General features: G+C 42.9%; 1 protein-coding gene across 4 annotated transcripts; it reads left to right on the forward strand.

Moving 5' to 3' along the window:
* Positions 1–46,563: 46,563 nt before the first annotated feature.
* slc24a3 (solute carrier family 24 member 3) lies at positions 46,564–479,358 on the forward strand. Of its 4 annotated transcripts, none has more exons than XM_069932352.1 (17): positions 46,564–47,026; positions 115,356–115,487; positions 308,388–308,464; positions 348,043–348,117; positions 361,233–361,317; positions 365,597–365,700; positions 433,899–433,973; positions 444,242–444,267; positions 445,461–445,514; positions 446,181–446,317; positions 455,641–455,801; positions 459,746–460,022; positions 463,792–463,958; positions 468,272–468,386; positions 470,852–470,964; positions 472,120–472,185; positions 479,146–479,358. In XM_069932352.1, exons 1-17 carry the CDS (start codon positions 46,873–46,875, stop codon positions 479,293–479,295), a joined length of 1,968 nt encoding a protein of 655 aa, XP_069788453.1. In that variant the 5' UTR covers positions 46,564–46,872; the 3' UTR covers positions 479,296–479,358. The 4 variants fall into 4 exon arrangements, with proteins under 4 accessions (XP_069788453.1, XP_069788456.1, XP_069788454.1 ...); XM_069932355.1 differs by lacking the exons at positions 46,564–47,026; positions 115,356–115,487 and adding exons at positions 132,312–132,408; positions 219,480–219,606; XM_069932353.1 differs by lacking the exons at positions 46,564–47,026; positions 115,356–115,487 and adding exons at positions 180,237–180,500; positions 219,480–219,606.
* Positions 479,359–556,550: the final 77,192 nt, after the last annotated feature.

The raw sequence follows: 556,550 nt of genomic DNA on the forward strand, positions 1-556,550 counted from the left end.
AATTAAATATTTACAGTCACAGATAGTGCAAGAAAAAAAGACGGTTTTTAATGGTGCACACAGGTTTTGTGGTTTGGGAATAGTTTAGGGTTGGGTAGCATGTTGAAAAATAAACTGTTCTTGATCCTTGAGGTTTTGAACTTCAGACTTCTACATCTTCTGCCCAAAGGTGGCTGTGAAAAGAGGTTGTGAAAAGGGCAATGGGAGTCCTTCATGATGTTGGCTGGTTTCTTGAGGCAGCGCCTCACATAATGTCTTCAATGGATCAAAGTCTGTGATGGACTTGGCTAGATTTGATACTTTCTGCAGACTTCTACATTCTTGAGCACGAGTTATCAAATCAAGTATACTTTCAAGGTTCAAGGTTCCTTTTATTGTCACATAATAGTACATAAAAATGTAATAAACATAATATACAAATTTTGTTTGCCATATGCACCCTAACAATAAAGAGAAAGAGAAGCAAAAGAGAGTCCCTTTGGAGACAACGAATGTCCGTGGATTCACCTCCAGCGTTCCTGCAGCCTTTGCAGCCACACAGCCTTCTTTAAAAACCATTGCAACCTGAGCTCCTGGTCCATACTTCAGATACAATCTGGAACCCTTCTACCCTCAGCACCCTCTTGATTCCTGGTTCCAATACCTGTACCTAAGCCAGACTCCAGCAGCCCCCAGCCTGTGTGGTCCTTTGACCCAAGTTGCCAGAGGTCCACAGTCTGCGTGAGTCCTGGTACTGCAAGTTGAAAACATTCTTCAACCTGTTTGGATCCTTAAGGCACTGAGCCCTTCATCGGTTCTCTGCCATGGTCAACTTTCTGCAGGGTCATCTTACACGTTTCTCCTTCTAAAAAGTGGAAAGTTCTTCCTGTTTTCTGGTGTCCTTCTTTGGTCCAATGCTCCCTGAGAGACCACAACCCCCATGGTATTGTGGTAATATGTACATAAGTTTATAGTGTTGCTGCTCTGTGTATAAGTGGTTGGCCTGCCCACTGATGACTCGATCCCCTGTAACCCCTTCCCCCTGGGACCTGGCCATAAATATCGACATCCTTGCCCCCTTCCATTCATTTGAGCACATGGAGTTGGGCCAGCTGAAATCTAATGTGTATTAAAGCCTATCGTTCCTCACTCAGCCTTTGGAGTCCTTGAGAGTGCATATCGGGTATGCACTGCCATCCTGGGCACAGACCTCTGTGATTGCAGGATTTAAAACAACACCACTGACCACTTTAACAGGCTGTTTAAAGCCTCTATGACCAGGAGTAGGATCCTCTGGACCAGCACTGTGACTCCACTCCTCAATCTCCCGGGTCCGCATGTTATAGCAGCTCCAGTGTTCCACTATTTTTTTTTCCTGAGTTAAATGAAAACCCAACTTCTGTTCTGAGTGGCATTCATGACCTTCTGTAGCTTCTTCCCATCCTGAGTAGAGCAGCTCCTGTGTCACGCTCTGACAAAGGCTGACTACATACCAACAGCACCAACATTTGCTGCTTATCCACTAAGTGGAGATGGGTAATAGTTAGTCCGTGGGCTCCATGAGTGCCACTTAGACTATTTTTGTTACCTAATTTTATTGTTTGCACTCTGGTTCATCAGGATTTGAACTGAGAAAGCCCAAATATGGTCTACCTACTACTGACTTCAGGCATCAGGCTCACTAGCCTATAATTTCCAGGGTTACTTTTGGAGCATTTTTTTAGTCAACAGAACAATGTGATCTACCTTCCAATCATCTGGGACTGGATATTTGAAGCAATACTGCCAGAGCCCCTGCAATTTCTGCACTAGCCTGCCTCAAGGTCACAGAGAATATCTTCTCATGCACTGGGGATTTATCCACCCTTATTTGCTTAAAGGCAGCAAGCACTTCCTCTTTTAAATCTGTATTGGTTCTATAACCTTGCTGCTTATTTTCCTTACTTCCCACAACTCTGTGCCTGTTTCCTAAGTGAATACTGATGGAAAAAAACATTTAAGATCTCCCCCATCTGTTTTGGCTCCATACAAAGCCGGCCACACTGATCTTCAAAGGGATCAGTTTTGCTCTTAATATACCTGTAGAAACCCTTAGGATTTTCCTTCACATTGTTAGCCAAAGCCACCATGTGCGTCGAAAGAACCAAAGAGTTGTTGATCCAAACCAAGGCTCTTATTAACTAAAAGACTGGAGCATATCACAAGTAGGTCAACCAGTCCAGAATGACCTGGTCTGGCTAGGAGCAATCCTTTAAGACCTGTCAGTAGGTGTGGCTACACTCTCAGCCAATTACAGTCATTCTACACTACCATCTGTACATATGTACATATACACATTGGTGATAGAATCTGTACTATCACATCACCTCATGTCTTTTTTTCCTTCCTGATTTCTTTCTTGAGGTTTTTCTTGCAATTTTTATACTCCTCAACTACCTCATTTGCTCCACGTTGCCAATTCCTGCTATACACCTCTCATCTTCCTAACTAGATCCCCAATATTCCTCAAAATCCAAGGTTCACTATGCCTGCTCACCTTGCCTTTAAACTTGACAGGAGCATACAAACTGGGTACTCTCAAAATTTCACCTTTGAAGGGACATCCTCCATGCATTTTAGATCCTTTCTCATTTTCCTTAAAATTAGCCTTTCTCCAATTTAGAATCTCAAATGGAGGCGCAGACATGTTTATTTATAGTATATAGTTTATTTTTTGTCAATTAGTGGTAATTCTGCCACGTCTGCAGGAAAAAGGAATCTCAGGGTTGTATGGGATGTCATGTATGTACTCTGACAATAAATCTGAAAACTGGTAATATTGATTTAGAAAATTTCCTGAACACATTTGACAAACTCCAAGCCATCCAGCCCTTTTACAGTCCTAGTCAATATGTGGAAAGTTAAAATCCCCTACTATCACAAACTTATGTTTCCTGCAGCTGTCTGCTATCTCTCTACAGATTTGCTCCTCTAATTCTCATTGACTATTGGGCTGTCTATAATACAACCCCACGAGTGTGATCATATATTTCCTATTCCTCAGCTCCACCTATATAGCCTCAGTAGATGAGGCCTCTGGTTTGCCCTGCCTGAGCACAGCTGTGATATTTTCCCTGACAAGCAATGCCACTCCTCCGCCTTTCATCCACCCCCTCCCCCCCATTCTATTTGTGGCTAAAGCAATGGAAGCCAGGAGCATTGAGTTGCCAATCCAATTCTTCCTGCAACCAGGTTTCCCTAATGACCATAATGTCATAATTCCATGTGCCAGTCCATGCTCTAAGATCATTTGCCTTTCCTACAATACTCCTGGCATTGAAATAGATGCACCTGAGAACATTTCCACCACGTACAACCCATTGACTTCTAATAGTGAATGCAATTTTCACTTCATATTTTCCCTATTCCATTCCCATACCCTTGCAAATCTAGTTTAAATCAATTGGAGCAAACCTTCCTGAAAAGATATTAGTCCCCCTCCAATTCAGTGCAAACTGTTGGAACAGATCCCACCTTCCCTGGAAGAGAGCCCAATGATCCAGAAAACTGAAGCCCTCTCTCCTGCCACATATGAAGCTGCATTATCCTCCTATTTCTAACATCACTAGAATGTGGCATGGGTAGCAATCCTGAGATCACAACCCTAGAGGTACTGTCCTTCAACATAGTGCCTAACTCCCTGAACTCTCCTTGCAGGACCTCCTCACCTTTCCTGCCCATATCATTGGTCCCTATATGGACAATAACATCTGGCTGCTCACACTTCATCCCAAGAATGCTGTGAACTCAATCTGAGATATCTCAGACCGTGACACTGGGGAGCCAACATACCATCCAAGTCACTCGATCTCTTCCACAGAACCTCTTAACTGTCTCCCTAACTATAGAATCCCCTATTACTACAGCTTGCCTCTTCTCCTCCCTTCCCTTCTTAGCCACAGGACCAGACTCCATGCCAGAGACCTGATCTTCGTGGCTTGTCCCTGGTAGGTTGTCCCCCCCCAACGATATCCAAAAAGGTATACCTGTTATTGAGGGGAACAGCCACAGGGATGGCCTGCACTGCCTGTCAGTTCTTTTTCCCTTTCCCTTCCTTAACTGCACCCATCGACCCTCCTCCTGCCTCATAGGTTTGAGAGTGTCCCTGTAACTCCTGTCTATCACTCACTGAATAATCCAGCATTCATCCAACTATAGCTCCAATTCCTTAACTTGGCTTGTCAGGAGCTGCAGCTGGATGCACCTCATGCAGATGAAGTCAGCAGGGATATTGCTGGCTTCCCTGATGACCCATATTCTGCAAGAGGAGCATTCCCCTGCCTCAGTTGTCATTCCCACTGTTTATGACCAGAGGAAAAAAAATGATATCTAAAAACTGCCCTTATCTGTGCCTACCTGCTGAATTCTTTTTGTTCCTCAAATAGGGTGGCCCTTTCTTACTTCAATTCTTGCACCACCACCTCAGCCCCTATTCCCCCCCCAGCCCCTATTCCCCCCCCAGCCCCTATTCCCCCCCCAGCCCCTATTCCCCCCCCAGCCCCTATTCCCCCCCCCAGCCCCTATTCCCCCCCCAGCCCCTATTCCCCCCCCAGCCCCTATTCCCCCCCCAGCCCCTATTCCCCCCCCAGCCCCTATTCCCCCCCAGTCCCTATTCCCCCTCAGCCCTTTGAGCCCAAGCCTTTCCACTCTAACATCCCGCTCCATCAATGACCACTCTTCTACAAAGGCTCTCACTTTTATAGAGATGTTTGGGTCACCTGACTTCAATTGCCCTTCAACTATTTGACTCGATTGCCCAATCAACTGCAATCTGCTGAGTCTTTCATTTTTCAACCCTTTTGGCTTAAATTTGAACATGATTGCCCAATCAAATACTCCTCTGACTTCAACTGCTGAACTCAATTGTGCAATCTTATCTTCTATCTAATCTTCAGTGATGAGCAAGTGTATCCTTACTGAAACCTCGTCTTGCTGCTTCCTTTACCCCAGAGTGTTCAAGAACAGATTGTATCCAACAGAGCAATTTGAAATCCAACAGCTATCAGGCTTTTGAAGCTCCCTGCCATACCCTCAGGACCACCAAAAGATTGTAACATCACTTTGCTTTTCTTGCATGAACTGAAAATTCATATTTATCAATCTATCCTTTGATTTTTATTACTTTAAATAACTGGTTTAATAGTCAATCCTATGTAATAGTCAACCTCCCCTTTTTTTTGGCCTAAAAATTACATTTTCCATTTGATCCGGGTAAATGTCAACCCCCCCCCCCCCCCACCCTCTTATTTTGGTCCTGAGTGCCTGCCCATCCGAGCTCCTATCACCCCAACCACAATCCCTCACTTCAGCCACCCACCCATCCAAGCTCTCTACGCCCAAAATGCACACTTACCACTGTCCCAGCCATCTGAGCCCCCAATATCTTGAACGACGTAGATAAAAAGTATGCCCCCCCCCCCCCCCGCCAAATGACCTGAAAAATTGGTTCAAAAGCTCGACTATTAGAGGATTATATATGGTACCTCTTTTCTTGTCTTGCAATTTGGTCATTTAAATTTTTACTATTATAGTTGGTGAGTCTTGCATACCTGTTTGGCCACAGCAGGTAAAATTTTTAGTGCATCTGTAAATAGTACTTTAGTGTATGACAATAAACTCTCATTGAACATTGAAGTCTGACAACTGGCAGAATTTCAACCATGGAGCAGGAATGAGAATGACTTGAAGGTAGATTGGAAATTGCAGTGACGAACCTTTAGTTGTAGAGCTCCTTAAAGGATGGCGTGATATTAACAGTGTTTGAAATCTACAATGCATAATAGTACATAGAGCTCACTGACAGCCCATATTCAGAGAAAGATAGCTTCATTTCATTCCCCTTTGTCACAGAGCAGCTGTCAGACTGAGCAAAAGGGATTGCACGGGTTGCAGGCATCCCCAATGTGGTTTATGCATTTGAAAATGGTCTGTAAAAGCAGGGCTTCATCTGTGTGCCAGCAGAGGCAGCTGCTGGATCACAGCAGAGGGGCACAGAGCCTGTTTGTGTCCTGCCACTTGAAATCCCTGCATCTCTTTCCCCAAAGCTTCAAGTTGGCCTATTCCTGTCTCTTGGAACCAGAACTGATCGTGGTAACCAAAGTAAACTCATTGGCATAAAGACCTGGAAGGACGTCAGGAAAAAAGGCAAGAAACTGGAGTTTAAAAAAAAGAAAAATTTGTAAAATATCATACATTTATCTTAGATTTAAATTTTAATGAAACAGGATGGTAGAAGGCCTTTTTAGCCCATGAAACCTGTGCTGCTCAATTACATTCAGTTGACTTATGAAACTGCAGGGCTTTGGAAAATGGGAGGAAAATGGAGCACTTGGGAAAATCCACATATACAAACTCCTTACACAGTAGCAGATTCAGCTCAGGGCGCTGGCACTAGTATAGCATTGTGCTAACCCACTACGCTAACTGTGCCATCTTTCACTAACCTATAGACACATCAGATCATGTAGTGTAGAGAGGGGCCAATCAGTCGATTGAACTTTGGTTAGGTCTTTGAAACAACCATCTCAAGAGCTTCATGTGCCTGTCCATCCCTCAGTCCTCTGCATTTCTTTTTCTCATCAAGGACTTGATCAATTTCCATTTGAAAATATCTCTGGAATATTTCTCCACCACCCTCTCACATTGCAAGGAAGACCCCATGAATTATGAATGGCCATCTGTGGATGCTCAAGAAATAGTGTACTCAGAAGTCTGGCACATGAAGATTTTTAAATGAGTAATGCTCAAGTGCATCTGGGTCCCTTGTTGCAACTCCAAGCCAAATTGCAATGCTCTCCTACTGACCATAACTCACTATGCATCTTCAAAATTACACCACAGTGTGGTATCATAGATAGGCAGAAACTTGTCCTTCAGCTCAATACGTCCACACCAACAATCAAGACCCCAGATATACTACCTTCCCATAAAAAGCACCCATGGTCTATCCACACAACTCTGTAAGTTGTGATTTCCTGCAGCCAGTCAGCTTGCACCAACTTGCGGCTGTTTGGTGTGTGGGGGGAAATGGGGCCACCAAACACAGGGAGCAAACGGGGCCACCAATCACTGTCAGCACTGAGGGAAAGGATTGAACTGGGGTGGCTGGATCTATGATGCAGTGGCTCCACCAGCTGTGTTATGGTTGCAGCCTAGAGGAAAGAATTACACCTGGGTAACTAGGTACAATGGAATCCCACCCCAGACACCTCTTCCCCTTTCCTACCCTCTCCACTTTCTGCAGGGACTGCCTGCTCCACAACTCATCCCTTCCCACTAATCGTCCTCTCGTTACAACACCTGTTACCGCAAGAAATGCTACATTTGCACTTGCATCTCTTCTCTCAACTCCATTCAGGGCCACAAACAGTCCTTCCAAGTGAAGTAACACTTGTAAATCTGCAGGGGTTATTTGCTACACCCAGTGCTCCCTTTGTGGCCTCCTCTCCATCCAGGAGACTGGACGCAGACAGGGAGCTCGGTTCATTGCACATCTTTGCTCTATCCACTGCAACAGCAAGGACCTGCTGTGACACACCATTGTCACACAAATATGTCTGTCCATGGTCACATGCACTGCCAAACTGAGGCCACCCAAAAATTGGAGGAACACCTTGTGTTCTGTTTTGGCAGTCTCCAACCAGGCAGCATCAATGTCAACTTCACTAATTTCCGATAAACTCCCTCTTCCTGTCTCTCTCTTTCTTTATCCTTCTGTCTCCTATCCTTCAGCTCCCCATGCCTCTCCCTTCCCTTCTGTCAGAGAGCTACCCTTCTTAGTCGTATGCCCTTTCCTCTATCACTTTTCAGCTTCTGTCCCTTCTATGCTCTAGCCTGTATCTGTTTATTACCTCTTACCTGTTTGCCTGTGCTCCTCCCCTTACTCCCTCCTCTCCTCCCCCTGCCTTTTTATTCAGGCATCGACATGTTTTTCCACATTCCCAATGAGGTGCTCAGGCCTTAAACGTTGACTGCCTTTTATTTCTTGTGAATCCTGTCGAGTTACTCCAGCACGTTTGTGTACTGAATAATATTCTCAGCCTCTTCTTACTACCAGCCTGCTTGCTTCCTGCCATTAACACAAGTGGTCATGCAATCATAGAGCCACAGGAGTCTGCAGCACAGAAACAGATCTTTTGGCCCATCGTGTCCATGCCAACCAAGCCAGTCCTATTTGACTGTGTTTGACCCATATCCCTCTAATCTCTTCCTAACCATGTACCTGTGGAAATGTCTTTTGAATGTTAAAATTGTCCCCACCTTTACCACATGCTCTGGCAGCTTGTGTTCCATGTATCCACTACACTCTGTGTGAAGAAGGTGCTGCTTGGTTCCCTTTTAAATCTTTCCCCTTTAGTCTGGATTCTCCTTCCCTGAGGGGGAAAAAGACTACTTACCATATCTATACCCCCGATAGTCTTATAATGTCCTTCCTTAGCCTCCTACACACCAGGGAGTGAATTCCCATCCGATCCGGCCTCTCCTTGTCATTCAAGCCTCCCATTTCTGGCAATATTCTCATGAATTTTTATCTCCATCCTTTTTCATGATAATATTTCTCATTGTTTGGCGACAAAAACTACACTGAACACTCAGTTCAGTCTCCTGTTACAGAGAGATGACATGACAACACTTTGCTCAAAGGGATGTAGCCTTAGAAGAACTGTCACACTCACAACTGAGACTCCTGTAACCATGAAGTCCCAGAAAACTCTTCCACGATCCAATAAGAACAAGGCTGATCAGATATTGATAGAACACACAGAGAAATGTTGGAGGAACTCAGCCGGTCTCGCAGCATCCACGGGAGGTAAGGATATATTGCAGACTCTTTGGGCCTCAGCTCTTCTTCAAGGCAGAAGCAAAACAAAAACACAAAACATCTGAATAAAGACTGGAGAGAGAAAGGAGGAAGAATAGGAGGGGGAAGCGTCCAGATCAAAAGGTGTTAATTGGATAGGATGAGAGGAAATGTGAGAATTGATTTTGGCTCTGTGAAAGGAGACAAAAGGAAAAGGGAGAAGACAGAGCTGATGCAAAAGTGATGGGGGTGGGGGGTGGGGAAAGGCTGGGGAAGGGCCGGGGGAGGGTTTAAACAGAAACTGGAGGTCAATGTTAATGCCATCTAGTTGAAGGGTGCCCAGATGGAATGCAAGGTGTTGTTCCTCCAATTTGCAGGTGGTCTCAGTCTGGTAGTGCATGAGACATTTCTTCCGGTCCCCTCCCCTCTCTCCAAAAGGATGGCTCTCTCTGCCCCCCATCTTGTCCATTCTCCCCCCCCTCCCGCCAATAAACCCTGCACTTATCCCTGTGTCTGCCAAAATGAAGCAGGCAGACAGAAGACAGAGCTGAAGTTCTCAAAAAAGTGATCTCCCAATTTGCACCCAGTCTATTGGCCTCAATTCCACTTTCCAGTCTGTTCCTCATTTTCATGCACAGAAGCCACACAGATACAGGGACCTTTGTCTACCTGAGAGTAACCTCACATGGCCTCACCCTGACAGTATATGAGGCCATGGAAAGACATGCTGGCAGGGGAATGGGAAGTGGCATTGAAGTGGCTGGCCACTGGGTGGTTCTTCCTGTTTCAATGTATAAAATAAAGGTGCACCGCAAAATGATCTCCAGTCTGCATCCAGTCTCTCTGATGTAAAGAAGGCTGCATCAGGAGCACCACGTTCAGTAGATGACCCCTACAGATTCACAAGTGAAGTGTTGCTTCACTGAGAAGGGCTGTTTGGAGGACCAAATAATGGTGAGAGAGATGTAGGTGCAGGCGTAGCACTTTTGGCACACAGGGGTAAGTGCAAGGTTAGGTGAGGGGGGGGGGGGAGATTAATGGAATGTGATGAGTTGTCAAGGGGGTCACAGAGAAAGCGATCCTTTTGGAGAGAGGGGAGGGGAGTGGGATCCTGATGGAGTTGGTGGAAATTACAGGCAATTATATGTTGGATGTGAAGGGTGGTTGGTGAGTCTTATTCCTGATACATCGAGGAGGGGGAGATGGGGCAAGGGCAGATGTAACAAATTAGAGAAGCGAGTGAGGGTTACATTGATCACAGTGGAGGGGAAAACACATTTACTGAAGAAGGAGGACATCTGAGATGTCCTGGAGTGGAAAGCCTCTTCTTTGGAGTAGATATTGTGGACTTGCCTGTCAGCTACTAAACTTCTGAAAAGCAAACCTTTGAGACACGGAAAGAAACCATAAAATGCCAGAGATAATCAACAGGTCAGTTAGCATCCACAGAGAAAGAAACAGGGGTAATGTTTTAGAGTGATATCTTTTCATTAGAAATAACATTTTGCCAGTTCTGATACTTCAACCTGAAATATTAGCATTGTTTTTCTCTCCACGGATGCTGACTGACCAAGCACCATTTTCTATTTTTATTTAGGCAATTGACTTTGTGGGTTCTTATTTCTCAGCCTTGTTTTTATCTGGATCCTCATTTCTCGAGAGCAGCTGTCAATTTGGGCAAAGTGGAGTCGTTCTCTTTCTCTGATCCCGCACAATGGCAGCATCAAGCACTCTCCTAATTGTCTCCTCAATCGAAGTGAGATGCTCTCATACATTTTCATCCCTGAAGGAACTTCCCTGTGCTCTAACCAAAGGCATCATCTGAATTTTAAACATTTCGGCAGGGAAAACACACCAGTTTGACAAACAGAGCAACTGTTGGCAATCTGAGCGATCTGCTTGTCAGTGCTTACAAAGTGCCCCAGGCCTGCTGAAGTCTCGCCAGCTGTCTGGACTCGGTAACAAATATATAGCTCGAGGGATAAACAATGACAGAATCATAATGCAAAATCCTGGTGCCTTTGTTTTTGCTGTTTCCTCATTAATACAAAAATAACTCAAAAGACTGAGAAAATATGGATGGGTAAAGGAACCCCCCCCCCCCCCTCACCCACGTCATCCATGAATCAGGAATGAGCTGAAGAATGCAGGGGATCTTACCGGAAAGTTGGATGAAGCAGTAAGTTATTCCAGGAACAAATAACGAGATGCTGGAGATATTCAGCGGGTCAGGCGGCATCCATTGGTAGGGATGGTCAGTCCACGTTTTGGGTTGAGGGGTTTTATTGAGGCTAAAGTAATAAGTGGGGTATTGGATAGATGGTGGGCAAGGCAGAGAGACCACTGGGAAGGAATGGGGTAAGTTAGAGACAAAGACAAGAACAGGAGTAGGCAAAGAGAAGGAAACAATGGAAGGTGAGAATATTGGACAGACATGTCACTGTTTGGATGGTTGGGGAAGTTGAAATGGTTGGCTGCAGGAAATGAGTGACATAGTGAATTGAATAGGAAATCTAGTGGCTTAGGGGTTTAAATTTAAAAAAAATGGTGTGGTGGCTTTGATGAGAACAGTTGGGTGACGCCGTGGAAATGTGGGTGATAAGTGATTTAGATGAGGGAGACTGGGCACCCAGTGGGTTGGGTAAAGAAAAAATGAATGGCATTATGAGTTTCAAAAATAAATCGGGGGCATAGTGGGTTAGATCAGGAAAAATAGATCACACCATGGGAATGATAAATAAAATTGGGAAACAGTGATTTAGACAAGACTGCAGGAAGTGGCAAAACTAGCCAGCTCCCTAATGGGCACCAACCTCCCATCCATTGAAGTCTTCTATGAGAGATGCTGCCTCAAGAAGGCAGCCAACATCATTAAGGATCCCATCACTCTGGTCACACCTCTTCTCACTGCTACGTTCTGCTTGAAGACCAGCACTTCTCGGTTCAAGAACAGCTTTTATGCAAGAGCTTATAAGATTCTTGAACTTCTCCATACAACCTTAACCATAACCAGACACCATACCGTGACCACCAAAATATCTCTCTGAACCTTTGAAGCATCACTTTTTCTCTTACACTAATTGTATCTGTGAACATTTATTTATCTATCCTTTGCAATTTATTATCTCTTCTTCTGTCTTGGCATATTGTGGTAATTTAATGTGTTCCATTGGTTTATCTTACGTACCTGTATGGCTGCAGGAAGTAAAAATTTCCGTACACCAGCATGTTGTACAGATGTATAGATGACCATAACCTCTCATTACTCACACTGGGGTGACACATGGATTATGTAAGGAATTCTGTTTAACATTGTGATTTACATTAAAAAAAATATGGATTGAACTGTTAAATAAGGGAAGCTTTGGATTAGTGACCAGTTTCTCTAAAATTACATGGTTCAGCTGCAGTGAAGAGAATCTGACAATTGATAACTCTGGGTAAAAAAGGAGCTTGACGGTCATCAGAGGAGAATCAAAAGTGCAATAAATATTATAGGAAACAATATATCATTTTACATTGGATCCCAAGCTGTCTGTCTGAGACATAGAGCAAATAAACTTTAAGGGAGCTATAAAATGTGGCTCAGGCTATTGCAAAATGGAAAAAATTATGGAAAAATGCAATGAGAGATTGAAAGGGTTGAAAAGGTTTATGAATAGAAAGAACATTGAAAATAATAAAGGCAAAGGAGTTTAACTGAAATTGAAGATGTGTTGGAGATTGTATTTTCCAAATGACAGTAGAAGAGAAACCAAGATGTGGAACAACTAGCGAGTTCCAAATACAAAGGAGCTATTTATTCTGAAAAGAATAGCAAAATTTAATAGGCCAAAGGACTAATAAAAAAATTCAGACATAACATTAAATGAGCAGATCTTCTACTATTCATTCAATCTTTAAACTGCACTCGAAATCTTGCAATGAGTTTGGAAGGTGATTAACCACCAATATACCCAGTTCAAGGAAGGAGAGGACAGTACGTCTTACCTTCATTATGATCAAACATTGGAACTTAGCACAGATTTGCAATGAATTTAATGATAAGTGTATATTGTCAGATGCTTAAGTACAATGTTCAGGTGCACCAAAATTCTTGCTGCAGCCACAGTGGTATGTAAGATGCACCAACCATAATACTCTGAATTTAATTGCCACTGTATGCTAAGATAGAAGAAGAGATAAAAAAAAATAAAAGGATAAATAAATATTTACAGTTGGAGTTCATGCCAGAAAAAAAATGATGTTCCCATGGCCCAGACAAATCTTTTGGTGGTGTTCATGGTTCCGATTGCAGTAGTGCGGGGAGGTTCAAGAGCCTGAAAGCTGTTGCATAAAAACTGTCCTTTAACCTAGAGGGGCTGGACTACAGGTTTCTTTACCTTCTGCCTAAAGAGAGGAGTCAGAAGAGGTTGTTACCAGAGAGATGGGAGCCCTTTATAATGTTGGCTGCCTTCTTTTTTTTAAAAATCGTTTATTTAAAAATTTTGACGATACATGCTGTCAATCACAAGATTAAAAATTACAAGTACAAATGTAAATCAAGTATTTACTCCATGATGGTTGTATTCCAATGCCAAACTACCCAAGAAAAAAGCCTAACAAAGGGTGGATATAAAGAAAAGGCAAGGAAAGGAGAAAAAGATAAGGAAAAGAAGGAAAAGAAAGCAGAGTGGATTGCTGAATAGTGTCGCACACCCCACAGATCATAAGTTCATATTCTATTTCATTTTCTTTGGAGAAGAATAAGTAGAACACAGCTAAAGATTTACACCTGAAAATTGTAAATATGGATGGCAAACTTGTAAAAAATATGTCGTACTTATTTCTTAAGTAATAAGTGATTTTCTCAAGGAGAACACAGCTATGTATTTCTGCTTTCTAATGTGCCATACCAAGATGTGAATCAGACTTCATGCAACTGTTATACATTTTCCAGCCACTGCCCACACAATTTTAATAAATTCTATTTGATGTTTAGATAGTTTTAGTTTAGGTCTTATCCCTGCAATATTACCCAGTAAAAATAATTCTGGATTTTGTGGAAATTTAATTCCTGCAATCTGCTCTAAGAAATTTCCTAGGTCGACTCAAAAAGGTCTCACTTTAGACTATAGCCAGGTTGAATGTAAAAAAGTAAGAAGAAGTGCAATTCCACCTCTCCCCAGTTGGACTAATAAATACCAGAATTGAATATTTTGTAAAAGCTTAAAAACTTATTCTAAAGTTGTTGAATATTACAAGAGTATAATGGCTACTAATATAAAGAAACCAAAAACACAATTTCAGAAGAAACTTTTATTCAAGAGTACAGAGGAATTAAGGCCTACTTACCAAGTGGAATCTACGGAGTCAACTGGTCCGACAGCCAAGCCTCAACACACTCCATCTTGTATTTATTTAATTTCTGTGGTGTGCGATACAAATTAGCATATTAGTCAAACTATCCTGACATAGTTCAGACCAGATTTCCTCATCTATTCTTACATTTAAGTTGGAGTCCCATCTCTGCTGGACTTATAGGACAAGCCCCCCCCCACCCCGGCTGTTTGAGGGGGGGTCCCATTTGAAGTAAATGATACGTTGCTGAAGTAAGTTTTTTTGTGTTTCCCTTTTTGAATCAGAATCTCCACATCACTGCAATTTGATAAAAACATCGTTGGGCCCAATTTATCCCTTAGATACGTTCTTATTTGAAAATAGCAGAAGACTGCGTTGTTAAGAATTCCAAACTTACTTTTTAATTGTTCAAATTACCTCAATTGTCCCTGCTCATAACAATCTTTAATGTATCTAATTCATTTATGAGACCAAATTTCAAAAATTTGACAACCCATTGTACAAGGTATAAGCCTATTATGTCAGAGGAGTTTGGGGAGATAAACCCCACCTTGTTCCAATATCACTATTTATTTTATACCAAATATTGATTGTGTTTCAGCAAAAGCGGTTTCTCTCTCACCAGTTAGTAATTTCACATCCCATTTATATATAAAGTCCTCTGCCATTCTCCCTTCTATTTTATCCAATTCTATTTTCACCCATGCAGGTTTAACTCCTTGCTCAAAAACAGAAAATAAGAAATCTCACTTGATAATTTTTTTTAAATTAGGGAGTTGTAAGCCTCCCAGTTCATATTTCCAAGTTAATTTTTTTCTTTTTAGATCCTCGACATCTTACCTTTCCAAAGAAATTTTCTGACATATTTATTCAACTCCTGAAAGCACCTCTGAGACAATGGTTCGGGCATGATTGAAAGAGATATTGTGCTCTTGGAAATATATTAATTTTAATACAATTGATTCTTCCCACTAGTGTTATGGGTAAAGCTATCCATCTGTTTATATCTTCAATCTTTTTGAGTAAATATAACTAATTCAATTTGTATAAATTTTAAAGTTATTATCCATACATATTCATAAATATTTTTATTTCATTTGCTGATCATTTAAATTGGGTATCTCTTTGACACTGAGTATAGTCTCCTCCTGTAATTTCACTCATTCCAATTTATTTTAAAACCCAAAATTTTCCCATAATCTTCCAGTTTTGAGTATAGTTTCTGTAACAAGTTTGCTGGTTCTGTCAAATATATCAACACATCATCACAAAATAAATTAATTATATATTATTCCTGGTTAACCCTTAATCCTTTAATATCTGGATCTCAAAGAAGTACTTCTGCAAGACGTTCTATAGCTGAAATGATTAGAGGTGGGGATAACGGACATCTTTGCCCACTAGATCTTGATAACTGAAAAAGATTTAGAAATTTGTCCATTAGTCCTCGCTTTAGCTTTCGGTTTATTGTATAATGTCTTGATCCAATTGGAAAAATTTTACCTAGTCCAAATTTTTCCAGCACTTTAAATTAAAAAAAACCCACTCCAGTCTATTAAATGCTTTTTCTGCGTCTAATGCCACAGCAACATTCAGACCACCTTTCTTTTGTGGTAAATGAATTATACTAATCGACCTAGTTACATTATCAGCCGATTGTCTCTTTTACACAAGGCCTGTTTGGTCTATATTTATCAATTTTGGCAAGAATTTTGCCAATCTATTTGCCAAGGCTTTGGCAATGATCTTATAATCTGAATTTAATAATGAAGTAGGTCTATAAGATGATGGTTTCAAATGGTTCCTATCTTTTTTTGATATCGCTATAATAATTGTCATTGAAAATGTTCTGGGAGAGTACATATTTCAGATGCTTAATCTATCACTTCCATAAAAGGAGGAATCAACAAATTCTTTATAAAATTCAGGAGGGAAACCATCTTCTCCCAGAGATTTATTGGCTGCCTTCTTGAGGCACCTCCTTATGTAGATGTATTCAATGGGTTGTATTTGTAATTTTTTACAGCACTCTGTATTCAATGAAAGTGAACGTGTTAATCAAATACAGCCAACGTGGCAGATGGTTTTTGACAGGCTTAATAACATTCATGAACAAGATGGATGAAGTGTGGGTATATGAATGACTTGGAAATTGAGCTTACTCTTGTTAAAATAAAAAAGTGCAGATGCTGCAAATCTAAAACAAAAGCATAAAATGTTGTACATACCAGGAGAAACCTTTTGTCTCTAATTCTGGTTCTCTTCCCATGGATGCAGCCTGACCTGTTGTTTCCAGCATTTCTTGTTTTATGTCTTCCTGGATAGTGAAATAATTCAAAATTATGGTAAATATATCATATAGAACTTGTATAGTGGGTTGTTCTGTGGAAGGTTTAGGCAGTGGTTCTCAACCTTTTTCTTTCCACTCACATACCACTTTAAGTCATCCCTATGCCATCAGTGCTCTGTGATCAATAGGGATTGCTTAAGGTGGTATGTGAATGAGAAGGGAAGGCTGAGAATCACTGCTCTAGACCCAATTTTTACTGAAATATTTTGCTTGAGAAAAATTGGATTTTGGCCCATTTCTTTTGGAGTTATGAATCTGTGCACATAATGAGTCAATTAGGTATGATTAAAACAGTGGTTTGAAAACTTTTTCTTTCCCCCTACATACCACCTTTTTAATCACAGAACACCTATGGCATAGGGAATACTTAAAGTGATATGTGGAGGGAAAGAAAAAGGTTGAGAACTAGTGGTTTAGGGTTTTTAATGGCTATAGGAAGATTGGTAATGGCAACCCCTTTGATCTCATAATAATTGCTCTGCATGGTGAGCATAGCGGTTAGCACAATGCTGTTACTGCACCAGCGACTGGGGCCTGGGTGCGAATCCCATGCTGTCTGTAAGGATTTTGTATGTTCTCCCCGTATCTGCATGGGTTTTCCCCAGGGGCTCTGGTTTACTCCCACCATCTAAAAATGTATGGAGTATTGCAGGTCTATTGGGTGTAATTGGATGGCACATGCTTATGGGTTGAAAGGACCAGTTACCGTGCTATTTGCCTAAATTTCTAAATGGTGATGAGGGACAAAATCTTTATCATTTTGAACATAAGTATATGAGAAATTCGAGCAGGTGTTGGCCATCTGGCTGATCAAGCCTGTTGCACCATTTAATAGGATCATGGCTGACCTGGCAGTAGACTCAGTCCACCTACCCTCCTGTGCCCCATGAGCCTTAATTCCCCTATGATGCAAAATTCTATCTATCTGCATCTTAAATACATTCAATAAGGCAGTCTATATTGTTCTCTTGGGCAGATTTACTAATCCCTAGAAGCAGTTTCTCCTCATTTCCATCTTAAATCTACTCCCTCTCCCAACCTAGTTCTAGACTAACCTACCTGTGGAAACAATGTTCCTGCTTCCTCCCTCATAATCTTTTATGTTTCTGTAAGATACCCTTTCATTCTTCCAAATGATAGCGAACACATTCCTAAGCAATTTAATCTCTTCTTATGGTTTTTCATCCTTTAATCTCTGGAATCAATCTAGTGAACCTCCTCTGCACCACCTCAAAAATCACTATAGCCTTTGCAACATAAATGTTGAAACTTTACATGGATATATGTGAGAGAATGCAGGAAAACAAAGGAGGAGTTTATACTATTCTTTACCCCTTCCCTTTCAGTTCTATCATTCCACTATTGTCAACTTCTCTTCTTATCAGATTCCTGCACCTGCAGTCTTTGTTTTCACTTATCATCTCCAACCCTCTATGACTCTTCTTCCACCAAATGAACCCTTTTATTCTTTTGCCTCTCTCCCCCTTTGTCTGGCACCTGCCAATCAATTGCCTCAGTCTGTTATCCTTCATCCCTTCCCTGGTTCACCAATTCCCAACAAACTCCTGACCGGTCCTCATCACACTATCTCCCCTCTGAACAGGGTTCTGACCCGAAACATCAACCATTCTCTTTCTTGGACTTGTGTTGCTCCTCCAGCAGAGCATTTGTTGCTCCAGATTTCAGCCTCTGCAGTCTCTTGTGTGTCTCCTGGAGTCTATATTTTGTGGCATCAGAGTGAATGACATGGAGAACAGAAAGATCCAAACAAACTCACAGGAAATTGATGAAGGTAAGGTGGTAGATGTGGTAAACTCTAATGCATTTGGATTTTAGTAAGGCTTTTGAATTCAGAAAGTAATTGGACCGAGACCCTTAACTGTGTGGATTCAGAATTGGCTTGCCAGTAGAAAGAACAGTGTAAAACTAGATGGAATATATTCTCAGAGGAGATCAGTGAAAAGAGGAATTGTTCTGCGATCCCTTTTTCTGTGATTTCTATAAATAACCTGGATGAAGAAGTGTAAATTTGCTGATGACATAATAGTTGTATGTGTTGTGGGTCGTGTAGAAGGTTGTCATGGGTTACAACAGGATAAGAAAAGGATGCATATTTGGGTGGAGAAGTGACAAATAGAGTCCAATCCAGTTAAGTGTTAAATGATGCATTTTGAAAGTTTGAACTTGAGGTTGGAGTATATCATTAATAGCAGGATTCTTAACAGGAAGTAGAAAGGGGGCTTGGGGTCCAAATCCATAGATGTCACAAGTTTGCCATGGAGGTTAATAGGGTAATTAAGAAGGCTTATGGTATGCTGGCTTTCATTTGATGAGTTTAAGAGCCCTGGAGTAATGTGGCAGGTCTATAAAACTCTGGTTAGATCACACTTGGAGTATTGTGTTCAGATCTGGTCACCTCACTACAGGAGGGATGCGGAAGCTTTGACGAGGGTGCAGAGGAGATTTACCATGATGTTATCTGGATTGGAGAATGTGTCATTTGAGGCAGGTTTAACAGAGCTAGGGCTTTTCTTTTTGGAATGAAGAGGGATGAGAGGTGAGCTAATAGAGGTCAATAAGATTATAAGAGGCATAGATAGGGTGGACAGCCAGTATCTTTTTCCCAGGGCAACAGTAGCAAATACCAGAGGACACCTGCATAAGGTGAGGAGAGGAAAGTTTTGTTTACACAGAAAGTAGTGAATGCCTGGGATGCATTGGTACAACAGGGACATTTAAAAACTAGGAACATGGATGCAAGACAAATAGGGGGCTATGTGTGTGAGGTAGGGAAGGTTTAGACTGTTGAGTTGATTTATATTGGAAGGCACAGCAACATGGGTCAAAGGACCTGTAATGTTCTACTTTTGATGAAATTGTAAATGAATTTAGATTTATGCAGGAACCACTTATTCCGCACCAGATTGGAACCAAGAATTCTCTTCTGAAAAAATACTGTAAATGCTCTGGAACAAACATGGCTTTAAAACTATGAAAGATAGATTTTTGTCAGGAAGACAGCTTTGGAGAACTAGTGAATTTTATCCAGGATGAAATTGAACGGTGGAGGAGATGTATGGAATAGAATGGTCTCATTTTCCTATCCTCCTATAACCCTGGTTGCTGACACTCTAATAGCGTTGCCACGTCATACACATTAGTACCATGCACAGATGCATCGAAATTTCTTACTTGCTGCAGCCACACAGGAACTTTGTAAAAAATATTCCAATCATATACATTAATGTACCACATGGAAAGAACAGATACGGAGTGTATAGATGATAGGAAGGATGTGAAATCTTTGGAGGGGGTGCAGGGGAGATTTACCAGGATATTGCCTGGATTGGAGAACGTATCTTTAACAGAGCCAGGGCTTTACATTTTGGAGCGAAGTAGGATGAGAGGTGACTTCATAGAGGTCAGTAGGACATATTTATTTTCAACGTAAAAATAGAAAATGAATATTCACAGATACAGTAGAGTGAAAAAAAATGGTGTTTCATTAGGGCAGATAGAGCTTCTTTAGATCTGGAGTCGATTCTAGTTAGGATTGTAAGTGAATGAGAATATAATTTTGTTAAGTTCTGGATGCCCTGAAAGGAAGTATATTCAAAACATAGAAAACACACAACACAGAAATAATAAACACCAGGGAAAATATGATTTTTTTTGAGAGAGCCGATTCAGATGACATTATTTTCAGCATAATGGTGAGAAAACTCAGCTCAATGGAGATTATAAAGGTGGTGAAGAATCTTGATAAAAGGGAAGTATCGTATTTGACTGGGGAACTAGTAACGAGTCTTACTGTCTTGGGGTAGCATGGCTAGCGTTGCAGTTAATGCAATGCTACTACAGAGCCAGCGACCTGGATTCGGCGCCACTACCGTCTGCAATGAGTTTGTGCATTCTCCCTGACTCTGCATGGGTTTCCTCCCACTTTAGGTTGATCATTTGATTGGTCACAAGGGTGTAATTGGGTGGTGTGGGCTTGAGGCCTGAAAGGGCCTGTTACTGTGCTGGATCTCTAAACTAAACTAAAACTCAATCGACGTACATGGAATCCTTGATTCGTTGTTGTGGTGCAACCACTATTATTTGTACTTATATGAACTGGCCTGTCCCCTGAACCTGTGACTCCTCCCTCCTGGAAATCCCTATCAAGGCTGTTATGCCCAAACTCCTCCCTCAGTACCTACCTTGGAACTGGGCCAGCAGCATGTGAAATATGTTGATATCTTAAGGAGATTAAAGCCTATTCATCATATCTCTCTGTCTAATGTGGTTGATCAATAGCGCTACAATTGTTCCTTTAAAAGGAAAGTATAAATTGTTTCCAATAAAGTCTATGACAACATGGGCAGTTTGTGTTACAGGAAGGCAAACTACTGGAAGAACTAAGCAGGTTGGCAACTGTAGTCTCCTCTGCAGTGTGTTGGCAAGGCTAGTTTGCTATTTCCCCCTTCTGGACTCAAACTTGTTTATTGCTTTGATCCTTTCTTGTTGATACCTTGGTTCCAGTTGAATCCAGAGTGCAAGGGGTGAAAATCTTTAACATCCAGCTTGCAAAGACCAGATATAAAAAGTTCTTGCTTGGACTTGACTCAGCAACTATCCTCCAAATTCTCCAAAAAGGTCACAAGTTAGTTGAAGTGAAAATCAGAACAAAATATTATGCTGGTGACCAGAGACAACATTTTCCAAACCAAAAAGCTGTGATCTGGAAAACATTGTCTGTAAGTGGAATCCCAATTCTATGGTGATGTTCGAAAGGACATCGGATATATAGTTCGGCAGCAGAAGGATATCAGGGGAAAGTGCAAGGGAATGGAAATAATTGCTAATGTTTGGCAGGTCAGTGGCATCCATGGAGAGGAAAACAGAATTAATGTATCATGCCAAATACTCTTCCCCTGTGTGACATCATTCACCAGTGTCAGGGGAAATAGGGAGGATGGGGATGAGACAGATTGTTGCAGAAGGAGATGGGGGAAGTTTAATTGTGCATGGGGAGAATTTGATACTAACACTGAAATGGTAATGTTCCATTTGTCTACATTTGTATGACCTATATTGATGAATGAACCAACACATAATCTTCATATCACCAGGATAGCTGAAAAATGTACTGTAAATGTACTCATTATATTTTATTATTTTTCACAATGGCTTTTTTCGTTATTCATTGCTTCATTGTAGAAACACAATTCTCAGATTCTATCATTCTTAAAAAAAGAGGAACCTTTATAACTTGTGATAGTAATAAATTATTATTCGCTGATTTATGAACAATACTCAAATGTGCTGGAAAAACCTAACCCCAGCATCTGCACTTTCTTGGTTCACTCCATTCACTGATTTATGCAAGGTTTCATTAATTTTGCAATGCATTTGGATCTTTGTCAGATATTCTACCACAAATATTAGGCAAGACAGCAGATCCAGAGGAAACCGAAGGCGCACAGGGAGACTTCAGTTGCTGCAAACTGAAGTTGAACACAATGCGCTGGAAGAACTCAGGAGGTTGAGCAGTATCAGTGGAAGTAAAAGAATGGTTGATGTTTAGGGATGAAAGCTTCCTTGAGACTGGGAATGTGGAGAGAGAAATGATTACAAAGTAGACAGAGTGAAAGGGATGGGATGGGGGCAGGATGGGTTTTTAAATATTTGGCTGCTTTTCCAAGGCAGCGGGAGTTGTAGATGGAGTCGATGGAGGGGAGAGTAGGGGTGTGTCTGATCTAAAGTCGCAAGCCTCTGCAGTTTCTTGCGGATTTCGGCTGAGCAGTTCTCGTCCCACGCAGTAATGAACCCTAACAGGATGCTTACAGAGGTTCCCCTGTGGAAGCTGTTAAGGGATTTAGGAGACATTGCCAAATTTCATCAGGCTTATGAGGAAGTAGACATACTGGTGCACTTCCTAGGCCATTGCATCAATGTGGGTGGATAAGACACTGAAGCTGTTTACCTCAGGAAGTTAAAACTGTCTGCGATCTCCTCTTCATCATGGGTAGGAAAGATAGCTGGCATAGAAAAAGTGAGGGGGGGGGGGAGAAGGGAAGGGAGATGGGCTGGATTATGATAAATGGAACCAGGTAAAGTGTGGGATGGTAAGAAGATGGAGCTATGGGGGAGGGGCAAGGGGTAGTGTATCTGAGTTTGCTGATGGCACTAAATTGTGTGGAAAAGCAAATTGTGCAGAGGATTCGGAGAGTGCAGAGAAATATCAATAGTTTAATTGAGTGGGGAAGGGTTTGGCAGATGGATACAATGTTGGTCAATGTGAGGTTATCCACTTTGGAATGAAAAATGGAAGATCAGAATATTATTTAAATGGAAAATGATTGCAGCATGTCACTGTGCAGAAGGACTGGGGAGATCTTGTGCATGAATCACAAGAGGTTGGTTGGGAGATGCAGCAGGCTATCAAGAAGGCAAATGGAATGTTGGCCTTCATTGCCAGAGGGATTGAATTTAGGAGCAGGAAGGTTATGATGCAACTGTACAAGGTACTGGCGAGGCCACATCTGGAGTACGGAGTGCAGTTCTGGTCTCCTTACTTGAGGAAGGCTATTGTGGCTTTGGAAGCAGTCCAGAGGAGATACCCCAAATTTATTCCAGAGATGAAGGGGTTAGCCTATGAGGAGAGTTTGAGTTGTCTGTGACTGCACTTGCTGGAGTTTAGAAGAATTAGAAAGAATCTTGTAGAAATGTTTAAAATTATGAAAGGCATAGATAAGGTAAGTTGTTTCCATTGGTGGGGGAGTCTTGAACTAAGGGACATAGCCTCAAGATTCAGGGTAGTAGGTTTAGGATGGAGATGAGGAGGAAGTGTTTTTCATAGAGGGTAGTAGAATTCACTGCCCATTGAAGCAGTGGAGGCTACCTCAGTAAATATATTTAAGACGAGGTTAGATAGATTTTTACATGGTTGGGGAATTAAGGGATATGGAGAAAAGGCAAATAGGTGGGGATGAGCCTATTCCTGATCCTATTTCTTATGTTCTAAAGACATAAGCTGGAAGGTAAAGGTGCAATTAGATAAGGAAGGGAAGATGATGGACAGTTGGAGCCTAATGGGGAGCAGGGAGTTGAGAGACAGGGGGTTTTAGGTGATGGAGGAAATGGATGAACTGGCATGGTGCAAGGGATTCAGAAGTTAATCTCAAAGGTATTGGTGAGATTAGTTCAATCAGTTGCTATGACCATTCAGTTCTGCTCCTTGGTTTGTCCATGTAACCTTTTATATCGAGCAGTCGTGATACGGTGAGATAGGTAAATGATTTGACCATTTGAGTTATCCCTTCAAAATGCCAGTCACACACAAATATCATTGATTTTAGTCACCAGACTTCACTGCGAGCTTGCTAAGCCTTTAAGTCAACATGAAGTTGGTTTGTTGGGAAATCCTGTTCCACCTGTCAGGGATATAACATGCCAACAGTAATAGAAATCGTTGCCACTCCCATCCTCTGAGCAGCTGAAACTTGAAGTTGCTTATTGGTGATAGAGGTTGGAGAGTATCTTTTGATGCATTCCCATTCTCTTGCAGGGCTTCCTCTGTGGAACTCTCTGCCCAAGGAAGCGGTAGAGGCTACCTCAGTAGATATAGTTAAGACACAGGTAGATTTTTGTTCAGTAGGGAAACTAAGGATAATAGGAAACAGGTGGTTAATTGAAGCCATGTCCAGATCAGCCATGTTAAATGGTGGAGCAGGCTTGACAGGCCAGGTGACCTTCTTCTGCTCCTGTTTCTTATGTTCTTATGTTCAGCCTCAAGCTTGAGGATGGGGGTTCCTGAGGGAGTCTGTTGGTTCAAGTCTGGAAGATCCAGGCTGTATAGTGGTGGGATACTCAGCCAGATGAAGCTGATAAAACCTCAGGATTATGACACTTGATTTGGAGTAGTGCACCATCTCCCTTTCAAGAGACAGCAGCAGGAACTTCGTGACTATGTGATTTACTTTGCAAGGTAGCATGAATTAAGTCATGTGAGGGTACTGAACAATTCAGATCATCTGCATCTTTGTTACACAATTCAAGAATCAAGATCTGACATCGTTGTGTTCACCAGATGCACAAAATTTGTTTTCCTGTTTGCCCTGTAAAAATGCACAAAGAAATACCACCAAGGTCGGTGCCAGAATGAATGTTAGAAGGGGGAACTAGCGTGTTGGGGGGGCACAGTGCAATGTTTATAAACTTGCTCAGCAGGGGGGCTGTTAACATCATCCAATGTAGGTGACGAGAGCGCTGCTTTTATTGCGTCAAGTGTTACTAGATGTTAATGATGCTCGACACACGCTAGTGACATAGTCTGACGGTGAGCGATGGCCGCGACTGTATGGGGCACAGCACCTCACTTGAGGGGAGACAATACCTGCAGATGCCTCCCTTGGTGCCGATCCTGGGTGCCACTCATCCAGCCCCATGATCAAGACGAGAAAGAGAAGCAAAGGAGTGTCCGTGGATCCCACAAGCTTCTCCGATGCTGCTGCCTCCTGGGTCCCTGTAACCTCCATAGCCACATGACCTCATGTCTGGTTCAGCAATGAATCAAAACTCCACCTGTCTGACACCCTCCTCAGCCCTTGGATCCGAACCCCAAAGCAATTAAGAAGTCATTATTGCCTAAGGCCCTAATGGAGCCCAGTTTGCCATTAGCACCCGCACAGGTCCCCATCCTGGTACCTGGTTCTTGGGCATCCCCTGGCATAGTTTGAGTCCTTCGGCCTCTGAGCCCCATCTTGATGCAAAGTAGGCACACCATGAACCTATCCTGTACAGTCAGGATGCAGATTTTGCGTCCAATCTTAATCCTGTCCTTTTTATTAGATGCATCGTAAAGAAAGATAGAAACTTCAGAGAGGATGCAGTGGAGATTTGTCAGGAAGATGGCTGGATTGGAGAATGCATTTTTTCCTTGGATGCTCTAGTTTCTTCCCACCTCCCAAAGATAAGTGGGTAGACCAGGTAACTGACTACAATATACTGCCCTGAGCATTTAGGTGAATGGTAGATTTTGGGGGCAATTGGTTTAAGTGCAGAGAGATGAGGTGTCAAGAAAATGTCTTCAGTCAATAGGTTTGTTTTGTATGTGCCACAAAATGTAGGGGGCCAAATGGCCTCCTCCTATGTTGTACAGAGGTATAAATATTTGGAAATACACAGCACTTTTCACAGCAACTCCTAGCCAGTCAAGGCTTTCTGAACATCATGCTTAGAAAAATGAACCAGATGAGGTATGAGTTTATTGTCATATACATAAGTACAATGTGCAAATGCACTGAAATTCCAACTTGCTGCAGCCACACAGGTACAAAAGTTTCAACAACTGCAAGGGCATAAATTAAATTGCCACAATATGCAAAGTCAGAAAAAGAGGTAATACACATAAAAGGATAGATAGAAAAATATGCAAGTTGGAGTGGTGTTTCAATCGTGCAGAGAGATCTTATGGTGAGCCTGGAGTAATTTATGGTTAAGGAATATTTTGTACAGTGAAATTCAAGAGGCTGATAACTGTGGGGTTAAAATCTGTTCTTGAATCTAGAGGTGCCACACCTCAGACTTCTGTAGCTTCTACCTGAAGATAGCAGCGAGAAGAAGTTCTGACCAGGGTGAAGGGGGTCCATTATTACTTTGTGTGCCTTTTCGAGGCAGCGCCTCACATAGATATCTTCAATAGATGGGAGTTATGACTGGATTTGTCAATTCCATACAAATAAGCAGTGGGAAAAAGATGGGTGAATGTCTTCAGCAGTTGCTGCTTGATGGATAAGCAATGGTAGGAGCAGCAGGAAATACCCAGCAGTTGTTTGAATATTGTTTATTCTTGCTTGAATGATTTCTAGTTTAAAGTTTTATCTGTTCAAAAAACAAACATTGCACTGATTTGATGATTTGAAACTAGTTTGCACTTCAGCTTGAAGTCTTGATATGAATCAGAATCAGAATTTATTCTCATGAAATCCATTGTTTTGTGGCAGCATCACAGTGTAAACATTTGTATCAACCATCTTACAAAATAAATAAAAAAAGATAAATCAAAAGTCAAAGTATCTATGGTTAATTATTCATTCAGGAATCAGATGGCAGAGGGGAAGAAGCTGCCCTTGTGCCAATGAGTGCTTGTCTTCAGGCTCCTGTACCTTTTTCCTGATGATAGCAGAGTAAAGAAGGCAAGGCCTGGCTGGTGGTGGTCCTTGAGGACAGAGGCTGCTTTTTGAAGACACTGTCTCTCGCAGATGTCCTCAATGGAGTGAAGTCTGGTGCCTGTGATGTCACAGGCTGAGTTAACAACCCTCTGCCGACAACCACGGTGTCATTGGCAAATTTGCAGATAGCATTGGAATTGTGCCTGGCCACATAGTTATTGGTGTGGAATGAGAAGAGCAGTGGGGTAAGCACACATCCTTCAGGTGCACCTGTGTTGATCATCAGTGAGGAGGAAACGTTGTTTCCAATTCGTACTGACTGTGGTCTTCTCATGAGGAAGTCAAGGATCCAGTTGCAAAGGGTAGGGGGCACAGAGGCCCAGATTTTGGAGCTTGTTGACTTGCACTTAGGGAACAATGCTGTTAAAGGCTGAACTATAGTCAATGAAGAGCAGTTGTATGTACAAGTTGCTGTTGTCTAGTTGATCCAGAGCTGAGTGGAGAGCCAGTGATATTGCATCTTCTGTGGAACGAATGTGATGGTAGGCAAATTTACTTAGGTATGTGTTAATTCTGGCCATGACTACCTCTCAAAGCATTTCATCACAGTAGATGTTCGTGCTTCTGAACAATAGTCATTGAGACAGTTCACTCTGCTCTTCATGGACACCAGGAAGATTCAGCTTTTTTGAAGCAGGTGGGAACCTCCAAGTGCAGCAGTGAGAGATTGAAAATTTCCATGAACACTCCAGCTAGTTGGTTGGCACATATTTTCAGTAACCTGCCAGGTACACCATCAGGTCCTGATGGTTCACCTTCTTGAATGATGTTCTGAAGTCAGCCTCAAAGACAGGTATCACAGGGTTTGCAGCCTTCGCGGGGATTCTCACAGGCACTGTTGAGATCCTTCAGCCATAGCAGGTGCTCAGCTCAGTGGGTAATGAAGCATCACAGCCATCTATGGTGTTCACCCTCGCTTTATAGGATGTAATGGCCTGCAATCCCTGTTACCGTGTATCTGTCTCTGTCTCTAGCTTCATACAGAATTGATTTTTGTTGTTGAGATAGCCTTCCTCAGGTCATACCTGGACTTCTTGTAGAGATCTGGATCACTGGCCTTAAATACCCTTGATCTTGTCCTCAGAAGGTTGTGAATCTTCTGATCCATCCAAGGCTTCTGGTTGGGGAACACCCCGGTACGTGCAGGTGGGCCAAGACATGGTCATGCAGAGCTTGATGAAATCAGTGACACTTGAATATTCATTCAAGTCCAAGGATGAGTTCTTGAATATGGTCCAGTCCACCAATTCAAAGCAGTCCTGCAGATGGTCCTCTACCTCCCTCCACTGCTGCTCTAGTCCACAGTTTCTGCTCCTACGCCAGGGAGTAGAAGTACAGCCAGTTGATCAGACTTGCCGAAATGCAGTTATGGGATAGCTCGGGAGGTGTTCTTCATAGCAAGTGATCATATGGATGTTGAAACCTGCTGCTTTTTGAAGTAAACCATCACCTTCGAATCTTACAGCACTCATGAGGATTCAGCGTTTGCTCACATGCTGCGGTCTCTTTGATGGGATCCCTAACAAAAAATAAGATGGTCAGAAGAGTCTTTCCAATTAAGGGAGCTTGGGGAGCACAAAATCAACATTTTTTGATTGCACAAAAATAAGGGATTTCACAAACAATGGGGAGTAGGCTAAACTGATTAGCTAAAAGGATGATACGTGGAATATGACCTAATGAACTGTGGAATGAAGGTTAGGATTGGTAAAAATCTATCCAGCAGAAGCACATTGAAGACATGAAATCTCATGCAGAGCTTGTTGAGTACATGGATCAAGCAGCCAGAGGAAACTGCAGCATTTGAGAGACAAGTATTTGGATAAGAAAGGTTCAGAGGGATGTAGACCAAATGGGAGTCGCTCAGATAGAAAACCTTGTCAGTGTGGATAAGTAGAGGTGGCCTATTTTTGTGGTTTATAACTCAATGACTTGAGAATGACCAAGGCTACCAATCTCACTATTGGGAGATTAATCAGAAAAATGAGCAATGCCAATTGAGGTGTATATAAAGAGGCCTTAGTGGTTGCATTAGTACAGGAAAAGGGTTAAACCATCATGAAAGTGCAGTTGTACAAGGCTAACAGCAATAACAAACAAGCTGGGATAACTGCAAATAAGTAATGAAATGTTGGGATTATTTCAACTTGGACAAGAGCAGGATAAATACACTTTAATTAAAAAGACACAAATTTTGAATGGTTTTGTATAAGTAAATAGGAAAAATTGATTTCTTTCTTCTGAAGACAGTAATGAAAGGCCATCAATGTAAGATTGCCCAAAATTTGGAGATAGAACTTTATTCAGAATTATTCAACCATATTCAACCATTCATTTTAATGAAGATTAATCAAGGCAGAAACGGGCTCTGCATCGTTGAGGGCAGAGAATAAGAATATCTGCAGCATGAGAAGACACAGGATTATGTGAACAGTGAGGTTAGTTCTAGAAAAGTAGTATAAAAATATTGTGGGGAAAATGGTTTTCAGAAACAACGAGCGCCAGAAATCCAAATGGATTTTCAGAAGATGCTGGAAGTACAGTACTCAGAAGCTCAAACAGCATTGAGTGAAAATTGAGTGAAGCATTGTTAGCCTGCTGAAACATTAAGTCAATTGTCTTTCGACTGACCTGTGTCTTATTTCCTGTGGCATTAGCCTACACAGACTTCTGTGCTGTAAATTGGCCGTTGGAAACATCGCTTGCAGATTGCAGTGTGCATGCCAATGCACAACTTAATTGCACTCATCCGCAGTGAGTACAATAAATAAAGCAGCTGTGTTCACTCTGGCAGTTCACAGTGACCCTTCATATCTCACAGTAGAGTCTGCATTGGCCAGTCTCTCTCTCTCTCTCTCTCACACACACACACACACACACACACACACACACACACACACACACAATTCTTGTCACCATTTGTTTCAACTTTAACCTTATGCATGGATTACTTTAAATCCATTTCAAACACTGCTCTGATGAAACAACAGTAATCGGATGAAAAGGAGAAGAGATCTAGTGCTGTGGTGCACACTACTCCTTGAACAGAATCTGCGTCACTACAAGAGTGGGAAGAGAACAAAATAACTGCTGAGGCTTATGCTTAGACATTGGAAGTCTGGGTGCATACAATTATAGTCCCTCTGATCATATGTAGAATGCATGGAAATATTCTTCACTGCAGATAACTGTCCAGAGAGAGGGAGATGATGAGAAAATACCTATACAGAGGATATTCTTCTCATTAAAACAGCTTCTAAAGCATGCATTATGTCAGCAAATCTTTAAATGGCAGAGTAAGGTATGTTTAGTGAAGTAAAAGACGATTTATATCCTGCTTTCTGAGAAGCTGCAAATTTGGAAATTGGGCTCAGAAGTCACACATGAGCAGAGCAGCCAGTTCAAACAGTGTGGGGCAGGATTACGGGTGGGGCTTGCTGTGGGGCAAGCGCAAGTCCTATTTCACAACGTGCCGCATGGGCCAAATTGCCTCCTATAACCATGGACACCGGGTGGATTTATATTAAACAATTGAAAGCTGAAAATACAGGGATTTGCCAGCTATTCTTTGACTTCATCAACATGAGCACCAACACAGCAGTCAATTGATCAAGAATACGTATCTAAGTTCAGCCAAGTAGTTCGAAAAAGAAGTAGAGTGAATTTGAAAACATTCTTGGCAAAGGTGTGTTTATTGTCATATAAGTACAATGTACAGATGCATCAAAATTCTCGCTTGCTGCATCAGATACACCAACTACAATAATATTCATTAATATGCCACAATATTGCAAGACAGAAAAGGATATAATACATATAAAAGGATAGATAAGTAAATATTCACAGTTACAGATGGTGAAAGAATAAAACTGCAGACAGATCTTTTGGTGGTCCCAAGATGGTTAATAATTAGAGTTAAGGTAATACAGCGAGGTTTGGGAGCTTGAGAGAATACAGAACACAGAACATTACAGCACAGTACAGGCCCTTCACCTCATGATGTTGTGCTGACCTATATAAACCTACTCCACGATTAATCTAACCTTTCCCTCCCTCACAGTCTGTCAACCCCTATTTTTATTTCCTCAATGTGCTGAGTATTTTTAATATCCCTTTTGTATCAGCCTTAGCCACCACCCCAAGCAATGCATTCCAGGCACCAGCCATTCGCTGCATAAAACTTCCTCCGACATCTCCTCGAAACATTCCCTCATTCACATTAAACGCATGTCCTCTGGTATTGGCCATTGTTGCCATGGGAAAATGGTGCTGGCTGTCTACTCCATCTATGCCCCTCTGTTAAGTTAAATCTCATCCTCCGTCACTCCAAACAGAAAAGCACTCACCCATTCAACCGTTCCTCACGAGACATATTCTCCATACTAGGCAACATGCTGATCAATAGCTGTTCTTGAACCTAGAAATTCTGGATTTCAGGCTTCTGTACCTTCCACCCAAAGGTAGCAGTGAGAAGAGGTTATGACCAGGGTGATAGCTGTCCTTTATGATATCACGTGTCTTCTTGAGGCAGTGCGTTACATATGGATGGAAGGTCAGAGCTCATGATGGACTTGGCTAGGGTTTTCACTTTCAGCTACCTTCTACATTCATGAGCACTCAAGTTTTCAAGCCAGGCTATGATGCAACCAGTCAGTATACTTGCCAGAGTGCACCTGTCGTAGCTTGATAGAATATTCAACGACATGCAAAATCTCCTCAAGCTTCTTAGAATTAGAGGTGCTGGTGTGTTTTCCTCATAGTTCCCTCGATGCCCTGGTATTGAATTATTGATGGCCAGCTGAAATGCATAGTTTATTACAAAGGTCAGTTGAATGAATTCAATCAAGTTTATTTATCATCCGTATTGTACAAAACAGCATTCTCCGGTCCTTGGTGCAACATATTGCAAACACACTTACAGACATAACATATATACAGACAAATGATACATATGCACAATACTTGTATACAACTATTAAAATAACTACATATTATTGTTAAATAAATAGTTGAGCCATGGAGCGTTTGTATCTGTTGTTCAGCAGTTTCACTGCCCGTGGGATGAAGCTGTTTCTTAGCCTGGTGGTTCTGGCCAATGAATACATTATTGACTGACATTTTGGGCAAAACCTGGATAAGAAATTGAAGCTAGGCTGTAATAAGATGCCTAACCATGAAAACAGTCAAAGATAAATTTCCAATTCTAGAAATAAAGACAGCTGAGATGGCATAAAAAGTTATGGAAAACCTTTAAAAGGATCAAATAGAATAAATGTCTTGATGAGGACATGAAATGGAACTAGAACTTTTTTGTTACAGTAATGGGACTATATCAAACAAGATGAGCTGTCAACAGAACAAGGGTCGTGTTAAACGAGGACACAGAATTGTGAGGATGAATTTTTGAAGAGCTTCACAATGAACATTCCAGAGTTATGAGCACACAGAGCCAATAGTCAGCAGTAGATAGAGCTGTTCAATAGCTATTGGGCACGTGCGCCATTGAAGGGGCAAGCCATCCAGACACCTATATAGCACTGAAAATGGACAAGTGAGACCTTGCAAGCAATTTTACTAAGTGCTCAATAACATTTAGATTAACTGGTGGCTCTTAAAATGAATTGAAGCAAAATATATTGGGTCTAGTACTACAAAGGAGAACACTATTGAAGAGCTGAGATCCACTTCCACTGCATTCCAGCAGAACGAGCCTCGGATTACAGTTAAACAAGAAAGCCTGCAGATACTGGGGTTGGGTCAGGAAGCAATGTCCCACCTGTAGCACCTATGACATCTTACTTGTTAGCCCATGCTCCTCCCTCTGCCCCTTCTTCCTACCCCCTCCTCCTCCCTCCCTCCCACCTTTTAATTCAGGCATCGGTCTCTATTTACTTATACCTGATGAAGGGCCCAGGCTTGAAACATTGGTTACCCATCGCTTCCCATTGATGCTGCGTCACCTGCTGACTTTCGACAGAATGCTTTGATTAGTTATATTTCGCAAACTCCAACAGATATTTGTGCATCTTGAGCACTGATTTAATTCACCTTATCACCTTATCACCCACTGTCAAAGAGTGTGACTGAGAAATTAGCAAGGATTGTCAAAGAAGAAGTGAAGAAACTATTTTAATAATGGGAGATCAAGCAGTGTGAATTGCATTGCTAAATTGCCAAAGTACAGAAGGCTCAGAATATGATTGAGTTTAATTTAGCCAAATCTTGAGTGAAGAGAAGTAGGTGAGAACTCAGGATTCAAGTCATGGAGCGAAACAATTTAAAACCTGGTAGAGTTCATGAGTTAACTCCATCTAATGAATAAATACTGGGAAACGGGATGACGTGATTATGGATGCATACAGTACAAAGAGCCTTCATGTGGAAAGAGAAGATAATATCCAAAGTTATACATATAAACATAAGAGGATATACAAGAGAATAGCAAAGAGTTTGGGGAGTTCAATCCAGAGGTTGATACAGTAAGGGCTGGAAGAATTTGCTCAAGATTCTACTGAATTCTGTCAAAGTCCAGTGACCTTCCTCAAATGAAGAGGTTCATACAGCACTAACTGTACATTTCTTTGTGTTGAAAATGATGCAGCAAAACTTTAAATTGGTTAGATTTACAAATAGCATTCTTCGATCAATCAATATTTCTTTCAAGGAAAGCAGGCAGTGTAGTGTATGATGTACATGTTTCACATAGCCACACATCTGCAGTGTGGATAAAGCTGAGCAAACTACTTGCTCTGTGTTTCTCCGTGCACTCTGCCTGCTGTATTTGAAACAAGAAACAATTGTGCATGTATGACACAAACTATCCAGTTGAATGGGGATTGTGGCCAAATCCACCTTGAAGAGACTTTTATTAATATTGTGTCTGGTCGCCCAGCCAGGGAAGGGGTGCAGGGGAGATTTACTAGGATCTTGCTGGCACTAGAGGGCTTGAGTGATAGGGAGACATTGAAAAAGCTGTGTCTCTATCCCCAAGAGCGTAGGAGGTTGAGGACATTAGGGTTAGGGTTAGGGTTTGTGCTCATATCTTTGTAGAGGGTAATAAAATCATGAGGAGCATGGATAAAGTGAATGCTCAGTCTGTTTCTCAGGGTTGGTGATTCTAGAACAAGAAAGCATGCATTAAGGTGAGCCAGAAGAGATTTAAGAAGTTCCTGGGGGAAAACATTTTCACTCAGTAGGCGTTCGGTATCTGGAACGAGCCGCCAGAGGAAACTGTGGAAGCGGGGTAAATTCTGGCACATTCAGAAGACATTTGGATAAATTTATGGACAGGAAGGATTTGGAAGGATATGGACCCAATATAGGCAAATGGGATTTGACAGAATTCTAACTTGGTTGGCCTGGATGAATTGCGCTGAAGAGCCTCTTTCATGCTGTTCAGTTCCATGACTCTGTGACATTATCTCCCAATATTGTAATTTTTCAAAACAGTAGAGACTTTAATGTTGAACTGTCCTCATTCTAATGATTTTAAATTGTATTGTTATATCTAACTGCTGAGACCTGGCTATCATCTATTTAATGCAAAATCTTTCACACAAAAATAGATATAATTTCCCCTTTTGGGCTTTTACGATTGACATGAAGCGCATTAAGCTATATTGTACCTGGTTTAATTAATGAACCTAAATGCAGAAATGACATTTAAAGAATAGCTTGTGTAAATTCAGCAAGGCAATTGTCTCACAGTGGACTTCTGTTAATTGAATAATATTTTTACCAATAATAGTTATATAGAGGTATAGAGTTTTACAGCACAGCAACAGGCCCTTCACCCAACTTGTCCATGCTGACCAAGTTGTTAACCCAAGCAAGTCTCAGATGCATATTCATGGCATTATTTATACTTGCACAGTTATTCACCTCTGCCTCTATGGTCATGAAATCACGTGGCTTATTGCACGCTGGGGTTGGAACCTCAGTTGGTTGAGCTGATAATGTTGGATGTTAATTGAGTCAAGAGCTTACTCAGCCTATCGTTCTTTTAGGATGCAAATGTGTTCGGATCAGGGATTTGAAGGGCTACCTTCCTCTCCCCAGCAGTATCTCTTGGCTTTTGAGCGAAGAAAATTCTACTTTTCAAGAAGAACCAGCTGCAAGAAATAGCATTGAAATAATGAATGTGCAATGCTTTGCTTAATGACTCTTGCCAAAATCTTGACATGATCTCTTAATAAGTGTTTAAAATGCGTGAAGGAAATAGGCCAGTTGTGGCACACTTTCAGATTCATCCAGTTTCCTTACATTGTTGCTCAGAGAAGCACAAAGCCTCCCCCCCACACCCCCCACCCCCCCATCCCCACTTCACTGAATTAGAATAATCAGTTCACGGAACGATATCTGTTTTAATGAAATCAATTTGACCCTCCACTGATAATACTAACTTTCCTTCTTCCAGCATGCATTCAGGGTCCATAATTACATCGTAATATTTCTGAGAGGTTGAGCCTTTATGTTTTCCACTTCAGTTAATCCACTGATTTCCACTCAGGAAAATAAAAAATACAAGCAGTGCCTTTTCACTTTATACTCAGAGCAGGAAAGGTTTTGATCAAATTTAGGCCATTTGATCTTCCAGATTGAAATATATTTAATTTTTCTGTGTTTGGAATAATGAATGTATTGACCAAGGGATGGCAGGGCTAACATGGTGGCTATTGCAGCTCGATTGGTAGCAGCAACTAGGGTTCGAATCTGCCACTGACCGCAAGAAGTTTGCCTGCTCTCCTTGTTACCACATGGGTTTCCTCTGGGTGCTCTGGTTTCCTCCCACATTCCAAAGATGTGCGTGGTTGGAAGGTTAATTTATACACATTGGTGTATTTGGGCAGTGAGGACTCGTGGACGGAAAGCACTTTTACCATGCTGTATTGCTAAATTTTTTAAATATATACATATTTTAAAAATTGTTAATTCATTTACTCCAAACTGATGACTTTTCTTCGTTGTTCCTTCTTCCCTCCCCCACAAAATGAAGATCCTGTTCGATGCCTACTTCCCCAAACACACTTTTCATCATCTCCCCCATCTGGTCCCTCTCTGCCCATTTGTTTCTGACAATGTATTTCAGTGCATCAGCGTGTGCTGCTGTTCCACAGTGAATTAGCTGCAACTTCCATCTCCTCTGCCATAGCAGCATAGGCAAAAGGGGAGCTAGCATGGCTTTAAGATGTACATTTGATATTATTTTAATTGATCATTGCTACATGATTTGGGCTGGACTAACTTTGACATGTTGTGGAATGAATTGCCTCCTTGAGGAATCTTATCCACTTGTCCAGATGTGATTTGGGGTTGTTGCCATTTGAATTTTGCTGGAATGGGACTTTCTGTTCAAAGTACTGGAGAAATTTGGATTGCGACAAACGCTCTATCATAAACCGCAAGCTAAAATTATAACAAATAGGCAGGTGTCTCCAGTGTTCCCACTGGGTAGATCCAGTAGGCAAGGTTGCCCACTGTCCCCAGTGATGTTTATATTAGCTATTGAAACACTGGCAGGAGCTGTCCGGCGGGATCCAGAAATAAAGGAGTTCAAGGTGGGCCAGAAGGAGCACAAAATCAATTTATTTGTGAATGATGTGCTAGTATATTTGACCAACCCAGGGTGATCATTGGTCAGGGTGGGGACCACACTGGAAGATTATAATAAGATCTCCAGGTATAAGATAAATTTGGATAAAAGTGAAATCATTGCCCTTGACAAAGGGGGAATTACAGACAGTACCAACAAGGAAGCCAGTTTAAATGGCTGCAAAAGGGCATTCAATATTTGGAGTTAAAATGGAGATGAGGATTTTAATAATTTTTTTTAAAACTTTATTTAAGATTTTATAACATGAATAACATATAGAATTACATTAAAAAAAAAATTACAATACAGTATCAGTAATCTAAATAAACTATACCCGCCCCAATAATTATTACACATTAATAACCCAACTCAAATTAGTCCAACCCCACCTTTCCCCCCAAAATAAAGAGTGAAGAATTAATAAAGTTAATAATATATGTAAGAAAAAAAACCCACTTACATAAAAAACAAAAACATAACCGATTAAAATACTAACAAAAAGAAAAGTAATTAATACTAAGATATCAGACTTAAAAAACATATTTAAATCAAACTTAAATGCATATATTTAACAGAGTTAAGATGAAACATATATTTAACTCAAACTTAATATAAAAAATTAGTAAAGTTAGTAACATTGTCTATCAAAAATTCTTAAACAATAATCAATTCTTTAAAAAAAATTGTAGCATGAGAAAAAAAAGATGAAAAAAAAACTTTCTCTATAGAGATAAACCTTCACCAAATATCAACTAACTTCACATCTATCATCATATTAGTCACATAAACCACCATCTTAAAACAAAATTCAAACTTCATTAAACATTGTACAATTCAATTTTAGTACTCTTCCACCATTTTTCCCTTTTACTCTTGAATAATTATCCAATAAAAGCTCCAATACCACATTTAAATATCCCCAATCATTACATTAAAATTCAGATATCCAAATAATAAAAACACATCTACAACGAAATCTATATCTTCAACAAATGGAGCATAAACCACAAACAAAATTCAAGCCTCATTAAGAATTGTACAATTCAATTTATAACTTTCACCATTTTTCCCTTCGTTCTATAACTAAAATAGCAAAATAATATACACCAGAATTACCACTCCTTTCACCTTAAAGTTAAAGAAAAAATATTTAAAAAAAACTTATCCATCCCATTCATTTAAATTTCAAATATTCTTTATCTACTGAATAAACTTTACAAAAAAAACCACATCAATTTTTAGTATTTTTAAACAATCAAATACTTTCTTATGCTTTTTTTTATAAACACAAAAAAAACCCTTCACTCTTTAATCTAATAATACAAAAAAAGGAAGAAAAAAAAAACGGGTAGGAGGTTAAAAATACCCCCTCCCGTCTAAACCGCGCAATGCGGTAACTCCCAAAAAAAAATGGGTGTGAGATAACTCACACGTAGCAGATGACTTTCAGGAAATAGTGCCCATCCGGTTCTCTCCCCCAACTCTCACTTCATCTTAAATTAACATCATCATTATTTAATATTCCTTTTTTTTAAAAAAAAACATTAGAAAAAAGGATTTGAATAATTTATATAAACTCAGTTATATTTGCTTCAGAAGATTGAGGAGGATTTGGTGGCAAGACTCAATATCTCTTTCAGTTCTTGCCCATCTCATTGCCCCAGGGCTTCTTTAAGGCGCTCAATGGATGTGTCAGAAAGTTCTTGTGGAACAATAAGGTGGCTAGGATCTCCATTTAAATTATGCTGCATGAATTGGATTGATGCAAATCTGCAACCAGAGTGACATGGAACCAAATAGCTCAGTGCACTGGGAACAATTCCTCCCCTGAGAAAGGCACAGAGAGAGAATGAATGTCAGATAGTCTCACCTTCTGAATCTCAATATACGTTGGTGGAGTTCTGCAATCCTTCCATATGAGGGCAACTAAATAACTGAGCTGATCTCCAGGCATTTCTTCAAGACATCTGAAAAACCAAGAATAAATGGAGATAGTTAATGCCTTCAAGTTCCATATATCAAAGGATGTCCTGAAGGCAGAACTTTGAGACAACCATAAGCACACCAATGCCTCTACTTTTTAAGAAGTCTGAGGAGATTTGGCATGTTGTTGAATACTCCATCAAACATCTACAGGTGTACATAGAAAATATACTCACTCATTGCATCAGGACCTGGTTTGGAAACCCGAGTGCCCAGGAATGCAGAAGGCTGCAGAAAGTGGCAAACCTTGCCAAGTCCATCACAAGCTCCAACCTCCTCTTCATTGGAAACATCGATGTGAGATGCTGTTTCAAGAAAGCAGCCAACTTGAGAAAAGACCCCTACCCCTGGTCTCAACATTTCCTCACTGCTACCTTTGGGCAGAAGGTACAAAAGGTTTAAGTCCAGCACATCCAGGTTCAAGAACAAGATTTTTCCAACAGCTACCAGGCTCTTGAACCTTCCTATACTACCTTGATCAGAACGTGGCAAGAAATGAATAAATGTATAGTGAAAAAAAGTAGGGATATCAATAAAAGCACACTGTGTAAAAGTGTGTTATTGCCTATGAACATTAAATAGAATATTAAATTCATGGTATGACAAAGGTAGAAGATATATTGAAAATGACTACATGGAAGGAACTTGTGTCCTTTGAACAACTAAAACACAAATATGGAGTTTTCTCCAGCTTAGATCATTCTTAAGAGAAAGATGGCAACCAGCATTGACCCCACTTGAAATCAGTGAAACTGGATGGGGAACACACCTAAATTTATAACAAAAATCTACTATGCTCTCCAGAGTGAAAGTGCAAAACCAGGATAACAAAGATCTGAGTCGGACTTGGGTGTGATGACTGCAGAAAGAAGCTGGTTAGATTCGTGTAAGGACAGCATGATGCCAATTATAAAACAAGGTGACACAATATAAAACAGTATAAATTTTTACATCAATTATATCTTACAGAAATTACATAGATCAAAAGCATCAGAGATGTGTTTCAGATGTGAGACTGAGACAGGAACTTTTTTTACATGGCACGTGGTCATGTGTGAAGGTGAGGTCATTTTGGCAAGATATCACAGAAAGATTAACCAGGATGACAGGAGTGGCCTTCACATGTGACCTGGAGCTATATCTACTAAGTAATTGTATGGAAATAAGTAACAAATTGAATAAATATCAAATCTCATTTATAAAAATAGCACTGACTGTAGCAAAAAAAATGTATTGTGATCACTTGGAAGTCCGACTCACCTCTACTCAGTACGATGGACTGCAGAAATTAACAGTTATATAGCTATGGAAAGATCACATAAAATTTAAAGAACAGATACAACATTTTTGTAAAGGTCTGGAAGCCATACCTGGACCACATAGGGACCCACATATAGTAATAAAAAGGAAAAAGGACTATAAATGCAACTATTATATATATTTAAACATGGTTTCCCCAATTGCATTCAAGATATTTAAAAGATATGCAAGCTCTGATGGTGTGCGGATTCATATGTGTGGAAAGGGGTGGGGGGAGGGGGAGGGGACTGCTTTGTTTTTGCCTGTTGTTGTTTGTAAGAAAAAGTTTAATATATATTGTGATATTGAAAATTTTATTATGTATATTTTTGAAAAAAATTCAAAAATAAAATATTCAAAAAAATATATACTGCCTTACGCAGATGTCACCACTTCTCCGCTTAAGACACCAATTCACGGGTCATTATTATTTACATCCTGCAGGGAATTTACAAACATTCACAGGAAGAAATCAGCAAGCACCTTTTAAGACCTTTCTGATCCCTCCCCAAATATCCATCAGTAACCTTGCTGAAATGTGGTCAATTGGAGATCCATTCAAGTGGATCTCAGCTTACCACAGATCATCGAAGAATCAAAGCCATGAGGTGAATTACTGCTTTATGATGAAAGGTTGTGGTAAGCCAGGAGAGATTTGGAGCATGATTTGCATCATATTTGGGAAACTTATTAAGCCACCTGTTTAAGATGAAAGAGGTTGCACAGAGATTCCAGTGCACCATTTTTAGAATCTTCTGGTTTGCAGCACCTACAGTTTTTGTTTTGGATTCACTCATTAACTGAGGAGCTTTGAAATAGTGTTAATTAATTGGAAGAGAAATCAGTTTGGCTTACATTACAGAAATAGTTTCTCCTTCACAACTCCATTTATTGTCATGTACACAAAAATCTTTCCTTTGTTTTCCCTGTAAAGACAGAGGTGCCACTAGTCTAGCACCACGATCAAGATGAGAAAGAGAAGCAAAAGGGAGTCCCTTCAGAAACATCAAATGTCTGTGGATCCCACCACCTCCTCTACTGCCAACGCCTTCTGCTCTCCTGTAGTCTCTGTAGCCACATTGTCCCCCTCTCCGGTCCATGGTGAATTCAAAGCATTCTTTTCCCTGGTTCTGAACATCGAAGGCAATAGAAATCTGTCAGTGGCCGAGACACTTTGGGAACCCTGCTCGCCACCGACACCCTCATGGACACCGGTCCCAATACCTGGTTCCCAGAAGCTGGTAAGCAGCAATGCATAGCCTGATGTGAGACCTTCTTTGTCAATGTGTTTCCCTGGCTGGGTCAGCAGGATCAAGATTATGTTATCCTGGGAACATGGTATGATGGGTATCCCCACAAGGTGCTCCAAATCTTGAGATGTCTTGCACATGTCATCTGGTGTGTCCTTGGCATTGGGGTCACAAAGGTGACTTGTGACTGAAAACATCCAGTAGATTTTTCTGAATCACATACAAAGAATAAGATAGGATTATGTAATTCAATTTCAAAGCAGGGAACTTCCATTTGTTATGAAATTTAACATTGTAATTGCTCCAAAGCATCTCACAGGTTAATGATAATCATGAGCTTATTGTCATATACATTGTACAATGTACAAATAAGCCAAAATTCTAAGAGACTGCTAGACATGCATGTGGATGGAAGAAAAATAGAGAGTTATAGGGTGGGGAGGGTTTAGTATTTTTTTAAGCAATATATGGGTCGGCACAACATCAAGGGTTGATGGGCTGGTACTGTGCTGCAGTGCTCTATGTTCTTACTTGCTGCAGCCAACCAGGTAGTTCATAAGGAGAAAATAGCACACATCAATTTAAATAAAAAGAGGAAATATATACAAAATATAAAATGGATAATATTCATTACACGCTGCAAGAAAAAAAGTACTGCAATAGTGCAGACAAATCTTTTTGTGGTATTGGAACGGTCCCTGATTAGTTTAACAAAGGAGGGTTCAGATGCCTGGCAGAAGTTGGACGAAAGCTGTTCTTGAACCCAGAGGTGTTGATCTTCAGGCCGAAGATAGAAGTGAGAAGAGGTTGTGACCAGGATGATGGAGGACATTTACAAAAATTAACTGCTTTCTTTTTTCAAGTTTTTAAAAAAATATTTCAAACTATGAACCATATTGACCAAAATACACATAAACATTTCCCTCTTGAATATACACAGTGTCATTTTCTCCCCTTCTCCCCCCCTCCCCTCCCTTCCCTCCCTCCTTCACCCCCCCTCCCCACCCATTCAACGTTCAACATATATGATACATTAAACCCATTAAACAATGTCATCACATAATGAAAATAAACAAGAAATTTGTGTCATCTACTTTTACATACTGGGTTAGTTCATTTCATTTTCTTCTCCTTAGGACCTCCACCACTTAAAATTAACTGCCTTCTTGAGGCAGCGTCTCACATAGATGTCTTTTATGGATGGGAGGTCAGACCTTGTGAGGGACTTGGCTAAGTCTGCTTCTTTCTGCAGCTTTCTGCATTCTGGGCATTAAAATTACCAAAGCAGGCTGAGACTACCGTTCAGTGTCAATTGCTGGGACACCATTGAAGGAGAAATCAGGGAAAATGACCAGAAATGTGGTAAATGAGTGAAAATCAATAAAGGTAAAGGTTTCATTATTGTCATTTAGAATGTAGCATATATGAAATTCTTTAACGTTTGTCTACCATAAGGCAGACAGAGAGTCACCACTTTTTTCAGTGCCCCTCAGAAACCTACAGCACCTAGTGTTCCGAGATGGTCTCCCCTCCAAGTACTGACTAGTCCTGAGCCTGTTTAGCTCCTGAGATTAAACAATCCAGGCGTAGTCAGGCTTTTATTAAACGCAGATGCTGGAAATCTGAAATAAAAACAAATACCTGTAATGCTGAAAACACTCAGAAGGTCAGACAACATCTGTAGAAAGAGAGACAGAATTAATGTTCTTTGTCCGAAACATTTGAGGTTTGTTTTCAGGAAGACAGGAAGTGATTTCAATGTTTAGAGGTGGAATTCTAGATCTTATGACCTTGACATAGATGTCAATACTGGATCTATTAAACACGGGGATTAAGGGGCCCCCTATTTGAGCAGTGGATATTGCATGAGAAATGAAGCTGAACCAGAGTTGAAACTAGTCTCCATGTACAACGGTTGGCACAACACCTTTAAAGTGCCAGCGATCGGGACCAGGGTTTGAATCCCGCTCTGTCTGTAAGGAGTTTGTCCCTTCTCCCTGTATCTGCATGGGTTTTCCCCAGGGGCTCTGATTTCCTCCCACTCTTCAAAATGTACCAGGGTGAGGGTTAATTGGGTATAAATTGGGTGTCATGGTCTCATGGGCTGAAATAACCTGTTTCTGTGCTGTTTGTCTAAATTTAAATTTAGACGGACAGACCACCTGTGAAGCCAATGAAAGTGAAGGGGGTTAGGACTGTATCCAGTGCTCCCATTGTGCTCTCCTCTACATCGGCGAGACTGGATGCAGACTGGGAGATCACCTCGGTGAACACTGCAATAACGTGGACCTCCCAGTAGCCAGCCATTTTAATTCTCCACCCCATTCCCTTGCTGACATGTCTGTCCTAGATGTGCACTGCTGGAAAGAGACCAACTGCAAATTGGAGGAACAACACCTCATATTCTGTCTGGCCACTCTCCAACCAGATGGAATTAACATTGACTTCTCTGGTTTCTGTTAGACCCCCATCTTTCCCTATGTCTTCTTCCCCTCCCCCCCTCTTTCTCTCTCTCTCTCTCTCTCTCTCTCCCCCCTTTCCCTCTATCAAAGAGCTTTAAACAACCCCCTCCCCCAATTAATTCTCACATTTCCTCTCTTGTCCTCTCATCACATCCAATTAACACCTTTGTCTGTTGGTCTCTACTACTTCCCTCCTCTTCCATTTCCCCCAGCCTTTACCACAGACACCTCTTTTTTACTCAGACCTTGAAGAAGGGCTGAGTCTTGAAACATTGGTAACATATCTTTACCTCCTGTGGACGCTGTGAGGCCAGCTGAGTTCCTTCAGCATTTCTGTGTTTATATTACAATCACAGTGTCTGCAGGCTTTCATGTTTCAGGGCTGTATTGGAGCGAGTGTTGAGATTAAAGAAGATATTGACAACATAGACTGGGGGTTCTTCACAGGCTGTATATGTTTCAGTAAACCTTTGCCTCAGATAATATCCCTCTTTTTCTGTAATTCAGTTATCTGGTCTGACAGCAGATTTGGACTGAAGCTTTAGTGTGCCTAGGCAAAAAAAAATAGCATTCAATGGTGGGCCAAATGTCTGTTTCTAAGCTGTACTACTCATGGCTCTCTGATTCACGGCCCCTCCACCTGATAACACAGTACCTTGAGACTATCTTGAAGAGGTGGAGAGTTATTTTAAGTTATCTCTCCCTCAATCAAAGCAGCAAAACCAAAAGCAGATTGTTTACTCATTGGTGGTAAACAAGAAAATCTGTAGGTTCTGATGGTTTGAACTGGACTCTGTGTGGCTGCAGAGATTGCGGGAGGCGAATCCACAGACACTCAGTGTCTCTGAAGGGACTCTCTTTTGCTTCTCTTTCTCCAATTGTTAGTGGCACTGGGCAATGCTCATGCTTGCCTTACAGTGGACAAAAGTTGAAGTATATCATGTATCGTTTTTAATATATTATTACATGACAATAAAAGTTAACCTTTGAGATCATGGGTGTGAATTATAGACAACATTTGAAATACAGTGTAATCAGAATTAATTATAATACACTGAGAACATGAGGAAGGCAGCAGGGAAGCAGCAAGCAAGTTGTAGCTGTGACAAGTCACAGACAATGCTGGAAACATACAGCAGGTTGGGCACTTACAGCCTTAGTTTTGTTTTTGCTTTGAAGTTTGACACAGCCCCTCTGATTTGGTAGAAGAAATAAATGGGCAGACTATTTTCTAAATGGGGAGAAAATTGAAAATTCCCAGATGCAAAGGGACCTGGGGGTCATTGTACAGGATACCCTGACAGTAATCTTGCAGGTTGAGTTGGTGGTAAAGAAGGAAAATGCAATGCTGGCATTCATTTCAAGAGGAATAGAATATAGGAGCAGGGACGTGAAGTTGAGGCTTTATGAGGCACCGGTGAGACCTCACTTGGAGGACTGTGGGCAGTTTTAAGCTCCTTGTTTAAGTGAGAATGTGCTGATGTTAGAGAGGTTTCACAGGAGGTTTCCAAGGAGGTTTCCTGGAATGAAAGGTATGATATGAAGAATTCTAGATGGGTCCTGGCCCGTACTTGTTGGAATTTAGGAAAATGATGGGGGAATCTCATTGAAACACTTTGAATGTTGAAAGGCGTGGACAGAGTAGGTGCAGAAAGGTTGTTTTCCATGGTGGGAGAGTATCGGAACAAGAGGGCACAATTTCAGGATTGAAGAGGATTCACTTAGAAGAGAGATGCAGAGAAATTTCTTTAGCCAAAGGGTGATGAATCTGTGGAATTGTTACCATGGGTGGTTGTGGAGGTCATGTCATTGGGTGTATTTAAGGCAGTGATTGATAGGTTCTTGATTAGCCAGGGCATCAAAGGTGTTGGGGATAAAGCCAGGCAGTGGGGCTGTACAAAAATGGATCAGATTGAATGGCAGGCCAGGGAAGATGGGATGAATAGCCTATTTCTGTGCAGCACAATAACATCCTCAGCTTCTCTAGATGTAGAGATTGAGTCAAGAACCAAAAAGACCTGCTATGCCTTAGGTCAGCTGAAAGATCAGATTGGTCACAGAACATCAGGTTGGCACCAAATGCAAGGTGTACAGGGCTGTTGCCACATCAGACGTGGTGCTCAGATCAGAATCACTTATGTCAACTTGACCAACTGCATCAGTGTCACCTACATTGAAGATCACCTGGAGAGACAAGGTCTCCAATATTGAGGTCTTTTCTCTAGCCGTGATGCCATCCCAACTGTGCTGGGCAGGGCATGTTGTCAGAATCCCTGACGGAAGTCATCCGAAGGACATCTTATACGGCCAACTGTCCAGTGGTACCCGAAAACAAGGAGGCCAGCGACTACGGTGCAAGAATATTCTGCACAGGAGCCTCAAGAAAGCTGACATTGCCCCATCAACATGGGAGGATCCGGGCCAAGGTCACTCGCAGCGGAGGGACACCATCATAAAAGGTGTGGATGCTGTTGAGAACAAACTCAAAGAGGCAACAGAGGAAGGGGACAGGAAGAGTCACAACAGAGCTTCTGCCCCCACCCCCCCACCCACCCCAGGCTTCACCTGCAAGCAAGGCCTGTCAAGGATCAGCCACTTCAGGACGCACATATCAAACCTCAAAAAATAACTGAACGGAACCACCATCGTCCTCTGGGATGGATAGCTAGAAAAAAAATCCTATTTCTGCTCCAATGTCTTATAGCATCTTCATCTTTTACCTGGAAGGTTTTGGCTTCAAACTCCACACCGAGAAACTGAACCCGAGGATCTGGTGGGAGGTCCAGAATCTAATGCACACTTCACCTCAGATGCAACCGAAAAGATATTGGGCTTACTGCCACAGGTGGTTGTGGAGGCCATGTCATTGGGTTGTATTTAAGGCAGTGATTGATGGGTTCTTGATTAGAACCTTATTTCTTCTTCTACTGGGCTGCAACTGCGAGCCCATCAAGAAGACCAATGAGCTGGGTGAGTACGTGGTCAGAGAGGGCTTCAGCCCGAAGCGTTGGTGATGTACCTTTACCTTTGCTACAGAAAGGCACTGTTTGACCTGCTGAGTTTCTCCAGCACTTGTGTGGGGGTTTTCTTTTCCCCAAGACCAGCAAACGAATGCAATTATTTTTGGAAAAGTTGATGAGAGCAGGAGGAGAGAGTTGCAGTTGGTGATCGGGCCCCGAAGAGGGCGCAGTGGTCGAGCATCCAGCAGCAAGCCCTCCCCTCCCCTCCCCTGATCAGTTCCTGCCTCAGTCAGCTTCGTGCTCCGGCACTGAGTGAGTTGCCACGCTGAGTGCCCGCGCCTCTGTTCATGGATCAGCTTGGCGCAACAGCAGCAAGCAGCCGACAGCTTGCCCCCTCTCTCTTCTCCTCTCGGCGTCTCATGGAGTGATAGCCACCCCCTTTCTTCTTTCCCCCTCCCTTGTCCCCCCCCCCACCCACCCCCCCCCCCCCCAACCTCCTCCCCCCACCACCACCCCCTTCTCTCGCCCTCGCCCGCTGCGGCTCCGCGGTCAGAAGTTGCGCCGCTGCCTCAGCCGGGACCGGCGAGACTCGACCGCGGTCATGGAGCCCCAGTTTTGCCCCTTGGAGATGACGGGGAGCCCGAGGCACAGCAAATTGCGGCGCAAAAGACGGGACCTGGTTTGGTGGCAGATCTGCTGGCTGGCCGGCGTGATGCTGGTGGTCCTGGGCATCTCCAGCTTGGTGGAGAAGGCAGGTAAGGGGGAAATCTCCGAGGCCACAAAGGGCAGCGGAAGTTCAGTGAAGAATTCGCATTCGTACAACTTTAGTGTGACCCCAATGCGCCTCTTCTCCCCACACAACACTCTTGGTGGAGAGAGTAGCAAATGTGTGAGCAGGATGGGGAGGAGGAGGGCAGAGAATGAGCTGGTATTAATAGCAAGAGGTTGTCTTTTGAGGTGATCACCCTTGCAGGGGGTGGTTGCATTAAAAATGCTCAGTGGGTGGAAAATGTCTGTGCCACTGTCATAAAATCACCTGTCCAGGGGCTGGTTCTGAAGATGTTCTGGTACTCATTCAGACCAAAGCAAAGAGGGGAGGAAAATGCCGGAGGCAGCCTGAAACCTCAACTCTCTTCCTCTCTCTGCTTTCCCCACCAATTTTTTTTTGGGGGGGGGTTTCTGTTTGATGTGTTGATGTTGGCTCTGGGGACAATGGTGCAAGTATCCTCCTGGGTTAGTCCTCCATCATCTCTGGGACATCAGCTGTGATTTTCCTCCATCCACTCCCCTGCTAGTCAACCAAACGTAATGCTAGACTCCGTGTGCCAGGTGCTTGGTCAAGGAAGCCTCTTCAATTCCTTCCTTTCACGATGTTATTTTAAGTGATCGCTCCACGAAATAATCAGGAGAAGGCAACTCCCTGTGCGTGGTGCTTGGAGATAGTCTTGAGGGATCGGAAGACACGCCATGGAAATGCAGGCCAGTTGAGAGGATGTTTGGAGCCCAATGCATCAGGGGCCAGTGAGTGACCACCAGCATAATAAAGATGAATAGGATTGCTGAGAATGGAACTCTTGGCTTCAGGAGAGGGTTGTTTTCTTGAATGGTCCACTCAGCCTTTTTGGGCAAAATTGTTGTGCATGATTCATTGTGAGGCAATATTGGGATATCAGCATGAACAAACAAAAGAGGCTGTTTTTGGTTGGACCTTCCTTCTCATGAGTTGTGGCAGCCAGCCTGTTGGTCATGACGTGAGTGACTGCTCAGGAAGAAGTTTTACTTTCCAAGAATGACCATCTCTTGCAAAGTATTGAGCACGACTGCAATGGGTGTTTGAATCCTGGGCGATAGGGGAGCATCTCTTAAGCAATATTTATATGTTTTAAATAGGTATATACGTACTGCATATGTATCATTTGCAAGTGTGTTTCTGCTTTGTCGAGGGTGTAATTGTACAATCAGATGACAATAAACAAACATGAACAAAACGTAAAATCAGAGTCCTTGCTCCAGTCAGCCTTTGACCTCATCTGATCTTTGAGAATGTGCCTTTTATTCCTTGGCAAGAAAATGAATGGCTCCCATTGGAAGGGCAGGATAGTTGTAATTTTGGGCCAGTTGAACTGCTTCACTTGAACAAGCTGAGAATCCAGCACTGATTTATAAAATCTGCAACCTGCAAATGTGCACGTTTCGCTGAATTTAGTTTCTATTGGACATATTAGCTACTTTTTTAATTGAATGGGCAAAGCATACGTTTGTATTGTATTTATGACTAACATCCTGATCGTTCCTCATTCCTGGTGACAATGACGCTGATGGGAACTTTGAGGGTTAAGAAAGTTCTACACTGTGAACACTAAGTGTAAAGAAGAATTTTAACGTGTAAAGGATGATACCAAGTGACTAATCAGCAGAATTGTGTTTGAGCTTGTAATAGTCCTAACATACTGCAGAAGTGTGATAGCTGAAAAAGTGACTGCCAGCTCAAGGACGTTAATGCCTTGCCTAGAAGCAAGAATGCTGTTTATCCTGTACAGTTCGAATTTTAAAACCTCTATTCTATATTGACACAGGGTTTTAGCTGACCCAAGTAATGATTCAGCCGTGATTCACAGATAAAATGAATTGTCTCTTTAAACTGATTATTGCTGTATGATCTGCTAAGTTCCTCCAGTACTTTGTGGCTGTTACAGTTCAGCATTATCTACAGACTCTTTGTTTATCTCTCTTACCTGAACCTGTTTGTCTCCAGCTCGAATAAACCCAACTCTTTGGGTTGTACTCTTGAGAGAAATACTAGTAGTGTGTGGTTCCTTTCTGAGAGCACATTCACAACCATGCTGCAACAGTTGAAGTACTAACACCCCACCTGCCTAATTATCGGAAAATTGGGTCAGAAGGCAAGAAGGAATGGCTCCTGGTGTGTTTCCAGCCATGTACATACTCTGTGGACCAATTCCATGATAGTTTTCAAAGATTAGAATGGGAAGGTGGGTGACATTGATGTCACCAGGTGAATCTGGCACTGCCAGCAATGAAGGCCAAATACCTTGCTTCATTGAAAACAGGCTCTGGAAGTGTGAGTTGTGAGTTGCAGATTGTTAAAAACAAACTGCGTCTTTAATTGCTCTGAAAGGCAGCAGGTATTTCAGGCATATTTTGTCACAACCTAGGAGACCATTTGGCCCATTGAATCTCCGAGAGCAATCACATTCACTTCCCTGGCTCCAGATCTATTGAGGGCAATTTCAGGGTGCATCAGTACACAGTATCCCACTCACAGCACTGAAAAGCTGCTTGTTTCAGTGAAAACCTCTCCTCACAGAAGTATGCATTCCGAGTGGAGGCAGTGCAATGAAAATTAATCGGGCTAGTTCTGTTAGATGAGAGATTGAGTGGCAAGCACCTCAGTTTTGCAGATAAACCTATCAATGCTGAAATTTTAGAACAGCCATGATTCTTTGGCTTGGCTTCGCGGACGAAGATTTATGGAGGGGGTAAAAAGTCCACGTCAGCTGCAGGCTCGTTTGTGGCTGACCAGTCCGATGCGGGACAGGCAGACACGATTGCAGCGGTTGCAAGGGAAAATTGGTTGGTTGGGGTTGGGTGTTGGGTTTTTCCTCCTTTGCCTTTTGTCAGTGAGGTGGGCTCTGCGGTCTTCTTCAAAGGAGGCTGCTGCCCGCCAAACTGTGAGGCGCCAAGATGCACGGTTTGAGGCGTTATCAGCCCACTGGCGGTGGTCAATGTGGCAGGCACCAAGAGATTTCTTTAGGCAGTCCTTGTACCTTTTCTTTGGTGCACCTCTGTCACGGTGGCCAGTGGAGAGCTCGCCATATAATACGATCTTGGGAAGGCGATGGTCCTCCATTCTGGAGACGTGACCCATCCAGCGCAGCTGGATCTTCAGCAGCGTGGACTCGATGCTGTCGACCTCTGCCATCTCGAGTACCTCAACGTTAGGGGTGTGAGCGCTCCAATGGATGTTGAGGATGGAGCGGAGACAACGCTGGTGGAAGCGTTCTAGGAGCCGTAGGTGGTGCCGGTAGAGGACCCATGATTCGGAGCCGAACAGGAGTGTGGGTATGACAACGGCTCTGTATACGCTTATCTTTGTGAGGTTTTTCAGTTGGTTGTTTTTCCAGACTCTTTTGTGTAGTCTTCCAAAGGCGCTATTTGCCTTGGCGAGTCTGTTGTCTATCTCATTGTCGATCCTTGCATCTGATGAAATGGTGCAGCCGAGATAGGTAAACTGGTTGACCGTTTTGAGTTTTGTGTGCCCGATGGAGATGTGGGGGGGCTGGTAGTCATGGTGGGGAGCTGGCTGATGGAGGACCTCAGTTTTCTTCAGGCTGACTTCCAGGCCAAACATTTTGGCAGTTTCCGCAAAGCAGGACGTCAAGCGCTGAAGAGCTGGCTCTGAATGGGCAACTAAAGCGGCATCATCTGCAAAGAGTAGTTCACGGACAAGTTTCTCTTGTGTCTTGGTGTGAGCTTGCAGGCGCCTCAGATTGAAGAGACTGCCATCCGTGCGGTACCGGATGTAAACAGCGTCTTCATTGTTGGGGTCTTTCATGGCTTGGTTCAGCATCATGCTGAAGAAGATTGAAAAGAGGGTTGGTGCGAGAACACAGCCTTGCTTCACGCCATTGTTAATGGAGAAGGGTTCAGAGAGCTCATTGCTGTATCTGAACCTTGGATATGGCCCCCTTAAGACTCTGCTCAAAGTTTATGGGCCCTTTTCTGTGAAGCAGTCAAGTTTTGGTTTCTTCCATACTTCTTAGTCTTTTACTTAAATGTGTTGTGGCTCCCAATTTTGTGGGGGGGGGGGTGGGATCGGCGCTTAGGGGGTCCCGTTGTGAATGGCTGGTTTATTGAGCCACACAGAATTCTTGAAGGTTCGACGAGTTAGATTGTGCGGATGATGTTTTTGCTGGCTAAGGAATCTAGAAACTCCGTCTCAGAATAAAGATAGGCTATTTAGGACAGAGATGACGAAGAACGTCTTCACTTCCTGGAAAGCGTATCATTGTAATTCTCTAACCCAGAGTGGGTGAAGGCCCAGTCATTAATTGTGAACAAAAGGGAGGTCAGTAGATTTCTGGATGTTGGAGGGACAGAGGGAGGTGGAGAAAGGGCAGGAAAATGGCATTGATGTCGGGGGTCATTAATGATCTTTGGTGTTCCAGTGGCTTAGCTAGCAGAGTTGCTGTCTTGCATCTCCATTGACCCTGACTCCGGTTGATTCCTGACTTCCCATGATGCCAGCATGGAGTTTTCACATTTTGCTGGTGACCACCATAGTTTTCCAACAGGATTTTCTGGTTTCCTTCCACTTCTCAAATGATGAGCTGGCTGATAGGTTTGTTGGCGAGCTATGCATACTCCTCGTGCTCCGGTAGGTGAGCGGGGCAGGGTGGGATGGGCAGATTGATAGCATGGGGAGAGAATGGGTCACCGGGTGGTGGATTGAGATTGAGATCCATGGGCTGAATGCCTGTCTCCTCTGTTGTCATAAAACAAAATATGAGAATGGTGGTGCAGAGTTGAAGGGGCTTGTTCCTATTTATGGTTTTGTTGTCACACCTCTTGTATCAAGGGAATGAGGGCTCAGTTCCACATACTGCGCACTTCCTTGATCTCCACTCATGCAGCTCCCTTCTACTTCCCTGAACCTTTCGCACCTCAAGTTCTGGAATTGAAAGTTTAATTAGTGCCCATTATGGCAGGATATCTGAGGATTACAGGTGCTGGTAATGTTTGAGTTTGAAATAGAACAGAACATTGCAGCACAATGCAGATCCTTTAGCTCATTGAAACCTACACCACAACTATCTAAATCTTCCCTACCTCATGAAAAAACTCTCTATTTTTCTTGCATTCATGTGCCTATCCAAGAGTCAATTGAATATCTCTATTGTACCAGCCTCCACCACAACCTTCGGCTATGGATTCCAGGCATTCACTAATCTCTGCGTAAGAAAAAAAAAGGTACTTCTGCTGTCACCTCTAAACTTTCTTCCATTCACCTTAACCAGTCCTCTGGTCTTTGTTATTGTCAGCCCAAGAAAAAGGTGTTGGCTATTCATGCTATATCTCTGCCCCTATTGTCACCTCTCATCCTTCATCACTCCAAAGAGAAATGCCATAACTCTGTCAACATGTTCTCCAATCCATGCAACATCCAGATTAATCTCCTTTGCACTCTCTCTAAAGCATTAATACCCTTCCTGTAATGAGGCAACCAGAAATGAATTTGATACTCCAAGAAGTTTTATAGAGCTGCAGTATTCCCACATGACTCCTGAACTCATTCCCTTGAAGAATGAGGGCCAACACCCTATACACCAATTTAAGCACTAGATCAAATCATGCGGCAACCTTGATCGATCTAAGACCTGGACCTCAATATCTCTCTGTTCCTCTATGCTGCTAAGAATCCTCCCATTAACCAAATACTTGGCCTTCAAGTTTGACCTTCCAAGGTGCATTACAGTAAAAGTCCTAAAATATGGACTGCTCAGGGATTGGGTTGCTCTGGATTTTTGGTTATTCCAGATTCTCAGGCAGTACATCTGTGGTGTTTACACAACACTATGCAAAAGTTGAGAGTTTTTGAGAAGTCCGGATTCTCAAGTGGTCTGGATTTCAGCTGCGAGTCTTTGAAAAGTCTGGATTTCTGGACTTTGATTGGATTGAATTCCATCTGCCTCTTTTTTGCCCACCTTTGCATCCTGTCTATATCCTGGTATAATCAGTGACAATCTTATACACTATTGTTATGAGTGATTAAAAAAAGATTTGATGGGTCTCAAAAGCAAGAACTCTGAATGCAGTTTTGTAGCAAATTATTTTATTTACAAAAAATGGGCATGGGAAGATGATAAAAGGAATAACAGATGCGCACAGTTTATAGTGAATATGGGAATGTGGTAGCGGCAGTAAAACAAGTGCACAATTTATAAACGAGTGTGAGAAAATACACACAAAAACACACAGACACACACACACACACAGAGACACACACACACACACACACACAAGCAATACGATACCCGCCATCCCTTGACTCAGTGCAGGCACAGCTCTATGCTACTAGGGACACTAATTAAACACTCCCAGCCCTTTAACACTGCACATCTTACCAACAATTTCTCCAGTGTCATTCCAGGCCTGGAGTGAAGCAGGGTGGTCTTAAGAGAACAAATCTCGTGCACGTGGCACCCTTTATAGTGCTGGAGGCCTTGGGGGGGGTGGGGCTGGTCCATCCCAAGTCGTTTACAGGATGCCAATGGCTCAATGCCAACCAGGTTAAGCTGATACAAAGGCCAATGGCCCAAGGTCAAGTACAAAGGAATTTAAATTGGCCAACGGCAAAATGTGCAATAATGGGTGGGGCAGGGCCGAATCTTGATTGGCAGGTGGTGTGCCTTCCAACTAGGTAGTGAGCAATGCTGTCACGTGATGGCCACGACCCTTCACAATACAGTTATCTACAACAATTCTGTACTTTGTATCATCGGCAAGGCAGCAGGCTTTTGTTGGACTCAGCATGCCTGACCATTCAGATTTCTTCCCCATGCAAAGTGATTCTTTATTTGGATGTTAAGCTTACTGGTTACTAGACGTGGCTTTGGTTGACTATGCTATAATGCTCACTCTATTGCGGCACAGGTTAGGCTATTAAGTGTTAGATGTACCTATCAAACTAGAAATTTTATATTTCCATCATCAGATAGAAGTTAATGCACTTGTGTCTACAATGTTACAAACATGTGACTGGAATGCAGGCCACTACCATGTAGCTGCATGATTCAAACTATTCCGCTACTCAATTAAAAGAAGATGGACAGAAAATGCCCTTTGATATTCGATCCAGGAACAGCTCACAACAACCTGCTGGAGGAACTCAGTGGGATGAGCAGTGTCAGTTGGAGAAAAAGAATGGATATTTCTCAGGCTTCATCAGGTCTGAGAATGTGGAGGAGAGAACTGATAGAAAGAGGTGAGGATAGGAGGATTAGGACTTGGGTTGGTGGGAGATTGATGGACCCGGAGAGATGAAGGAGGTAGTTGATTGGTAGATTTTTATTTTTTATTTTTCTCTCTGTATTGCAGAATCAGGTTTACATTCATTATCTGTTTACAGTTCTTTATTTGTTTACATGTGTACATTGTGTATGGTTCTTTTTGCACTACAAATAAGTGGCAATTCTGCCTTCCCTGCAGGAAAAAGCATCTCAGCATGGTGTGTGATGCCATGTATGTACTCTGACAATAAATCTGAAATCTAAATCTGGACAATGGAAGAGGAGCAAAGGGATGAAGTGGAGGCAGCTTGAGTAATACTGGGTGGTGTGGAAGATGGGTAGGGCCAAATTGAAGGTGGGTGGACCAGGGAGAGGTGAAAGATGATGGATAGAAACAGTCAGCTGCCTTTGTCTGTCATCCTTCACCTCTTCCTGGTCCACTAGTTCCCCATTGGGCCAGGACCTACCCCTCCACCCTGTCCTCATTATAACAGTTCACTTTCCTCCATTCTCTCAGTTCTGATGAAGGCCTGAAATGTTGATATTTCTCTTTTATCTCCCACCGGTGCTGTTCTCAGCAAATTGTGTGATTCTAGTATCTGCAGTCTCCCATGCATCCCGAGATATTTCATTTTGGCTCAGTTTCTGGCTCTTTCACCTTTGTTTCCACGGAATTTTTTAAATTTAAATTTTAAATGTCGACATACAGCACGGTAACAGGCCATTTTGGCCCACAAGTCTGTGCTGCCCAATTTGCACCCCATTAACCTACGCCCCCAGTATAGGTAGGAGGAAGCCGGAGCCCCTGGAGAAAACCCACACAGATGCAAGGAGAATGTACAGACTCCTTACAGAGTGGGATTTGAACCCAGGTCTGGTACACCAGTGTTGTAAAAGCATTGTGCTAACTGCTACACCAGCCATGCTGCCTAATGATGCAAGCCCTGCTCAAGATTCTTAACACTAAAACACTCCCCATGTCCACAGTGTACTGTTGGTGATGAAAGGATAAACGTTATTCAGGTGGATCCAAGAAGTCGGAATCCTGAATGAACCCCAAAATAATAAAATGTTATCTGCCTTTGCTTCCTATCAACTGATCTCTCTGTAACTTTCCACACCTGTTTTGTGCTATACTTACTGCACTATATATGAGATGTTTAACTGGTTTGCTCACCAAATACTTCTATCACTGAAGCTTGGTTAATGTGACAATAAACTTGAAGATTTTTTTGAATATTTTATTTTTGATTTTCAAAGACTTATAAAAATCCAAAAAAACAATATGTTTTTTTCCAACAATAGTGTATATCATACAGTCTATTTTATCCCCTACCCCTCTCCCCTCCCTCCCATGCCCTAATACAAAAAAGAAAAGATTACATAAAACAAATACAAAGAGCAGAATATTGTTAAAGTCAAAAACCTTTAAGGGAACTTAAGAAGAAACTAAAATAAAATAAAAGGAACAAAATGCAAGAGCACGTTGCCTACGCCACGACCCACTTCACTGATCTCCAGCATTCCACTACTGGCACGGTTGAAGTAAAAATATAAAATGCTGGAGAAGTTCAGCAGGTCAACTTCTTGAAGGGCTCAAGCCTGAATCGTCAGTTTGCTATATAAAGGACATTGTTTGACCTACTGAGCTTCTTCGGTATTTTGTTTGTTCTGGTATGGTTGTATTCACTTTATCTAAAAGGGGTATAATTACATCGGTGTACCAATATGTTACAGATAGGGTTGCCACACCATATTTACCATATGTACCATATCTCTTCCTCAAATTACATGATTTTCTCCAGGGGTATACAACTCTGCATTTCTGTTTCCCAGTGTGTAGTATTAAGTTGGGAGTTAGACTTCCACGTGACCGCTGTACACTTCCTGGCTATCGACAAAGTGACCTTCAAAAACTGAATTTGGTATCTGGACAGTTTAAAACCCATTTCCATAATGTTTTCCAGAAGTTACAATTCCTGGTCCTGTGAAAAATCCAGCTTTGTATGTAATTTTTTTCAGAATGACCCAAAGATCCTTCTAGAAGGATCTCACCTTTAAAAACACAGCCAGATTGAATGGATAAAGGTTCCAATCTCCACACCATACCTAAATTACATATCTGAGACTTTTGTAATTTTTATGGTGTGATATGTAGTTGATGCAGGAAATTTTATTGCACCAACCTATACCTGGTACCAATGACTGCTGTCATGCTATCTAGCCATAGGTCTGACCAGCACCACTTATGGATTGTTGTGTTCAAGACCAATTCCCACCTTTCCCTCGACCTGTGTAAGTCCAGCTTCAGGCCCTCACTTTGGAATTGGAGATACATCGTAGAGATAAACTTGCGCATATTCCCCTTTCAAATTTGAATCTCCAAGCCAAGATACATGGGTAGGGCCAAAGATGGTCCCAAATTATCCCTTAAGAAATATCTTAGATGAAGATAGCAGAAGAACATTTTATTAAGCAAATCATATATATCCCTCAGCTGTTTGAATGACATTAGCTGTCCTTGCTCATAACAATCCTCGATACACTTGATTCCCTTCCAACATCAGGTATCCAGGATCTTATTATTCAGAATCATGGGTATTAATTTGTTCTGGGTCAGGGGTATTTGAGGAGATATCTCCATCTTTAGTCCAACACATTGATTTATTTTCTTGCCATGTCTGAATATGGAGTTATCCATATTCCCTGATATCAATTTGATGCCCCATTTATATATAAACTCTCCTACTATCTTTCCTCCTACTGTGTGTAGTCCAATTTAGGCTTAGGAGGGGATTCTGCCTCCCTTAAAGAATGAAGTGATAAACCTTGACTTAGCCACCCAATAGTATTTTTAAAAATCTGGTAATTTCATATCTCCCAAGTCAACTTTTCCGTGGAGGTTCTAGCCACCTTAGCGTTCCATGACAACTTTCTGACACATCTGCTGAGCACCTTAAAGATGCCCTAGGGCAATGGAATAGATATTGTAGTCTTGGCATAACTTTAATGCAAGTAACTCTGCCTACCAAAGTTATGGGAAGAAGGGTCCTCCATCTACCAAGGTTGTCCTCAATCTTCCGGACCAAAGAGAGATAATTGAGTTTATATGAATTGTGTAAATCCTTATCCACTTTCATTCCCAAATATTTAATGCCCTCTTGCAGCCACTTAAATTGCCTCCCTTGTTGGTACTGTCTGTAATCCCCCTTTGTCAAGGTCATAATTTCACTCTTATCCAGATTTATTTTATACCCAGAGATCTTGCCATAATCCTCCAGTTTGGTCCTCAGCCTGGCCAATGACCCCACCCCCCCCCCCCCCCCCCCTCCCCAGGTCAGTCAAATATACTCTCATCAGTGAATAAATTGATTTTATTTTCCTCCTGGCTCACTTTGAACCCCTTTATATCTGGATCCCATCGAAAGGCTTCTGCCAGGGGTTCAATAGCTAGTATAAACAATACTGGGAACAGTGGACATTCCCTGGCTACCAGACCTATCCAGTAGGAACACTGGAGGCATTTGCCCATTCATAATAATTTTAGGTTGGTGTTTATGTAGAGCATCCATACCCAATTAAGAAATGGTTGTCTCAATCCAAATTTTTCCAATACTTTGAATAAAAGGTCCCACTCCAGTCTGTCAAAGGCCTCCTCCATGTCTAGAGCTATGGCCACACCTAGATTCTCCCCTGACTATGCCAGGTGCACATATATTTTCTGCTGACTGTCTCTTTTGTACAAATCCAGCTTGATCTGGATTTCTTAACTTTGGTAAATATTGAGCCAACCTATTGGCCAATGCTTTTGCTATAATTTTATAATCTACATTCAATAATGAAATTGTCATTTAGGAAGAGGAATCACCAAAATAATTGAGAAAGATCCCAGAAGGGTATGTATCTCTGCCTCCTGGTCCACTACCTCCATAATAAGAGGCATTAAAAGATCCTTAAACTCTTTATAAAATTCAGCAGGGAACCCATCCTCCTCTGGTGATTTGTTAGCCTGCAATGAGCCCAGGGCTTTCTTAATCTTCTCTCAAGAGAAGGGGGTGTTCAGCCCCTCTTGTTCATCTTGATCCAAACTTGGTACTTCCAATGTAAACAGGAAATGATCTCTTTTAGCTGGATCTCTCACTCTGATTATTCAGCTCTGTGTAGAACTTTCAGATGTTTTATTTATCTCCTTTGGTTTATATGAAATCTTGTCTTCCCTGTTTAAATTGCATTAATTGTTCCTGAGACCCGCCCTCACCTGCCAATGCAGGACTTTATGGGTCCTTTCTCCCAGCTCATAATACTGTTGTATAGATCTTAGGATAATCTTTTCTAATATGTTTGCATTATATAGTATTTGTACAATAAACAAACTTGAGATCACGTGAGACAACTTCTATCCTTGATGAATTTGCTGAGAGGGATTAGCTGGTCAAGGGTATCACCCAAGTAGCCATCTCTCTGAGAAAAGGGAATAGAGAAGAACAAACACCTGAAGGAGCATTGAAATAACCTCTTGACCATAACCCTTCTGGAGGCAAGTTCCCAAAGCTTCAATCTACAGCAAACCATCCAGTCCAGTCTTGCAACAGTCCTGACCAGAAAAGCTAGAGAAGGCCATGAGGCCTTGGGAGTAGATAATATCCCTTCAAAAGTTCTGAAGTTTGTGGTGAGGAACTCCAGATGCACATTTGCCTCACACATCTGAGAAGAGGATGGAGACATTTTAGCCATCTTCAAGGACGGGACAGGACTGATCATCATATCACTACAGGGATCCTCTGGCGTTCGCCCCAGGGAAAGTCATTGCCGCAAGCCCTTATCTTCCTACGGGTTCAACAATTGCTCCCTGAATCACATAGTGGATTTCATCCATTGAGGGGCACCATAGATGCAAACCTCACCAAGGGAAGGCACGGACCATTGTCGACCACTGCTTTGAAACTGGAAAAGCCTCATCTCTGTCAGTATATCTCCTCAATTTTGATTGGCTTCTGATCCTTGTCTCATGTCTGGGAGGGAATGGAGTGCTGGTTCTGAATTCAACCCAAGGATCCACCACAGACCCCATTCCAGTGTGGACTGGTGTCATCAAGTCTGCATCACTCCCCCAAAACTTCCTTCAATCCTTGCTACACCTCCCTTGCAAAGAAGTTTCCTTGGGATGGGAGTGGATCAATCTCTGAACTAAGGTCATTTCGTCCTCCTGCGTTGAACCTCAGTGTATGGATGACAGTTACACCTGCTCGCGTGTTCACTGAAGTGTACAGAAAATGTACAGCCCTAAACCTGCCCCCCCTGCAGAACGTTGTGTCACCCAACCTAATGTTTAAAATGAACAACAAGGCAACTAAAATGCTGGAGTACATCCCATAAATAAGAAGCTGTCCTTCAGCAAAGGTAGGTTTTGATAATAAAATTTCCCTTCTCCTTCTGTGCAACCTTTGGACAGCTGTGAAAAGTTCAAATGTATTTGTCACAATATACCTAGTACAGCAAGGAGGGTTCCTTCTGCAAACAGACTAACAGCTGTCTCCAATATTCATGCAGCTGTATAAAGACCACAATTTATAGAGTGTAGGATTACACTGTAAATGAAGATCAATAAGCACCAAGCAAAGACACCATGAGAGCACTGTTGTGGGGTTCATTCAGGAGCCTAATGGCTGTGGGGAAGAAACTGCCTTCAAGCCTGTTTGGTGATTGCCTACACAATTTTATGGCTTCTCCCTGATGGAAGGAAGGAGAAGAGAGTGTATCTGGGATGTGATGGGTCCTTCAGTGTGTTGGCTGTTTTTCTTGGACAGCAGGACATGTAGATGGTTCAGGGAGAATGGGAGTGGGGGGAGGTTTGCGTCAGGTTCTGAGCTGCGTTCATCTTCCGGTCTTGAGCAGAGATTTCCTGTCATGCTGTGATACATCCAGCAAGTCTGCTTTCAGTGGTGCACCTGTAGAAATTGTAGAGGGAGAAGGGGGAGATGCTGAGCTTGCTTAGTCCTCTTGAAAGTAGAAGCGTCAATGCATTTTCTTGATCATCATGTTGATGTGTTTGTCCCAGGTTAGGTTATTGGAGTTCCTTGAAGTTCACTTAACTAGTGACTTATCGTGGACACACAACATTTCCTCACTTGTCTGGAAGGTTCAACAGCAACTGGAATTCCTGAGAAGACTGAAGTGGGCAAGGCCACTGGCCATTATAATGTAAATCGAGAGCATCTGGCCGGCTACATCACAGTGCAGCACAGTTGCTGCGAAGAAATTGATCGGAGATAAATCCACAGGATCATAAAAGTAGCAGAGGATCAATAGGGATCTCCCTCCCTGCAACCTCCCCCCACCCCCAAAAATCAACGTGATCTACCGAGATCATTGTCTGAAGAGGGGTGTGCAAAATCATTGAGGTCCCCTTTCACCCTCTGTAGTATCTTTTAGCTGCTCCCATCAGGAAAGAGATCAGAGCCAGCCCCACCAGGCTGAGGAACAGCTTCTTCCAATGGGCAGTGAGAATATTGAATGACCAAAGGAAGTGCTCACTCTAACCATCCGAGACTCTCATATTCATGAAACAGCATTTATTTAGTTGTGCAGATGAATGCTTGTTCTACATATGTATTGTCTGTGTTGCATTTGGTTGTGTGTCTGCATGTTTTGCATTGTTTTGTCGGGTTGTACTTGTACAATCAGATGACAATAAACTTGACTTGGAGATGTTGATTCCTACGATCTTGAAACTATTTACTGTCTCCCCTTCAGTGCCATTGATCACCTTCGTCTTAATGATGCTGAGAGAAAGGTTGCTATCTAAAAGCCTAGAGTTCAAACTCAGCACCAAACACAAGGTCAGTTGTGTAGCAGTCTTCCTTGCTGCTGTCTGACTGACATACTCAAAATCAGAGTTTATTATCATGAAATGCATTATTATGCAGCAACAATTCCAGTGCAATTATTGCTATAAAGTACATTTCAAAGTGAGTAAGAAGAAAAAGAGAAAGTAAGGTAGTGTCTGTGGTTAATTGCCCATTCAGGACTCTGATGGCAGAGGGGAAGAAGCTGTCCTTGTGCCGCTGAGTGTTCGTCTTTAGGCGCCTGTACCTTTTTCCTGATGGTAGCAGGGTGAAGAGAGCATGGCCTGGGTGGTGGTGGTCTTTGAGGATAGAGGCTGCCTCATGTAGATGTCCTCAATGGACTGAAGTCTGGTGCCTGTGATGTCGCAGGCTGAGTTAACAACCCTCTGGAGTTTATTCCTCTCCTGAGCATTGGTACCTCCAGAGGTAATACCATTCCAGAGGGTCAGAATGCTCTCCATTTTTGACAAACTCCTCACAAAATATAGCCACTGGCAGGCCGCCTTTGTGATTGCATCGACAAGGAGGCCTCAGGACAGATCCTCAGAGATGTTAACATCTCAATATTTGAAGTTCTTGTCCCTCTCCACTGCTGACCCGTAGATGAAGACTGATTCATGTTCTGATTTCCTCCTGAAGTCTACGCTCAGCTCCTTTGTTTTGCTACCATTGAGTACAAATATGTTGTTGTGGCGCCACTCAAGTAGCTGATCTATCTTCCTCCTGTATGCTTTGGCAAATTTATAGATGGCATTTGAATTGTACCCAGCCACACATTTATTGGTGTAGTGAGTAGAGCAGTGGGCTAAGCATGCATCCTTGAGGTGCATCTGTGTTGATTGTCAGTGAGGAGGAGATGATGCTGCCAATTTGCCTTAGGAGGTGACGCAGAGAAGGTTCACCTGGTTGATTCTGGAAATTAAGGAGTTATCTTATGAGGAGAGTTTGAGTAGCCTGGGACTATGCTCATTGAAGTTTAGAAATATGAGAGTGGGGTGAAGGGAGAAAAATCTTTTAGAGATGGACTAAAAATACAAAATGAAAAGATGGAAGCAGTGAGGTTGTTTCTTCTGGCACGTGAGACTGGAACTAGATGACGTAGCCTCAAGATTTTACTGATTTCATCTAATTTTTTTTGTCAAAATCTGTATTTATATTTAGCTCTTATCTCTCTTCGCCTCCCCCCCAACCCTCCATTCCCAGTGATCTCTCCCTATATGTGTCTCTTCAATAAGTTATCACCTCCAGCTCCCTCCCCACCACCCAGCTTTTTTCCTTCATACATGTGATATCACTTGCAGCCCTTTTTTTTGATAAAGGATCATTCTGAAATGTTGATTGGCCGTTTCTACCCAAGGATGCTTGCTGAATCGCTGACTCTCTCCTGCAGTTCTTTATTTGCTCAAGATTCCAGCATCTGCTGTTTTTGTGTTTCTCAAAATGCTGTCTTTTCTTTCCACCTTTTCTTGCAGTCCCTTTTAATCAACTGGATACCCAGAAACTCCACTGTCTGACCTGGCCTTTGTAATTTAGCTGGGCTAATCTCCCATGATGCACAAGGTAGGCATCTGTCTCCGTAAGGCCCTGTAGCAATATATCATTGAAGTGAACTGTCTTACTAATGGGAAGGAGGAAGCATTTGTCGAGATCTCTGGCCATTGAGCATGTGTCCCTGTGCCCTCCCATCCCAGCGATCTTGAGATTTATCATCAGTAGGAATGATGAAAAAGGCACTAAACAATGGCAATAATACATACCATGGGGCAATCCCCAATGAGAGGTTCTCCATTAGGGTGACAACATCCGGTGCAGTGGCTGTTACCAGCAGGCATGAATTCCAAAATCAATTGCCAGTGGTTATTGAGTTTTTGAATGGGCCAGGTACTGCAGATTGGATAACCCATGTCTGCAGAAACACATCAATATTTCCTCCATTTCTCTATAGCCTACCCAGTGTGCAGTTCTGCTTTGAACATGATATGGGGAGGTCGGTGTCAGGTAACAGGTTCCAATTTACTCTCGCTCAACACCACCATTCTTGCTCTGCTGATGCAGAAGAAAAAATTTGCCCCAAAGAGTCTGGAGTGGATCCCGGGACAAATATGTTTTCAGGTTAATACAAGGACATTCTGCAGTGAACTGTTACCAATGGACAAACAACTGTCTGCACCACAGGACTTGCTGTCCCACCATAACCATTGCCAGTCAGGATATTCATGGATTGGAGTAACTGCTGCAACAGTGTTTATTGATGCAACTTTGAGTGTTCTCCCCTCTGGGGTTATTGGACCATGAGGCCTTGAGCCACAGGTGATGTTTCAGAGACAGGGGTAGCTTGCACTTGACCTGAATCTTTGGAACATGTTTGTTCTGTCACAGACATCACTAATGTCATCTGCACACAATCCTCTAAATTCACTGAGGCTGGCCCCTCTCAGACTAACATCTCCATCATCAAGGCCCTCATTGGAGTCAATTGGTTGCTCAGGGCATTTGTTTCCTTCCCCAGACTCCCCATAAAAATGCTTCACTCTGACCTCTGACATGGTGCACTGGAATCAATCTGCTCTCAAAGCCTCCTTGCAGGAAGTGCAAAGTCCCCAAGACTTCTTTTTCCCTGATTCTCAACCATTCAATGGGGAGATGGAGCATTTGGAATGGCACTGGAAGGTTAGAGTCTAAAAGCACACAAAAGCCAGTGGTAAACAGTCAAAGAAGCGCACTCTTTCTCAAGCAATGCCCTCTCCTGCCCCAGGTGTGGCAGAGTTTGGGGGTGCTGCATCAGCCATTTCCAAACGCATAGAATTGGAGTGGAAGCAAGTCAACCGTGATCAGATTCCAGCCTATTTATCATCCACTTAAGCCCTCTCCAACACCAGCCTGTAGGGCATCTTCCTCCTTCTGCTCTGTCTACTCTCTTGCGTCCCTCTGTCTGTTTATCAGATGCAAGCTCATCAACTGCCACTGCATCTGTCCTTAAGGGGTCTGGAGTGGATCCCTGGAACAGATCCCTGCCCAACTGTTGTTTGGTTGTCCATTGGTAACGGTTCACTGCGGACTGTCTTATCTGTCTGTCAGCCTTCACCACTCCCTGAATAAACAATCCCCTTTCTGGCCTCTATCCAAATCCTCCCAGCCTGTCACATACCCTTCTGCATTCTCAGCTTGATGGAGGGTTCTGGTCCGAAATGTCAACCATTCTTTTTCTCCCATGGGTGCTGCTTGACCTGCTGAGTTCCTCCAGCGGATGGTTTTGTTCTCTGCTTCATCAGTTTCGATCCTAATGGACTGTTTATGAAGAGAAGATAGAAATCATCGTCTCAAGTCATGTTTGCTCCCTTATTTCCCATATTACCAATGCTTACTTTATTGTGAAGTATTTTGGACAACCTGAAGCCATGAATGATGTAATAAGAGCTATTGTGTCTATTGAAATATGCATCCTTTGTATAGAGTTGTCAAACAAACATGATGCAGGATGGGAAACTCTAAGCTGGCAGATGCTGAAATTGAGCAAACATTGAGCTACGGGAGGGACTCAGCAGGCCAGGCAGCATCTGTGGGTCGGAATGGTCAGTTCATTTGACTGCCCACCAACCATGATAATGCCTAACCCACTGAGTTCCTCCATTCCTCATTCTTCACTGAAAATTGTCAGGATGTTTGAGTTAATCTAATGAATCTGTCTTGCCTGACAACTGTCAAAGATATGAAGTTCAGAGTACATACATGATGTCACATACATTCTTTTTCCTGTGCGCCAGACAGAATTTCTACTTAGTGGTAGTGCAAAAAAAAACTGTATTTAAGAAAAGATGCATATACAGAGGAGAGAAATGTAAACGAGGAGAGTGCAAACAAACTGTGCAATACAGAAAATAAATATTCAACAAAAAATAAGGTGCAAAGTAAGTGTCCTGAAATGAGCCTCTGAGCTTGTTATTTTGGGGTCCCATGGCAATAAGACCAGATCTTGAAATGGGAAGCTTTATACTGCAAAGCATCAGCTAGATTTCCCCCCCCCCCCCCCCCCTTGTTTTAATCACTTTTGCAGAATAACCAGTTATTAGGTGGTGTTGTTCTTGGTGCAGTGAAGGAACAGAACTGTGGGCTGCATGTGAGCTGTGGGATCACTGGCCCACTTCCTTGACTCATGAAATTGAAGAAAAATTATAGAAGGCAATAATGAAAGAATTTAACGTGAGGGAAATAAAGAGAGTGGAGTGTTTACATTACTGGAATAATGGTTAGAGTTATGGACTTGGCTCTCTGGATAAGTGGTCCCACTGTGTTGAAAATTCAATTAATTAAATATTAGAGTAAAAAATGCATGCTTGCCCCAGGAACAGTGACTGCAAATGTAATAAATCAATCCAGAGACTGAGACGGACTGATGAAAGTTTATAAAATGATGAGAGGCGTCGATGGGGTGGGCAGTCAGGATCTTTACCCTCGGGTAAAACTATCACAGACTAAAATGCCAAATTCTGGAGGCCATGTGTTTAAGGTTGGGGGGGGGGTGGAGTGGAGGGAGGATGGAAAATTTCAAGTAGATGTGTGGGTCCGGTTTCTTTTACACAGAATGCTAGGTCCTTGAAATGGGTTGCCGGCGGTTGTGGCGGAAGCAGATTTGATTGTGTTTTAAGAGGCTTCTAGATAGAGGAACATACAGGAAATAGAGGAATATGGATCATATGCAGGTAGCAGAGATTTTGTTTTAACTTGGGTATCATGTTCTGCACAGACACTAGGGCCAAAGGGTCTCTTCTCTTCTGCTCTACAGATCATGCTAACAACCTTGCCTTATGTGGCCTTGGACCTTTCACATTGAAGGAGCAATTAACAATGGACAGTCAGTGTGAAGGAAGATTCCAAAAGCAAAAAATTGACCACTGTAATTCTCTAATCACCACCTGATTAGATTAAGTTTTCAAGAAAGCAACCGTTGAGTGCCATTGTATAACAATAATTAAATCATGAAAAGGCTCTTGTCATTTTAATTCTGACCTGACTCTTCTCTGACACATTTAGTGGTTGTTCCATGATGATCCAATAAAGCGATGGGAGATCAAGAACAACATACTGCTTGTGGAAAAAATATCTCGATGTCCCTGCTGGCGATTTTGAATAATATTGGGTGTCATTCACACGCAGTTATTTTGCCAGCAAGTTTCAGCTCATGTCTTTGTATCTCGATGCATTCTGAATCAAAAATAAACAAACTGCAACCTTTTAAATGCTTAAACTGGGCTTTTAACCCTTTGTTGACAATTTCAACAATTAAAGATGTGACTTTTGCAATGTGATCTATCAAAAGCAAACAATTTTTTGTGCCATTGTATGTGAAATAGTAAATTCCAGTTTCATCTGTCCATGTCGGTGGTTTATTTCCAAAAAGGTATTCTCCCAGTGTCCAGTTATTATTCTATTATTCCATCATCAGAAATAAGAAATAGTTAGATTTGTGCTGCATCAGATTTTCCCTTTTAAAATGCTCAAAGCAGTTTGCACAGTTGTGAGTCATTGTAATGTATGGCGATGTCCTTGTTGTCTTGAGTGAGATTTGAATTCCAGAATGAAGCCAATATTTGGTTAGTGTTGGTTGAGGATGATAGAGAGATGAACGTTCTTTTTCCCTGTTAAATCCTCAAAACCTTAAAAGAAGTTTATGTATCACCCAAAGTATTGTCAAGTTTCTCCTCTGCCTACACAACCTGAATTGTATTCCAATCCTGCATGACATTTTAAAGGAGGTGAATGCAGAGAAGAGTTGTTCTTTGGCTGGTTTGATTGGAAGATAATTTTATTCATTTAATTAAAAATAATTTAGAGATCCAACATGGTACCGGGCCCTTCTGGCCGACAGACCCGTTCCGCCCGAATACACCAATTGTTACGAGCCCAAAGGACCCCAAAATCCAGCAGCAATAGACATTCACCAAGACGAGTGGTTTTTAAAACAAAAGTTATTTTTAATCAAGTTCAAACATGAAAATAGAATCAAACTTTAGCTTAACTCTATACTAATACTATATACTAGCTCAAATTACCCCCTTCTTATTCTAAGCGCAGATGTATGTAATGTGTGTGTGGATTTAAGAAAAGTTCTTTGGTTCACAGTTCAATCTCACTTCTTCTTCCAAGTTCTCTGGTTGCAGGCAATCACCGTACTGTTCACAGAATTTAACATGTATAAAGTTCACCAGGCTTGGTGCTTGAAAGATAAATGTTTACTGCTCAGGAAAGTTCTTGTAGGGTTTGCAGAGAGAGATATTTGTTGCTCCAGGATTTCCACAACTGAGGTACCACCACAAGTCACTTCAGGGTCTCGCTGATGAAACTTGCCCCATCAGTGTCTTCTAGATGGTAACCTCTTTCTTCAAGCTACCACAGAGTTCCATTCCTTCCTCTATTTCAAGAGAAACATCAGACAGATAGCACTTCCAGCCATCTACTGCTCTGGAACTTGCTTTCATCAATTTCAAACAGTTTTCCCTGGATTGCACTTTTCAATTACTTGTCAGTGTCCCACACACTGACTGACTGACCTGTTAACTCAACTCTCTTTTCCAACTGAAACTCCAAAGAGAGCATGTGACTCATAACTTGCAAAACCCCCACCTTCTCCAGCAAACAACAGGGGTGGGGGGGGGGGCAGGTGCCTGCAGTGTGACCCATTCAACAGTTGGAATCTCAAGTGCTCGTCTAAATGCCTGCTGAATGATATTCTCTGGTTGTTGGGTAGAAATGATCCAGGAATTATCGATAAATAACTCAAACCAAGTTGTCTGTGGTTCAGACTACATCTCGGTGTTTTTGCCTTACATTTTGCAGCAAGGGATTAGGCCGTTTCCACAAGGAGGAGACTGCAGATGCTGGAATCTAAAGTTAAACACAACCTGCAGGAGGAACTTTTCCTCTCTCTGATGCTGCGTGACCTGTTGAGCTCCTCCAGCAGATTGTGCTTGTATTTCCAGAAATGTTTTGAAATCTGTTGTCTGATGGTGAAAGCCATGTGATGGGTTAAGGTTTATCCCATTGTTATTTTAGATGATGCAGAAAAAGTTCTACGTTTGGTTTCTGCAATTCTATGGCACCCCTGTGTCTGCCAGGCCAGTCTTGGAACCCCAACTGGCTCCTAGGGCTGAGTGCACCTCCCTGTGGAGAAGTTCAGGCTGGCTCTGCCAGGTGCTAGCTGTTCGTCAAGTTGTTGAGGTCCAAAGCAGTGGTTAGTACCAGTGGCGTCTACCAACCTTCAGGCCAGCAGCCACCCTCGGAAGCAACAGGTTTGTTTTTGCATCCAGATCCTCTGCCCCTGACACCATCCAATTTAGACAGGACCCCCCCCCCCCCCGCCACCGCAGTTAATGTGTCTCTGTTCCTCCTGGAATAATTTTACCATCTCCATCCTCCACTTTGTAATTTGGATAAGAACGAGGCCTTCTATTTTATCAAGTAGAAAAATATAGAGGAACTCAATATCAGTGGGAGGAGCAGAATGGTCAATGTTTTGGGTTGGAACCTTTCTTTAAGATGCAGGGGTGGGTGCAGGAGACATCGTCTTGATGAGGGGTTCTGGAAGACCAATTCTTCCTCCCACAGATGTTGCTCGGCCTGCTGAGCTCCTCCAGCAGATTGCTTGTTGCTCCAGATTCCACCCTCTGCAGTCTCCTGTGTGCCTCCAGTTTTATGTCCACTGTGTAGACTCTTCAAGGCATACAGACTTTGAAGACATTTTCCTCCTCTCACCGACAGAACTTCTGCGAGTCCCTCTGTGGTTTTCACTGCTCCACAGCTCTTCTCCCACATTGTGACCCAGGCTGGTGATTGCAGCCATATATCCTTCCACACTGGCCACTTCGCCCTCTGTCTTGAAGAAAGGCTCCGGTCCGAAACATTGATCCTTTTCTTCCACTGACACTGCACGACCCACTGAGTTCTTCCAGCAGCGTCAATTCGGATTCCAGCATCTCCATCTTTCCTGTGTCCCTTGAATTATTCCCTGTTTGACAAACGATGAAACTTTGCCTTTGTCATACACAACTACGTGGTTATACAAGAGGAAACAAATGAATATATCATCTGAACTGCATCTATCTGCAGATTTTTAAAATTTTGTTGTAAAGACCAGGGAAATGTAGCGAAAATCAAAAGATCTGGTCATCGGTTAGGGAGATGCTCAAATAAATACCAGTGTACTTTGTCCTTTCTTCATCTGGCAACTGGCTGCTGAATTTCATTAATAAATAAAGATGTGCAGAGAATTGATATGAATGCTTCTCCTATCACACCATTGATTGCTCTTGTCTGCAAGTATACATTCCAAGATGCCAAGGCACTGGAGTGACCTTTTGTTTCAGGAATGGCTCTTACACCAATAGTCATGTTGTTGGAAGGTTTCAATGGGGAAGGAGACTACTCAGAGGGAAGAACTCCATTTGGGCTGTGTGAAGAAGCCAGTCATTGTTTGTCTTGCGTAGTCCCTCAACTCCGTAACTAATTAATTGGTTGTTCACTGATACACTTGGCTCAAGAAGAATATGATCTTGACCCAATGTTGAAACTAGGCACTAACTTTGGAAAGTTGAAGAACTGGGCATTAATCAGATGCAGTTAAACAAGGAAGTCTGCAAAAGCTGGGACTGAGGGCAAAAGTGCTGGAGAAATTCAGCAGGTCATGCAGCATTCATAGGAAGTAAAGGGTAACCAAGGTTTTAGGCCTGAGCCCTTCCTCAAAGGATGAGCAAAAAAAGCAGGCAGGCAGCTGAATAAAAAAAGTGGGGGAGAGGAAGGAAGGAGAAGCAATGTTGCTGCATCGGCCAACCAGCAAGAGATCATGGGTGGATATGGATGGGAGGACAGAAGAGAAAAGAGTTGAGAAGTGAGAGGGGGAGAAGATAGCTGTGAATTGAGGGAAGGGGGAATGGAACTGGAGGAAAGGAGACACAGGAACAAAGAGCGATGGGAATCTGCCTCATGGAAACCCGAGAAGTCCATTTTAATTCTGTCTGATTGGAGAGTGCCTAGACATAATATTAGATATTCCTGCAATTTGTGGATAGCTTCGGTTTGGCAGTACATGAGGCCATGGAGGGCCATGTTAGTGTGGGAATGGGGTATGGAATTAAAATGGATGGCCACTGGGAGATCCTGTGGGATATTGCAGTGGACAGAGTGGTCAATGAAATGATCTCCCAATCTGCATCCTGTCTCTCTGATGTAGAAGAAGCCACAACAGGAGCACTAGATGACCTATGCAGATTCACAAGTGAAGTGTTGCTTAACTTGGAAGGACTATTTGGGGCCCCAAATACAGCCCCAAGAGTGGCATTCCTTGCAGTCATAAGGAGGTACTGAGGTAGCAATTAGTGGGATGGGATGAGTGGATTAAGGAGTCATGGAGGGAGCACATGGGAATCCTGTCCTTGTTGCATCTTCGGGTGGAGGGCATAAACAATACTTTCCATTTTCTAGTATTTTCCAATTTTGAAACGTGTCATCTTCAAAGAAATGCATGGACTATATTTCGAATTTCAATCTTATCAATGCATTAAACCAAACTGAAGATGTGGGTTTATGTTGCTTTAATCCGTTGATATAAACAGATAAACATTTTGCATAACTTTGCATCAAGATTTTCATAACAATGAATAAACAAAATATCCGGTTATATTTAAGGACATAATGATACAAGATGAGATAATAAGATCAATTAAGATGATAAGAGATGATTAAGATGCTAAGATGAATTCAAAGAAAAGTATTTCTCCAAAGAATGAGAACAAACACAAATATTACGACATATGACATCATAGTAACTATTCTTCTTTTCTTCTTTGGCTTGGCTTCGCGGACGAAGATTTATGGAGGGGGTAAATGTCCACGTCAGCTGCAGGCTCGTTTGTGGCTGACAAGTCCGATGCAGGACAGGCAGACACGGTTGCAGCGGTTGCAGGGGAAAATTGGTTGGTTGGGGTTGGGTGTTGGGTTTTTCCTCCTTTGTCTTTTGTCAGTGAGGTGGGCTCTGCGGTCTTCTTCAAAGGAGGTTGCTGCCCGCCGAACTGTGAGGCGCCAAGATGCATGGTTTGAGGCGATATCAGCCCACTGGCGGTGGTCAATGTGGCAGGCACCAAGAGATTTCTTTAGGCAGTCCTTGTACCTCTTCTTTGGTGCACCTCTGTCACGGTGGCCAGTGGAGAGCTCGCCATATAACATGATCTTGGGAAGGCGATGGTCCTCCATTCTGGAGACGTGACCCACCCAGCGCAGCTGGATCTTCAGCAGCGTGGACTCAATGCTGTCGGCCTCTGCCATCTCGAGTACTTCGATGTTAGGGATGAAGGCGCTCCAATGAATGTTGAGGATGGAGCGGAGACAACGCTGGTGGAAGCGTTCTAGGAGCCGTAGGTGATGCCGGTAGAGGACCCATGATTCGGAGCCGAACAGGAGTGTGGGTATGACAACGGCTCTGTATACGCTTATCTTTGTGAAGTTTTTCAGTTGGTTGTTTTTCCAGACTCATTTGTGTAGTCTTCCAAAGGCGCTATTTGCCTTGGCGAGTCTGTTGTAACACTACAAACAACACTTATCCTTAAAGGGATAGGCACAGAATTACTAAGAAGCAAAAACACAAGGTTTTATCCTTTACAGAGGGGGCCAGGGTACATGTGCATGAAATGGAGAATATGCAAGTAAGAGCGGAGTTGATGGTAGGAGAGAAGAAGCCACGTTTTATTTTGAAGAAGGAAAATATCTTGGATGATCTGGAATTGAAGACCTCATCCTGGCAACAGAGGAATTGAGAGCAAGGAATAGAATTCTTAAGGGGGTCAATGGTGTGAAGAGGTGTTGTCGAGATAACGGAGAATTGGTGCATTTGCTGAAAATCAGATACAGATTGGCCTGGTACTCGCCGCCCCCGCCAGAGTTGAGGCCTTTTTTGTCATGCGGGTAGTTGCAACAGTCTCCCCTTGTGTCTGATCAGTTTTATTAAATGATCTGACAAGAAGTGCTGTGGCATGATCATTCATAGGATACCAGTTCAAGTCGCAGCAGGGAAATTTGGCAATTCTTTTGATTTAATAATATTCACATCTTTCCTGTGATACAGTAAATTGTGAGGTTGTAGTAAAGGCCCATCCCAGTGGAAATGTGCCTTCCTGATGCAGCTTGCCCTGCAGGAGGACTGATGCTTATCAATGGGCTTCATTCTGTATGGTGCTTTCAGCCACTCAGGAGGTGGATGGAGTTCCACTGTGCCCACGAGGACTTGCGTGGCACTGTGGGTCCAGTTGAACTGCCGAAGTTGCCATTGTGGTCATCTTGCCAGGTTGAGTGGTCCAAGAGCAGAGGTACTGGCTCCTGAAGCCCTACCCTGTTAGTCCTCTGACATCCGCAATCCAGGGTGGAGGCTGGTACAATAGGGACATTGAAAAAAGTCTGAAATAAGCACGTGGATGGTTAAAAAATTATTATGGATGTGAGATAGGGAAAAATTGGATTGTTGTATGGTATGTTCCCATAAATTGGCACAACGTCATTGGCTGATACCCTGTGCTGTAATGTTCTATGACTTGTCAAAAGCTAGTTCTGTTAATAAATTGAAACTGAGCAGTGATTTGGTATATTTCCATTTGAAAAGTCTCTGAATATATTTAAAGAGTTAACTGAATTGGGAGGTGTGGGCACACTAACTAAAGAGATCTCGGTGAGAAGTTTATTTTCAAATTACATCAAGCCACCACTCTTAAATATACTGTGAAATACGGTGCTTTGGTGAAGAAGCAACTTTGGATAAGACTACCAAAGTGATCAACACTATTGAGGTGAATAAATTAGTGAGTTGAAGTACAAATAATTGAAGGTCCCAAATCATCCAAATTTTCCTCCATAAACAATCCATTTTGACATGTTCAGCTACATTTAATCAACAGTGTAAAATGAAAGTTAGAAAATTTACGCTCATTTTTACCTGATTTTTAAAAAAAAATTCTATGAGCACCGATTAGTCAAATATTTCTTGCTGGAAAGCTGACAGAAGAGAATTTTATGAATGAAACAATATAATTTTTTAAAGTTGCTCTTTGACACATGACAGCCAACACTATTCAAATCAAATCATACTTCTGCCCTTCCATGTATTTCTGATGACTGGACCACCTACCACAGCATCTCAAGGTCTCCAAAAATTTCTCAGAAATTCACTGGAGGAGCATGCAATCCAGGACAACTTGCCCAGCACCAACCGAGGGTCCTGATTACTTTATCAGCTGGGCATTGGGAAAGACATGGCGGTTGCATGCCTGATTCTAGACTCTGCACGAACACTCTATCCTGGACTTGATCATGGGAGGAGATCATCAGGCAGACAGGAGAGCATGCTCAATGATATGCTCTTGCTGAAAGGAAAGGAACAACCCCATTGGCTCCTGGGAATCTCAGGCCTGTGACTGTTCAAAGTGAAGAAACATTTGAGACAATGTGGAAGCCTGGATTGTCCACTGGGAACAATAGACTGTGCGAGCATCTCAAACAGCCACGGACTCTGCCCCTTCACTTATGACCTTCTTTTTTTTAATGAACCTGAGGCTCCTTCATGTCATGTACATAAATTTACAAAGTTTGTCTTTGTAATAGTTTATTTAAAACTTTCTCCTTCCATGTAGTCGTCAAAGGTTTTTATAATTACAAATCACAAAAAGAAAACAAACTAGTAACTACATACATGATGGTGTATATCCCCCAACCTCAGAATAACTAATATAAAAGATACAATAGTCATGTAAAATAAAAGAAACACTTTCAGGATTGCACAGAGGGATGTCGTCTAACACATATTTAAACAAACCTCTTTAATACAATTCAGAGGAGATCCTCGCAGGTCTAGAGCACAGGAAGCACAACATTACAAATTTAAACCTAATATTTAAGTATACGCACGCCAAATTTGTAAAAACAGTGTACTTATTTCTCAAATTATAACTAATTTTTTTCCAAAGGAATACAACTTTGATTTTCTGCATTCCATCTGCCATACCCAAATGTGTATCTAATTTCCAAGTAACTACAATATGTTTCCTTGCCACTGCTAATGCAACTTTAACAAATTCCAATTGATATATTGACAGTTTTAATTTTCCTCTTGTTCCTTCAATATTTCCTAATAAAAATAAATCTGGATCTTGTGGAAATACAACACCTGTAACCTGTTCCAAAATTTCCCTAAATCCACCCAAAAAGGTCTTGCAAAAAAGTTCCTACATCCTCACCACATCTAAAACATTGGCCTGATGTGGTGAGGATGTTTTCAATCCATTCAATTTTTGTTGTGTAAGATATAGCTGATGTAAAAACATTATACTGCGCTAATTTATTCCTTGCCTTAATAGTATTAGACATACAATCTCTGCAAAGATCTGCCCATCTTTGCTCATCAATTGCAATATTCAAATCTAGGTCCCAGCTCTGTCTAGATTTATGAATCCCACGTTTGGGAGTTCCTATTTATAATAAAGAATATATTGTAGAAGTAAACTTCTTAACAATTCCTCTCCTAATAAGAATTTCTACTTCACTACAACCAGGTAACAACATGGTTGGTCCTAACTTGTCCATCAACTATGCTCTCAATTGAAAATAACAAAAAAGAGTATTTTGGGATATTCCATATTTGTTTCTCAATTGTTCAAATGACATTAATTGACCCCTTTCATAACAATCTTCAACATTTATTAACCCCTGACGAAACCAAATATCCAAAAATTGATCATCTTTTGAAAAAGATGAGAATTTTGAGTCAATGGCATTTAGGGCGATATACATCCTCTTGCACCAATTTCAACATTTATTTTATTCCAGATATTAATCAGATGCTTCAACAATGGTGTTTCTTTTTCACCAACCACTAAATTTTGCATCCCATTTGTATATGAATTCTTCTGCTTTTCTCTCTCCTATTTTATTGAATTCTATTTTAACTATCTGAACTTTAATATTCTCTTACAAAAAAAAGTAAGAAATTTCATTTGTGCCGCTTGATAATAGTTTTTGAAATTAGAAAGCTGTAAGTCTTCCACTTCATATTTCCATGTTAACTTTTTTTATAGAAACTCTTAACATTTTACCTTTCCAGAGAAATTTCCTTACATATTTGCTCAATTTTTGAAAAAAAATTGAGGTATTGAAATAGGTAATATTTGAAACAGATATTGTATTCTTGGAAATATTCACCTTAATACAATTAACCCTTTCCACGAAAGTTATAGGTAAATTAATCCACTTTTTAAAATCTTCCTCAACCTTTTTAAAGTAATGATAAATAATTCAATTTATATAAATTCTTAAGGTTATTATCTATATGAATTCCCATCAGCCAGCTCCCCACCATGACTACCAGCCCCCCCCCACATCTCCATCGGGCACACAAAACTCAAAACGGTCAACCATTTTACCTATCTCGGCTGCACCATTTCATCAGATGCAAGGATCGACAACGAGATAGACAACAGACTCGCCAAGGCAAATAGCGCCTTTGGAAGACTACACAAAAGAGTCTGGAAAAACAACCAACTGAAAAACCTCACAAAGATAAGCGTATACAGAGCTGTTGTCATACCCACACTCCTGTTCGGGTCCGAATCATGGGTCCTCTACTGGCATCACCTACGGCTCCTAGAACGCTTCCACCAGCGTTGTCTCCGCTCCATCCTCAACATTCATTGGAGCGCTTTCATCCCTAACGTCGAAGTACTCGAGATGGCAGAGGTCGACAGCATCGAGTCCACGCTGCTGAAGATCCAGCTGCGCTGGGTGGGTCACGTCTCCAGAATGGAGGACCATCGCCTTCCCAAGATCGTGTTATATGGCGAGCTCTCCACTGGCCACCGTGACAGAGGTGCACCAAAGAAAAGGTACAAGGACTGCCTAAAGAAATCTCTTGGTGCCTGCCACATTGACCACCACCAGTGGGCTGATATCGCCTCAAACCATGCATCTTGGCGCCTCACAGTTCGGCGGGCAGCAACCTCCTTTGAAGAAGACCGCAGAGCCCACCTCACTGACAAAAGGCAAAGGAGGAAAAACCCAACACCCAACCCCAACCCACCAATTTTCCCCTGCAACCGCTGCAACCGTGTCTGCCTGTCCCGCATCGGACTTGTCAGCCACAAACGAGCCTGCAGCTGACGTGGACTTTTACCCCCTCCATAAATCTTCATCCGCGAAGCCAAGCCAAAGAAGAAGAAAGAATAGCATCTTTTGGCTATTTAAACTGGTTATTGACATTTGGCATTGACTGTCGTATCCTTCTGCTAATGGCATAATTTCACTTTTATCCAAATTTATAACCTGAAAATTTTCCATATTCTTCCAATTTAACATAAATTTTTTTAGATTTAGGACCTTTTGACACGAGCGATTTGGCGCAGCCCAATTTGCCACAAACCCATTTATGCGCAGAATTATTTTGGCATATATTCAGGCTCAGTTAAAGGCATTAATGAAAGCAAGGTGGGAATTGATAATACTTTATTATGTTTACATGGAACTAAAAAAAAATGCTTATTCTCTGTAGTAAAAAATGTTAGATAGTGATAAATTAATCACAAAAAATCTGAAATATGACCTTTATTAAAAATTATGGGCTAATCCCTCTTAAATACTCAACATAATTTCTCCCACTAAATCTTCTTATGAGTGTGTATTTGAGCGTCTGCTTCCCTGAATTTCTTTAATTTCAACGGAATATCATGCCCTGTTACAAGATGCTCATAATAAATGTTCCTCCCTCTCTGAACTTTTCATAAACTGTCAATAAATTTCCAAATAACTGAATGTTCCACTCCAAATTCGCATTGTAATCTCCTGTGAGTAGCTTCTGCATGATTGTTTGTTCTGTTTTCATTGTTTAAAGTTCTTTCATATAAATTCCACATCCCAACTGGAAAAAGCAGTGGACACGTACCATTTCATCTGCGTAATCTTCTATCTACATAGTTATTCTTGAACCAGTCCAGCAGCGGTTGCAGTTCATCTGGAAGTGCATCAACCAAATGTTTTCAATCGGAATAAATGCAAGACTAATTATCATTTTAGCACTCAAACAAAACTCCAAGTCAATGTTATACCTACTCAAGTGTCCCAAACTGACAAGATGTTTCTCATATTTTGAGCCAGGTGAAAAAAACATCCCCTGATTTCCTCAGAAGGAAAATGCTGCTGTAAACTTTTGAAGCTTGCAAGTTCAAAGTCACAGTTGATCATGTCAGGGCAGCATTTAGGCTGTATTTCCAGAACCATTTTAAATAATTTATCATATGTTGTTCGTAACTTATTTGGGAGTAAAGCAATCAACAGTTGGAACACACCTTTTTGTATTTCCCCTAAAATAACATAAACTTGTGGAAACAGAGGTGGGGAAATTTTGAATGTTCCATCAACATATAACTTTTTTGCTTGTCTCAGAACTTTGGCATTCCTTTTTCTTCCAAATATAAGAATGGTGCAAGTGGTGCTACCGCTGTCAGCTAGTAAAAATTGTTCTTTATTATATTCATCAACAGAATATGTTTTAAAGCTATCTGGAATTACAAGTTCTTCTAATTCTTGGATTTACTGTGTAAGCAGTAAAATGGTCCTATGGACCATTTTCTTCAACGCTTTGTTGTTAGGCATCATACAAGCTTCAGACAAATTTTCTAGGCACTCGTTAATCACTTGTGCAGTTCCCTCAACAGTTTCTGCAGTTCATTCTTTTATCATTGAAATGACGGTGTCTCTTTCCACCTTCGATGCCGAAGCTGCATGAGAATGTTCATTAATTTGTTTCACTAGTTCACTATTTCTAACGTGAATTTGAACTTTGCAAATGTCCTTCCTCTCACATCTCCAAAACTTTGTTATCTTATCAACAACCTATCTATCAAAAACATATATATAAGCCATCATATGAATACTTTTCGTTTCCACGTTTTTTTCAGAACTGTTGATGGCATTTTAATGCATGTAATAACTACTTGATACTACTTATTTATTTTGCGCCAAAATAAGAGCGCCAAAATGGGTCTGTGCCGAAGTGGGCACAATGGCTGCGCCAAATCACTCACACCAAAACGGCTGTGCTGAATGGTCCCATTCTATAATTTTTGGTTCAGTCTAATATATTAAAACATCACCTGCAAATACACTAATTTTTTGCTCTTCTTGACCAATCCAAAATCCCTTAATATCCAAATCACTCTGAATTGCTTTTGCAAGTGTTCGGCGGCCCCGATACGGGCAGGAGCAAGGGGGAGACGGCGGCCCCAGTCCGGGCACAGGGAGAGCAGCAGCGGCCCCGGCCCCGGTCCGGGCGAAGGGTAGACGGCGGCGGCCCCGATCCGGGCAGGAGCAAGGGGGAGACGGCGGCCCCAGTCCGGGCACAGGGAGAGCAGCAGCGGCCCCGGCCCCGGTCCGGGCGAAGGGTAGACGGCGGCGGCCCCGATCCGGGCAGGAGCAAGGGGGAGACGGCGGCCCCAGTCCGGGCACAGGGAGAGCAGCAGCGGCCCCGGCCCCGGTCCGGGCGAAGGGTAGACGGCGGCGGCCCCGATACGGGCAGGAGCAAGGGGGAGACGGCGGCCCCGGCCTCGGTCGAGTGAGGCAGGCGGAGGCCCCGGTCCGGACAGGGAGTGGGAGGCGGTGGCCCCAGTCCAGGCACAGGGTGAACTGCGGCGGCCTCGGCCCCGGTCCGGGCAGTATGGACCGACCTAGGAGGGGAGGCAGGCCCCTCCAGCCCGGGTAAGAAACCTGCATAGGAGAAGGCCACTCCGATATAAAACCTACGACCCAAGGACCTCGCTGCCACGTCCCAGCTTGCTTGGCCACGGCACACGAACCATGGGTGTAAAGGGTGGGGCCAGTACTGCGCGCACTGCACTCCACCTAAAAGCTCCTTTGCGCAGGCCCGAGGACAGGTCCACGTCCTCCCCCTCAACGTCCTCCCCCTCCACGTCCTCCCCCTCCACGTCCTCCCCCTCCACGTCCTCCCCCTCCACGTCCTCCCCCTCCACGTCCTCCCCCTCCACGTCCTCCCCCTCCACGTCCTCCCCCTCAAAAGATGCTCACAAACTCAAGCTAGCATGCTGGAACATCAGAACCATGCTAGACAAGACTGACAGCCACCGACCTGAACGTCGGTCTGCCCTCATTGCACATGAACTCCTCAGACTTGACATCGACATAGCCGCTCTCAGTGAAGTCCGCCTGGCAGATGTAGGCAGCCTCCAAGAACGCGGCGCGGGCTACACACTCTACTGGTCTGGCAAGCCTTCGGATGAACGACGCCTATCTGGTGTAGGCTTCATGGTCAAGAGCTTCATTGCCTCCAAACTCGAAAACCTTCCGACAGGCCTCTCGGACCGAATCATGTCCATGCGACTCCCACTTCAAAACAAGCGTCACATCACCCTCATCAGTGTCTATGCTCCAACCCTCCAGGCGGAACCAGCAGAAAAGAACAAGTTCTACACCGACCTGCGCAACCTCATCCAACGTACCCCTACAGCCGACAAGGTTGTCATCCTGGGCGACTTCAACGCTCGTGTCGGCAAAGACTCAGAAACCTGGCCAGGAATCCTGGGCAAGCATGGCGTCGGCAAGTGCAACGACAATGGGCGCCTCCTGTTGGAGCTCTGCGCAGAACAGCGGCTTGTCATTACAAACACCCTTTTTCAGCAGAGGGACAGCCTTAAGACCACCTGGATGCATCCCCGATCCAAACACTGGCACCTCCTGGACTACATCCTGGTGCGAGAAAGTGACAAACAAGATGTGCTCCACACCAGGGTCATGCCTAGCGCGGAATGCCACACTGACCACCGGCTGGTTCGCTGCAAGCTCAACCTTCACTTCAAGCCAAAGCCCAGGAACAATAAAGCCCCCAGAAAGAGGTTCAATGTTGGAAAACTGCAGTCAGACGAAGCGAGAGGAAACTTCCAGGCAAACCTCAAAGCAAAGCTCGACGTTGCAACCCGCCTCACGGACCCGTCCCCTGAAACCCTCTGGGATCAGTTGAAGGCTACCATACTGCAATCCACTGAAGAGGTACTGGGCTTCTCCTCCAGGAAAAACAAGGACTGGTTTGACGAAAACAGCCAGGAAATCCAGGAGCTGCTGGCAAAGAAGCGAGCTGCCCACCAGGCTCACCTTACAAAGCCGTCCTGTCCAGAGAAGAAACAAGCCTTCCGTCGCGCATGCAGCCATCTTCAGCGCAAACTCCGGGAGATCCAAAATGAGTGGTGGACTAGCCTCGCCAAACGAACACAGCTCAGCGCGGACATTGGCGACTTCAGGGGTTTCTACGAGGCTCTAAAGGCTGTGTACGGCCCCTCACCCCAAGTCCAAAGCCCGCTGCGCAGCTCAGACGGCAAAGTCCTCCTCAGCGACAAGATCTCCATCCTCAACCGATGGTCAGAACACTTCCAATCTCTTTTCAGTACCAACCGCTCAGTCCAAGATTCCGCCCTGCTCCAGCTCCCTCAACAGCCCCTAAGGCTAGAGCTGGATGAGGTTCCCACCCTGGATGAGACATATAAGGCAATCGAACAACTGAAAAGTGGCAAAGCAGCAGGTATGGATGGAATCCCCCCAGAAGTCTGGAAGGCTGGCGGCAAAACTCTGCATGCCAAACTGCATGAGTTTTTCAAGCTTTGTTGGGACCAAGGTAAACTGCCTCAGGATCTTCGTGATGCCACCATCATCACCCTGTACAAAAACAAAGGCGAGAAATCAGACTGCTCAAACTACAGGGGAATCACGTTGCTCTCCATTGCAGGCAAAATCTTCGCTAGGATTCTACTAAATAGAATAATACCTAGTGTCGCTGAGAATATTCTCCCAGAATCACAGTGCGGCTTTCGCGCAAACAGAGGAACCACTGACATGGTCTTTGCCCTCAGACAGCTCCAAGAAAAGTGCAGAGAACAAAACAAAGGACTCTACATCACCTTTGTTGACCTCACCAAAGCCTTCGACACCGTGAGCAGGAAAGGGCTTTGGCAAATACTAGAGCGCATCGGATGTCCCCCAAAGTTCCTCAACATGATTATCCAACTGCACGAAAACCAACAAGGTCGGGTCAGATACAGCAATGAGCTCTCTGAACCCTTCTCCATTAACAATGGCGTGAAGCAAGGCTGTGTTCTCGCACCAACCCTCTTTTCAATCTTCTTCAGCATGATGCTGAACCAAGCCATGAAAGACCCCAACAATGAAGACGCTGTTTACATCCGGTACCGCACGGATGGCAGTCTCTTCAATCTGAGGCACCTGCAAGCTCACACCAAGACACAAGAGAAACTTGTCCGTGAACTACTCTTTGCAGATGATGCCGCTTTAGTTGCCCATTCAGAGCCAGCTCTTCAGCGCTTGACGTCCTGCTTTGCGGAAACTGCCAAAATGTTTGGCCTGGAAGTCAGCCTGAAGAAAACTGAGGTCCTCCATCAGCCAGCTCCCCACCATGACTACCAGCCCCCCCACATCTCCATCGGGCACACAAAACTCAAAACGGTCAACCAGTTTACCTATCTCGGCTGCACCATTTCATCAGATGCAAGGATCGACAATGAGATAGACAACAGACTCGCCAAGGCAAATAGCGCCTTTGGAAGACTACACAAAAGAGTCTGGAAAAACAACCAACTGAAAAACCTCACAAAGATAAGCGTATACAGAGCCGTTGTCATACCCACACTCCTGTTCGGCTCCGAATCATGGGTCCTCTACCGGCACCACCTACGGCTCCTAGAACGCTTCCACCAGCGTTGTCTCCGCTCCATCCTCAACATCCATTGGAGCGCTCACACCCCTAACGTCGAGGTACTCGAGATGGCAGAGGTCGACAGCATCGAGTCCACGCTGCTGAAGATCCAGCTGCGCTGGATGGGTCACGTCTCCAGAATGGAGGACCATCGCCTTCCCAAGATCGTATTATATGGCGAGCTCTCCACTGGCCACCGTGACAGAGGTGCACCAAAGAAAAGGTACAAGGACTGCCTAAAGAAATCTCTTGGTGCCTGCCACATTGACCACCGCCAGTGGGCTGATAACGCCTCAAACCGTGCATCTTGGCGTCTCACAGTTTGGCGGGCAGCAGCCTCCTTTGAAGAAGACCGCAGAGCCCACCTCACTGACAAAAGGCAAAGGAGGAAAAACCCAACACCCAACCCCAACCAACCAATTTTCCCTTGCAACCGCTGCAATCGTGTCTGCCTGTCCCGCATCGGACTGGTCAGCCACAAACGAGCCTGCAGCTGACGTGGACTTTTTTACCCCCTCCATAAATCTTCGTCCGCGAAGCCAAGCCAAAGAAGAAGAGAAGATAGTTACAATAATCAAAGCTGGAAATAAGGGACATCCTTGTCTACTTGACCTCACCAACTGTGCAGATATTTGTCCATTAGTTACTACTTTAGCTTTAAGATTATTATATAATGCTCTAATCTAGTTTACTAAAGTCAATCCAAATCCAAATTTTTACACCTTAAACAAAAAGTCCCATTCCAGTTTATCAAACGCCTTTCTCTGTCTCGAGCCAATGCAACACTCAAATCTCTTTTTTTCACTAAATGGATAATACTAAGTAATCTAGCCACATTTTCAGCCGACTGTCTTTTTTTTACACAACCTGTCTGATCCATATTTATTAATTTAGATAGCAGTATAGACATTCTATTTGCCCAAATTTTTGCAACAATCTTATAATCTACATTTAATAATGAAATAGGTCTATAAGATGAAGGCTTTAAAGGAACTCTATCTTTTATTAAGTATCACAATAATTATTGCATTGAAAATGATTCTGGGAGAGTATGTGTTTCCAAAGTCTGATCTAATACTTCCATAAAAATAAGAATTAATACATCTTTAAATTCTTTATAAAATTCAGCAGGAATCCATCCTCTCCTTGTGATTTATTACTCTGTAATGAACGCATAGCCTCCCTTACCTCTAACTGAATAAAGGGAGCATTCAATTCATTTTGGTCTTGCAAATTTAATCTAGGCAAAGTTATCTGTGATAAATATCTATCTATTTTCATCTTGTAAAGGTTCCGAGCTATACAATTTTGAATAAAACATTCTTAAAGGATTCATTTATTTCTTGAGGCTTATAAATAATAATATTAGTGCCCTTTTTAATTTCATTAATTGTTCTTGAGACCTGCATTGTTTTTAATTGCTAACCAAATAATTTATGTGATCTTTCACCTAATTCATAATATCTTTTTGTTATTGTAATTGCTTTCTCGGTCCTGCAAGTTTGTAATGTGTTAGACTTTTTTTTTATTAATTAATTGCCTACGCTCATCTTCAGAATTGGTTTTTGAAGATCCTTTTCCAAAACCATTATTTTTCTTTCTAACTGATCAGTCTCTCTCATATACTCCTTTTTAATTATAGAAGTACATCTTATAATTTGACCTCTCAAATAAACTTTCAAAGCATCCCATATAATAAACTTATCATTTACAAAGTTCAAATGTTCGAACAACTCACAAAAATCTTTTATTTTCAATAATAAATAATCCAATCTCCATCCATAATTTTTTTTCTCCTAATCAGACCTTTTGATCGTTATTAAAAAGGTGAATGATCAGATAGAATACTTGCTTTATAATCAGCTTCAAGAATCCTAGTTTGGTAAATCTTTCCATCTTGTCAAATCCTCTTCCAATTTTTTTAACAATGGCAAATAATTTAGTTTAAACAAATTATTTGTATTTCAATAATTTTAATTCCTAAATATTTAATTGCTTTATTTTGCCATTTATATTTTGTTAATCTTTTACATTGAGGTAATCCATATCCACCATGGGCATTACTTCACTTTTATCAACATTTTTTTGTATAATTGGCTATGGATATTTGATTAATGTTTTATTAATTTTTTTCCTGTAATGAAGCAAACAATTAAATAATTTAAAAAAAGAAAAATACATTAAAAAAATTAAAATAAATAAGAATAAAATAGCGTAAAAAAAATGTAAGTTTAAAATTGTAGAAGTAAATGTTCTCTGAAATAAGACATAAACCTTTGTTGAAGATGGGAGCGGAGTGCTTTGGTTGTGGTTTGCTTGTAGCAGCTGTTTGAATAAAGTTGTGTGAAAGAGCTGGTTGATACTGCTTGCCGTTGGGGTGATTGTTTCCTTATCCCTGCTTAGTAAGAGTTACCATGGTCAGAAGCTTTATCTGTAAACTTTGGTGGTGGGGTGGGGGGGAGGGTAATGATCTATAATGTTATTGTTCATCCTTTGGACGGTTCTGTGGAGGGGGAGGAAGCTGCAGATGAATGTTTTCAAAGAATGTGACTGAAGTAAAGTAAAATGTTTTAAGGTTTTTTTTTTAAAAAAAAAGAATCCTAGTTTGCATTTGAAATTCACAAAATTTGTTGACTATTGTCTGCTATAAAGGCACCACTAGCTGGCAACCTCACCAATAGGAGAAAGAGAGATTCTGTTTGGAGATGTTGTGTCCATGGATTTGGCTCCTGCACTCTTGCAACTTCTATGCAGCTCTGCAATGACCTCCCATCCATTCTAGAGCTGAACCCGAGCTGCTGGTTCCAAACATCCGATATGATCAGGAATCTGTTCACACTTCGAAGGGATTTCATTCGAAGGAAACTTGTAATGATTATTCATGCCTTGCCACACAAATTGGAACTCTTCTCCACGACATTGAAGCACAAACTAGAAATAGTCATTCATTGCAACGAGATTGGACAGTTCTCCAACAGGACAGCCTTCCCGCAGGCGTGATTTATGTAGGACGCCTCTCACGGCAGAGTAACCTACAACAAAATACTTGGTCTGCAAAGGGCCACATTCTTAGATGTTTCTTAAGCTGACAGATGAGAAGGTTTTGAATGGAAAATGGGGGTTTAAATGGGGACACACGGGAGCATAGCATAGAATAGAGCAATCTTCTGGGAAAACCCAGTGAATTGAGCAGCTTCACTGGGAGAGAAAGAATGGTTGATGTAACAGACCTGAACCCTCCATCGACACAGGTGATGTTGAAGGGTTTCAGCCCAAAACTTTGACGGTTCCTTTTCTCTCATGGATGTTCCTCAACCCAATGAGTTCCTCCAGTAGACTGTGTGTTGGTGGGGAATATATCGTTTGCTCCTTTCATTTGGGGTGGTTCAGCTTTTTGTTGCATCCTCTGCTCCGGCTGCTCCTTGAGGGAGTGGGTGAGGTGAGGTTTCAGAGTCTCAGCCTGTCCTTTAGCCGTATGGACAGGGATATTTTTCTGTCGTGTTCTTACATGGTGACTGCTGATTGAATGTCCTATCTGAGAGAGGAGGATCATATTCCATCTGGTGGCATTAACATCGATCTGTTTCCGTGAATATTCCTCTGTCTCTGTTCTTCTAGCTTTGCATTCGCAAAGCCATACCCTCCCCCAACCAGTTCTCATCTTTCCTGTCCTATCTATGTCCAATTATATCCTTTTGCATGTGCTCCCCCGCCTGCCCCTTCTTCTTTCCTCCCCCAGCCTTGTTCGTTCAGGCGCCTGGCTGTTTTTTGCCAATACCTTGAAGGGCTCAGGTCCGAAACGCCAGTCATATATCTTTACCTCCTATGGAGGGTGTGAGGCTTGCTGACTTCCTCCAGCATTTTTGTGTTTTGACAATCACGGTGCCTGCAGACTTTCATGTTTCACTCTAATATCTATTATGATTTTGTGGCGGCTCACCACGAGGCAGGAGAACTGGCCCCGCTTGTAAGCCACACAGCGGGGCAGCCGGGCAAAATGGTGTTGTTGGGGGGTTTCCCTTCCTTCCAGCACTGGGCTCAGAAACCCACGCTGGGAGACCATGTGACACCCAGGTGACATCAGCGCCCTCCAGCGCGGTTCTCAGCCAGGTCTGGGCTGGGAATATGTGCAGTCTAGCAGCCTGCAATAAACCAGTCTGCTCGCTGAGCTCAACCCGTCTGGTTGTGTGTGTTTTATTGCAGGAGCAGTGTACCTGCTGCTACAGTTTTTTAAAAGCACCAAGATATAGGTAGAACTGAATTCTTATCATATTTGGTTGAAAATAGCAGGCTGATAACAAAACTTAGATTGAACTAGTATTTCCAGATGTGTGGGGCCCATCCATTTGTGCAACCTTAAACTTCCGCTTCTGGTTGTAAGATACTTTAGACTCAAAGCTACTCGTTCACAGGCTGTAAGGGCACCTCAAGACACGTGATCTTAATAAAAAGCACCAGCCTTTTAAGAATATATTCACATTCTGCTTAATATGGGGACCAGAGCTAAAATATGAAAGGAAACTAAATTGATATTTGCCCACAGTTCAACAAATGGAAAATTCACGTCATTTTTTTTCTCTGTTTACCTGACCTCTGTCAAGCACATCAAGTACTGCAAGATTTTCAGCTCACAAAAATGGAGAAATGTATTGGTGTATTGCATATTTGAAGATAGGTCACTAAATGTATATGATGTATCTTTGATTACTTATAAACGTGTGCTTTTGTGTGAATAGGATGCTCAGTGGGAGGGACATCTTGTTAAATCAACTTTTAACAAAGCTTTTGCATTGTAATGGTACAGAATCTATTCTGTTAAGGTAGTTTGCACAGTGACTTGCCTTTGGAAGTTCAGTTCCTCTCACTTAGCATCAGAGGCTTTAGTGACTGCAATGTCAAGTTCCTTTGGGTCCATTTAACTGTCCATTGTAGACACTTGTCAGGAAGGCACAACAGCGACTGCACTCCTGAGAACAACGAAGTGGGCAAGGCTACTGGCCATTATTATCTCAACCTTCTTTTGGAGCTCTATCACCAGTATTCGGGCTGGCTGCTTCGTGGGGTGTTGCAGATGCTGTAGAGAAATGGATGGGAGGTCAATCCACAGGGCCATAAGAGTGACAGAGGGTCACCATCCCCACCCCACATGATCTAACAGGATCGTTGTCTAAAGAGGGCACACAAAATCATGGAGGACCCCTTCCACCCTACAAGTAGCATCCTTCAGCTGCTCCCATCAGGGAATAGATACAGGAGGATCAGAGCCAGCACCACCAGGCTGAGGAACAGCTTCTTCCCACAGGCAGTGAGAATGCTGAATGACCAAAGGAACTGCTCACACTGACCATCCATGACTCCCATATATACCAAAATGATATTTACTTATTTATTTGTATAGATGAAATACTTGTCCTGCATATATATTCTTTGTATGTGTGTTATGTCTGGTTACGTGTCTGCATGTTTTGCACTGAGCGCTGTTTTGTCAGTTGTACTTGGGCAGTTAGATGACAATAAATTTGACTTGTACAACTTTGCAGATACAAGACTGCAGATGCTGGAATCTAGAGGAAAAAGCCAAGCTGCTGGAGGAACTCAGCAGGTTTGGCAGCTTCTATGGAGGCAAAGGGATGGCGGGCTTTTGGTTTGAGGCACTGCACAAGGACTGAGAGTGTAGTGGGGAGATGTCTGGTATAAATAGGGGAGGGGTGGAGCAATAGCTGGCAAGATCCAGGTGAGGAAAGGTTGATGGATAGAAGGAGTCAGGAGGGGAGGGAAGAGTGGACACAGCAACAAAGGCTGGGAGTGATGTGGACAACCAAGGGGAATCTGATGAGGAAAGAAGGAGACCAAAAGAATGACCAATAGGAGCAGAAAACACACAGAAATGTTAGAGGAACTCAGCAGAGTGCCTTGAAGAAGGGCTAAGGCCCTTATATTTACCTCCTATGGATGCTGCAAGACCTGCTGAGTTCCTCCAGCATTTCTGTGGTTTTTACTATATCACAGCATATACAGACTTTCGTGTTTCACTCCAAAGAGGAGCTAGAATTTCCCATCTAGCCCGTTGAGCCTGCTCCACTATTCAACAAGGTCATGGCTAATCTAGTCAATGACTCAGCTCCACACACCCAGCTGATCCCCTCAACCCTGAATTCCCGTATTCTTCAAAAATCATTCTGTGGCTTGAATGCATCAAATGAAGCTGTCGCTACTGCTTCCTTGGGCGGAGAATTCTGCAGATTTATTACCTCAGTCTTAATATTACTCCCCGACTCTTGAGGCACTGTCCCCTCCTCCTGTGTCACCTCTCTGTAGAAACAACTTCTCTTTTATAGTTTCATAATTAACCACCTGTCCCGCATCGGACTCGTCAGCCACAAACGGGCCTGCAGCTGACGTGGACATTACCCCTCCATAAATCTTCGTCCGCGAAGCCAAGCCAAAGAAAGAAAGAAAGAAAGCATTGTCTATGCTGTTGTGTTCTAGTCTCTCCCTCTCCCCTCCTATATCCCTTCATACCCTTCCAATCTATTCCTGCTCCCTTCTCCTCACAAACTGAAACTCTGCAGCTTCAGTTTCAGCAGAAACTGCAGTTTCACCAGTCCCCCTAAATACAGCTGCTGGCTTTGAAATCACCTTGCTCCTCACCTGTGGAAAATGGAAAGATTTTTAGCACACCACTTTGTTTCTCGTGTCATCAAACTGAAGGGCATGGTCTACATGTACGATGTGGTAATGCTTCACTTTGTTTCAGAGGAAAGCAAGGAAAGTCAAAGTTATCAAGAATGTTTCCACCTTCTGACATCTGAGCACTTTTTGACTTGCTGAAACAGTGCGATTGTTGCTCCTCTGTGATTGTTGAACCTTGAACATATGACTTCACCTTGCCACTGGGCTATGAGTCTCATTCCCCATGTGAGCTCAGTATCTTGTTCGTTTGAGGAAACACAAATACTGCAGATCCTGGAATCTTGAGCAAGCAACGAGCTGCTGGGGAGACTCAGTGGGTAAGGCAACATAACCATAGATAACCATATAACAATTACAGTACGGAAACAGGCCATCTCGGCATCCATGGGGAGAATTGGTCAGGCAACATTTTGGATTGGGTCCCTTTATTGTGTCTTCCTGACCTGCTGAGTTTCTCCAGCACTTTCTTCTTTGATCTCGCTCTTTCGGCCTTTTGTATCTCGATATGTAAGTGGAGGGTTATGAGCTATGAGGAGGGATGGGTGAGATTGATGTGGAAAAGATGTATATGGTTTGGCACAACATTGTGGCTGAAGGGCCTGTACTGTACTATCTGATCTGATGATTTTCACTTTGGCTTTTATGGATTCTCCTGAAGAAATGCTGTTAACCAAAAAAGTCTACAGATTTAATTTGTTTAGACATACAGCACGATAACAGGCCATTTCGACCCACAAGTCCGTACTGCCTGATTTACACCCAATTAACCTATGTTTCGAATGGTGGGAGGAAACCAGAGCCCCCGGGGAAAACCTACGCAGACATGGGGAGAATGTACAAATTCCTTACAGGATGTGTGTACCGTTATCAATTAGACCTGACAGACCAGAAGTTGAGATTAATAGGCTTTTATGGCTATAAACTTAGTCATTGCTTACATGCTGTTGGCCTGATTCCAAGGCAGTACTGGGGGAGTGGATTGGGTGATACTGCCTTTATTAGGAATCTTGGAGGGAGAGGAGTTACAGTATTGGGGCAGGTCCACCAGTACAATGCCTGTAATACAGTGTTCCACCACAGTGGGATTCGAACCCCGGTCCTGATCACTGGCACTGTAAAGGCATTGCATTAACTGCTACACCAACCAGGCCATCCACAGTTGCTTTGATTGTAGTTCAATACACAAAAGGATTGGAGAAACTCAGCGGCATTCTTGATGAAGCAAAAATACATAACTAATATTTCGGGCCTGCGCCCTTTGTCAAGGAGGGAGATTGAAAATTTGGCTGAATGGTGTACTAGCAGCAACCTCTCACTGAATGTGCCATTAAAACCAAGGAGCTGATTGTAGACTTCAGGAAGAGAAAACCAGAGATGCACGATCCAGTGATTATTGCGGGATCAGAGGTGGAGGGGGTGAGCAAATTTAAATTCCTATGAGTCATCATGTCCGAGGACCTTTCCTGGACTCAACATACTAATGCCATTTTGAAGAAAGCACGATGGTGTCTGTACTTCTTAGGAGTTTGTGAAGGTTTGTTATGACAACGGAAACCTTTGCTGATGTGTAGTGAAAGAGTGGGGGCATTAATTCCTCCGAATAGAAAGTCCTAGAAAAGTTAGTGAACTCAGTCCAGGACGTCACAGGAAAAACCCTTCCCACTATCGAGAATGTCGACAGGGAACACTGCTATTGGAGAGCAGCAGCAATTATCAAAGACCCGCTCCACCCAGAACATGCTCTGTTCTCACTGCTGCCACCGGTAAAGAGGTGTAGGTGCCACAAGACTCGTACTAGCAGGTTCAGGAACAGTGGCTACCCCTCCACCGTCAGACTCCTCAACAATAAACTCAACCAAGGTCTCATTTATTACTGAATATTTATTTTATTCTATATTACAGTCAGTTTGTTTACAATTTTTAACATTTCTTTCTTTGTTTACAATTCTCTCTTTTGTATACGTATCTTTCTTCAATAAGTGTACTGTTACTTATAAATAGTAATTCTTCCTGGTCCGCAGGAAAAAAGAATCTCAGGGTCGCATGTACTCATGTACTCTGACAAATAAATTTGAATTTTGAAATTTGAAGGTACAAGCAAGATAATAGGCAAACGCCTGAATGAAATATTGGGGAAGAACGTAGCCCCATTGGTAGATGTACGTGGGATGGCAGATGAGAAAAAAAACTGGTAAGTTATTGGTGGAGAGGATATCTCTCTGAATGGAGAGGAAAGGGGGTTGGGAGCTGGAGATTAGGTAATGGGGAAAGAGGGAGATGTGTAAGGGGACTAGGAGAATCCAGAGAAGTCCATGTAAATTCCATTCAGTTGGAGAGTGCCCTGATGGAAGATTAGGTGTTGTTCCTCCAATTTGTGGGTGCCTTTGGTTTGGCAGTGCATGGAGTGGATTTGGAATGGTTAGCCACTGGGAAAGTGTTTGATCATCTCGAGGCACATTCTCTTTCCTGGCACCCCTGCTAACATTTCTTTCCCTCTGGAGTGTCTTGAGAAATCCATGGCAGCCACTGGTTCCCACTGCTAGTTTTACGACCACTGCTGATGGAGGAGGAAGTGAACACAATGGGGCACAATGCCATTGTGCTATTACAATCAGCAGTATTGCAGTGTCCCTGCCTTTCCTGGGCATTTCCTGGGTCTTGCCCAGAACGTGCCCAGAAACACCGCTAGTCAATTTGAACACAAAGGAAACCAGCAGGGACTATTTTCCTTATTAAAGCCAAGTGTTCCTTTTGGATGTGTTGGGAATAAGGCAACCACACTGATAAGGTGGATTCTGACCTCCTAATGCAGTCACTAAGTTAGGAAGAAGAGTTGGTACAGCAAAAATTTGGAATGGATACAGAGGATGTTCACTAGGCCCATTTCCTTTGGGGTTATGAAACTGTGCACATAACGATTAAAACAGTGGTTTTCAAACTTTTTCTTTCCATTCACATACCTCCTTAAGCAATCCCTTACTAATCACAGACCTCCGATGGCATAGGGAATACTTAAGATGAAATGTGAGTTTTTTTAAAAAAAAGTTTCCCACCCCTGATCTAAAAGTTGCAGTGATAACTGGAGCAACCAAGACCATTGTAACAATTGCCTCCCTTTTTTTTGCCACACAGTAGAAGCTGATTCTAGCCATTGAGTCCTGCATTGCCCAATTACACCCAATTAACTACAACCCTCTGTGGTTTGGAGGGTCAGAGGAAACCGGAACATGCTGGGAAAAGGTACAAACTCTCTACAGACAGGGCCAAATTTGAAGCCAGGTAGCTGGTGCTGTAATAACGTTGTGTTAACTATGCCTCCCAAGGATTGATTGATTGATTCGTGGAGCTCTTGACCCATCCGATAGGTGGATTCTTGTGTTGCTTCATACATGGACATCTGGCAGTCCCATTTGCAGGAGTGAACAACAGGATGATGCCTGGATTAGAGGGTTTGAGGTATGAGGAGAGGCTTGACAAATTTGAGCTGTTTTGCTGTGGACTGTCAGAGGCTGAGGGGAGACTTGATAGAAGCTTATAAGATCATGAGAGGCACATTGATAGGGTGGGTGGTCAGGACCTTTTCCCTAAGGTATAATTGTCACAAACTAGAAGATAAGTTTTAATGTGAGGGAGGGGTGGGGGGTTTTCTCATAGAGTGGTGGGTGCCTGGATGGGCAGCCAGGATTTGTGGTGGAAGCAGATACAAGAGTGGCATTTCCAAATGGATGCAGTTTAATGTTGACATGATGTTTAGTGCAGGCACATGGGCCAAAGGGCTTGTTTCTGTGCTTTAATATTCTATATTCTGTTGGCAACTGGGAGCTAATCGGCACGTTAAGAGGTCTTGTTCTTAGTTGTTCCATGTCTAGATACTCATTGACATTGAACTGATTACAAGATGCCAGAGACCCCTGGACTTGCAGACCAGATGTGGCAAAGCTTATGAGGGCCTTAGTGTTTTTTTTTTTGACATTTTGTTTTACCTTTGCTTTGGACACAACCTTTCTCATTCTCCCTTACACTTCACTTTTGTGCTCCCCTTTTCTCCTCATCCATCCCAGACTTCTCCCTCATCCAGTTGGGGCCATTCTAGATCGAAGGTGTAGCAACCTAACAAGCAGGCATTCTTTGGCGCTAAGTCATTCGTGATCATTGAATCTACTGCAGAGTTTGCAACTCCAGTTTATCGTCGCGTGCCAAGATTCAATGATAAAGTTTGTTATGGGTGCAGAGCAGTTAGACATAATGTGCATAGTACAACAAGTAAGACCCAGTACAAAGTGCAGAGTTACAGAGAAAGCTCAGTTTGTACAGAGTGCAGCACAATTTGACTAATGAGGTTCATTCAGGAGACTGATACTGGTAGGAAAGAAACTACCTTTTGGTGTGTGATCTCACAAACATGAATCTCCTTGATGAGAGGGAGGTGATATTTAATATGTTGGGTGGTTTTGTAAAGCAGTGGAAGTTGTAGATGGGATTGATGGAGGGGAAGGGGTGTGTATATTATGGAGTCGATGAGGAAGGGGTTTGTGTGATGATCCTATGCAGTCATCTTGACAGGTGCACCTATGGAAGTTCAAACGCAAAAGGGAAAGAATTGTGGCTCGATGCCTGAAGGTTAGCTAATGGCCTCGTCACTTCCTGTTTGTTTTTGAGTCATGATATAACACTGAGCAACCAGTAAATGCAGGGATGCAGGGTGCCTCCCTGTGAGGTTTGAGTGTGCCCTTGATGTTCAGCCTCTAAAATTGGAGACCTCTTTTTTTAACTCCCTTAAAGCAGCATCAGAGCTTCACTGTTTTATGTTCTAGTGACATGGGCTGGCAAACACGGGAGTGTAGGTATTGGGCCATGTTTGGTGGTAGTGGGACCACAAGAAACACCAGCTCTCTCTCTTTCTCTCTCTCTCTCTCTCTCTCTCTCTCTCTCTCTCTCTCTCTCTCTCTCTCTCTCTCTATGTGTCCTCCAGGCAGAAGCTCTTGTGGCAGTCCTATACCTGACAGCAGCTGGGAGGGATGGGAATATTTCTAACTCTGACAGTGCTATTGAGAGGGATGGAATGCAAGAATAGTCATAACTTCACTTCAATCAAACCTGCCCTTCAGGCACTACTTTGCCATTGTCTCATGTTCATTGCTGAGGTTCCTGAATTTTTTTTCTTCCTCTCTTCAGAAGCATTGATTTAAGACAGGATGGGTGAGGTTCTGACTGGAATTTAGAGGAATGAGAGGGATCTCTATGGGACATAAAATTTTAATAGGACTATAGATGGGTTAGGTGCAGCAAAAATCTTCCTGATGTTGTGGAAGCCCAGATCAAGGGGCCAAATTCTAAGGAGAAGAGGGAAGCCATTTAGGATTGCAATGCGGAGAAACTTCACTCAGAGAGTTGTGAACTTGTGGAACTCCTTGTCATAGAACATTATTGAGCCTAGTTCGGTAGATATCATCAAAGGGGAGTTGGATGCGGCTCCTGTGGCCAGAAGGGGGATGGAGATAATAGGGTACTGAGGTCACATGATTAGCCATAATAGTATTCAATGGTGGTGCAGGCTTGTAGAGTGAATGGCCTTCTCCACCTATTTTACATGATCCAATGAAAAGATGTTTTGCACACCCTTGGTATGACAACATATTTGCGAAAAAGAAATAATTTTGCTGAAATGTTTTCGAAGTTGAAGCTGGAAGCAATTATCAAAATATTGTTGTACAATTGGTCAGTCATTGCCTCTGTCGGGAGGGTGGAGTTTAATGTGAGCACTTCCAGACTGTATGTAACAGCAGTGCCAACAATACTTGGCCAATTCTTTTTTTTTCTCACAGACCCGTTTGATTGATATCTCAGATTTGAGTTGTGGAGGAACCTTTCTTTGTGCCACATGGTACAACTGGTAGGATGTGTGTCCCATCAAGAAGGGTGTCATCATGTATCAAAACTGGAGCAGTGACCAGAATGTTGAAGTGAATAACAGGAACTGTGAAGTTTCTGGATCTTGTATGGAGTAGGTCAGGGGCATGATTAAAGTTTTAGCAGCTGTGAGATTACGGGAAAGCTCAGATGGTTGGGTTTCTCATGATGGTCAACAATGACATTTGTAGTAGCATTAGTTACCTCACACTTATTAAACCAATAAAATTGACTGAAATTTCTTGCAGAAGTATTCCTTTGGCATAATTCTAGAAGTATCATGAATCAAAATATCTTTGTTTTTGCATGAACAAGTGTCATTATTTGCTACTTGGATTTGCTTGTTCAATTTACTTAGTTTCTCAAAAATGTCCATCAAGTAACTCACATAAGCTTTGCCATCTGTTGTTAGCAAGAACCTAATTTCAGGTTTGTCCTTCAAATAATTGCTGAGGAGATCAAACAGTTCCATAAACCTTTTGAAGCAGTTTCCCTTTGACAACTACTTTGCTTCACTGTGAAGCAATAATCTCACATGTTTTGCATTTTTATCGACACAAAACTGCTTAAACAGACGTTCACATTTGGCATTAGCTTTGATGGCATTGATGAACTTGATCACAAAATGCAGTATCTTGTGTAGAACGATAAACTTACATGGATGCAATAAAATGCATAACCAACATGTTTGGATTTTCATCCTTTATTAATTTTAAACATCCCTTTTTTTTAACCCATCATACAGCACAAGATACAATGTTTCCTTTTGGTATTTCATTTTCATCCAAATAATTTTTGAGCTTGCTGTAGATTAACAAAACAACATCTCTTCTTGAAACTCTTCCTGATCAATATATCTCATGCATGCCAATATTAGAGCCTCACTGTCCTGTATGGTATATTCATTCAGTTGCATTGAGAACTTTCAACTTCTCAATAAGATGTTTTTTAACATCTTGTCCCATTGTCGTCTATTCTGTTGTAGACATAATTCTGACTCAATGGCATTGCTTGGAAATCTTTGTCATCCTTTTGAAAAGCAATGATATTGCAGGTTTAATCATATGATTCTTCCCATGTTTTGCTATTGGCACAGAAAATACAATCGCTAGCTTCAAGGGTACGATTCAGGGCTGTAGTTCGTGCAGTGAATAATGAAGTGATTTTTGATCTATTTTCAAACTTCTCTTTCAGTGATTTAAAATATTCCGATTTCAAAATGACATGGTTAGGACGTTTTACCCTCAAATGAGCTTAAAGATGACCTGCTTTCATTGATTCATTTGTTAAAGTCTGTTGGCGTAATAGGCAAAAAGGTGCATGTTCATTGTGTTCAGCAGATATAAACCCAAACTTCAAGAACTCCACTGAATATTGACAAACCTTTTGCTTGCTTGGTCTGCTCATTTTGAATATACAACAATGTGAGCTCCGTGAAAAAGATTAATCAATATTTTTTTATGTTTTAGAATTGAAAAATGTAATAAAAGTAATGGTCAAATCAAAGGAAAAATACTGACCCTAAAAAAAAAGAAAAAAAAATTAGCGCAGTTTCTGACATTTTTTCTCGCAGAGAGTGCATCAGAACTGCACTAACCTTCTGCTTTACTTTCTTTGGTCCCTATATTTTTTCTGATTTTTGGCTTCCCTCTCAGGTTGGCACCTGGAGTTGGACCCCCCCCTCCCCCCCCATCAATACGCTCGTGCACAAAGATACATACAGATACTTCTGAACTGAAAAAGTAAAGGGGTATGGACAGACATGATTGTTGAAATAATTTGGAATCCTCATCGCCAATGAGATAATTTAGAATTGATGATAATAAGACTTGTCAGAACAAATATACTTATAATGTTAGCCAAGGATAACAACAGTTAAAATAAGATAAACAATGTAGACACACTAGAAGAGAAAAAAGCACATTATGAAAATAAAAAGAACAGTGATTTTACTTGGAAGTTACCACAATTGTGTTGTACTGACAGTATTGCCAAGTCACATCTTTCACAGTAACCTAACAGGTTTATTTCTTTCAAACCAACTTTTTAAATTATTTCCCAAAATATTCCTACACCTCCACTAAAATATTCTTAAACCCATGCCCCACCAAAATATTCCCACACTCCATCTTGAGAATCTGTCATTCAGTGCAGAAACTGGGCTTTTGACCCAACTGATGCATGCCTGACCAAGTTCCCTCATTTCTCTCACCATTTCAAATACATCGACCTGTTTAAATGTTGTGATTGTATCCTTTTCCACCACTTCCTTTGGCAGCTCATTACATATACCCACCACGTGAACTTTGTTGCACTTCAGATTCCTTTTAAATTTTTCTCCTTCATCTTAAACCAGTGCCCTTTAGTTTTCGATTCTCCTACCCTGGTCAAAAGACTGTGAGTATTCACTTGAAGGAACCTGAGAAAGGACTTGGGAGAGCTTGGAGGATTATTGAAAACCCTAAGCATTTTATACATTAAGAACAAGAAGATAGTTAGAGTGAAGGTAGGGCTGCTAAAAAATAAAGGAGATAACATGCCTAGAGGTAGAGGAGATAGGGGAGACCTAAATAAATATTTTGCTTCAATGTTCACCGGACTGACGACCTTGGACAATGTGAGGTCAGCTTGCGTGCTGGAGCAAGTTGAGATTAAGAAAGAGATTTTGAATAATTGGACTTGGGTGAAATGGTTATGGTTAATATATTTTGAAAATAATTTATCTTGCAAAAGTAACTTGATAATTATATAGGTTCAGAAATGGAAGAAGATGAAGCTGTACATTATTGAGATGATTATATATGGGATAAGAAATAGGTATCCTATATATATTTTTGAAAATATGGAACCTATATTTGTGAAATGATGTTTTTGAGTGTTTAATATAATGATGATGAGATGTAATGATTAATATGAGACACAATATTGTAAATTCAAGTAACAATGATGTTAAAAAAGATAGAATGTGATCTGATAACATAATGTAATTTTAACCTGCTTTTTTGTCTCTGGATCTGGTAAAGTCAGGAAAAATAGATTCTTCTTGTTTGGTTGATAGTTCTAAGATGCTTCTTTTTATTTTTCTTTCCATGTTCTTTTTTTTGATTTTGGGCATTTCTTTTTTATTTGGGGGGGGAGAGGGGTGGGGGAGTGTAGATTAGATTTGGGTTTTAAAAGCCATTATGTAATGTGATTATATATTAATATACTGTATATTAATTTTGAATGTGAATGCATGTATGATTTGAAAAATTCAAAATAATTTTTTTTTGGACCTGGTGAAATGTACCTCAAGTTACTACAGGAAGCGAGGGAAGAGATTGCTGGAGTGTTGGCAATGATCTTTGTGTCCTCCTTGGCCACACTGGAGGTATTGGGAGGATTTGAGAATGGCAAATGTAGTCCCCTTGTTTAAAAAAGTTAATAGGGAAAATCCTGGGGATTATCGACCATTGAGTCTTGTGTCAGTGATGGGCAAACTTTTGGAGAGGATTCTCAGGGTCAGGATTTGTGAGTATTTAGAAAAGCATGATCTTCTCAGAGATGATCAGCATGGCTTTGTGGCAGGCAGGTCATGCCTCCTGTGCCGAACTGAGGATTTTGAGGAAGTAATTAAAGGAACTGATAAAGGTAGAGCAGTAGGTGGGGTGTATATGGATTTCAGTTAAATATTTGATAAGATCCCCCATGGTCGACTTGTTCAGAAAGTCATAATGGGATCTGTGGAACTTTAGTTATGTGTATTCAGAATTGGCTTGCCTGCAGAAAATAGAGAGTAGTAGTAGATGGAATGTGTTCTGTCTGGAGGTCACTGACTAGTGGAGCTCCTCAGGGATATGTTCTGGGAAGCTCTTCTGATTTTTATAAACGACCTGGATGAAGAAGTGAAAGGAAGGGTCAGAAAGTTTGCAGGTAATATAAAAGGTTGGAGGTGTTATGGATATTGTAGAAGGCTCTTGAAGGTAAAAGCAAGGAATAGACAGAATGTAAAGTTGGACGGAGAAGTGGCAGATGGAGTTCAATCTGGATCAGTGTGAAGTGATGCATTTTGGAAGGTCGAACTTGAAGGTGGAGTACATAGATAATGGAAGGATTATTAACAGTGTGCATGAACAGAGGGACCTTAGGATCCAAATCAATAGATCTCACAAGGTTGTCACATAGGTTGATAGGGTAGATAAGATGACTTGTGTTCTACTGACCTTCATTAGTCAGGGTTGAATTCAAGAGCTGTGAGGTAATGTAGAGGTCTTTAAAACTCTACTTACACCACACTTGGAATATTGTGTTCACTTCTGGTCACCTCATTACAGGAGCATGTGGAAGCTTCGGAGAGGGTGTAGAGAAGATTTTACAGATACTGCCTGGATTGGAGAATAAGTCTAATGAGCCAAGGTTAATATAGCTGGGTTTTTTTCTTTGCAGCGAAGAAGGATGAGTGGTGACCTAATAGAGGTCAACAAGATTATGAGAGGCAAAGATAGTTTGGTCATCCAGCTCCTTTTTTCTGGGGTGACAGTAGCAATACCAGAGGACATCTGTTTAAGGTGAGTGAAGGAAAGTTTAGGGGGAGATGTCAGAAGTAAGCTTTTTTTAAACAGTTGTGGATGCCTGAAATGTGTTGCTGGGGGTGGTGGTGGAGGCTGGTACAATAAGGAAATTTAAAAGACTCGTTTATGGAAGAAAAAATTGAGGGCTACGGGTGCGAGGCAGGAAAGATTTAGATTGTTGAGTAGGTTTACATCAGTCAGTGTAGCATCATGGGCTGAAGGACCTGTACTGTGCTGTTATGTTCTATGTTTTTTTAAGAGTATGACTCAGCTTTAAGTGTGTGTGAAATGTGACTGACAAGCTTGAAAATACTCAAACTTCTGAGAAATGCAATCTTGGGAATGCTGTGGTTCGCAGATCATACTTTACAGGTTACGTTGGATTGCTCAGTGAGTAAGTACAATGGACACGATCATCGACAGTGTGTGGTGTGATCTGAACTGAACCTTGTGAGAGTGTAAATTGTGTGATAGCTGGCACTTTTAAATGTTAGAACAGCACTGTTTGCTGATTGCTGTGTATGGGTAAATGAAAATCAAGTCGGCTGCAGAAAAAGAGAACAAAGCATCCTGGCAACATATAATGTGTTTTTAATGCCATGCATAGAATGACCGTATTTTTTAAATGTTGTGACCATATGAGGTTATGTTTGCTCATTTGAAATCGGTGGTGGTGGTGATCAACATCTGCTTTCCCATTGCATTGATGTCTTTTTACGTTCACCTGAACAGGGACCCAAGGTGTTGTGACATCTTTGAAATGCGGCACTCTTGACTGCTGCATTTCAGCTGCAGTTTAACCAAACTGGAGGTGGAGAGGGGTTTGAACCCATCTGTTACCAATGAATACAGTCAGTTTAGGGATAGTTTGGTTCATTCTTTCTTGCTTTGGGGACAGAATCCCTCACGTGCCATCTCAGTGAAGTGTAACCTTCCATCTTTGCATTTCACCTCTGTGGATTGAGTGATGGGGTCAGTCCAACATTGTGGACTAGAATTGCCCAAAGTACATCTGATAGTTCCACAAGCCATTAGACTGAGGAGTCTTCCCTTGAATTCACCCCCAATACACCACATGTGAAAGTCTAAACTGAAATATAATCTTCAATAATGTTGGTTGTAAATAAATCTGTCGCTTTTGGAGATTTTGTAATTCTTCTCTTGTAATTTCCTTTGCCCAATAGTATTTCACAAACAAGAGTGGTGATTCCCAGTTTTGTAACCAATTTTTTTTGTCCTATTTTCTTTGGTTCTGTCCCAGCAACAGTAATTGCTGGATCCAGATTCCTCATTGTTGACTGTCATCCACTGGGAGCATCAAACCCCATTTCTAGCATGCTATCTAACATCAGTAATCGGATAGCGATAGGGGACAGGAAACTGACATGTTTTGTCTTTCAATTCCTGGTTTAGCTCCTCAACACAGACTAAATTGGAGCAACCTGACTCTACAGACCCTTGATCTTCTCCTTGTATAAGCCATGAATGTCACAGGACTTCTCGACTGTATCCCAGAGTTGAACCAGAGATGGCTGTGGGGATTCACAGTGTTACATAGCACAGAGCAGGCCCTTCTGCCCAACTAGTACATGCTGACTAAGTTAGCATTCTGGGCTAGTCCCATTTGCCTGATATTGTTTCTAAACCCTTCCTATCCATAAATCTGTCCAAATGGCTCTTGACTGTCAGAATTGTGCCCATTTCTACAATTTCCTCTGGTAGCTCATTCCAGTTATGGGCCACCTTCTAAATTTCCCCTCAGCCTTTTAAATCTCTCCTCTCTTACCTTAAACCAATACCACCAGTTTTGGAATTATCCACCTTGGGGGATAAAGATATTTTATCCATACCTATCACGATTTTATAAACCTCTTTTGGATCATCCCTCAGCTTCTTGTCCCCTCAGGAATAAAGATGCTTTTACTCAAGCCCTCTAATCTCACCAACATCCTTGTGAAACTTCTCTGGACACCCTCCAATTTATTGGTGTCCTTCCTATAGCTGGGTAATCAGAAATTGCCTGCATGACTCTACTTGCAGTCTCACCAGTGCCTTGTACAACTGCATCATGAGGTCCTAAATGTTGTACTCAGACCCCTGCCCAGTGAAGTCAAGCGTGCCACTATTACCTTCACTACCTTATCTGCCTGTGTCACCACTTTAAGGGAGCAATGCACCTGTACCCCAAGGTCTCTCAGTTCTACAACACTCTCCAGGGCCCTATTGTCTACCATGCAAGTCCTGTCCTGATCTGACTGATTTATTGGAAGGGGATACTTTCCTTGGTGCTTCTTGCAATGGTGAGAATTGCAACCTGCATCTTCCTACTATTTCTTCAATCCAATTTTGACATGGGATTATTAGAATAAGTGAACATACACACAGATAAAGAGAGGTTTGTATTGAAATTGAATGGTGAATACTGTTTCAGAGGGGAGGAATTCTGAAAATTTTATCTACCAATTTAAGAAGTGATTAATGTTGGAGATGTACAATAGGGTGGGATTGCAAGAGGGAAGAGATCTCCGGCTCAGTATTGGGGTGATGTAGTCTGATGGTGGCAGATGAATGCCATTTTCACCAAGTTTCCAATAATACCCATAGCCATTAAAGATGCTGTGATGTCGTGTTTAAAATTAATAAATAGTTGCCATGGAGCAAAATGCAATTTATAAACAACTCAATCTTCTGGGTGAGTTTGGTCATGCCTTCACAAGACCACCTCTCATATCTTCATTCATACTGCCTACCTATGGATCAATCCTAACACCTAGACATCTTTCAAATGAGCCAGGGTCTGTAAAGTGCAAATCATGGCTCTGGGTATTGTATCAAGAAAACATTTAATCCAAGTGAAGAAAATCCTTGGGATAGTCTCCAAAAGCTCATAAAAGTTCAACAGGTAATCAAAAAGGCAAATGGGACATTCTCTTTCGTTGTGTGAAGGATTGCATTAAAGAGCGGGAAGGTTCTGCTGCAACTGTTCAGGCTTCCGGTGAGGCCACACCTGGAGTTCTGCTTGCAGTTCTGGTCTCCTTACTTGAGTAAGGATACACTGGCTTTAGAGGTGGTGCGGATGAGGTTCACCAGGTTGATTTTGGGGTTGAGGGAGTTAACCAATGAGAAGGGTATGAGTAGCCTGGGACTTGGTAGACTTGATAGAGGACCTTCAGATTTATTGTCAGAGTACATACATGACATCACATACAACCCTGAAATTCTTTTCCATGTGGGTGAGGCAGAGTTACAACTTATTGGTAGTGTAAAAAAACTGTACAAATGTAATCAAATAAAGAAATGTAAATAAACTGCAATACAGAGGGGAAAAAAAAACAATAAAGTGTAAAAGTCCTTAAATGAGTCCCTGATTGAGTTTATTGTTGAGGCGTCTGATGGTGGAGGGGTAGCAGCTGTTCCTGAACCTGGTGGTGTGAGTCTTGTGGCACCTAGACCTCTTTCCTGAACACTCTTAGGGTGTTCTGGGTGGTGTGGATCCTTGATGATTGCTGCTGCTCTCTGATGGCAGCATTCCCCGTAGATGGGGAGGGTGTTGCCTGTGATGTCATGGGCTGTATCCATTACCTTTTGGAGGGCTTTACACTTAGTGGTATTCGTGCTCCCACACCAGGCAGTGATGCAGCTGGTCAGCACACTTTTTACCACACATCTATAGAAATTTGCCAGGGGATCCGACTACAGCTGTGCCTCTTGGGTCCAGTGTTGAACATAAATTTGACCCACAACTGCATTGTGGCTGGAGAAACTCAACAGGTCACGGAGCATCTCTCGAAAGTAAAAGGCAGGTCTGAGCCCTTCCTCGGGAGTCAGGAAAAAACAGGTAGATCTCTGAATAAAAAGGAGAGGAGAGGAAAGGAAGAAGGAAGGGGGAAGAGTGCAGGCTAACAGGTCAGAGGTCATAGGTGGATACAGGTGAGAGGGTTAAAGAGAAGCTGAAAAGTGATAGGGTGAGGGTAGCTTAGGGGGCGGAGAACAGGAATAGAAAAAGAGAGCCTCGAGGGAAGGGATTACAGAAATTGGAGAAGTCGATGTTAATGCCATCTGGTTGAAGACTGCTGAATTGGTACATAAGGTAGGTGAGCCTCCAGTTTATGTGTGGCCTTGTCAGTGTGGCAATGGTGTGCGGAATTAAGATGGTTGGCCACAGGGAGGTCCTTGTTGTTGCAATGGACAGAGCGATGGTGAAGTCATTTGATGTAATTGACGTAATGTTGTGTCAGTGATCATCGTTCTTCTGGCTTCAATGGAAGGCAGACCTTCAGTTTATATTGCTGGGGGAAGGATTATTACTACGTGATGTGGGGAAGGGATGAGGTGAAGATAATGGCAGGGAATGGACTTAAGTCGGCTGAGTCTCATGGAGATATTGCAGTTAGCAATCTGTGGCAGCATCATTCAGTAATCTCAGCATGAAAATGAAAGCATACCAATCTCGGAACCGGCGAAGGTTAGCCAACATCTTTGAATATGGACCATAAAGCAATACACCGCAGGAACTGGCCTTTCTGCCTATATCTGCGCCAAATATGATGTCCAGTTTGATCAGGTGCAGGCAGCAAAGTCTTCATACAATCTCCCTCTATTCCCTGCATAGTTATCTGGAAGCCTTTGAAAAAGAGAATTTTTCCATTTTTAACTCCTAAATATAACTATGAAATGAGTATCTGATTTGAAAGTGGAGTTGCCTGGAACAAAAAAAATGTATTACTTATTTGGCATCTTCACAGCAAAATGTTGAATAATTAGAGTTTAGTATCTTAGTGTGCTGAGGTGAGGGAATCCTACTTTGCTTGGCAGATACAATGTTGTATGGCATTTGACAAAAGAATAATGAAATTTTGAATTGGGCAACATAATGAAGCACGAGGTGATGTCATATATTATACAATTTACATATGCTCAGTCATTCTTTTTGCAGCAGAACAGGTACTTTGTTTAAAATAAAACAAGAGTAACCATTAAAAGATAACCTGTGGTGGCACCCCGTTAGGCAGGTGATTCGGCCCCGTTTGTAACACACACGGCGGGGGCAGCTGGTGAAAATGGTGCCATTGGGGGTTTCCCCTTCGACCTCGGCACTGGGCTCAGAAACCCGCGCTTGGGGACCCACATGACGCCCTGGTAACGTCAGCGCTCCCAACGCAGTTCTCAGCCAGGTCCGGGCTGGGAGTATAAGGCCAGCTAGGCAGCCTGCAATAAATCAGTTCTGCTCACTGAGGTTGTGTGTTATTTCAGTTAGCATTCCACTACAATGGGTGACTCCGACAGGTTCAAATGCCTTTGAACCCAACATGAGTGACCCTTCTGCTATAGTCGTCAAGCTCCATGACTTCTGGGTGCAGGAGCCGGAGACCTGGTTCAGCCACGCAGAGGCTCAGTTTCACCTCCGCCATATTTTCTCAGACACGACCAAGTTCTACCATGTGGTTGCTGCCCTGGACCAGGCCACTGCCAAACGTGTGCTGCACCTCGTTCAACACCCACCCGCGGAAGATAAATACGAGACCATCAAGCGGGTGCTCACCGGCTCCCACGGACTATTCAGGCACCAGAATGCCGCTCGGATGCTGCACGCCTTGGGGGACAGGTCCCCGATTGAGCTAATGGACGAGATGCTATTGGGCGATCACACCAACTGCCCACTATTTGAGTGCAACTTTCTCGACCATCTGCCTGAGGACATCCGGCCGCTACTGGCCCAAGAGAGCTTTGCTGACCCGAGAAAGGTTGCTCAAAAGGCTCAAGAGCTATGGCTTGAGTGATTCCTGGAGGGCTGAGCAGTCCAGCAGGTCGTGAATCACAGGTATGACCACTCCAAGCCTTCCTCTAGCGCTGCGGTAGAACACCCGGTCCCTACAGGGGCCACAAAGAGCATAACCTGAGGCAAGGCATCTGCTCCGGGCCTCTGCTTCTACCACCAGCGCTGGGGTGCAAAGGCTTGGAAGTGTGGTCAGCCCTGCTCGTTCCAGGGAAACGAGCAGGCCGGCTGCTGTTAATGGCTGCAGTGGCTGTCCAGAGACTCAGCCTTCTCTACCTGCGGGACTCGGTCAGCAGCCGACGTTTCCTCATCGACACTGGGGGCCAGATCAGTGTCATTCCGGCCACAGCCATCGAGTCCAGGAACCTGCCTCGAGGACCTCCCCTCCATGCGGCCAATGCAACGGAGATTCGGACATATGGAGACAAGATCATCCACTTCCAGATCGGCTGGCAAAAGTTCTCGTGGAGGTTCATCATCTCGTCCCTTCCGACAGCCATCCTGGGTGCTGATTTCCTCCTCGCCCGCTGGCTCCTGGTTGACATTTGGGGTAGGCGCCTGGTAGATGCCCGTACCTTCCAGGCCGTTCGCCTCAATGCCTCTCGCCACAGATGGCCACAATCAGCATGGCCAAGGATGAGTTCCAGCGTATCCTAGATGAGTTTCCAGCCCTCTTCAAGCCACAGTTCACCGCTGCCTCACTGCGCCACGGGGTGTTCCATCACATCCCCACCAAAGGCCCACCAGTCCACTCCAAGACACGCCGGCTCCCGCCAGATAAGCTCCAGGTGGCGAAGGAAGAGTTTTCACATCTGCTGGTGCTGGGGATCATTTGGGACTCCGATAGCCTTTGGGCCTCACCGCTCCACCTGGTCCCCTGCGGAGACTACCGGCAGCTCAACGAGGTGACAGTTCCTGACCGTTACCCAATCCCTCACATCCAGGACTTTATGGTCAACCTGCGAGGGTTTTCTCCAAGGTTGATCTGGTACGTGGGTATCACCAAATTCCGGTGCACCCCGAGGACATACTCAAGCCGGCCATCATCACCCCCTTCAGCTTGTTTGAATTCCTTCGCATGTATTTCAGGCTCAAGAACACAGCCCAGACCTTCCAGCACCTTATGGACTCAATGGGCAGGGACTTAGATTTCGTCTTCATTTACTTGGACGGCATCCTTGTTGCCAGCAGGGATCGGGCGCAACACAAGGCCCACCTGCGCACCCTCTTCTCCCGACTGGCTGACTTCAGCTTCACGATCAACCCAGCCAAGTGCCAGTTTGGGAAAGAGTCCATGCAGTTCCTGGGCCATACCATCATGGCCGAAAAAGCCACACCTGTCGCTATGAAGGTTGTCGCAGTCAAGGAGTTCCCACGCCTGGACAACCTCAAGGGGCTGCAGGAATTTGCGGGTATGGTCAATTTCTATAACCGTTTCATCCCAGGCGCTGCGCTCATCACACAGCCGCTCTTCACCCTCATTGCGGCCAAACTCAAAACGCTTGCCTGGACTCCAGAGGCCAGCAGGGCATTCGAGGGCACGAAGGATGCCCTCACGAAGGCTACCATGCTCACCCACCCACACACCGACCTGCATATGGTGCTCTCCATCGATGCCTCTGCCACAACCGTTGGCGCCGTCCTGGAACAGCAAGTGAATGGACAGTGGAAGCCACTGATTCTTCAGCCGGCTTCTTCGCCCACCAGAGCGCAAGTATAGCGTCTTCGACCGTGAGTTACTGGGCATGTACCTGGCGGTGCAGCATTTCCGCTATTTCTTGGAGGGAAGAACTTTTACCATCTATACTGATCACAAATCCCTCGCTCAGGCGCTCGCCATGGCAAAGGATCCCTGGTCAGCCCACTAGCAGCATCACCTCTCCTTCATGCCAGAGTTTACCACCGACATTCGGCACGAGGCGGGGAAGGACAACGTGGTCGCTGATTCACTCTCACGACCGGCCATCTGCATGCTGACACCCAGCCTCGGCTTTGACCAGCTTGCCCGGGACCAGAAGTCCGATGAGGAGATGCGAGCCTTCAGGACTGCCATCACGGGCCTGTGGTTCCAGGACCTCCCGGCTCCTAGCGGTGAGGGCACCATCCTGTATGATGTCTCCATGGGCACCCCGCGACCAGTGGTTCCCTAGCAGTGGCACAGGCAAGTCTTCCACCATATCCATGACCTTTCGCACCCTTCCATCAGGTCCACGATCCGTATGGTGGCAGAGTGATTCGTCTGGCATGGGCTGCGGAAGCGGATCGTGGGCTGGGCCAGAACCTGCACCCATTGGCAGCTGTCTAAGGTGCGCAGCACACCAGAGTGCCTGTACAGGAGTTCGAGCACGTCCAGGAACGGTTCAGCCACATTCACATGGACATTGTCGGGCCCTTACCCATTTCCCGGGGTAACCTTTAACTTTTCACGGTGGTGGACTGCACCACTCATTGGCCCGAGGCGATCCCAATGCCAGACACCTCCACGGACTCCTGCTCCCGAACGCTGTTGCACGGTTGGGTCACCCGGTTCGGCGTCCCAAATCATCTCACCTCTGCGGTCTGGGCACAACCCGCAACAGGCTGGGGATTGAGCTATACCACACCACGGCCTATCACCCCACAGGCCAATGGACTGGTCGAGCGACTACACCATCACCTTAAGTCGGCACTTACGGCGCGCCTCACCGGTCCCGACTAGGTGGATGAACTCCCTTTGGTGCTCCTGGGTATCCACTCGATGCCCAAAGAAGATCTACAGGCATCATCAGCTGAGCTGGTCTATGGCGCACCGCTAGTGCTACGTGGTGAGTTCGTCAATGCATTTCACAACCCCCAGCAGTCACTGCATGAGCTACTCCCCCACCTCCGGCACAGTTGGGCTCCTTTGCACCCCCACCACTGCCTAGATACAGCTCACGGGCCTCTTACGTCCCCAGCGAGCTGCACTCCGCGGAGTAAGTTTTTATTTGGCGAGGCCCATCCACGGCACCTCTGCAGAGGCCTTACGAAGGGCCGTACAAAGTCGTCCAGCGTTCGGGGTCCACGCTCACGCTGGCCATCGGCGGTAGGAGGGAACTATTTATGGTAGACAGACTGAAGCCAGCACAACTCGACCCCACCGAACCAGTAGTGGTGGCCCAGTCCAAGAAGTGAGGCCGCCCGACTATAAAGGACATCAGCACCGGTTCTGGGGGGGGGCACTGTGTGGCAGCACGCCGTTAGGCAGGCGAACTGGCCCCATTTGTAACACACGTGGCGGGGCAGCCGGCCAAAATGGCGCCGTCGGTGGTTTCCCCTTCAACCTCGGCACCAGGCTCAGAAGCCTGTGCTCGGAGACCCATGTGACGCCCTGGTGACGTCAGCATACCCATCGCGGTTCTCAGCCTGGTCTGGGCTGGGAGCATAAGGCCAGCCAGGCAGCCTGCAATAAATCAGTTCTGCTCACTGAGCTCAACCCGTCTGGTTGTGTGTTATTTCAGTTAGTAGTGTAGCTGCTGCTACAAACCATTAAAAAGATAAATTTAATACATAGATGGTAAATATTCACAGTGCTAAAGTGTAAGGAAAAAATGGTGTTTCAGTAGTACAGACTGTCCATTTTCTGGTCACGGTGTTGTTTGTGGTTAGGATGGTGCAAGAAGGTTCGAGAGCCTGAAAGTTTTTGGAAAGAAGTTGTTGAAAGTTCTTGAACCTACAGGTGCTGGACTTAAGGCATCTGTACCTTCTGCCCAAATGTAGCGTGGATAAGAGATTGTGATCAAGGTGATGGGGGTCCTTTATGATTGTTGGCTGCTTTGAGACAGCACCTCACTTAGACATTTTCAATGGATGGGAAGTCTGAGAATAGGTGACAAAACAGGTTATTTCATTTAAATTCAGCATTTTCATCAGTTCTCAAGTTTTTTTGTGCAAACAAAGGGTGGATTGCTGCTTTTTCAAACACGGCCTTTATTTTTCTCAACCTATAGTCTTTAACCTTTTCAAGTTTGAGGTCCCAACCAGAAACATTGACTGATCAATTCTCCCCATAAGATACTGCCCGACCCATTGAACACCTCATGGCTTACTCAAGGTTTCCAGCATCTGCAGATTTTGTTTGCTCCTTTTTTCAGTTGGATTGAACATTCCTTGTGCAACATTGAATTCTGACAGAGGAAACATTTTCCCCTCGAGTTTGAAATCAAGCGTTAAGCCTTCAAATCGGAAAAGATGGAATTTATATTGTTGAACAAAGAAATGGCAGAGCAGTTAAATTCAGACTTTGGTTCTGCCATCATGGGGTGTAGTGAGAGGGAGGATCAAAGGAACTCCATATTGGTAGGGCAATTGTTTTGGGAAGGTGAAGGTATTAAAGACCAAGAAATCCCCTGTATTTAAAAGAAAACATTGATGATTTAACATGATATCAGTGGTGGGGAAAATGCTGAAACCAATTGTAAATAATGTGATAGAGTTGACAGAAGAGAGGCAAGGTCCAATATAGTTGACATGAAATGTTGTTTGTTTATTGTCATATACATTGTATAATGTACATATGCACTAAAATGATTACTTCAGCTGAATAGGTATTTCATAAACAAAACAACTATTTAAAAAAAAATGTACAATAGGGTACTGAATTGAATTAAAAAAGTAGCCAATAGACCTACTTCTGCTCCTATTGAATAAAAGGAAAGTAGAAGTACTTAGGACAGTAGGCAATGAGTCAACATAGGAATGGAAATGTTTGGATGACAGGAGACAAAGGGTGGGGATAAACAGTGTTTTTCTGAGTGGTAATGACTGGTGGGGTAGGTCAGGAATCAGTGCTGGGACTACATTTATTCACTCTAAATATAATGTATGTATTATATGAACATAAAAACTCCTAGTTGGCCATCTGGCTCATTGAGTCTGCTCTGCTACTTAATGAGATCATGGCTGATTTGGCCATGGACTCATCTCCACTTCCCTGCCTGTTCCCCATCACCCTTAATTCCCCTACTTTGCAAAACTCTATTTGTGTTTTAAATACAGGTTAAATTCATTGAGGCAGCCTCTACTGCTTCTTTGGGCACAGAATTCGACAGGTGCTTCACACTCTGGATAAATCATTTCCCCATCATCTCGGTCTTCAACTTACTCACCCTGAATCGTGAGGAAGAGTCCCCAAGTTTTAGTCTCACATCCCAGTAGAAAAAACCTTCCTTCCTCTATAGCCCTTTCATAATTTTATGCCTTTCTAAGATGCCTGCTCATTCTTCTGAATTCCAGTGAATATAGCACCAAGCAAAGCAATCTCTCCTCATATAGGATAGTCCCCTCATCTCTGGAGTCCACCTGGTGAAACTCCTCTGCCCCACCTCCAAAGCCAGTATATATTTTCTCCAGTAAGGAGACCAGGTGCAACCTCACCAGGAACCTGAACAGTAGCAGCGAAACCACCCTGGTGTTAAATTCAATCTCTTCAGCAATGAAGAACCAACATTCCATTTACTTTCTTGATTAACTGTTGCATCTACAAACCAATCTTTTGCGATTGCAAATATTGATGATTTGGACAAAAGAATGAAATGTAACATTTCCAACTTAGAAATTAGCAGGTGGCACAATGCTGGGTGGTAGTATGAGGTTTGAAGAGGTTGATTTAGAGGTGGTAGGTTGGGACAGATGCAGTAAAGTGTGGGTAAATACAAGGGCATCCACTGTGATGGCATAAACAGGAAGACTATTTTCTGAAGTAGTAGATTGGGAAAGGGGTAGATGCATTGAGACTGGCTGTTCTGGTGCACCAACTGCTGAAGTTAAGCATGCAGAGACAAAGGGAGTTTAAGCTGGCCTTCATCGCAAGATGACTTATGAAAAGAGGTAACAATGCATTTGCTGCAATTATTTGTTCTGTGTGCAGTTTTTAATCCTGATGTGCTATCAATAACTCAAAACTGGAGGGAACCAGAGGCTTTTACTTACACTAAATTTGAAGGTCATCCTATGCTGTGACCTCGGCTTTCTGGGGTGGGGCTATGGTGTTGGAGCCTTTATACAGGGTCAAGAGGGAGGAGGTATGGGTAAAGTCACAGAACGGGTAGGAGCCAGATAAATGAGTTCACCAAATTTCCTTATCCAAGGATGGACATTCCTGCTGTAGAGGCAGCTGGGCAAAGATTCACCAGAGTTTCCTGAGATGGCAATCATGATATATGGAGAGACTTGAGTCACTGAGCCCTGCGTTCACCTGAGTTTCAAAATTTGAATAGGACTGAATGGAAAGATGTTCCCGACAGCCAGCGAGACCATGATCAAGGGTCACAATTGAAGGATGCGGGTGCACCAGTTAAGGCTGAGATCAGGAAAAAGTTCTCTTAGAGAGTGGTGAAACTGTGGAAACCAAAGCTGCAGCCAAATCATTAAATATTCAATAGACATTAGGTGCTGGAGTAGGCCATTCAGCCCATTGAGCCACCACTGCCATTTGTTTAGATCATTGCTGATCTTCCGCTATCAGTACCCTTCTCCCCATAACCCTTAATTGCCCTGTCCACAAGAACCTTATCTTAACTCCCTCTTGAACTTATCCAGAGAACCCACCTCTGCCACCCTCTGCGGCCAAGTATTTCACAGACCAATACCTCTAGATGAAAAATAATTCTTTCTCATCTCTGTCTTAAAGGGCCTTCCCTGTATTCTTAAACTATTGCCTCTAGTCCTGGTCTCCCCCAACATCAGGAGCATGTAATCAGTTTCTATCATGTCCAATCCCTTAATAATCTTATATACCCCAATCATAGCTCCCCATATCCTTCTAAATGCCAACGTATACAACCCCAGATTATCCAACCTTTCAGCATACATCAATCCCACCATTCCGGGAACTAACGGAAGATGGAGATTTCAAGGAATTTTGAGAACGAGAGAACTGGGTGTTGAGTCTGGACAAGCAGGACACTTGAAATACCAAATGGCTTCCTTTTTTATGTTTCCATAAAAAGTAATTTCAGTCCTATTTACCACATTGTCTGTGCTGGTGTTACTGTGGTCAGTGATGGCTCCCTTAACTGTTTTGAGTTGAAATCCAACCCCAGATACTTGACCATGTAGTCCAGGCTATTGCTTTGTTGAGGTGCTAATTGTACAGTATTATCAGAGGGGCTGATTTTATGTTGGATTGTTAAACCGGCCTCTTTTCCCTCAGGTATGAGTTCTCATGGTATAAGAGCATTCTCCTCTGTGTCATTGACTATGTTTGTCTCACAACCAAATTCTCAGAAAATGATGATCAGGGCATCATCAATTACTGCCCGGACTGTGGGAACTTGCTGTGCGTTTCCTGTTTTTCAACAGTGAGCAGACTTTGACATGTACTTTGATATATAAAGAGCTTTAGACCTTCCGAGATCATCTCTTCCTCTCTCTTCCCTCCAAGTCTTCGATGCCACCCTGAACAAAGTAAACTCGAACCAGCTTTGGAGAGAGATTGCATAAATTACCACACAACCTCAACATGGTGAAGTTTTGGCTCAAAACGATGACCACTCTGTGTCTCCCACTGCTGCTGCTCAACCTGTTGAGTTCCTCCAGCTGATTGCATTTGGCTTCAGATTCCAGTTTCAGCATCCTCCCATGTGTGTGTCTGCAGTGAAAGACGAGCTTAGTTGTAATTGTTGGGAGTCACCTCTCCATTCAAAATGTGATCAAGTGCCCTCTGAACAAGGAAGAGGAGCGAGTAACTCTAGAATCATTCACAGTAAAGATTTTGTGTATTCTTGTGGGACTCTGAAGCTAATGGCAATAAATGCAATATTCATTGTTTAATCCTCATGTAGAGTTCAGTAGAAACCTCTGCTTTTGCTGAAACTCTGCCTCAGATGGGGTGGTTGAGGTGTATAGTTGATGTATACTTAAAGGGAAGCTTGAAATGTGTGAAGAAGAAATGAGTAAAAGGATATTTGGGGGGGAAAAAGTGAAATGAGGCAAGACGGGCGAGGGGTGCTCAACCTATTTGTGTTACAAATCATCAGGAAACTAGGGTGGTGTGAACCTAAAGGTGCCTTGGAGTTTTTGGAAGGGGGGCTAGATTGGCTGAAGAGTCATTTATCCATGCAAATCCATAAATGAGAGAGGGCTGACTCGAGGTGGGAGATGGCTGGATAATGCCCCTCTCTCATTGATGTGGGTTCCAAAGGAGGCAACAGAGCTTGGACCCTGCTGATAATCAACAGGGGAAAGGAGTGATAGAGTCACACAGCACGGAACAGCCACATTGGCCCAACTCCTCTGTCCTGACCAAGTTGACTTTCAGGGCTGGTCCCATTTGCCTGCATTTGGCCCAACTCCTTGCAAAAAAATCTTAAGACAAGACCAGAAATAGCCCATCGAGTCTGCCTCACCATTCAGTCATGAGGTGGTCCATTTTCCCACTCAGCCCCACTGCCTGGCCTTCTCCCAATAACCTTCGATGTCTTGGCTAATCAAAAACCTATCAATCTCTGTCTAAATACACTCAATGACCTGGCTTCCACAGCTGCCTGTGGCAACAAATTCCACAGATTTGCCACCATCTGGGTGAAGAAATTCCTCACGCATCTCTGTTTGAAGTGCATGACCTTTAATCCTGAAGTTGTGCCCTCTAGTTCTAGACTCTTCCCACCATGGTAAAAAACTTCTCTACATTTTCTCTGCCCGTGCCTTTCAACATTCAAAATGTTTCAATGAGATTCTCCCTCATTCTGCTAAATTCCTACGAGTACAGGCTGTCAAACGCTCCTTTTCATTTCTGGAATCATCCTCCAACATCAGCACATCCTTTTTAAATGAGGAGCTTAAAACTGCTCTCAATACTTCGAGGTCTCACCAGTGCCTTAAAAAGCCTCAACGTCACATCCCTGCTCTTGTATTCTATTCCTCTTCAAATGAATGCTAGTATTGAATTTGCCTTCTTCACCACTGACTCAGTCTGCCTGTTTTTACCTTTGATGAAGGGCCCAGGCCAGAAACGTTGGTCATCCTTTACATCCTAAGGATGCTGCGTGGCCTGCTGAGTTACTCCAGGACATTTCGGTTTTGGTATAATAGCAAACCTACTAGTGTGGGTAGAAAATTGGCTGATTGGCAGGAAGCAGAGATGGAATACAGGGATCATGTTCTGGTTCAGGCTATCCTGCTCAAGGACTTCCAGGTCCTGTGTATCTGGGTATTTCCTCATTTTAAAAAAAAGTAGTCTGCCCATTTTAATTTTTTCTACCCAAGTGCATGACCATACACTTTCCAACAATATATTTCATTTTCCACTTCTCTGCCCATTCTCCTAATCTATCTAAGCCCTTCTGCAGCCCCTCTGTTTCAACACAACCTGCTCCTCCTCCTACCTTTGTATCATCTGCAAACTTGGCCACAAAGCCATTTATTCCATCATCCAAAATTCAAGATTCCTCTATTGTCATGTGTATATAAAAAAAAACTAAAAAAAAAAACTGGTGTTATATTACATGAAAAATGCCTTAGTCCGCTGTATGACACACAAATTCACCATTAGCAGAACTTGCTGGGCGCCTCTTACACTCAGAGAAAGGGAATCAAAAGAGAGTTCCCCCCAGAGTCACTGACTGTCAGTGGATTTGTTTCTAGCTCTCCCGTAGCCGGTGTAGCCATATGGGCTCCAGGTCAAACCATTGTCAACCTGAGTTCCAGATCCAAATCTCTGACCTGATAGGAAGCCTTCAGTGTCCTCAACACCCTCCCACATCCCGGTTCCAATCCCTGGTACCCCTTCAGTCAGTCTTGAGCCTGTCTCCAACTGTCTGCAGGCTGGTGTGAGTGCTTTGACCGCAGTTGCCAGTCGCCTGCAGCCTGCGTGGGTTCCTCGCCTCCTGTCGTCAACAGTTTGGCGCTGTGTGTTCCAAATCATGAATATATAACATGAAAAGAAATGGCCGCAACATAGACCCCTGTCAACCAGAATATGATCCCTGTATTCCAAATCTGCTTTCTGCCAACCAGCAATGCTCTACCTACATTAGTATACTTACTATTATATTAATACACAAATGTGCTGGAGAAACTCAACAAGTCGCATAGCAAAACCGGTAGATGCTGAGGAGGGAGGGGCAAGGGTTGGGGGAGAGAGGAGGGAAGAAGGGGCAGGGGGCATACCACAGGTTAGCAGGCAAGAAGTGATAGGTGGATACAGTAGGGACGTTGCTTCCTGAAATTGATTCTTGTACTCCTTTTGTTTTAAAAAAAACCACAAATGTTTATTTTCAACTCCTAATTTTTTTAAAGTTAGCACATTAACAGGACATTGCAGCTCATATACCCAAGCCACCCAAATACACCAATTAACCTACACCAACACAGAATGCTTTGAAAAGTGTGAGGAAACTGGAGCACCTGGAGGAAACCCACGGGGAGAACTTGTATATAGTGGCAGATTTGAATCTGGGTGGCTGGTGCTGTAGTAGTGCGGTGCTAACCTCTTCGCTCAACATGCCGCCCTTTATTCTGTTGGTTCCAGGCTACTACGTGACGAGTTATACTTTGGAGATGCACGACAAGCGGCTTGGCCGGAGACTGATGGAGCAGATCACTGAGAACACCACAGAAGCTAAGGCAACGTCATCTCAGTACAAGAACTGTACAGAACCAGGTAAGGGATTTGCAGATTTCACTGCTCCATGTGCAGAGATCGTTGGGCAATACTGAAATGTCATATAACACTTGATATTAAGGTTGTTTTTGTCGTTTCATGATCTGATTCCTTGCAATTTACATTACCTGCTGTACTGCACAAAGCAGGTGACCATGTACCCTCTGAGAAGCAAGGATAATAGGGAGATGTGTTCCAAGCAACTCTCTCGACAAAGTCGAGGCAACACTAGTAGAACTCGTTGAATGATTTGCTCTGTTGGATGTGGAAGGGAATGGAAAGAAACTAACAGTAATTTAAAAAAGGGACATGTGTTTTCAATGTTATTATACCATTTCAGACATGTCATTCAAGATTGTTTGGAACTGGAAAAGCTGTATGGAAGTCATTGCCAATTCCTTAAAGGATGATGTAGCTGGCAAGGATGAGGCACTTGGTGGAACTTGATGCTGATGGTTAATTGGTTATATTACTTTATAGTTTCACATAAACTCTTTTCATTGATATTAACTGGTGCTGCAGCCTTGCACAGTCGTTGACCTAATGTGTTTGACCTATGCAGTGAGCTACCTTTGCACTGAAGAGCTGGGCTCCACAGTTAAACTGGCCGAAGCAAAGGTGAGGTCTCCTGCGATCATTGGTTCAACCTGACGCAAATTGGTTAAGAGCAGCTGGTTTTGTTTGTGCAGTGTTACACATGCAAGGTCATCGTGATAGCCATCAACACTGCAATTGATGTGAGACTATTGCTTGCAGAGACCAAGTCACCCAACAGCATATGTCAGGACTGAGGTTTCCCCTAGCCAAACCATACCTCTTTCCCTTGAGTCTGGAGAAAGTTGAGCTCTTGCTTGCATAGAAGAGAAAGTTAAATTCTTGCCTGCAAAGATCCTTCTCAAATGTACCAGATGGCCTCTTGGCTGCAAAGGAACTATTTTACTACTACCAAACTGAAATAACGGAAGCATTTAAACTCTTGTGTTTCCTGACAATATTTGTCAATGACTTCATTCTTGCAGGTAAAGACAAAACACACATCCTCTATCGCTGCCCTTTTGTTGGTTTTTTTAAAAAAATTGCTTTCTGCCAAGTATCCAATCTTGACATACCAATGTGTTTCCCTGTTAGCCTTTCAACCTATATCTCCCATCTCATCTGCCTCCATTTTACAGTTGCAGTAGCCCATGAGAAGCACCATACTTCAAAGAGCAGGGCCACTGCCTCACAGCTTCAGCGAGTCAAGTTCAATCTTAACCTCTAATGCGCTCTATGTGGAGTTTGCAAGTGAATGCCTGGGTTTCCTCCAGGTGCTCCGGTTTACTCCCATGTTCCAAAGGCGTGAAAGTTGATAGGTTAATTGACTACTGTGGATTGCTCCAATGTGTCGGTGAGTGGTCAGATCTTGGAGGAATTGATGGCAATGTGAGAAGAATAGGATTAATATGAATGCGCGTTTGAAGGAAGCTAGATATGGTGTGCTGAAGACACCGTTTCTGTGCTGGATGGCTCTCTGTCTCTGGATTGAAGGACAATCATTCCCAGCAACTCCACATTTTAACATTGTGATAGTACAGATTCTATCACCAATGTGTATATGTATAGTATTGTAGTGTATAATGATTGTGATTGGCTGAGAGCGTGGCCACGCCTACTGGCAGGTCTTAAAGGGTTGCTCCTAGCCAGACCAGGTCATTCTGGACTGGTTGACCTACATGTGATTCGCTCCAGTCTTCTAGTTAATAAAAGCCTTGGTTTGGAACCACAAGCCTTTGATTCTTTCGATGTGCTCTACAATTTTATTAACTAGAAATTTTTAAAGGGATGGAGCATATGCTATGGCTGGAACGCCTCAATATCGACCCACAGTCGGCTACAGCCTCAAATGACTTCAAGTACTGGAAGAGGTGCTCCGAAACATACTTACAACTCTCTGACCCTGCCATGGTAGAGGACAGCCATCGACTACTTATATCGATGACTATGATATCCCCGAGAGTCTACCAGAGCATCCAGATGCGACCACTTAAGCCGCAGCCATGAAGGTGCTGAAAGGGCTTTACGAGTGACTGGTGAATAGGGTCTACGCTCAGTACAAACTAGCGACCAGGAGGCTACAGCACTATATATTCAAGCACTAAGGGCACTTGGCAGAGACTACGTCTGCACAGACAGAACTGCTGTGGCGACCACAGATGATCTCATTCGGAATGCCTATGTGGCCGGGGTCCGATCGAATGAGGTGAGGCAGCGCCTGCTAGAGCACGGGGGAGAAAACCTAGAGGACGTGATCCGGATCACAGAGACAATGGAGGATGTGGTCTTAAGTATGGTGTGTACTCTCAGGGCTGGACCCCACGCTATGATGTGAGTAGGATGCCCTCCCTCTACCCTACTACTGCCGCTACGATGCCTGATGCAACCACAAAGTGTTATTTCTGTGGGAGGAACAAGCACAGCAGGTCCCAGTGCCTTAAAAACGGCCACTTTGCTGTAGCCTGTCGCTCCAAAATGGCTGCTGTCAAACACAGTGCCTTGTGTGAAGCCCAACCGTCACCCTCCCATTCAAACATTTCTTCCTTAGAGCTCTTGTCTAATGAGAGCGAGGGCTCCACTGCACAGCAGCGCCTGTTGTCATGGGGCAGACGCTGAGTGCAGAAGGTACAACCCACCCTCGCCACAATGGCGTTGGCCTGCTTCACCCTCCCTCATGAAGCAACGTCCGCCCAGGCCCCAGCCCCGACTTCAATGGCTGCCGCCGCTGCCTACCAGGGACTCGCCGCCATCACCACTGAGCCCGCTGCCCCTACTGACGCTGCCGACCAGTGACCTGCCACTATCAAGGCAGCTGACCAGGTACCCACCACCGCGACCGACGATACCAACCCGGTACCCACCGAATCTGCTGACCAGGAACACGCCGACGCTACTGAACTGGTACCCACTGCCACGACCGCCTGACTGACTGTCCCACCGCCGACAGCAAGCAGCGACCCCCCCCCCCAGCACTTACCGTTGGGTGGCCGACACCCCCAGCAGGCTGCAGGTAGCAGCACTAACTCCTCGACGCTGTCTGCTCCTGCCCGACTGTTTCTGTGATGTCACCATGCACACGTTGCGTGACGTCATCACGTAAGACTCCACTGTCCCCATTACAAGTCACTGCATCAGTAACCCAAGATCAGGACTACCCCCATCCCCTCACAAAAGCAATGGAACTGATTAAAGTGCATGGACACCGTACCAATTGCTTATTTGACTCGGGGTCAACTGAGAGTTTTATCCGCCCAGACCTGGCCCACCGTTGTGGACTGGCTATTCTCCCCATTGCCCAGAGGATTTCATTGGCGACCAGATCGCACTCGACCTGAGTAAAGGGGTATTGTGTGGTGACCCTGAAAGTCCAGGGCATCACATTCACAGACTTCAAACTATTAGTCCTTCCCCAACTGTGCGCTCCTGTGGGACTGGATTTTCAATGCCAGTTCTGAACCATTTCCCTGCACTTTGGGGGGCCTCACGCTCCACTCTCTGTCTGTATCCACTCCATCCCAGAAGCCTCCTGCCAGCGGCAGCCCGAGCCACCTGCCCCATGCCCCGGAGCCTCACATGAAGCATTTCCATCCTCCGGGTTGCTCTGCCAGTGCTCTTCGCAACCTCACCCCTGGCTGGAAGCCTGTGGCCACCAAAAGCCGGCAATATAGTTATGAAGACAAGAAATTCATCACAAGCGAGGTGCACAGACTGCTGGACGAGGGCATAATTGAACCTAGCTCGCGTCCCTGGAGGGCTCAGGTGGTGGTTGTTAAAAATGGGGAGAAGCCGCGGATGGTGGTTGACTACAGCCAGACAATCAACCGCTTCATGCTTCTAGATGCATATCCCCTCCCACGGATCACGGATGTGGTGAATCAGATCGCCCAATATCGTGTGTTCTCCACCATTGACTTACATTCGGCCTATCACCAGTTCCCGATCCGCCAAGAAGACCGACTGGGCGGCTGTATCGATTCCTCAGGGTACCCTTTGGGGTAACAAATGGCGTCGCGTTCTTCCAGCGGGAAATGGACTGGAAGGTGGTCCAGAACAGGCTGACTGCTACTTTCCCGTATCTGGACAATGTCACCATCTGCGGCCATGACACGAAAGATCATGATGCCAACCTTGAGAAATTTTTTCAGACTGCAATTCGGCTGAACTTGACCTACAATTTCGACAAGTGTGTCTTCCGGACCACGGCTCACAATTCTAGGTTGCGTGGTGGAGAACGGGGTGGTAATGCCAGACCCTGACCGCAGGTGGCCCCTCATGGACTCCCCCCCCCCCCCCCCCCACCCCCACCCAGAAGGCACTCAGACGCTGCCTGGCCTTCTTCTCCTACTATGCCCAATGGGTTCCACACTATGCCGACAAGGCATGGCCACTCATCAAGACCACCTCCTTCCCCCTGTCAACTGACGCCAGAGTGGCCTTCAACTGGATCAAATTGGACATCGCCGCTGCAACGCTGCACGTTTCAAGTTGAGAGCAATGCGTCCGACTTTGCACTGGCAGCCACATTGAACCAGGCCAGCTGGCCGGTAGCCTTCTTCTCCAGAACCCTCCAGGGTCCTAAGAGCCGACACTCCTCTGTCGAGAAGGAGGCCCAGGACATAGTCGAAGCAGTACGTCGTTGGAGACACTATCTCACTGGCAGGCGCTTTACACTGCTGACTGACCAACGCGCGGATTCCTTCGTGTTTAGCGATACCCAGAGAGGTAAGATCAAGAATGTCAAGATCGCTAGGTGGAGAATCAAACTCTGGTAAACTCAACGATCCGCCAGATGCACTCTCCAGAGGGACTTGCGCCAACATACAACTGGGCAGGCTGCAGAGACTCCACAAGGAGCTCTGTCATCCAGGGGTCACTAGGTTCGCGCATTTTGTCAATGCTCACAACCTGCCCTAAACGGTCGAGGAGATTCGCTCCACGACCAGTGTGTGCTGAGTGCAAGCCCCAATTCTTCCGTCCAGAGAACACCGACATCATCAAAGCCACCCGCTCATTTGAGTGTCTCAGTGTGGACTTCAAGGGGCCCCTTCCGTCATCCTTACAGTCATTGACGAGTAATCCCGCTTCCCGTTCGCTGTGCCCTGCTCGGACATGACCGCCTCCTCAGTCATAGAGGCCCTGCACAGCATCTTCACCATCGTCGAGTACCCCAGTTACATCCACAGTGACAGGGGGTCCTTGATTATGAGCGCCGAGCTGCGGCAGTACCTTCTGGAGCATGGTATTGCTTCAAGCAGGACCACCAGCTATAACCCACAGGGTAATGGGAAGGTCGAAAGAGAGAATGCCACCGTCTGGAAAGCTGTTATGCTTGCCCTCCTGTCCAAAGGACTCCCCACCTCTCGCTGGCAGGACATGCTCTCTAGCGCCCTACACTCCATCTGCTCCCTCCTATGCATCGCGACCAATGCCACCTCCCATGAAAGGATGTTCTCTTTCCTGAGGAAATCCGAATCGGGAACAACTATACCAGCGTGGCTCACGGTTCCTGGGCCGGTCCTCCTGCGACGCCACATCCGGTACTCAAAGAACGACCCCTTGGTTGACTGAGTGACTCTGCTCCATGCGAACCCGCATTATGCCTACATTGAGTACCCGGATGGGCGGGAGGACACAGTCTCGGTAAGGGACCTAGCCCAAGCCGGATCAGGCCCAGCAGTGCTTCCAACCCAACCTCCCCCAAATCCTCTCCCCCAGGTCATGTGCTCGAACAGAGGGACCTGCACCACCCCACCAGCTCAGGCCAGACTGTCGACAATGCCGTTGGGGAATTGAGTGAAGCAGTGGCCACATCCAACGAGCCTGCTGGCGATACGACTCCAGCAATCCCGGCACCATGGCAGTCACGCCAGACGGTCAGCCCCCTGACCGGTACAGCCCCTAACCTCCCACCGGGCCTTTTTTTTGAACAGCCCTCCATCCACCCCGGGGTCAGTTCTCAAAGAAGGGGTGAATGTGATAGTACAAATTCTAACTGATGTGTATATCTATATATTGTAGTGTAGGATGATTGTGATTGGCTGAGAGCATAGCCACAACTACTGGCAGGTCTTAAAGGGTTGCTCCTAGCCAGACCAGGTCATTCTGGACTGATTGACCTTCATGAAATACGCTCCAGTCTTCTAGTTAATAAAAGCCTTGGTTTGGATCAACAAGCCTTTGATTCTTTCGACGTGCTCTACAAACGGGAATGTAGTATCCAACTGATTACCTCTTTGCAAATTATCTACTCATAATTAAGGTACTTTAAGTTAATAATGACCAATATGACTCGATGTTTAATTTAGTTATGTGGACTTGTAACTTCAAAGAAACTCCGGTTGTAAATGGAAGCGATGATAACACGGTTCACAGACTTAGTCCAGTGATTGGAGTTCAAATTCCATTTATCAGCTCTACTTGCCTGTCCTTGAAAAATTTATCCATCTGCCTCATAAGTACATCCAAGGAGGCAGCCTGTACTGCTTCCTTGGGTAGATAATTCCACACTTTCACTACACTCTGGGAAAAGCAATTCCTCCTTATCATTGTCTTAAACCTACTCCCCCTGAATGTTGAGGCTCTGTCCTTTCATTCCACTCTCCCCTGCCAGTGGAAACAATAACTCTACTTCCTTCTTATCCATTCCTTTCATAATTTTGTAAGATTCACCATTCCCTTGCACTTTCATTCTCGTTCGTTCTCTCTCTTTTTCTCTCCCCTCCCCTCTTCTCTTTCCCCCCCCCCGCCCCCCGCCTTTTGGCAGAGATTGAGCATGTAGAACACCCACCCACATTTGAAGAAACACATTTAATTAATTTAATTAATTTTCTTGAGGAAGATCAGCAACTTTGTTTTGTGGAAACTCCTGGTGATTTTGTTGCTTCATTGCAATGCTGCAATGAAGGGTCTGATCAAGTAATAAGATCTAGATCTGATAAGAAACCTTTTCCACCACTGAGTGGATTGTTTACCAAAACTGAAAATACTGGTAACCCTCAGCTGACAGACTCAGTTTTTGGAAGGAGAAACCATGTGAGGATTTCAAGTCACAGATCTTTTAACAGGTTTCACTTACTGGAGGGCATAGATTGAATTGAAGCTTCCAGAATAATACTGGGCATGAGAACTTAAGTCAGACAAAATGGCAAGATTGTTTCATATAATTTTCCTTAACTCAGAGAAAGTTAAGGAGATATTTATTAACAGATATTCAAAACTTGGAGAAGCTTTGATGAGGAGAATTTAATTCTGTTTGCAGAATAGTATGTATTTAAAATAATTTGGCAAAACATGGGGATATTTAAAAAGAAGATTCCACCTTTTATGCGATAATGTGGAGTGCACTGTAAAAATGAAGTACTTTCAGTTGTGACTGTCAGAATTGAATTTGATGTATAGTTGACGTGGAAACCAATTTTTAGAGTGGAGGGGGTTGCTTGATATAATTGGATAGATCTTTTAAAAGTATCCCAAGTGACCTCTTCTATGCTGCCCAATTCTAATGATTCCACACTGTCCAAGATCCAGCCAATTCCATTCACTCGAATCCTGTTTCAAAATCAAGTTAGCAGAAACCATGCATCTTCCATGGATCCATTTATAAACTGAGGGTGAAATTGTTTTCATATTTTCTCTTTTTTTTCCAATTTTTTAATTAATCATATTGTAGGTAAACCATACACGAGGAAAATAGGATTACATAATCAAGAAGGATAATCTTGAGACTTGGTTGCAGGATGGACAGGACTGACATCTTAATGTTCTGAGGTTGCTTCAGACATGATAGAGAGGGAGGAGTGGCATTGCTAGTCAGGTAAAATATCACAGCTGATCAAAGTCAGGGCAGTCAGGAGGACTTTTCTACAAAGGTCACATGGGTGGAATTGAGGAACAGGAAATGTATGACCACATTAATAGAGTTGCATTACAGACTGCCCAATAGTCAGAGAGAAATGGAGGAGCATATCTGAAGAGAGATAGCAGACCGATGTAAGAAACGTTGTGATCGTAGGAGATTTTAACTTTACAAATATTGATTGGGAATCCCATCCTGTAAAAAGGATGGTTGGCTTGGATATTGAGAGATGTATTCAAGAAAGTTTTCTAATTCAATACATAGAAGTACCAACAAGAAAAGATCCAGTACTTGATCTCCTGTGAGGGAACAAGGCAGGGTCAGATGACAGATGTATGTGTAGATGAACATTTTGAGTCCAGTGACCATAATGTCATGAGCTTCAAGTTAATTATGGATAAGGATAAGTCTGATCCTCATGTTGAGATTTTAAATTGAAGGAAGGCAAATTTTGTGGAAATGAGAAAAGATCTCGGAGGAGTGGATTGAGATGTTGTTTTCTGGCAAAGTTGTGTCCAGTAAGTGGATGGCCTTCAAAGGTGAGATTTTAAGAGTGCAGAGTTTGCATGTTCCTGTTAGGATTAAAGGCAAATTAACAGGCATGGGGAACCTTGATTTTCAAGGGATATTGGCGATCTGGTTAAGAAGAAGAGGGAGATGTATAGCAAGTTTCAGCAACAAGGAGCAAATGAGGTAAGTGAAGAGTACAAGAAAATACTCAAAAAAAAAAAAATCAGGAAGGCAAAAAGAAGACATGAGGTGGTTCTGGCAGATAATGTGAAGGTAAACCCAAAGGGATACTGTAAGTTAAAGGATAATAAGGGACAAAATTAATCCCCTGGAGGATCAGAATAGTCATCTATGTGTGGAGCCTCAGGAAATGGGGGAGGTCTTAAATAGTTTTTTGTATCAGTGTGTACTCATGAAACTGACATAGTGGATAAGAAAGGAAGGGAAACAATCGGAAGTGTTATGGAATAGATGGAGATGCTTGCTGCCTTACAGCGAATAAAGGTAGATAAATCACCTGGACTGGATATGATATTTCCTTGGACTTGAGGGAAACTAGTGTAGAAATTTCAGGGGCCCTGGCAGGCTGATATATTCAAAATGTCCTGAACCATAGTTGAGGTGTGAGAGGATTGAAGGGTAGCTCATGTTGTCCCATTGTTTAAAAAAGGCTCCAAAAATAAACCAGGTAATTATAGGCCAGTGAGCCTGACGTCAGTAGTAGGTAAATTATTGGAAGGCGTACTGAGAGATAGGATATATAGGTATTTGGACAGCCCTGCATGGCTTTGTGAGTGGAAGGTTGTGTTCAACAAATCTTTTGGAGTTTTTTGAGGAAGCTACCAGGAAGATGGATGAAGGAAAGGCTGTGGATGTTGGCTACATGGACTTCAGTAAAGCCTTTGACAAGGTCCCACGTATGACACAGTTATACACCAAACCAAGGCTTTTATTAACTAGAAGACTGGAGCGTATCACTTGTCCAGAGGACCCCAAATCCCAGCAGCAAATGAAATTCACTTAAACAAAAGTTGCTTTTAATTTTTTTTAAATGTAAACACCGGATCAAACTTTAACTTATTGCTCTTAACTTAACCCCCTTCTAATTCTAAGTGTATGTAATGTGTATATGTTCAGGAAAGCTCTTTGATTCACAGTCCAATCTCACATCTCACTTCTCCAAGTTCACCGGTATCAGGCAATTCTTATACTGTGCACAGAATTTAACATTTATGAATTTTCACCAAGCTCTGGTGTTCAAAGGTAATTGTTTACCACTCAGGAAGATTTCTGTTCATTTCAGAGAGAGGTTTGTTGCTCGTTGGACACACAAACTGATTTCCTTCAACCAGTAACTTCAGTGTCTTGCCGAAGAAACTTGGCCCATCATGGGTTTTCCAAAAGATAATCTCTTCTTTCAGGTCACCACAGAGTTCCTCTTGTTTCCTTAATTTCAGGTGAAACACTCGAGCCAGCCATTTTCTCTTGTTTGGACTATGAGGGTTTTCATCAGGCTGAACTCAGAACTTACAACCTGTCTTCAAAATGGGGTTTCAACAGCTTGCCAGCTTGTTGTGTTCCAGTTCCAGCTGCTGCTGCTGAACTCTCTCCCCCTCCCCCTCCCCTCTCTAAAAGAGAAATCCTGTTTGGTCTTTTCCTCTCTTTTGCAGGGCTAACCCAATCCTTGAAAGATCTTATCAGCACTTTGAGCCTGGACTGTTTGTTTACACCTGCTTTTTAAAATGCCTTCCAAAATAGTTTTGTTGTCTTTCCAAAGGCACTTGGAGCCTCAATGACTAACTTTCAGCAAAGCTTTTGCATTTTAAATGAGATCTCTTTTGTGAAGTATTTCTCTGTGAAGTGACCTACACACTAAAACCCCACAATCTCTCTCTTTTAAAGATGTATTGAAATATAATATAAAATATAATATAACCTGTCATAACACTTAGGTCTTCAAGAGGTGGCTGTGTAGGAGAAGGCAGAGAGTGGTAGTGGATGATTGCTTCTCAGATTGGAGGCCTGTGATCAGTGGTGTGCCTCAGGGATCCATGTTGGGACCGTTGTGTACATCACTGATCTGGATGATAATGTTGTGAATTGGATCAGCAAGTTTGCTAATAATCCGAAGATAGGAGGTGCTGTGGAAAGTGAGGAGGGTTATCAAAGCTTGCAGTGGGATCTGGACCAGCTCGGAAAATGGACCAGAAAGTGACAGACGGACTTTAATGCAGACAAGTGTGAGATGATGCATTTTGGAAGGACAAACCAAGGTAGGAAATGCACAGTAAATAATAAGGCATTAAGGAGCGTGGAGGAGCAGAGGAATCTAGGGGTGCAGATACATTGTTCTCTGAAAGTAGTATCTTAGCCTTTATAAATCAAAGTATTGAGTATAGGAGTTGGAATGTTGAAGATGTTTAAGACATGTTCAGGGAAAGATTAAACAGGTTAGGACTTTATTCCTTGGAACGAAGAAGAATAAAGGGAGATTTGATCAAGGTTTATAAGATTATGAGAGGTATAGACAGAGTGGATGAGAGTAGGCTTTTTCTGCTAGGATTGAGGGAGATAAAGGTGAGAGGTCATAATTTTAAGCTGAAGGGGGAAAGTTTCAGGGGGAATATTAGGGGGAACGTTTTTGACTCAGGGTGGTGCGAGCGTGAAATGAGCTGCCATGTGATGTGGTGAATGCGAGCTCGATCGTGTGTTTTGAGAGTAAATTGGACAGGTAGATGGATGTGAGAGGACTGAAGAGTTCTGATATGGGAGCAGGTCAGTGTGAATAGAGAGATGATGGTTTACACAGACTAGATGGGCCAATTGGCCTCATTTCTGTACTGTAGCTTTATGATTCTAAGGGGGAAAAAAAATCACTATATGACATTATATGGTATAACATGTTGCATTACACCACAATTTACAAATATGTTCTCATCTCCACAAAGTGAAATCTTAAAAAATAAGAAAAAATGTATTATCATACTTCATCACAGTTATAATTGCAACTTGTTCATCCCTGTCAACACATGTGACTCTTTAGGGCTAAAATGCACTCGGAATAGATCAACAATTCACAAAAACTAAAGCTCACGAGTAAACTTTTATGTTCAGTTGTCAGTGGCATCAATTACTCCCATAAATGGTCAGAAGGATTACTTTTCAGGGATTTGACAAACATTCACCATTGTTACTTGCGCAGCAGTATTACAATGACTCATTCCATGAAATTCGTATCTATGCCTTTCACAATCTCCCCAGAGAGGAAGAGGACAGAGTGAGAAGAGGATCAAAGACTGATCTCTCCAAATCAGCTAACACAACTTGAACTCAGTGATGTCACATGCCTGACACCAGAAATGGATGCTGCTTTCTGAGTTCACACATGGCAAGAGTTTACTAGGAGAGATCTTGGGAATGTTTGAAGGGTGTTTGGACAATTCCCTGACTTAAAAAGGGCTTAAAGAATTATCAAGTCTCCTAACATCCAACACACAATATCTTTGACTCAATACCCAGGAAGGAGGAGCAGGCGAATAAAAATCAGAACTGCCAACTTCTTTCTGCAGGCTGTGATATTCTGTAACCTTGGGTATCTTATTAATGAATAGTGAACATAGAACATCAAAATCTTCAGTATAGGATCAGAATTTATCGTCATGAACAAGTCATGAAATTCACTGTTTTTTGCGACAGCCTCCTAGTGCAAACATTCATATTATAACCATCTTGCGACATTACTATAAATTAGAAAAAAATAGTAGTGCAGGAATCTGATGGTAGTGGAGAAGAAGCTGTCCTTGTGCCGCTGAGTGCCCATCTTTAGGCTCCTGTACCTTTTTCCCGATGGTAGCAGAGTGAAGAGGGAATGGCCTGGGTGGTGGAGGTCTTTGAGGATAGAGGCTGCTTTTTCAAGACCTCGCCTCATGTAGATGTACTCAATGGAGTGAAGTCTGGTGCCTGTGATATCGCAGGCCAAGTTAACAACCCTCTGGAGTTTATTCTTGTCCTGAGAGTTGGCGCCTCTGTACCAAACAGTGATGCAACCAGCCAGAATGCTCTCCACATTACGCCTGTAGAAGTTTTTGGTGACATACCGAATCTCCTCAGACACCTCACAAAGTAACCTTTTTTGTGATTGCATCAACATGGAGGTTCCAGGACAAACCCTCGGAGATGTTGACACCAAGGAATTTAAAGTCTTTGACCCTCTCCACTACTGAGCCCTCGATGAGGACTGGGTCGTGTTCCCCTGACTTCCTCCTGAAGTCCACAACCATATTCTTGGTTTTTCTAGCATTGAGCGCAAGGTTGTTGTCATAATGCCACTGATGAGCTGATCTGTCTCCCTCTGTTTGCTTCCTCATTGTTGTTTGTGATTCTGCTGACAACGGTGGTGTCATTGGCACAGTTGAGGCCCTTTGGCCCACATTGTTGTGCCAACATGCTAACCTACTCTAACAATTGCCTAGAATTTCCCTACTGCGTAACTGTTTTTGTTCCCCTCAGTTCCATGTACCTAATAGTCTCTTAAAAGCTCCCATTATACCTGGTTCGAACACTATTGCTGACAGTGCATTCCATACACCCACCATTCTCTTGTAGTAAATTATTTTAGAATATTTGTGCATATTTATTTTGTTTTATATTTTTATGTATTTTATTATGTCCAGAGAAATGCTGTTTCATCTGGTTCGTTATCTAGTCAGATGATAATAAATGTGAACTTGAAAATGAAGGAAGAATGGAGAAGATGTTGCCCGGGATGGAGAGTTTCATTTAGTTGGAGATACACGAGAGTTGTTTTCCTTGTAACGGAGGAGGCTGAGTGTGAATCCTGGGGATCACAGGGAGGCTAGATTATAAGAAACCTTTCACTTTAATGAAGAACATCAAGACCAGAGGCCTCAGAGAAAACTGAGGAGTAAGAGAGTTAGCTGCAATCAGGGGGAAAAGATTTCTTCCCAGAAGGTCATTGCAATCTGCAATGCATGCCCTTAGTAGGTCATCGAGACAGGGACACTCACAGCATTTAACAAGGGTCTCAGTGAGTGCTTGAATTGTCAAGGGGCAGAAGGATATGAACTGAATTCTGGTGAATGAGATTGGTATTGAGGGATCTTTGATGGGCGATAGGATAAAAGGGCCTGTTTCTGTCCTGTGTGACATGAAACGGTGCAGCACAGGATCAGGCCCTTCAGCCCAAATGTCTATGCTGAACACAGTGTCCAAATCAAACTAAACCTCTGCTGCTTGCACCCGATGTCTATCCCTCCACTCCCTGTGTATGCCCAGATTCAGATTTATTGTCAAGAGTACATACATGACATCACATACAACCTGAGATTCCTTTCTCCTGCAGGTCAGGCAGAATTACCACTAAATGGTAGTCCAAAAAATAAACTGTACACAGTATAAAACATGTAAACAAGGAACTGTAAATAAATAATGAATGTAAAGAGACTGTGCAATACAGAAAATAAATCAAAAAAGCGCACAAGTAAGAGACCCCTAATGAGTCTCTGAATGAGTTTGTTGTTGAGGATTCTGATGGTGGAGGGTAAAAGCTGTTCCTGAACCTGGTGGTGCCAGTCTTGTGGCATCTATACCTCTTTCCTGATGGCAGCAGTGTGTGTTGGGTAGTGAGGGTCTTTGATGATGGCTGATGATCTCTAACAGGAGCGTTCTCTCTAGATATACTTAATAGTAAGGAGGGTTTTATCCTGTGATATTCTGGGCTATACCCACTACCTTTTGGAGGGCTTTACACGCAGGTGTGTTGATGTTTCCACACCAGACCATGATGCAGCCGGTCAGCACACTTTCCACCATACCTCTGTAGAAGTTTGCCAGGGTTTCTGATGTCATACCAAACCTCCGCAAATTCCTGAGGAAGTAGAGGTGCTGACGTGCTTTCTTCATGATCTCATTGGTGTGTTGGATCCAGGAAAAATCCTCTGAGAAAATGACTCCCAAGAACTTAAATTTGCTCACCATCTCCCCCTCTGATCACTGGATTGTATACCTCTGGCTTTCCTTTCCTGAAGTCAACAATCAGCTCCTTAGTTTTTGTGACATTGTCGGTGCATCATTCAGCCAAGTTTTCAATCTCCCTCCTGCATGCGACTCATCTCCTTCCTTTATACAACCCCTACCATGGTATCATCGGCAAATTTGTGGATAGTGTTATTGTCACACTGAACAACACAGAGGTGTAAAGTGAGTAGACCAGGGGGCTAAGAACACAACCCTGTGGTGCTCCGGTACTGATGGAGATTGAGGAGGAGATGTTCTTACCAATCTTCACTGATTGTGGTCTGAAGGTGAGGAAATCCATGATCCAATTACACAGTAGGGTGTTAACTCCCAGGTATTGGAATTTGCTGATCAGTTTTGAGGGGATGATGGTGTCAAATGCTGAACTGTAGTTGATAAAGAACATCCTGATGTATGCATCTTAAACACTGTTGTTGTATCTGCTTCCGCCGTTACTACAGGAAGCCTAATCTAGTCACCCTCCATTCTCTGGGTTAAAAAAAACTCACCATGGCCATCTCCCTTAAACTCCCCCACCCTCTATCCCTCCATCTTAAATGCATCTCCTCTGGAACGTGACACCTTTATCCTGGGAATGAAACCAAGCTTTTCATTTCACCTGATCAGAAAAATTAAAGAGCTAAGCATAAACAGTGGAAGGAATGTACCACTGTCTAAATTATCCACAACCCCTCCTTTATCAAACATCACCATCTAGGGATCAGGGGGAAGCCATTTCAGACTGAGTTGAGGAGAAAACTCTGCACTCAAAGAGCTGTGAACTTGTGGAATTCTACCTTAGAAAGTTATGGAGACCAGATTAAATTCAAAAAGGAGTTGGATATTACCCTTGTGGCTAAAGATATCAAGGAGTATGGACAAAAAGCAGGAATAGGGAACTAGTGTCACGCTATTGAATGGTGATGCAGATTTGAAAGGCTGAGTGGCTTTCTCCACCTATTTTCTATGATCTCCTGCCCCACCTGTGGAAGAGTCAGCACACCTAAAGCTTGGTCAAAATTCAGAGAACTATAGAGGGAACGAATTGTCAGTGGATCTGAGAGACTGTCTGCGAGAGGGTAGAAGGAGGTACAAGAGTAGATGAAGAAGAGTTGGAAACAGATGGAATGAGGATTAAGCAAAGTAGAAAAGATCAATGTCTATGCCATTGGGTTTGGGGCCATCCAATAGGAATATGGTGTGTTCCTCAAATTCCTAACAATGGATGAGGCTAGGCAGATAGGAATGGCTGGTGAAGATGAAATTAATGGCTACAGGAAACTCAAGTTTAGACCCAGAAGCAGAGTGTACGTGTTGGGCTGTGTCACCCAATCTGGGCTTGGTCTCTCCGATGGAGAGAAGGCCTCTCGGAGAGTCCACCTACTAAGAAAAGAACAAATGGAGTGAATGAAATAATATTGTCTTATTTCTATTGGTAATTGCAAGGATGGCTATGGGGCAAATGGGGAAGGTGCAGTACCATGCACACATCTGGCACAATCTGTAAGATGAACTGTCCTTAGGTGCTGCCCAGAAGAAATCCAGATATGGCAGACCAAACAAACAGAGAAACCAACAACCAGAAATTTGGTGGAAGGGCTTGTTATTAGAATGTTTTGAAGGAAGTGAGGTGGAAGGGGTTTGGCGAGGGGATTGCAGAGATTGGCAGCTGAAGATATTGCTAACAGAGGTGAGCAATTAAATTCCTGGGATGTCAACATGCCAGAGATATGCAAAGGCTGTGGCTCGGGAGACATGACAGCGGCAGACAGGAGGAGAGGTCACAAAGGAACTCTGAAGTTGGGATGTGAATATAAAATCACTTGACTGGCTATCAGGTGGAATTGTTGAACCGAGAGTGATGTAATCTGCCTTATCAAAACTAAACGTACCATGAATCCGTAGCATTTCTAAGCGTACTTTCTCGTGATCATGCAAATGTGTGGTCCTTCTGTTACTGAAGATGGAACATGACCCATTGGTAACCTCCAAGTGTTAATGTGTAATGTTCCAGTGAATGAACAGATGCCATCTTCACTTACACTAACTTTTTAGAGTTAGTGAAGTGTGACCTCAAAATGAAATTGCTGTTTATTGTTCCTGTTTATCAAATATTATCATGGGTTCTCTGCAACTTCCAATTAACCTTGAACTTCTGTTATATTCACATCAAAATCTCTTTTTTCCCCCTTTCACTGTTGGAGCAGTCTGCATTTACAAATGACCTCTCCAAACACAGGGGGCTAATGTTGTCCATCACTCCTTTCAACTGAGCAGATGCATGGGGGGGGCGGGGGGAGGGGGCGGGGGGGGGGAAGCGGAAGTGGGTAGTTTCCTGCAACCTCAAATGTATCTGATAATTAGCCAGAGAGAAAACTGATGCAGAGTTGGAGAAAGTTTATGATGCAGGAGACCATTTGGTCTGTCGCATCTGTATTGAACAGAAAACAAAATGCTACCCAGCAGAATCCTACCTTCCAGCCCCAGGTGAGTGGCCCTTCCTCCAACTTCATTTTAAAATGTTGTTTAACACTGCCTCTCATGCCGCCTGAGGAAAAAAATCTTTTTCTCATCTTCCCTTGTACCCTCCTGTCAATAACTTTAAACCCATCCTCCTTGGATTTTCGCACCTCCGCTTCAGGAAAAAGGTTCTTCCTATATGCTTTCTCTCAGCCTCCTGTCATTTAATGCTCTTCAATCAAATCTCTTCTTTCTTTGTGGTGTGGACTCACTTTTGAGACGTAACACAAGGGGGCCATAGATTTGATGGACTTGTGGGTATACTGGAGAGAAGGGTAGGAAGGTCTGAAGGAGTGGTGGAAGTTGAACTCCTCCTCCTCTGTGGTTGCTACTGAATGAATTTGAGCAACAATAACTTGCAGGATCAAGGGATCACGTGTTGATGAGTGGGTTTGAATCCGCTGCTGCCTATGAGGGGTTTGTACATTTTCCCCATGACCTTTGTGGGCTTCCTCCAGGTGCTCCAATTTTTTTTCCCATGTTCCAAAAACAAGGAGTTTGTAGGTTACTTGGCCAGCATGGGCTAGAAGGGCCTGCTACCGTGCTGTCTCTCTAAAATATAAAACAAATTTTTACTGTACGTCGTAGTGCTACGACATTGGGCCAAAGCCACTCATGTCCCCTGGGTTTGCTCCCCTTTGCGTTGTCTTGAGGAATTTCCAAATCAATCTCAGCCCCTCAGTGACCAGTAGCAGAAGAAAGGTATACTGTGGTCTTTCCTCACTGAGCTCTTGTGTTGGCTCCACCAAGCTTTGGTGCAACCCACAGCATGTACTCCTTCAGTCTGGAACGATGAGGCAGAATGTTGCCTGCAGATGTTTTGGACTACAAGAAACAAAGCAAATCTAACCTGGCACATTACCGGCCTGTGAGTCTGCTCTTGATCATCAGCAAAGTGATGGAAGGGAGAATTGACGGTACTTTCAAGCAATAGGAGTTCAAGACAGATGGCTCACGAGAGCTCAGTTTGGGTTCCACCAAAGTCACTTGGCCCCAGACCTCATTGCAGCTTTGGTCGAAGCATGGGCAGAAATGTTGCCCTCCAGAGCTGATGAGTCTAACTGCCTTTGCCATCAAGGCAGCATTTGATTGAGAATCACATCAAGGAGTTCTGGCTAAACTGGAGTCAAATGGAATCATTGCCAATGTCTCATGAGCTTGTGTTATGCTTGTTTACATGGTTTTGTTTCACAAAGGTCTCATTCTGAAACAAATCAGTCTAAAATGTTCCTGCTTTAGTATTTGGAGTATTTGTTTGTATTCACCATGTAAATTTTTTACTTATATTTAATTCTCTCCTAAATGCCATTGTGGGAATATTCCATAATAGTCTTTTCAAAATGTTGGCAATGAAAAGTTTGAAATTAAGTGCATTTCTGAAGCCACAATTGTAATATACAGTATTTTAACCTGACATCTTACAGAATGCAGTGAGAAAATTCAGATGATAGTAATTGTGGCCACTGGCCACCGAGACAGAGGTGCACCAAAGAAGAGGTACAAGGACTGCTTAAAGAAATCTCTTGGTGCCTGCCACATTGACCACCGCCAGTGGGCTGATATCGCCTCCAACCGTGCATCTTGGCGCCTCACAGTTCGGCGGGCAGCAACCTCGTTTTGAAGAAGACCGCAGAGCTCACCTCACTGACAAAAGACAAAGGAGGGAAAACCCAACACCCAACCTCAACCAACCAATTTTCTCTCGCAACCACTGCAACCGTGCCTGCCTGTCCCGCATCAGACTTGTCAGTCACCAACGAGCCTGCAGCAGACGTGACATACCCCTCCATAAATCTTCGTCCGCGAAGCCAAGCCAAAGAAAGAAAAGAAGTAATAGAGCTGCTTTCAGCTGCAGTTCATTGCAGTAAAACTCAATGGGTCTGCATCAGTTACTCCCAATGTGCATCAGCAATGTAGGTGGTGGATGACATCTGATTTAGTCCATCAAAGCACCTGCAGAGGATAAATGCTTTGCAGTTTTACATTTCATCACTTTTTTTTGAGCTGAATTGTGACTGAGCTGGTCTTTATTTTGCGATGGCCTCTTCTGGATCCCCTGGATTGAAAGGTTCAAAGTTTCCTATTATTGACACATATACATTAAAAATGAAATCTACACAAAATACTTCCACTTTTATCTGCCATAAGATGAAAAAAAGTCACCATGGGTGTTGCCTAGTGCCCCTAAGAAAAGGAGAAATAGAATCAAAAGAGAGGGCCTTCAGAAACAAGTCCATTTGCCTCCAGAACTCTTGCAGCCTCTGAAGCCACAGAGACTTCAGTTTAAACCATCAGCACCCTGCGCTCCAGGTCCAAACCTCTGATACCATCAGATAGCCTTCAGAGTTTGAGGCCCTTCAGATCCCTCTCGAATCCTGGTTCCGATACCAGGTTCCCAACAGCCAGTCTCAAGCAGCCCGCAGCCTGGGTGGGTCCTTCGACTGCAAGTCGCCAATAGCCTTTGGACCTTCACCCTCTGAGCCTCTCGGTCCTGCCCCTTCTGGGGCCAAAGAACTCCTGATTTCCATCCAGCGCAAGTAGAGCTGTGTAGCAGAATAGTGGCGACTGAGCATTGGGAGCAAAAGCCTGACACACGTGGCGCCTTGATGGCCTTTTGTCAGCTCGTTGATTTCAGCTGACTTTGTCTGCTGCTTCCAAATGAGCCAGAAGTGACACAAGGTGAAAACCCTTTGGCTCTGCAGCATATAGTTTGAATCCAAAATGGGGGAGGCAGATTATATTAAGATGGATCGGAACATGCAAGGCTTTAAAAATAAAATACACGCAGAGCTTTGGCGGTCAGGAGAATGAATCGAGCTGTGTCAGTTTGATGTGCTCAATGGTCCTCTGTAGTTCCCTGAATTACTCTTTTGGAGCCGATTGCAGAGGAATTGATTAAGCAAGTACTGCAACTAAATAAAGAGAAGTATTAAAATATACTTCAGCTTTTTAGACTGATAACTACCCAGTACCTGATGGCTTCATTGTTTTTAAAACTAATGGTTAAAGATATTGCAGATCCTTTATACAAAAATTGACCTCTAAGATTGAAAAATTGCAAATGGAACTTAGATATTAGAGAGGTGAGAAAGAAATTAAACTGGTATCCATTTTGGGGAAGTTTTTGAGTCTCTAGTTAGTTATGCAAGGTCTGAGAGCCAGAAAATTTAAGCTGGTCAATGAGAGCTAACATGATAACATGTTTACTGTCATTTATATTGTTCAATGTACATATACTCTGAAGTTCTGACGTTGCAGCAGAACAGGTACTTCTCTAAAAGAAACAGCGGCAATAGTATACTTTAATTAATAAGAAACAATAAATATATGAAAAAAACTAATAAATATTCAGTTATCTTAGTGCAACAAAAATGAATTAGCAATAGTGCAGGTAGTGCTTTTGTGCTTTTGGAGCAGTCCTGATTAGTGTTATAAGGGGAGGTTCAAGAGCCTGACAACTGTTGGAAAGAAATTGTTCTTGAACTCGAGGTGCTGGACTTGAGGCTTCTGTATGTTCTGTTTGAATGTAGCAGTTAGAAGAGGTTGTGAACAGGGAACTTCCCATAGATGAATTCAATGGTTGGGAGGTCAAAGCCTGTAATGGACCGGCTTTGTTTGTTACTTTCTGGACCCTTTTGCATTCTTGGGGAGCTGAATTCCTAAACCAGTCTGTGATGTAGTAAACTGCGGAAGTTTGAAAGAGTATCCAGCAGCATGTCAAATCTCCTCAGACTCCTTAGAAATTAGAGGAGTTGGTGTATCTTCATGGTTGTCTGCATGTGTTGGCTCTTGGAAAGGTCTTCTGAAATATGGACACTCAGGAGCTTGAAGGTTCTACTATCTCCACTTCTGTCTCATTGATGCGTACAGGTATGTGGTCGCTTGGTCTTTCCTTTCTAAAATCATTAATAAGCTCTTTGGTCTTGGTGACGTTAAGAGGACGATTGTTGTTCTGGTACTACCCAAACAGGTTCTTGATGTCCATCCTGTATTCTGACTTGTCACTTCCAGTTATTCAGGCAATGGTTTGTCAGTGAATTTGTGCATTGAAGTGGAGCCGAACGTTGCTGCGTTCAGGGAGTAGAGCAGGGGAGTGAGCATTCAGCCTTATGAAGGATTAGTAGTTGTAGTTGTCATGGCCTTTATTTGTCAAATATTAACAATAAAATCTTTTTGATTGTTTAAATAATAGTGATCTTTCCCTTTTAAAAAAAAAACACATACATGTGCCTTATCTTTTATCTGGGATTGTCGGGACCAGACACCTGGCGTTGTTTGAAATCTTCCGAATTTCTGAATCATTTTGATTTCAGTCCCTTTAAACAAATGCCTCGCTCCTAGTCCCTGCTATCCGTCCCCTTTGCCATCCACCCCCACTCCTGTCTGTCCGTTCATTGCCCAAGGCAACAGGGATGACGGAGACTTGCGGGGGGGGGGGGGGGGGGGGTGTTTCCCTCTGAAACCGGAGAATTTATTATGGGAAATTAACGTGATTTGTGTGTAATGTCATCTACCGAAAAAAAAAAAAAGTGTCAGTTTTTGGAGGTTACCTGTTTTCAGAATTCCGGATAAAAGGTTAGGCTCCTGTACAATGTCCCTGCCCTGATGGTGACGTAACAGGAAACCCCAAAAGCCTGTGGAATCTCTCGAGGAAGAAGAGCCCCTCCCTTTAGCACCATCTTTTATAGATACTCCTCTCTGGGTGCCATTCTTCCCTTTAGACCGAAACATCCACCTTGCTACAACTTTTCCCAAGTTTTCTCTCTTTTCTGAGCTCTCCATGAACATTTCAATAAAAGTTACTCTTCAAAAATAAAGACAAGACGATTTTAAAAAAAAGTACAACTTTTACATTTTAACCATTCTTCACAATCTTCTTCTATGGCAACCTTAGCCTTCCCTTGCAGGAAGTCTTCCACCTCATTTTTAGTCTTCAAAAATCATCGATTAGCTTCTGCTGCTTCAACCCTCAGAGTCACAAGGTATATCATTGAGTATTTCATGTTTTTGGAATGCATTTGTCTTTTTTACATTATCAAACTTGTTCCTTTGCTTAACCAAAGTCAGACTAAAATTTTGGAAAAGTAGCACTTTTACAGGGTCAATCTCAGGTAGCCCATTATTTTGCTTAGAATATTCATATGCTGCTCCCAGAATTGTCTCCCTTTCCCGGTAACTCAAAAGTTTTACCAGGACAAGTTGTGGTCGCCGGTTGTTTTGGGTCCAAGGGTCCGGTGAACCCTTTCAATATACAGTTTTTCTGTATTTGTCTTCTCCCAGCACTCGCATGATCCATGTTTCGAAGAGGTTAACCGGATCTATTCCCTCGATTCCTTCTTTCAGTCCAATAATTTGGACATTATTTTGTCTGCTAAAATTCACAATGTTGTCAGTCTTGTCCAGCAGACCTCGTCTGTCCGCCTCCCTTTGGTTCGTATCTTTCTCCAAAGCTTTTAGCTTATCTTGCATTTTTACTTTTGCTTGGGTCATTCTTTCCATTTAGTCTTCAACAATTTCTTTAATTTGTCATCCTTTCAGACATGTCTCCCAATACATTTCCAGCGCCAACAAATCGGTTGCTCAAGTTTTCATTTTCTCCTGGATAATATTTAGTTCTTGTCCTGACTCCCCAGCTCTGCCGGTGTCCGCTGGTCCCGAGGCCCCTCTTGCGGCGCTCTCTTTCAGGCTTTCATTCAATGTTCCTGCTGAGTAGAAACTTCCTCAAATTTTGTTCTTGGCTGCCTTGGTTTCTTAGTTGCTCATTTTTGTCCATTTTTTAAGTGAAAAATACTTAATTTAAAAATTTTAACCATCATTTTGATACTCTTCACGGAGAGCTCAACCAAGACACAGCATGGCCATGCCCCCTATTTTTTGCTTTAAAAAAAAGAGACAACGTTGCCCAGAACCTGCGGTGCTACATAAAAACAACATAACAACTACAAACAGGGTCAGAACAGTAGTACCAGGTCCCAAACAGGCTGCTGCAAATAACTGCTGAGCTACCACCTTGGCCATTAGTTGCCACTATATTCTCTCAGGACAGTAAAATATCACAAAATTAAACTCTCTTACACACACATCCCCAACTACACAGAACTACTTTAAAAAAAAACAGTGCCACAACACCATGGTTTTTCGGAGGCTGGGTTATGGTTTTAGGAGAGACAGGTTAAAATGTCCCACTCGAGACTGTTCACATCCAATCCAAAGAAGCCGATGGTGAGCCACCATCAAAGCCACGTTTACCGGCATCTGCTGGACTCTGGATGTTAAATAGTCTTTTTTTTTAAAGGGAAACCACCTCACAGTTCACTGTCTCTCGAGGTTGAACCCACGGCATCTCCCCCACGAGTCCCCAGCGATCCTGGACACACATCTTCAGGACTCACGAACTGGTCTGATTTTCTCTGTCGCTCCGGACACCTTCTCCAGCTCTGACACTCTGAACACCTCATGACACCTCCTCCGACTGCGCCACGCCATCTCCCTGACCCCCGGCAACAGGCAACATCAACTCTGGCACCAAAGACTGAAGGCCACATCACCCCAGCAGAGGTCTCTATCCTCTAAGACGTCGAGTCCACCATGTCAGCTCCATCCCTTGGCAGTTGAGTATACCTTGCGGTCTCTTTCAGAGGTCTGCTCTTGCTTGGTGTTCCCCAAATTTCAACCTCCGACTCCCTGTGTTAGTCTCCATCCTTATCTGCTCAAAGATTGAGCACGATGACTATTTGGAAGGGGTCCTTGTCGCACCTGGTTCAGAGAGGCTGCTGCAGGCTACAGCCATCTTGGAGTTTATATATTGGTCAATTCTAATGAATGTAACAATTTTTTGGAGATAATAGCAAGGTACAAGAAGGGGAATGTGATAGACATTGATTCTATGGATGTACTTAGCAGGTCGCGCAGCATCCATGATGAATAAAAATATCTAACCGACATTTCGGGCCTAAGACCCTCTTCAAGGTATGGAGGGTGCGAGACCTGCTGAGTTTCTCCAGCATTTACATTTTATTACTATCTACAACACCTACAAACTTTTGTGTTTCACTCTATGTCCAAACTCTGTCTGCTCTTCCCTCCCCACACCCACTTGGGCACTTACCCTGTAATTGCAGGAAGTACAAAAACTTGTCCGTATATTTCCACCCTCACCTCCTCCAGGGTCCCAGGGTGAGACAGAGCTTCAACCTGATCTACTGCACTCAGTGTACCCAGAATGGCCTCCTCCACATTGGTGAGACTAACGCAGACTGATTCCACATGTCTGATTCCATCTCCTCTTTACCTGCTCCTCTACTTTTTATTTTCTCTAACTTTTCTTCCCCCAGTGATCTTGCCTTCTGGCCCACAGAGTTCCACCAGCACCTGAAGTCTCTCCTGTTCATCTTCAGTAAACTTTTCTCCCTTCTGCCATCTGGAAGGAGGTACCGTAGCATTCGGGCCCACACGTCCAGATTGTACAACAGCTTTTTCCCTCAAGCCATCAAGCTTCCCAATTCCTATTGTGTTTTAATATTTATGTAAATTTGCTGGAAAAATGCTATCTCATCCTTCCTGTGCATTGCATTGGCAGTTATGGAATGAATGACAAATAAAGGTGTCTCAACTCAATCTCTCCTGATACCCCCTTGCACCTTCTGTCATATCACTTCTGGGCCCCTGTCCCCACTTCTTTCTTCCTTTATCCATGTTATTTTACAAATTGTATCTTGATGAAGGGTTCTGGACTAAAACGATGACTGACCATTTCCACCCATGGATGCTACCTGACCCAGTGAGTTCCTCCAGTGTTTCTTTGTCCACACATCTCTTAACAAACTCATTTTGATGCGAAATAGCTTTTTCGTGTCATGTCTCCCACCATCTATTTCTGAGAGGAAATGACTAACTCAGAACAGCCAGCACAGGTCAGACAGGCTGGATGGGATATCTTTCTGTAAATGGGCTCACTCCCACTCCACAAAGGCTCACCACTGTCCACAAGACACGTCAAGAGCAGAGCAGAGAACTCCTCACTCATTTGCCCGGTGAGTAGTCTGTAGCTAAAAAGCTAAAGAAAGTCAATACTGTTCTGTTCAAAGTAATGCATCCATTTGCTATCCCATACATGACATTTAAACAGTCACTTTTTCAACCACTGCTGTGTTCCAACTGCCGTTATTCATCAAGGCTAAATTCATAGCAATGCAGAGTATGATGAAAACGGCCGAGAAGATCACTGGAATCTCTTTTCACTCTATTGATGACATTTACCAGGAGAGTTCCCTAAATAGGGCCCAAGGAATTATAGAAGACCCCTTCCATCCAGTGTGCAGTATCTTTGTAAAAACACCAAAATGCTGGAGAAACTCAGCTGGTCTATTCAGCAGCTATAGGAGACCAAGATATATTGCCGATGTTTCGGGCCTGAGCCCTTCAAGGAAAAATTAGAAAAGGCAGAAGTAAGATTTTTCAAAAAGTCGCAGAATTCAAACAATGGGGGAAGAATCCAGACCAACAAAAGATGTTAATTGGATGTGGTAAGGGACGAGGTAGAATTTATCATGTCTAAAAACCTCTGGTCCAGTCTCTCCCCATCTATATTTGGGCATTTGAAATGCCCTCCGTCACTTCAATAACTTCCAGTTATTCCAAGCCTGACATAGTATCTTTGATTCACTACAATCAAGGCGGTAGTACGCCAACATCAAAATGAAAATGGCGGCACTACTGTAATGGCAGTGCTGCCACTGTTGTGTACCCACAGAGAGTGGAGATACAGCACTCCCGCGAGGCCTCACTGCCTGTTCCGACTGTTGTCAGCTCTATGCAGGCTATAAACGGCCTGTTAATGGTGACGATGGTGGTTTTGTTTAAAAATACTCCAGCCATGGGGCCTGTGCCCAAAATGACGGCACCTTTGATCGGCAGCAGCCACGAGGGGTTGCAGATAACAGGGAAGCAGAGGACTGGCGCAGGGCACCAGAAAACAGGGAGAACACCGCTCCCTTCCCATTCCCGGTTTGAGAAGGAGAACCAGAGGAGATGACCCATGGGACGGTGACCACGGTGGTGGATCAATGAGTGACTCTGTGGCTGAAGAACACGCAGGCAGAGGACTGTTAACGACTTGAAGCGAGGAACCCATGTAGCCTGCTGGCGACCACGGTCAAGGGACTCACACCAGGCTGCTGGAGACTGGCTGAATTCTGGCTGAAGGGGTACCAGGTATTGGAACTGGGATGTGAAAGCGTGTCGAGGGCGCTGGAGGCTTCAGGTCGGAGGTTCGGATCTGAAGCTCAGCCTGCTGATGGTTTGGACTGGATTCTGTGTGGTTCTGAGGGCTGCGGGAGCGCTGGAGAGAAATATTTCACTTGGTGTCCCTGAGGGGACTCTCTTTTGCTTCTCTTTCTCAAACTGTGGGTAGTACTTAAGGCGATTTCTGCCAAAGGGGAATCTATCTGTCTTACAGCAGACAAAATCAAATATTGTGTGATATTGCACTGTCTTTATTAAAGACAATAAATTGAATCTTGAAAATCAAGGCTGCCTGGTTCGGAAATAGCTTCTTTCCACAGGCTGTGGGATTGATGAACACTATCCTGGTCACCAAGTAAATCATCCCCAAATGTTTTAAATGATATCTTTTTGATATGAGTGATTATCATATGCTGTGCATTAAGTATGTATATTTGTGGGCTAGAAAAATGCTGTTTCGTCAGGTACTGTCAGATAATTATAAACTTGAACCGGTAACCTCATTCTGGAAGGACAGTGGATTCATGGGAAATTGCTGTTTGCAGGCCCCCTTCCCAGATTAATGTTGTATTCCAAAGGATACACATAACATTCTTGTTGGACCAAAAACCTATCAAATAAAGCTATGATGGTACTTCCAATACATAACCCAATGGTTCAAGGTGGTCCTGTGCCACCTCTTTGTTGGAGTGGTTGTGAGCGAGTGCAGTGAAGAGACTGAGACAATGGGCTGTGAGCTCATTATTTTGAATTCTGCACTGCAGCCTTTAAACCCGTCCTCAGTCCTGCCCTAATGTCCTGGCGCTTGCGTCCCAATAACGGAAGAGACTGTTTCCCTGATGCCATCCTTGCTGTGGCTGCCCTGCAAGTGACAAGTGGGGTCGGATTGCTGTTGCAAACATGCGTGTCGCCGCATAACCCCCCTCCCCAGAACCAGCACCGATGGTCTCGGGTTACATCGAGGGTGAGATGTGCTGTTTCAGCAGCTGATTCCTACACACTGGTAGGGGAACCTGTACTGGCTGGGACAAGTCCAGATGAGCTGATTTTAACTGGTACAGTGTGAATAACTCTTTCTTGCCCCCGACACCAAGGGTGAACGTTGAAACATTACTGTGTAGCACCTTGTATGGACCTGTGTAAGGTCACTAAGGGGAGTCCTGTGCACGCCCCGGTCCACGAGCACATACTCACAGGAAGACAAGTTGGGGGGGTGGGTAGTTACAGGGCAGTTGGCCATGTCGCGATGGCAGGGGTGTTGCAATGGAGCCCAGTTTGCCATGCTGCCTTTTAAGGACAACTGCGGTGTTGGCGTCTTACTTGGTTACTGGAGGGAAGAATTTGCCAGGTACTGCGAAGTTCTCTCCATAGACTAGTTCAGCCAAGAGGGCCTGAGGTCATCCTTGGGTGCTGTGCGAATGCCCAGGAGAACCCAGGGCAGTTTGTCCACCTAGTTGGGATTATCAAGGCATGCCATCAGCACCAATTTGACATGGCGCTGGAAACACTCAACTAGCCCATTGGCTTGAGGGTGGTAAGCTGTGGTACAATCAATGCAGCTGGGTGCCCAGGAGTCAGGAAAGTTCTGTCCACAGGGCAGAGGTGAATTGTGCCCCCCACCCCCCCAGTCAGTTGTAACATCTGCTGGGACACCGAAGCGGGAGACACTAAAGCGGGTGAGGATGGCTCTGGCTCATGTCTCCGTGGAGGCGTCCGGAATGGGTATGGCTTCTGGCCAGCAAGTGAATCTGTCCAAAACCGTGAGTAGGTAGCACAACCCCCGGGCGACTGGAAGGTGTCCAACTATATCAAGATGGATGTGTTCAAACCTTCGGGTCGGGGCATTGGTCCTTTGTGCTGTGGAGGTTCGCCACAAAATCCTGGATATGGGGGATAGGGTAGCGGTCCTGTGTTGTTGATATGTCTAATTGCCACAAGGTCTCTAGCTGCCATTGGACTTGGGCATCAAGTGGAGGGGTGAAGGCCATGGGCTATTGGAACAACGGACGATGCTGAGCTTCTCCATGTGCCTAAACTCTTCCTTGGCGTGGTTGAGTTTGTCCGGGGCCAGGCAGTGGGCACATGAATCCAATGGTGGGCCAGTAGTAGCAATGTGGTGTTGGACGCCGTGCTTTGGCATGGCCACTGTGAATCGGGGGTGCAGATTGGAGAGAAATTCTGTGAGGAGGTGCATGTTCTGGCCGTGGAGGGTGGGATAAAACCAGAGTACACGCAGATATGGGGAGAATGTATAAACTCCTTGGAGCCAGCGCTGCAGTTGAACCTGGGTCGTTGGCACTGCAATAGCATTGTCTTAACCTCTATGGTGATCATGCCACCCTTTATATTGAATTGTGGAAGGGCTTTGAGTGGCAGACAGCCCTCCTCCAGTTTCCATATGGTTAGGGTGAGGTTATGCTGAGCAGCTGCTGTTTTGGAAGAAAATTGCCACTTCCTCAGAGGAAATTGCATCTGAAAACATTCCATGCGATAAACATATGGAGGCACTCTTCCAACAGAACCCTGGCTTCCAAGGAGCCAATCAGCAAGGTTCATTTCATTGAAGCTAATACACCACATTCCACGTGTGCCTCTTTTCTCTTAATGGCATTTTTTTTTAAACTTCCTTTACAAAGGCGAGTTTTCTTTATGGGACTGTTTACCATTCCCCCACCCCAGTTCAGTATCCCCAATGTGTCTGTTTTTTAACCGCAAGTCATTAAATCATCCCAAAATATTTATATATCTTTATGTGCATATGTGATTATTTTGTGTGTGCGATCTGATTGTACATATACAAATTGGTCCAGAGAAACTGTTTCGTCGGGTTGTATGTACAATCAGATGATAATAAATTTGAACTCGAATTGTGCCAGATTTGAAAGATTACATCAAGATGACTTTCAGCAAACATGGCAACAGCTGTAGGGTTTTTATTGCTTTAAGCCGATTCTGACATTTATTATGAGCTGATCTATGACCTAACTTCATATTTTCCTCATATCTCTTAATCCTTTTGTCCAACAAAAATCTAATGATCTGGGATTTTAGATTAATGTTTGAGCTGCCAGAATTTGCAACTTGCAAGGGATTGCAGGCACATGGATCGGTTGCATGGATGGGAGTGAGCTCCTTAGACTGATCACTGTGATGAGTTGGGTTCAGATAGTTGAAAAGATGACCACCTGAGATGAGGTTACCGTACAGTTAAAGCTGCATAAAATCATGAGCGTATGGAGGCCATCTTAGTGCATGATGTTTTCTGTTATATGACTTGTATTGCTTTGTATTTTAGTAGATACTGTGTTTAACACAAAGAATTAGGAGTTGTCGACTATCTGGCCCAACGAGTCTACTCCGCCATTCATTAAGGCCAGAGCTGATCTGGCTGTGGACCCAACTCCACTTATCCACCAATTTCTTGTAAACTTTAATTCGCCAACGAATCGATAGCCTTTCTAACTGTGTCTTAAATTCAGTTAATGAGGCAAGCTCTACTGCTTCCTTAGGCAGAGAATTGCACAGATGCTCTACTTTGGGAAAAGCAGTTCCTCCTTGTCTCTGGTCTGAAATCTACTCCCCCAAATCTTTAGGAAATGTCCCCTCTTTTCCTGCCTCTACCTTATCTATTGCTTTCATAATTTGATTTTCTTTCCATGAGATTCCCCACTCATTCTTCTAAATTCCAGAACATTTAGTCCCAGATAACTTGATCTCAACTCTGAGGCTAACCCCCCACCCCCGGCCCTCATCTCCAGAATCAACCTAGTCAACCTCCTCCACTTTCTCAGACAGGTGAAGGTTTGAAACGAGATTGGGCTTGTGCTTTTCTGCGTATCTTCATTTAGTTTTATACCCCATTGGATGGATTCAGACTAAGCATGAATATGTGGGGCATGCATTACATTGCAAACAGTAGGGTTTTTGTTTAATTTGAGCAACAAGTTTGATGTAAACATCATGAGTGGAAGGGCCTGCTCCTGTACCTCAAGTACCATAAAACTGACAATCTGGAGTGTTTAGGAATTTGTTTGGCATTTTCAGAGCTATCTCATGTTTATCTTAAGAATATCCCAATACACTTGTGAGTCACATTTTAAAGATGTTATGAAATATTATAATAACTTTTCCAATGAACAAGATAGTTTTTAGAGCAGCAGGTGAACCAAGGATCTGGAAATGGAATGCAGGATCTGGGGATGCTGGTGAATGGACACAGAGCGTGGTTACTGGAGACCTGGTGGTAACTGGGGCTCCAGGGAGTGGGCACAGAGTGAGGGAACTGGGGCTCTGCTCAGTGGACAGAGTGTGGGAACTGGGGCTGCGGTGAGTTCGAAGGATGCCTGGGAACAGAGTGGAAAAAGAGTGAGGTAACCGGGACCCGGCGATTGGGATAGGGTTATGGAAACTGGGGCCTTGGTAAGGGAAAAGGAAGCACAGCAAGCATTTCCAGTTGCCGATTGGTAGGATTTCTGAATGGTCGGTCAGTGGGATTTATTTTATAAAGGAGAGTAAAAACATGAAAGTCTGCAGAGACTACTTTCGCCATCTGGTACAGGAAGAATTTGCTCCTACCCACTCCTGAAAAGCTTGGTGCTTATTTTAGAACACATCTTCACCCCAACTCATGGATTCACACTCTCCCGCCAGCCCTCTTTAATATCGTGAAAGGTGGATCTTGTCGAAACATAAAATCATGAAAGGGCTTGATAGATAGCAGCAGAAAAGTTGCTTCCACTGACTGGTAGGAGAGTCTGGAACTGGGGGAAACAGCTTCAAGATTCAAGGAAGCGGAGGAGTCACGTGATGGAGTAGTGGCCGGACGGTGAACTCCAGCCCTCTCCAGAAAAGTCGGGAAAAACAAGAGAAAATACAAAGGCACAGAAATACAAGTTAAAGAAAAGTGAATATAAAGGTGGAAAGAAGATGGAGACAAAAGGAGAAAAATCAAAATCAACGGAAAGAAGAGAGGAAGAGAAGACAACGGAGGAAAAAGGTGAAGGCCTTACCTGTCCGAAGAGGCCCGCTGTGGAGAGAAGACCCCACTACCTCAGGTCGGTAGAAAGAGAACTACAACAATGGCTCACAGAGCCGAGTAAAAGTGCGCAACCGCGCATGCGCGAGGAGTCGCGCATGCGCGATGCGCATACAAAAAAACACACCGACGGGAGGGGGGACCAGCTGGGGAGTCGATCTCCACAGCCGGCAACGACAGCTGCAGAACACCTGCAGCAAGAAGAGACCACAGAAGACAATAGAAACAAGAAAGAAGAGGAGGAAAGGGCAGCAAAGAAACAACAGATGGTCAACCTAGAGGAAGAAGAAGAGGAAGAGGAAGAGTACAGGGAAATAGAAGAAGAAAAGATAGGCAAGGTAAAGGAGGTACTTGCTCTTGTTAGAGGATACATGGAGTCATTTAAAGAATGGCAAACACAGGAATTCAATGATTTAAGAAGAAGAATAAACAACACAGAAAAGAAAATAAATAAAATGGATATGACCTTAACAGAAATGGGGAAAAAAATGGACAAGATGGAAGAATGGGCAATAGCAGCAGAAATGGAGGTAGAAGACTTAAAAAAGAAATTGGAGGAATCTAATAAAAAAACTAAAGAGACACAAGAATTACTAGCCCAAAAAATAGATATAATGGAAAATTATAACAGAAGAAATAACATAAAGATAGTGGGCCTTAAGGAAGATGTAGAAGGCAAGAATATGAGGGAGTTTATAAAAGAATGGATCCCTAAGGCCCTAGGATGTCCAGAACTACAGCAAGAAATGGAAATAGAAAGGGCACATAGAGCATTGGCCCCTAAACCACAACCACAACAAAAACCAAGATCTATTGTAGTAAAATTCCTAAGATATACTACAAGAGAAAAGGTGCTGGAGAAGACAATGGAAAAAGTAAGAGAGGGCAACAAACCACTGGAGTATAAAGGGCAAAAAATCTTCATTTATCCAGATATAAGCTTTGAACTCCTAAAGAAGAGAAAAGAGTTCAATGCAGCAAAAGCGATTTTATGGAAGAAAGGATATAAATTTACACTGAAGCATCCTGCGGTATTGAAAATATTTATTCCAGGACAACAAAACAGACTATTCTCGGATCCAGAAGAAGCACGAAAATTTGCAGAACAATTACAAAAATAGACTGAGGGATGAAGACGGGTAATGAGAGCAAAAATTATCACGATTGATTTGTATGTGGGTAAAGACAAAAATAGACTGAGGGATGAAGACGGGTAAGGAGGGTAAAAATGACCACGATTGATATGTATGCGGGTAAAGAGGTATAAGAGTGAATAGAGACAACGGGCATATGTGAAAGTATCTGTAATTAGAGGAAAACATAGAAAGTATAGACAAGAATTAATAAGGGAAGGTAATGGAATAGAGAGAATAAGGAGGGAACTAAAAGAGTGACCTTTGTGACATATAAAAAACGAAATCTTTTCTGGGGGGGGCTGGTGGGGGGAAAAGAGCGGTCACTGCAAAATCAGTTGACGCTTGCGAGTGGATTCGCAAATCCAAATGGAGAGGGGAGATGTGGTTGTCCGACAAGGGATAAAGGGCAACTCAGGAGGGGAAGGGGAGATTGGGGATAAAGAAGATAGAAATAGGAGAATAAGGAAAATGTTGGATGTTGTAGGAATGTTGTCTGGTAAAGAGTTGAAAATAAGAAAACAGAAATGGAAAAGGAGGAAAGGTAATGATGGAAAAACGGAAAGAGAAGATAAACAAAATATAAAATGGCTACGCTGAACTATATGACTCTAAATATTAATGGAATACATAACCAAATTAAAAGGAAGAAACTACTAAATTTACTGAAAAAGGAAAAAATAGATATAGCATTTGTCCAAGAAACACATTTAACTGAATTGGAGCACAAGAAATTAAAGAGAGACTGGGTAGGACATGTAACAGCAGCATCGTATAATTCAAAAGATTCAAGGAAGAAAGGTCAGAATGAAGAAGAGGAGAAATTTCCCAGAGAGTAGTGAATCTGTGGAATTCTTGCCAAGGGAAGCAGAGGAGGCTGCTTCAGTGAATGCATTTAAGATGCAGATAGGTAAGTGGACCTGAGTCCAAGGCCAGATCAGCCATCATCTTATTGAATGCGGATCATGCTCCACAGAATGGACGGCTGACTCCTGCTCCTATATCCTCTGAATGTGGGCCCAGTTTGGATAATTGCAGAATCCAGGGTACAATGTTGACAGAACTTTGTGGTGCTCCCTCATGATGGTGGTTAGAATACTGAAGAACACAATGAAGATCAGGTGTAGGTCCCAGAGCACAGCAGAATGTCCACGTTGAGGGCCGTGTTTGTAAACTTCCAGTATTGGCATGGCTTACCTGGGAATTGTCTCTTTAAACTCCAAGTCTCTCTGATGAGCAGCCTAGGAGAGAAATCAGGAGACAATGGATTTGAAAAATAGCTCCTTGCAAGTAGATAGAGTGGTAGAGAAGGTGTGTGGTGCGCTTGCCTTCATTGGGTGGGGCACTGAGTACAAAAAGTAAGGCAGTCATGGTGCAGCTGTACAAACCTTAGGCCGCACTTGGAATACTGTGTGCAATTCTGGTCGCCCCAGTACAGGAAGGACGTGGAGGCTTTGGAAAGGGTTCAGTAGAGGTTCACCAGGATAATACCTGTTTAAATGGTTGAATTATGGGGGACAAATTAGGGTTGTTTTTCCTTTTGTGTGTCAGAGGCTGACGGAAAACCTGGTATAATTTTATAATGTCCTAAGAGGCATTGATAGGGTGTAAATGCAAAATCTTTTCCTCAGGGATAAAGGGTCACACATATTAAGGCAGGGGGAAGGAAGTTTAATTGAGATGTGCAGGGCAAATATTGAACAGAGAATGGTGCTTGCCAGGAATGGGCTGGGCAGGAAGCAGATATAGCAGTAGCATTGAATAAGCTTCTAGGTAGATGTGAGTATGAAGGGGATGGAGGGATAACTATCAGGTGCAGGTAGCAGAGCTTTAGTTTGATTTGAACATCATAATCAGCACAGACACGTGGGCTGAAGGGTCTGTTCCTGTGTGCATTGTTCTCTGTCAATCTACATCTCCTTCTACCTAGAAAGGCAGGCAACATAAAGAATGACCCATCACATTCCCAGGCACACTCGATTCTCCCTCCTCCCAGGAGGAAGAATGCTTTAGAATGTTAAAGCAACACCACCAGACTTAAAGACATTTTCTTCCCAACAGCCATCAGGCTCCTGAATGAACCCAACAACAATGCTGTATGAATGTGAGAGATAACCTGTTAATCTATTCGCAGAAGAACCCTTCTCACTGCACTCAGTATTACACCACCAGACTTAAAGACATTTTCTTCCCAACAGCCATCAGGCTCCTGAATGAACCCAACAACAATGCTGTATGAATGTGAGAGATAACCTGTTAATCTATTCGCAGAAGAACCCTTCTCACTGCACTCAGTATTTTGAGGCAAAAAAATCTTGGTTCTCATTCAAATCAATGGAATATCTAAACTTGGCTGTTTCTCTGAAACAACCTTCATCTTTCAATCCAATGGTTCCCAGCCATGATGGGAAGTTTATTGTCATATCCATTGTACAATGTATATGTAACTGCACACCAAATTCTTATTTGCTCTTCACTCTGCTGACTGACAACTGCACTGCCAGATTTAGTTATAGAATTATCCAGTTGGCGAATGGTACAACAGTCGTTGGCCTAATCAGCAACATTAATGAGGCAGCTTACGGAGAAGAGGATGGCGGTCTTGTCAAATGGTGTCAGAACAACAAACTGTCTCAACGTGGACAAAACAAATGAGATGATTATGGGCTTCAGGAGGAGGATGATCAACTACTTTCCACTACACACCCTTTGTAGCAGCGCTATGGTGACACTACAACTCCCAGGAGGCATCGACCTGGTCATATGACATCAGTGCGTGATGACATCAGCACATGTCAAATGTGTGATTCTGGCTTTTAAAAGTTTGCATGGGTGATGAAGAGTAAATCCATTTGATTCACTCTAGAAATGCCTTCTGTGGTTATTTTGTTGTGTCCACTGTGATTCCAGTGGCCACAATTGGTGACCCTGATGAGTCCAAAAACATATTTTTGGACAAACATGGACTCTGCAGCCATTGCTGTGAAGCTACCACCTTTCTGGACAGCTGAGCCTCAACTGTGGTTCCAACAGGCTGAAGCGCAGTTTCACCTTCACAAAATCGAATTGGACACCACTCCTTATTACCATTTTGTTAGTGCTCTGGACCAGGCCATTGGTAAGAGGGTCGACAACTTCCTGCGGGATCCATCATCTGATGCTTTAAAAGTACTTTTGTTAGTGTATATGGGTTGTCCCATAGGGAAAGGGCAGCCAAACTACTACATCTCAATGGAATTGGAAGAGCTTGCCCCTTCAGAACTAATGGATGAAATGCTGTTCCTGACATCTGGAGAAAGGCCCAATATGTTATTCAACCTCCTCTTTTTAGAGCGAATGCCAGATGATATTGGGCTCTTGTTATCCAAATGTTCATTTGAAGACCCAAGGGTTGTAGCAGTGGAGGCAGACGCTCTATCGCTAGATAAAAAGCACAGGAAGGAAAGAAAAGTCTGCACAATCAACCTCTCCAATATTGACCCTGTGCCACATTCTAAGGATCTTAGCACTTCACTCCCACAAGCAGAAAATGCCCCAAAACAAGCAAGCAGCCTGTGGACACCTTGTCTTGATGTTATTACCACAGGCATTTGGGAGTAAATGTCCACAAGTGCCTTCCACCCTGCCCATTTGTGGAAAAAACGCCCAGGCCAACCACCTATAAGGATCGCGATGATTGGTGAGAAACCTACGAGTCTACTGTATGTATGGGACCAGTTGTCCCATTGAAAATTTCCAGTGGACACGGGTTCAGAAGTGGTATATTTCCACCCACCATTTTTGACATTCGCCATCCTACCCCGGACCTGCAACTACGAGCAGTTAACATTTCCAACATCCCGACCTTTGGCACCAAAAAGATGAATGTCAAGTTCGAGAATCATCTCCAAACTTGGCCATTTATTATAGCAGCAGTATCCCGACCTTTGCTTGGTGCAGAATTTCTTCGGACTTATTCATTCTTCATCGACTTAAAAGGGTGTTGGCTAATTGATGGAACTACTTTTCAGACTATTCCTCTGGCAGACGCCTATACCCCTGCTCTGCACCTTCAAACATTAAGTAAACCAGTGGATGAATTCTCCAAGCTGTTGGAAGATTTCTCTGAGATTACTACTGTGATGGAATATTTGCGAATGTTTTTGGGAGATAAATTGGTAAAATTAGAGTAGGTTACATACACGCACTTTAAAACATCTTATTTGAAATACTGAAGAATTCATATTCAGTGGCTTTACAGAAACTATGGAGAATGCTATGCACATTTCACAAATAGGTACTAATTGAAATGATGTCATGAAATGAATGGACTATTGTTTTGGAAGAACAACCAGAGCCAGGGTTGTCTGTTTTAGATATTTTTGCAAGGCTTTTGACCTCTCTGCAAAGTGCTCACTCAGAGGTCATTGAGAGGTTATCATTTACCGAAAACAACAGATGGGAGCAGAAGACTAACTCCTATTGTTTGCTGGAGAAGGTTGGGGGTTTTGCAAGTGAGAGAGAGAAGGACATACTGCTGGGAATTTGAAATTCAGATGGAGAGAGAGAGAGAGAGAGACAGAAAGCTGTTACAAGCAGGAGAAGCTTGTTGCAACTGAAACAGAAGTTCCAGAGTGGTGGATGGCTGGAAGTGCTATCTGTCTGATGTTTCTCTTGGAATAAGTGGAACAGAAAGGAACTTTATGATAGCCTGAAAGAAAGAGGTTATCATCTGGAGAACCCTGATGGGGCATGTTTCATCAGCAAGACATTGAGGTGACTAACGGTGGTACCTCAGTTGTGGAAATCCTGGAACAACACATCTCTCTCTGCAAACCTACAAGAACCTTCCTCAGCGGCAATCATTTATCTTTCAAGAACCAAGGCCTGGTGAACTTTATTCATGTTAAATTCTATGTAGAGTATAAAAATTGCCTGCAACCAGAGAACTTTGAAGAATGAGAAGTGAGATTGAACTGTGAACCAAAGAACTTTTCTTAAATTTACGCACACATTACATACAGGTGCACTTAGAATTAGAAGGGGGATAAGTTGGGTTAGTTAAGTTAATAGTGATAAGTTAAAGTTTGATTCTGTTTTCATGTTTAAAGATTATTAAAAACAACTTTTGTTTAAATAACTACTTGTCGTGGTGAATATCTATTGCTGCTGGGCTTTGGGATTCTTTGGGCTCGTAACACTACAATTTTATGCCTCCACTGGAAAGCACAGTATACTCACCGAATTTGTACTAAGGGCCCTCCTATCTATGCTAAAGCATGCTGCTTGTCTCCAAAGAGGCTGCGCTTAGCTAAGGAAGAGTTTGCCAAGATGGAGGAACTAGGCATAATTCGTAGGTCCAACAGTCCTTGGGCATCTCCATTACCTATGATCCCAAAACACAATGGAGGTTGGTGACCTTGTGGAGATTACAGGCGGCTTAGTAACACCACCATCCCAGATCATTATCCGATGCCTCATATTCAGAAATTCTCGGCTAATTTGCATGGAGCGAAAATCTTCTCCAAGATAGGCTTGGTGCATGGCTATCACCAAGTAGGCCCTTTGGCCCTCCATATCCATGCTGACCATCAAGTACCTTTCTGTACTAATCCCATTTAGCAGCACAGGGTGCAAAGCCCATTATGCCTTGGTGAATATCTGTGACAAGCATCATTTAGGATTTTTAGACTGCAGGCTTATAACGGCATAATCAACAAAATCAACCGTTATATGGGCAGTCTAAAAAGGCAAATACAGGAATTTTTTGTCAATTCCTGCACCATGATTTATCATGCAGGACCCCTACTAATTTTCGGGGGAAGCCTGCAGTCTTGATCACTCCACAAAACTCACCATGAATTTGACATCCAGGCCACTTTGCTCCACGTAAAAGCACCGGGACTAACACGCACAGGAACTTAAGGCGTGCAGTGTAAACAGCCACAAGGTGATTAATTATGATCATTTATGTTAAATTTTTTCATAGATTTTTCAAACATTGCTATCTAAAAAAAACACTATAAACTCAAAGGTGTTGTGTCTCAGGGATCAGTGCTGGGACCTTTGTTATTTGTCATCTATATCAAGTGATCTGGATGATAACGTGGTAAACTGGATCAGCAGGTTAGCTGATGACACAAAGATTTGAGGCGTCATGGACAGCGCAAGAGGTTTTCAAAATTTGCAGAGGACCAGCTGGAAAATAGGCTGAAAATGGAAATTAATGCAGACAAGTGTGAAGGACGAACCAAGAAAAGACATACACGGTGAATGGTAGAGCACTGTGGAGTACAGTAGAATGGAGGGATCTGGGAATACAGATACATAATTCCCTGAAAGTGGTGTCACAGGTGGATAGGGTTGTAAAGATAAAGTGTTGAGTATAGGAGTTGGGATGTTATGGTAAAGGCCAAATTTGGAGTATTGTGTGCAGTTTTTGTTACCTAACTACAGGGAGGATATCAATAAGACAGAAAGGGTGGAGAGAATGTTGATAGGACTTCAGGAACTATGGGAAAGGTTAAACTGGTTTGGATTTTATTCCCTGGTGTGTAGAAGAATTAGAGGAGAGTTGGTAGAGATATTTAGAATTATGAGGGTGTGATGGATTGTTTTATTTTATATTGTAAATCGATGTTTTAAAGGAGATAAATTGTGGGTTTTTTTTAGTGTACCTCACAAACAAACACTTCAAAGTAGATCTCATTTAAAGTGCCAGAGCTCTGCTCAAGCCAGACAGTTCAGGCTCTGAGTGCTTTTGCAAAAACTTTGAAGAATGCCTATAAGGACTTCACAAGTAGGTGTTAATTGGACATGCTGTGGAATAATGGATTATAGCTTTGGAAAGTAACAGATGAACAGACTCAAAGATTAGGTCCAGTGCCACGGTCTGAATGCAGTTTGCTGTTCTTGGAAGGTCATGTGGTTTTGCAAGTAGAGAGAGTAAAACAGGCTTTTCTCTGAGAGAGAGAGAGAATTCGGTTCTACAGTTCAGCAGCAGCAGCTGGGACTGGAACAGGACAAGCTGGCAAGTTTGTGGAAAACCCCCATTTTGAAGACTGGTTGTGAGTTTTTAATTCAGCCTGGCCTAAGCCCTTGTGGTGCATTACAAGAGGAGAGCACTGGCTGCATGATGTTTCACTTGAAATAAGGGAAACAGAAAGGGAATTCTGTGGTGACCTGAAAGAAAGAGGTTATCATCTGGAAAATCCTGATGGGTCAGATTTCTTCGGCAAGTCACTGAAGTGGCTGATCGGAAGGAATCAGTTTATGGTCTAATGAGCAACAAATCTCTCTCTGAAAACTGTCAAGAACCTTCCTGAGTGATAACCATTTACCTTTCAAGCACCAAAGTCTGGTGAAATTCATAACTGTTAAATTCTGTGCACAGTTTAAGAATTGCCTTATACCAGTGAATTTGGAGGAGTGAGAAGTGAGATTGGACTGTGAATCAAAGAACTTTTCTGAACTTACACAGACATTACATGCTCGTGTGCTTAGAATTAGAAGTGAGATTAGTTAAGTCAATAGTGATAAGTTAAAGTGTGATCCTGTTTTCATGTTTAAAGATAATTAAAAGTAACTTTTAAGTAGCCATTTGTCTTGGTGAATTTCTATTGCTGCTAGGTTTTGGGATCCTCTGGGCTCATAACACAGGATAGAGTAAATGCAAGAAGGCTTTTTCCACTGAGTGTAGCTGAGATAAAAACCAGGGAACATGGGTTAAGAGTGAAAGGGGGATTTAGGGGGAACTTCTTTGCACAGAGAGTTTGCGAGTGTGAAACAAACTGTCAGCTGAAGTGGTGAATGCAGGCTCAATTAAAAAATGTAGTCATGTATATGGATGGGAGAGGTATGCAGGGCTATGGAATGGGTGTAGGGCAGTGGGACTCAGCAGAAAAATAGTTTGGCACAGAGTAGAAGGACCGAAGGGCCTGTTTGATGTATTGTGATGCTCTGATTCTAAAATTTTGGATGGACTTGTATGAAACTTTGAATTTAATCGCAAATCTGCCATGGGAAGGGCTGTGTGATCTGTTAGCGGTGACCTGGGAGTTGACCCTGGGCAGTAGCAGATTAACTGCCACCCGGGCCCTAGGTTGAGCTTTAATAAGGCCCCCTCCCGATGCCCATTGCTCCTCTCCACAGGCTTGGGCTGGGCTATCCCCGGTATCCCTCGCTCTCCACCATGGTCTTGGCTTACTCCACCATCCCTCTCTTCCTGCCACTGCCCCTGCTGGTCCTCGCTCCCCACTCATTATTGGCCTCTCATTTAGCAGTACTGGCCACTGGTCAGACACCATCAGCCGTGCACCCCTCCTGTTGTTTACTTACTACAGCAGGTGACAAGCTGGTCATTGGTATTTTGGTGCCCCTTCCTTGCACACGCCACAAATCTTCATGCTGTCTCCAGCTCCCAGAAACCACCATATGCTTAATTCTGGCAACGCCACAGCGATGACTCTGGCTCACAGTCACTGGTTTCACCCATGCAGTATTGGTGTGTTGAAGATCACCGCGCATTCTCCTTAAGTCACTTCTGAATGTCGGCTCTTTCAGTGGAGATAAGGTGCATACTCACCATGAGGCTTCTGGGTACTTCTGGCAGCCATGAAAATGGCCACAGCGCTGTTTGGTGTTCTGTGATATTCACCCCATCACTTTTCAAAAGACTGAGTGCTCCAGGTTTCCTGAATCTGGTTTTGCATTTTGGAGTCTTGACCCAGGACTAACATGAGCCTATATTGACAAGTGGCTTCATTGGTGTACCTGTGGTTGTGACAGGTTCCCTTACTTCTGGGCCCTGAGGCTTCAGCCTACTCAGCCTAATGGTTAATCCACCACTGACCCTGTGAATTCGGTGGTAAAATGATGCAAGACAAAGATGTATTTCTGATGAGCACCAGCACGAAAGCTGGACTGTTCCAATTGTTGAAGTGTTAAATTGACATTTATGGTACTCAGCAATTCTTCCTGGTTTACTGCTGAAAGATTCCTGTGAGATATATTTTGCCACTGAAGGAAGAATATTTGTGATGTATGGAATAAAACTTGCAATTAGTCTTCTGCTGAGGGCCATAAATGGCAATTGTTTGTGCCAGCTGACAAATCAGGATATGCAGTCCCTCTTGGACTTTGAGCTCATCATGGAATGCTCTTTTGTTCCAGGAATCTGTGTGAAGGTCTACTGTGTCCTGAGAAGCACAGGGTGGATTCTAAATAGCCCATAATCTCAACTCATGCAAACCAAGCTTGGTGCTGTTGTCCATCAGAGCTTGGATAAGGTCATTTGAGTTTGGGAGCAGACAGGCGTATTGAATCATTTTGCAGTCTAAGCCTTTCCATTGATTGCTTGACTGAGGCCTGGATTGTGGAAATCTTGCCTTCTGCCTGGTGACCTGAAGTTGTTTGTTGTAAGGAGCATCTTTAACAAGTTTACCTTGTTAAAATCAACAAATATTCATAAAAGTGAAATGGCTTTCAATCTGTGTCAATTTTAGATCCTTGTACCTGAGAGTGAAGAAGCCAAGGGCTGATCTTACGGAGATTTATAAAATCATAAGGGGGCTGACAAAGTGAATGCTCACAGCCATTTTTCCAGCGTAGATGATTCCAGAATTATAAAGCACAAGTTTAATGTGAGAAGGGAGAAATTTAAGAGGGGCATCAGAGGTCATTTCTTTTTCATTCAGTGTATAGTCCATATCTGGAATGAGCTACCAGCAGAAACTGTAGAAGCGGGCTCAATTGTGATGTTCAAAAGACATTTGGACAGATTATGGACAGGAAGAACTAAGAATGATATGGACCCAATGCAGGCAAATAGAACTTGCCCATAATGCCATCTTAGTTGGCATGGACAAGTTGGGCTGAAGGGCCTGTTCTGTGTTGTGTGACACTGTGACTCAAATTGCGAAGCCTATTTGCTCAAATGAAATATTTGGCTTTTGAAATACTTTTCTGCATCCTACTGATTCCACATTTGTAATTTACACAAGTTGTTCAATGTATTTAAAAGCTCGCCTCTTGTTGACCTGATTTTAAATCTATTTGTCCCTCAGCTCTGGTAAAGCATATTATCCTGGTGCATAACTTAAGACAAGTTGTTGCCTTGTGTTTTTAACTTCAAATATTTTGTGAACTTGCCCCATCTCCTGATTTTAGAAAAATGAGAGGAGACTTCGAATGTTCTCACAGGACTTGACTGGCTGGATTTAGGGAGGAGCTTTCTCCAGGCTGTGGGGTCTTGTACTGGGGGTGTGGGTCACAGGATCAGAATGAGGAGTTGGTTCTTTGGGGCTGAGATGGAGAGAAATTTCTTTGTGTGGTAAAGTTATGGAATTCTCTGCAGCAGAGGGCTGGGGTAGTTCCATCGCAGAGTTTATTCTAGCCAGAAATGGATAGAATTTTGGATTTTATCAGTTCTTGGAATTTTGGGGATAGCACAGGAAAATAGAGTCGTGGCAGAAGGTCAGCCATGATTTTCCAGAATGCTGGAACAGACTCCATGAGCTTGATGCTCTACTTCTGTGAGATGAGACTTTACTGCAGTAAATCAGGCACTAACTTCAATAGTATAAAATATCTAAATTATAAAAAAATATTGTATACAGTTTCTTTAACTGTTGTTTCTGATATTTGAATGAGTGATTGAGGTGCTTTGTTTTTCCTTTGTCAGATTGAGGATGATGATCAAGTTGCCTCAAAGATGATGCAAATTTAAAAATAAACCTGGTGTGTTGATTTTGAGACCCGAGCCGATTGTGAGTGGGGATGGGGGAGAAATCTGTGCTTGTCGGATTTTTGCCTGCAAAATGACGGCAAGGTGAAGACTTACTTGCCACCTTGGTACATTTTGCATGGATATGTTTAGCACGAAGCTACACTCTCAGCTTGCTACAAACACTGCTCACTCTTGTAAAGTATCTACAAGTGTACTTCAATGTGGTGAAGGATAGGGTTGAGGTGTTATCTGGACCAAACAATGAATGCTTTTGGAACTTGCTGGATACCTACGGTAGAGTCTATTTTACATTGTTTGCAGTTTCCAAATAGACTGGGAGCAACTTTGCCCGTCTGTCCTCCCAATCCCCACCTCCCTCTCCCCAACATCCCCAATTTGTTGATAGTGCCATTTTCTGAAAATCCGGCTCAATACCTTCATGGTCTAGTTTAAAGGCCAAGGTTTCCCAGCAGGACAGCAGTGTAAAAGTGATTATTATGTGTGTGCACTGTGGTCTTGAGAAATGGTTTTTTGTCTGGTTGTGTATGTACAGTCAGATGATAATGAGCTTTGACAGTGGTGACTGGCCACTTTTGTCTACATTGTAAATAGCATGGTCTCGCCTGTGGAGTTCAAGGGATCTTCCACAGGTAGTCAGCAGTGGCTGGTTGTGACCGTGTCTTGCTGGCATCTCACTCACCATTCCTCAGCCTGCAAGTGTAATGTTTATTAAACAGGGAATGTATGAGCCTGAGAAACATAGATCCTGTCAGAGATTGGATTCATGTCTTTAAAAATATATATTCCGATGTAGCTTTAGAGCAAGCTTTCACCTTTTACTCAATCATTAAACACAGGTTCCAAGGAGTTAGATATATGCATAGATATTTTGGTTGATTTGTTGCAGCCTGCTTTAATCTCTTCTGCAGAAGGTTTGCTTATTTGTGGCTATGGTGCCACAGTATTGTACATAGATCATTACAGCATAGTGCAGGCCCTTCTTCCCGTGACCTCAATATACTTTAAAAAAAATTAAACCCTTCCAACCTTATAATCCTCCATTTTTCTCTCATCCATTTGCCTGTCTAGGACTCTTAAATTACCCTATTGTTCCAGCCTCCACCACCACCCCTGGCATTACACTCCAGGCACCCACGACTCTCTGTTTATATAAAAAATACTTAGCCCTGATGTCTCCTCAAAGCATTCCTCCCTTCACCTTATTCAGATGTCTCTGGTGTTTGCTACTCCCGCCTTGGGAAAAAGGCGCTGAATGGGTACTTTATCTATGCCTCTCATAATCTTGTCACCTTTCATCCTTCTTCACTCCAAAGAGAAAAGCCCTAGCTCTGCTAACCTTGCCTCACAAGATGTATTTTCCAGTCCAGATAACATCCCAGTCAATCTCCTCTGCATCCTCTCCATTGTTTCCACACATCCTTCATTTAATGAAATGACCAGAACTGAAAACAATATTCAAAGTGTGGTCTCACCAGAGATTTGTAGAGTTGCAACATCACCTCACGACTCCTGAACTCAAACCCAAACTAATGAAGCCCAGCATACCATAAGCCTTCTTAATTATCCTATCAACCTGCGCAGCAACCTTGAGAGATCGATGGATTTAGACCCAAGATCTCTCTGATCTTTCACATTAAGTTTCCTGCCATCTGCCTTCAAATTTAACCTTCCGAAATGCACCACCTCACATTTATCTGGATTGAATTCTACCACTTTTCGCCCAACTCTGGATCCTGTCTAAATCCTGTTGTGACTAACAACAACCTTCAACACAATCCACAACACCTCCAACCTTCATATCATCTGCAAACTTACTGACCCATCCCTCTACATCTTCGTCTAGGCCATTTATAAAAATTACAGAGAGCAGGAGTCCTAGAATAGAACCCCATGGAAGTCCACTAGCCACTGTCCTCCAGGCAGAATAATACTTTTTTTCCACCACTATTCTCTGCTTTCTATAGGCCAGCCAATTCTGAATCCAGACAGCCAAGGTTCCATGAATCCCAGGTCTCATGACTTTCTGAACAAATCTCTCATGGAGGACCTTGTCAAATGTTTTACTAAAATCCATCTACACTACATTTACCACTCTACCTCCATCAATTTCCTTTGCTACTACAAAGCACTCAATTAGGCCTGTGACACATGACCTTCCCCTCACAAAGCCATGCTGACTATCCCTGAAGTAACTGTATGACTTTAAATGCTCATAAATCCTGCCCTTAAGAATCCTCTCCAATAGTTTGCACACCACTGATGTAAGACTCGCTGGTCTATAGTCCCCAGGGTTCTCCTTAATACCTTTTTATAAACAAGGGGACCATATTTGCCATTCTCCAATCCTCTGGCACCTCCCTGTGGCCAAGGAGGATGCAGAGATCATTGCCAGAGCCCCAGCAACCTCTTCTCTCCCTTTGCATAGTAACCTGGGCTATATGTTGTCCGCTCCCAAGGATTTATAAATCCTGATATTTTTAAGCGATCCAACACTTTCTTTTTTTATATCTCAATGTGATCCAGCACACAAGCCTGTTCTGTTCTGAGCTCACCTTGACTAAGGTCCATTTATCTCATGAATACTGAAGCAAAGTATTCATTGAGGACCTCCCCAATCTCCCTCTCCCTCCAACCACACGTCTCCTTTATCCCTCGGTTCTTCACAAATACATATGTTGCCTTGCACCTTTCCTTAATCCTGCTCACTAAGGCCTTCTCGTGCCCTCTTCTAGTTCCGGGTACCATGTAATTCTCATGACCCTTCCTGGTTTTTGCTTTCTCAATCTAATGTATGCTTTCTTCTTCCTCTGAACTATCTGCCTCACCTGTTTTGTCAACCGCGGCTCCCTTTTCTGACCATCTTTTCCCTGTTTCAGTGGGACAAACCTATCCAGAACCCTGTGCAAATAGTCCCTAAACATCCTCCACATTATTTCTGAGCTTTTTTCCATGAACATCTGTTCCCATTTACCCTCCCTAGTTCCAGCCTCATCTCTTCATAATTAGCCCTTCCCCATTAAATATTTTACCATTTTGTCTGTTTTTATCGTTGTGCCAAAGTTCAGGGAGTTGTGGTAATTTTCACTGAAATGTTCCCCCATGGAGAGATCTGTCACTGACCAGGTTCAAGATTCAATTTACTGTCATAGTAATAAAACAGTGTTCTATCATATGAAATTCCATTTTCCCTGCTGCAAAGCAGACAGATTTGCCACTGGCAGAAATTGACAGGTATCTCTTACGTTTCTTACAGCCAGAGAAAGAGAAGCAAAAGAGAGTCCCTCCAGCATCACCGATTGTCCGTAGATTTGCCTTCTGCAGTTTTCATAGCCACAAAAAGTCCAGTCCAAACCACTAGTGATCCGAGCTCCAGATCTGAAGCTCCAGCATGGTCAGGGTCCTTTAGGCACCTCCTCACATCCCAGTTCTGATACCTGGTACTCCTCTGATCAGTTCTAGCCAGCCTGCAGCTTCTGTGGGTTCCTCGCCCAGATACACCAGCAGCCCTCAGCAGAGCCCCCTCACTGGTCCGCCTCCATGGTCACAGTCCCATGGGTCAACTCTTCTGCCTCTCCTTCTCAGACAGGGGTTGGTCTTCCCTGCTCCTGTCCTCTGCTTTCCCTGGGTCTGCAGCCCCTCATGCGATCTCAAATGAAAACCACCGTCAGCTCCCTCAACAAGTCATTTAAAGCCCACGCGGTGCTGATGGCAGTTGACTAGGCAGCTACAGTGCTGCTGCTACAGTGGCTCCGACAGCAAATATCCACTATCGCCTCTCTTCTAATCAGATGGTCGACTCGTGAATCCTTGGACACATCTGACAAATTCTGTCCCACCGATCACTTTTGCAGTAAGGAGGTGTCTGTCAATATTTGGGAAGTTGAAGTCTACAACCCTGTAATTTCTACACAATTCTAAAATCTGCCTACTTATCTGTTCTTCCATGTCCTGAGGGCTATTTGGGGGGGCCTATCACCTTTTGGGGCCTACTTTCCCCAAAGTTCTGACCTTATTTTTTAAAATTAAAATTAAAATGTACACCACAATAACAGATCCTTTTGGCTCATAAGCTCGTGCTGCCAATTACACCCAATTGACCTACTCCCCCGGTACGTATTGAATGGTGGGAGGAAACCAGAGTGCCTGGGAAAAACCCATACAGACAAGGGGTGAGCGTACAAACTCCTTACAGTTGTGCCAGATTTAAGCCCCGATCCCTTGCGCTGTAACAGTGTTGCACTAACCGCTACGTTAACCGTGCCAACCCAACTACTTCAACTTTTCGTCAGTGCAATCCCAGACAAATACTCCTCATCTTTCAATGAGTTGCTCAAGTGCATTTAGATTGCATCTATTGGAAGAAATGGTCAAGTTGATACCTCTGATCCTGACACTTTATCAAGGGGGATGAGGGTGGGGTGGGGGGGGGGGTCGGTGGGTGAAAAAAGTGTGGCCGAAATGGGGTGAGTTTTTAAAATGTTGACTACTTTTCTGAGGCAACGAGAAGCATGGTCAAAGTTGATGGAGGCATAGGCGTACATCCTGTGGCGTGGGGGGTGGCGGGGGGGGGGGGGTGGGGTGGGATCTGCCCTCCCAAATTTGGACAAAACAGTGGAGAAAATTTGGCCAAAGCAAGAAGAAATAAAATTTGACAGAGAAAGCATAAAAATAAACAAATTAACAATAATGGTGGCCCTGCTGCACCACATCCTGGCCATGGGCACCTTCATTCCTACGGCACTGCTCATCTCACCTGTAACCCAGGGTCCAGACATGGGCTGTGGTCTCCTCTGGGAAGCCTCTTGTTGCTGGGTCAATGGCGCTCAGCATCAGTGTTCAGGCCCTGTGACATCAGCGCGCATGTGCTGGGGTGGGCCGTCATGTGACAGAGTGGTTGCAGCCTGGGTGCAGAACTACTGCTGATGAATGGAATGATTTGCTATGAACTTCCTACGCCTCTGCGTGATGATGTCAGAGGATCTGTGTAGCGTCATGCAGCATCGTTCCCACAGCAACAGGCCTTCTCAGGACGATGAAGCGGCCCAGGCCTGGGGATGAATGTGAGTCTCGGTCTTGGAAGGAGCCGGATCAGAGCAGTTGGGTATGAGCCTCCTACGCCCGGTGCCTGCGTTGGCAACCGGTTCGTGGAGGAGGCAATGGCCTGTGTCCAGACCCGCAGGTGAAATGCAAGGTGGGGCCCATGTGAAATTTCGGGCACATCAACCCCTCTGCCTGCCTTAACCAAAGAGTCCCCATATGCCCATGGATGGAGGGGAGGGGGTGTGTGTTTGATGACCTGAGTCATAGCCACAATCCTCCACTGTTTCTTGAGGTCTTAGGTAGAGCAGTTCCCATTCCTGGCAGGATCCTTTCAGTGGTGCACCTGTAGAAGGGATGCAGGTGATCATGAGATAAAGGAACAGAAGTAGGCCATTTGGCCCATCAAATCTGCAACTCCACCCTGAGCAAAACCATTGTCAGATCTAGTTCCAATTTCTGCCCCTTTCCCCATATCCCTTGATACCCTGACGAATTAAATACCTATCAATCTCCTCATTAATGTCCCCCAATGATTGGGCCTCAGGGGTCTGTGGAAATTGTGGTGCTGCTGTGCTTTTTGGGCCATTTCATTGACATGGGTGGACCAAGTAAAGTCACTGGCGATGGTTAACGCTGTAGCTGTCTTCTGTCTCTACGCTGAGGAGGCTGGCCCCTTTTGCAGGAAGCCTATAACCAGGCCCTCCATCTTGCTGACATTGAAGGTTAGGATTATTATCACCCACAGACATGTCTGTTTCATCTTCCATTTCATCTGGATTTTTTAAACAGATTCTTGACTTGTTTTATATCTTGTGATGGGATCAATGTGAAAGGAGGGTCCATTAAATGCAACCATGTGAGATGCTACATAAAGAAGGCAGCCAACATCACAATGAACCCAAATCCCTTCTTACTATTACCTTCGGGCAGAAGATACAGAGCCATGAAGTCCGCCACCTCTAGGTTCAAGAACATTTTTTAAATCCTAAACCACCCCTACTATCCTAACAGTAAAACCACTAAAAGACCAGTCTCCATAACTAGAAAGACACTTTTTTTTCCTTGCATTGTGAACATTTATTAATTTGTCCTTTTATATTTGCCCTCTCTTTTTCTTGTGTAATTTAATGGGTACATTTAGAGTTGGTGTATCTTTGTAGTTGATAGACAACAGACTCGCCAAGGCAAATAGCGCCTTTGGAAGACTACACAAAAGAGTCTGGAAAAACAACCAACTGAAAAACCTCACAAAGATAAGCGTATACAGAGCCGTTGTCATACCCACACTCCTGTTCGGCTCCGAATCATGGGTCCTCTACCGGCACCACCTACGGCTCCTAGAACGCTTCCACCAGCGTTGTCTCCGCTCCATCCTCAACATCCATTGGAGCGCTCACACCCCTAACGTCGAGGTACTCGAGATGGCAGAGGTCGACAGCATCGAGTCCACGCTGCTGAAGATCCAGCTGCGCTGGATGGGTCACGTCTCCAGAATGGAGGACCATCGCCTTCCCAAGATCGTATTATATGGCGAGCTCTCCACTGGCCACCGTGACAGAGGTGCACCAAAGAAAAGGTACAAGGACTGCCTAAAGAAATCTCTTGGTGCCTGCCACATTGACCACCGCCAGTGGGCTGATAACGCCTCAAACCGTGCATCTTGGCGCCTCACAGTTTGGCGGGCAGCAGCCTCCTTTGAAGAAGACCGCAGAGCCCACCTCACTGACAAAAGGCAAAGGAGGAAAAACCCAACACCCAACCCCAACCAACCAATTTTCCCTTGCAACCGCTGCAATCGTGTCTGCCTGTCCCGCATCGGACTGGTCAGCCACAAACGAGCCTGCAGCTGACGTGGACTTTTTACCCCCTCCATAAATCTTCGTCCGCGAAGCCAAGCCAAAGACTGATCTTTGTAGTTGTGTACCTGTGTGGCTGTAACAAGAAAGAATATTGATGCCTCTTTTTGTTTCTCTCGAGTACTGGAGGCTGAGGGAAGACCTGATAGACGTTTATAAAATACATGGATTGGGCAAAAGCATCAAACACTCAAGGACGTGTTTTTAAGGTGAGGGAGAGGAAGAAAAAGGGGGATGCGGGAGTCCATGGTTTCACACGGAGACAAGTGGATGACTGGAAAGGGCTGCCAGTTGTAGAGTGGAAGCAAATACAGTAGTTCCATTTGAGAAGCTTCCAGATAGACACATTATTATGAAGTGGTGGAGGGGGATATCTATTAAATGAAAGTAGCAGAGTTTTAGTTTGATTTGGGCATTGAACTTTGTGCTTGGTACAGATATGTGGGCTTAAGGGCCTGTGCTGTTTTATTCTATTTCTTAATAAAATGGTAAGTAAATTGTCTTGTAGTAAAGGTCTACAAGCACAAGATGCATTTCAACGAGTCATTGAAAATTCATACTTTAAGTGTTGTTTTCCATGAGAGAATTTCAAAATGCCGGTGACTCCACTCACAGGAAGGCGTGGAACATGAAGTCTACTCATGTCTGCTCCATCTGTGTAGAGCAACTTGATCTTAGCCGGATGCATGAGATGGGTCTGGCTGTGGTATGGGTGGGTTTTAATTTCACACTAAGGCAGGTAGCTTGGAGGAGCTGTCTCAACCTCCCACTGTTGAGAGCCAAGACTGAATAAAATGACTGCAACAGATTTTTTCCCTTCAAAGCTACTGCTGCTAAATTTGGGCCTTCTGACTTAATAACCCAATAAACAATTCTACAAAACTACACCTAAGAGATAGAGGCAGGAGGAGGCCATCTATTCTGTCGAGCCTGCTCCATTATTCAATAAAATCAGACAGCTTCACTTACTCACCCGCTCCCCATAACCTTTAATTCCCTGACTATGTAAAAACGTATCCATCTCTGTCTTAAATATATTTAATGAGGCAGCCTCTACAGCTTCCTTCGGCAGAGGATTCCAGAGATTTTTCTGCTCCAATTCTTTTCATAATTTTATACATTTCCAGAAGATCCCCTCTCATTCTTCTGAATCACACCTTGTGACTCATTCTCTCCTTTTGAGCTCTCCCCCTCATCTCTGGAATCAACCTGGTGATCCTCCTCTCTACCACATCCATTACAGTATATCCTTTCTCAAGTAAGAGGACCAGAACTGCATACAGTACACCAGGTGTGGCCTCACCTATATACTGCACAGTTGCAACAGAACCTCCCTCCTCTTAAATTCAAACCTTCCAGTCACGAAGGCCAACATCCTATTTGTCTTCCTGATTACCTGTTGCATCTGCGAATCAAACTTTTGCAATTCATGCACAATCACTCCCAAGTTCCTCTGTACAACCTAATACTGCATTTGTCTACCATTAAAACAATAAACTGATCCACTATTTCCCAAGTGAATGACATCAAATTTACCAACATTGTATTCCATCTGCTAGACCCTTGCACACTCACTTAACTTATCCCTCTACAAACTCCATATCCTTTGCACTGTTTGCTTTCCCACTCAATTTAGTGTCATTGGCAAATTAAGATACAACAACATCTGTCTCCTCTTCCAAATCCTTGATGTATATTGTGAACAGTTGTGGGCCTAGCACTGACCCCTTCAGCTCTCTGCTCACCATTGATTGCTAACCAGAAAAGCACCAACTTATCCCAATACCCTGCCTTCTCTTGCCTCTGAGACCTCCGAACAGTCTCTGGAATCTTCGTGATAAGCACGTCACTGTCCAGCTTGCACCTGGTTCCCTGAATAAATGCATTGCTGGAATCTCACACAATCACAACAATGTTGGATACATTCCTCAGGAGTTTGCGGAGGAGCTAGTGGAGTTGTTCAAGTGAACCGGTACGGACTTGAGGGGCCGACATGCCCTGTTTCCAAGCTGTAAACGGTTATATGGTTATATCTTTATCTTTGCTATTTCAAGTACACTGTTTGACCTGCTGAGTTTCCCCAGCTTCATGTTTTTATTTTAGCATTTTATTCTCCTCGCCTCCCTTTAAATATACCCTAGTGTCTACCTCCCACTTCAAGGGGTAATTTACACTAGCTGATTATCCTACTGACCCTGCATGTCTTTGGGATGTGGAGGGAAACTAGAGAACCTGGCAGGAACCCACATGGTCTTGGAGAACATGCAAACTCCACACAGATAGTACCCAAGGCTAGAATGAAACCAGGTCACTGGAGCTGTGAGGCAGTAACCCTGATGGGTCACCTGTGCTGCATCTCCTCAGTGTTTTAGGCAATATAAAATAAAAATTATTGACATCACTTGTTGTCATTTTCCATTCTCTATCCTCAACACCTCCATGTCTCCTGCTTTCTTATCAGATTCTTTAGTCGGATCCTAAATCAATGCTTTGTTGTCTCCACTCATTGCTTCCAAGCCTCTGACACTTTCTTCACCCTTTCCTCCTCACCTGGTTCCATCTGTCCATCAACCAATTCTCCTTTCCTTACCTGGATCTACTTGCCAGCTCCTGCCTACCCCTCCCCCCTCCTCCTCTTTATTACTGGCTTTCTTCCCTTTGCATTCTCATTCTTGATGCAGGATCTCAACACAAACCATCAGTCACCCTCTACCTCCACAGTTGCTGCTTGGCATGGTGAGTTTCTGTAGCAGCTCTTTTTCTTTGCTTCAGATTCCAGTATCTGCGTTTTCTTGTGTCTTCATTCACAATCATGTTTAATCTAGAGCTCTTCTCCCTGCTCCCTTCGGGCAGAAGATATAGAAAAATCGGTGTGGAATCTGAGTAGCCATTGGATTATCATCATGAGCTATACATGCCATTAAACAGAGGTTAGAGTGTTATTAATGTAATAAAAGTTTATTGTCATATACACAAGGAAAATGTACTCATGCACCAGAATTCCAATTTGCTGCAGACACAATGTTGTGAAAGATACACCAACTACAATTTGCCAAGATAGAAAAAGAGATAATAAATATCAAAGGATAGATTGATAACTATCCTTGTTGGTACAAGTTTTTTAAAAAAAAGTGATGATTGAATTGTGCAGGCGATAGTGTGGTGATGATGGAGTAGTTTATGATTAGGGTGAGAATAGTGTGGGTAGGTTCAGTAGCCTGATCACTGATGGATAAAAAGTGTTCTTGAATTTAGAGATCCTGGACTTCAAGCTTCTGTACCTTTTGCCAGAAGGTAGCAATGTGAAGAAGTTGTGACCAGGTTAATGGGGATCCTTTATGATGTTGGCTGCCTTCTTGAAGCAGAGCCTCGCATAGATGTCTGCAGTGGATGGGAGGATGGTGTCCATAATGGATTTGGCTACGTTTTTTACTTTGTGCAGCTTTCTGCGATTCTGGGGACTCAAGTTTCCACAACGCACCTGAAGAAGCTGGAAACAGTATTTGATAAAATGCCAAATCTCTTCAGACTTCTTCAAAATTGAAGAGGTGGTGTGCCGCCTTCACGGTTGCCTCAATGTGCAGGCTCCTGGGGAGGTCCTCTGATATACGGACTCCAACAAACTTGAAGAAAGTAACTTTCGTAACTGTTTTGACAATGAGTTGTCATCAGTGAATTTGGAGGCTATAAACTTGGATACACAGACACGAGTGTACAGGGAATAGAGCAGGGTACTAAGCATGCACGGGGAGAATGTAAACTCCTTACAGCCAGCGGTGAATTCGAACCCAGGTCGCACCTATGTTGATGGCCATTGGAGCAGGACCTATGAGTTGCTTGAGCTAGACTTGGGTTGAAATGACAGAGGGAATATTGGACAAACTTCATTGCACAGCAGGGCTTGCAGTAGACATCATCTTGTTAGGTCCTGGTGATTCGGAGTCACAGACTGTACATTGATTGTATTGGGACATTAAGGAGGGAGGCATAAAGGTGTAACTAGCTGAGGAAGGAGAATAATGTTAAAAGATAAACAAGCAACAAATTGCTGCTCCAGTTGGAGTGGAAATGATTTATACATACCTGGATTAAGGATATTTGGGAAGCTATGGCTAGTTTTCTACGGAGCATTGGAGGCAGAGGGGAGATCTGATAGAAGTTTATAAAATCATGAGAGACATTATTGGAGAAAACAGACAGAATATTTTCCCAAGGGCAAAACTGACACACGAAAGGATGTACGTTTAAGGTGACGTTGGGGGGAGGTTGGGTGAGAGGTGTTTACACAGAGTGGCGGGTGACTGGAATGGGCTGCCAGGAGTAGTGGTGGAAGCAGATACTAAAGCAGTGTTTCAGAGGCTTTTGATGAGCACGTGAATATGATGGGAATGGAGGGATATCTATTAGGTGCAGGCTGCAGAGTTTTGGTTTGATTTGGACATTATGTTCTGCAAAGACACGTGGGCTGAAGGGCCAGTTTCTGTGTGTGCTGTTTTGTAAAGGCCAAACTACTTTTATGTAGATAAACCTCTTCAATTGATGATGTATCATCATGGATGTAAATTCAAGGTTTGTTTATTCGAGAGTCAGAATGGTGTGTAGTTATGTTACTGCAGGCCATCTGCACAGTGCTTCAGTAGGTTTGGTGCATGGCAGCACTGAGTGAACTATCATCAGACCTCAAGCTGCAGTCATCTTAATTCCCAGGCCCAGGTCGAGATTACCTAGCAGATTGGCACGGAGAACAATATATTTACGGTATAATGAATTAGTTTGATGAATAGTGATTATTACTTGTACAAAGGCAACAAGAATTTTGTGCCCGAGATAAGAGCAATGGCTCTAATTCTACTCTAGGCTATTTTACGGGTCTCCATGCCATCCTCCTGTGTCCCCATGTTATCTTTGACTTTGCTGCAATTAATTTCCAGTGAGTGATTCCCCTCCCTGATGCATCGCTGCGTCTGAATCTCAGACTCCAGCTCATCATCTCTGAACCTCAGTTGGGCAAACTGCAGATGTGTGGTCTCAATGATTTCTATCAGCTTTCACGTCTTCAATGCCTTGCTTACCCTATCATGCCTGCTGATGTATTTTCTTTTAGGTATACAGCCCGGTAACAGGCCCTTCTGGCCCACAAGCCCGTGCAGGCCAATTGACTGACAATATTTTGGAGGGTGGGAGGAAACCAGAGAACCAGGGAAAGCCCATGCAGACATGGGGAGAATGTATATACTCCTTACAGCCAGTGGTGGATTCGAACCCGGGTCGCTGGTGCTATAATCACTTCATTAACTATGCTGCCCTTTAATAGATTTAAATATATTGGTTTATTTTATCCCCCCCACCCCATCTCACCAGAGATCAGACTGCATAGACACTTCACTCAATGACCACTGTGCTGAAATTTGCTATGCTTTAGTGGGACCATCAGTCTTATATTCTTAGGTTCCGCTAGATTGACTGAAGGGATACAAAAGTGAGGGGTATAGATAAATACAAGCAGGCTTTTTCCATTGAGGTGAGGTGAGACAAAAACTAGAGCGCATGGGTAAAGGGAGAAAGGAGAAATGTTTAAAGGGAACATTAGGAGGAACTTCACACAGAGAGTGGTGAGATTGTGAAATGAGCTGCCATCTGAAGTGTGAATATGTGGTCAATGTTGACATTTGAGAAAAATTTGGATAGGTACGTGTATGGGATGGGTATGGTGGGCTGTTGGGATTAGGCAGAATAATGGTTTGGTGTAGTCTAGAAGTGCTGACGGGCATGTATCCATGCTGTAGTGTTCTATGGTTTATTTGGTGATGAAATGTAAGGCTAAAAGATCATTGTTACCCACTTAATGCAACTTGTTTACCACTGCATGTGTAAACAAAATGTATAAAATCCACTCATTAAAATGAACAGATATTTAAAGTGAAATTGTCTCCTTACTCCACTTCCTCATCCTGTGGCTGTAGCATCATGCTTACCTTAGCAAGGGCCACAATTATGTTCCCAGGTTCCACTAATTCTCTTCCTGGTTTTACTTCTCACTGTTCTGTTTAAAAACAGAACTTTGTGGTAATGTAGCAATCAATACAGCCGCTGCTTGGAGCTGAACTGGAACAGACTGATAGGCAAACTGATCTGCACCAGGCTTTGTGAGATTGAACCCGTGCCTTTCTGATCAGGAGCCGAACATGCTCCTAAATTGTCCTGCACATTTGGCAGTAGGCTTCATTAAACCAGTCTCACACCCTCTGCTGTGTCCACTCACTGTGAAGCATTGGAATGTGTGTTGTCAGAACATTTCAGTGCCATGTGACCCAGTGTCTGCAAACAGTCATTCAAAAGAACCAGTGGTTGTAAAGGACTGGATGTTTCGACATGAACCTCCACCTTTCCAAATTAACACTTTGACTTGTTCCTTGAAAAACTTTAATTTTCTGGAATACATGAAAGGCTCCCCTTCACGAATATCTGCCTGGTGTTCATCCAGGTTTGATGTGCCGATTGAAAATTGAAAATCACCCCCTTGGTACTTACTCCTGTGACCTTAAGAAATGCCTCATTTGCACTTGTACCTATTCCCTCATCACCATTATGGGCTGCAAACAATCCTTCTAAGAGAAGCAACACCTCACTCTTGAATCTGCAGAGGTAACCTACTGTATTCCGTGCTCCCATTGTGGCTTCCTCTGCATTGGAGAGACTGGATGTAGATGAGATGTAGGTACCTTTGTGGGTACCTCTGGTACCACAGCAAGGATCTCCCAGTGGCCAAACACTGCGATCCATATACCGTTTCCACACTGACATATTTGTCCATGTTCAATGCGATCATACTGCTAATGCCACCCACAAATTGGAGGATCAACACCTAACATTCCGTCTTGGCAGTCTCCATCCAGACAGCATTGACTGCAACTTCTCCAATTTCCATTAACCCTTCCTCATTCTCTCTTTCCCCACCCCTCTGTCTCCTTTCTTCCAGCTCCCAACCCCCCTTCCCTTCCTTCTCATGTCAGGTAGGCCTCTGCCCTTTCCCTTTATCACTACTCAGCTTCTTTCTCTTCTATCCTCCATCTGTATTCACCTCATATCTGTTGGCCCCTTCCCCTTCCTCCCTCCTCTTCCCCCCCTGCAAATACCTGTTTTTCCAGATTCCTAACAAAGGGCCCAGGCCTGAAACCGTTGGTTACACTTTACTTTCTGTGGATGCTACATGACCTGAGTTTCTCCAGCATGTTCGTGTCTTGCTTTTTTGGCATGACAACTTCCTGCATAATTTCTAATTTCACACACGTTCCCTTTGAACATTGTCAATACCAAGTGTTAAACCAACAGCAGCAAATAAACTGCTGGAGAAACTTGACGGGGTTTCCACAATGTTATGATGGTGCTAGTGACCTGAAATCGAATCCAGTGCTCTCATTGAGGAGTTTGTTACATACTCCCCATGTCTGTGTGGACCTGCTTCAGGTTCTCTGGTTTCCTACCACCTTTCATAATGTATGGGGGCTGCAGGTTATGTGGGGGGCACAGGCTCTCCAAAGGACCTGTTAACGTGCTATTTAAAAATGTAAAATTCAACGGGTCAATCAGCATCAGCAGAAGAATGAGAATGGTTATGTTTATTCTCATACACCCATTGTACAATGTATAATCTGCACCAAAATTCTGACCTGTTGCAGCTGAACTGGTAATATGTAAAAAAAAACTACCAAAAACAGCTTTAAAAAATCCAATAATATTCTTAATGGGATTGAAATGAGACAATTAATACAAAAGATGGAGAAAAAATTAAGGTTAAAAACAATGGAGGAAAAGAATCCTCAATGTTTTGGGTGGGAACTTTTCTCTTCACTTGCTCCAGGTTCCAGCACCTGCTGCCCTATGTGTTCCTCCTTTATACCAGCATCCTCTGAAGCATTGACTACTTCCTGAGTTAAGCGTGCTATGGCATATTATTGTTTTTACAAGAGACCAGAGAGCATGAAGCATAATTCCCCAGAAAGCATTTTAAGGCAATGCTGATTGCTGTCGAGCCATGCTTCACCACAGCTACTGAACGTGGCTGTATTAAAGCTAACACTTGAATATGACATCAGATTCACTGATGCAAGCCATCTTTCAGTATGTCATACTGATACCAGCACCTCAAACCCTTAAAAGAAATGAAACTCGTTCCTACATCAAGTTGTTGATCCCATTTCATTAGAGATATTCAAAAGGGATCCGGCCCTTATGGCTAAAAGGACCAAGGAGAGAAAGCAGGAATAGGGGCCTGAGGTGATGTTAGCAGTATGATTATATTGAATTGTGTTCCAGGTTCAAAGGGCTGAATGGCCTTCATATGCACCTACTTTCGTTGAATCTATGATGAGAGAAACCTGCTTATTGGCCACTTGAATTTGGATGTTATTTCTCTCAGTCAGATCAGCATGAAAGCCCTGAGCTGGATCTCAGAACCCGCATTGCAGATGGACATGCTTTATTGCCCCTGGAAACCAATTAGATGGGATGGATGGACTGTCAGGACTGCTCGGGTGTTTTTGGTTGCACAAGTTTTAAGTTTAGATGATAGTTCCACAGTCATCGTTCCACTTATCTTTGAGCTGTTTTTGTTCTCGGATATCTACGATAAAATGAGAAACCCAGCATGATAAAAAATATAGATTTGCTTTAAATTTTACTCCAGAGAGGTTTCCATGTTATCTTCCTCAGAATTGATTCCAGCTGTCCTTTTGAGATAAGTGGATGTTCGGGCTAGATTGGTTTGCTGAGTACTGTGCATGAGGGATTGTCAGATAAAGTAGGTGACTCAGGATCAAGGGCTGAGGTGGTTCAAACAGATTTTCAGAGATTTGCATGCTTAAGATTTTGCTGGTCTGTGAGTCTGGGCTGGACCTGTTTGTACATGAGCAAGGAATTGGAAGAGAACCCCAAGCCAAAATGTTGACAGATCATTTCTCCTCATGGATACTGCCTGACCTGCTGAGTCCCTCCAGCAATTCTTTGCCTGAGATTCCAGCATGCAGAGCTGGAGAAAATGTACACACTGCAGAAAAATAAGAGGAGGTATTTGCATTTATGTTCTACTTTACAAGACACAAGTTTTTGTCGTGGTGTTGCCGGTGCAGCAGAAGGAAACAGATCTTCGGGAAGTGATCTAGTTTGCACACTCTTCAGTTTTATGGATAATTGGGGTAACCGACGACAGAACTGTTTCAGCTCCCTCAACCATTCATTCCTGCAGTGATGTGTCTGTCCTCAGTCAGGATGAAGCAACACATAAACATGAGGAACAACAGTTAAACAAGCTATTCTGCGGATGCTTTTTTTTCGAAAAATTTATTTAAAATTTTACAAAATACAAAGATTAAAAAAAAACCCTCTAAATTTATCCCCTATATCCCCCACCCTCCACCCCACTATCCCAACACCTGCTATCCCTCCCCCTCCCCCAGAGCTTAACAAATACTCAAGAAAGTATTTATAGACAAACAAAGAGTGGGTTAAGTTGCAGTACATCATTTCAACAATTCAAACAAGAATAATTTTAAAAAATTACTTAACATCTAAATTCATACATTTCAAGTATTGGGTCCACATTTTTTCAAAAAAAGAATAATTATTTCGCAAATTATATGTAATTTTTTCTAACATAAACATGATTGAATTTCATTATGCCATCTCTGTATACTCAACTCCACACCATTTTTCCAGGTTACCACTTCCTAGCTACTACCAAACTCAACTGAATAAATACAATCCAAGATTTATCCAAACGTGCTGCCAATGGATTCATATATCCTAATAAACACAACCATGGATCTACATACAAATCTATTTGGAATAAATCTTGCAAAAATTTTATAATCTTTTCCCAAAAATGTTTAACCTTTGTACAATTCCACACAGAATGAACAAAAGTACCTATCTGATCTCCACATGAACTGGATTATAACACACATTAACTAATTTTGTGACACCATGCAAACATAAACCTGACCATTCTTCCTCAAAAATAGAAGTAGATAACTCCTGTTCCCATTTATCTCTTATTCTCAATAAACCTACCTTCTTCATATTTGTCTGAAGCAACGAATTCATTTCAGAAACAAACCCTTTCTTTCCCTTACCCATAAGCAATATTTCAAACTTCGATTGTGTTGGTAATATTATTTCTCGACCAAAATTATTCATTAAAAAAAATCACATACCTGATAATAAGCAAACAGTGTATTTTGTGATATCCCAAACTTCTCTCTAAGCCTATCAAATGAAAGAAATAAATCTGCCTCAAAACAATCTTCAGTTAATACTAGACCCTTTGAATCCCATTCCTTCAAATAAGGATTATGCATAGAAAAAGGAATCAACTGATTTTGATATAACGGCGTTATATCTTCAAACCAAGATTTGTATGCATCTGAAGGGAATGTAGATACTGAACAGATTGATACTTTTCTGTCTTAAGTTGAATTTATCTTCTTTGGAGGAAGATGATGTAAAATTGTTAGATGGTTCATTTACGGATTTTGAACTCAAAGAGGCATTACAATCTAAGCTGATTGGTAAATTACCTTGTGAGGATGGATTTACAGTAGAATTTTATAAAGAATTTCACGATTTGTTGTTTCCAGTGTATATGGATGTATTGAAGCAGGTTACAGACACTGGGTTGTTTCTCGAATCATTTTCGAGAGCATTGATAACAGTTATACCAAAGAAAGATAGAGACCCATTGAAGGTTGCTTCTATATCTTTATTGAATGTAGATTATAAGATTGTAGCAAAAGTTTTAACAAATAGGTTGGCTAATTTTTTCCCGAAATTGATGCATGTAGATCAGGCAGGGTTTATTAAAAATAGATATTCAGCTGATATTACTAAATTACTTACAATAATTAATGTTTCAAGACAGCAACTTAATCAACCAATGATATTAGCATTAGATGCTGAGAAAGCCTTTAATCGGGTTGAGAGGAAATTTTTGTTTAAAGTGTTGGAGAGATTTAAATTTGAACCATCTTTTATTAGCTGGGTTAAGGCCTTATACATGAACCCTTGTAACAAATGGTCAGATTTCTCAAGTATTTACTTTGTATCGATCAATTAGGCAGGGCTGTCCATTGCCACCAGACCTATTTGCATTGGTTATAGAACCTTTAGACCAGGCAATTAGACAAAATACAAATATTCAAGGTATTACGGTTGGGCAATGAGAGTATAAAATTAATTTATTTGCGGATGATGTGTTGATATATTTATCTAAACAGAAGACTTCTTTACAAACTTTACAAGATTTGTTAAAATTTTATGGATCTATGTCAGGGTGTAAGGTAAATTGAGATAAGTGAGATATTACCTACATCTGATGAGGATTATTTTGATTGCTTGCAAATTACTAAATTTAAATGGTCAGATAAGATTAAGTATTTAGGTGTAATTATTGATAAGGAGTTTAAGAATTTATATGGTTTAAATTATTAATCTTTGTTAAATAAGATTAAGTCTGACTTAAGTCGATGGAAGGATTTACCATTGACATTAATTGGTCAGGTAAATTGTATCAAAATGAATATATATCTAGATATTCAGTATTTGTTTCAATTCCATGTCCAGTACCGGGGAAATTTTTAAAAGAATTAAACAAAGTGATACGTTCTTCTTTATGGAAAGGTAAATTATCTCGAGTATCGATGCAAAAGTTGATGTGGACATATGATTTGGGAGGTCTTCAGTTGCCACATTTTCAAAATTATTATCAGACAGCCCAGTTGAAATTTATTAGTAGATTGTTTGGTATTGATCAACCACTGATGTGGGCTTATGTGGAAATGGATCAGATACAGGAAAGATCAATACACCATTTTATTTATCAATGGAATTTATTGCTTTTACAAATATACAAGTTTTAACTCATTTATTCAAAGTATGGAGTAAGTGGAACCAATTTATAGGTTCGAAGGATTTATGTTCATTTCTGCTGATGCTTTGACGAGTTCATACACAAAAGTACTGGAGAAATTCAGCAGGTCTTGCAGCATCCACAGGAGTAAAAGGGAATATACCTGATGAGGGGTTTAGACCTGAAATGTTGGCAACTATTCACTGCTGAGTTTCTCCAGCACATTTGTGTACAGATCTTCTTCCTCCTGGACAGCCTTAAATCCTATGGCATGGACATTGATTTTTCTCATCTTAGTTAGCCTCACCCCCATCTGATTCCACTGAGCCAATCTCTCCTTTATCTACTCCCTATTTTCCCTTTCTCTAACTTTTCATTCTCTTTCCGCTCCCCTCCCCTTCCCTCCACTTTCAAGTAGTCTCTCCTATCTATCTCTTGACCTATCAGATCTTCTGTCCTATCATTCTGGGCCCCTCCCACAGCCTTTTTCCCCTTTTATAAACTTTATATCAACCCCACTCCCTTTAGTCTTGATTTAAGATTCTGACCCAAAACATTGACCATTTCCATCTGTGGATGCCGTCTGGCCTGCTGGGTCCCTCCAGCAATTCTTTGTTTGCTCAGCAGCTTTTTGAGTTTCTGCATTTGTGCACAAGTTCTGTTCAAGTACACAGTGTTGAGGTCTTTGCTCTTAATCTTTTTGTAACCAGTGAGAAAGGCAGCCTCCATTGTGAGGTGTGAGGAGTGACAGTAATCACAAATAAGAATTTAAGAAATTGGAAGATGCTGGGCAAGAGACAGCAGCCAGCATACATGGGGAGTTTGGATTTTAAAGACCCTTCTGCAAATAATGGCTGCAATTTTATTCCTGATATATAAAGTTCTGCATTTTTTAAATTTCTGGAACAAGAAAAGAAGCCTGCTTTAGCAGAGTTTGATTGTTATCGGTTCAGAATTATTGTTTTGGGTGAAAGTCTGGGGAGAAACACTGAGCATTTATGTCAGATTCAAAGAATGGCAACAGGATTCTTTAAACATACTTGGGTGCAAAAGCCTGCTTTTAGTGGCACAGTTTAAACATTTATGATATCTTGTCAGCACAGGCAGTAGGCCTGCCATTTATTCTCTCCTACTGTAGGCTAGTCCTCTGCAGCATTGCCTCCTGTACCACCACAATTGTATTTGCCATGTAGATGCAGCGCAGGTTACTCATTACTTGTTTATTGCCTGCTGGACTGGATGTGTAGCCCTGTCCATTCCCAAGGAATGTAATGATCTCTGGGGAGTTCCCTCATGTAGAATACCTGTGCTTTTACATTAGAACATAGCACAGTATGGGCCCTTCAGCCCACGATGTGGTGCCGACCTACATAAACCTATTCCACAATAATCTAATTTCCCCACTTCACACCCATAACACTCTATTTTGCTTACATCCATATGCCTTTTGAAGTCTTTTGAATGTCCCTATTTTACCAGCCTCCACCACTACTCCCGGCAAATCATTCGAAGCATCCACCATTCTGTGTGTTTTTTTTAAAAAGTACCTCTGATGTATCTCCTAAACCAGTTGTTCTCAACCAGTCGGCCTGGGTCATGGCCAATTAGGCTGAAAGCCAGGTGTACCAGTGTAAGATGGCGATGCTGCTGTAGCGGCAGAGATGCTGCTGGTGCAGACCCGCAGTGATCGAGGGAGCAGAGATGCAATGCTCCTGTGGGTTCTAACCACCCGGTCGACTGCCATTGGTTCTGCGCAGACTTGAATGACCTGTTGAGGGAGCGACCGCGGATCTGCACCCAAGATGGTGGCGCCTATTAATTAGCAGCAGGCCACATGTGGCTGCAGACTCCAGGGATGCGAAAGACTGGAGCACGGCACCAGAGGAGGGGAAGATCACGCACCGTCTGAGAAGGAGAGGTGGAGAAGATTAGCCGTGGTGACCACAGCAGCGGACCAGTGAGGGGGCTCTGTGGCTGAGGGACCAGTGTTTGCAGTGGGCTGCAGGCAACTCGAGGCGAGGAACCTGTGAAATCTGCTATTGAGAGACTCGTGCCGGGCTCCGGACTGCTGGAGACTGGCTTGAACTGGCTGGAGGGGTAAAAGATAATGGAACCAGGATGCGAGGAGGTGCTGAAGGGTCCCTGACTGTGTCAAAGGTTCGGATCTGGAGCTTGGGTTGCTTATGGTTTGGACTGAACTTTGTGGTTGCGGGGGGTGCAAATTGGCTGGAGGTGAATCGATGGACACTCGGTGTCTCTGGGTGGGGGGGGGGACTCTTTTGCTTCTCTCTCCAACTGCAAGTCTGACTGTAAGAGGCACTTGGGCAATTCCTGCTGGTGGCGAATCTGTCTGCCTTGTAGCAGGCAAAAAAGAATTTCATGTAATATGACACTGTTTTATTACTATGATCATATATTTAATCTTAAATCTTGAGATAAACTTATCTCTACTCATCTTAAAATAGATGTCCTCCAATATTTCCAATTGTCACCCCAGGACAAAGATGTTGGCTGTCCACCCTGTCTAACCCCGCATAATCTTATACACTTCTATTATGTCATCACTCATCCTTCGCCCAGGCTCTGTCAACTTTGCTTCCTAAGACGTGTTCTCCAATCTAGGCAACACCTTGTTAAATCTACTCTGCGGCCTGGATCAGTGGGGATAACTTCTGCTTATGGCCTACTTTCACGTGGCAGAGTGCCCCAAAGATTTGATGGCATGATGACCACCACACTATTACAGTCCTAGCAACCTGGGTTTGAATCCACCACTATCTGTGAGGTGTTTGATTGTTCTCTTTGTGACAGTGTGGTTTTCTCTGAGTACTCTGGTTTCCTCTCTCAGACAAATGGGGTTAGTAAGTTCATTGATCGCGTGTGTATTTGAGCAGTGTGGGCTTGTGGGCAGGGATGGCTGTAGCTCTAAATTAAATTTATCAGAGCACAATATCAAACATCAATTGAACTTTGCTTCATTCAGAGCTATCATACAGAGCCAATGACACAAATGTTGGTCAAAGAAGATGGTTTTAGGGACATCTGCGAAGACGAAGGAGGAGCAGATAGTTGAGGTTTCGGGAGGGAAGACATGATCTTTGATCTGTAGAATGTGAAGGCTCAGGTGACGAGATTAAATTTAAAATTTTTAATATTTACATGTTACTAATAATACGGAGTGAGAGTATGGGATCATATCATCTCTGTATATATTTGCATATAATGATAATGATTGGCTGAGAGCTGTAGCCACACCTACTGGCCAGGTCATAAGGTGCTGCACCTAACCAGACCCAGGTCAGTCTGGACTGGTCGGCCTCAATGTACTCCACTCCAGTCTTTTGCTATCCAATTACATCCAATTAACCGACAAACCCGTATGTTTTGGAGGGTGGAAGGAAACCAAATCACCCGGGAAAACACGTGTAGGTCAAAGGGAGAACGTGCAAATTTCTCACGAACAACGTTGGACTCGAACCCGACTCGGCGGTGCTGTAACAGCATTGTTCTAACCTCTACACTAACTGTGCCACCCCTGAGCCTGAGCCTCAGTCTTCAGTCTGAGTTGCCAGGGTGCCAATTACCCTGGAGGATTGAACCCTAGTGGAGATGAGGATGGTGGATGAGACAGAGGTGAGAATGGTATCATCGAGTTGGTCCTTTCCTGGGGGTTGGACAATGGTGGTAGGTCTCTTCTAGATTGAGAGCAAGATCAGTAAGTGGGACAATGAGAGACGGTGGGGAAGAACAGCAGTAGATGTTTTGACATGTGATGTCACGTATATATGCTGACAATAAATCTGAACTTTCACTTTGGCAGAGAGAGGCCATCAGTTCCCAGAATGGTCTTTGATTTGAAACCTCCATTAGGGGTGATAAGAAGGAAATCCACGCCCACCAAAGGATCAAAGTCACTGCAGATTTGATAACCGTGCATTTATCTCAACTGAAATTAATTTCTACTTGCACCAGTGCTGAAAAATAACTCCCAGTCCAGTTTCATGCAGCCAAGGCTAAAGTGGACTTTTTTACCCGAAGCACTCTGATAAAATGGAAGTTTTCATTCACTCAATGTTCCCATGGTTCCCAGTATGTCATTGATTGATGGATTCTATTCACTCCCAGTCACTTTTTATTGTACCTGGGCACTTGCTGCTAGAGTGCACTATTTTTAGTTAATTAGTTTCATCATTTCCTGGCCCCAGCTAGGGGAAACTCAGTTGTGCTTTATGGAGAGATTTCTTTGAATTTTGTACCCCGTTTATGAGAGGTATGTGATGAAATATCTTCTCTTCAGCATGCATTTGAAGCCAAGAGATCGGCCATCTTGGATTTGCTGGAACCTGCCATTGATTATTTTGGCGCTTTTGAAGGATTAAACAAAGAAATTCTTGACTTTAAAATGGTCAGAGCATCCACTGAGCAAAGTTTCTTGTCTTTGATCAGCAGCCATGCCATATTTAACCACATCACCTATGGGTTTTTTATGGTTAGATTTCCTGCCTGGATGCTGTGGATATAAGGAAGGTCATTGGGACAGAGTGTTGTACAGCGCGGAAATGGGCCCTTCGACTCAACTCGTCCAGGTTGTCTGCCTAAGCTCATCCCACTTGCTTGTGTTTGGCCCACATCTCTCCTGCCTCAGTCCTTTATGTGGCAGGGTTTCGTATGGTTTGCAGCTCTCTTTCCCACTCCCTCAATGATTTTAGATTCTGGAAAACCGAGGTCTAGTACAGTAGTGCAGTGGTTAGAATTGTTGCCTTATGTCTCCAGGGACCTGGGTTCAATCCTGGCCTCAGGTGTTGTCTGATGGATTTTGCTCTGATTTCTTTAACATCTCAAAGAATGCAGGCTAAGAAGTTTATTGGGTTCTTGTCAACAACCGGTCTAGTTAAGTGATCATCTGAAAGTAAAGCAGAGTGACAGAAGAACAAAGTAGGGGAGAGGACTGAAAGAATTACACTGCTGAGGATATGGACCAGTGCACCTAATGACCTCTTCTGTCACTTTCATAAGTTTTCAGTACATTTTTTGAAAGATATTTTACATTTTTTTGATGTGGGGTATGGAGCAGCAAATGAATTAATAGCCATAAGTGACACTTTCTAATTAAATTGCGGAGCAGAATTAAAAGGACTCCAGCTCCTCGTCTTCTGCATTAAGAAGACAAGCTGGTGTGTTTTATTCAGGGCACATGGTGGATTTGGTGACGACTATGCTCTCCATGTTGGCGAACGGTCAGTGCTCAGCAGCTGACCTGCAGTGTACAACGTGAAAACCTGTAGTTTGCCTTTTCTCTCTGAAATAGTATCTCTGACACATAGCCACGGCAGAAACAAATTTCAATGGTCTGTGCTTTCTGAAGTAGGGTTACAGTTCAGGTTTATTGTCACGAGTCCCAAGATGCAATGACAGAGGTTGATTTGTGAGTAGACCACTAGACATCTCATGCACATACAGCAAGTAAGACTCAGTGCAGAGCTACAGAGAGAGGTCAGATGGTACAGAGCGAAGGTAGTATAATTTTTCTATAGTGAGGTTCACTCATGAGTCCACTGAAAAGACTATGTTATTCAACCAGCTAGTGCGAGATCTCACAATTGTGAATGTTCTTCCTGACTTTGTTGGGGGGGCGGGGGGTGAAGTAATGAAGAGAGTGTGATGGGGGTGGGATTAGTCTTTAACTGGGTTGGCTGCTTTTCCAAGGTAGCAGGAGTTGTAGGTTGGATGGATGAAGGTGGGGAGGGGAGAATGTGGGTGAGATGGAACTGAGGGAGAATGTGTGCAATGGTGTCAATGGAGGGGAGGGGATATGTGTGATAACCTGAGCCAGATTCACAGTCCTCTGCAGGATCTTGTAGTCTTGGGCAGAGCAGTTCCCGTCCCATGTAGAAGTTGTTGAGAGATACAGGTAACATCAAATTTCCTCAGGCTTCTGAATCACAACTAACGCAAGAGAGCAAGAAAAATACATCATGAAAGTGCAGCTAAAAATGGGTACAAAATCACTGATGATGAGTAGCTGCAAACCGTTCATTGATTTTCATTAACATGCAGTTCAAGATTCACAAATAACTTGTGACTGTAATTGATGTATTTTCAAAGGAAATGCACACAGAATTGATGGTAACTTCACGTCTCCCCTTCATCTACACCTTCCGCTATCTCGGAAAAGCTGTCACCATATTAAAAGGCCATCCCATCCTGGTTACACACTTCATTCCCTCCTTCCATCAAGCAGAGGATATATGAGCTTGGAAGTATGAACCTCCAGATTCAAAGGTAGTTTGTTTCCTGTTGTGATTAGACTCAGGAAAATGCAAGATTCCATTGATTGGTATGTACACAAAATGCACAAAAATGGTTGCTTGCCCTGAGAAGGCAAATGAGTCACCAAGTAATCCAGCACTGCTATTAAAACTAGAAAGAAAAGCAGGAGAGAGTCCCTTCAGGGTCAGTGTCCGTGGATTCAACCCTCTCCCACCAGCTTCGAGCCCTCGTAACCTCCGTAGTCGCGTGAACTTCGGTTCAGCATTGAATTTGACCTTGAGGCATTCAAATCGCACCTCCTTGTCCTCTGGCTCTGAATCCCTGAAGCTGTCAACGGCTGAGATCGTTTGGGAGCTGTGCTTGCCATTGGCAGTCTCACGGGGTCCTGGTTCTTAGTACCCAAAGCCAGTCTCCAGCAGCCTGCAGCCTGGTGTGAGGTCTTTGGCTGCCAAGCCCCACAGTAAAGCCAGATCCACTGCTGTGGTTTCTTCCTCAGTAGGGTCCTCTTCCTGTCTTCTCCCTCAACCACTGAGTGGGGTGGGGGGGGGGGGAACTATCCTCATGCTGTGGTGTCTTCTTGAACGGACCATGCATTTAAAAAGTGACCATTAGCATAGTTATGGAAAAGGATAGGAATATACAAAATAGGAAAGTGTTTAATTGGGGAAGGGTTAATTACCATACCATGGGATTAAGCAGGAATTTAGGAGGGTAAATTGGGAAAAGATGTTCTCAGGGAAATGCAAAGCACAAAGGGGTGGCAAAATTAGCACAAAGCTGTTACAGCACCAGCTATTGGGGTTCAAATCCTGAGCCGTCTTTAAGGAGATTGCACGTTCTCCACTTGTTTGCATGGGTTTGCTCTGAATGTTCCAGTTTCCTCCCACTGTTCCAAAAGGTGCAGGGGTGTAGGTCAACTGGGTGTAATTGGGTGGCACGGACTCATGGGCTGAAAGGGCCTGATACTGTGGTGCATATCTAAATTTAAAATAAATGTGGAGGAGTTGAGGGACTATTTGCCTGGGATGGTGGATAGGTTTGACCCACGGAGACAGCGAACAGATGGTAGGATAAAGGCAGCATGGTTGACAAAAGAGGTGGAAAGGCTACTCAGGAGGAAGAAGGAAGTGTACTAAGCTTTAGGAAGCAAAAGTCAGGAAGGGCTCATATTTAGCAACAGGAAGGATCTTGAAAGAGACTTAAGGGGGAATGAGAGGGTCATGGCAAGTAAGGTTAAGGAAAGCTATAAGGTGCTCTATGCATCAGTCATGAGTGGGAGAATAACGAGAGTTAAGGTAGATAACGGAGAGAATATGCCTGGAGGTAGGGGAGGTCCTAAATGAATATTTTGCTTCAGTGTTCACCAGATAACAGGACCTTGATCAGTGTGAGGCCAAGTGTAGAATAGTGATGGAGCATGTTGAGGTTAAGAAAGAGGAACCTCTTAAAAACATTTGGATAGATATACCCCCAGTTACTTCATGAAGCAAGGAATGAGATTGATGGCGATTGGCAAAGATGTTTGAATCCTCACTGGCCACAGAGGAGGTACCAGAGGGCGGAGAATGGCAAATGTAGTCCCCTTGTTTAAAAAAAGTAGTCAGGAGAATCCTGGGAATTATATGTCAGTGGTGGGCAAAGTATTGGAGAGGGTTCTTCGGGACAGGATTCACGTGCATTCAAAGAAGCATGGTCTTCTCAGGGATAGCTTTGTGAGGGGCCAAATTGAGCTTTTGAAGAGGTGACAAAGAAAAGTAATGAAGGTAAGATGATGAATGTGGAATACATGGATTTCAGTAAGGTGCTTGATAAGTTCAGAGGCATGGGATCCAGGGAAACATCACTGCTTGAATTCTAAATTGGTTTGCCTACAGAGACAGAGGGTGGTAGTGGATGGAACAGTGGGTTGGCCCCACTTCTAAACCTTGCACACTTGACATTGGCTGAATAAATAGCTTGAATGTTTCCTCTGGTAGCTTGTGTGTAGAAAATGGGTTCCACTGCTCATACTGAGGAATAGAATTAGAGATGTTGTATTTATGAAATCTGTCTGAATCCTTTGTTAACTACCTTTCAACAGTGGGAGTGAAGATGATCAGGACAGATATTGAGACTTTTTTGTTGTTCCAAAACATTCCTGGACACTCAAATGAGTAAGAAGAATGCCATAATTATAATTAGTAATGTTAGCCCTGTGCTCCTCTCCATCTAGCTTCACAATGTCTTATCCAGTTGGGATCAAGCCCACACATTGAGTTGTAGATGAGTCTCTTCTCTCTGACCAACCTGAGGACATAAATGAGATTATTCCTGCCTAGGGCAGGTGTGACTCCGGTAGAATTGGTCTTCTTGCTAATAAAGTGGAAAATGCTATAACCTGTCATTGATTAGAAGATAAAATAATATTTGAACCCCAGGGGGACCAGGATTCTGGCGGGGATGTTTGCTAGGGTTACTCAGGAGACTTTAAACTAGAATGGCTGGGGGAAGGATTGCGAACCAAATGAAGGAGAACAGCAAGGAGAGGTTAGAGTGCAATCAGAGAAAGCTTGTAGACAGTGTTTGAGGTGGGGGGAAAGGCAGGTGATAGAAAAGGGGGATGCTCTATACGAAGATGGACAGAGGTCAATTGCAAAAGATCATAAGAGAGGTGTTGGTAAAGATAGGGGCAGACAGGAAGTAAAAAGTGGGAAATCTCTAAAATGCATATATTTTAATGCTAGGAGCATTGTAAGGAGGTGGATGAGCTGAAGTTATGGATTGACATTTGGAAGTACAATGTGGTAGCGATTAGTGAAACATGGTTACAGGAGGGATGTAACTGGCAGCTAAATATTCCTGGATTTAGTTGCTTTAGGTGTGATAGAACCAGGGGGCAAGAGGGGGTAGGGTTGCACTACTTGTTAGAGAAACTATTACAGCGATGCTTAGGTGCGATAGAATAGAAGGCTTGTCCAGGGAGGCTATTTGGGTGGTATTGAGAAATGGGAAAGGGGAAGTTACACAGAGGTGTATTATAGACCACCAAGTGGGGAACGCGAATTAGAGGAACAAATTAGTAGGGAGATAGCAGATATTTGTAATAAGCACAGGGTAGTGATTGTGGGGAATTTTAATTTTTCAAATATTGATTGGGAAACCCATTCCGTGAAAGGGCTGGATGGGTTGGAGTTTGTAAAATGTGTGCAGGATAGCTTTTTACATCAATACGTGGAGAGGGAGCTGTGTTGAATTTACTGTTGGGGTATGAGATGGGTCAGGTGACAGAGGTATGTGTGGGGGAGCATTTCGGGTCCAGTGATCATAGTGCCATTAGCTTCAAGATAATTATGGAAAAGGATAGGTCTGGGCCCAGAGTTGAGGTTTTTGAGTGGGGAAAAGCTAAGTTTGAGGAGATGCGAAAAGATTTACAAGGGGTGGATTGGGACCATTTGTTTTCTGGGAAGGATGTAATAGAGAAATTGAGTCTTTTAAAGGAGAGATTTTAAAAGTACAAAACCTTTATAAACCTGTTAGGTTGAAAGGTAAGGTCAAAAGTTTGAGAGAGCCATGGTTCTCAAGGGATATTGGAAACTTGGTTCAAAAAAAGAGGAAGTACTACAATAAATATAAGAAACAGGGAAAAAAGGAGATGTTTGGGTACTATGTTGAATGTAAAAAGAATCTTCAAGAAATTAGAAAAGCTATAAGAAGGTATGAGTTGACTATAGCAAGCAGGGTGAAAATAAATTCAAAGGGTTTCTACAAATATGTAAATAGCAAAAGGAAAGTGAGAGACAAAATTGGTCCAATAGAGAATCAGAAAGGACAAATGTGTGTGGAGCCAAAAGAGATGGGGGAGGTCTTGAACAATTTCTTTTCCTCAGTATTTACTGAGGAGAAGGATATTGAACTGTGCAGGGTAAAGGAAGCAAAGGGGGTAAATATGGAGACTGTAATGATTAAGAAAGAGGTAGTACTGGAGCTTTTGAGACATATAAAAGTGGATGTCTCCAGGTCCTGACAGGATTTTCCCCAGGACCTTGAGAGAAGTTAGTGAGGAAATAGCGGAGGCTCTGGCAGTGATTTTTCAAATGTCATTAGAGACAGGTATAATGCCAGAGGATTGGTGTATTGCGCATGTGGTTCCTTTGTTTAAAAAGGGTTAGAGGAGCAAGCCTAGCAATTATTGGCCTGTAAGTTTGAAGTCTGTGGTAGGTAAATTGATGGAAAGCATTCTTAGAGGTAGTATATATAAATATATGGAGAGACAGGGTCTGATCAGGGACACTCAACACGGATTTGTGCATGGAAGGTCATGTTTGACCAATCTTGTTGACTTTTTTGAAGAGGTGACTAGGAATATTGATGAGGGTAGAGCAATGGATCTTGTCTAAATAAGGTTCCGCATGGGAGGTTAGTTAGGAAGGCTAAGTCCTTGGGTATTAATTTGGAGATAGTCATATGGATTCAACTGGCTGGAAGGAAGGTGCCAGAGAGTAGTAATAGATAATTGTTTGTCAGGATGGAGGCCGGCGACAAGCAGTGTACCTCAGGGTTCGGTATTGGGGCCATTGCTGTTTGTCATATATATTAATGATTTGGGGGATGGGGCGGTAAATTGGATTAGTAAATATGCAGATGATACTAAAATAGGGGGAATTGTGGATGATGAAGAGGGTTTTCAAAGATTGCAGAGGGATCTAAACTGCTTAGAGGAGTGGGCAGAAAGATGGCAGATGGAGTTTAAAGCTGATGAGTGTGAGGTGCTTCATTTTGGAAAGAATAATCAAAGCAAGACATATGTGGTAGATGGAAGGGCATTGAAGAATGCAGTGGAGCAGAAAAATCTAGGACTAATGGTGCATTGTTCCCTGAAGGTAGGAGCACATGCGGATAGGGTGGCGAAGAAGGCCTTTAGTATGCTGGCCTATATAAATTAGTGCATAGAATATAGGAGTTGGGATGTAATGATGAAGCAGTACAAGGCATTAGTGAGGCCAAATTTAGAGTACTGTGTGCAGTTCTGGTCACCGATTTATAGGAAGGATATTAACAAGATAGAGAGAGTGCAGAGAAGATTTACAAAAATGTTGCCTGGGTTTCAGCATCTGGAATACAAGGAGAGATTAGGTCTTTATTCATTGGAATGTAGAAGGCTGAGAGGGGATTTGATAGAGGTGTTTAACATAATGAGAGGGAAAGATAGAGTTGATGTTGGAAAGGCTTTTCCCATTGAGAGTAGGAATGATGGATACAAGAGGTAATGGGTTGAGAGTTGACGGGCAAAGGTTTAGGAGTAACATGAGGGGGAACTTCTTTACTCAGAGAGTGGTTACTGTGGGAATGGGCTTCCCGTAAAGGTGGTGGAGGCAGGGTCAATTTTGTCATTTAAGAAAGAGTTGGATAAGTATATGGATGGGAGAGGGATGGAGGGATATGGGCAGAGTGCTGGTAAGTGGGATTAGAGGAGGGTACTTGGATCAGTGCGGACTAGAAGGGCCAAATTGGCCTGTTTTTGAGCTGTAATTGTTGTATGGTTATATGTTATAATATTTATATCTTTAGAAAAACCAAATAGTGCAATTGCCGGACAAAGATCAAAAGTGATCCTAAGTATGGTTGAAAATGTTCTAAAAATGTCAGTCCAATATTTTTGCAAATTAGGGCAAGTACAAAATATATGTAACAAAGGGGCATCAAAAATTTTACATTTGTCACAAAGTGAGCTAATATCAGAATAAATTCAAGCAAGTTTGTAGCATTTTGCTAAATTGGAAAGATGAGTTCCCACCTACACATCATCAATGGCTATTAGATATTATGTCCTTTTTAAATCTGGAGAAAATTAGACATAATGTCACGAAAATCAAGATTTCTTTTGATAAGACTGGGGGCCCATTTCTAGCTCATTTCTATAATTTGACTAATTAGGTGTGATAATGACTGTCACTGGGCCTGATTGTTTGGATCCCCTGAGGCCACTTGTTCAGATTTAATATTACATACAATATGAATTTTAACTTTGATTACTATAGGTTTGAACTTTTTTCTTTTTATTTTTTCTCACTTATCTCTTTTAATGTTGTATGTATTACCATTTATTGGATTTAGAATTAAGTAGTATTGCTACTGTACCATATGTTATTATTTGTAAATCTGCAAAGGTTTAATCTCCTTTGATTTACTGCTTTTTTTGGTTTGTTTTTCTGATAAAACTCAATAAACATAATTTTAAAAGAAAGGTTTGACTGGGTTAGGATATGGTCGTTTAAAAGTTAGCTGGTTTTTCAAAATCTTTTCACGCCCAGGATGGAAAAATTCCAGTCTTTTCTGCACGTGGTATTTGGTGATCAGTAATTTAGACCTGTGGCTGGTGGGGCATTGTTGACTGAAGTTGCAAAGGAATGTGAGCAGAAGCATGAGTTGCATATCTATTCAAATGCTGAACAGAGGAACTATTCCCCCGTTTCAGATGTTACCATATCCAGCACTGATTTCAAAAAGTGTACCCTGATTTGTCAGGAATTGGAACCCATTCAAGATAAGAATTAATTGTCAAGTTCATAAGTACAATGTACAGATGCACCAAAAGTCATACTTTAGTACACAAGATGGACCAACTACAGTAGTAAAAATTAAACTTATGACAGTATGCCAAAAGATGGGAAAAGTGAAATTAATTAGAGGGAATAGATAAATATTCATGGTAGCACAAGAAAAATGACGTTTCATTAAATCTTTTGGTGGACCTGGTGAAGTTTATGATTAGGTTTAGTTAGGGTGGTTCAAGAGCCTGATAGATGTTGGATAAAATATTTCTTGAGACTAAAGATGCTGCACTTCAGGTTTCTGTATCTTCTGCCTGAAGGCAGCAATGAGATGTTTAGACCAGAGTGATGGATGTCCATTATCATATTGGCTGTCTCCTTAAGTAGGCATGAGGTCAGTGTCTGTGATTGGACTAGGTTTGTCACTTTCTGCAGCCTTCTGTGTTCCTGGGGATTCGAGTTTCCAATCCTAGTCTTGGTGCAACCAGACAGTGTACTCACCACTGTGCCCCTATTGAAGTTTGATGGAGTATTTCCTTGATTCAATAAGTAGAGACATTGGTGTGCATTCCTCATAGTTACCTCCACGTGCTAGACAGTTAAACTTTGGGGTAGTCACTGAGAGAGATGGTATGGTGTGCCTGGCCTTCTAAACCAAGCTATAAGAAGTAGTCATTAGAGCAAATCAATTAATTGTAAAGAACGTTTAGCAGGATGTGGTGGTACACCAACCGCCTACTGCAGGGGGCAACCTCTATACCTGCAGGAGTGTAAGGGGACAGGACAACACTTGGCCAGGTGTCAATCAGTCAGCCTGAATGGATCAAGCCCCACCCGGTAGGGTGTCAATCACCCTACAGGATATAAGCCTGTGCTGGCCTCCCGAGGCCTCACTCAGAGTTGCTGCAGCCACAGCCAACCTGGATCTGTGGAAGTCCATATAACCATTTATGGAGTGGAAACAGGCCATATCGGCCCTTCGAGTCCGCACCGGTTCACTAGAACAACTCCACTAGCTCAACCCTCCCGCTCTCCACCAATAACCCTCCAACCCTCTCACCTCCTTGTACACATCCAACCTTCTCTTAAATGACAGAAGGGACCCTGCCGCAACTATCTAAATTGGAAGATCATTCCATTCTGCCACCACTTGCTGAGTAAAAAAGCCATCTCTAATATTTCTCCTAAAATTTTGCTGCCTTACCCTTAACTCATGGCCTCTTGTTCCAACCTCCTCTGCCTCAGGAGAAAGAGTCTGTTTATGTCTTGTCTATCTATTCCTTTCATAATTTTAAATACCTCTATCGTCCCCTCTCAGTCGTCTATGTTCCAATGAATAAAGTCCCAGTCTCCTTAATCTCTCCCTGTAATCCAGATGCTGTAAGCCAGGCAACATCCTTGTAAACCTTCTCTGCATCCTCTCCACTTTATCTATATCCTTTCTATAATTTGGAGACCAGAACTGAGCACAGTACTCCAAATCAGGCCTCACCAGTGCCTTAAACAGCTGTAGCATCACCTCCCAGCTCCTATACTCTATACTATGATTTATGAAGGCCAGCATACCATATGCCTTCTTAACCACCCTACATAGGAATCCACCTTCAGTGAACTCTGTACCATAGCCCCCAGGTCCCTCTGCTCCTCTGCATGCCTCAATGCCCTCCCTCAATTGTATATGTCCTATTCTTGTTATTTTTACCGAAATGCAACACCTCACACTTGTCTACATTGAATTCCATCTGCCATCTTTCACCCCACTCTTCCAAACAAACCAAATCCTTCTGTAATCGAAGAAAATCTACCTCACTATCTACCACTCCCCCTATTTTTGTATCATCCACATATTTGCTTACCCAGTTAACCACACCCTCCTTTAAATCATTAATATAAATGATAAACAACAAGGTACCCAGCAGCGATCCCTGAGGCACCCTGCTTGTCACAGGCTTCCAACTTGACAGACAATTCTTTCTTATATTTGCATTATCAGGAGGGATGCATAAGGGCACGATGGATGATGAGAATTGGAGTTATGTGGAGGAGATTATTCATAGGGAAAGGTGATGGAAGCAATGTGAATAACAATGTATTAAGATTAGTAAGGTGGTAAATTTTTTAAATTCTCTTTGTGGATTAAAGCCTGTTGTACAGTCCTTACCTTGTATGTGTCTGATTCTGTCTAACAGCGCACCACACAGGACAACTAATATTTAAATAGGTTTCAAACATGCACCATCTTTAACTTTATTCCTTCACCCCTTTTATGGGTATCATCTCCCTGCTCCAAGTTGTTGAAGCCAGCTAGGACCTGAGTGTTAAATTTATCCAGTCTGATCACCAAGTGATCACTTGGATTCTATGTGTCCTGCTACGAACTGGGACTGGTGGTTTAAAGTCTCTTTGTGTTTGAATGGCATTGAGTGGTAGCATTGGGAAGGCGGATGATGGGTTTGTTTCATTGACCCTGTGACTGATCCTCTCAGCAGTTTGCGATAGGGAGGCGGTGTACCCTTCCTGAAGTGGACAATCCCAGGTGTTTTGATGCGGTGGTTTCAGCATTTGGGATTCATTTTGAGATCCTTCAGATTGACCCCTTTGTTTTAATCCAAGCACTGGACATTCCTGATGTTGCAAATGCTGCCCTCTTGTGGTAATGATCTCCTCTGGCCACCTCTCAGACATAAAAAATCATCACCCTCGGCTCCTAGAACGCTTCCACCAGCGTTGTCTCCGCTCCATCCTCAACATTCATTGGAGCGACTTCATCCCTAACGTCGAAGTACTCGATATGGCAGAGGCCGAAAGCATCGAATCCATGCTGCTGAAGATCCAACTGCGCTGGGTAGGTCACGTCTCCAGAATGGAGGACCATCGCCTTCACAAGATCGTGTTATATGGCGAGCTCTCCACTGGCCACCATGACAGAGGTGCACCAAAGAAGAGGAACAAGGACTGCCTAAAGAAATCTCTTGGTGCCTGCCACATTGACCACCGCCAGTGGGCTGATATTGCCTCAAACCATGCATCTTGGCGCCTCACAGTTCGGCGGGCAGCAACCTCCTTTGAAGAAGACCGGAGAGCCCACCTCACTGACAAAAGACAAAGGAGGAAAAACCCAACCCCAACCAACCAATTTTCCCCTGCAACCGCTGCAACCGTGTCTGCCTGTCCCGCATCGGACTTGTCAGCCACAAACGAGCCTGCAGCTGACGTGGACATTTACCCCCTCCATAAATCTTCATCTGCGAAGCCAAGCCAAAGAAAAGAAAGAAAAAGTACAGCACAGGTACAGGCCTGACAGAGCAAAATAATTTAAGAATTATTTTCCAGAACTCGATAGACTCAAGATCAGTACCCATAGATTGGAGGGTAGCTAATGTTACCCCACTATTTAAAAAGGGGGGTAGAGAAAAAGCGGGGAATTATCGGCCGGTGAGCCTTACATCAGTAGTGGGCAAAATGATGGAATCCATTATTAAGGATGTTCTTCTTTGGCTTGGCTTCGCAGACGAAGATTTATGGAGGGGGTAAAAAGTCCACGTCAGCTGCAGGCTCGTTTGTGGCTGACCAGTCCGATGCGGGACAGGCAGACACGATTGCAGCGGTTGCAAGGGAAAATTGGTTGGTTGGGGTTGGGTGTTGGGTTTTTCCTCCTTTGCCTTTTGTCAGTAAGGATGTAATAGCGGAGCATATGACTAGCAGAGAAGGGATCGGACAGAATCAACATGGATTTACAAAAGGTAAATCGTGCTTGACAAATCTATTGGAATTCTTTGAGATGGTGACAGGTAAAATAGATGGGGGAGAGCCAGTGGATGTGGTGTACCTGGACTTCCAAAAGGCCTTTGATAAGGTCCTGCATAAACGACTGGCTTCCAAAATCAAGGCTCATGGGATTGGGGGCAAAGTATTTTTTTTTTTTTTTTTTTTAATTTTTTTTATTTTTCACACCATAAATCACATTAGCCATGATATACACAATTTCTTTTTCACACATATACAGTGACTTTTTCTCCCCCCCCTTTCCTCCCAAACCACCCCCCCACCCCCCCTCTCATCCATTTTAGGTATACAATCTAGGTTGCATTAATCCAGTCAGACAATGTTGTCATTCAACAAAATTACACCAGAAATTCTACTGAGTCCATTCTTTTCTTTCCTTCTCCTTCCATCAACTTAGGTAATGTTTGTCCCCGGTAGGTTTTCGCTATTGTATTTAATGTAAGGCTCCTATACTTGTTCGAATATTTCAATATTATTTCTTAACCAATATGTTATTTTTTCTAATGGAATACATTTATTCATTTAAATTTGGTAGTTTATTCCTTTTAATTTGGTTATGTATTCCATTAATATTTAAAGACATATAGTTCAGCGTAGCCCTTTTATATTTTGTTTATCTTCTCTTTCCGTTTTTCCATCTTTACCTTTCCTCCTTTTCCATTTCTGTTTTCTTATTTTCAACTCTTTATAAGACAACATTCCTACAACATCCAACATTTTCCTTATTCTCCTATTTCTATCTTATTTATTCCCAATCTCCCATTCACCTCCTGAGTTGTCCTTTATCCCTTGTCGGACAACCACATCTCCCCTCTCCATTTGGATTTGCGAATCCACTCGCAAGCGTCAACTGATTTTGCAGTGACCGCTATTTCCCCCCACCCCGCCTCCCCCAGAAAAGATTTCACTTTTCATATGTCACAAAGGTCACTCTTTTAATTCCCTCCTTATTCTCTCTATTCCATTACCTTCCCTTATTAATTCTTGTCTATACTATCTATATTTTCCTCTAAGTACAGATACATTCACGTATGCTCCTTGTCTCTATTCACTCTTATACCTCTTTACCCGCATACATATCAATCGTGATCATTTTTACTCTCATTACCCGTCTTCATCCCTCAGTCTATTTTTGTCTTTACCCACATACATATCAATTGTGATCATCTTAACTCTCATTACCCGTCTTCCTCCCTCAGTCTATTTTTGTAATTGTTCTGCAAATTTTCGTGCTTCTTCTGGATCCGAGAATAGTCTGTTTTGTTGTCCTGGAATAAATATTTTCAATACCGCTGGATGCTTTAGTATAAATTTATACCCTTTCTTCCATAAAATCGCCTTTGCTGTATTGAACTCTTTTCTCTTCTTTAGGAGTTCAAAACTTATATCTGGATAAATGAAGATTTTTTGCCCTTTATACTCCAGTGGTTTGTTGCCCTCTCTTACTTTTTCCATTGTCTTCTCCAGTACCTTTTCTCTTGTAGTATATCTTAGGAATTTTACTACAATAGATCTTGGTTTTTGTTGTGGTTGTGGTTTAGAGGCCAATACTCTATGTGCCCTTTCTATTTCCAATTCTTGCTGTAGTTCTGGACATCCTAGGGTCTTAGGGATCCACTCTTTTATAAACTCCCTCATATTCTTGCCTTCTTCATCTTCCTTAAGGCCCACTATCTTTATGTTATTTCTTCTGTTATGGTTTTCCATTGTATCTATTTTTTGAGCTAGTAGTTCTTGTGTCTCTTTAGTTTTTTTATTAGATTTCTCCAATTTCTTTTTTAAGTCTTCTACCTCCATTTCTGCTGCTACTGCCCGCTCTTCCATCTTGTCCATTTTCTTTCCCATTTCTGTTAAGGTCATCTCCATTTTATTTATTTTCTCTTCTGTGTTGTTTATTCTTTTTCTTAAATCCTTAAATTCCTGTGTTTGCCATTCTTTAAATGATTCCATGTATCCTCTAATAAGAGCAAGTATATCCTTTACCTTGCCTCTCTTTTCTTCTTCTATTTCACCATACTCTTCCTCTTCTTCTTCCTCTGGGTTGGCCATCTGTTGTTTCTTTGTTGCCCTTTCCTCCTCTTCTTTCTTGTTTCTGTTGTCTTCTGTGGTCTCTTCTTGCTGCAGGTGTTCTGCAGCTGTCGTTGCCGGCTGTGGAGATCGACTCCCCAGCTGGTCCCCCCTCCCGTCGGTGTGTTTTTTTTCATTCGCATCGCGCATGCGCGAAACTTCGCGCATGCGCGGTTGCGCACTTTTACTCGGCTCTGCGAGCCATTTTTGTAGTCCATTATTTACCGACCTGAGGGAGCGGGTTTCTCTCTCCGCAGCGGGCCTCTTCGGACAGGTAAGGCCTTCACCTTTTTCCTCCTTTGTCTTCTCTTCCTCTCTTCTTACCGTTGCTTTCGACTTTTCTTTTTTTGTCGCCATCTTCTTTCCACCTTTATACTCACTTTTCTGTAACTTTTATTTCTGTGCCTTTGTGTTTTCTCTTGTTTTTCCCGACTTTTCTGGAGAGGGCTGGAGTTCACCGTCCGGCCACTACTCCATCGCGTGACTCCTCCGGGGGCAAAGTATTGATGTGGATTGAGAACTGGCTGGCAGGTAGAAGACAGAGAGTTGGGATAAATGGCTCATTTTCTGAGTGGCAGGCGGTGACCAGTGGGGTACCACAGGGATCTGTACTGGGACCCCAGCTGTTCACAATTTACATTAATGATCTGGATGAGGGGATTGGATGTAATATCTCCAAATTTGCAGATGACACTAAGCTAGGAGGGGTTGTGTGCACGGAAGAGGGGGTCAGGAAGCTCCAGTGTGATTTGGACAAATTGAGGGAATGGGCAGATACATGGCAAATGCACTACAATGTGGATAAATGTGAGGTTATCCACTTTGGTAATACAAACCAGAGGGCAGATTACTATTTGAATGGCAATAGATTAAGAGATGGGGAAGTGCAGAGAGACCTAGGGGTACTTGTACATCAGTCTCTGAAGGCGAGCATGCAGGTACATCAGGTGGTTAAAAAGGCAAATGGTATGTTGGCCTTCATATCAAGAGGGTTTGAATATAGGAACAAGGATACCTTACTGCAGCTGTACAGGGCTTTGGTGAGATGCACCTGGAGTATTGTGTGCAGTTTTGGTCACCTTATCTAAGGAAGGATGTTCTTGCAATGGAGAGAGTGCAGAGGCGATTCACCAGGCTGATACCTGGAATGGCAGGAATGACTTATGAGGAAAGATTGCGCAAATTGGGATTGTACTCCCTGGAGTTTAGAAGATTGAGAGGGAATCTCATAGAGACATATAAAATTCTGGCAGGACTGGACAGAATGGATGCAGATGGGATGTTTCCAATGATGGGAAAATCCAGAACCCAGGGCCATGGTTTGAGGATAATAGGCAAACCATTTAGGACCAAGATGAGGAGGAATTTCTTTACCCAGAGGGTGGTGAATCTGTGGAATTCATTGCCACAGAGGGCAGTAGAGGCAGGTTCATTAAATATATTTAAGAGGGAATTAGATCTATTTCTTCAGTATAAGGGTATTAAAGGTTACGGAGAGAAGGCGGGGACGGGGTACTGAACTTTAAGATCAGCCATGATCTCGTTGAATGGCGGAACAGGCTCGAAGGGTCGAATGACCTACTCCTGCTCCTATCTTCTATGTTTCTATGTGTCTGCACTGAGCACGATGTCCAAATTAACCAAAATCTTAGCTGCTTGCACCTGATACACTCTGTTCCCTTCATATTCATGCTTCTATCTGGAAGACTCTTTAATGCTCCTCTTGTATCTGTATCTTCTGCCTTTCGTAGCATTCACTTCCAGGCACTTGTCTCTCTTGGTCTATAAAAGAAAACTTGCCTCACACATCTCCCTTAAACTTGCTTCTCTCTCCTTAATTTGATGCCGTCTAATGCAGCCGTTCTCAACCTTGTTTTGGCTATGGTCCTCTTAGGACTCCACTCCAAATTTATGGGCCTCCCTTCCCTGTAAAGTGGTCATTCAGTTAGTTTCTTCCATACTTCTCTCCTACCAGCTACATCAAAAAAACCTAAAAATATGATTTCAGTCTGTGATTTCCACCCCCCCCCCCCTTAAATGTGCTGTGATCCCTGGGGTGGGGGGTGGTGAATGGCCCCCATTGAGAATGGCTGCTCTAATGTTTGATAATTTTACCCAGGGAAAAAGATTCTGCTACACAATGAATGCCCCTCATAATTTTATAAACTTCAATCAGGTTCTCCCTCAGCCTCCAACACTCCAGAGAAATCAACCCAAGTTTGTCCAACCTCTCCTCCGAGCCCATATCCTCTAATCCAGGCAACATCCTGGTAAAACTCTTCTGTGTCCTTTTCCACAGTCTCTGTACCTTTTCTATGATGGGGTGATGATTAGTGATTGTGACTGAAAGGTGGGGGGAAGAATGGGGAGGACCGATCAGCAGCAGATCCTTTACTGAAGACTGAAGGACAACTTGCTTCCACTAATTTTTGTGGGCTGTGAGCTGGCAGAACAGGAGATGGTCAATGGGATGGGCTAGTGGGGGGGTGGGGGGGGAGGAATCGGAGTGGTTAGTTTGAGGTGGCACACTCCTTCTGCCACTAACCTTGAGTTTCATACTGCCATCTGCAATGTTGATGAGTTTATTGTCATGCACATTGTACATTGGACTTGCACACTGAAATTCCTGCGTGCTGCAACTGAACAGGTATTTTGTAAAAGAAAAACAACCACAATAGTATACTAATTGAATTTAAATACAAATAAATATTCGAAATAATCCTTATCATAAAAAGTGACTTGGCAATAGTGCAGACAGTCCTTTTGTGGTGTTGGAGCAGTCCCTGATTGGTGAAACAAGAGGAAATTCAAGAGCCATTGGAAAGAAACTGTTCTTGAACCTGGACTTCAGGCTTCTGTACCTTCTGCCAAAAAGTAGCAGTGAGAAAAGTTATGACCAGGTGATTGGGGTGGGGGGGTCTTTCATGAAGCTGTATGCCTTGAGGCAGTGCCTCATGTGGACACTTTGACCACAAGATGCTGGACATATTACACTTTTCCAAGGAAATTTGAGCACATGCTTGAATCATTTCCCTAATCCATTTCAGACTTCTTCCAATGACACGGCTTGTAACAGTGCTGGTTTTGTGAGCAACATAACGCCCATTGGTAGGAAATTAATGTGTTTTGGGCCTCAGCATTGGGACTGGTCAGTTGATTGAGAAAGTATGAGTAGCATCTCTCCAGTACTTTGAGTTGCCTGCTGAATGCAGTGACTTTGAAGCATACCGGAGGACAAAGTTAATATCTGCCAAGTGGACTGAGTTATTTAAGACATAAAAGTGCTGGAGTTACTCAGCAGGTCCCTCTGGTCTTTGGAATCAAAGATTATATAAACCTACATTTCAGGCATGAGCCCTTCATCAAGTTATGAGCAAAAAGCAGGCAAGCATCTGAATAAAAAGGTGAGGGGAGGAGGGAAGAAGGGGCAGGGAGAGGTACACAGACCAACAGCTAAGAGGCCAAAGGTGGACATGGAGAAGAGGGCAGGAGAAAAAAAGCTGAGAATTGATCAGGGTGGGGGATTGCCCTATTAATATAGAGCTGGAGGAAAGGAGACAGAGGGATGGGGGGTGGATAAGAGAGAGAAAGACGCAAGGGATGGGGAGCTGGAGGAAAGGATACGGGGATGGGGGGAGAGAGAGAGACGTGAGAGGTGGGGAGCTGGAGGAAAAGAGTCATGGAGATAGGGGGGTGAGAGATGGGAGGGGCCTAACAGAAACTGGAAACATCAAGTATTAATGCCATCTGGTTGAAGGGTGCCCAAGGCAATAAGACATAGTAGTTCCTCCAATTTGTGAGTGGTCTCAGTTGGGAAGAGCATGAGACCATGGACAGACTTGTTGGAATACAAAATGAAATGGTTGGCCACTGGGAAATCCTTGCTATTCCAGCGGACAGAACAAACATGCTCGATGAAGTGGTCTCTCTCTCCCCTCCCCTATCATTTTGTTTCCAGCTCTGCATTCACAGAGCTACCCCCTCCACCCGACCAATTCTCAGCTTTTCTTTCCTGGTGTCCTATCCACTGGGATTGCAGTGGAGCTGAGAGTTAAGCTCGCGGTTGGCATGCCAACTTGAAGCCAACTTTAGCGGGGGATGAATTTCGGTGCTTTGCCTAAATCATGACCTTGGTGTTGTGCAGTGGAAGCTGGTTGTGCGTGGTTCATTTTAATGTGAGATGGTTGTGGTACAATGGCCACCCCATGGGCCAGGCAGAGAGAAGTCCTGTTTTGATCTCCAATCAATGTGGACAGGAGTGTTGGCCTGAATAGCTCATTTCCATGCTGTATCTGTGACTGTCAGGCAGACCAGGCTGGCCTATTGATGTGCACAGTCTTGCACGCATTCTCTGTCTCGCTCTCTCGCATTGGTTTCTGCCAGTCTTATGCTGCCACTTCTGTGTAGTACAGTGATCACCAATGACCAGCAATGTTGCTTGGGTTTGATCACCCACCATCAGAATGGAAACTTCCTGCAGCAATGTACAAAATGCTGGAGGAACTCAATGGGTCAGGTAGCAACTGTGGAAATCTATAGACTCTTGATGAAAACCCTTTATCAGGAACGTCGACTGTTGCCTTCCATGGATGCTGCCTGACCCACGAAGTTCTTCCAGTGTTTGCGTTTTGCTGCAGGTTCCCAACATCTGTAGACTTCTATTTTACCCCTCGAAGATGCCTGCATTAATTTGCAGCATTAAAGTGATCCCCCCCCCCTTTGCAGTGCTTTTTTTCGATTGAATTCTGCCATTGAAACTTTACCTGGTGTGATTGGGTTGAAAAGAAGGCAGGCTCGTGGTCGATGGTGTTACTTCACCTGTGCTAGTGTTACCCCTCAACCTGTGCAGCACCTGGACTGTTTGAACACTACACTATGCAGTTCTGTTTTACTTTGCACTACATGTTGCACTTGAGAATGGGTTGTCTTGCCTGGATAGCACTCAGCACAAAGCTTTTCACTGTATTTTGGTGCACATAACAATATATAATACAATTCCCACCTCCCTGCCACACCCTCATTTCTTTCATTTCTTCCAGCTGTCCCTTGTCCATCTCTCTTCTGCTCTACCTGCTTCCATTAACAACTGCCTTGCCAACTCTTCTTGCTCTCAACCACTCTGCGCACTCCACTTTAGCTTCTCCTCTGGGTTGCCCGTTTTCTACTTCTAAAGCTCCTGTTCTTGCCGCTGGTTCCCATTTTTTAAAATCTCTCCACCATCCTTTCTCCATTCACTGCCCTGCCATCACCTTGCTCATGTTTTCTTCCCGATGCCTCATGCTGTTGCTCCTCAGCCACCACCTTCCCCTTGCATATGCCCCTCCTCTCCCTTTCCTACTGTGTCATTGCCCTTCTCTTCGTTCAGCAATCTGTGGCTGCAATCTCTCCTCAGCCCCCTTCCACTTTCAATTTACTCAAAGTATCTGGGCATCACTGGCTCTTGTTGTCTGCCACTAATTGACATCAATTAATCAGTAATAAAACTGAGGAGGTGGCGAAAAGACCACCCCACTGATGCTACTTGGAGTTAAGAAGACAGACGAGGTTAAGGATTCCACAAATGAGAGAATACCAAGTTAAGGAGGCAATAGGAATTTCTTGTCATTGAGGTTGGTTAACCTATGGAATTCTCCACATCCAGAGGATTGGGGAGACTTGATCGCGAGAGAGATTTAAAAAGGAGGTTGATATGTTTTGAAGGATTGGGGCATTGAGATCTGTGGGGAACAGGCACAGAAGATGAGCTGAAGCCTGGGACAGATCTGCTGGGATCATATGGGTACTGTGGCAGTTTTGGTGGGCTACCTTAGCTCCCATTTTCATGTGACCAAGTAAGAAGAGGACATTCCCTTCCCCGAAGGATATTAGTGCACTGGTTGGGTTTTTAATGACAACCCAAAAGACTAACGATCAGCAGTCATGATATTAAATCGCCTTCACTTCCATGAATTTAACTTTGATGGGTTTCAAATCAGGTTCAAGTTCGCATACAACCCAATGAAACTGTGTCTCTCCAGACCATGGTACTCTCTCAAAAACCCACAATGATCACATAAATAATACAAATAAATAGATAAATATGTGGATGATTTACTCAGTTATCAGTCTCACAGCCTGCGAGAATAAATTGTTCCCTATCTTGGCAATCCTGAATTTGATGCTCCTGTACCTCCTCCTTGATGGTCGTGGGTCGAATATAATGTGTGTTGGGTGGAAAAGATCTATAATTCTTTGAGTCTGAAATAGAAAAGTCCGAAGTAGGAAATGTTATCAACAGAGAAAAGGGCCATTTTAATGATTCTCTATATAGATTTCAGCCCATACCACCAATGATGCAGCCAGACAGGACATTCTCCATTGTGCTCCTTGAAAAGGTTGGCAAGATGGCGAGCATTCTCACCCTCCTCAACTTGCTTAGGAAGTGTAGGTGCTGTTGCATGTTACTGACTAATGAGGCAACGTTGTGGGTCCAGGATAGGCTGTCTCTGAATCTGTGATCTACACCCATTTCTCCTCCCCTCCCTCTCCTGACTCCCCTCTTTATGGATAAATACTGGATGCAAAAAAAACTGCATTAAAATGCTTAAAAGTTAAATCTCACTGGGATTATTTTCCACTGAAGCTTGCTGACACACGTGATTGAAGAATAAAAGATTATGCATGTTATTCGAGGTCAGGGAACTATCTTCCTAAAGCAAACTGGATTAATGCATCAGCGCAGCAATGGAACATTCCCCTCACTTGGAGGACAACAGCCAGATCTCTATAAGTAACACTGCCACATGCACCAAGCTCATGTGCAAAAAATGGCCCAAAGACCTTATTTCATCATATTTGCAAAGGATGTGACCAAAAAAATTCCCAAATAAATCCAGGTCACTTACTTTAAAATAAAAGTGCCAGTGATTCCCCTGACATAAGCTTTTTTTTAATGGTGATTTTATTTATAAGCAATTGTCTGAAATTGAGGTCAGTACAGCAGATAATCATCTGGGAAATGGGCATTTCCCAGGATTGGGCCGTTCTTGTCCCATTTTGGAGTTCAGCTTCCCACGACTTCGTGTGGGGCCACTTTTGGATGAATAAGGATCTCCTAGTTAATAATGTCATCCAGAAGGCTTGGTGTCGACCAGAACTTTTATCAAGGGTTTACCAAGTTGATAAGAAGTAAAACACGAGTCTGTAGACACCGTGGTTGAAGTAAAACCACAATGCTGGAGAAACTCAGCTGGTCAAGCAATGTACTTAAAATAGCAAAGATAAAGGTACATAGCCAATGTTTCGGGCTTGAGTTGGTAATGTATATTTATCTTTGCGACATAAAGCACACTGTTTGACCAGCAGAGTTTCTCCAGCATTGTGTTTTTACCAAGTTGGTAACGTCCTTTACTGTCACAATATCATTGAGCCTTGCAGTATTTTGTCGTGCTGCCTAGTGTAGGCAGTGCCGACTGCATGAATTCTGCTCAATGTGATCATTGGAACTTTCCGATGACTGTGGAAATAGTCGGAGCTCATTTAACCTCCTCAAATTAAAGTTTATTGTCACATGCACAAACACACATGATGATATTTCTTTTTTGAGCAATCCAGTTAGTCATACAGATCTACACAGCTTTCCGAACATTCGAATTACAAAAATTTTGCTTATGAGAGATTTCAGAGGAACACTCTAGTTTTGTAAAGGGGGTATACCCGTATCCCGTACAAGTAAGGATTTATAGGAACACTCTAGTTTTGTAAAGGGGGTATACCCGTATCCCGTACAAGTAAGGATTTATAGGAACACTCTAGTTTTGTAAAGGGGGTATACCCGTATACCGTACAAGTAAGGATTTATAGGAACACTCTAGTTTTGTAAAGGGGGTATACCCGTATCCCGTACAAGTAAGGATTTATAGGAACACACTAGTTTTGTAAAGTGGGCTATACCCGTATCCCGTACAAGTAAGGATTTATAGGAACACTCTAGTTTTGTAAAGGGGGTATACCCGTATACCGTACAAGTAAGGATTTATAGGAACACTCTAGTTTTGTAAAGGGGGTATACCCGTATCCCGTACAAGTAAGGATTTATAGGAACACTCTAGTTTTGTAAAGGGGGTATACCCGTATCCCGTACAAGTAAGGATTTATAGGAACACACTAGTTTTGTAAAGTGGGCTATACCCGTATCCCGTACAAGTAAGGATTTATAGGAACACTCTAGTTTTGTAAAGGGGGTATACCCGTATCCCGTACAAGTAAGGTTTTATAGGAACACTCTAGTTTTGTAAAGGGGGTATACCCGTATCCCGTACAAGTGAGGATTTATAGGAACACTCTAGTTTTGTAAAGGGGGTATACCCGTATCCCGTACAAGTGAGGATTTATAGGAACACTCTAGTTTTGTAAAGGTGGTATACCCGTATACCGTACAAGTAAGGATTTATAGGAACACTCTAGTTTTGTAAAGGGGGTATACCCGTATCCCGTACAAGTGAGGATTTATAGGAACACTCTAGTTTTGTAAAGGGGGTATACCCGTATCCCGTACAAGTGAGGATTTATAGGAACACTCTAGTTTTGTAAAGGGGGTATATCCGAATACCGTACAAGTAAGGATTTATAGGAACACTCTAGTTTTGTAAAGGGGGTATACCCGTATCCCGTACAAGTAAGGATTTATAGGAACACTCTAGTTTTGTAAAGTGGGCTATACCCGTATCCCGTACAAGTAAGGTTTTATGGGAACACTCTAGTTTTGTAAAGGGGGTATACCCGTATCCTGTACAAGTAAGGTTTTATAGGAACACTCTAGTTTTGTAAAGGGGGTATACCCGTATCCCGTACAAGTAAGGATTTATAGGAACACTCTAGTTTTGTAAAGTGGGCTATACCCGTATCCCGTACAAGTAAGGTTTTATAGGAACACTCTAGTTTTGTAAAGGGGGTATACCCGTATACCGTACAAGTAAGGATTTATAGGAACACTCTAGTTTTGTAAAGTGGGCTATACCCGTATCCCGTACAAGTAAGGTTTTATAGGAACACTCTAGTTTTGTAAAGGGGGTATACCCGTATACCGTACAAGTAAGGATTTATAGGAACACTCTAGTTTTGTAAAGTGGGCTATACCCGTATCCCGTACAAGTAAGGTTTTATAGGAACACTCTAGTTTTGAAAAGGGGGTATACCCGTATACCGTACAAGTAAGGATTTATAGAAACACTCTAGTTTTGTAAAGTGGGCTATACCCGTATCCCGTACAAGTAAGGATTTATAGGAACACTCTAGTTTTGTAAAGGGGGTATACCCGTATCCCGTACAAGTAAGGATTTATAGGAACACTCTAGTTTTGTAAAGGGGGTATACCCGTATCCCGTACAAGTAAGGATTTATAGGAACACACTAGTTTTGTAAAGTGGGCTATACCCGTATCCCGTACAAGTAAGGATTTATCGGAACACTCTAGTTTTGTAAAGGGGGTATACCCGTATCCCGTACAAGTAAGGTTTTATAGGAACACTCTAGTTTTGTAAAGGGAGTATACCCGTATCCCGTACAAGTGAGGATTTATAGGAACACTCTAGTTTTGTAAAGGGGGTATACCCGTATCCCGTACAAGTGAGGATTTATAGGAACACTCTAGTTTTGTAAAGGGGGTATACCCGTATACCGTACAAGTGAGGATTTATAGGAACACTCTAGTTTTGTAAAGGGGGTATACCCGTATCCCGTACAAGTGAGGATTTATAGGAACACTCTAGTTTTGTAAAGGGGGTATACCCGTATCCCGTACAAGTGAGGATTTATAGGAACACTCTAGTTTTGTAAAGGGGGTATACCCGTATACCGTACAAGTAAGGATTTATAGGAACACTCTAGTTTTGTAAAGGGGGTATACCCGTATCCCGTACAAGTAAGGATTTATAGGAACACTCTAGTTTTGTAAAGGGGGTATACCCGTATCCCGTACAAGTAAGGATTTATAGGAACACACTAGTTTTGTAAAGTGGGCTATACCCGTATCCCGTACAAGTAAGGATTTATAGGAACACTCTAGTTTTGTAAAGGGGGTATACCCGTATCCCGTACAAGTAAGGTTTTATAGGAACACTCTAGTTTTGTAAAGGGGGTATACCCGTATCCCGTACAAGTAAGGATTTATAGGAACACTCTAGTTTTGTAAAGTGGGCTATACCCGTATCCCGTACAAGTAAGGTTTTATAGGAACACTCTAGTTTTGTAAAGGGGGTATACCCGTATACCGTACAAGTAAGGATTTATAGGAACACTCTAGTTTTGTAAAGTGGGCTATACCCGTATCCCGTACAAGTAAGGTTTTATAGGAACACTCTAGTTTTGTAAAGGGGGTATACCCGTATACCGTACAAGTAAGGATTTATAGGAACACTCTAGTTTTGTAAAGTGGGCTATACCCGTATCCCGTACAAGTAAGGATTTATAGGAACACACTAGTTTTGTAAAGTGGGCTATACCCGTATCCCGTACAAGTAAGGATTTATAGGAACACTCTAGTTTTGTAAAGGGGGTATACCCGTATACCGTACAAGTAAGGATTTATAGGAACACTCTAGTTTTGTAAAGGGGGTATACCCGTATCCCGTACAAGTAAGGATTTATAGGAACACTCTAGTTTTGTAAAGGGGGTATACCCGTATCCCGTACAAGTAAGGATTTATAGGAACACACTAGTTTTGTAAAGTGGGCTATACCCGTATCCCGTACAAGTAAGGATTTATAGGAACACTCTAGTTTTGTAAAGGGGGTATACCCGTATCCCGTACAAGTAAGGTTTTATAGGAACACTCTAGTTTTGTAAAGGGGGTATACCCGTATCCCGTACAAGTGAGGATTTATAGGAACACTCTAGTTTTGTAAAGGGGGTATACCCGTATCCCGTACAAGTGAGGATTTATAGGAACACTCTAGTTTTGTAAAGGTGGTATACCCGTATACCGTACAAGTAAGGATTTATAGGAACACTCTAGTTTTGTAAAGGGGGTATACCCGTATCCCGTACAAGTGAGGATTTATAGGAACACTCTAGTTTTGTAAAGGGGGTATACCCGTATCCCGTACAAGTGAGGATTTATAGGAACACTCTAGTTTTGTAAAGGGGGTATACCCGTATACCGTACAAGTAAGGATTTATAGGAACACTCTAGTTTTGTAAAGGGGGTATACCCGTATCCCGTACAAGTAAGGATTTATAGGAACACTCTAGTTTTGTAAAGTGGGCTATACCCGTATCCCGTACAAGTAAGGTTTTATGGGAACACTCTAGTTTTGTAAAGGGGGTATACCCGTATCCTGTACAAGTAAGGTTTTATAGGAACACTCTAGTTTTGTAAAGGGGGTATACCCGTATCCCGTACAAGTAAGGATTTATAGGAACACTCTAGTTTTGTAAAGTGGGCTATACCCGTATCCCGTACAAGTAAGGTTTTATAGGAACACTCTAGTTTTGTAAAGGGGGTATACCCGTATACCGTACAAGTAAGGATTTATAGGAACACTCTAGTTTTGTAAAGTGGGCTATACCCGTATCCCGTACAAGTAAGGTTTTATAGGAACACTCTAGTTTTGTAAAGGGGGTATACCCGTATACCGTACAAGTAAGGATTTATAGGAACACTCTAGTTTTGTTAAGTGGGCTATACCCGTATCCCGTACAAGTAAGGTTTTATAGGAACACTCTAGTTTTGAAAAGGGGGTATACCCGTATACCGTACAAGTAAGGATTTATAGAAACACTCTAGTTTTGTAAAGTGGGCTATACCCGTATCCCGTACAAGTAAGGATTTATAGGAACACTCTAGTTTTGTAAAGGGGGTATACCCGTATCCCGTACAAGTAAGGATTTATAGGAACACTCTAGTTTTGTAAAGGGGGTATACCCGTATCCCGTACAAGTAAGGATTTATAGGAACACACTAGTTTTGTAAAGTGGGCTATACCCGTATCCCGTACAAGTAAGGATTTATCGGAACACTCTAGTTTTGTAAAGCGGGTATACCCGTATCCCGTACAAGTAAGGTTTTATAGGAACACTCTAGTTTTGTAAAGGGAGTATACCCGTATCCCGTACAAGTGAGGATTTATAGGAACACTCTAGTTTTGTAAAGGGGGTATACCCGTATCCCGTACAAGTGAGGATTTATAGGAACACTCTAGTTTTGTAAAGGGGGTATACCCGTATACCGTACAAGTAAGGATTTATAGGAACACTCTAGTTTTGTAAAGGGGGTATACCCGTATCCCGTACAAGTGAGGATTTATAGGAACACTCTAGTTTTGTAAAGGGGGTATACCCGTATCCCGTACAAGTGAGGATTTATAGGAACACTCTAGTTTTGTAAAGGGGGTATACCCGTATACCGTACAAGTAAGGATTTATAGGAACACTCTAGTTTTGTAAAGGGGGTATACCCGTATCCCGTACAAGTAAGGATTTATAGGAACACTCTAGTTTTGTAAAGGGGGTATACCCGTATCCCGTACAAGTAAGGATTTATAGGAACACACTAGTTTTGTAAAGTGGGCTATACCCGTATCCCGTACAAGTAAGGATTTATAGGAACACTCTAGTTTTGTAAAGGGGGTATACCCGTATCCCGTACAAGTAAGGTTTTATAGGAACACTCTAGTTTTGTAAAGGGGGTATACCCGTATCCCGTACAAGTAAGGATTTATAGGAACACTCTAGTTTTGTAAAGTGGGCTATACCCGTATCCCGTACAAGTAAGGTTTTATAGGAACACTCTAGTTTTGTAAAGGGGGTATACCCGTATACCGTACAAGTAAGGATTTATAGGAACACTCTAGTTTTGTAAAGTGGGCTATACCCGTATCCCGTACAAGTAAGGTTTTATAGGAACACTCTAGTTTTGAAAAGGGGGTATACCCGTATACCGTACAAGTAAGGATTTATAGAAACACTCTAGTTTTGTAAAGTGGGCTATACCCGTATCCCGTACAAGTAAGGATTTATAGGAACACTCTAGTTTTGTAAAGGGGGTATACCCGTATCCCGTACAAGTAAGGATTTATAGGAACACTCTAGTTTTGTAAAGGGGGTATACCCGTATCCCGTACAAGTAAGGATTTATAGGAACACACTAGTTTTGTAAAGTGGGCTATACCCGTATCCCGTACAAGTAAGGATTTATCGGAACACTCTAGTTTTGTAAAGGGGGTATACCCGTATCCCGTACAAGTAAGGTTTTATAGGAACACTCTAGTTTTGTAAAGGGGGTATACCCGTATCCCGTACAAGTAAGGATTTATAGGAACACTCTAGTTTTGTAAAGTGGGCTATACCCGTATCCCGTACAAGTAAGGATTTATAGGAACACTCTAGTTTTGTAAAGGGGGTATACCCGTATCCCGTACAAGTAAGGATTTATAGGAACACTCTAGTTTTGTAAAGTGGGCTATACCCGTATCCCGTACAAGTAAGGATTTATAGGAACACTCTAGTTTTGTAAAGGGGGTATACCCGTATCCCGTACAAGTAAGGATTTATAGGAACACTCTAGTTTTGTAAAGTGGGCTATACCCGTATCCCGTACAAGTAAGGTTTTATAGGAACACTCTAGTTTTGTAAAGTGGGGTATACCCGTATCCCGTACAAGTAAGTTTTTATAGGAACACTCTAGTTTTGTAAAGTGGGCTATACCCGTATCCCGTACAAGTAAGGTTTTATAGGAACACTCTAGTTTTGTAAAGGGGGTATACCCGTATCCCGTACAAGTAAGGTTTTATTGGAACACTCTAGTTTTGTAAAGTGGGGTATACCCGTATCCCGTACAAGTAAGGTTTTATAGGAACACTCTAGTTTTGTAAAGTGGGCTATACCCGTATCCCGTACAAGTAAGGATTTATAGGAACACTCTAGTTTTGTAAAGGGGGTATACCCGTATCCCGTACAAGTAAGGATTTATAGGAACACTCTAGTTTTGTAAAGTGGGCTATACCCGTATCCCGTACAAGTAAGGATTTATAGGAACACTCTAGTTTTGTAAAGGGGGTATACCCGTATCCCGTACAAGTAAGGATTTATAGGAACACTCTAGTTTTGTAAAGTGGGCTATACCCGTATCCCGTACAAGTAAGGTTTTATAGGAACACTCTAGTTTTGTAAAGTGGGGTATACCCGTATCCCGTACAAGTAAGGTTTTATAGGAACACTCTAGTTTTGTAAAGTGGGCTATACCCGTATCCCGTACAAGTAAGGTTTTATAGGAACACTCTAGTTTTGTAAAGGGGGTATACCCGTATCCCGTACAAGTAAGGTTTTATAGGAACACTCTAGTTTTGTAAAGTGGGGTATACCCGTATCCCGTACAAGTAAGCTTTTATAGGAACACTCTAGTTTTGTAAAGTGGGGTATATCCGTATCCCGTACAAGTAAGGTTTTATAGGAACACTCTAGTTTTGTAAAGAGGGTATACCCGTATCCCGTACAAGTAAGGTTTTATAGGAACACTCTTGTTTTGTAAAGTGGGGTATACCCGTATCCCGTACAAGTAAGGTTTTATAGGAACACTCTAGTTTTGTAAAGTGGGCTATACCCGTATCCCGTACAAGTAAGGATTTATAGGAACACTCTACTTTTGTAAAGGGGGTATACCCGTATCCCGTACAAGTAAGGTTTTATAGGAACACTCTAGTTTTGTAAAGTGGGCTATACCCGTATCCCGTACAAGTAAGGTTTTATAGGAACACTCCAGTTTTGATCATTGCGCGCATGAAGGTGGTGCCCCTACTTGATCATTGCTTGCATGAAGGTGGTGCCCCTCCTTGATCATTGCGCGCATGAAGGTGGTGCCCCTCCTTGATCATTGTGTGCATGATGGTGGTGCCCCTCCTTGATCATTGTGTGCATGAAGGTGGTACACCTCCTTGATCATTGCGCGTATGACGGTGGTGCCCCTACTTGATCATTGCTTGCATGAAGGTGGTCCACCTCCTTGATCATTCCGCGCATGAAGGTGGTGCCCCTCCTTGATCATTGCGCATGAAGGTGGTGCCCCTCCTTGATCATTGCGCGCATGAAGGTGGTGCTCTTCCTTGATCATTGCATGAATGAAGTTGGACCTGGAGAGGTCTTTGAAGATTGGAGATCATTCTACCATGGATCTGACTGAATAGGCTTGAGAAGGCTGTTTTTAATAACTGGTGTGAGGTATCCTAGTGTAATTTCTGGGATAAGGCGAGCACCTAGAAATGGATCAACGTACTTAGATCCTTATATCCAGATACAGACACAACCATGTGCACTACTGGCCTGTAAGGCTCCATTGAGCCTGTGACCAAGTGGCTCCTTATTGTAAGACAGTGGCTCAGATTTTAACAAGGCAACCTATTGCACTAAAATTGACATGGAAACATGGCCCAACCTAAACTGTGGAATAAGGGGGCACATTCCCACTTTTTGTCATGTACCACATCTTTGTTAGGGGAAGCACAAATCAGACTTCCTTGAATCCTGGAGTCACCCGGGAAATTGCAGACACTGGATTCCAAAGCAATAAACAACCTGCTGGAAGAACTCTGGGTCGAGCAGCATCTGTGGGAGAAGAAGGGTCTACACTTTGGGCTGTTCTCTCTCTCCTGCGGATGCTGCTTGATCTGCTGAGTTCCTGTAGCAGGTTGTTGGTTGCAAAGTTATGCTGATCTTACCTGTACCAGAGCAACAGTGATCTTTAGTCTGTGTGCGTTAACCAGGGAAAATAAAGACAATTTAAAGCACTATTGACCTAAATCTGACCTTAAAGCAAAGATCAATTAATTGATCTTCATTAAAATACCAGCCAGTGCCTGTTGATTGATGTTTCATTGAGTGCTAATTGAATGAGAACAAGTCAAGGATAAGTGATTAATTCAGGAAAGGAAAAGATCTGAATTGGCTCCAATGTTATGAATTGAACAAGAGAAACGCAGCAATACTCTGTTAATCCAGCACTCTAGGACATTGATTTCCCAAGGTACAGGATGTTATTCCAATTTATATTAACGCAACATTTTTAAAATCATTTATTTTTAGATGTTATAAGGTACAATATTAAATTTTCCATTGAATTTCAAAGGGAGCACAGGGAATCAAGTAGCAGGTATGTTTAAAAGCAAGCACAGGAACCTGGGCACTGGTTAGTAACACCACTTTGCAGACTACGAATTTGCCAAGAGTGTGTGGAGAAAGAGGCAAGGGTCCTTATCACAGTTCATCCACAACAGCACATGACAAAGGACTCCCTGATTTATGGGTTATTTCTGGGGACATATGCAGAGACAGACTTCCAAAGCTGCTAGAAGATCATCAACTCAGTAAAAGATGCCCTTTGCTCTGCCTGAAACTTGTTGGTCTTCTAGCACACTGTGGTGTCGGTGCAGGAATGCTACCGACTGGCACATTCCAGGTTGCAGATGTTCGTGCTGAGGTTTGGCGCTGCCACCACTAGGGCACTGTGGAGAAAGACCACAGTCTAGAGTCCTTCTGGTACAGAGCATTGAGGGGCTGAGACCAAGTGGAAGTCCCTCAAACAACAGAGGAGGGGAATAACTACAAGGGGGTACAGTTGCTCATAGAAAATTAGAGGATTAATGTGTGTAGCAATGGAGTTAATCTGTGAATATGATACTAAGGATGCAAAACTATGACACAGTTTTCCTATATACATGCTATTTTTGTGAATATAGTTTCATTTAGGGAAAAAGAATTGGAGCCCTGTTGTGTGAAAGAGAGCTTGGCACTGAGGTACTGACAGGCAATGCGTGGACAGAAAATGGGGCCATGGGAGGTTTGAAGAGAGTGGGGTAATGGGGGGGCCCTGGCAAGGGAACGGGGGAGGGGCAGTGATGGGGACCTGGTGTGGGGGCCACGGTGTGGGGAACAAGTGGACCATGGGAACCAGGGTCTCAGTTTGTGAAAGTGACTGGGGTTCAGTAGGGCAAGATGGTGAACCATCAGGGTTTTTGGATTATCAGGGTTTTGTAGCAATTAAAGGAATGTCAGAAACAGGTCCGGCTACATCTGTGAGAAAAGAAACAGAAATGAGATTTTGGGTTGACAACCTTTTGTCAGAAGTGAGAAGAAGATGAAAGAAACATGTGGCCCTGCAGTGAGTGTGGGATGGCTTGATAGGGTAAAACCAGGCTGAGCTGTGGGGGGGTGGTGGGGGGGGTACACTGTAAACGAGGTGATCTGATGAATGGGAGTGGTAAGATCCAGTCAATAGAACACTGAATGGAGGAGATACAAAATGCAGATCAAGAAGACACGCCCAGCAAAAAAAAACACAACAGACAGGGAGCCGCGCTGACCCAATAGCGCAGAAGGATGAGTAATATAGGCAGGAATAAATTTCCCGATGTAGATCCAATATTAAGCCCAGAAGTCTGCAACATGGCCTGACAGATATGTCTGGAATCTGCACATCTGGATTCCCGTAGGTCTAAGGACTGTGCATGGTGTGCATGAAGTTACGATACGTGGCACAGATCATTTCTCCCCTTGAACCTGTAGTGTTATTGGCTTAGGCAAAAACTGGTCTGTGACCTGACTCCTCGTATCTTTCTTAGTGAACAAAAAGCTGCTAATCCTAATCTCTGGTGTTCACCCAGAAGGAATGCTGCTTATAAATGGGGATATGGGGTGGGGGGGGGGGGGGGATGGTGGAGAGGAATGACATTCTCTGTCCATCTTTTAAGTCCAGGTATTATTCCAGTAAATATAATTTGTCGCTCTTTCCTTCATGTTCCTGTCATCGTGATTTCACGGTTGGAATAGGGGTTAGTGTTACACTATTAGAGTGTCGGCGACCCGGGTTCAAATTCACCACTGTCTTTAAGGAGTTTGAACGTTCTTGAGCATGTGGGGTTTTTTTTGGTTTCTCTTGCATTTCAAGGACGTGTGGGGTTGTCAGGTGTTTTTGGGTGGCACGGATTCATGGGCTGGAAGGGCCTGTTACTGTGCTGTATTTCTACATTTAAATTACAAAGAAAAAAATGAAAATGAAGTAATTCCATGACCAGTTTTGAAATCTTCTTTACATGCCTTTCATTATCTCATGGATGCTTATGGACTACAACCCCAGTTGCCCGATTAGTGCTTGCTTTGATCATGGAGCTTTGATCTATCAGACCTCTATGGGTTCTGCTTCCGGTCCTCCTTTATGGAAGGAACGTGAGCTTGGGGTCCAGGTTGCAAGCAGGGATTGCGCCTGGAGTCTGGCCTAGTCGAGGGTCCAGACTGTGGACGAGGTGTGCGGTTGGATCCAAGGCTGGGATCAAAGTTCAGGACAATAGAGAGTCAGGATGGTGGGTAGGTTTGTGAATGAATGCAGGGTTCATAGTGCTTGTATGTTTCCCACTCAGTTTAAGCCCATCAGGTTCTTTGCATAGTTTATAATCTTTCTTCTTTCTTTGGCTTGGCTTCGCGGATGAAGATTTATGGAGGGGGTAAAAAGTCCACGTCAGCTGCAGGCTCGTTTGTGGCTGACAAGTCCGATGCGGGACAGGCAGACACGGTTGCAGCGGTTGCAGGGGAAAATTGGTTGGTTGGGGTTGGGTGTTGGGTTTTTCCTCCTTTGCCTTTTGTCAGTGAGGTGGGCTCTGCGGTCTTCTTCAAAGGAGGTTGCTGCCCGCCAAATTGTGAGGCGCCAAGATGCACGGTTTGAGGCGATATCAGCCCACTGGCGGTGGTCAATGTGGCAGGCACCAAGAGATTTCTTTAGGTACCTTTTCTTTGGTGCACCTCTGTCACGGTGGCCAGTGGAGAGCTCGCCATATAACACGATCTTGGGAAGGCGATGGTCCTCCATTCTGGAGACGTGACCCACCCAGCGCAGCTGGATCTTCAGCAGCGTGGACTCGATGCTGTCGACCTCTGCCATCTCGAGTACTTCGACGTTAGGGATGAAAGCGCTCCAATGGATGTTGAGGATGGAGCGGAGACAACGCTGGTGGAAGCGTTCTAGGAGCCGTAGGTGATGCCGGTAGAGGACCCATGATTCGGAGCCGAACAGGAGTGTGGGTATGACAACGGCTCTGTATACGCTAATCTTTGTGAGGTTTTTCAGTTGGTTGTTTTTCCAGACTCTTTTGTGTAGTCTTCCAAAGGCGCTATTTGCCTTGGCGAGTCTGTTGTCTATCTCGTTGTCGATCCTTGCATCCGATGAAATGGTGCAGCCGAGATAGGTAAACTGGTTGACCGTTTTGAGTTTTGTGTGCCCGATGGAGATGTGGGGGGGCTGGTAGTCATGGTGGGGAGCTGGCTGCCCACCATATAATACAGCTGTATGATATGAAGTTGTTCGGGTGTTGCTCGATGTGAAGCCCCAGATCTCCCGGATTTCACTGGTTCTAATTTTGTACATGGAGTTCCAGGTCCCCTAGTTCTGGATTTCACCATAATAAAATTTTTACCTGGCATAGAGCCACAGATCTCGCCATTCACTAAATCTGTGCATAGCTGTGACTGTTGCAAGTGAGAACTTTGGTGCATTTCTACATTGTACTTACGTGAATGGCAATAAACCCCCATCATGCCTGTGGGGAACAAGTTTAAAGTTACATGGCTTTTAATGTCCATCATTTGTGCAGAAAACAAAAGTGATTAATTGTCCATTTATCTGTTACTTACATAAGTGGTCGTTTACATCAGAGAAAGTCAATCTCAGAACACTAAATAAAAATTTGCCTTCTGTGAGCAAATTTCTATTATGAATCTTTCACCTATAAAAATTCAGGCTCAAAAGTGTTATTGACAGAACTAAATATAGATCTGTACATTTCTGAGTACTGCTGCTGAAGGTAATTCTCACGAGTGACAACCTAACGATGGGGTATTTTTAAGCTGACAGCCAGCTTTCCTCCAAGGTCTGAAACCCCAGCAACCACAAATAAGACAACTGAGCTTCCCTTCTATCCCTTGTCTCTGCTGTCAAGACACAGCAGTGTGGTTCATCTCTCTGTTAACTTCAACTCTGCAAAATATCGACGATTAAACCTCTTGTACTTTGCAAATAAAATTCCGCAAATTTTCCAGTTAATTAACTGAAGCATCATTTGCTTGAGAAATAGTTACCGTAATATTTTAAATATTTGCAACGAGAGGACTGAACAATTAAGAATACAGGCCAGAGGCACGGCTTTATTTTTGCAGAACTGACACTTCCTTTCTCCAGCTGTTTTGGTTTTCTTTTCCGGTCGCTATCTGTAATTTTATAAGCGTTTAATCTGGAAAGTCTGAAATAAATGACAGGAACTGGATCATAGTTTGTGCATTTATTGTTCCTCCAGAGTTCTTGTGCAAGATGAAAGATCATTTTCATCACTTGTTAGGATCTAGCTTCATTTTGTGCCTCCCATCTTCTGATTGACTTTGGTCTGTGCATCCACTGAGCAACTGTAAGCTGGTTCTTTTTAAATTTAAATTTTTAATGTTTAATTTGACAAGCAACATGATAAATGGGTCCTTTCAGTCCACGAGCCTGTGCCGCCCAATTACACCCAATTGACCTGCAACCCCTGGTATGTTTTGAACAGTGGAAGCCCAAGTAGACATGGGGAGAATGTACAAACTCCTTCCAGACAGGGCCAGATTTGAACCCGTCACTGGCACTGTTACAGCATTTAGCTAACTGCTCTGCTTACCGTGCCACCCTCTATAGCCTTTTTTCCACTGATACCTTGTCCTGCTGGGCAGGGTCCAGTGGAAAAAGAAAACAATCAGCACACTGGTACGAAATTAAGTCAAATCACCCTGGGGTTTGACGGCCTCTACCATTACTCATTATCACTGGCGTCAGCTGATGCCAGCATGCCGATTAATCCAGTGGAAAAAGGGCAGCGGAAAGTCTCCTGTTTCCGATTGAAGGTAGATTCTCTGATCCATGGGGATAAGTTGTGTTCAGTGGAAAAGCAGTCAGTGTCCTGGTGAAAGGTGGCTAAGTGGAAACAGCACAAATGGCTTCCTATCCCGGGACACTGCGCAGCCAAAGAACTGGGATGGCTGTGGAAAAAGGGCTTTTGATTACCATAAGAAAAGAACTAATGGATACCTGGCTAGTGGGGGTATAGAACTGGAGGAGTTTGGCACTTTTGATAGCCAAGTGAAGCATTGACTGAATTTTATTGCACAACTCCACAAGAAATCTGGGTGCTACTGTTGAAAAGTGGCTTTAAATTTATTTACCACATGGTAGAAGCCCATTTTGGCTCATAAAACCTGTGCCGCCAATTACACCCAATTAACCTAACACTCTGTCTTTGGAGGAAACCGGAGCACCCGGAGAAAACCCACTTGGTCACAGGGAGAGCGTACAAACTCCTTATGGACAGTGCCAGATTCGAACCTGTTAGGTGTTGTTGTAACCATGATGCCAAACCTGAAGCAGAGCCATGGTTTTTGCATGCCTTCGTTTCTGTTGGATAATTTGTCTGGTTTTATTTGGTGGTATTTTCATTCTTTCGCAATTTTTTCCTCTGCATAATCCCTTACTAAATGGGATTAGCACTAGTGCAAAATCTGCGCAGGATGAGATTTTAGAAACAAAAATTCTTACCTATTCATGGATAATTTAGGTTTTACGAACCCTGATTGTTCTGAAGCTGTGCTCACTGTGGGGGTAATGTTTCATCTGAGTCTTGCTGAGATCTGTGACCTCCGTGACCTTGCGTACAACATTATGCATGCTTTGATCCCGTTTTCCATTGATGTTTGAATCACGCTCACACTCACATCCCTTGCTGCTGCTACCACTCTCAAGGTTTTTCAGATCACTGCTGCGTGAGTGAGATCTTCCAAACCCAATACTTAAGGAGTGCTGTGAAATGGCCAACTTTGTGAATGATGATGAAGTTTTATTGCCATACACATAAGTACAATGTGCAAATGCACCGAGATTCGTACTTGCTGTAGGTGCACCAACTACAAAAGTTCATATTTGTAATGGATCTGTGTTAATATTAATGTCTAGTTTAATGTTAAAATAATATTTTATCTAGATATGGTGTAAAAAGTTAGTTTTCGGTGGTCAGGGAAACAAAGACAACACATTAGCATTTCAGCAGATGCGTGGTTCTTTTCAGCTGGTAGTTGGCTCAATATCATCAAACACATTTACATTTTAAACACCATTAACAACAGAGGCCAGTTTGTAAGACGGAATGGTTGCTGATTGCAGTTGAAGCCAAGAGGTGAAAGGAGGTTCTTGAGGTACTGAAAACAATAGGTGTTATTTCAGAAGCACTTGTATTAACACACGACCATTTTGCTTTCATGTGAGCAGACATCACGGAGGCATAAGTGGACTTGGATACTTTTAGCCCATCAGTGTGAGAAGACATTATGAAGTTCAAAGATAGAAATGATGTCACATACCATGTGACATGAGAGGCTTGCCAAAAGTATTGAAATAAGACACAGAGTTGAGTAGAAGAAAACCTGCTGTTCTGTTAAGATGCTGAACTGACCAGCAGCAATATTTCCCCCCGAGGGGGAGAAAGCTGCCTATGTTACTCCTGGAAAGAGAGAACACAGAATAAGTGGCTTTGAAGTAAGAAAACCCACTTCTGACTGTCCCTTTAAGATAAAAAGGGCAGTTTCATCGTTTGGATCACAGATTCCAAAGCCTTCATTCAAGAGAAGAAAACACATATGTGAAGAAAATCTCTCTGAAAGGCAAAATATCAAAAGAATTGTGAGTTAAAGAGGCCTGAAGATGTGGTTCAAAAGTGCTTCATAATTATTTCCAAACTGAAAATTTGAGACTTTCAAGCAAGATGATGCTCAAGTTTTAAAAATAGACTTTTCAGAGTTTGGGTCTGTAGCGCACGCACGCACGCACGCACGCACGCACGCACGCACGCACAGAGTGGGTGATTAAGTTAGAGATAAGTAAGAAATGTCATTATTATTGGTTTAATAAAACTGGTAAATTTTCCTTTGTTGTTCCTTTTACTAATAAGGATTTATTAGTAAAAGGGTTTATTAGTTTGTAACACATTAAATGACAATGCCAAGATTGAAAAAAAGATAGTAAATATAAAAATACAGATGAATAAATATTCAAAGTCGCAGGTGATGCTGGAAAAAAAACAATGTTTCAATAGTGCACACATTTTTTGGTGGTCCCAGAGTAGTCTGATAGCTGCTGGAGAGACACTATTTTTGAATCTAGAAGAGCTGGACTTCAGTCTTCTCTATCTTCTGCTTGAAGGTAGCAGTGAGGAGAAGTTGTGACCAGAGTGATGAGGGTCCTTCATGATGTTGTCTGCCTTCCTGAGGTAGTGCCTTGCATAGATATATTTTCACTCCAAAGGGAGTCAATTTTCAACTGCAAAATGTGCAAATTAATCTCTAGCCCCAAAATACTTCCCCTAAAATATTTTCTCTCAAATGATAAACGTTGCACTTCTAATTTATTTTGTTCCTGTAGTGCAACCTAATGAGCAGAAGCAACAACCCAATGACTGAATACCTTTAGACAAAGAGTTGTTGGAGAAATTAAGTGGATCAGACAACATCTATGCATCTGAACTGGAAGAGGATTAATATCTTTGCAGGTAGGTTTGTTAGTCTTGTCGTAATGGGCTTAAACTAGATTTGCACGGGGAGGGGAACTAGTATGCTAGAGCAGTTGGTGAGAAGGAAGAGGATAAACAACTTCACATAACATGAGAACTGCATGTATAGATAGAAATCAAAGGTTTGTACAATAGAAATCTTCTCAGGTGTATTTATTTTAAAGCAAGGAGTATTGTTACAAAGGTGGACGATCTTAGGGCATGGATTGACATTATGGGATTATGTCATTATTGCAGGAGGGACAGGGGGCTGTTGCTTCAGACGTGATAGAGGGGGATGGATGAAAGGGGAGGAGTGGCATTGCTAGTCAGGGAAAATATATCAGCTGTGCGGTCGGGACAGCCAGAAAGGTTTGTCTACAGTTGCCATATGGGTGGAGTTGAGGAATGGGAAAAGTGTGACCACACTGATAGGGTCGTATTATAGAGTACCCAATAGAGAGAATTGGAGGAGAATCTGTGGAGAGATAACAGATCAATGCAAGAAGCAGAACATTGTGTAATAGGAGATTTTAACTTTCCATATATTGACTGGGACTCGCATATTTTTAAAGAGCTGGATGGCCTGAAGTTTGTGAAATGTGTTCAAGAAAGTTTTCTAAATCAATATATAGAGATAACAACAAGATCTCCTATTAGGGAACTAGACTGGTGACAGATGTATATGCTGGTGAACATTTTGGGTCCAGTGACCATAATGTCAGTAGCTTCAAGTTAATTATGGAAAAGGATAGGTCTGGTCCTCATGTTAGTGTTCTGACAGGAAGGAAGGCAAATTTGGTGAAAATCAGAAAGGGACTAGGAAGAGTGGATCGGAATAAGTTGTTTTATGCCTTAACTGCTCTGTGATTGGCAAGGGATTGCTTAAGGTGGTATGTGAGTTGGAAGGGAAGGTTGAGAACCACTGCTCTAGACCCAATTATTACTGAAATATTTTGCTTGAGAAAAATTGTCACTGGCCCATTTCCTTTGGAGTTATGAAACCGTGAATATAACGAGTCAGTTAGGTATAATTAAAACAGTGGTTTTCAAACTTTTTCTTTCCATCCACATACCATCTTAAGCAATCCCTTACTAATCACAGAGCACCTATGGCAAAGGGAATACTTAAAGTGGTATGGGGGTGGAAAGAAGGTTGAGAATCACTGCCCTAGAGGATCAGAGAGATCCTCATGTATTCGGGGAGATCTTCGTTTTTTTTGCATCAGTATTTACTCAGGAATCTGACATAGTACATAAGGAAGGAAGTGAAACAAACAGAAGTGTCAAGGAACATATGGAGATTAAGGGGAGGAGGTGCTTGCTGCCTTACAGTGAATAAAGGTAGATAAATCACCTGGGCTGGATATGATATTCCCTCTGATCTTGAGGGAGACTAAAGTAGAAAGTGCGGGAGCCCTGGTTGATATATTCAAAATGTCCTTAACCACAGGTGAGATGCCAGCGGATTGGAGGGTAGCTCATGTTGTACCATTATTTAAAAAAAAATGCTCCAAAAATAAACTAGATAATTACTGGCCCATGATCCTGACGTCAGTTGTAGGTAAATTATTGGAAGGCGTTATCAGAGATAGGATATATAGGTATTTAGACAGCCATGGGCTGATTAAAGACAGTCAGCATGATTTTGTGCGTGGTAGGTTGTGTTTAATGAGTCTTGTAGAATTTTCGAGGAGATTACCAAGAATGTAGATGAAGGAAAGACCGTGGCTGTTGTCCTCATGGACTTTAGTAAAGCCTTTGATGAGGTTTCACATGGGAGATTAGTTCAGAAGGTTAAGACACCAAGTATCCATGGAGAGGTTGTAAACTGGATTCGTAACTGGCTGTGTGGGAGAAAACAGAGTGGTAGTGGATGGTTGCTTCTTGAAGTGGAGGCCTGTGATGAGTGGTGGGCCTCAGGGACCTGTGTTGGGACCACTGTTGTTTGTTGCCTATATCAATGATCTGGATGATAATGTGCTAAATTGGATCAGCATTTGCTAATGGCACAAAGATGGGAAGCATTGTGGACAGTGAGGAAGATTTTCAAAGTTTGTAGAAGGATCTGGACCAACTGAGAGAATGGGCCAAAAGAAATGGCAGAAGGATTTTAATGCAGACAAGTGTGAGGTGATGCATTTTGGAAGGGCAAACCAAGATAGGACGTACACAGTAAATGGTGGGGCACTGAGGAATGCGGAGGAGCAGAGAGATCTAGGAATGCAGATACATTGTTCCCTGAAGGTGGTGTCGCAGGTGGACATGGTTGTAAAAAAAAGCTTTTGGCATCTTAGCCTTTATAACACAAAGTACTGAGTATAGGAGTTGGGATGTTATGTGAAGTTGTTTTAAGGTATTGATGAGGCCAAATTTGGAGTATTGTGTGCAATTCTGGTTCCCTAACTACAGGAAGGATATCAATAAGATTGAAAGAGTGCAGAGAGATTTACCAGGATGTTGCTGGGTATTCAGGAGTTGAGTTCCAGGGAAAGATTAAACAGGTTAGGACTTTATTCTCGGGTGTGAAGAAAAATGAAGGGAAGTTTGATAGAGGTCTTTAAAAATTATGAGGGGTATACACAGACTAAATGTAGGAAAGGCTTTTTCCACTGAGGGTGGGTGAGATAAAAACCAGAGGACATGAGTTAAGGGTGAAAAGGGAAAAGTTTAGGGGAAACTTCTTCACACAGAGAGTGGTGGGAGTGTGGAACGAGCTGCCAGCTGAAGTGGTGAATGCGGGCTCAATCTTAACATTTAAGAAAAATTTGGATAGATACATGGATGGGAAGGGGTGGAGGGCTATAAACTGGGAGGAAGTCAGTGGGATTAGGCAGATTAATAATTCGGCACAAACTAGGAGGGTGGAAGGGCCTGTTTCTGTGCTCTATGGTTCAGTGGTTCTAGGTCTTGCAGTGTCCATAGGAGGTAAAGATATGCAACTTGCCTTTTGGACCTGGATCCTTCTTCAAGGTATGAGTAAAATGCAGACAGGCACCTGAATTAAAAGGCTGGAGAGAAGGGAAGAATGGGTAGGGAAAAGAGTACAGACCAACAAACAAAATTTTCTTGATAGGAAAGCAGGAGAGAGAAAAGATGAGCATTCTTTACAGGGGATGGTGCTTTAGGCTCTGAAAATTGAGCTGAGACAAAGGGAAAAGGTAAGAGAGAGGCACAGAACTGGAGGAAAGGAGATATTGGGAAAGATGGTGGGGGGGGGGAGGTTTGAATCTCACAAAAATTGGAGGTCGATATTAATGGTATCCTGTTGGAGGCTGCCCAGAAGGAAGATGAGGTGTTGTTCTTTCAATTTACATGGGTCTCAGTGTGTCAGTGCACGAGACCATGGACAGGTATGTCGGCAGGTGAATAGGATAGGGAATTGAAATGGGTGGCCACTAGGAGATCCAGGTTATTGTAATGGATAGAGCCAAGATGATCAAGGAACTGATCTTTCAGTTTGTATTTTTTGAATGACATCTTGGATGATCTTGCATGGAAGACCTCCTTCTGGGAGCAGATGTGACAGTCAGAGGAATCGAGAGAAAGTCAGGGCCCCAAACATTCCTTCCAAGTGAATTGCTTGTCAATCTGCAGGGGTCATTGACTGTTGTGGTCTCCAATACACCGGAGAGATTGGATGCAAACTGGGAGATCTCTCTGAAGTGAAAAGATATCCATGTGAGGCACTGCCTAAGAAGGCAGCCAGCATCATAAAAGACCCCCACCACCTTGGTCACAACTTATTCTCACTGCTCAGCTGGGGATACTTCCCCCAAAGTTCTGGCATTCAGACTGCACTTGGAGGACCTTCCATCTGAAGGTAGCTGAGAGAATAGATCCTTTAATATGTTGGCTTCCTCCAGAGAACCATAAAACCATAAAACACTACAGCACAGAAACAGCCCATCTAATCAGTGCCAAATCATTATTCCACCTTGTCCCATTAACCTGCACCCAGACCATCGCCATCCAAACCCCTCCCATCCATGCATATATTCTTAAATGTCAAAATTGAGTCTGCATTCACCACTTCAGCTGGCAGCTCATTCCACGCTCCAGAACAGTAGAACATTACAGCACCATAAACAAAAACTTTGGTGTATCAGTACTTGGTACTTCTGTATATGACAATGAACTCGTGCTCAAACTCTTGAGTGCTGGTTGACTGCAGAATGAAATCATTTTGGGCTGTCACCATCTGCTTAGGGGGTGCCACTAAATTTGCTGCTGCTGGCACGGTGAACTGGGTTGAAACGTCAGCAAAAAGAAACTTTACATTTGCTTGTGCAGACCTACTTGCTGACACTTGGCCATTTAAGCGCATGAAAAAATAGTTTTTTTCTGGATTAAAGAAAAACACTGTATGCTGCAAATTGACTTTTGTGGATTATTTCCTTCTGTGATTTGTCTTAATCCTGTTCTTGTTAAGCATTAAATATTTCCCAAAATTCCTGAATACTGATGTACATTGGGGTGTCTGTGCAAGGAGATAGTAAAAGTCATAACCCTCAGCATTTTGTGGCTGGCTGCTCTGGAGACCACATTTAAACAATGGAAGTTCATTCTCATTTGCAATTCCTGAAGCAAGCATTAACTGTTACGCTTGCTGCAAAGGCTGTGCTATAGTGGAAATGCAGGACATACAAAACAGAGCATCACCGTCTACAAGTAGCAGGCAGCCTTCAGGATGGCAGCCATCGTTAGCAAAAGGAAGGAATAGGCCCTTCAGACCACATGTCCGTGCTGAACATGAGCCACAAAATAAACTGAAACTCTACTGCCTGCAGTTAAACAAGGTCTGCAGATGCTGGGGGGTCAAGTGCAATACACAAATGAGCTGGAGAAGCTCAGCAGGTCACGCAGCATCCATAGGAAGTACAGGGTAACAAATGTTTCAAAAGAATAAGCAAAAACAGACAGGTTCCTGAATAAAATAGTGGGGCGTGTGGGGCGGGACCAGAGAGGATGGAGGAAGTTGGTGGAAACTGAAGGTTGACCTGCTTTTCCAGATTCCCACAGGCCCAAGACATTGATTGCATGTCTATAAATGTCTATAAATGCTGTGTGACCTGCTTAGTTTCTCCAGGAGTGAGTTCTTAAGAGCATAAGAAATAGGAGCAGGAGTAGGCCTTCTGGCCCATCAAGCCTGCTCAATACAGCACTGGGGGAGTACTGCACTGTCAGAACCACTGTCAATGCGGCAGTATTTGAAACAGGCTCCATCTGCATCATGGAAACAGACCCTTCGGCCCCACTCTGAAGGAGTCCCACCTGCCTGCTTGTCAGTGAGTATTGGAAAAACGTGAAATGCAAAGTCTTAGGGATGGCATGACATGGACAAATGCTGGTCATTCTCCTCAGACACAGTGTTGGATTAAAGTATTGCAGGGCCTGCAGCATTTATTTTAAAGGGGCCCTAAATTGTGCCGTCTGGCAAATGTGCGGTGAGGGCTAAGTGTGATGGGTTCGCACAAAGTGCCAGCTGGTGCCTATGTAATGACTGTGACTGTGCCCCCCCACTCCCCCGAGAGAGTTTCTGACACTGACCCTGCATGACCGTTTTGATAAGTTTGGAATAGTCTTGATTTTTTTGTTGAAAATTTTATTTTTTGTTTTTCAAAACCAGCATAATATTACTTTTAAAAACAGTCATTTTTACACATTCTTAGGGCACATCACTTCAGCGATTTCGATACAATGTTAATTTACTTGTAATACCCACCCCCCCCCCCAAACATCAAAAGGGAAAAAACAACTAAAGAGACAGCCCTGTGGGCTGTCATTATAACTGGCCACCAAAGTGCTCTAGATAAGGTTGCCATAGTTTGGCAAAAGTGTCGTCATTGTTTCTCAAATTATATGTTATTTTCTCCATGAGCACACAGTTGTGCATTTCCACAGACTATCGAATGATGAGCAGAGGGAGTTGGACTTCCAGGTGATCGCAATACTTTTAAAAAAAATTATTGACAGGGCAATTTCTACGAACTTAATTTGGAATTTTGTTAATTTTCTGCCCACATCCTCCAAGTCTCCCAATAAATATAAATCCAGGTCCAGCGGGAAGTTTACTCTTGTAACTGTGGTTAATATGTTAGATAATTCAAGCCAAAAGGGTCTCACCTTCGCGCAGGTCCATGTGGCGTGTAAAAAAAATACCAATTTCTAACCCACACCTGAAGCACATTTCCTATATCCTCGGTTTTCCTTTAGGTAATTTTTGTGGTGTGAGGTATAATTGATGTAAGAAATTGTATTGTACCAATCTTAGTCTAGCGTTGATCACCCTGCAATACCTCAAACTTTCCCTACATAAATCTGACCAACACTCTTCATCGATCATTAATCCCAAGTCGGACTCCTACCTCTCCTTTGATCTTTGTAGGCCTTGTTTTGGGCTCTCATTTTGAGGCAAAAAATATATTCTGGATATAAATTTGGGAGTGCCTCCCAGTTGAAGTAACCCTTCCATCTTGTTCCCTTCAGGTGGGGTCATTGTGGAGCCCCATTTTTCTCTCAGGAAGGAGAAAATATGAAAGGTTCCATTAGTCAAATCGTATTTATCCTTCATTTGTTTGAAGGACATACATTGTATATTTTCATAGCAGTCCTTTATATTTCAGATCCCCTTTCAATACCAAATATCCAAAATTTTATTGCCTGTTCATAGACATCAATTCATTACATATCAAGGGTGCTTTTGGCGATATTACGATATCTTTACCATTACAATAATTAATTTTCTTCCAGATTCTTATGTTTTCGAATGAAGTTATCCATTTTTTTACCTATTAATTTGGTACTTGTCTTCTAGATGAAATCCTTTGTCACCTTCTCCTCCACACTATGTAGTTCACCTTCAAATAAAGATGCAAGGAGCCTCGACTGGGCTGCAAAGTAGTATTTCCTAAAATCTGGTTATCGTAGTCCACTCCCCAATTCATAATCCCACGTCAATTTGTCCGTGGAGATCCTGGAGACTTTGCCAATGCAAAGAAAACTTTTTATATTACTGTTCAATGACTTAAAACATTTTCATGGCAGGCAAATAGAGATGGGCTGAAAAAGATACTGCAACCTCGGTAACGCCGTCGTTTTGATACAATTCACCGTGCCCATCAGTGTGAAGCGCAGGCTTTTCCATCCATTTAAATCGTCATTGATTTTTACAAGGATGGGTGAGGGGGTAATTTAATTTATATGTTTCCCTAGGTATTTTATATTGCCTGTCTGCCATTTAAATTAACTCCCTTGTGTGTATCTCCCATAATCCGAATTAGTTAAGGGCATAATCTCACTTTTTCCCCAGTCTACTTTATATCCAGAGATTATACTATATGCTTCCAGGGTGACCTTTAGTTTAGGCAAAGATTCAGCTGGTTCTGTCACGTAAAACGTTGTCTAAAAATCAGTTTTTGTGCTCAGTCTTAAATATACTTAAAAAAAGGATGCTATCTTTCTCAGATCTCTATATATTCAGTGATTACCAGTGGTTTATCTAGGGAATATAGCACCTATGGCAAGCACTGGAATTGTGCCCCATCCCCTGTTAAAACTTGCTTGCACATTTTGTTAAAACAAAACTTACAGTGGTGGCAGCATCTGGCTCAATGCGGGAGCCATGGCCATCTTCATTACCCGTAATCCCCCACGCAGCTGGAACTGCTCTTCATTTTCCTGGCACTGTTCCAGCTGCGTGGGGGATTACGGGTAACAAAGACGGCCATGGCTCCCGCACTGAGCCGTCGCCCCAAGCTGCCGGAGTGGCCCGATCAGATGCCAGAGCTGCGCTCTGGTGAACTCCGGCACCACTGCACCCTTGCTGCCACGTCACAAGTTAGATTGGGGTGGGGGGGTGTTGGGTGATGGAGGACCAGGAGCGAGGCAGTCAGATGAGGCGAGGACAGTGGTGCCTCCCTTCAAGTGGTGCCAGATTAAGGTATTTTTGTTTTCATCTTTGTGTAGTGGCTATGAGATACCACACTGACAGTCTGTGTTAATAACCTCAATTAAAGGTGATGATAAGCTTTAAGGTTAGTGATTTTTAGCCCATCACCACCTTTAATCGAGGTTATTAAAACAGACTATCAGTGTGGCATCTCATCACTGCTGCATAGAGATGAAAATGATAATGTTTCTCATAATTCATAGTACAATGATGTGGGGGTCCTTGAAAATCTGGGGCCTGTAGCATTTGCTACTCTCGCTACTACAATATTCCAGCCCTGCTAAGACGAGGAGTGTTGCGAGTAATATGCAAGATTCTGGAGAGGAAACTTATGGTCAACGGAGGCCAATCCAGAGCACAAAGAGTCAGTTCCGAGTTTTAAAATTCTTCATCAATTCTCTGCTACGAGATGTTTTAATTTCCAGCGGTCCAGTGCATCCTGTTTCAAGTTTTGTTTTCTAAGGATTAGAGAGATTGGTGAGAAACCATTCTGCACACATTAGACTGGCACGATGCAATGGAAAATTTAGATAAAAAAAAACCCTGAAAGTGGAAGCACACACACAGAGGCGCCTTTGTGCCAAAGCCTGTGGATCTGTAGTTGTAACCTTACCTCAGATTAGGCCAAGAGAAGTGGTATTATTTAGAGATGGAAAATGTTAGCAAGACAAATTCTACCGAGCAACTGATTTATTTATTTCCCTCCAGGCTGACAACAAAGATCCTGATTCATGAGGTTTGATGCTGACTCAAAACAAAGAATTTTACTGCAATTGTCCAGAGTGAGGTCATTTTTGTTTTAATGTAGACAAACACACAGTTAGTTTATTCAATGTAGTAACTTACCCCTCAATTCTTCATCCTTCACATTGATAACTACATCAGGGCTGCCTCATGCACCTGCAATGAGCTTGTCAACTTCATCCACTTCGCTGCCAACTTCCATCCCAATCTCACCTGGTCCATCTCCAACAACACTCTCCCCTTTCTGGATCTCTCTGTCTCCATTTCGAGAGGCCAGCTTTTCACTGACATATATTACAAACCCACCAACTCCCATAACTACCTTGACTACACTTCCTCACACCCTGCAAGGATTCTATTGCCTTCTCTCAATTTCTCCTTCTCCGCTGCATCTGTTCCCAAGATGAGGTCTTCTAGTCCAGAGCTTCCGAAATGTCTGCCTTCTTCCACAAATGTGGTTTTTCATCCTCCACCATCAACTCAGCCCTCACCCTCATCTCCTCTATTTCACGTTCATCTGCCCTAGCCCCCTCTCCCCCTTATCCTGCAACAAACGCAGAATCCCCCTTATCCTCACCTACCAACTCACCAGCCTCCACATCCAACACATTATTCTCCAGAATTCCTGGCACTTACAACAGGTTCCCACTATCAGATACATTGTCCCTTCTCTTCCCCTCTCGGCCTTCCATAGGGACAGCTCCTTCCATAATTCACTTGTAAACTCATCCCTCCCCACCAATCACTCCCCCCCTCCCCCCCCCAACCCCAGCACCTTCCCCTGTGGCTGCAGGAGGTGCCACACTTGCGCTCACACCTCCTCCCTCACACAGTCTGGGGCCCAAATAGGCCTTTCAGGTGAAGCAACACTGCACTTGTGTATCCGCAGAACTGATTTTCTGCATCTGGCACTCCCTTTGAGGCCTTCTCTACATCAGAGAGAATGGGCGCAGATTGGGAGATTGCTTTGCCGAGCACCTTCGCTCCATCCGCACCAGTGACAAAGACCTCCCATTTCAGTTCTGTGTTCCACTCACATGCCTGTCCATGGCCTTGTGTACTATCCCTCCAAGACCACCCATAAATTGGAGGAATAACACCTGATTTTCTGACTGGGCACTCTCCAACCAAATAGCATTAATATAGACACTTCCAGTTTCTGGTGACCTGATCTCTCCCTTCCCTTTTCCAGCTCTCCTCCCCTCTTCCCTCTCTATTCACCCAACCACCCCTTCCTTTCCTTGCTTGCTGCTATTCCCTCTCTCCCTCCTCCACCTTCCTTCTCTTGCCTTTATAACAACGCCACCCCCCCCCCCACCAATTCTTTTATTCAGACACCTTCTGCCATTTCTTCATTCCTTGATAAAGAGCTCAATTCGGAAATGTAGGTTATGAATATCTAAAGGACACTGACCTGCTGAGTTTCTCCAGCATTGTGTTTTTACTTCAAATACACAGATAGAGGGGAGGAGTCAAGTGATGGAGTAGTGGCCGGTCAGGAACTCCAGCCCTCTCCAGAAAAGTAAAATAAAGACAGTGAAAAAACGAAGGCACAAACACAAAAACCAAAATAAAGTGAAAATAAAGGTGTGGAGAAAATGGCAGCGAAAAAAGAAAAGTCAAAAGCAACAGGAAGAAGAGAAGAAGAAAGGACGTCGGAAGAAGAAGGTGAAGGCCTTACCTGTCCGAGGAGGCCCACCGCGGAGAGAGAAGCCCGCTCCCTAAGGTCAGTTGAAGTCCCGAACTCGGGACTACAAAAATGGCTCACGGAGCCAAGCAAAAGTGCGCAACCGCGCATGCGCAAGACAAAAATAACACTGACAAGAGGGGGGACCAGCTGAGGAGTCAATCTCCACAGCTGAGAATGACATCCACAACACAACAAGAGGAAAACACAAAATAACGAGAGCAAGAAAGAAGAGAGTAAAAAGAAATCAAAGAAACAACAGATGACCAACCCAGAAGAAGAAGACCAGCAGCAAGACACTTCTAATAAAAATAAGAAGACCAAAAATACCCAACAAAATAAAACAAACAAACCAACAAGAAAACCAGAAGAGACAGAGGTAAAGGACACAGATCCTGGAGTGGACTCAGAAGAAGAAGAGGAAGAACACAGAGAAATGGAAGATGAAGGGAAGGGCAAGACAATGGATATTTTTTTTTAAAGAATATATGTGGAATCAGTAAAAGAATGGCAATCACAAGAATTCAGTGAAATAAAAAGAAGAGTAAAAAGTACAGAAGAAAAAAATGAATAGATTAGAGATGATCACATCAGATATAGGAAAAAGAGTAGACAAGGTGGAAGAACGAGAAACAGCCATAGAAATGGAAGTAGAGGACTTAAAGAAATTAGAAGAATTTGATAAAAAAAGTTAAAGAGACACAAGAGCTGTTAGCTCAAAAGATAGATATAATGGAAAATTATAGTAGAAGAAACAATATAAAGATAGTGGACCTTAAGGAAGATGAAGAAGGCAAGAATGAGAGAATTTATAAAAGAATGGATCCCCAGGGTCCTAGGAAGACCAGAACTACAGGAAGAAATGGAAATAGAAAGGGCATACAGAACATTAGCCCCTAAACCACAACCACCACAAAAACCAAGATCCATTCTAGTAAAATTCTTAAGATATACAACAAGAGAAAATATATTGGAGAAAACAATGAGGAAAATAAGAGAAGACAAAAAACCACTGGAATACAAAGGTCAAAAATTTTTTTTCTATCCAGATATAAGTTTTGAACTCCTGAAGAAGAGGAAGGAGTTTAATGCAGCAAAAACGATCCTATGGAAAAAAGGATATAAATTTATGCTAAAGTATCTAGCGGTACTTAAAATAGTTATTCCAGGGCATCAAAACAGACTATTGGATCCGGAAGAAGCAAGAAAATTTGCAGAACAACTACAAAACAGACAGAGAGAGGAAGATATGTAACGAGAACAAAAATGACCACAAACTATATGTATGTGTGTATGTAGGTATATATATATATATATGTACGTTAGGAGAAGGCCACTCCGATATAAAACCTACGACCCAAGGACCTCGCTGCCACGTCCCAGCTTGCTTGGCCACGGCACACGAACCATGGGTGTAAAGGGTGGGGCCAGTACTGCGCGCACTGCACCCCACCTAAAAGCTCCTTTGCGCAGGCCCGAGGACAGGTCCACGTCCTCCCCCTCGAAAGATGCTCACAAACTCAAGCTAGCATGCTGGAACATCAGAACCATGCTAGACAAGGCTGACAGCCACCGACCTGAACGTCGGTCTGCCCTCATTGCACATGAACTCCTCAGACTTGACATCGACATAGCCGCTCTCAGTGAAGTCCGCCTGGCAGATGTAGGCAGCCTCCAAGAACGCGGCGCGGGCTACACACTCTACTGGTCCGGCAAGCCTTTGGATGAACGACGCCTCTCTGGTGTAGGCTTCATGGTCAAGAACTCCATTGCCTCCAAACTCGAAAACCTCCCGACAGGCCACTCGGACCGGATCACGTCCATGCGACTCCCCCTTCAAAACAAGCGTCGCATCACCCTCATCAGTGTCTATGCTCCAACCCTCCAGGCAGAACCAGCAGAAAAGGACAAGTTCTACACTGACCTGTGCAACCTCATTCAACGCACCCCTACAGCCAACAAGGTTGTCATCTTTGGCGACTTCAACCCTCGCGTCGGCAAAGACTCAGAAACCTGGCCAGGAATCCTGGGCAAGCATGGTGTCGGCAAGTGCAACGACAATGGGCGCCTCCTGTTGGAGCTCTGCGCAGAACAGCGGTTTGTCATTACAAACACCCTTTTTCAGCAGAGGGACAGCCTGAAGACTACCTGGATGCATCCCCGATCCAAACACTGGCACCTCCTGGACTACGTCCTGGTGCGAGAAAGAGACAAACGAGATGTGCTCCACATCAGGGTCATGCCCAGCGCGGAATGTCACACTGACCACCGGCTGGTTCGCTGCAAGCTCAACCTTCACTTCAAGCCACACCCCAGGAACAGTAGAGCCCCTAGAAAGAGGTTCAATGTTGGAAACCTGCAGTCAGACGAAGTGAGAGGAAACTTCCAGGCAAACCTCAAAGCAAAGCTCGAGGATGCAATCCGCCTCACGGACTCGTCCCCTGAAACCCTCTGGGATCAGCTGAAGACTACCATACTGCAATCCACTGAAGAGGTACTGGGCTTCTCCTCCAGGAAAAACAAGGACTGGTTCGACGATAACAGCCAGGAAATCCAGGAGCTGCTGGCAAAGAAGCGAGCTGCCCACCAGGCTCACCTTACAAAGCCGTCCTGTCCAGAGAAGAAACAAGCCTTCCGTCGCGCATGCAGCCATCTTCAGTGCAAACTCCGGGAGATCCAAAATGAGTGGTGGACTAGCCTCGCCAAGCAAACCCAGCTCAGTGCGGACATTGGTGACTTCAGGGGTTTCTATGAGGCTCTAAAGGCTGTGTACGGCCCCTCACCCCAAGTCCAAAGCCCACTGCGCAGCTCAGACGGCAAAGTCCTCCTCAGCGACAAGATCTCCATCCTCAACCGATGGTCAGAACACTTCCAATCTCTTTTCAGTGCCAACCGCTCAGTCCAAGATTCCGCCCTGCTCCAGCTCCCTCAACAGCCCCTAAGGCTAGAGCTGGATGAGGTCCTCACCCAGGATGAGACATATAAGGCAATCGAACAACTGAAAAGTGGCAAAGCAGCAGGTATGGATGCAATCCCCCCAGAGATCTGGACGGCTGGTGGCAAAACTCTGCATGTCAAACTGCATGAGTTTTTCAAGCTTTTTTGGGACCAAAGAAAACTGCCTCAGGACCTTCGTGATGCCATCATCATCACCCTGTACAAAAACAAAGGCGAGAAATCAGACTGCTCAAACTACAGGGGAATCACGCTGCTCTCCATTGCAGGCAAAATCTTCGCTAGGATTCTCCTAAATAGAATAATTCCTAGTGTCGCCGAGAATATTCTCCCAGAATCACAGTGCGGCTTTCGCGCAAACAGAGGAACTACTGACATGGTCTTTGCCCTCAGACAGCTCCAAGAAAAGTGCAGAGAACAAAACAAAGGACTCTACATCACCTTTGTTGACCTCACCAAAGCCTTCGACACCGTGAGCAGGAAAGGGCTTTGGCAAATACTAGAGCGCTTCGGATGCCCCCCAAAGTTCCTCAACATGGTTATCCAACTGCACGAAAACCAACAAGATCGGGTCAGATACAGCAATGAGCTCTCTGAACCCTTCTCCATTAACAATGGTGCGAAGCAAAGCTGTGTTCTTGCACCAACCCTCTTTTCAATCTTCTTCAGCATGATGCTGAACCAAGCCATGAAAGACCTAAAAAATGAAGACGCCGTTTACATCCGGTACCGCACGGATGGCAGTCTCTTCAATCTGAGGCGCCTGCAAGCTCACACCAAGACACAAGAGAAACTTGTCCGTGAACTACTCTTTGCAGACGATGCCGCTTTAGTTGCCCATTCAGAGCCAGCTCTTCAGCGCTTGACATCCTGTTTTGCGGAAACTGCCAAAATGTTTGGCCTGGAAGTCAGCCTGAAGAAAACTGAGGTCCTCCATCAGCCAGCTCCCCACCATGACTACCAGCCCCCCCACATCTCCATCGGGCACACAAAACTCAAAACGGTCAACCAGTTTACCTATCTCGGCTGCACCATTTCATCAGATGCAAGGATCGACAACGAGATAGACAACAGACTCGCCAAGGCAAATAGCGCCTTTGGAAGACTACACAAAAGAGTCTGGAAAAACGACCAACTGAAAAACCTCACAAAAATTAGCGTATACAGAGCCGTTGTCATACCCACACTCCTGTTCGGCTCCGAATCATGGGTCCTCTACCGGCATCACCTACAGCTCCTAGAATGCTTCCACCAGTGTTGTCTCCGCTCCATCCTCAAAATTCATTGGAGCGACTTCATCCCTAACATTGAAGTACTCGAGATGGCAGAGGCCGACAGCATCGAGTCCACGCTGATGAAGATCCAGCTGCGCTGGGTGGGTCACGTCTCCAGAATGGAGGACCATCGCCTTCCCAAGATCGTGTTATATGGCGAGCTCTCCACTGGCCACCGTGACAGAGGTGCACCAAAGAAGGGGTACAAGGACTGCCTAAAGAAATCTCTTGGTGCCTGCCACATTGACCACCGCCAGTGGGCTGATCTCGCCTCAAACCGTGCATCTTGGCGCCTCACAGTTCGGCGGGCAGCAACCTCCTTTGAAGAAGACCGCAGAGCCCACCTAACTGACAAAAGACAAAGGCGGAAAAACCCAACCCCAACCAACCAATTTTCCCCTGCAACCGCTGCAACCGTGTCTGCCTGTCCCGCATCGGACTTGTCAGCCACAATCGAGCCTGCAGCTGACGTGGACTCTTAACCCCTCCATAATTCTTCATCCGCGAAGCCAAGCCAAAGAGATATATGTATGTGTGTAGGTATATATAAGAAAAAATAGAATATAGGTAAGAACTAAGAAGGGAAAGAAAGGGAAGAAAGGAAGTATGGGGAGAATTAAGAGAGTGACCTTTGTTGTATATGAAAAATAAATCTTTTCTGGGGGGGGCTGGGTGGGGAAGAGTTACGGTCACTGCGAAATCAGTTGACGCTTGCGAATGAATTCGTAAATCCAAATGAAGAGGGGAGATGTGGTTGCCCAACAAGGGATAAAGGGCAACTCAGCAAGGGGAGGCGATAGTGGGGTTAAAGAAATTTTAGATAAGAGAATAAGGGAAATGTTTTATGTTTTAGAAATTTTGTCTTATAAAGTGTTCAAAAAAAGAAAGCAGAAATGGATAAGAAGGAAAGGTGATGATGAGGAAACTGAAAGGAAAGATAAACAAAGTATGAAATGGCTATGTTGAACTATATAACTTTAAATATAAATGGAATATATAACCAAATCAAAAGGAAGAAACTGCTAAATTTACTGAAAAAAGAAAAAATTGATATATCATTCGTGCAAGAAACACACTTAACTGAAGTGGAGCACAAGAAATTAAAGAGAGATTTGATAGGACATGTAACAGCAGCGTCATATAATTCAAAAGCTAGAGGAGTAGCTATATTAATCAGTAAAAATGTACCAATTAAAATAGAAGAGGAAATAATAGATCTAGCAGGGAGATATGTAATGATAAAATGTCAGATATATTCAGAGTTTTGGAATTTACTCAATGTATATTCACCTAACGAAGCAGATCAAAAATTTATGCAAGATATTGTTTTGAAGATAGCAGACATGCAAGGGAACATACTAATAGGAGGGGATTTCAGCCTTAATTTGGATTCAAACATGGATAAAACTGGGAAAAAAATTAACAGAAAGAACAAAGTAACCAAATTTATAATTAAATCGATGCAAGAAATGCAACTTTTGGATATATGGAGGAAACTGCACCCATAGGAAAAGGAATATTCATATTATTCGGGTAGACACAAAACATACTCAAGGATAGACCTATTCCTGTTATTAGCCCACATTCAAGGGAGAGTTAGGAAAACGCAATATAAAGCTAGACTATTATCGGACCACTCACCCCTGATATTGACAATAGAGTTAGAGGACATCCCTCCAAGAATGTATATTAAACTCCATGCTACTTAAAAGGCAGGATTTTAGAGAATTAATTGAACGACAAATTAAAATGTACTTTGAAATAAATACGGAATCAGTTTATACTATGGGACGCAATGAAAGCGTTCATCAGAGGGCAAATAATAAGTTATGTAACCAAGATGAAGAAGGACTACAATCAGGAAACAGAGCAGTTGGGAAGGGAAATAGCAAATATAGAAAAAGAATTAGCAATGAAGGAAGACACAACTAAAAGAAGAGAATTGGCAGATAAAAAAATAAAATATGAAACACTACAAACATATAAGGTGGAGAAGAACATAATGAAGACAAAACAGAAATATTATGACTAGGAGAAAAAACGCACAAAATTCTAGCATGGCAGCTTAAGACAGAACAAACTAAGAGAATGGTATTGGCATCAAGGAAAAAAGACAAACAAATCACATATAATCCAACGGAGATTAATGAAAACTTCAGAGAATTCTATGAACAATTATACCAAACTGAAAACGAAGGGAAAGAAGACAAAATAGATGAATTTTTAACTAAAATTGAACTACCGAAATTACAAACAGAGGAACAAAATAAATTAACAGAACCATTTGAAATAGTAGAAATACAAGAGATAATAAAAAAAAAACTACCGAATAATAAAACACCAGGAGAGGATGGATTCCCAATAGAATTCTATAAAACATTTAAAGATTTATTAATTCCTCCCCTCCTGGAAGTAATCAACCAGATTGATAAAACACAAAGCTTACCAGATTCATGCAAAATAGCAATAATTTCAGTAATACCAAAGACAGGGAAAGATCCATTCGCACCAGCGTCATATAGACCAATATCTTTACTTAACACAGATTATAAGATAATAGCTAAACTATCAGCAAACAAATTAGCCGACTATGTACCAAAAATAGTAAATCTAGACCAAACTGGATTTATTAAAAAAAGACGAACAGACAATATTTGTAAATTTATTAACTTAATTCATGCAGTAGAAGGAAATAAAGCTCCAAAAGTAGCGGTTGCTTTAGATGCAGAGAAGGCCTTTGACAGAGTAGAATGGAATTATTTATTCAAAGTACTACAAAAATTCAGCTTACCAGAGAAATATATTAATTGGATTAAAACACTATATAAGGGGTCATGGGCGAAAGTGACAGTAAATGGATATATATCAAAACAATTTAACTTAAGCAGATCAACAAGGCAGGGATGCCCACTATCGCCCTTATTGTTCGCGTTAGCTATAGAACCACTAGCAGAACTGATAAGAACAGAAAATAAAATAAAAGGGATAAAAATAAAAGACAAGGAATATAAAATCAGTTTATTTGCTGATGATGTTATAGTATACTTAACTGAACCAGAAATATCAATAAAAGAATTACATAAGAAATTGAAGGAATATGGAGAAGTGTCGGGATACAAGATTAACGCAAATAAAAGTGAAGCAATGCCAATGAATAATGCGGATTTCTCAAAATTTAAGAAAGAATCACCATTCAGATGGCAAATGCAAGCAATGCGATACCTAAGTATACAAATAAATAAAAACCTCGGCCATCTATACAAATTCAATTATTATCCACTAATGAAAAAATTACAGGACGACTTAGAGCATTGGAAAGACTTACCACTAACACTAATAGGAAGGATAAACTGTATTAAAATGAACATTTTCCCAAGGATAAAATACCTATTTCAGGCATTGCCAATACACTTGACAGAGAAATTCTTCAAGAAGTTAAAGAAAATAATAAGGAAATTTTTATGGAAAGGGGGAAAACCGAGGATAGCACTAGATAAATTAACAGAATGGTATAAACAAGGAGGCTTACAACTGCCAAACTTAAAAAATTATTATAGAGCCGCACAATTAAGATACCTATCAGATTTTTATCAAACAAGGGAAAAGCCAGAATGGACTAGATTAGAACTAGATAAAATAGGGGAGAAGATACCTGAACATATATTATATAAATGGGATGAAAAATTGGTACAACGTAGGAATTCTCCAGTATTACATCATCTGCTCAATATTTGGAAGAAGATTCATGTAGAAAGGAATAAAACAAATTACCAACTACCAAAACTAATACTGACGCAAAATCAGCTAATCCCTTTTACAATAGATAACCTTTCCTTTAGAGAATGGGAGAAAAAAGGGATCAAAAGAATAGAAAATTGCTTTTCGGGAAATAAATTATTATCCTTTGAACAAATGAATGGTAAATATAATATAACTCACGATACAGTATTGGCATACTACCAACTGAAATCCTACTTGAAGGACAAATTGGGAAGCAGTCTGAGGATATCAGAGGGAAGTAATTTTGAATATGTGATTACAGACACAATGATAATCAAAAAATTTGTAACAACATATATATTAAACTACAAGAAAAGGAAAATGAGGAAACAAATGGTAAAACTAAACAAAAATGGGAACAAGATCTAAACATAAAGATAAAGAAGGAAACATGGGAGAAGTTATGCTCAGGAACTATGAGAAATACAATAAATACGAGGTTACATATGACACAATATAACTGGATACACAGGCTATATATTACACCTCAAAAGTTAAATAAATGGGACCCAATAGTATCTGACAGATTTTTTCGCTGCTAAAAGGAAACGGGAACAATAATTCATGCAATATGGACATGTGAGAAAGTGGAAAAATTTTGGGAAGATCTAAACCAGATATTAAATAAAATCACAAAAAGTAATATACCAAAAAACCCAGAGATCTTCCTCCTAAGTAACATAAAAAACAAAGAATTTGGACTCGGTTTGGATGGAGCACAAAAAAGATTTGTTATGATAGTCCTAGCTGTAGCAAAAAAATGTATTATGTCAGCCTGGAAATTAGAAGATAACTTGAGAATACAACAATGGTATATAGAAATTAATAAATGTATTCCATTAGAAAAAATGACATATAATTTAAGAAATAATATTACAATATTTGAACAAATATGGGAGCCATACATGAAACATAATAGAGAAAACCTACCGGGGACATCTACCACCTAAAATGACAGAAGGAGAAGAGAATGAAAAGAACTGACTCAGTGGAATTTCTTGTTTTTATTGAGTGACAACATTGTTTGACGGGTTTAATGTATCCTATTTTCTGAACTTTAAATGAATGGGATGGGAGGTAGGGAGGGAGGGGTGGTAGGGAGGGAGGGGTGGTAGGGAGGGAGGGGTGGTAGGGAGGGAGGGGTGGTAGGGAGGGAGGGGTGGTAGGGAGGGAGGGGTGGTAGGGAGGGAGGGGTGGTAGGGAGGGAGGGGTGGTAGGGAGGGAGGGGTGGTAGGGAGGGAGGGGTGGTAGGGAGGGAGGGATGGTAGGGAGGGAGGGGTGGTAGGGAGGGAGGGGGGGAAAACGACACTATATGTTCAAGAGGGAAAATGTATGTATCTTGATCAATGTGGTTTATAGTGTGAAAAATAAAAAAATTTTAAAAAACACACAGATAGCAGCAGAGTAACTCTGGGTTTAGCCAAACAAGCCCAACAACCTGGTCACCAGTCTGCTGAGCACCACTTTACTTGCATCATAAAAAGGCATGTGATGTCCTGCTGTTCTCACAGGAAGCAGGGCTGTAGTTCAGAGATATTAAGATAAGGGAAACCGGAACTCAGTCGGAGAGGATCAGAGCCCTTCTGATGTCGAATCTCTCACTCTCAGGATTGGACTGCTTGCTATATAAAAAATACTTTCACAGCATGCTGCTTCTATTTGGGGAATGGCCACAGAGGAGATGGGAGGGCGAGAGGATTTATGTGTATTCTTTCACAGCTTCAGGAGGCCATAAAATACAAAAGAACCAATGGTTTAGACGGTGAGAATCTTTCTCCCAAGGTAAAAATGTCACAGATGAGTTTAAGGTGTGTGTGGGATGTGGGGTGGTGGGGGGGGGGGGGAGGGGGGGGGGTTTAAAGATGTGCACAAGACCTTTTTATGCAGAGGTGTGAGTGGCTAGAATGGGTTGCCAGAGGTGGTAGTGGAAACAGATGTAACAGTAGTGTTGAAGAGGCTTCTTGCCAGACATAAATATGCAGGAAATAAAGGGATATGTATCAGGAACAAGCAACCTGATGTGGCCTCCTCTGCATTAGAAAGACTGGGGCATCATTCCGTTGAGCACTTTCGCTCTATCTGTTGCAGCAGCAAGGAACCACCAGTGACCAATTATTTTAATTTTAATTCCACATGCCTTTCCCACACTGACATGTCTGTCCATGGCCTCGTGCACTGCCAAACCCAGGATACCTGCAAATTGGAGGAACAACACCTAATATTCCATCTAGACACTCTGTAACCAGATGGCATCGACATTGACTTCTACAATTTTTGTTTAACCTTTCTTTCCCTATATCTGTCTCCTTTCTTCTACCTTCCAACTCCCTCCCATCACTTCTCAGCTTTTTTTTCTTCTATCCTCCCACCTGTATCTTACCTGCTGGCCTGTGCCTCTCCATTTCCCCTCCCTACCTTCTCTCCTCTTTCTCCTTCCCCCCACCCCCACCTTTTTTATTGCGGTGTCTTTTTGTTTTTGTACATTCCTGATGATGGGCTGAGACCTAAAGCGTCCTTTGCGTGGCCTGCTGAGTTCATCCAGCACTTTTGTGTGGTGCACTTGCCCCCAGCGTTAACAGACTTTCCCGTTAAACCCACTTCTTTTCCTGTTTTGTACTGTTTTTGAAGGAACTTTCAATTTTATCTCTTCACACCTTCTTTAAAATCTGTCTTACCAAAACCTCACCAATAATTTCCTGTCCCATCTTCACAGTTCTGTTGTAGACTGGTCCAGTCTTGTCAAGTTTATTGTCACACGATTGCACCATTGGGTTTGAGACTGAGCCGAGATGTAAGCCCAACATCTTGTGGCTTATCATCATTGCTTATATGTACCTCCTGTGACTTTGTCCACTTGTTTATCCATGTTTCAGTGCCACTTGAATTTTTGCCTTTACAACTTCACAACACTGCCCGGAAGATTGCACCGTTAAGTTCTAAGGTGGGGTTTGCACCTTCTGACAGGCTGTACCTAAACTACTGCTGCTCATGTCCTCTGGGATCTTCCCACTTGGATTCCATGCTGACCACCACTTTCATCCTGTCAAACAGGAGATATGGGTCCTGGAGACACATGGGAGACAACAGATGCTGAAATCTGGAGCAACAAAAAAATAAGCTGGTGAAACACAGCATCCTTGGAAGGGAAAGAATGGTCAATGTTTCCAGCCAGAATATTAACCATCTTTTCTCCCCACTGATGCCACTCGACCCGCTGAATTCTTCCAGCAGGTTGCTTATATTATGTCCTCTTTGGTTACTATGACAGTTTGTACTGTGACAAATGGAGGTTTTGGTGGGCTTTCTTTCATCTATGGGAGCTGAATAATACAATCTCATGAACACGTTTAACATGTAGAATTGCACTGAGTTACCTTGTTAAATTATGTTGCCATTGGGGTTATGCTCCAGACAAACAGCCATGATTCATTCTGTTGAATGTCATGCAATGTCTACTAAGCCAGCAGTAAACCATTCAGTTACCTTCAGTCATAAACATAATTTTTCTCCCCATGCAAACCAAGATCATATATGAGGGCAATCTGGCTGAAGTTTATTATCATCTGACTACATAAACAACCAGGCAAAACAGCATTTCTCTGGACTATGATGCAGACACGTGCACACAAATTATACAGCACGCATAATGATCATAGATGTGCAAAAAATATATATTTGAAAATAAATATATGTAAACATTTTGGGATGATGTTACAGGATACTATTCATTAATCTAGCAGGCTGTGGGAAGAAGCCATTTTCCAGCCTGACAGTCCTAATTTTGATCCTTCAATACCTCATTTGTGATGGTAGTGGGTGAAAGATACTGGGTACTGGATAGAAAGGGTCCTCAATAATTCTTTGAGTCTTATTTTAAGCAATGCCCCTGGTTGTCAATAGAGGAAAAGGAGACCCCAGTGATTTTTCTTGGCTGTTTTGTCCAGTCCAGTTTGATTGTAAAAGTACAACCTGACTAAACCATGTTCTCTGGTCCTCGGTGCAAAATACGCAGACACATAACCATACGCAGGTCAAGTATTCATATATACAAATAAATAAATATATTGTTTTGTGACTATGAGAGTCCAGATGGTTTGTGTGAGCTTTCCTTTGGTGGTTCTGCATTCTCACTGCCCATGGGAAGAAACTGTTCCTCAGTCTGGTGGTGCTAGCTCTGATACCCCTGCATCACTTTCTCGATGGGAGCAGCTGAAAGATGATGTGTGCAGGGTGGAAGGGGTCCTCAATGGTTTTGCACGCCCTCTTCGGATAATTATCTCAGAAGATCAAGTCAGTGGTAGGGAGGGAGACAATAATCTCCTTCATCTTGTCCTCGCTGAGACTCTAGTTGTTATTCTCACACCACACCACGACATTGTCTTCTCTGTGGTGCGACTCACCGTTGTTGCTGATGGGGCCAACTACTGTGGTGTCATCTGCAAACTTGATGACTCTGGTGATGCTGTCTTGGGCGAATAGCATGAACAGGAATAGGCTAAGCACTCAGCCCTGAGGTGCACTAGTGTTCAGCGAGACGTTGCCTGACCCAGACAGACTACAGTCTTTCTGTTAAGATGTCCAGAATCCAGTTACAGAGAGATGTGTTGAGTCCTAGTAAGGATAGTTTTCCACCATCTTTTGGGGAATGATTGTATTAAAAAATAAGCTGGTCGATGAACAGCAGACTGGCGTATGAGGCGTTGTTCTCCAGTTGGGTCAGAATGGAGTGAAGGGACAAGGGACTATAGTGTCATCTGTGGAACAGTTTTGTCTATTAGCGAATTGAAATGTGTCCAGCATGGGTCCAGGTGTGCTTTGATGCATTCCATCACCAGAAGCTCGAGGCATTTCAAAATGGTAGATGTCATTTCCATAGGGCAGTAGTCATTGAGGCCTGTTACTGTCACTCTCTCGGGTACTGGGATGATAGTGGCTGTCTTGAACCTTACGGGAACAATGAACTGTTGCAGTGATATGTTGAAGATGTCCGTGAAGTCCTCCATCAATTGTTCTGCACAGTCCTTCATTACCCAACAAGATATGTTGTCTGGTCCTACCAACTTGTATGGGTTCACCTCAGATAGGGTTCTCCTCACCTGCCCATTCATCAGGCAGATGCGGAAGTTTCTTCGGTGCAACATTCTTCATCAGGTGGCACATTTAGCATAGTGATTAGTGCAACATTGTTTCTGAGTCAGCGATCAGGACACGTGTTAAAATTCTGTGCAGTCTGTAAGGAGTTTGTATGTTCCCTCTGAGTCTGCATGGGCTCCAGCTTCCTCTCACTGTTCGCAATGTACCGGGGTTGTATGTTAATTGGGTGACACAGGCTCAGGGGCTGAAATGGCCTGTTAACGTGCTGAATGTCTAAATTTTTTTAAATAATTTTTTAAAAATCGTCTTTTGATGATCCTCATTGCCTCTGTCCAAACTCTAAAGGAAATGGAAGTGAATTGAACATCACTTGTAGATCAGAACTGTTCACTAACTTCCCAATGGCTCTCAGTTGCTATGAAACTGCAATGTTCGATTTAATTTATTGTCAAACACTGTACAGGGCACTGAAATTCTTACTTGCTGCAGCCACACAGATGCATGAGATGTACCAAAAACAATTGTTAAAATTTAAAAGACCACAAATGCATGACATAAAAAGAGATGATATATATCAAAGAGCAGATAAATAAATATTCACTGTTGCAGATAGTTCGTGGAAAAAAATGATATTTCAATAGTTCAGAGTAGTTTATGATTAGGGAAGTATGGGGAGTATAGCTGTTAAAGAAAAACTGATCTTCAACCTGAAGGTGGTAATCGAAGAATCAGGGAAACCAATTTTTGACTGAGATGAGGAGAAACTTCTTCACTCAGAGAGCTATGTACTTCTTGAAATCCCTGTCACAGAAACATCAGTTTATGAGATAGTTTCAGAAGGTGGGGGGGTGTAAAGGGATCAAGAGGTGTGGAGAGAAAGCAGGAACAGGGTACTAAGGTCTCAGGATTGTATTGAATGGTGGTAAAGGGCTGAGTGGCTTTCTCCTGAACCTATTTTACTGTTTGTAATCCATTCCCAGCCCATGAGATGGGGAGAAAAAATAGGGAGCCCTCTGTCATGGGTAAAATGATTTTCTATCCTTTTTAAAACAACAAATTTATAAACAAAAAGATTGAGAACAAAGCCTGTGCTAATTATCTGGCTGTGACCCAGAGTCACAGTTGTTCTGGATGTTGCAATACACAAATGTGCTGGAGAAAAGCAGCAGGATCCGCAGCATCCATAGGAAGTAAAGATGTTGCCTGTTTCACTGCCGCCAGTTAGATATTTGCCAGTCACACAGTAGGAATTGAGTGCGAACATTGTGCGTTGGCATTCAAAACTCATGGGAAAGCTCGTCAGTCATCCGTCTTTCTGTGGATCCAGCCCTCTCAGTGGCCTGTGAAATGAGTGGCTGCTGTGGCTGAACTTTCATACGGTTTGAAGCATTTATTGCTCTCACTTGTAACTCCAGCAGAGCTGAGAGCTCAAGGTACTTTGGGGCAGAATGGAATTATTTACAGTCATAGAGAATAAGCATTAAATAGCATTTGCAGAATTCTTGTAATTTGGCAAGGTTGGGAGGGGGAAAGGTACTTTCTGGATTGCAGTAATTTTTGTTGAGCGATTAAATCTTTCCTCTCTTGCAGTGGTTTGGCAGAACTAGGGCTTACTGTGGTGACATGTGGTTGTGGACACTCTTATGTTGAGTTGGTTCTGAGCTGGAAGGAAGGGTTAAACAAGGGCGAGGCCACCAATCTGGCAGTGTTTGGCGATACCTCAGATTTTCCACGTGTCAGCTTTTGAGATTTCAGGAGTGAGGTTTCAAAATGCAGGAAGATTAAGATTTGGGGTGATAAACCTGTCACTCACTTGACGGCATAAGAAATAGGAGCAGAAGGAGGTTATCTGGCTCGTTGAGTCGTCTCTGCCATTCAACAAGATTATGGCCTATCTAGCCATGGACTCATCTCCAGTTACCCGCCTACTATTCAAAATGCTAATTGTGTGCATCTTCACTGCATTCAGTGAGGCAGTCTCTACTGTTTTCTTAGGCAGAGAATTCCAGAGGTTCACATGTCTCTGGGAGAAGCAGTTCCTACTCTTCTCTGTCCTGAATCTATTCCCCTGAATCTTCAGGCTCCGACCCCCAGTTCCTGCCAGTGGAAACAACTGTTTCTACCTTTTCAATTTATGTATGTATCCTTTTAATATCTTTCTTTTTGGTCTTGGAATATTGCGGTAATTTATACAAAGTAATTGGTGCCTTTTACCTGTGTGGATGCAGCAAATGATGATTTCAGTGCATGTGAACACCGTTGTGTATATGACAATAAACTCTCATGGTCATGCACATACTCATGGTGCACTTCATACTTCTATCCAAATAGTGCCTGGCTACCCAATCTCTCCTCATAAGCTAACTCTCTCATTTCTGGAATCAACCTCTATCAGAAAGAATATTAAAAAAACCCAAGCTGCTGGAACTCAGACTAAAAAAAAGAATGGCTGAAAGTTTGCAGCTTCTCGTCGGAATCTGATGGCCTTGGTGGTTTTTATCCACTGCTGGAAAATTATTTAGAGGTACTAAAGGTATGCTACTGGATCCAGTAGATGATCCCTACAGATTGACGAGTGAAATGTTGCTTCACTTGGAAGGGCTGTATAGGGCCCCGAATGGTGGGAGGATGGAGCTGTGTGTCCTACATGAGGCACTTCTTGTGGACACAGTGGTAGGTACCAAGGGGTTAAGGGAGTCATGGAGGAAGCAGTTCCTACAAATAGAGGAAGAGGAATATGTGTCTTGTGGTGTGATTACATGGCAGAAATTGCAGAGAATTATATGTTGGATGCAGAGGCTGGTGGATTGGTAGGTGAGGACAAGGGAATACAATCCTTGTTATATCTGTGGGGGGGCAGGGGGAGTATGATGGGACTAGGGTCAGGGCAGATGTGCGGGAAATAGAGAAGATGAGAGGACGGGCTCTATATATGGAATTGGAAGGGAAGCCACATTTGATAAAGAAGGAAGTCATCTTGGGTATACTGTAACAGTGTACGCCTCCCCTTCGCTTCCTCTCCCTATATTCTTGCTTGAGCATCTGTCCAACTGTTATCAGAATAAATTAAGAAGGGCTCAGACCTGAAATGCTGATTGCCTGTTGTATTTCATGGTCACTGCCTGATTTGCTAAGTTTTGCCCCAGTTCTCCAGCATCTGTACATTTCTTGTTCATACCACAGTCAATTACCTGACTTCTATTACCATAACCACTATCCCAGGGTGAAAGGTGCTGGTGATTTCTGGGAAAATGTCTGAAAGTCCCCACCCCCCAAGTATTCCTTTGTTGGAGGAAAGAGCCTTGGTGAGAGTGCTTCTCCTCTCTTCATTAGGTTGATTCCAACCAAACCATTTCAGTGGCCTTGACCCTCTTTTATGTGGCCACTGGTTTTAAAGGTACGGAAGTCATGTAGGTCTCTTTTAGAGGTATGAACTCTGCAGGAGATGCTGCCATACACACGCAGGCATGCATGCACTCATGAACACACACACACCAACATGCACCGACACAGGCATGAGCACACACACATGCACTAACACACCCCAACAGAGACTAATACTTGTACATACTGACATGCGTATGCACATTTTTGCACATACGCATGCACCACACATGCATGCACCCACACATACCAATATGCTCACGCTCCCTTTCTCTCTCTTCCACCCCCCACTCTCTCTCCCTTTCTTCCTACAGTCAAAAGCAATAAATTCAGTCCTGTAGTATTTTTAAATGTATAAAGAATTAGATAGCAATTCAAGATGGCTACTGTTTAAATAAATTCTGCTTAAAACAAATGAACAAAGCTGTCTTACCTCATTGAACTGAGGAATGGATAGATGCATTCTTGCTGTTAGAAAGAACTGAATACCTTCCATGTTTAATGAAGATTGAATGGCAGGACAAATGAAATAATACATTAATGCACAGAAAGTGGAATGGATTTTTGTGACCACAACTGAGCTCAATATCAAGGTACATGAGATACAAAATTCAATTAATTGCCATGTACGCAGAATACATAAAAAAAATCTTTTTCCTTTGCCAGTGAAGGCTCAAAAAGAGGCACCTCTTGGTCAGAGCTGCTATCAAGATGAGGAAGAGAAACAAAAGCCTCTTCATGGGCATCGAGTGTCCATGGATCCCACCACCTACTCTGATGCCCCCTGTAGCCCCCAGGGCTATATACTCAGCCTGCTCCTGTTCATGCTACCCACAACACCATCAGCAGATTCAGCTTCAATGGTGTCATCAAGTTTGCAGATGACATAACAGTAATAGCTGGTCTCATCAGCAACAATGATGAGTTTCACTATAGGCACACAATCCTTTATCCTGAACCCTTGGCGGACAGTGTGTTCCGAATTTTGGATTTTTCCGGATTTCAGAAAGCCCACCCGAATTGTGCTGCCGAATCCACCCCCACCCCCTTCCAGTCGCCTGGCTGTCTCCCCCAACCGCCGGTCCCTCAGCAGCCTCCCCCAATCGCCGGTCCCTCAGCAGCCTCCCCCAATCGCCGGTCCTTCGGCCACCTCCCCTCAACCGCCGGTCACTCAGCCGCCTCCCCCCCAACCACCGGTCCCTCGGCCACCCATCGGTCTCCCCCAACCGCCGGTCCCTCGGCCGCCTCCCCCAACCGCCAGGCCCCACTTGCCGGATTTTGGAGCTTTCTGGATTTTAGATGTCTGGATGAAGGATCGTGTACCTGTACAGAGAAGAGGTGGAAAATCTCATGGTATGGTGCAAGAGTAACAACCTAATTCTCAACATGGACAAGACGAAGGAGATGATGGTGGACTTCAGGAGGACCAGGAACAACCACCCTCTACTGCACATCAAAAACTCTGTAGTAGAGAGAGTGGAGAGTATCAAGTTCGTTGGAGTTCACATATCTAGTGACCTATCATGGGCACTCAACATCTCTTCACTTGTCAGGAAGGCACAACAGTAACTACTTTCCGAGAAGACTGAACCGGGCAAGGCTACTGGCCACCATTTTGTCAATCTTCTATAGGAGCTCTCTTGAAAGTGGCCTGGCTGGCTGGCTGCATCACAGTGTGGTGCGGTTACTGCAGAGAAATGGGTTGGAGGTCAATCCACTGGTCCATGAGTGGAAAAGTGGTTCGCTAAAGTCTGTCTCCCCCCCCCCTTCCCCCCCCCCCCCCACAATGATGTGATCTACCGGGATCATTGTCTGAAGAGGGCACATAAAATCCCTGAGGACCCCTTCCACTCTGCACACAGCATCTTTCATCTGCTCCTGTGAGGAAAGAGATACAGGGGGATCAGAGCCAGCACTACCAGGCTGAGGAACAGCTTCTTCCCACAGGCAGGGTGAATGCTGAACAACCCAAGGAACTGCTCACATTAGCTTTCTGAGACTCTCATATACAAGAGACAATATTTATTTGTATAGATGAAATACTTGTCCTGCATATGTACTATTTGTCTGTATGTATGTTAGGTCTGATTGTATGTTGGGTTATTTTTTGCACCAAGGACCGGAGAACGCTGTTTTGTCGGGTTGTATTTGTATAATCAGATGACAATAAACTTGACTTGATTCGATTTAACTTCCCTAGCCTCATGGCTTCCTGTTCGGTCCAGTGGTGAACCTGAGCTCCAGGTGTCCGAGTCATCCTCCTCGGCCCCTGGTTCCAAACCCACGATTCTATCAAGAAGCTGTCAGCACCTGAGACCCGTTAGGAGCCCTGCTCACCATTGGCACCCTCACAGATCCCAGTCCTGGTACCTGGTTCCAAGAAGTTGTTCCTGTCACACTAACATCAGTGGAATTAAAATAGGGCTATTTCCCCAAAAGGCCACTGGATTACTGCCCATTGTATGATCCAGTGATCATTGGGGGAGCAAATTTAAATTCCTGTGAGTCATTATCTCAGAGTTCCTTTCCTGGACCCAACTTATAATATCATTGTGAAGAAATCTCATCAGTGCCTCCACTTCCTCAGGAGTTTACTGAGGTTCAGTATGTCATCGGAAATCTAGGCAAACCTCTACAACATGTAGGGGAAAGCATGCTGACTGTTTGCATCATGGCCAAAACTCTCCCCACTGTCGAGAACGTCTACATGGAATGCTACTGTCGGAGAGCAGCAGCAATCATCAAGGATCCACACCGCTCAGGACATGCTCTGTTCTCACTGCTGCCATCAAGAAAGAGTTAGAGGTGCAACAGGACTCATTCAGATTCAGGAACAGTTGCTACCCTCAACCATCAGACTCCTAAACAACACTCAATTAAAAACCCCTTTTCCACTGACACCCTGTCCCAGGAATTAACTGGGAATTTACTGGGGCAGGGTCCAGTGGAAAAGGAACACTGTCTGAACGCCAGCATCAAATGACATCATTTCACGCAGAGAATTAACCACCTCCTCCCCTACTCATATTCCCAGTGTTTGCTGACACCAGCATTCTGATAAAACCAGTGGAAAAGGGACAGCAGAGAGTCACCCATTTCCAGTTGAAGGGGGAACACTCCAATCCCCGAGAATAAGTTGTGTCCCAGTTAAGGGTGGCCAGTGGAAATGGCACAAAGGGCTTCCTATCCCAGGCCACTGCATGCCAATTAATTGGGATGCCAGTGGAAAAGAGGCTAATGACTCATTTAAGGACTTGCTTTGCACATTATTTAATATTGATTATTTTTCTGCATTGCACAGTTTACATTTCTTTTTGTTTACATCTCTCTCTTTTGTGTGCATATCTTTCTTCTTGAGTACAATTCACAGTTACCATTGAATAGAAATTCTGCCTGCCCCACAGGAAAAAGAATCTCAGGATTGTGATGTCATGTATGTACTCTAACAATAAATTTGAATCTTGCTAAAGATAAAATAGTTCCTGATTAATTCTGAAGAAGAGATCCTTAAGTTTGTGACCTATTGGTGGGATGGGCATGCACTATGTTACTTTTGCAGAGACTTGTTCGGGCAGTTGGGTGGAATCTGGAAGGAAAGGCAAGTTAGTCCAGAGATAAAAGAGCTTTGAATTATGAACCAAGATGGCAGAAAAATATAACGAAGAGACTGTTGTCTATGGGCTCATAAATACTTCCTCCCCCATCTCTTTCAGCCCCTTCCCTCTAATGTCCTGACATCACTGATGCTTTGTTCTAGTATACGGTTCTAGATGCTCATCGTGCATTGTGCAAATAGATATTTCCCAGTCCTGGAGGATGAGGGCTTTTCTGCCTGACTGCTGTGTTTGCCTTGTGGGGCATTTATGCCAATGTTAATTCGTCGCACCCTGGCCACTTGATCCAAGACTATTGGGGAGATGGGGAGCTTGAGATTGACTTGTGAAATGCAGGCTTAGAAACTTGCTGCAAGCAGTGAATAGCTGGCACTGTATTATTCACCTGCACCCCCAGCCCCCTTCACAAAATTCAGTCCCCCCCCAAACTTGCTACACGAACAAGTTGGAAATTGAATATAACCATATAACAATTACAGAACGGAAACAGCCCATCTCGGCCCCTCTAGTCCGTACCAATCTAAGTGATCTCTAGTCCCACCTACCTGCACTTTGCCTGTAACCCTCCCAAACCCTCCCATCCATATACCTATCCAACTTTTCCTTAAATGACAAAATTGACTTTGCTGCGACCACCTCTTACGGAAGATCATTTCACTGAGCCACCACTCTCGGAATGAAGAAGCTTCCTCTCATGTCTAAACTTTTGTCCCCTGACCCTTAACTCATGACCCCACATTCCAATCTCACCTACCCTCAAGGGAAAGAGCTTATTCACATCTACTCTATTTATCCCACTCATAATCTTAAATACATCTATCAAATCCCCCCTTAATCTTCTACGTTCGAATGAATAAAGACCTAATCTTCTCAATCTTTCTTTGTAATCTAGTTTATGAATTCCAAGCAACATTTTGGTAAATCTTCTTTGCACCCTCTCTACCTTATTGATATCCTTCCTATAATTTGGGGACTAGAACTGCACACAGTATTCCAAATTTGGCCTCACCAATGCCTTGAACAGTCTCAACATCACTTCCCAACTCTTATATTCTATGCTTTGATTTATAAAGCCAGCATACCAAAAGCCTTCTTTACCACTCTGCATGAGATTCCACCTTCAAAGAATGATGAACCATTATTCCTGGATCTTTCTCATTTTCTGCATTCTTCAGTGCCCTCCCATTTACCACATATGTCCTGTTTTGATTATTTTTTTTCAAAATGAAGCACTTCATACTTCTCAGCATTAAACTCCATCTGCCATCTTTCAGCCCACTCTGCTAAGCAGCCCAAATTCCTCTGCAATCTCTGAAACCCTTCTTCACTATCCACCACTCCACCTATCTTTGTAGCATCCGCATATTTACTAATCCAGTTTACCACTCCATCATCCAAATCATTAATGTAAATGACAAATGTGTGTCACAAACTCCAAACCTGTTGGAGTTTCCATTTTGATCTACAATGCACAAAAACACTGGAGAACTCCTGACAAAGGGTGCAGGCCTGACATCATGACTTTCCATCTTTCTGTGGATGCTGTACGACTGCTGAGTTTCTCCAACATGTTTATGTATTACACCTGACCCCAGCATCTACCGACTTTCTTGTTTTAATCCAATTCAATTTTGCTACTTTGGGACCAGCTTGGGTGAATAATTTGGTTGGCATGGGCACGCTGGGGAGAAAGGCCTGTTCCATGCTGGGAAGCTCTACATCTCTTTGTTGAAGTACTTCAGAATTAACAGGCAAACCTGCCAAGTATCCAGAATGAAATGCTCCCGGAGGTGAGCAAGTAACACCTCCATTTAAGGCAATCCCTTCTCTTGCCTGAGGAGAACCAGGAATTGATGGGAATTGCCAGCCTTGCCTGAGATGATGGCGAGTTTATTGTCATGCACCAGAATTCTTGCTTGCAGGTACTTTGTTAAAAAGAAGCTATAATATTACCACAGTGCCAGCGGCCCAAGTATGAATCCAGCCCTGTCTGTCAGAGGTTTGTATGTTCTTCATGTGTCTGCATGGGTTTCCTCCCACCTGGTAGGTTAACTTGGTGGTACGGGTTTCATGGGTCAGAAGAACCTTCCTCAGTATCATAAAAAATCAAAATAAAACTTTTTTCAAAGTATACTTTAAATTAAATGAAAAAGAGGTAGTAAATACAAAAGATAGATGGTAATTATTCATAGTTTCCAGAGGCAAGAAAGAAAATGTGACATTATAATGGTGTAGACAATCCTTTTGTGGAGTTGGAGCAGTCCCTCATCAGTGTATCAAGGGAAGGTTTGAGAGTCTGACAGCTGTTAGAAAGAAGCTCTTCTTGAACCAAGAGTTGGTGTACTTTAAGCCTGAAGGTATTGGAAGTGTATTATTTGTACAGGAGAATCAAAATCAGGGCAGCCTCCTTCCCGCAGGCTATGAGGTATCCTGTAACCAAGTAAATCGTCCAAAATATTTATATATAATTATGTCCATTGGTGGTTATCATGTGCTGTGTATTTTTTGAATATGTGTGTGTTCATTGTGGTCCAGATGTTTTGTCTGATTGGATGTGTAAAATCAAAAGATAATAAATGTGAACTGTATCAAGAGCCACGCAAGGCTGCCGATCGTGTGAGATAATGCACTTCAGGCTCCCTCGTGACCCAGGGCAGTGGCATGCTTTCTGGCCCTCCATGGGCACTAGAATCGTGAACAAGAAAGGAGCTGTCAGCTTGATTAGTGCGTCACTTCAGAAGCTTGTCTCTCAACACAGGATGTAGCTGTCAGTGCTGACTGATGCTTGTGGGCTCATCCTTCCGAAGTGCCCAGTGAACCCCAGGGGAAAGGGAAGCTTACAACAGACTCCTCATGGAATAGGCTGTCCTTCCAACCCAGTCAGTACAACAGAGGGATTGTTTTATGGTACAGAAGCATTCTACAAATAACTGCCTGTTTGCAATCGGGCAAGATGTGTTCAAGTACAAGTTTATTATTATCTGACTGTACATATACAACCAGGCAAAACAACATTTCTCTGGACCATGGTGCACACAGATATTGTACATAATACACAACACATAATAATCACTTCTATACATAAAGTTAGAACTTAAGATAAATATGAAGGTGTTTGTTTGCTGCCAGTACCTTACAGCTTCTCCACTGTTTTTGAGGGCAGTGTCCTGGGCCTGATCATCTTCATCTGCTTCATCAGTGACCAACCTTCTTTCAGAAGGTCAGATGTTCACATTCTGGAAATGAAGTAGTTGTCCCAGGCTGTTAGACTCATTGGCCACAAAGGTGTCAGGAAATGACCATCTCCAACAATAAGCAGACTTACCATCTGCACGACATTTCCCTCCATGCTGACCAGAACTGGAGCTATGGCATGATGACCACTGGTCATCAGTGAAGTTCAGGGATTGGTATTCCCAGCAAGAGATACACCTTCCAGCATCCCAAAGCCTTTCTACAAGTTAACAGACCTGGAGTGCAATGAAATCAATGTTAACATTCAAATTCATTGTCACTTGTACCAAGATGCAGCAGTGGATGTTGTTTTGCAAGTAGCCCAGTTCGACATCTCATGCATAGTAAAGGTAAGACACAGTACAGGAGTTCAGAGTTACAGGGAGAGATCAGTTGGTATGAAGCAAAGGCAGCATAGTTTTATTCATGAGGCTCATTCAAATGTCTGATAACGAGAAAGAAACGGTCCACAGTGAGAGAGGCTCTTGGAGTGTGTGACCTTGTAATCCATAGTGAGAACATCTTGGAGAGTGTGAGCTGGTGGTCCATGGAGAAAGAGGGTCTCAGACAGATGACCCAGTGGTCTGTGGTGAGAGGAGATCTCAGAGAGTGTGAACTGATGGTCTGTGGTGAGAGAGGGTCTCAGAGAGAGTGAACTGGACATCTGTAGAGAGAGCAGGTTCTTCAGGGACTGCTGAATTTGACCAGTGTTCCTGGGGAAGAAGAGAGGAAGGAAGATTTAACTTTATAGCTACTGCTGGAGTGGGAAAACAACTTGTCAGACCAGCAGAAAGCAGAAACGCAAGTGAGCCCAAATAACCATGTGGCATTGAACACCACATAGTTATATTCCCAGAAGGCAGCCATCTTCCCTGCTGGTTCCCCATTCCTCCGTCTCATTCCCCACATTCCCAATAGTTCCGCAAATATTTTTTTTTCCTGCATTCTCTTCCCTTTCAAAAGCTCGCACTCTCTCTGTTTCCACCTCCCTTAACAGGCAGCAAGTTGCTGTTCATCACTACCCTGAGGCAGCAATATTTCTGCTCACTTTTCATCCTCGACTATTATAGAAGCAGGTCCGTTTGTGGCTCGTGATGGTGGGCTGAACCACAGTTCAGTTTGGAAGGACAACAACAAGAGAACAGTGGGAGAACAATGAAGGGAGGATGTAATTTTGCCCTGTGGGTAATTGAAGAGTAATCGTGACCCAGAGAAAAATCAGAATTTACTGAAATGTTATGCAGGGTTATGCAATGGATGCTACTTTGTATTTATATTCCATCGGACCATGTTTGTAATGTGTTTCTCATGGTATTTGGAAGCTGTTATGGGCCATTGGTTATCATTTGCATTATCTATTGTTGCTTCTTGGACCTTGCCACACACAGGTTGGCTGTTGTCAATGAGAGATTATTGACTGTGGGAATCAAGGACTGTTAATGAAGTGCTGTGAATGAAGGAGTGTAAGAGGGCTTTCAGTGCCTGTCTAATACTGTGCAATGTTTGTGGCAGAGGTGTTGCTCTACAGCCAGTCACTCAAGAGGAAGGTCAGGTTTATAGTCACGTGCATTGAGTTACAGGGAGAAAGTTTGTTTTGCATGCATTCCAGCTTGTCAATCCATGCACAACAAAAACAGTGCAGAGAAAAGGCATCATTCATTTTTTACCAGTGTGATGTCTGATAGCAGAGGGAAAGAAACTGTCCTTGAAACTGATGTTATGTGATCTCGCACTTGTGAATCTTCTTCCTGACCAAGGCGGTAGAAGAGAGTCCGGTCCTTTCACGTGTTGGCTGCTTTTCCAAGACTTGCTGGAAGTTTAGATAGAGGGGAAAAGGGTGTGTGTTGACAGTCTGAACTACCTCTGGTTTCTTGCGGTCTTGGGCGCAGCAGTCCCCGACCCACGCAATGATGCACCTGTAAAAATTGTTGAGGAGCACAGGTGAAATGGTGGATTTCCTCAGACTTTTGAGGAAATAGAAGGATTGGTGAGCATTCTTGTCTGTTGCACTAACATGGTTGGACCAGAAGTGTATGTAAAATTGGTTTCTGGGATTTTCTGACTGTTTCCAAATCAATACAGGTTTTCTGAAATGGGCTAAATGATTTGCTCCAGGCTGGTGCAGAATCAGCTGAACTGTGTAGGGTCAGGTGAACTGTGCAGGGTTCTTTTTTTCTCCATTGGTGTTATTTCTTTCTTTCATTCTCTCTCACTGGCACAGGAAGTTGGAATGGTTACACGCCCCTCTTTGAAACATGTGAAGGTTGAGGAATGACCCATCAGGATTTTCAAAGCAAAGAGAGGTATTTGATAGCGCAGATGGATTAAGAGCCATTGCTTCTGGCAGTAGACCAGTTTCCAGAGATGTGTGTGTTAAAATACTTGGCAAGAGATCCTGACAGAGAAGGGGAGAGATGGCAAGATTTGGAACACTCACAACCTCAGCTGATTGTACAAATAACTTGAGAAGGAGGTTGGCTGTGTACCTGAGGATGAAGATCATACCCAGTTCACAGACAAGTAAAAGTGAAGTGGATTTTGAAAACTGCTTTTTAAAAGGGTCAGCATTTGCCAAGTAGGTCGATCCCGTGCTGGATCTCCCTCTCTCGTTCACCCTTACTGTATTTCCCTCCACTGTCCCTCATCCCCGTGTGCCCTTTGACTCATGACCTGACTGTCTCACTCTCCCTTGGCATCTCATTCACTCTCTCTTCCCCCTCCTTGTTGTCCTCACACATAGCCTCCTGCAGGTGGGGATTTTACCAGGAGGTTACACAAGAGCCTTGCATGGTGCAGCTAGTGAAGCCACTGCATCATGGAGATCCCAGTTCAATCCTAACCTTGGGTGTTGTCAGTGCAGGGTATGAATTTCCTCTCTGTGACCATGTGTGTTTTCTCTGGGTGCTCTGAACTCCTCCCACATCCCACATGGTTGCAGGTTAGTAGGTGAATGCACCACTGCACACTGACCCTTGGTGCATAGGTGAGTGGTAGAATCTGGGTGGGGAAAGGGATTAATGTAGGATTAGAGTAACGAGGTAGTTGGAGGTATGGAGTTGATAGGCCAAAGGTCCTCTTCCTGTGCTGTATCTTTCTCTGAAAAGTTGAGCCATCCCTTATTACTAGATCACAGGTTTGTCTCAGCATCTCTGTGAAAGTGTAAGGACAAACTGACTGACAAAATATATGTGTGTATAATGTATATATTGATCCTATCTATCTATCCTTCCATCCATCTCCAATGTAAGGTTCTCTGTGCCCTTCCATCAGTTACATTCCCAGGCATCCTTTTGCCATTTCTTACAAAGCTGAGAGATCTATTCACTTTCCAGTATGATAGCTTGATTCAACCTTCAAGAATGAGGAGTAGTCCACGCTCATCAGACTGTTGTGTAAACGGCAGGTTGTTTTCACTTGAAAGCTTAAAACAAAATCCTTGAAGGTTCTGGGCCTTACCTTGCATTCCAAAAGTCTTGTAATTACAGTTTGGCCATTATTCGAGCTCCTGTTGCAACCATATTGTAACCGAATTACCCGTGCTTCACTTCAGTAATCAGAACCCTCTCAATTTGTCCACCTCGTTAATGCTGTGGCAGTTGGATTGCTCCTTGCAATTATGTGGTTGTTGCATTGGAGTTGTTTGAGACCTTAATCTCACTTTTGGACTAACATCAGAATCTCAAGAAGTATCATTGTATATGCTGAGAGATATTTACTGGAACGTGATATAACAGGGAAATCCTGAATTGTTTTTTCTGTAATTTTCTCTCCATTGAATGAAACGTGATATCTAATGAGATTTACAGCTTTAGCATTCAGAACTGGAGTAAATGTCAAAGGCCAACTCCCTCAGTTTATGTCCATACATTTTAGGCATGTTTATGATCTAATCTTTCTCAGAAGGTGTGACTGAACCAATTTTTTTTTTGTGTGTGTGATCATCTACTCGAGTACATGCCACGTCATTAATTTCTCAGCTTCATTGTAGAGGTGCATATTTTTTCTTGTATGCACTTGCACCCCCCCATTTCCCCACTAATTGCTCCCACCCTCGCATTTCCAGTGGATTGGGATTAGGTGGAAAATTTCAACAAGGGAAATACATATGATTTTTTTGTATTTGGTGAAATCAAGGTGATGGCTATGGATTCTTTAAACATGGAGAAGTGATGGGATGTTTGCCTTTGAGATGCAAGGTCCAGTTTTCGTTGGACACGCAACCAAGGCTATGAGCTGCTGGACAGACTTAGTGGATCAGGTAGCATCCATAGGGAGAAACAGTCAGTCAGTGTTTCGGGTCAGGACCCTTTCTTGGGCCTATCCGTTTCTCTCCCTCTGAACATAACCTGCTGGAGGAACTCAGTGTGTTGAGTCACATCCGTGGGAGAAAAAGAGTGAGGTTGACGTTTCCAACCTGAAGCCTTTATTGAATCTGAATAAAGGGTTTTGACCCAAAACATTGACCATTCTTTTTCACCCAAGATGCTGCTCGACCTGCTGAGTTCCTCCAGCAGGTTGCATTGAGCTTCAGATTCCAGCACATGCAGTCTCCTGCGGGCTTCCACTTCTCTCTACGGACGCTGTCTGGCTCACTGAGTCACTCCAGCTTCTCAATGTCCGCGCAAGATTTCAGTGTCCGCAATTCTTGCGTCTCCTATGTAATTCAGGTGACCGCCACTGTGTAGTGCTGAATGCTGCTCAATCTTTTGCATGACATACCTTGCTTTCTGCCATAGGTGAGTATACTTAAGACTTTTCTATCTCTTGTGTAATCCTCAGCCGATGGGGAAAAAATATTTCCTGGTCTCTGTGGGAGTTTTCTGTATACTAATTGACTCCTTTGTTTACCATATTTAAATAATGATTACACTTCAAAAAGATTTCACAGTCCATAAAGGAACTATATTATCTTCTGATTTTTTCTTGTCCCCATAGTTCCAATCAAGTGCATTGCAGAGTGTAAAAGTCCCCAATTGTCACTGTCAGCCCGATAATTCCCTAGTTACACCTCCCCCAGGGCCTCCTATCATTAATGAGATGTACTGGTGGAGGTATTCATCAGCTTGTGGGACCTAGGTTTTAATCTGATCTGGGGTGCTGTCAATTTGGAGTTTCCATGAGAGGAGTGGTTTCCCTAGGGTGTTCTGGTTTCCTTTTATGTCCCAAAGACATACTAACTAGTCAGTTAACTGAGTGCTCTGAGCTTCCCCTCAACGTTGTTTGGGACTGAGTACGGAGTTGATGGACAGGTAAGAGACAATAATTTCAAACAATAATAAAAAAAATGTTTGTTGTCGTACAATAAATAAATGGACCTAAATTCTTCCTAGCTGAACAAGTACTTTGTACAAAATATACAAAAGCAACTAATAAAACATATAACCATATAACCATATCACCATTTACGGAGCAGAAACAGGCCATGTTGGCTTTCCGAGTCCACACCGGTTCACTGATCTACAATAGTACATTTAAATCAATTTTTTAAAAAAAGAAAATAAATACGAGATAGATACTGGTAATAAATACAGTTATACTGGTGCAAAAATAATGACGTAGCCAAAGTACAGACAGTCCTTTTGTGGTGTTGGAGCAGTCCCGGATTAGTATAATATGGGGAGGTTGAAGAGCCTGATCGCTGCTGGAAAGAAAATGTTCTTGAACTTGGAGCTGCTGGTCTTCAGGGTTCTGTAACTTCTGCCTGAAGGTCGCAATGAGTTTGTGATTAGGGCAGTGGGGGTCCTTTAAGAGATTGTCTGCCTTTTTGAGGCAGCCCCTTACATAGATGTCTGCAATGGATGGGTGGTTAGAGTCTGTGATGGACCTGGCTATGTTTGTTACCTTCTGGAGCCTTTTGCATTCCCGGACAGTTGAATTCCCAAGCCAGGCTGTGATGCCACCATTCAGTATAATTGTAATTGCAGAGCTATATGGGAGCTGGCATGGACTCAAATGGCCTCCTGTGTTATAATAACTGTGAGATATATATGAAATGACAGAAATGTGGCTGTGGGGGTGACCATTCTTGGTAAATGGGCACTTCCAGCTTTTAGTGCGCAACCCTCTTGGTATATGGACACTGCCAGCATTTAGTGCCTAACTCTCTCGTCCACCTGTTTGGCATATGTAAGAGACCACATTGATGGGGCCATTAACACTGTGGAACCTGCAGAAATAAACCACAGAGTCAAGCTGTGGATTGGCGTAGCTGTCTGTGAAAGGTTCCCACATCGGGTCTCTCTTGCAACAGATGTGCATGTAATCACAGCTGCCAGATGCAGCTGCAAGGACCTCCCAGTGGTTATCTACTTCAATTCCACACAACACTGCTACACTGACTCACTTGACCATGGCCTCACGCACTGCCAGGTTGATGCCACATGTAAATTAGAGGAACAGAAAGCATCAATATCGACCTCCAATTCTGAGTCATCCCCCCGTCCTCTGGTTTTCATTTTTGCTCCCCCATTTTCTCTCATCTCACTAGCCCTTTCCTCTTTCTCTTTTTCTTCTTTTTCCCTCCCCCACCCACCTTACCTGCCTGTCACTCACACCTTTCTCCCTCCAGCTCCCCAACTCCTTCCCAACCTTCCTCCTATCAGAGAGCATATTTCCTCTGCCCCCTCCCCATCACATCTAGGCTCCTTTCTTCTCTTCCCCACCCCCACCTGCATTTACCTATCACCTGCCATCCTGTGCTCTCTTACCCACCCCCTTCCCCAATCCTCTTATTCAGGCTGCAGCCCAAAGTTTCCAGCCCAAATTGTCGACTGCCTATTTCTTTCCATGAACGGAGTCTGGCCCAGTGTGTCCCTCCAGGGCTTTGAGCGTTGTGGCACTGCAGTGAACTAGGAGGTTTGCTCCATTGTAGTATGAGTGATTAAACACAGGAGATAGAAAAGGGACAGCTCGACAGACCTCTTCATCCATGTTCCTTTTTCAACCAACACCAGAGACAATGCTCTGCGGAAAGAGCATCCAGTCAACTGTACCCACGCTCTCGTTGCCTTGAAGTAGCTTTTGCCATCCAGCTGCTCCAACACTTTTGTAGTTTGAAGGGCTTGGCACATTTGTTTGGTGATAAACATGACATAGGTCATCGTTGGAGTTTGTGCATCTCATGTGACACACTGTCCTCAGTTTACCAAGTAACTGTCAGAGATTCTCCTGGACTGCATTCCCAGACTCCTGGGAGCAATGTTTCCATGCACCCTGCTTAACTTGCAGCAGGAAATATGGAAGTCAAGAAAGCCTAAAGAAATAAAGTTGGCTTCCTTGATCTTCCTTCCAATTCCTGTGTGCAGGGTGCATTTTATCCCTAGCCTCAGAGGTAATTCTGACAATTAGCTTCTTGTCCCAACAAAGGACAGTTGCAAAGCAGGAAGAGATCCTTCTCCACAATCCTGGTGGCCAAGCCTCAATCCTGACCTCCAGTGCTGCTTATATTTTGCTCATTTCCCCGGTGCCTCAAACCTCAAATCCCCTGTAGTTGGAGGGTTAATGGCCCTGGCATACAGCTAAGGGGTAGAATCTGGGGCTGGGTGAGAGTTGATGAAAATGTGAGGAGAATGAAATGGGATGGGCATAAATGGATACTTGATGGCTGGGATGGAATGGATTGGCCAAAGGTCTCGTTTCTATGCTGTACTGCTCCAGAACTTGATGCTATCAAAGTCAAATCAGGTATTTAATTTTGTAAAATTTAGACCATACAGCACAGTAGCCCTTTCGGGCCACGAGCCCATACTGCCCAATTTCACCCAATTAACCGACAACTGCTGATATGTTTTTGAAGGATGGGAGGAAACTGGAGCCCCCAGGGAAAACCCATGCAGAAATGGGGAGAATGCACAAATGCATAACAGTCAGCATGGGATTGGGACCCTGGTCCCATTAGCTGATGCTGTAACAGCGTTGCACTGACCACTATGTTAAACGTGCCATCCGAGGCACAGGATACCTATTGAACTATAATATTTATGATTTGGTGCGGTAAATTCATGCAACACTTAGTAATTTCTGTCAAATCCTTATTTCCATTTTATGTCTGTCTGTGAGTTCCAGAAATAAATGAGTGGGCAGGGCAACAGGACTCACCCTCTCCCACTCCTGCATGCTACTGAAGAAGGCCACAAACCCCAGCTTGTTAGAACTGGAATCAATTCAACAAAACTGAGTTCAAGCCAGATTATCCATGCTCTCCAGCCATTACTTTTATCAGGAAAAGCCCAGGATTGAAGCTTAATCAAGAAACCTTATTGAAGGTTGGGTATTTTATAAGGAAGCATGTGGTCATGTCTTGGGTGAGTCTCATCAACAATGGGCATCAAATACTGGTGTTTCCTTTCAATGGAGCTATGGGCCTGACTTCATCCTCCTCCATACCCTGTGCTCATTGTCTTCCCTATCTTGCATTGACTGCAGCACACAATCGTGCTGGATAGACTCAACAGGTCATGCAGCGTCATGGAAACTAAAAAGCAGTTGACTTTTTTGGCCAGAGCCATTCTTCAGGAGTGATTCCAGAGCTGTGGAGGCCAAACTGGGAGGTCTGGAAACCACGTGGCACAAGCTTGTGGCGAAGACAAGTCCCCAGGAAGGGCAGTGGGTCTGGGTATCCACGTGTTAGAGAGCAGCAGGGATTGCAGAGGGGGGAACAGTGAGAAAGACTCACTGAACTCCCTTCAAAGACAGGAGGAGAACCTCTTCAGGGTAGGCATCCTTGAAGAGACCGCAGTGGCGCAACTGAATAGAGGTGCACAAGAAAGTCTGCAGATGGTGGGGTCAAGTGCAATGCACATACGTGCTGGAGAAACTCAGCAGGTCACACAGTGTCCATAGGAAGTAAAGAATACCAGCTTTTTGGGCCTGGTCCCATCGCGTCAAGAAGAAACTGCTGAATTTCTCTAGCACGTTGGAGAAAAACCCTGTAGATTTTCTTGTTTACTTCCATTTTGCTGCATTGACTTCCCCTTTAATCCCTTGTACTCTAAAAATACATTTGACACTTTAGCATAGCAATAACTACCTGAAAGTGAGTTCCATTTCTCTGTGGCTTTGCATTGTTGTTCTTTTTAAATATATTTTTAGTTCTCTTTCAAAATTTAATTTGTATTTGTTTCACCACTCTCATAACTGACTAAGGGCAAAATTCTCCTTGTTTCCCTCTCATTTTGTCATCAGTTACCTTAACTCCATACTCTCCAGAGTCCAATCTTCTCCCTGTGGAAGCAATCCACTCTATCAAGCTTTGTATAATTTAGAGCACTTCCATTAAATGTTCCTTTATCTTATTTTTCTGGAAGGAAAGCTTCTTTGCTGTCGCCCAATACTGCTAAATTTTCTTGCAATCTGTCCAAGGTATGGTGCCTGGAAATGGTTTGAATCCGGCAGTGTTTGTAAGGAGTTTGTATATTCTTCCCGTGGCCTGGGTGGGTTTCCTTCGGATGTTCTGGTTACCTCCCACCCTGCAAAACCTATGGTTCATTGGGTGTATTAGGCTGCACAGTTTTCATGGGCGGGAAGGGCCTTCTTTTGTAAATATTTTTTAAAATTAAAAATAACCTCCATTTCTACGCAATCTGACACAATCAAAACTCTGAATTCAAACCATTGTTCGTAATTTGTCTTCAAGAAAAATGAGTTGAAATGTTTAAATTTCAGTCGTTTTCTTTCATTATACCTCTAACTTCAATGTTCTCTTCATTGACTGTATTTCTTTCCTCTCTCTGACACACATACATCTTATTCTGATTATCTTCTCTGTCTCTGTCTCCCAACAATCTTCTCATTCGCCCTCTTTACATGTCTTGCCTTTTCATGTAAATGCACTCTTCCCATTCACAGCCTCTTATTTCACACTTCATCCTCCTGCCCATTAAAAAAAGAGGAACTCTTAGGTAGAACAGCATTGGTGGGAGAAAAAGGAAGGTTGACATTTCGGATCAGAACTCTTCATCAAGACCTTGATTCCAGCATCTGCAATCTTGCCTATATTCATCGTCCTCCACTTGTGTTCTCTCCTTCCCCTCACTCTCCCCTTTCACACTTGCATTTTCCCTCAATGCCTCGTTTTCAGGGTGATTTTGGACAGCCTGATATCATGAGCAATGGTTTTTCTCATTTTGGGTAACTCCTGTTTATACCGGATTCCATTGTATCCAAATTTCTTTTTTAAATTCTTACCATTATTACTTTTCTCCCTATGCTCCTCTCCCTTCCTCTTCCAGTCGTGTCTCCCTCTTCCTGTATCTCCATGTCTTCTACCTTTTTTCCAATGCCCTATCACCTCTGGTCCCACCCCAGCTTCTTCTACCCCTTGAAGAAGTTTACATCTCCCCCACCTTCCCAATTTAGTCTCAATAAAAGACCCTGACCCAAAAAGTTGACTGACCATTTGTACCCACAGAGGTTGCCTGACCTGCTGAGTCTCTCCAGCAGCTTGTTGTTTGCTCCCTGCTGTTTGACTGCATTCCTGGAAACTCAAACTGATCTGAAGTGCTCAACACAGTGGAAAGGAAGTTTAGAAATGGGATAAAATATTGCAACCAGTTCAACATTTGGTGTTGTGTGAATTTCTGCACATCAATGCAGGCACTCTTTCACTGGATGTCTTTACATCTGCAGGGAGATGACATGCATTCAGCATTTTCCAGAAACACTGAAGGCATTGCATTGAATGATGTGATGACAGAAGGGAAAAAAAATAATAGTTGTCATCTTGCTCTCCATTGGTGGAGAGCTCTGTACAAGTCGATTGCCAGAATTGTCTGCACTCATCAAGCTGATTTCCCATTGTAACTTTTGAATAGAAGGTGATTGGATGGCAGCCCCATAGCACAGGCTCAGGAATCTGCCTTTGGAACTGTACAGACTCCATGAAGGTCACCCAAGTACTCATTATGGCAAGCGTGGCTGTTTACTCAATGTTAGAGTTGCCTTTTGGGCCAATTAAGATTCTAGTCTCAATGCAGCGTTCCAGACCGAAACGTCAACCGTTCTTTTCTTCTCCCATGGATGCTGGTCAGCATGCTGAGTTGCTCCAACAGATTTTTTTTTGCTCCAGGTTCCAGTATCTATGTGGGACTGAGAGTAACAATCCATTTGCCATAATTCAAATGGAGGAGCAGTCTCGATGGGCCAAATAGATTCTGCTCCTACATCTTTCCAACTTTCAAATTACTTGCAGTTGCAATCTCCTGTGTGTCCGCTAAAATCCGAGTCAGTTCTTTCATTGGGCTAACATGAAACTGCAAAATAGAAATCAGGTCCGGTCCTAGTTTCTTTTTTCTTCTTGACAGTGAACTTAGATGGATTGGAGAACATTTTTCCTAGGGAAACAACAGCAAATACCAGAGGACCTCTGTTTAAGTGTAGGGGAGATGTCAGAAGTAATTTTTTTATATATAGAGAGGAAGTGAGTCCCTGGTATGGATTGCTTGGGAGATGTGGTGAAGGCTGGTACAACAGGGGCATTCAAAAGATGCTTCTATAGGGACGTGCATGTATGAAAAAACAGCGTTATGGGTGTGAGGCAGGGAAGAATTAGATTGTTGTAGAGTAAGTTTACAGAAGTCGGTTCAACATCATGGACTGTAGGGCTTGCACTATGCTGTAATGTTCTATGTTTAAATATAACTTTTGCTTGTTGACAAGAATAATCAGTCTTGATTTTAAGACTTGAAAATTTGTTTTTAAATAACTCACCATTCCATATCTCTGTAAACTCCCAGTCCTTTTAGATTTCTGCATACTTACAATTCCAGTCTGCAGATCAAACTCAGATCTAACTGCACCCTCACTCCACTCTGTACCTCCCATAGGCCTCTGAAAATCTCTTCGTGAGCCTCGCTGCCTCTTCTTTTTTCCCCTGATTAGCAGCTTATTAGAACCTACCACCTGAAGAAGAGAGGGAATTAAGAAATTGTGGGGAGAGAGTTGAGCAGAAGATTGGAATATGCAGATCTCTTGCCCTAATATTCCCCATATGTGTAATTTTGTCTGATAATATTGCAGTGAAAGATGGTACATAATTTTGCTCAGTGAAAGGCACTACATAAATGTACCTTAATGCTGTCTTTATGGGCCATTTCCCCAGCTCATAATATTGTGGCTTAAAGTCTTGTCCTGGCAGGTAAGGTCAGAAGAAGTCTCAAGGACAATTAATGCGATTTCAAACTGGGGAAGGCAAGATTTTGTATAAACCAAAAGAAATAAATGATACATTCAGTAAGTTCAATAAAGAACTGTGTAAATCAGAATCAATGGAGACACTACTAAAATAGACAACTTCTTGCATGCATTGGAACTGCCAAATTTGGATCAGGAGGAGAAAGAGGGACTGGATACCCCCTTCTCAAGAGAAGAGATTGAACAAACTCTGAGCACTCTACAGGCAGGTAAATCCCTTGGAGAGGATCAGTTCCCCATCAAATTTTATAGAGAATTTAAGGACCTTTTAATACCCCTTCTTATGAAGGTGGTAGATCAGGTGGCAGAAACACATGCTCTCCCAGAGTTTTTTTTCCAACAGCAATTATTAACAGTGATCCCAAAAAATGATAGGGATCCATTGAAACCTACATGCTATAGGCCTATTGAATGCAAATTATAAAATTATATCAAAAGTGTTGGCCAATAGTTGGCAAAATATTTGTTGAAATTGACAAATTTGGATCAGGCTGGTTTCATTCAAAAAAAACCAAACTGCAGATAATGTAGCTGAACTGCTTAATAAAATACATCTGCAGCAGTTGAGGTTAGACCTGGGGATGGCTTTATCTCTGGATGCAGAAAAGGTCTTCAATAGATTGGAATGGGACTTCCTGTTCAAGGTTCTGGAAAAATTTGGATTAGGACAAACATTTATGAATTGAGTGAGAGCATTATACCATAAGACCCAAGCCAAAATTATCACAAATGGACAAATATCTCCAGTGTTCCTGCTGAATAGATCTAGTAGACAGGGCTGTCCTTTATCACCAGTTAAATTATCTCCTGAAGCAGCTTGGTGAGGCTGTCACACCCTACACCGCCTACACCCCTGCCTTAAGGGGATGAGTGGGAAGATGGGTCGTGGGTTGATGGCATCATCAGCCTGCCCCTAACCAGCTGCTTGCACAGCGCTCTGACGATTATCCTTCCCCAAGAAAGGTTGGAAGTGGTGCGCCTCAGAGCAGGCCATGGCACATTCAGAAAGGTATGTCTTTAGGCAAAAGGGCAAAGAACCTCCGCATTTACAGACTGTTGTTTTCCCTGCTTGGAAGTGCCTTATGATTAGTGTAACAAGGGGAGGCCCAAGGGACAGAAACCGTTCTTGAACCTAGAGGAGCTGCTCTTTGGTGTGATCATCTTGGTCTCATCTGTCCACAAGAACCTTTTCCGGAATTCTGCAGGCTTTTTAAAATACTTCTTGGCAAACTGTGTAATCTGACCATCCTGTTTCTCTGGCTAACTAGTGGATTGCATCTTGCAGTGTCATGTCTGTATTTCTGTTCATGAAGTCTTCTATGCACAGTAAATATTGACCCATCCACATCTGCCTCCTGAAGTGTTTCTGATCTGTCAGACAGGTGTTAGGGGATTTTTCTTCAAGATTATGAAAATTCTTCTGTTATCAACAGTGGGGGTCTTCCTTGGAATACCAGTCCCTTTGCAATTACTGAGCTCACCAGTATCCTCTTTCTTCTTAATGATGTTCCAAACTGTTGATTTTGGTCGTCCTAAGGTTTGGGCGATGTCTCTTACTGTTTTATTCTTTTTCAGTCTTGTAATAGCTTTTTTGACTTTTATTGGCCCAACTCTGGTCCTCATGTTGAAAAATGGCAACTACAAATTCCATAGGTGATCAAAATCTTAGGAGCAAGCCTAACTTTCTTATACCTGCACCATTGAAGGAATTAAACATACCTGAGTATCACAAACTCCTGTGAAGCCAAATATCTCAAACATTATGGTGCCCTGAAATGGGGGAACTATGTATTAAAAGTGTTGTAATTTCTACATGGTCAAACCAAATTGTATATAAATAACCTTGAATAAAATCAGGAATGAGCACTTTATCCACATGTGAATTGTTTGATTACAAATTTAAAACTGTGGAACACAGGGGCAAATAAAGTTTTTTTTTAAAAAGTGTCTTTCACGCAAACATTATAGATGGCACTGTAGATATCTTCAATGGATGGAAGGTCAGAGACTGTGATGGACCTAACAATGTTTGCTATCTTCTCAAACCTTCTGTGTTCCTACCCAATTGAATTACCAAACCAGGCTGCCATGCAACCAGTCAGGATACTTTGCACAGTGCATCCGTAGAGGCTTGATGCAGTATTTGACAACATGCTAAATCTCTTCAGGCTCTTGAGAAACAGAGGTGTTGGTGAGCCATAGGGTCTGTTCTGTGCTGTATCTCTCTGTGATTTAAATGGATTGACAGACTAAGCTTTAAACTTAAGCTTCTGATGTGGGCCACAACCTATTACACAAAGACTGTAGAATTGAGCTTCTTGGTCATATGTAGTCTTAAGCTGCATTTATTTATTGTCCCAACTGTTGTCTAGAAGTATTGTGGTGTCAGTGAAATTCAGATGACTCTTAAAATCTTGTGCTGTAGGAGAGGAGTTGATACTGATCAAAAGGTATTAGAAGTTGCTTTGATTACAACAAGTAGACCTTATTAAAGGAGCATTTGGCAGCAGGGGTTATTGTGAAGGAGTTATTGAATTTTAAGTGGAATGTTGGGTGCAATCATTAAAAGTTCTATTAATTTTTCATTTTTTTAAATGTAGAAAAACAGCACAGTAACAGGCCCTTCTTGTGCACAAGCCCATGCCACGCAAGTACCCCCTATGTTTTGAAGGGTGGAGGAAACTGGAGCACTCTGATGAAACCCTCTCAGACATGGGGGAACATAGAAACTCCTTACAGACAGCACCGGATTTGAACCCAGTTGATTAGCTTCTTCTGTTAGGCTACTTCCGTGAAGAAGGAAAGTCACTTTGACTATTAAGCAGAAAGAAAGAGTTTTTATGTCATGAGACTGCAGTTGAAGTACAGAGGAAGGATCAGTATATAACTTCCCTACAGAGATTGGGACAGAGAGACCTAGAATGGGAGAAAAGTGTCATAAATTGTTAGAGAGAATTTGAGAGCAGGTGGAGGTTTGAAGGGGAGAAGCTAAAGTCAGATGTTTCAGTGTTACAACTGAGCAAAGGGTGACTACAGTGGCAAGGGAGAGTTGATGACCAAAGTTGATTGGAAGGGAACCCCAGCCTGGAAGACAGTGGCACAACAATGGCAGATGTTTCTGAGAATAATTTGGAAGTTGCAGGATCGTTTCATCCCAAAGAAGAAGCAGTATTCTCAAGGGAAGATGAGGCATCCGTGACAGACAAGGGAAGTCAAAGGCAGCATAAAAGCAAAAGAGAGGATATACAGTGCAGAAAAAAATGAGTGGTTAGCTGGAGAATTGGGTAGCTTTAGAAAACCAACAGAAGGCAACAAAAAAGGATAAGGGGGAAAAAAGAGAAAGAATGAAGGTAAGCTAACCAGTATTATCAAAGAAGATATCAAAAGTGTTTTCAGATTTATAAAGTGTAAAAGAGTAGCAAGAGTCGATGTCAGAACACTGGAAAATGACACCAAAGAAATGGTAATGGGGAACTAAGAGATGGCAGATGAACTCAATGGGTATTGTGCATCAGCCTTCACTATGCCAGAAATTGGAGAGTCAGGGGATGGATGCTAGTGTTGTTGCTATTACTAAGAAAGTGCTTTAGAAGCTGAAGGTGGATAAGTCACCTGGACCAGATGGACTACACCCCAGAGTTCTAAAAGAGGTAGCTGAAGAGATTGTAAACACATTAGTACTGATCTTTCGGGAATTTCTGTAGTCAGGAATGGTTCCAGAGGACTGAAAAATTGCAAATGTCACTCCACTCATTAAGAATGGAGAGTGGTAAAAGACAAGAATTTATAGGCTAGTGAGCCTGACTCCAGTAGTTGACAAGATTTGAAATTCCATTATTAAGGATGTGGTTTTGGAGTATTACACTTGAAATCAAAAGTTAGTTTGGGTCCACTACTTTTGACGGTGCATGTAAATGATTTCAGAATCAGAATTTAGTCATGAAGAAATCACGAAATTGGTTGTTTTGTGTCAGCATCACAGTGCAAACATTCAAATAAACAGCCTTACCAAAAAAAATTATTGCACAAAAAGTCAAAGTGAGGCAGTGTCTTTGGTTCATTGATCGTTCAGGAATCTGATGACAGCGGGGAAGAAGCTGTCCTTGTGTCGCTGAGTGCTCATCTTTAGGATCCTGTACTTTTTTCCCGATGGTAGCAGAGGGAAGAGGATGGTGGGGATCCTTGAGAATAGAAGCTGCTTTCCTAAGACACCTCTTCTTGTAGATGTCGTCGATGGAATGAAGTCTGGTGCCCGTGATGTCGCAGGCCGAGTTAACAACCCTCTGGAGCATTGGTAGCTCCCATGATGGAATTGATTACCTTGCAGCCGAGTTTGCCACAAGTTACAAATATTTAGGGGGCTGGATAGAGTGGACACAGACAAGATGTTTCCAACAGTCTGAGACCAGAGGGCACAGCCTCAGAATTAAAGGACATCCTTTGGAATAAGAAGCGTTTTTTTCATCCAGAGGATGGTGAATCTGTGGAATTCACTGTCACAGATGGCTGTGGAGGCCGTCATTGGGTAGATCTAAAGCAGAGGTGGATAGATACTTGACGAATAAGGATGTCAAAGATTATGGGGAGAAGGCAGGAGAATGGCATTGAAATGAAAAATATGTCTGCCGTGATTCAAATGGCAGAGCAGGTTCAATTGGCTGAATGGCCTCACTCTGTTCCTATGTCTTATGGTCTTAAAGCTTTTAAAATTGATAAGTTCACCTGGGTGCAGGAAGCAATCATTGAGGTTATGGAAGAAGAGTCGGCTTTGGGGGTCGATGTAGGTTAGGAACAAGGGACTGTTCCACGTAGCCAACAAAAAGACAGGCATAGCCTGGACCCCTCCTCAACCTGCTGAATTCCTCCAGCAGACTGTTTTTGCCTTGTTGAAGAACAGATGAGCCAGCTGACCAGATTTAAACGATTCATATATACATGAATGTGCATCTTGACAAAAAGCCTGTAATTGCACATTAGTATCAGGGCAAAGATAATGAGGTTGTGGTGACTGACCTCTTCTGCTACTGCAGTATATAATTTATGAATTAACTCATGCCCTTCTCCAACGAAGGAGGGAAAAGAGATAGCGTTTCTAACTTGGCTAATGTTGGTGGTGGAAAACAACTTTCACAAGTCGGGGTGATCTGTGCTTATTCACATTTGGTAATTTCTTTAGAATGTAATGGTTCACTTGGACAGAGTCTACTGGATGTAACAATGACTGAGTTACAGCAAAATCAACATGCAAATTTCATTCTTTCACCTCCTAAACTTGCAAATAACTGCACAGGCTTCAAATCGCATCTGTGGTGCTCTCTGGGAAGGCTTAAAGGCTAGCTCACTATCGCAAGCTGCTCCTCATTGCAGTTTTCTGTGTTGCATGGTAGTTTTGTCTTCCTGCTGTTTGATGTCTACCGATTGCATGGAAGTATCCTGGCCTTTGATGAATTGAAACTGGTATCTCATCAATTTTTCATTTGAAGACTGTTTTTCATAAGGGAGATAAAAGATCACTGAAAAATATCTCTGTCCAGCCAGGTCTCCAGTTGTGATTTGTGTGCTTCTGCTTGTCTCTGTTCCATCCCATTGCACTGCTCTGGGGCTTGCTGCTGAGAGAGTGCATTGCATTGAGAATGTGCAGTCTTGACTTAGCAGATGGAGATTGGCCTTCAGGGAGGCTCTAATGCACACATGTCAAACTCTGACCCACGGGCCAAATTTGGCCCGCGATATAATTATATTTGGCCCGCAATATCATTTCAAAAATGTATTAGAGGTGGCCCGCCCTGCAGCGAGAGCCGATGCTGTTTTTCGGTAATGTCATCCCCACCATCCTCCCACTTCATTGCACATCCTTCCCCATTGTAACACGAGAAATTGTAACACGAGAAGTCTGTCGATGTCATCAGCCGGCAAGCCAGTTGGAAGGCTCCCCGCACAACCAGTCACTTCTCCCACCTGTCGAGCGATGCGGCGGATGGGCGAGCGCCTGTGATTTCCTGTCGGCGCGACGGGCATGGCAGGCTGCGCACGGCCCCCGGGCAGCGCGATCCCCGCGCGACTGGCACTGGACGGCCCTTCCACAGCGAGAGCGCACTTCTCCCGGTCGCCACGGCCTTCAGCGCTTGCACCCGCGCGGACCCCAGGGACGGCTGGTTCGGCCCTGCACGTGAAGAGAGAGATGGTGGCTGTCCGCAAAAGCTGATCGGCAGCGCACTGGGCCTGAGTGGGTGGGTAAGCAGGGGTGGGCAGAAGGTGTAGGTGAGGAGTAATGGGCAGGGGAAGTTATGGTGGTGCGAGGGGCAGTTAGAGGGAGGGATGAGTAGAAGGAGGAGTGGATAGGAAAGAGGTAAAAGAGGAGGGGCAGGGCAAGTAGGGGAGGGGTGATTAGAGGGTGAGAGATGGGTAGAGGGAGGAACAGGTTGAGGGGAGAGGCAGTAGAGGGGCGTGTATAGGATGGGGTGGGTAGAGGCAGAGCGAGTGGAGTGAGGGGTGAGTCGAGGTTGGGTAAAGGACTGGTCAGGTAGAGGGATGGTGGGTCGAGGGTGAATAGAGGCCTAGAGCCTGAGGAGTGAGCAGGAAATGCTGAGTCAAAATGGACACAGCCTGTGAATGCTGACTACATCTCCACAGGGACCAAATAGGTTTCCCTCAGGTCAAGCAAAGGGTGAACTTGAGCTACCTACTCCTGACCTGTAACATTATCCTCCTAAAGTTATATCCTAAAGTTTAACATTACATATGTTGAAAGAAGAGAAAACATGCAGATGTTGTTGAAACTTTTCAATAAATATTTAGTTCGGCCCTCGACTTAGTCCAAGTTTTGAATTTTGGCCCTCGGTGAATTTGAGTTGGACACCCCTGCTCTAATGCCAAAGCCTTTGACACCGTGAGCAGGAAAGGGCTTTGGCAAATACTAGAGCGCATCGGATGTCTCCCAAAGTTCCTCAACATGATTATCCAACTGCACGAAAACCAACAAGGTCGGGTCAGATACAGCAATGAGCTCTCTGAACCCTTCTCCATTAACAATGGCGTGAAGCAAGGCTGTGTTCTCGCACCAACCCTCTTTTCAATCTTCTTCAGCATGATGCTGAACCAAGCCATGAAAGACCCCAACAATGAAGACGCTGTTTACATCCGGTACCGCACGGATGGCAGTCTCTTCAATCTGAGGCGCCTGCAAGCTCACACCAAGACACAAGAGAAACTTGTCCGTGAACTACTCTTTGCAGATGATGCCGCTTTAGTTGCCCATTCAGAGCCAGCTCTTCAGCGCTTGACGTCCTGCTTTGCGGAAACTGCCAAAATGTTTGGCCTGGAAGTCAGCCTGAAGAAAACTGAGGTCCTCCATCAGCCAGCTCCCCACCATGACTACCAGCCCCCCCACATCTCCATCGGGCACACAAAACTCAAAACGGTCAACCAGTTTACCTATCTCGGCTGCACCATTTCATCAGATGCAAGGATCGACAATGAGATAGACAACAGACTCGCCAAGGCAAATAGCGCCTTTGGAAGACTACACAAAAGAGTCTGGAAAAACAACCAACTGAAAAACCTCACAAAGATAAGCGTATACAGAGCCGTTGTCATACCCACACTCCTGTTCGGCTCCGAATCATGGGTCCTCTACCGGCACCACCTACGGCTCCTAGAACGCTTCCACCAGCGTTGTCTCCGCTCCATCCTCAACATCCATTGGAGCGCTCACACCCCTAACGTCGAGGTACTCGAGATGGCAGAGGTCGACAGCATCGAGTCCACGCTGCTGAAGATCCAGCTGCGCTGGATGGGTCACGTCTCCAGAATGGAGGACCATCGCCTTCCCAAGATCGTATTATATGGCGAGCTCTCCACTGGCCACCGTGACAGAGGTGCACCAAAGAAAAGGTACAAGGACTGCCTAAAGAAATCTCTTGGTGCCTGCCACATTGACCACCGCCAGTGGGCTGATAATGCCTCAAACCGTGCATCTTGGCGCCTCACAGTTTGGCGGGCAGCAGCCTCCTTTGAAGAAGACCGCAGAGCCTACCTCACTGACAAAAGGCAAAGGAGGAAAAACCCAACACCCAACCCCAACCAACCAATTTTCCCTTGCAACCGCTGCAATCGTGTCTGCCTGTCCCGCATCGGACTGGTCAGCCACAAACGAGCCTGCAGCTGACGTGGACTTTTTACCCCCTCCATAAATCTTCGTCCGCGAAGCCAAGCCAAAGAAGACAAAGAAAGAAGAACTATCACCATTCCCACCTGTTGCTCATGATCCCCTCCTGGACAAGGAGAGTGACAAAGTTATGGACATATCAACAGCTCCTATTTTGAGTTAGTGGGCTTTAATGATTTTGCTTCTAAGCACATTTTTACACATATATTGTTCCCATCACTGCACATAAAACCGATTTGAACTCTGTCACCTGCAGCGGATATGATGCAACAAGTGGCCACAATTTTGTTGAGGCAAATAGCATAGATGTATTTGAAGAGAAGCTCAAGTTTGTGTTTATTTTGAATGTACATATACATATACATGACTTGTCAGCCACCAACGAGCCTGCAGCTGACGTGGACATTTACCCCCTCCATAAATCTTCGTCTGCGAAGCCAAGCCAAAGACATATACAACTCAGTAAATACACAAGGGTGACAGGAATGGAAAGGATATGTCAATAAGATGAAGGATGGTGAGAGGAAGATCAGAGGAAGCAGAAATACTGACATCAGGTTGAGGGGCTGAATGGTCTTTTTTGGTGCTGCACAGAACCCTAACCCCATTGGCTGTGAACAATCCCAATAAGCTCATCGTTATCAGAATGTTCACTGTTGAGCAAGAATAATTGTACATCCTATTTACAACTATGAAGGGTTTTTAGAATAAAAATGTAATGCGCAAAGGAAGTTGGTGTTTCTGACACATCTTCAAATGTAGCACAGAGTCTTCAAAGACCTTTGATGGAAGAAGGAAGAGATTGGGGCACTTATTACTTTTCACCCTTCAAAGATTGTCTGCTTTCCTTTGGGCAGTTTCCTGGGAATAGGGTGAGGAGATTAGCAATTGTGGATTGATGAATAGAATGAGGTTAGGAGGATGAAGGATTCAGGGAAATAACTTGTCAATGTGAAACAAGGATGAGAAGAATGTAGCATTGAATGTAGAAAGTGTGAGGAAAAGGTGTGTCAGCATGGGTGAGAGGGAGAAGGACATTGGCATGAACAGAGGAGGGTGCCTTAAGGCAGCTCTGTAGTACCCTGAGGTGATGACTCTGCCCTCTGGGGGATCCGTAGGCTCTGTTGCAAGGCAGGAAAGGCGGAGTTTGCCTGGATGGGCAGCTTCAAATGACTGCTTACGCCCACCACAGATCCAATCTCTTGATGACTGGAGAGAATCGAGGGGCTCAATGTGTTCTTGGATACTTCCTCAGTTGTTTGCAGGGTGTTGGGTTGGGCATTGCCCTAAGGCGGAGAGGACTCCTGTTGCTCGTTATTTTTGCCTCAGGTAATCTTTGAAGATATTTTCTTTGTCCTGGCCATGACAGAGGTCAGAGTTGTTATCACAAAAGTCTGGTGCCGGGGATGTGAAGTGTGAGCCCATTGGAGCTGGTTCAGCCTCAGTTCTGGGGAAATAAAAACTATAGGCTGCCACTTCAATGAACACGTGCACTCTGTCTCTGGGTCTCAGCTTGAACACCCAGCAGCTAACCATTTCAATTCTCTTCACCATTCTCACATGGACATGTCTGTCCCCAGCCTCATCCCTTGACAGGTTGAGACCAAATGTTAACTTGAGGAACAACACATCATATTTCTCCTGGACAACCTTAAACCCAATGGCGTGAACTCACTGATTTTTTGGTAACCCCCATCCCAATCTGGTTCCCTTATTTCCATCGCTTTACAAACTCCTGAACTTATGGTTCTCTCTAATATCCATGCTCCCCATCCCACTGGTCTCTCCCTCTAAACTATCTACCCGCCTCTCCCACAGGCATGTCCCCTTTCAGCTCCCTCCACCCCCTCCCTTGACATAATATCACCTTTTGTTTTACTTTTGTCTTGTAAAAGAGTCCTAACCCAAAATGTTGCCTGACCTTTCAACCCGTGGATGCTGCCAGACACGCTGAGTCTCTTCTTGAGTTTGCTGCTTGGTCATTTCTGGAGACCTTGGCCTTTGAGAGAAAATGATCCTGCCCGTGTGGACTCAGGAATATTTGTCAGAGGCAGAGTGGAGTGGCTTAGTGATACCGATTGTATGTTGTCCGTGGTTACAATGCATGGCATTTACAATGCCAATGACCCGAATTTTATTCCGGTGCTGTCTCTAAGAAGTTTGTATATTCTCGGGTATTTGCATTGGGACAAAGGAAGCCAGGGCAGATGTGCGGGTAATGGAGGATATGCGGTTGAGGGCCAAGTTGATGTTAGTGGAAGATGAAGCCACGTTTATTGAAGAAGGACATTTCGGATGGTCTGGTATGGAAGACCTTGTCCTGGGAGCAGGTACGACAGAGGCGGAGGAATTTAGAGGAAGAATTGGAATCCTTACAGGAGACAGTGTATGAAGAGGTGTAGTCCAGGTAGCAGTGGGAGGTGGTGGGTTAATAAAAAAAATCTGTTGAGTATTTGTCTCTCGAGATGGAGACAGAGAAATCAAGAATTCGAGGTCGGGTTGAAAGTTAGCAGCATATTGGATAAAGTCTATGACCTTGTATTTCTTTTTAATATATTTATTTATTAATTTTCCACAAAAAAACACCATAGAATCAGCATCGGCACCAGAATGAAAGTTAGAGGGGGACATTAGTGTTGGGGGGGGGGGGTGAAACAGTTCAACCCTCAAAAACTCGGCGGGGCGGGGATACTCTTACCATCTTCCGCCCCTCCGATGGAAATACCGAGAGCACCACTTTTATGGCATCAAGCATCATTAGCCACTAGTGACGCTTGACGCATGCAAGTTATGTGGCCTAGGGCAGGTGGAGAATCTCTAGTGTGTGTCAAGCTAAACGCTAGTGATGCATAATGTGGTGGGGTGGGGGGGGTGGGTGGGTGGATCTGATGGCGAGCGATAACCATGACTGTATAGGGGGCACAGCACCTTGCTGCGGGGGCAATGCACACAGATGCCCCCCTTGGCACCGAAAATATTATACAGAAAATGTGAAAAAGTAATGTACATTATCCTTGAACATAACAATCAAATACTTTCAAATTATCTCAACATTTCCATATATTGACAGTTACATTGAATAAGGAAATAGAATTAATACATAAAACAAAACAAAAATTACTCCAATTGGGGGGGTATTTTCCAAACACAAAAACAACTGGTCAATCCATTCTGAGTGTAATTTCAAAGTAAGTAGAAAAGAGATTCTTCCTGAGTGAACACAATGCACTTGGAGAAAAAAGACAAAAACAAACTGGAAATGGTTTAATTTTGTTTATTTGTTCAAATCATATGAAAAAATTGAATTAAAGGTCGGCAGGTTTTTTCGGTTAAAGGTCGTATCAAATGTCTGACCTAATTTTTTCTAACTAAATGTAAGCATGACATGATGGAGGAAGGCCATTGAAGTAAAGTAGGCAGATTGCAATCTTTCTATTTGAGTAATGTAGCTCTCCTTGCCATCAATGTTGAAAAGGCTTCTATCTCAGTCGTTTCCCTGGCAGACAAATACCAGTGGGAGCAGTAAAAAAAATGGAACTGAGAGGGATAGTGGGGCGGGGGCAGAGGGCTGAGAGAGAAATTCTGTGATCTGAGGAAGGAATGGAATGGGGTGGGGAGTTGGAGGGAGGGAGGTATGGGTGACGGGCAGAGGAGAGAGAAGTGAGGGAAAGGAATCAGAGGGATGTGGAATGGGGGGGGGGGAGAAAGAGAAAGCAGGTGGAAGGATTACTGGAAATTAGAGGCCAATAGTGATGCAGTCTAGTTAGTGATTGAATATGAGGTGGCGATCCTCCAATTTATATGTGGCCTCAACCTGGCAGTACATTTCGAGCAGTAGGAGGAAACCCACTCAGACATGGGATGAACATACAAACTCCTTACAGACAGTGCCAAATTTGAATCCCAGCCAATGTAAGAGTAGAAATTGCAGTATTATTGATGTGGCACACACACAACGGTGAGCAGAGAACAAAGGGATAGTGCAGGGATAGTGTGCCAGCTGCAGTCCCGAGAATACATGCCCTCAGAGAACTGCTCTCGATTATTTCAAATACAGTTTCTGCAGGAACCTTTGCCTTTAATCTGCTGAGTGCAGTCTGAGTCCAACTGTGCCACTTCATCAAACAGTTCTGTCACCTGAAAGCAATCTAATAAAAGAATATTTTGTTTTTACTTGCTCTCATATATCAACTTGAGAGTACATGAAGATACAAAGAAAGAAGGGTTTTTTTCAGGCAATTTTGGATGAAAATTAGCAGTCATGTTTACTGCTCCCATCCTGTTAGTGCCATGTGTCATTTCTATGTGTTATTCACTCATGACAACTCCTTACGAATAGATGTTCTGATGAATGCATTCTGGATGTCATATATACGTGATGATTTGGTGATGTCAAGGATGGCAGCTGCACACATGCCACGTCAACAACCAGTCGGCTATTTGTAGCCTAGTGCCTGCAGTTTCCATCACTTTGTTGAACTCCTTCCTTTGATTGGACATTTCCACAGGTGCATAGATAGTCTCCAGCCAACCGAGGTCAGAGTAGTGGATGGCAAGAGACAGCTGGAGAAAATGTGGAAACATTTGTAGGATGTGATAATTCAGACCCAGGTCACAAAAGGATTGCATGATAAAGATTTTTTTCTTCTTTCTGAAAATGAAAGCTGCATTTACGTAACACCTTTAACTATCAAGCGGGTGAAAGAACCAAACAGGGGAAGTAGGAAAGAAACCCTGACACCCAAATGAATGAAAAAGAGTGCATTATAATGCATTAAGCAAAACCAGAGTCCCTGAAATTTACCCCATTGTATGTTCTGATCCCTGTAACAGCAGGACTGGCACATGAAGAGAGATTGAATCAGCCAGGGTTATACTCACTGAAATTTAGAAGAATTAGAGGAGATCTCACTGAGATGTATAAAATTCTGACAGGACTGGACAGGTGAGATGCAGGAAGAATGTTACTGATGTTGGGGAAGTCCAGAATGAGGAGTCACTGTCTGAGGGGAAGGGAAACGACTGAGATGAAGAGCAATTTCTTCCATCAGAGTTATGAACTTGAGCTCCAGATTAGAGAATGTTGTTGAGGCCAGTTCATTCGATATATTCAGAAAGGAGTTGGATGTAGCTAAGAGGGTTAAGGGGTATGGAAAGAAAGCAGGAATAGGGTACTGAGATCACATGATCAGCCATTGTCATATTGAATGGTGATGCAGGCGCGAAGGGGCCCCTGTTTCCAATGCTTCGAATGCATATTTCTTCCCCATTAAAATTTCTGCCATGCAACATGAGGCTGATGCCACTGGATATGACACTTGCCTGTCGTGGCACTAGGGCAAAGAAAGTGCCACTGGGACCAGTTCACTGGGTTTGTGATGCTGCCTTGGGCACATCTGGGAATAACATACTCAGAGATAGATTCTCTAGGGCACGTGAACAAAGATGGGTTAAATTGCAGCCACCAAAAGTAAATTGCAACATATACAGGAAGTTGTTTATATTTTTTTAAGTAATTTGGCTGCAAGCTCAAAATGTGAGTGCACTCAGAATATTCAAGAAAGATGAACCCTACTCTTGCTGCTTGTGAATTACGCCCTCTCCTCCCCGTCCCCACACCATCAGACTGTGGAGCCTGTACTCTGCTGTCCACAGACTCCTAGAGCAGATGGGTACACTCCCCAAGTCAATCCACATTTACAGCTTTTCACTGTCTTGGTATATGATGTCTTGACATCCCTTCACAGCACCAGTTCTGAGTAATGCATTTCAGGGGAACCGCATTTATCCATCAGCACACAATTTTCTGGAGGAACTCAGCAGGCTGCTGAGAGAAAAAGAATGGCCGACATTTCGGGCTGGAGCCCTTCATCAAGGTATTTTTGGTCTGGATTCCTGTGTCTGCCGTCTCTCAAGCATCTCCAGCTCTTATCCACAAACCTTTAGCTTCCTTGAACTTGGGTGACTGTTGAAGTGTTGATAGAATCACTGAATTTTGATCCGTGGCACTACTGGAACCTAATCTAAACACTGAATTCTGCAAGATGCTCAATTCCTCTCCTCCTTCAGAACAGCTCTCCTTTGACTCCAGTTGGATTGACAATACCTTTGCTAAATGCCAAGGGGTATCTCTCACTGCTGAAGAATCAGTGTAGTTGTGTCAATTTTTAATGTTATTATCAGGGTAGCTTAAACCACTGCAGGTCTTGAGGTGGGGGTAAACCTGTAATGCTGTTTGGAAGGACTTTTGACTGAGTGAATGAGCAGTGATATATTTCCAAGACAGGATGGTGTGTGGCTTAGAGGGCAATGTCCAAATGGTGGTGTTCCCATGCTTTTGCTGGCCTTGTCAACCTTCCTGGAGCTGTTGAAGGAATCATAGAGTCGCACATCATGAGCAAAGGAGTCGACGGACAGACGAGGGAGAAAGAAGGATGAGGAAATGGTGGCTGGACCATGGACAGAGACTTCATGGAAGATAACCATTGGGGCCTCTGTCTCTGTCCATGGTCCAGCCACCATTTCCTCACCCTTTTGTTCCTTTCTCCTTTGTCTGTCCGTCGGCTCCTTCGCTCATGATGCTGCTGTCTGAACTCCAATGACTCCATGATCTCAGGCAGTCATCTCTGGAGGGGTTGTTTGTTCCCCCTTTGACCATGTGGATCCTTCTTCAGGTTGTTCCCCACCCCCAACACTTTCTGCCACATCTCAAAGACTTGTGGGTTAATTAGTCATTGTCACTCACCCCTGGCATGTGGATGAGTGGCAGAATCTGGAGGGGGTGAGAGAGCATGGATGGAAATAAATATCATGAGGTTAGCGCTGGAAGACTGCAAAAGGATGGTTGGTTTGGATTTGATAGACCAGAGGCCCAGTTCAGTGCTATGTGAGTTAACAAATTCATCTGTACTTTTCACATCATTTCTGCCACCAGCATTGAATTCCCCTCTCTGGCTAATGCTTGGCTCTGATCCATTAACCTGTTCACCCTCAGCATGACTTCACTCACTCAGAGGAGACACTTGGAACAGTGAATAACTGAATAAAGAAAGGACTTTAAATCTTGCTCACAATTTTATTTAATCACCATTCCACAAGTAAATAATTAAACTCCAAGGTTCCTCAATTTCATCAACATAAATACATAATTTGTTCACTTTTATTTGCCCTTAAAGACACACCAAGAGGTGCCACTAGTCCAGCGTCCCTACTAAGAAGAGGACTACAAGCAAAAGAGAGTCCCTTCTGAGATGGCGAGGATCTGTTGATCATTTTATCGCATTATTCTAAGTGTAGCATAAAAGTGAGGTGCAGTGCAGATACCTACTTCAGTGAAGTGCAACATAGAAGATGCTTTATGTGAAATTTCCCCGACAAAAGTTAGCGCAGTTGTGGAGAACTACTGAATATATGTTTGGATTGCTGACTGTGCCTAAGGCTCCTCCCACAGACCCCTGAATAACGGCGACTGAGCCACAGCCCCCTCCTCAGTCCAGGATGGACAGACATCCAGCCTGTTGTGAATAAAAGCCTACCAGTTTCTCTACAACCTCTAGTCTTTGAAGTTATTGATGGGGCATCAACAGTCAAAAAAGGTATCGTGAAGGAAAGTGACCAAGAGCTCGAGTATCTGAGTGGGTTTTGAAAGGGGCGTCTTTAATGAGACAGGGTATAGAGGCAAAGAGGGAAGAACATGAGCATGGATTGCTGGGAGCAGGTAATTAAAATTAGATTTTATTCAAGCGTTTTGCTCATTTGTACATTGGGCCAGTTGTATTCCTCAGATATTAATGCAATGATTGCTCAGATCAAGGGGCCTGGTGTCACATTAAGGAACATTTTATCCACTCACATTAAAATTCTAATTATGGGTATTAAAGTTTGGTCAAGAAAGGTGACTCCTGCAAGCATGCAGTTCAGTAATTTGTCATGGAGCTCACTTGGATTCGTGTCAGCGTCACTGCTTGATAACACTAGAAACTGCAGAGATGTAATCGCTCGCAGTGATCTCTGGTCTGCTCCTGATTGACAGGAGAAAATTCTGCCAGGAAACACAATGTTGGAACCCTGAGCGAAGAAAGAGCTGCTGGAGGAACTCAGCAGGACGAACCATTTCTTCCCATGTCAGACCAGCTGAGTTCCTCCTGCAATTCCTTTATAGGTACACTTTCTGCAGAGTTTCTATGCAAGTGTGAGCATCCTTTTCTGGGGGCTGCTGCGATGTCAGCTTTTGAGTGGAGACTCCACAACCAAGAGGGAAATCCCTGTGAAAGCCTTTCCCTCATCTTTTTTGGAAGTTGCAATCCCTGGTGCAATGCTCACCACTCCCTCAATGCCCAAGGAAGGAGCCAAGAAAAATGTTTGGCAGTGGACCATGACAGTTGTGGGATCCAGGGTGATCAGTGGACCAGCATGGGGGCACTAGAGCATCCCCCCAAACACCTTCTATCAAGAAGGAGAAATCTGGGAGACCACCCCATAGGGAAGGTGATGATAGGGGGCTTCAATGAGGAGCTCAGAGGCCAAAGGTCTCACACCAGGTCGCGGGCTTCTGGAGGCCAGCTCTTTGGGACTGGGAAACGAGAGGGTGCCAGTCATGAGTAGGGCTCCTGAAAGGCCTCAGGTGTTAGCGTCATGCTGATTCCATTGGGGATTTAGAACCAGGAGTTCAGGGTCACTGCTGGAACAGACAGGAGACAGTGTGGCTGCAGAGGATGTGAGAATGCAGGAGGAAAATCCACAGACACACAATGTCTCTGAAGGGAGTCTCTTTTGCTTCTTCTCTTGTTTATGGGGTTGCTGGGATAGTGGCACCTCTGTATCTTTACAGCAGGCAAAAAAAATGGACAAACATGACAGTAAAGGAATCTTGAAAAAGGATGATCCAAGGTTTTATCCTCCAATAGATTGTTGTTCCAGATTCCAGCACCTGCTATCTCCCATCTGCCCCAAGAGCCCAGCAACTCCAAGTTGCAGCATGTTACTGCATCACACGCTGCTTTTCTGTTGTGCTTGGAGGAGATGGCTTTGAATTCTGCCAGATTTGCTCCTCCTCTCCCCTCCCAAAATACTGCAATCAAACCCCACTTGCAGCAACTATCCCATAATTCCTGGATCTTTTAAGATATATTTGGGAACAGAAAGCTGTGGTTAAGTCAGTAAGATTGAACCATCTTTGTTGTATCATCAATGAGTTCCCCTCCCAGTATGGAGACAGTGGGCCAAATGGCCTCTTTCGATGCCAGTAATTCCTGTTACTTATAGGAGATGGTTAAATTTAGAACCATCTTCACCCTGAAGTGGAATTGAGCCTTTTAAAGAAATTACACAACTAAGTCCAATATCTGGACTAACTTTCAGCTCCTGATCCATGTGCCGTTGGTTTTAGAGATTTTTTTTCTGTCATTAATTTAAAATAAAAATTATTGTTGAAAATTCTTATTACTGTTATGGTTAGCGTAGTGGTTTGCACAATGGTATGACAGCACCAACGACCTGGCTTCGAATCCGCTGCTGTCGTTAAGGAGTTTGCCTATTCTCCCCCTGTCTGCATGGGTTTCCTCCAGGTGTTCCAGTTTCCTCCCATGTTCCAATGGCATACGGCGTGGATAAGTTCATTGGTCACATGGGTGTATTTGGCCAGCGTGGGCCTGTGGGCCGAAGGGCCTTTGACCATTCTGCATTTCAGAATTCCAAATTAAATAGGAGATTATAATGTGGATTAATTGTCAAAAGAAAGGGCATGCAAGGAGGCAAAATTAATGGGAAGATAGAGGACTGGACAGCTTTTAAAAGTGAACAGAAAGCAACTAAGAAGGTCATTAGGAAAGAAAAGTTGATGCAAGCAAATTATACCAAAAAATATACTAAAAGCCTTGTTAAATATATTATGAGTAAAAAAAAATCCATCGAAATGGCTTTGAACACAAAGTTTCCCTATATGCAGATGATCTTTTGCTTTTTTGTATCTAATCCAGATGTTTATTTACCAAGCATATTAGCTTTGCTTTCTCATATTAGCCAGTTTTCTGAGTTCAAGTTGAATCTGCATAAAAGTGAACGTTTACCTTTAAATGGTTTTACACAAAAGATATACTAATTTTGCTTTTAAGATTGTGAAGGATCAGTTTACTTATCTGGGTATGACAATTAGAAGGAGTTATAAACATCTTTTTAAGGAAAATTTTCTACTTTATTTAATCAGGTCAAATTACTGCTATCGAGATGGTCACCTTTATTTATTTTCATGATTGGTCGTATCAACTCTATTAAAATGAAATTTTACCTAAATTTTTGTATCTTTTCCAATCTATACCAATTTTCATTCCCAAATTCTTTTTTGACCCACTTGATTCGCTTATATCTTCTTATATATGGCAACAAAAATGCCCCTGTTTAAATAAAGCTAAAAGGAATGGTGGATTGGTGTTTCTTCATTTTAGATTTTATTACTGGGAGGTCAATATACATAATTTGCTTCTTTTGTTAATCTACTTGACCACCCTTCATGGGTAAAAAAGGAACTGAATTTTACTAAAAGTACTTCTATGTTGGCAATTTTAGCATCTTTTTTATCCTCTCTATAAATGAACTGATAATCTGATAATTAGACATAGTTTGACAATATGGGCACAATTTAGGTGATCTTTGGATTTCAGAGCTTTTCTCTTGCCAGCCCTATTATATCTAATAATCTTTTTCAACCTTCTTTGCAAGATACTGTCTTTACTGACTGGCATAGGTTGGGTATTAAATGTTTTGAAACACTTTTGCTTCCTTTGAACAATTGGTGGTAAAATTTTACTTACCAAACACTTTTAGATATTTACAAGTTAAACATTTTGTTCAATCTCAGATCACTGACTTTCCACGAATTTCTGAGGCAAACACTCGTAATATACTTTTTAATTTATAATTTTCTCATAAAGGTTTAATATCTCTTATTTATAATAATTTGCTTGATAGTTAAAATCAAGAATGATTTGGAACAGAATTTGAATCTCTTATTCCCAGCTGAAATGTGGGATTCTACCTGTAATCTGATTTATATGACCTTTTGTGCACAACTCTATTTGTTGCAATTTAAAGTGGTCCATAGAGTACACATGTCTAAAGTTAAATTTGTCACATTTTTATTCAGATATAAATCCTCTATTAGACAAATGTAAAATTGATGATGCTTCTTTGGTTCACATATTCTGGACTTGCCCTAGTTTAGAAATATTTTGGAAAGGTATCTTTCAAACATTATTGGTGATTTTTCAAGTTCCAATTCAAACCTTGTCCTTTAATTGCTCTATTCGGATCATTTCAAGATAATGATGTCTTACTGACTTCAACTCAGAACTGAATTTTATCTTTTACTTCTCATTGATAGCCAGACATGTAATTTTGATTAAATGGAAAGACAATACTCCACGTACCCATACACAATGATTTTATTTTTTGTTTAAGTTTAGAAAAAAATAGATGTGCCATTAAAGAGTCAAATATTAACTTTCAAAAGATGTGGGGCCCATTTATGGACCATTGTCATAACCTAAAGAGTTAGGGTTGTTCTGAAACTTTGGTGCCGTGTTGTCCATCTCCAGGTTGATCCCAACATGTCAGCTTTGAACCTTGCTTAATGATAGGGGTTTTGAATTATAAAGTTTTTTCTCTTTTTTTGACTCTCGCAATACAATATATAACTGTGCTGTTCAATTGTGTATAATGTAAACATTAATTAAAATATTTTAAAAAGAAAAGAAAAAGAAGCAAGATTAGATATAGGACTGATAGAAAATTGTAATGGAAGACAAGGAGATGGCAGAGGGACTGAATGAGTATTTTGCATCTGTGCTTACTGTGAAATACATTAGCAGTATACCAGACTTTCAAGGGCATCAGGGAAGAGAGGTGAGTGCAGTCACAATCACCAGAGAGCAGGTTCTTGGGAAGCTGAAAGTTCTAAGGGTAGATAAGTCTCCTGGACCAGGTGGAATTCACCCTCAGGTTCTGAAAGAAGTAACTATAGGGATTATGGAGGCATCAATAGATTCTGGCATAGTTCCAGAGGAATGGAAAATTGCAGAGGTCACTCCGCTATATAAAAAGGGAGGGAGGCAACAGAAAGATCATTTATCGTCCTGTTAGCCTAACATTGCTGGTTCAGAAGTTGTTGGAGTTGATTGTCAAGGATGAGGTTACAGAGTAGCTTGATAAGCCAAAGTCAGAATGGTTTCCTGAAGGAAAAACCTTGCTTGATAAACCTACTGCAATTTTTTTTTTAAGAAACCACACGCAGGCTAGGCCAAAGTCATGCAGTAGATGTTGTATATTTGGAATTTCAAAAGGCCTTTGACGAGGTGCTGCATTTGAAAGTGCTTAAAAAGATGAGGGCCCATTGAATTGCAGGAAAAATACTAACATGGGTTGAGCATTGGTTGATTGGCAGGAAAGAGAGTAGGAATAAAGGGATTCTCTTCTAATTGGCTGCCGATTTCCAGCGGTGTTCTGCAGGCGTCAATGTTGGAGCCACTTCTTTTTTACCTTGTATGTTAATGATTTGCATTGTGGAATAAATGGCTTTGGGGCTAGGTTTGCAAATGATACAAAGATAGGTGGAGGGGTAGTTAGTGAGGAGGAAATGAAGAGACTAAGATTAGGAAAACAGGAAAATAAGTGGCAAATGAAATACAATGTTGAAAAATGTATGGTCATGCACTTTGAAGGAATGAAAGGACAGACTATTATTTGGATGGGGAGAAAATTGAAAGTTCAGAGGTGCAAAGGGACTTGGTAGTCCTCGTGCAGGATACCCTAAAGGTTGACCCTGTTGAGTCTGTGTTGTCTGTTCTTAATTCCACCCCCCATCCCCGTTTCTTACCCTCGCATCTACACTCACCTCTCACCTAACTGCCTTTGTAACTCCTGTCTCCTTCCCCACTCCCCATCCTTTTCTGAAGGCCTCTGTCTATTTCTTGCTATTCCTGCTGAAGGGTTTGGCCAGAAACTTTGACCATCTTTTGCTCTCCATGGATACTGAGTTCTTCCAGCATTTTTTGTTACTCCAGTCTTTCAACATCTGCACACGCTCCTGTTAACCTAATGAAGGAATTTCCTTCCCTTCCTGAGGGTAGCCCTGAGTGCCCCTCAAATATCCCACAATGCACTCCATTAGGTTGACGGGCATTTAGTTCCATTTATATTCTGCTTTTAATACTGTCAAAATCCCAACTAACTCGCCACAAGCTGTGACACCAAGCCACAGGAGGAGAGAGTTTGGTTGAAGAGAGATTCCAAGGTGGGCGTTGAACAGAAGAGAGTAGGAAGATTTGTAAGGAATTTCCAGAGGCCAGGAAAAAAAAACACAAGCTGCTGGAGCCACTCAATGGATCAAGCAGCCTCTGTGGAGGGAAATTGACAACTGAAATTTCTGATTGAAACCCCTGTGCATCTCAAATTTTCTGTTTCAGGACGGACCAGGGTTTCAACCCAAATTTTTTTTTAATGCTTGAAATTTTCTACAGTAAAAGCGTCACACACTGGAGGATGTTTGTTTAATGTGAGGAGGAGGAGGAGGAAATATAAGGGAGATGCGTAGGGTAAGTATTTTAAACAGAGAGGGGTAGGTGCCTGGAATGGGCTGCCAGGGGTAGTGGTGGAGGCAGATACAGCAGTAGCGTTGAAGAGGATTCCAGATAAACACATGAATACGAAGAGGATTCAGGATATCTATTAGGTGTAAGCAGCAGAGTTTTAGTTTAACTTGGTTATCATGTTCAACACAGATACATGGGCCGAAGAGCCTGTCTTATTCTGTTTTATTCTGCATCTGCAGCCTCTTGCATTTCCAGAGCTTAGTTTTGGTTGAGCTGAAGTTGCAATATTGTGCAAAGTGTCAATGAATAGAAGCTCAGCTTGAGTTGGCGAGACAGAAAATGATCTGGTTCAGACTTGGTAAATGGGAGAAGGAAGGGATGGGTGGTAGGGGAATGGAGATTGTTCTCAGGACCAAGCATAATGCATCCAGACTTCCCGGCCTTCAAAGGGAAAGAAGTTCTACTCCTCCAGTATTGCAGGCTGAGCAAGTAACGTGAGAAAGCAGAGGCACTGCTCCATTTGTTGAAGATATAGATTTCGTAGATGTGTTTTTATTATTTGGATATCTGAATTTTAACGTAATGATTGGGGATATTTAAATGTGGTATTGGAGCTTTTATTGGATAATTATTCAAGAGTAAAAGGGAAAAATGGTGGAAGAGTACTAAAATTGAATTGTACAATGTTTAATGAGGTTTGAATTTTGTTTTAAGATGGTGGTTTATGCGACTAATATGATGATAGATGTGAAGTTAGTTGATATTTGGTGAAGGTTTATCTCTATAGAGAAAGTTTTTTTTTCATCTTTTTTTTCTCATGCTACAATTTTTTTTTAAAGAATTGATTATTGTTTAAGAATTTTTGATAAACAATGTTACTAACTTTACTAATTTTTTATATTAAGTTTGAGTTAAATATATGTTTCATCTTAACTCTGTTAAATATATGCATTTAAGTTTGATTTAAATATATTTTTTAAGTCTGATATCTTAGTATTAATTACTTTTCTTCTTGTTAGTATTTTAATCGGTTATGTTTTTGTTTTTTTTTGTAAGTGGGTTTTTTTCTCACATATTATTAACTTTATTAATTCTTCACTCTTTATTTTGGGGGGGAAAGGGGGGGTTGGACTAATTTGAGTTGGGTTATTGTGTAATAATTATTGGGGAGGGTATAGTTTATTTAGATTAATGATATTGTATTGTAATTTTATTATTTTGTTCTTAATTTTTTTTAATGTAATTCTATATGTTATTCATGTTATAAAATCTTAAATAAAGTTTTAAAAAAAAGAAAGCAGAGGCACTGAGGGGAGATAGCAAGGTGGTGCTGGCACATACAGGGAATCCAATGCTGTGCTCTTGACTGATGCAGGAGAGAGCAGCATGAAGATGAGAGGTAGAAGAGCCGTGAATAGATCCCATGGCCCTAGGATTCATTCTGCGTGTCAGAAGGGGCAATTGGGGTGGGTCTTTTCACACTATTATAATTGAGATCCATCAGCTTCTCAGGACTGAATAAGTTCCATTTTCATTATATAGTTTCCTGAGATTTTTTTGTCTTAATATCCCTGAGATTTTCCTCTCAAAGCTATGTCATTCTGCCATTCAGTTTATTTCTTTGAGACAACTGCAAATTCCTTACTTTGATTGTAGCTTGGTGAAACATTCTGTATAGCAGGAAGTTTGTACAAAATTAATCATTGCGTTTGGCTCACAGTGAATGGGTTGTTTTTGAATCCTGTGGTGAGGGTTTTTAACACTAACTCGGAGCCATTGTACTTACTGCTCACACATTTCCTGAGACTTCTGTGGTTTCAGAGTTGCAACATATTTTGCTGAAGGTTGCAGAAATATGAAAACAACTTCAGTATTTGCATTTTTCAAAGAATGAGTGTTATTAACCAAATGATGCTGATTAAAGAAATCATAAACTCATGACTTGAAATCTGCATTAGATCTATCCATTGAAGACCTCAAAGTGTTTGCGACAAGAAGGCAGCCAACATCATAAGGGGCCTCAGTCACCCTGGTCACAACCTCTTCTCACTGCTACAATCACGTAGATTTTTGAGTAGTTAAAGAATTAAAAGTTATCGACCTGTGTCTTCAATGTATTTACTGATGTGGCCTCTACTGCCACCTTGGGCAGAGAATTCCATAGATTCACTACTCTCTGAGAGAAACAGTTCCTCCTCATCTCTGTCTTATATCTACTCCCCTGAATCTTGAGGCTCAGTCCCCTCGTTCTCGTCTCATCTGGCAGTGGAAACAACCTCCATGCTTCTATTTTCTCTATTCCTTTCATGATTTTTCTATGTGCCTACAAGATCATTCTTTGAATTTCCAGCGAGAAGAGTCTCCTCATAGGCTCACCCCTTCATTTCTGGAATCAGGCTGGTGAACCTCCTCTGCACTACCTTTCTTTTATCCTAAAATTTGTAATCAAACAATTCACATGTGATTTTATTCAAGGTTACTTGTATACATTTTGGTATGACTATGTAGAAATTAGAGCGCTTTTTATACATAGTTCCCTCATTTCAGGGCACCATAATATTTGAGACATCGCAATTGTATGTGTATTAAAGTAGTAATGTTTAGTACTTTGTAGCATATCCCTTGCATGCAATGACTACTTGAAGTCTGTGATTCATAGACATTACCAGGTGCTGAGTATGTTCTCTGGTGATGCACTGCCTGGCCGCTACTACAGCCATCTTCAGTTCCTGCCTTTTTGGGGGGCTTGTCCCCTTCAGCATATGGAAGGCATACTCAATTTGGATTTAGATCGAGTGACTGACCGCCATTCAAGAATTTTCCAGTTTTTAGCTTTGTAAAACTACTTTGTTGCTTCAGCAGTATGTTTGGGATCATTGTCTTGCAGTAGGATGAGAAGCCATTCTATACACCTCAGAATTCATTTTGCTACTGCCATCAGCAGTTACATCATCAGTTACATCATCAGTTAAGATAAGTGCGGCACTACCTGTGGCAGTCATACCTGCCCAGGCCATAACACCCCCACAGATGCTCTGGATCTTAGATTAAGATTTCAGATTCATTGTCAGTGTGCATTCATGACATTACAACCTTGAGATTCTTTCTCCTGCAGTTGAGGCAGAACCATCATTCATTGGAGTGCAAAAAAAAAACTGTACTCAACATACACATGTAAATGTAAAGAAATGTAAACAAACTGAATGTGTAATACAGCGAGTAAAAACTAAAGTACAAAAGTAAGAGTCCTTAAATTTGAGTCCCTAATTGAGTGTATTATTGAGGAATCTGGTGGTGGAGGGGTAGCAGCTGTTCCTGAACCTGGTGGTGTGAGTCTTGTGGCACCTAGACCTCTTTCCTGATGCTAGCAGCTTGACAGAGCAGGTGCAAGGTGATGTGGATCCTTGATGATTGCTGCTGCTCTCCGTTGGCAGCGTTCCCTGTAGATCCTCTTGATTTTTAAAAAAAAATTATTTTTCACATTATGAACCATATTAATCAAAATACACACAAACATTTCCCTCTTGAATATACACAGTGTCATTTTCTCCCCTTTTTCCCCCCTCCCCTCCCTCCCTCCTTCCCACCCCCCCCCCTCCAAACCCATTAAACATTCAACATAGATAGCCTTTCCTTTAGAGAATGGGAGAGAAAAGGAATCAAAAGAATAGAAAATTGTTTTTTGGGAAATAATTTATCATTTGAACAAATCAAGTACAAATATAGAATAACTCGTGGTACAATATTTGCATACCACCAACTGAAAACCTACTTAAAGGACAAACTGGGAAGCAGACTGAGGTTACCAGAAGGAAGCAGCTTTGAATATGTGATTACAGACACAATGATAATTAAAAGATTTATAACAAACATGTACATCAAGCTGCAAGAGGAAGAAAATGATGAAATAAGCTATAAACCCAAACAGAAGTGGGAACAAGATCTAAACATACAGATAAAAAATGAAATATGGGAAAAGTTATGCTCCGGAACTATGAGAAATATAATAAATACAAGGTTACGCATGACACAATATAATTGGTTACACAGGCTATATATCACGCCCCAAAAGTTAAATAAATGGGATCCAACATTATCAGATAGATGTTTTCGCTGTAAGAAGGAAACAGGAACAACAGTACATGCAATCTGGGCATGTGAGAAAGTGAAAAGGTTTTGGGGAGATCTAAATCAGATATTAAATAAAATCACAAAAAGCAAGATACCAAAAAATCCAGAGATTTTTCTTCTAAGTAATATAAAAAGAAAAGAATTAGGCCTCAAACTGGATGAAGCGCAAAAAGATTTATGATGATAGCCTTAGCTGTAGCAAAAAAATGTATAATGTCAACTTAGAAATCAGAAGAGAGCCTGAGAGTACAGCAATGGTACATGGAAATGAATAAATATATTCCATTGGAAAAAATAACATATAATTTAAAAAATAAAGTCACATTGTTTGAACAAATTTGGGAACCGTACATGGATCACAACAGAGAGGGCCTACCGCGGACTTCCACCCCCTAAAATGATAGAATGAGAAGAAGACAAAATGAACTGACCCAGTGTGTAAAAGTAGATGACACAATTTTCTTGTTTTATTTTCTTTGTGTGTGATGATACTGTTTAATGGGTTTATTGCACTATCTTTCTTAAGTCAGGTGTATGGAGCTGCTTGAATGTGTGAGCTGTCCTCACCCAGGTGGGTAGGGAGTGTTTCACAGTGCTCTTGACCTGATTGTAGGTGGTGGAAGGGATTCAACGTGCCTCCTCTGATCTGCTCTTCAACCACAGTCTTGTGGCTAATCTGATTGAATTTCCGATCTCTGGTGACCCCTTGCATTTTGGTGATAATTTTGGTCTCAGATGCAGCCAGGCATACTTTCCCACAACTCAACAGCATCACCAACTCCAGATTTCTTCAACAGCATGACCAACTCCAGATTTCTTCAACAGCATGACCAACTCCAGATTTCTTCTTTAAAATGTAGTAAAGTCAAAATTTGAATTGCCACACTGACACAATGGGATTTGAACTTGCATTCTCCAAACTGTTGATCACGGTAATCCTAGATTGTTAGTATTGCTGACAAAAATCCCTGTATCCAAAAAATGTGTGGATGGGAGAGGTAGTAATTTATTAGTAGAGCCCGAGGGCAGCATAATCACCACTATTGCAGCAGTGGTGACCCAAATTCGAACCCAACGCTCTCTTTAAGGAGTTTGTATGTTTTCCCTGTGACCTGCATGGGTCTCCTCCAGGTGCTTCGCTTTCCTCCCATCCTCCAAAAAGTACGTTGGTTAATTGGGTGTAATTAGGCAGCATGGGCTGGAACGGCATGTTACCATGCCATATCATATCATGGTAGTTGGGGGGTGAAGGTGTTGCAAGGCAGTGAGGTTGAGTGAGGGTATTGGGTGGGTTAGAATGTTGCATGCACTGTTTCAAATTGACTGCAAACAATCCAGAGGAAAAGCAGATTAGCTAAGACTGGAGTGACAGTACAACTGAAGAGGTCAATGTGCCATCGCTGGCTGGGATTTCCACATCTGCTGTTGGCTATAATCGAAATTCCTCCATCGCCTTCGTATTCATGCGTCTTCCGGAAGTCTTTAAGAACTACCGTTGTATCCGCTTCCAGCACCACCCCTGGCAGCCCATTCCAGGCACCTATCAATCTTTGTGCAAAATATTTGACATCTCCCTCAAACTTCTTCCTCCTCACCTTAAACACATGGTCCTCCAATGTTTGACACTTTACCTTGAAAAAAATCCCATCAATGTCTCCCGAGAACAGTTTCTCTCCAAGAGCTGTCAAACTCTTAAATTCTCCCTTGAGTGTCCTAATCATGGACAGTCTGAACTTTTGCAAGTCATTTTTTTTTTGCATTCTGATTACTGTGAATATTTACATCTGTCATATCTATTTATTAACTCTTTTAATTTTGTTCCATTAGTTTTATATTATAGTTTTTCTTTACAAGTAGTTCTCCAGCTGCAGAATTTGAGGGCATATATACAATGTTTAGAACAATAAACTCATCTTCCTCAACATGATTTTCTAAACTTCTATCTGGTCACCCACCCCCTCAGCCTCCTACACTCCAGAAAAAAAAAACAGCCCAAAATTGTGCAACCTCTCTCCATAAATTCTTACCCTGTGAACCAGACAACATTTTGGTAAATCGCTTCTGTACCCCTTCCAAAGTTCCCACACCCTTCCTGTAACGTGGAGTCCGGATTGGCGCACTGTATTCCAAGTGTGGCCAAACCAAAGTTTTATGTTGCTGCAAATGTTGGCAGCAGATGATTTGTGGCAGGTGCAAGGAGTAAGAGAGGCAGAGGTTGATGATAATTACGCTGAACCAAATGATGCTAACCAATTCTATCACCCCGTGCACTTAGATACTTGCGTTCAAAGTTTTTGAGGTATGCTCACAATTTCAGTTCGGCACCAAATGTGTGGCAGCTTCGATACTTAATCGTGCTATAATTGTCACGGGAATAGTCATTGTTGTTTCTTTTCCCAACCCTCTTGTCCTGTTTAAAGAGAGACACTGGGTCTGGCTGGGTGCTCACAAGCCTTCACTTGACATTTCCACACCGCAGGCAAGTGGTGACCCTACTTTGTCCAGGAGAAATTCCCAGGAATTGAGGACCTCCCGGACCTTTCACACCATGGTCAAAATTCCTGGGAATTTGTCCTCCCCAACAATTTAGGGGGAGTCCTGTCCCAACCGATGACGTGTTAATCATTCACAAGAGTAAGTTACCCCCCCACCCCAGTCGCTTGCCCGCCCACTCCTTCCCATTTATAGGCTGGTTGCTCACCTGCCCATCCCCTCTCCCTCCCTCCCTTCACCCTTGCTGACCGTTGGTCGCTTGCCCACCTGCTCCCTCCCCCACCCCACCCTCGCCGTCAGTAGGTTGCTCGCCTGCCCACTCACTCCCTCCTGGCCGTTGGTAGGTCATTCGCCTGCCCACTCCCTCCCTCCCAGCCATTGGTAGGTCCCTCGCCTGCCCACTCCCTCCAGGTCATCAGTAGGTCAGTTGCTCACCCGCCCGCTCCCTCCCGGCTGACGGTAGGTCACTCACCCGCTGCCTCCCACCCCCCCATCTGTTGGTCAGTTGCCCGCCCACACCCCCTCCCCCCGCACTTTGGCGCGTCGCCACAGTGACACAATGCGAGATGAATGGCTGACTTTATTTCCCATAATCCCCCACGCAGCTGGAAATGCTCTGCGAAATTCAGCTGTGCGAGGGATTATGGTTAATGAGGATGGCCATTCATCTCACATCATGCTGCCGTCATGATGGGCCGAAGCGGCCCGCTGTTGTCAGGAGGTAGGTATCTTTTAATTTTAATCGCCCACATGATGTAGCATGCAAGCGCTGACGTCATGAGGCTTCCCTGCTTGGCCATTTGACTTTTAACACTGCAAGGAGAGGGTGGTCTGGGAAAATTTCCCAGGGCCAAGGGCCTACCACGTAGGTAAGGATGAGGACCCGTTTAAAATTCCTGGGCCAACCTTTTCACACCCGCAAGTTCAAGGGAGGTACCCCAGGAAAATTTCCGGGGAATCTCCATTTTACAATGCCGTGTGAAAAGGCCTAGCATGTGACATGCAGTGCCAAACCCCTGGCAAGCATTAACTGTTTAACTTGCCAGATATTTGTTCTTTTTTCCAAAGTTACATTTCATTCATGATGAAGAATGTATACAAAGGAAAACAGTACAAGGCCTTTACATTCTAAGCATCAAATTCCTCCTCTGTGTTGTTACTGAACATTGTAGTTTTCAATGTTAATTATACAGTTAGTCCTCTACTTTGGACCTACGCGAGTTCCGTCCACCCACACATAAGATCAAATTTTTTATTAATCAAAAACTACTGCACATACTTTCTATTAAAAGTACTGTATACAGTGGTCTCCACTCCCTGCGACAGCCCAAAAGTCCCTGCTTCCCACCGCAGCCCATCGCCCGAGACCAATGACTATTATATACTAGAAGGTCATATGGGGATTGACGAGTATCTGTATTGTTCATATGTTTACGTTCTTCATTATAAATTAATTTGTCTAAAAACTTTAAAAAAAACTTATTTGTGGTCTCGTTTAATCGTGCCTGGTGGGCAAACCCGACTTGCGACCAATCCAAGTTACGATCAATCCGTTGGTCCCAATTACTGTCATAAATCGGGGACCACATGTACAACACTGCACTGTTTCTAAAATTACAAGGGGTACAGATTTACAAGGAAAGGTTAAACAGTTAAGCATTTTATTCCCTGGAGCATTGATTGAATGAGGGGAGATTTGATTATGTATACAAAATTAGACTGAGTAAATGCAAGCAAGCTTTTTCCACTGAAGTTGGGTGAGACAAGAAAAGAGGACATGGGTTAAGGTGAAAGATGAAATGTTTAAAGGGGAACTTCATGCCGAGACTTGTGAGAATGTGAAACTAGGCGTCAGGTGGTGAACGCAGACTCAATTCTGATATTTAAGAAAAATTTGGATAGGTAAATGGATGGGAGGGGTATGGGTGATTATGGTCCATGTGCAGATCAGTGAAATGAGGCAGAAAAATAGTTTGGCACAAATTAGAATGGTTGGGAGGTCTGTTTCTGTGCTGTAGTGTTCTATGGTTCGATGGGGTTGCTGCCCTTTCAGTAGGTTGTGGGGTTTCCCCGCTGACCTCAGCTTTGTACTCGGTGATAGGGTTTGCAGAGGGCACCATTCATTTGCAGTCTGGTGTCCAGATTGAGAGCTGCACGGGAATCGAAGTGGAGTTGAAGACTCCTTTCACCCCTCTCTCTTCCACTGAGTTATGGCTCCCTGACCAGAACCAGAGGCAGCAGGCCATCCAAACCACACCTTGCCAAGCCTGCATCGGCTCACGTTCAAGCTTATTGTCATCTTATTGTTCAAGTACAATGGGTCCTTGGTCCAAAACATGCAGGCATAACACCCATACAGACAAAGAATACATACACAGGACAAATATACATACAAGTACATAAATATTGTTTCTTAAATGTAAGAGCCTCGGATTGTTGGTATGCACAGTTCCTTTGGTTGTTCACCATTCTCACTGCTCTTGGGAAGAAACCTTTTCTCAATCTGGTGGTACTGGCTCTGATACTCCTGTATTTTTTTCCCGAAAGAAGCAGCTGAAAAATGCTGTGTGCAGGGTAGAAGGGGACTTAACAATTTTGTGTGTCCTCCTCAGACAACGATACTGGCAGATCACGTCAATGGGGGGAGGGAGTCTCCAGTGATCCTCTCTGCCACTTTTATGGTCCTATAGAAGGTTGACATAATGATGGCCAGTAGCCCTGCAGTCACTATTGTACCTTCCTGACAAGTGAGGAAATATTGTGTCCACGATAAGTCACTAGTTATGTGAACTCCAAGGAACTTGGTGCTCTCCACTCTCTCCACTAGAGTTGTCAATGTGTAGTGGAATGTGGTTATTTCCTGGTCCTCCCAAAATCCACAATCATCTCCTTCGTCTTGTCCACATTGAGACTCAGGGTGTTACTCTCCCACCATTTCATAAGATTTTCCACCTCTTCACCGTTGTTGCTGATGAGGCCAACATCTGTTGTGTCATCTGCAAACTTGATGACACTGTTGGAGCTGGATCTAGCGATGCAGTCTTTGATCAGTAGCGTGAACAGGAGCTGGCTGAGCACATTGCCCTGAGGTGCGCCAGTGCTCAGCGTGACAGTGCTCGGTGCTCTACTGCCAACCTATACAGACTTTGCAGATACCCTGAGCAGAACCTTGAATTATCGTGACCCACACTCCCTCTGTGCTAAATGTTTATTAACCAATTCAGACGTGGAAAATTGGAAGGAAAATGGAAGGCGCCTGCAGCCACAGAGGATGGAAAAAAAGGCAAGCGTTTTAATTAAACAGATACTATCTTTTTGGTCTGCACAACAAATGTTTTGAACTTGCCAACAGCTTGGACTGTTCATCTGCTTTTTCTGCTTATATGGACTTTGCCTTCAGGGTGCTGGGGACTCGAATAAACAAAGTTAAGGAGGCTATCCTGCTGCAGCCAAGAGTCCTCCTCAACCCTTCACTGTGTTTATAAATCATGTGGGGTTTAGTTTGCATTGGATAGTGCAGTGTTGATCTGAACTTTCAACAGTCTTGTCTGGGCTCTACAGATTTCTTGTTGCTGTCTTTGCCTCAGTAAAACTGACAGGTGGCAGCAAGGGGGTGGGCTCGCTGACTCCAGACCACCTCTCAGAGGTTGCATCACAAGAGCAGCCACCTCCTTTCATTTCTCCTCTGTCACCAGCATTTGTCCAAAGTGTGACGATTCTTGGCAAGTCTCAGCCTGTCCCCCCACCCCACCTCCAATGCTGCGATATTTACATACAAGAATGTATACATCGTCAGGATCCAGGATGAAAATCGAGAATCTAGTTGGGGTGGTGCCAGAGGAACAATCATGCTCCCAACATCAAACTTTGGGAAGAGGAAGCCAAGGGACCTGGTCTTCATCAGTGGGATGGCGATTGAGAAGGTTAATACCTTCACATTCCTTGGAGTCCACATATCAGAAAACATCTCCTGGAGCCAGCACAACAAGGCAATTTTTAAGAAGGCACGTGAATGCCTATACTTCTAAGAAGTCAGAGGAGATTTGGCATGTCATGAGATACTCTAATCAAACTTCTACATCTGCATTTTAGACAGTACGCTGACTGGTTGCATCACAGCCTGGTTTGGAAAATCAAGTGCCCAAGAACACTCAGGAAGTAGTAGACTCAGCCAGGTCCAAAATGGGCACTGCCCTTCCATCTATTGCAAGCATCATATTAGATGCTGCCTTGAAGATGGTAGTCAACATCATAAAGGACCCCCACCACCCTGGTCACAACCTCTTCTCCCTGCTACTTTCAGGCAAAAGGTACAGATTCCTGAACCCCAACACTTCCAGGTTCAAGAACAGTTCTAACCCAAGAGCTGTCAGGCTCTTAAACCTCCATATATTGCCCTAACCTAAACCGTAAACTACTCTGGGACCACCAAAAGATCTGTCTGCATGAATGAAACATCACTCTATTTTCTTGCTCTAAATACAACTATGAATATTTATTTATCGGTCCATTTATATTTATTATCTTTTTCTGTCTTGCATTTTGGTGCATCTTTCAAATCTGTTTGGCTGCACCAAGCAAACATTTTGCAGCATTCATACATTGTATTTATGTGTATGACAATAAACATTGAATATATCCAAACACAAGTGCTTGGAAGTGAAAAAGCAAGCAATTGTCTTTTGAGATTTAACTCAAAGGTTCCTTTTATTGTCATATAATACATTAAAAATGTAATATACATGATATACTTCAAATTTTTTTGCTGTAAGGCAAACAAATAGTCACCAGGAGCATTGGTCGACGCCCCTAGTAATAGGAGAAAGAGAAGTAAAATAGAGGCCCTTCAGAGTCATTGAGTGTCTGTGGATTCGCTTCTGGTGTCCCTGCAGCCTCATAGACCCCAGTTTAAATAATTGGCAGCCTGACTTCAGATCCAAACCAGATTCCACAGTTAATCCTCAATTCCTGCTTGAGGGTTAAATGCAGAAGATAAACCTGTGATTCATGAAGCATTTTTAGCAAGTGGTTGGAATGTGACAGCTACTTGGGGTGATACTTGTAAGTTTGATTATTTTTTGATGGCTCTGTAAGACCACCGAGGCAAAAGTACCATCTGGGATCGAAAGCCTTGCATTGACACCAGAACACATTGTGCAGGTCTCATCTCTTTTCACACCCATCTATATTCATTATGAATCGTTATAATTTGCTCTCATTACATAGTCATTTTAAGTCCTCAGTGTGCTTTATATTGCTTTGCCACTCTAATTAAATTATAATGAACATTTCACCCAGTGAACTCAGGCGGCATCACAGAAACATAAAAACTGCAAATGCTGGAATCTTGAACAAGCAATGAAAAGCTGCAGGGACTTTCAGTGTCTGCTCCAAGGACAACATCATGTTGTTTGGGAATTTTGAGAGAGTTTTAAACAAGAAAGTCTGCAGATGCTCAGGTCCAGTGCAATACACAAACGTATTGGAGAAACTGAGCAGGTCACACAGTATCCACAAGAAATCAAGGGTAACCAGTGTTTCATTTACTTGATGAAGAGCTCAAGCACAAAATATTAGTTATCCTGACTTCCTAAGGATGCTGTGTGATGTACTGAGTTTCTCCAGTACACTCATTAGAGTCTTGATTAAGTCTATTTTCCACAAGGTGGTAGCACTTTCAATGTATCCTCCACCTGAGTTTGGTGTCGAGGGCCCATTGCAACTTTTCAGCAGTATGTTGATTTGCAGTTGGTGTGCATTGGCCGATGGGACTATTCAAGGACTCAAAAAAAAATGCCAGAGGGGTCGAAAGAGAATCGTTAAATGCTGGGGGGAGGGGGGAGTGGGTCAATTGAACTTTTGGGGTCGAAAGAATTGTAGAGCCCGACAACCCCACTCCTGCTGGGCCCACCTCCCTTCCAGGCCTTAAGCTTACTCGGCCTAATGATTAATCTGCCACTAATTGTCTGGATCTTTGGTCTCCCTGTCTGGATGAAAGCATCCTTAGAGATGGAGGTTTTGACACAGTATGTCAACCAAATGCCCACCGCTTTCTTCAAAAAGTAGGGTGCTGGTGGGTGGCTTTTGGGAATCAGTTATTGGGACTGGGATTTGTGAGAGTTTCCAGGTCTCGGGCACTTACAGATTCCCAATCAGGTGTTCAGGACCAGGGGCCAAGGAGGGTGACTCAGAGGCCTGGAACTCAGGTTCACCACTGGACTGAACTGGAGAGCATATGGCTCTGGAGGTGTCATCAAGGTTACATCAATACCCTCATGGATCCCCAGTGCAAAGCCCAGGAATGTACACGAGTGTTCTGGGCTGCAGTATAGTTTCATGCAGCTGAAGAATAATTAATTAGCATTTATACTCTGGATGTGGGAGGGTTTTCAATGAGTGTAAAATCATGGGTTTGTGAGGCAGGGGTTTAGATATACCTAAAGTTGCAGAAATATAAAAATACATTATACTTTAGTCACAAGGCAAGAATGGGGGATTGCCTCATTCAGCCATAAATCCTAAAGGCACTAGTCAAATGTCAAGATGTGAGGAACAAAAAAACTGCAGATGTTGGAATTTTGAGCAGACAGTGAATTGCTGGAGGAATTCAGTAAGTCAGGCAGCTCCCATGGTCAGACAACATTTGGGATCAGGACCATTTATCAAGACCAAATTAGATGCATCTATAATTGGGAAAAGAAATTGGGGAAGGGGGCAAAGGTGTGGGAGATGGAGAGACAGATAGAGGTAGAAACCATTAAGGAGAGGGAAGGGGGAAAAAATGTTAGAGAATGAAAAACAGTCAGTATGGGAGTAAGTAACGAAGAGATGGGGACAGTGGAATCAAGTGAAAGTGGGGGTTACCTAAAATTGGAAAAAACCATTTGGTTCAAGGAATATGATGTGTTGTTGCTCAAGGTTACGTTCAATCTCACCCTGACAACAGATGAGGTCGAAGGCAGACACGTCACTGTCGTAATGTTTGGGGGAAATGAAATGATCAGCTACGAGCAGCTGAAGTTTGACCCACACACAGAGCTCAGGTGTTTGGCAAACCAGTCACCAAATCTGTGTTTCATCTCACTAATATAGAGGAGGCCACAGTGAGTACACTGAATGCAGAAGATCAAGTTGGACAATGCTTTCACTGTGATGATGCTCAGATATTTCAAATGTCACAATACTTTCACGAGGGGGAGAGTCATGAACAAGACAGATTAGTGCCTGGAACAGGCTTCTGGAAGTAGTTGTGGAAGCAGATATCAACAGTAGCATTGAAGAGGTTTCTAGATAGATACATTAATATGAGGAGGATGGAGAGATATCTCTCAAGTGCAAGCAGCAAAGCTTCAGTTTGATTTAGTTTGATTTAAACATCAGGTTCAATGCCGACAAGTGGGATGAAGGGCCTATTCTAGAGCTGTTCTATGTTAAGAAGATATAGCTACAAAATAATGAGCTGGTTATTAAAAGCTGAGATCTGGAGACCTTTGAGGATGCAGTGAATCTCTGAGACCCTCTGCACCCAAATGTGATGAAGGCCAAGTCACAAACAACAGAGGTCTGGGGAACTGGCACAGATAAGGAGTGGAGGCATCAGAGCTCAGATTGGGGCTGGCTTGTAAAGCCTCAAGGAGATCCTTAAGGTTCTCGAGACTACAGGATCATGCCAGGCTGTATTCTTCTTTCCAAAACCTTTTGTGTCCTTGTCTGGCAGAAATCTATCAGTCACAGATTTAATATTACTGAGCTGGTGTCTGTTGCTCTCTATGGGAAAGAGTTTCAAGTTCAACCATCCTTCCTAAATGAACTGGCTCTGAATTTAATGCTGTGCTTGCCTAAGACAGCATTGCCAAGGGAAACACTGCACTTTCTAACTCACCAATTCTCTTGTTATAATACCAGAACTGGAAGTGACTGTTTAAAAAAGGAAGTATCTCCCTCTTATGATATCCTCTCTCAGAAGCTGAGGGTCTTTCAGAATCACCCCTTAAAGGCTGGACTAATCCTTTTCCTATTTTCTTGTGTTCTTTTGGAAGTCAGTCCTTTGATACTGTATCCAGTAGAAAATAAAAGCATGCTCAGAGAAAATAATGACATGTGGTCAAAGTTGAAGGCGTTAAAAATGATTTGATTAAGATCAATGATATCAATGCCTGCCCATGTTTATGGACAAATACAGCAGCAAATTTCTCTTCCCCTTGACATAATGTGAATAAAACTATAAATATATATAATGTATTTAGAAAACTGACTTCAGAACAGAAGCAGGAACCTTGACCACCATTCAGAAAGACATTGGCTGGTTTTAGTGAAACCACAATTCCCACATTTCCAGCTACCATTGTAACCTTTTGTCTGTTATTTTTCAAGTATTTATCCCCTTTTCCTCATGCTCAACTTCCGCTGAAGTGATGGTCCCAAAGGCTCTCAGCCCTCTGAGAGAAAAACCTGCCTTTTCTCTTGTCATAAGTGGGTGGCCTCTCTGTGATAGTCCTCTCTGTGACTATCAGCCAGTCAAATAATAACAGGAGAAATTGGTGAGTTATCCGGAGTATTGTTCCCTTAGTGATGCTGCTTAAGACAAGGAGAACATTATCTAGATATAAGTCTTACAGGAAGGATGACTGAGTTCAGTTTTCTTGGGTTTTGACAACATCATCTCAGGGTGCATCACTCCATGGGACGGGAACTGCTCTTCCCAAGACCTTAAGAGACAGCAGAGGGTCGGGAATGTGGCTCAGGCTATCACATAAATCTTCCTCCCCTCCATCCACTCAATCACACGAACTTCCCTCCTCTGCATTGACTCCATCACACACCTCCCTTCCCGTCCATCCACTCCATCTCACACCTCACCCCTCCCCTCCATTTATTCCATCACACCCCCATTGCTCCATCTACAACTCCCATTGCCTTGTAAAGGCATCCAATGTACTAAAAGACTCATCCCACCTCAACCACACTCTCTTCGTCCCCTTCCCTTCGGGAAGAAGATTCACGAGATCATGCACCATCAGAGTCAAGGGTAGCTTCTTTCCCACCATTATCAGACTCCTAAATGAACCCCAGAACAATAAAACTATGCTGCCTTTGCTCAGTGCCAACTGATCTCTCTATGTTACTGCACTCCTTTCCTGTTGGGTATGAGATGTCTCGCTCAACACACAAAATAAGCTTCATCATTTGACCTTGGTACATGTGACAATAAACATTAACTTGAACCTCCTTACATGTTGTTAATTTTAAATCTGAGGTAGATTTTTATCAGCCAAAAGTGTCAGGAGACATGGGTAAAACTAGATATATGAGCTGAATTGCCAAAATGTCATTGAGTGGTATTATTTGCTTGACCCCCTCAATGGGCACCATTTCAATAATATGAAATCTGTAATTGATTTCAGTGAGACAAGATTGCGAAGGTCTCCGAGACAAGGCAGGCAAATGTCTTTTATGATGCTTGACCTTACTGAGTCGGGAGCTTGAAGGATCTCCGGCAGTTCCAAGAGGTGGCTTTGGAGGAGACATTTGGGAAAGGAGAGGTTCAGAGTGCCAACTGCAATGGATGAGGGTTAAGTCAAGAATATGAAAAGGTGCAGTGGGAATGAATGCTCAGGGTCAGATCTAGGAAGAGCCAGAGGTCGGAGGTTGATGCTGCACAGTGTCGCAAGGTTTGCTGTGGAAAGCAAATGGTATACACCTGATTTATTTGGAAAAAAGAAGAAAACAGACAACTGAGAATCAGTTTGAGATGGTGCTGGTCTGAACACGTGAGTGATCACTGAGGTTAAGAAATAAGTGAGCACAAAAGAGAATCATAGAGTCATCCAGCATGGAACAGGGCCTTCAGTCCAACTTGTCCATGCCAAGCAAGTTGGCTTTCTGGACTGGACCCATTAGATCTATCTCCTTGTAAACCCTTCCTCTCCAAATATTTGTCCAAATATCTTCTGAACACCATGATTATATCTGCTTCTATTGCTTCCTCTGGTTCATTCAAAGAATGTATCATTTCAAAAGAAGGATGTGAAATCTCTTCCAAAATACGTCTCCTCTGATAATGGAAAAAAGATGATATGAAAACCTTTTTCTTCAACTGCACTCTAATTTGCCCTCAAACTGAGGAAAGCAATGTTATCTTCAATAATCTAATAACCTGCACATAGGTCAGGATATTGCAATATGTAGATAGGAAATATAATCTCTCACGCATGCCAAGCAATGACACTCAGAACGTAGGCAGTCGCAATTCTGTCAAAAGGTGGACTGTTCATAAGCACCAGCTGATTATCTCAATGTGATAACTCTGGAAATTGACACTTGGTAATCAATGAATCTTTTTGGTATGTAAGACGGTGTAGGACTGTTAGAAGATAGCTGAAGGTATGATTCAACGCGATTGGAAAACGCCTGATGATATCTACCTGTTGCCTGATGCGAGTGGTAACCAATCCATTACCTCAGCAGGGTCCTCTGTACGCGTTTCTGACATAAGCTGACTGATGGTGGAGCAGCTGGCCTGGCTGGAGGGGAGGAGGATTTATGTGACAGGGATATTGCGAATGAAAATGGTGCCATGAATATTTTCAGAAGTACTCGAGATGGCAGAGGCCGACAGCATCGAATCCACGCTGCTGAAGATCAAACTGCGCTGGGTAGGTCACATCTCCAGAATGGAGGACCATCGCCTTCCCAAGATCGTGTTATATGGCGAGCTCTCCACTGGCCACCGAGACAGAGGTGCACCAAAGAAGAGGTACAAGGACTGCCTAAAGAAATCTCTTGGTGCCTGCCACATTGACCACCGCCAGTGGGCTGATATCTCCTCAAACCGTGCATCTTGGTGCCTCACAGTTCAGCGGGCAGCAACCTCCTTTGAAGAAGACCGCAGAGCCCACCTCACTGACAAAAGACAAAGGAGGAAAAACCTAACACCCAACCCCAACCCACCAATTTTCCCTTGCAACTGCTGCAACCGTGTCTGCCTGTCCCGCATCGGACTTGTCAGCCACAAACGAGCCTGCAGCTGACGTGGACATTGCCTTTCCATAAATCTTCGTCCGCGAAGCCAAGCCAAAGATGGTAGAGATTGAACTGTTGGGAAACACATCAAAATCAAGTGGCATCAATGAAAATAAATCTGCCTCCAAATCCTTTTCCAATTTTTAATTACAGCAATAACCTGCATCGTGGTCATTCAGTAAGAATGGATATTACCGCTGTATCTCAGCGCTTTACTCTTTTGCTGTGCTGCTAGTGGGTGCTTTCCTGTAAGATTTACAAGTCCACATGCAGGGAAGAATGAGATACATTTGCCATGGAGTGTAGCATCTTCGCTCAAGCGAGTTCTGAATTTTTGCAAACTGAATGTTATTTCAATGAAGAAATAAAATGGCAGAATGTAAAAGGCAGCACAGAGTGGGGACAAGAGCTGCTCTGCTCAAGATCGTACGAAGCTGCAGAAGGTGGTGATGCAGTTCAGAACATCAAGCAAACATCCTTCCCCTCCATCTACATCTCCCACTGCCTGGGAATGGCAGCCAACATTCTTTCAGCTCTATTACACCCCAGACACACCCTCAACTCCCCCCTCCCATCAGGGAGGAGGCTCAAGGTGTGCATCAGCAGGCTTGTGGGCAGTTTCTTCCCCATAGCCATCAGGCTCCTGATTGAACCCCATAACAGTGCTATCATGATGCCCTTGCTTGATCTCATTGCAACTCTACACTTTGTGCTCTTTACATGGCTGTATGAATGTTAAAGGTAACTTGTCAGTCGGCTCACAGAAGAACCCTACTTACTGTAAGTGGTATTTTGGGATTTAAACTAAATTAATATTTTCAGGGTGTATTTGAATAAAGACAAGTTATACTATCAATGTAACTTGAATGCAATATCAGGTCTCCCCCTCACACAACACAGGGCAACATGGTGTAGTGGTGGTTGGTAGTCAAGCTCTGTTTGGTTTGAGCTACTTCAAGCCAAGGCACCCTGTTTGCCTTTCAAGCAATGTTGGATGAAATTATTTCTTTGCAATGTCACAAATGTAAGTGTTCAATGTGGGGTTCATTCATATAGTTATGCATAAGGACCATGGTGTTGTGGATTATGGACTCAGTCCGACATCTCAAAGAGGTCAGAGCAATGTGACTTCTAGGATGAGGGCTGTCCCATGGAGAGAGATTGTATAGGATGGCTTTGGTGAGGAATAAGCCCAATGACCCCTTCCTCAGCTGCTCCTTCTCTTGATAGCTGTGCAACAGATTCCATCCCTCTAACCTCATTGTCACCATATAACCATTTACGGAGCGGAAACAGGCCATGTTGGCCTTTCGAGTCCGCACCGGTTCACTGATTTTGTACGCCCTCTTCAGGCATTGGTCCCGGTAGATCTTCATTCAATAACGATGGGCGAATTCAATGCAGGTGGAATCTTATTGAAATTGAAAGCAAGGCAGTCTCTCTTGTAGATGTCCTCAATTTGGAGCATTTTAAAGTCAGATTTAGTCAGAACATTCAACAGGAGGAGTTTACAGGCACCAGGAAGAGAAAGGGGGGTGGGATTAATTAGGTCATCTTTCATAAAACTGGCACAGTCCAGATGGCTGACTGAGCAAAATCATTTCACGATTCCGAGTGTTGGGATAAAAATTAAAAAAAACATTCCCAACAGAACTTAGACTAATTTACGAAAAAAAATCCAGATGTTAGAGAAAAAAAGGAAGAAAAATAGAGGGTTATGGGGTAGAGAGGGTTTAGTACTTTTCTTTAGAAGGAGTATGTGGGTCGAAGGGCCTGTGCTGTAGTGTTCTATGTTCCACATACACCTTTTCTTTCTATTCCTACTGACCCTCCCCTGCCCAGCCCTGAGATCCCCCTGACTGTTGGCCCTCTTTGAACTTTGCTCTCTTCTAACCAAGACCCATGTGATTTCCAAAGTACATTCCACAAGCACATCTGAGATGTTTGGCACAACTGAGTTTTGAGGTGGTTGACCCACCCACAGGCATCATATACTGACCAATTAGCTGTCTTAACAATTAACCTGCTCCCAGCTCTGCAAGTGAGCAATCTCAGATGAGATGAGAGTTTATTGTCATATACATAAGTACAGTGTACAGATGCACAGGAATTATTACTTGTTTTGGCCGCACACAAACATAAGGATACATCAACTGAATTAGATAAATTAAATTGCCACAATATACAAGACTGAAAAAGAGATTTCAAATTTAATGTCAGGGTATGTACGTGGCATCACATACAACTCTGAGATTCTTTTTCCTGTGGGCAAGACAGAATTTTCTCTTATTGGTAGTGCAAGTAAAAACTGTACGCAATGTACACATGTAAACAAATAAAGAAATGTAAATAACTGGCTGCAATACAGAGAGGAAAAATCAATCAAGTGCACAAGTCAGAGTCCTTAAATCAGTCCCTGATTGAGTTTGTTGTTGAAGAGTCTGATGGTGAGGGGCAGCAGCTGTTCCTGAACCTGGTGGCGTGAGTTTTGTGGCACCTGTGCCTCTTTCCTGATGGCAGTAACGAGAACAGAGAGTGCGCTGGGTGGAGAGGCTCCTTGATGATTGCTGCTGCTGCTCTCTGACGGCAGCGATCCCTGTAGATTTTCTTGAATGGTGGGGAGGGTTTTGTCTGTGTTGTCCTGGGCTGTGTCCACTACCCTTTGAAAGGTTTTACACTCAGGGGTATTGGATAATAAATATGAAAGAGTAGATCAATAAATATTCACAGTTGCAGTTAAAGCAAGAAAATAGTGATATTTTAAAAGTGCAGACAGATATTTTGGTGGACGCAGAGTTGTTTATATCAGGGTTAGGGTAGGGTGGGGAGATTCAATATCCAGAGAGTCATTGGATAAAATCTGTTCTTGAACCCAGAGATGGTAGACTTTAGACTTCTGTATCTTCTGCCTGAATGTAGCAGTGAGAAGAGGTTGTGACCAGGTTGATGGGGCTCCTATATGACGTTGGCTACTTTTGTGAGATATGCTTCACATGGAGGTTTTTAATGAATGATAGGTCAGTGTCTATGGAGTGTCTACGCTTCACATGGATGTTTTAGGTCAGTGTCTATGATGGCTAGGTTTGCCACTTTCTACAGCCTTCTACGATCCTGGGCACTCAACCAGGCTATGATGTAACCAGTCAGTATACAGACCACCTTCACAAGTTCTATATAGTATTTGATGACGTGCCAAATCTCAGACGTAATGAGTAATGGGAGTTTATTGTTATATACATGATTTTTATGTACAGATGCATTGAAATTCTTGCTTGCTGCACAGACTTCATAGAATGTAGGTGAAGTTCAAACATATTTGCCATTTTCATTCTATACAGTGGGTATGCTGCATCTTAGAGTGACCCGAACCTGTGTCACTCTTCTAGCCCTCTATCTCAGTCAGTGAAATAATCATGTTAATGTTTTGATTCAGTGGTGTTATTGTGAAGTCAAATCACATCTTTATCTTCCTTTTCCAGCTCTTCATGAATTCCCCGATGATGTCTTTACGAACGAAGAGAGGCAACAAGGGGCTATCACCTTGCACCTATTCTGTGTAAGTCATGGCTTCCTGTCCTCGCCAGCCTATAAATCCGATGCCGTCCAACATAAAGGTTGTATCTCTCTATTTAAACAGGTTTGCCCTTGCCTGTCAATGACAGCTTCAGGGGAACACACAAGACACCACAGATGCTAGAATCTGGAGCCACACACAATCTGCTGGAGGAATTCAGCAGGTCGAGCACCATCTGTGGGCCGAAATAAAACTTGAGAAGAAGGGGAATGAGCACATCTGACAGGTGAATAGGTCATTGGTAGATATCAGTGAGACGGTAGCAGAAAACCTGAGAAATTATACCTACTACCTGTATCTACTTATGACCTCTTGCCCGTTACCCTGTGTTTCTCCCCTGCCCCTTCCTCGCCCCATCCCCATCGTCATTTTATTCATGGGCCTGTCTGTTTTTCCTGATGCCTGACAAAGGGCTCAGGGCTGAAACATTGCTTACCTTTTACTTCCTGTGTATGCTGCGTGAGCTGCTGAGTTTCTCCAGCGAGATTGTGTTTTGCATGACTCCTGCATCTACAGATTTCTTTTGTGGTCATGTAGAGTGCTGGATCGCGAGCTGGCAACTCCTTGGGGACTTGTCTTCCAGCTGCAGTGCAGAAACTGTGGGAGGTCTGGCTGGCAACATCCGAATCCTGGCTCTACATCTGGACTCAGTAGTGAGTCTCAGAGCTGTTATCTGAGCGAAGGGGACGGACACATTCAGTCATACGTTTAAATGGACACGTGAATGTGAAGAGAATGGAGGGATATCTATCAGGTGCAAGCAGCAGAATTTGGTTTGATTTGGATGTCATGTTCTGCACAGATACATGGGCCAAAGGGCCTGTACTGTGCTATACTGTTCTGTGTTCTGTATATAATATATAGATAAATATTATACATTATATGTTATTCATGTACTGTATATTTGTCAAATTTAATTATTGCCGCCTGTTTTAAGATAACTCTGATTATCTTTGATGACAGGAGGTAACGAGTTCAAGAAAGGTGAAGTATCCAGGCCTTAGACCTGGAAATCTGGAGGAGGCTTGGTCACAACTCTGGACATTCCTGTACTGGGTTGCCACCCAGTCACAGGGAGCTGGGAGGCTGTGCAAAGTACCTATGACCTCAGGGCATGTGCAGGCAGCTGGTCAGAACAACAACAATCTGACCCGTTGCCTTTTAGGTTGGGAGTTCGTTGGGAAAAAAAGGTGAGGCAGTGATTAGAGGAAGGGTGAGAGAGTTGACGAGGGAGTGTGGAAACATTAAGTGTTTACAAACTGGGGCAGCTCGTGACCTGTGGATCCTACCCAGGTAGCGGACCCCTGCAGCCCCTTATACACTGGACCCTAAATTGCTCGGTCAAATGGCGACCAGGAAATTTAAGGGCATTCCTACCACTTTGGTGAGTGACATGTTACACACTCACCACATTATTGGAGGCCCTGCAGGGAATCCCCTGTTCTCTGTGTTGGCCTCCAAAAGTAAGTGGTTGGGGTTGGCGCGGAATCGGGGCGGGGTGCTCTTGGAGCCAGGGCAAGCGCAGAGTCAGAATGCTATCGGGGCCAGGGGAGGAATGCAGAGCCAGGGCCGGGGGAGAATGCTGTTAGTGTCGGGGCTGCTGGGCAAACACTCAGGCTGTCAGGGGAGCATGGAGTGGAGTTGGGGCAGAAGCAATGGCCATCCTTCTTGCCTATAATCCCCCACACTTCTGGAACCGCTCTGGAGTACCAGCGGCATAAGGGATTATGGGTAAAGAAGACTGCTATTGGATGCAAGCACTGGCGTGATTTTCCACCACATAGATCGCTTATAAATTGACCAGCAGCAGAAGGAACTCAGCCACCCCCCCCCCCCCCCCCAAGGAAGAAGAAAGAGCTCTTGGAAAATATTGCAACGAGTAGGTGGATGATTCCGTATGAACTAGGAGGTAGGGAGTGGGGAAATGACCAAAGACAGAAGGCAAATGCAGGCAAATGGGAAGAGCTCAGGTCAACAACCTGGTCAATACAGGGTGAGTTGCGTTGAAAGGTATGTTCCCATGCTGTACAACTCTCGGACTCTGACAATCAGGCATAATCTAAAAATAAATTATGGCCCCTTGCTGAAGGAATTCCATGTATATTTTTGCGCAAATTTGATTGGTGATTTTAATTCATAATGATATATTTTTGAAATTATCAAACAGGCAGAGTGAATATTTCCAGTTTATATTTGGCAAGGAATTATTGTGCTGTGAGCATCTGCCCCTGTTCCAGGAGAGCAACCTTTCTGTTGAAATGTTCCAGCATTTTAATCTTTTGGGGTCAAAAATATTATGCTTCCTGCTGTTGAACTGGAGATTGTAAGGGGATGAAGATTACGAAGAAATGCTCTGGTGACACTGGGTGAATTTTTGTTTTAAAGAATGCCTTCACCCTTTTATGTATTTCATATCATTGGGCCATAGATGTAGGAGCAGAATCAGGCTATTCAACCCATTGAGTCTGCTCCACAGTTTGAACTATGGCTGATGTGTTGTGCTTTCAAACCTATTCTCCTGCCTTCTGCCTGTAACCTTTCACACACTTACTAATCAAGAACCCATCAACCTCTGTTTTAAGTATGACTTGGCCCCCACAGCCTTCTATGGCAACAAATTCCACCCTCTCCCTTGACAAAGGTGGTGTGCCCTGCGTGCTTGGTACTATAATGGTCTAGTCTACATGATGTTCTCAGGTCTCTTGAGCAGGACCTGAACTTGCAGAGTGGGGATGATGGTCTGAGCCTCACCTTGCCCTCCCCCCAGCAGGAGCATGCTCAGTATATGCCAGTTATGGCATGGTTGCTGCTTGACATGCCCTCAGGAAGGTTAGGTGTTTGGATGGGCCTGCACATCTTTCTGAGTTGCAGTGCTCATTGTAAATTTCTTCTGTGGCATGGTGAGGAAAACTGTTTGTTGAAAAGAGAAGATGGCTTCAGAAGCTGAACATTTTGCCCTCCGTGTACCCCTCCCCAACTCCCCTACCCCCGTGAGACAGAGAGGATCATGACTGGGTCAAGGAAATTTGCTAGGAGAGAGCTTTAGGCCAGACAAGTTGGGAGGAATTCTCTGTTCTGTTTCTGATGGTATCGTGGCTGTAAAATTGAGAGGTCAGGTCACATCATTCAGCTGTGCTTAAAAAAGAAACAATTCGTCACTCGAAGCAAGATTCCACGATGGGGCCCGCTAAAAATAAATATCTGTTCCTGTTCTAATGTATTGGATTTTCAACCAAGAAAACAAGCGGCATGGTTGAAGGCCCAGGAGTCCTGGAGGGGTGGGTGGGAGTGGAAGCAGGATTGGAGTTGCCCGCCTTGAGCAGCAGCATAGGTAGATAATCCTGGTCGGTGCCCCAGGATCCTGAAGGCTCGCAGGAGCAGGATTTTCAGCCCCTTTGCCAGTGGGAGAGGAATATTGGATTGGCGGCAAACTCAGCCATACTTTGGAAATAGGAGAAAGGAGGCAGATCCCACTGGATGGAAATGGCTGGATTCAGAAGATCTGAGAGAGGAGAGGACTTAATTTAAACACCCTGAGACAGCACAGTTGAGGGTCGATGCAGTATCTGTAACATCTGGGAAAGCATATTGTTGTTGGAATCACTGAATTAAATTGAATCAGTTTGTGTTGTTATTAGAGTCTAGTAGACAGGCTAGTATTTTCTTAAAAGGCTCAAATCCTATATTTAGAAAATTATGTGTGATAATGAGGGGCCTAGTTAGGGTGGATGGCAGAACCTTTTTCCAGGGGTGGCAACAGCAATACCAGAGGACATCGTTTAAAGCTGAATGGAGGCAAGTTTTGGGGACCCTTTTACTCAGAGGGTTGTGATTGTCGGGGAAGGTGGTAGAGGATGGTTCAGTAGGGGCATTTCAAAGACTCCTCGATGGGCACATAGATTTAAGGGTTATGGGTGTGAGTAAGGGAAGGGTTAGATTGAAATGGAGTAGGTTTACATAGGTCGACACAACATCATGGGATGAAGGACCTGTACTGTTCTTTGTTCTGTGTTTATAACTCTTGGGTTAGTGGCCTTGGTGAATTAGATATTGATCAGAAACTTAATTTTATAAAATTTAGACATAAAGTAAGGTCAATGAGTCCATGCTGCCCAATTTACATCGAATTAACCACCGGTACGTTTTGAATGGTGAGAGGAGACCAGAGCTCTGTGGAAAACCCACGCAGACATGGAGAGAACGTACAACTCTTATGGAAAGCATGGGATTCCCGATGGCTGGCTCTGTAAAGGCGTTATGCTAAATGTTACGCCAACCATGCTGCCCTCTTGTCTCTGATTGAAGGTGGGATATGAAGCCCCCTCCCCTTTGCTCCTATGTTCTCAGGATAAGTTGCCTGAAATATATGGAGAGGTTAGATGGTTAGTTGGGGAGAGACATTTCTCCCTGTTGCATTGGAGGCTGATGGGAATTAGATGGAGGTTTATAAAACTATGATGGGCATGGATATGGCAAAGAGTCACCATCTGTAGGGGAATCTTAAACTTAAGGACATAGGTTTAAGGTGAGATGGAAAACATTTTAAAGTACCTGAGAGGCAACTTCTTCACACAGAGGGTGGTGAGGTACATGGAATGAGCTGCCAGAGGAAGTGGCAGAGGCACAGACAATTCTAACATATAAAAGACAGATGCATGGACAGAGATGGTTTAGTAGGATGTGGGGAGAATGCAGGGAAATGTGGTTTTCTTTGCTGGCATGTACAAATTGGGCCGAAGGGCCTGTTTCTTTGCTGAAGAACTCTATGAATCTTGGGTAATGCAGTTGTATTCTCCCCACTAAAACATTCTCTGCTGTCAAACAATGTTACAGATGATTGTTTTCAAAGTTACTTTTCACTCTGTGCACTCTTTCCGCAAGAGTCTGTGAATCTCAGTTCGAAGTGTACCTTTTAGCCAGGCAATCCTCGCCATAGACAGCACAAGGTGATGGAGTGCACAAACGTGCTTGAGAAACTTGGCAGGTTACCCAGCATCCACATGAAGGAAAGGGTAACCAGTGTTTCTGGCCTGGGCCCTTCGTCAAGAGAGGTTTTTAGACTGCAGGTGTGTAATGCCACAATCAAGGAATTTTGCTGCTACATGGGCTGTTTAAAAAGGAATGTGCAGGAATTTTGAGTCAATTACTGCACTGTGATTTATCCTGTAGCACCCCTACAATTTTTTGGAGGAGTCCTGCAGTCTAAATCCTACTGGAAAAATTTGTTGTCAATCGTTCACTCTACTGCATGCCCAACCACCAAGACTATTGCACTCAGGTACTTGCAGATTAAAAAGGCGCCCAGTGTGAATGACCACATGGGCAGTAATTATGTTAATTTTTTCAGCAATTTTCCTCCCCCACCCCCCCCCCCTCCCCCAGCATTGCAGTCTAAAAAACATTGAGGAATAGCAAAAATAGGCAGGAAATTTGGTCCAGAGAAAAGGTGTGGAAATTGCTCTTTATATTCTGTTTTTGCCTACAGTTTTAGCTTCCTTTGAGGTTGCTTGTATGTTTGTATAATTACCTGTATGTCTGCAAACTTTTAGAGTGCTCAGGCTTGAAATGTTGGTTACCTTTCACCTCCTATGGATGCTGCGTGACCTGCTGAGCCACAGCAGCTGCAGATTTTCCAGAAATTTAAGGCTGAGGTGTTTGCACGTTCACTACTTGTTCAGCAAGTTCTAATCTGCTTTGGATCAGTTTGCAATACAAAAGGGAAACATGCAGTTCTTTTGTAACTTTCCTAGACTTACTGGCCTAGTAGGCCCTTTCAAACTGCAGTGCCTGGGTAGCCCTCCTGGGACCCGGGTACAATTACTGGGTCATGGGTGCAGGAGGACCTACCTGTTAGATTGCCGCTCATGTGAACTGTCGGCTGTCAGTCTTCCCCCTGCCCCCCACCAGCCGTGAATAGTCTCCCCCACCATCAGTCACAAACCTCACCATCAGTTGCAACCCCCCCCTTCAGTCGCAACCCCATGCAGCAGTGACCTCTCTTCCCCCCTCCCCCCCAATCGCGACAGCGACCTCTCTTCCCCGATCATGGCCTCCCACTCTCTCTTCCGATTGCTGCATCAACCACTTTCCCCCCCATTTATGGCAGTGGAACCTCATTCCCTGCGAGGCAAGCGTGCAAACGCTGATGTCACCAGTGTAACCAGGTCAGCTATTTCCCCTTTCAAACCACCGGAGCATGACGCCCAGATAAGTTTTACTTTACTGAGTTCTCTGACCACCTCTGAGATAGGTCAGGAAAGTGGTTGGGTTCTGACCAGGTTTACCCAGTCGGACCCTTTCAAATCAGCATGTAACTGGGTCACTAAGTGGGCAAATTGCCCAGTTAGCTCCATTTTACACGACAATTTGAAGGGGCCTCCTGAGTTAACAGGTTGACCCTGTCTGGCCTGTGCCATGATGAACATCCAGGTAAGCATAAGGTTTTCACCACACTCTTGACTTCCAAAGAACCTTCGGGACACCTTCTCCAGATCCAACAAGGCTAACACAAGGAGAGAAGGGTCACTGTGAAAGGGTTTACATTTATTACACTCAGTAGGTCCCACAGCGTCTCTAGAAACAAAAATATCTTTGCCTCCTATGGACATTGTGGGATCCAGTTTCTCCAGCACTTTTATGATTTAACTGCAATCACAGCGTATGCAGACTTTCTTGTTTCTATTTGTGGAAGGCCCCGCATTTACCAGTATATTTATTTGCTAAAGGACAGGATTAAGATGTACTGAATTCTCTCATAAAAGACAAAAAGAATCCCAAACTCTGCACACTCAACATTAAAAATGCTGCTGAATGAGTTTGGTGTTGCTTCAGGTTTAATATCAGAGGAAAGTTCATTTTGGCTTTGCAAGCCATTTCTTAATATAGAGAAGTGATGGAAATCCAAGTATCTGATCCATGGAGAAGTTTGTGTTCATGTGATGCCGTTCCTGATTTCAGTCATGAGTTGGTGGTGAGTCTTCTGAGATTGGTATCGACTTTCCCACAGTTGGGAGGTTTGATTCAGAGCCACATTGCCACTGAGCTGTTCACAACTGCTCCCAAGTGGATGACGAATGAATGAGCCTGATTCAAATTCTATCAGACTGTGTCTGCTTCATTTTCTTTCCCCGGGAACTCAGTTCCCAGACATTCCAAAACACAGACACGTCTCTTCAAAAAGAGACTCTCACAAAAATAATACTGAATCCTGGAGATGAACAGGAAACTTTTCAGATCTTGGGGTCAGGTGCATTGCATGAAAGTGCTGGAAAGACTCATCAGGTCACGCAGGCCTGAACCCTTCATTGGGAATGTGGTGTCTGCCTGTTTATACAGATTCCCGATGAAGGGCTCAGGCCTGAAACATTGACTGCCTTTTACTTCCTGTGGATGCTGAGGTTCTCCAGCACTTTTGTTTCACACTGAATCCTCCTCACTCTAATGCTGATGGGTTAAATGTGGTTTGGTGAGAATCTAGAGCATGTCAAGAAAAAAAAGACACTTTGATCAATTAAAATATAAATACGAGAAATTGGAGCAAGAGGTGGCCATCTGGCCCATCAAGCCTGCTCTGCCACTCAACGAGATTCTGGCCATGAACTCAGCTCCACTTACCCACCTCTTCCACATCCCCTTTAATTCCCCTAAAATACAAAAAAATCAGATTTTTAACTGGTCTTAAATATATTTAATGAGGCAGCTTCTACTACTTCCTTGGGCAGAGAATTCCACAAATTCTCTCAGAGGAGCAGTTCCTCCTTATCTCATCTGAAATCTACCCCCCTCCCCACCGAATCCTGAGTGATATCCCCTTGTTTTTGTCTCACCTACCAGTGGAAACAACTTTCCTACCTCTTGTCATTCCCTTTCATTATTGTATTTGTTTTTATCAAATCCTCTCTCACTCTTCTGAGTCCCAGGCAACTCGATCTCTCCTTATCTCTAGAATCAAAATGGTGAACCTCCTCTGCTCTACCTCCAAGACCAGTATTTCCTTTCTGAAGTCAGGAGACCATAACTGCAGTTTCACCAATACAATGTGCAGTTGGAGGAGAACCTCCCTGCTTTTAAATCAAATCCCTCCAATAATGAAGCCCAACATCCCATTTTCTTTCTCCATTACTTATTGTACCTACAAACCAACCTTTTGCAATTTATGCACAAGCTTTCCCAAGTCCCTCTGCATAACAACTGGCTGCAAGCTTTCACCATTTCAATAATATACTAATTATGTCTTCTTCCGAAGTGGATGACCTCACATTGATCAACATTGCATTCCATCTGCCAGAGCCTCGTCCACTCAATTAATGAATCTCCATCTGTCCACAGACTTGGTCTGCTCTACACAACTTGATTTTCCACTCAATCCACCATCAGACCTCTGACCTCTGAGAATTCTGTGAAGATGAAGATTGTTTCAACTTCTCACTTGAAATAATAAATGCACTCTCTTCAAATGTAAAATACTCATTTAGATCCTCTGCCATCTCCTTACCGCCAATTATTATTTCTCCAATCTCACTTTCTACTGGTCCTATACCTGCGCTCACCTCTCTTTTACTCTTTACATACTTGAACCAACACACTAATGGCATCTTGAAGAGAGAACGTCCATGCCTTTACTTCCTGAGCAATTTGCAGAGGTTTGGTATAACACCAGAAACCCTGGCGAATTTCTACAGATGACTGGTGGAAAGTGTGCTGGCCCCAATATGTACCACAATCTTTGGCTGCTTACCCTCCCCCTTAAGAATATTCTGCACCCACTCAGTGGCATCCTGGATCCAAGCACCAGGGAGGCAACACACTATCCTGGAGTCTCTTTTGCAGTCGCAGATCTACTATCGATTCACCTGACTATCGAGTCCCCTATATCTATTTTGCTCTACCTGACTTCACCCTTCCCCTCTGAGGCTCAGAGCTGACTATGGTACTATTAGTCTGGCTGCTGCCTGGCCCAGATGCGTCATCCCCCCCTCAGCAGAATCCAAAGGAGTATACTTGTTCCTAAGGGTAATGGCCACAGGGACACCCTATTCTTCCTGCCTATTCCCTTTCCCTCTCCTGACTGTCACCCATCTACCTGCCTCCTACATGTGATAACGTCCCTGTAGCTCCTGTCTATCACCCGATCAGCCTCTAGAATGATCCGCAGTTCATCCAGCTCCAATTCTTTAACGCAATCTGTAAGGCACTGCAATTGGATGCACTTCTCGCAGTTGAAGTCATCAAGGATACTGTTGGCTTCCCTGATTATCCACATTCTGCAAGGGGAGCAGGTCCCTGCCCTGGCTGCCATTCCCACTGTTTATAAAAGAGGAAAGAATTTTAAAAAAAACCTGTCCTTACCTTGCCTCAATTCTAAGACCATCACCTCAGCCTCTGCTCACCGAAGCCTCTCAAACCAAAGCCTCAAATTCTCTCTCCTACACTGGCCATGAACACAATGGCTGCTCTGCTTGACCTTACCTTCCTTTAATTGACTATAGCTAATTAGCCAATGGAGAAATTTAAACAAGCACCTAACTCTGCTATTTTTAAATTCTTCTCATCTCGTTCACAGCCCCTATAAACTCTTTTCCCTGATCTGAGTGTAGCTGTCTTGCTGCATGAATCTATGTTGTGTCTATCACTCCACATTGATAGCTTCAAGCATTTTCCTGCTACAGATGTTAAACTAACTGGCCTATAGTAACCAGTCTTTTTTAAAACATTGGTGTGGCATTTCCTGTCTTTCAATATTCCAGGACCTGCCCAGAGTCCACAGCATTTTGGGAATTACCACAAACGCATCTGCTGCAACTTCAACCATTTCTTACAGTACCCTGGGATGCATTCCATCAGGATCAGGGGACTTTACCTTCCGACCCACTGGTTGATTAGTTCTACCTCCTTAGTGATAACGTCTTTATTGAGGTACTCGCTACCCATCTCATCCTCAGCATCTCTCTTTAGCATGTTAAATATGTCTTCCACCATGATACTTGTTCAATACTGTAGCTATTTCTGCATTACCCATTATTAATTCTCTGTTCTCCTCTTTTAAGGGACCAATATTCACTTTAGCTACCCTTTTCCACTTTATTTTATGATAAATACTTTTGCTGCCTATTGATAATGTACTTTTTCTAATCTATTGCCCCTTTCTTCATTATTTACTTCGTGATCCACTGTTGCATTTTAAACTTTTCCCAGTCTTCCAGTTTCCCACTACTCGATTTTGTACATGAGCATTTCGTTTAATGCACTTCTTTATTTCCTCAGTTATCCAAGGCTGGCTCTCCCCACCCTGACTGTGCTTGTTTTTAACTGGAATAGACTTTTATTGAGCACTTTGAAAAATCTCTCAACTGTAACTGTCCCACCATATTACCTGTGTTCCCAATCCATACTAGCCAGCTCATTCCTCATCCCACTATCGTCTCCCTTTTTAGATCAAAGTATTGCACTCTCAATTGTGTGAGTAACTCAGTCACACTGCTATTGTGCTTTCCAAGAGGACCACTAACTACAAGATCTTTAATTTTACCAGTCTCATTGCACAGGACTAGATCAAAAATTCAGTAACATGCTATATGAGAAAGCTATCATGGATGTATTCTTTAACTTTTCCTCAAGACTGCCTTGACTAAACATGGGAGAAGTTATGCTCTGGAACGATGAGAAATACAATAAATACGAGGCTGCGTATGATACAATATAATTGGTTACACAGACTATACATTACACCGCAAAAGTTAAATAAATGGGACCCAACAGTATCTGATAGATGTTTTTGATGTAAAAAAGAAAGGGGAACAACAATTCATGCAATCTGGACATGTGAGAGAGTAGAAAAATTTTGGGATGATCTCAATCAGATATTAAATAAAATAACAGAAAACAATATACCAAAGAATCCAGAGATCTTTCTCCTAAGTAACATAAAAAATAAAGAATTTGGAATTGACTTGGAAGATGCACAAAAAAGATTTGTCAAGATAGCCCTAGCCGTAGCAAAAAAATGTATTATGTCAACCTGGAAATTGGAAGATAATTTGAAAATACAACAATGGTATATAGAAATGAATAAATGTATTCCATTAGAAAAAATAACATATAGTTTAAGAAATAATATTGAAATATTCGAACAAGTATGGGAGCCTTACATTAAATACAATAGCGAAAACCTACCGGGAACAAACATTACCTAAGTTGATGGAAGGAGAAGAAAAGAAAAGAATGGACTCAGTAGAATTTCTGGTGCATTTTTGTTGAATGACAACATTGTCTAACTGAATTAATGCAACCTAGATTGTATACCTAAAATGGATGAGGGGGGGGGGGTGGGGGGGTGGCTTGGGAGGAGGGAGGGGGGTGGGAGAAAAAGTCACTGTAAATGTGTGGAAAAGAAAAAGTGTATATCATGGCTATTGTGATTTATGGTGTGAAAAATAAAAAATTTCAAAAAAAAAAAAAAAAAAAAGACTGCCTTGACTAACTTGATTCGCCCAAAATATGTGCAAGTTAAAGTCTCCCATGACAACTGCCATTTCATTCAATATTTCTTTTATTGCCTGTGCTGCCAGTGTGATGTTTTTATTTAGTGGCCGACAGACAACTCTCACCAGTGATTTTTTTTTCCCCCACCTTACTACAGTATTCCTAATCTCTACCCAGATGGATTCATCATTCTACTCCTTAGACTTTATATCATCTCTCCCCGTCACCCTGATCTCATCCTTAATTAAGAGCACCACCCCATCTCCCTTACCTTCCTGACCATCCTTCCAAATTACTCATTACCCCTGGATATTTAATTCTTACTCGTCTCAATCCTGCAAACCTATTCCTTGACCTTAAGGGGATTCAGATAGAATGCCCACATTCATTGACCCTTTGAGACTCTAGTAATCTCTGTACTCCACTCTTATTTTTCTCTTTTCTAACTTTTGCTTTGGTGTCTGTATTGCTTCCCTCTGTCTTTCTGCCTGGATTCCTACACACCGCCACCCCCCCCCCCCCACCTCCCTCCGCTATATTAGTTTAAACCCAGCACCAGCAAACATTGATCCTGGTGTAGACAGTCCTGTCTGTGTTGGTCCCACCTCCCCCAGAACCAGTTCCAATGCTCCAGGAATTGCAAACTCTCCCTCCTGCATCACTGCTCAAGCCAAGTGTTCATTCTAACTAGTCTGCTATTCCTTTTCTGACAAGCATGTTGCTCCGGGACTAATCCTGTGATTACTACCTGAGAGATCCTTTTTAATTTTTCTCCAAGCTCCCTAAACTCGACTTGTTGGGCCTCATCTGCTGTTTAGGTCTATAATTGGTATGACACAGGTAATTCATTCCATTGTACAACTATTGTATACACATAATATAATTCAAGTCACATCGGCAGTATCAATCCTTTTACATCCTTGAGTCTGAATCCATTTCTTTTTTTATATCTATTTTTTCTTTTTTTTATAATATAACTTATTATTTTTAATATATATGCGCAACAAAAAGTGTAAGAACAAGAAAAATATGCTGTACATGTACAGAGTAGTTAAAATGTATCCTAGAATAAAAATGAACTTTGCAACTAATAATAAACTGAGAGAATTCAATATTATATCTCTTGTTCCTGCAGGAAAAAAAAAGAAAGACTCTAAACTAACTAATCCTAAATCTATACCCCATAAACTAAAAAGAGAGAAAAATTCGCTGGGATGTCTTCAATCACCAAAAGGGTAACAGTAATACAGGTGCCTAACCTTTTATCCGGGATTGTCGGGACCAGACACTTGCCATTGTTTGGAATCTTCCGGATTTCAGAATCATTTTGATTTCAGTCCCTTTAAGCCCATCCGCCCAAGTCGAGGTGCAGTCTCTCCACCCCCCTCGCCTGCCCAATACATGCTGCCATCTCTCCCCACCTAGGCCCACACAAGTCACGCTACTTTCCTCCACTGCCTGCCGCTGTACCAGCACCAGGGGAACGCCCCCTTCTCGGTTCCCCTGTGCTGATACCGCTACAGAGGTTTCAGCTGCATAGGGGATTATGGGTAGCGATGACGGCCATTGAGCTGCTGCCAGGTTAACTGAAAGCGCTGTGACACTGGATGGGCGTCAGTATACGGTGATTCTAAAGATTATAAGTTAGCACAATGACATGGGATATCCTAATGTGAGTGGAGCGAGGGTCATGCTTGATGGGTAGGATACTTATAAAGTAAATGATGCCACTAATTAGTAACATGGAATGCGACAGGAAACACGGGAGTTGAGTAAGGGTCGCGTTGGGTTACGTTTGCCGCCAAACTCCATCTTTGATGAGCAGATGTCATCCACTGATAAAAGTGCTAGGTTTTGGAGGTTGCCGGTTTTTGGAATCCCAGATGAAAGGTTAGGCACCTGTAGCACATTGATGAATTGCCTTATACGTAAATAAATAAGTTCAGGAAGAGACTACAAACGTTTCGTATGTTGCATACAAAACAGAACTCCATTGTATTATTCATTAAACATTAAAATATTCCATAAAAATGTGCCACATTTTATAAAAAATAATTTCAGTTTTCCATTTCTATGTTTAAATGCAATCCCTTACTAATTAATTTGATTGAAAAAACATTAAGTAGACAGAATAGGTCAGGTTGGAAAGAGTTGGAGTGATAAATGGGAGAGACTTTGATGCACACAGAAGGCTGCAGGTGCTGGAATGAGTCTCGAAGAGGGGTTACAGCCTGAAACCCTGGCCATTCTTTTTCTCCCACTGGCGCTACCTGTCCTACTGATTTCCTTCAGCTAGTTGGATGTTGCTTTAGCCTTGTATGACCTCACCATGTCCTTTGGCATGAGGTGGTTGGGAGGGTGTGACTGATCTTTCTATTGATCAACAGTGCCCTCACTGCTTGTCCCAGTGGATATGACGATTCACTCAGGAGGAAGATATGTGAGGGAGTGGAGCCAAATAGGAGAGACTGCACATGATGGAAAACTGGAGCCAGATACAAAATGCTGGAGGAACTCAACTGGTCTGGCAACATCCACGGAAGGCAGTAGACAGTTAACATTTTGGCTGAAAACACTTCATAAGGACTGGGAAGAAAGAGAGTAGAAACCGGAATGCCTCCTGTGGATATTGTCTGACCTGCTGAGTTCCTCCAGTGTAATGTGTGTTGCTGAAGGAGTTGACAGCATGTCCTACAAATTTAGATTTTTATCACTGGTAGAAAGCTTTGCTTCAATTTAATTTTCCACAAAAGAACCTGAGATGTCATTGGCTTATTTCTCAAGATTTCAGACTTCCGAGACAGATTGTGGACGTGTCTGTGAGACAAGGAGGACAGATCTTGTAGATATACAGCATGTTCATCTCTCCAGAAAAAAACTAGATGTTGGAGAAGTATTGAAATCCACAGAAGTGCTCAAGAAACTGAGCAAGTCATGTAACGTCCAGAGGCAAGAGTTGATGTGTTGCAGGCACAGTTTGTATAGTTCTGGGTTTCAGAACAGATGTTGTTGATCTAAATTATTCACAGAACAGACTCGAGGAGACAAATTTTCTACTAATGTTCTTAAGTTACTAACAATGAATATGTTGGCCCTTATTAAATGTTTTTGTCATTCTGCTGCAGCCAGGATTAGCGATTTTAGGTGGATATTAATTTTAAAATCAAATAAAATTTACACTCAGAGTTGGTTCTGATTCTCATTCTCTATATGTACTGAATCAAGTGCTGAAACTTTCAGGAGAAAGCAGCTTTATTGTAAACTAGAAAATAAACATACTGTATTCTGAACTCCTTAAGTCCTCCTTCACTAACTTTTCTGCCTTCTGCTCTGGTACCTTGTGTAGCTCAGTGTCAGAATTTTTATTAATTATTTTCCTGTTAGATGATATGTTTTGCACTGACTTAAAAATTGAACATTACAATAGATTCTGCATTTGAAGCTTTCTCTAAATTAAAAAAAAATCTCCAGATACTGGAAATCTGAAATAAAACCTGAATTGCCTGATATACTCAGTGGGTCAGGTAGCATCTGGGGAGAGAGAAATAGCACTGTTATTCATGTGGAGCATAAACTTTGTCACATATCCACAGTTACTGCCTGGCCTGCTGGTCATTTCCAGCATTTGCTTCTTTTGGGAGGGTATGGGATGAAGCAAAATAATAGTTTGGCACAGACTGGATGGGCCTGTTTCAATGCTTTAGTGTTCTATGGCTCTATGAAAGAGATTAGCAATGGAACACAGTTTGCTGTGGTGGATGAGTGCTGCTATGCAGGGATCTCCAAGTTGTTTTCTTATATGACACCGAGGTTAAAATTTTGCAGAAAATCACAAAGATTTATATAAAAATGTATGTTTTGTTGTTCTTAAAAACATTATATACTCAGCACTCTTTTGCCCTCTCTTATTCTCTCGATGTCCTCTCTGCCTTCTAATTTACTCTATTTGAACCCTCTCCCATTGTCTTTTCTCTCTCTCTCTCTCTCTCTCTCTCTCTCCCTCTTTTAACACCCTGCCCCTGCACCCCACCTTCCCCACTCACTGTGACCTAGAATCATTGGACATTAACAGCTCAACTCAGATCAACACTGCCTTCACTCCAATGCTTCAAGAGTAATGAGGCAGCAGAGTGCCAAAGTTGGTCGTTAGTACCTCATAGATTCCAACCTCCAGTGCTGTCTCTGTGGAGTAAGCATGTTCTCTCCATCACTGTGTGAGTTTCCTGGTGAGAAACTTTTCCCATAATGGAGGCATGAAAAATCAGGAGGATGCAGATTTTTTTTTGAATATTGTGGTGACCAATGCATTTGGTGTTCAGGTGAACCAGCTCTGATTGTAACGCACGTATGGTCAGCGCATCCTACACCATGATGGCGCCAGACATCTTCCCCTTCCCCTCAAGGAAAGGGCCCACACACGTGAAGTATGAATAGCTGCCAGTCAGCAAAGCAACTTCCAAAAACGCTCAGTGAGCAAAAGATAAAGCAACAAGTTTTGGATCAGACCTGTCGACTGCTGGTCTCGTTATTCACACCGTAGCGCGATTGCTACATTGGTGACCCTGACGTCCAAAAGGTATTTTGGACCCAACATCATGGATACACCAGCAGTGAACAACTTTGTGTTAAAACTTCCTACCTTCTGGACGCTGCGACCCCATACTTGGTTCAGTCAAGCGGAGGCACAGTTCCAGATAAGGTAAATAACATTGGACTCCACTAAGTACTTCCACATGGACCAAGAAACCGCTGCCTGGGTAGATGACCTCATCTATGCCTTGTCGGAAAGCACACCAAAAGCACTGCTTCTCAGCACTGTCGGACTCTCCAGGCACGAAAGAGCAGCCAGGCTGATGCACCTAGACTGTCTGGGTGGCAGGACTCCGTCAGCTTTAATAGACGAGGGACACAAGCCCTGTTTCATGTTTGAACAGGCATTCCTCGAGCAAATGGCTGATGGCATCCAGCTGATGCTGGCAGACACAGACTTCAGTGACCCCTGGAAGGTAGCAGCCAGAGTAGACATCCTCTGGAAAACCAGAGGGGAGAATGAAGCTGCCATCAGCCAGCGGTCCAGAACAAGGACCTCACAGCCAGCCAAGCCCTGTGGGACACAGGAGTGCCAGCAACCCGACAAAAGATGGAGGACACAAAGGTCCCATGGCGCTTCTACCATCAGAGATGAAATACAGAAGCCCGCTGTTGTCGACCACCCTGCACATTTCAGAGAAACACCAGAACCAGCCGCCGCTGATGTCTTTGGCAGCTGGCTACTCAGAGAGCCTACTGCACGGGTGGGATAAAAAGACCGGATATCACTTCCTCGTGGACATGGGGGCAGAAATCAGTGTCATCCCACCCACCGCACAAGAGAGAAGGACCAGACAACATGGTCCCATCTTGAGAGCTACAAACAACAGCTCCATATGGACCTACAGCAAACGCAAGGTCCAACTACAACTTGGCGCCAACACATTTAAATGGGACTTTACGTTAGCCATCGTGGACAAACTACTCCTGGGGACAGACTTCGCCCATGAGTTGCTGGTTGACCTGAAGGGTCGGAGGCAGGTCCATGCCGAAACCTTTCAAACGTTTCCTCTCGGGAAGCCAGACTACCTGCAATGCACCTGGACTCAGTTGCATTGTCCAGCAACGAGTACAGCAGGCTCCTTGCCAAATTCCCATCAGTACTCAAACCGCAGTTCACCTCGACCATGCTGAAGCACAGAATGCGGCACCATATCACCACTCAAGGGTCACCTTGCACGCAAGGGCTAGAAGACTAACCCCGGACAAATTAATTTCTTGCCTTGCTTTGATTCTATGTATTTGAATTGGATTATCTGTTTTTTTTTCTCGTGATTTGACACTCCTTTTATAGATAAAATCCTTCAAGAAGTGGGGAGGGGAGTTGTCTTCAATGAAGAAGGCTGTGAAAAACCCAGCTGTGCAGCTAGGTAATTTTTTTTAAAATCTGAAAGTCTAAATCCTCCAAGCCGATAGTCCCATGTCAGCTTTTCCAATGCAATTTTTGGTACCTTATTATTCCATAGGAACTGTCTAATATGGTTGTTCAGTTGCTTGAAAACATTTTTAGGTAATGAAATAGGCAGCGATTGATAAGGTTATTGCGCTCTTGACGTCACTTTCATTTTGACGCAGTTTATTCTTCCCACCAAAGTAATCAGTAAGTCTCTCTGTTTCTGTGGATCTCTTTCTATCTTCCCAAGAAGAGGAACATAATTAGTTTGTACAGATTTTGCAAGTTATTTTCAATTGCTCTTGCAAGATATTTTATTCCACCCATCTACGTTTAAAATTTGCTTCCTTTTTGCTATCTTTCAGATTCAAAATTTGTTAATGGAATTATCTCACTTTTATCATATTTATTTTATAACCTGATATTCTTCCATATTTTTCTAGTGTTCCTTGTAATTTTTCCAAAGATTTAGCCAGGTCTGATAGGTATAGTAGCTCATTGTTAGCAAATAGACTAATTTTATGTTCTTCTTGCCCAACTTTGAAGCCCTTTATATCCAGGTCCTTTCTTATTATCTCTGCCAGCAGTTGAATTGCTAAAATAAAAGCACTGTGGACAGGGGTATACCTGTCTGCTCGATGTACTCAAGGGGAACACTGCCAACATCTGATCATTGGTTATAATTTTAGCTTGTGGTTTATGGTATGAAGTTTTTGTCCAGTTTATAAATGTTCTGCCTATGCCAAATCTTTCCACTTTTTTAAATAGAAAGAACCATTCCAAATGTTTGAATGATTTTTTCACATCCAGGGAATCTGTAATACTTGGATTCCGTTTGAATTTTGCCATGTGTATTGTATTAAATAATCTTCCTAGTCTATTTGAGGAATGTCTTCCTTTAACAAATCCTGCTTGATCTGTATGTATCAATTTTGGTAAATATTGTCCTAATCTATTAGCCAACGCTTTCTCTAGTATCTTGTAATCAGCATTTAACAGAGATATTGGTCTATATGACATTTTTAATGGGTCCCTAAATTTTTTAGTAATACTGTAATAATCGCAGTTGAGAATGATTCCGGGAAGGTCTGTGTTTCTAGTGCTTGGTCCAGAACATCCATTAACAGAGGCATTAGTAGTTCTTTAAATTGTCTGTAAAACTCAGGTGGGAATCCATCCTCTCCTGGTGATTTAATAGCCTGTAGGGTATTCAGGGCCTTTTCAATTTCTTCCCTTGTAAAGGGAGCGTCGAATTCTATCCCTTTTCTTTCTCTTCTAATTTTGGAACTTCAACATTCAACAAAAATTTTTCCATTTCATTCTTGACTCCTAGTAATTCTGATTTTGTGTAATATTGTCTAAAAATGTCATTGATTTCCTCTTGTTTATATGCTAGAGTATCTGCCTCTTTTTTGTAGCATTTATCATTCTTGATGGCTCCTCTGCTTTAATCTGCTCTTTTACTGGACAGACATTAAAAATAAGTCAATCTTGTATGTGAATTGTGCACCCTTGAGTAAAAGGAGTGGTCTCTTTCTGTAGGATTTAATTGCCTCCATATATTGAGAAGATTTAGATCCTTCAGAAGTGATATTGTGGTTTTTGCTGCTTTTGCTCTTGTTATTGTTCTTGCAAATATATCTAATATTGGGTCCAAGTAAAAATTACAATCTCCTCCAACCAATATATTTTACCTTCCCTCTGCTGTTTTTGAGAAGATATCCTTCATGAAGGCTTCATTATCGTAATTTGGAGCAAAAATTTTCATAAATATCCACACTTCTCCATAAATTTTACAATGTGCCATGGCATACGGTACCTTCCGGTTTGATCAGTCGAAGTGTCTTCTATTAACACTGGTGTATTTTTAGTGATTAGAATTGCTACCCCTCTTGCCTTTGAACCAAAAGAAGACACTATTATTTGTCCTTCCCATCCTCTTTTTAATTTATCATCCAATTTGGTAAGATGTGTTTCCTACACAAATATTATATCCTCTCTTAATATCTTTAGGTATGCCAAGATCCTCTTCACCGACACATTTATTCCATTAATATTAAGACTAATAAACGTTAATATTTTATCCATAACATTTTTCAAACAAAAATTTTATAACAATCTTTCCAATTAAAAAAAAATACTGCAACATTTCCCTTTTGAGACAATTCCCATTTAAGAAACATACACGTTTCCCGTTTATGAATCATACTCACGTCCGGAGTTTTTGGGGTGACGTTAACAATAGAACCCGGAAGCTCACGAAGAAAGCCCACGGAAACTTCCAAAGAAGAAGAGCCCCTCCACTTAGCGGCATCATTTAAAACCGCTCTTCTCCCAGTGCTACTTTCCCCCTTAAATCAGAGTTCCAACCCTATTACCTTCTTCATACATTCTTTCCAGAGTTTTCCAAGTAAATTACAATGATTTTTCTTTTAGCAGTAAAAAATAAGACGGTTCAGTACGACTAAACCTCTTTCTCTTTGGCTTGGCTTCGCGGACGAAGATTTATGGGGGGGGTAAAAGTCCACGTCAGCTGCAGGCTCGTTTGTGGCTGACAAGTCCGATGCGGGACAGGCAGACACGGTTGCAGCGGCTGCAGGGGAAAATTGGTTGGTTGGGGTTGGGTGTTGGGTTTTTCCTCCTTTGCCTTTTGTCAGTGAGGTGGGCTCTGCGGTCTTCTTCAAAGGAGGTTGCTGCCCGCCAAACTGTGAGGCGCCAAGATGCACGGTTTGAGGCGATATCAGCCCACTGGCGGTGGTCAATGTGGCAGGCACCAAGAGATTTCTTTAGGCAGTCCTTGTACCTTTTCTTTGGTGCACCTCTGTCACGGTGGCCAGTGGAGAGCTCGCCATATAACACGATCTTGGGAAGGCGATGGTCCTCCATTCTGGAGACGTGACCCACCCAGCGCAGCTGGATCTTCAGCAGCGTGGACTCGATGCTGTTGACCTCTGCCATCACGAGTACTTCGACGTTAGGGATGAAAGCGCTCCAATGGATGTTGAGGATGGAGCGGAGACAACGCTGGTGGAAGCGTTCTAGGAGCCGTAGGTGATGCCGGTAGAGGACCCATGATTCGGAGCCGAACAGGAGTGTGGGTATGACAACGGCTCTGTATACGCTTATCTTTGTGAGGTTTTTCAGTTGGTTGTTTTTCCAGACTCTTTTGTGTAGTCTTCCAAAGGCGCTATTTGCCTTGGCGAGTCTGTCGTCTATCTCATTGTCGATCCTTGCATCTGATGAAATGGTGCAGCCGAGATAGGTAAACTGGTTGACCGTTTTGAGTTTTGTGTGCCCGATGGAGATGTGGGGGGCTGGTAGTCATGGTGGGGAGCTGGCTGATGGAGGACCTTAGTTTTCTTCAGGCTGACTTCCAGGCCAAACATTTTGGCAGTTTCCGCAAAGCAGGACGTCAAGCGCTGAAGAGCTGGCTCTGAATGGGCAACTAAAGCGGCATCGTCTGCAAAGAGTAGGTCACGGACAAGTTTCTCTTGTGTCTTGGTGTGAGCTTGCAGGCGCCTCAGATTGAAGAGACTGCCATCCGTCGGTACCGGATGTAAACAGCGTCTTCATTGTTAAGGTCTTTCGTGGCTTGGTTCAGCATCATGCTGAAGAAGATTGAAAAGAGGGTTGGTGCGAGAACACAGCCTTGTGTTCTACTAAATATAAATTTTTAAAATATGCGTCTTTCAGTTAGTCCTGTTTTAAAATGGTCTTTTCAGTCTTTTTATCTGGCAACTTTAATCTTTTCATAACTTTATTAAAAATTCTTCCATTTTGTTCTTGAAAATTTGTCGATTACATTCTGAGACATCCACCCTCAGCTGGATAAATCATTGAATATTTAAAGTTTTTTTAGATCAAAATTATCTCTTTACTTCATCAAATTCCTTTCTTTGTTTGACCAAAGCAGGGCTAAGGTCCTGGAAAAATATTACTTTTGCATTGTCCACCACTATTGGGCCATTGTTATTTTTTTGAATATTCATATACTGTTCCCAAGATCTCATCTCTCTCCTGTTATGGTCGCTGTTCACTGATTCTGGGTCCGAGGTTCTGGTGAGCCCTTTCAATTTGCAACTTTGCATTTAACTTGTTTTCTTCCAACATTTGTGGGATCCATATTTCAAAGAAACTCACCGCGTCTTTTCCCTCTATTCCTTCACTCAGTCCAATGATTGTTATATTGTTACGTTTGCTGAAATTTTCCATACGGTCAATCTTGTCCATCAATCCTTTTCTGTTTGTGTCCCATGATTTTGCTTTTTCTTCTGAAGCCTTTAGCCTGTCTTTCGTTTTGTCCAGCTCAGCCTCCACTTGAATCATTCGTTCCATTAAATCTTCTATAATTTCAAATATCTTTTCTGATTTTCTCATCATCAACATTTGTGAAACGAGTGTACAACATCATCAGGATGTTGGTTGTATCTTGGGCCGATTTCCCCCAGCTCTACTGGGTTCAACTGGTCCCAAGGCCCCTCCTGAGTCACTCCACATAAGGCTTCCACTCGATGTTTCTGGCTGAGCTGTTACTTCTTCAGTTTTTGTTTTTGGATGCCTTGGTCATTTGGCAATAGTTTTATCCATTTTTAATGATAAAAATCTTTTATTTGAGCTTTCAGATCGTCTTTTTAATACTTTCTATGGAGAGCTCTTTCAAAACATGTCTGCTCAGATCCTCAGCATGGCCATGCCCCCAGAGGACACAGGTTTAAGAGAAAGTAAAGGACTTCAAGGGGATCTGAAGATCTTATTAACAGGCCCTTCCGCCCACAAGCCGGCACCGCCCAAATACGCCCATCCAACCAATTAACCAAAGAGCTTGGAATATCTTGAAATGTGGGAGGAAATCAGAACACCTGGAGGAAACCCAGACAGACACGGGAAGAATGTGAAAACCCTACAGTCAGTGGGGGATTTGAACCTGAGTCACTGATGGTGCAATATTTTTGGGGGTCATGAAATTGCTACAAGCAGTCCAGCAGCATTGATTCGATTGGCAGAAAACCCTCCTCCTCTGTAGTGCGGTCATATGAGAGATGGAGATCAGGTTGGGTGGGCTCATGATGTGTGTGAGGAGGGGGATTCAGCAGAGTTTGTGCATTTAGTCCAACGGACAGTGACACAGCAACCTCTGGCAAATGTTTCAATTCCATTTAATCTCGCGTCCTGCATTTTGGGAAATATTCTATTAGGACCTGCAGTAAAATAGCCTTAACTCTTCCCGAGGGGAAATCTGACAGAAAAGACTTCAGTCTGAACTGGAGACAAACCCACTTAACAAAAGCTGCATTAGTTCAAATAATATGGATTGTTTTTATGCAAACAATGAGGTGTTGGAAAAATTCTGTAAGGCCGGGGAGAGATGATAATTCAGAGTCTCAAGTCAGGACCCTTTATCTGCTGGAGGAACTCAGCAGGTCGGGAAGCACCTGTGGGTAGAATGGTCAGTCAACCTTTTGGATTGGGACCCTTTATCAAAACTGAATTTTTTTTAAAAAAGGGAGTGATATTATGTATATAAAGGGGGAAAGAACTTGAGGCTGGTGCCAAGAGGTGATAGGCAGAAGATGTGAGAGGTGGAGGGAGAGTGGGAGTGGGAGAAGCCTCTGGGGAGTGAGGAAGGGTGATGCCACATATATGAAGAGCAGACAGTAGCTGGGAAACCAAGAGATGATATATGGAAATTCTAGGTGGTTGTTCAAGTAGGTTATTAGGTCGGAACAATGTTGTGGGGTGAAGGGCCTGTGCTGTAGACTTCTATATACTATGTTCTAAGTAGCCCCTTTAGGGGAAAGGAAGCAAACTTCTTCAACATGGACCTATCTGGAGAATTCACAGTGAAGTCGAAGAGCAGAGTAACACAATGATGGCAGGTGCTAAAACCTTGAGCGAATGTTTTGGTTCAGGACCCTGTATTTTGAAGGCAATTCAAATGGTGTTGCAAAGTTGCATACTCTGTGTGCAAAAAAAAAAGGATTGAACCTTCACAGGATTGCTGACCCTTTCAACCTTCTTCGTGCTCTGCTGAATATAAATATGCCACACTGTGACATTTGGGTAATAGCTTGCCATACTCCCTCGAGACCAAGAGACCCAAAGGTTTTTTTTTTAATGTTGCATCTCCAGTGAGGGAGGGTTTACAGTCCCATCAGAAATGGCTGTCGGAAGGCATGCAAGCTTAGAGCTGGATTGCCATCTGTTTTTAATTATCATGGGTCCTGGCTAAAAATAACCCTACCTTCTGCAATGACGGCACTGTTTTGAAGCTGCAGGGAGTTTGGATGAAAGGAGGGGGACAGAGGTTAATGCAAGTCATCAGGGACAGCACAGACTCGGAATTCTTTGCTTCTGAGGAAGAAGAAACTCTCATAGTCAGAAATAGTCCCTCGATACCCTGTGACCCACAGCCATCACTGTGTTAGGCTCTGAGGAATTGATGTCTATTCTTGTTGCTCTAACGTGTCAAGAACTAAAATTTATTTTTCACTTTACTCTTCAAGAGCTTCAACATGAGGCAAGGTGCACTGCAGCGATCAGCACCAGCAATGCTGGGTCATGGAATTGGGGGTTCAAGTCTGACTCTCGCAGCTGACACTCCATCCCTTGCTCAGCTGACTTCCCAGTGAAATACTTGAAGGAGTGCTGCATGGTCTTTCAAATGAGAAACTAAACTGAAGCCTGCCAGGCATGGGTTAATGACTTACTCTTGCCATTGCAATGTGCACTTGCCCTGCAATTAGTATCAGTTCATGAGATAAAGGCATTCTTTCCCAAGTCAAAACATTACCTGCAGTTCATCAGAAGTCTGGAGAGACTGGATTGGTTGTAGCCTGTTGGGGAATGTCCAGACATTGTGGAAGATGCTATGTAAGAATGCAGGTTCCAGGCAGACATGTAATGTACAGGGAGGCCATTGGGCAAATAGTGTAGGGGGAATGGTTAGGGTCAGGGTGGAGGAAGAGCTTTGGGGTGGGAGGAGTGTAGGGAGTTGAGTCCTGAGAGTTTGGACTTTGTTTTGAGGGGTCAAGTTGTTTGCAGGCTGGTCCTTATCTCAGCAGATTTCCCATCCATCCCCACAATCTCCATCACAGTCTCCACCATGTCCCCTTGATGACAGCCCCAATCCTGGCTCTCAGATCAGATGTTTGCCCATGCCCCCAGTGTCAATAATATCCCCTCTGTCCCCAGCTTCAGGCCCATGTCTCCTGTCTATCCTCACTGCTGCCCTCCCAACCTCACAATGACCTGTAGCTGACCTAAACCCCACAGCGGCAACGGATGAAGCCTTGGAACGAACACATCTGTGCGGGAACAGTAAAGGGAATTGAAATGGTTGACGACTGGAAATTCCAGCTTAGACCTACCAACAGAGCACAGGTATTTGATGTCAATCTGCATTTGGCCTCAACCAGTACACTGAATGCAGTAGATTAGATGGGTGGGACTAACCTTAGTTTTGAACAAATCTCTGTTGTGGGACAGCCTCGCCCTCTACACCAGTCTTCAAGCCACACTCCCATAACAAGAGAGGGATAACAAGAATGTTTTGGCCACATTCAGGCAAGTTTTAAGTTTTCCTTTGTAGACCATTCTTTTAAGAAATCCTCTTCATCCTTGGGTCTTGATGCAGAGATCCGGCCCAAAGTGATGCCTGTTCTTTATCTTCCATAGATGCTCCTCAATCTGCTGAGTTCCTCAAGCAGGGTGAGTGTGCTTCAGATTCCAGCATTAGTGGTCTCCCACGTCTCCTTTGTGCCCTGCACTGATTCTCCATCACAACCTATTTAACTGCAGCAGCAACGGTAGAGAAGATGGAAGTGTTTCTCCAATAACTGGGTCAGTTATCAGCTGTCATCAATGCACAATAATTGGGGTAAAAATTAGGGAAAATTCCCTCATTCCTTGACCCTGAGCATGGTTGCCATCTGGAATGTAGTATCTTAAAGGGTGATGGATTGAGGTTCTCGGGAAAGATTTTTTTTTAAATTTAGAGATACAGTGTAGCACAGTAACAGGCCCAAATACACCTACCTATATGAATAATTAACCTTTTCACCCCATTCCCCCTCTCCCCTGTCCATCCACCTTTGGAACATGGATATAAATCAGAGCACTCACACAAAACCCTCACAGGTCACGGGAAGAACGTACAAACTCGTAACAGACAGCGGCAGATTCAAATCTGGGTCTCTACTGCTGTAATAGTGTTGCACCATTCGCTACGCTAATCATGCCTCCCTGGGAATGGATTTTGGGAAAGTATTACTTAGAGGATGGAGTAAAACCAAGACTACTGTATATATCGGCATACAAGTCAACTAGCAGATAGGTCGACCCTCGCCCTTTTTTTAAAGCCTAATTTTTATTGTGTTTGCTATGATTCTCTCTTTTAATAACAACCACGGGCATTTCAGCCCCAGCAACAACCCAAAAAATTTTTAAACTCCCCAATTGCCAAGTAGCAAAGATGTAAATTACTTTAAGCAAGTAAAAAGAAACTGTAAAAGAAAAACCTCTGCTTACATGGCAGGAGTGGTGACCTCAGTCTCCTAGCAGGAGTGGGAACCCTGGACCGACGTAGCAGGAGCGGTGACCTCATTCATTGGAGTGGGAGCAGCGACCTCGTTCTCTGGAGCGGGAGGGGGAACCTCCTGCTGGGAGAACAAGGACGCCTCTCCCGCTCCAGAGAACAAGGTCACTGGTTCTGCCACGTGGCAGAAGCAGCGACCTCGTTCTCTTGAACAGGAGCGGCGACCTCAACCTATGTGGCAGAAGCGGGAACCTCGGCTTACTGGGCAGAAGCGGTGACCTCAGGCTCCCGGGTTGGAGTGGAGGCCTCGGGGGTCTATAATTGTAGAATATCTGGGTGGGTTATGGCAGCATCCATCGGTGGAGAGGTGTCGGGAATGGCAGCACCAGTATTAGTGAGATGCTTCCAGGGTTGACTAATACGCTGAATTGGCGATTCCAATGTCGACTAATACACCAATTTCAGAGTTGACTTATATGCCAGATCAGTGTCAATCAATTTTTGACCTGAATTAAGATCTCAAAAGTATATCTGGTGTTGACCCCCATTTTTGAGGGTTTTACGACTCGACATACACCGAAATATATGGTAAATTGAACAGCCAGGAGTGATCAAATGGGATGATGATCTCCCTAGTTGTACTATTTCATAAAATGCAGATGTTCATTTGGAATTTCATAGAGTCCAATATAGGTTCGAATGAGCATTAGTTCTCCATCCACTCACACATGGATATAATAATTGTCTTGTGTTTAGCTAACTGTGAGATGTCACCATAACCCTCTTTGCATGAACTTAGAACTTAGACATACAGCACTGGCTCACAAGCCCATGTCACCCAATTAACCTACATCCCTAGTACATTTTGAACAGGGAAATACCCATGCAGACACGGGAAGAATGTGCAAACTCCTTACAGGCGGTGCGGGATAAGAACCCTGGTCCTGATCGCTGGCGCTGTAAAAGCATTGCACTAACCACTGTGCTGTTCATGGTTCCTTACCTGACTGGACCAAGCTGATGTTAGGTCTGCCCACCATGAGGAAGGACACTGGGCACCAACTGTGCCAATCCAGATGTGGATTCAGCCACCCTGCTTCAATGCATCCTAGTCCCTTAGAAATGGGTGTGCTGCATAAATTCTCAAGATCTAACAAGGTGGGGAGCTCCAGAGTAAGAATCCCAGCAATTGCAATTGAGAAGGAAGGAAGATTCTAGGACTCTCTTTGGCTTGGCTAGGTGACTTAATAGAGGTGTGTAAGATTATGAGGGGTTTAGATAGGGTGGACAGTCAACACCTTTTTCCTGGAGAGACAATAGCAAATACCAGAGCACATCTGTAAGGAGAGCGGAGGAAAATTTAAGGGTGATGTCAGAGTTAGGTTTTTAACAATGAGAGTGGTGGATGCCTAGAATGAATTGCCAGGGGTGATGGTGGAGGGTGGTACAATTGAGACATTTAAAATAATCTTAGGCACATGAATGTCTAAGAGGGTTATGGGTGTGAGGGAGGAGAGAGTTAGACTGTTATAGAGTAGCTTCATATAGGTCAGCACAATATAGTTGGCCAAAGGGTCTCTACTATGGCAGAATGTACTATGTTCTAACCTGGAGCTGAAATGCCCGTGGTTGTTATTAAAAGAGAGAATCATAGCAAATAGCTTGAGGTAGCTTGAAAAGTTTTGTTGGTTTGAGTTTCTAGGGCAGTGGTTCTCATCCTTTTTCTTTCCACTCACATACAACTTTAAGTAATCCCAATGCCATCGGTGCTCTGTGATTAGTAAGGGATTGCTTAAGGTGGTATGTGAGTGGAAAGGGAAGGTTGAGAACCACTGCTCTCGACCCAATTGTTACTGAAATATTTTGCTTGAGAAAAATTGTCATTGGCCCATTTCCTTTGGAGATAGGAAACTGTGCACATAATGAGTCAGTTAGGTACGATTAAAACAGAGGTTTTCAACCTGATTAAATTTAAATACGTAACTATTTTTGTTTTTGGAGGGATAAGAGTGACATTAACCATGAAGCTTCTGGACCGAAGAAAGGCTCAGGCCCAAAATGCCTACTGCCTATTGCATTAGATTTTTTGGGCCTGCTCCACCCAATTGCATCCAAGTGACCAATGAACTTTTAACCCAGTGCGTCTTTGGAACATGGGAAGAAACCAGATCATCCGGAGGAAACCCAAATGGACACAGGGAAAACACACAAACTCTTTTCAGACAGCACCAGATTTAAACCTGGGGTTTTGATGCTAACCTCTATAGTAGTTCTGCATCTGCAGACTCCTTAATTAACAGCTTCTGGGTTATGATCACTCATGCTCATAGGGGAAGAAATGTTTCATCCTCATTTAGCCTGCCCTAAATGTATCACCAGGCTCATTAAAAGGTCTCCTCAATGGGCAATGAATGAATAAAAATAAAACTGTCAACAGAAGGAACAAAAAAAAACCTTATTTCCACTCAGGGCACTTGGGATAATCTAGAGATCCAGCTACACTTTTGGCAACAGTTACGTTTTTGAAGATGGGAGTGATTGTCCGGAGACATGTATGTAGTTCACAGATCTCCAGAGGAACATACTGAGTCTCATAGATCTGTATGGGCCTTCACCCAACTTAATTAATCTGATCGAAGCAGGTCTGAGTAATCCATTTCCCAATGCAGCAAACTGTACATTTCTTAAGTGCTCGTTCCTTGCTTTTTATTTTTCAGGAAATATTTATTATCCATCAAGCACCCAACACATTTTACACACTTTCCTGTGTTAAATTTTATTTGTTTTTCATCCTGCTTCATGGTTGCAAAATTATTAAGGTATCCTGAAGATGCTTTCCACAAGCTGTAGGCACAGGAAGGGGAAGAAAAATGGATTAAATGTTTTTTTTTAATAAGATGATCAGCAATTAAAATAAACTCTGTGAAAGATACCCAGTGAGTGCAATGGCAGAAGGGAATAGTGTTGGTGCTTCCAAATAGGTCAGAAAACAGGAAGGGGAACTTTGCACTCTCAGGCAGTTCAGGAGAGAGATTAGAGATAAGGCATAAAAGCATTCACTTCAAAGCGACGGTATCCCTTCAGCTTCCTGAGAAAGCTTCAGAAGGGAAGTTATGAGAAAGCTTCAGAAGGGAAGTTAACCGCGCAATCTTTGGTTATGAGCACTAAGAGAAAACAACTTCGTTCTTGAATTAAGACTTTCAAAAGGAAACTGTGTAACCTTTTCCTGAGTCCTTCTGATGTCCAGCCAATTGGCACAAACAGTGGTGCTCACCCTGCCCTCTTTCTAAAGGCTTTGAGTCGTGACTTTTGGCAGCCAGTTTCACGCTGGTTTTCTTCTAGATGCTTAGCCTGAGGGTAAATTCAGTGATGGGCCAAGTGAATTTGAGGTCGAGGTGAAAGTTAGCAGCAAAGTAGGTAAAGTTGACAAGCTCATCATGGATGCAGGAGGCGCCACCAATGTAATCATCAATGTCGTGGAGGAAGAGTCGAGGAGACTTGTCTGTAGGTTTGCAGCATGGATTGCTGCACATAGCCAGAAAAAAAATGGCAGGCATAGTTGGGACCCATTTGTTTCCCCATGGCTATTCCTTGATTTGGAGAAAGTGGGATGAGCCAGAGGAGAAATTACTGAAGCTGAGAACAAGTTCTGCACGGCAGAGGAGGGTGGAGGTGGAGAGACTTGCTATGGATGCTGTGCGTTGTGCTGAGTTTATCCAGTACAATTGTGTGTTACACCATGAATGCTTCCAATATGGGATCATGTGCTTTTCATTTCATATAAATGATTCAATTAACAGAAATTATATCCCAAAATTTCTTACTTCTAGAATTGCAACTCCCGATAATTAATTTCAAAATTTTTAAGCAACTTGATTTCAGAAGTGTGAGGTTTTGCAGGATGAAAACCTGTGGTGACCAACTTACCAATGTGTTCACAGATATCTTCAGTATCTCACTCTGACAGGGCGTGGTACCCAGCTGTTTAAAACAAGCCTCAGTCATACCAGTGCCCAAGAAGAGTGTGGTAACCTACCTAAATGACTACTAAACAGTGTCACTCGCATCCACCAGGATAAAATGTTTTGAGAAGCTGAGCTGATGGCAAGAACATTTCCTCCACAATTTCCATCAGTACCAGAGCACCACAGAGCTGCATTCTTAGCCCCCTGCTCTACTCTCTTTACTCCAATGACTGCGTGGGTCCGTACTACAACCACACCAATTACAAAAGCATGTCAGCACCTCGACTTCTTCAGGAGTTTGTGGAGGTTCAATATGTCTTCAGAAATTTTGGCAAACCTCTACAGACGTAGTAGAAAGCATCACGGCCTGGTTTTGAGTATAGGAATTGAGATGTTTTGTTGAAGTTGTGTAAGATCTTAAAGCTCTTGACAAGCTTGACACAAATTTACATAAAAGATAAATTCATATTCCTTTTATTGTTGACGTTAAAGCAGCAGAGATCACTTTTCCATTCCACTGTGCATAGTTTTCTTTGCAGTTATTTTTCAAAAAATGCCTATTTAGGTGCAGCAATAAGAATTTCAGTGCATATGTACTGTGTACAATATATATGACAATAAACTCATTGTCAATATCATTATCAGTTCCAATCTGGTACATTGGAGGTAATGGGAAGACTTGTACTCCCAGCTGAAGTATCAAGTCCTCCCCTGCCTCTGGTGCACCAGCATGGTGGAATCAACCGATACTCCGATTTTGGGCAATGGATTCAGGATGAGCACAGACCCACTTGATTGATAGGAGCAAAGATTCTGGGGCCTTTTCACAGTAGCCTTACTACTTGTCAAAGCAAACAAATGATCCCCGCTAACCTCAGCAGCATAAAACACGAGCAAAGCCGCAGCTGTGTCCGCGCCAAAAGCAGGGGGCTTTTCTCCAGCTAGGCACTGCCTGGAGGTGGGTCAACCCATGCAAATTGTGAGTGCAAGACCAATCACACCCACACGTAACAAGCCTGATTTGTGGGGACTTAGTCAATCAATATTGAACCAAGCATGTGCAGCTGAAATTAGCTCTGATACATTGTGTTTGCAGGGAGAGTTCATTATTTCAAGTTAAGGCAAGGTTTAAGATTCCCATTGAGTGTCACTGTTCATTAAAATCAACTGCCTGTCACCTGTTCAAAACAAATCAATATCCAGAATAGGTCATTTCACTTTGGATTTACAATGAATGCACAAATAATCTATTCCGAGCCCTTGGAAGGAGAACAGGTTACCAGCTAGTCAAGAGAAAAGGGTTGGGCATGTGCTCAAAGCTATCTTGAATTCAACAGTGACTCATGATCATTTATTTCAGTTTGGAGGTGGATGGTTTTGAAAGCTCAGAGCTGTATTCTGGAGGATGCAGAAGTGAGGGATAAGTGAAGGCTGGATCACATCATCTCTCACACCCTCCTGACCCATTGCCCCTCCTGACCCCACGTGATCAACCCCTCTTGCCCAATTGTGACCTTTTGCCCCATTGCCTCCCCTGCCCTGTCACCTCCTTTTGCCCCATCAAGCCCTCCTGCCCCCATCATTCACCTTGTGCCCCATCGACCTCCATGTGTCCTCTCGACCTCCTACCCCAACAAGCCCTCCTACTCCATTGACCCCTCCAGTCCTATTGACTCATCTTGCCTCATTGCCCCCTCCTACCCCATTGAGCCTCTGCTCTATCAAACCCTTTCACTCCATCAATGACTGTGCAATGCAGAGGGGGGGGGGGGGAAACAATAAAATGCAGGAGTCCTTAAATGAGTCCCTGATTGAGTTTGTTGTTGAGGAGTCTGATGGTGGAGGGGTAGCAGCTGTTCCTGGACCTGGTGGTGTGAGTCTTGTGGCTTCTATACCTCTTTCCTGATGACAGCAGTGAGAACAGAGTGTCTGCTGGGTGGTGTGGATCCTTGATGATTGCTGCTGCTCTCCAACAGCAATCTTGATAGTGGGGAGGGTTTTGCCTGTGAGGTCCTGGGCTATGCCCATTACATTTTGCAGGGAATCATGCTTGTGGGTATTTGTCTCCCTATACCAGACCATGATAGAGCTGGTCAGCACACTTTCCACCACACATCTGTAGAAATTTGTCAGGGTTTCCGATGTCATACCAAACCTTCACAAACTCCTGAGGAAGTAGAGCACTGACATGCTTTCTTCACAATGCCATTAGTGTGTTGGGTCAAGGAAATATCCTCCAAGATTGTGACTCCCAAGAACTTAAATTCTCTCATCCTCTCCACATCTGATCCCCCACTAGATCATACACATCTGGGTTTCCCTTTCTGTAGTCAACAATAAGTTCTTTGGTTTTGGTGACACTGAGTGTGAGGTTGTTGTTGGTGGACCATTCAGCCAAGTTTTCAATCTCTCTTCTGTATGCTGACTCATTGCCCCTTACAGTGGTATTGTGACAAATTTGTAGATGGTGTGTCTGTTATACCGAGGCACGCAGTCATGGGTGTGAAGTGTGTAAAGCAGGGGACCAAGAATGCAGCCCTGTTATACTCTGGTACTGATGGAGATTGTGGAGGAGATGTTCTTACAAATCCTCACTGACTGTGGTCTGTAGGTGAGGAAATAGAGGATGCATTTAAACAGTGGGGTGTTATCTCCTAGGTCTTGACGTTTGCTGATCAGTTTTGAGTGGATGATGGTGTTAAATGCCGAAGTGTAGTAGATAAAGAGCATCCTGATGTATGCATCTTTGCTGTCCAGGTGTTCCATGGTTTTGTGTAGAGCCAGTGAGATGCCATCCACCATAGAACTGTTGCTACGATAGGCAAATTGGAACAGATAAATGTCACCGCTCAGACAGGAGCTGATATGCTTCAACACCAGCCTTTCAAAGGTCTTCATCACGGTTAATGTGAGTGCAACTGGTTGATAATCATTTAGGAAGGTTACTACACTCTTCTGGTGCCCCAGTATGATTGATGTCTGTTTGAAACAGGTGGGTACCATGCCCTATCAGAGTGAGTTGTTGAAGATACCCCTAAATACGTTGATAAGTTGGTCAGTACAGAGTTTTAACATTTGGCTGGGTGCTTCATCTGGACAGGATACTTTCCTCAAGTTCACTCTCCTAAATGCAGCCCTCAGGTCATTCTCAGATTTGGACTGGAGAGGATTATCAGGGGACATGAGGGTGTGCAGTGATGGTTCTTTCTTGTTCTTGTGGTCGAATCGGGCTTAGAAGGCATTGAATTTCTCTGGGAGTGAAACTTAGACAAAGCTTTGGCTTTGTAACGGGTTATGGCATTTAGGCCCTGCCGCAGCTGTCGAGTGTCCCTTGTTGTTTCTATTTTCAACCGGAATCTCCACTTCACCTGGGAGATAGCTTTTATCTAGTTCTATCTTAGTCCAGTCTGGTTTTTCCCTTGTCTGGTAAAAATCCGATAAATACCTTAATTGTGCGGCTCTATAATAATTTCTAAAGTTTGGTAACTGCAAGCCACCTTCATTGTACTTCTCTGTTAATTTATCTAATGCTACCCTCGGTTTCCCCCCTTTCCACAAGATTTTCCTTATTATTCCCTTTCGTTCATTAAAGAATTTCTCTGTTAAGGGAATTGGCAACAGTTGAAATAAGTATTGTATCCTTGGGAAGACATTCATTTTAATGCAATTTACCCGCCCTGTCAATGTTAGCGGTAATTCTTTCCAATGTTCTAAGTCTTCCTGCAATTTCTTTATTAGTGGCTGATAATTTAGTTTGTACTTAAGTTATTATCTAACCTGATACCTAGGTATTGGAATGCTTGTGTTTACCATTTAAATGGTGATTCTTTTTAAAATTCTGTATAATCCGCATTATTCATTGGCATCACTTCACTTTTATTTGCGTTGATCTTGTACCCCGATATTTCTCCATATACCTTCAATTTCTTATGTAATTCTTTTATTGATATTTCTGGTTCTATTAAGTTTACTAGGATGTCATCTGTAAATAAATTGATTTTATACTCCTTCTCCTTTATTTTTATCCCTTTTATTTTATTTTCTGTTCTTATCAGTTCTGCCAATGGTTCTATTGCTGAAGCGAACAATGAGGGAGATAATGGACACCCCTGTCTAGTTGACCTACTTAATTTAAATTGGTTCGATACACATCCATTTACTCTTACCTACACCAATGGTCCCTTATATAATGCTTTAATCCAATTAATATTTTTTCTGGTAGATTGAACCTCTGTAATATTTTAAATAAATCATTCAATTCTACTCTGTCAAAGGCTTTTTCTGTGTCTAAAGCAACAGCCACTGTTGGCTTCTTATTTCCTTGAACTGCATGAATTAAATTAATAAGTTTAAAGACATTAGCACTGTTCGTCTTTTCTGAATAAATCCAGTTTGATCTTGTTTTACTATTTTTGGTACACAATCGGCCAATTTGTATGCTAATATTTTCGCTATTATCTTATAATCTGAGTTAAGTAGAGATATTGGTCTATATGATGCTGGTGTTAATGGATCCTTCCCCGTCTTTGATATTACTGTAATTATTGCTGTCTTACATGAATCTGGCAAGTTTTGTGTTTCTTCTATCTGGTTCATTACTTCCAGGACAGGAGAAATTAATAACTCTTTAAATGTTTTATAGAATTCTATTGGGAATCCATCCTCTCCTGGTGTTTTATTGTTCAGCAGCTTTTTTAATATATCCTGTACCTCCTCTATTTCAAATGGTTTTATCAGTTTGCTTTGTTCCTCTTCTTGCAATTTTGGCAGTTCAATTTTAGCTAAAATCTCTTCTATTTTATCATCTTTCCCCTCGTTCTCAGTTTAGTATAACTGTTCATAAAATTCCTTAAAGTTTTCATTAATCTCTATTGGGTTATATGTAATTTGTTTGTCCTTTTTCCTTGATGCCAATACAGTTCTTTTAGCTTGTTCTGTTTTAAGTTGCCAGGCTAATATTTTATGTTTTTTTTCTCCCAGTTTGTAATACTTTTGCTTTGTTTTCATTATGTTCTTCTCCATCTTGTAAGTTTGTAATGTTTCGTATTTTTTTTTGTCCGCCAATTCTCTCCTTTTTGTTATATCATCCCTTTTTACTAGTTCCTTTTCTGTCCTTACTATCTCCCTTTCCAACTGCTCTATTTCCTGATTGTAGTCCTTTTTCATCTTAGTTACATAACTTATTATCTGCCCTCTAATGAAGGCTTTCATTGCATCCCATAATATAAATTTGTCTTTCACTGATTCCGTGTTTATTTCAAAATATATTTTAATTTTGCATTCAATAAACTCTCTAAATTCCTGCCTTTTAAGTAGCATGGAGTTTAACCTCCATCTATATATTCTTGATGGGATGTCCTCCAGTTGTATTGCTAATAACAGGGGTGAATTATCTGATAGTAATCTACCTTTATACTCAGTTTTCCTAACTCTCCCTTAAATATGGGGCAACAACAAAAACGTATCAATCCTTGAGTATGTTTTATGCCTACTTGAATAATGTGAGTATTCCTTCTCTCTTGAGTGCTGCCTCCTCCATATATCCATAAGTTTCATTTCCTGCATTGATTTAACCATAAATTTGGCTACTTTTACTCTTTTTGCTTGTCTTTTGTCCAGTTTTATCCAACATTGGATCCAAATTAAGATTAAAATCCCCTCCTATCAATATATTTCCTTGTGTATCTACAATCTTCAAAAAAATATCTTGCATAAACTTTTGATCCTCCTCATTAGGTGCATATATATTGAGCAAATTCCAAAATTCTGAATATATATGACACTTTATCATTACATACCTCCCTGCTGGATCTATTATTTCCTCCTCTATTTTGATTGGTACATTTTTATTGATTAATATAGCTACCCTTCTAGCTTTTGAATTATATGATGCTGCTGTTACGTGTCCTACCCAGTCTCTCTTTAATTTGTTATGTTCCACTTCAGTTAGAGCGTTTCCTGCACAAATGCTATATCTAGTTTTTTCTTTTTTTAGTAAATTTAATAGCCTCTTCCTTTTAATTTGGTTATGTATTCCATTAATGTTTATAGTCATATAGTTCAACGTGGCCATCTCATATCCTGATTACACCTCATTTCCGCTTCCTCACCACCACCATCCCCCTTTTCCCCATTTTCATCTCTCAGTTTTCCCTTTTTAAACTCAATGTGTGACAACACATTTAAAATATAAAATACACCAGCAACTCCCACATCAAATATTACCTTAACCCCAAATGCACCCCTCCCCCTCTCTTGAGTTGCCCCTTATCCCTTGCCGGGCAACCACAACTCCCCTTTCCATTTGGATTGCGATTTTGTTCGCAAGCGTCAACTGATTTCGCAGTGACAGTTATTCTCTCCCCCCAACCCCCCCAGAAACACTTTTTTTTTACACATATAACAAAGTTCTTCCTTTTTTTCCCCTTCCTTCCTTCCCTTCTCTTTCCCTTCTGTAGTTCTTTACATATACACTGTTTTTACATCTTTATATATACTTTATCGCCGTTCTTCATTCTTATTACATCTTTTCATCTCTCCTTCTGTCCTGCAAGCGTTCTGCAAATTCTTGTGCTTCCTCAGGATCCGAGAACAGTCTGTTTTGCTCCCCGGGGATAAATATTTTAAGCACAGCTGGATGTCTTAACATGAATTTATAACCTTTTTTTCCACAGGATCGATTTTACCGTATTAAACTCCTTCCTCTTCTTTAGGAGTTCAAAACCTATGTCTGTGTAAAAAAATAATTTTTTGACCCTTGTATTCCAATGGTTTATTGTCTTCTCTAATTTTATTCCTTGCCCGCTCCAGTAAATTTTCTCTTGTCGTATATCTCAAGAATTTTACTAAAATGGATCTTGATGTTTGATGTATCTGTGGTTTCGGAGCTAGTGTTCTGTGTGCCCTTTCTATTTCCATTCCTTCCTGCATTTCTGTCTTTCCCAAGACCTTCGGGATCCATTCTTTTATAAAGTCCTTCATATCTGTGCCTTCTTCATCTTCCTTTAGACCCACTATTTTTATGTTGTTTCACTTACTATAATTTTCCAACATATCAATTTTCTGAGCTAACAACTCTTGTGTCTCTTTAATTTTTTTGTCACTTCCTTCCAATTTTCCTCTTAAATCGTTTACTTCCATTTCTACGGCTGTTTCTTGTTCTTCCACATTTTCTACTCTTTTCCCTATTTCTGTCATGACTAGTTCTAATCTTTGCATTTTATCTTCTGTTCTTTTCATTTTTCTTTTAATTGCACTAAATTCTAATGACAACCATTCTTTTAATGCTCTCATTTGTTCTTCAAAAAAAGCTTTATCTACATTCTATCCATCTGTTTTACCTTCTATTTCTCTGTGAAGATTTTGGCCTTCTTCTTCTATATCTGTACCTGTGTTTGTTTCTTCTTCTTCTCTTCTTTGTATCTGTGTCTCTTCTGCTTTTTCTGATGAGTTGCTTGTCACACTTTGTCCATCCTCTTCTTGCTGGGCCTCTTGCTGATGGTCCTCTCCTTCTAGCTGCTCATCTGTCGGGCCTTCTGCTGCTGCTCCTCTTGTCGTTCACCCCATCAACTTTCTTTCTCACCTGGTACCTCACTCCCTCTCCTGCCGCTTTCCTCATCTTCCAGCTGAGAGCCCTAGTGTCGGGCTTCCCTCAGCTGGTCGCGCCGTGATTGCCCGCTCCTCGGCTGAGCCCCCCTCCTGTCGGTGTTTTCATTGACCAAGACACAAGAGAAACTTGTCCGTGAACTACTCTTTGCAGATGATGCCGCTTTAGTTGCCCATTCAGAGCCAGCTCTTCAGCGCTTGACGTCCTGCTTTGCGGAAACTGCCAAAATGTTTGGCCTGGAAGTCAGCCTGAAGAAAACTGAGGTCCTCCATCAGCCAGCTCCCCACCATGACTACCAGCCCCCCCACATCTCCATCGGGCACACAAAACTCAAAACGGTCAACCAGTTTACCTATCTCGGCTGCACCATTTCATCAGATGCAAGGATCGACAATGAGATAGACAACAGACTCGCCAAGGCAAATAGCGCCTTTGGAAGACTACACAAAAGAGTCTGGAAAAACAACCAACTGAAAAACCTCACAAAGATAAGCGTATACAGAGCCGTTGTCATACCCACACTCCTGTTCGGCTCCGAATCATGGGTCCTCTACCGGCACCACCTACGGCTCCTAGAACGCTTCCACCAGCGTTGTCTCCGCTCCATCCTCAACATCCATTGGAGCGCTCACACCCCTAACGTCGAGGTACTCGAGATGGCAGAGGTCGACAGCATCGAGTCCACGCTGCTGAAGATCCAGCTGCGCTGGATGGGTCACGTCTCCAGAATGGAGGACCATCGCCTTCCCAAGATCGTATTATATGGCGAGCTCTCCACTGGCCACCGTGACAGAGGTGCACCAAAGAAAAGGTACAAGGACTGCCTAAAGAAATCTCTTGGTGCCTGCCACATTGACCACCGCCAGTGGGCTGATAACGCCTCAAACCGTGCATCTTGGCGCCTCACAGTTTGGCGGGCAGCAGCCTCCTTTGAAGAAGACCGCAGAGCCCACCTCACTGACAAAAGGCAAAGGAGGAAAAACCCAACACCCAACCCCAACCAACCAATTTTCCCTTGCAACCGCTGCAATCGTGTCTGCCTGTCCCGCATCGGACTGGTCAGCCACAAACGAGCCTGCAGCTGACGTGGACTTTTTACCCCCTCCATAAATCTTCGTCCGCGAAGCCAAGCCAAAGAAAAAAGATTGAGCACTGCTCATGTGTGACTCCCCGCGCATGTGCAGTTGCGCACTTTTGTTTGGCTCAGAGAGCCATTTTTGCAGTCCACCGGTCGGGGGGTCACGACTCCGCAGGGCCGACACCAACCTCGGAGACCAGGCACTCTTTGCCACCACGGCTCCCTGTTCCTTCAAGCAGGTAAGGCCTTCTCCTTTCTTTTCAGGTGTCTTTTCTTTTTTTCCCGTTGTTTTTACTTTTTCCTTCTTAGGTGTCATCTTCTTTCTCTTCTCTGCAACATTCTCTTATATTTCTTTTATATTTGTTGAACTTTGTCTTTTCTTGACTTTTTTTTCTTCTTTTCTGGAGAGGGCTGGTTTTACCCTACCGGACATTACTGTGACTCTTCCGTTGGCTGCCTTCTTGAGGCAGCACTTCACACAGATGTCTGCACTGGATATGAGGTGGTGCCTATGATGGACTTGGCTTGGTTAGTCAATTTCTGCACTTTGTGCATTCCTGGGCATTCGAGTTGGTTACCCAGTTGACAGCTGGTCACGTCTGCAATTATAACAATTACAAATACTCCTACTCTCTTGCTTTATTATGCACATACTCTGTGGGGAAACTATAAATTGTTTTTGGTTCTCACATAACAGATCAGTATCAGCATTTCAGAAGAAAGAATTTATTTTTACCAGTGGCAATAGAGCAGATAAAAGCATCCAGTCGGAAATTGGAACCTACCATGTGGCGATCACAAATGCTTTTGCTCAGAAGCATTTCAGAGATGCATGACTGTATAATAATTACTGTGGAGAAATGTGAATTGCACAAATGACACTAATTCTAATAATTTCTTTCTATCTCCCACAGACAATGTACATGTTTTATGCTCTAGCGATTGTCTGCGATGACTACTTTGTTCCTTCATTAGACAAAATCTGTGAGGTATGTACTAACCAGGACTGGTTTCCCAGTTTCAAAAATATTGCAGTATTTTTACAAATGGCCTGATGTAACACTGTCACTATAATTGAAATGTCAACTTATAATCGCTAGTCATGAATAACTGAGACACGGAGAACATAAATCTTCTGCTCTCATTGATTAATCCTTTTCACAATGTGTCGGTGAAACTTCACCCATTTGAGTGAGGAAATAACATGTTGAATTCCTCTACCCAGGCTCTTGTGTGAGGCCTTCATATGTACCCAAAACTTTGCATGTGGTACAAAGGAAAGAATAATGAGGGACACAAGAAAGGGACGTTGACAGGAAATCAGAACACAGAAATGGCGGAGGAACTCAGCTGGTATTGCAGCATCCACAGGAGGTAAAGATGTATCACCAAAGTTTTGGGCCTGAGCCCTTCCTCAAGGTGTGGTCTTCCCTGGACATTGCAAGACCAGCCTGAATTCTTCCAGCATTTCAGTGTTTTCACTACAATCACGGTGTCTGCTGACTTGTGTTTCTCTCCATGTTCAAAGGTAAGTTCATTCTTAGAATGAAGGGATATGTGCAGGGCAAGTTATTTTTCACAGAGTGCCTGGAAGAAGCTGCCAGGGGAAGACATGGAAGCAAGCATGATCGTAGCATTTAAGGGCCATGTAGATACACATATGGACATGCAAGAAGTGTTGGCATATGTATTGTGTGTAAACAGCAGAATTTAATATGATTTCAATATCATGTCCGGTGCAGATGCTGTGGGCTGTAGGACCTGTACTGTACTGTACTATGAATGAACTACTCTTGTATCTTTGTGTTACTGAAAGTATCATAAAAATTCTCAGTACAAAATTCTCCCAATCTACAAAGTAATCTATAAAAAACATTGCGTCTGTCGAAATATGCCTTGTCAACAATTTCCATCATAAAATGTCCATGTCGATAATGACAACTGCACTGGAAACTATTTTTTCTCATCTCTGGTGGGGTCACAACAAGTGCAACAGAGATGTCTCAAGATAGCATGTTGAAGTCACTGACTGCCATCGTCTGAAGCTTTGCCAACAATTAACATGGTTTGAGGAATTTATTGATTAAATATGTAAGGAGGACTGAAAGGGAGAGGTATTTTTTATGTATCTTGTTTTAAACACATCAAAAAATATACAAGTTGAGAGTTAAATGATCTTGTTAGATACTGATTACACAATAGAGATTGATGTGGCACATCTACACTGATCACCCTGCTGTTTAGTATTGTCTCTGCGAAATCACACAGCAACTGTGGGTGATATTTTATTAGATTTTCAATTGCAAAGCCTTCAAGAAAGACTTTTAAATGTAATGTAGAGTAACCACATTACATTTCTTACATTATGACATCCGATGATCATCAAGAGTAACCTATCGTCATGTTTGAAAACAACAAAGAGAAGCAAAGTTTTGATTAAGGGTCCCAGCCTGAGACGTTGACTGTCCATTTCTCACCACGGATGCTGCCTGACCTGCTGAGTGCTTCCAGCAAGTCTTTGTCTGCATTGAGATACCAAGTCAGAAAGAGGACAGTGACATTAAATGCCAGAGAGGTATATCTGTAGGTGCAGAAAAAGATCCAGCCCTCTAGTCTCCAGTCTAAACAGCAATAAACTCACAATAGACCCAAACACTGATTACATGTTAGATCTCTTAAAACAACAAACTACTGCGCTTTAACCAAAGAACAAAATAATGCATTTTAATTGGCATAATGCCTCTATATTTTTTTTTAAAAGTCACACCTTTACACTGCTTTAGAGGAAGTTCTTTTGCTGGTCCAGAGTTTAATTGCAATGAAGTCTTGCAATGTCAGATCAGCAACTTAAAATCAGCCTCAGTAAATTAGTGCCTCAAAATAGTGGGAGGCAAGGCAGGTGCTTATTGGGACATGCAAGTGAAATAAGATCCCACAGCAATCATAACTTACCCACACATTGAAGGAGCCTTTAACCCCCAAGTGACACAACTCCTTCTCAAGTGGAACTATTTGCTTCATTCTATGGGCATTCCCTGAAATCTGAGTGAAGATCTGAATAGCCGCAAAGCATCTAAGACTCCCATCTCCCTCCAACATCAAGGAAAACAACCGCGCAGATGTGTTTGCTTTTTTTTACAAATTTACACTATCCCTTCACTGTTCAGTGGAATCTTCGTTCATTCCCTGAGGAAAACAACATTGCACAGCTGGACAGCATTTAGTTAATGGCAAGCACATGTAACATATGGTATTAAGTAAATATTTTAGTTAAGAGATCCAAAGTTAAGCAGTCAGTGATGTGAGGCAATGAAAGAGAATCTTGCACCAGTTAGACAACACTGAATCAAAGGGAGGTGGGTTCTGGAGCTTCAGTGTGCTGAGTCTGGCCTTCACGGTCTTTAACCCCATAGATCATGGCCTGGGGTCCCCTTGGAGGTAACATGTGGGTATGCCCACAATAGGGCAGAAGGGCTCATCCCAGTTCAGCTCCCACACTCCACTTCACCTCGAACTTATGACCCTGGCAATTAATGAGCAGCCCAAGTGAAATGAGAGGATGTCAGCAAGCCACAAGGGAGAGGAAATGGGGGAGTAAATAGGGTACAGGAGGAGGAGGAATCTGGAGGTTTGAGAGTCAGGTGTGAAGCAGCCAGCTTCAGTTTGAGAGAGCCAGACTTTTTGATGGGATAATAGCAAGTTGGAAAGATGCAAAACATAGTGGAATATTTTAAATATCATTTTCCTTCTTAGGCCCATGAAGCATAATGAAGAGCTTTACAAGAAAATTTGGTTCTGGGATGAGTTAGGTTGATGTAGGTTTATATAGGTCAGTTCAATATCATGGGCCAAAGGGCCAGTGCTATTTATGCTGTTTCTGTATTCCAAATACTATCACAAAATAAATCACTTTAAAGTGGGCAGCTATGTTCTAGAAAGATACTTTCTGAGAAGTTCACTGACTTTTCAATTATTGGAAGTAAATCCTTGCTTGATCTGACGAGAATATCCAGGTTTGATCTGACGAGAATATCCTTGCTTGATCTGACGAGAAGATGCTTCCAGATGCAGCTTTGACATGGGGCGATTAACATTTTCAATCTCATCTGGAGGTTGGAACAGAAACATTAAGCAAGAATATTTCAGACAACTTTCACATATGACCTGTCATCCGGTAAAAAATCGGAACTGAGCACACAGGTTTAGGAAATTTGTGTTATTTATATCCTTCCACCACCCCCCCCCCCCCCCCCCCCACCACCATCTTCATTTTGCTTGTGGGTATCTCCAATATTGTTACTTTTTTTGAACAACTTGATACCCAAACTCAGCCTAGTCAATTGATATTGCTGCCCTTAGTTTTGCTTTAATAGCTGGTCACTAAGTTAACTGTGGGTTTGTTGCTCACAAAGTCATTTTGTGAAGAAGGCACATGGCACTTTATAGGGAGAGGCTATGAAAATAGAAGAAGGGAGGTCGCACTAGTTATACAGGACCTTGATGAGGCAACGCCTGGGGTATGTTGTCCAGTTCTGGTCTCCGCATCTGAGGAAGGACATTCTGGCCATTGAGGGAGTGCATCCTGAAATGGCAGGAAAAACTGATAGACCAGGGTTTGACATTGGAATTTAGAAGAATGAGAGGGATCTCAGTGAGACATATAAAATTCTGACAGGATGAAACAGGTTAGGTGCAGGAAGAATGTTCCTAATGTTGGGGAAGTTCAGAAGAAAGTGTCATAGTCTCAGGCAAAGGTGGAAGCCATTTAAAACGGAGACTCCCTCCCACAGAAAGTTGTTGAGGCTGATTTGTTAGAGATATTCAAAAGTGAGTTGTATGTGCCCCTTATGGCTCAATGGATCCGGGGGATGGAGCGGATACAGGGATAGGACACTGAGATTGTGATCAGTTATGGTCGTAGTGAATGGTGGTGAAGGCTCCAAGGGCTGAATGGCCTCCTCCTGCACCAATTTTCAAATGAAGCTTCAGATTCAAGAAATGTGCTTAACCTCTGAGGGTGTTAGCAATCCTCAATACCCTTCTCCAAGGAAGATGGATGCATTGAAGTTATATACAGCCGTAATTTAATTGAATGATGAAGCAGGCTTAGTTAGCTCAGTGTTTTACTCAATCACCTGTGCAGAGCAACGGGCCATAGAATGTGAAGGTTCCATTCAGGTTTAGGAATCTCATAATATTAGGTTCAATATGTTAGTTAGGGGATTTGTATTTAATATATTAAGCATAAGTTCAGCTGTGGTTGCTTGGCCACCTTCGACTCAATCTCATCTTCACCATCCACCCTCCATTATTTTAGTGTCTCTATTGCCTGCACGCAGGGCTCTGTCAATGCCAGCAGTGAGCCTGTGAGATGACATTTTTGTTAGAGCAGCCAAAAATAATTCCAGTCTTTTTCCAGTTTCTCACGGGGAAGCTCCTGGCCTCTGTTCCATCTCTCTGACTGCAGGGCTGTGGCTCGGAACTCAGAATTGGGGGATCATTGGGTATATCTATACTTTGGAGGCCAATTCAAATGGGAGATGTTTTGCTCCTTGCAACACTACCAAGGCTCTTAGGAGTTACAAAAGCAAGATAAGGGGTAACAAGAACAGGTTGTCTGGCCACTGAGTTTATTTGTCATGATCATGAGTACAATGTACATGTGCCCCAAAATTATTACTTACTGTCTCCAAACTAATGCATAAGATATACCAACTACTGTAGTATATAGTAAATAACTCCAGGATTGAGATAATAAATATAAAGGGTAGATGGATAATAAATATTAGCAGTTTACAAGAGGAAAAAAAGTGATGTTTCAATAGCTCAGACAAATATTTTTAGTGGTCTCAGAGTACTTTGTGATTAGGCTTTTATGTAGAGGTTCAAGAGCCTGATAGCTGTTGGATAAAAACTGTTCTTGAACCTGGAGGTGCTGGAAGGCTGTACCACTCCTTAAGATTCTGGCTGATCCTCTTCCCTATGTTCACTTCCCAACCCAACTCTCATGCCATTTCCATTGGTATCCAAAACCTGAGCAGTCTACGGACTGAACTTAGTGACCAACTACTTAGTGCCCAATAGGGGAGAGAATTCCATAAGTTCCTTCTGAAGGAAGAAATATCTTCTCATTCCAGTTATAAATGTCTTTCCCCTTATTGTGAGAGTATAACCTCTTTTTATGGGAGTTTCAGCATTTGTTTTGTCAATCCCTCTCAGAATTTTGTACTCAGTGAAAACCGATTTTTGCCTCTGAGGTTCCAGCATGCAGTAGCAATCCAATTTAGAGGAAATGACTGCATCATGTCACAGAATTAAGCTGAGACTATTTTTCATGCACATTTCCCAAAGGTTGGATTAACTTTCCATTACTTTAACAGCCATGTCCACCTTCTGTTCATATACTGTAAATGCAGTGTGTTCGTTCAACATAATTTCTTTGTTTGATTTGCGTTGCCGGGGGTGGTGGTGTAGGCTGGTACAACAGGGATATTAAAAAGTCTCTTAGATGGGCATATGGATGTAAGGAAAATGAAGTGTGAGGTAGGAAAGGGTTAAATTGATGGTGGAGTGGGTTTACAGAGGTAGGCACAACATCATGGGATGAAGGGTCTGCACTGTGTTGCAATGTTCTATGTTTTTAAAAATATACTTCAAGATTTCCATTACTGTTATTGACTTATTTCTAAATCAGTAGTCCATGATTTGAAGGTCCAGTACAGTAACCTGAGCAAGCAAAACATGAATTAGAGGAGTAGGTCAGAGAGTCATACACAGATATGACATAGAAACAAAACATTCAGCTCACTCAGTCCACAGCAATCCTCTCTCTCTTTCTCTTTTCCCTCTCGCCTCCCCCCCCACCTTAGCTCACACCTTCCTTCCTCCACCCACCACCCCCTTCCCTTGGTCCTATCAGAGAGCATCTTTCTCCACCCTCTTTCCCTTTCCCCCATCACCTCTCAGCTCTTTCCCCCTATCACTTGCCAACCTCTGTAAATCCCCCTCCCCCTCTTATTTGGGTGTCTAGCTGATCTCGGCAACCCTGATGAAGGGCTGAAGCCCGAAACATTGACTGCCTTTTGCTCTTCGTCGATGCTGAGAATCAGAACCAAAGACTAGACTTACCCCCCCCCCATACCCAGAAAGTGCTCAAACTCTGCCTGGGCCTTTTCACTTATTACGCCCAATGGGTTCCACACTACGCCGACAAGGCGCGTCCTCTTATCAAGGCCACCTCCTTTCCCCTCTTGACCGAAGCCAGAGCGGCTTTCGATCGAATCAAATCCGACATCGACGCTGCACGCGATCGATGAGTCTGTCCCGTTTCAAGTCGAGAGCGATGCATCCGACTTTGCCCTGGCAGCCACCTTGAACCAGGCCGGTCGGCCTGTAGCCTTCTTCTCCAGAACCCTCAAGGGTCCAGAGAGTAGACACTCCTCGATCGAAAAGGAGGCCCAGGCCATAGTTGAAGCGGTGCGTCGTTGGAGACATTACCTCGCTGGGAGGCGCTTTACACTGTTGACTGATCAACGCGCGGTCTCCTTCATGTTCAGCAACACTCAGCGTGGTAAGATAAAAAACGACAAAATGACCAGATGGAGAATCAAACTCTCCACCTTTAACTATGACATCCTATACCGGCCTGGTAAGCTCAACGACCCGCCTGACGCGCTGTCCAGGAGGACGTGCACCAGCATACAGATGGACAGACTACAGAAACTCCATGAGGCCCTCCATGAGGGTCACTAGGTTTGCCCACTTTGTGAAGACGCGCAACCTACCCTACACAGTCGAGTAGATCCGCTCCATGACCCGAGCCTGTTCGGTGTGTGCTGAATTCAAGCCCCACTTCTTCTGTCCGGATAACTCCCACATTATCAAAGCCACCCGCCCCTTCGAGCATCTTAGCGTAGACTTTAAGGGGCCCCTACCGTCGACCAACCGTAATAACTACATCCTTAAGGCCATCGACGAGTACTCCCGCTTCCCGTTCGCTGTGCCCTGCCCAGACACCACTGCCACCTCAGTGATACAGGCCCTTCACAGTATTTTCGCCATTTTCAGGTACCCCAATTCCATCCACAGTGATAGGGGGTCCTCATTCATGAGCGCAGAGCTGCAACAGTACCTTCTGTAGTGTGGTATCGCTTCAAGCAGGACCACGAGCTATAACCCACGTGGTAATGGCCAGGTCGAGAGGGAGAATGCCACCATATGGAGAGCGGTTACACTTGCTCTCCGGTCTAAAGGTCTCCCCACCTCTCACTGGCAGGAGGTTCTCACTAGTGCCTTACACTCCATTCGCTCCCTCCTATGTACCGCAACAAATGCTACCCCCACATTTCCCGAGGAAATCCGAATCAGAGGTGCATGGCTCACCGTCCCTGGCCCCATCCTTTTGCGACGCCACGTCCGGCACTCAAAGAACAACCCCTTGGTCAACCGAGTGACTCTACTCCGTGCGAACCCGCATTACGCCTACGTTGAGTTCCCAGACGGGCGGGAGGACACTGTTTCGGTGTGGGACCTAGCTCAGGAGCAGTAGACCCAGCAAACCCCCCCCAACCCAACCTTCCCCAACTCTTTATTCCCCAGGCCCCATGCCGCAACAGAAGGACCAACAGCTCCCCAACGACCTGGGCCACCCTGCCGACAACACGACTGGGGAATTGAGCGAAGGAGTGGTTGCACCCGACAAGCCCACTGGCTACACCACTCCAGTGACCCCAATCCCGGCACCACAGCGGTCACGCCGAATGGTCAGACCCCTTGACCGCTACAGTCCTTAACCTACCCCTTCCTTTCATTCTCTCCCTCATTTTTTTTGTTTTTTTTTCAAGGGTCAGTTCTCCAAGAAGGGGTGAATGTGATAGTACAGATCTATCACCAATGTATATAATGTATATAGTTACAGTATCTAGACTGTGCTTACAGCGATTGGCTGAGAGCTAAGCCACGCCTACTGTCTGGGCCTTAAAGGGTTGTGTCCCTAGCCAGGTCGGATCATTCTGGATTGGTCGGCCACCTGTGAAGAGCTCTGGTCACCATGACAGAGGTGCACCAAAGAAGAGGTACAAGGACTGCCTAAAGAAATCTCTTGGTGCCTGCCACATTGACCACTGCCAGTGGGCTGATATCGCCTCAAACCGTGCATCGTGGCGCCTCACAGTTCGGCGGGCAGCAACCTCCTTTGAAGAAGACCGCAGAGCCCACCTTACTGACAAAAGACAAAGGAGGAAAAACCCAACACCCAACCCCAACCCACCAATTTTCCCTTGCAACCGTGTCTGCCTGTCCCGCATCGGATTTGTCAGCCACAAAACAAGCCTGCAGGTGACGTGGACATTATCCTTCCATAAATCTTCGTCCGTGAAGCCAAGCCAAAGATTTTATAGAGTAATGTTGTAAGATGGCTATAATATGAATGTTTACTCTATGATGCCTGCTGTAACACAGAGAATTCCGTGACTTATTCATGACAATAAATTCTGATTCTGAGTTCCTCCAACACCTTTGTGTACTGTAACCAGTAGACTCTTTGGTTACCTCGTGATTATCACCACCAACTCACACTAATCCTCCATGAATCTTTTTTTTATTTTTCCCACCTTCACATCACCCAAATTCTACCCATCATCCTCCAAAGTAGCAGCAATTTACAGTGTCTCTCTCATTTGCAAACATGCACACGCACTCGCGCGCAGACACACACACACACACACACACACATATATATATATATATATATATATATATACACAAAATACTGAAAGATATAAAATAAAATAAATGTATTATTATTTTGGGTTTTTTTTCCCATCTCACTGGATCTACACAAAGCCCTGGAACACTTGGACACTAAAGGCGCATACATTAGGATGCTCTTTATCGACTGCAGTTCAGCCTTCAACCCCATCATCTCTCAAAATTTATCAGCAAACCCCAAGGCCTGTGCGTCAATACCCCACTATGTAATTGGTTCTTCACCTCCAGACAACAATCAGTGAGGAGTGGCAAGAACATCTCTGCAATCTCCATCAGTACAGAAGTACCATAGCACTTTATTCTTAGGCCCCCTGCTCTACTTGCTATACACATATGACTGTGTGGTTCAGTATGACAACAGCACCGTTTATACATTTGCTGACTATACCACATTAGTGGTTTGTATAAAAAGGAGCATTGAGTCAGTATGTAAGAAGGAGATTGAAAACTTGGCTGAATGATGCACTAATAACAACCTCACACTCAATGTCACCAAAACCAAGGATCTGGTTGTTGGAAGGGAAAACCAGAGGTGAATGATCCAGTAATTATTGGGAATCAGAGGTGGAGAGGGTGAGCAAATTTAAGTTCTTGGGAATCACTATCTTGGAGAATCCTTCTTAATGACATAGTTAAGAAAGCACATCAGTACCTCTATGTCCTCAGGAGTCTGCAAAGGTTTGATATGACACCAGGAATCCTGGCAAATTTCTACAGAGGTCTGGTGGGAAGTGTGGTGAGTGATACCAATCTGCCTGAGTGGAACAGACAAGGACATCACAGGCAAAGCTCCCTGCAACATCGAGATCCTCGACAAGGAACACTGCCATCAGAGAGCAGCAGCAATCATCGAGGAACCATACCACCCAGCACATGCTCTGTTCTTGCTGCTACCATCAGGAAAGAGGTTCAGGTGCCACAAGACTCACATCACCAGGTTCAGGAACAGCTGCTACCCTCCACCATCAGACTCCTCAACAACAAACTCAATCAGGGACTCATTTAAGGTTATTTACTTTTTCACTTTATTAATATATTTTTTTCTGTGTTGCACGGTCAGTTTTGTTACATTTCCTTATTTGTTTGCACATATATGTACCTTCTTGAGTAATTTTTTTGCTCTACTAATAAGTGGTAATTTTCCTTTTCCTGCAGGAAAAAGAATCTCAGGATTGTATGTGATCTCATGAATATACACTGACACTAAATCAGATCTTTGAATTTATGTGACCCAAGGTTACAGGATACTATGCATCAACTTCATAGCCTGTGGGAAGCTAAATCTGGCAGGCTTGATTTTGATGCTCATTTGATAGTAGTAGGTCAAACATATTGTGTGTTGATTGGAAAGGGTCCTCAATAATTCTTTGAGCCCTATTTAAGCAACAGTCCTGGTGAATGTCATCAATAGAGGAAAGGAAGACCCCAGTGATCTTCTCAGCCCTTTTGATGATCCTCTGTATTGACTTGCGGACCAATGCTTTGCAGCTACTGTCCCACACAATGATGTAGCCACAGAGAACACACTCAATTATCCTCCTATAAAATGTTGCCAAGATTGGGGACCAGTAGCCTTGCCCTCCTCATCCTCCTGAGGAACTGATGCCAAGATTGGGGACCAGTAGCCTTGCCCTCCTCAACCTCTTGAGGAACTGATGCCAAGATTGGGGACCAGTAGCCTTGCCCTCCTCAACCTCCTGAGAAATTGATGCATTGCATATTGTTCTTACTATGGAGACCGGTACTATGCACCAATCCAGATGTGATTTCACCAGTATTCTAAAGAACTGAAGTATGGCCTCTCCACTTGTCTTGAATTGCTGTCGTGACAAATGAATTTTGTTAGCATTTGTAAATGTTTACAGTATCTGCATTTTAACCTTTACTTAAATATTTAAGCTCTTAATGAAGTTGAACCCCATCTCACTCAGAAGTAAAATCCCTTCATGCAAGTGAAAAGAAACAGTGGAAGTGCTATAAATGATCGGTTAAAATTCACTGAAGTTTTGAGCTGTCCAAATAAACTGGGAGGCTGTACATGCAACAGCACTGTTCCAGGAAGGAGGAGGAGCTTTACTCCCCTTTTAATGTATTGCTAGTGGCAACCGAGACAGAGGTGCACCAAAGAAGAGGTACAAGGACTGCTTAAGGAAATCTCTTGGTGCCTGCCACATTGACCACCGCCAGTTGGCTGATATCGCCTCCAACCGTGCATCTTGGTGCCTCACAGTTCGGCGGGCAGCAACCTCCTTTGAAGAAGACTGCAGAGCCCACCTCACCGACAAAAGACAAAGGAGGAAAAACCCAACACCCAACCCCAACCAACCAATTTTCCCTTGCAACCGTGCCTGCCTGTCCCACATCAGACTTGTCAGTCACCAACGAGGCTGCAGCAGACGTGGACATTACCCCTCCATAAATCTTCGTCCGTGAAGCCAAGCCAAAGAAAAAAGTTTCAGTCAAACTTTGATGTCCATTATTAAGTCGCAGACACCAGATTATTAAGAAAAGTAGAATCAGAATGGAAAGGTATTTGTGATGAATGGGAAATAGGGTCTTACAAATGTAGTGGAATTTTTTTGACATTATAGATATGATGGAACCAGTGGGTGCAGTATATTTAGATTTTCAGAAAACATTTTGTTGTGTACCTTGAAAAAAAGTTGAATAGGAGGTGGGAAGGATACATAACCAACATTTTGGGCCTGAGCCCTTCTGAATGGGAGTTGGGGATTTGTTGATGAATAAGAACAGCAGTTGTGAACGAGCTCTTTTCATGTAGCAGGCTTTAACCATCAGTGATGAGGCCTCAAGTATACATTTAGCAAATCAATTGGCCAAGATGTTTGCAGATGAAGTATAATTATTCATACGGACAAGAAGAACTGAAAATCAGGGCAATTCTTAAATGGAACATGACTATTAAGAGTTGATGTTCAGAGAGAATTGGGTGGCCTTGCACATAAATTAAGGCAGGAGAACATGTACAGTGAGCAATTAAGAATGCAAGTGAGGTGTCGGCCTTGGTTTACAAGGCAAAGTGTAGGTACACCTCACTGAATGTGTGGAGGGGTTTGTGAGCTCATAACGAGGTAACTTTATACAATTCCAGTCTCTGCAGCTCAAAGAGATTTACTTGTCTGAGAAGCCTTTTGTTTGGTGATCTGAGTTGCTAATGTTTGAATCCTTGGCCCTTGGGTGTTACTGAAGTTTGAGATAACAAACAGTGAGTCTACAGAAACGAGTGTGTTTCAATCAATGCTAATGAGTCTGACAGGTCTTGCAAATGATTCCAGAGTATATTTTGACAAATTACTATTTTTGTATTTATTGAATAACAAAATAGTTGAGCTGCTTAGTGCTGTCACTCTTAGTGACTTCATGCTCGACAGGACGGAAGCCATCATCTTGGTCAAGACCAACTTGCTTTTCACTTGTTCATAGTCAGATAATAAATAACAAAATGACAACCCCAGAATCAAAGACCTTTCTGATCTCCCTCTCCCTCTCCTAAATGTGTAAATAAACCCAGCAGGTGCTTTCTCTTCCTCATGGTGGCGCCCCTTCCAGGATTCTGAATGAGCTGGGATCTTTTTGCTGTTTATTTTAATGAATGCAAGTCCACCGCGATAATCAAGCACCGCCACAAGTTACACTTGGCACATAGTAATCTCGAAAAGAAGATGTCAGCTTTTAACACAGGACCTTGTATATTAGAAGTGTTATTGAGGAAGAAGAGCAAGCAAGGATGGCTGACTCACAGGTCAGAAAGATGCATAATAGGCATCTGTTCAGGATGAGTCAGGAGCATATTGACGAGGTTCTTATGTTCTCATGTTAGCCAATGAGGAGAGGTTGGGTTGCCTGGGACTATACTCAGTGGAATTCAGAAAAACGAGAGGGAATCTTTTTGAACCATATGAAAATGTAAAAGAGATAGATAAGGTAGAAACAGGAAAGTTGTTTTTGCTGGCAGGTGAGTTAAGAACTACCTGGTAGAGTCAGGTAGATTGGAAGGAGAAGATTCAGGACAGAGATGAGGAGGAATAGCTTCTTTGAGAGAGTTGATAATTTTTTGCCCATTGGAGGCTTCTACATTGAATATATTTAAGACAGAATTAGGTTTTTCTCACAGTAGGAAATTAAGGATTATTGGGAATGGGTGGATTAGTGGAGCTGAGTCCATGGCTAGATCAGCCATGATGTCATTGAATAATGAAACCGGCTCAACAGGCCAGGCGATCAACTCTTGTTTCTTATGAATGAACTCTGTATTGTAAATGTTATGGTGATGACATGCCTTTGACATTTCCACTCTGTGCCTTCTCTTCCACAGCGGCTTCATCTCAGTGAAGATGTGGCTGGAGCCACGTTCATGGCAGCTGGAAGTTCTGCTCCTGAGCTCTTCACCTCCATCATAGGTAACCCATCGAGGTCACATGTGAGAAGAAAACAAAATCTCCTCAGTTGTTTGTCCCCACCTGTTAACTGAACATTTTTCACATTGAATGGATGCTGTTAAATGTTTGCACGAATCTTTATGCATTGCACACTCCTTATGAGTAAAAGCGTGTCACTGCCAAACCGAGACCGCCCAAAATTGGAGGAACAACACCTTGCATTCTGTCTGGGTACTCTTCCACCAGACAGCATGAGCATTGACTTCTCCAGTTTCCATTAAACCCCTCCCCCAAGTATTTCTCTCTCTTTCCCTGATCAGCTGTCTGCTTCGCTCCAGCTCCTGACCACCCTTTGCTTCCCTCTCTTATTGGAGAACTAACCTTTCCCCACATCACCTCAGTTTTTTTTTCCTTTCTATCCTCCCACCTGTGTCTACCTATGACACTTACCTGTTAGCCTGTGCTCTTCTGCCTTCTCTCTTCCCCCCTCCCCCACCATTTTATTCAGATGCCTGCCTGTTTTTTCCTCATACTTTGTTGAAGGGCTCAGGCCTAAAACGCTGGTTACCCTTTTGCTTCCTCTGGATGTTACGTGACCTGCTGTGTTTCTCCAGCACACTTGTATGTTGCACTCAACCTCAGCGTCTGCAGACTTTCTTGTTTACTTCCTGATCGCAATCTCTGCCCTGTGCTGCAGAAGGGTGGGTTTAAAATCAGATGCCTCCCTTCTTAAATGGGGCCATGTGAGCTAGTAGCCACAGCTTATCATAGACCTTCTAGTAAGAACATGCTGTTGGACAACACTGACCATCAGCAATATTGCTGAACGTTTGTGTTTATAAAACTTGCCATACCATTGTCATGTATTTTTGACCCCGTCCCACTCTGCTGTATTTTTTTCCATTCATGGAGATTGAAATCTGACATGTCACATGGTGCCAATGAACAATTAGCGACTGATGTACTGAATTTGCAAGGGAAAGATTCCAAGAATCCCCATGCTCCACTCTGTTACCCCATTTCCTCATTTTAAAGCTGTGATTCTGCCCTTTTCCTGTTAAATGTTGTTTGGTATCACAAGTAATCCTTAAATTTCACGTATTTAATGTTCTCAGTTTGCATTGTGATCAGAACCCAACCATAAAAACTCCTTACAGACAGTGCCAGATTCGCTGCAATAGCGTCACGTTAACCACAACGCTTAATCGTGCCACCTTCAGGTGTTTTTTTCAGCAAGGGAGCAAACCTCCGTACCTGTATATTTGACTATGAATGAAAAATTAACTGTCCCACGTCCTCAACCTATCTTCACAGATTTCGCCATCTTGATGCAATTGAGAGCAAACCTCCCAGCAAATAATAGTTTAATTCAGCTCTGTAAAACCCGCCCTTAAAATAATCTCTCGGGGTCTGTAGGAAATAAACAACATTTGGGTTTTTATGATTCACGGTGGTTTCTGGAAGATATTTTGGAAGGTCAAACCAAAAGGCCAAGTATTAATTGTCAAAACCTAACTGTGCAGAGGAACAAAGGGACCTTGCAAGTTTTTAAGGATTAAGTTAATGCTGGGACGCTGGGCTTCATTAATAGGAGGATTGAATTCAAGAGTAGAGAGGTCTTGTTGCAACTCTACAAATCTCTGGTGAGGCCACACTTAAGAGTATTGTGTTTATTTCTGGTCACTTCATTACTGGAAGGATGTGGAAGCTATGGAGAGAGTGCAGAGGAGATTTACCAGGAGGTTTCCTGGATTGGAAAATAAGTCTTAATAGGCAAGATTAGCACAGCTGGGACTTTTCTCTTTGGAGCAAAAAAGGATGAGAGGAGACTTGATAGAGGTCTACAAAATTCTGAGTGGTGTAGATAAGGTGAACAGCCAGTGTCTTTTCCCCAGGGCAGGAATTACAAACACCAGGGGACATCTGTACAAAGTGAAGGAAGGAAAATTTAGGGGAGACATCAGGGAAAAGTTTTTTTCAGAGAGTTCTGGGTGCCTGGAATGCCTTGCCAGGGATGGTGGTGGAGGCTGAAACATTAGGGGCATTTAAAGGGTGGCACAGTTGGCGTAGCGGTTAGCACACCTGTACAGCGCCAGTGATTGGGACCAGGGTTCAAATCTTGTGCTGTCAGTAAGGAGTTTGTACGTTCTCCCCAGGTTTGTATGGGTTTTCCCCAGGACTCCAGTTTTCTCCTACTGTTCAAAACATACCGGGGGTGTAGGTTAATTGGGTGTAATTGGTTAGCATGGGCTCAGGGGTTGAAATGGCTTGTTACCATGCTACCTGTCTAAACTTTTAAAAATTTAGACTCTCTTATAGGCACATGGATGAAAGTAAAAGAGGGTTATGAGGTAGGAAGGAATATATAGGTCAGCACAACATCAAGGTCGACATGTTCGATGTTATTTCTCAAAGTTAAGGGATTAATACTATAGTTACAGGGCAGGAATTTATTTATATTTTAAAAAGAATTTATGCTTGCCAGACTTTGACTCACTCACAGCCTATCGAGGAGCACGAGGTCTGCAGATGTTGGAATCTTCGGTAAACGAAGAATGGTTGGAGGAACTCAGCAGGTCAGGTAGCATCCGTGGGCAGAAATGGGTAGTGAGTGTTTCAAGTAGAGACTTTTTATTGACACTCGTCCCAAAACGTTGACTGACTTTTTCTCCCCACGGATGCTGCCTGAACTGTTGAGAACTGCCAGCAGTTTTGTTACCACATGCCTTTCATCAACTCTTGTCCTGAATTGCATATTTGCTTATCTCTCATGTCCAAAATCAAAGGGAATAGAAATTTTGTTTTTACCAAAGATCATTTGTCTTTTGACTGTCTTTCATTTAACTTTCTAGTCAGGATTTCACATTTATCATACATTACTGTTAACAGATTGTCACTACTAATGGCATCTAAAAACTAGACATTCAAATGTAATAAATACATGTAATGGCTGGAGAAACTTCAGTAGGTCCCGCAGAGCTTATAGGAGTCAAAGGTATATAACCAATGTTTCAGGCCTAAGCCCTTTGTCAAAGTATGAAAAAAAAGCATGTAGGCGCCTGAATAATAAGGTGGTTGGAGGAAGGAAGAAGGGGCGGTGGGGGAGGACCACAGGCCAACAGCCAAGAGGCCATAGGTGGGCATGGATGGGAGAATCAATTGTAATGGATGGATTCAAATGTATTTATTTATTAGGATGTCACTGGTGAAGATTTGTCCTCAGTGCATTCCATTGAGTGTGCAAGTACGCTGTAGCTGTTCATTGTCGGCTGTTTTTGAAAGTTGTTCTCATTGAGGCAACCAAATGTGAATTATTTCCCCCATATCTCTCAGAATTTTGATAGAATATATTATATATTTACTCATTTTCTTTCAGAAGCATTTTAGCAGGATTCCACCAAGGTAACACAAAGACTGCAGATGCAGGTATCCGGAGCATAAAAAAAACAAATTGCTGGAGAAGCTCAGTGGGTCAAGCAGTGACTGCAGAGGGAGAAGAATTGTTGATGTTTGAGGTCAAGGCCTGAAATGTCGAGGGTTGCTTTACCCCCTCCCCCCCCACCCCCAAAACAGACTCTGCAGAAGTGCTTTGTTCCTCTAGCATTTTTTGTTCAAGTGAAGGAAGGCTCCATTTGGTAGATTATTTTTCGACTGTGCCAAGTTCTGCTGAACAGGGATGGTGCAAGCTAAACTTGGGTTCTCCCAGCTGCAGCCACCGCATGAGAACAACCACAATGCCAATGCCAATGCATCTTCTGTGTTGTTTTGAGCTCTATCCTATTGCCGGTCTTTGTCAAGTGCTTGCTTTCTCTGGCAGTCCCTTGAGATGGAGGATGACTGTCTCCCACTGTGCTTTCCTGGGTTTTAATGTGACCATTGTAGGCTCAATGTTAACATTTAAGAAGACATTGGACAGGTACAAAGAAGGGAGAGGTACGGAGGGCTATGGACTAGATGCAGGTCAGTGGGACTAGACAGAAAAATAGTTCAACACAGACTAGTATGGCCGAAGGGGCCTGTTTCTGTGCTGTAATGTTCTATGGTTCTAACCTGCTGTCTCTTCCTTTGATGGGGCAGGTGGTAATTGATTGGGTGGATGGATTGCTTGTGAGATGGGGCATGCCTTCCCCACTCATATAGGACCTCTGCATATTGCTGTGCCCTGGCTTCAAGGTTCAAAGCCCATGCAGAATTCTTCCTCTCCACTTCAGGCAGTGATAAGCAAGGCATTCCACGGAGTGTATCATGTTGTGCAATAGCATGCAGGCCCATCACTTACAAACTCCTTCCTGCTTTACAGGAGTGTTCATCACCAAGGGGGACGTAGGAGTTGGAACCATTGTGGGCTCAGCTGTGTTCAACATTCTCTGCATTGTTGGTGTATGTGGACTTTTCTCAGGATTGGTAAGCAACTTTACAGCAGGCCACACACTGTCACTGGCAACTTCAAAACACCTCAACAGTAGGATGCATGCCATTTCTGAACTGTTTTGCACAAAAAAAGCACACAAATAAACCCACAGCATGAACCAAAATGTTGTCTGAGGATTTTTGTGCAAATTTATCTACGTAGAGAAGATAATAAGGCAAGATGTGTGAATCTGTAGAAGCAGTAGAACCTGCCTTGTTAGATGTATTTAAGACACAGATAGATGGATTTTTGTATAATGGAAGTTTTAAAGGTTTGTGGGGACCAGGCAGATTAGTGGAGCTGAGTCCACAGTCAGATCAGTCATGGATATTTAATAGTTTGGAGAAAAAGACAGATCTTGGAGTCCTGGTCCATGGATCCCTCAACGTTGTCTCGCAAGTTGATAGAGTGTTTAAGAAGGCGTGTGGTGTGTTGGCCCTCATTAGTTGCAGGATTGCTTTCTAGAGCCATGAGGTAATGTTGCAGCTCTATAAAACTCAAGATTAGACTACACTTGGAATATTGTGTTCAATTCTGCTCACCTCATTACAGGAGGATGCAGATGTTTCAGAGAGGGTGCGGAGCAAATTTACCAGGATGTTTAGATTTGAGAACACATCTTATGAATCAAGGTTGACATAATTAGGAGCTTTCTCTTTGGAGTGACAAAGGATGAGAGGTGACTTAAATGAGGTATACAAGTTTATGAGGGGCTTAGGTAGGGTGGACAGCAGGACCTTTTTCCCCAAGGCAAGAATAACAAATACCAGGGAACATTGGTTTGAGGTGAGTGGAGGAAAGTTTAGAGGAGATGTCAGATGCGTTTTACTCACAGAGTGGTGGCTGCCAAGAATGTATGCTGGGGTGCTGGTGGAGGCTGGTATAAAAGTGACATTTAAAAGACTCTAAGACAGGCATGTGAATGCAAGAAAGGTAGAGGGTTAAAGGCGTGAGGTAGGGAAGGTTTAGATTGTGGTGGAGTAGGTTTGTATAGGTCGACACAATATTATGGGCTGAAAGGCATGTACTGAGCTGTAACAGACTCTTTAACACATTTGCTGGAAGCCTCAATAAAAAGAGAGTGCTGGAGATACTCACTGGGTCAAACTACCTGTGCGGAGAAAATTATTGTACAGGTGGATGACCTTGCATCATAAATGGTTCCTCTGACACAAACAAGACAGGTTGGTTATCTGTAATTGTTGAATTCAACATTGACTCCCAAGAATTGCAACATCTTGACTGAAAATCAGGTGTTGTACCTGGCTCTCTCATTGGCTTTCACTGCATTTGTGTGGCAGGCATGAACTTAGAGCGCCAGAGTGAAAATGGCTGAATCTAAGTCACAAGTACATTCTCAAAGGCTAAGTTCACCCTTGTGGACTGAAGGGAGTTGTCCTGCATTTAGCTTTTTTCCACTTTGGAGGAGACTATATTGGAATGCCAAATGCAATGCACTGGATTGGAAAAAGAAAGAGAGGGGAATGGAATTTCTCTATCACCTGCCCCCTAGGTGGTGGGAAGACCATGGGAAAAAGCTATTGTTTCATCTCCCCCATGGGAAAAAGCTATTGTTTCATCTCCCCCATGGAAAAATGCTGTGGGACGGAAAGTGGCTGGTTGAGATTAAGCATAAATTAGGGAGTCGGGGATGAGTAATTCCATTTGGAATGCTCAAAGTGGAGACGAAAAGAACACATATGTGGTGAAATAATGCTGTTGTGGTCGGGGAAATAAAGGAGGATGGCCTGATGGATATGGAAGCTGGAAGACTTGAAGGTGGTCTCCGATTTCTTTTCTGACTAGGAGTAGAGGAAATGAGAGCAGAGTTGAGTGTCCTGTTTACCATGCAAGGGAGAAGGTTAAGGACTAAGGAATTTATCTTACAAAATCTCATCAACAGAACAGTTGGAGAGAGAGAGAGATAAAGTGAAAGGATGGGAAGAGTTATTGCCAAGATAACCATAAAGGATATTTGTCACTTTGCTAAAATCTTGTATGAGGGTAGAATACAGTTGCAACACTGCTGGAGAAAGAGATGTTATGAAAATTGAAAGACATATCCCACAAAGAGACAGTCATGGCTTGAGACAATATGAGTTAAATATGCTAGAGAATCTCAGCCATTCATGCAGCATTCATAGGAAGTAAAAGGCATTCCTGATGAAGGGCTCAGGCCCAATTCATTGCTCACTTTTTACTTTCTATGGACGTTGTGTGGCCTGCTGAGGTTCTGCTGCATGTTTATGTATTACACCTGACCCCAGCATCTGCAGATTTTCATGCTTAACAAAACCTACTCAATGTAAGCAAAAAGGAAACTGCTGGTGGAATCCCCATGAATGCAGAAGGTAGCAAACATAGCCAGGCTCGGATCTCCCATCCGTTGAAGGTGTTTAGATGAGGCGCTGCCTCAAGAAGGAGCCAAATATCCTCTTCTCACTGCTACCTTCAGGCAGAAGGTACAGAAGCCTGAAGGCCAGCACCTCCAGGTTCAAGATGTTTCTTTCCAAAAGCTATCCAGTTCTTGAGCCTCCCTTTGTGAACACTAATAAGGGATTGCTCTACACCACAGATTTTCTGCACTATTTTTCTTACACTATGATAAATATGAATATTCATTATCTATTATCACTTTATCATTTAAGGTGTACTATTGTGAATGTTTTCTTTTTAATATAATACCTGCTTGGCTAGAACAAATAAGAATTTTGGTGCAGTTGTACAGTGTATATGCCAATAAACTTGTTATCATCATAAAACTCAGCAGGTCAGGCATCGTCCATGAAGGAAAATGGACAGAACTCTGCTTCAGCACAGCTTACTCAATGTAAGAATGAGTTCAGCCAGGCAACAGAGAGCAGTGATCGATGGGGACAGGACCGACTCACTGAGGAAAAGGTGAAGGGGCCATATCATCAGGTGTGGCTTAGTGGATTAGCCATTTGGGATTCTGCCAGGGTGGTCGTGCAGTGTAAAATTGGGAAGGGACTTGAGTGGGAGAGAAAGAATAGGAGTGGAAAAAGTTAAGTGGATTGAGAGAAGGTTGAAATGGGTCTGCTAGGTCTGTCCTGCTTGTGGTTCTCGGGGTGGAAAGCACCTTGTGCAGGGGACCATAAAGTTGGAGGGGATGGAGAGAAAATCTTGAGTGGAAGTGAGATCCATGACCGTGGGAAGTAATTACATGATGTTCAGTGGTCGAGGTTCAAAGTGTGGTTTGAGGAAATGTTGGACAGTTGCTCTTGGCATTGCAAAGTAGAGGACAGTCCATAAACCACAACAGCATTGGAGCCAACAGCAAGTTTAACAAGGTGAAATGTGAAAATCTGCAGATGATGGGGTTGCGTGTAGTACATAAACATGCTGGAGAACCTCAGCAGGTCACACAGGATCCATAAGAAGTCATCATTGCCAGCGTTTTGGGCCTGGTGTGAGGGGGGTGGGAGGGAACCGACAGACTCATGAATGAAAACGTAAGCGGGGGTTGAGTGGTGAGGAAAGAGAAGAGGATGGAGCACAGGCTAACAGGTTAGAGGTAATAGATGGATACAGGTGGGAAGGTAGAAAAGAAAGAAGTGATAAAAGGAGGAGGAAGCTCTTGGATAGGAGAAGGAAGGGCAGGGAGTGGGGAGGAAAGGAAAGGAGACAGAGGGAGTGGATTAACCAAAATTGGAGAAGTAGAGCAATTTTAATGACATTTCAAGGGTTTGTCTTTAATGAGTGGAGCTCCTTCAAGCTCAGAGGACAGTATATTGCCATGAGAGCAGTGACAAAACTGAGACTTTCGCTGTTATTCCAGTATTTGGCAATAAATAGGAAGGGTATGAAGACAGAGGGAGAGGTTAAAGTGCATCAGGTGTTGTGGCTTTGACTGAGAGATTATTCCAGGAGTGAGAAAGGAAAATCAGATGGGATAGTGAAAATACGGCAAGGTGTGGAAAGAGAGATAGGGTTAGGGGCATATGAATGGGGAGAAAGATCTGGGAGAAAGCATGAGAATTCAAGAGCTGTGGAAGTTTGTGATCTTTGAAAGGAAGGAAGTAAAGTCTCTTGTAGAAGCAACAAATGCAGTGAGGATGATGTGGAACAAACCAGGACTGCTTTGAGACAGAGTCTGTTAGAGAGAGAGTATGCATGAGTCAATGCATAGCATTAAGCTTGGATTTCTTATTGACAGTGAGCCTATTAACTTCACTATTCCGTGAGTGTAAGTGGTCTGGTTGTCCTTTGAAGAGTACCAGCAGCCCCGTCAATTCCTGTTATATCACAAAAGATTCCTCTGGAGAAATTCTTCTCTACTCAGACCATCATGATGAAAAGCACATGTTATACAGGGTTACAAGGTTCCTTGTTTCATCTTGAGACCAAATCCAATTTCAAAAGGGATGCCGGGTGATGATTTTAAGGCCTATAAATAAAATCTTTGAAGGCTGAGTAATCAGACATCGGTGAAAATGGCTGCATGGATAAAGTAATTAAAATTGGTAACAAGTATCACATTTATGATTTTCCCCTTCTCCCTGTCTTATTTTTAGAACATAGAATATTATAGCACAGTACAGGCCATTCAGTCCACAATGTTGTGCTATATATATGACTACCATAAACCCTCTCTACCTCATAACCCTCTATTTTTCTTTCATCTAAGTGCCTAAGAGTCTTTTAAATTCCTCTATTGTTTCAGTCTCCACCACCACTCCTTCCCATGCATTTCAAGCACCCACAACTCTATGTGTTGAACACTAGGCCCTGATGTCTCCCCTAAACCTTCGTCCCTTCATTTTGTACTGATGTCCTCTGGTGTTTGCTACTCCTGCTCTGTGGAAAAAGGTGCTGGCTGTTTACTTTATCTATGCCTCTCATAATCTTGTTGCCTTCTATTAAATCACCTCTCTTCCTTCTTCACACCAAAAAGAAGATCCCTAGCTCTGCTAACCTTGTCTCATAAGACATATTTTCCAGACCACATCCTGGTAAATCTCCTCTGCACCCTCTCCGTAGCTTCAATATCCTTCCTGTAATGAGGCCACCAGAACTGAACACAATATTCCAAGTGTAGTCACATGAGAGATTTATGGAGCTGCAACATTACCTCACAACTCCTAAACTTAATCCCCCAATTAATGAAACCCAGCAAGCCATAGGGCTTCTTAACTATTCTACACAGCAACCTTGAGTGATCTGTGGATTCAGTCCCTCTGTTCTTCCACACCATTAAGTATCCTACCATTATGTATGTACTCTGCCTTCAAGTTTGACCTTCCAAAATGCATCACCTCACACTGATCTGGATTGAACTCCATCTGGCGCTCTTCTGCCCAACTCTTCAACCTGTCTATATCCTGTTGTGATAACCTATGATAACCTTCAAAACTATCCACAACTCCTCCAACCTTTGTATCATTTGCAAATTTACTGACCCATCCCTTTATTTCTTCATCCAGGTCATTTATAAATGAGCATGGGTCCCAGAAAGATTCCTGTGAAACTCCACTAGACATTGACCTCCAGGCCGAATACTTTTCAACCACAACTACTCTCTGCAGGCAAGCCAATTCTGAATCCTCACAGCCAAGGTTCCATGAATCCCATGCCTCTTGACTTTCTGAGCAAGTCTCCCATGCAGGACCTTGTCAAATGCCTTACTAAAATTCATATACAGTACACCGCATCTACCACCCTACCTTCATCAATTTCTTTTGTTACCTCCTCAAAAAATTAAATTGGGCTCATGAGGAACGACCTTCCCTCACAAAACCATGCTGACTATCCTTGAGAAGACTGTACTTCTTTAAGTGTTCATAAATTCTGTCCTTAAGAATCCTTTGCAATAGTTTGCACACCACTGATGAAGACTTTATAATTCCTATGATCCTTCCCATTACATTTTTTAAACGAGGTGACCTAATTTGCATTATCCAATCCTCCTGTACCTCCCCTGTGGTCAAGAAGGATCCAGAGATCATTGCCAATGCCCTAGCAATCTTTTCCCTCCCTTCCCATAGCAATATGTGGTATATCTTGTCCGATCCAAGGAACTCATTCATCCTAATGTTGTTGAGGAGATCCAGCACTTCTTTCTTAAACTCAACATGGTCCAGCACATAAGTTTGTTTTATTCTAACTTCACCTTGACTTAGGTCCTTTTCTCTGGTTGAATACTGAAGCAAAGTATTCATTTAGGACCTCCCAACCTCCTCTGCCTCCAGGCACATGTTGCCTCCTTTATCTGGAAGCGGTCCCACCTTCACTCCCGTTATCCTTCTGTTTTGTTTTTTTTTTAAATTTTTTATTTTTCACACCATAAATCACATTAGCCATGATATACACTATTTCTTTTTCACACATATACAGTGACTTTTTCTCCCCCCACCTCCCTCCTCCCAAGCCACCCCCCCACCCCCCCCCCTCTCATCCATTTTAGGTATACAATCTAGGTTGCATTAAGCCAGTCAGACAATGTTGTCATTCAACAAAAATACACCAGAAATTCTACTGAGTTCATTCTTTTCTTTCCTTCTCCTTCCATCAACTTAGGTAATGTTTGTCCCTGGTAGGTTTTCGCTATTGTATTTAATGTAAGGCTCCCATACTTGTTCGAATATTTCAATATTATTTCTTAACCTATATGTTATTTTTTCTAATGGAATACATTTATTCATTTAAATTTAGTAGTTTCTTCCTTTTAATTTGGTTATGTATTCCATTAATATTTAAAGTCATATAGTTCAGCGTAGCCCTTTTATATTTTGTTTATCTTCTCTTTCCGTTTTTCCATCATTACCTTTCCTCCTTTTCCATTTCTGTTTTCTTATTTTCAACTCTTTATAAGACAACATTCCTACAACATCCAACATATTCCTTATTCTCCTATTTCTATCTTATTTATCCCCAATCTCCCCTTCCCCTCCTGAGTTGTCCTTTATCCCTTGTCGGACAACCACATCTCCCCTCTCCATTTGGATTTGCGAATCCACTCGCAAGCGTCAACTGATTTTGCAGTGACCGCTATTCCCCCCCACCCAGCCCCCCCAGAAAAGATTTCACTTTTCATATGTCACAAAGGTCACTCTTTTAATTCCCTCCTTATTCTCTCTATTCCATTACCTTCCCTTATTAATTCTTGTCTATACTATCTATATTTTCCTCTGTACAGATACATTCACGTATGCACATTGTCTCTATTCACTCTTATACCTCTTTACCCGCATACATATCAATTCATGTATGCTTAGAACACCTTATGGTTTCCTTCAATCCAACTTATCAAGGCTTTTTCATGCCCCCTTCTACCTCTCCCTAAGTTTCTTCCTGGCTATCATGTAATTCTCATGAGCCCCTCCTTTAATTTGCTTCCTAAATTTATTGTATGCTTCCTTCTTCCTCTTAACTATCTGCATCATCTGTTTTGTCACCTGTTCTCTTTTCCTTCCATTGTTCCCCTGTCTCCGTGGGACAAACTTATCCAGAACCTGGCGCAAGGGGTCTCTAAACATTCCTCCACATTACTTCTGTGCTTTCTCCCGAGAACATCTGTTCCCAATTTACTCTCCCTGGTTTCGGCCCCATCCCATCATAATTAGCCCTTCCCCAATAAGATACTGGACTGTTTTGTCTGCTTTATCCTTGTGCATAGCTATACTAAAGCTCATGGAGTTGTGGTCACTCTCACTGAAATGCTCTCCCACTGTGAGGTCTGTCACCTGATCACATTCATTACCCAGTACTAGATCCAGTATGTCCTCTTCTCTAGTTGGCTGGTCAACATACTGTGTTAGTAATCCTTCTTGAACACACCTGACAAAACCTGCCCCATCTATCCATCTTGCAGTCAAGAAGTGGCAATCAATATCTGGGGAGTGATGTTTGCGACAACAACAACCCTGTTAATTCAGCACCATTCCAAAATATGCCTAAGCTATTTGAGCTACTTGAGGACCTGTAGATTGCACCAAATACAGTGATTTCCCTCTTCCTATTTCTGACTTCCACCCACACCGACTCAGTAGGCACTCACTGTACAGTGTATTTTCTGTCTTCAGTCATGATACTGTCTCACTGACTAGTAATGCCACTACCCTCCCCTCCAATCGTATCCCTTTTAAAACATCTAAACCCCAGTACCTGCATCAGCCAATCTTGTCCTTGTATCAGCCATGACCCTATAATGGTCACAACATTGTAATTTTACGTACAGAACCATCCCCTATCATCTTATTTATTCCTAATACTCCTTACATTGAAATAGATACATTTTGTCCCCTTTCCCACACACTCTTGGCCAGTCCCCCACCAATTCTCATCCCCCTCCTTCTCTGGTTTCATTCTCTTATGCCCATATTTCCCCCCAACAGGATTCTTCCCACTCCCCTTCTCCTCTTTGTGTTCATCTGGTCCCATCTGTCCTTCCACAACAGCTCTTTCCCAACAACTATCATTTTATCACTAATTTCACCTCCTCTTCTTGGATTCCATTATTGACAGTCTTGTCTCCACCCAGCACTCTGCCCCGTCCTGTGTGGCTCATCTTCCACGGTCCCCCTTTGTTTATTTTACCTCTCTCACCCTTTGTTGAAAACCTCCCTATGTCCAATATCCTTTACCACTCTCTGGTTCACCATTCCCCTAGTGGTCTGTGTCTAACCCCTCCCACTCTGCTCTCCCAGCCTTGATGAAGGGTTCAGGCCTGAAACTTTGACCACTGATGCTCAAATCTGAGTTCTTCCCCCCAAAAAACTACAATGGCATATATTAAATGAAAAAAAGAAAATAAATATAAGAGAAGGTAAATAAATATTCACAGTTACTATTTTGCAAGAAATAGATGGCATTACAATGGAGCAGACTGTCCTATTGTGCTCCCAGAGTAAATTATGATTAATGTAGTACTGGAAGGTTCAAGAACCTGAGAAAAGCAATAGTTATTGAACCTAGATGTGCTGGACTTCAGGATTCTGAGCCCTCTGCCGGAAGATAGCAGTGAAAAGAGGATGTGATCAGGGTGACTAAGGTCCTTTATGCTGTTGGCCGCCTTCTTGAGGCAATATCTCAATGCTTTGAAGCTGTGATGGACTTGCCTATGTTTGCCCTTGTGTTCGTGGAGTCTCAAATTCCCAAACCAGGTGGTGTTGCCACCAGTCAGTATACTTTGCACAGTGCACCTGTTGAGTTTTGATAGAGAATACAATGGCCTGTCGTATCATCTCAAACTCCTTAGAAAGCAGAGACATAGGTGTGCATTGTCCCCAGTTGTCTGTAAGGATGCAGTCACCGATGCCACAACATGGTCAGTGTCACTGATGAAACCTGCAGCAATAACAACCATAAAACATAAATTGATTTCCAATAGAGCTAGACTCTCTGACTTGTGCCCCATGGACCCCAAAAAAATGTTAATAACTTGGGCTCAGGTCGGCTTTAGTTACACATTGGCACAGCTATTAGTGCTACTACCTCACAGCTCCATGGACCTGGATTTGATCCTGAACTTGTTCTGTATGTGGAGTTTGTACGTTCTCCCCATTGCCCACGAGGGTTTCCACCAAGCACTCTGGTTCCCTCCCACAACCTGATATGGCACAGACCGCTGCAACTTGCATCTTGGGGTAGTTGAGTGGCAAATGAATCAGAAAAGAATGATGTGAGGGACAATAATTTGTGAGGGCATTAGATAAAAAGGCAGGGAAAAAATAGGTTCTGATCAGAAAAACATTGATCTTTTGTTAAAATAAAAAGCCTGTGTTTGGATTGGATTTGATTTATTTTCTTAAGCATAGGTCTAATTTGCAAAAATTAAAACATGCCAACATATTGACCAGGGTGAATCCCAGACTTTGACAATCATGTTGGTTCAGAAGATCTTTACTTTGATGTGAGATCTTCCAGACATTAAATACATTTTTAGCTATTATTTTTAATTTGCATCATTTTTCACCAAGAGCCTACGCATCCTGCAAATTTTCAATGCAAGCATTTTAGGTTATTCCATTGTTTATCTCAGTAGATGTATGGGCGACAACATGGGGGGGGGGGGGTTGCTGAGCGGTGGGTGCGATACCTGATGTAATGTTCGATGTGCGCCATACCACTTCCTCGCCCTGCCTTACCAGACTAATGCGCTTGCTTAAAGTGCTTTAGTCAGAAGCACATCATTCAGGATACAGAGGTGCTAGAGCTGTTAGAATCTCTCTTCAACAGTGCCCCTTTGGTCTGCGCCCTAGGTGGCTGCCTAGTTGGTCTAATGGTAGCGCTGGCCCTGCTCACATTCATGCAACCGTGTAAAGAGACAATTTACAGGTGTAGGAATACAATGAAAAAAAGTTCAATTAGCATCAAGAGAAACACAGCATGAGGGCACTGTTGTGAAGTTCATTTAGGAGCCTGATGGCTGCGGGTAGAAACTGTCTTTCAGCCTATTGGTGCGCGCATTCACACTTTTGAGCCTTCACCCCAATATGAGGAGGAAGGGGAGAGTATGCCCAGGGTGTGATGGGACCTTCCAAGGCAGTGGGAGATGTAGATGGATTCCATGGTGGGGAAGGAAGTTTGTGTGATGTTCTGAGCTGTATTAATCATCTTCTTTAGCTGGTTCTTATCTAGAGCAGAGCGGCTCCCATGATGGTGATGCATCCAGCAAGTATGCTTTCAACAGTGCACCTATAAAAGTTGTTGAGGGATGGGGACAAATGCCGAACTTTCTTAGTCTGCTGAGAAAGTAGAGGCATTGGTGTAGTTTCTTAACCATCATATCAACGTGCTTGTCTCCGGTCAAAGTTAAAATATATTGTCAGAGTACATGCAGGGTATCAAATAAAACCCTGGAGATTCTTTTTTCTGAGGACCAGGCTGAGCTTATCTATACTTGTAACTGTAAGCTGTAATCATCGAGGACTGTAAACAAAGTAGGCAAATGCAGATGTTAAAATAAATATTCAGCAATAAATAGGGGTCCTTAAATTAGTATAGTTATTCTCCTATTGTTCAAGAGTCTGATAGATGAGGGGTAGTAACTATTTATGAATCTGCTGGTATCAGTTCTGTGACACCTGTACCTCTTTCCTGATAGCAGTAGCGAGGAAGTGCCGTGGGTGGTGTGGGTCCTTGATAATTGAGGCTGCTTTCCAATGGCAGCATTCCATATTGGAGAAATTTATGCCTTTGAACAGAAAGCCATCAACTCTTTCGATTTCAGCGTCATTAATGGGGACAGGGTGTGGACTCTGCCCTAACTAGTGGTATAATCAGGAACAATAAGGCGCATAATAAAGTCATCTTCAAAGGGCTGAAGTGTTGAGCAGTCTGGAATTTTAAAGACTGGAATGGGATATTTCTTTTAAGTTTGGACATGAAATGTGCAACCAAGATTGGTTGACAAAGATATAATACTAATTGGAAAATGAATAAGGTTTGCAGGACTGAACAGTCTACTCCTGTTCTTATGTTTCAAGGTGGGTAACTTTAATGTCAATCAAGCTTGAAGAACATTAAGTGACAAGATTTATATTATTGCACATGATTAGGAAGCAACTCTCCATTAGCTATATTTTCATGGAATATTTGCTCTATTCATTGGGAGGTCTCAATTTCTGCTTCCTCTGTTCTTGATTTAAGGGATCTGAGTAAATTTATTTTGACTTTTATACACTGTGCATTTTGAAGTTTGTATCACAATTCCACTCCCTCTCCACTCCAACCTGGATGACTCCGCCTCCTCCTCCACCTGATCCCTTCCTTTTTCTCGGGCATCTGACGATCTATTGCCTCTGTCCATCGATTTCACCTCCCACCCCTCCCACCCTGTCCCCTTTATACTTGCCTCTCTCCCATATTAAACCAGTCTCAGTAAAGGGTTTTGGTTCAAGAATGTGACCATTCTTTTTCTCCCACTGATGCCGCTCAACTCGCTGAGTTCCTCTTGCTGATTGTTTGGTGTCAGATTCCAGCATCTTTAGTCCACTGTATGTCTAGAATCTAATTGATAAATGTTGTGTTACAGTAACTCTTTCCTCCTGTTAGTATCACAGCAATTGTACACACCTCTAGGAATCCTCATGTGGGTTGGATCGTGCATAGCTTGACCTGGTTCCCACACTAATTTTTCCCCTAGCCACATAGCTCTTGACCCTGAGAATTTAGTTTTTTTCTTGAGGTCCCGCTACTTTAATCAAAGAGCTATGAATAGTTTTTAAATGTCTTGGATGATGTGACAAGAAATTCACAACATAACTATTAAGATTGATGGGTACACAGAACCCAAATCATATAGCCACACTTTCCTTTCCATTTGCAATTGGCAACCCTATTCCAATGGATGGGGTTGTACAGGTACACAATCCTTTACCCGGATCCCTTGGGGGACAGTATGTTCCGAATTTCAGATTTTTCTGGATTTTGGAAAGCCCTTCCAAATTGTACTGCCGTATCCACCCTCACCCCCTTCCAGTCGCCCGGCCGCCTCCCCCAAGTGCCAGACCCCCGGCCACCTCCCCCAAGAGCCAGACCCCCTGCCACCTCCCCCAAGAGCCAGACCCCCTGCCACCTCCCCCAAGAGCCAGACCCCTGACCACCTCCCCCAAGAGCCAGACCCCCAGCCACCTCCCCCAAGCACCGGTCCCTTGGCCACCTTCCCCAAGCGCCAGTCCTTCGGCCACCTTCCCCAAGTGCTGGCCACCCGGCCGCCTCTCTCCCCACTTACTGGATTTTGGAGCTTTCTGGATTTTAGATATCCGGATAAAGGATCGTGTACCTGTAGAACTAACAGCAGCAGGCTAATATAGTGTTGGCAACAATGATCCAGTGGGAAGGCTGGACTTCAATTCATTCTAGTGTTGCAATTTACAGGTGTGTGGAAGCATCCGCTGGTGGAACTCAGCATGTCGATCAGCGGCAGTGGGAGAAAAAGAATGATCAGCGTTTTGGGCCAGAACCCTGCATCAAGACAGTTCTTCTCCCATTGATGCTGCTCCACATGCTGAGATCCTGAAACGCATCTGTTTCACTGGATTCATCATTCTTTGGCTTGGCTTCGCGGACGAAGATTTATGGAGGGGGTAAAAAGTCCACGTCAGCTGCAGGCTCGTTTGTGGCTGACAAGTCCGATGCGGGACAGGCAGACACGATTGCAGCGGTTGCAAGGGAAAATTTGTTGGTTGGGGTTGGGTGTTGGGTTTTTCCTCCTTTGCCTTTTGTCAGTGAGGTGGGCTCTGCGGTCTTCTTCAAAGGAGGTTGCAGCCCGCAAAACTGTGAGGCGCCAAGATGCACGGTTTGAGGCGTTATCAGCCCACTGGCGGTGGTCAATGTGGCAGGCACCAAGAGATTTCTTTAGGCAGTCCTTGTACCTTTTCTTTGGTGCACCTCTGTCACGGTGGCCAGTGGAGAGCTCGCCATATAACACGATCTTGGGAAGGCGATGGTCCTCCATTCTGGAGACGTGACCCATCCAGCGCAGCTGGATCTTCAGCAGCGTGGACTCGATGCTGTCGACCTCTGCCATCTCGAGTACTTCGACGTTAGGGGTGTAAGCGCTCCAATGGATGTTGAGGATGGAGCGGAGACAACGCTGGTGGAAGCGTTCTAGGAGCCGTAGGTGGTGCCGGTAGAGGACCCATGATTCGGAGCCGAACAGGAGTGTGGGTATGACAACGGCTCTGTATACGCTTATCTTTGTGAGGTTTTTCAGTTGGTTGTTTTTCCAGACTCTTTTGTGTAGTCTTCCAAAGGCGCTATTTGCCTTGGCGAGTCTGTTGTCTATCTCATTGTCGATCCTTGCATCTGATGAAATGGTGCAGCCGAGATAGGTAAACTGGTTGACCGTTTTGAGTTTTGTGTGCCCGATGGAGATGTGGGGGGGCTGGTAGTCATGGTGGGGAGCTGGCTGATGGAGGACCTCAGTTTTCTTCAGGCTGACTTCCAGGCCAAACATTTTGGCAGTTTCCGCAAAGCAGGACGTCAAGCGCTGAAGAGCTGGCTCTGAATGGGCAACTAAAGTGGCATCATCTGCAAAGAGTAGTTCACGGACAAGTTTCTCTTGTGTCTTGGTGTGAGCTTGCAGGCGCCTCAGATTGAAGAGACTGCCATCCGTGCGGTACCGGATGTAAACAGCGTCTTCATTGTTGGGGTCTTTCATGGCTTGGTTCAGCATCATGCTGAAGAAGATTGAAAAGAGGGTTGGTGCGAGAACACAGCCTTGCTTCACGCCATTGTTAATGGAGAAGGGTTCAGAGAGCTCATTGCTGTATCTGACCCGACCTTGTTGGTTTTCGTGCAGTTGGATAATCATGTTGAGGAACTTTGGGGGACATCCGATGCGCTCTAGTATTTGCCAAAGCCCTTTCCTGCTCACGGTGTCGAAGGCTTTGGTGAGGTCAACAAAGGTGATGTAGAGTCCTTTGTTTTGTTCTCTGCACTCTTCTTGGAGCTGTCTGAGGGCAAAGACCATGTCAGTGGTTCCTCTGTTTGCGCGAAAGCCGCACTGTGATTCTGGGAGAATATTCTCGGCGACACTAGGTATTATTCTATTTAGTAGAATCCTAGCGAAGATTTTGCCTGCAATCAGACTGCTCAAACTACAGGGGAATCACGTTGGGATTCATCATTGATACACGCATTATTGCATTCATCCAGATTAGCTAGCACTTGAACACAGCTCAGACAGCACAGCCAACAGAATCAATGAAATAGAACAGCTCAATAAATTCAGAAGAATGTTTTGTGTAGAGTGCTAAATTAGGTCAATAGTAGACTAGCTGTTCTGTTTAAGAAAGATTTGAATCCCAAAAAGTAATTATGCAAAAAAATTACATCTGCAATACTTGTCACCTCAAATTACTTTATGCCTACATAAGATTTTGAATGTTTATATAATTTATATAATAAAGTGCTTTGTTTGGGAATAGAATGAAGACTTGCATGAGATTGGATTTCAGAACCAGTTTGCAATATTCCAAACACCTCACTTCAAACATGTAAAAGGTTTTGGGACACTCTTAACTAAATTTAGTTTCTCAATTTGCTGGTCTTATTTGTAGAGATAAATGACAGGTAAAATTCATATACTGTAATTCAATAAAAGCATGGTTAAGTTAATCAGTGGAGCTGTAAACGAATGACTAAGATCACATAAAAATCATTCAGTAGCCCCTTTTCCACTGGCACCCTGTCCCAAGAATTAACTGGAAATTTGCTGGGACAGGGTCCAGTTGAAAAGGAACATTGTCCGAACACCAGCATCAAATGATGTCATTTCACACCAGGGATTAACCACCTCCTCCCCTACTCATATTCCCAGTGTTTGCTGACACCAGCATTCTGATAAAACCAGTGGAAAAGGGACAGCAGAAAGTCACCCATTTCCAGTTGAAGGTGGAACACTCCAATCCCCGGGGATGATTGTGTTCAATGGAAAAACAGTTAGTGTCCCAGTCAAGGGTGGCCCAGTGGAAACAGTGCAAAGGGCTTCCTAAACCAGGACACTATGCAGCTAATTAACTGGGATGCCAGTGAAAAAGGTGCTAAAAAGACTGTCATGTAACAAATCCAAACTTTATACAAATTTAATAGGCCTATATGTGTCTTGAATTAATTTATCACATTTTAATTTAGACATACAGCACAGTAACAGGCCATTTTGGCCCACGAGCCCATGCCACCCAATTAACCTACAAACCTCAGTAAGTTTTGAACAGTGGGAGGAAACTGGAGCCCCTGGGGAAAACCCACGCAAACACGGGGAGAACGTTCCAACTCCTTACAGACAGCATGGGATTTGAATCCCGGTCGCGATCGCTGGCGAAGTAACTAACTGCTACACCAACTGCGATTCCCCTAATCTCCAACAACCTATATCTTTGCATTTGGAAATATCTCAGTTAAACATCTTGCAAGGTTTATGGGAGCATTAATCAGCACAATGGAAATTGAAAACATGCAATGATCTTATTGTTTTAATAAACAGCGTTGATATCAGTGAGCAGGCAATCCCTTGCAATTAATTTGCCTCATTCCAAAGTTTATAAAGTTTATTTGTTGTTATTTTACATCCTGTATGAGCAATCAATTCATGATCCTTTCTGGATCACAAAGGAACAAAACGTGCTGAATATGGATAGCTTTTGAAAGAAAAAAGGGGCATTCAATAAGAGTTCAAGACCTGTGAAGTAATGTTACAGCTATATTAGTTGTACCCCACTTGGAATATTGTGTTCAGTTCTGGTCACCTCTCTTCAGGAAGGATGTGTGCTGAGGAGATTTCGAAGGATATTCCCTGGATTGGAGAGCATACCTCATGAGGGTAGGTTTTTTTTTTGGAACGATGGAGGATGAGTGGCCTAATCGAGGTGTACAAGATCATGAGACGCTCAGATCGTGTGGATGGGAGAGGCTTTTTTCCTCCAGGGTTGAAATGGCTACACAAGGGAACATAGCTTTTAAGTGCTTGGGAGTTAGTACAGGAAGAATGCAAGCGATAAGATTTTCTCACAGAGACTGTTGGGTGTTTGGAATGCACTGCTGGCAAAGGTGGTCTACTTAGGCAAAATAGGATCTTTAAGGAGTCTATAAGATAGGTACATGGAACAGAGAAAATAGAAGGCTTTGCAATAAGGAAAATCTAGACAATTGGTAGTGCATATTTTTAGGTTGGCACAACATGTAAACTGAAGGACCTGTACTGTGTTGTAGGTTTCTATCTTATTTGATCTAGACGATGATGTGATATAATTAAGAGCAGTGTATTTAATTTGACTACACAGAAGTAAAACACACTATCTCGAGTCAGTTTTTTATTTTAGATTTCACCCCCTGCATTTTTCTTTCGTTCAAACACACTGCTGTTAAAATGGAAGTTATCAACACTAATGCAGTAAATAATTGCTATTTTGCCCCTCCATTGTTGGCCGTGCTGAGTTGGTCTGCCTGTAGCATTTATCAGGATGTTGATCAATGGCTGTAGCCCAACCAGGTCTCACCTCTTTCCCATGACGTAGAGAGCACAGATTCCACCCAGTTCAGGCTCTCCCAGATCTGAAGTCAAGACGTTAGCCTCCAGCTAACAACAATCTGCTTTGTGGCCTGAGGTTTGCTGACAAAGTGTCAGGTATCAAGAGCTGATTTTCTGATGTAAACCTACACAAAAATCTCATCCTGAGATGAGCTAAAAAAAAAAATAGTCTTATCACATTCAAAGCCCTAGATTGTCCTTATCCCAATATACTAAAAACTGCATCAATTCAATGAAAGATGTGAAGTGCCAATTGCATTAACAGAAAAAAACATTTGTTCTCTGTCAGCTGACAAGGATCAATAATTTCTTATTATGCTGTAGATCTCTTGTGATATGTTTCAAACTTAGAAGCTCTGCGTTAGTCTCTTTCCTAATATTCCTCTCAACTACATCAATTTTCTGCAGGATTAAACCTTCAAACCAGACTTATTCTGATAGATCCTCCCTCCTTTAATGAAAGCATTCATGGGCTCATCTCATTCAGGTCTCTAATGCGTTCTGCTGCCACGATATAATTGGTCCTGCCGTACTGTCGACAAATTGGCTGCTCACTTCCTGCATTATAACATGCACAGGAAACACCTTGACTGTGATATGTTCTGAAAATGCCAATGCCTTTTTTCATATTTTCTAACATGAAAACTATCATCTGGAGAGTGTCGTCAAAAAATGAAATTGCTACATCTCCCATTGTCTAAATTACATTAATTTTTACTACAAAAGTCTACACGAAGAAATAATGCTGAATGTAATTGTTTACCCCAATAGCAATGTTCCTTTTTAAGGCAACTACTGAACCTAAAACAATGGCAATGCATAATTTAAAACTATTATAGCATTCATATTGCTGAAAAGGATACCTAATTTGCTTAATTACTGTGCAGCAATAATTCAGACCTTAAAATTGAATCATGTTAAAGTGGAAGCAAATTTTAGACTGTTTTCAAGCTCTAAATCTTTCCCATTACTTTAATGAGAACATTGCGAGAATGTAGGTTCTACTCTTGATACTTGTTCTGTGAGTTATCAAAGAATATTGATGAAATAATGAGAGAAACAGTGTGTGGGAAACAATTTCAAACAATGAATTGATATTTTAAATGCATTCAAATGATTGTTTGCTGCCAAGATGAAGTAAAATCGTAAAAATAAATTTATCAGAATATTGAAAAGAACTTGTGTCACAAAATTTGTTTTGCAGTAGCAGTATTGTGTACTACAGATGCAAAAATTGCTATAAATTACACACGCTATTTAAAATTAAATAAATTAGTGCAAAAGAAGAGAAAGAGAGATAGTGTCTTTGGTTCATTGTCCATTCAGAAATCTGATGGCAGAGTGGAAGAAGCTGTTTTTGTAACATTGGGTGTTCGTCTTCAGGCTCGTGAACCTCCTTCCTGATGGTACCAATGAGTAAAGAGCATGGACTAGGTGATGAGGATCCTTGATGATGGAGGCTGCTTTCTTGTGCCACCGCCTCTTATAGATATCCTTAATGGAGTGAAGACTAATGCTCATAATGACTGACTTCACAACCCTCTCTAACCTTGTCCTGTGCAACCAGTCAGAAGGCTCTCCAGTACACCTGTAGAAATTTGCAAGAATCGTTGGTGACATATCAAATCTCTTCAAACTCCTAAAGAAATATAGCTGCGAGATTAAGGTACTGCAGGGACTGTAGTTTATGAAGTTTTTTAAAGAGGCCCAAAATTGTTCCGGCTGGTACATGCACAATGATGGGGGAGAGTCGGGGTCTGGGAGCCGCACACTTCCCACGCCTGTGGTTGCAGGCTGGCATCTGGAAGCCGCGCACCTACCATACCTAGAGCTGCAGGTCAAGTCCTGGGAGCCCGCACCTCCCACGTCTGTGGTTGCAGGTCGGTGTCTGGGAGCCCTGCACCCTGTGGCTGCAGGTAGGGATCTTGGAGCCTCTTATCACCTTTAATCAGGGTTATTAACATAGACTATCAGTGATATCTGATAGCCACTGCAGAAAGATGAAAATGTTTTTCATAATTCATTGTTCATAATTGCAGGGGCCCTTGAAATTATGGGCCCCATAGCATTTGCTATTCTTGCTACTACGTCAATCTGGCCCTGGCCACAGAATAGATCTTCAGAGATGTTGACACCTAAGAATTTGAAGTTTTTTATCCTTTCCACTGCTTACCCCTCGATGAGGACTGGTTTGTGTTCTCCTGTTTCTCTCTCCTGAAGTCCACAATCAGTTCCTTAGTTTGCTAATGTTGAGTGCAAGGTTATTGTTGTGACACCGCTCAACCAACTGATCTATCTTACTCCTGTACTCTTCCTCATTGTCGTGTGTGGTTCTGCCGACAACCGTGGTGTCATCAGGAAATTTATAGATGGCATTTGAAATTGTGCATATCCAGTCATAGATGTAGAGAGAGTGGAGCAGTGGGCAAAGCATGCATTCTGAAGTGTGCCAGTATTGATGGTCAGTGAGAAGTTGTTACTGATCTGCACTGACTGAAGAGTCCAGGATCCAGTTACAGAGGGAGTTTATTAATTGGAGCAAGAATTTGAAGCCAGGTTAACTTTTAACATTAATCTCAGACAGGCAGATTTTTATAAGTAGTGCATTTATAGGTGTGGGGAATGGGTGGATATGGAGAATTTAGATGTGGACTTGGGACAATCACAGTGAATGAATGAACAGGGTGGAGAGTCGATGGCACTTGCAGTTAGATGGGCAAAAAGGAAGTGAAAGCAACTGAACCCAATAGATGGTTCTTAATCCTGAAAGGGGGAGTGTGGTTGCATAACCAAACTGTATGTGCATTCGGTAGTCATATATGAATTCCTCTGAATTCTGTGCACATCATGCTAACGTGTTTGGGGCTTCGAAGATGAACATTTCACCCAAAGGAGGACGTGAAATAATCACAAAATGGCACATGGTTTGATTCCACAAATAAAAAGGATGGATTTTGAATAAGTGCAAGAAATTGGTAGACTGCAATTAATTAATTGCAGCTAGTGCTTCACAGGGAAGAAGATTAGAGTAAAATAACAGAGTAGATAGGTTGGAAATTATACCTTGAGTGAGAGGTTACACGTGTGGTGAAAGGCGCAAAAGATTGTTGCCCTCCTCTCCTGCACTGCTGATTAGAGGGACATCTGGGAACCATTAACATACCTTAATGACCAGATTGTTGAATTAAGAACAAGAGGAAAGATATTCAGGGTTGTCACCAAAAGGACAAAAGGTTTGCACCATTACTGGACATCAAGAAGTATTGCTGTAAATGATTACTCTTGCAAAGACTAAATAATACACGTTTGAAAAGAGAGTGTGGTGAAGACTTACATACTGTGGTGTTTACAGTGCCAGAACACAGATTAACCCTAATTCTGTACAATTCTAGAAGTTTAAATTTAGACATACAGCATGGTAACAGGCCATTTTGGCCCACAAGTCTGTGCCACCCAATTTATACCCAATTAATTGACACCCCTGTTACATTTTGAATGTTATGGAAGTATAGGTTAGACAAAGCCAAGATTTGGTTAAACTCACACTGTCACATGCTGTATAGACAATATACCCCTTTTTTTTTAAATTTTTTATTTTTCACACCATAAATCACATTAACCATGGTACACACTTTTTCCTTTTCACACATATACAGTGCCATTTTCTCCCCCCCACCTCCCTCCTCCCAACCCACCCTCCCCACCCCCCCCTCCCGTCCATTTAAGGTATACAATCTAGGATACATTTAACCAGTCAGACAATGTTGTCACTCAACAAAAATACACCAGAAATTCTACTGAGTCCATGCTTTTCATTTCCTTCTCCTTCCATCAACTTAGGTAATGATTGTCCCCGGTAGGTTTTCGCTATTGTATTTAATGTAAGGCTCCCATATTTGTTCGAATATTTCAATATTATTTCTTAAACTATATGTTATTTTTTCTAATGGAATACATTTATTCATTTCTATATACCATTGTTGTATTTTCAAATTATCTTCCGATTTCCAGGTTGACATAATACATTTTTTTGCTACGGCTAGAGCTATCTTAACAAATCTTTTTTGTGCACCATCCAAATCAATTCCAAATTCTTTGTTTTTTATGTTACTTAGGAGGAAGATCTCTGGATTCTTTGGTATATTGTTTTCTGTAATTTTATTTAATATCTGGTTTAGATCTTCCCAAAATTTTTCTACTTTCTCACATGTCCAGATTGCATGAATTGTTGTTCCCATTTCTTTTTTACATCGAAAACATCTATCAGATACTGTTGGGTCCCATTTATTTAACTTTTGAGGTGTAATGTATAGCCTGTGTATCCAGTTATATTGTATCATACGTAACCTCGTATTTATTGTATTTCTCATCGTTCCGGAGCATAACTTCTCCCATGTTTCCTTTTTTATCTTTATATTTAAATCTTGTTCCCATTTTTGTTTAGTTTTACCATTTGTTTCCTCATTCTCCTTTTCTTGCAGTTTAATATACATATTTGTTATAAATCTTTTGATTAACATTGTATCTGTAATCACATATTCAAGGTTACTTGCCTCTGGCAAACTCAAACTGCTTCCTAATTTATCCTTCAAGTAGGATCTCAATTGGTAATATGCCAGCGCTGTATCTCGAGTTATATTGTACTTATCTTTCATTTGTTCAAAGGATAAGAATCTATTTCCTGAAAAACAATTTTCTATTCTTTTAATCCCTTTTTTTTCCCATTCTCGAAAGGAAAGGTTATCTATTGTAAAAGGGAGTAACTTGTTTTGCGTCAATATTAGTTTTGGTAATTGATAATTTGTTTTATTCCTTTCTACATGAATCTTCTTCCAAATATTGAGGAGATGATGTAATACTGGAGAACTTCTATGTTGTACCAATTTTTCATCCCATTTATATAATATGTGTTCAGGTATCTTTTCCCCTATTTTATCTAATTCTAGTCTCGTCCAATCTGGCTTTTCCCTTGTTTGATAAAAATCTGATAGGTATCTTAATTGTGCGGCTCTATAATAATTTTTAAAGTTTGGCAGTTGTAAGCCTCCTTGTTTATACCATTCTGTTAATTTATCTAGTGCTATCCTCGGTTTCCCCCCTCTCCATAAAAATTTCCTTATTATTTTCTTTAACTCCTTGAAGAATTTCTCTGTCAGTTGTATTAGCAATGCCTGAAATAAGTATAATATCCTTGGAAAAATGTTCATTTTAATACAGTTTATCCTTCCTATTAGTGTTAGTGGTAAATCTTTCCAATGCTCTAAATCTTTTATTTTTTATTCCTTTTATATTATTATCTGTTCTTATCAATTCTACTAGTGGTTCTATAGCTAACACAAACAATAAAGGTGATAGTGGGCATCCCTGCCGTGTTGACCTGCTTAAGTTAAATTGCTTTGATACATGTCCATTTACTGTCACTTTCGCTAACGGTCCCTTATATAATGCTTTAATCCAATTAACATACTTCTCCGGTGAACTGAATTTTTGCAATACTTTGAACAAATAATTCCATTCTACTCTGTCAAAGGCCTTCTCTGCGTCTAAAGCAACTGCTACTGTAGGTGCTTTATTCCCTTCTACTGCATGAATAAATTTACAAATATTGTCTGTTGTGCGTCTTTTTTTGATAAATCCAGTTTGGTCTAAATTTACCATTTTCGGTACATGCTCTGCTAATCTGTTTGCTAATAGTTTAGCTATTATCTTATAATCTGTGTTAAGTAAAGATATTGGTCTATATGACGCTGGTGAGAGTGGATCTTTCCCTTGCTTTAGTATTACTGTAATTATTGCTGTTTTACATGAATCTGGTAAGCTTTGTGTTTTATCAATCTGGTTGATTACTTCCAGGAGGGGTGGAATTAATAAGTCTTTAAATGTTTTGTAGAATTCTATTGGGAATCCATCCTCTCCTGGTGTCTTATTATTTGGTAATTTTTTTATTATCTCTTGTATTTCTACTATTCCAAATGGCTCTGTTAATTAATTTTGTTCCTCTATTTGTAGTTTTGGTAGTTCAATTTTAGTCAGAAACTCATTTATTTTCCCTTCTTTCCCTTTGTTTTCAGTTCGGTATAATTGTTCATAGAATTCTCTAAAGTTTTCCTTAATTTCTTTTGGATTATATGTAATTTGTTTGTCTTTTTTCCTTGATGCCAATACCATTTTCTTAGCTTGTTCTGTCTTAAGCTGCCATGCTAGGATTTTGTGCGTTTTTTCACCTAGTTCATAATATTTCTGTTTTGTCTTCATTATATTCTTCTCCACCTTATATGTTTGTAGTGTTTCATATTTTATTTTTTTATCCGCCAATTCTCTTCTTTTAGTTGTATCTTCCTTCATTACTAATTCTTTTTCAATATTTACTATTTCCCTTTCCAACTGCTCTGTTTCCTGATTATAGTCCTTCTTCATCTTGGTTACATAACTTATTATTTGCCCTCTAATGAACACTTTCATTGCATCCCATAGTATAAACTTATCTTCCACTGATTCCGTATTTATTTCAAAATACATTTTTATTTGTTTTTCAATAAATTCTCTAAAATCCTGACTTTTAAGTAACATGGGGTTTAATCTCCATCTATACATTCTTGGAGGGATGTCCTCTAACTTTACTGTCAATATTAAGGGTGAATGGTCTGATAGTATTCTCGCTTTATATTCTGTTTTTCTTACTCTATCTTGCATACGAGCTGATAACAAAAAATAGGTCTATTCTTGAGTATGTTTTATGTCTAGCCGAATAATATGAATATTCCTTTTCCTTTGGGTGTTGTTTCCTCCATATATCCAAAAGTTGCATTTCTTCCATCGATTTAATTATAAATTTGGTTACTTTGTTCTTTCTGTTAATTTTTTTCCCATTTTTGTCCATATTTGAATCCAAATTCAGGTTGAAATCCCTTCCTATTAATATGTTCCCTTGCGTATTAGCTACCTTCAAAAATATATCTTGCATAAACTTTTGATCTTCTTCGTTAGGTGAATATACATTGAGTAGATTCCAAAACTCCGAATATATCTGACATTTTATCATTACATATCTCCCTGCTGGATCTATTATTTCCTCTTCTATTTTAAGTGGCACATTTTTACTAATTAATATAGCTACTCCTCTTGCCTTTGAATAATACGATGCTGCTGTTACGTGTCCTACCCAATCTCTCTTCAATTTCTTGTGCTCCAATTCAGTTAAATGTGTTTCTTGCACAAATGCTATATCAATTTATCCTCTATTCCATTTCCTTCCCTTATTAATTCTTATCTATACTATCTATATTTTCCTCTAAATACAGATACATTCATATATGCACATTATATATATACACACATATACCTCTTTACCCACATACATATAAATCGTGGTCATTTTTACTCTCATTACATATCTTCGTCTCTCTGGTTGTTTTGTAGTTGTTCTGCAAATTTCCTTGCTTCCTCTGGATCCGAGAATAGTTTTTTTTTCCATAAGATCGTTTTCGATGTATTGAACTCCTTTCTCTTCTTCAGGAGTTCAAAACTTATGTGTCTTTTTAGTTCTCAGTCTTTTGTACTCTCATTACACGTCTTCATCCCTCAGTCAATATACCCCTTCATGAAATAAATTCCTGCATTTATTCTCTCAAAAAGATCAATATATTTATTTGTGCTCAATTAACCCTCTAAAATTCAAATTGATTAGAAAAGAAAAAAATATAATAAATCTGATTTCAAAATAATTAGGTGAAATTTTATTTCCTATAATCACCTGATAGACCCTTGTTTGTGCCACTTGGGGATCTTGCAGAAATGCAACTAGTTTCAAGATCTTGTTCTTAGCATACTCACAAATGTATTGATGAGCCAAAATCTCAAGGGTGAGGAGAAAGACAAAGGTGGAAAGGTTTGTTGTGCACCTTATTTTACATTGCTGTATTACAAAACCATGGACTTTAAGGTGAGTGGATGGGAGATGTCAGTAGTAGTTTTTTTTAACCCTGAGAGTGGTGGGTGCCCGGAACTCGCTGCCAGGGGTGGTGGTGGAGGCTGGGATAAGAGGGACATTGAAAAGATTTAAAAGACTTAAATAGGCACATGGATGAATGAAAAGTAGAGAGTTATGGGCAGTGAGTGATGCAAGGTTTAGATGGTTGTGGAATGGGCCCTACAAAGGTCAGCATGACATTGTGGGCTAAAGGGCCCGTATTGTGCTGTACTGCTCTATCTACTATGATCTGTTCTCAGTCAGCCACTGTCACAGTGCTAATTCTGCTGCTCTATAGAGTCTAGGTGGTGTTCATTCTGAGAGCAGGAAGTCAGAAAGAAGCATTGATGGTAATGATGAGCGTTTATTGTCCCATACATTATACAGTGTACCGATATGCCAAAATTCTTGCTTACTGCCGCAAATTAGGTATGTTAAGCACACCAACAAACAATAAGTATAAATTAAATTAGCACAACACTGCGTAAGAGAAATAAATAACAAGGATAAATAGATTGGTCTTCACAGTAGCAGTTAGTGCAAAAAATGTGCTGTTTCAATCATGGAGACAGATATTCAGGAGTAGTTTATGGTTCAGGTAAAAGTAGTACGGCAAGGTTCAAGAGCTTCATAGTTGTTGGAGGTGGGGAGGTGGGGGGAAAGCTGCTGGACTTCAGGTTTCTGTACCTTCCGGCAGAAGAGATTGTGACCAGGGTTATAGGGGGCCTTTATGATGTGGGATGCTTTGTTGGGGCAGCACGGATGGTCTTCAGTGGAAGTCAGACTTGGCTGGATCTGCCATTTTCTGTGGCCTTCCACATTCATGGGCTCTGGAGGTGCTAAACTTGGTTGTGATGCAACCAACCAATGTCCAATAAAATCCCTGTTTTCTAGAATTCAGGCAACCGGCAAAAAAAAATCATGGAAAATAAATAGGTACAAAATACAAAAGTTTAAAATTGGGGGCCCCTAGTGGTTAGTTTGCCAATCACACCACTTGCAATCTCAAGGAACCAGCAAATTCGCTTAGTCACCATCTACCAATCCCCATAGGTGCTGTATACCAGGGGTTTTACTGTATTAGAAGTCTGATAAAGTGCTCCACAATTTTGATCACAATAGGGTTCCTTTTTGGAAGTGGATGATAACTGGCATGATCAAACATCTTTTGAAGACATTAGCTGAAATGAAGACTTGACTCTCATTTTGTTCACAATTTAATGAATGTCATCAAGCAGAAGTGAAAGGAGTACATTGTATTCCAGATGAATAAATAGGAACTTATGTGGTTCAGATGCTGCATTACTAATCTGACGTGGTGAAACATTTTTAACAGCCAATAAAATCCAGGTGTGTTCCTTAAAATGCACTTCTGAAATAAATTGATGTGAGCAGATTGCTTCTCCTTTTCATGCTCATCAGAAATAACGATTAAATGTTGTGTCTGAGGTACTGATTTAACAATGCAGCTAATTATCCTGATTAGATGTATCTAATCTGATGTGCACTGAATTGGTAGCAAACACAGACAAGTCCTCACACTGGCTGCCTATGTTTCAGTCCTCAACCAATTTTCTTTGGAATAACAATGCATTTTACATTATCTTTCTTTTCCACTTCGATTCTTGAAATGCTATTGATCCTAATTCAAAATGTAAAATTCAACTTTAAAAAAAGTGTTACCGATCTGGAGCAAAAACAAACTGCTGGAGGAATTCACTGCGTTGAGCAGCATCTGTGGAGGTAGTTGGATGTCAGAATAACAGGTCAAGACTCTGCATCAGGATTTGCACCATCCCTCTGCCTCCACAGATGTTACCTGATCCACTGTAGTTTGGTTTTTATGTTTATCATTCTATTGCCAGATTAAATCATAGCTCATAACCAAGCATTTATACTACACCTTTAATAACTTCTAACTGCTCCAGTTTACCTTCAACCAAACATTTTTCATATATACTCAGTGCTGTATAGTAGGAAGCCTGGCATCAACTTGCAAATTGCAGTGCCCTTGAAAATATGCTATTCTCTTGATGAATGGACCTCGCTGAAGGAAAAATCCTGTCTGATCTTGTATTTAATTTTTTTAAATGTAGAGGTACAGTACAGTAACAGGCTCTTCCATCCCACATCGCACACCACCCAATTACATCCAATTAACCAACCAACCCTGTGTGTCTTCGGAAAGTGGGAGGAAACCCACATGGACATGGGGAGAATGTACAGACTACGCCAGATTCAAACTCTGGTCGCTGGCACCATAATAACATTGTGTAAACTATTACGCTAACTGTGTTGTCCAAATGAAAACTTCATATCAAAACTCACAAGCTATTTTTTGACTAATACTACATCTTCACTAGATTACAAGATATAGGAGAAAAAGTAGGCCCATCAAGTCTGCTTTTCCATTCTAAACACGAGCTGATCCAACCTCCCACTCTGCCCCACACCCCAGCTTTCTCCTTGCAACCCTTGATGCCCTGACTAATCAAATACATGTCGATCTCTGCCTTAAAAACACCCAACAACCACGATTCTACCAAAATGCATGACCATACACTTCCCAGCATCTGCCACCTCTTTGCCTTTTCTCCTACTCTATCCCAGTCTCTCTGCAGCCTTTCAGTATCCTCAGCACCACCTATTTTAGTATCATCTACTAATTTAGCTACAATGCCATCTATTCCATAATCCAAATAATTTATATACAACATAAAAAGAAGCAGCCCAACTCCGACCTCTGCGGGGCAACACTGGCAACCATTAGCCAATAAAGAGGATCTCTTTATTCCTATTCTGTTTCCTGCTGACCAGCCAATGCTCTACCCATGCTAGTATCCTTCCTTTAATTCCGTGGGCTTTAATCATGTTTAGCAGCCTCGTGTGGCACCTTGTTTTTTTTTTATTTTTTATTTTTTATTTTTCACACCATAAATCACATTAACCATGGTACACACTTTTTCCTTTTCACACATATACAGTGCCATTTTCTCCCCCCCCCTCCCTCCTCCCAACCCACCCTCCCCACCCCCCCCCTCCTGTCCATTTAAGGTATACAATCTAGGATACATTTAACCAGTCAGACAATGTTGTCACTCAACAAAAATACACCAGAAATTCTACTGAGTCCATGCTTTTCATTTCCTTCTCCTTCCATCAACTTAGGTAATGATTGTCCCCGGTAGGTTTTCGCTATTGTATTTAATGTAAGGCTCCCATATTTGTTCGAATATTTCAATATTATTTCTTAAACTATATGTTATTTTTTCTAATGGAATACATTTATTCATTTCTATATACCATTGTTGTATTTTCAAATTATCTTCCAATTTCCAGGTTGACATAATACATTTTTTTGCTACGGCTAGAGCTATCTTAACAAATCTTTTTTGTGCACCATCCAAATCAATTCCAAATTCTTTGTTTTTTATGTTACTTAGGAAGAAGATCTCTGGATTTTTTGGTATATTTTTTTCTGTAATTTTATTTAATATCTGGTTTAGATCATCCCAAAATTTTTCTACTTTCTCACATGTCCAGATTGCATGAATTGTTGTTCCCATTTCTTTTTTACATCGAAAACATCTATCAGATACTGTTGGGTCCCATTTATTTAACTTTTGAGGTGTAATGTATAGCCTGTGTATCCAGTTATATTGTATCATACGTAACCTCGTATTTATTGTATTTCTCATCGTTCCAGAACATAACTTCTCCCATGTTTTCTTTTTTATCTTTATATTTAAATCTTGTTCCCATTTTTGTTTAGTTTTACCATTTGTTTCCTCATTCTCCTTTTCTTGCAGTTTAATATACATATTTGTTATAAATCTTTTGATTATCATTGTATCTGTAATCACATATTCAAAGTTACTTGCCTCTGGCAAACTCAAACTGCTTCCTAATTTATCCTTCAAGTAGGATCTCAATTGGTAATATGCCAGCGCTGTATCTTGAGTTATATTTCATCAATCTTTCATTTGTTCAAAGGATAAGAATCTATTTCCTGAAAAACAATTTTCTATTCTTTTAATCCCTTTTTTTTCCCATTCTCGAAAGGAAAGGTTATCTATTGTAAAAGGGAGTAACTTGTTTTGCGTCAATATTAGTTTTGGTAATTGATAATTTGTTTTATTTCTTTCTACATGAATCTTCTTCCAAATATTGAGGAGATGATGTAATACTGGAGAACTTCTATGTTGTACCAATTTTTCATCCCATTTATATAATATGTGTTCAGGTATCTTTTCCCCTATTTTATCTAATTCTAATCTCGTCCAATCTGGCTTTTCCCTTGTTTGATAAAAATCTGATAGGTATCTTAATTGTGCGGCTCTATAATAATTTTTAAAGTTTGGCAGTTGTAAGCCTCCTTGTTTATACCATTCTGTTAATTTATCTAGTGCTATCCTCGGTTTCCCCCCTCTCCATAAAAATTTCCTTATTATTTTCTTTAACTCCTTGAAGAATTTCTCTGTCAGTTGTATTGGCAATGCCTGAAATAAGTATAATATCCTTGGAAAAATGTTCATTTTAATACAGTTTATCCTTCCTATTAGTGTTAGTGGTAAATCTTTCCAATGCTCTAAATCGTCCTGTAATTTTTTTCATTAGTGGATAATAATTGAGTTTATATAGTTGGCCGAGATTTTTGTTTATTTGTACACCTAGGTATCTTATTGCTTGCATTTGCCATCTAAATGGTGATTCCTTCTTAAATTTTGAGAAATCCGCATTATTCATAGGCATTGCTTCACTTTTATTTACGTTTATCTTGTAACCCGACACTTCTCCATATTCCTTCAATTTCTTATATAATTCTTTTTTTGATAGTTCTGGTACTGTTAAGTACACTATAACATCATCCGCAAATAAACTGATTTTATATTCCTTGTCTTTTATTTTTATTCCTTTTATATTATTATCTATTCTTATCAGTTCTGCTAGTGGTTCTATAGCTAACTCAAACAATAAAGGTGATAGTGGGCATCCCTGCCGTGTTGACCTACTTAAGTTAAATTGCTTTGATACATGTCCATTTACTTTCACTTTCGCTAACGGTCCCTTATATAATGCTTTAATCCAATTAATATACTTCTCCGGTAAACTGAATTTTTGCAATACTTTGAATAAATAATTTCATTCTACTCTGTCAAAGGCTTCTCTGCGTCTAAAGCAACTGCTACTGTAGGTGCTTTATTTCCTTCTACTGCATGAATTAAGTTAATAAATTTACAAATATTGTCTGTTGTGCGTCTTTTTTTGATAATTCCAGTTTGGTCTAAATTTACCATTTTCGGTACATGCTCTGCTAATCTGTTTGCTAATAGTTTAGCTATTATCTTATAATCTGTGTTAAGTAAAGATATTGGTCTATATGACGCTGGTGAGAGTGGATCTTTCCCTTGCTTTAGTATTACTGTAATTATTGCTGTTTTACATGAATCTGGTAAGCTTTGTGTTTCATCAATCTGGTTGATTACTTCCAGGAGGGGCGGAATTAATAAGTCTTTAAATGTTTTGTAGAATTCTATTGGGAATCCATCCTCTCCTGGTGTCTTATTATTTGGTAATTTTTTTATTATCTCTTGTATTTCTACTATTCCAAATGGCTCTGTTAATTAATTTTGTTCCTCTATTTGTAGTTTTGCTAGTTCAATTTTAGTCAGAAATTCATCTATTTTCCCTTCTTTCCCTTCGTTTTCAGTTCGGTATAATTGTTCATAGAATTCTCTAAAGTTTTCCTTAATTTCTTTTGGATTATATGTAATTTGTTTGTCTTTTTTCCTTGATGCCAATACCATTTTCTTAGCTTGTTCTGTCTTAAGCTGCCATGCTAGGATTTTGTGCGTTTTTTCTCCTAGTTCATAATATTTCTGTTTTGTCTTCATTATATTTTTCTCCACCTTATATGTTTGTAGTGTTTCATATTTTATTTTTTTATCCGCCAATTCTCTTCTTTTAGTTGTATCTTCCTTCATTACTAATTCTTTTTCTATATTTACTATTTCCCTTTCCAACTGCTCTGTTTCCTGATTATAGTCCTTCTTCATCTTGGTTACATAACTTATTATTTGCCCTCTAATGAATGCTTTCATTGCATCCCATAGTATAAACTTATCTTCCACTGATTCCGTATTTATTTCAAAATACATTTTAATTTGTTTTTCAATAAATTCTCTAAAATCCTGCCTTTTAAGCAACATGGGGTTTAATCTCCATCTATACATTCTTGGAGGGATGTCTTCTAACTTTACTGTCAATATTAAGGGTGAATGGTCCGATAGTATTCTAGCTTTATATTCTGGTTTTTTTACTCTATCTTGCATACGAGCTGATAACAAAAATAGGTCTATTCTTGAGTATGTTTTATGTCTAGCCGAGTAATATGAATATTCCTTTTCCTTTGGGTGTTGTTTCCTCCATATATCCAAAAGTTGCATTTCTTCCATCGATTTAATTATAAATTTGGTTACTTTGTTCTTTCTGTTAATTTTTTTCCCAGTTTTGTCCACATTTGAATCCAAATTCAGGTTGAAATCCCCTCCTATTAATATGTTCCCTTGCGTATCTGCTATCTTCAAAAAGATATCTTGCATGAACTTTTGATCTTCTTCGTTAGGTGAATATACATTGAGTAGATTCCAAAACTCCGAATATATCTGACATTTTATCATTACATATCTCCCTACTGGATCTATTATTTCCTCTTCTATTTTAAATGGCACATTTTTACTAATTAATATAGCTACTCCTCTTGCTTTTGAATTATACGATGCTGCTGTTACGTGTCCTACCCAATCTCTCTTTAATTTCTTATGTTCCAATTCAGTTAAATGTGTTTCTTGCACAAATGCTATATCAATTATTTCTTTTTTCAGTAAATTTAGCAGTTTCTTCCTTTTAATTTGGTTATGTATTCCATTAATATTTAAAGTCATATAGTTCAATGTAGCCATTTTATACTTTGTTTATCTTCCCTTTCCGTTTCTCCATCATTACTTTTCCTTCTTATCCATTTCTGTTTTCTTGTTTTGAATCCTTTTTAAGACAACATTCCTAAAACATCAAACATTTTCCTTATTCTCCTATTTAAAACTTCTTTAGCCCCAATCCCCCCTTCCCCTCCTGAGTTGTCCTTTATCCCTTGTCGGACAACCACATCTCCCCTCTCCATTTGGATTTGCGAATTCACTCGCAAGCGTCAGCTGATTTTGCAGTGACCGTAATACCCCCCCACCCAGCCCCCCCCAGAAAAGATTTCGCTTTTCATATGTGACAAAGGTCACTCTTTTAATTCCCTCCTTATTCCCTCTATTCCATTTCCTTCCCTTATTAATTCTTGTCTATACTATCTATATTTCCCTCTAAATACGGATACATTCATGTATGCACATTATACATATACACTCATATACCTCTTTACCCACATACATATAAATCGTGGTCATTTTTACTCTTGTTACATGTCTTCATCTCTCTGTTTGTTTTGTAGTTGTTCTGCAAATTTCCTTGCTTCCTCTGGATCCGAGAATAGTTTTTTTTTCCCATAAGATCGTTTTCGATGTTTTGAACTCTTTCCTCCTCTTTAGGAGCTCAAAACTTATGTCTTTTTAGTTTGCAGTCTTTTGTACTCTCGTTAGACGTCTTCATTTCTCAGTCTATTTTGTAATTTTTCTGCAAATTTTCGTGCTTCCTCTGGATCCGAGAATAGTCTGTTTTGTTGTCCTGGAATAAATATTTTCAATACCGCTGGATGCTTTAGTATAAATTTATACCCTTTCTTCCATAAAATCGCCTTTGCTGTATTGAACTCCTTTCTCTTCTTCAGGATTTCAAAACTTATATCTGGATAAATGAAGATTTTTTGCCCTTTGTACTCCAGTGGCTTATTGTCCTCTCTTACTTTTTCCATTGTTTTCTCCAGTACCTTTTCTCTTGTAGTATATCTTAAGAATTTTACTAAAACCGATCTTGGCTTTTGTTGTGATTGTGGTTTAAAGGCCAATGCTCTATGTGCCCTTTCTATTTCCATTTCTTGCTGTAGTTCTGGACATCCTAGGATCCTAGGGATCTAATCTTTTATAAACTCTCTCATATTCTTGCCTTCTTCATCTTCCTTAAGGCCCACTATCTTTATGTTATTTCTTCTGTTATAATTTTCCATTATATCTATTTTTTGAGCTAACAGTTCTTGTGTCTCTTTAACTTTTTTATTAGATTCCTCTAATTTCTTTTTTAAGTCCTCTACCTCCATTTCTACTGCTGCTTCTCGTTCTTGCACCTTGTCCATTCTTTTTCCCATTTCTGATAAGGTCATATCTATTTTATTCATTTTCTCTTCTGTGTTGTTTATTCTTCTTCTTAAATCATCAAATTCCTGCGCTTGCCATTCTTTAAATGACTCCATGTATTCTTTAATAAGAGAAAGTACATCCTTTATCTTGCCTTTCCCTTCTTCTTCTATTTCACTGTACTCTTCCTCTTCCTCTTCTTCTTCCTCTGGGTTGGCCATCTGTTGTTTCTTTGTTGCCCTTTTCTTCTCTTCTTTCTTGTTTTCGTTGTCTTCTGTGTTCTCCTCTTGCTGCAGGTGTTCTGCAGCTGTCGTTGCCGGCTGTGGAGATCGACTCCCCAGCTGGTCACCCCTCCCGTCGGTGTGTTTTTTTTCATTTTACTCGGCCCAGCGAGCCATTTTTGTAGTCCATATTCTACCGACCTGAGGGAGCGGGTTTCTCTCTCCACCGCGGGCCTCTTCGAACAGGTAAGGCCTTTTCCTTCATCTTCCGTTGTCTTCTCTTCCTCTCTTCTTACCGTTGGTTTCGACTTTTCTTTTTTCGTCGCCATCTTCTTTCCACCTTTATATTCACTTTACTTTGATTTTTATTTCTGTGCCTTTGTGTTTTGCTTTGTTTTTTCTGACTTTTCTGGAGAGGGCTGGAGTTCACCGTCCGGCCACTACTCCATCACGTGACTCCTTGTGTGGCACCTTGTTGAAGGCCTTTTGAAAGTCTAAATACACAACATCCACTGCATCTGCCTGTCTATCCTATTGTGATCTCTTCAAAAAAAATTGCAATAGGTTTGTCAGAGATTACTTTATTTTAAAGAAACCATGCTGACTTAGGCCCATCTTTTCATGTTGTGTAACTTCATCCTTGATATTCAACTCCAACAGCTTCCCAACCACCGATGTCAGGCTAATAGGTCCGTGACTTCCTTTGCCTCCAGCCCACCAGAACCATGCCAGAATCCATTGATTCCTGGAAAATCAAGTTACCCATAACCCACAGCCTGTGTGGGTTCCTCACCAGCAAGTTACCAACAGCTCACGGCCTGTGCATGTCCTTCAGCTGCAGAACTCCTCACCGGTCTGCCACTGTGCTGTCCTTAGGGTCACGTCTTCTCTGTCACCTTCTCAAAGAGGGGGGTGTTTTTCCCATTTTTGGTTCCCTGCCCCAGTCTGCTGCTTCTTTAGTACCTGAAATTCCTCGAGGCCTCTGCTGAGCATAGGTGCTGCCATCTTGGGTGCAGTTCCCGCAGTCGCGGGGTTTTAAATAAAGAACTGTTCGCTCCTTTAACAGTCCATTTAAAGCCTGCACGGAGCTGTCAGCAGTAGATTTGGCGGTAGGACCCTGCAGGGGAGTGCTGTGTCTGCTCCCACTCTCGCCGGGCCCACACCAGTGGCAGCACTTCTATTACAGCAGCTACTGCAATGTTGCCATTTTATTTAGCACCACGCTAACCGCTGCTCTAACTATGCTGTCCAATATTGAGAGAAATATTCTCTTCAGTACAAGCAATGTCAAAATCCTCTAAAGTAAATAAATGTTAAACAAAGCAGAATGTCAATTGATTTAATATACAAAAAGAGAGCATGTTGGAACTTAATGCTTTGCTCTTGTTCCTTTGTCTTGAAAAATGGGAAAATTCTATGCGTTTAATAATGGAGCAGCAAACTCAAAACTTACAAACAATTAATTCATTATTTCTATTACAATCTTTAAAATTATTTACTAACATTTCATGAAGCATATGAAAGAAAATCATGTTATTTTACTATATTAGAAATATAATAAGCAAAACATAAACAAATCACTGGTGAAGCTACAATGACCTTATATGGGTGAGATTGCTACCTGTGAAGTTATTGCACGTGCATGTTTGATGGTCGTGCTTGCAATTATAAGTTTAAGTGAGTCATGAAACAGTGCCAGTAAAATCCATTTGTCGCAGTTTGTGCTGCAGTTGTCTACCTTTGAAAGACGTTTCTCCATAGATCAGAGATCTCATTCGATGTGTATTCCTGCAGAGGTTTATCGGGAGAGAAATGTGGTCTTGGCCACTTCCCCACAGTTGTGGGTTGCTCTGGAACTTTGTGTCCTTCACGGAGAGATTCATCCTTTCAAACATAATGTAGTTTTTGCATCAGTCACCTATAGGGTGAACCCCCCTTGATGTACAGGGTCCTTTTTGGAATGTAATTATAGGAAGCAACCACCATGTGTCATTTCCAGGATAACTCAATTTTAATACGCATTATTGAAATAGGATCCCGTAAAGTAATGAAGTGAGATTTTTTAAAAGTTTGGTAGCGTTCATAATGTGATCCTCGTAGACAGGACCATTAGGTGACATGCTTGCTTCACAGAAAGGAAACATCAAAAATAATCACAAAATTGGATCTCTCTTGTGTCCCTCCATCTGTACCTCCTGCTGGCTCAGGAGAGGGATTGAACTATTGATGGAGCAATCCTACCCTGATCACACTCTCTTCTCCCCCTCTTCTGTCAGGCAGAAGATACATCTGCTTGAGAGCTTGAAGTTCCAGATTCAAGGACAAAATCTGTCCTACTCTTCGCAAACTCTTAAATGGATCTCAAACTAGTAAAAGACGATGTCTTTGCAGTCTTTTATAATTGCTTTTCTCTACATCCTATTTTTGTACTTTTCACTCCACCAATTGCCTACTGTAACGCTACTCCCTATACTATTGCATTATTTCTTTGTATAATACACAAAATTGCTGGAGAATCTCAGCAGGTCATGCAGCATCTATAAGAAGTAAAGGGTGGCGAATGTTTCAGGCCTGAGCCCTTTGTCAAGGTATGAGCAAAAAGCTGGCAGATGCTTGAATAAAAAGGTGGGGGAGAGGAGAGGATCCAGGGCAGGGGGAGGAGCACAGGTTAGCATAGCATAGATGGTTATGGGTGGAAGGGTAGAAGAGAAAATAGCTGAGGTGCAAAATTAATCAATACGTAGGGTCTAAAGTGGGACTATCCCCAAAAACACCCCTAACTCTGAATAGATTAGTCATATAGGTGATAGACAAGAAGATCCTGGACACCTGGTACCGAAAGAGGATCAGAAGTATCAAGGACAGTTATGAGCGGGGGCAATTGATGACATTTGAGCAACTCAGAAATAAAAATGATTTGTCAAATGAGATGTTCCTCTGTCACCTTCAGATAAGATCATTTTTGAGGGACAAATTGGAAAGGGGAACACAGGGAAGTTCATCTCAGTGATGTATTTCTTACTCCAAGCAAAAGGCCCTAAACCAGGCCTCCACAAATCAAGGCAATGGTGGGAGTCAGACTTAGAAACAACGATTGATGGGCAGTGCTGGTCAGACCTGTGTCAAAAGAGCATGACTGCGATTATTAATGCGTCGTATAAGCTGGTGCAGTATAACTTTCTTCACCAGCTATATTTGACACAACAAAAATTGAATGCTAAACCAGAAATTTCAGATCAATGCTTTAGATGTGGCATTGAGACAGGAACCTTTGTGCATGCAACCTGGACATGTACCAAGGTGAGATCCTTTCTAGGTGGAACTAGGCCAAGCTCTAGAAAAAAAAAATCACAGGTAAAGAATTCCCACAGGACCCAGAACTGTTCCTATTGGGAAATATGATGGGCATAAGGCTTAACGTGAAGCTGTCCATATTCCAAATCCAATTTGCAATGATCGCATTGGCAGTGGCTAGGAAATGCACAGCGGTTACCTGGAAATCTGACTCTCACTTGGGCATTGCTCGCTGGAATGCGGAAATGCAAAACTGTTGTCCCCTGGAGAAAATTACCTATAACTTAAGGAAATAATATAACATATTTAAATTTTATAGGAGTACAGTTATAGTCTGGATCTGCATGCCTCACTTCCCTGCCTTCCCCATCTACCCTTCCACTGAGGGAGGGACGGGAGGGGGAGGGGGTCCATTCCAGCCCAATCAAGTAAAGTCAAGAAAAATGGTACAGCCTCGGTGCCAGCTATCGGGTCATGACAAATCCCTGATATGTCCTCAAACTTCGTTGTAGGTGTCTTGAATGTTGTTCTTAATTGTGGTCTGTCGAGAAGCGGGTGGAGAGAAAATGACTCGGAATCGACGGTGAATCTTGTAAATAATGGATAACTGTAATTTGTGATTGATTACTGGAAATTGAAAATCTATAAATAAGATATTCAAAAAAAACTTGAGTTGATATAGGAGGGGTAGCCCTGAATGGGAAGGAAAGGGGTATGGAGTGAGAGGAAAGGGGACAGAGGGATAAAGAAAGAGGGACTCGCAGGAGGAATTTAGTGGATACTGGAGGTCAATGTTATTGTCGTCTGGTTGGAGAGTACCCAGATGGAATATGAGGTATTGTTCCTCCAATTTGTGGGTCATCTTGGTTTGGCAGTCCATATCAGTATGGGAATGGTGTGGATGGCCACTGGGAGGTCCCTGGTATTGCAGTGGACAGAGTGAGAGTGACCAACAAACCAATCTTCCAGTCTGTGTCTAGTCGCTCCTATGTAGAGGAGCCACAATGAGAAAACCAGATGTAGTAGATAATCCCTGCAGGTTCACAAGTGAAGTGTTACTTCACTTTTTTCTTTGTTTTCTTTAGTTGTTTATTTGTCATTATTGCACTACCCAATATGAGTTGACTTGCCTAGATGCACGCAAAATGAAATTGAATTCAAAAATTCAGTTCAGTACAATTCAAGATACTTTTTTTAAAATTTTTTTATTTTTCACACCATAAATCACATTAGCCATGATATACAGTTTTTCTTTTTCACACATATACAGTGACTTTTTCTCCCCCCCCCCTTCCTCCTCCCAAGCCACCCCCCCACCCCCCCCTCTCATCCATTTTAGGTATACAATCTAGGTTGCATTAAACCAGTCAGACAATGTTGTCATTCAACAAAAATACACCAGAAATTCTACTGAGTCCATTCTTTTCTTTCCTTCTCCTTCCATCAACTTAGGTAATGTTTGTCCCCGGTAGGATTTTGCTATTGTATTTAATGTAAGGCTCCCATATTTGTTCGAATATTTCAATATTATTTCTTAAACTATATGTTATTTTTTCTAATGGAATACATTTATTCATTTCTATATACCATTGTTGTATTTTCAAATTATCTTCCAATTTCCAGGTTGACATAATACATTTTTTTGCTACGGCTAGGGCTATCTTAACAAATCTTTTTTGTGCATCCTCCAAATCAATTCCAAATTCTTTGTTTTTTATGTTACTTAGGAGAAAGATCTCTGGATTCTTTGGTATATTGTTTTCTGTTATTTTATTTAATATCTGATTGAGATCATCCCAAAATTTTTCTACTCTCTCACATGTCCAGATTGCATGAATTGTTGTTCCCATTTCTTTTTTACATCGAAAACATCTATCAGATACTGTTGGGTCCCATTTATTTAACTTTTGAGGTGTAATGTATAGTCTGTGTAACCAATTATATTGTATCATACGTAGCCTCGTATTTATTGTATTTCTCATCGTTCCAGAACATAATTTCTCCCATGTTTCCTTTTTTATCTTTATATTTAAATCTTGTTCCCATTTTTGTTTAGTTTTACCATTTGTTTCCTCATTCTCCTTTTCTTGCAGTTTAATATACATATTTGTTATAAATCTTTTGATTAACATTGTATCTGTAATCACATATTCAAAGTTACTTCCCTCTGGTAAACTCAAATTGCTTCCTAATTTATCCTTCAAGTAGGATCTCAGTTGGTAATATGCCAGCGCTGTATCTCCAGTTATATTGTACTTATCTCTCATTTGTTCAAAGGATAAGAATCTACTTCCTGAAAAACAATTTTCTATTCTTTTAATCCCTTTTTTTCCCCATTCTCTAAAGGAAAGGTTATCTATTGTAAAAGGGAGTAGCTTATTTTGCGTCAATATTAGTTTTGGTAATTGATAATTTGTTTTATTTCTTTCTACATGAATCTTCTTCCAAATATTGAGGAGATGATGTAATACTGGAGAAGTTCTATGTTGTACCAATTTTTCATCCCATTTATATAATATGTGTTCAGGTATCTTTTCCCCTATTTTATCTAATTCTAATCTCGTCCAGTCTGGTTTTTCCCTTGTTTGATAAAAGTCTGATAGGTATCTTAATTGTGCGGCTCTATAATAATTTTTAAAGTTTGGCAATTGTAAGCCTCCTTGTTTATACCATTCTGTTAATTTATCTAGTGCTATCCTCGGTTTCCCCCCTCTCCACAAAAATTTCCTTATTATTTTCTTTAACTCTTTGAAGAATTTTTCTGTCAGTTGTATTGGCAGTGCCTGAAATAAGTATAATATCCTTGGAAAAATGTTCATTTTAATACAGTTTATCCTTCCTATCAGTGTTAGTGGTAGATCTTTCCAATGCTCTAAATCATCCTGTAATTTTTTCATTAGTGGATTATAATTGAGTTTATATAATTGGCCTAGATTTTTGTTTATTTGTACACCTAGGTATCTTATTGCCTGCATTTGCCATCTGAATGGAGATGCCTTCTTAAATTTTGAGAAATCCGCATTATTCATAGGCATTGCTTCACTTTTATTTACGTTTATCTTGTAACCTGACACTTCTCCATATTCCTTCAATTTCTTATATAATTCTTTTATTGATAGTTCTGGTTCTGTTAAGTACACTATAACATCATCCGCAAATAGACTGATTTTATATTCCCTGTCTTTTATTTTTATTCCTTTTATATTATTATCTATTCTTATCAATTCTGCTAGTGATTCTATAGCTAGCGCAAACAATAAAGGTGATAGTGGGCATCCCTGCTGCGTTGACCTGCTTAAGTTAAATTGCTTTGCTACATGTCCATTTACTGTCACTTTCGCTAACGGTCCCTTATATAATGCTTTAATCCAATTAATATACTTCTCCGGTAACTGAATTTTTGCAATACTTTGAACAAATAATTCCATTCTACTCTGTCAAAGGCTTCTCTGCGTCTAAAGCAACTGCTACTGCAGGTGCTTTATTTCCTTCTACTGCATGAATTAAGTTAATAAATTTACAAATATTGTCTGTTGTGCGTCTTTTTTTGATAAATCCAGTTTGGTCTAAATTTACCATTTTCGGTACCTGTTCTGCTAATCTGTTTGCTAATAGTTTAGCTATTATCTTATAATCTGTGTTTAGCAAAGATATTGGTCTATATGATGCTGGTGAGAGTGGATCTTTCCCTTGTTTTAGTATTACTGTAATTATTGCTGTTTTACATGAATCTGGTAAGCTTTGTGTTTCATCAATCTGGTTGATTACATCCAGGAGGGGCGGAATTCATAAGTCTTTAAATGTTTTGTAGAATTCTATTGGAAATCCGTCCTCTCCTGGTGTCTTATTATTTGGTAATTTTTTTATTATCTCTTGTATTTCTACTATTCCAAATGGTTCTGTTAATTTATTTTGTTCCTCTATTTGTAGTTTTGGTAGTTCAATTTTAGTCAAAAATTCATCTATTTTCCCTTCTTTCCCTTCGTTTTCAGTTCGGTATAATTGTTCATAGAATTCTCTAAAGTTTTCCTTAATTTCTTTTGGATTATATGTAATTTGTTTGTCTTTTTTCCTTGATGCCAATACCATTTTCTTAGCTTGTTCTGTCTTAAGCTGCCATGCTAGGATTTTGTGCGTTTTGTCACCCAGTTCATAATATTTCTGTTTTGTCTTCATTATATTCTTCTCTACCTTATATGTTTGTAATGTTTCATATTTTATTTTTTTATCCGCCAATTCTCTTCTTTTAGTTGTATCTTCCTTCATTGCTAATTTTTTTTCTATGTTTACTATTTCCCTTTCCAACTGCTCTGTTTCCTGATTATAGTCCTTCTTCATCTTGGTTACATAACTTATTATTTGCCCTCTAATGAACACTTTCATTGCATCCCATAGTATAAACTTATCTTCCACTGATTCCGTATTTATTTCAAAATACATTTTTATTTGTTTTTCAATAAATTCTCTAAAATCCTGACTTTTAAGTAACATGGGGTTTAATCTCCATCTATACATTCTTGGAGGGATGTCCTCTAGCTTTACTGTCAATATTAAGGGTGAATGGTCCGATAGTATTCTCGCTTTATATTCTGTTTTTCTTACTCTATCCTGCATACTAGCTGATAACAAAAATAGATCTATTCTTGAGTATGTTTTATGTCTAGCCGAGTAGTATGAGTATTCCTTTTCTTTTGGGTTTTGTTTCCTCCATATATCCAAAAGTTTCATTTCTTGCATTGATTTAATTATAAATTTGGTTACTTTGTTCTTTCTGTTAATTTTTCCCCCGTTTTATCCATATTTGGATCCAAATTCAGGTTGAAATCCCCTCCTATTAGTATGTTCCCTTGCGTATTAGCTACCTTCAAAAAGATATTTTGCATAAACTTTTGATCTTCTTCGTTAGGTGAATATACATTAAGTAGATTCCAAAACTCCGAATATATCTGACATTTTATCATTACATATCTCCCTGCTGGATCTATTATTTCCTCTTCTATTTTAAATGGCACATTTTTACTAATTAATATAGCCACTCCTCTTGCTTTTGAATTATACGTTGCTGCTGTTACATGTCCTACCCAATCTCTCTTTAATTTCTTGTGCTCCAATTCAGTTAAGTGTGTTTCTTGGACAAATGCTATATCAATTTTTTCCTTTTTCAGTAAATTTAGTAGTTTCTTCCTTTTAATTTGGTTATGTATTCCATTAATATTTAAAGTCATATAGTTCAGCGTAGCCATTTTATACTTTGTTTATCTTCTCTTTCCGTTTTTCCATCATTACCTTTCCTCCTTTTCCATTTCTGTTTTCTTATTTTCAACTCTTTATAAGACAACATTCCTACAACATCCAACATTTTCCTTATTCTCCTATTTATATCTTCTTTATCCCCAATCTCCCCTTCCCCTCCTGAGTTGTCCTTTATCCCTTGTCGGACAACCACATCTCCCCTCTCCATTTGGGTTTGCGAATCCACTCGCAAGCGTCAACTGATTTTGCAGTGACCGCTATTTCCCCCCACCCAGCCCCCCCCAGAAAAGATTTCACTTTTCATATGTAACAAAGGTCACTCTTTTAATTCCCTCCTTATTCTCTCTATTCCATTACCTTCCCTTATTAATTCTTGTCTATACTATCTATATTTTCCTCTAAGTACAGATACATTCACGTATGCATATTGTATATATTCACTCTTATACCTCTTTACCCACATACATATCAATCGTGATCATTTTTACTCTCATTACCCGTCTTCATCCCTCAGTCTATTTTTGTAATTGTTCTGCAAATTTTCGTGCTTCTTCTGGGTCCGAGAATAGTCTGTTTTGTTGTCCTGGAATAAATATTTTCAATACCGCTGGATGCTTTAGTATAAATTTATACCCTTTCTTCCATAAAATTGCCTTTGCTGTATTGAACTCCTTTCTCTTCTTTAGGAGTTCAAAACTTATATCTGGATAAATGAAGATTTTTTGCCCTTTATACTCCAGTGGTTTGTTGCCCTCTCTTACTTTATCCATTGTCTTCTCCAGTACCTTTTCTCTTGTAGTATATCTTAGGAATTTTACTAAAATAGATCTTGGTTTTTGTTGTGGTTGTGGTTTAAAGGCCAATGCTCTATGTGCCCTTTCTATTTCCATTTCTTGCTGTAGTTCTGGACATCCTAGGGTCTTTGGGATCCAATCTTTTATAAACTCCCTCATATTCTTGCCTTCTTCATCTTCCTTAAGGCCCACTATCTTTATGTTATTCCTTCTGTTATAATTTTCCATTATATCTATTTTTTGAGCTAACAGTTCTTGTGTCTCTATCGCTTTTTTATTAGATTCCTCCAATTTCTTTTTTAAGTCTTCTACCTCCATTTCTGCTGCTACTGCCCGCTCTTCCATCTTGTCCATTTTCTTTCCCATTTCTGTTAAGGTCATATCTATTTTATTCATTTTCTCTTCTGTGTTGTTTATTCTTCTTCTTAAATCATTAAATTCCTGTGTTTGCCATTCTTTAAATGACTCCATGTATCCTTTAATAAGAGAAAGTACCTCCTTTATCTTGCCTTTCCCTTCTTCTTCTATTTCACTGTACTCTTCCTCTTCCTCTTCTTCTTCCTCTGGGTTGGCCATCTGTTGTTTCTTTGTTGCCCTCTTCTTCTCTTCTTTCTTGTTTCCATTGTCTTCTGTGTTCTCTTCTTGCTGCAGGTGTTCTGCAGCTGTCGTTGCCGGCTGTGGAGATCGACTCCCCAGCTGGTCCCCCCTCCCGTCGGTGTGTTTTTTTTCATGCGCGGTTGCGCACTTTTACTCGGCTCAGCGAGCCATTTTTGTAGTCCACTATCTACCGACCTGAGGGAGCGGGTTTCTCTCTCCACCGCGGGCCTCTTCGAACAGGTAAGGCCTTCTCCTTCTTCCTCCGTTGTCTTCTCTTCCTCTCTTCTTACCATTGCTTTCGATTTTTCTTTTTTTGTCGCCATCTTCTTTCCACCTTTATACTCACTTTTCTTTAACTTTTATTTCTGTGCCTTTGTGTTTTCCTTTGTTTTTCCCGACTTTTCTGGAGAGGGCTGGAGTTCACCGTCCGGGCACTACTCCCCACAATTCAAGATACTTGATAGTCATTGCACATAAAGGCTCCTCTCCTCGACAAAGTGACGTGATTTCCATGAACACTGAAGAAGAACTCTGAATCTTGTAGCAAGTGTTCAGTATACAAACACTGAATAAATGGGGTAAACGTTCAACTCTCCATAAATCGAGAAGAAATCACACAGACCTGCATTTGTTGTGTAGGAACTCCCATTGATTTGTAGGATTCTTCAAACTTGATTGTGAATGACATTAGATCCCAAATCACAGATACCTACAATGATACCCATCAAGGATATGCAAAGATAGGCAATCTTACCATCACAATGACATAGTTATGTATAGATGATTCACTTCTTTTCTTTGGCTTGGCTTCGCGGACAAAGATTTATGGAGTGGGTAAATGTCCACGTCAGCTGCAGGCTCGTTTGTGGCTGACAAGTCCGATGCGGGACAGGCAGACACGGTTGCAGCGGAAAATTGGTTGGTTGGGGTTGGGTGTTGGATTTTTCCTCCTTTGCCTTTTGTCAGTGAGGTGGGCTCTGCGGTCTTCTTCAAAGGAGGTTGCTGCCCGCCGAACTGTGAGGCGCCAAGATGCACGGTTTGAGGCGAGATCAGCCCACTGGCGGTGGTCAATGGGGCAGGCACCAAGAGATTTCTTTAGGCAGTCCTTGTACCTCTTCTTTGGTGCACCTCTGTCACGGTGGCCAGTGGAAAGCTCGCCATATAACACGATCTTGGGAAGGCGATGGTCCTCCATTCTAGAGACATGACCTACCCAGCGCAGTTTGATCTTCAGCAGCGTGGATTCGATGCTGTCGGCCTCTGCCATCTTGAGTACTTCGATGTTAGGGATGAAGTCGCTCCAATGAATGTTGAGGATGGAGTGGAGACAACGCTGGTGGAAGCGTTCTAGGAGCCGTAGGTGATGCCGGTAAAGGACCCATGATTCGGAGCCGAACAGGAGTGTGGGTATGACAACGGCTCTGTATACGCTATTCTTTGTGAGGTTTTTCAGTTGGTTGTTTTTCCAGATTCTTTTGTGTAGTCTTCCAAAGGTGCTATTTGCATTTGCTGTTGTCTATCTCGTTGTCGATCCTTGCATCCGATGAAATGGTGCAGCCGAGATAGGTAAACTGGTTGACCGTTTTGAGTTTTGTGTGCCCGATGGAGATGTGGGAGGGCTGGTAGTCATAGTGGGGAGCTGGCTGATGGAGGACCTCAGTTTTCTTCAGGCTGACTTCCAGGCCAAACATTTTGGCAGTTTCCGCAAAACAGGACGTCAAGCGCTGAAGAGCTGGCTCTGAATGGGCAACTAAAGCGGCATCGTCTTTAAAGTGGCCCCGATCTGGGCAAGAGCGAAGGGGAGGCGGCGGCCCTGGCCTCTGTCGAGTGAGGCAGGCAGAGGCCCCGGTCCGGGCAGAAGCGAGGGGGAGGCGGCGGCCTCGGTCGAGTGAGGCAGGCGGAGGCCCCGGTCCGGGCAGAAGCGAGGGGGAGGCGGCGGCCCCGGCCTCGGTCGAGTGAGGCAGGCGGAGGCCCCGGTCCGGGCAGAGGGTAGGCGGCGGCGGCCCTGATCCAGGCAAGAGCGAAGGGGATGCGGCGGCCCCGGCCCCGGTCGAGTGAGGGAGGCGGAGGCCCCGGTCCGGGCAGAAAGCGAGGGGGAGGCGGCGGCCCTGGCCGCGGTCGAGTGAGGCAGAAGTTTCTAGCAGACAGTAAAATAGCCTACATGTCCTAAGATGGGCATATGGCTGTGAATGTCAGTTAACTAGGTATTAGCCAGGTATCCTTTAAGCAAAGAATGCAGAGTAAAATCAGTATATGTTGCTGTCGGATCGAATACTAGGCCTTTATCACAATTATGCAAATTGGCATTTTCTTTACATTTGTTACAATTAATGTGACTGTTGAAATTTTTATCCATATTTTCGTGTGAGTAGCTTAGTGATATTTGCACATTTGTATCAAGCTGACATAATTCACCCAAGCTGGATAGCCATTTTTATTGCAATTATCCTTCAGGCTATGAAATCACATATTCATACTCAATTGACACAGACTCCAAACCTTTAATACTTGTTTGCCACTGGCCCAGTGGATTGGTTGTGGTGAATAATACTAATGTGTTAGATGTTGGCGCTCTGCTGGAATCAGGTCAGTGTGCCTGTTATTCACTGGCATTGGGCTAAAAATTTAAAACAGCTTTTAGAAATCTTTCTGGAGTCTGCATAATACTGTTGTCAGGGACAAAAAGTGAACTTAATTTATCAAGAAACATGTCTATTTAAATTCTATTCCTCCTCTAATCTTGGAGTACATCTGGAAAACCAAGTGAATTCCATCTAAAGAATCCTTTCTCTTCATCCAAAGAAGATTAACATCAGCAGAAAAGAAGCTGGCATTTCACAGCATTTTTTTCTGCCAATGTTTGATCTTCCTTGGTATGTATATAGCGATGCTAAGAAACATTCCCAACACTGCAGTGACCTGATGATAAAATTGTCTCACATTAGTGCAACAGATGGATAAGTTGATAACACTACAACTGGTTTATTATAGTTATAATGTGATGTTCCACATCAGAATCCAAAACTTCAGTGCCACTCATTTCCACTCAATCACTTCCCCAGCAAAGTTTGTTGTGTTAATTTTCAGCATTTATTATTGAGCTTGGGATTTGAGATTGATGTGATTGGCGCAGATTGTCAGCCTCTAAACACTTGGAACTGCAATCATTTGTCAAATTAACTGTTCATCAAAGCAGATCCCTTTGGCAAGATGACTAAAAGACAAGCCTGTTGAGCTAGCACACATTGCTATTCTTCCTTCCATGAGCTTGGGGAAATTTGAAACGAGGCTTCCCAAGTCCAAGCTTCCATTTACCAATCCAACTAATGTTCACTTCTGATAAAACACCTCTTCCATCCCTTCCAGTGCGACAACCCACTGGAGGAACTCAGCAGATCGAGCCGCATCAATGGGAGAAAAAGAACAGCTGTCATTTCAGGCTGGAACCCTGCGACAAGAGTTCAGTCTGCTGCTTGACCTGTTAAATTCCACCAGCAGATTGCTTTTTTGCTTCAGATTCTAGTCTTTCATGTGAACCCTACCAGACACGTTTTTTTAGATTCTGACCTCTGGCTTGTCTCCAAATGCAGTTGGTCCACCACTGGCAGCAGCTTTCTAAGGTCCTTACTGCTGGAATGTGCTCCCTAAACTCCCCTACCTTACCTTCCTCTTCTAATGCCATCCTCTTTGACTAAGACATGGTAATCTCCTGTGAACCCCATTGCAAGCCCCAATATCGTAACATCTCTGTGAAGGTACTATGGGTTACTCTGTAAATAGAAGTTAATAGTAATTTCCCATCTCACGTGATGGCAATGCTCTCTTATGCTAAATCCAAAATTAGATAAGGCGGAAGAAAGAAATCAAATGGCTGGCATCAATTTTTTGATATTAACCTTGCATGGGACCTAACGGTCTACAGTTCCAGCTTTTTGAGCAATTATGATTGATTCAATTCATGCTAGTTCCCAGGCCCAGGTGAAGAACCAACTTGATGGATTGGTCATATTCAATAGCCAATTCCAATCATTATCCCAAACAAAAACTGCAAGTGAAAGATTAATTACTTCTAATCTGGTAGCAGTGGCCTTTCTTACCATGGGTTTACCCTTTTGCTGATGCTGAGTGTTCCTTGCAATCCCCACCATCATCACTTTCACCTGTATCATTACACCAACCTCCTCCCCTGCCTGGTGAAACCCTCATCGAGGCCTTATATTTATTTGACCTCTTCCTTTATGTTCCAGCACACACCTGATGGCTTCCCAACCATCACCCTCGACTAGACTTGAGTTCATCAAAATGCATGATGCGCATTCCCATCCTTACCAACACCCACTCACTCATCCTACGTGTTCACTCATCTCCAGAGAACTTGCCGCTCACTGACACCCACCACCCTCACCTGATATCTCTGGTCTCCTCCAGTTTTAGGAAAAAGTACTGCCTGTCCCCCCCCCCCCCTATCTATACCTCTCATAATCTGAGATGCATCTATTAAGTCATCTCTTGTCCTTCGTAACTCCAGAGAAAAGTCCAAGCTTTGTTAACCTTGCTTCATCTGACATGTTCTCCAATCCAGGTGACATCCTGGTAGATCTCCTCTGCATTCTCATGAAAGCATCTACATTCTTCCATAACTGAACACAATACTCCATGTGGTCTAACCATAGTTTTATAGAGTTGCAACATTACACCCTGGCTTGAACTCAATCCCCCAACTAATGAAGGACAGCACACCATATACTTTCTTAACCATCATCTCAACTTGCAAAATAATCTTGAGGGATCTGAGGACCTGCATCACAAGATTTCTCTGTTCCTCCACGTTATTAAGAATCCTGTCATTAACCATGTGCTCCATCTTTCCAGTTTGACCTTCCAAAGTGCATCACTTCACACTTAACTGGATTGAAAACCATCTTCCACTACTTTGCCCAACTCTGCATCCTGTTGTAACCTAGGGCAGCCTTCTACACTATCTGCAACACCGCCAACCTTTGTATCATCTGCAAACTTACTGACCCAGCCCTCCACTTCTTCATTCAAATCATTTATAAAAATCACAAAGAGCAGGAATCCAGGAACAGATCCCTGTGGAACGCCACAAGTCGCTGACCTCCTGTCAGAATACGTTCCATCAGCTACTACTTTCTGCTTTCTGCAGGCAAGCCACTTCTGAATCCAAGCAACCAAGGTTCCATGGAGCCCAGCCTTATAACTTGCTGAAGAGCCTACCATGTGGGACCTTGTCAAAAGCTTTACTTTTTAAAATCCTTGTGTACTACCCATTTTTTCTTTCACCTGTCTATTGGCAGTCATGCATTTGGTTCTAAAATTTGTCCTACAAAGGATTTGATCTCTTTGTTTCTCTTCCCCTTTTAATGATGTTCCACAAAGTTGATCTTTCAACCAAAGCTTTTGGTTGCATCACCACATCATTCTTGGGTGTCATTCTTGTCTGACATGGTTCCTGTGAAGTGCGTTGGGACTTTTTGCAACTGGGAAGGTGCTAAGCAAATGCAATTTGTTACAGGGCATTCATAATGAGCTCATCTTGGCAGATTCATGCTGTCTGTTTGCAGCGCTAATGCATCCTGTAAACCAATCTTGAACAAACAGTGAAATGCTGGAGGAACAAAACAACCATGGGTAGAAATGCTCAGACACTTCACATCATGTACTGTATCAGACCCTTAATTCTATAAGTGATGTTTGGTTGTATTCATTAATTAGAATCTGGAAATTCTTTTTATTGTAATAAGTTACATCTTTAAGCAATTTCTCTTGGTTGCATTCGTGAATCAGCACTCAACTGTTGATTAAATTCACAAACTGATTATTTCTTTTTCTGGAAATGCAGATTTTGAGGTATAGAAATTCATTCCCAATGGCCATGACTGATTTCACAATAAAATAGCAATTGCATGAACTTGGAAATAAAAACAGGAAATGGAGGAAATTCTCATCAGTTCAAGCAGGATCTGTGGAGAGAGAAACAATTGATGTTTTGGGTCAATAACCTCTTGTGGGGAACCCAAGTGTGCAGTTGTAAAGAGAGGTGAATTTTCTCTCCTGGTGTTGAACTCCACTCTTTAAACAGGGCGAGATATAAGAGGCTTACAGAAAAACAAATCCAAGAAAAACGTACCTATCCATCAAACCTTTCATATTTCAGGATATCGCTGAATAGCATACATCGCCAAGTCAGTACATTTGGACTGTAGTTGCTGTTGTAAAGATAACGGAATCTTTGTGCAGTAAGTTGCCAAAAGCTGCAGTGTAATCTTTTCTGGTTAAATAATAATTCTTTAAAGTTTAAAAAGAAAGGGCATCTATTGTAAAGCACAACACCCACATTGATAAAAAGATTTTCTTTAAATTCTTACAGGTTGGAAGATCTGGATCATGCCCTTGCTGTGAGGGATTCAGTCTGTTACTGTGTATTCCAATGTCCTCTTTAGCGTTGTAATCTTAAGCACTAAAGACTTTAATGAAGTTCCTCCTAAGAGGAGGCACCATCAGGCGGTTCCTAGATTTATTTCCCTTCCGTTCTTCGAATTCAAATTAATTAGTCCTCCCACTCTCTGTTTTACCAGGCAAACCCCAACTTGGAAGGAGGTGATGAATTCTCTCTTGAGAACAAGTTTAGCTGAAGTGGCATTCTTGGGTCATTTTGTTTCTCCGGTTCTTCTTGAGTTGGCACATTTCTCACTGTGTCCTGGGAATGAGATGAAACTGAGAAGTAAAGCATTGACATCTTTACTCCTGCTTTGAATCGATATCCTGGGAATCCTAATACCAGTTAGGTCCTGAATTTGTTCCCTGGCATTTACAGTATCTGCAACAGAGACAGGCTTGATCTCTATACAGGCAGCCTACTCCACTTAGCTGAGGCAGGGCAGTGTTGCCTGATTAACTTCAGTCCAATATTAATGTTCTGTTTGTTCCAAAATTGTTTTGCAAACCTCTCGGCTGTGCATTTGTAACAGGCTTCAAATTGGCGAATAGTTAGCAAATTATGTGGCAGGGAAGGGAGTTCTAGTGGTTTCCGTGGTATTTGATAAAAGTGGGGTGACTACCTGCCTCAATCTGATGGTCAACAATCTCCCCCAATCCTGTACTGAGGGGTGACGGGGCAGCATTCGTCCCACTGTCCCTGAGCCATGCAGAGCAGCTGATGTCCACCTACTCAATCCTGTTTTGGCATCAGCAGTTCATGTTCTCCCCATCCCCTTCCGCCATTGAAAGACTGCTGAATCCAGGAACGTTGGCAGAGTTTGTGGTGAATGCCCACTTCCCAAAGCTGAATGAAAAAAATGGATGGGTAAAGGAAGTTGTTATTTTATTTCCCTCCTTACCCACTCTGCACTGAGATAGTGTGGCAATATTTCTTTGAGCCTTACATAAGCTATTCTCCAGGTGAACGTCATCAGTAGAGGAAAGGGTGATCTTGCCAGCCTTTTTGATGATCGTCATTACTGACATCTGGTCTGATGCTTTGCAGCTATGATGCTGCCAGACAAACACTCTCAGTTGTGCTGCTAGAAAATGTTGTTAAGATGATTGCCCGTCCCAGCCTCCTTAGGAAGTCTAGGGACTACTGCAGCTTCCTAATTAATGAGGAAGTGTTGAGGGTCCAGGGTAGGTTATCCAATTTTAGCATGCCAAGAAACCTTCTGCTCTCCTTTGTCTTGTCCATGCTCTCAACCATTTGACGAACCTCCCAACCTCCTCTGTAAGCCAACTCATTACTGTTGCCAATGAGGGCAACTACTGTTGTATCATTCTAAAATTTGATGATTCTGAGTCCACAGAATTAACTAGTGGGCAGAAGACACAGCCCTGAGGTGCGCCAGTGCTCAGTGTGATGGGTCTTGAAATTTTGCTGCCAGCGCAGACTAACTGCAGTCTTTAGATCAAGAAGTCCAGAATCCAATTGCAGGGGGGGTGGGGTGGTGTTGAGTCCTAGTGAGTGCAGTTTATCCACTTGGCTCTGAGGTATGATCATGTTGAACACTGAGCAGAAGTGGTATATGAGGCATCATTCTCTAGGTGGTCACAGTTTAGACTACAGAGTGTAGGTGTTGGGCGAACCATTCAGCCAATCTGTGTTTGTCTCACTGATGTAGAGGAGGTCACACTAGGTAGGTCGAATGCGGTAGATTAGGTTGGACAATGTCCATGTAAAGCTCTGCCTCACCTGGAATGTGTGTTGTGGCCCCGGATGAAGGTGAGAGGGGAGATGTAGGGACAGGTTTTGCTCTTTCTATGATTACAGCAGAAAGTGCCTCAGGGGTGCAAGGGTGTGTGGAGAAGGAAAAGGAGTCTCGGAGAAACTGGTCCCTGTGAAAAGTGGATAAGGGTAGAGAGGGAAAGTTATAGCTGGTGGTGAGATCAAATTTAATTTGCCCCCCCCCCCCCAATTACCCTTAAGCAGAACAAGGAGAGATACCCTCTGGTCTTCACTCTCCACCCCACCATCCTCCGCATCCAAGACATTATCCTCCAATGCGTCTGTTAAATTCAGAGATAAAAACATAAGAAGGAATTAAGATTGAGGTTAGTTGTCACAAAATAACAGTTCAGTGAGATGGGTTCTTCTACATGCAGGCTTTCTCTAACATTTATACAGTTGTATAAAGAACACAACTTGCAGAGAGTACAATGAAAGCAAGGGCATCATGAGAACTCTGTTGTTGGATTCATTCAGGAGCCTGATGGTTGTGGGAAGAAACTGCTTTTAAGCCTGTTTGCCCATGCTTTCATGTTTCTGAATTATCTGCCTGTTGGGATGAGGGTGAGATGGGTCCTTCAATGTGTTGGCTGCCATTCCTTGGCAGCAGGAAATGCAGATGGAGTCCACAGTGGGGAGGGAAGTTGACACGATTTTCTGAGCTGCTTTCACCACCTTGTGCAACTCGATCTTCACTGCCGGAAGTCAAGAATCCAGTTGTGGGGGGGGGGGGGGGGGGGAGGGGGGGGGAGTGGCTCTGAGGCAAGATTTGGAAATGAGCTTGCAGAGGACTCTGATATGGAAGTCAAAGTTGAGTTGATAGACAGTGGTCTGACATGGTGTGTCTGGGGACCAGGTGCACGAGAACCAAAAGGAGAGTGAGAGAAGTGGCATCTGCCGTGGATATGTTTGAACGGTGAGAAAATTGGAGTGGGTGAAGGCTGGCCAGAAGGCTGGAGTTGACGTGAGCTATGACTTGCTTCTCAAGCACTTCCTGATGGTGCATGTCAGAGCCGCTGGTCAATGGTCATTTAGGCTGTTATGTTTTTCATTGGTATTGGTATGATGGTGGCCTTCTTGAAACAAGTCGGAGCTATAGCCTGTTGCAGAGAGAGATGAAAGATGTGATGAATACATCCGCCAATGATCTGCACAGGCTGCAAAGTCATGACCATATTCTCTGCCAGTCCACCTCCCAGAAGATCGATGTCTTCAGCAGCAGTGATGGTGGGGACAAGTGGATGCCACTGACTCACTTGCTCCCTGTTCAAAATGAGCATAAAACACATTGAGCTTATTGAGGAGCGATGTGCTGTTGTGTGCCATTCTCCTCAGCATTGCTTTGTATACTACGATGGTGTGCATATCCTGCCACAGTCTTTGGGTGTCCAAGAGCTGCTGCTCGAGCCTTGTTCAGTATCATCTCTTGGCTTCACTGATGACCTTGGAGAGATTGGAGGGCTCTGGCCTGAATCCTTGGTTGCCCTTCACTTCACATGGACACTGTGCGACTTGCTAAGTTTCTCCAGAAAGTTTGTGTATTGCACTCGACCCCAGCATCCAGACATTCTTGTTTAACTTGCATATATCGTTCTTGGATTTCTTGTGGAGCACCAAGTCCCCGACCTGAATGCCTCCAAAGTGCCCATCAGCAGTAAAATAATTCAACTTCTGGGTTTGGGAAAACTATTGAGCAGGATCTAGGGTGCCTTTCACCCACCTCATCAGGATTATTCCACCACCTTAATATAGAATAGTACAGGCCCTTTAGCCCACGATGTTGTGCCATGGAAACCTATTCCACAACAATCTAACCCTTCCCTACCTCACACCCATAACCCTCTATTTGTCCTTCATCAATGTGCCTATCGAAGAAACTTGTGAATGTTTCTAATGTACCAGCCTTTACCACCACCTCCTGAAATACATTCCAGGCACTCATCTCTGTGTAAAAAAAACATACCTCTGACATCACCTCTAAACTGTCCTCCACTAGCCTTAAACAGATATCCTGTGGTATTTGCTATTGTTGCCCCTGGAAAAAGATGCAGGCTGTCCACCCATTTTATGTTTCTCATAATCTTATACACGTCTACTGTCTCTTCTCATCCTTCGTCGCTCCAAAGAGAAAAGCCTTAGCTCTGACAACCTTGTTCATAAGATGAGCTAGGACACGCTAAAACAACTAAATATTAGAACCAGTGCCTAGGGATTGAAGCACGATGCATGTCAAGTTTACATTTTGAATCTGACCTTGTCGCATATAAAAATATCCTGAGTGAGAAAGCAGCAAAAGGTCAAGGCAAGTAATAATCTCAGCAAACTGACAGGTCCCTTTGGGACAGTGGAGTGCATGAGTATGTCATGAAACATGCAAGACAGCGTTGATGCAGATAGTGCACAGTTCATCACAGGAACCCCTCTGAGCAACTCTCCTCTTCCTGACTCTCGGTTCTTGCCTTGTCATCCCACCCTGGAATGAGGGAGACACCAGTGAGCAGGAAGCGGTATAGTGAAACACGAAAGTCTGCAGACACTATGGCTGTAGTAAACACGCACATAAATGCTGGAGGAACGCATCCTGTCTCGAAGCGTCCATTGGAGGTAAAGGTATATTATTGACATTTCAGCCTGAGCCCTTCTTCAAGGAATAAGCAATGAACAGGAGGGCATCAGAATAAAGTCTGAAGACTGGCTGGAGGAGGAGTCCTGACCAACAAAAGGTGTTCATTGGATATGATAAGAGATGAATTGGGAATTAATTTTGACTCTGTGAAGGGAGGCAGAGCTGGGAGAAAAGCAACAGGGGAAGAAGAAAGGGGGAGGGGTGGGGGTTTTAATGGAAACCAGAGAAGTCGATGTTAGTGCCATCCAGTTGGAGAGTGCCCGGACGAAAGGCGAGGTGTTGTTTCTCCAATATGCCGGTTGTCTGAGTCTGGAAGTCCATGAGACCATGGACAGACATGTCAGTCAGGGAATGGGATGGAAAATTGAAATGGGAGGCTACTGGGAGATCCATGCTATTGCATCAGGTGATCAATAAAGCAACCTCCCAGTCTGCGTCCAGTCTCTCCGATATAAAGGAGTTCACAACAGGAGCACTGGATGCACTGGACCCCTACAGATTAATAAGTGAAATGTTGTTTCACTCGGAAGGAATTTTAGAACCATAAATATTGGTGAGGGAGGAGGTGTGGGTGCAAGTGGAGCATCTCCTGCAGTCACAGGTAGGTGCCAAGCGGGCAATTAGTGGGGAGGAAGGAGTGGACAAGGGAGTCACAGAGGGAGCGGTCCCTCTGGAAGGCAGAGAGGGGAGGAGAGGCAAATATGTGTCTAATTGTGGTATATCATAGTAGGTAATGGAAATGGCAGAGGAGGAATGTGTTGGATGTGGAGGTTGGTGGAGTGGTAGGTGAGGACAAGGGGAATCCTGTTCTTGTGTGCGGGGGCGGAGGAGACCAAGGAAGACGTGCAGGTGAGAGCCAAGTGGATGGCGGTAGAGGGAAAGCCACATTTTTTGAAGAAGGAGGATATCTCTGATGATCTGGTAAGGAAGACCTCATCCTGGGAGCAGATGCGATGGAGATGGAGGAATTGAGAGAAGGAAATAGAATCCTTACAGGGGCCAGGTTGTGAAAGGGTGCAGACAAGGTAGCAGGAAGGAACGCATCAACTAGTGTATCTGACTTGTTGTGCGTTCTCCGTACAGCCCGGGCTGCCACAGCAGAACATCACAGATCCTCTATGCAGGAATTCTATCCTTGTGCTTCAGGTACCTGGGGTGGAGAGTGGAACCCTGCTACGTTTCCGAGTGTGTACAGTACATGGATTTCTCAGGTGTATGTTACTTCTGCAGACTGAAGGAGGCTGTTTATCATGTGTACATGGAGTGAGTGAGGCTGCAGCCCCTCTTTGCATTTTCTGACTGGGCCACTCCTTGCATTCTGGTTGCATTTCAGCCCCCCCCTCTTCATCTTTATCCACCAAGTGTGGAATGGGTGCGGGGAAGTGCCCAGTTAGCCTTGTTCTTGGGCCTGCCAAAACTCGTTATCTGTGGCTCCTCATTTTTTCCCCAAGTCACTTTAGATTAAAAAAAAGATCCATCTGGCCAAGCAAGATTTCTTTGTTGGGTGGGGGGTGTGGGGGAATACTCCTTGTTAAAGTGAAGAGGACAGTGTCAAGTTACAGATTCAGAAACAGTCAGTATTTCTGGTCCCATTTCTTATGCCTGGAACAAACTAAAGGCTGCAAGGTCGTATGTGTCATGCCTAAAATTGAGTGGCAGGGAGGACAAAGACTGTGATGTGTTCCACTGGGAACAAGGAAGCAGAATTTTTCCAAGTACCATTCATGTTGACCTCAACTCCGATTCTTTTGGGAAGATGCCTGAAGCTTCGTTGAAGTAAGATAACACTGCGCTCCCACAGGACATCTCAAGTATCGTATGCAGCTCAAGCATTTAACAGAAAACATTATTCTATCTTGTCACTTCTCACTGTCTATTTATAACCTTGTCCTTTAATAATCCATATTTGTCCTGGTGTCCTTTTTAAAAAAAATTAAGAGAGTGGGGTATCTTATAGAAACATAGAAACGTATAACATAATGAAAGGAATAGATGGGATAGAAGCGGAGGTTCTTTCCACTGGCAGATGAGACTTGAACTAAGGAACAGACCCTCAAGATTTAGGGAATTTAAAAAGATGAGGAGGAATGATGTCTCCCAGAGAGTGAATCTGGAATTCTCTGCCCAAGAAAGCAGCAGAGCCTGCCTCATTAAATGTATTTAAATGTTAAGTTTAATACACAGGTAGTTAGATTTTTGCATTATAGAGGAATTAAAGGTTGTGGGGATGGGTACGTAAGTGGAGCTAAGTTCACAGCCAGATCAGCGATGACCTTGTTGAATGACAGAGCAGGCTCGACAGGACAGATGGTGACTCCTCTTCCTATTTCCTATGTTCTTAGTCATCAGGTCAGGAAGTATCTGTGGGAAGAGAGGCCGAGTTACAGTTTTAGGTCAGAGAACTTTTGTGGACATGCTTGATTTTCGCAGTTTGTGTGTTTGGGAGATGCAGAGTTGACCCATTGCATGAGGTTTTCAGAGAACCACAAGGGCCTCATCTCCACAAGGAGTTCAGCATAAAGCTTCATCTGGATTTTAATCTCACTGCACATGGAATCCTAATTTAAATACTATAATGTGGTGATCCTCCTCTGGAAAAGGGAACCCTATTAAGGCATGAACCAACCAGGTGGAGAAACTCAGCAAGTCACACAGCATCCATATGATGGAAAAAGTAACCAATATTTTGGGCCTGAAAAACAAGTAGATGCCTGAATTAAAGGATTCGGAGGGGGTGGGGGGTAGATGCACAGGCTAACAGGTATGAAGTAACAGGTGATACAGGTCAGAGGGTGGAAGAGAATGAAGCTTTGATGTAATGGGGGGGAGAGCAGAGGTCTGAGGGGCGAAGGGTCCAATAGGAAAAGGCAGGGAAAGGGGTCAGGAGTTTGAGGAAAGGATACAGAGTGATAGCAGAAAGAGAAACTCTTGGGGAGGGGAGGGAATTTATGGAAATTGGAGGTCACTATTAATGCATTCTGGTTGGAGTCTGCTGAGTTGGAATAAAAGGGGTTGTTCCTCTAATTTGTGGGTGGCCTCAGTTTGGCATTGCATGAGACCATGGACAGACATGCCGTCGTGGCAGTGATGTGTGTAATTTAAATGGTTGGCCATTGGGAGGTCCTTGCTGTTGCAGCAGACAGAGCAAAGGTCCTGTGTGCACTCAACCTCATCATCTGCCAATTTTCTTCTTTAACCACATGCCAGCAAAGTGGAACATGCGTGGATGTCCTGGGTCAATGTTACATTTGAATTTACAACCAGCCCACTCCACACTCTTCAGAGAGCCTCCCTTCAATTATATTTAAACGTGGTATGCACCAGCACAAGAAAACAGTTGAAACAAACCACTTGTTTTCTTTTGCTTTAATCATCTTAACATTACACCTCTCTTTGGGATTAGACATTAATTTAGCAGTAAATAAAGACGAGATAGAAACAGTGGAACCAGATCGAGATGGGGGTGACCTAAAGTTAGAAGAATTAATGGTCATGCCATTGGGCTGAAGGCTGTTCAGCAGGAAGACAATGTGTTATTTCTCCAGTTTACATTTGGCCTCATCCTGGCAATAGGTGAGGCCAAGGACAAACATATCTGTGCAGCAACAGTGAGGGGAATCTAAATGGTTGGCTACTGGGAGTTCAAGCATAGACCTACAGTGTTTGATGCACAGGAGACCACAACAAATAGGTGTGTAAAAAGGAGGAGCCAGTTCCAGCAAAGGGCTCAGACCTGAAACATTTGTTTCTTTTTACTTCCTGTGGAAGCTGTATGACCTGTTAAGTTTCTCGTGCGTATTTGCATATTGCATTGGACCCCAGCATCCGCAGACCTTCTTATTAAAGAGCCAGTTCCAGTGTTATCCAGAGGGTTATGCAGTCCACGTACTTATCAGTTGTTGCTCACTGGTCCACTTGCTCAGTGTTAAAGTCAATTATCACTCTGAGCTCCCACAGTCAAGGCACACAAAATTCAGAACAGAGGGCAGAATTGAACGCATTGTGAATGAGAGTTTGGTGTTGCAGACTCAAGAGACTGCAGATTTTGTCTGGTATCCGTTGTGCTTTTGCACATCACTGGGATCAAAACAAATAATTTGATTTGATTTAAAACAATTCTAATAAATTCCCAGGATACAGGCCACTTAACTGCATTTTACAGTGGCTGTTTCAAATGCTGTGAGTTCAGAGAACAAAGGATGTTAGCAAAATGCGCTTGTGGGAGTGTAGGCTGATCATAGCAGAGTTTGTTGCTGTCTTTTGTCAAAGCAGCACTGTTTATTATTGGCCCATGCATGCACACTGAATACTTGAGTAGGTGGATGTGCCAGTAATTGCTTTGTCCTAGATGGGATTGGGTTCCCTAGATGTAGTTGGAACTGAGGTCAGTGTCTACCACAACCATCCTCTGTCATGTGGGACAGGACTCGCAACTGCTAGAGAGTACAACCTGACTGCCTGGCATTTCTGAGGCTGGTGTACTATGTATATATAAAGTGTGAGAATTTGCACCCTCTATTTGAATATCTGAAGGGGTTGCTGTTCATGTTCTCGCTACGTTTCAGTCTGGTGTTCCCGATCTTCAGTCACCCGGTGAGGGGAGGGTTGGGGTGAGTCACTCGGAGAATCTCCGGGTCAATTTGCTCCTAGGCCTAGCCAAATTGTTCATTCATGGGTCCAGGCAGCGGGCAGTCAAGTGTTCAGTCCAGCCTGACTGCCTGGCCATCTTCTAGGGTAATGTCCATACCCGTGTGTCCATGGAGAAGGAGCATGCGGTGTCCACAGGTATGATGGGGGATTTCCAGGACCAGAGGTGCCACAGTGGCTCAAATGCATTTGGGTGGTGATGATCGTATTATAACTTGAATGTGTAAATAGTAATACTGTAATATTGTATTAATGTGGTTTCTTTTAATCACTGAGTAATCCATCTATGTGAAATTAGGAAAAAAAAACTGCTGGAGAGTTTCCCTCTGGATGTTCATTGACAAGGTTGACTTGACTCCATGACTGCTTGTGAGGGGCAGCTTCCCCACTGGACTTCAGGTGGCCAGGACCACGTTTGGACAAAGGCCATGATGAAGTGTGGAATCGTGTGATCCTGTGAGACCCCAACGGGTCATCAGTGACCAGATTATTGCCGCTCAATCGCCTGGTCAAGAGCATTTCCTCACTGATTACAATAAAATCACATTAATACAATTACAGGATTTTAGTTATACACTATTTATAATATTGTTCACAGGGCAAAGGACAATGGTTTTGTGTAGATGACAATAAATGAAATATTGAATTTAATAGAGCTGGTCAGCTTCAAGAATTGACTCACACCTGTCACTTGCTGCCTTCACTGTGGAGCAGGCAGGTTACTGTGCATCATTGCTTTACCTCACATTCAGCCATACTTTGTATTGCTCCTAGCAAGCACCCTACACTTCTTATTGGACCAGGTTTGGCCTATTAGTTTGAAGGTCACAGAAGTACTCTAAAGGTAAAGGTTCCGTTATTGCCATAAAGTCACAGTACCTTGGGGATGGTACACAGTACGTCGGAACCGGGAATCGAGAGGCCAAGAAGGGCACCTGAAGGGCCTCGGGTGTTGAAAGTTTCCTGATCATATTGGAGGTTTGGATCTGGAGCTTAGGTTGCTGATGGTTTGAACAGGAGTCTGTGCGGCTGCAGAGGCTGTAGGAGCACTGGAGGTGAATCAACGGACATGCAGTGTATCTGAAGGGACTCCCTTTTGCTTTCTCTTGCAGTAAGGGGTGCTAGGCAATGCCCATTGCGATTCTTTGCCTTAGGGCAGACAAGAGTTGAAGTCTATCATGTATATTATATTTTTAATGTATTACTACATGACAATAAAAAGAACCTTTGAATCTTGGAACTGTAATTGCATCATAGGTGGCCATGCAATCTTATGGATACCCCGTTTTGAAGTTCTGAATCCATCGTCCTTTTTTGCACAGCGTCGGTTGCAATGACCGCATGCTTGGCACCAGCAGCTCATGAGGTGGATGGGTGCAGATGCCATGGGGGGAAAGTTCTGTGTGAAATCATGAGAATCGTGTGGTAATCACCTCGATTATTTACCCCCTTTGGACACCTGAATGTGCAACAAGTCAGTGGGGGGAGATTAAGATCCAGCAGAATTTTCCCATCTTAAACCCATCCCTTTGTATTCAGTCCCAACCCGAAACATTTCTCATGTGGATGCAGTTGTTTCTCGACAGGGCCCCTCCAGCTTTTCGCATTGCCTTACCTTTATTATCTAATAATTTAAAAATAATGCAAATTTAATAATTATTGCCAGTCATTGCAGTAGAGAATTTAGGGAACAAGTGGTGTGTGATGGAAACTTAGATTGCTTCCCAAAAGATAAGCTCAACTGTAAATTGTCAGCATTGCTGAATTTTTGTTAGCTTATGGGTTTAATAAATATGGCAGAAAAAAAGAAATGTGGGCAAACCACAAATCAACAATCATTGAAAGGAATTAATAAGTCCTTAAATGTTTTATAGAATTCTATTGGGAGTCCATCCTCTCCCGGTGTTTTATTGTTCGGTAGTTTTTTTAATATCTCCTGTATTTTTTCTATTTCAAATGGTTTTATTAATTTATTTTGCTCCTCTGTTTGTAATTTCGGTAGTTCAATTTTAGTTAGAAATTCATCTATTTTGTCTTCTTTCCATTCGTTTTCAGTTTGATATAGTTGTTCGTAGAATTCCCTGAAGTTTTCGTTGATCTCCATTGGGTTATATGTAATTTGTTTGTCCTTTTTCCTTGATGCCAATACCGTTCTTTAAGTTTGTTCTGTCTTAAGCTGCCACGCTAGTATTTTGTGTGTTTTTTCTCCTAGCTCATAATATTTCTGTTTTGTCTTCATTATGCTCTTCTCCACCTTGTATGTTTGTAGAGTATTTTATTTTCTTGTCTGTCAATTCTCTTCTTTTAGTTGTATCTTCCTTTATTGCTAATTCTTTTTCTGTATTTGTTATTTCCCTTTCCAAGTGTTCTATTTCTCGATTGTAGTCCTTCTACATCTTAGTTACATAACTTATTATCTGTGCTCTGATGAATGCTTTCATTGCGTCCCATACTATAAATTTATTTTTCACTGATTCCGTATTTATTTCAAAGTACATTTTAATTTGTCACTCAATGAATTCTCTAAAATCCTGTCCTTTAAGTAGCATGGAGTTTAAACTCCATCTATACATTCCTGGTGGGATGTCCTCTAGCTCTATTGCCAATAACAGGGATGAGTGATCCGATAACAATCTAGCTTTATATTCCGTTTTCTTAACTCTTCCTTGAATGTGGGCTGATAACAGGAATAGGGCTATCCTTGAGTATGTTTTATGTCTACCTGAATAATATGAATATTCCTTTTCCTTTGGGTGTTGTTTCCTCCATATATCCAAAAGTTGCATTTCCTGCATCGATTTAATTATAAATTTGGTTACTTTGTTCTTTCTGTTAGTCTTTTTTCTAGTTTTGTCCATGTTTGAGTCCAAATTAAGGTTAAAATCCCCTCCTATTAGTATATTCCCTTGCGTATCTGCGATCTTCAAAAAGTTATCTTGCATAAATTTTTGATCTTCATTAGGTGCGTATACATTGAGTAAATTCCAAAATTCTGAATATATCTGACATTTTATCATTACATACCTCCCTACTGGATCTATTATTTCCTCTTCTATTTTGATTGGTACATTTTTATTGATTAATATAGCTACTCCTCTGGCTTTTGAATTATATGATGCTGCTGTTACATGTCCTATCCAATCTCTCTTTAATTTCTTGTGTTCCACTTCAGTTAGATGTGTTTCTTGCACGAATGCTATATCAATTTTTTCTTTCTTCAGTAAATTTAACAGCTTCTTCCTTTTGATTTGGTTATGTATTCCATTAATATTTAAAGTCATATAGTTCAACATGGCCATTTCATACTTTGTTTATCTTTCCTTTCCGTTTCCTCATCACCACCTTCCCTTCTTATCCATTTCTTCTTTCTTTTTTTGAACACATTGTAAGACAACATTTCTAAAACATAAAATATTTCCACTATTTCCATATCTAAAATTCCTTTAACCCCAATAGTCCCTCCCCTCTCTGAGTTGCCCTTTGTCCCTTGTCGGGCAATCACATCTCCCATCTTCATTTGGATTTGCGAACCCGCTCGCAAGCGTCAACTGAGGGGGGAAACCGAGGATAGCACTAGATAAATTAACAGAATGGTACAAACAAGGAGGCTTACAACTACCAAACTTTAAGAATTATTATAGAGCATCACAATTAAGATACCTATCAGATTTTTATCAAACAAGGGAAAAACCAGATTGGACCAGATTAGAACTAGATAAAATAGGGGAGAAGATACCTGAACATATACTATATAAGTGGGATGAAAGATTGGTGCAACGTAGGAATTCACCAGTATTGCACCATCTGCTCAACATTTGGAAGAAGATTCACGTAGAAAGGAATAAAATAAAGTATCAACTACCAAAATTAATATTGACACAAAGTCAACTAATCCCTTTCACAATAAATAACCTTTCCTTCAGAGAATGGGAGAGAAAAGGGATCAAAAGAACAGAAAATTGTTTTTCGGGAAATAAATTATCTTTTGAACAAATGAAGGACAAATATAATATAACTCACGATACAAGGTTTGCATACCACCAACTGAAAACCTACTTGAAGGACAAATTGGGAATCAGTCTGAGGTTACCAGAAGGAAGCAATTTTGAATATGTGATTACAGACACAATGATAATTTAAAAATTGATAACAAACATGTACATCAAACTGCAAGAAAAGGAGAACAAGGAAACAAACTGTAAACCTAAACAAAAATGGGAACAAGATCTAAACATAAAGATAAAGAATGAAACATGGGAAAAGCTATGCTCCGGAACTATGAGAAATACAATAAACACGAGGTTATGCATGATTCAATATAATTTGTTACACAGGCTATACATCACACCCCAAAAGTTCAATAAATGGGACCCAACAGTATCAGATAGATGTTTTCACTGTAAAAAGGAAACGGGAACAACAGTACAATCAATTTGGACATGTGAGAAAGTGGAAAAGTTTTGGGAAGATCTAAACCAGATATTAAATAAAATCACAAAAAGCAACATACCAAAAAATCCAGAGATCTCTCTTCTAAGTAATACAAGAAGTAAAGAACTTGGACTCGATTTGGATGGAGCACAAAAAAGATTTATTATGATAGCCCTAGCTGTAGCAAAAAAATGTATTATGTCAACCTGGAAATTCGAAGACAACTTGAGAATACAACAATGGTACATAGAAATGAATAAATGTATTCCATTGGAAAAAATAACATATAATTTAAGAAATAACATCACAATATTCGAACAAATATGGGAGCCATACATGAAATACAATAGAGAAATCTTACCATGGACCTCCACCACCTAAAATGACAGAAGGAGAAGACAGCGAAATGAACTGACTCAGTATATAAAAGTAAAAGACAAAAATTTCTTGTTTCTTTTTATTAAGTGACGACATTGTTTAACGGGTTTAATGTATCTTATAGATTGAACTTTGAATAAATGGGAAGTGGGGGTGAGAGAGGGAGGGAAGGGAGGGGGGAAAAGGGGAGAAAATAACTGTATATATTCAAGAGAAAAATGTCTGTATGTATTTTGGTCAGTATGGTTCATAGTGTGAAAAAAAAATTTTTTAATTAAAAAAAAAACAATCATTCTAAGGACAGAAAGGACTCCAGGGCCAAAGAACCCACATATGTGGTTATCTGATGAGCTTAAAGAGGAACTACTGACATGGTCTTTGCCCTCAGACAGCTCCAAGAAAAGCGCAGAGAACAAAACAAAGGACTCTACATCACCTTTGTTGACCTCACCAAAGCCTTCGACACCGTGAGCAGGAAAGGGCTTTGGCAAATACTAGAGCGCATCGGATGTCCCCCAAAGTTCCTCAACATGATTATCCAACTGCACGAAAACCAACAAGGTCGGGTCAGATACAGCAATGAGCTCTCTGAACCCTTCTCCATTAACAATGGCGTGAAGCAAGGCTGTGTTCTCACACCAACCCTCTTTTCAATCTTCTTCAGCATGATGCTGAACCAAGCCATGAAAGACCCCAACAATGAAGACACTGTTTACATCCGGTACCGCACGGATGGCAGTCTCTTCAATCTGAGGCGCCTGCAAGCTCACACCAAGACACAAGAGAAACTTGTCCGTGAACTACTCTTTGCAGACGATGCCGCTTTAGTTGCCCATTCAGAGCCAGCTCTTCAGCGCTTGACGTCCTGCTTTGCGGAAACTGCCAAAATGTTTGGCCTGGAAGTCAGCCTGAAGAAAACTGAGGTCCTCCATCAGCCAGCTCCCCACCATGACTACCAGCCCACCCACATCTCCATCGGGTACACAAAACTCAAAACGGTCAACCAGTTTACCTATCTCGGCTGCACCATTTCATCCGATGCAAGGATCGACAATGAGATAGACAACAGACTCACCAAGGCAAATAGCGCCTTTGGAAGACTACACAAAAGAGTCTGGAAAAACAACCAACTGAAAAACCTCACAAAGATAAGCGTATACAGAGCCGTTGTCATACCCACACTCCTGTTCGGCTCCGAATCATGGGTCCTCTACCGGCATCACCTACAGCTCCTAGAACGCTTCCACCAGCGTTGTCTCCGCTCCATCCTCAACATCCATTGGAGCGCTTCATCCCTAACGTCGAAGTACTCGAGATGGCAGAGGTCGACAGCATCGAGTCCACGCTGCTGAAGATCCAGCTGCGCTGGGTGGGTCACGTCTCCAGAATGGAGGACCATCGCCTTTCCAAGATCGTGTTATATGGCGATCTCTCCACTGGCCACCGTGACAGAGGTGCACCAAAGAAAAGGTACAAGGACTTCCTAAAGAAATCTCTTGGTGCCTGCCACATTGACCACCGCCAGTGGGCTGATCTCGCCTCAAACCGTGCATCTTGGCGCCTCACAGTTTGGCGGGCAGCAACCTCCTTTGAAGAAGACCGCAGAGCCCACCTCACTGACAAAAGGCAAAGGAGGAAAAACCCAACACCCAACCCCAACCAACCAATTTTCCCCTGCAGCCGCTGCAACCGTGTCTGCCTGTCCCGCATCGGATTTGTCAGCCACAAACGAGCCTGCAGCTGACGTGGACTTTTACCCCCTCCATAAATCTTCGTCCGCGAAGCCAAGCCAAAGAAAAGAAGAAAGCACTTTTATGCACATGGAAAATTATTAACATCAAATATACACTGACAGTAAAATCCAAGAACTCGAGATCGTGATAAAATCAGAATTTGGCTTTTTTGGTCATTGTAAACCAATGAACCTGATTCCAAACTCTTTGGGGCTACAGCATGTGATCTCCTGGCTGATGTTAATGTTTAGATTCCTGAGTAATAGGGAAGGTATTTGGTGTATTCCGTCATGATTCACTTGATCCACTCACTGAAAGGAAATGGAATGGAAGGAGGTGGGGAGCTGAAGAAAAGGAGACAGATAAAGAGAGAGGCTGGGGAGGGTGTGATGAAATTTGAAGGTTGTTATTGATACTGTCTGGTTGGCAAGTACTGAGATGGGAAAAAGGTATGTTCCTCCAATTTGTAGATGGCTCAATTTGGCAGGACATGAGCCCATGGACAGGTGTGCCAGAGTGGCAATGGACTGTGGAATTATCAAAAGAACTACCCTTCCTAGCCCTGCCCTCTCCCCCATCACTTAGCTGCTTTCTATTCAATGCACAGATGAGCTGGAGAAACGCAGCAGGTCATGAAGCATCCATGGGAGGTAAAGGGTAACCAATGTTTCAGGCTTTGACCCTTGCTGCGTGACCTGCTGAGTTCCTTCAGCCCATTTGTGCATCGCACTCAACCCCAGCATATCCATACTTTATAATTTAACATCTTTCTCTTCAACCCTCCCACCTGTATCCAACTATTATCTCTTGTGTGTTAGCCTGTGCTTCTTTCCCTTCACCATCCTCTCCTCTCCTCCTCCCCACACCTATTTATTCTGGCATCTGTCTTTTTTTTCATGATTCCCGACAAAGGACTCAGGCCCGAAACTTTAGTCTCCCTTTGCTTCCTAGAGGTGCTGCGTAACCTGCTGAGTTTCTCCACCATAGCACTGTGTTATGAGTGGTAAGAAATGACCATTGCACCCTGTGTCTTGATGTGAAAAGGATGTGTGGCATTTTTAACCACTGTTTTGGTGGCACCACAAGGACAAATTTAGAGACATTGTAAGTTTGCAGCAGATGAGAAATGGCCTACACACTCCAATTTAATAAGCTTTCCAAGATAACTCACAGCCTGAGAGCTACTTACAGCATCACCTCATTCCACAGGGTCATTTCAAATTCCGTCACATCTATTAAATTCCATCTTTGCAGTCTCACCCCAAAATAAATTGATCAATGTTTCTGCAGCCCTCCCACCGCTCATGTTAAGTCAAAGCACTTCCCTGTAGCATTTCCTAGCCTGGATGTTTCCCAGCTGCCAACATTACTTTAGTATTCTAGGTTACTGGATTCTGCTGGTGTTGCCACTCACTCTGGCTGGGCAATGGATATATACAGCAGATAGTGTTGAACCAGAGAATCCGAAGTTGAAAAGAAACACTTGTTCCAATACATGAAAAGAGGTGACATTATTCTGCAGGTCTGACTGAGTGGATGAAATGGTGGAGGGGAATGTTATCATTTCAGCTCCATATACAAGCTGATGACAGACCATCAATTCGAAATTTTAGCCCTAAGGGTGCCTGCCGCCTGACTTGATCTGCACTTCCGACAGCATTATTTACCTTTTGGCTAGATAGTGGGATGTTGTGACTTTCTGTTGCCTTCAGGTCCTTTATATTGCAGAATGCTTTGCATATTCTGTCAAAGGTGCACTGTGCCTTTCAGGTTAACGCGCTATCATCCTCTTGGAATTATAGAGAAACACAAAAGCTGGAGGGACTCAGCAGATCAGGTGGAATCTGTGGTCAGTCAACATTTTGGGAGAGGATCCTTTATCAAATCCATGACAAATCCTGAGCTGAAACGTTGACTGCCCATTTCTACCCATAGCTGCTGTATCCATCCTGCAATTCATTGTTTACCCTTTTAGAATGATTCTGTTTACGAAGCCTTTGACAGCAGTAGCCTAATAAGAACAAGGATTGTGGAGAATGGGTGCTGTGTTCCATAGGAAACCAATCTCCTCTTCATTATTGCCCTCGCTCGCTGTAACGAGATGAAATTAGCAGGTTTTCGAGAATTAAGATTAACAAGGGAGAAAGAGCACTTCAGGGTATTTTTTTGAAGTATAGTAAGTAATATGAAAGATTAACAAAACAAGTCTAAAATAAAGTACAACAGTCAATCAACAGCAAGTGACACACCCCTTTGCGTCAGAGGCTCCTGTGTATGACGGCTGACCTGGTGAGTCTCAGGTTCTGGGCACCATTCACGAGGAGGTGCCAAGAGCTTGTTATGTACTCACATTTATTGACTCAAAGAGCTCATACTTCTTTCCTAATCTACACATACAAATTGGTTTTTATTCTTAAACCCCATATATTCTTCTTGAAAAGCAAGTGTTAACCAAACTGAATTCACTTGTCCCCAAAAACAAAATTATCTTGTCTCGTCACATTATTTTATGTCTTACTTGATTCAAGACCTCATGGACCCCTTGAATCAGGACTTTTTCTTCCCAGTTAGATTTCCTGCTCATTTTGAGAACTGTGAGCTGACAAATCCATTTTAAACAAAAGGTTCTGTTATTAACCCTCTCATTGCCCTTGCCGTGAAAATATTTGATCTGTTTGACTTTGAAATCACATATGGCGTTCACTTTGTTTCATTCTAGGTGGTCCCACTTACCTGGTGGTCATTGGTCAGAGATTCCAGTTACTACACCTTGTCAGTGATGGCACTCATTATGGTAAGCTTGCTACTTAGTTCCAACGCAATGGCAAACTGTCTATAGAAAACTCAGAGGTGCATGGAAGATGAATTTGGAGGGGAGTGGTTGAGGGGTTTTCAAATGGAATGAAATACCCGAAACACGAGCAAATAGTGACACAGGTCCTTTTTGCTTTACAGAATTAATCCTTTTCCATAACTCAAATGACAGAGTTTGTAAGATTTGTACCTTTTCTGCTACTTTACAAGAATTAAATAAAAGTGGCATTTCATTAAAAAAAACATTTTAAGCGTGCCAATGAGAAAATCCTCATCATTTATGACCGCGAAGAGTATTTTCAAAAAGATCAAGAAATTTTCCTAAATTCCCGGCTCAGAGATAATTAAACAAGAAAATCTGCAGATGTTGTGGCAAGTGTAATGCATAAATGTGCTGGAGAAACTCAGCAGGTCGCACAGCATCCATAGGAAACCTGACAAAGGGTCCAGACCCAAAATGTTGGTTACTTTTTACTTCCTATGGATGCTGCTGAGTTTCTCCAGCACATATAAGTAATGCTTTGTGATCATCAGACTTGGGGAGCTCCTGTACTCCATACCTCTGCACCACAACCAAGGCCTTTTATGGAAGAAGATTCTTCAGACTTAATTGAACATCTTCCAACACCGTTGGTGAGATTGCCTCAGAGTCTCAGAGTTACCTTGAGTGCCACTGTAGTCTCAGGTTGGGGAAAGATGTTGGTGCATATTCAGCTGAATATTCTTGGCCAGGTGATTGGAGAGAATGGAAAGCTCTTCCAAATGGTTCAGCATTTGGCTCACCCAGAGTCAGTCCCTGTACCTTTTTTCACAATCAGCCTTGGTTCCCCTTCGACCCCTGAACTTGATTATTGGTGCATTTAGTGAAAGTCAGCACAGCATGGCAACTTTTAAAAACCTGAACCATGCTCCCTTGAAACTAATCAGCTTCTGTTTCTCCTGCTCCCTTCATGTACTGGGTCCCCCATTTCTGTGTTCCCTTTAACTTGTGGGCTTAACCAAAAAAATTACTCAACATCCGTGTAACATTTCAAGTGTGTCGCATTAGCATCCAAATGTCCTGAAAATCTGCCAGTCCACCACTGAAGTCACAGGCAGATCAGATCCATACAGTATAACCTTTCACTGCTCTATATGCTCGTCAGCATACTCTTCAACATGTTCCCTATTTCCACATGCCCATTTAAATACATCTACTATGCCATACTTTGCTATTGTCTCCAATTTGACCTAGAAAATCAAGACCTTTAGACATAGATTAAATAAGGCAAGACTCTATGAATGGTTTGAGCATAACTCCAGTCACGTCAAAAAATTCTTTCAAGTTTTCACTGAAAGGTTGTGAATATAGGAGCAGGGGATCTCACTGCAGTTGTGCAGGGCTTCAGTGAGGCCACACGTTGCATACAGTTCTGTTCTCCAATTCTGAGGAAGGACATTCATGCCATTGAGGGAGTGCAGTGAAGGTTCTCCAGACTGAATCCTGGGATGTCATGAATAAAGACTGAATAGACCAGGGTTATATATTAGACTTTAGAAGAATGAAAGAGGAGCTCATTGAGATGTATAAATTTCTGATGGGATGAGGAAGAATATTCCCAATGTTGGAGAAGTCCAGAACAAGGGGTCTAAGGAGAAGGGGGATGCCATTTAGGATTCAGATGAGGAGAAACCTCTTCACTCAGAAAGTTATGAACTTCTGGAAGTTCCTTCCAACACACCAATCGCATTGTGAAGAAAGCGCGTCAGCACCTCTACTTCCTCAGGAGTTTGTGGAGGTTTGGTATGACACCAGAAATAACATAACATAATAACATAACAATTACAGCACGGAAACAGGCCATTAGGCCCTTCTAGTCCGCACCGAACCAAACACCCCTTTCTAGTCCCACCTCCCTGCACAATGCCCATAACCCTCCATCTTCTTCTCATCCATATACCTGTCCAACCTTTTCTTAAATAATACAATTGACTCCGCCGCCACTATTTCTCCCGGAAGATCATTCCACACGGCTACCACTCTCTGAGTAAAGAAGTTCCCCCTCATGTTACCTCTAAACCTCTGCCCCTTAATTCTTAACTCATGTCCTCTTGTTTTAATCTTTCCTCCTCTTAATGGAAATAGTCTATCCACATCCACTCTGTCTATCCCTTTCATAATCTTAAATACTTCTATCAAATCCCCTCTCAACCTTCTACGCTCCAAAGAATAAAGACCTAATCTGTCCAATCTCTCCCTATACTCTAGATGCTTAAACCCAGGTAACATTCTGGTAAACCTTCTCTGCACTCTCTCCACTCTGTTTATATCCTTCCTATAATTAGGCGACCAGAACTGCACACAGAACTCCAAATTAGGCCGCACCAACGTCTTATACAATCTCAACATCACCTCCCAACTCCTATATTCCATGCAATGCTTGATAAAGGCCAGCATACTAAAAGCCTTCTTCACCACCCTATTCACGTGAGTTTCTACCTTCAGGGAACGATGTACCGTTACTCCTAAATCTTTCTGCTCTTCTGTATTCATCAATGCTCTCCCATTTACCACGTATGTCCTATTCTGCTTCTTCTTACCAAAATGAAGCACCTCACACTTATCAGCATTAAATTCCATCTGCCATTTTTCAGCCCACTTTTCTAAGCAGCCCAAATCCCTCTGCAATCCTTGAAAACCTTCTTCATTATCCACTATTCCACCTATCTTAATATCGTCTGCATATTTACTTATCCAATTCACCACCCCATCATCTAGATCATTAATGTATATAACGAACAACAATGGGCCCAATACAGATCCTTGAGGCACACCACTGGTCACCGGCCTCCAACCTGACAGACAATTATCCACTACCACTCTCTGGCCTCTCCCTTTCAGCCAATGTTCAATCCATTTGACTATCTCAAAATTTATACCTAAAGACTGCACCTTCCTAACTAACCTTCCATGTGGTACCTTATCGAAGGCCTTACTGAAGTCCATATAGACAACATCCACTGCGCTACCCTCATCCACATTCCTAGTCACCTCTTCAAAAAATTCAATCAGATTGGTCAAACATGACCTTCCTCCCACAAATCCATGATGAGTGCTCCTGATCAGACCCTGTCTATCCAGATGTTTATAAGTTCTATCTCTAAGAATTTTCTCCATTAATTTACCTACCACAGACGTCAAACTTACAGGCCGATAGTTGCCAGGCTTCCTCCTTGAACCCTTTTTAAATAACGGAACCACATGCGCAATGCGCCAATCCTCTGGCACTATCCCCATATCTAATGACATTTGGAAAATTACCACCAGAGCCTCTGCTATTTCCTCCTTCACTTCTCGCAATGTCCTGGGGAAGATCCTGTCTGGTCCCGGAGACTTATCCACCTTTATATTCTTCAAAAGTCCTAAAACTACACCTTTTGTAATCTCTATATTCCCCATATTTACCCAATTTGCTTTTTTTATCCTGGCAAATTTCTATAGAGGTGTGCTGACCATCTGCAACAAAGTCTGGTATGGGAACACCAATACCCCTGAGTGTAAAGCCTTCCACATGGTAGTGGACACAGCCCAGGACATCACAGGCAATACCTTCCCACTACTGAGTACATCGACAGAGAATGCTACTGTCAGAGAGCAGCAACAATCATCAAAGACCCTCACCACCCAGCACATGCTCTGTTTTTACTGCTGCCATCAGGAAAGAGGTAGAGATGCCCAAGACTCGCACCACCAGGTTCAGGAACAGCTGCTACCCCTCCAGCATTAGTCTCCTCAACAATAAACTCAATCAGGGACTCATTTCAGGACTCTTACTTGTGCACTTAATTGATTTTCTTTTTGCTCTGTCTGTATTGTACAGTTAGTTTATTTACATTTGTTACCTGTTTACAGTTTTTTGTTTACATGTTTATGCTGTGTACAGTTTTTTTTTGCACTACCACTTAGTGGTAATTCTGCACCCGCAGGAAAAAGGAATCTCAGGGTTGTATGTGATGTTATGTATGTACTCTGACAATAAATCTGAAGTAAGTTGTTGAGGCCATTTCCTTAGATATATTCAAAGGAAGTTGGTTGTGGCCCTTATTACTGAGGGAATCGAGGGGTATGGAGAGAAAGTAGGAATAGGGTACCGCACTCATTGATGAGCCATGATTGTGTTGATTGGTGAATTAGGCTGGAAGGGCTGAATGGCCTTGTACTAATATACTGTGCTCCTCATCATTAAATATCAATGACAAGTTCATAAAAGCAGCAAGACTGGAGGGGAGGAAGGAAGAGTCAGCTTATGGGAAATAATATTGAACATTTTTTAAATTACAGATTTTGAGAAAACATAATGAGATAATGATTTCATTCATTTGGTCTCACTGAACAATGCTGCATTATTATCTTCAAGTTGTCAGATATTACAATTAGCACGGGACCATTAGCCTGTCTATCTCAGTGACTAGTGGTACTCGTAGATATTTATAGTTGAATTGGATGGCACTGCTGAGTATATCTCTAGTTGTTAACAGAATTTGAAAAGCCAATTAAACACTAAAATGGAGATACAACATTTTTCTCTTCAGGATATTGTTTGGCATATTATTAGTCCACAGAATATTATAATTACATATTAATTGTACCTGCAAACTGTAATTAGTGTCCTGCTAAGCTGGAAATGCCTTACTCTATTTGATTAGCGAAGACAACATCCTTCATATTATCTGCTTCCTGAATCTCCCAAAACTGTGTTGCAAATTCATCTTTGTTCACTCCTCCCATGGACTTTCTCTCCCACACTTAGCAAAATGTCTCAGCAAATACTCTGATCACGTGAACATTCAAATCCCGGAGCAGAAGGCCAAGGAAAGAGTCATGGCTTCTTGATAAAGCAAGGATGGAGCATTTGGCAAAAAAGTAGGAATTAGGAGCAGGACTCTGTGCTCCAAAACTGCTTTGCCATTCAGTGAGGTTATGGCTCTGATTGTAACCTTGGCTCCACGTTCCAATGTATCCATGCACACCCTTTCTCCGACTGTTCACCACTAATCCATCCTCATTTATCTCACTGCCCAGTTCCAAAGACTCACTGAGAGAACAATTCCATCTCGTCCTAATCTTCATTAGGTGATCTCTTTCATTCTTGATTCTTCCACAAGAGAAAGCATCCTCTCCATATCTATCCTCTCAAGATCCTTCAGGATCTCATCGATTTTAATTAAGTCACTCTTCAAAGCTCTGACACCCCGCCTACTTCAGAGTTCAGTAAACCTTCCAAATGATAAACATCCTTTTTAATCAAGGAACAGAATACCATGGATTCATCAAATGCCCTGTAGAATGGCAGCACAAATTTATTCAATAAACTATGACTTTCTATTAGCTTTCCTGAGTGCTTGATGTGCTTGCTTCTTGGCCTTTTGCAAACAGTTTCTGCATCTCTTTGGACCACATCCATCCTGACATCACTCCAACGTAACCTCCCACATATCCACTGACACCTGCTCCTGGTGGCTGGAGCTGTGTGGTCATGTAAGTCCTTAAGTTCTGTATCTGTGCCAGAAACCTTTTCATGCCACTCCACCTACATGAAGCCAACCAGCTTTTGGCAGGCAATCTTCTTCATTTTTGTCTTGTCAAATTTTGTTTGATTACACACTCTCAGTTACCACAAACAAAATCAGACTAATGGATCATCTGAATTACACTGTGCACTTATTTAGAATTTTTGGCTATAAACACTCTGGAGTCTTATCCAACAAGTTCTGACCAGTCGTCTCGAGGAGCAGCTGTCTCTCAGTTCCAGGAAACTGGGTTTGATCCTGTCCCCTAGTGCTGTGTGTGTGTGTGTGTGTGTGTGTGTGTGTGTGTGTGTGTGTGTGTGTGTGTGTGTGTGTGTGTGTGTGTGTGTGTGTGTGTGTGTGTGTGTGTGGGGGGGGGGTGGGGGGGTGGGTGGGGGGGTTGCTTATTCTCCTTGTGACCATATCCACCCACATGCCCAGGATTTATTTAAATTTAGACATACAGCACAGTAACAGGTCATTTCAGCCCATTAGCCCATGCTACCCAATTAAGCTACAACACCCATACACTACTAACGGTGGGAGGAAACTGGAGCTCCCGGGAAAACCCACGCAGACATGGAGAGAACATACCAACTCCTTACAGAGAGTGCGGGATTCAAACCTTGGTCCCAATCGCTGGCGCTGTAACAGTGTTACACTTACCACTACGCCAACCATGTCTGGGCTCGTAGTTTCAATGGCCCCTGTAAATTAACCCCCAAGGTAAATTAGTGCTTTGAAAATCAGTGGTAAGCATGAAGGAGAACAGATTCCAGAGGAATAAATGTTTGAACGGAAATCAAAAGAAGTGCAGATGCTGTAACTCTGAAATAAAAACAGAACACGTTGGAGACAAGAAGCCAGGCAGCATCTGTGGAGAGAGAAGGGTATCAGATCTGAAACGTTGGCTTTTCTTCCCTTACCACTGACAGTGCTTGGCATCATGAGTGTTTCCAGTGACAGAATGGGATTGTTCTGAGGGACAGAAAGGATTCAGTTGGTTGAGTGGTCTCATTCTACATCTTAATGAAGTATAGAACATAGAACAATACAGCACAGTACAGGCTCTTCGGTCCTTGATGTTATGCCAACCCATATATTCCTTCTGAACCCTCCCTAACCCATAACCTTCTATTTTCCTTTCATCCATGCAAGAGTCTCTTAAATGCCCCCATATTTCAGCCTCCACCACCATCCCTGGCAAGGTATTCCAGGCACTCACAACTCTCTGTGTAAAAAAAAAGAACCCATAATGTCTCCCCTAAATTTCCCTCCTTTAACTTTATACATATGTCCTCTGGTGTTTGCTGATCCTGCCCTGGGAAACAAGTATGCGGTGAAATACAGCGACTCAATCAGAAACTCAGTGGAACGCTAACCCTTGAGGAGCACCCAAAACATTCCAGAGCTTGGGCTCTTGTCTGGTGAAGGCACAGAGGTCATGGTTCACTGGAGTGCACAAGAGGCAACAAAGGAAGGCGGGTAGATAGCTGGGGAAGTTATTTCATTGGAGGAGGTTACAGAGACAGAGAAGTTTGAAATCACGGAGGAAGTTGAAAGCAGGGATGAGGAATTTTAAAATCAAATGTTTTTGAACACCACACTTGGGGGATGGGCCAGAAAGGGAACAGATTCTTGCTGAGGATTTTTCAAGGTTGCAAAGCCAGCAACAAAGGATCGGAATTGTTGAGTCTGTGGATAATGAAGGCAAGGGTGATGGTTCACAAGCAGGGGGCCTGGATCTTCAGTTCCTTCTGTACAGCATGGAAGGAGCAGAAGATCCAAGCGGCATGGTTAGCGTAATGCATTTACATTGCCAGCGATCGGGACCAGGCTTCGAATCCCTTGCTATCTGTAAGGAATTTGTATGTTCTCCCCGTGTCTGCATGGGTTTTCCCTGGGGGCTCTGCTTTCCTCCCACTGTTCAAAACACACCGGGGGTATAAGTTAATTAGGGTGTAAATTGGGCGGCACAGGCCAAAATGGCCTGTTACTGTGCTGTATGTCTAAAAAAATGTTTAATTCATTTAAAATTTAAATTTTACTCCTCTGGCAGGTTATATTTGTTCCATTAAGTGCTCCTAAACTGTAGACACTAAAGTTTCAATGCAGGATCAATAACTTCAGCAACTGAACCTGTTTTGACTGAGCTTTCCCTGCCACCTAGTGGTTATCTTTTCCATTTAAAAACCACAGAATCAGAATTGATTGCCTTGGCTGAACATGTCATGAAATTTGTTGTTTTCCACTGCTGCCTCCTCGATGAGGGTCTGGTTTGTGTTTTCCCCTTCCTGAAATCCACAATCACCTCTTTAGTTTTGCTAACTTTGAGTGCAAGGTTGCTGTTGGGGCACCACTCAACTAGCTGATCTAGTTACCTCCCATACACTTCCTCATTGCCATCTATGATTCTTTCAACGACTGTAGTGTCATCGGCAAATTTGTAGGTGGCATTTGAATTGTGCCTGACCACACAGTGAAGGGTGTCAATAAATGCAAGAACCATATGGAACTTGATCTAACAAAGAATTGCTATGATTTATTATGTGCAGTGTGGAATGTGTACATGTGGTCCAGATAAATGCTGTTTCATCTGGTTGTACATGTACATTCAGATGGCAATAAATTTGAACTTGAACTTCTGCTGTCAACCACACTCAGTTTAGCTGCCACTGCCAATTAACGTTCAAGCTAACCAATGACACAGCTCGCGAGGCTGTTCACGCACCTCTGGGGTGCATTCTGGGCAAATTATGACTTGTGTGAGCCCACAATCTGAGATCTTAAAGCGTTCCTCATCTTGGCTGAAAGCCCACTGCTTAGCTATAGGGTGAACAAGCAGGACCTGTGAGAATACAGTGGAACTCGACAAGCGCATTTGTGGAGGTGGAATAAAAGGTCAATAGGATTTATCATCTGCAATGGAGCCAACTACTTCCTGAATTTTCAGAATTAGGGGTAGAATGAATTTAGCCGCAATAAAGGTTGGTATGTAGGGAGCATGGTTTGCCCAGCAGGTAGTACAAAACGATTACAGCAGCAGTGACCTGTGTTTGAATCCGGTGCTGTCTGTAAGGAGTTTGCCATGTCTGAGTGGGTTTCCTTCCTTGTTCCAAAACAGGTGGGATTGGCAGATTTATTGGGTGTAATTGGGTGGCATGGTTTTCAATGTCTGCAATTGACTTCTACTGTGTTGTATTGTTAAAATGTAAAATATTTAAAGTAGAGGCAGATTGTAGAAGCATATCACAAAACAGAGTCTCTATGATTCTTGCACCTCACAACACTGATGATAGGGGAATGATATTCGGAGTTGTTTTCTGCTGAGATAGATTTTAAAATTTGTAAGCCCTTCCAAATGAGCTTAGTAGCTGCGCCTCTAGCTGAGAGGCCCAACCCGAAATATTGACTATTTCAATAGATGCTGTCTAACCTGCTGAGGACCTCCAGCAGTCTGGTTGCAAATTCTGAGGTGGGCAGCTTGGGAGCCGCACGCAGATGCTGGGGAGGTGATGGCTGGCAGGGAAGGGAGGATGGGTCGTGTGCAAAGAAGTGCACGCCTTGCATAAGGCATATGGTACATGGCCTTGGGTTCCTCAGCTGTGCTGTGAGTGGATATGGGCTTACAGGATCCCAGAGGTCAGTGAAGACCTGTTGATTCAATGGTGAAAGTAGCACATCTGTGTCTCTTATTGGAAGAAGAGTATGTTCCCAGAGCCAGGTCTCAGGTATAAGAATGGACTGCTCTCCCCAAAATGCCTCAGGGCCAAGGATGTTGGCTTCAGAAGGGACACTGACTTGATTCACATCTCCCAGTTTCCTTTGGAAGGTTTTGTAGAGGCTACATAGCTGCTGTATTTCCACTGCCTGGAGGTGTCTGCTGCAGATAGTCCAGCCCTTGGAAGGTTGCAGGGGTTATGCTGCCTGGTGGACCATGACCCTTCTATCAGGTCATGAGCAAGTGGCCTTTCTCCATTGCTTGGAGCTCAAACCATCAAGCACACAAATATGAGCATCTTCTGTCCATTGTGGTTTGACTGCTGTGGTGTGGGTCTGGGATCTGCTTTATTGCCCGAACTCATCTGCGTGGCCCAACTCTCAGAAGGGATTGCTGCTGTCTGGTAGAGACCATGAATTCCTTCTCTGCCAGGTTCGAGGTCATGGACTTCCTCCTTTCCCTCAGCCAGCCAAAGGCCATGCTGGTGTATCGAAAGGGAAGGTGAATTTCCTCAACCTGTGAAATAGCCCACTCCACCCCCCACTTCCCCCCCCACCAAAGTGGGGAGTGGTCCACATGTTCCACCGTCCCACTTCAATCATGGGAGAGCAGTGATCTGCAGTGGTAGTAGATCTTTATCTTGCACATGTGGAGAGCAGGACCCATCCTTCATGGTGGCTTGTCCATTGCTTGGAGACCAACCATGAAGCCCACAACTGCAAGCATCCTCTGCACACTGCGGTCTGACTGCTGGTTCTGGAGTGTGCTTCATCAGCTGAAAGTCTTCTCTCAGTTCCAAGAGGGTTCTGTTCATGCAACCTTCATGTTTCATTATTGCTACCAGTCAAGGTGAAATTTGTTCCTGTTTGATATTTATTTGCTTGATGAGGTGCCCAAGTTCTCACTTAGTTTGGGTAAGATTGTATCTCTGAAAGGTCTGAAGAATCATTCTTGGTAAATTTTCTCTTTTTTCTCTCCAGATTATTTATGATGAAAAGGTTTCTTGGTAAGTGTTGCTTGTGGACATCCTCTATCATGCCTGTGTACACTCAACGTAGGGTCGAACATCATAGAAACTGGTCTTTTGGACCACCACATTCTTCTTGCCCTCATTCTATTTGCCCTCTTTAGGTCCATATCCTTTTCTGCCTTTCCTATTCGACTGCCTGTCTAAATGCCTTTTCCACAGACTGATTACACCCCTCCCCCCACCTTTGTGGCAGTGAATTCCAGATATCAAACCACTCCCTGTATAAAAGGGAAAAAATTGCCCTCAATTCCTCTCTTGAAAATTCCTTCTTGTTTTGATTATTTCCCTGGAGAAATTACACAGTCTTACATTTCTATGCTTCTCATAACTGTATATTGCCTCCTTCAGCTCACCTCTCAGCCTCCATCAATCCAGGAGAACAAGCCCAACCTATTCTAGTCCCTCCCCATAACTGAAGCCCTCTAATCCAATCAACATCCCAATGAGTCTCTGCAATCTCTCCAGCCCAACCACATCCTTCCTCTTGTGTGGTGACCAGAACTGTACACAGTGCATCAAGTGTGTTCTTAACAATGTCTTTTACATTGCCATATCATGCCCCAACTTTCATATTCTGTGCCCTGACCGACGAAAGCAAGCATGGCTTCTTCACTGCCCTCTTTCTCAATGCTCAGAATGCCCCCTCTCTTCATCAAAGCTCAACACACCCCCACTCTTCATCAATGCTCAAGATACCCCCACTCTTCATCAATGCTCAACACCCCCCCCACTCTTCATCAATGCTCAACACACACCCCCACTCTTCATTAACTCCACATGCGCACACCCTCTCGTCCCACACACCTCCACCGCTCTTCATCATTGATCCGCACACTCCCACTCTTCATCAATGCTCCACACCACCCCCATTATTCATCAATGCACCACACCCAGTTTCTGAACTTGTGCACACCATCAATACTCCCTTCAGTCTCCCTTCATTCTCCCATCCCCACAGTCTGTTGGTAAAGCGCAACCCCCTCCCCCCACTTCATGCGCCTATCCCTTCACTTTCACGCCATCCCCAGTTTTTGGTTTTTTTCCCTACATACAGTGTTTGGATTCAACTTATGGCTGAGCCCTTGAACAAATCTGTCCATTGGGTCGGGGTGATAACGCGATATATCTCCATGAACTAATGTGAGGGTTTGTATCACTTTCTTCCTCAGGTGGGAATCTCTGGTCTTGATATTGATGTATGCAGTCTACATCCTGATCATGAAGTAAGGAGCAATAAGCTTTCTATCTTCTCTGGCATTTGTTGTTGGGAGCTTCCCACAAAATAGTGATTAGAGTTTAACTGGAGATTCTCTTCAATTCCTTGCCATGTTAAATGCAAGTTTAGCAGTTTGTATCCAAGCATGTGGTTTTGACAGTTGACTCTATTTGGTTTCTGCACTCATTTCAGTCAAGTATGTAGACAGACCAATATGTCTCTTCTTAAAGTCCAGGTGGAGGAGCAGAATGATGGGAGAGATTGATTGCAAGGCAGCAATGGGATGAATATCCTTTTATTGAAGCAGTTTTCTAGCCCTTGTCACTTCATCTCATGCTCACCTACAGATGGAGAAGCAATTCCTGTGGAATTCTCTGCCCAAGGATCCAGTGGAGACTGCCTCATTGAATACATTTAAAATGTAGATAGTTCACTTTTTGAGGAGTAGGGGAATTAAGGGTTATGAGGAACTGCTGGGTAAGTGGAGCTGAGTCCATGGCCTGATCAGCCATGGTCTTATTGTATGGCGGAACAGGCTCAACGGGTTAGATGGCCAGCTCATGCTCCTGCTTCTGATGTTCTTATGCTGTGGGAACCTGAACGGATGTAATTTTACAACATGGACTTCTGACTTTGAAAGGATTGGATGAAAATTTGCCTCATTTTTGTCCAGGTTCAACACGTCAATGCAGATCTTCTTTGAAAACAAATGGAAGAAGCCAACTGTAAACATGTCCAATGGGAATGCAAGTAATGCGGAAATGGATGACAACAGCAACTGTGATGCAACCATGGTCTTACTGAAGAAAGGTAAGAATACGGCTCGAAACATGGTTAAATAGCTCATCTTTACAATTCACCAAGATCATTGAGAGATTTTCATCAAACGTTTCAAGTTAATCGTATTATTGCACAAGGAAGAAGGGGTTACATGCAATAGCATTTCATGAGAGATTTTCAATAGGTTCCTGGGGATGAGTGGGGGAGGTGACAAAGGAATGTTCAAAAACTGTAAGGCCTGTCCTCAGGGAGAAGGGAACTCATTGAGCTCCGGCGGCGGCTTCCATGACCTTGTACCGCAGGCATCTAAGGATCTGGGAATGTCTCAGCTGATTCTTTGAATCTAAATATAGACGACATTTTCCATGTTCAGTTATTTCCCAATTTCAAAATGTGTTATCTTCAAAGAGACATGAGCGACGATATTTTGAATCACGATCTTATTAATCTAATAAATCAAACTTTGTAGTTGCAGCTGTTAGTAGCTTTAATTCATTACCAAAATGTATAAACATTTTGCATAATTTTGCATTGAGATTTTCATAATGAAGAATAAACAAAGCATACAATATAATAATATAATGATATTCCACTTTGCCAGGGGGTTTTAGTTTTGAGTCAATTTCAGAGATGATCAGAGACATCTTGGCAGATGCACGGCTTCAACTTCGAGGGAGTTTAACATGTGGTGTTAAATTAAAGCCCTGGCTTTCCTCTCGAATGTTAATGGTTCCCTGGCATGGTTTCAAAGAGCAGGCCCATAAGAGCTGATGTGGGCAATATCATGTTGGTATTTGTGGGAGCTTGCTGTGCACGTGTTGTTACTACCTTGCCTCCAATTTGGCAGAGACTGCACAAACCAGTTGCTGTTGGCCCTCTGAGACATCCCAAAAGGAATGTGATGGGCTCTTTTTAAATGCAAGTCCTCCCTTTGCCATTTTATGATTTTGGGTGATATTAGAGGCAAGAGGAAAAGAAAGCAGGGCAGTGGGACTAACACGATGGTGCATTGTGTGTCCATACCATGATGAAGGGCTCAAGCCAGAAATGTTGGTTATGTATTTTTACCTTTGTTACATAAAGGATACTGTTTGGCCTGCTGAGTTTTTCCACTATTGTGTGTACAAGGACTGCCTAAAGAAATCTCTTGGTGCCTGCCACATTGACCACCGCCAGTGGGCTGATATCGCCTCAAACCGTGCACCTTGGCGCCTCACAGTTCGGTGGGCAGCAACCTCCTTTGAAGAAGACCGCAGAGCCCACCTCACTGACAAAAGGCAAAGGAGGAAAAACCCAAACCCAACCCCAACCCACCAATTTTCCCCTGCAACCGCTGCAACCGTGTCTGCCTGTCCCGCATCGGACTTGTCAGCCACAAACGAACCTGCAGCTGACGTGGACATTTTTACCCCCTCCATAAATCTTCGTCCACAAAGCCAAGCCAAAGAAGAAAAAGTGTCTACAGATTTTCATGTTTTACTAACACGATGGTTGTTACATTCCTTTAGCCTGGACTGAGCAAGTCATGTGGCTTCCTCCCAAACTGTAACCATGGTCAAAACAATGGTTGTTAAAGGATGAATGGAAAGTAAATCAGGAGAAGTTACCTCTAGACCACAATCAGTGAGAATTGGTAAGAACTTCTCCTCCACAATCACCATCAGTAACAGAGCACCACAGGGCTGTGATCTTAGCCCCCTGCTCTACTCATTATGCTCCTATGACTGCGTGGCTCGCTATGACAACAACACCATTGACAAATTCGCTGACTATATCATGGTAGTGGGTTGTACAAAAAGGGGTGATGAGTCAGCATACAGGAGGGAGATTGAAAACTTGGCTGAATGGTGAGCTACAACAACCTTGCACTCAATGTCACCAGAACCAAGGAGTTGATTGTTGACTTCAAAAGGGAAAGCAAGAGGTGTACAATCCTGTGATAATTGGGAGATCAGAGGCATGGAGGGTGAGCAAATTTAAGTTCTTGTAAGTCATTTTTTTTCTAAGGAATTTTCCTGCACCCAATGCACTAATGGCATCATGAAGAAAGCATGTCAGCACCTGTACTTCCTCAAGACTTGCAGAGGATTGATATGACATTGGGAAGCCTGGCAAATTTCTATGGACGTGTAGTGGAAAGAGTGTTGACCAGCTGCATTGTGGTCTGGTATGGGACGGTAATACCCTTGAGCATAAAGCCCTGAAGAGGGTAGTGGATACTGCCCAGGAAATCACAAGCAAAACCCTCCCCACGATTGAGAACATCTTAAGGGAACACTGCTGTCAGAGAGCAGCAGCAATCATTAAGGATCCTCATCTCACTGCATAGGCTCTGTTCTCGCTACTACCATCAAGAAAGAGGTATAGGTGCCACAAGACTTGCACCACCAGGTTCAGGAACAGCTGCTATCCCACTACCATCAGACTCAACAACAATAAACTCATTTCAGGACTTAATTTTGCACTTAATTGATTGTTTTTCACTTTGTATTGCACAGTAAGTTTGTTTACCTTACTTTGTTTACATGTGTACATTTTTTTTGCACTACCACTAAGTAGTAATGTAACCTCGTCTGCAGGAAAAAGAATCTTAGGGTTGTATGTGGTATCATGTATGCACTCTAACAATAAATCTGAAATCTAAGATAGCTCCATAGAGCTGTAAAATTATTGGTATTGAATGTCAAGCCACTGTTTAACAATCAACAGCCAAAACGAAGCTTCTACCTGCTACACTCTCCATGTAAAGATCGCACATTCTCATATAGGTATGTGAGAGGGAGCCTGAAAGGTAAAGCTTGCTAACTCTCTTCCCCAACCCACCCCATTGTCACCAAGACTACCATTGTCTTCAGAAAGATCTTGCAAACCCAGAACTGTGCTCCAAGTTTGGAGCATCTCTGATGCTCTTCTGGCCCAGTGAGGCTGCCCACAATGGGACCTTGAATTCCGCTCAGTGGTGATTTATTGCATTGGGACAATGGCCTTCAGATTTATTGTCAGAGTACATACATCACATCACATACAACCCTGAGATTCTATTTTCCTGTGGGTGCAGCAGAATTGCCACTAATTGGTAGGTACCATTTGCAGGCACCATCACAGCTTGCCCTGGAATGATGGTGCTGGGACAAGGCATGAGGTGGCTATGCCAGGATCTGGGTTTGACAATAGTCATTCAAGGATCAAACTTTCGCATTTTTGCCATGGGCATGTTTCAGGTGTTTTTTTCGAGATCCAGCAGTGGAAGGCAATGCTGCAGGTGCCTTTAGGGGGAACAAGACTGTTTCACGTGACAAGAACACCAATGTGAGAGTGGTCATAAAGAGTGTGGTTCTTTTTCTGCCTCTTTGAAAGTGCGACTCAATTTACTTCTCTATTTTGTGCTTTATCCACAGTCCTGCTCGCTTTTTTGTTCAATGGCTTATCTATCCAGTGCACTTTTGGAAATCATCAAGAGATTTCAAGAGAGCATTCCAGACCACAACCGCTCACTCAAAGGGGAAGATAATGTTCTCCTCCCATAAACATTGGAAAGTTTAGATATGAAGCACTCCAGTTACTCTCTTTAAGAGAGTGAAGATGGCCGAGTCTAACTAACCCCTTCATATTTAGAACAGAGAGCAGGTCTGCACAGGAACAGGCCCTTCAGCCAAACACAATGTCAATATCAAACTCAAATGCTGCTGTTTGCACATAATAGGTATCCATCCATATTCACTACCCTGGCAGTCCATTCCAGTCACCCACCACCCTCTATATAAAATATTTGATCTGCACATCTCCCTTAAACCACCTCCCCCTCGCCTTAATCACGTGTCGTCAAATATGCGGCGCATAGCTGAAGCACCTTTATTGAACCTCCCCTAAACATTCTTTTTTTTTTCAGCTATACTGCCCCACCCCCCCCAAACAGGACCCTGCTCAAAATTTATGGGCCACTTTGCTGTGAAGCAGTTACGTTTTGGTTTCTCCCATACATCTCTCCTACCAACTACATATAAAACATTTTTTTAAAAGAATGTCATGTGAAGTGAAAAGAAAATAAGACTTAAATGCGCTGTGGCCCCCACATTTCAGTGTTGAGAATGGCTGTTCTGGATAATGATCACAGACTTTCTGGTTTTACACAGGCAAAGCTCCTCCATGCCTGGTTCTTTAATAAAGCAGTGAATAATTCTACCTCCTATCTCTGTTTTGATGAATGTTGCTAGTTCCATCTAAAGAGGTGCACCCAATACCTCAATGCGAGGCAATACTTCCTTAAGGAGGGAAAGTTGGACAAATCTCCTATTCCATCTGCCTGAAGCTGGCAGCACTAATTACTTCTGGGTGCAGGCCAATGGGACAGGAGAATGCAGAGGTCGATGCAGCTTGTGTTCTGATCAGTGCTTAATGAATTCATTCAACCCATTCCCTTTATCAGAAAGCCCAGATTTGTGGGAAGAAAAATAAAGGTTTTGAAGAAATGTGTGTTTAGTTCAGCACAAGTTTTCAGACACCCCACTCCTGCCTTTAACAGCCTGCATCCTAACAAAATGAAAACATGTAGAATTCAGAAACATCACTGGCGTGGAGAAATAGTGTCCGTGGGGGACACACCACTTGTTAGATCATCCACTTTGGAAAGAAGAGGAGATTGGTGAAAGATTGTAGCATGATGTCGTGCAGAGACACCTGGGTGTGCTTGTGCATGAATCAAAAATAGTTAATTTGCAGGTGCACCAGGTAATCAAGAAGGGAAATGGGATATTAGAGGGATTGAATTAAAGAGCAGAAAAATTATGCTGCAACTGTATTAAGTACTGTGATGCCACACCTGGAATTCAGGTCATCTCTCTTGAGAAAGGATAGACTGGCTTTGGAGGGTGTGCAGAGGAAGTTCACTAGGAAATGAGCAGGTTGTCTTATGAGGGGAGATTGAGTAGCCTGGGTCAATACTCATTGGAATTTAGAAGGATGAGGGAGAATCTGAAATACAGATAAAAGAATTATGAAAGGAATGGATAAGATATAAGCAGGGCGGTTGTTTCCACTGGCAGGTGAGTCTGGAACAAGTGGAACAGAGCCTCAAGATTCCAGGGAGTAGATTTAATATGGCGATGAGGAGGCACTGCTTCTCCCAGAAAGTAGTGAATCTGTGGAATTCTCTGCATAATGAGCAGTAGAGGATGGTCAGTTAATATATTTAAGCCAAAGAGAGAAAATTTTTGTAGAGCCTGGGAATTAAAATTTATGGGCAACAGTTCAAAGTTCACATTTATTGCCAGAGTACATCCATGATATTTTTAATGTTTTCATTTTTTTTTTTTTGTTAATTTTAATTTAGACATACAGCACGGTAACAGCCAACAAGCCCAATTTACACCCCATTTACCTACACCCTGAGTACATTGTGAATAGTGGGAGGAAACCGGAGTCTCCAGAAAAAACACAGACAGCGCGGAATTCGAACCCCAGGCCAGTCCCGATTGCTGGCGCAGTAAAGGCATTGTGCTAACCACTACATCAATCATGCGACATCACATACAACACTAAGATGCTTTTTCCTGTGGGCCAGGCAGAAATTCTACTTATCAGTAACTGTAAACCCTAATCAAGAAAAAAGATATATATACAAAAAAGAGATGTAAACAAACTGTGCAATACAGAGAAAAATAAAGTAATATAATGAGTCTCTGATTGAGTCTGTTGTTTAGTAGTCTGATAGTGGTAGGGTAGCAACTGTTCCTGAACATGGTGGTATATCTTGTGGCACCTGTACCACTTTCTAAATGGCAGCAGCGAGAAAAGAGCATGTCTTGGCGAGTGTGGATCCTTGATGATTGCTGCTGCTTTCCGATGGCAACATCCCATGTAGTTTTCATGATGATGGGGCGAGATGTTCCTCCACCATCCCACCACCAGACACCTATTCCCCTCTCCTATCTTCTTCACCTTCTGCAGGGCCTGCTCCCTCTGTGACTCCCTCATCCCTTCCCACCAATCACACCCTTGGCACCTAGCCCTGTGACCACAGGAGGTGCTCCGCTTACGCCCACACCTCTTCTGTCACTGCTGTTTGGGGCCCCAAACATTCCATTCAAGTAAAGTAACATTTCACTTATGAATCTGCAGGGGTCAATTGCATCCGGAACTCCTGTTGTGGTCTCCTCTACAACAGAGAGACTGGATGCCAACGAGATCACTTCGTTGAGCCCCGCAGCTCTGCCTGCTGCAATAGCAGGGATCTTCCAGTGGCCACCCATCCCAACATGTCTGTGCACTGTCTCATGCACTGCCAGACTGAGACCTACAGCAAATTGGAGGAACAACTCCTCATATTCTGACTAGGCACTCTCCAACTGGATGCCATTAACATCAACTTCTCTGGTTTCTGTTGCCCCCCCCCCCCCCCACTCTTTCCTTATATCTCCTTTCCTCTAGCTCTGTGTCTCCCCTTTTCACTTTGTCCTTTTGCAGAGCTAAAAACAACTCCCCACCCCTCACCCCAATCAATTCTCACCTTTCTGTTTTCCTGTCTTTCTCTTGATATCTAGCTGACACTTTTTGTTTTTTGGTCTGTACTCCTCCCCCTGCCCATTTTTCCTTTCTCCCCATCCTTTTAATTCAGGTGCCTGCCTGCAGTTTACTCATATCTTGAAGAAGGGCTCAGGCCTGAAACATTGGTTATATCTATTTACATCCTATGGACACAGCGAGTCCTGCCAAGTTTCTCCAGCATTTCTGTGTTTTTACAATCACAGACACTCATGTTTCACTCCAGAGGTTTGCCTGTGATTTTCGGGGCTGCGTCCACTACCTTTCACAGGGCTTTCTGCATAGATGTACTGGTGATCCCCTTACCAGGCCATGATGTAGCCAGTCAGCACATTTTCCAATGCACATCTGGAGAAGTTTGCCAAGGTTTCCGATATCATACCAAACTTCTACAAACTCCTGAGGAACTAGAGGTGCTGATGTGCTTTCTTCACAATAACATTAATATATTGGGTTTAGGAAAGATCCTCTGGGATAGTCACTCCCAGAATTTTAAATGTGCTCGCCTTCTCTACCTCTGGTCCCCCAGTGATCACTGGATCTTATTCCAGAGAACCATAGAAAATTACTAGACAGAAAAAAGCTCCTTCAGCCTTTCTTGTCTGTGCTGGTGCTGAATCATTTTTTTTGCCTACTCTCACTGATCTGCACCCAGTCCATAGCCCTTTATACCTCTCCCATCCATCTATCTGCCCAAATTCTTCTTAAATGTTAAAAATTGATCCCTCATTCACCACTTCAGCTCGCAGCTCGTTCCACACTCCCACTACTCTGTGTGAAGAAGTTCCCCCTCATGTTCTCCCTAAACCTTTCCCCTTTCACTTTTATGTCCTCTGGTTTGTATCTCACCTACCCTCAGTGGAAAAAGCCTATCTACATTTACTCTGTCTATCCCCCTCATAATTTTAAATATTTTGATCAAATCTCCCCTCATTCTTCTACGCTCCAGCGAATAAAGTCCTAATCTGTTTAACCTTTCTATGTAACTCAGTTCCTTAAGTCTGGGAAATATCCTAGAAAATTTTCTCTGCACTCTTTCAATCTTATTGATATCTTTTCTGTAGTTAGGTGACCAAAATTGCACACAATACTCCAAATTCGGCCTCACCAATAACTTTACCATAACATCCCAACTCTCTTAACAACCCTATCCAACTGTAATGCCACTTTCAAGGAATTATATTTCTGTATTCCCAAATCCCTTTGTTCTTCTGCATTCCTCAGTGCCCTTCCATTCACCATATATGTCTTTTCTTGGGTTGTCCTTCCAAAATGCAACACTGCACACTTTTCTGAATTAAATTCCATCTGCCAATTTCCATCCCATTTTTCCAGCTGGTCCAGATCCTTCTGCAAGGTTTGAAAACCTCACGCACTGTCCATGACACCTCCCATCTTAGTGCCAACTGCAATCTTGCTGATCCATTTTACCACATTATCATCCAGATCATTGACATAAATGACAAACCTCAATGGTCTCAGCACCGATCCCTGAGGCAAACCACTATTCACAGGCCTCCAGTTTGAGAAGCAATCATCCACCACTACTCTCTGGCTTCTACCATCCAACCATTGTCAAATCCAGCTCACTACTTCACCATGAGTGCCTAGTGTCTGAACCTTCTTGACTAACCTCCCATATGGGACCTTGTAAAAGGCCTTACTAAAATCCATGTAGACAACATCCACAGCCTTTCCTTCATCAACTTTCCTGGTAACCTGCTCAAAAAACACAACCTACAATGCACAAAGCCAAGTTGACTATCCCTAATGATTTCCTGGCTATTCAAGTCGTTGTATATTTGATCTCTTAGAACACCTTCCAATAATTTACTTACTACTGGCATCAGGCTCACTGGCCTATAATTTCCAAGGTTACTTTTGGAGCCTTTTTTAAACAACGTGATCCACTCTCCAGTCCTCCAGCACCACAACTGTGGCTGAGGACATTTTAAATTTTTTTTGCCAGAGCCCCTGCAATTTCTACGCTAGCCTCCCTCAAGGTCTGAGAGAATATCTTGTCAGGCTGTGGGGATTTATCCACACTTATTTGCTTTAAGACAGCAAGCGCTTCCTCCTCTTTAATCTGTCTGGGTTGCATGACCTCACTGCTTGTTTTCCTTATTTCCATTGACTGTGTGCCCATTTCCTGCGTGAATACTAATGAATAAAAACATTTAAGATCTACTTCATCTTCATTTGGTTCCATACAAAGCTGACCACTCTAATTTTCAAGGGGACCAATTTTGTCCCTCACTATCCTTTTGCTCTTAATAATGTAGAAATCCATAGGATTTTCCTTCAGCTTGCCTGCCAAAGCAACCTCATTAACCTCTGGTTTTCCCTTCTTAAAGTCTACCATCAACACCTTGATCTTTGTGACATTGAACGAAAGATTGTTGTAGTACACCATTCAGCCAAATTTTCAGTCTCCCCTTGTATGCTGACTAATTACCCCCATTCTACCACCCATTACTGTGGTATTGTCAACAAATTTGTAAATGTTGTCATACATAGCCATGCAGTCGTAGGTGTAAAACGAGTAGAGCAGGGGCTAAGTACGCAGCCCTTTGGTGCTCCAGTGCTGTTAGAGATTGTGGAGGAGAAATAGGCGATAATATGCAGGTAGGTAGAGTTGAGTCCATGGCCAGATCAGCCAAGATCTTATTGCATGGCTGAGCGGATTGACGCGCCAAGTGGGCTCCTCCTGCTCCTGTTTTCTATGTTGTAATATTCAAAGAGCAACAGAGCCCATTCCGCTGGAAAGCAAGATGCTGGTGAAAGGGTTAACGCTGTCTGTCTTTCCTTCACAGCCAACTTCTCCCATAATCCCACTGTGCTCATGGTGGATGAGCTGCTCTCGGCAAACCCCCATCAGCTGTCTTTCTCCGAGGCCAGTCTCAGAATCATGATAACCAGCCACTTTGGTCCCAAAACCAGGCTGAGCATGGCAAGTCGTATGCTCATCAATGAGGTAATTGGAAGGGAAACAAACAAGCCTACCTTTACGTTACACCTTTCACCTCTTGAGATAATATTTTACAGCTACTGATGTACCTTCACAGTGATAATGCAGTAAATTACTCCTGCCCTCTTCAATAGGTATCAGGAGGAGAAACTTCGGAATAATTTTCTACATGCCAATGTGTAAGATAGTTATTTGCATATACTGTTACGAGCCCAGAGGACTCCAAAACCCAGCAGTAATAAAAATTCACCAAGACAATGGTTACTTAAACAAAAGTTGCTTTTAATTTTCTTTAAAAATATTAACAAGATCAATCTTCAACTTATTACTGTTAACTTAACCTAACTTAACCCCTTTCTAATTCTAAGCGCACATGTATGTAATATTCAGGAAAGTTTTCTGTTTCACTGTCCAATCATTCACTTTTCACTTTTCCAAGTTCACCGGTCGGTATCAGGCAATTCTTATAGTATACACAGAATTTAACATTTAGGAATCTTCACCAGGCTCTAGTACTTAAAGTTAAATGGTTACCGCTCAGGAAGAATCTTGTTGGTTTCAGAGAGAAATTTGTTGCTCATTGGACACACATAAACTGATTTCCTCCAAACAGTCACTTCACTGTCTTACCAAAGAAATTTGCCCCATCATGGGTTTTCCAAATTATAACCTCTTCTTCCAGGTCACCTCAAAGTCCCTCTTATTTGCCTTATTTCGGAGAAACACTCTAGCCAGCCATTTCGTCTTGTAAGGACTACTAGAGTTTTGAACAGACTGGACTCTGAAGTCACAACCCATCTTCAAAATGGGGTTTTTCAACAAGCCTGCCAGCTTGCCATTTTGCAGCCTCAAACTGCTACTGTAGAACTGACCCTCTCTCTCTCTCTTTCTCTCTCTCTTTCTCTCTCTCTCTCTCTCTCTCTCTCTCTCTCTCTCTCTCTCTCTCTCTAAAATAAGAATCTCTAAGCTTGCAAAAACCAAATGACTTCTTACATGGCTCCAACTCAATCTTTAAAAGATCTTATCAATATCTCTGAACCTTGATTTTATTACCCATACACAATAGATCATCATTCTTCATTGCTTCTGCAAAGCCAACTGGAGCCTCAATGTCCAATTTCAGCAAAGCTCTTGCATTTTAAATGAGATGTCTTGCGAAGTATTACTCTGTGTGTGAAGTATAACCAACACTAATTCCCCACAATCTATCTCTTTTAAGGACATATTTTACCCATAACTATTCTAACATCCCCCGTAACAATAGTCTGTCTTCAGGGCAAGCACAGATGCCCTCAAACACACACTGTAAAATTGAACTATAAAAACTTGCATTCTGAATGCATGAAACCAGTAACCCAGTTTAGTGCGTGACTGTATTTATTTCATTTAAAGATAAGGCACAGTAACAGGCCCTTCTGACCCTCAAGGCCATGCTGCTTGTGACCAGTTAACCTACAAACCCCATACGTCTTTGGAACGTGGGAGGAAACCAGAACACCTGGAGAAAACCCACATGGTCACAGGCAGAATATACAGACTCCTTATAGGCCGCCGCAGATTCAAACCCAGGACATCGCCATTATAATAGCGTTGCACTAACTGCCATGCTACTAGATTATACACTTGCGTCTTCAATTTTCAGCAGTTGTTCAGTGGTACAGCTCTCTGACTCAGAAGGTCTTGTGCTTGAGCCAATTCCAGTCTCTAATGAATTGAACAATTTTAGAAGGGACCTTGGTGCAAAGGCTCTCCAGGTTACACTCAACAGTATCCTCTATTGCACACTGACAGATTATGCCCTAAGTTGTAACCTTTCAAACTTATCACAAAAGGGTTTTAAAATTAAAATGTGGAGAATACATGAAAACTCGATATGGACAGCACCGGATTCAAAACCGGGTCACTGTAATAGCATTGTGCTACCACGCTGCCACTTACTTAGCTTTGAACATTGGGCCTGCTGCCAGAACTGCTTTGTGCCAGTGATGTACCATCAATAATTCACACAAAGCTGAGTAGTGAAACAATCAGGCTTTTAAAGACTGGAACATGATCAAACAACCATCCACCTCCTTGACTGATCAGAGAAAAAGGAAAGGGGTAGCTTGCGAGGGGCTAGGGGTAGGATCGGTCTCAGGAGACATATCCAGTCAGTAGCAGCCAATCACAGTATAGCAGTGGTGTACCACAACCAGGGAACGAGGGAATGCCAGGCTGAACCCCCATGCTCCACTGTGGATAGGGAAGGAGGGGGAATTCATGGGGGGAGTTGGAAGTGACAAGTGGGCACTATCCAAATGGCACAGATTGGAGAGATGGCCCAGGAAACCCAGAAGCAGAAGGTTGCAGTGATGAGAAGGAAGTTAAACAATAAGCAAGAAACTACCAATAGAAATAAGAATCTGAATGAATGAAGTTTGTCATGTACATTAGGGCAGCACGGTTCACAAGGCAGTTAGTACAACACTTTTACAGTGCCAGTGATCCTGGTTTGAATCTGGTGCTCACGCAGACATGCAGAACAATAACAGGCCTTTCGGGACCAATTACACCCATTTGGCCTACAAACCCCCCCCACTGATGTTTTTGAACGGTGGGAAGAAACTGGAGCCCCTGGGGAAAAACCCAAGCAGATATGGGGAGAACGTAGAAACTCCTTACAGACAGCATGGGATTTGAACCCTGGTCCTGATCAATGGTGCTGTAACAGTATTGCGTTGACCCGTTACACTAACCGTACCACCCTGTCTGTTATGAGTTTGCACGTTTTTCCAATGACCTACATGGGTTTCCTCTGAGTGCTCCGGTTTCCTCCCATCTTTCAAAAGGTACGGGGGTTGTAGGTTAATTGGGGTATTTAGGTGACACAGGCTTGTGGGCCTGGAGAGCCTGTTAGCATGCTGCATCTCTAAATTCAAAATTCAAAAAAAAATTAAATGTGGCATTCCATCAGAGCAGGCAACCTGCTCCTAATCCCCTGCCAGCTGTTTTCGAACTTGGTTAACCAATTTGATGCAAGTACTGTACATTTTAATTAAGATGAGGCTATTCAGTCTTTCAAGTTCTGTCCTCTTCTGATGTCTAGCCCATTTTCACAGCAAGGGGTATGAAAAATAGAGGCTTGGGTTTAAGGTGAATATTAGGAGATTTAAAGGCAATCTGCAGAAGTTTTTCTTGCACAGACAGTGGTTGCATTCTGGAATGCGATGCCAAAAGAAGTGGTGGAATTAGGTGCAAGCACACTATTTCACAGACACTTAAAGAGGCAAGCCAATAAAAGGAAATGGTCCCAAGGCAGGGAGGATACTCTGATTGGAGGAAGGAAGGTGTGAGGGGCGAGCAGGTAAAAAGGGCATGGGAAGGGAAAAGAGAATGGGGCCCAAAAGATATGGGAAAGACAGGGGATGGCCCCATCCTGACAGTAGATGAGTCCATGCACAGACATGCCAGTGCATGAATGGAGCCAGAGAGATAAGGAAAACAATTTGGCCTCAATTTTGACAGTGAAGAAAAGTTTGGATAGGTCCATGGATAGGAGAAGTATTGAGGGCAATAGTCTAGGTGCGGGTCATTGAGACAAGACAATAATAGTTCGGCACAGACTAGGTGAGCCGAAGGGCATGTAGTGTTCTATGGCCATACAAGGGAGGGTTGGGGAAACAAGATAGACTGAAATTGGATGCTCTCTGGTTGGAGACAGGTGAGATGCAATACAGGTGATGTTTGTCCAGTTTGGAGGTGGCCTCAAATTGGCAGTACATGACTCTGTTGACAGATATGTCGATGTGGCAGTGGACTGTGGAATTGAACTGGTTGGCCACTGGGAGGTCCTGGCTGAGGCAGCGAACAGAGCGGAGGCACTCAATGAAGCGATCATAACTCAGTCCTCTTTGAAATGGCTAGTAATTGTGATTCCGGAGCAAACTGTTTCCCCATCTGCTGTGTTACAGAGACAGAGACTGATCAGCAACAAGACTGTTTCCAACGGAGAACCTGAGGTTTCCATAAAGATTCCCGGGAAACACAACGTGGAGAACGGAACTGGACCGAGCTGCTGTGCGGAGCGGAGTGTGAGTGGGCAGTGGAGGGAGGAGGACAGAGCTGGCACCAGCAATGAAAGGGAAGTGGAGAATGAGGACAACCAAAACACAGGGAATGACGAAGAGGAGGAGGAGGAGGAAGAGGAGGAAGAAGGGGATGGACCATATGTTCCATTCCATTTACCTGGTGAGTTGGCAGGAGGTGGGCAAGGGGCTTGCTAGCTCCTGTACATCATGCCTTGGTTTCTTAACACTTTATTCCTTATTACTAATTTAACAATCTCAACTCGACAGGCAAGGCAATGTAAAACCACAGAGACAAGGGCAGAACGGTTAATGTGGTGTTAAGCAGTGCCAGAGGCCCGTGTTCAAATCCACTGTTATCTTTAAGGAGACTGCAGAGATTTACAGGAATGTTGCCTGGGTACGCATGTGCAGACACACACACACACACGCACTCTCTTTAACTCTCTCTCCCTATTACTCTCCACTTCCCTCCCCACCTTGCTCCAGCCACCTATTTTTTCTTTTCATTCTGTTTCCACTTGTCACCTTCACCTTCTAGATCAACATTCTTCCATCTATTTCCCTTCCCTTTTTGCTCTCTGTCCTGACCCAGAATGTCAACCATCCACCTGCCTCCACAGATGCTGCTTGACCCCACTGAGTTCTTTCATCGTTTTTTCAAAGCCAAAGCTGGGAATGTGCTTGGTGAGATTGCAGAAAAAGTTGTGATCAAACTGCTGGAACTATATTCCAAGTTTAAAACTTCACCGCATGTACCTTCTTCGATGCCTTTCCACTGATGGAAATAATGGATGAGCAATAGTTGTTATTGCACAATGTGTCATTTGCTTCATTGCTCCCTCCCCATCATATCTGTAATCATCTGACAAGCAGAACTGGAAAATTCACTTCGCAAACATCTTGGGAAATAGTGTCAGAAAGTGTCACAAATCTCAGCAACTGAGTGAACAAGTGAGCACAGAAGATGCTCAAATTGAGGTGAGTTTGCTTTGTGGGCTCTTCAGGATCTGAGAAATCAGTTTTTGTGTGCAATAAATTGAAAAGATAAGTCCTGGGAATGCACAGAAAGCTCAGCAACATCTGTGAAGAGAGATTGAGTTAATGTTTCAGGTCAATGTCCATTCAGCAGAATGAAAGCTGAGCTGAAATGTTACAACATAAAAGGACTCTCTGAACTATTGTAACGACACTCATTTTCTTGCACTACTCCAATATCTTTTGTATTTATTGTCCCTTTTTAATTTAACATATACTATTTGTCGTTTATTTCATGAAGTACATGTTCAGGTGCAGCAAGTAAGAATTTCATTACACATGTACCATAAAACAATGCAGCACAGAATCAGGCCTCTTCGGCCCTTTTAATCTGTGCCGAACCATTTTTTTGCCTAGTCCTACAGGCTTGCACCCAGTCATACCCCTCCATCCCTCTCCCATCCATGTACCCGCCCAAATTCTTCTTAAATGCTAAAATTGAGCCTGTGTTCAGCACTTCAGCTGGCAGTTCAATCCACACTCCCACCACTCTCTGTGTGAAGGAGTTCCCCCTTTGTTTTCTCCTTTCACCCTTAACTCATGTCCTCTGGTTTGTATCTCATCTACCCTTAGAGGAAAAAGCCCACCTATATTTTCTCTGTCTATCCCCCTCATAATTTTAAATACCTTGATCAAATCCCCCCTCATTTTTTACGCTCCAGAAAATAAAGCCCTAACCTGTTTAACCTTTCCCTGTATCTTAGTTCCTGAAGTCTGGAAAACATCCTAGTAAATCTTCTCTGCACTCTTTCAAACTTATTGATATCATTCCCGTAGTTAAGTGACCAAAACTGCCCACAATACTCCAAATTTGGCCACACCAATGTATTAAACAACTTTACTATAACATCCCAACTCCTGCACTCAATACTTTGATTTATGAAGGCCAATATGCCAAAAGCTCTCTTCACAACCCTATCCACCTGCGATGCCACTTGCAGAGAATTATGGATCTGTATTTCCAGATCCCTCTGTTCTAGTGCACTCCTCAGTGCCCTACCATTTACTGTGTATGTCTAAAATGCAAACACCTCACACTTATCTGAATTAAATTCCATCTGCCATTTTTCAACCTATTTTTCCAGCTGGTCCAGGTCCCTCTGCAAGCTTTGAAAGCCTTCTTCACTCTAATCATAGTATCATCTGCAAACTTGCCGATCCGGTTTACCACATTATCATCCAGATCATTGAAATGGATGTCAAACAACAATGGTCTCAGCACCAATCCCTGAGACACACCACTAGTCACAGGTCTCCAGTCTGAGAGACAACCATCGATCACCATTCTCTGTTTTCTTCCACAGAGCCAATTTCTTATCCAGTTTACTACCTCACCATCAGGTGTCTAAACCTTCCTGACTAACCTCCCATATGGGACCTTGTCAAAGGTCTTCTTAAAGTCCATACCGACACATCCACAGCCTTTACTTCATCAACTTTCCTGGTAACCTCCTCGAAAAACTCATCTAATTTCCAGGGTGACTATTGGAGTATTTTTTGAACAACGGAACAGCATGAGCTACCCTCTGATCCCACATTACACCTATTGGGTACATTTTAAATATTTTTGCAAGAGCCCCTGTAATTTCTACACTAGACTCCCTCAGAGACCAAGGGAATATCTTGTCAGGCCCTGGGGATTTATCCACCATTATTTGCTTTAAGACAGCAAGCACCTCCTCCTCTTTAATCTGTATAGTTCCGAGATCTCACTGCTTTTCCTTATTTCCCTTAATGCTGTGCCTGAGTAAATACTGATGCAAAAAAAAACATTTAAGATCTCCTCCATCTCCTATGGTTCCATACAAAGCCAAACACTCTGATTTTCAAGAGGATCAATTTTGTCACTTACTATCCTTTTGTTCTTAATATTCCTGTAGAAAACCTTAGGTCTAGGATTCTTCCTCACATTGTCTGTCAAAGCAACCTCATGTCTTTTCTTAGCCTTCCTGACTTGTTTCATGATTTTGTTTTTCTTGTATTTTTTTATACTCCTCAAGTACATCATTTGCTCTATGTTGCCTATCCCTGTTATACACCTCTCTCTTCTTCCGAACCAGATCCCCAATATCCCTCGAAAACCAAGGTTCCCTGTGACTGCTAACCTTTCCTTTAATCCTGACAAGAATATACAAACTCAGTCCTCTCAAAATTTCATCTTTGAAGCCATATCCTTGCCTGAAAACAACTTTTCCCAATCCATACATTCTAGATACTTTCTCATTTCTTGAAAAATTGCCCTTGCTCCAATTTAGAATTTCAACCCAAGGCCCAGACCTATCCTAATTAACTTGAAACTAATGGCATTATGATCACTGGACAAAATATGTTCCCCAACACATACTTCTATCACCCATCCTATCTCTTTCTCTAATAAAAGATCCAGTATTGTACCCTTTCTAGTTGGTATTTGTACCCTTTCTCGTTGGTATTTCTATATATTAACTTAGAAAACTTTCTTGAACACATTTGACAAATTCTAAGCCATCCAGACCTTTTACAGTATGAGAATCTCAGTCAATATGTGGAAAGTTAAAATCTCCTACTATCACAACCTTATATTCCCTGCAGCTGCCTACTATCTCTCTCCAGATGAGTTCCTCCAATTCTTCTTGACTATTTGACAGTCTAGAATTCAACCCCATGTTGTACTAATTTATATGATAGTAAACTCATGATTGCGACCAGCTTCTTTGCCAGCATGTCTCAAAGCCATGAAATCTACCATCCGGAAAGGCAAGGTCATGAAGTATAGAGAACATTCTCACTTCACGGAGCTAAAACGCATCATTTATATATGCCTCTTTGTAGCTGAGTCAGGATGCAAGAGCTCTCCACCTGGTGTCCATACCTGTGTCTCATGGTGAGCTTCATTTCTTCTGGTCTCTCCACAGTGGGAATTTGGGACGTGATCAAATGGGCCGTTGCATGGCCACTCTGCTTCCTGATGTACTTCACTATTCCGAACTGTGCCAAGCCTCGCTGGGAGAAGTATTTCATGTTCACCTTCATCTCGGCGACCTTGTGGATCGCAGTCTTTTCCTATGTGATGGTGTGGATGGTGAGTGGAGGAAAAGAAGAGGCTTCCTCTGGTAGTTACTTGGCCTCAATGAAGGTGGTAACTCTTGGTGCAGTGTCCATATGCAAGTTCTCCATGAACATTGTAGGCAGTTGATGTTTCAGGCCTGACCCCTTCATCAGAAATGCTCAAGATGGGGTAAATGCCTAAATAAGAAGGTTTCCCCATCTATCAGCCTCAGCAAAATCTGTATTTGCATAATTTTCCGTTACGTCAGTAGTAGGTAAATTATTGGAAGGTGTTCTCAGTACAACTCCGATTATCCAAGATGGCCAGCATTAGGCTATTTCAGATAAATAATGTTTCGGATAACTAATAATTTTTTTAAAAACATCCCAGTAGCAACAGCAAATCATTTGTAACAGTGTTAAAGCACAAGAAACAACATGAAATAATGTTTAATTCTCACCAAAAAACAATCTGAACAAAATAGGATAAATCCAACACCAAAAACTCGAAATTCTACTCAGAGGTTTTTACAAAATTCAGAAATTTTTTCAATCTGTGATGTCAGTTTGGTTCTGAAAAAAAATTGGGTAACTGAAGATTTCTGATTGTTTCGGATATCCTCATTTTTCCGAAAATTTTCAACGGTGACATGACATCATTTCAGCTTCAGAATTTTTAGGATAAAAGAGGAGTTCTGATTTTTCTGGAATCCTCAATTATCTGAAAATATTTTTGGTGGATTACTGAGGATTTTGGATAATCTGATTTCAGATAATCGGAGTTGTACAAATATTTGGATAGCTAGGAAATGATTAGGGATAGTCACCATGGCTTTGTACATGGTAGGTAATGTTTAACCAATCTTAGAGATTTTCAGAGAGTTTACCAAGAAAGTTGACAACAGAAAGGCTGTGGATGTGGTCTTCATGGACTTTAATAAGGCCTGTGACAAGGCCTCACATGCAAGGTTAGTCAGGAAGATTCAGCTGCTATGTATTTATGGTGAACTGGATTCGACAATGCCTGGACAGGAGAAGCCAGAGAGTAGTGGTGAATGATTGCTACTCAGACTGGAGGCCTGTGACTAGTGGTGTGTCTCAGGGATCGATGCTGGAACCATTGTTGGTTGTCATCTATATCAATGTTCTAGATGATAATATGGTCAATTGGATTAGGAAGTTTGCAGATGACATTAAGATGGGAGGCGTTGTGGACAGTGAAGAAGGTTTTCAAAGCTTGCAGAAGGATCTGGACCAGCTGGAAAAGTAGGTTGAAAAATGGCAGGTGGAATTTAATGGAGACAAGTGTGAGGTGTTGCATTTTGAAAGGGCAAACCAAGAAAGGACATACACAGTAAATGGTAGGGCACTGAGGAGTGTGGTAGAACAAAGGGATTTGGTAATACAGATACATAATTCCCTGAAAGTGGAATCACAGGTGGATAGGATTGTAAGGAGAGCTTTTGGCATATTTGCCTTCATAAATCAATTGAGTATAGGAGTTGGGATGTTATGGTAAATTTGATGAGGCCAAATTTGAAGTATTGTGTGCAGTTTTGGTTAACTCATTGCAGGAGAGATATCAATAAGATAGAAAGAATGCAGGGAATATTTACTAGGATGTTGCCCGTACTTCAGGAACTGAGTTACAAGGAAAGGTTAAACAGGTTAGGACTTTATTTCCTGGAGCATAGAAGAATGAGAGGAGATTTGATTGAGGTATTTAAAATTATGAGGGGGATAGACAGAGTTAATGTCTACTCAGGGTAAGTTAGATACAAACCAGAGGACATGGATTAAGAGTGAAAGTAGAAAAGTTTAGGGAAACATGAGGGGGAATTTTTTCAAACAGAGAGCGGTGGAAGTGTGGAACAAGCTGCCAGCTGAAGTGGTGAATGCAGGTTCAATTTTAACATTTAAGAAGAATTTGGTCCAGGTACATGGATGGCAAAGGTATGGAGGGCTATGGACGGGCTGCAGATCAGAGAGAGTAGGCAAAGAAAAATGGTTCGGCACAGACTAGAAGGGCTGAAGGAGCCTGGTTTTGAGCTATAATATTCTATGGTTCTATTACATTATGTATTGGTTAGTGCCTTTTAATTGCTTAGACCTTTGATCTTGGCTTTTCCAAAGAATCAAAAGATTCTCTTATCTCACTCCTCTCCCCCAAGGATGTCTCTTTCTCCATGCACTCAGCACAACGCATGATCATTTTTTTTTGTTTAATGATGCCATTACTTGATGCACCAACTAGGAATCACAATCCCTGTACATGGTTTAAGTCTTCAGTTTCTCGCTATCACCCACAATCAATTGAAAGGACACTCAGTGATGCTCATATCACATGAGTAAATTAAATGAATATCACAGAGTCAGGCCACTTCTTCGACCGACTGCAGTTTCCACATTCAATGAAATTGCTTTTGACTTTGACAAATTATATTTGAGTTAATTTGTTCAGGTGTTTATGAACCTCTCTTTCAGATTTTCTGAGTGTCAGTGTTAACCCTTGCTAAAGAGCTAAAAGGCAATTTCCACTGTGTGGAGATTTCACACCTTCATTTACTTATTTTTGATCTAATTCACCACAAACTACTGAGGTTGAGTAGGTCTGAGCCAATGCTCATTGGACTGACAAAGAATGGGAGGTGACTTCAAGATCAAGGTTCCATTTATTGCCACATACACAAAAATGTTTTTCCTCTGTTTGCCCTGTAAAGACACACAAAGGGGGACCACTAGTCCAGTACTTCGATCAAGACAAGAAAGAGAAGTACAAGAGAGTCCCTTCAGAGACATCGAGTGTCTGTGGATCCTGCCACTTCCTCTGATGCAGTCGCCTTCTGCGCCCCAGTAACCTTCGTAGCTGCATGACCTCCTGTCCAGTCCAGCGGTGAACCTGAGCTCTAGGTATCCGAGTCACCCTCCTTGGCCCATGGTTCTGAATCCATCATTCAGGAAGGTGTCAGTACCCGAAGCCCTTCGGGAGCCCTGCTCACCATCGGCACCCTCATGGATCCTGGTCCCGATACCTGGTTCCCAGTTGCCTGCAGCCTGGTGAAAAGCCTACGCTACTGAGCTCCCTGCTGGAGCTGATCTCCCCCTCTCTATTGTCCTCTCCCTGGCTATTCTTCCTTGGCGGCGGAGGGAGGGGCAGTTGTGTTCAGAAATACAAGATAATGACTGGGAGAAATTGGGAGTATATTTTCTTTTGCTGTATAACCAGGGGCATAATCTCAAGATTATAACCAGGGGCATAATCTCAAGATAAGGACAGATTAGGATAATTCCTTTAAAATTAAATTTAAATATAGACATGCAGCATGGTAATAGGCCATTTCAGCCTACGAGTCCATGCCGCCTAATTTACACCTAATTAACCTAGACACCCGATACGTTTTAAATATGGGAAGAAATTGGAGCCCTCATAGGAAACCCACACAGACATGAGAAAATGTACCAACTCCTTACAGACTGCATGGGTTTCGAACTCTGGTCCCAATCGCTGGGGCTGTAAAGGCATTTCGCTAATCGCTAGGCTAACCGTGCTGCACCAGTGCAATATAGAATTCTCCACCTCTTGTGCTCACCCATGAGATGTATTTAAAATAAAAGCATCAGTGCATAATAAATAAAGGCAGGAAGAGGTCATCCGGCCTGTCGAGCCTGCTCCACCATTCAACAAGATCATGGCTGATCTGGTCGTGGATTCATCTCCACTTGTCTGCCATATCCCCATTACTTTTAAAACCCTACTATGCAAAATTTGAACAATATGTTCTTTCAATATATTTAATGAGGCAGCCGCCTCTTCTGCTTCCTTGGGCAGAGAATCTCACAGATTCTGCCGTCTTGAAAAAGCAGTTGCTCCTCACCTCCATCCTCAATCTCCCTCTTTGAATCTCGAGGCAATGTCCCCTCGCTCTAGTCACCTACCATGGAAACAACTTTCCAGAACCAACATTGATACTTTCATTTGGAGACTAGGAAAGGTTAAGGGTTAAATTAAGCATTAATCGAACACTAAGGTTCTGGAGCACTATAGGCCAAACTCTGTAAGAGGGGTGAAATTGGAGGGAGTTTTTCAACAGTCCAATTTTTCATGTTGATCAATAGATTTCTTTTATTCTACATTTATTTACTGAACTGTATTTAATGATCCTACCTGCTATGGTTTTATTTGATGATACCTCTGAATTATTACCTCCACTGTACTGTCAGTCCATTAATGTAACCAAACATAACTATCTTCTGTAGCTCAACAGTGAGCAAGTCAGTATTCCACTAATTTACTGAACATGAACCAATGATATTTTCTCCGACTCAGAGCAATTTGCTGTTGTTTAGGTCACAATAATCGGGTACACACTGGGAATCCCTGACGTTATAATGGGAATCACTTTCCTGGCAGCTGGAACAAGTGTACCAGATTGCATGGCTAGCCTTATAGTGGCCAGACAAGGTAAGCACAGTGTTACTGAACTTTTCAATGGCTGGCTTTACAATGCTTGAACCAGCAGTTGGTATGTGTTGTCATTGATGCATTACTTTTGACAGGAATCCACAATTAGTCTCCATCTATTCACGTGTAGAGTTACACAGTGTGGAAATAGCCCCTTCAGCCCAACCTGCTCACTCCAAAATGTCTCACTCACATTTGTCAGACTTCCCTGCATTTGGCCCAAATCCCTCTACACCCATACTTTCTATGCATCCATCTAATTTTTTTCTTAGACATTACCTGCCTTAACTACATCTTCCAGCAGCCACCATCCTCTGTGTAAAAGATTCACCCATCAGGTTCCTGTTAAATCTCACCCCTTTTATTTTATACTGCTTTTTTTTCATTATGTTCCACAAGATAAGGATTATTCATATATTGGGATACTTCTGTCCCCTAGTGTCAACCACAATCCCTGCTGATTGAGATACAGAATGGATTTAAATCTGGTACAACTGATACTCAGTATTTTTTTTAAAGCCCTTTTAATCCCAATTACAGAAGATTTCTTACTATTGACCTACTCAAATTCAACTTTATTGACACATGAACCAAAGTGCAGTAATTGTGGTTCTTTTGTGAACAGACCAGTCAGGCATCTCATACATAAAACAACAAATAAGGCATAGTACTGGAGTGCAGAGTTACAGATACCCATTTTACCCTCCCATTAAAAGACAGGAATTAACTGCCTTTTAACCGCTTCACTTAACTTTGTAAACACGATGAATGTAGGATGGGAGGTCATTTTCATCCCGATAATTAACCGGCAAGGTAAGTAGTATCAGAGCCAATGAGTTTTATATCGGCTCCTGACCTGGCTTTTCTTGGTTCAGTGTGAACAACCCAACCTGGCTTTAAACACAGGACATTCACTTGCCAATTAACTGGGATCTCTGTGTAAAAAGGGTAAGAGAAAGGTTAGCCAGGATAGAGCAAATGCAACATGTAAGTTTTTGTAGAATTAAGACTCATAAAGCACCTCATGACTCCTTACAGGCTGACCCCAAAGATCTTTGTGCTTTTCCTTCCTGCAAAGCAACTTCCACTGTTGCTCGAACTGCTCATTGATCAATCTCAGGCCAAACCTGTCAGATCATCCCTCTGTTGAAACCAAAAGGAAGCAGTAGAAGGCTCAGTCCACTGGTTAAAGAATCAACAGTTGGAAGCTGAGAAGCCCAGCCCAATGACAGTTGATGGACATCATTACACACATTGTTAAATAACAGAGTATTCTATTGATTCTCCAGGATTAATACATGCAACTGATGCATTGATCAAAGAGAATTCACAACACAGTTAATCAGCCCATCTTATTCAACTCATTTCACTGTTCATCTTCTTCTAAATATGCCTGCCCAAAATTTGAATGGACTGGATAGAGTGGATGAAGAAAAGATGATTCCAGTAGTGGGAGAGTTTAGGACCACAGGGCCCAATCTCAGAATTAGAGGATGTCTGTTCAGGACAGAGATGAGAAGTATTTTTTCAGCCAGAAAGTGGTGAATCTGTGGAATTCATTGCAACAAGCAGCTGTGAAGGCCAACTCATTGGATAGATTTAAAGCAGAGCTTTATATGTTCTTGATTAGTAAGGGTGTCAAAGGCTTACGGGGATAAGGCAGGAGAATTGGGTTGAAAGGAAAAGTACGTCAGCCATGATTTGAATGGCAGTGTAGACTCAATGGGATGAATGGCCTAATTCTTTTCCTCACTCTTATGGTCTTCTAAAGCGACAAATTATCTTAAAGAATCTGGTCTAAAGGGGACAATGTGTGCTTTATTGGGCACACTCTGAGCAGAAACTGAAATAAAGCAAAGCCACATTTATGATCTATCTGTCCTTCCTGTTTAGCCCTCTGTATGATTTTGCATTGTAGACTGGGAACCCTAGGGAAAAATCATTGCCAAACCAGAAAGATGATGGACTCCAAGGGATTATCCAGAATCTTATTAGAAGTGCTTGATGGGCTTGCTGCTAGCTCATGCAAAGGCAAACCAAATTTAATATTTGAAGTTGACATGAAAGACAAACGACTTCTGAGCAGTAACAAAGCAAAGGGGAGGTGGAAGAAACATGATGCAGCAAAATCCCCGATATCCAGCACCTTGGGGATTGATAGATGCTGGATAAGTGAATTTTTCGGTTGCTTGTGGTTGCGTATTGTGTGGATTGGTGAACTAACTGCAAGGGCTGGGTGTGGGGTTGGGAGGGGAGGGGGAAATTTTAAACTTACTTATTTTTTCCTTATTTATTTTCTGCAATTTATTTTTTTGATAGTTGCTTGAGGCTGACGATTGCTTAAATTCCGGATAACAGGGGTTTTACTGTATTCCAATTCTTCTCTTAACATATCTGAAAACTATGAGATTATAAAGATATGATTGGGATGTTGAATAATAAGCATCGTATTCTGCTGTCCACAGGCATGGGAGACATGGCAGTCTCCAATTCTATAGGAAGCAATGTCTTTGACATCCTGATGGGACTTGGTCTACCCTGGACAATTAAGACAATTATAGTGAATTATGGCTCATATGTAAGTATTCTGTTTAAGTACTAATCTTGAAAGAAAAGGGGGTCATTGACATGTTTGAAAACTGCCCACCAACATAATTCATCACTTGAACTCTTTTTGCACTGTGAACTTTTAGTGATATATACTGCCTGTCCTGAAACAAGATGAATAATTTTACATACAGAGAAAGGTCCTGAAACAAGATGAATAATTTTACAAACAGAGCCCTGTCCTGAAACAAGAGAAATAATTTTACATACATAGACCTGTCCCGAAAGAAGTAATTTTATATACAAAGACCTGTCTGGAAACAAGAGGAAATGTTTTACGTACTTAGACCTGACCTGATACAATAAAATAATTTAAAATACAGGAAAGTCATTCTCACTCTTTCCCCAACTCAAAACCTACTTGTCAATTGTTTCTTTCATTGTTTCATCAAATCACAAGCATAAAATATTCTGTCCCTCCATAAAATCGTAACCCAGCCTAATTCTGCCTCTTCCCTTTCCTCCCATGCCTTCACCCCATCCTATCATTTCACTCTTCACTCAATCTCAATAAATTTGGATTATTGCACCAGTGATCAATAGTTAATAACTCAAATCTATCAAAGATGAAATTAGAGAGAGAGAGAGAGAGAAAAAAACAAGCTCTTTAATTCAGTTTCTTTCAAATCTCTCACAAATCTATCTTATCCAATATGGCTGTTTTTTGAACCAGTCCATGAGGGTAAATAAAGTAGCACATGTTCCTACGGAGGCAGATATCCCTCTTTGCAAGGTTTTTGGCAACAAAACATACAAACTTGACATTTAACTCCCAATTACTGTGCTGGCCACAGAAGTGTAGACCATCAAAGCATTGCTCCATTACACAATTCTTCATACAAGTCTGAGGAAAGACGATGGCCATCATGGGCCTCCTGAAGTGCACTGATTTCCCAAGATGCAGATGCAACAAAATGATCTGAACCATTATCCTCCAAATTATCTGAATAATTCAGGGGGATACAATAATTATTATTCCATTGATTTTGAATAAATGAGATGAAAGATGATTGTTCACATTGTGCAATGGACACTATTTGGGATAAATAATGTAATAAACTGTCTAATTTGAATACAGCAAAATTTTCTAAACGGGGTGAAAAATACTTTATTTGCCTTTTTTTAGTTAGCGTTGAACAGTCGTGGACTTAAATATTCTGTGGGACTGCTGCTCGCATCTGTTTTTGTAACAGTAAGTATTCATTGCTCTCATGGTCAGACTTTTCTTCCACCTGAGACCTGTGCTGTGATGATGGTCCCTTTAATTTGCCCTGCCTTTACGCTATGGATGTTATAAAAGCTGGGCTTGTTGATTTTCTCTCAAGGGATGATTCAAAGGCTTTGTTATGTGATTCATCAAACTTTAGTCAAAACATTTGAAGTTTCAAATTAATCCATTCACGTGTACAGATCAACTGCCTAATTTCTGTGCATTTTGTCTTGTGAATTATCTATTTGTTGGCAAGCTGGTGTCCATTGATGTGGAGCTTTTCTCTGAGATTCATTTGCAAAATGTTATCTTACAACCAAGACCAAGGAAGAGAAATCCTTTTCCACATTCTTTGCTTCTATTGCTTGAGAGCACATTGGAAGAGTTTTCACACTGTTTTATAATTTGCTGCCCATTTACATTGAAAACTTTTGAAAATCTCCATCCCCACCTAAAATTTGAGTGGTTTACAGAATGGGAATATCATAATTTAACTTGTATTTTGTTAGACCTGCATTGTAGTGGGATTCTGCTGCTCATCAGGATGTGATTATTTATTGATGTGGAAAGCTTTAAATGGATTTAACAAATTTTGGTCCTTGTGTGGTTCCCTTGAGAAGTTACATTTAGGTGCAATTTCAGACATTTTGACAAAATGCGGCTTTAAATTGTTGTCATTGACGTCTATTTCAAAAAAGCATCCAGCCCTTAATTCTGTCATAATTTTCCAGTGAGCAGCCTGACTCATCTTCCCAGGATGTCACCAGATACAAAGCAAAAAGAGCAATTAATCTGAGATCAAATTTTCTGTTTCTAAAATCTGCCATTCCACAATTGTTGAATTTCATCTTCCTTCCTTTACAAATTGTGTACAAATTTCCTGGGAATTTTACAACACTGATACTCATCTAATGCAATGGGTAAAAACAGAAGAGAATTGGAAATATTCTCTCAGTTACGCAGCATCTGTGGAGATAGAAGCAGGAAATGAAGATTTTGAATACTGTGTAAGTGCAGGAAGCAGCAATGATGTTGCCATTAATAAATTGGCAGGAAAAGGTGAGGGAAAGGCTTGGGTAAGATTGAGGATGACCCTTCCATCCATCACACCAAGAGACAAACATAGCTTGGAATCATCCCACCTCCATCCTGCTCTCCCTTTCAAAAGATCCATGCCTGACTTCCCTTTTTCGATTTCATGCCCTCCATTTCAGGATAAGTGACAATGTACTTTACGAGCCTGCAGACTCTCGCAGTTCTCCCAGATATACTTTCTCCTGAACACCTGCACTCTGTCCGTGAAGCTAAGCTTGAACTCCCATTATCCAACCATTTCAATTCCCTTCACCTTTCCCATGAAGACACGTCTGTCCTTGGCCTCATCCACAGCCAGTGTGAGGCCACACATAAAGTTAAGGAACCATGAAGAAGGCACACCAGTGCCTCTACTTTCCACAAAGTTGAAGAGATGTGGCATGTCTTAAATCTCAAATGCGTCTACATGGCATGACTTAGCAAATGTCTAAAAGTGTAATGTGGAAAGTATACTGATTCCCTCATGCCCTGGTTTAGAAATTTAAATGCCGGGGAACATAGAAAGCTACAGAAAACGGGAAACCTAGCCAAATCTATCATGGGCACTGACCTCCTGTCGATTGGACATCTATATAAGGTGCTGCCTCAAGTGGGCACCCAACATCATTAAGGACCACTATCACCCTGATCACCACCTCTTCTTGCTGTTACCTCTAGGTTCAAGAACTGTTTTTATCCAACATCCATCAAACTCATGAATCTTCCTGTACTGTCCTGACCTTAACTTTAAACTACTGGGTCACAAAAATATCTGTCTGCATGATTAAAATGTCACTTTTTTTCTTACACAAACCACAACTGTGATTCAAATTTATTGTTATCTGACTACGCAAACAACCAACGAAACTGTGTTTCTCCGGATATTGTAATTTAATTTATACTGTTGCAGTTTGTGTATCTTGCATATTTCTTTGGCTGCAGCAAGAAAGAATTTTGGCAAGGCTATACCTTGTACTTATGTCTAGGACAATAAAATCTCATCGCATCGCCTCCCTATCCTCTCGATCACAAACTTCACTTTTGTCTCTCCATGTCTACCTATTCTCTGCAACTTAAAGTCTCTTTGCTTTCTAACTATTCCTAGCTCGCACGAAAAACCGTTGACCTAAAATGTTAATCTCTCCTCAGATGCTGCCTGACATGCTGAGTGTTTCCAGTGCCTCCTGGTTCATTCCAGGCTTTTTATTCCTGCAGTACTTTTTCTTTCCTTTATCTTTTCTACCATCAAGGCTGCTTGTTTCTATAATTCCAGCTTCCTGGTCTTGCTCTAATATCCAAGCTGGGACTCATCCAGCTACTTACTGACCGCCACAGGGGCAATTAATCATTTAGCCTCACACTCTGCCATCTTTTCACCCCAGTCTAATGGTTTGCACACTCTTTTGGCCACAGTTGGGAGCATTACCAAGAAGGTTTGAATGATGTGGTGAAACTAATTAGGACAGGGAGAAATAATGAGTTATGTCCCTGTAGCAGGACTGACATAAGAGTTGGGTTATACTCAAATTGGAATTTAGAAGAATTAGAAGGGATCTCTATGAGACATATCAAATTCAGAAAGGACGAGGCAGGTTCGATGCAGGAAGAATGTTCCCAATGTTGAGGAAATTCAGAATGAGGGGTCACAGTCTTTTGATAAGGGGGAAGCCACTTAGGGCTGAGAGGAGGAGAAACATCTTCACATTGTGAACTTGTGGAACTCACTGCCGCAGAAAGTTGTTGAGACTGGGTTCATTAAAGATATTCAGAAGGAAGCTGGATGTAGCCCTTATGGCTGAAAGGAGCAAGAGGTATGTAGAGAAAGTAGGAATAGGATACTGAGCTCACATGATCATATTGAATGGTGATGGAGCCTTGAAGGGCTAAATGGCCTTCTTCTGCACCTATATCCTGTAACCAATCAGAGTGGGGTTTATAATGTCCAGTAATTTTCATTCACAGCCTTAACTTTATATAAAAAAAAACATTTATTTGCAAAGAATTTAAGTTCTCCAGCCATAGTGATAGGATTTGAACTGACATATCCATATCTAGAGTTAGGGCTTTAGGATACTAGTCTAGCCTCTTAACCACTGCAAATAGTAGAGGATTTGAAGAAACTTAATTTTACATGCAGGGTATAGGAATGAATCTTCCTACCCAAAAAGAGGCCACATGTAAAAATACTCAATAATTTAAAGTTTATCTGAAAGAATATGTGATCACTTGTCAGTTTTGAGACTGAAAGATAGTAATAGGATTAGTTCAAGCAACTCTGTTTGAATGCGCAGGATAGTCTCCATGGATGTCATAGATTTCCCCAAATCAATGCTTCAGACAACTTGTGCAATACACAATTGTGCTGGAAAAAACTCAGCAAATCAAGCAGCATCTATAGAATGTAACCTATATTTCAGGCCTGGGCCCTTCGACAGGTAATGTTGTAGCTCCATAAAAGACGGACAGGAGCCTGAATAAAAGGAAGGGAGGAGGGAGGAAGGGGCAGGGGGAGAAGCACAGGTAAGAGACAGGAAAGACATGTAGCTGTTGAAGCATGCCTGGGTGATCACATGTCAGAGAGCTGCACAGCAGGGATTGCAGAGGTAAAGGTGAGAGGGACTCTCACAGGACTCCCTTAGAAGATGGGAGAAATGTTATGAGTCTCCAGCACGTTTGTGACTTGCTCTACAAGCCCAGCATCTACAAACTTTCCTGTGTAACTTTAAGCAACTTGCTGCCTCGTGCCTTCAGAACTCAGCTGTCAGTCTGTGGGGTGTAGTGTCCAGGAGTGGGGCACCTGGTTTACCTTAGGGAATGTCTTCTCGTGGAAGTTGACCACCTCTGGATCAGAGAGGAGCGAGAAACAACTCAAACATGCAAAAGGAGCACAAGATCATAATCAAATCTTAGCCATGTAATACAATAATGGATTTATTGGTGCCTGGCCTGCTTGTCACCCACTTAGAACCATAGTACACTATGGCACAGAAGCAGACCTCTCATATCTGTGCTGAACGACTATTCTGCCTAGTCCCACTGACCTGCACTGTCAGCAGGTCCCTCCTTTCTATGCACCTATCCAAATTTTTCTTTAATGTTGAAATTGAGCCCACAACCAGTTCAGCTGGCAGCTTGTTCCACACTCTCACCACTCTCTACGTGAAGATGTTCCCCCTAAACATTTCATCTTTCACCCTCATCCCATGTCCTCTAGTCTCACCCAAACAAAATCCTGCTTACACTTACTCTGTTTGTACCCCTCATAACTTTGTATCCCTCTATCAAATCTCCACTAATTCGTCATTTCTCCAGGGGATAAAATCCTAACCTGTTTAACCTCTTCCCGTGACAGATCCAGGATTGTCACTGCTCCTGGGATTTCCAGTTTGTCCTGGGAGTCTGGCCTCCCTTTCCTTCACTCCAGTATTCTTGGGCCTCCATTCTAACAGTTTTGTGGAACCTGGGATACATTCCTGGCTCCCTCCAGTGGTCTGGCTTCCCTCTCATTTATTCTATTTATCTTTATATTGTTACGAGCCCAGAGGACCCCAAAACCCAGCAGCAATAGATATTCGCCATGACATATGGTTACTTAAACAAAAGTTGCTTTTAATTATCTTTAAACATGAAAATAGAATCAAACTTTAACTTATCTCAATTGACTTACTTAACCCCCTTCTAATTCTAAGTGAACATGTATGCAATGTGTGTGTAAGTTCAGGAAAGTTCTTTGGTTCACAGTCCAATCTCACTTCTCATTCCTCCAAGTTCACTGGCTGCAGGCAATTCTTATACTGTGCACAGAATTTAACATTTATAAAGTTCACCAGGCTTTGGTGCTTGAAAGGTAAATGGTTACTGCTCAGGAAGGTTCTTGTCGGTTTTCAGAGAGAGATTTGTTGTTCCTTTTTAATCAGTCACTTCAGTATCTTGCTGACAAAACTTGCCCCCTTCAGGGTTCTCCAGATGATAACCTCTTTCTTTCAGGTCACCACAGAGTTCCTTTTTGTTTCCCTTATTCCAAGTGAAACATTAGACAGCCAGTCCTCTCCTCTTGCATGAATCACAAGGGCTTTGACCAGGCCATCTTACAACTGGGCTTTCCAAAAGATTGCCAGCTTGTCTAGTTCCAGTCCCAGCTGCTGTCTGCTGGCTGTAACACTGTACAAGTGATCTCTGTTTGTCTCTCTTACTCTCTCTCTCTGAGAGAAAGCCTGTTTGACTCTCTCTGCTTGCAAAACCACATGACCCTCTCAGAACAGCAAGTTCTCTTCCAGACAGCAGCAGCTCCAACATGCTCTTTCTTCTGTTGCCTTTTGCAAACAGCAATCCATTAGTGAAGTCTCTTGAGCACTCTTCAAAAGCTCTGGAGCCGATACATCTACCATGGAGTAGAGCTCCAGTATTTTAAATAAGATCTGTTTTAAAGTGTTTGTATGTGACCTTCTCTAACAATCCTTTCCCAATGTATCTCCCAAAAACATATCTATATATATATCTATATACTCTGTCACAATATCTTCTCCATCAATCATTCCCAGACACTGGCTGATCGTAGAGACTCAGGGCTCTTCCTCAATCATTCTCTGAGAATTCAGCCTCTCCCTCAGACATTCCCAAAATCTTCAGATTCTCTCTTGATCTCTATTTTAATTATTCCATGAGGCTCCAGCCTCTTAATCCAGCCTGCTCTTTGTGATTTATTTTATATAAATAACTTGGACAAAGAAGTGGAGGGATGAGTCTGTAAGTTTGCAGTTGTTCAAAGGTGTTGTGGATAGTGTAAATGTTTGTCATAAATTACAACAAAAAATGAACAGATGCAGAGTTGGGCAGAGTAGTGGCAGATGGAATTCAGTCTAGATAAGTGGTCCACTTTGGAAGGTGTAGTACGTGGTTAATGGCAGGATTCTTAACATTGTAGAGGAATAGAATGATCTTGGGATCCATAGATCCCTCAACATTGCCATCCAAGATGGTTAAGAAGGCATGGGGTATGCTGGCCTTTGTTAGGGGATTGAGTTCAAGAGTCATCAGGTAATGTTGCAGCTCCATAAAACTCTGGTGAGACCACACTTAAAATATTGTGTGCAGTCTGGTTGCCTCATTACAGGAAGGACAAAAAAGCTTTAGAGAGGGTGCAGAGGAGATTTACCAGGATGTTGCCTGAATTGGAGAGCATGTCACATGAAACAAGGTTTTCTTTTGGAGTGACAAAGGATGAGAGGTGACTGGTGGACAGCCTGCACTATTTTCTCAGGGTGGCAAGAGTAAATACCATCTGGTTAAAGTGAGTTTAGAAAAGTTTAGGGGAGACATCAGAGGTAAGTTTTACATAGTGGTGGGTGCCTTGAAAGTATTTAAAGGTGTGGTGATGGAGGTTGGTACAATAGGGACATTCAAAAGATTCTTAGAAGGTTATAGGTGTGAAGTAGGGAAAGATTTGATTGTTATGGAGTAGGCTTACAGAATTCAGCTTGACATCATATGCTGAAAGGCCTGTACTGTGCTCTAATGTTCTTTTCCCAGAAACTCTTGCCCTTCTCAATCATTCCCTGTTGTTCTCTCCTCTCCTATTCTCGACCATTCACAAAGATTCTGGACTCTCTCTTGATTATTACTGCGGCCTATCTTGCAGACATTCCAAGAGACACGATCCTCTCTCTAAACACCACTCCACATATCTCCACCCCCTCCACTGAGTTTTTAATTTACTGCAATAAATAGAGAATATCCCTGTTTCACTGATGTTCCTCCTTGCTCACAAATCAGACGTGTGTAGTTTTTTGAAGTCTATCCTGCGGGGTTGGAGGAATATATGGAAGCTGGTTATGACAGGTAATGCTGCTTCTGTGCTTTTCATCGTAGGTGGTTTGCGTTCATCTGAACAAGTGGAAACTGGACAAGAGGCTCGGCTGTATATCCCTGTTCCTCTACACAGTTTTCTTGTGTTTCTCCATCATGACAGAATTCAACGTTTTCACATTTGTCAACCTTCCCATGTGCCGAGACCACTGAGATACCATGAAGATGACTCAACCTGGGAATCAGTGCTGTACTAAAATTAAACAGAGAGCTAAAGTCCCATGGCTTAATGTTTGAGCTGCAAGGAACTGCTCCTATGGAGAACTTGGTACAAGACATATTTTTGAGAGAGAAAACAAACACTTGTATTGACGTGATCGTATTTTTAATGTATTTATGTTGAGTTGTGATACAGACATAGACAAACACACACGTAGACAAGTGCTCAGAAAGACACACACACATACACACACACAGACAAGTGCTCAGAAAGACACACACACACAGAAAAGTGCTCAGAAGGATACACACACACACACACAGACAAGTGCTCAGAAAGACACACACACACACACACACACACACACACACACACACACACACACACACACACACACACACACACACACACACACACACACACACACACACACACACACTCTTACCTGAAACTGTTGGCTGCTAATTAACGTGAGGCTGGAATATATACCTGCCACGTTTGTATATTCTCAGTTCTATCAGAAGGAAATTATTTTGTCTTGAGAAAGATGAGTGGGAGGTGTACAATGGAACTTATTATTTGAAGACAATAAGTTGTTCCTGAAAACAAGGAATTGTTTTGGCCTATGAAATTACCTCTTACTCTCTCTCCCCTCCCCATGCTTTCATTTTTAACCAGCTTTCCCAGCGGGCGTGGAAACCATGAATGTACATATCAACAAGATTCACCTTGTCCTGATACTCACCAACTGTTCCTGCCACTGATGGGAAAAGTAAGAATTTGTAGCTCTGAGCCATAACAGTTATTCATAATTTGAGTTGTGGAATTTGACAAGAAGTTATGGAGTTTTGCTGTTGGAAACAGGGCCTTCGGCCCAACTTGCCCATGCTGAACACAACATCTTAAACTGACTGCAGTTTATAGCCAGATACTACTCCTGACAATAATTTGGGTGGTGGGGGTGGGGGGGGGGGGGTACATTTGCACGATTTTTTTTTTAGTTGGAACAGTTGCATAGTCAATGGTGCACGTGTGTATATTGATGGTATAAAAAGTTGTATATATTGGGAGTTTTTTCCTTTTCAAAAAGGTAGAGTATGTAAGATATTATATCACGGTTTCACCCAGCTGCGTGGTTGTTTTGGAAAAGACAATTAAGATACAAATAGTGCAGCTGAAGAAGTAAAGTTGCTTTGGGTTTGTCTGTACAGGTAGTTTTAAAAATAAAGCATGTTTAATTTATATATTTATAGAAAAAAAGCACAGGATACCACTTTGCAGTTTCACAGCACATTTTTACAGGACTGTTTAAAAGCTCTGTGCATGCCTGCATGCTTGACTGCCTGGTTTTTGTCACTTATCTTCCTCGACTGATTTCCCCAAAGAAATGATAACTGAGAGGAAAACTAATGTTGCTATAGTTCATACATTTCTGGATGAATTTGCTACAAACTGACTCCACCAAGCTGATTGAAGTTAGTACTCCCGATCTAATTATAATCTGCTCTGTTTCTGACGTGATTGTGTAATGACACCACTAAATCCCCAAATTCTGATTAGAAAAGGTGGATTCTTCCATTTATCACACCTCACCAAAGTTTACAAGCCAATGTAGAGGTACAATGTACTGCTGCATGACAGTGTTAAACCATGATTTCCATAGGAACCAAACCTTGTTTATGTTTCAGAAACATAAAAACATGAGAAATTTAATGCACTTCAAACTTTACAAGTACATTGTGCTTCAGGTTTATATTGACAAAGTGAGTCTACTGTAAATGATTGATCACCATTCACGCTTCTAATATCACCAGTATGCTCCTGTTTTGTGATTTTAGTAAATATCTTGTTTCTCTTCCCCCCCCTCACTTGCTATCTCTCTTTTTCCATCTCTCATTCCTTTCTCTCTCCCTCCCCTCCCCTCTCTGCCTCCTTCTCTCCCCCTCTCCCTCACTCACTCCCTTTCTCTCTTCACTCTTACCCTCTCTATCCTTCCCTCTGCATCGTCTCCCACTCTCCCTGCCCTCTCTCACACTCTCTATCCCTCTCTCCCACTTTTGCTCGCTCTCCCCTTTACTCTTCTCTCCCCTCTCTATCACCTCTTTATCCCCTCCCCTTCTCACTCCCCCCCGTTCCCCTTCTCTCTCTCCCTATCCCCTCTCGCCCCAATCTCTCTCCCCTCTTTCTCTCCTTTTCTGCCCCCTCGTTCTCATTCTCACCCTGTTCTCTCTCTCCCCCATCTCACTCACTCTCTCTCTTCCTCCTCCCTCCCCTTCCATGGTCTATCCTGAAAGCAGAGTTTTGTAATTTCAGAAAAGAAATGTGCCCCTCAAACCTATTTTACCATGTCGTGAGATCATTGGCTGAATTCCCTCTCCACCTTTAATCAGTGTTTCGTTTAGTAAATAAAATATTCATCCAAGATATAAGATTAATGACAATTTGGTATCAGTGCTGTCTGTGCTGAAGACATGCAAAATCCTGCTTTCCTAAATTTTCTCTTAAGGTCCAGGCACTAAATTTTAGACTATCTTCTCTTGTCTTAGCTGTTCTAATGAGTGGAAGTCATTTTTCTCTTTCCACCCTCTTATTATCTGGGAAACTGTGGTCAAACTGCCTCTTGACTTTCTAAATTCCAGGGAATGCAATCCCAGTTGGTGCCGTCTCTTAACTCTTGGAAACCAAGTTGTGTCCTGATATATTTTTGCAGCATTTCCTCACCGACCAGGATATTTTCGCCCCTGAGTGGAGAGCCAGATCTGCCCAACGTACTCCCTTAAATTCCAGTTCTCTGGATAGAAAATCCTGAATTGTATTGGCTTTTTGCCCCACATTTCTCGATAATATTTTGTTGATTTTCCCCCCCCATCCTCTGATTGGTTTTGCACCTTCTAATTTTCATCACTTACTTCCTGTCCTGTAACCCATTTCCTGCATAGATTCACTTTGCTAAAATCTAAAATTGGACAGGGCAATTGGCAAGAGGCCAGAAGAGTGAGATTTCAGGATCATCAATCACGAGAACTTGTACATATATAGGCTTTCGTTTTGTCTACTAGAACTGGCCAACACCGTACACATCAGTTGGTTTAGGTTTTGTAGTTGCTGTCTATTAATTGTTGCTGTAGATTTCTTTCCAACTCCAAGAGAGTGGAATCCTTGTCTTGGTGATAGAGACTCAGCACTTAATACACATTTGTTCCTGAACAAAGTAAAGAATTTTATCCAATAGTATTTAGTTGGAATAAATATTTCATGGCATTTTTTTTTTTGCAAATTGCATTGTAATCACCTTTTGAAGTTTGATGTAATATGTTGGAATGGTCCCCATGATGTGCAAGATTATCTTGCAGGCTCATCTTGTTTCCTTGCACTACCACTATACTGTATTGAGTTGATTAAAGTTTCAGTTTTGCCAGTAAGCTGGTCAAATGTGGATTTTTCACCTGGTATTCTCTTCAAAGTGAAAAGAATTTTGTGGACTCTGTATGGTTTGAAATCAAAAGTATTGTGTCAAATGAGAAGGCAGATGGTATTCCATTTCATGCAGCCCAAAATCTAATAGCATTTGTCATTGCATTGCATCCAAGGGCAGGAAGATTAGTTCTATGAGCAACTTTAATTAATTAACGAACAACTTTATAGTTCTTTTTATAACTGAAACACCTTTCGAACCAGAATAACGCTAAGATTAGAAACAACATTTTCACATCAGCTCTCCTTATGAATGTCAAAGATAGAGTTAGGTACTGCACATGACAAGTGAGTGTTTGGGACTTAAACATTTTGACTTAGCTTCTTGTCATTTGGTCAATGTCATTGTGGAGCTGGTCAAGAGATTCCCATTTGAATTAGTCTTCCTTCCATTCACAGACCTTGCTGTGAGGTCTGGTGAGAATTCTCTACTTGGAGAATGTTGACTATAGATCACTCAATTGTACAGTTTATCTGGAAAATATTTCAATTCTTCACTGCTTCCAATGGTCAGTTAGGTCAGTGGCAGTAAATATGGTGTACCCTTTCTTTTCTATGTATTGTCTATGCAATACATAAGTGTAACAAAATTGCCTAATTTCTAATCAATTACCAATATTCTAAATGCAAGCTGTTTCGTTGCCTGTACAAAGCTGCACTAATCTATTTGTTTTGGGTGTTTTAAAAATTAAGGCATACAGCATGGTAACAGGCCCTTTCGACCCATGAGTCCATGCTGCCCAATTACCCCCAAATGACCTACAACCCCAGTACATTTTGAACGGTGGGAGGAAACCTTTGCAGATATAGGAAGAATGTACAAACTCCTTGCAGACAGCGCAGGTCGCTGGTGCTGTAACAGGATTGTGCTAACAGCTGCACTAACTGTGCTGTCCAAATTCACTTCACACATGAATATTAACCAATAAAATAATTTCCTCAAAGTTTCATCAACATGAATCTCTGCTCCATTACTCTAAACACATACACTACAACGCAGATGAATACTAATGTACATGCGCATGCATACCACAAAACACACGCACGCCCAGGTACTTATCAATGGTTATTCATGTAAGTGGTTTATTGCCTCGGGATTGGCGAGCAGCTGAATGTCATGGTCCAAGTGGGGACCAATAACATAGATAGAAGTGGGGATGAGGTCCTGAAAGAAGAATATATGGAGTTAGGAAAGAAGTTAAAAAGCAGGACCTCAAGGGTGGTAATCTTCGGATTGCTGCCTGTACCACTTACTAGAGAGGGTAGGAATAGGAAGATGTGGTGGATGAAGGCGTCGCTAAAGAGTTGATGCGGGGGGGCCAGGAGTTCACATTTGTGGATCGTTTGGGATCTCTTCTGGGAAAGGTCTGACCTGTATAAATGGGACAGGCTGCACACTTCAACTGGAGAGGGACCAATATCCTGGCAGGCAGTTTTGCTAGATCTGTTGGGGGCGGAAATCAGATTGAGAATACAGAGATTAGGGTAGAAGGACAACTAGATTTGAAGGGAGAGAGGAATCAGAATTTTAAAATTCATGAGGGCGAGGGGGTAGTAAAAGTTGATAGTAATCAAAGGAGTGTATGTGGGGGACATTCTCTCAGGTGTATCTATTTCAATGCAAGGAGCATTGTAAGAAAGGTGGATGAGTTTAGAGCATGGACACATAGAAATATGATATGGTAGCCATCAGTGAAACTTGGTTGCAGGAAGGGCATGATTGCCTGCTAAATATACCAGGATTCCGTTGCTTTAGCCATGATAGAACAGGGGGGATAAAAGGTAGAGAAGTCACATTGCTTGTTCTTTGGCTTGGCTTCGCGGACGAAGATTTATGGAGGGGTAAATGTCCACGTCAGCTGCAGGCTCGTTTGTGGCTGACAAGTCCGATGCGGGTCAGCCAGACACGGTTGCAGGGGAAAATTTGTTGGTTGGGGTTGGGTGTTGGGTTTTTCCTCCTTTGTCTTTTGTCAGTGAGGTGGGCTCTGCGGTCTTCTTCAAAGGAGGTTGCTGCCCGCCGAACTGTGAGGCGCCAAGATGCACGGTTTGAGGCGATATCAGCCCACTGGCGGTGGTCAATGTGGCAGGCACCAAGAGATTTCTTTAGGCAGTCCTTGTATCTCTTCTTTGGTGCACCTCTGACATGATGGCCAGTGGAGAGCTTGCCATATAACACGATCTTGGGAAGGCGATGGTCCTCCATTCTGGAGACGTGACCTACCCAGCGCAGTTGGATCTTCAACAGCGTGGATTCGATGCTGTCAGCCTCTGCCATCTCGAGTACTTCGATGTTAGGGATGAAGTCGCTCCAATGAACGTTGAGGATGGAGCGGAGACAACGCTGCTGGAAGCGTTCTAGGAGCCGTAGGTGATGCCGGTAGAGGACCCATGATTTGGAGCCGAACAGGAGTGTGGGTATGACAACGGCTCTGTATACACTTATCTTTGTGAGGTTTTTCAGTTGGTTGTTTTTCCAGACTCTTTTATGTAGTCTTCCAAAGGCGCTATTTGCCTTGGCGAGTCTGTTGTCTATCTCATTGTCGATCCTTGCATCTGATGAAATGGTGCAGCCGAGATAGGTAAACTGGTTGACCGTTTTGAGTTTTGTGTGCCCGATGGAGATGTGGGGGGGCTGGTAGTCATGGTGGGGAGCTGGCTGATGGAGGACCTCAGTTTTCTTCAGGCTGACTTCCAGGCCAAACATTTTGGCAGTTTCCGCAAAACAGGACATCAAGCGCTGAAGAGCTGGCTCTGACTGGGCAACTAAAGCGGCATCGTCTGCAAAGAGTAGTTCACGGACAAGTTTCTCTTGTGCCTTGGTGTGAGCTTGCAGGCGCCTCAGATTGAAGAGACTGCTATCCGTGCAGTACCGGATGTAAACAGCGTCTTCATTGTTGAGGTCTTTCATGGCTTGGTTCAGCATCATGCTGAAGAAGATTGAAAAGAGGGTTGGTGCGAGAACGCAGCCTTGCTTCACGCTATTGTTAATGGAGAAGGGTTCAGAGAGCTCATTGCTGTATCTGACCCGACCTTGATGGTTTTCGTGCAGTTGGATAACCATGTTGAGCAACTTTGGGGGGCATCCGAAGCGCTCTAGTATTTGCCAAAGCCCTTTCCTGCTCACGGTGTCGAAGGCTTTGGTGAGGTCAACAAAGGTGATGTAGAGTCCTTTGTTCTCTGCACTTTTCTTGGAGCTGTCTGAGGGCAAAGACCATGTCAGTAGTTCCTCTGTTTGCGCGAAAGCCGCACTGTGATTCTGGGAGAACATTCTCGGCGACACTAGGTATTATTCTATTTAGGAGAATCCTAGCGAAGATTTTGCCTGCAATGGAGAGCAGCGTGATTCCCCTGTAGTTTGAGCAGTCTGATTTCTCGCCTTTGTTTTTGTACATTGCTTGTTAGAGAAAACATAACAGCGGTGCTATGGCAGGATAGATTGGAGGGCTCATCCAGTGAGGCTATTTGGGTGGAAGTGAGGAATGGGAATGTGGTACATTAAAAATAAAAGAATACTGAGGTATAAAATTGGGCCCCTTGAGGATCTGAGGGGTAGGCTATGTGAGGAGTCAAAAGAGATGGGGGAAATTTAAAATGTTTTTTCCTTCAGTATTCATTAAGGAAAGGAATATTGAGGCAGGTGAAGTAAGGAAATCTGGTGGTGAGGTCATGAATAATATACAGATTAATGAGGAAGTAGTATTGGCTATTTTAGAGAATAAAGGTGGATAAATCTCCAGGTCCTGACAAGATATTCCCTAGTTCCCTGAGGGAGGTTAGTGTACAATGGGGGCTCTGACAGAAATATTTAAAATGTCATTAGCCACGGGGGAGGTACCAGAGGATTGGAGGGTAACTCATGTAATTCTGCTGTTTAAAAAAGGCTCTAAAAGAAAACTTGGTAATTATAGGTCTGTGAATCTGACGTCAGTGGTTGGTAAATTAATGGAGAATGTTCTTAAAGATGGTATATACAATTATTTGGGTAGACAGGGATTCAATAGGAGTAGTCAATGTAGTTTTGTGCATGGTATATCATGTTTAACAAATCTTATAGAATTATGTGAGGAGGTTTATAAGAAGGTTGATGAAGGTAAGGCCATAGATGTTGTATATGTGGATTTTAGAAAGGCCTTTGACAAGGTTCTGCATAAGGGGTTATTTAGGAAGGTTCAATCATTCAGTATTAATGTTGAAATAGTGAAATAGATTCAACAATGATTGGATGGGAGATGCCAGAGAGTGGTGGTAGAAAATTATTTGTCAAATTGGAGGCTGGTGACTAGTGGAGTGCCTCAGGGATCAGTACTGGGTCCATTGTTGTTTGTCATATATATTAATGATCTGGATGATAGGATGGTGAATTGGATTAGTAAGTGTGCAGATGATACAAAGCTTGGTGGTGCTGTGGACAGTGAAGAAGGTTATCAAGGTTAGCAGTGCGATTACAGGGCAGTGAGAAGAGTGGGCTGAAAGATGGCAGGTGAAGTTCAATACTGATAAATGTGAGGTGCTACATTTTGGTAGAACTAATCAGTAAAGGTCATATACATTAAATGGTAGACAATTGAGGAGTGCAGTAGAACAAAGGAATTTAGGAATTCTGGTACATAATTCTCTGAAAGTTGAGTCACATGTAGATAGGGTGGTGAAGAAAGCATTTGGTCTGTTGCCCTTCATAAATCAGAGTATAGAACACAGGAGTTGGGATGTCATGTTGAAGTTATATAAGGCATTGGTAAGGCCAAATTTGGAATCTTGTGTGCAGTTTTGGTTGCCGAATTATAGAAAGGGTATACACAGAATAGAGAGAATGCAGGGAGATTTATAAGATTTTGCCTGGGTTTCAGGGTTTGAATTGCAGAGAAAGGGTAAACAGGCTAGGACTTTATTCCCTAGAGCATAGAAGATTGAGGGGTGATTTGATAGAGGTATTTAAAATTATGAAGGGAACAGATAGAGTCAATGTGGTCAGGCTTTTTCCATTTAGAGTAGGGGAGACTGAAACAAGAGGACATGGATTAAGATTAAAGGGGGGAAAGTTTAAGGGTGGTGGGAATGTGGAATGAGCTTCCGGCCAAAGTGGGAGATACCAGTTCAATTTTAATATTTAAGGAAAAGTTGGATAGGTATATGGACAAGAGAGGTGTGGAAAGTTGTAGGCCGGGTGTGGGTCAATAGGACTAGGTGGGAGAAGGTGTTCAGCATGAACTAGATGGGCTGAACTGGCCTGTTTCTATGCTGTAATTGTTATATTGAGAAAACCAATAAGGGGATGGATATTAAATGCTGGCCCTACCAGCACTCCCTATATGAATTAGAAAATGCATGACTTCGTCAGGCGAAATGAAAGATTCTTGTCATATACATAAGTTGAATGCACAGATCCAGTGAAATTCTTACTTGTTGCAGCCACACAGATAAGCAAGATATACCAACTACACGTATACTTCCCCTCTTTGTGGGTGCTGCTGCTCAGATTTCCCACACCTCCCCTTCCTGTCCTGTCCTGAGAAAATTTCTCGACCTGAAAAACTGACTGTCCATTTCTCCCCATCTCCATGGAAGCTCCTGACCTGCTGTGTGTCCCTCTGGTCCACTCAAGATTCCAGCATCTTCTGTTTGTCCTGTTGCCAGCCTTGATAATATCCAAAATTAGATGCCCAGAAACCTCCAGCATCCACAGAGTTTCCCTTCTCCAGTGCTGGCATGAATAAATATGGCAAATCATTGCATTCATGGATATGAGGCCATATATCCTGACCTTCTCATTCATGACTTCTAGCTCACCGTTGTAATGCTCCACACTGCAGGTCCATTGATGCATGAATCCTAAATGAAGGAACTGAGATTTGGAGTTACTCTCAAAGGCAGCTGATTTGTAATTTAACTCATTCTGCCACACTGCGTCACTGAGCAAAAGGCCCAATCCAGTGCAAAAATCTGTGACTACTTTATGCTAATTGATGTATCATTTTGCAGTTGTGTTTTCACAGGGAAACCTGTTGGAAGTTTATCCCGATTGCACCCTTTTCCAAATGGGCCCACCAATTTTGTCCGTCTTTGGGAGAAGTTGAGCATGGAGCCTTCTGCTGCTCTCCCTCTGTAAGGATCCAGCATCTGCAGACTCTTGTGCCTGCTGTTCCCCCCCCCCACCCACCCCCCCCCACCCTCGCTTCCAGCATGAAAAGCAAAATGATAACCCTCCAAATCACCATTCACACATTGTAATGAAGTGGCAACGTAGTTTCCCAAATGAATGAGCCTTCCGGAATGGGCGACAGCAGACTCTCAAGGGTATTCTAAAAGGGGAAGGCGATCAGCCTGATGTCTTGGTACATGTGGGTACCAATGACATAGATAAAAAGGAGGAAGTACTGAAAAAGGATTACAGAGAGCTAGGACAGAAACTAAGAAATAGGACAGCCAAGGTGGTGATCTCTGGTTTGCTACCTGTGCCAAGTGCAACTGAGGACAAAAATGGAAGGTTAAGAAAAATGAATGTGTGGCTGAGGGGCTGGTGTAAAGGACAGGGTTTTGGCTTCTTGGATCATTGGGATCTCTTTTGGGGAAGGCGTGACCTCTACAAGAAGGATGGGTTACACCTAAACCCAAAATGGGTCAATATATTGGCAGCTCGGTTTGGTACAGCCGTCGGGTGCGGTTTAAACAAATTTGGCAGGGGAGTGGGAACCTGTATGATAGGGCAAAGGACAGAAAAGATAAAACAGGAAAAGTTAGGTTAGGCAGCAAAAGTAAAAAATCAGAAAGAGCAAGGAGGGTGAAAAAAGCAAATCTGAAGGCTTTATATCTTAATGCAAGAAGCATTCGGAACAAGGTAGATGAATTAGCTGTGGAAATTGAGATAAACAAATATGATTTGATTGGGATTACAGAAACATGGCTGCAGGGTGGGCAAGCCTGGGAACTTAATATCGCGGGGTATACGATATTTAGGAGGGATCGGCAAGAAAGAAAAGGGGGTGGGGTAGTATTGATGGTGAGAGAAAGGACTGACACGATTGACAGGAAGGATATTAACTCAGAAGATGCGGAATCTATATGGGTAGAACTGAGGAATAGCAAGGGGCGGAAAATGTTAGTGGGGGTGGTATATAGGCCTCCAAATAGTAGTGTAGAGGTGAGGGAAGGCATTAAAAGAGAAATTAGAAAAGCGTGCAATAAGGGAACAGCTGTCATCATGGGAGACTTTAATTTGCATATAGATTGGACTAGTCAAATTGGTAAAAATACAGAGGAGGAGGAATTCCTTGAATGTTTACGGGACGGTTATCTAGTCCAATATGTTCAGGAACCAACTCGGGAGCAGTCCATTTTAGATTGGGTATTATGCAATGATAAGGGGCTAATCAGCAATCTTGTTGTGCAAGGACCTTTGGGTAGGAGCGATCACAATATGATCGAATTCTCACTCGACATGGAGAGTGATGAAATTAAAACCGAGACTAAGGTCCTGAATTTAAATAAAGGGAATTATGATGGTATGAGACGGGAGTTGAGTAAGATTGATTGGGTGGTGTTTATGGGGGAGTTGACTGTGGATAGACAATGGAAAGCATTCACAGATCTAATGGAGAAATTGCAAAAATCGTTTATACCGGTTTGGCATAAAAATAAACCAAAAAAGGTGACTCAACCGTGGATAACAAGGGAAATTAGAGACAGCATTGGGTCCAAAAAGAGAGCATATCAATTGGCCAAAAAAAGTACCGCAACTGAAGACTGGGAGCAGTTCAAGATGCAGCAAAGGAGGACAAAGGGATTAATCAAGAGAGCAAAAATAAATTACGAAAGTAAGCTTGCGGCAAATATAAAAACCGACTGCAAAAGCTTTTAAAAATATGTCAAGAGGAAAAGATTGGTGAAATCCAGAGTAGGTCCTTTGCAGATGGAATCAGGGGAATATATAATGGGGAATAAGGAAATGGCAGACCAATTAAATTCTTACTTTAGTTCTGTTTTTACAAGAGAGGATACAAATAACTTCCCAAGGATGTTGGGAAACATAGAGACTAATGCAAGGGAGGAACTGAAAGAAATCACTATCTCTAAGGACATGGTCTTGAGGAAATTGATGGCATTGAAGGCAGATAAATCCCAAGGGCCTGATAATCTACATCCTAGGGTACTCAATGAAGTGGCCATTCAGATAGCAGATGCTTTAAGAATTATTTTCCAGAACTCGATAGACTCAGGATCAGTACCCATGGATTGGAGGGTAGCTAATATTACCTCACTATTTAAAAAGGGGGGGTAGAGAAAAAGCGGGGAATTATCAGCCTGTGAGCCTTACATCAGTAGTGGGCAAAATGATGGAATCCATTATTAAGGATGTAATAGCAGAGCATATGACTAGCAGAGAAGGGATCAGACGGAGTCAACATGGATTTACAAAAGGTAAATCATGCTTGGCAAATCTATTGGAATTCTTTGAGATGATGACAGGTAAAATAGATGGGGGAGAGCCAGTGGATGTGGTGTACCTGAACTTCCAAAAGGCCTTCGATAAGGTCCCGCATAAACGACTGGCTTCCAAAATCAAGGCTCATGGGATTGGGGGCAAAGTATTGATGTGGATTGAGAACTGGATGGCAGGTAGAAGACAGAGAGTTGGGATAAATGGCTCATTTTCTGAGTGGCAGGCGGTGACCAGTGGGGTACCACAGGGATCTGTACTGGGACCCCAGCTGTTCACAATTTACATTAATGATCTGGATGAGGGGATTGGATGTAATATCTCCAAATTTGCAGATGACACTAAGCTAGGAGGGGTTGTGTGCACGGAAGAGGGGGTCAGGAAGCTCCAGTGTGATTTGGATAAATTGAGGGACTGGGCAGATACATGGCAAATGCACTACAATGTGGATAAATGTGAGGTTATCCACTTTGGTAATACAAACTGGAGGGCAGATTACTATTTGAATGGCAATAGATTAAGAGATGGGGAAGTGCAGAGAGACCTAGGGGTACTTGTACATCAGTCTCTGAAGGCGAGCATGCAGGTACAGCAGGCGGTTAAAAAGGCAAATGGTATGTTGGCCTTCATATCAAGAGGGTTTGAGTATAGGAACAAGGATACCTTACTGCAGCTGTACAGGGCCTTGGTGAGACCCCACCTGGAGTATTGTGTGCAGTTTTGGTCACCTTATCTAAGGAAGGATGTTCTTGCAATGGAGGGAGTGCAGAGGCGATTCACCAGGCTGATACCTGGAATGGCAGGAATGACTTATGAGGAAAGATTGCGCAAATTGGGATTGTACTCGCTGGAGTTTAGAAGATTGAGAGGGGATCTCATAGAGACATATAAAATTCTGGCAGGACTGGACAGAATGGATGCAGATGGGATGTTTACAATGATGGGAAAATCCAGAACCCGGGGCCATGGTTTGAGGATAATAGGCAAACCATTTAGAACCAAGATGAGGAGGAATTTCTTTACCCAGAGGGTGGTGAATCTGTGGAATTCATTGCCACAGAGGGCAGTGGAGGCAGGTTCATTAAATATATTTAAGAGGGAATTAGATCTATTTCTTCAGTATAAGGGTATCAAAGGTTACGGAGAGAAGGCGGGGATGGGGTACTGAACTTTAAGATCAGCCATGATCTCGTTGAATGGCGGAGCAGGCTCGAAGGGTCGAATGACCTACTCCTGCTCCTATCTTCTATGTTTCTATGGCATTAGCTGGCTGTAATTGACATGTAACAGTGTCTGTGCTTCTTTACTGTACATTTAAGCTACATCATCTTGCAGCAGTCCTCTTTACTTTCTTGACCAAATCTGAGAGGCCTCTGATCTCCAGTCTTCCTGGCAACACCCTTTAGCAAAGAGTTGAAGCCATTGTTAAAACTTTAAATCACGTACAATTTCTCTGGTGGCTTCAGATTTTCTGGCAAGCAGCTACTTTTTTTGACACACACATACATTCTCTGTCTGAATTTCATGCAGTAGATAAAACGCTCAAATGTGCTAGGGACGATGTTGCCAATGAATGTTAACCTTTGACCGTGCCAAGGCACGCCTTGAGAATGCTCAGCATTGAAGTTCCAAGGTTCATTCCAATGTAAATCGAACATTCAGTGGCAGGGATGCCGTGCTTAATTTTTAGGTGCTGGAGTTCACCAGAAACAGTAAAGAGATGCCGGAGCCACCCCATAAAGTGCCCGGAGTGCCCCCATGAGATGCTGAAGCTGCCCCCGAGGTGCTGAGCGGTGAGTTCAAGCAGCACTGCACCCCTGCTCAGTGGTATATGCCATCGGACTTAAGGAACTATCGAATTCTTACGATATTGAAGACAGAATATGTTTAATTATTGGCTTTTGATAACACTATAATATGATGTGAATAACATTATTGCACATTATTACACTTGCAAGTGATCCCAGGAATGAATGGCCAATCGGCCTTTAAAGTGCCTAGCAAGAAAACAAAATCAGCCCAATGCCACCGTCGGATGACATCATTGCGTGCCGGGAATTGAAGGCCTCGACCCCAAATACAATCCCCGGCCTTTGCACATGCCAGTGTTGCAGTCAGGAAAGTGACAAACTAGCATTTGCACTGTGGGATTGAAATGATGTCATTTTTTTGGTATGATATCGTTAATCCCTGGGTGGAAGTTTGGTGCAGATGTACTGGAGTCCAAAGGTAATGCAGACACTCCTTCTCCCATCCCTGTGGTAAATCATTGTTATGTATAATTGTCTGGTCAGGCACACCTATGGCCAATTGTACCTGTGGACCCTCCCTACAGGCTCCTGTATAAAGATGGATGTTCCACAGCCCCCTCATCAGTGCAGGACAGTCCAACAGTATGGAGGTGCCATTGTTCTTAAATGAATAAAAGCCTAATGGTTTCTCAACAACAGTCTTTCAAGTAATTCATGGTGCATCAATTTTATTCCCTTTATGTTTTTTTTTGCAATGGAGCAGATCCTGAAGCTAAAAAAGCTGGAGATTGACCCTCAATCGCCTGAGGCATCCATCAACTTTGAGCTCTGGCTGTGCTGATTTGAAGCATTCCTGCAGCCTTCCTCCACCGTTGTGTGATCAGAGACCAATAAGCTACAAGAGCTGCACTCCTGGGTTGGCACCCTTGTGTATTCCTGTGGTGGTACACCATCAGCCTACTGCAGGGGGCAACCTCTTTACCTGCAGGAGTGTAAGGGAGACAGGACAACACCTGGCCAGCTGTCAATCAGTCAACCTGAATGGATCAAGCCCCACCCGGTCAGGTGTCAATCACCCTCCGGGATATAAGTCTGCGCCGGCCTCCAAAATCCATTCAGTTACTGTAGCAACAGCCAGCCTGGCTCTGTGGAAGTCTTTGTTAATTAAAGCCTGTTGTACAGTCTTTACCTAGTGTGTGTCTGGTTCTGTCTAACAGTGCACCACAAATTTAATCAACAAAGACTTTTCCCACAGCTGCTTTGGAAAAACTCCTGAGCACAGGGAGCCTCGAAGAAATTCCTCCAGGCCGGTTGTCAATCAGTCGACCTGAATGAATCAAGCCCCACCTAGTCAGGTGTCAATCACCCTCCAGAATATAAGCCTGCGCCGACCTCCGAAGTCTCACTCAGAGTTACTGCAGCAACAGCCAGCCTGGTTCTGTGGAAGTCTTTGTTGATTAAAGCCTGTTGTACAGTCTTTACCTTGTGTGTGTCTGGTTCTGTCTAACAGTGTACCACAATTCCATGATCAGGGACTCTGCATCGCACCAGGAAGCCATGGGCAGACTCAAAGAACATTACTTGCTTAAGATCAATGTTGCCGACACCAGACACCTTGTGGTAACCAGCAAACAATAACCCAGTGAGTCAAACGCCGAATATCTTCAGAGCCTGCGAGCACTCAGCAGGGTCTGTGAATGCAAGGCCATGTCCACCGTGGAGTACACAGAGCACCTGATCTGGGATGCCTACATCGCAGGGATCAGGAGAGAGCAGTCGAGCTGCCAAGTACGCTGAAGGTGGCTCTCCAGAACATTGAGGCCTATTCATTTGACAACGCGGCTGCCTCGTGGTTACCATAGGCGCAGTCATTTTGGCACGTGCTGCCACTCCTTCGCCCCACTAACAACTCAACCATGGCAGCAGTGCTCTGCAATCACCTCCCGTCATTTTCGTCCAGCTCCAGTGGCAATCTGACCACAGCCGCAGTGCTACGGGAGCATCCAGAGTGCTACTTCTGTGGCCTGGGCAAGCATCAGAGGAAATGTTGCCCAGCAAAGGATTCAACTTGCTCCAGATGCGGGAAGAAGGGCCACTATGCCAAAATGCGTTGTCAAAACCTCTTCCTAGCAGCGCCGCATATGGATCATGGGGGCTGCCTTCCTGGGCAACGTCATCACCAGGGGCCAGCAGTACCATGTGCGATCCATAGGGGACACCATCTTCGGGCCCCAGCAGTGTAGCGTGCAGGCCATGGAGGCCGCAATCTTGGGTGCGATCTTCTGAATCTAGCAGTGCCTAGGGGCTGCCCTCTTGGACACCTCTGTCTTCCACAGCAGCGGGGTACAGCGACCCAACACTGGCCTCCATCACACTCAACCAGGACAACCCAGATCAACTTGCCAGGTCGATGATGGATATTCAGGTAAACGGCCATATGACGAGTTGGTTATGCAACAGCAGGAGCACGGAGTGCTTCGTCCACCCGGACACAGTGTGGTGCCTTTCCTTTACAGTATTGCCAGTGAACCAGAAGGTCTCTTTGACACTCAAGTCACACACAGCGGACATCTGAGGCTTCTGTATAGCGACTCTAATGGTGCAAGGTACTAAATGTAAAAAATTTAGACTGATGGTAATGCCGCAGCTTGGCACTGCTGTGCTATTTGGACTGGATTTTCAGTGTCACCTTAAAAGCGTGACGATGGAGTTCGATGGGCCCTATCCACCCCTTACTGTGAATAACCGACAATTTTCAAACCGACCATAGTGCGCCACCTGCCCTCCTCAACCCCACTATCGTACACGGCCAACAACCCAACCATTCACCACGCACGACCTGTGGACTTTCCACACTTAAATCACCCCCCCCACCCCCACCGTTATTTGCCAACCTCACTCCTGACTGTAAACCCGTAGCCACTAAAGGTAGGCGGTACAGTGCCGAGGACATGGCCTTCATCTTGGTAGAGGTACAGCGCTTACACAAGGAGGGAATTATTGAAAGCTAGCACCAGCCCTTGGAGAGCACAGGTAGTGGCAGTGTGGAACAGGAAAAAGAATAGGATTGTCAGTACTGCAGTCAGATACACGCAATTGGACGGATACCCCCTCCCACACATCGATGACATAGTCAACCAAATTGCCCAATATTGAGTCTTTTTGACAATTGACCTAGGTTAGCATACCACCTGCTCCCTATCCACCCAGAGGACCACCAATATACAGCATTTAAGGTGGATGGCCACCTCTATCACTTCCTGCAGGTTTCCTTCGGTGTCACAAACGGTGACTGTCTTCCAGCAGGAGATGGACCGCATCGTGAATCAGCACAAGTTGCAGGCCACTTTCCCGTACCTTGACAACATCACCATCTGTGGCCACGACCTGCAGGACCATGACGCCAATCTCCAGAAATTTCTCAAAACAGCCAAGCTCCTTAACCTTACATGTAATAAGGCCAAGTGCGCATTTTGCACAACCCATCTGGCCATCCTTGGCTGTGCCATGGAGAATCAAGTCATCGGCATGGATCCTGCCTGCATGCGGCTGCTCCTGGAGCCTCCCCTTCCACACAGCCTCAAGGACCTGAAGAGGGGCCTTGGGTTTTCTCCTATTATGCTCAATGGGCTGCCAATTATGTGGACAAGGCCCAACCCTTCATCAAATCCACATCCTTCTCCCTGGCAGCAGAGGTTCGTGCAGCCTTCAATCGCATTAAGGCAGATATCACCAAGCCCACAATGCATGCTTGGACGAATCCACCCCGAATTAGATGGAAAGCAATACCTCAGATTTCACCCTGGCAGCCACCCTTAACCAGACAGGCAGGCCAGTCACATTTTTTTCACATACTCTGCAGGGCCTGAGATTCAACACTCCTCAGTCGAGAAAGAGGCCCAAGCTATTGTTGAGATAGAGTGGTACTGGCGCCATTATCTGGCCAATAAGAGATTCACTCTGCTGACTGATCAACGTGCAGTTGTGTTCATGTTTAACAATCAGCAATGGAATAAAATTAAAATTGACAAAATACTGAGGTGGAGGATTGAACTGTCCACCTGCAATTACGATATCTTGTACCGAGCAAGGAAACCTAAAGAACCACCAGGTGTCCTGTCCTGCAGGACCTGTGCCAGCGTGCAGGTCGACCAGCTGCAAAATCTCCACCAACAATCTCTGTCACCAGGTTTTTTCACTTTGTCAAAACACACAACCTGACGTACTCCATCGATGAGATCTGTCCACAGCAAAGAACTGCCAGGTCTGCGCTCAGTACAAGCTGCACTTCTACCAGCCAGACAGGGCACAATTAATTAAAGCCACCCACCCCTTTGAGTGACTCAGTGTCAATTTTAAAGGACCCCTGCCCTCCACTGACTGCAATGTGATTTTCTTAACATTGATGAATACTCCCATTTTCCATTTGCTGTCCCTTGCTCGGACATAACAGCTGCCACAGTTATCAAGGCCCTGCACAGCCTCTTCAATCTGTTTGGCTTCCCCAGTTATATCCACCAAGGCGAGGGGACTTCCTTTATGAATGATGAGCTGCACCAGCATCTGCTAGCCTGGGGCATTGCCACAAGCAGGACCACCATTTACTCCCCCCAGAGTAACAAGCAAGTGGAGAGGGAGAATGCTACAGTTTGGAAGGCAGTCCTCCAGGCCTTGCAGTCTAAGGGCCTCCCAGTCTCCTGCTGGTAAGGGTCCTCCCGGAGGCACTCCATTCTGTCAGGTCCCTGCTATGTACTGCCAACATTGCCATACCTCATGAATGTATGGTTTCGTTTCCAAGGAAATCTGCAACCGGAACCACACTACTGGCACGGCTTCACGTCCCTAGGGCCTGCCTTACTCAGGAAGCATATGAGGAGCCATAAGTCTGACCTGCGGTCAAAAGGGTCCACCTCCTATGTGGAATACCCTGACAGCCATGAAGACACTGTCTCTATCAGGGACTTGGAGACCAGTGCTGATCGCCCGACATCCACCTCTCCGTTTAACACACAAGATGCACCTGACCCCTGGTAGCCTGCCTCTGCCTCAAGGGATGATACACCGGACTCATTGGCACCTACCCATCAACATAACACTGATGAGTACGGTACTACCATACTCACCGTAACTGGTACTACAACAGTCCTAGTGAACACCAGACCACCTGAAAAACTGAATTTGTGACTTTGAATCGTAACCTTGCAAGTTCCACGTCACCCCACTGGACTCTTTTTATAAAAACAAGGGGTGAATTTGATAAACCACTGTTATGTATAATTGTCTGGTCAGGCCAATTGTATCTGTGGCTCCTCCCCACAGGTTCCTGTATAAAGGTGGCCCCCTCCTCAGTGCAGGACAGTCGAACATTATGGATGTACCATTGTTATTAAGTGAATAAAAGCCTATTGGTTTCTCAACAGCAGTCTTTTGAGTAACTGACGGGGCATCAATCCCGCCTCTGAAGTTATAACTAGCAGGCACATTGGCCGGGCTTGTTAAGTACTGTGATTTATAAAATCTGAGTTTATTTGTGTTGACTTTAAAGAAGTTCAAATCAGTGAAAAAAGTGAAAGAAAGCAAAAAACAATGACTTCTGCAAACTGGGGTGATAGGGAGGTGCAGCCTGCTCCTAACCCTAAGGTTGGAGGAGGGATCTGGATATGAGTTAACGGGCACAATTAAAGGTGGGAGATTTTATGAGGGCATTGCAACAAAGCTCAGGGCACTGGGACAAAAAACAGGTTATTAACAAGTTTAAAACACTATAAAGAGGAGTCTTCACCAGGTCATGGACCATAATGGGAGGAGTGGTGCAGACTGTTGGCACACCTGAGGAGGTTGAGGAAGGAGAGGTGCAGGAACAGGATGCCCCTTGTACCTCGTCTTCCACAGATCCATCAACCTCCCCTGGTCCCTCATCTGCTCCTGGTGCCTCTTCCCCCCCACCCCAGTACCAGTACCTCAACCCCTCCCACTCCTTCATCCCCTTCCATTACCTTGGCTAACCAGCAGATGTCAACTGATCCGACAACAACAGGCATCATACCTCCTGCTGTACTGGGAGCTGGTAAGACTCGTAATTAATCTGCTCAAAGAAAATTCCTGTTTGAATTAAAGGTGAAGGTGTGGCATTTAATTCACATATTTGTCTCACTGATATCCAGGAGCCGGAAGGAGGGTGAAATGTAAGAAGCCCAAAAAGAGGCGGCAAATGAGATGCGTGACCTCTTATCCGAAATAGGCCAGATGGACCAGAAAAGGGAACAGGACAGAAGGGAGAGGCACAAGGGACTGATGCAGGAGCAATGGCTGGCACAGCAACAGAGCGAAAATCAGGAACGTGCCACCAATAGATAGGAGCACCAGACTGAAAATGATGGATTTGCATGGTTGATAATGGAGATTAGACAGGAGATGCAGGAACAGACTGCAGTGATAACCAGACTGGCCTCATCAAGTGATTGCACAAGTGGAAACTTGGCCCTCCACCATTCAGTCTCTTTCCACCCTTGGCAGGCCTCCGGCATCCCCCTTCCCACCAGCATCCCCCTCATTCCAACCATCCTCAGCCACAAGCCTCAATGCATACCCCTCCCTCTGCGCACCATGTCAACCCTCCCCATTCCATTCTCCCTCTTACAGACCTACACGGCCTTCCCCTTCCCGCAGCCGTCTTTCATCTCCAATGGTGCACCCAGCCGACATGGCAACTGTTATCAACCCCTCAGCTGGGACACACTCATCACCAGTGGGTGCTGAGGGTTCAGCTGATCAAGCCATTATTGACCATTATTTCAGCTCCTACATTCACCTGTTGGAGGACAAGGATGAGAATGTCCAATGAACAATTTACATCAGTGGTTCTCAACCTTTTTCTTTCCACACATAAACCACTTTAAGTAATCCCTATGCCATAGATGCTCTGTGATTAGTAAGGGATTGCTTAAGGTGGTACTTAGGTGGAAAGAAAAAGGTTTTAGTCGTACCTAATTGACTCATAACTCCAAAGGAAATGGGCCAATGACAATTTTTCTCAAGCAAAATATTTCAGTAAAAATTTGGTTTCGAGCAGTGATTCTCGGCCTTCCCTTCCCACTCACTTACCACCTTAAACAATCCCTTACTAATCACAGAGCATCGAGGGCATAGGGAATACTTAAAGTGGTATGTGAGTGGAAAGAAAAAGGGTTGAGAACCATTGGTTTACATCATTCGTTTATCACCAAGTTGCTATGCTTACAATTCTGTAGTATGTTTAAGTTAAAGGTTAATGCGAAGGAGAAGTTGCCAGAAATGTGTTTTCAAGATGTTAAAGTTTTATTCAAGAAAGTTTTTGCACTGCCTTTATTGACAATCATTGCCTATACTTAGATGAATGTTGCACATAAGTTCCAATGGTTATTACACAGTTTTTATTTTAAAGCTTGGATTTTTCAGTTGCACTATGTTCAAAGATGAGCAATAAAGTTTTATTGACTTTTAAAGGATTAGACTCAGTCATTGCCTTCATTTCCACACAGGACTGCCATAATAGCCTCTCATATGGCCTGAAAGGTCTGAAAGGGATTCTTTCTGAAAAAGAGAAATCGGAGACTTCAGTCCTCCACTTTTCCAGGAAATACTCCTTGTTCAGCTCGCAGATATTATGCAAGACACAGCAGCCAACAGCAACCTCTGACACAAAGGCGATATTAATATCTATTCGTTTGGACAGGCATCTCCAATGATCTTTGAGATGACCAAACACATTCTCCACAGTCATTCCAGTGGTGCTCAGACTGAAGTTGAATGTGCTCTTATGGTGATCAATGACGTGATGTTGCGTGAACTCCTTCATCAGCCATTTTCGCAGTGGGTGGGGGGGGGGGTCCCAATCAAATGCGCAGGTATTTCCACATCATTAACACTTCTGGAGACCTGTGATAAAATCAAATAGAGTATGTGGGTGAGAAAGAGCAGAAGAGAACAGTGGCAGTGTCAACTCGCCAATGGCATGCATTTTGTTCAAAGCTGGGGTTTATCACAAACTTCACAGGATCACATGCATATGATAAGGCATCATTACGCACTTGGTCAGAAATCACTTAAGTCACTGGGGAATAGCTGCCCACTTGCATCTTCAGCAATTCTGTAAATGGGAGAGTTGAGAAGAACAAAGGCACTCTGGGTGTGATATGACAAACCCACGTACACACCTGTGAAGCTGCAAACACAGAGAGTAACTGCTCAAACCATTTAATGCTTATATTTTCAAGTGAGGATAAATGCTAATAATGGAAAGATCAACCGTACCAGCAGTTGTGGTTGACAACAGCTTGTTCGACGATGGAGTGCCACCCTTTTCAATTGTTGTAGGATACTGGATCATCCAGTAGGAAATTATGGGTATATGTGTACCATCCATGGCACCGGCACACATTGGATAACCACCCCTTCTTTCAAATGCCTCCGTAGCCTCCAGAAGATGCTCCCCAGTCAGCATTCCAATGAAACGTGGCATGAGGTACTTTTTCACCGTGGTGGTCACCTGCCTCACCACCATGAATACAGTGGAGATACCAACATCAAAAAGCAAACTGATGGAACAATACACTACAGGAGTGGCATACCAGCACAATGCTAATGCAAGTCTGACTTGCAGTTCCAGAGGACTTCAGTGTTTCATGTTCTTATACGCCTCAGATGTGGCCCCAGTATTCGAGCAATGAATTCAAATGTGGCACGAGACATTCGTAGATTCTCACGTCACTGGGCGTCATCGTATTTTTCAAATACTTCATTTCAGAATACAGGTCCCTGGGGTCTCTCCCTCTTCCACATCCTTTTGCTATTCAAGATGCTTCATTATAACCAAGCATTTTTTTATGGCGGACTCTCAGCTCAGCCAAACTCTCCTCCTCAAACACATCACAGGTTATATTAAAATTCTGCCACCTGAGATCAGGAGTTCCTTGTCTTTTAGGACTAGTCACTCTTTGCACAAACTTGCAGATAAGAAGGCTGATAAAACCTGACTATCTGGTGATAGATGCACACGTCTTCACATGTCCGCCACTGTACCGAATAAGATTAAATCATTTCAGTTTTCTGCGTCCTGGGTCATACAGGCACTTCTGATTGAAGGTAGAATGGACTGAATGCTGGGGATAGACCCTTGCAAGTGTGAAAATGTATATTGTCCCAGTTAGGAGATGTCTTGTGTGAAAAGCCAAACCCCCATTTCTATCCCAGGTCACCGAACAGTTGATTTAGTGAGATACAAGTGTGAAAGGGGCTATGGAGTCACTTGCACCGAAACAGAAGCTTTGGCCCAAGTCTGCTCTGACCATTGAGCACAAATTCCTCCACAAATACGGTTACCCTCCTTATGTTCCCCATAAACTTCCCTTCTTTCCATTCTCTTTTTATTTTATGATGGATGCAACGAAATGTATTTTAAGTAATATTAACTGTGATGATGTAATTTTCTTTCTTTCTTTGGCTTGGCTTTGCGGATGAAGATTTATGGAGGGGTATGTCCACGTCTGCTGCAGGCTCGTTGGTGACTGACAAGTCCGATGCGGGACAGGCAGGCACGGTTGCAGCGGTTGCAAGGGAAAATTGGTGGGTTGGGGTTGGGTGTTGGGTTTTCCTCCTTTGTCTTTTGTCAGTGAGGTGGGCTCTGCGGTCTTCTTCAAAGGAGGTTGCTGCCCGCCGAACTGTGAGGCGCCAAGATGCATGATTGGAGGCTATATCAGCCCACTGGCAGTGGTCAATGTGGCAGGCACCAAGATATTTCTTTAAACAGTCCTTCTACCTCTTCTTTGGTGCACCTCTGTCTCAGTGGCCAGTGAAGAGCTCACCATATAACACGATCTTGGGAAGGCGATGGTCCTCCATTCTGGAGACGTGACCCACCCAGTGCAGTTGGGTCTTCAGCAGCGTGGATTCGATGCTTGTGGACTCTGCCAGCTCGAGTACTTTGATGTTAGTGATGAAGTCACTCCAATGAATGTTGAGGATGGAGTGGAGACAGCGCTGATGGAAGCATTCTAGGACCCGTAGGTGATGCCGGTAGAGGACCCATGGTTCGGAGCCGAACAGGAGCGTGGGTATGACAATGGCTCTGTACACGCTGATCTTTCTGTGTTTCTTCAGTTGGTTGTTTTTCCTGACTCTTTTGTGTAGTCTTCCAAAGGCGCTATTTGCCTTGGCGAGTCTGTTGTCTACCTCGTTGTCGATCCTTGCATCAGATGAAATGGTGCAGCCGAGGTAGGTAAACTGGTTGACCGTTTTGAGTTCTGTATGCCCGATGGAGATGTGGGGGGGCTGATAGTTATGGTGGGGAGCTGGCTGATGGAGGACCTCAGTTTTTTCAGGCTGACTTCCAGGCCAAACATTTTGGCAGTTTCCACAAAACGGGACGTCATGCGCTGGAAAGCTGGCTTTGAATGAGCAACTAAAGCGGCATCGGCTGCAAAGAGTAGTTCACGGTCAAGTTGCTCTTGTGTCTTGGATGTATTATACTGACTGCTTCTCATGTATGGAGTTGCTTGCTATTGGCTATGGCTGTAGAGATGCTCCACCCTACTGATATAACAGATTGAGATGTTTTCCCACAACCCAGTGTAGTGGTGGCTGAGAGTCTGTTAACAAAAGCCCTGTATTAGTGTAAGACTTATTAGTATTAAAAAAAACCCACCAGGCAGCACTTGAGGGACTTTTGTGTCACAGGTGAGAGTGGTCTCATTCTCTTTGGGTCAAGGCCAATTTCGCCTCTACTCACAACATAGCCTAGTATGTCCAGGCGTTTAGTGCGGTAATACACACTTGTCATTGTTAAGGATCAAGTTCAGATCATTGGCCACCTGGAGAAACTTCTTTAAGTTCCGATCGTGATCATTGAAGTCTTTGCCACATACATTGACATTGTCCAGATAAGGGTAGGTGGCTTGCAAGTTGTAAGTGTCCACTAGCTTATCCATTTTTCTTTGGAAAACTGTAACAACGTTGGTAACTCCAAAAGGGACCCTTTTAAATTGAAATAGTCTGCCGTCTGCCTCAAAAGCAATAAACTGCCTTTCATCCTTGTGAATGGGCACCTGATGATAAGCTGATTTCAGATAAATTGTGGAATATATTTTGTATTGTGCAATCTGGTTTACCATGACTGAGATATGAGGCAGGGGATAAGCATCCAATTTTAAATTAGAACAAGCCATAGAAATTTTGCGCTTAGATGGATAGAGGTTAAGATTCAGGGAGCTTGCAGTCATTGGGTGGATGTAGCTGTCAGTGCTCCCGAATCAAACAGTCAACAGGCTCCCCATTTACCTTCACCTTCATCGTGGAATGCTTCAGCCCGCGGGGTTCATCTTGGTTTATCATCATCGATGCCAGGACAGGGTCTCCCCACACTGGCGATCTGTCAGAGCTTGCCTCATCACTGACAGTTCCACTCATGATTTCAGAAGAAGAGGTGTTAGATGAATCGTTGTCTCTCCAAGTCAACACAGCAGTCTCACGGCGGTGCCCCCGCTTATTAACAGTGCTTGTGCACTCCTTTTTCCCCTCTCTTCAACTCACGGCATGAGCTAAATGAGGACTCTCACACCCAGTCGGCTCTGGCCCAATGACCTTGCTTTCCGCAGTTGGCACAATTGGCTCGTCGTATGGGGCACTGTGAGCATATATGCAGTGCCAATCTGCAGAAGTAACAATTTCTGTAGTGGTCTCTACACTGCAGTTTAGTGGCGCTCAGCAGTGGATTATCGTTGTGGGTATGTTTTGGCGGTGCTGCTTCAGCACCTCTTTCCTTCTCAATGGCTTTAGCGCTTTGTAGCGCAGCCCTAAGGGTCTTCGATTGTTGTAGAGTGGCATTAAAGGTTAGGCCCGAGGTCTGCAGTAAGTGTTGTCTGATGTACCCCGACTCCAATATGCTTATGAATGTGTCCAACATTAAGGAATCTCGGTGGGCTTCAGCCATGACAGCAATGCAGCCACAGGCTCTGGATAGCTCTTTTAGTGCAAGTGCAAAAGCGTCTTCACTCTCTCTGGCTTGTTGTCTTCGAGTGTGAAGTTGATGTCTTGCAAACAAAGTATTTTGTGGCATAATAGGTTCTGAGGAGATTCAGTGCGTTCTGGTACACGCCTGTCTCCCTAACCACAGAGTAGGGTACTTCTCCGAGGAGGGCCACAAGATGGTCCATTTCGCTGCGTCTTGCATATAGGCTTCTGTGATAGTACAGATCTATCACCAATGTACATAGTGTATATAGTTACTGTATCTAGACTGTGCTTACAGCGATTGGCTGAGAGCTAAGCCACACCTATTGTCTGGGCCTTAAAGGGTTGTGTCCCTAGCCAGGTCGGATCATTCCGGACTGGTCGGCCACCTGTGAAGAGCTCCGGTCTTTTGCTAATAAAAGCCTTGGTTTGGATCAACAAGTCTTTGGTTCTTTCGACGAGTTCTACAGCTTCAAAACACTGGAGGCAGTGGTGAACAATTTCCACAGCTCAGGTGGCATCTTGATCTATCTCGAGTCTTCCAGGTTTCAAGGAAGTATCAATGATTGAGATTCTGTTAATAAACGCCCTGTATTAGTATAACACTTGTCTGGGTCATGTCTATGGCATTTCATTAGCACAAGTAACTAGTAAAAATATGATGTAACTTTTAAGCCCTTTCAAGTGATCCCAGGAATTAACTGCCAATCAGCCTTTAAAGTGTTTAGTGTGAAAGCAAAATCAGCTCAACGCCAGTGTCAGATGACATCATATCACACCGGGGATTGACAGCCTCAACCCCTAGTACAATTCGACGTCTACAGAGGCTGGCATTGCAATCAGGCAAGTGTGAAACTGGTAATTGCATTGTGGGATTGAAATGGCCCTGCATGAGTGCAGGAACCTGACGGAAGAAAAGATTAAAATGAAGGTATAAACTTTGCCATGGGAAAGTCACAGTGGCGGAGAGAGAGAGGAAATAAATAGCAATAGTGGAGAATTTTTAAACAGCGTGGGGAAGATGGTAGCGCTATAGAGCATAATTTATAAATTAGCAATGGTGGACCTGACTCTCCAGAATGACATGCGGCAGAGAGCCCCCTCTGTGAATGCTCCGTGCATGCAGCCAGGCATACAGTCCTTTCTCTGCTGCTTTCTCTGGGAGGCAAGTCCGCCATTACTTTTTCCCCACAGTATTTATAAATTGTACACTAAAGTGCTACCAACTTTCCCATTCTATATAAATCGAGCGCTATTGCTGGCACTCAGTCCCTTATAAAGGTTTATATTGGTTGGCACAACAACAGCAGGGGCTGAAGAGCTCATACTGTACTGTACTTAAAGCTTAATTATGTTATAATTATGCATGATTAATTTTGTTCAAATATAAGATCATAATACATTGATCAGGATTTAGGGCAGGTCCACCATCACTCGATGTGTCATGACGTCACCAGTAGAAGGTAGAACAGTCCTGAACCCAGGGATGGCTCCTTGCAAATTTGAAAGTGTTCACTGTCCCACTTAGGAGTGGTCATGTGCGAAAAGCCAAATGCCTATCTCTATCCCAGGTCACTGAATGGCTAATTTAGTGAATGGCTAATGGCAAGTATGAAAGGGGATTTAAATGCATTGAATAGATACTCCTTTCAGGTCTTATGGATCTGTGGAAATATTGATGGATAAGATTTCAAAATGAAAAGAGCCCAGGCAGTTCTGGAGAAACAAGACCAAAGAGGTTGATTCCAAACAAAAGTAAGAATCCAAATGGACAAATCATAGTTCATAAACCCTAAATTAGAAAAGAGCTTTTGACATGACTTTATCTTCAGTGGAGAGTAATAAAAGGTCATTTTTATACACGTTTCAGATTATGCAGAAGTCCCTTTGAAAAAGCATGAATATTCAGAGCTCATCTCAGCAGTACCTACTGTTGAAAATGAGTACTTGGTCACTTTTAACAGAAGGTCTTCTCACTTTATTTTTTTAATATCTCCTATTATAATGGATGCATCAATGGACTGAACCCAGTACACAATACGGAAGTGTTCAGGGTAGGTCTAATGTGGGCTTAATATGAAAGAACTACTTTGTTACAACATATTGCTTCAGGCATCAGAAATTATTACTGAACATACATCTGTGTTCTCTCATGATTTACTGTGACGTAGTGAGTCAAGGATTAATGTTCAGAGCTCATTTTCAGAACTATGTCTGTGTGCCTGGGGTCTCCTGTTTCCACATTTGCTGCAAAACAATTGGATTCAAGAGTAAAGAAGCTTTTCTGCAATTATATTGCTCCTTGGTGAGGCTGTATCTGGAACTTTGGCCTCATTACCTAAAAAGAACATCCTTGCTTGAGACGGAGGGCAATGAACGTTCACAAGGGTGACTCCAGAGACAGCAATTTTACTGTGTGAGGAGAGGCCGAATTAATGTGGGTCTGCAACCTCGAGGCGAATGCTTCCCAAAATTCTCCCACACACTGAACCCCTTCACTATTCCAGTTACACCCCTTCCCAAGACACCCACAGAATTTTTGTTTATGGGAACAATTTTTTGAGTGTGTCATCAAATATAGGACATTGTTTTACATATTAGTTGATTTTGATATCATTGGTATTTGTGTTTTGCCCTTTTAAGTTCTTTCTTATTCTAACATGTGTTCTGTTTAAATCCATGGGTTTTTTAAACATTCAGTTAACTTCCTTCTTACTGCCTCCAAGATCATGCAATGGTTTCCACTGATTCCATCTCTTCTTTACCTTCTCCTGCTCTTTCTTTTCTCTTGAACTTTCCCCATCCCAGTGGACTCCTTATCCAGCACCTCCTTCCTTTTGATAGTAGCATGTCCAAGGTGGTATGATTCCCTTTGAATTCTGATGCCATTGTGCTGACTTTCATCTGTTGAAAGATGCTCAGTCTGAAACATTCACTCTTTTCCTCTGTCAACTGGGATGTTTTCTGCTTTTATTTAAGATTTCCAGCATCCAGGTTTTTTTGTAGCAGCTTTCATAGTCTCAAATTGTCATTGTGTAAATTGATCTGCCAGAGCTCTGGACCTCATTCCTTAAACTTGTTTCTCAATCTCTCCTGCCTTTTGTCTGATGCCCTGTCACCTCTTAGCCCCTACCCCATGATATAATTAATATTTTCCCTGCTGTAACACAAAGGATTATCTAATAGGTTGGACAGGAAGCTGGTCAGGACAAAGGTCAGTTTCAATGTGCTTGCTACTTATATGATCATCCAACCACCCTGATAGGAAGCAGATTGAAAATTACCATTGTTCCAGAGTTTTGTGTTGTGTATTGGCCTATGTGTTGTGTGGTTTTATGTTAAAAAGTGTCAATTTGCCTTAGAGAGCCAAGGTGAAGGTGGACTGCTGAGAGAGTGGGAGACGGACTGAGCATGTGCAGAAAATGATCTAAAAGTTTCAGGACTTGGAGTGGAAGAAGGCCCAGAGCATGAGTCATGGTCTGGAGGACAATTTAGAATGTTGGGATTTGAAAAAGGATGAACATTCCAAAGGCAGCCACAAGGATCTGGACCAAGCCAGTTGTTCCTCTCTCTGCAAGCAACACAAGAAGACAACTTTGAATTTTGTGCTCTCTCTCAAAGATCTTTTGGCTTCAATTTACCAAACAAATTGAATTTTGTTCATGATCTTTGCTTCGGTTGAGATCGAAGTTTTGCGAGTCTTGTGTGTTTTGTGTCTAAGTTTTTCTGTGGGCTGGTTGGAAATATAACTTAGACTTTAATTACATATGTTATATTTAGGCTGGGGAATTTATTAGTTTTACACTGTTATAGAAATTTGCATAGTAACCAGTGGGCATTGTTATAAAAGGGGGGATTTTGAATTAAAGTTTGAAGGTGAATTTTTGTTAATAAAGTAATTGTTCATCTTTACCCCCTGTATGATATGCCTTCTTTGTGGTTTGTGGTTCTTTGTGGTTTGATCTTGTAACACCATCCCCTGTCAATTAACATCAGACCCTCCTACAGATAAAATCACCTACAATTGGTCCTCATCCTCACCTAAAATCAGATGGGCCTTCCTGGGCCAGCCCACTTGCCGGCTGTAAGAAAAAATCCAGCACATGTGTGAGCTCACCCTCGTTTCCTCTTGGAACCGTTCCTGAAGCTCCACTTCAGATTGCGAGCTGTGGGCGATACTGAAGGATTAATTATAAGGTGTCTGCCAGTGAAGGCTGGGGCTATTTGGGGCATGAACACGGGAGAGACAATTACATTTTGCCCTTTGTAACTTGTAGATAGATATACATAACCTTGTCAATTGGTGTGCTGAGCTTGCTTGTCGAGGAAGTGGTAGCAGGCACCATTTGTTGAAACTCTTAAAGTAACATGGATATAGTTTGGTTAACTTTTATCAGGCCATTTCTGGTTTGCATGCAGGTGTGTATGTTTCTTGTTACATATTTATGTCACATGTAAATAAAGTTCATGCTTTAGCACTGAGACATGTCCAGAATTGTCCATCTTTGAATTTGTCCTACCACCACTCCTTCCCACTTTACTCAATAAATGGTCCCAACCTGAAATATTGACTAACCATCTCTCCCCACAGATGTTGCGTGACCCCTTGAGTCCCTCACACAGCTGATTGTTTGCTCCATTAGGTAGGTTGCTTCTTAACAATATTTTTCCTCATATTTCAGATTTATTGTCAGAATACATACATGACATCACATACAACCCTGAGATTCCATTTTCTTGCAGGCAGAGCAGAATTACCACTAATAGGTAGTGCAAAAGTAAACTGTACACAGTGAAAGCATGTAAAGAAATAAAAGAACTATAACTGTAAACAGATAACAAATGTAAACAAACTGAATGTGCAATACAGAGAGTAAAAAAAGAAATTCAATAATGTTCACAAATAAGAGTCCTTCTCTGATTGAGTGTGTTGTTGAGGAGTCTGTTGGTGGAGGGGTAGCAGCTGTTCCTGAACCTGGTGGTGCGAGTCTTGTGGCACCTATAACTCTTTCCTAATGGCAGCAGTGAGAACAGAGTGTGTGCTGGGTGGTGAGGGTCTTTGATGATTGTTGCTGCTCTCCAACAGCAGCATTCTCTGTAGATGTACTCAATGGTGGGCAGGGTTTTGCTTGTGATATCCTGGGCTGTATCCATTACATTTTGGAGGGCTTTATGCTCAGGGTATTGGTGTTCCCATACCAGACTATGATGCAGCCGGTTAGCACACTTTACACCACGCCGCTGTAGAAATTTGGCAGGATTTCAGCTGTCATACCAAATCTCCATAAATTCTTGAGGAAGTAGAGGCACTGACATACTTTCTTCAAGATCCAATGATAGGTTGGGTCCAAGAAAGATCCTCCAAGATAGAGACTCCCAAGAACTTAAATTTGCTCACACTCTCCATCTCTGATTCCCCCAATGATCACTGGATCTTACACCTCTGGTTTTCCCTTCCCTGATCAACAATCAGCTCCTTAGTTTCAGTGACATTGAGCACAAAATTGTTGTTGGTGCATCCTGTATGTTGACTCATCCCCTTCCTTTATACAACCCACTACCATGGTGTCATGGCCAAATTCGTAGATGTTGTTATTGTCATAACTGAGCTACACAGTTGTAGGTATAAAGTGAATAGAGCGATTGTGGGGAAGAAGTTCTTCTGATTCGTATCAATCATAACATATGGTCCAGGCACATTTTCTGATCTGATTAAATGCCCACATGTCCGCCATCTCAGTTTCTGTTCTGTCAAAATGTTTTCAGCACAGTTTGTTGACGGTGTTTCTTGCTCCACACACTTTGAGTGTTTCCTGCATTTCTTGGCTTTATTTGTTGCAGATGTTTGAGTTTCATTATCTGTAATGTTTTGTTATAGACACATGCCTTTGGTTGCTTTTAATCAACGTTGTTTCAAAATCTGATCTGAAGTCATTCTTAAACATTATAAAATATCATCTGGGCTATTGAAACAAGACATAAAAGTGCTGGAAGTACTCAGCATCCAGGGAAAGCCATAGGCAGTTACAATTTCAGACCTGTGCCCTTCAACAGGGATGTCGTGGATCAGGTAAACACCCAAATAAGGAGGTTAGGGGGAAGGGGGAGGAGCAAAGGATTACAGGTGATGAGTAGATATAGGTGGGTGGGGGAAGACAGGAAAGGAGTTCAGAAGTGATGGAGGGGGGGACAGAGGGCTGAGAAAGGTGCTCTTTGATTGGAGGAGGGTGGGGAGCTGGAGGAAGGAAAGTGTGCATGACAGACCTCAAGTTCAGATGGTCCACCTCTGGCAATACTCTCCCCTTTCTCAATCTCTGTCTTCTGGAGAGACAAACACTGTACTGACATTTTCCAAAACCCACCAACTCCCAGAGTTACCTCAACTACACCTCTTCACAGCACTCTACTGCTTGTCCAACCACTGGGACTGTTGCACTTGGGCACTTGCAATCTAAAAAGGCCTCCAGTGGGGACATTCACATGGGCAGTAATTATGCAATTTGGCTCTCGAGGTTTTGATGTAAATCACTCTCCTGAGACCAAGGGGAAGCCCCTCAAACAACGGAGGGAGGCAGTATCGACACAATCCCACAGTGATGGCAATGGTGTAACTGGAGAATTAACGTAACAATGTGCATTGATAGAAAAGGATGAATATGATACTAAGGATGTGAAAAGACTGAACAGTTTTCTGTTTTGCAAATAATTTACTGTGAATAAAATTTATTTTTGGAATAAAAAAACTCTCCTACCTTCAGCACTGTCAGGACTGAGTTGACAGGCTCTCTGCTTCATTTGATGAGTCCTTTTCCCTTTGGCCCAAGTGTGCTAAGATTTTTCATAATAGTGGCAATATTGTGGTTCATCATAATGTTGAAACTACAATTTCAACATTGTATCAACAAATACAATTTTGAAACTTCTACCATTGGAATTTAAATAGTTTTTGTCAATAAGAAATTACAAACTACTCTGATCATGAGTGTAAATTGGACACACTTTTTTTTTCTTAATGATTCTTAATACCTCCTATCTAAACTGTCAACAAACTTTCTCTTTTTCTCTCTCTCTCTCTCCCTCCCTCTCTCTCTCTCTCTCTCTCTCTCTCTCTCTCTCTCTCTCTCTCTCTCTCTGTCTCTCATGCATTAGCCATTAATGAAACATGCTAAAAGCTCAAACTCCCAATAAATACACTGGGAATATTAGAGATAATGTATTCAGCGTAGTATTCACATTTAGTTAAACCAGAAAGTCTGCAGATGCTGGGGTCGAGTGCAATACACAAAACTCAGCAGGTCCTGCAACGTCCATATAATGTGCTGGAAATGTTCATTGTGTTTACTTCCTATGGAAGTTGCGTGACCCACTGTGTTTCTCCAGCACTTTTCTGTGTTGTCTTCACTTTTCGGGCTGTTCTTCCATGACCCCATTTGTTTTCAGGTGAAGGACAGAATGGAAAAAAGCTAAACTTTTTCCTGGAACTACTTGCTTCCTCATGACTTTGAGATCATTATCTGGTTTTATTTAGCTTTTGATTGTTATCATGTGCCCAAGAAAAATATACACAGACATTCCAGAAAGCTACCTTCTTTGTTCTGTTCCTTAGTTCCAGAATGGACAGCAAAAGGGGCACTTCAAATTTTTTCCAGCCTCCTGAATTAGGGAGGGAAGTCAGTCAAGACCCTAACTTTGGATTTATGGGGATGTTGCCGGGACTTAGGGGCCTGAGCTACAGGGAGAAGTTGAGCTGGCTAGGGCATTCTGCCTTAGAGCACAGGAGGATAAGGGGAGATCTCATTGAGGTCATGAGAGGAATAGATAGAGTCTCTTGACCAGAGTAGGGGAAATCAGTGACCAGAGGACATGGGTTTAAGGTGAGGGCTAATGATTTAACAGGAACCTGAGGGGTAACCCTTTTACATAAAGATTGGTGGGTATATGGAATGGGATGCCAGACGAGGTGGTTGAGGCAAGTGCAAATATACTGGAAATTTTAAGAAAAAATTGGATAGATACATGGATAGGTTTGGTGTAGAGGGATATGAGCTAAACACAGGCAGTGGGACTCGTGTGGATGGGATATTTTGGTCGGCGTGGGCAAGTTGGGCTGATGGGCCTGTTTCCACACTGCAAGAATCTATGAATAAGTGATTAATGCAAGCAGTGACAGAGGGTGACAGTAAATACTGTTGCGGCACTATCCACCCAGACTAGAAGGGAAGAGGAATGTTTGATGAGGAGAAATCCTTGCTTGGATATAAAGCTGCTACAGTCTTTGACAACAGTCTTCAGGGCGGCACAGTTAGTGCAATGGTTAGCAAAATGATATTACAGACCCAGTGACCTGGATTTGAATCTGGCGTGGCCTGTAAGAAGTTTGTACATTCTCATCAAGACCGTGTGGGTGTCCTCCAGGTGCTCTGGTTTCCTTCCACATTCCAAAGACGTAGTGGGGGTTAGTAGTTTAATTGGTCACATGGGCACATTTGGCAGATTGGGCTCAGGGGCCAGAAGGGCCTATTTCTAAATTAAATATTAATTCCCTTACTATGTAGAATCTATCCACCCTTTTCTTAAGTATATTTACAGAGGTCACCTCCACCGCTTCAGTGGGCAGTGAATTTCACAATTCACCACCCTCTGGGAAAAGCAGAATCAGAATCAAAATTTATTGTCATGAACAAGTCATGAAATTCATGGCAGCATCATATGTAAACATTCATATTATAACCATATTTTGACTTTTACTATAAAAATCTGATGGCAGCGGGGAAGAAGCTATCCTTGTGCCGCTGAGTGCTCATCTTTGGGCTCCTGTATTTTTTCCTAATGGTAGCAGAGTGAAGAGGGCATGGCCTGGGTGGTGGGAGTCTTTGAGGATAGAGGCTGCTTTTTAAAGACATGTTGATGTCCTCGATGGAGTGAAGTCTGGTGCCTGTGATATTGCAGGTCGAGTTAACAACCCTCTGGAGTTTATTCTTGTCCTGAGAGTTGGTGCCACCATACTAGGCAGTGATGCAACCAGCCAGGGTGCTCTCCACAGTACACCTGTAGAAGTTTACGAGAGTCTTCACGACATACCAAATCTCCTCAGACACCTCACAAAGTATAATGGCTGATGAGCCTGCATCAACAGGGAGGTTCCAGACTTTCTTTGGAGATGTTGACATTCAGGAATTTGAAGTTCTTGTCCCTCTCCAGTAGTGAGCCCTCATGAGGACTGGGTTGTGTTCTCCTGACTTCCTCCTGAAGCCCACAATCATTTCCTCGGTTTTGCTGACGTTGTGTGCAAGGTTGTTGTCATTACACCAATTCCTCCTTATCTCAGTCCCAAATTTACTACCCTGAATCTTGAAGCTGTCCCCTAGTTCGGGTCCACCCTACCAATGGCAACAACTTACCCACCTCCATCTTAACTATGCATTTCATAATTTTTATCTTTCGAAAAGCACAAGAAAGGGAAAAAGTGTCAGGTGAGAGAAAATGGTAATTATTAATATTTTCCATCATCTGCCCCCAAAGGGGGCATCAGCAATGATCAAATATGGGAATCCAACTTGATCAGCAAAATGAGTATCGTCTTTTTCAACATCTTGACAGATATATTTTCTGCAGCAATTCACTGATCATTGATGCCACAGCCAGACATCTTTGGTTCCTCCCTGAAAGACTGCACAGTTTGCCCCACTGAATGTTGCTGCCTTTTCATGCAATTCAAAGCAAAGAAATGAAAACAACTGCATCCTTGGACTATTGTTCATTGTTGTTGGATATCCTTGATGGGATATGTAATCCCAGTGCCAGAAAGTGTCAGGAAGATTAGCAGTTTGCTGAATGAAACCCATACCGCTTAACATTGCAAGATGAATCATCTCTGATGAGTCTTTGTTCTCTTTCGTTTCAACCACAGCATTCATCAGGAGATTCTCAAGAACAGCGGGAGCACATTGATGACGACAGGATGTAAATGAGGACTTTGTACCTACAAAGTGATTAAAGATATCTTCGTATTGCCACTGTAAATTAATGGCTTTTTTAAAATGAGAAATTGGAAGATCGTTGCCAGCTGTTGCTTTCGAGTTTGTTGAAATGAATTAGCTTTGTGTTACAAGCTGTAAGTGAAGTATCATTTGTAAAAGAATATTAAATGAAATGTTCCAAGGCTCAGCGATGCAACCACGATTTTCACTGAGACAACATTATTTACCATTCCAATTTTGGCACAATTCTCTTTAAAATGTAAGCCAAAGTTCGAACACATACACGGTTGCTGTTCAAGCCAATGAGTACTTTATTTGAAGGTGTAACAGGGGAGGAGGAAATTGTTCATTGATGTAATGGTTTGTATTAAGTCTGGGTTTATTAACTCTGGCTGTAGCTGGTCCTAATTTGTCATAAAGAGCACAATAAACATCAGTGTTTAGTCACGTCCCCACAAGAGAGGCATGTGGTAGATGGTGTGGGGGATCAAAAAGAGGCAAAAGGTTCTACTCACTGGAGTTTCTCGGCAACGTATGAAAAACAACTTGGATGTTAGTACTGCTGGAGTAAGCAAGTAGCATTTTGACCCCTGCAAGGCTGTAAAGGATTTAGAATTTTTACAGCTGAATTAAGCATCTTTAGACATGCCGACATAACCAAAAGTCCTGACTTTTGCAAATCAACAAGACGAATATGCATCACTTGAATTTTTTTTTCCCCATTTTAATTTTTAAAAATTTTTAATTTTTTTTTTAATTTAGAGATACAGCACGGTAACAAGCCCTTCTAGCCCACAAGCCCATGCTGCCCAAATACACTAGTTAACCAACAAACCGTGCATTTATGAAGGGTGGGAGGAAATCTGCTGGACACCCAAGGAAACCCACATAGTTATGGGGAGAATGCACAAACACCTTCCAGACAGTGGCAGATTCAAACCCAGGGCACCAGCACTGTCATAGCATTTCACTAACCACTACACTCACCGTGCAGCCTTTTATCAAGCAGTCTGCTGTGAGGACCAGAGACCAGCACAGTGATCTCTCATCTTAATTTCACTTGGCTCCATGTGTCTGTTCCATTTCCTTTGGGGAATAGCATGGCCTTTGGGCAAAAACGCAGGTTCCTGCTGCAGGAAGATGACGATTGCTAATGGGAGGAAAAGTAACTCTCTGTCCCAATTCTTGCATCCTCCTCATTGAAGATCAAGTGCAGCCCATGGAAGTTCAATCACACTTGCACAACAAGATGTACATCATGCTCCCGGTAAGGCAAGGAGCAGAGTAGGGCCGACGTGGTCTTTCAGCTGTACTACTGCCTAGCTGGTGGCTTCATGTAGGTTTACATTGGCCAGTGCTCAAGATAGTGTTGATCATTTTTAGTAGATCTTGAGGGTTACGGGTTCCAGAGGAGCTTTGAAATGGCATGGGGCTTCATCTGCTTTTATGTCAAGCAACTTGGATTACAATACATCAACCAGGAATAGGAAAAAGGTCAAACAAGTAATTGGCTATTTAAAACAAAATCTAAGATTCATAAAAGTTATTTTATGTTCACACGTCAAGTGAGTTCTACAGGTGAGGTTAGCTAAACATTTGAGCTCAACACACAAAAGTGCTGGAGAAACTCAGCAGGTCTCGCAGCATCCATGGAAAGCAATGAGACCTTTTGAACTGGCCATCAGTGTTTCAGATCCAAGCCCTTCTTCAGGGATAGCAAGTGTCAGCGACATCATTATTTCTTTGGAGTTTCGAATAAGTCTGGATGATATTGACCCAGGAGATTTATAACTACCATCCATAAGACCATAACATTGGAATAAAAGTTGTCCATTCATCCTGTCAAGTCCACTCTGCCTTTCCATCATGAAATGATCCATTCTCTCACTCAGCCCTACTCCACTGCATTCTCCCCATAACCTTTGATACCCTGACTATTCAGATCATTATCAATCTCTGCCTTAAATACACCCAATGACCTGGCCTCCACAGCCGCCAGTGGTAGCATTATGAAATGGGCTTGTAGTATAAGGAGGAAACAATGTCTTTTTTTTTAAATTTTTTATTTTTCACACCATAAATCACAATAGCCATGATATACACTTTTTCTTTTTCACACATTTACAGTGACTTTTTCTCCCCCCCTCCCTCCTCCCAAGCCACCCCCCCACCCCCGCCTCTGAAACAATGTCTTATTGATAATTAATTTATTGTCAGACACATTGTATAATATACATATGCACTAAATTCTTTCCTGTTGAGGCCAAACAGGTACTTTGTAAAAAAACACACATAAAAACTAAAAAAAACACAATAGAATTTTAAAAATATAATCATTTAAATATGTATTTACTTCACTGTTGAAGCCAATTCAAACTATGGAAACGTGCTGCCCAATTAAACCCAATTAAACCCAATTAATCTACCAACCCCATAGGATTTTGGAGAGTGGGAGGAAACTAGACCATTCGGGGAAACCACAAGGTCATAGAGAGAACATACAAACTCCTTATAGACAGAGCTGGTATTATATATATTTATTTATATAGATAGATATTCTTAGAAGACATGTTTTTGGTGGTGAAGGGCCGATTGTAGTCAGCATTCTGAAGAATTGAGAAGGATAAGCACTTAATTCTTGAAAATCTCCTCCGTGATCCAATCAATAGTTTCTATGAATTTTTTTCTTACATTCAAATTTTTCCCAGATCTACGAGCTTTTTTTATTCACATTCGCACCTTTTCAGGTGGTCTTTTGGACTTGCATTTACATGATTCTTTGCCATTATTCAATAATCCCAAGATGCTTCACGGTACCATCATCAAACAAAATTTGTCTGGAAACCCTACAGAAACCATTGGGTAAAAGTAGTAGGTTTGCATCTTTAAGGTGTGAAGAGACAATGCTACAGTTCAAAAGCTTGATAGATGAAGTTACAACTGTTAGTGGACTCAGAAATACTCTGGGTTCTAAAGTGTCGATATCTCTGAGGATTGTAGCTCTGCCAAATGTTATTTTTAAAAAAACACCACAAAGGAAGAAATAGAGGGAGAAAAGTAGAATCTATGAAGTGAGTCCAAGAACTTAGAGTTTTGACAGAGCTGAGCTGACAAGAACTATCAATACACCATTGAAGCAAGGACCTCCCAGTGGCTGCACACACCATTGAAGCAAGGACCTCCCAGTGGCTGCACACTCCATTGAAGCAAGGACCTCCCAGTGGCTGCACACACCATTGAAGCAAGGACCTCCCAGTGGCTGCACACACCATTGCCACGCTGTTATGTCTATCCATTGCCTTATGTTCTGCCAAATCGAGGTCACCCACAAATTTGCAGGAACAGCATCTGATATTCCATCTCAGCAATCTCCAAATAGATGGCATTCATATGGGCTTCTTCAATTTCCAATAACCCCTTCCCCCAGTCTCCTTCTTTTCATATCCTTCTCCATCTCCTTTCCTCCAGCTTTTTACTCCTTCCCTTGTTTCCCCTATCAGAAAGTTACCCTTCTTCACCCTCTGCCCTCTCCCCCACCTCAGCATCTTTTTCTTGTACCCTCCCTCCTGTATCCACCTAGAACCTCCAGCTTGTGCTCCTCCCCTTCCCCTTCCTCTGTCGTCCTTTCATTTCCTCCTCACCTTTTTATTCGGGCGTCTACTATTTTTTCAACATTCCTGACAAAGGGCCCAGGCTTGAAAGGTTGATTACCCTTGACCTCCTGTGGATGCTGCATGATCTACTGAGTTTCTCTAGCACACTTGTGTACTGAACTGTTCAAACAGCAAATGTAGATCTTAGGCGAGGACATGGTTGAGCTCACCTTGTAATTGAACATCTGCTGACATTTGATTTTAACTTCACATCTAGATTAGCAAAGCTCTGGGGATGATTGACACGTACAGGCAGTGTGCACTAATAGAGACAAATCCCTTTAAAGGATTATAAACAGTGGAAAAAAAATGAACAATAAAAATCCACTGCAAATTGGATAAAAGTATTACTGTGGCATATTAGGCTATCATTTAGCTTGAATGGTAAAAATATTAGTGTCCATCAAAACATCTGGTTAATTGAATTAAATCCACCATTAATAATTGTTTTAAATTGTGTTTTAGTTGATTTTTACAAAAGCATTAAAAAAGATTGACGCCTAGACTTTTCTTGAATAAAATACACCAGGCTGGACTGCTTAATGTTTATAAAGGTAAGTTTTAGTCGATAAGATTTTTGGAGATCCAAGTTAATGACCATGAGTCAGAAAGCAGGATGGAGATCAAGAATCTGGTTGTGTGGTGCCAGGACAACAATCTTGCTTTCAATTTCAATAAGATTCCACCTGCATTGAATTCGCCCATCGTTATTGAATGAAGATCTACCAGGACCAATGCCTGAAGAGGGCGCAGAAAATCAGTGAACCGGTGCGGACTCGAAAGGCCAACATGGCCTGTTTCCGCTCCGTAAATGGTTATGTGGTTATGGTTACCTTCATACAAAGTTCCGAAAAAAATTTTCATATTTCCATGCTCTTGTGAAGGAAGATGGATTTGTAATGATGTGGAACTTAGCCTGAAGTTAGGGATAGGGAATGTTGGTGAGATGATCCGTAAAGTGATGGGGGAAGTGTTGACCAATGATATTTTTTCAAGGGGGACCTGTTTGGGCAAGTGGTAATTTACATTGAAGGGATTAAAAGATAGGCAAGGAGGGCATTATGAGCAGGTGGCAAGTCCTAAAACCAAATCCTGGATCCACCTTGTGTTGAGTGTCAAAAGGATTTATTAGCCTGACAAGTAAACAGTCACACTGAAGTACAAGTTACAGTAACAGGTCTATCTATTTGTGAGGAGTGGGCGTTAATGGAATGTGGTCACATGTGAAAACTAAAAGCTTTCTTTCATGAGAGAAAAATAAGAGGTAAATTGCAAAACAAATTACAAATATTTCAATTATTTATTTTTCAAGATATTCTAACAGATCGTGAATGATGATGTTATATTTTATAATATGTATAGATATGTTTTTGGGAGATAAATTATGGCAAGTTTTTTTAGTGAAGGTCACATACAAACACTTCAAAACAGATCTCATTTAAAATACCAGAGATCTGCTCAAGCCAGACAATCCAGGCTCTAGGTGCCTTTGCAAAATTTGAAGAGTGTCTATAAGGACTTCATTAGTAGGTGTTAATTGGATATACTATAGAGTAATGGATTATAGTTTTGGAAAGCAACAGATGACCTAATCGGAAGATTAGGTCCAGAGCTGCAGTCTGGCTGAGTGCAGTGGTTTTTCTAAGAGGGTCATGTGGTTTTCTCTGAGTGAAAGAGAGAGAGAGAGAGAGAGAGAGAGAGAGAGAGAGAGAGAGAGAATTCAGTTTTACAGTTCAGCAGCAGCAGCTGGAACTGGAACAGGACAAGCTGGCAAACTTGTGGAAAAACCCCATTTTGAAGACGGGTTGTGAGTTCTTTGTTCAGCCTGTTCAACGCCCTTGTGGTCCATACAAGAGGAGATGGATGGCTGCATAATATTTCCCTTGAAATAAGTGAAACATAAAGGAACTCTGTGGTGACCTGAAAGAAAGATGTTATCATCTGGAAAACCCTGATGGGCCAAGTTTCTTCGGCAAGACACTGACGTGGCTGATCGGAAGGAATCAGTTTGTGTCCAAAAAGCAACAAATCTTTCTCTGAAAACCGACAAGAACTTTCCTGAGCGGTAACCACTTACCTTTCAAGCACCAAAGCCTGGTGAAATTCATAAATGTTAAATTCTGTGCACAGTATAAGAATTGCCTGCAACCAGTAAACTTGGAGGAATGAGAAGTAAGATTGAACTGTGAACCAAAGAACTTTTCTGAACTTACATACATACATTACATACTCATGCGCTTAGAATTAGAAGGGGGTTAAATTAAGTTAATAGTAATAATTAAAGTTTGAATCTGTTCTCATGTTTAAAGATAATTAAAAGCAACTTTTGTTTAAGTAACTATTTGTCTTAGTGAATTTCTATTGATGCTGGGTTTTGGGGTCCTCTGGGCCCGTAACATTGGACAGTTATTATCACTTTTTCTGTTTAGGCATATTGTGGTAATTTATTTGTTAATGAATTTATTGTCATATACAGTGTACAATGCTTATATGTACTGAAAGAGTTACTTTTTGTAGTCAAACAGATATTTGTAAAAAAAATATAATGGTAAATTTAATTTTAAAAGCAATAACTACCTAAGACAGATAGGTAATAAATATTCATAAAATTCTCGTGCAAAAGAAGTGACTTGCAATAATGCAGACAGAACTTTTGTGGTGTTGGAGCAGTACCTAATTAGTTTAACAAGGGGACTGATTGGGGTCTGTCACTGAAGATGTTGAGGATCAAGTTGCAGAGGGATGACCCACTCCCAGATTCTTTAGAGTGGTCATGAGTTTGGGTGGCCTGATGACATGGAACACTAAGGTATCATCAATGAACTTCAGCCTGATGTAAGTGTTCCTGTGGTCTAGGTAATCTTATGCAGAATGGAAGGTGATTGAGATGACCTTTTATGATAAAAGGTAAACTGAAGTGGGGCAAGATCCTTTCTAACTTAGGAGTTGTCTTCTCCACAACCAACCTCTCAAAGCACAAGTATACTACTGTAGCTGGTTTATCTTATGCATCTGTTTAGCTGCAGCAGGTAAGAATGTGGATGGATCTGTACATTGTACTTATATATATGACAATAAACTCTCAATGATATGGATAGAGAGGCCTCTAGAAGTCACAGAATGCTTCTTCTCCAGGGTTATCAGAGCACAGGCACAGGTGTGGAAGAAGAGAAAGTCTGACCATCCCTATGAACCATGTCATCAGTAGTAAATGGAGGTCATTGAACCAAAGTCATTACTTAACCAACAAGATCATTGTAGATTTGATCAAGAGTTTAAATCTCCAGATATTATAGTCATATGAATTAAAGCAAGCAAACAACTCTCTGTTTCCATCTCGGGAGACAAACTTTCAACAGACATCTACTACAAGTACACCAACGTCCACAGTTACCCTGTCCCTGTAAGGATTCTAGTTCTTTCTTGCAATTCCTCTGTCTCTATTGCATCTGCTCCCAGGACAAGATCTTCCATGCGAGATCATCTGACATGTACTCCTTCTTCAAAAAATGTGGCTTGATGTCTACTACAGGTACATCTAAAATCTAGAAAGCTCCAAAATCCAGCAAGTGGGGAGAGAAACGGCAGCGCAAGTCGGGGGAGGCCGAGGGGGAGAGACCAGCAGGGCGAGTTGGGGGAGGGAGGGGGAGAGACTGGCAGCGCGAATCGGGGGGGGGGGTTGTGAGGGAGAGAGAGTGGCAGCGTGAGTCAGGAGGGGGTGAGAGATCAGCAGTGCGAGTCGGGGGGAGTGAGACACTGGCAGCGCGACTCGGGGGGAGCAAGGGGGAGAGACCAGCAGGGCGAGTTGGGACGGGACGAGGGGGAGAGACGGGCAGTGTGAGTTGGTGGGGTGTGAGGGGGAGAGACCAGCAGCGCGAGTCGCGGGGAGTAAGAGACCGAATGCACGACTTGGGCGGGTGAGATACCGGCAGTGCGACTTGGGTGGGCGAGGGGAGAGAACGGCAGCACGAGTTGGGTGGGTGGGGGGATAGAACGGCAACGTGAGTCAGGCAGGTGAGGGGCAGAACGGCAGTGTGAGTTGGGTGTGGGTGAGGGGGAGAACGGCAGCGCAAGTTGGGCGGGCGACGGGGGAGAACGGCACTGCAAGTCAGGCGGGTGAGGGTGGGGGGGGGAGACCGGCAGCACAATTTGGATGGGTTTAAATTTGGCTTTCCGAAATCTGGAAAAATCCAAAATTCGGAACGTACTGTCCCCCAAGGGTTCCGGATAAAGGATCGTGTACCTGTACTATCATCTTGGCTCTCATCCGTGTATCCTCCATTTCCTGCACATCTACCCGCACATCTACTCTGGCTCTCTCCGTCCCCAGTCGCAACTAGGACAAATTTCCCTTAGTCCTCACCCACCACCCCATCAGCTTCAACATATCATCATCCTCAATTTCCACCACCATACACATCTTCCCCTCTCCGCCTTCTGCAGGGACCAGTGTAGTCCACTCCAATGATTCCCTCATCCACCAATCTCTCCCTTCGAAACTTCACTTGTAACCACAGGAATTCCTACAAATCCCATGCCGGCATGTCTGTCCATGGTCTCATGTACTGCCCAAATGAGACCACCCACAAATTGAAGGAACAAAGCTTCATATTACATCTTGGCAACCTCCAATCAGATGACATTAACTGAATGCTTTGGTTTCTGTTAGCTGCCACCCACCTCTCCTTTCCTCCAGCTCTATATCCACAGACCTACTGTCCTTCCCCCAGTCAATTCTCAGCTTTTCTCTCCTGCCTTACTATCCATGGCCATCTATAGCCTCTTTGCTGTTGGCTTGTGCTCCTCCCCCTCCCTTTTTATTCAGTTGCCTGTCTGCTTCTCAGGCCCAAAACATTGGTTATGCATCTTTGCCTCCTGTGGATGCTGTGGGACCTGCTGAGTTTCTGCAGCACTTTTGTGTATTTAGCTCAGATCTTTGCACATCTCTCCCTTTGATTGCAGAAAAGTGTGAGCCTCAGAGAAAAACTTTGCATTCTGCTCAGCCAAACGCTGATCCTGGAAAACATGCCTGCCCCGCTGGCTTCCTCATGGGGAGCACAGGCCTTCTCAGATTTCCCAGCACTCGGGTCGAATCAATGCCAGTTTAAGATGGCATCAATCCAGTAGACCCACTGAAATCAATGGAAGAGAATGTAAGTAGGCATTAATTTTCTTTCTGTTTGATTGATCTCAGTTGATTTAAATGTTCTTAATTGTGTGTTGGAGTTATATTTTGATTTTTGTGACTGTTTAATAACTTTGAAATCTTTCTTTATTATCATGCCTCTGTACTTTTTAACATGGAGGCAGGCCTATCGAGTCTGCACTGACCTTCAACCATCCATTTTCCCTTGCAACCACTGCAACCGTGTCTGCCTGTCCCGCATCGGACTTGTCAGCCACAAACGAGCCTGCAGCTGACGTGGACATTACCCCTCCATTAATCTTCGTCCGCGAAGCCAAGCCAAAGAAATAAAAAGAAGAATACAGATAGTATATTAATTCCCCCACTTATTATGTTCCACACATTCTCACCAGTTTCTACCTCTCAGTGACATGCTTGGGGCAATTTACAGTGGCCGATTAACCTCTCATGCTGCATGTCTTTGGGGTGAGGGAATAAACCGGAGCAACCAGGGTGGGTGGTGGGGGGGGGGGGAGGGTGGGGGGAGCTGGGAAGGAGGGAAACTCACAAGTTCACAGAGAGAGCATGCAGATGCCATAGAAATAGCAGCTGTGGTCAGTGTCTGGCACTGTGAGGCTGCAGCTCCACCAGCTGTGTTCCAGTGCCTCCCTTTAAATACAACAATCAGCCCTGGAAAATGATTGGTATCTGTCACTTCCTCCCTCAGAAGGCTGTACAACACTAACTCTCTCCATTTGTCTGGGGCTGGTTTCTCATTAGATAACTGCGTCCACAGGCTCCAGACAAGAAAGAGCAGGCAACAAGGTCAGGCAGCTTGGAAATCGCCTTGACAGTCACTTTAATATCACGTCCTTGCTGGGTATCTCCACCTTTATTTTTTAAACCAAAAATAGACTTGATTCTCAATAAATGATTTACAAAAAGAAATCTGTTCAAAGTCTCTTCATAGCCTTAGTGACAAATCCATACTTTTCCATCACTGTACATTGTTGCATTCATTTTCTATTCAGCAACATTGCCACCATAATGACACCTTGCCATTACTACCTCCCTATGTTGTTTGAAGGACTTCCCCTTTCTCTTAGCCCCTCAAAGCCCAGGAAAGGAATGGCTGTAGTCCTTCCCCACAGTACCCTCACATTGTTTGCCCCAAGCCTCAGTGCGTCCTCAGCATAAATTCCTGCAGCCTGGAATGTGCCAGAGGGTAGCATTCCCTCATCAACATCTCCATGTGCTGACAGAACAACACATGTTGGGCAGATCAAAGGGCATTTTTCACCAAGATGATGGTCTTCAGCAGTTCTGGATGTCTCTCTGTGCGTGTCCCCGGGAACAGTCCGTAGATCAGACAGTCCTCTGTTCCGCTGCTCCTGGGGATGAACTGTGACAAGGACTCTTGCATCCCCTCTCGACCCGCTCTTAGTGAATTTGCATCTCCACCTTTGTTTTTTGATCTGCAGGAAGCAAAAGTTCAGGAACACATGGATAAGTGCGTAGATCAGCTGGTGCTGCTCTCGAACTGAACTCAACCTCTTGGTGGGGGTTGGTTGGAGAAGTTCTAAAATAAGCAAAGACTGATGATGTTGAAAATAGCATTGCAGCTTGCCTTTCAAAACATTCTTGCCCCATAACCAACATCTGCTTGTGCTTCTCACGAACAACTGACGAGTGAAAAATCCATGGAATCCACTTCAACGCTTTCTATCAGTCTACAGTACACCACAGAAAACCTTGCGTTGGACATTCAATTATCTGGCTGCTGCAGGAGAACAATGATTCATTCCCTTGTAACCCTCCTCCCAAATAATGAACATTTATGGATTGAACATGTTCACAAATATAAATACTTATGGAAGATCATTTTAGTCACAAGAATTTGCATTCAAATCAAAAGTGGGCCATTGTCAATTAGGTTTGCTATACCTTTTTAGGTGAATAAATTTTAAGTTGACATCTGAAGAAAGAATTTTAGGCACAATACTGATGATATCCCATTTGTTTTAATGGCTTTTTCCCAATTTTTTTTGCCCAATCAATATCTTCCTGTAAGTTGATAGTATACACTTGCATTGTGTCACTTTCAAGTCATTCACACGTATTTATTGCAGCTTATTGCTTCCTTCCTCTAAATCATTAAGAAATATTGTAAACAGCTGCAATCCCAGCACTGATCCTATTTCATGGATTACTGGCTACAAATTTGAAATTAACTCTTGATCCCTATCTGCTGCCTCCTGTTACTTAAACAATCCTCTAACCGGGGCGTGGCGTGATGGCGTAGATGAGGGACGTGGGAAAACATGTCTCCCAACAGATTAAAGAAAAGCCCATTTCTACAATAACTTTCTAACAGTATAAAAGTTTTCTAAAAGTCCATGAGAAGAAATAAATATAAAGAAGACTAGAACTCAAACAACAAAAAAAACAATTTTAAAACAGTCAGTAAGTCTGGAAGAAATTAGGCCTACCTCGGAGTTGGAGCCTGGAGACTCAGGTGGTGCTCCTCCCCGCCCCCAGTGATGACATGTGGCCATTCCGAAAGTGACACTGGCGCCAGTGTCATGGAGCTCTGGACAAGATGGCACCGATATCAAGAGACACTCCTCCACGGAGACTGGAGAGGTGGTGAGCATGTGCACTTCTATGCACGTGTGCACTATCCCGAATATTTTTCTCCCTGCGGGGGGAGGGGCTGGTGCTCACCGACCCAGTGACCTGGGGTCGGTGGAGGGCCAGCCTAGGACCCATGGGGGGAGAGGAAGGCAGGTTAAACTGGTGGAAACAGAAGACTTGTAGGCTGGACCACTGAAGCTGAAAGCCCTGAAGAAGAATTGGAGAGTTGGAGTTTAGTGAGGAGGAGGATGTTGAAGAAGAAATATCTCCAGCTTATGGTAGGCTACAGCTAAATATAAAGATTATTTTGCACAACAATTCCAGGCTAAGTCTCAACACATTTCTTCTGGTTTTACATCTGTGAATAAGCAACTGTCTAATGTTATGGAGTGCATGCGACCAGGTATGGTCTGACCTAGGAGGGGAGGCAGGCCCCTCCAACCCGGGTAAGAAACATGCATAGGAGAAGGCCACTCCGATATAAAACCTACGACCCAAGGACCTCGCTGCCACGACCCAGCTTGCTTGGCCACGGCACACAAACCATGGGTGTAAAGGGTGGGGCCAGTACTGTGCACACTGCACTCCATCTAAAAGCTCCTTTGCACAGGCCCGAGGACAGGTCCACGTCCTCCCCCTCAAAAGATGCTCACAAACGCTGACGTGGACTTTACCCCTCCATAAATCTTCGTCCGCGAAGCCAAGCCAAAGAATGTTATGGAGGATATAGCATCTGTTAAAGTGGATGTGGCAAAATATGCTAAGGTGATGGATAAAGTACAAGAAAAAGTTAAGAAGATGAAAGATAAACTTGAAGATTGTGTTTATGATATTGATCAATGTCAACAGAAATTGAATAATTTGGATGATTCTTTCGCTGGGTGGAAAATAGAGAAAAATGATTTATTAAGAAAATTGATTCTTTGGAAAATCAGAGCTGGAGGAATAATGCAAAGATAGTGGGACTTCTGGAAGACTTTGAAGATTCTGAACCAGTTAAATTTTTTCAAAAATGGATCACAGAAGTTTTAGAATCATAATTTTTTTCTGAACGGGCTGTAATTGGATAGGGCTCGTAGAATGATTAGAAAAATATCATTACTAGGTCAACCACCCCGATCCGTTTTGGTAAGGTGTCTTCGTTTCCAAGATAGAGAGTTAATTTTATCATTTGCAGTTCAGAATGCTCAACAACATGGAGGTCCATTGATGGTTAAAAATAGAAGTGTTTTTCTATGCGGACCTTAGTCAAACTAAGACGTAAAGAATTGAATTCGGCGAAAGCAGTCCTCTGGCTGAAGGGTTATGAATTGTTTCCCAGTCTTTTATGGAGAGTATAAAACATGATTTTTTGTTGAAGATGGAGATGCATTGATATTTGCCATTTCTTTGCCTGACCTTAAAAAGGAACAGTCTTAATCTTCTCAGATGCAGAAATCAAATGGGACCTTTGGAAAGAAGGGTAATGGAGAACGAAAAGAGAGAAGGAAGAAAATTTTGAAAGATCAGAAGGATGAGTCACAAAAGGACAGTAGTGATTCTGAAGAGATTATCCATTGATGATGATCAAGTGAATAAGGACGTGGAAGAAGCTTATCATACTTGGATTTTACTTGATATATAGTGTTTGTTTAATTAATTCTGTTCGGGAGAGATGCAAAGTCTCATTGTATCATTGTAACTGAAACCATTGGTCACTTAGTGGCTTAGGCCACTGCCCAAATAGTAGAGGGGGGGTAGTACAGTAAGTAATTTTGAGGAACTTTGGGGGGCATCCGATGCTCTCTAGTATTTGCCAAAGTCCATGAGGCGGATTGCATCGTCGAAGGCTTTGGTGAGGTCAACAAAGGTGATGTAGAGTCCTTTGTTTTGTTCTCTGCACTTTTCTTGGAGCTGTCTGAGGGCAAAGACCATGTCAGTAGTTCCTCTGTTTGCGCGAAAGCCGCACTGTGATTCTGGGAGAATATTCTCGGCGACACTAGGTATTATTCTATTTAGGAGAATCCTAGCGAAGATTTTGCCTGCAATGGAGAGCAGCGTGATTCCCCTGTAGTTTGAGCAGTCTGATTTCTCGCCTTTGTTTTTGTACAGGGTGATGATGGTGGCATCACGAAGGTCCTGAGGCAGTTTTCCTTGGTCCCAACAAAGCTTGAAAACCTCATGCAGTTTGACATGCAGAGTTTTGCCGCCAGCCTTCCAGACCTCTGGGGGGGATTCCATCCATACCTGCTGCTTTGCCACTTTTCAGTTGTTCGATTGCCTAATATGTCTCATCCTGGGTGAGGACCTCATCCAGCTCTAGCCTTAGGGGCTGTTGAGGGAGCTGGAGCAGGGCGGAATCTTGGACTGAGCGGTTGGCACTGAAAAGAGATTGGAAGTGTTCTGACCATCGGTTGAGGATGGAGATCTTGTCGCTGAGGAGGACTTTGCCGTCTGAGCTGCGCAGCGGGCTTTGGACTTGGGGTGAGGGGCCGTACACAGCCTTTAGAGCCTCGTAGAAACCCCTGAAGTCGCCAATGTCCGCGCTGAGCTGGGTTCGCTTGGCGAGGCTAGTCCACCTCTCATTTTGGATCTCCCGGAGTTTGAGCTGAAGATGGCTGCATGCATGACGGAAGGCTTGTTTCTTCTCTGGACAGGACGGCTTTGTAAGGTGAGCCTGGTGGGCAGCTCGCTTCTTTGCCAGCAGCTCCTGGATTTCCTGGCTGTTTTCGTCAAACCAGTCCTTGTTTTTCCTGGAGGAGAAGCCCAGTACCTCTTCAGTGGATTGCAGTATGGTAGTCTTCAGCTGATCCCAGAGGGTTTCAGGGGACGGGTCCGTGAGGCTGATTGCATCGTCGAGCTTTGCTTTGAGGTTTGCCTGGAAGTTTCCTCTCACTTCGTCTGACTGCAGGTTTCCAACATTGAACCTCTTTCTGTGGGCTTTACTGTTCCTGGGCTTTGGCTTGAAGTGAAGGTTGAGCTTGCAGCGAACCAGCCGGTTGTCAGTATGGCATTCCGCGCTGGTCATGACCCTGGTGTGGAGCACATCTCATTTGTCACTTTCTCGCACCAGGATGTAGTCCAGGAGGTGCCAGTGTTTGGATCGGGGATGCATCCAGGTAGTCTTAAGGCTGTCCCTCTGCTGAAAAAGGGTGTTTGTAATGACAAGCCGCTGTTCTGCGCAGAGCTCCAACAGGAGGCACCCATTGTCGTTGCACTTGCTGAAGCCATGCTTACCCAGGATTCCTGGCCAGGTTTCACAAGGCCGGGTCAGATACAGCAATGAGCTCTCTGAACCCTTCTCCATTAACAAAGGCGTGAAGCAAGGCTGTGTTCTCGCACCAACCCTCTTTTCAATCTTCTTCAGCATGATGCTGAACCAAGCCATGAAAGACCTCAACAATGAAGACGCTGTTTACATCCGGTACCGCACGGATGGCAGTCTCTTCAATCTGAGGCGCCTGCAAGCTTACACCAAGACACAAGAGAAACTTGTCCGTGAACTACTCTTTGCAGACGATGCCGCTTTAGTTGACCATTCAGAGCCAGCTCTTCAGTGCTTGACGTCCTTTTTGCAGAAACTGCCAAAATGTTTGGCCTGGAAGTCAGCCTGAAGAAAACTGAGGTCCTCCATCAGCCAGCTCCCCACCATGACTACCAGCCCCCCCACATCTCCATCGGGCACACAAAACTCAAAACGGTCAACCAGTTTACCTATCTCGGCTGCACCATTTCATCAGATGCAAGGATCGACAACGAGATAGGCAACAGACTCGCCAAGGCAAATAGCGCCTTTGGAAGACTACACAAAAGAGTCTGGAAAAACAACCAACTGAAAAACCTCACAAAGATAAGCGTATACAGAGCCGTTGTCATACCCACACTCCTGTTCGGCTCTGAATCATGGGTCCTCTACCGGCATCACCTACGGCTCCTAGAACGCTTCCACCAGCATTGTCTCCGCTCCATCCTCAACATTCATTGGAGCGCTTTCATCCCTCACGTCGAAGTACTCGAGATGGCAGAGGTCGACAGCATCGAGTCCACGCTGCTGAAGATCCAGCTGCGCTGAATGGGTCACGTCTCCAGAATGGAGGACCATCGCCTTCCCAAGATCGTGTTATATGGCGAGCTCTCCACTGGCCACCGTGACAGAGGTGCACCAAAGAAAAGGTACAAGGACTGCCTAAAGAAATCTCTTGGTGCCTGCCACATTGACCACCGCCAGTGGGCTGATATCGCCTCAAACCGTGCATCTTGGCGCCTCACAGTTTGGCGGGCAGCAACCTCCTTTGAAGAAGACCGCAGAGCCCACCTCACTGACAAAAGGCAAAGGAGGAAAAACCCAACACCCAACCCCAACCAACCAATTTTCCCCTGCAACCGCTGCAACCGTGCCTGCCTGTCCCGCATCGGACTTGTCAGTCACAAACGAGCCTGCAGCTGACGTGGACATTTACCCCCTCCATAAATCTTCAACCGCGAAGCCAAGCCAAAGAAGAATTTTGAGGGGATGGAGATTTTTATTATTCTTTTTTTACTTTTTTTCTTCTTTTTATTCTTTATTTGTTTCAACTTTGTTGAGATGTGAATTAATTGTATTATGTTTTATGTGGATGGGGGTCCAGCTACATGGTTTTGGATGATAGTGAAATGAGATGGCTAATTTAAAATTTGCAACATTTAATGTGAATGGGCTCAATAATCAAATTAAGTGGTTAGCTTGTATTAAAAAAAATTAAAGGTAGAGGTTGCATTTTTGCAAGAGACACATTTAACCAAAAAGGAACATCAAAAATTAAAGAGAGATTGCGTTGGTCAGGTTTTTGCTTCTTTTAATTAAAAATCTAGAGGTGTGGCAATATTAGTTAATTTTTAAAAATTGTCATTTAGTTAAGAATCCATGTATGAGTGAGGGGGAAGAGTTTTGACAATAAATTGTAGAATTTATTCAGAAGTTTGGACACTTGTGAATATTTATGCACCTAATGTTGATGATGAGATGTTTCTTCAAAAAGTTTTTTTTAATTTAGCACAATCTTTTGATCAAATTATGATTGGAGGTAATTTTAATTGTTGTTTAGAACCTTTAATTGATAAATCTGGTAAAATAACAACTAAACAAAGATGGCTAAAAAATTGATATCCTTGATGAAGGAAGTGAATTTGATTGATATATGGAGGAAATTAAATCTGAAAGAGAGAGATTATTTATTTAGCTCAATATGATACTTATTCTAGAATTGATTTTTTTTGTTATCAGTTCAGTTACAAGGCAATGTGGTGTTGGTTGAATACAAATCTAGAATTTTGTCAGATAATTCACTTGTTTTATTGACAAAATGAATTCAACATATCATTGGAGATTAATTATTAAAAAATTCTGAATTTTGTAATTTTATTACTGAACAAATACAACAGTTTTTCGATATAAATAGACATTCAGTAAATAGTAAATTTGTAATATGGGATGCATTAAAAGCATATTTAAGAGGTCATATTATTAGTTTTACATCTAAACTTAAAAAGCAATATTTAGCTGAAACAGATACATTAGAGAAAGAAAGAAATATTTTGGAAAAGGAATTACAAAGAAATCCATTTGGAAAGGGGAAAAGAGCACAATTGACTTCTAAAAATTTGAAATATAATATATTACAAACTAATAGATTTGAACATTTATTGCAAAGGTATTATGAATTAGGGAAAGGACATATAAAGTGTTAGCACGGCAGTTAAAATCTGAATAAGCATACCGGACAGTAAATGCTATTGGGAAAAAAATGAGAATTTCTTGTAAGTCTCAAGATATTAATGAGGAGTTTACAAAATTTTATAAGAAATTGTAGACTTCAGTAGTTGAGCAGGATCAAGGTAAAATTGATAGATTTTTAAGTAAAGTGTGATGACCTTTTTTTAAATGATTGGATAAGAGGAATTGGAAAAGCCAATAGATATTAAGGAAGTATCTTTAGCTCTTAAATCAATGCCCAATGGTAGGTCTCCAGGAGAAGATGGGTTGACTATAGAATTTTATAAAAAAGTTTCAGAAGTTATCACTACCATTGTTTAGTGAAGTATTAGAACAAGTTAGAGAGACACAATCTTTACCACAAGCTATTATTACAGTTATACTTAAGAAAGACAGAGACCCTTTGAATTCAGGATCTTATAGACTAATTTCATTGTTAAATGATGATTATAAACTTATGACTAAGGTTCTAGCTAATAGTTTAGCTCAATTTTTACCAAAGTTAATTCATGTTGACCAAACAGGATTTATTAAAAACCATTATTTGGCAGATAATATAATTTAGTTAATTAGTTTAATTAATGTTTCACAGGAGAAATCTAACTTACCAATAGTCTTATCATTAGATGCTGAAAAAGCATTTGATAGAGATGAATGGTGTATTTTTATTTAAAGTATTGGAAACATTTTGATTTGGACCAATATTTATAAGTTGGATTAAGGCAATATGTAAAAAACCTATGGGTAGAGTTGTGACAAATGGACTTTTATCTGAATCTTTTAGGTTAGAGAGATCAACTAGGCAAGGTTTTCCTTTGTCACCTGTATTATTTGCATTGGTGATTGAACCTTTAGCACAATTAATAAGACAAGATAGTGAGATAAAGGGTATTTCAACAGGTCTGGATGAATTTAAGATTAATTTATTTGCTGATGATGTGTTGATTTATTTAACAGAACCAAGAAAGTAATTGGAAGTTTTACAGGATAGATTAAGGGAATATGGGGAATTATCTGGGTACAAAGTTATTTGGAAGAAAAGTGAACTTATGTCAGTGTCTGATGCAGATTATTCTTCTTGTAAAAATATTGTAAGATTTAAATGGACTGATCAAATTAAATATTTAGGTATTAAAATAGATATATATATATATATATATATATATATATATATCTTTGGCTTGGCTTCGCGGACGAAGATTTATGGAGGGGGTAAAAAGTCCACGTCAGCTGCAGGCTCGTTTGTGGCTGACAAGTCCGATGCGGGACAGGCAGACACGATTGCAGCGGTTGCAGGGGAAAATTGGTGGGTTGGGGTTGGGTGTTGGGTTTTTCCTCCTTTGCCTTTTGTCAGTGAGGTAGGCTCTGCGGTCTTCTTCAAAGGAGGTTGCTGCCCGCCAAACTGTGAGGCGCCAAGATGCACGGTTTGAGGCGATATCAGCCCACTGGCGGTGGTCAATGTGGCAGGCACCAAGAGATTTCTTTAGGCAGTCCTTGTACCTTTTCTTTGGTGCACCTCTGTCACGGTGGCCAGTGGAGAGCTCGCCATATAACACGATCTTGGGAAGGCGATGGTCCTCCATTCTGGAGACGTGACCCATCCAGCGCAGCTGGATCTTCAGCAGCGTGGACTCGATGCTGTCGACCTCTGCCATCTCGAGTACTTCGACGTTAGGGATGTAAGCGCTCCAATGGATGTTGAGGATGGAGCGGAGACAACGCTGGTGGAAGCGTTCTAGGAGCCGTAGGTGGTGCCGGTAGAGGACCCATGATTCGGAGCCGAACAGGAGTGTGGGTATGACAACGGCTCTGTATACACTTATCTTTGTGAGGTTTTTCAGTTGGTTGTTTTTCCAGACTCTTTTGTGTAGTCTTCCAAAGGCGCTATTTGCCTTGGCGAGTCTGTTGTCTATCTCATTGTCGATCCTTGCATCTGATGAAATGGTGCAGCCGAGATAGGTACACTGGTTGACCGTTTTGAGTTTTGTGTGCCCGATGGAGATGTGGGGGGGCTGGTAATCATGGTGGGGAGCTGGCTGATGGAGGACCTCAGTTTTCTTCAGGCTGACTTCCAGGCCAAACATTTTGGCAGTTTCCGCAAAGCAGGACGTCAAGCGCTGAAGAGCTGGCTCTGAATGGGCAACTAAAGCGGCATCGTCTGCAAAGAGTAGTTCACGGACAAGTTTCTCTTGTGTCTTGGTGTGAGCTTGCAGGCGCCTCAGATTGAAGAGACTGCCATCCGTGTGGTACCGGATGTAAACAGCGTCTTCATTGTTGGGGTCTTTCATGGCTTGGTTCAGCATCATGCTGAAGAAGATTGAAAAGAGGGTTGGTGCCAGAACACAGCCTTGCTTCACGCCATTGTTAATGGAGAAGGGTTCAGAGAGCTCATTGCTGTATCTGACCCGACCTTGTTGGTTTTCGTGCAGTTGGATAATCATGTTGAGGAAATTTGGGGGACATCCGATGCGCTCTAGTATTTGCCAAAGCCCTTTCCTGCTCACGGTGTCGAAGGCTTTGGTGAGGTCAACAAAGGTGATGTAGAGTCCTTTGTTTTGTTCTCTGCATTTTTCTTGGAGCTGTCTGAGGGCAAAGACCATGTCAGTAGTTCCTCTGTTTGCGCGAAAGCCGCACTGTGATTCTGGGAGAATATTCTCGGCGACACTAGGTATTATTCTATTTAGTAGAATCCTAGCGAAGATTTTGCCTGCAATGGAGAGCAACGTGATTCCCCTGTAGTTTGAGCAGTCTGATTTCTCGCCTTTGTTTTTGTACAGGGTGATGATGGTGGCATCACGAAGATCCTGAGGCAGTTTACCTTGGTCCCAACAAAGCTTGAAAAACTCATGCAGTTTGGCATGCAGAGTAGACGGCGGCGGCCCCGATACGGGCAGGAGCAAGGGGGAGACGGCGGCCCCAGTCCGGGCACAGGGAGAGCAGCAGCGGCCCCGGCCCCGGTCCGGGCGAAGGGTATACGGCGGCGGCCCCGATACGGGCAGGAGCAAGGGGGAGACGGCGGCCCCAGTCCGGGCACAGGGAGAGCAGCAGCGGCCCCGGCCCCGGTCCGGGCGAAGGGTAGACGGCGGCGGCCCCGATACGGGCAGGAGCAAGGGGGAGACGGCGGCCCCGGCCTCGGTCGAGTGAGACAGGCGGAGGCCCCGGTCCGGACAGGGAGTGGGAGGCGGCGGCCCCAGTCCAGGCACAGGGAGAGCAGCAGCGGCCCCGGCCCCGGTCCGGGCGAAGGGTAGACGGCGGCGGCCTCGATCCGGGCAGGAGCAAGGGGGAGACGGCGGCCCCGGCCTCGGTCGAGTGGGGCAGGGGGAGGCCCCGATCCGGGCAGAGAGTGGGAGGCGGCGGCCCCAGTCCAGGCACAGGGTGAGCTGCGGCGGCCTCGGCCCCAGTCCGGGCAGTATGGACCGACCTAGGAGGGGAGGCAGGCCCCTCCAGCCCGGGTAAGAAACCTGCATAGGAGAAGGCCACTCCGATATAAAACCTACGACCCAAGGACCTCGCTGCCACGTCCCAGCTTGCTCGGCCACGGCACACGAACCATGGGTGTAAAGAGTGGGGCCAGTACTGCGCGCACTGCACTCCACCTAAAAGCTCCTTTGCGCAGGCCCGAGGACAGGTCCACGTCCTCCCCCTCCACGTCCTCCCCCTCCACGTCCTCCCCCTCCACGTCCTCCCCCTCCACGTCCTCCCCCTCCACGTCCTCCCCCTCCACGTCCTTCCCCTCCACGTCCTCTCCCTCCACGCCTTCCCCCTCAAAAGATGCTCACAAACTCAAGCTAGCATGCTGGAACATCAGAACCATGCTAGACAAGGCTGACAGCCACCGACCTGAACGTCGGTCTGCCCTCATTGCACATGAACTCCTCAGACTTGACATCGACATAGCCGCTCTCAGTGAAGTCCGCCTGGCAGATGTAGGCAGCCTCCAAGAACGCGGCGCGGGATACACACTCTACTGGTCTGGCAAGCCTTCGGATGAACGACGCCTATCTGGTGTAGGCTTCATGGTCAAGAGCTTCATTGCCTCCAAACTCGAAAACCTTCCGACAGGCCTCTCGGACCGAATCATGTCCATGCGACTCCCCCTTCAGAACAAGCGTCACATCACCCTCATCAGTGTCTATGCTCCAACCCTCCAGGCGGAACCAGCAGAAAAGGACAAGTTCTACACCGACCTGCGCAACCTCATCCAACGCACCCCTACAGCCGACAAGGTTGTCATCCTGGGCGACTTCAACGCTCGTGTCGGCAAAGACTCAGAAACCTGGCCAGGAATCCTGGGCAAGCATGGCGTCGGCAAGTGCAACGACAATGGGCGCCTCCTGTTGGAGCTCTGAGCAGAACAGCGGCTTGTCATTACAAACACCCTTTTTCAGCAGAGGGACAGCCTTAAGACCACCTGGATGCATCCCCGATCCAAACACTGGCACCTCCTGGACTACATCCTGGTGCGAGAAAGTGACAAACGAGATGTGCTCCACACCAGGGTCATGCCTAGCGCGGAATGCCACACTGACCACCGGCTGGTTCGCTGCAAGCTCAACCTTCACTTCAAACCAAAGCCCAGGAACAATAAAGCCCCCAGAAAGAGGTTCAATGTTGGAAACCTGCAGTCAGACGAAGCGAGAAGAAACTTCCAGGCAAACCTCAAAGCAAAACTCGACGATGCAATCCGCCTCACGGACCCGTCCCCTGAAACCCTCTGGGATCAGTTGAAGACTACCATACTGCAATCCACTGAAGAGGTACTGGGCTTCTCCTCCAGGAAAAACAAGGACTGGTTTGACGAAAACAGCCAGGAAATCCAGGAGCTGCTGGCAAAGAAGCGAGCTGCCCACCAGGCTCACCTTACAAAGCCGTCCTGTCCAGAGAAGAAACAAGCCTTCCGTCGCGCATGCAGCCATCTTCAGCGCAAACTCCGGGAGATCCAAAATGAGTGGTGGACTAGCCTCGCCAAACGAACCCAGCTCAGCGCGGACATTGGCGACTTCAGGGGTTTCTACGAGGCTCTAAAGGCTGTGTACGGCCCCTCACCCCAAGTCCAAAGCCCGCTGCGCAGCTCAGACGGCAAAGTCCTCCTCAGCGACAAGATCTCCATCCTCAACCGATGGTCAGAACACTTCCAATCTCTTTTCAGTGCCAACCGCTCAGTCCAAGATTCCGCCCTGCTCCAGCTCCCTCAACAGCCCCTAAGGCTAGAGCTGGATGAGGTTCCCACCCTGGATGAGACATATAAGGCAATCGAACAACTGAAAAGTGGCAAAGCAGCAGGTATGGATGGAATCCCCCCCAGAAGTCTGGAATATATATATATATATCAGTTATATGCATTAAATTATTTACTGTTATTTTCTAAAATTAAAAATGACTTAATTAAATGGAAAAACTTACCAATAACTTTACTAGGCAGAGTGAATTGTATTAAAATGAATATATTCCCAAGACTTCAATATATTTTCCAATCTATTCTGTGTAAAGTACTTAAGAAAATTTTTAAAGATTTGAATGTAGTAGTGAGAAAATTTTTATGGAAAGGTAAAATGGTCAGGGTAGCTACTCAGAAACTAGCATGGAAATATGAATTAGGAGGTTTACAACTCCCAAATTTTCAAAATTATTTTAAAGCTGCTCAATTCAAATTTATTAATAGAATGTTTTATTCTGATAATTTGTTAGTGTGGACCGATATAGAGTTAAAACAAATTAATGAAAATAGAAGGGATCAGTTTGTATATAAATGGAATGAAAAGTTGTTATATTTGCATGTCACCAAAATTGTCTCATTTGTAAGAAATATGGGAGAAAATGAATTGGTACTCAAGGTAAAATATTGAGATATACTCCTTTGTATCAGAATGAGCTTTTTCCCTCTATGATTAATAATCAATTTCTTAAGATTTAGGATCAGAAAGGTATTAAGACAGTGAAAAATTGTTATGAATTGAGTCATTATCTTTAATTTGAGAGAATGAAAGAGAGAGATCAAACACCAACCCATACACTTTTTTGTTATAATCAAATCAAATCACTGTTGCATGACTTTTATGGGAGAAATTTGAAGCTTCCAAAGGAATCAAAATTTGAAATGTTAATTTGGGAAGGTGGAAAGAAAAGATTTATATCTGAAATGTATAAATTAATGCAGCAAAAATGTTTAAGATAGATTTACATAAGTCAAGATTAAAATGGGAAAAAGATTTAGGGGTGGAATTTAGTTTAGATCATTGGTAAACTATTTGTAAGAAGAGTATGACTAAGATTAATAATGTTAGATATAGACTTGTTCATCATAATTTTAAACAACAAATATATTTAACTCCAGAAAGATTAAAAATATATAATTTGATATATATGATTTGGATGTCAGAAGGAGAAGGGGACTTTTTTTGCATTCAGTTTGGACATGTTTTTTAGTCTAAGATTAGAGATTTTTTACAAAATGTTTTTAAAATTAAATTTTCTTTGGACCCATTAATTTTTAAAATTAGTGATATAAGTACAGTTGGTTTGAAATTGGGTCTGGATAAATTTCAAGTGGCTTTTTTTTAGATTAGCAGTAGCAGTAGCAAGGAAGCATATTGCAATTGCATGGAAAGATCAAATAGAATTTAATTTACAAAGATGGCATTCAGAATTGAGATCTTGTATTCCTTTGGAGAAAATATCATATAATTTGAGAGATAAATATTTTGATTTAGGAAGGTTGGGTGCCCTTATTTGGATTATAAGGATTTAAAATTTTAAGGATCTGGACCTGTATGTGGCAGGATACCCTCATCACACGATGATTAGTTACTGGGTTATTTTTGGTTATTTCTCCTCAACTTTTCTTTTTGTTTCTTTCTTTTTCTTTTTAGGGGTTAGTGGGGTTTTTGAGGTTAAAATGTTGGGATAGGGGCATTGATTATTATAAGGAGGTGTAGAGGGGAGGGTTTTTTTCTTTCTTTTTTCTCTATTATATAAACCATGTTTGTTTTGAAGATCTATATTTTGTTTAATTATTTTGTATGATCATAGTTGTTAAATTTTAAATAAAATATTTAAAAAACAATCCTCTAACCAAATTCATATATTACCTCCTAGAGTATGAACTCTCAGTTTGCAGAGTAATCTTATGTGTGGCACCTTTTTGAATATCCAAATATTCCCCTCGATCCACTTTGACTGACACCTCATCAACGAACATGATTTGCCTGTCCCAAAGCAATTTTGAAGTTTTTTGATCAGATTATGACTTTGCAAGTGTTCCGCTCTTATTTTTTTTCATGATTAATTCTGATATTGTTCCAATAACCACCAATCAGACTGCTTAAGACCCTTCCCATCCCTTTTTAAAGAAGGATATCCCATTTCAGATGAGTTAAACAAGAACATCTGCAGATGCTTGTGCTTAGTGCAATACACAAATGCACTCGAGAAACTCAGCAAGTCATGCATCATCCATGGGAAGTAAAGGGTAACCAACCTTTCTGCCCTGGGTCCTTCATCAGGTATAAGAAATAAACAGGCAGATGTCTGACTAAAAAGGTGGGGGGAGGGGAGGTAGGGAGGAGGAAGGAAGGGAGAAGAGCACTGATGTCTTGGGTAAACTTGAACCTCTCACTTTGTTCATTTTAGATTGGTCACAGTGTTCGAGCTACCGAAAGAAAAGAGATACACACTGAGAGCAGTTCAGTTTATACAAGTCTTTATTAGTAAATCTAAAGCTGAATTCACACTACAATATGCAAGCCCTACCCAATTATACTTATCAATGCCTGGACTGGTCCCAATTGCCAAAGCGAGGCGACAACTGGACACTTGTAGTAGGTTGTCTGGGCGCCGGTAGCAGCTTCTCCACCTCCCCGGACCGGGATGTCGGTTTGGAATCTTGAAGTTCTTCTTCTTGCTGAGAGATGTTGCCACCTCTTGGAGAGTCTCAAACTTCAGCAGTGGGACCATGGCTTATATTACCCAAAAGTTGTTTACTTCAGATCTTATCTCTTTGAACAAATGATTTAATTATCTTCAAGGTCTCCTGACAGTCTGCGACCAACAAAAGACAACTGCATCTCTTGGCCTCATGGTGGAAGTTGGATAATGTCTACTGATTCATATGCATCCCTGGGCCCCATAGTGTAAATTTAGATAATGTCTCCCTATTCAACTGCATCCTGTGCCCCATAGAGGAATTTAGATTATGTCTTCTGATGCAACTGCGTCCCTTCTTTCATAAGCTAGTCTACATCCTCCATTACATTCCACCCCTTGGTCGCAGCCTGTTACTTACGAGACCTAACAAGCATTTGAGTACCGAAGGAGTGAAAAAAAAACTAAAACTATAATAACCACAAAAATAAGCAATAATGCGAGCAAACCACGGAGAATATTGTGGCCCAATCCCCCAAATGTACCAGCTAACCATGAAAAAGGATTCCAACCAAGGCTCAAACTATTATTGTGGGCCTCAATACCCAGATGTTGAAGCTCACGAACAGATCTTGGAACATGTTGAACAATATCAGATACATTAGTGGATACATCGGGTACAAATGAACAACATTCAGAACCGACAACAGCATATGTGCCACCCTGTTTTGCTAAAAGAAAATCCAGGGCCATACGATTCTGTAAAGCCACTGTCCTGACAGCAGAGAGCTCGTGATTAAGGTCATTAAGGCCCTGACTGACAGAAGGATGTCTCATTGGCAATAGAACTCATCAGATCATATAATTTGTGAACCTCTTGGTTAATACGAATAATGCCATAACCTGGGATCAAGGCGCCAAAGAAAATCTCGGCACCTGAGAGGGCACGTCTATGCCAAAGAACAGGGGACATACGCATAAGCGAGGGATGATCCTGTAAATGGGAAATATGATGCAGGTAGGGGACGGTGTATGCCAAATAGCAGCAACCACCCCAGGTAAGGGGTAACCATGCTAAGGCACAAGACCCACAAACCCAATAGGTCCCGTTCAAAGGGTGCTTGGAAATAAAAGGGGAGTATGCCAGACAGTCACTGTATCCCAATGCATCAGCAGGCTTATGGGGGAACTTACAAAAGCAGATAGAGCCCTTCACATGTTGAGAAACAATAAAATAGGGGGGTGTGATATTATAAGGTGGGGTAGAAATATGCCATCCTTGAAAAATACCCAAAATTTCACTTAGACTAAAGAACCGGTCCTCCTCAGGCACAGGCTTATTAACATCAATGTGAACCGTGCCTTTGGAGGGATCAAAATATTTCCAGGCAGCAACCTCCTTTCGGGTGAAAGGAATGGGGATCATGGGAATGCCTGTACCGGTATGCAAAGGGCCTATGGTATAAATCCAACAATCAGATATATTCAATCGGTGAGCGTAAGCATAGGAAACATGGAGAAAGGAATTGTCGGACAAATCTGAAGGAATATTAGATGGTGAACTAGACAACCAACCCTCCTCGGTACCGGAATCCTCCCACCACTTAGCGACAGGCGGTGCAGAGTTATTACAAGACAAAAAGCGGGTACAAAAATGACCATCACAGAAGTAGGGATCGACTCCTTCAGTTGGTCCATCCACAAACAGAATAAAGGAACCGTGACCGGCAATAATATATTTATATAAGCTGCACTTGAGGCGAGTGACCGAGGACCTCATTGGTGCAATGCATCGGGCCATGTCCCCCACGGGCAACTCCCTCGGAACGTCCTCGACATTACAAATCCAATTGCTGGCACCAAAGTAGCTGTTAAGCCAGATCAGCAGGAGCACAAGATGGAGGATCTAGAACAAAGAAGCTTGACATATGTCACTCACGATGCCGTAAGCATTCAGTATTTAAACAAACTAAATCATCCTCTCCCTCAATAGCAACCCACCGAGTTTTACCCTGGGCAGGTGTCACTATTTCCCCTTTTACAGGAGGGCCACTACCTGATGGTGCCACCCATACCTTTTGTCCAGCATTCTCTGGCTCAGGGATGGGGGGCAATGACTGTTTTTTCTCTGGAATAGGCTGTAGTTCAGAAGCGTGAAGAAGTCGGTGGAAAAGTGTACCTCCCTTCAAAGGGCGATGATTCAAATTGTCGACTGCCTGCTGCAGCACATGGCACCACCCCTTCAGGGTCCCCAGTGGTGTTAACAAATGAATTTGTTCCTTCAGTAAGCCATTCATTCGTTCAACTAACCCGGCAGCCTGTGGGTAATAAGGAATATGGTGGACCCATAAGATACTGTTGTCAGTTGGCCAATCACAGATTGCCTTCCCAGAGAAGTGTGAGCCATTATCAGACTGAATTTCTTCTGGTACATCATAATGAGAAATTAAATGGTTTAGTCCTTGGATAGTGCTAGCTTGGTCAGCCGTCTTGGTTGGAAAAGCAAAAACCAGGCCCGAAAAGGTGTCAACCATTACTAGGACGTAACGTTTACCCATACAGTCTGGCATAGGGCCTATGTAATCAATTTGCCAGACCGCAGCTAAGTGAGCTCCCCATCTTATTCGGCCATGCGGACCAGGAGGAATGGTGCGGGACTTCACAAGCTGGCATGCTGGGCATGTATGCACGACCATGCAGATATCGTCCTGATGGACAGGTAAGGCATTTGTATGGGCCCACATAGCTGATCCCTTCTCCCCCAAATGGCCACTCTTTTTGTGTGCCCATCGAGCCAGGGGGACAGTATTGGCACGGCTGATTGGCACCCTCTTTACATCAGGGTATCTTGGACACTCTCCATACCTTCCTGTACCATCTCTTCCGTGGCCCCTTGGATCATCACATCATCAATATAATGATGAATTGAGAGGGAAGGCGATACTGTCACCGTCTCCAAATCACGGGCAATTAGGCTGTGGCAAATTGTGGGAGAGTGTACATAGCCCTGAGGGAGGTGGGTGAAGGTATACTGGTGCCCCTTCCAGGTAAAGGCGAACTGATCCTGTGAGACCTTGTCTATAAGAATACTGAAGAAGGCGTTAGCAAGATCAATGACAGCATACAATGTTCCTGAGTTCCCAGTAGCAATGTTTTCAATAAGGGTAACAATGTCCGGAACTGCTGAAGCAAGTGGTGGGGCATGTTTGTTCAAAAAACGATAGTCAACTGTCATTCTCCAGGAGCCATCCGGCTTCTGGACTGGCCAAACAGGGCTAGTAAAGGGCGATGTTGCGGGCCTCACTACTCCTTCTTCTTGCAGAGCATCGATGGTGGCAGTAATCTCTTCCTGCCCCCCCCCAGGGAGGCGATATTGTGGAATACACACTGGTTTTGGGGGGGAAGGCATCATCACAGGATCCCACTTAGCCCAACCCACCACTAATCCTTCAGTAATAGTCCGAATTCCAAATGCAAATCCCCCTTGGCTAGTATTAAGGGCCGTACCAGCCAATATATTAATACCCAGGATACACTCGTCAGTGGCAGCCACCAGGGCATGTAACCATATAGGGGAAGGGCCATCACCCACCGTTGCACGGACTTTTATTTCCTTCACCAGGGTGATCGCTCCTCCCATCCCCTCTATTCGAAATGTTGGTCCAGTCCAGAGGTCAAGGTTACCCGGAACCACCGAGTGCTCCACACCGGTATCGACCAAGGCCAAATATTGGCGGTCATTACCCCCACCCCAATGGATTGTTAACGGTATGTAGGGTCGTGGGTCCCCATGTATCCGCTGTATCTCAATGGAGTAGACACGGGGGCCCTGCCCACACCCTCATGCTTTAGTAGGGTTCGGGGGCTTCCAGGCCCACATGCCATTATTATCCATAAGAACCTTTTTAACCATTTGTTGTATCTCATCACGGATAACTGGAGCAAGAGAAGCTGGCTCAGTGGGAGCAGCAGTGGGAGCAGAAGGCACAGTTGGGCCAGGAGGACTCAACGGCTGGGGAAGATGTTCCCCTGCCTTCCTCTTATAAAGGGCATAAAGGACTGCAGTAGGTTTCCCATCAATATCACTTTTAGGTATGCCTAACTTTAACAAGGTTAGAAAAAGGTCCTTCCTTGTCGGTCCGTTATTAGCAGCAGACCCTGTTTTCATCCTGGTTGTCTGATTTAACCTGGGCTGTACGTGAGTGGATTTTACCTCCCAACTCTAATTCTCTTAAGCCCAGATAAGGCGTGCACCGCCTCAGACACAGGGTGCCCAATTAGCGGACTAGTTACGGACAGAACCAATCCCCGTACAGTGGGTTTTGGGGAATGAACCAATCTGGTATGCATTCTGGCTGTGAATATCTCTTCATCAGGGCTCCCCTCATGTACCCACAGCCTCAAACGCCCTGCATACAAGGCAGAGGTCAGGGCCTGCTGAGGAATTACTGCTATACCCTCCTCTGGGGTGCCCCAATTGTTCTGTAAATGTAAATCCCAATCTACTGGTGATGGGTATACTCGTAGCAGGGCATCCCCTAGAGTGGCAAGTAAGTAATCCACCTCTCTTCCTCTACCCCGCAGCTCAGCAGTGACCCGGATATCAGTAGTCAATGTTCCTAATCCCAACAATTCCTCAGGGGTTAAATATACATTACCCCCTCCTTGTTCCCAGACACGCAGGAGCCAGGCTGCCAGAGTTTCTCCTGCCTTTTGCCTATAATCGATCTCCAATGGCAGCCAGCTCTTTTATAGAGAAGTCACGTATCATTGACTGCTCTTGACCTCTGCTCCCATTTTGGCCTACAGGGTCCTTTGCCCAGTGAACGGGACGAGGCCTAGGCCATCCCGTAGAGGGGGTGGGCCATAGAGTATAAGCAGGGGTTCGGGTATTTTCCCCTGGGTCCTCTTGGGAGATCAGGGTATCTATCCCTTCAACCTCTTCCCTTACATCATCCCCCCTTTCTTCTGTTTGGGAAGTCTGCTGCCTTATGGGGCGGGCGTGAACAGCAAGTGGAGTTAGGCACATGTTAGGCACATGCTGAGGAGTATCTGCATTATTATCATGGTCATCTTTCCAGATATTCCCGTCCCATTCATCAATTAAATCAGGATCGTCCCCATTCCTTATCATGGCACGAATACGATGTGGATTGGGTTCTACTCCATGCCTTTCTTTATCTGCACAGAGCTGCTGCCGGAGTTTAATATTACGGCAGATCGTTTGGACATTCTTATCCTCCCATTCTTTGGCTCGGTCCTGACTGGTGCAAATAATCTCACTCATCATGGAACAGCGTTGTCGCAGGGCTTCTATCTCCTCCTCTAGTTGCTCTCTCTTACGCTGAGATTCTACTTCTCGCTGAACTGATTCTGCTTCATGCTGAACAGAGTGGCGTAAGGCTGTGGCCAGCAACCAAAAATCGTCTGTCAGCGTCCCCTTTTTAACAGGAAATTTACTTTCTCGAAGGAAAACGGCAACCCGCTCTCCCAGAGGCGCACTTGATGGATCTAACTTTTCATCCCAACTGAGGGGTGGTCCCAAAAAAGCCAGGGTATTGGCCAACATGCCAAACCCATCTTCTTTGGAAGTCCATCCCGGAATCAAGAATTGCTCAGGGCTCACCTCCTTCTTTCGGCATAACATCTTGAGACCAATCCTACCGACTACGCCAATTGTCTTGGGTAAACTTGTACCTCTCACTTTGTTTGTTTTAGATTGGTCACAGTGTTCGAACTACCAAAAGAAAATAGACACACAGCGAGAGCAGTTCAGTTTATACAAGTCTTTATTACTAAATCTAAAGCTGAATTCACACCACAATATGCAAGCCCTTCCCAATTATACTTATCAATGCCTGGACTGGTCCCAACTGCCAAAGCAAGGCGATGACTGCACACTTGTAGTAGGTTGTCTGGGCGCCGGTAGCAGCTTCTCCATCTCCCCGGACTGGGACGTCGGTTTGGAATCTTGAAGTTCTTCTTCTTGCTGAGAGATGTTGCCACCTCTTGGAGAGTCTCAAACTTCAGCAGTGGGACCATGGCTTATATTACCCAAAAGTTGTTTACTTCAGATCTTATCTCTTTGAACAAATGATTTAATTATCTTCAAGGTCTCCTGACAGTCTGCGACCAACAAAAGACAACTGCATCTCTTGGCCTCATGGTGGAAGTTGGATTATGTCTACTGATTCATATGCATCCCTGGGCCCCATAGCGTAAATTTAGATAATGTCTTCCTATTCAACTGCATCCTGGGCCCCATAGTGGAATTTAGATGTGTTTACTAAATATGCATTCTAGGCCTCATAGTGGAATTGAGATTATGTCTTCTGATGCAACTGCATCCCTTCTTTCATAAGCTAGTCTAAATCCTCCATTACAACTGGCTAACAGGTAGGAGAAAATAGGTGGATGCAGGTGGGAGGGTAGTAGAGTAAAAAGCTTATTGTCATACACATGAATACATTTCGGAGGCCTATGTTCAAATGTCACTCCTGTAGTAACTAAACCATTCTTTGATGGTGTTATTGCTATGGAGGGATCACATTGAGGCAACGATTTGCAACATGATAGGGTGGAGGTCTAGTACACAAAAGTGAAAGAATGTCCTTCCAATAAATTGCTGGTAACAAAAAGAAACTGAAATTCTCTTTCTGGAATGACTAGCAGAATTCTTCCATTTGCTCAATTTCCTCTGAGACTGCACTAACTCTGCAAGTTCTGTTTTGTGCGTTTTAACTAATATTGAAAGTCCTCACTAAAAATCATAATTGTAGGGATGCCCTTTCTTTCTTCAGGAAATTCAAGGGGACTGGAAGTTGAGTTCTGTTGACATTAAGATGGATCACCATGCTTCAGAATGAATTGTTATGGCGTTGCCATAGCTTTTCATTTAAAAAAAATTTAGAGATATAACATGGTAACAGACCCTTCTAGCCCATGAGCCCGCATAGCCCAAATACACCCATGAAACCAATTAACCCCCATATGTCTTTGGAATGTGCGATGAAACCAGTACATCCAGATGCAGAGAGAACATACAAACTCCTTATAGACAGCACCGGATTCGAACCTTGGTCACTGGTGTTCTAATAGCACTGTGCTAATTGCTAAACTAACCATGCCACAATAATCTGGAACACCCATGTAAAATCAATTGGAAGAACAAAGGTTTTTTAAAATTATAATACCATATCATTTTCTATACTTGGTCATTTAAAGACTTTCTTTTGCCTCCAATTGATTATTGTGGCACGGTTAGTGTGGTGGTTACCACAATGCTATTATATGGAATGGTATGATATGGTATGCTATTGTATGATATTATATTGTAAGATATATTAGCTACAATAGAAAACATTAAATTTATAAAACTACGAAATAATGTAAGAAAGGAAGAAATCCCATCTCAGAAGCAGCACAACCAAACGAAGAATTAATTTCCTTTCATTTTACCTCAGTGATAGGTTTTCATGGCCACTTCATCTTTTAACGCCCCCATTCCTTGGTTGGAATTTGAACTCCCAACTTTCGAACTCAGAGGCTGGAGTACTGTCAAGTGTCCCAGTGGCAGTGCAGTTACAGCTGATACCCTTCTCCCTTACATAGAAACCCACTTAGAACTATATGTGGAACCTCTCAAGTGCCACAGATTCCTTCACCTCTATTTTTTTATTTGTTTTATGATTAAATTAAATAGGGGGAAATGAGTACAATCTATTCCATTTTCATATTTGAAAAAAAAATTGATCTAAAATTAAACTCCTTTCAGCTTCTTCACTCACACAGCTTTTAAACATTCATTCACTCAAGCTTTCTTGAATCTCCTTATTAAATGAAATGCTTGCAATTACTCTTTTCTATGAATTATTCATGGGAGATTAAAATGGGATTTGTTTAAGTGAGCATTTGATGGCCAGTGTGGATTTCATGGGCTGGAACCCTTTTCTGAACTATGTTAGTTTAAGACTCTTTGACGAAATCAGAAGGTTTTAGTTTGGGACCCATATTGAAGAATAATGTTTTATGGTTCTAATTCAGAAATAAATAGAACCCTGCCCTTTGTCCTAGGAAGCAATTACAACAGATTTTATGCTATCATAATTACCATGTATGCAAAATGGTTGACATTACATTACATAGTATTTCATTGCTTCTAATACATTTTCACATGTCCTGATAAAGCAGTCCTGCTTTTTGCTCATACCTTGATGAATGGCTCAGGCCCGAATTGTTCATTACTCTTCACTTTCTATAGATACTGTTTTTCTCCAGCTCTCTTGTGTATTGTACTGATATTTCCCTCGGTGCTTTGCAAAGGCAACCCCCAGCTTTACTTTATTCTGCCTTCAGACTTTCCATTGAAAGGTACTGAATTTCTGACAATATTTGAACATACTATTTTGCAAAAGGACTAAAGAACAATGAGTGCAAAGATAGATTATATGACTGGAATGAAGTGAGAAATTGCAAAACAGTCTGTGGAAAAATAACCCATTAATGCTTCAGGCTGAAAATCCTTCATCAGATTTGCCAAAGGGATCTCAGCTCTGATGAAGGGTCTATGGTGAAATGTTAACTCTGCCACTCTTTCTGCAGAAGCTGATTGACTGCTGAGTATTTGCATTATTTGGTTTTATTTCAGCTTTTCATGATGGTAGTGCACTGTGGAGTGCAGTAGATCAAGGTGATCTGATAATACAGAAACATATTTCCCTGAAAGTGGCGTCAAAGGTGGATAGGGTTGTAAAGAGAGCTTTATGGCATATTGGCCTTCATAAATCAAAGTGTTGAGCGTCAGAGTTGGGGTGTTACAATAAAGTTGTATAAGACATCGATGAGGCCAAATTTGGAGTATTGTGTGCAGTTTTGGTAATCTAACTACAGAAAAGGTATCAGTAGGCGTTTTCACACTACCGGGGAGCAGTGACCCTACTTTCTCCTGGTGAAATTCCCAGGAATTCAGGACCTCCCGGACCTTTCACATCGTAGTCCAAATTCCCGGTAATTTGGCCACCCCGACAATTTAGGAGGGGGTCCTGCCCCCAAATTGATGGTGCGTTACACAAATTCACCCCTATCCGTCAGTTTCTCACTCACCTGCCCCTCATTCCCTCCCTCTCCCCCTGGCCGCCCATCACCCGTTGCCCTCACTGCATCCCCTCCCCATGCCTCGACTCCCCCTCCCCTTGCTTCAGCATGTCGTGTCAGTGATACAATGTGAGATGAATGGTCAACTTCGTTTCCCATAATTACTCACGCAGCTGGAAATGCTCTGTAAAATCCAGCTGCGTGAGGGATTATGGTTAATGAGGATGGCCATTCATCCCATATTGTGTTGCTGTCGCAACATGCCGAAGCGGCCTCCTGTTGTCAGGAGGTAAGTATCTTTTAATTTTAATCGCCAATGTGATGTCACAAAGCTTCCCTGCTTGGCCATTTGCCTTTTCACATTGGAGGGAGAGGGTGGGCCAGGGAAATTTCCTAGGGCCACAGACCCGTTTAGAATTCATGGGCCAACGTTTTCACACCGCAAGTTCATGGGAGGGTTCCTGGGAAAATTTCCAGGGAATCTCCATTTTACAATGTAGTGTAAAAAGGCCTAATAAGAGAGAAAGTGTGCAGAGAAGATTTACTAGGATGTTGCCTGGACTTCAGGAACTGGGTTACAGCAAAAGGTTAAGCAGGTTAGGACTTTATTCCCTGGAGCATAGAAGAATGAGGGGAAATTTGATCGAGAAATATAAAATCATGAGATGTTTAGATAGAGTAAATGCAAGAAGGCATTTTCTACTGAGTATAGGTGAGATACAAACCAGAGGACATGGGTTAAGGTGAAAGTTTAGGGGAATATTAGGAGGAATATCTTTGCACAGAGAGTAGTGGCGGTGTGGAATGAGTTGCCAGCTGAAGTGGTGAATGCAGGGTCAATTTTAACATTTAAGAAAATATTGGACATGCATATGGATGGGGGGTGGGGATATGGAGGGCTGTGGACTAGGTGGGACTAGGCAGGATAATAGTTCAGCACAGACTAAACGGCTGAAGGGCCTGTTTTCTGTGCGTCAATGTTCTATTAAAAACACACCGAAATTCTGGAGGAACTGAGACAGGTTTTTCAGCGTCCATAAAAACAAAGGCCTGAGCCCTTCTTCAAGGGAATAAGCAGAATGAGGCAGAAACAGGAAATCTCTGAAAATCTCAGAATTCAGACAATGCTGGCTGGGGGAAGAATCCAGACCAACAAAAGGTGTTAATTGGATAGGATAAGAGGAGAGGTAAGAATTTATCATGTCTGTGCAAAGGGAGACATGGAAGGGAGAGACGGAGCTGGAGGAAGGCGACAGAGAAGAAGTGGGGGGGGGGTGTTTAATGAAAGCCAGAGAAGTCGATATTAATGCCATCCATTTGGAGGATGCCCAGTCAGAAGATGAAGTGTTGTTCTTCCAAGGTGTGAGTGGTGAAACATGTCAGCAAGGGAATGGGATGGGGAATTGAAATGGGTGGCCGCTGGGAATTGACGCTATTGCAGCGGAAAGAGATGAAGTGTTCAACAAGGTGAACATCCAGTCTCTCCGATGTAGAGGAGATGACAACAAGAGAACCAGATGCAGTAGATGACCCTGCAGATTCACAAGTGAAAGTACTGTTTGGGGCCCAGAATGGTGATGAGAAAGGAAGATTGGGCATAAGTGGAGCATTTCCTGTGATCACAGGTATAGGTACCAAGTGGACGATTGGTGGGGAGGGAGGAGTGGACAAGGGAGTCACGGAGTGAGCGGTCCCTGCAGGGGGAGGAGAGGGGATTATATGTCTTGTGGTAGGATCATATAGTACGGTGGTGGAAATGGCAGAGGAGGATATCTTGGATGTGGAGCCTGGTGGGGTGGTAGGTGAGGATAAGAGGAATCCTGTCCTTGTTGTGTGTGGGCGCGGAGGGGGCCAGGGCAGATGTGCAGGTAATGGAGGTGAACACTGAGTTGATGGTGGGAGAGGGAAAGCCACATTGTTTGAGGAAGGATGGCATCTTTGATGATCTGGCATGGAAGTCCTCATCCTGGGTGCAGTTATGATGGAGGCGGAGGAATTGAGAGAATGGAAGGGATCAGAGTGCGATGAAGTATAGTTGAAGTCGCTGTGGAAGTTGGTGTGTTTGTAGGAGAAACTGCAGTTTCTGATTTTCGAAAGGTACACTGGAGCCAGGTGAGAAAAGGTGATAAAGGGTAAAACTGATTACTTTTGCTTTCTTGTCACTTGGTCTAAATTGCAGAATTCTTTAATAGCATTGGATTACTTTCAAGTCTGCTCACCTCCATCTTCTCAAGGGCATTTAGGTATGTCCAATACCCAATGATATAGTTATTGATGCCCACATCCAAAATGAATTATCTTAAAAAATTGTAATATCCTTTATTGAAAACAAAGATCTATTATTTTTTTTGACATCATAAATGGACTGTCTACATGATTGCTAAGTCACATTTTACACTGGGATATTTGTGAATATTTATTATCTATCTATATTGTCTTGTTTTAATTCAATTAAGTATCCAATTGTAGTTCTTTTATTACAAATGCCTGTTGAGCTGCAGGAAGAATGTTGGTACACTTGGTCATTGTACAATCTACATGCCAATAAGCTCATTATCATTAAGAAGTTTTCACCTTTGTGTATATAAATGAGAAAATCTTAATTAATATTACTCTTTTATAAAGGAAATCTGGAATAAAAGTTACATAATTTAACCTAATGTTTGAAATAATGTCTGGATTGTTATTATCTCAGGAGGCACTTTACGATGTGTTATTCTCTCCCTTTTCCCTCTGTACATGACTCACTGTGCAGGATCAGAAAGGACAGCAGCCCCGGCCTTGCAAAATGTTGGAAGATTTATTTACCTCCATCTTCTTGTTAATCATGTTAACCTGGGTGGTTGGAGTCTTTGAAGATAGAGTCTGCTTTTTTAAGTCACCACTTCATGTAGATGTCCTTGATGGAGTGAAGTCTGGTGCTTATGATGTTGCAGGCCAAGTTAACAACCCTCTGGAGTTTATTCTTGTCCTGAGTGTTGGCGGCTCCGTACTAGACAGTGATGCAACCATTCAGAATGCTCTCCACTGTACACCTGTAAAAGTTTTCAAGAGTCTTCGGTGACATGCTGAATCTCCTCAGACACCTCACAAAGTATAGACACTGGCGAACCTTCTTTGCGATTGCATCAACATGGAGGTCCCAGGACAGATCCTCATAGACGTTGACACCCAGGAATTTGAAGTTCTTGACCCTCTCCACTATTGAGCCCTCGATGAGGACTGCATCATGTTCACTACACATTAACAACTCTGTTGTAGAGAGAGTGAAGAGCATCAAGTTCTTCGGAGTTCACTTAACTAATGACCTATCGTGGACACTCAACATCTCCTCACTTGCCAGGAAGGCTCAATAGTCACTGCACTTCCTGAGAAGACTGAAGTGGGCAAGGCTACTGGCCACTATTATGTCAACCTTCTATAGGAGCTCTATCGAGAGCATCCTGGCCGGATGCATCACAGGGTTGTACAGTTGCTGCAGAGAAATGGATCAGAGGTCCATCCACAGGACCATAAGAGTGGCAGAGAAAATCACTGGAGTCTCCTTCCCCTCCATCGACGTGATCTACTGGGATCGTTGTCTGAAGAGAGCACATAAAATCATTGAGGACCCCTTCCACCCTGCACACAGCATAATTCAGCTGCTCCTGTCCAGGAAGTGATACAGGAGTATCAGAGCCAGCACCACCAGGATGAGGAACAGCTTCTTCCCACATGCAGTGAGAATGCTGAATGCCCAAAAGAACTAAGAACTGCTCACATTAAACATGTGAGACTCTCATTTGTACAAAGAAATGTTTATTTATTTATTTTTATTGCTATAGTACTTGTCCTGTATATTTATTATTTGACTATATGTGTGGTACGTCTGGTTGTTTGTCTGCATGTTTTTGCACCAAGGACTGGAGAACGCTGTCACAGGTTGTACTTGTACAATCAGATGACAATAAACTTAAACTTGACTTGAAAGTGGAGATGCCGATGTTTTTATCAGCTGGTTGGAGAGTGCCCAGATGTTGTTCCTCCAATTTGTGGATAGCCTCTGTTTTTGGCAATGCATGAGACCACAGATAGACACGTCAGTGCAGGAATGGTATGTGAAATTAAAATGATTGGCCACTGGGAGGTTCCTATCGTTGCAGCAGACAGAGCAAAGGTACTCAATGAAACTATATCCCAGTCCACATCCTGTCTCTCCAATGTAGGAGAGGTGATGATGGGAGTACCTAATGTAGTTGATGATCCATGGTTGGCGCCAAGGGGGGGGGGGGGGCATCTGCGGGCATTGTCTTCCCCCTCCATACAGTCACGGTCACCCCGGCCATCAGACCCACCTCACTCCCTCCCATGTCAGTAGCATCTAGGTTGACGCATGCTAACAACTATCCACCACCCCCAAACACGTCATTAGCTTGTATCAAGCATCAAAAGTGACACTAGATGCAATAAATAGAGCATCCTTGTGTCCCAAGTTGGAGGGGGTGGCTGGCTTTAATAACAGGTAGGTAGGTAGGCCCTGGCTTGCACCCCCCTCCCCCAGTCCAAAGGTAGGTCCTTGCAAGCACACCCCACCCCCCCATCATCGACACCCCCCCCAATTCTAATTTGCTAATATCCCTCTTTCCTCTCTATTTTCCACAAGCATAGCTCCCTTGTCCACTCCTCCCTTCCCACAAATCTCCCACTCGGTACCTACCCATGTGACTGCAAGAAAAGCTACACTTGGATCCACATCTCCTCCATCTTCATTCAGCACCAAAAACAATCCTTCCAAATGAAGCAGCATTTCACTTGTGAATCAACAGGAGTCACCTTTAAGATTCCACCTGGGAACTCCCCAACCAGATGTCATTAAAATCAGTTTTTCCAGTTTAGTTAAACCCCTCTCTTGGGTGTCCCTCTTTTTCTATCCCTCAGTCTCCTTCCCTCAAGCTCCCCATCTTCATCCCATTCAGAAAGCTACCCCCTCCCCATCACTTTTCAGATTTTTTTTCTCTTCTCACCTCTGATTTCTTATCTGTTAGAGTTACAACAAAAAGAAAGGCGAATTAAGTAAGAGCATCAGGAAATACACTGTAAAAAAACACAAAATGCCGGAGAAGCTCAGCAGTGTCCTTTATGTAGCAAAGGATAAGATACATAACTGATGTTTCGAGCTTGAGCCCTTCATCAAGGTATGACAAAATGCCAGCAGGCATCTGAACAAAAGATGCTGGGGGGGGGGGGGGGGGGTGTGGGGTTCAAAGGCAGGAGATGATAGGTGGAGAAAGGAGGGAGGGGACAGCAGCACTGAGGGGGAGGAAGGATGGCTGAGTGGGTAGATGAAATGGAAGGACAGGAAACGGGTAGAGAAAATAAAAGGCAAGCAGGTCTAATAGAAAACAGTAAAGTCAATGTTAATACCATTGTGGTGAAACCACTATTATATATGTAAATACTATGACCCTGCTTTCACTGGCTGGCTCGTGACATCTCCCCTTTATCCCCCATAAAGGCTGTTGTGCCACAACCCTGCCTCCACTTCGAGTCCAGGTCAGGGAAAGCCAGCAACACAAGGGATGCTGTCAATCCCTTGCTAATAAAAGCCTTCAGTTCCAGTAACTTCAGTCTTCACGTATTTGACCGTGCATCCATTTTATTAGCAAGACTTTGTTTCTTCGGAACACGGGACAAATACTTGAAGCTGGACCGCCTAGAAATCGACCCGAGAAAACCTGAAGCAGCTGACAAATTCACTCTCTGGCGCCGCTGTTTCGAAAGATTCCTCGCAGCTTCTGAAGCTATGATCCAGGACAACGAAGACAAGCTCCATCTGCTATTTTCGTACATCGGGCACCAAATCTACTGGATGGTCCGGAACTGCCAGACACCATGGACACCCTGAAAGACCAGTCCAAGGTACAGGTGAATGAAGTCTATGCACAGCACATACTCCACTCGCGCGGGCAACAACCCAGGGAAACATTCAGTGACTTTGTCAGGGCCCTGCAGGAGCTTGCAACTGCCAGGCTGTGAGTCCAGAACAGTACACCCAGCTGCTGATTAGAGACACCTGTGTAGCAGACGTCCACTCCAATTATGAGGCAGGGGCTACTAGAGCAGAAAAGACGGAGCCAACCTCAAACAATCGAACTGGCAAACACTCTGGAAGTGGCCATCCTCAACGCAGAATCATTCTCCAGCAAATACACGGCTGCCTTGTGGGGGACATGGTGCCACCACCTTGGGAGATGAGATTGCAAACCCTCCCCCTGCCCCAAACCGACCTCTGCAGCAGTTAGCGACCACCCAAGATGCTACTTCTGCGGTCAGGGCAAGCATCCAAGGAAATGCTGCCCTGTCAAGGATGCCGTCTGCTCCAACTGCGGGAAGAAGGGACACTTTGCAAAGGTCTGTAAATCTAAGAAAACCCCCAAACCCAGCAGCGCCGTGTGTGAATGGGGGCCGACATCTTTAATGCAGTCACTTCTTCTGCCACTTCCGGGGACCTGGAATGCCAGCGCGCGCATGCCATGGAGATCACCGATTTGATACCATCACTTCCGTATTCTCCCTCTTCCCTTCAGGCGAATGATGACTGGGCTGCATGCACACCATGGGGCCTGCCATCTTATCGGACTACTGGCAGCCAACTGAACTCTTCAGACAATGAGCTGACACTGGTATCGGTAACCCCGGATCAACACAGATGACACCAAATCTCCAGAGCCATGATGGACGTCCAGGTAAAATGCTGCCCTATTGCTTGCCAATTCGACAGTAGAAACATGGTGAGCATCATTCACCCAAACACCATACAGCACTATTCCCTGCGGTGCAGCCCGAGAGGCACAGTGTCCCTAGCCTCCAAATCACCCATTTTTTCCCCTACCTCCATCGAGGACATCAGAACACTGACCAAAAATTGCCGAGTCTGCACGGAGTGCAAGCCACGCTTCTACCAACCTAACTGGTCACATCTGATCAAGGCCATTCACCCCTTTTAACGTCTGAGAATGGACTTCAAAGGACCCCTACGTGTATTTCAACAACATCATTGTGGTTCTGCTTTGCCATCCCCTGCCCATACATGACTGCAGCTACCATCACAAAGGCTCTGAACAATCTGTTCACCATTTTCGGATACCCCTGTTATGTCCACAGCAACGGGGGTTCATCCTTCATGAGCGACAAGCTGCATCAATATTTGCTGTCCAAGGGCATTGCCTCTAGCCGGACCACCAGCCAGAACCCCAAAGGGAATAGCCAGGTGGAGAGGTAGAATGGCACGGTCTGGAAGGCAGTACTACTGGCCTCCCCGCTCCACTGGAAAGAAGTCCTCCCAGAGGCCCTCCATGCTATCCGGTCCCTCCTGTGCATGGCCACCTACGAGACACCTCACGAGAGACTCTTTACATCCCCTAGGAGATTGGCGTTGGGAACGACCTTATCCAGCTGGCAGATGTTCCCTGGGCCCGTTATACTTCACAAGCATGTGAGGACCCATAAGTCCGAACCTCTGGTTGAGTGGGTCCAGCTGTGCCACACT

Source organism: Narcine bancroftii, chromosome 4 (genome assembly GCF_036971445.1).
Source record: "Narcine bancroftii isolate sNarBan1 chromosome 4, sNarBan1.hap1, whole genome shotgun sequence".
Taxonomy (NCBI): domain Eukaryota; kingdom Metazoa; phylum Chordata; class Chondrichthyes; order Torpediniformes; family Narcinidae; genus Narcine; species Narcine bancroftii.

What these genes read in the sequence shown, in the direction of transcription:
- slc24a3 (XM_069932352.1), top strand. Translation starts at nt 46,873, where the DNA reads ATGGAGCCCCAGTTTTGCCCCTTGGAGATGACGGGGAGCCCGAGGCAC. An exon ending in CAGCTTGGTGGAGAAGGCAG is followed by an intron (nt 47,027 to 115,355) that starts GTAAGGGGGAAA and finishes TGTTGGTTCCAG; the next exon opens with GCTACTACGTGACGAGTTAT. An exon ending in GCTCTTCACCTCCATCATAG is followed by an intron (nt 361,318 to 365,596) that starts GTAACCCATCGA and finishes CCTGCTTTACAG; the next exon opens with GAGTGTTCATCACCAAGGGG.